Source organism: Schistocerca gregaria, chromosome 1 (assembly GCF_023897955.1).
Source record: "Schistocerca gregaria isolate iqSchGreg1 chromosome 1, iqSchGreg1.2, whole genome shotgun sequence".
In the NCBI taxonomy this organism is placed as follows: Eukaryota; Metazoa; Arthropoda; class Insecta; order Orthoptera; family Acrididae; genus Schistocerca; species Schistocerca gregaria.
The window spans coordinates 504482237-505058952 of NC_064920.1; the positions used below are offsets into that span (position 1 = coordinate 504482237).

The 576716-nt window shown below is 41.8% G+C and overlaps 1 protein-coding gene, 2 long non-coding RNA genes, 1 other non-coding gene and 2 pseudogenes across 7 annotated transcripts; 3 read left to right on the forward strand and 3 right to left on the reverse strand.

Moving 5' to 3' along the window:
- Positions 1 to 12224: 12224 nt before the first annotated feature.
- LOC126354342 (uncharacterized) lies at positions 12225 to 81143 on the reverse strand. 4 transcript variants are annotated; one of them, XR_007565301.1, is made up of 9 exons: positions 80677 to 81143; positions 80194 to 80595; positions 77951 to 78142; positions 76377 to 76444; positions 61265 to 61402; positions 45289 to 45488; positions 26366 to 26498; positions 23261 to 23372; positions 12225 to 13282 (listed from the first exon to the last, which is right to left on the reverse strand). It is a non-coding gene; the product is annotated as an uncharacterized LOC126354342 (long non-coding RNA). The 4 variants fall into 4 exon arrangements; XR_007565304.1 differs by lacking the exons at positions 12225 to 13282; positions 23261 to 23372; positions 26366 to 26498 and adding an exon at positions 31150 to 34967; XR_007565300.1 differs by lacking the exons at positions 12225 to 13282; positions 23261 to 23372; positions 26366 to 26498; positions 45289 to 45488 and having other exon boundaries at positions 48171 to 61402.
- Positions 81144 to 150286: 69143 nt separating this feature from the next.
- Positions 150287 to 443502, forward strand: LOC126354355 (uncharacterized protein KIAA1143 homolog). The gene is made up of 3 exons (XM_050003935.1): positions 150287 to 150490; positions 151202 to 151334; positions 442529 to 443502. Exons 1-3 carry the CDS (start codon positions 150383 to 150385, stop codon positions 442789 to 442791), a joined length of 504 nt encoding a protein of 167 aa, XP_049859892.1. The 5' UTR covers positions 150287 to 150382; the 3' UTR covers positions 442792 to 443502.
- On the reverse strand, positions 155666 to 168898 carry LOC126354363 (uncharacterized). Its single transcript, XR_007565307.1, has 3 exons — positions 168538 to 168898; positions 165724 to 165864; positions 155666 to 155932 (listed from the first exon to the last, which is right to left on the reverse strand). It is a non-coding gene; the product is annotated as an uncharacterized LOC126354363 (long non-coding RNA).
- Trnaa-cgc (transfer RNA alanine (anticodon CGC)) lies at positions 186383 to 186455 on the forward strand. The gene has a single exon. It is a non-coding gene; the product is annotated as a tRNA-Ala (tRNA).
- Positions 443503 to 454152: 10650 nt separating the features above from the next.
- Positions 454153 to 500584, forward strand: LOC126355332 (uncharacterized; annotated as a pseudogene).
- On the reverse strand, positions 497986 to 498103 carry LOC126287826 (5S ribosomal RNA; annotated as a pseudogene).
- Positions 500585 to 576716: the final 76132 nt, after the last annotated feature.

Consider the following 576716-nt stretch of genomic DNA (forward strand, 5'->3'; position numbering starts at 1 on the left):
TATTAAACCTACTCCTGCATTACCCCTATTTGATTTTGTGTTTATAACCCTGTAGTCACCTGACCAGAAGTCTTGTTCCTCCTGCCACCGAACTTCACTAATTCCCACTATATCTAACTTTAACCTATCCATTTCCCTTTTTAAATTTTCTAACCTACCTGCCCGATTAAGGGACCTGACATTCCACGCTCCGATCCGTAGAATGCCAGTTTTCTTTCTACTGATAACGACATCCTCCTGAGTAGTCCCCACCCGGAGATCCGAATGGGGGACTATTTTACCTCCGGAATATTTTACCCAAGAGGATGCCATCATCATTTAATCATACAGTAAAGCTGCATGTCCTCAGGAAAAATTACGGCTGTAGTTTCCCCTTGCTTTCAGCCGTTCGCAGTACCAGCACAGCAAGGCCGTTTTGGTTAATGTTGCAAGGCCAGATCAGTCAATCATCCAGACTGTTGCCCCTGCAACTACTGAAAAGGCTGCTGCCCCTCTTCAGGAACCACACGTTTGTCTGGCCTCTCAACAGATACCCCTCCGTTGTGGTGGCACCTACGGTACGGCCATCTGTATCGCTGAGGCACGCAAGCCTCCCCACCAACGGCAAGGTCCATGGTTCATGGGGGGAGGTCTCTCCCCTATAACGTGATAATACAAAACGAGCTGCCCTTTTTTTGCACCCTTTCAATGTCCTCCGTCAATCCCACCTGGTAAGGATCCCACACTGCGCAGCAATATTCTAACAGAGGACGAACGAGTGTAGTGTAAGCTGTCTCTTTAGTGGACTTGTTGCATCTTCTAAGTGTCCTGCCAATGAAACGCAACCTTTGGCTCGCCTTCCCGACAATATTATCTATGTGGTCCTTCCAACTGAAGTTGTTCGTAATTTTAACACCCAGGTACTTAGTTGAATTGACAGCCTTGAGAATTGTACTATTTATCGAGTAATCGAATTCCAACGGATTACTTTTGGAACTCATGTGGATCATCTCACACTTTTCGTTATTTAGCGTCAACTGCCACCTGACACACCATAGAGCAATCTTTTCTAAATCGCTTTGCAACTGATACTGGTCTTCGGATGACCTTACTAGACAGTAAATTACAGCATCATCTGCGAACAGTCTAAGAGAACTGCTCAGATTGTCACCCAGGTCATTTATATAGATCAGGAACAGTAGAGGTCCCAGGACGCTTCCCTGGGGAACACCTGATATCACATGAGTTTTACTCGATGAATTGCCGTCTATTACTACGAACTGCGACCTTCCTGACAGGAAATCACGAATCCAGTCGCACAACTGAGACGATACCCCATAGCTCCGCAGCTTGATTAGAAGTCGCTTGTGAGGAACGGTGTCAAAATCTTTCCGGAAATCTAGAAATACGGAATCAACTTGAGATCCCCTGTCGATAGCGGCCATTACTTCGTGTGAATAAAGAGCTGGCTGCGTTGCACAATAGCGATGTTTTCTGAAGCCATGCTGATTACGTGTCAATAGATCGTTCCCTTCGAGGTGATTCATAATGTTTGAATACAGTATATGCTCCAAAACCCTACTGCAAACCGACGTCAATGATATAGGTCTGTAGTTAAATGAATTACTCCTACTACCCTTCTTGAACACTGGTGCGACCTGCGCAATTTTCCAATCTGTAGGTACAGATCTATCGGTGAGCGAGCGGTTGTATATGAGTGCTAAGTAGGGAGCTATAGTATCAGCGCTATCTGAAAGGAACCTAATCGGTATACAATCTGGACCTGAAGACTTACCCGTATCAAGCGATTTGAGCTGCTTCGCTACCCCTAAGGTATCTACTTCTAAGAAACTCATGCTAGCAGATGTTCGTGTTTCAAATTCTGGAATATTCCATTCGTCTTCCCTGGTGAAGGAATTTCGGAAAACTGCGTTCAATAACTCCGCTTTAGCGGCACAGTCGTCGATAACAGTACCATCGGCACTGCGCAGCGAAGGTATTGACTGCGTCTTGCCGCTTGTGTACTTTACATACGACCAGAATTTCTTCGGATTTTCTACCAAATTTCGAGACAATGTTTCGTTGTGGAACCTATTAAAGGCATCTCGCATCGAAGTACGTGCCAAATTTCGCGCGTCTGTAAATTTTAGCCCATCTTCGGGATTTCGCGTTCTTCTGAACATCGCATGCTTTTTCCGTTGCCTCTGCAACAGCGTTCGGACCTTTTTTGTGTACCACAGGGGATCCGTTCCATCTCTTACCAATTTATGAGGTATGAATATCTCAATTGCTGTTGCTACTATATCTTTGAATTTGAGCCACATCTCTTCTACATTCGCATAGTCAGTTCGGAAGGAATGGAAATTGTCTTTTAGGAAGGCTTCTAGTGGCACTTTATCCGCTTTTTTAAATAAAATTATTTTGCGTTTGTTTCTGATGGTTTTGGAAGAAATGGTATTGAGCCTAGCTACAATGACCTTGTGATCACTAATCCCTGTATCAGTCATGATGCTCTCTATCAGCTCTGGATTGTTTGTGGCTAAGAGGTCAAGTGTGTTTTCGCAACCATTTACAATTCGCGTGGGTTCGTGGACTAACTGCTCGAAATAATTTTCGGAGAAAGCATTTAGGACAATCTCGGAAGACGTTTTCTGCCTACCACCGGTTTTGAACAAGTATCTTTGCCAACATACCGAGGGTAGGTTGAAGTCCCCACCAACTATAACCGTATGAGTGGGGTATTTACTTGTTACGAGACTCAAACTTTCTCTGAACTGTTCCGCAACTGTATCATCGGAGTCTGGGGGTCGGTAGAAGGAGCCAATTATTAACTTGATTCGGCTGTTAAGTATAACCTCCACCCACACCAATTCGCACGGAGTATCTACTTCGACTTCACTACAAGATAAACCACTACTGACAGACACAAACACTCCACCACCAATTCTGCCTAATCTATCTTTCCTGAACACCGTCTGAGACTTCGTAAAAATTTCTGCAGAACTTATTTCAGGCTTTAGCCACCTACCAGTGTTTTACCTTTCCTTTTTAGCTGGTTTTATCCTTCCCTTCTGTTTTTCCATCCGAAATGAGCATACTAATTAATGGTCATTCTGTCTGTCCATCTCATTCTTTTTAGAAGAATTTTTCCGATTTGACAGGCCCACAATGGACTGATGACCTAACACTTTGTTTCCTTACTCATATCATGACTCCATAGCTATCAGTGAATATAAATTGCAGAATAAAGTTGTTTCTACTTTTTTAAATTATCTATAACAGTAATCATGCATAATGTAAACTGAAATGAAATGATCGTATGGCATTGTTGGCTGGGAGACCCCATGCGGGGAAGTTCGGGCGCTGAATTGCAAGTCCTTTTTAGTTGACGCCACTTCGGCGACTTGCGAGTCAGTGATGATGAAAGACACGCAACACCCAGTCATCACGAGGCAGAGAAAATCCCCGACCCCGTGCGAGGGAAGCGAGAACGCTACCGCAAGACCACGAGCTGCGGACAATGAAAACTGAGGTGAACTAAGAGGCACTTCCTTCAGCTCCACATCAACCAAGATGTTTATTGAGATATGTGGGTGACACTTCTGTTATTTGGCCCCACAGCAGGAAAGAGCTACTGCCACTCTTAACATAAAATTCACAGTAGAAATGGAGAAGAATGGGCAACTCCCATTCTCAGATGTTCTCCATAAAAAAGCAAATGGCCCTTTTGGTCACAGTATTTACTGAAAAATCAACTCTCACCCATCAGTATCTGCAAGCCAGTAGCTGCCACCATCCAGTACAAAAGGATGGCGGACTCAAAACTGTGGTTCACCGGGCACAAACTACTCTGGATCCAAACAGCTTGACGACAGAACACCTGCAGTCTGTGTTCTACAGAAGTGGGTGTTCTTCCAGAGAAATTAAGAAGGCACAAGATGAATCGAAAAGGTTGCTTTTGTTGCCATGTGCGGCCATAATCAGCACACTACTTCTCAAATAAAACATCAGGAGCGTTTTCTGTCCACCAACCAAGATTAAGGATCTGTTAGAGAATGTAAAAGGATGATCTGCCTAAAGAAGCCGAGCATTTACCACAAACCGTGTCAATGCGGCATGTCACATCAGCCAGACGACTACTATCGTTGACATCACACGTTGTTGTGTGGAACTACATCAATCGATGAATTGCGATTTCATGATACTTACACAGGCACCCGGGTACTCGGAGAGTGTTATTAAAGAATCCACCATAATATAGGTCACACAGAATCTTATCAACCGTGGTATGGGATATCAGCTTAGTGTCTAAAGAAGCAACGGAGGCAACATCGAAACTCCGAGCGATATAGATTTGGAAAATGGTGTCGGAGCAAGTAACCCAGCGCAATCAACACAGGGCTCACGAACGGTGATACTTCAGTAAACAAATCAAGGACGGTCATTTCGAAAACAAACGGCAATTTGAACACCAGCAACCAGAAAGTAATCCGATAGCCGCCACTAGTGGACGCGGGTATCGGACGGAGCACCTGACGTGGCCGGATAGGGTAATAGAACAGCATTGTCCACAGGAAAGCTTAAATGACGGCAGTCGGAAGATTGAACGCCCAGTAAAACTTGTCGGGCGACGAAATTATTAACTGACAACAGCAAAAAGTATGCGCACAGCAGTCGCAACAACTATGGCTGGCAGAAAACCCGATTTTCCTAGGTGGCATAGCTGAACTAGTTGTAGACAGTCGTCCAATTAAGCCTGTGATCTACCAATGTTCCTAAAAATTAAATACCTTCTACTTCTTGTATTTAATGGTTTGAAAAATTTATTATAGCTTGCGAAGTTCTATGGCACATATCCAACAGTTTATACTGGACCTTGTAAAAAAAAAATGGTAATTTGACTGCATTGAACCATTTGTTGATATTTTCAAATGTTTCCAGAGATACTTCTTCAATCACGGGACTGTTAAGCCGACTAATTTTTGTTCCTATACTCGTATCGGCAAAAAGTGCATCCTGGGATACTGCGAGTGGAAGATCATTTATGTATATCAACGCCAAGGACGGCCAGAAACATAATCTAAGAAATCACAATGTCTGAGCGTTGAAATTTATCTCTTGTTATACAATTGATATGGAAATGATACTGTTTTCTGGCATTTAGATAAGATAGGAACCATGAACCTGCTGTACCTACTATTCAATATTATTAGTGTGCGGATATCATAGACCACAGTAAATGCGCCAGCCAAGTGATAAAATTTTCTCAATTAATTGCAGTAAATCACATATCAAGATAAGTATATCTTGCTCAAATGACAGCCCTTTTTCAAATCCTGTTTGCTACATAGTATGTTTTCCTGCACAAAGTATTTATAAACTCTAATGCACATGGCCACCCAGAAATATTTCGAAAATACTAACAAATGACAGTAATACATTCACTAATGCTTTGCTCCCTATTTTGCTAACTGGCATAACAGCAGCCTGTAAAATCCTAGCAGTACCATGGCATTTACCAAAGGGGAGGAGGGTGCTTTATGCCCACCCTAAAAATTTAGAAAACAAAATTCGTTGCTTGTTGTTGAATTACATTGACAACAAAATTTTTAAAGTGGTATTATCTGTTCATTTCCAAATTGCCGACGCCAGAACACGGAACCGACGGGGCTGAATTACATTGACAACAAAATTTTTAAAGTGGTATTATCTGTTCATTTCCAAATTGCCGACGCCAGAAAAGGAAGCGACGGGGCTGAAGGTGTCCGACAGTACTCGACAGCAAACGAATGACGCATGTGGCTCGCCATTGCACAGTCACATTATTGTAATAGTGCGTTACGACTGCTGTGCTTTCTTAGGATCTGCCGAGATGGATAGTGATCGCGCAAATATACGTTATCGAAAAATACGCTCTGGCGGAAAAGTATTGATTAATAAGATAGTTGAGTTTTGTTGAGAAGAAAAACGTAAAAGTTTTGCTAGTATCGTCAGAAGAGAGCAGCAGTCGCGGTAGGAAAGAGTGGTTAAGGGCATTGCGTAATGTAAATGTTTTAGCCAGACGGAGTGGATATAAAATTGTGCCACCAAGGAAGAAGAGACGAAGGAAGAAACGAAGTGTCTCGACGACTTGGATAAGCGTTTACTGAAAATAATGTTCTTCGAATATTACGACGTTAAAAGAGAAATAGCCACTCTTCGAAAGCTTTACAGTTGGGTGAAACAATTTTGAAGGGTATGTAGAAACAGACGAACATTTCTAGTTGAGAGGGAGGGCATATTGCATGACGTGCGCGCTTTCTTAGAGAGAAAACGAGAAACCCGTCATGAATACTGATGAAACATGGGAACATAAACACTATACTATCAGCAAATGTTGGCAGCATAGTGACGTGCCAAATGTGTGGAAAAATGAAAGATCTGGGCAAACAGCAATAGTGGTTCATGCAGGAGGAGAAATGGGGTTCACTGAGGATACAGAGCTCATCTTTGATTCGAGATCAACATCGGAAGATCATCACAACAAAATGAACTGTGAAAATTGTATAAAATGGATGCAAGAGCGCCTAATGTCAAACATTTCAGGTGGAAGTATTGTGGTATTAGACAACGCACCCTATCATTGTGTTCACGAAAATATAGTGCCTAACACATCTTCTCGTAAAGCAGATATACCATCATGGATAACTAGGCATAAAATTCCGTTCGCCACGGATTTAACACTGAACAGGATGAGCTAACTTAGGACTGAAAGGCGGTCGGTGGGAATAAACCATTAGGACAGTTTTAGGTAAACGGCCATTTATCGGCAGTAAATGCATTGAAATGGGTCACATAGTCAGGCCTAGGGAGGCGAAGGTGAGCCAGAGCGTGGTGGCGGGCGAAACATAGTTCATGAAATTTTGTGTCTACCATTCGGACAAGTCCCAACGGCGTGGCGGCTACTGAAAACAAAAGTCCACGGAGCCGCAACACAGGTTCACAGCTACAGGACGCGCGGCAGAGAGAGCGGCCCAGTGGCGGGCGGCCGGGTACGTCCAACACGGCCACGCACATTCCTCCACCCTGATTGGTCAGAAGCCGTGGAACCAGCGGGGGGGGGGGGGGGGGGGGCATGGAAATTTCCAGAGTGTGGCCTGGTCAGCGTCGTCGCCTGGGGAGCGTTACCTCTTCAGCCGACGGGGGAAGTGCGTGATCAAGATGCTTGCTGACTTGATGTTGCCAGACCGTAAGACGAGAAAATTACAGGCAGCCGACGCTGCCAGCTAAGGCTTGACCGTAACAAGCGAATAAAGTAACTTTTGAAAGAAATAAAAATAAAATCCCTTGCTATCTGGCTCATCCTTACAACACGCAACGAGCTCTTGGAAGCTGGGGGACTTACAAACCTGAGCCACACTGTACAGGAGATAGAGTACTAAAAGAATCCGAGAAAGGACTTAACAGTGCTACATATTTCACCCTACAACTGTGTTCTGAATCCAATCGAACTTAAGTGGAATTTAACAGTTTCATCTAACAACGTCAACAGCGTTCCAACAAGTGACTATGGCTGCAATAAAGGACATTACGAAAGGTGACTGGAGGAAGGCGTGTGATAAAACTGAAATCTATTGAGGACGAATACTGGAACAGACACACTGACGGACGAAGCTACTGAGAATGTAATTATTCAAATTCAACCAGTAAGTAACAGTGAAATTTGCTGTAGTTTTTAGGATATATCACACGTGGCACACAATGAAAGCTGCTATGGGAACCAATGAAAGCTCCAAGAAGTCAGCAGAATTTTGTGCATATGGGCTAGGCATTCTGCACTTACATATGGATCGAAGGTTGTTTAAAAGAATGTAGCTATTAACTTTTTTTCACTAAGTCAGTTTTTGTTCTTGTATTTTTCATTTGGAATCCTTGCTAGTAATGAGACTTTCATTTTTTAGTTAAGTTTTACTCAAAATTTCTTAACACACTTGGAAACTTGAAAATACATTTTAAGTACTTCTTCAAAACTTTACAATATAAATTGACTGACTACATTACAATGTATGCAAAAGATAGGCATAAAAGGAACCCCTCGTCTATTGTTATTATGAGTGTTAAGTGTGTCTGGGAAACTATAAGCGTGATAATATACATTACATAGGTAACTCAGCCAGGTAGCTGAGTGTGCTAGAGCACCACTTCCAGGATGTAGGGAGGCACATATCAGTCTCAGCCAAAACTACATCTAGAATTAAAGACGAGGACTGGGGAGTGACCACCCTACTTTTTCACATCAAACTTAATGTGAGGCTGATACCCACTTTCCACCTCAGTTACACTTCATGCAATACACTTGGAGAAGCTTTTCTTAGAAACTGTAAGCTATCTACTAAGATGTAGTTTGATAATCTGCTATTATAAAAAAGACAGGTATTAAAGGTTTCTGGCATTTTGGTAATATCTTCAGTAGCATGTTATCTATTTTTAAATAAATTTACCATCTGTTGTTTCTAGTTTCCTGTCTCATCTTTTATTATGTTCCTTATATTTCTCTTATTGCTAGAGACTTATTTTTTTTTCTTGGAATGTTTGTATATTTTTATGCTGTATTGACTTTGCTTAAAATTTTATAGTATAGTTTGTAATGTTATTTGACCCGGTCATCTGTGCACCTTCCTGCCAGGTAATATTCTCCTGGCTTTGCATAATATTCTGATTCCATTGAAGCCCAACTATATGTAAGACATTTTTTTTTACACCCAGTGATTTATATTTTGGCTCACTTATTTGCTTGTGTTGGCCACCATGATCAGAGTCCCAATCAGTTATCTGTATACAACGACCAAAGCTCTGAATGTGCTCCAGATGTATACATCAACTTGACTGCCACACACAAAGTGACATGTTTCACTGCCAGTCCACAACAGGCATAAAGCTCTGCTGCAGCTGGTTGGTTGGTTTGGGGAAGGAAACCAGACAGCAAGGTCATCAGATTAGAATAAACTGTCCCTTTTCCATGGGTGTTTTACACCAGAACTGACATGCTACAATATGAAAGTCTGCACATACTTTTTCACCCAAACAGATGGCGTTGTATGCACTCAGGATGTAGAATGGAGGAAATTGCATATTTTTCACTACTCTCCTTCAATTAACGTGATAAGCCATCTCGGTAATTTTTAATGTCACTAAAGCAATTAGTTAATATTAATTCATTAATTTAAAATTTCTTTTTTACAGTTCTTGGGTGAAGTTATTTTGTCTAAACATATGTTTAAGAATATTTTAATTATATCGAGAACTGTTAAACTTATTTCAATCACTAAGCTGATGAAAAATTAACACCTACCTCTAATTACGAGGGCTATCCACAAAGTACATTACATTTTGGAATTAAAAATACAGTATTGGAATTTTTTTAAATTATATACAGATGAAAGCCATTTAAATTAAGGCACTTATCGTAGCGATGGACGAGCTTGGAAATTCCTTCGTCTTAAAATTCGGCCGCCTGCGCCTTCAACCACGTGGTTACCTCTTCTTGAAGCTGTGCGCCGTCATCAAAACGCTGCATAGCCATTGCTGGCAATAAGTGGAAGTCGCTCGGTGCCAGGTCTGGACTGTACGGCTGATGAGGAAACAACTTCCACTTAAAAGATTCGAGAACTTCACGAGTGGCATTTGCCATGTGGGCTCGGGCGTTGTGAAACACCAATATCTTTTGTATTGCTCCTCTGAGGTTGTGCAGAGTTTGGCAATACCTTTGAGAGTTTATTGTAGTGCCTCTTTCCAGGAAATCCACAAAAATCACACCTTTTCTGTGCCAAAAGACAGTTCCATCACCTTCCTTGCCAACATTGTCTGCATGAATTTCTTGGGTTTTTGGAGGGAATTTGTGTACCCCCACTGCATTGACTGCAATTTTGTCTCGCAGTTCACATGCTTAACCCATGTTTCGTCACCAGTAACTATGCAATCGAGTAATGAGTCGCCATTTTTCTCGTAAGCGTCCAAAAACTTTAACGCTGCAGCCATTTGCTGATTTTTGTGAATCTCTGTCAAGATATTTGGTATCCATCGTGCACAAAACTTGAGGTAACCAAGCTTTTCGGTAATGATTTCGTGCAAAAAACTTTGTGAAATTTGTGGAAAACTCTTAAGAGTGTTCCGTTATTGTGTAATTACAGTTTTCACGGAGTGCGGCATCAACTTTTTTGACAAGTTCGGCAGTCACTATGCTGGGTCTTCCACTTTGCTCTTCGTCGTGAACGTTAGTTCGGCCATTTTTAAATTTTATCACCCATTGACGCACCCCACCTTCAGTGATTATGTGGTCCCCATACACTTCACAAAGCTGCCGATAGATTTCTATTGGTGTACAGTTTTTTGCAGTCAGAAACCTTATAACAGCACGCACTTCACACTTTCGTGGCATTTTCAATTAATGCTGACATTTCAAACTGTCACAGTCACTCAACGGAGTACAGCACGAACCTCTCACTAGTACGGCAGGATGCCGACTGAGTGGCGGAATGCCATGGCACCAAGATGGCCGCGCTAGCCCCACTCCTAACGGACACAAATGAAAACATAATGTACTTTGTGGATAGCCCTCGTACAAGTGTGTAGTCTTTGTTGACATTGAGCAGCATTGTGATCTGAATTGTAACCAATGAAAACTTACTTCTTAAGATTCGCACTAATGCTTCAACAACTGAAGATAGTTGCTTCATCTAACATGAACATTTTTTAACCAGTGAAGTGTGATTGTATAATGTGTAATTATATAGTGTCCAAGACTGGTGGTGGCAGTGCTGCATGTATGAAACAGCATTTTGCTTACATTGTTGTTGTCGATTATGAATATATGAAGCAGTGCTTGCTTTCAAATAGTGCCATAACAGCTGCCATTGTCAACACCCCTTTCAAGGGTCATATTACATGCACTTATTACGAAATGAACTGCAAAGTTTTGGAATTAATCCAAAACATCAGTGCAAAGACTTAGGACTGGCAACTTGATGCCATCAAAACGATTCAAACCACCGACACCAGACTAGTGTGCATTAGCGACTTGCCTGTAGTGGATGATTACCTGTAAAGCAACAAATGCACTAAAAACTGTTTTAAACACAAAATATTCAGTGGAGTATTTGAAACAATTACTTTCTGTAGTTCACTGAAGCAGCATGTTAAAATTTAACCACCTTCTATAACCTATATGCAACCCGTTTTCATGTGAGGAATGTGTATGACACTTATCAAAACAGTTAAAAAATACTTCCTGCACATTTTTCTCCCACGTCAATTCATAGGCCTTGTTCACAAGGTATACTTTTAATCTGTATTAATGGTCATTCAGTTTCCAGCTACCAGTTAACCTGTATTTTAAAAGAACAGTGTGGTACATGCATTAGCTCAAGAGTATCAGGAATGCTAAGGTTTTTGAAGTCTATATGATGTGTAATCAAAGCTTACTCTTATTGCTCAACTGTTTTTGCTGTGTTCCCTTGAAGATTACTTTGTGATTGTAAAACAATATGACCAAGTGTTTTACATCACAAATCCTCCAGGAAACCGAACTACATTTATTAAACAGTTCATTTAGTATTTGATTGAAGTTTTATTTGCTATCCATTTAATTAAGAAGGTATTAAACATAACATCACATTTTGTGTGTAGTCACTGAAGTAGATTTCAAGAAAGTAATTTCTGTTTAGTTGCTAAGAATTCTAAAATTGACTTTTTGGTAGTTCGAAGAAATTGTCCACAATACATCAGCTCTCTGCTTTTTCAAAATGCCTTGGATTCCCATCTGCACTACACATTTAACAAAACAAGTTAGTTTTAAAAATCCTTGCTAAAATGCATTATGTCCTTCATTCTTAGTTTTAATTTCTGCGCAATTTGTCATGTACTAGAATCCTCTGTTACAGAATATGACTCCCAAGCAAGCAATGTGTCCTCATATCAATAGTGACCACAGCAAAATTCATCTTACAAGCAACACCAATGAGGCAATTATTCTTATTTCAGCATGAACAAAAATGGTTCTTTCTAAATAAGCTTTTATGCAATTCAAACTGTGAAGACATTACCAAGTTATGCTCAGCATAGAAGCTTTACAGTTTACTAGAAACTGTTGTTTCTCATTCAGTATTTTACGTTTCTTCTTCAATAAGACTTTTTCAGTCTATCTAAACTTACAATACTAATTATTACTAGACAAATAGGGACACTGAGGAAAAAGCAACACAAAGTCAGTTTCTTCAATTGAGATTTTATTCATCACAAAACATTGACCAGTACAAACATACATATTGAAAATGTAACAAAAGTGGTACAAACATACATATTGAAAATGTAACAAAAGTGCTGTTGCTCATAAATAAAAAATAATTATATGACTAAATGGGGTCCTGTATATACAATGCCAGGGGAAACAAAAGCATTTGTAAGACTTGGTCAGTGGCACTAACTTCCTGCATGTAGACATCATCAGCAAGTACACTACTGGCCATTAAAATTGCTACACCACAAAGAAATGCAGATGATAAAAGGGTATTCATTGGACAAATATATTTTACTAGAACTGACATGTGATTACATTTTCATGCAATTTGGGTGCATAGATCCTGAGAAATCAGTACCCAGAACAACCACCTCTGGCCGCAATAACTGTCTTGATATGCCTGGACATTGAGTCAAGCAGAGCTTGGATGGCGGGTACAAGTACAGCTGCCCATGCAGCTTCAACACAATACCACAGTTCATCAAGAGTAGTGACTGGTGTATTGTGACGAGCCAATTGCTCGACCACCATTGGCCAGACGTTTTGAATTGGTGAGAGATCTGGAGAATGTACTGGCCAGGGCAGCAGTCTAACATTTTCTGTATCCAGAAAGGCCTGTACAAGATCTGCAGTGATGACTGGGTGTTGTGTGATGTCTTTAGGTTAGTTAGGTTTAAGTAGTTCTAAGTTCTAGGGGACTGATGACCATAGATGTTAAGTCCCATAGTGCTCAGAGCCATTCAAACTTTTTTTTTTTTTTTTACCTGCAACATGCACTCGTACATTATCCCGCTACAATGTAGGGTTTAGGGATCGAATGAAGGGTAGAGCCACGCGTCGTAACACATCTGAAATGTAACATCCACTGTTCAAAGTGCCATCAATGCGAGCAAGAGGTGTCCGAGACGTGTAAGCAATGGCATCCCATACCATCAGGCCATGTGATACGCCAGTATCGCGATGACGAATAAACGCTTCCAATGTGTGTTCATCGCGATGTCGCCAAACGTGGATGCGACTATCATGATGCTGTAAACAGAAAATGGATGCATACGAAAAATGACGTTATGCCATTTGTGCACACAGGTTCGTCGTTGAGTACACCATCACAGGCGCTCCTGTCTGTTGGTTGGTTGGTTTGTGGGATTAAAGGAACCAGACTACTATGGTCATCGGTCCCTTGTTCCATAAAAACTAAAACCACCCAAAGAGAATAAAAAACGAACAACAGGAAAGACAGCAGACGAAACAGGACATGAAATACTCTGACAGAGACCAGACAAAACAAATTAAAACACACAGTGTGACGGTGGTTGGCCGACCGTAGAGAAAAAGAGGAAAAGCCAACCACCAAGAACATTTTAAAAACTCAGTTTAAAATCAGAGGCTAAAAGCCAGAATCAACACTAAAAAACTCAGATTAAAGGATAAAAACCCCCTGCCCGAATAAAACACAAAACCATGGCAGAGTCATCTGATAAAAGAGCAGAGACCGTGTCAGGCATTGCAAAAGTCTGCCTGAGCACGGTTAAAAGGGCGCACTCCGACAGAACATGGACCACCGTCAAGGAAACCCCACAACGACAAAGAGGGGGATCCTCACGACACAGTAAATAACTGTGCGTGAGTCGGGTGTGGCCAATGCGGAGCCGACAAAGAACGACTGAGTCCCTGCGGTTGGCTCGCATGGATGACCGCCACACAGCCGTCGTGTTCTTGACGGCACGGAGTTTGTTAGGGGTGGTCAGAACGCGCCATTCAGCATCCCAAAACGAGAGAACTTTGCGGCGTAAGACTGCCCGCAAATCAGCCGCCAGGAGGCCAATCTCCAGAGATGACGCACTGGTGGCCTCTTTCGCCAAGCGGTCAACAGTTTCATTGCCGGGTATACCAACATGGCCTGGGGTCCAAACAAAGACCACAGACCTGCCGCTATGGGCGAGAGTATGCAGGGACTCCTGGATAGCCATCACCAGACGAGAACGAGGGAAACACTGGTCGAGAGCTCGTAAACCGCTCAGGGAATCGCTACAGATAACGAAGGACTCACCTGAGCAGGAGCGGATATACTCTAGGGCATGAAAGATGGCGACCAGCTCAGCAGTGTAAACACTGCAGCCAGCCGGCAACGAACGTTGTTCAGAATGGTCCCCTAGAGTTAGTGCATAACCGACTAGACCAGCAACCATCGAACCGTCGGTGTAGACAACGCCAGAGCCCTGAGCAGGAGCGGATATACCCTAGGGCATGAAAGATGGCGACCAGCTCAGCAGTGTAAACACTGCAGCCAGCCGGCAACGAACGTTGTTCAGAATGGTCCCCTAGAGTTAGTGCATAACCGACTAGACCAGCAACCATCGAACCGTCGGTGTAGACAACGCCAGAGCCCTGATACGTGGCCAGGATGGAATAAAAGCGGCGTCGGAAGGCCTCTGGAGGGACTCAGTCCTTCGGGCCATGTGCCAAGTCGAGCCGAAGGCAAGGGCGAGGCACACACCATGGGGGTGTACGCAGAGGGGCCCGGAAAAGAGGTGGAACAGGGAAACACCCAAGCCAGTAGAGAAGCTGTCTGACACGTACGGCGATCGGACAACCCAACCGCGGCCGACGTTCTGGCAGATGAACGACTGACTGCGGTAAGAGGACATGATAATTTGAATGCCCGGGCAAGCTGAAAACATGGGCAGCATAAGCAGCCAGTAACTGTTGGCGTCGTAACCGCAGTGGAGGGACACCTGCCTCCACAAGTATGCTGTCCACAGGGCTGGTTCGGAAGGCACCAGTGGCAAGGCGTATCCCGCTGTGGAGGATTGGGTCCAGCACCCGCAACGCAGATGGGGATGCTGAGCCATAAGCCAGACTCCCGTAGTCCAGATGGGACTGGATTAACGCCTGGTAAAGCCGTAGTAGAGTGGATCGGTCGGCGCCCCACCTGGTGTGGCTCAGGCATCGCATAGCATTTAGATGCCGCCAACACGCCTGTTTAAGCTGCCAAATATGAGGCAGCCAAGTCAACCGGGCATCAAAAACCATCCCCAAAAACCTATGTGACTCCACCACTTTAAGAAGCTCGCGGCTCCGGGTGAACAGTGCATCGCCGGCAGAAATGCATAACGCAGGTCTTGGCTGCAGAAAACTGAAAACCATGTGCTACAGCCCAAGACTGCGCCTTGCGGATTGCGCCCTGTAGCCGACGTTCAGCAGCTGCAATGCCAATAGAGCTGTAGTAAAGGCAGAAGTCGTCAGCATACAGGGAAGCGGAGACAGTATTTCCCACGGCCGCAGCGAGCCCGTTAATAGCTATTAAAAACAGACACACACTGAGAACAGAACCCTGTGGCACACCGTTCTCCTGGACTTGGGAGGAACTATATGAGGCCTCGACGTGCACGCGGAAGGTACAATACGACAGAAAATTGCGGATATAGATCGCCAGAGGGGTCCGAAGACCCCATCCATGAAGCGTAGAAAGGATGTGATGACGCAATGTCGTATCATACGCCTTCCGCGTGTCGGAAAAGACAGCAACCAGATGCTGACGGCGGGCAAAGGCAGTACGGATGGCCGACTCCAGGCTCACCAGATTGTCGACGGCAGAGCGGCCTTTACGGAACCCACCCTGAGACGGAGCCAGAAGGCCTCTAGACTCCAGTACCCAATTCAAGCGCCGGCTCACCATCCGTTCAAGCAACTTGCAAAGAACGTTGGTGAGGCTAATGGGACGGTAGCTGTCCACCTCCAAAGGGTTCTTCCCTGGTTTCAGAATGGGGACAACAAGACTTTCCCGCCATTGCGACGGAAACTCACCCTCGACCCAAATGCGGTTGTAAAGATCGAGGAGGCGTCACTGGCAGTCCACTGAAAGGTGTTTCAGCATCTGAGAGTGGATGCTAACTGGCCCAGGAGCGGTATCAGGACAAGCGGCGAGGGCACTTCGAAATTCCCACTCACTGAATGGAACATTGTACAATTCAGGATGGTGAGTGCGAAAAGAAAGACTCCGACATTCTATCCGCTCCTTAATGGAGCGGAAGCCCAAGGGGTAGTTGGCAGAAGCGGAATTCAGAGCAAAGTGCTCTGCCAAGCGGTTTGCAATGACGTTGGAGTCAGTACAAACTGCTCCATTCAGTGAGAGCGCAGGGACACTGACAGGGGTCCAATAGCCATAGAGGCGGCGAATTTTGGCTCAGACCTGCGATGGAGTGACATGAAGGCCAATGGTGGACACATACCGCTCCGAACACTCCTGTTTGCGTTGGCGGATAATGCAGCGGGCTCGCGCACGCAGCCGTTTGTAGGCGATAAGGTGGTAGATTGAGGGATGTCGCTTGTGACGCTGGAGCACCCGCCGGCGAGCTTTAATCGCTTCAGCGATCTCAGGCGACCACCAAGGCACAGTCCGCCGCCAAAGGGACCCAGAAGAACGGGGAATGGCAGATTCGGCGGCAGTAAGATGTCGGTGGTGACCGATTGAACCACTGCATCAATGGCGTTGTTAGAGAGAGGCTCAATAGCGGCAGTGGAGGTGAACAAGTCCCAGTCAGCCTGATTCAAAGCCCATCTGCTAGGGCGCCCAGAAGACTGACGCTGTGGCAGTGACAGAAAGATCGGAAAGTGGTCACTACCACACAGGTCGTCATGCACTCTCCATTGGACAGACGGCAAGAGGCTAGGGCTACAGATGGAAAGGTCAATGGCGGAGTATGTGCCATGCGCCACACTGAAGTGTGTGAAGGCACCATCATTTAAGATCGAGAGATTGAGCTGCGCCAATAAATGCTCAACGATGGCGCCTCGACCTGTTTCCACTGACCCACCCCACAGATGTTTATGGGCGTTAAAGTCATCCAGTAACAGGAAAGGTGGAGGCAATTGAGCTATCAGAGCAGCCAGGACATGCTGCGCGACATCACCATCCGGTGGAAGGTAAAGACTGCAGACGGTAACAGCCTGTGGCGTCCACAACCGAACAGCGACAGCCTCTAAAGGTGTGTGGAGAGGTACAGACTCGCTGTGAAGATAGTTCAGGACATATATGCAGACGCCACCAGACACCCTTTCATAAGCTGCCCGGTTCTTATAATAACCCCGATAGCCACGGAGGGCGGGGGTTCGCATTGCCAGAAACCAAGTTTCCTGCAGAGCAATGCAGAGGAAAGGGCGAAGGCTGATAAGTTGGCGGAGTTCAGCTAGATGGTGGATGAAACTGCTGCAGTTCCACTGGAGGATGGTGTTGTCCATGGCTGAGAAAGGCTTGACAGGACTGGGAAGGGAGATTACGTCGCTGGGTCACCTGCTGCCTTCGATTTAGCACCTGTGATAGTGCTTTCCATGGCATCTGATGGACCGGCGAGATCGAGGTCCTCAGCGCACGCCAGAATCTCCACCGCATCCTCAGACGCAGAGGTGGAAGGTTGCGGTGGGATGGCTGCCACCGCGAGTTCCTTGGGCTGAGAGCTCTTCTTGGGTTTCTCACACCGTTCCTTGGGTCGCACCGGCTGGGAGGGCTTCACCGATTCAGTCTCCGGGACGGAGGAGGATCATGAAGCCCTACGACCAGCTGATTGCGGGCACTTACGCCATTGTCGGTCATCAGGCTTCTTGCTGGCGGAAACCTGGGAAGGGAGGGACCCAAGGGACACCTTGCGAGTGTGAGAAGCCGAAGAAGTTGGACACTTCTCCAGCTTAGAAGTGGGGACGGACGTCCCCGATGGGTGGGATGGTGTTAATCCTGAGGTAGGTGGCGCAGGAGCAACACGGTGGGTAGAGCCCCCCGCTGGCGAGGGGGCAGGAGGAATTGTACTACTCGTCGATCTGGCCACAATTGGACAAACAGACGGTGCTAGCACAGGTGTTGTAGCAGCAGCGTAGGAAGATGTCATTCTCACAGGATGGAGTCGGTTGTATTTCCTCTTGGCCTCATTATAGGTTAGTCGGTCCAGGGTCTTGTATTCCATGATTTTACGCTCTTTCTGGAAAATTCAAAAGTCTGGTGAGCAAGGTGAATGGTGCTCCCCGCAGTTGACACAGATGGGAGGCGGGGCACATGGAGTATTGGGATGTGATGGGCGTCCGCAATCTCGACATGTGAGGCTGGAAGTGCAGCGAGAAGACATATGGCCGAACTTCCAGCACTTAAAGCACCGCATCGGGGGAGGGATATAGGGATTAACATCACATCGGTAGACCATCACCTTGACTTTTTCCGGTAATGTATCCCCTTCGAAGGCCAAGATGAAGGCACCGGTAGCAATCTGATTTTGCTTCGGACCCCGATGAACACGCCGGACGAAATGTACACCTCGGCGCTCTAAATTGGCGCGCAGCTCTTCATCAGACTGCAAAAGAAGATCCCTATGGTAAATAACTCCCTGGACCATATTTGAACTCTTATGGGGTGTGATCGTAACAGCAACATCCCCCAACTTGTCACAAGCGAGTAACCGTCGTGACTGGGCAGAGGATGCCGTTTGTATCAGGACTGACCCAGAGCGCATTTTTGACAAGCCCTCCACCTCCCCAAACTTGTCCTCTAAATGCTCGACGAAGAACTGAGGCTTTGTGCAGAGAAAAGATTCCCCATCAACCCTGGTACAAACTAAGAAGCGGGGCGAATAACTGCTACTGCCATCCTGAGACTTACGTTCCTCCCACGGTGTGGCCAGGGAGGGGAACGTTTTTGGATTGTATTTTTGAGCGTTAAACTGAGCCCGCTTACAAACTGCTGGTGGCTGGCCACCAGCGAGAGACGATGTACCACGCTTCATTGCGGGTCATCCGCCCTGATGCCACCTACTCCGACCAAGGGCCCTCCCCACAGGCGCCACCCAGCCACGGCAAGAGCCACCTGGCAGGATGGCCGTTGCCGGGAGTCCCGATACCCCAGGAGGATAGGCATCTACTCCTTGGCATACGTGGGGAGTTAACGGCGCAGGCATCAGTAGAGCGATCCCTGTGTTGTCAGGGGGCTACAACCAACAGGGTACATGGCGGCCCCACCACAACGGACTGGCTACTGTGCTGGATGTTAGGTAACATGTGGTCCATGGTCGCAGTCGGTGCAGAAAGAGGCAGTGCACAGTGCAAGGTTTTATCTGCATCCAGAAAAAGAGTCATGCCCAAGAGATGGAGAGCGGACAGGACTGCAGTTCAACGGTGTATAAGCTGGCGAAAGGTCTGATCGCAAGATGGACACAATGCACCAAGTAAGGCGCCCTTCCCTAATCGGCTCGCTCTTCGGAAAATTTTGAGAGATGGAGGTCAAACCCAACAGGGGACCATCATATAAGGCCGTAAAATTTGAGACTCCTTTTAGTCGCCTCTTACGACAGGCAGGAATACCGCCGGCCTATTGTAACTCCCGAACCCGCAGGGGGGGGCTCCTGTCTGTGATGCAGTGTCAAGCCATGGTCTCCGAGCTGATAGCCCATGCTGCTGCAAACGTCATCGAACTGTTTGTGCAGATGGTTGTTGTCTTGCAAACATCCCTATCTGTTGACTCAGGGATCGAGACGTGGCTGCACGATCTGTTACAGCCATGCAAATAAGATGCCCATCATCTTATCTTGACTGCTAGTGATACGAGTCCGTTGGGATCCAGCACGGCGTCCCGTATTACCCTCCTGAACCCACAGATTCCATATTCCGCTAACAGTAATTGGATCTCGACCAACGCAAGCAGCAATGACTTGATACGATAAACGGCAATTGCGATAGGCAACCTTTATCAATGTCGGAAACGTGATGGTGCACAATTCTCCTCCTCACACGAGGAATCACAACAATGTTTCACCCGGCAAAACCGGTCAACTACTGGTTTTGTATGAGAAATCAGTTGGAAACAATCCTCATATCAGCCTTGTGTGAAGGCTCTGAAAAGCTAATCATTTGCTTATCACAGCATCTTCTTCCTGTCGGTTAAATTTCGCGACTGTAGCACATCATCTTCGTGGTGTACCAATTTTAATGGCCAGTAGTGTATTTAAGTGACTCGAGTTTATTTCTCTGTGGGAGGTAGAACATTCAGAGTGCATTAGTTTTGTTCATTTTGACTGCTATTACCATGCCTGGTAGGTTATATAAGCTGAACAGCATCAGATGCTGATTAGTCATTATGAAGGGCACAAATGCCACACACTAATGTCAGACAGCATTATCAGCACCTGACAAGAGTTTGAAAGGGGTTCATTGTAGGTCTCTGTTGGGCCTAGATTTGAGGGCATTAAGATGTGACAGTGGTTCAATAATGTCCAAACAAGAACCAAAGACCAACTATATTTGTCATCAAAGTTACCATCTACCACATCTGTCACAAGGGAGGACTGCTGTATTGTGAACCAGCCACATCATAAACCCTTTACCACCTGTCTACGAAAACAAGTAGTGGTCTGCCCGCAACATTCTACGTTTTCCTGCACCATTGGTCGGAGGCTAGTAGCAGGTGGACTAGGGAATTATTACTCCATCTATAGCCTGTTGGTAACAACACAAATGGCTACATTTGGGCTAGGGTTATGACTGGCCAGCCCAGACTGCTGATAAATGGTGTTGCACTGTTCAGCTATGAATTGTGGTTGTGCCCTAACTGGATGACATTTCTCGGCATCCCAGAAAGAGGCGCCATTCATCCAGTGATCTGGAGATGCCCTGCCTTGTTTGTCATATTACCTCTCAGGACAGTATTGTGGTTTCATTTTGAATGGACAATGTTTATCCACACACATCTTCATGAACTGTGTGCATGATGCTGCCATACTCCCATGGCCACCAAGATCTCCAACCCTGCTCCCGATATAAAAAGTGTTGGGCCAGCTCAGACGTCACCTCCATCTCAGTGCTAGTTTCCAGTATATCAGGGATCAGCTACAACAGTTGTGCGCCAGCTTGCCTCAGGAGAGCATACAACAGCTTCATGACCCTCTTCCCAATCACAATAGTGTATGCATCCAGTCCAGAGGCAATACAATACTAATAGGTGGGCTCATATTGCCCAGTTCTTTGTAAATTTGACTTAATTTTGTTATCACTGAAATAGCATCACATTCCCTCTCTAATCCATGAAGCATCATTTTGTTTCCTCCTCTCCTTATATGTGGTTCACTCTTGTCAGGCAGTGTACAACAGTGTGTAAATTAAATGAGACAAGAAAAACTTTTAATTGTGACCATTTATACTATATGTGTAATGCAGTAGTAGCTTACTGAATATTAATAACTAATTTGTGCTCCTTTTAATGAGCTTCTGAATCTGCTGAAGCAAGGATTTGACTAGGTTAGAGTACATTTTTTTTGTACACACTGTCTAGAAACTAAACTTTTACTAAATTTACTATTAAGCATACTTTTGCTGTACAGTCTATTTTACCAAGATTCCCTTTGACAATACTCCACAGACTCTTGATGGGACTGATGTCTGGTGAATTACCACGTCAATGAAACTCCATTAATGTTTCCTTCCATGAAAGTCCTGAGTGGTTTATAAGTATGACACAGCTCTAGCTCATGTTGAAAATTTCCTTAACCACCTGCAAAGGTCAGTAGGAATGGTACAATCCTGTGCTAAGGATTTCCATGCACCTGGATGACTTCAGCATGCCATCAACTGGAACTAGGGCCACAGGGCCACTTGCCATGAAGAAACCCCTAAACATTTCTTTTGGAAGGGTATTTTAGAGTCTGTTCCAGATGCTCAGCTCTCATTGTCCCACATGTGCTTCACCTGACAACCCTTGCTCGGTATCCTTCAACAAAGTGGGGCTCAACAATGAAATTACACTTTCCAATTACTGGGGTCCAAGAGTTTTATAATTTGGCCCATGCCAAAAGCTTCTTCTTCATGGTTTTAACAACTGCTACTTTACTGACTTTTGTGACTGACCCACAATCAAGAAGCCTACACTGTACCATTAAAGACTAAGTTTCAACCCCAGTAGCCAATAAATCTCCCTGAAAGTACTTACATGTCTTGTAAGGATGAATTCTACTGTTTCCAAGTAGAGTATTGTCAGTTCTAGAAATTGTTTTTGTTTTCATCCACATCTGCCTTTTCTCTTTGGAGACAATGAGGCAGTACCACTGTATGCCCTAGTAACCCCTTAAACACTAGACTCTCCACACCAACAACAGAAGCAATGTCTCCTACAATCATAAATGTTTGTTCATGAAAGGCATGTATTTTGCCCACTTATTGGGTGAAATATCCATTTTAGTTTTCCTCTCGAGAATACAGAAATAGCACACAATGTTGCTACACATACAAGCACTCAACTGAACTGGAGGGAGGACCTACAACTATTGTTCACAGTTAAGGCAGCAGTAGTCCACAAAGAGTCCAACAATTGGGCTGATAAACTTTGTCACAGGTAACCAACTTCAATTCCTTGCAAAATATGAGCTTTTCCCAATTAATTGGCACACTATTGAGTATTGATTCAACAATAGGAAATAAATTTATGGCATCTGTACTTGGTAGTAGGAAATACACAAAATAATATTATTGCAACCCCAAAATTAATACTGAAGGTAAGTCAGCTTTAATCTTAGTACAATGAAATAATGTGTTCGTCAGAAAAATTATGAAATAAACTGTCAAAGCAGCAGGCAAAAACAAATTATTTACTATCAAAAATAGTCTTGATCACAAATTATTTATTTTGGTGACCGGTTTCGACCACAACTGTTGTCATCTCAGACCAATGAGTAAGAACCTCCTCCTGATGGTAAATCAGAGAGTAGTGATTTACCATCAGAAGGAGATTCTTACTCATTGGTCTGAAGATGACCACAGTTGTAGTCGAAACCAGTCATCAGAATAAATAATTTGTGATCAAGACTGTTTTTGACAGTAAATATTTGTAACAACATTGATCACTGTTCACTCCTACAATGTATTCAAAAGTAATAACAAATTAATCTGATAAAAGTACCGATTTTTGTCCCAAAATGAGGCTTGTCTTTGCTACACTGTGACACAACAGCAACAAATTTGTAAAAGACTCAGTAAACATACCTTTTGGACAACAGTAATTTCCACAGAGGTTCCTCAGACTGTCATGTCCATTCAGCCACCAGGGCTTATGTCAGTAACTTGTAATGATGTCTCCCAAAATTTTAACTGCAAACTATTAACAAACATTAATTCATTACATGTTTACAACTGAAAATTGGGTTTATTTTTGAAGCTAAGGTAGCAATAACATTCCCTATTAATATATTCCTCAGGGGGAGATCTGTAACGGTCTCACACACTTCACAGCACTGGAAGTAATGCAAAAGTTACAACTAACATTTTAGCAGCGTACAACAAGAACCCAAAAGAAATGCAACATATCCGTTTCCATCAAATGCAACATGTAGGTTTATATTGAGGATGTTGGAATTAGTCCAGAACCATTCCAAAAATACAAGTACTTTTGAGCATGGACCTTGTCTCTGCTTATACACTATATAGTAACTGAACAAGTAGGAAAAGGGAGTGAGGGGAGCTTTTGCTGATGATCTCTCCTAATGAGTGGAGAATGTTCCAACCATTCAAGTAAAGTATCCCAAGGTAGCACCATGCTAACTAACCAATTTGATGTCTGATTTCCTTACGCAAAGTTCCCCTATTACAAAATTACACACATTGCTCAATTTTATTGTACAATTAATTGCCCAAGACAGATGCAGTAATGTTTAGGCTTCACAATAAAATGAAGAGTAATTAAAAAGTACTGGAAGAGCGGGGTACTCACCATCTTCGGAACTGCTAATATAACTAGAGATCTGAAAATACAAAAACTGCAAGTGTCCAAAAGTGAAGCAACAAACTGGTTTTTCCCTATCCTGTGTTTAATTCATGATATAATCATACGAACTGTCAACAGAAAACCATGACACCTGAGCACTATCAAACAGAGTATTGTTGGGTAGTCCTACACCCATGATCACTGTGTTCACAGTCACAGATGGTGCAGTATGGCACACAGAAGACACCTACCAGACTCTCCATGGTGAAAGGCAATAGGAACAATGGAAGAAGGACAGTTGCAAACTCACATGGCCTGATGGCTTAACATGAACTGTTATGTTTCTCGGATATGGCGACAGTTTAGAGAGATCAAAAACGTATCACAGAGACCAGGGCTGGGCCAATCACATGTCAGACGGAATGGACCATTATTTGGCTGTAAAGGCATCATGGTACAACCTCAGTGCTTCATAGCAATTGGCATCGGACCTCACAGAATCCACTGGATGTGTTGTAGAAGGCAGACAGTGTAGCGAAGGCTTCGACTGTGGCCTTTATTGTCAGAGAAATTCTGAATGTGTGCTTCTGACACATTTTCACAAAGGAAACAAGTGTGGAGTCATCAACATACCACCTGGACAGTCTAAGAATGGGCCAACGTTCTTTTGACAGATGTTTCCCAATTTGGTTTGGAGAGCAATTCTCAACAGATTCGCATCAGAATGGAATGTAGAACACAATTTCGGGACCCAAACACTGTGGAAACTGAGCAAAATTGAGGAGAATCACTGACAATTATGTTGACAATTTTAACACCTCTTCATGCCATTGTACTGGTGAATTAGAAAGGTTTAACTGCTGTCCGGTACCGTGACACACTTTTGAGCCTTCATGTACAGATGTTAAGAGGTGTTGTGTGTCCAGACTTTGTATTGATGGACAATAATGCTCAACATCATAGAGCACAAATGTTTTTTTGGAAATGGAAGATACTGCACTCATGGTGTGGCCTGCTAGCTCTCCCAAATTGAATCCCATTGAGCATGTCTGGGATGCACTAGACAGACAGGTTGCATCACATGAACATCCTCCAACCACTCTGATAGACTTGCAAGCAGCTCCGCACAATAAATGGACATCATTGTCTCAACATGACACTGATGACATTCACAGCATGCTCAGACACTATTTAGCCTCTATCCCTGCCAAAGGTGGTCACACACTGTAGTGACCACATTAACCAGTTGTTGGGATGTGTGTGCAAATCTGTTAAGGAGGAAAAAACAAAAAACCAAAAAAAAATATTTTCATCTACTTTAATCCAGTTGTTTACATTTTGTTTTCTTTACATTATTTCTACCTTCCTGTCAGCAGTCTATAATGTTTTACTGCAAAATTTTCGTTTGTTGCTTTAATTTTAGAGACACCAGTGTATTTATGGCAGAATTTGCATCTAATTTTTTTTTTGTAAATGAACAGAAGAACAAAAAGAGAACGTGGGGGGAAGGAGAGAGGGGTGTGTGAGAGGGGGCAGAGGGAGAGAGAGAGGGGGGGAGTCGTCGGCAGGAGAGAGAGAGAGAGAGAGAGAGGGGGGGGGGGTTGGTGGTGGGCAGGAGAGAGAGGGGGGGTTGGTGGTGGGCAGGAGAGAGGGGGGGGTGGTGGTGGGCAAGAGAGAGAGGGGGGGGTGGTGGGCAAGAGAGAGAGGGGGGGTGGTGGGCAAGAGAGAGAGGGGGGGTGGTGGGCAAGAGAGAGAGGGGGGGTGGTGGGCAAGAGAGAGAGGGGGGGTGGTGGGCAAGAGAGAGAGGGGGGGGTGGTGGGCAAGAGAGAGAGGGGGGGGGTGGTGGGCAAGAGAGAGAGGGGGGGGTGGTGGGCAAGAGAGAGAGGGGGGTGGTGGGCAGGAGAGAGAGGGGGGTGGTGGGCAGGAGAGAGAGGGGGGTGGTGGGCAGGAGAGAGAGGGGGGTGGTGGGCAGGAGAGAGAGGGGGGTGGTGGGCAGGAGAGAGAGGGGGGTGGTGGGCAGGAGAGAGAGAGGGGGATGGTGGGCAGGAGAGAGAGAGGGGGATGGTGGGCAGGAGAGAGAGAGGGATGGTGGGCAGCAGAGAGAGGGGGATGGTGGGCAGGAGAGAGAGGGGGATGGTGGGCAGGAGAGAGAGGGGGATGGTGGGCAGGAGAGAGAGGGGGATGGTGGGCAGGAGAGAGAGGGGGATGGTGGGCAGGAGAGAGAGGGGGATGGTGGGCAGGAGAGAGAGGGGAATGGTGGGCAGGAGAGAGAGGGGGGTGTGGGCAGGAGGGGGGAAATAGGAGTGGGGGTCTGGGAGGAGGAACAGACTGCCTGCTCAGTCCTCAGATTGAGTACTTGTTAAGGAAGGAACTGCATGATTTCTTACCCTCTGTCACATGTGTGTCCCCACCCAATCCATTTCATTTCACATCTTCTCTCAATATGGCTCTAGTGCACGAGCCTGTGGCACACATTTTCTTCTTACACCACTTCACTGAACGAGCAACAACTTTTTCCCACTGAAACATAATTTTTAACAATTTTGATTTCTGAATCCCTTTCAATGTTGGAACTATTAGCCCTAGATAAAAAATGAATAGGTTGGTAATTTAATGTAGTTTATTTCTCTTACTGGTAAACATGTTCATTAGAAGCTGTAGCTTTCATGTTATTTAAGAACACCATAGAATTTGACCTTTAAATGCTTCATCCCCATAATCACATCCCACTGGTCAAGATTATTAGGAGCTGTTCACGGAATACGCCCTACCACTGTACAAAGTTTGTGTCTGCATCTGTTTTTCCATTCTAATTTTCCTTTGTTGACAGGGGTATACTGGCAGTATTATAAATGATGCACTTCAGGCCCCAACATCTACCAGTATTTCACACAACCAACATCTCAAAACATCAGATACCTTAAACTGCCAGATTACAGTATACACATTACACCACCTTTTGAACTAGTTACTAGACAAATCAACTGCCCATAATTGGTGTGGCACAAGAGCCTCAAGTGCAATGGTACATTGTTGTGTATGTGTACTTTTTATTTTGCAAACACTTTCTTTTATCTTTCCAAATTTGGCTTCAGTAGGTTGTGCAACACCAGTAACTGAGAATTGGTTAATTTTCTGATATGTACATGTAGAAAATTAACTTATTTCAAACTATCTCTGATAAAATAGTTCATCTGGATACAATTCCCTATTAAATAAAGTTTGTTAGATACATTAACTTTTCAAATTTTGAGGCAGAATTTGCAGCTAAATTTTTCAGGTCTCTACTAATAACCCACTGTGGAATGCTCCTTATGCTTTTCTAGATAGCTACATCCTTACAGAATACTGTACACCATAAATGCACAACTGCTTAAATACCTTAATGCAGTTGTTGTCAAAATGTGTTGATGTTTGTGATTTTGGCTGTGAGCTCTTAAGGAAAGTCAAGTCTCTCTTCACTTCATGGGCATATAATGCACATTGGTGGCGAGTACAATACTGATAAAGTGATGATCCTGCAGACAAATAAGAGATGGAAAGAAGGCCTTTTTAAATATAGTGCAGCTGAAACACACTTCTATATTAGTACATTGGTGGACATCATTCAGTCCCAGCTTTGGCAGGTCAAGTTGCCAAGCAAACATGGTTGTCACAAAATGGCTCTGCAATGAATTTGCAAAGACTGTAAATATCACCAAGACAAAAATAGTATTTCCCAATCAATATTCATATTCATCATCAGCCAACTTAAGAGAGATTTCTCCTATATTCTCTTCATAGTGGCCATGTATGTTACGACAAAATTCGAGTACTCTGAATGCTTCAGTGCTCAGCTCTTAACAGAAAATTGCTAATTATATGAACCTGAGAGAATCAGACACACATTCTGAGCGAGTTATTTGTTTTTGGAAGGACTAGTCTCCCAACACACAAAAGTGTATGGGTGGCTTGTGGAAAAAAAGAAATTTTTTTTCTTAGCAGTCTCCTACTGCCCCAGTCCTAAAACCCACAGAAGAACTAGAGATATCTCCAGACCTTCATCATGGCAGCATAGGATGATTGATCAATTGAGGTGAGTTATGGGACGAAACGGCAAGGTCATCAGTCCCGCGATTCTGAAGTTAGTCAAAGAAGAAAGATATTCCACTAAAAGTGGTCGGATTCAGTCAGGGGAGACAAATTATAAAATAATGAACATTTAAAAAAAAAAAAAAAAAAAAAAAAAAAAAAAAAAAAAAAAAAAAAAACACACACACACACACACACACACACACACACAATACATGGCATAAATGGTGAGACCAAATCTAAAAACTGGAAAGGGGGGGGTGGCCCTCATAGTGTTACAGATCGAGAAGACTATAAAAGAAGTCCCAACCACAACCAACCTGCCCATGCGGTTGAAGATCCAGAGGAGATGTTGCCTCTGGGGAATATCCAAGTGTTGGATCATTTAGTTGTTGGTGGAATTCGGACCATCTAAGAGCTAAGAGCCTGCAAGAATTCCCATTCAGTGAAGGGTGCATTAAAGGACTCAGCGTGGTGTGGAGTGAAACAGAGGGATGTCTATTCAATCCTGCATTTCTGTCGGAGAAAGGTGGTAGGATGGGAAGAGGATGCCAATGCCATCGCAAAGTGTGTCGCGAGATATTCCATTAGGACCAATGTATCAGTGCACCGAGCGCATTTGAGGTAAAGACCCTGGACAGTTGGCTGTCGCTGGCACCCCAGAAGGCTACGGAGCTTGGACCAAACCTGTGATGAAGAGGCATATGTCCCCAGGGAAGATACATAGTGCTCCCAGCATTTGTTTACTCTGCTTAATAGGTTAATGAGCCTCCACTTAATAGCGAGGCGGTTGGTCTGTGAAGGGTGTCGCTTAAATCGCTGCAGTGCCTGTTGGCAGTCCTGGACAGTGACATTGTTGGTCCAGCATGGTACCAGTCGATGACTGGGACCTGTGGATAGAATAGCAGTGCCAGCAGCATGAAGAACAGTGGCAGAGATGCCTTGCACGACCACATCAATGGAATTCGAGAGGGAGGTGTAAAAGTGGACAGTAGACTATGTAAAGGCCAACTGGCCCTGCGGAATGCCCAACATAGGGACCCGTCTGCCTAGTGGTAGCAGGGGAATGACAGAATCATTGGAAAGTGACCACTGTCACAAAGGTCATCATGGGCTGATAAATGTAGGGAAACCAAGAGAGCAGGCGAGAAGATTGAGAGATCGATAGCGAAGAAGGTGCCAAGAACGGTACTGAAGTGGGTAGGGGAACCATCATTGAGGAGACACAAATCGGGGTCCGTGATAAGTTGGTCAGTTAGGAGACCTCTCCCCATTTAAGTGACATTTCAAGCACAGTGGGTGGTGGGTGCTCTGAAGTCCCCAAGGAGGAGAAACGAGAGCTGCTGGATTAAGGTTGACAGTTCAATGTAAGGAAGTAGCCTACCTGGAGGGAGGTAGACATTGCAAATGATGATTACTGGTGTCGTTTGCTCTTGAACCACTATTGCTTCCAAGCTGGTACGTAGGGGGATCCAGTCACTAATGACAATGGAGCGAACCAAAGTGCACACCCCACCAGATGCTACCCCGGGTCTCGCACAGTTCCAACAGAATGTCCGATAACGATGAAATGTTGTCGAGTGGTTATCACAAAAACACGTTTCTTAAAGAGCAAGAAAGAACGCAGAATAGGAGGAGACAAGACATTGCATTTCCGGTAGGTGAAGACAGTATCTGTTGCAATTCCACTGGATGGCTGTATGGCGAGAGTCCAAGTTAGACATACAGAAGCCAAGAGGATTTCATGTCACTCAGTAGTCGTCACCGACAAGGACAGGGTGACATCTGTAACTAAAATGTCAGGCTCATGTTGCGAAAGGAGAGATGGCACCTCAGAGGGCGCCAGGGGTGCCTTGTCTTGGAATTTCTCCTCCTCCTCCTCCTCCTCATCCTCATCCTCCTCCTCCTCCTCCTCTTCCCCTTTCAGAGGTGGAGGAGGGCAGGGCAAACAAGGGAACCAGAAGAGCAGGCCACCTTGGGGGCACAGACGGTGTGTCTCATGGCCGAGTGGTGGTAGAAGTCTTCCAGCCTCAGAGATGCTTGGGAGAGGGGTCCTGGTGAGAGCACAATCACTGGCAATTGCCGAAGAAAGGGGGCACTACTTCAGCCGGGGAGCAGCTCCCGAATGAAGGTCGTGGAAACTGCAGAGGAGGAGGGGGAGGGGAGAGGGGGATGGAGATGGGCTAAGGAAGAGGTAGCAGAAGAAAATGAAATAACAGAGGCACAATTGAAACACAAATGTGACAGAACACAGGGGCTTCCCTCATGGAGTGGGTGTCCAGTCACCACACAGAGGCTCCGCAGTACAGTGGAAAGACATATGGCCCAAAATGCAAGCACTGAAAGCACTGCATAGGTGGAGGGACATATGGCTTTATGTCACATCTGTAATAACCTTGACCTCCTCTTGAGAGGGTATCCCCCTTGAAAGCCAGAATGAAGACAAGTATTGATGCGGTTGTCTTTGCGACCCTTCTGCACACATTGAACAAAACGAACGCCACACTGCTCCAAAATAGCCCAGAATTACTCATCAGTTTGCAGGATGAGATCTCTATAAAAAATCACTCCCTGGGCCATATTCAGATGTCAATGAGGAGTAATAGAAACTGGGACATTGCCAAGACGATCACAGGCATGAAGAGCTGCGAATTGGGTAGCAGAAGAAGTTTTCATCAACAGGGAGCCCAACCATATCTTACTGAGACTCCACTTCACCAATCTTGTCCTTGATATTTTCCACGAAGAACAATGGGTTTGTGGCGGTGAATGTGTCCCTGTCTGTCCAAGTACAGATAAGGTAACAGGGAAAGTTTCATCCCAAGATGGTGAGCCTAGCAACCCTGGCCCCCAGGGAAAGGAAAGTTGCCAGGTCAGGTGAAGCAGCATTCAGTGATCCTTCCCCATTACAAGAGAGAAACCTTTGAGAACAGTCTGATTTTTGCAGCTTGATACACTTCTTGCACAAGTATCCGTCCTGATACCACCCAATCAGACCAGTGGCTCTACCTATGGGCGCTACCCAGCCACAACAAGAGCCACCTGGCACTGTGGCCATTGCAGGAGCTCCGATGCTCAAAGATAAGCAACCACTCCTTGGCATACATGGGGAGGGAACAGCTCAGATATCAGTAGTGTGATTCCTGTGTTGTCAGAGAGCTCAGCCATATGGGTACCACCACACAGACTGGCTACATGTGCTGGTGACCTAGCAAGGTGGTAGGGAGCTACAGCAGGGAAGGGAGAGGAGAGGAGAAGGAAAGGGCACAAGAGGACAGGGAGAGGGGAGAAGGAAAGGGAGAGAGCAATACACACTGTAGATGTCAGGGAAGGAGTTCTTCCCCAAATGGCTAACAAAAAAAAAACAGGAAATTTTGAAGTGGAGATCAAACCTCAAATGGGGACCTAAATGCCAAAAAGGATGAAAGAACAGGCAAAAGGAACAAAATTGCAACCAATACAGGGAACCAGATGGCTAGCCAGGTCGACATAAATCAGAACACCGAGAGAGGGGATGGAGGGGCAACGGGAAAGGAGCGAGGATAGGGAGGGAGAGTAGGGTGAAGGACGTAGAATTGGCTGCAATAGCTCAGGGCCCTGTGTGTGCCACACATGAACTCACGAAAGAACTGTGAGCCTCCTTGAGGGCAGAATCGGATGATTTAGTAAAATGGTCTATTGCTCACCTCACAGGCTGCCTTCCATGCACGATTACTAAATTTGAAGGCCTTTAGATGGGACATTACGCGGCCAAAAGAGTACAAGCTAATACTATATCATGTACCTACTTTCTTGAAAATTTCAAACATCTTGCACCACACTATATTGTTAGTGCTTAAATTCGGATAGCTAATGTTATATAAGTCTATTTTTCTTACATTTTGCCTATACTATCAACTGCAGTGTCAGAACTGTCTTCCTCATGCCTTCGCCTCTCTTAGCACTAAAGTGATTGTCACCTAACAGATCCTCCCATTTATCTGCTACCTGACTTGTCTAAGAAGCCTAGCAAAGCTCTGGAGCCTCCATTTTGCAAATACCATTCCCTTTTGATTTTTCCTGTAGCCATTTTGCTTTAGCTTCATTGCATTTCCACCAAAGTGGGTTTCTCTGGGCTTCAAGTATAAGATCTCTTGTTGACTGGATATCATAAAACTGAACACTACTATTACAACTCTAGAAAATTCCATCTGCAAGGAAAGCATATAATGGGTAACAGCTGATTCACATACAGAAGACAAATGTTTGTGGCAAGGCAATAATATGGGTTCATACATAAATCTTTAAGCCTCCAGCAGATTTGGTTTATGTACACTATGTGATCAGAACTACCTGGACACAACAGTGAACTTCAATATGCAGTGTTTCCAATCTTTTGCCTTCATGATGGCTGAACTCTGCTGGGCACACTTTCAATGAGATATCTAGAGGAATGGCGGTCCTTTCTTCATCAATATCAGAAACCAGAAGAGGTAATAATGTTAGATGCTCAGGAACAAAGTTGACATTCTAGCTCATGTAAAAGGCATCCCATTGGCTTCAGCTTAGGACTCTGGGCATGGCCAGTCTATTTCAGAAATGTCTCACTTTTCAGTATTTCCTCATAATAATACTGATCAAATGATCACTTAGGGCAGTGATCATTCTGCAGTTTTTCTGCCTCTTGATCACGTACTCTCTTTGACCTGTGGTCAATTAGTACTTCAACAGAACATTATGAGGCTGCATGGAAGCCACAAATGTGTGTGGCACTGTGTGCAATAACAGCTGTGACAACCAGCAATGAAACACAGCTGAAGAAAGGAGACATACAATTTGTGTTGTCTTGTATTTGCTATCAACCTACTGGTGTAATAAAGAGAGAAATTTGGATCCTGCCAATATTCTACACAGAATGAACATGGGCACTGTGCGCTCTGAACATGTTTACATGCTCCACCTAGTACAACGTATACACGTTCAGAGTACCAGGTAGAAAGATTGGTGACGCGCGTAAACACGTTCAGAGCACACAAGTACAGGTACGCGTTAACATGTCCACACCAGTTAAAGGGATAATGCTAAGGTAACAGGGTAAAAAAACTTTTTTCATGCTTTGGATATTGTCTTAAATACACATATAATGCACAAACTTAAATCAGAAGAAATCATTCATTAGCAAAATTCCATTTTACTCTCCTAAAGAACTTTGGACACCTCAACCTTATGCAAGATCAATGCTCCTGTAATATATACTTTTTTTTTTTTTTTTTTGACAGATGTTTTTTCCCATGTCATCCAACCATCATTCTGTGGTCTTCCTTTTAATATTTTTCCTGTTAGTTTCCACTGGGAAATCTTTGTAGCTCTTGTGTCCTCAATCATTAGGAAATGTCCCAGCGCTATTCTTTTACTTTTAAGTAGCTTCACAAAATCAGCACCCTGTATGGGACAACCAACTCATAACTGGTCCCTGCTGTCCAGGTACCATCATTATTTTGGATCCCTCCAAAAATGTCTAATATTCTCCATTCAAAGGTTTTGAGTAGTAGTTCATCAGTGCCAATTAGCATCTGTGCTTCACATCTACAGGTAACAAGTGGCCTAATCATAACCTCATACACTGAGGTGACAGAAGCCATGGGATACTTCCTAATATCATGTCGGACCTCCTTTTCCTTGGTGTAGCGTAATGTAGTAATTCGACATGGCACAGACAAATCGTTTGAAGTCCCTTGAAGAAATATTGAGCCATGCTGCCTTTACAGTTGCCTGTAACTGCGAAAGTGTCACCAGTGAAGTACTTTGTGCATGAACTGACACCTCTTTTATGTCTCATGTTTGATGAGATTTGTGTCAGGCAATGTGTCCGAATCATTTGCTCAAATTGTCCAGTGATTTCCAAACCAATCGTGAACTACTATAGTCTAGTGGTGTGGTGCACTGGCATACACAATTCCTCATTGTTTGCGAACACAAAGTCCACGAATGGCTGCAAATGACCAAGTTGGCAAACATAACCATTTCCAATCAATGGTCAGTTCATTTGATGTAAACACAGACCACACCATTATGGAACGACTGCCAGCTCGCAAAGTGCCTTATTGATTACTTGTATCCCTGCTACACTTTAACCCCATCATCAGCTCTTACCAGCTGAAATCGGGATTCGTCTGACCAGGCCTGGTTTTCCAGTTGTCTAGGGTCAACCAACATGGTCTTGAGCCCAGAAGAGGCACTGTAGATGGTTTCATGCTTTAGCAAAGGAATTCACATCACTCATCTGCTGCCACAGCCCATACACACCAAATTTCACACCACTGTCCTAACAGATACGTTCATCATATATCCCACACTGATTTCTGCAGTTATTTCACAAAGTGTTGCTTGTCTGATAGCACTGACAATTCTATGCAAATGCCACTGCTATTGGTTGTTTAGTGAAGGCTGTTTGCCACTGTGTTCAGTTGTGTTGTGAGGTAATACCTGAAATTTGCTATTCTCAGCACACTCTTGACATTGTGGATCATTTAATACTGAATTTCCTAACTAAATGTATGTCTCAAGAGTCTAGCTTCCACTACCATACTGTGTCCAGTCTTAATTCCCATTGTGCAGTCACAGTCATGTCAGAAACCTGTTCACATGAATCACCTGAGTATAAATGGCAGCTTTGCCATTGCACTGCCCTTTTACACCAAAATGCAAGTTTTTATTTCAATTGACATGGAATTCACTTTTTTAACATTAGCTCCTCGGTATTCAAAATGAGCTACATGCCCTAAATTAAAACCTGCTGCTGACCAATTATCCAAGTAATTTCATATATTTAGTTTCTGGTTTGTTAATTTTCACTCGTCTAAGCTGTGTGGCTCCTTTCAGTTCCAACACTACTCTCTGCAATGGTTTCCTCCCCATAACTGCAATGCATCACCATACCTGCAAAGCAAATACGAAAATAAAAGGAAAGCTCAAGAATGGCATTAAAATTCAGGGCGAAAGGAATTCAATGGTAAAATTCACTGACACTGCAATCTCAGTGAAAGTGTGGAAAAATTGCAGGATCTGTTGGAACAGTCTAATGAGCACACATTATGGATTGAGAGTAAGCAGAAAAAAGCAGAAAGTAACAAGGAGTAGTAGAAATGAGAGCAGTGATAATCTCAACATTAAAACTAGGGACCATAAAGCAAAGCTGTTCTGCTAGCTCGGAAGCAAGCCAAACTCCAGAAATGAGGTAGACATAAGCGGTTACCATAGACAAAGAGAGATTTCCTGACAAAAGAAATCATATGCTGGCAGTAATTTGAGGAAGAAATTTAGGAGAATGTACATCTAGAGCACAGCATTGCATGGGTATGAATCTTGGACTATGGAACAACTAGAAAAGAAATGAAAGTGTGAGATGTGCTATAAAATGATGCTGAAAATTATATAGACTGATTAGACACGAAATGAGGAAGTTGTCCATACAATCAGCAGGGACGAATATACATAACAAATTGAATCAGGATGTTTAGTGCATTCCGAGATGGAGGGATAGAGATCTAAAATATTTGGTATATAAAATTGCCACATTTTTCAATACAGAAACATGGTGAACACAATATTGAAGATGCACTGTGTGTACAAAACTAAATAATTAGGAAAGATATTACTTTCCATGGGAAAAGTAAGATGCAGGATTGTGCACTGAGCTCCCCTCCAAAAATACCACAATTTGTAAGCTTTTCAATCTTATAAACGCTGGACCATGAAATCTTACTCAACTAATCAATTTCCATTCTTTCATTTTCGACAATGTGTTTTGAGTGAAGTCATAAATAAACACACTTTTATTAGAACTATCAATTGCAGTCAAATAAATGTTGACTTTCTAGACTGCCACTTTATGACAAAAGTACAGATCTTTCAATAATGTAATGACAGATATAAAATAAAAATAAATACAAATCAGGCGCCCACTGTTAAGCATCGCTGGATATTCATTTTCAGATTGGAGATGTAGTAACATGTATTTGCCTTTAATAAGTAAAATTTCCCCCCATGAACCATAGACCCTGCCGTTGGTGGGGAGGCTTGCGTGCCTCAGCGATACAGATGGCCGTACCGTAGGTGCAACCACAACGGAGGGGTATCTGTTGAGAGGCCAGACAAACATATGGTTCCTGAAGAGGGGCAGCAGCCTTTTCAGTATTTGCAGAGGCAACAGTCTGGATGATTGACTGATCTGGCCTTGCAACATTAACCAAAACGGCCTTGCTGTGCTGGTACTGCGAACGGCTGAAAGCAAGGGGAAACTACAGCCGTAATTTTTCCCGAGGACATGCAGCTTTACTGTATGATTAGATGATGGCGTCCTCTTGGGTAAAATATTCCGGAGGTAAAATAGTCCCCCATTCGGGTCTCCGGGCGTGGACTACTCAAGAGGATGTAGTTATCAGGAGAAAGAAAACTGGCGTTCTACGGATCGGAGCGTGGAAAGTCAGATCCCTTAATCAGGCAGGAAGGTTAGAAAATTTAAAAAGGGAAATGGATAGGTTAAAGTCAGATATAGCGGGAATTAGTGAAGTTCGGTGGCAGAAGGAAGAAGACTTCTGGTCAGGTGACGACAGGGTTATAAATACAAAATCAAATAGGGGTAATGCAGGAGTAGGTTTAATAATGAATAAAAAAATAGGAGTGTGGGTTAGCTACTACAAACAGCATAGTGAACGCTTTATTGTGGCCAAGACAGACACAAAGCCCATGGCTATTACAGTAGTACAAGTTTATATGCCAACTAGATCTGCAGATGATGATTAAATTGATGAAATGTATGATGAGATAAAAGAAACTATTCAGGCAGTGAAGGGAGACAAAAATTTAATAGTCATGGGTGACTGGAATTCGTCAGTAGGAAAAGGGAGAGAAGGAAACATAGTGGGTGAATATGGATTGTTGTTGTTGTTGTCTTCAGTCCTGAGACTGGTTTGATGCAGCTCTCCATGCTACTCTATCCTGTGCAAGCTGCTTCATCTCCCAGTACCAACTGCAACCTACATCCTTCTGAATCTGCTTAGTGTACTCATCTCGCGGTCTCCCTCTACGATTTTTACCCTCCACGGTGCCCTCCAACGCTAAATTTGTGATCCCTTGATGCCTCAAAACATGTCCTACCAACATCCCTTCTTCTAGTCAAGTTGTGCCACAAACTTCTCTTCTCCCCAGTCCTATTCAATACCTCCTCATTAGTTACGTGATCTATCCACCTTATCTTCAGTATTCTTCTGTAACACCACATTTCGAAACCTTCTATTCTCTTCTTGTCCAAACTAGTTATCGTCCATGTTTCACTTCCATACATGGCTACACTCCAAACAAATACTTTCAGAAAAGACTTCCTGACACTTAAATCTACACTCGATGTTAACAAATATCTCTTCTTCAGAAACACTTTCCTTGCCATTGCCAGTCTACATTTTATATCCTCTCTACTTCAACCATCATCAGTTATTTTGCTTCCCAAATAGCAAAACTCCTTTACTACTTTAAGTGTCTCATTTCGTAATCTGATTCCCTCAGCATCACCCGACTTAATTCGAATACATTCCATTATCCTCTTTTTGCTTTTGTTGATGTTCATCTTATACCCTCCTTTCATGACACTGTCCATTCCGTTCAACTGCTCTTCCAGGTCCTTTGCTGTCTCTGACAGAATTACCGTCATCGGCGAACCTCAAAGTTTTTACTTCTTCTCCATGAATTTTAATACCTACCACGAATTTTTCTTTCGTTTCCTTTACTGCTTGCTCAATATACAGATTGAATAACATTGGGGAGAGGCTACAACCCTGTCTCACTCCTTTCCCAACCACTGCTTCCCTTTCGTGCCCCTCGACTCTTACGACTGCCATCTGGTTTCTGTACAAATTGTAAGTAGCCTTTCGCTGCCAGTATTTTAGCCCTGGCACCTTCAGAATTTGAAAGAGAGTATTCCAGTCAACATTGTCAAAAGATTTCTCCAAGTCTACAAATGCTAGAAACGTAGGTTTGCCTTTTCTCAGTCTTTCTTCTAAGATAAGTCGTAAGGTCAGTGTTGCCTCACGTGTTCCAACATTTCTACGGAATCCAAACTGATCCTCCCGAGGTCAGCATCTACCAGTTTTTCCATTCGTCTGTAAAGAATTCACATTAGTATTTTGCAGCTGTGACTTATTAAACTGATAGTTCGGTAATTTTCACATCGGTCAGCACCTGCTTTCTTTGGGATTGGAATTATTATATTCTTCTTGAAGTCTGAGGGTATTTCGCCTGTCTCATACATCTTGCTCACCAGCTGGTAGAGTTTTGTCATGACTGGCTCTCCCAAGGCCGTCAGTAGTTCTAATGGAATGTTGTCTACTCCGGGGGCCTTGTTTCGACACAGGTTTTTCAGTGCTCTGTCAAACTCTTCACGCAGTATCGTATCTCCCATTTCGTCTTCATCTACATCCTCTTCCATTTCCATAATATTGTCCCCAAGTACATCACCCTTGTATAAACCTTCTATATACTCCTTCCACCTTTCTGCCTTCTCTTCTTTGCTTAGAACTGGGTTGCCATCTGAGCTCTTGATATTCATACACGTGGTTCTCTTCTCTCCAAAGGTCTCTCTAATTTTCCTGTAGGCAGTATCTATCTTACCCCTAGTGAGATAAGCTTCTACATCCTTACATTTGTCCTCTAGCCATCCCTGTTCAGCCATTTTGCACTTCCTGTCGATCTCATTTTTGAGACGTCTGTATTCCTTTTTGCCTGCTTCATTTACTGCATTTTTATATTTTCTCCTTTCATCAATTAATTTCAATATTTCTTCTGTTACCCAAGGATTTCTAGCAGCCCTCGTCTTTGTACCTACTTTATCCTCTGCTGCCTTCACTACTACATCCCTCAGAGCTACCCATTCTTCTTCTACTGTATTTCTTTCCCCTATTCCTGTCAATTGCCCCCTTATGCTCTCCCTGAAACTCTGTACAACCTCTGGTTCTTTCAGTTTATCCAGGTTCCATCTCCTTAATTTCCCACATTTTTGCAGTTTCTTCAGCTTTAATCTACAGGTCATAACCAATAGATTGTGGTCAGAGTCCACATCTGCCCCTGGAAATGTCCTACAACTTAAAACCTGGTTCCTAAATCTCTGTCTTACCATTATATAATCTATTTGATACCTTTTAGTATCTCCAGGGTTCTTCCACGTATACAACCTTCTTTCATGATTCTTAAAGCAAGTGTTAGCTATGATTAAGTTGTGCTCTGTGCAAAATTCTACTAGGCGGCTTCCTCTTTCATTTCTTAGCCCCAATCCATATTCACCTACTATGTTTCCTTCTCTCCCTTTTCCTACACTCGAATTCCAGTCACCCATTACTATTAAATTTTCGTCTCCCTTCACTATCTGAATAATTTCTTTTATTTCATCGTACATTTCTTCAATTTCTTCATCATCTGCAGAGCTAGTTGGCATATAAACTTGTACTACTGTAGTAGGTGTGGGCTTCGTATCTATCTTGGCCACAATAATGCGTTCACTATGCTGTTTGTAGTAGCTTACCCGCATTCCTATTTTCCTATTCATTATTAAACCTACTCCTGCATTACCCCTATTTGATTTTGTGTTTATAACCCTGTAGTCACCTGACCATAAGTCTTGCTCCTCCTGCCACCGAACTTCACTAATCCCCAACATATCTAACTTTAACCTATCCATTTCCCTTTTTAAATTTTCTAACATACCTGCCCGATTAAGGGATCTGACTTTCCACGATCCGATCCGTAGAATGCCAGTTTTCTTCCTCCTGTTAACGACATCCTCCTGAGTAGTCCCCGCCCGGAGATCCGAATGGGGGACTATTTTACCTCCGGAATATTTTACCCAAGAGGATGCCATCATCATTTAATCATACAGTAAAGCTGCATGTCCTCGGGAAAAATTACGGCTGTAGTTTCCCCCTGCTTTCAGCTGTTCGCAGTACCAGCACAGCAAGGCCGTTTTGGTTAATGTTGCAAGGCCAGATCAGTCAATCATCCAGACTGTTGCCCCTGCAACTACTGAAAAGGCTTCTGCCCCTCTTCAGGAACCACACGTTTGTCTGGCCTCTCAACAGATACCCCTCCTTTGTGGTTGCACCTACGGTACGGCCATCTGTATCGCTGAGGCACGCAAGCCTCCCCACCAACGGCAAGGTCCATGGTTCATGGGGGGGAGGGAATATGGATTAGGGCTAAGAAATGAAAGAGGAAGCCGTCTGTTAGAATTTTGCACAGAGCATAACTTAATCATAGCTAACACTTGGTTCAAGAATCATAAAAGAAGGTTGTATACATGGAAGAATCCTGGAGATACTAATGGTAAGACATAGATTTAGGAACCAGGTTTCAAATTGTAATACATTTCCCGGGGCAGATGTGGACTCTGACCACAATCTACTGGTTATGACCTGTAGATTAAAACTGAAGAAACTGCAAAAAGGTGGGAATTTAAGAAGATGGGACCTGGATAAACTGAAAGAACCAGAGGTTGTACAGGGTTTCAGGGACAGCATAAGGGAACAATTGACAGGAATGGGGGAAAGAAATACAGTAGAAGAAATTCTTTGAGGGATGAAGTAGTGAAGGCAGCAGAGGATCAAGCAGGTAAAAAGATGAGGGTTAGTAGAAATCCTTGGGTAACAGAAGAAATATTGAATTTAATTGACGAAAGGAGAAAATATAAAAAACACAGTAAACGAAGCAGGCAAAAAGGAATACAAACGTCTCAAAAATGTGATCGACAGGAAGCGCAAAATGGCTAAGCAGGGATGGCTAGAAGACAAATGGAAGGTTGTAGAAGCTTATCTGACTAGGGGTAAATAGATACTGCCTACAGGAAAATTAAAGAGACCACTTGTATGAATGTAAAGAGCTCAGATGGCAACCCAGTTCCAAGCAAAGAAGGGAAGGCAGAAAAGGTGGAAGGAGTATATAGAGGGTCTATACAAGGGTGATGTACTTAAGGACAATATTCTGGAAATGGAAGAGGATGTAGATGAAGACGAAATGGGAGATACGATACTGCGTGAAGAGTTTGACAGAGCACTGAAAAACCTGTGTCGAAACAAGGCCCCCGGAGTAGACAACATTCCATTAGAACTACTGACGGCCTTGGGAGAGCCAGTCATGACAAAACTCTACCAGCTGGTGAGCAAGATGTATGAGACAGGCGAAATACCCTCAGACTTCAAGAAGAATATAATAATTCCAATCCCAAAGAAAGCAGGTGCTGACCGATGTGAAAATTACCGAACTATCAGTTTAATAAGTCACAGCTGCAAAATACTAATGTGAATTCTTTACAGACGAATGGAAAAACTGGTAGATGCTGACCTCGGGGAGGATCAGTTTGGATTCCGTAGAAATGTTGGAACACGTGAGGCAATACTGACCTTACGACTTATCTTAGAAGAAAGACTGAGAAAAGGCAAACCTACGTTTCTAGCATTTGTAGACTTGGAGAAATCTTTTGACAATGTTGACTGGAATACTCTCTTTCAAATTCTGAAGGTGCCAGGGCTAAAATACTGGCAGCGAAAGGCTACTTACAATTTGTACAGAAACCAGATGGCAGTCGTAAGAGTCGAGGGGCACGAAAGGGAAGCAGTGGTTGGGAAAGGAGTGAGACAGGGTTGTAGCCTCTCCCCAATGTTATTCAATCTGTATATTGAGCAAGCAGTAAAGGAAACGAAAGAAAAATTCGTAGTAGGTATTAAAATTCATGGAGAAGAAGTAAAAACTTTGAGGTTCGCCGATGACGGTAATTCTGTCAGAGACAGCAAAGGACCTGGAAGAGCAGTTGAACGGAATGGACAGTGTCTTGAGGAGTATGTAAGATGAACATCAACAAAAGCAAAACGAGGATAATGGAATTTAGTCAAACTAAATTGGATGATGCTGAGGGAATCAGATTAGGGAATGAGACACTTAAAGTAGTAAAGGAGTTTTGCTATTTGGGGAGTACAACAACTGATGATGGTCGAAGTAGAGACGATATAAAATGTAGACTGGCAATGGCAAGGAAAGTGTTTTTGAAGAAGAGATATTTGTTAACATCGAGTGTAGATTTAAGTGTCAGGAAGTCTTTTCTGAAAGTATTTGTTTGGAGTGTAGCCATGTATGGAAGTGAAACATGGACGATAAATAGTTTGGACAAGAAGAGAATAGAAGGTTTCGAAATGTGGTGCTACAGAAGAATGCTAAACATAAGGTGGATAGATCATGTAACTAATGAGGAGGTATTGAATAGGATTGGGGAGAAGAGAAGTTTGTGACACAACTTGACTAGAAGAAGGGATCGGTTGGTAAGACATGTCCCGAGGCATCAAGGGATCACAAATTTAGCATTGGAGGGCAGCGTGGAGGGTAAAAATCGTAGAGGGTGACCAAGAGATGACTACACTAAGCAGATTCAGAAGGATGTAGGTTGCAGTAGGTACTGGGAGGTGAAGAAGCTTGCACAGGACAGAGTATCATGGAGAGCTGCATCAAACCAGTCCCAGGACTGACGATGACAACGACAACAACAACAAGTAAAATTTTACATTTCCTGTGAAATGTAAAAGAAGAAGAAGAAGAAGAAGAAGAAGTAGTAGTAGTAGTAGTAGTAGTAGTAGTAGTAGTAGTAGTAGCAGCAGCAGCAGTAGTAGAAAGTTCAAACTTATCAACAGAAATATGTATTTCTAACTTGGCCAGTGCTAGTTAGGTCCAAAGCACAGAGACGAAAATATGAGAAAAGCACGCAAGGATGAGCAATACCCCCATCATTTTGTGAAGTTTGGTCTCACGTATGCTTGCTGGCATTTTCACAGCTCATTCAATCAGACAACTGCAAATCACATTGAGACGTAGATGAGGCTATCACCAGTGTTAAACAAGCTTTGTGAAATTTGAAGATGCATTAAAATTATTCTACACCTCTCAACCAGATCATAGGTAACACTCTTCCTCCCACAGAATATTGATGGGGACAGCAGGGTGTTCACCACAAATGCCACGCGTACATATCATAGAGATGAAACCTCTATCTTGGTATACTGACAAGGAAATCCCAGATCCAGTTCTGTGGTGGCTGCAAGTGCAAAACAGCTATCAGGCCATTTACACACTCATCATATTTGAAACTTTTGTGATACAATATCACATCTGTTCCAGTGTTCTCATAGTTCTTTTGTCATCAACAGAGATTTTATTTGATAATGGGATCTAGAGGGCACATTCAAGGAATACAATAACGTCCACTTGTCCTTTTAAAGCTAATGGTATATATTTGAATAATTGTGCTGTGCACGACAAATATTTAAAAAATGATCCAGTTTGTAGCAAAATTCACTTTGTATTGTAGTAAGTTAATGTCTCTAGAGGGACCAGAATAAATAGCGCCAACCTTTCTTCAGGATCATCATTTAAATTATTTTGTGCACCTCTAGCAAAGTCTTGTTTTACCTGCATCCAAGTTATGCTTTCTGATTAAGTTTTGTGTACATTAATGAGGGCAACACATACATCCAGTTACTTCCCGTCACCTGCCTGTAGGAGGTGATGGTGAAGTGGGAGTTGGACTGCGTTTGTGAAAGCGAAAGCAGCTGTTACTTTGTGTCAATTGTGGCGTCACGTACAGAAATGGTTTGAATTGCCCACAAGGCAACTGTACTCTCAGTTTTAAATGGTCATTGACTTTTGAACCTGTCTATATTCTTGGGGCACAAACCTGCTTTACAATCAAATCAGGACCAGAAAAACCTCCTGTATTTGACTACAGCTGTAGATATGATTAATTTACCTCCACTGTTGGTGATTCAGCCATTTCTAGAAATTAAATGTGAAAATTTCGATCTCCACCTCTGAGAATGTGGTTATGGTAGTCTCCAACCCACTGTGTGTGGGTTGAAAGGTCTCTCATGGACTGTCATAACTGGGAGTTGTGAAAGGCCAAGGCTTACTCCTCCCATTTGGGGGGAGGGGGGGGAGGGGGAGGGGGGGGGAGGAGGAGGAGGAGGAGGAGGAGGAGGAGGAGGAGAGGTGGTAAACATAATAGAAAATTATTCCAGATGTAAAATGTATTGTTACACGGCCAACTTTAACTTTTGTTAAGGAGACACAAGAAGTGCTACATGAACGACTCTTCCTGTGTTTATAGCACCAATTGTATTCAGAACGAGTAATGACATTGTTTGACAAACCTACCTTACAGTATCCTAATACATTTAGAGTTCAATGTTCCACTAAAGGCAGCTATTTGCACTATCATTTTACCTCCACTGTAGTTTTTAACACTGAAGCCTACATGAATGCCTTTTTCCAGCAGTTGTTTAATCACATCTTAACACATTATAACATCTTTACTGTACTATGAAGTATTGCCCGATACAAGATTGTCTCATTATGCTTCTGACTGTTTATACATTCAGGAGCAGCAGCTTTATTTTGCCCTTTTAGTTGTTACTGTTTCCTGAAGCACCATCTCAAGCCACTAGGCTTAAACCCTTTACCACACACAACTCTATGAGCCCAAGAACAATTAACACAGTGGTAGATAAGGAGCTCCAGAAGTTGTCTGACAGTGACGTGTCAGCAACTACTTCAATACACAACTGACCTGGGGAGTGAAGCTTATTTTTTATTAGTGTCTTACACTCATCAAAATATGCAGTTTAGATCCCTATTCTTTAAAACAACATTCAACAACTATTCCAAATTGTGGCTCCCAAAGCACATCACAGCTTACAAAAGCTTTACGAAGATGACTGGAAACATTAATTAGTTCTATAGTATTGAACTAAAAGTTTATGAAACCTGTGCCACAGCGTTGCTGACTTGTTTCTTGGAGTGCTTGTTTTACGTGACAAGCTCCCCCATGTATTGTATGATGGCTATGATGAACATGGGACTTATATTTTTTTCCCAAAATACTCTAAATTCAGGACAAAACTACAACACTGCTTAACTACAATGCAATAGATAGTTACTGTGTTGTGATACACTGTGTTTGTGGTACTGTTGGCTTGCAGACCACATTTTTCTGAAAGTGCTTAAATTTTCTCCTCTGCTTCAGTACTTGGTAAGAGGCAAAGTGGACATCATCTCATTGTTAATAATTTGAACATGACATTTATTTGATATTACAACATAAGCAATTGAACATCACTTTTTTATGTAAGAGAGTTTAAAATGCACTTAAAGCTTTTTAATGGCTTTTTGAAGCTCTTACCATTAAAGCAGCAAATTCTTCCACAGCTGGTAACTCTTCACAGCCAAAGAGATGAAAATAACAGAAATAAGTATGATAAGATGAAAGATGGCCAAATAGAAGCCATTTCATTCTTCCAATTTCAGACAAATGAGAACTGCAGTACTGAGGTGGTATTGCTGTGAATGGTGATTTCTTGTATTAGTTGGCTGCACCAATTACTGCAACAAGGAATTCTTAACCTTACCCGAAGATCATAATTATACAGAGTGACATTCAAGAAAAGAAATTTATATACAAAAATGCCACTCCAGCTGAGCACCTATAACTTTACATCAGCGACGAGAAAAAAATTCAAAAATTTAAGTATTTCCATTAACGAGATAATGAATGGTGTTAGTGATTGTCTTTGGAAGACTTTCATAGATTTTATTTCCTGTCCATTTACAGCCATCCTTGAAGTCATTATGCCAAGCAAATCAGGCTTTTTAAATGTTTAATCACCAAGCTGTGCTATCAATCTCCAAGAAATTTCCAGCAATGAACAGTACAAAGTACAGTCTTATAATGAGTATTTTGCACAGATTTCAATGGAAACAGTAATTTATGGCTCTATGAAGCTTAACCACCTTTCATCCCACTATTGCCTCTTAAACATCTCTGCCCACTATTCAACACATGCTCAGAACAAAGTTTGGTTTATAATTTATTCACTATCAGACGTTTTATTGTAAATAAGATACTGTGAAAGTAGCCAATCACATCATCCACCGTAGCCTTTAACAACAAACATTTGTTAGTGAAAAGCTAATAATTACTTTTATTTTATGCAACTCTTCAGTCCCCAGGCCATGAACAAATCACTTTACCTTTAAAGATGCTTTCCAAAAATTCTATTCCTGAGACTGCTTTTGGTCTTGATTGTTAATGCTTAAGCCCATCCCATCTTGCACTGTTGAGGTATACAGAAATGCTTCCAGGCATCAGTAGTAGGGTGTTTTTATTGACAATTTGATTATAAGACACAGTAACTTAGCAGTATTTTACTTGGGTGCCCTGACAAGTCTCACCACAACCATGCACCAAGACAGCAGAGCATAAAGGGAATTGTTACTTTTGGTATGAATGTTCTACTGAACTTTGTGTAAATGTTGAGACATAAACACTTGTTAATTAATACAAAGTTTGCAATTAGAGATGAAAGAGGCATACATTCCTATCAAAACACAAACTTCAATGTGGTGTGTGCAGGAAAAAGAAGAAAAATCTAGTGTTTGAACTCAAAAGCATTTCATTAAACTTTCAAGAAAGTTGTAATGATATTTCAGAAAATGTATATAACTACACCGTAACTATGCCTCTTAAGCATCACCACAAGCAGGCTAGATGACATTGCTTCCATAAATTACTTTTCACTTCTTTACAACGATAGGTGATACATATGCACAATTAAATTTTTGAACACATTATCTACGTATAGCTTTGATTAGTTACCTCTTGTTTCTTCTGAGATTTCCTCTTTGTTATACACCGCATGACAAAAACTGAAGCACTTACACGATGTGGTCTGATATCAATATAACTACACAGATGCTGCACACTTTGGTGGGCAAGCATTATCAGCTCTTGACAGTGAAGTGGTCATTATTAAGGATCTCCATTTGGCTGACTGGTTGAATCTCCCAATATCTAGATTTTTGGGGCATTTGGATGTGACAGAGACCTGATATTTGACCACATAGGAAAGTGTGATCAGCTGTACTTATCAAGTACCCAGTCGAATATGTCTGGCCATCACACGGGAGGATTGCCGTATTGCGAACCAAGCAAATCCTGACTTTTTACATTTGCACCTGCCATCAAAGAACAAGTAATAGACTCCTTGCAATATTCTGTGTCATCTTGCATCATTGGTTGGAAACCAGCAGCAGTGACAGATTTTTCACCCAGTGCACATACCACCATTAATACCACATTACAAACGGCTGTGTTTGGAGTGGTGTCATGACCAGAAAGTTTGGACAGCTGATGAACATCACTACACTGTGTTCTGTATTCTGTGACGATTCGAGGTTCTGCACTACCCCAGATGACCATTTGGGAGCATGGTGGTTACGTGGAGAAGTCCTATTCTTCCAATGTCTTGGAAAGGCACAGCAGTGTTATTCCTTGCATTGCATTGTGAGGTGCCATTATGTATGACATCAGGTCATCACTGGTAGTGACTGACTACTACTACATCAGTACAAGAGTACATCACCGCTGTCTTCTGTGTTACTGCCTCTCATACCTCAGTAATGAGGTGCCAGTGTTCACAGCATGAATCTATGAATGGTCTGCATTATGTTGGGACTAGCTCATACATCAATCTTTCCAGCGCCAGCATCTGAGATTAAATGATCAGTTCACCTCAGGAGAAGTTACAACTGTTTCTGACACCTTTCCTAACCAAATCAACGCTTGTGCCCAGACCAGAGGAGGTGCAATGTCATACTAATAAGTGGGCTCATACTAATAAGTGGGCTCATACTAATAAGTGGGCTCATACTACTTAGTTCTTTGTAAATTTGCCAAGATTTTGTAATCACTGAAATAACATCAAATAACCTGTCCACCTGTGAAGTTTCTTTGTTTCCTGCTCCTCTTACATGTGCTTAATTTTCTGTCAAGTTGTGTTCTTTCACATATTTATTTACAGCCAGAAAGAACGCATGAAAGTTTTCATCATTGCTCTGGCACTTGATAACACACGCCATTGATTTATCTGCCTCCTACTTATAACGTTCTATTGTTGGAATGTTTCCTATTGGATGGTGGAAAATTATAATCTTATTAAATCAAACTAAACTACTTCAACATGTAAGAGAGCCATTCTAATACTAAACAGAAATAGACAATCACACTGCGGTACATACTGCACTAGTCTTTATTAAAGATGTATATAGTAAATAATATAGAAGTGCAAGATCGTGTCATCTCTGGATATTTCATAAAAATTATATACAATATATTTCACATTCCATCACAAAAATTAAATTGGTTTGTTAACAGAAATCCAGCATTCAGTAGATTGCAGACAATATATAATTACTAATGGCCAGTTTCAAATCCATTTATTTTAACACCACAAGACCTACTGGGCTACAGAGTTCTTTGTTTTACTGTAAACTACTCTATAAATATTCAGTTCACTGGACTTTTACAAAAATAAACATTGAAGTTTTTAACTGAGAATGACCACTTAAAAATTAGTGTAAGTAATATGCCATGCCTAACAAGCAATAAAATTTAATGATAAAATTCTGTATCACTTTCAATATGTTAACATTTATTAAACCCAACACAATGACACTGCAACAGGAACGGCACCACTTGGAAGACGCTTATTATCCAGCATGTTCATGTGCCATCAATGTACCTCCTGTTCAACAAAAATCTGAGTCCTGACACATTGGAAAATCATAGCTTATGCATCTTATTATTAAAATTCGGTGATCAACATCCACATCACAGGGACTGTTTTAATGCATCACAGAGCGAAAAACCACAGCCAAAATCTGATTTGTCCTAATGAAATTTTATTTAGGAACTTAGTCACCAATTTCTGGCAAAATCCACTTATCAGCCACAATCGAAACAAGAAACTTATGCCACTAGTTAATGGTGCAGAACATCTCCAAAGAGTTAAAAGTTACAACATTCAAGTGCCTTACAAAAGCAATCACAAACAAAACCTATTTCAAATACAAAAGTGAAACCAGTTTTTGAAACCCAGTTTTGTGTTCATAATTCTATAAAGTACTTCTGTCATAGGACAAACATTACACAATTTGGGCTGAGATAAATACATTTTATGCATTCATTCAAGACATTTTTAATGAAAGGAACATACAGAGATGACTTACAAAGACTTCAACTGCTCCAGGAATGTTGCTAGTGGATGACAGACTAGTCAATATGGTAGTGCTATTTTTATAAAACAAGACCTACACAATGTCTTCCCATACAAACCAACATTGTTGGATATTGTCTCCATACATCTGTTTACATACATGTAGATTAAGAACTACTGTGATGGGAAATTTTAACCCCCCCCCCCCCCCCAAACAGTAACTTATGACAGTACAAACAAGGATCATTATCCAAGTAGTAAACTACTTCCTCTACTTAACAACAAAATGTGGCACAGCAAACTATCCAGACAAACTTAGTAAGTGAATGCATAATGCAGCAATTCCCAGAGAGAGAGAGAGAGAGAGAGAGAGAGAGAGAGAGAGAGAGAGAGAGAGAGAGAGAGAGAGAGAGAGAGGTGCATGTATATCAAGTTTTCAACATAGACAAATTACGTGGCAGATCATTTCTTCAGAATACCCCGGGATGATTTAATTCAAGAGGAAGAATAACTTAAAGACAGAGATGAAGAACATTTCTTTACGTTTGACGAAAAATTGCACAATCTCTCCAAACACACTTAATTTGAACTCCAAATGCACTCAAATATTAAACAAACACAACTGTACCAAAAACTGCAGAAGAAGCTACTTAAAAGAGAACAGCTCAATCAGCTGTCACGATAAAAGAATGTTATAAGCTTCTCAATGAAGGGCTTCTTAGTGAGCATGCTCTTCAAACAGCATGCCTGAATCTCAGGACGATCTACAGAAAAAGCTGATGACAAACTGATTTGAACACAGCAGCCATCAAGCTTAGGAGCCGTTAAGAAACTTACATAATAACTCAATCACACAGGTACCTATTTTCAAATTGCTCAACTGTGTCACTAAAATAGACTCAGGATTGATGCAAGTTTCCCCAAATGATATTCCCTGACAAGTTTTAACATTTTTCCCTGACAAATTTTGAGATCCCAACAGTAAGTTAACAAACTCTTGTTCGCAACAAGAAACAATAGTGCAAACGAGGAGATATCTATAAAAAAACTTGTAAGCAGATGGTGTTTCCTGATGTGAACAAAAATCTTAAGCACTAAAAACATCTGTTGTGAAGAACTGTTAAGCTGGAGAATGCAAGCCAAATGGTGTGTGTGTGTGTGTGTGTGTGTGTGTGTGTGTGTGTGTGTGTGTGTGTGTGTTTTCATTAAGACCACTAATGTTTTATTTCAACAAAATGAAACATTTGGTGACAAAAACACACTTTTTCTTGGAGTCGCAAGACCGATTTAAAATATCTTCTCCGATTTAAAAACTAACCTCAGAAAAAATTAGGCTCATGGAAGAAGTTTAAGATGGGGAAGAATTGTGTAAAAAAAGACTATATGTGAGTAACAATAAAATGTTGGTTCTACTACATTTGTTATTGTCACTTATTACCTACTGCGTTTACAGGCATTTTATTATTTTTCCTTCAACAAATTTGAGTACATATTAAAAACTGCCAGCAACTGACAATTTTCTTCTTATCATCCAAACTTTCTAACAAGTAAACTACTTTTTAAATGTCAAAACTTATTGTTGTTGTTTTCAGTCCTGAGACTGGTTTGATGTAGCTCTCCATGCTAATCTATCCTGTGCAAGCTGCTCAATCTCCCAGTACCAACTGCTACCTACATCCTTCTGAATCTGCTTAGTGTATTCATCTCTTGGTCTCCCTCTACGATTTTTACCCTCCATGCTGCCCTCCAATGCTAAATTTGAGATCCCTTGATGCCTCAGGACATGTCCTACCAACCGATCCCTTCTTCTAGTCAAGTTGCACAAACTCCTCTTCTCCCCAATCCCATTCAATACCTCCTCATTCGTTATGTGATCTACCCACCTAATCTTCAACATTCTTCTGTAGCACCACATTTCACAAGCTTCTATTCTCATCTTGTCCAAACTATTTATTGTCCATGTTTCACTTCCATACATGGCTACAATCCATACAAATACTTTCAGAAATGACTTCCTGACACTTAACTCTATACTAGATGTTAACAAATTACAATGTCATCAGCAAACCTCAAAGTTTTTATTTCTTCTCCCTGGATTTTAATACCTACTCCAAACTTTTCTTTTCTTTCCTTTACTGTTGCTCAATATACAGATTGAATAACATCGGGGAGAGGCTACAACCCTGTCTCACTTCTTTCCCAACCACTGCTTCCCTTTCATGCCCTCGACTCTAACTGCCATCTGGTTTCTGTACAAATTGTAAATAGCCTTTCGCTCTCTGTATTTTACCCTGCCACCTTTAGAATTTGAAAGAGTATTCCAGTCAACATTGTCAAAAGCTTTCGCTAAGTCTACGAATGCTACAAACGTAGGTTTGCCTTTCCTTAATCTTCCTTCTAAGATAAGTCATAGGGTCAGTATTGCCTCACGTGTTCTAACATTTCTACGGAATCCAAACTGATCCTCCCCGAGGTCGGCTTCTACCAGTTTTTCCATTCGTCTGTGAATAATTCGCGTTAGTATTTTGCAGCTGTGACTTATTAAACTGATAGTTCGGTAATGTTCACATCTGTCAGCACCTGCTTTCTTTGGGAATGGAATTATTATATTCTTCTTGAAGTCTTGAGGGTATTTCGCCTGTCTCATACATCTTGCTCACCAGATGGTAGAGTTTTGTAAGGACTGGCTCTCCCAACGCCGTCAGTAGTTCTAATGGAATGTTGTCTACTCCCGGGGCCTTGTTTCGACTCTGGTCTTTCAGTGCTCTGTCAAACTCTTGACGCAGTATCGTATCTCTCATTTCGTCTTCATCTACATCCTCTTCCATTTCCATAATATTGTCCACAAGTACATCTCCCTTGTATAGACCCTCTATATACTCCTTCCACCTTTCTGCTTTCCCCTCTTTGCTTAGAACTGGATTTCCATCTGAGCTCTTGATATTCATGCAAGTGGCTCTCTTTTCTCCAAGGGTCTCTTTAATTTTCCTGTAGGCAGTATATCTTACCCCTAGTAATATACCCCTCTACATCCTTACATTTGTCCTCTAGCCATGCCTGCTTAGCCATTCTGCACTTCCTGTCGATCTCATTTTTGAGACGTTTGTATTCCTTTTTGCATGGTTCATTTACTCCATTTTATATTTTCGCCTTTCATCAATTAAATTCAATATTTCTTCTGTTATCCAAGGATTTCTACTAGCCCTCGTCTTTTTACCTACTTGATCCTCTGCTGCCTTCACTACTTCATCCCTCAGAGCTACCCATTCGTCTTCTACTGTATTTCTTTCCCCCATTCCTGTCAATTGTTTCCTTATGCTGTCCCTGAAACTGTGTACAACCTCTGGATTAGTCAGTTTATCCAGGTCCCGTCTCCTTAAAATCCCACTTTTTTCCAATTTCTTCAGTTTTAATCTACAGTTCATAACCAATAGATTGTGGTCAGAGTCCACATCTGCCCCTGGAAATGTCCTCCAGGATTCTTCCATCTATACAACCTCCTTTTATGATTCTTGAACCAAGTGTTAGCTATGATTAAGTTATCCTGTGCAAAATTCTAACAGACGGCTTCCTCGTTCATTTGTTAGCCCCCAATCCATATTAACCTGTTTCCTTCTCTCCCTTTTCCTACTGCCAAATTCCAGTCACCCATGACTATTAAATTTTCGATTCCCTTCACTATCTGAACAATTTCTTTTATCTCATCATACATTTCTTCAATTTAATCATCATCTGCAGAGCTAGTTGGCATATAAACTTGTACTACTGTAGTAGGCATGTGCTTCGTGTCTATCTTGGCCACTATAATACATTCACTATGCTGTTTGTAGCAGCGCACCCGCATTCCTATTCATTATTAAACCTACTCCTGCATTACCCCTATTTCATTTTGTATTTATAACCCCGTATTCGCCTGACCAGAAGTCAGGTTCCTCCTGCCACTGAACTTCACTAATTTCCACTATATCTAACTTTAACCTATCCATTTCCCTTTTTTAATTTTCTAACCAACCAGCCCGACTAAGGGATCTGACATTCCACGCTCCGATCCGTAGAATGCCAGTTTTATTTCTCCTGATAACGAGGTCCTCTTTGGTAGTCCCCGCCCGGAGGTCCAAATGGGGGACTATTTTACCTCCGGAATATTTTACCCAAGAGGACGCCATCATCATTTGACCATACACTAGAGCTGCATGCCCTCGGGAAAAATTACGGCTGTAGTTTCCCCTTGCTTTCAGCCATTCGCACTACCGCAACAGCAATTTTTCTAAAGGGAAATGAGGCTGCTGCCATTTTGTCAATTTTTAGACACTATTTCAAAAGCCACCAAACCGTAAACAGTTGAACAACATTAGGAAACAGTTCCTAGACATGGCACATTTGAAAATAGCACATTAATTTACATTTTCGTGGTTGGATTTAAAAACAGAATTTACCAGATGTCCTAAAAAAAGTCAAAAGTGCACCCAAATCCAGGTCCTGAAGTTCAGCTTTGCTTTTGTCGAGAGTACTTCTGCCTGACGCAATCTATTTTAGCATTTGTCCCTAGTAGGATGTGATCGAGAACTTAGTCATCGAAATCTATATGCCATAATGAAAATGGGTCTTTAGGATCTCCTGTAGTCAACGTGGTAGGTAGAAATTTCATGATGTTATGGCGAGGCGTTGTAACAGCTCAGATCGGATGTGCTTTGGCCCATTTGTACTGATTCTTGCCAGAGAAGTAATTGCTTCTCTGTAGCTCATCACATGGCTCACTACTTTCATCAGAGCAATTTTCTGTTGCACTGTCCTGACAGTGCCATGCTCACTCACAATGGGTTCAGTTTCTTTCTTCAGGATTTTCGTCACAGTCGCTATCATCTGATTCCTCCAACCACCTACTCACAGTTTCCTCAAAGTTTCGGTCTGAAGTATTCACACATTGTATGCTACTTGCATCAGATCCTTTACCTGTAGAATTACTAATTTCCCCGATATTTAAAAAGCTGTGAAATGGAAAACATTAACATGTAAGGAAAGTAACTACACGCATAAAATAGATGGAAAGATATTGGTTGACAAATTCCCGTACCGAGTCATTTTCCAATTCCCGTACCATGTCTTTTTCTAGACTTTTCAATTACTACCATCTGTGGCGGCGGCTGCACCGGCACCACCACGCTGAAATTTATGTCTCCGATGTCACATATATTTGATCACTTCTTTCACATACATAGCTATTTCTGAGGACATGAGAACATACTGGCTTTTATCTGAATACATAACAGATTTCACTTCTATCCAGATTTGGTAATGTTGCAATCTCTCTCACTTCCCATCACATGCACCCACCGCACTCTCATTGGGTGTGTAGAGCCATCAGATGACATGCCCCTTTTTGTTCTTGTCATACATCAAGGCGAGTGTCGACAATATCGCAGAATGAAACAAGTCTGCCACTAGTCCCTATCTGGAGTTTTACTGTCTCCTGCAGATATTGATACTATTGTTGACTATTTGTCCCATTTTGAAGTTAAGTCAAATGTATGTAAATGGCAGTTTATATATGGGAGACATTCCTAAAAAGCCAGTGTACACAGCATAGATTCCCATGGTTGGAAACCTGACAATTTGCTGCCCACTCACTACTTCCATCTTCCCCTATCTTCTAGTCCTCTGCTTAAGTGTGAAACGATCTGCAATATCTTCCAGGGTGCAAGTCATATGTAACAAGAGCAACTAATACATAAGAAAGATAGCAATCATAATTCAGTTCAATTTTCGACCTCTCCCTTATCCTGCACACTACTGACATGTCCACTACAAATCTTAGTGCTGTAATTTATTCTTGTGACAACAGTTAAGAGACAGTTTAATGCAATTTACTTCATTTGATAGACATTCCATTTTGAATTAATTTTCCTTCATCTTTTGTCTTAATGTCACCATCCTGTTCTAAAGCCAATTTAATGTTTTTACCTAGTCTTCTAACAGACGAAACGCGACTTAAGTTCCCATTTGCAACCCGCTATATTGTTAACACTCTCACAATCAAAGTACTGATCTGTGTTCAAAATCAAGTAATGTTCTTTAAGCACATTTCCTCTTTTTAAAGTTACCTTGATCTTATTATGTTATGAAGAAGTCTGAGAAACATGCAGTCTCTTCTTTCCCTCCTTTACACCACCACCTTCATCAACAAATACTGTTTAATTATGATGTATGATTAATACCTGTGATTGAAGCACAATATCTTATCAATTACTGATTTAGTGATGTTGCCAAGAGTGTCTCATGCTAATTTAGAACACAGTCTCAATAAACTGACTGAAGTTGTGCTTTGTATAACACAGTTATGTTAACTAGCTCCATTTTCTGGATTAAAGTAAAAATTTACTTCTAGTCCATGACAGTGTTCACAATTTTTGGTTACTCCCATTAAATAGTGGCACATTACAACTCTTAATTTGCCTGAAGACACTAACAAACTTTTAAAAAAGAGCATTTGTGATGGTGCAGACATACACTTATCAAATCAGGAATCCTGTCCCACAACTCCAGATAAAATTCTGAATGATTAATGCTATTTCAATTTTTTCCATTGTTTCATAATGCCTTCATCTCCAATCCAAATACCCACATTAACAAAATACATTTATACCAATCCTGGCAATACTGTATCTTTCTGTTTTTCTAGAATTGAGATCTCTAATTTGTTGCTACATAATATATTGTGCCACACTGCAAGCCAGCTACAAAAAGACCTGTACATTCTTAAATGAACCAATTTACTATCAATTATATTGCACGTCTATTCCCTAAAATGCAACCACAGAAGTGTTAAAGCTTAGGAGGTATTGGTGCCATCTGCATATTCTAGCATAACACAATTTTGTTGAAAATCACTTATGAAAAATATTACTGACACACACACACACACACACACACACACACACACACACACACACACACTATGGATCACACAAAGCTTGTACAGTTCTGCAGTTTTTCCACGAGACCATTTTCTCGCTCATGACTTGCTTTCTTTATCTATCCACTTTGTAGCAGAATTTTTGGCTCTTGTCCCTGGCTGGACTTCCCACTTTTCTATTTTGCATCTGTAGATATTACAGTCTACAGTGTCCTGAATGGCGAGCTGAGCATCAGTAAGGTCTCTTCGTACTTGTATGGCCCATGTCATACCTTTAAGGTTTTCATTGGCTGTGAGTATCTGGCATGATAGTCAGGGAGTCTGTGTGTGTCCATAGAATTTGAGGCATCTTAATCTAATGTCAGCAGCAATATTTGAAATTCCCTCTAGTTTCGTTGGTTTGCAGTCTATATCCAGCTTCAGTTTTTCTGGTCCACAGATTTTCCTAATGACCTTTTTCTTTTTTGCAGATTTTGTAGTAGTATCTTGTTACGGAGTGACAAGTTCTCTGCTACGTACAGCACCTCAGGTTTAATGACAGTTCTCTAGTGTGATTTTTGCATGCATGGACATACACTTTTTTGTTGTAAAGTGTGTGCATTTGACCATAGGCTCTCTTTAGTTTCTGTGCTCGAATTTGAGATTTTTCTAGTCCGGTGGGTTCCAAAATTTCCCTAGGTAATTAAAATGTGGAACTGTTTATCCATCCATATTTTGTGGTTAGATTCTGTATGTTTAAGGGTGAACACAAATTCCATTTTCTCAAAAGAAATTTGCAAGCCAACCTTCTCGGTGCATTCCTCGAGTATTTCTATTTGGTGTGTTGCATTTTGTTCGCTGTGTCATAATTGAAAGGTCCTAAACGAAGGCTAGGCAGGTGACTTCAGTTTACCTTCCAATCTTCATTGGTTTCCATAGGTCACATTTTCTAAGCTCACTCTCCCATTCCTTATGATCTTGTCCAACATGATACTGAACAAAATTGGAGATAGTCTGTCTCCAGTTCTGAGATTTCCCCCGTGAATTTTACTTTATAGGTTATGCTGGAGAGTGTCTGTTCAATAAGCTCACATGTTTTCTGGTCAAGTCAGAGTTCTATTAGAGTGTTGACAAGGGATTTACAGTCGACAGTCATACACCTTCTTGAAGCATGTGAATGTACATATGGCGGGCTTATGTGTAATAGCTCTGTATTTCAACATTTTTAGATTAAAAATTTATTCAGGGTAGGAATGTCAGAGTCCGAAACCCACTTTATGCTCCCTAATCTTGTGTTCAATTTGTTCGTGTTCTCTGCCATAGGCATGAAGAGATGTAGGTGGCAGTGTAATTCCACAGTACTTGTTGACACCCATTCTGTCACCTTTTTGTACAGGGAGGTGAATAAGTGCATACTTCCCATTTTAATTCTACTGTTGTCTAAATTTCTTTGATAATTTCCATGATTTCGTCAAGTGAAATTTAGAGTTTAATGAATCTGTTACTCACATAAATGGATCACATCACATGTTGTTGTCATCTTCAGTCCTGAGACTGGTTTGATGCAGCTCTCCATGCTACTCTATCCTGTGCAAGCTTCATCATCTCCCAGTACTTACTGCAACCTACATCCTTCTGAATCTGCTTAGTGTATTCACCTGTCTCTCTCTCTACGATTTTTACCCTCCACACTGCCCTCCAATGCTAAATTTGTGATCACCTGTTGCCTCAGAACATGTCCTACCAACCGATCCCTTCTTCTAGTCAAGTTGTACCACAAACTCCTCCCCAATTCTATTCAATGCCTCAGTTATGTGATCTACCCATCTAATCTTCAGCATTTTTCTATAGCACACCACATACACTAATAGAATAATTTGTAAAAATTGCAACATTTAGCACCCCCCACCTCTCCAGATACTCTTCCTTGCAAATTAATGTTTAACACCTCTGGACACAAAAGTGGTAAACAAGTCTGATGTTGTGCCTATTAGAGGGCCTAAAATACCTTAAGAACTGAACTGTTCTATAAGCTTTGTGATTTCTACAGATTAAACAAATTAATAGAGTAACAAAAAATTGTTTTAACTAGATACAAACCAGACCTTGTCCCCAGGCTGTTGCCTATTAGACCACCTATGCCACAGATGTGCAAATTCATTAAGCTACCGCTGCCAATATGTAGATACTTTTTATCATTCTTAACTTCACATAGCAAAATCAGTTTCCTAAATCAGGTTTCCAATGCTACATGATGACACAGTGCGTAGTTTCTTGTGCAATTCAATCCTTGTGCAAAGGAGTGGACTCCCTACAAATTGTGCACTACAATTTTCATAGCCAGTCAAATTGACCAGCACGAGATCCAGTTTGGCCAAACAAATTCTAACTTCCTGTCATACTGCATGGCAGATGGATTCAAAACTTTGCTTTTTGTCGAAAAGTACCATACGGACTGAGCTATCCAAGCACAATTCATTATCCTTTCTCAGAGCTTTACTTCCACAAGAACTTCCATATCCTATCTTAAATTCCATAAGAGTTAGTTTGAAAGGTAGGAGATGAGGTACTCGTGGAAGTAAAGCTGTGAGTGGGAGTTGTGCATCAGTAGCTCTGTCTATGATAATTTGCCCACGAAAGGCTTGATACCCAATATGGCATAAAGTTTCAATTTTCCAGAAAGTTTCAAATCAGTGCATACTCCATGGCAGGAAGAGAATTCTGGAGAAGATTTAATTAGGAGAAAGTAAACTGGGGAATTGACAAAAAGCCATCAGACAAAAAGCCATCAGACAAAAAGCCATCAGACAAAAAGCCATCAGACAAAAAGCCATCAGACAAAAAGCCATCAGACAAAAAGCCATCAGACAAAAAGCCTCCAGTACTCTTTAAAACTAAGCTTAAAATTGAACTTTACATTTCAGTTAATACCTCATTTGCTTTCTCTTGACCTACAAACTTTAATAATACAGCACTGATCTACATTGAAATTTTTTTGACCTACATTGAAATTTTTTTGACCTACATTGAAATTTTTTTGACCTACATTGAAATTTTTTTGATCTACATTGAAATTTTTTTGATCTACATTGAAATTTTTTATTTTTCATGCTTTCTGAACAAAACATAAAAATTGCAAAACCTTGAAAAGTCTGTTCTGTGAAATAATTTGCAAAAATGTAAGAAAACAGATTAGAAACACATCAGACCTTTAAATGAAGCTTGAACAGCAAATTAGGTGCTGATTGAGAACCTAAGCTTCCAAGTTTAATGTAGAATCAAAGAATTCTGAAGAGAACTAAACGATAATTTTCAGGTGGATTATGTAGACTTTGCAGTCTGGTCTTCAGTGGCCCTGAAATTTCTATCACTATCCGAGGAATAATGAAGTTCAACAACTTTTCAGTCTTAGATTTTTCAATAGAAAATTTTTCAAACATCTGAAAAGAACACACGTGACAAGATCTGATGTATGAACATCCCAGCTGCTACAGTTCTTTGTTAATGATTTTAAATATTTAAATACATGATTTTCCTAACAATATCAACCACATCTTTGGTTCAGTGTTTGAATTGCTCTACATGATTTCAAGCAACATTCACATCAAATATTTCATGTGTTTTATTTCTTGATTTTAGACAAATCATTTCACTAAACTTTTTTTTATAATTTTTATTATGCTGTCAAATGCACATGTGTCCAATGCTCCACTGGTACTAAACTGATTAATGCAGTACGCCTAAGAAATTAAATAATAGGGGCTGCTGAACTCAGAACCTACTGGTGACTCAGCCAAACCTAATGTATTTCCCTAGCTGCCCTGGTAACTGTCAAGAGGTGATCAAACTTTTACAGCTGCAAAACTCTCCAGAAGCTACTTATTACAAAAATGTGTTAACCTTTCTTAATGGTGCAAATGCCATCAGTGATCAGTTTATGGAGAAACAGACCAATGTTTTATCAAAGGGTGTGTTACCAGTAAAAGCACAAGGTTGCACTCAGGCAGGCATATGGAGACATAAGCAATATACGGAAATCATTCTCCCTTAGTGACATTGATGGAATCTTTGCACATAATAGTGAACAGCATCAATTGCTTTGAGATATTACCTCATTTCATCCATTCACATTTTTAATATATAGCATGCTTTCCTGTGTTGTACCATCTCTCACTTTCCCCAGCAAATTTTGTGCAAGTTATTCAACACAAATCAATTTTTTTTTTTTTTTTGCTGAACTGTTACATTTAAAATGGGATGATGCTGCAAGAAGCTTTAGTCAATTGAAATTCTCTCACCAACTAGTGCCAGTATTACAATTTTAAGTACTTACCTAACAACAAGATGCTGCATCCACGAATGCATTACATCTCCAATTTTTACAACCAACACAAGCAGCATCTTGATACTTTCAACATATTTGTCACCATATGTTTTTATCAAACTACAAAATAAAGTCTTGTTCAAGATCTAAGGTTTTACTACGGGTAGTGTAGAGTAAAAAAATCACGGCTTGTTTCCTTAAACTTAACTTTCCAACAGACACTACATTATATGAAGTTTCTTTATTTCATCTGCTAACAGCAAATAAGTATTTGCTATTATATTTTGATGTCATTCAGTTAGCAAAGAAGTACACCAACGATTTAACACTAGCAACTAAACAGTGTTACAAATCACAAATTTTAAGGATTACTTTGTAATAACAGGTGTCCTGACAATGAATGGGTGATTCACAAAAACTATGCAATAAAAGCCAGTTCACAAGTATAAAAGTCAATTCAAAAATTTTCAAATACAGCAGGAAAATTAGAAATAAAATCACAATAAAAACTTGAAGGAAATTATCAAAATAAATATTGATTGTTGTTGCATTAATAAATACTCCAGCTTTAAAGAAGTATAACTTCTTTGCACCGATTAAAATAACTTTGTGATTGATGTTTCAGCAAGTTGAATGGAAGGGGCCACTCATCTGCCAATTTCAGTTTTTTCTCGTGCTTTGTGCACTCACTGTGTTCCCATTTTAGAGACATGAAGAACCTTGTCAGGCAAAACACATTACAAAGTTCAGAGAATAAAGAGTCAAACAGGTTTATATTAATTGCATTGACACATGGCATGCTGTGTACCAGCCAGCAGCATTGCCCTTGCAACAAACATTCAATCACAGAGTAAATTTTATCTGAGCTACAAGCTGCTGCCTTCATTACCTCATTCTTCTGAAATAGCCAATCAACAGGACCATGTGTGTTTCCTTATAGAATTCAATGAGCATCCACCAGTTTTCACAGAAATTATGGCTTCCTGCATTAGAATCCATGGGATCATTACAAAACCCTGCCTCTCACCTAGAATTTTGAGTTCAAATAGAAAAGTGCACCACACAGTTATTTAATATATCTGGAACAGAATCAATAAATGCCAGGTGATTTAAGTAAGTTCTTTAGTACAACTCAACGACTTAACAATGACACAAAATTGTATCTCACCGGCAGTAACACGCAGAAGTCTCTGTCCAAGACTTAAAAAGGGGGCACAACATAATGAGGTCTTTTGGGGTACAGCACTAGCTCAGTTGGATAAGGATGAAAACTCACATGCACAGGGACAGAGTATAACCTGCTCTTACAATGAGTTGGAGGTAGTACTCACAATTGCGTGAGTACTCATTTAAAAAATGGACCTTAATACACTACATCTATATGTTAATGGCTCCTGAAGTGCTATATGAAGTTCCAAAATGGTTATAATTATCAGCCCCATATAAAAAACATTGATCTGAAATATTCCCAATTCTAACAATTCAGAACAAGAGCCCAAAGATGAAGGATCAAGCAAAATAAATACTACTTAGAGGTAACATCTTTTCACAATTTCTCGAGGTGGAAATTTTTCTTGCTTGAGAAAAAACCGAAATTTTCGAAACATTGTAGCAAGTGAATAATGCTGCTCTCCTTGAGAAAATATTCAAATCAACCAGTAGACAGTAGTTAGGAATATTGCCTAGTGGGTGTAGCAATTGGATTGTTTCAAATATCTATTTTCCATTTCTTTACTATCACCCACACAAAACAATTGCTTTCACTTAAACCAATATAAGTAGAAATGCCTGTATTTAAAAACATCAAGAAAATATATTCAGTACCAGGAAAAGCAGTAGGCATTACTTTTACTGAGTGTAGTTGTGAAGAGTTTTCCCTTTTAATTCTTTGACTTTCATCTTCCTTTAATCCCTGTGTTTTCAATTATAACTATAGTGGAGATTGTTATTCATATATCAGTCATACAGATCCACAATTATTCACATTGTTAACCATGCGTAAATAAGTAATCTAGTCCATTCATGCACAGACATCTCACTGGCATTATCCACCAACAATCTGTGCTCCACATTTTTGATGGAGTTAGATAGCGTGAATTTAATAATTTTACGAGTTAGGCAGCTGCCAGAAATGGAGAATCTGCTCATAAGTTAGCCAATGAGTATGGTGTAAGTGCTTCTACAATCAACAATATTAAGAATACCGATTCATTTTGAAGTGTGCCTGCAAACTTCATGGTGAACATGGGAATAAACATTGAAAAGTGGTGAAGAAATTGAGAAACCAACTTTTGATAGAAGTTTTCTATTGTTTGTTTTTACAAAAACCATCACCAGAACAACCAATATCTGGTCCTTTGCTCTGTGAAAAGGCATTACAGTTTAAAAAAATTGGTGGCAATGAATCTTTTGTTGCAACTTAAATAGTTGCAGAGATTTAAACCTTGTCATGGAATTCGCAAACTGGAACTACTTGGTGAAAAACATGTCAGCTGACGTAGAGGCAGTAAGTTGTTGTAAGTATGGTTTTAGAAAAGAAGTACTGATAAGGTTTGAGTACATTGTAAATCATTACTGTGAAAATCCTTAGCTTCTGAGCAAGGAAGGATATAAGGCAAAGGGAGAGCAAGTGACAATATTAGTTTGCACAAATATTAGAGGGACCCATTAAATCCCTTTGCTCCTAATCAGCAAATCCAAAACCCTGAGAGACACTAATCACAACAATGCACTTAATTTATAAACAGCAAAAACAGACATGGCTGAAGTCCAAAATATTCATTGGCTTATTCATTCATTGGTATGAAAACTTATCCCTGAAGCATGAAAATTTTCAAAATGAAACAAGAGAAGGTCCTAATTTTACTAGGTAATGCATCCATCCATTCCTCAGCTTAACTGTTATAGAGAAGATTGAGTATTCACAGTAAAATATTACCTCATATCCTTACTACAACCAATGGATCAAACATTTTTGAAACATTAAAATGACTACAGTTTTTATGTCAATTATTACTATATTTACTCGAATCTAAGCCACACCTGAAAATGAGACTAATTTCAAGGAGAGAGAAAAGTTTTAGGCCGCACCTTCAAATCTGAACAAAGTTGATCCATTGTAATATTAGACAACTTAGGTCGAATGAATGACGATACAGCTACAGTAGTTTGGTTCGAGTCATAAGCTTAGCAGTTAAGCTTTACCAGGTAGACATTGCTATGCGTCAGGGGCTCCGTCCGTATTTATACGGACACCCTTTTTTCATGTGCTTCGCCTGGTTTGAATAGATTGCTTAGTTTTCTTCGATCTGATAAGTGCCGTTCTCTTTGTTATAGGTGTTTACGTCACTCTAAGCTGAAAATGCATTACTGTACTGTGTCATGCATTGTTTGTCGCATTCTGTCAATGAGTGTTTACGGCCTGTCACTACTCGCGGCATGGCTTGCTTTTGGAGGAGGGGAATCATCTCATTAGCGAAAAAATGGCAAGAGACTGCTATTTGTTGTTACTTACACTGCTGCTTTCTTTGATAATGATCAACAAGAACCAAATAATAGACTGTGTATGATAGATGTTCTCAACGAGAGTTAAGCGAAATTTTTTCCTCCATTTGAAAATCTTTGCAGACACCTCTTTAGTACATTACATTCTGCACAGAAATTAGTCATCTTAGATTTAAAAATCTAGTCAATTGCCGTGCTTCATTTCTGACTATCACTATTACGCATAAGAATAATACAAATATAAACATGACATGATACGTATATTCTTCAGAGTTTGCTGTTGTCTCACTAGTTCCATAGTTTATTAGGCAGGCAGGATTTAAATGAGGTAGCAGCAAACAAAAGAATACACGGCAAAATGTTTATATTCATATTATTCTTATGGTGAAGAGAATACTGCATGTGATTCACAATTCATAAAAGTTCCTATTAGCAACCACCTCTTCTCATAGGTAGGAAAAATTCAGAACGTAGAGTTGGCCATATTGACAAACATGCCAAACAGTCTTGCCAGTCCGATTTTCATAGTACACTGAAATGCTGCTACATTCGAAGATGAACAATACAGAATTTGTATTTACTTCGTTGATAATGTATGAAAAGGCAGTGGTCGAAATTCGGGGCGGAGGAAAAATCTCTTCTTCCACCTTTTTTTTAAATTATTTACTGGCGCAGAGGTTTTGGCACCAGTATTTATCTGTGATGACTGTGTAGTGCTACATACAATCGACGGCAGAAGTTAGTTTTGGCAGCACCTACCAACATTTCTCAGAGCTTCCACTTTGCAAATGCAGCTTTGATTCAAGTAAATATGGTATCTGTTTAAGAAAATTAAGAAGTTATTTTATCTTTTTGAATCAAATCATTTAAAGGAGTTGTTACATGGTTGTAGATGCAAGTATTTGATTGAAAGGAAGACCAAACAATGCTTGAAACAAAAATTCAATAACCAATATGGACGATTTGTTTTGGAGGATATAGATGAATTAATGACAAACATACAAATATGCCAGAAATGTGATGCCAATGATGTGAAAGAGTGGCTAACTTGAGACATCAAGGTTTTTGAAACATGTGAAATGATGGCATTGTTGAAGGCATATTGCAGCAAAGGACCAGCAATAAATGCAAGACGATCAAACAGAAGAAAATTTAGGTGCAGAAAACGATACAGGGCCAACTAATTTTGAAGCATTTTAAACCCTAGAAATCACTTTCAGATTGTTTGACAAACAGGGCAATAAGTGAGTTTACTACAATTAAAATGAACTGATGATGCAACAGCAATGTAGAGAAAATATGTATACATCAAATGACATTTCCAAATAATTTAAACTAAATTTAACTACGGCGACTGTGACTTTTTGGGCATTTCATAAGAAAGGTTGCTGGAAATTAGTAATTTTGAGAAAATATGTATGTATGTATGTATGTATGTATGTATGTATGTATGCATGTACAGAAGTGTGAGTCAAAACTCTCCTAATAAATTCAAGTTTAATTTATATGTACTGATCCTAGAAAGAATCAGAGCAATGTACCTGAAAATCATATGCATGCAACATACGTTATCTTTCTAGAAGTAATTCTACAAAAATCTCTTCTTCATACAGGCAATTATCTAGATTTTCAGTTATCCAAATGACTTAATACAACAATTAGTCAAGTTAATCAAGCCTCTACTGTACTTGATAAAGTAACTAGCAGGGCACAGTTTACACATAAATGCTATTAATAATGTGAAGATATTTAAAGTTTGAATAAATGATTGTTTGCTGAAACACTGTAGTTTCTTTCATGAAACATGCTTCCAGGCCTGCAATTTCCTCTTAGTAGACATCAAATACGTGTTAGATGTAGATCCCACTCCAGATTTATCTTATGCCAGAAAATTTAAGACAGTCACTGGGAATCTAACCTTAGATCTCAGGTTTTTTCAGTGTGATTAATGATACTTTCAAGTGTTCTTCAGGGTTTTTTCCCCATTTTATACCCAAATGGGAAAGAACTACTAAACACTAAAAACTACTTTTCATAACACCCAGAAGCATTAGCAACAACTGACAATGGACAAACCTATAAAACACTATCTATTCAGTATAGAATTTTCCTAATTTCAGTCTAGGAAGGAACCATGTGACATTCCTTTTTTGTGCAGTGTATGGTATTACAGATCTGCAAGCATACACACATTACAGGAGAGCGGAAGGCAGTTCATTCAGCTCAGAATGGTAAGAATGAAAAACCAAGTAGATACACATAAGGGCACAGAAGGGTGGCACAAAAACCTGTCATACTGCCAAGCTTCCTTTAGGCCCAGGAGAATTCCACTGGCTGATGGCAGTCTGGAGATGGTTGTGTGAAACATTTTGAATCCATGCCATCAACCCATGTGTTCAGCATATAAAAGAGTATGCGACAACACAGGAGCTAGTGATCCAATGGAGTGAAGGTTACATGGGTCCCTGCCAACTGGTGTCACTGTTATCACTTCAACTGCAGACAAAAACAATAGCTGTCTGTAGAATTACAACACAGACATTGTCAAAGATGTGTACAAAATCACATTACATGACCGGTTGACACAGGTGCGTGAAGCTTTCAGCCCCAGCCCAATGCTACTATCTAACACCTTATGCGAACTCAGCTAGAGAATAGCAAAATATTTTGTGCATCATGTCATGACATAAGCAAGTATGCTTCACGAATAAAGCACTCAGAACTTCTCACTTACCATCTGTACAATGCACACAATATCAGAACACTAACATATGTTTCAAGTGTACACAATTTATCTGTTGCCACTGCAACATGCTTATGACAAGTTATTCTGTATAAAGAATCACTTGTGTGAAGGAGTATTCTCTGTAGGCTGTGTGCATGATTGTATCTGTTTGTGAAGGTAGTAAAGTTTGTCTGGCAAATTACAGACAACAAAATTTGGTGCAATTAGTGTGTAAAAGGTAACAAGTGCCTCAATAATAATGGCTACAGTGACTCAAACTGAGCACAAACGCACACTACTGTCATTCATTTCATTTACCAGTACCAATTTCACAGGAGTACTAATCTGATGAAAATTCTGACAGCAATCAGCATTCTGTTGCCCCATGACAAGATGAAACATATTAACTGATGTTCCTGACAACCTAAATTCTCTGCAGATAATGTCCCAGCTGTGCAGTGAACTAAAAGAAAAGCTAAAACATTACATAAAACAAGACAAAAAAAAATATTTACACATGTTGTCCTATAGAGCATTAAATGCATTGACAATATTGTAATTATAATGAAATATCCCTTTCAAAAATAATGACTATTTATTTACAGTATAACATTCTAAATGTCCTGGGGGAATAAAGAAGACTTTCCAGCTTCTGCCTAATTTTGCTTCAAATTACAGAACACAGAGCTATTTCTACTACCCTTCCATTTATAACACACCTTTTATAAAGCAAACCTACACTGTTTATATTTCCTCCCAGGGCAATTCTGAAGTCGGTCAAGGGGGTCGAGGGGGTTTAGGGAAATGGAATATATCTTAAAAGAAGAGTAGGGGGTCCTCTACCGACAAATTGTTAAAATTTGGTGTTGCTTAAAGTAGTTTTTGGTAACTGTTTTGGAGTTTGGGGTTAAAAATGTGTATTAATAAATAAGATGCCTACTTATAAAGTTAAATCATATTTATTGGTTTAGGTAATCAAATATTTGAGATGTCAATCTACCCATTAAGAGGCACGGTATGTTAAAGCTTTCACACAGTAAGCCAAGTATTAAAGTTAGAAGCTGTGGTATGTCTTGAGGCAACAAAACTCGCCATACACAGTATATTCATCCTTAAGAATGATAGCACTTAGCAATTTCCACAAACTTTACAGAGTTTCAGGCCTTTATGAAACTTACATTATTGTATCAAAAACATGCTTCACTAATAAAATTTGCTGCCATGTAAGAGTTACATAACTCCATAAATAACTCATGTTCAATGTTAACAGACATGCTGTACAGTGGAATCTCATTAACCACATTTTCCCCACACAGCACATTTTTTTGAAGCCCATGTTCCTGCATTGAACACATGTTAAATCAATTCATTTGTGTGTTCAAACTTAAGTATTCATACTGTTTATCAGCAGCAATTTTTGCTGCCACAAGCTGTGAGAGTGCCGTGGAAATATTCAGGGAGACAGTGCTATTCAGTGTCAGCAACTCTTCCAAGTCCTACAGATCATTCGTTATGACAGAAAAGATACACGGAATAAGTCAATTAGGCTGCTAGCATCTCCAATAACTTCTGCAACAGCCAAACAGAGTAGCATGTTATTCAATCATTGGGTTTTTCTTAGCATTTGACATTCGACTGACACTCAGCCCATGTTTTGTACGTTAAACAGTGTACTGTTTGTAATACATAAAAGACATCGAGATAATTTACAAACAACAAGATACTTTCAGGAAGTGGGCAAAAATCCACACTCGATGCATGCTAATAGTGCACAAAAACTGAACATTCCTCTAACAACATTAAATACCATGACAAAGAAACAAAAAAGAATTGAAGCATCCTGTTTGGAAAGGAGGAAATGGCAAACAAAAGTGAGCGCATAAGTGTCCAGAAATGGAAAGCATGCTACGAAAGTGGATTAAGCAAGTTCATGCTTTGAACACACCAATTGATGGTATTGTAGTTTGTGCTAATCCAAGCTATTTGGCACCAAAGTTGGGACTTGCAGATTTCACAGCATCCAATAGTTACAACAAAAGATTCAAGAACAGAATTTGTATATAAATATGTTCGAGGCAAGGCTGCAGGCGTGAACATTGATACTGTACAGTCTGGAAAAAACACTCTTCCAATCAATCTTCAGAAAGTATAGTCCCAATGATATTTTTAAGGCAGATGAAATTGACTATTTTTTTTCCACCTTCTGCTTGACAAAACTAGTTCAGTGGAGAAGAAAACTACAGTAGAAAATTTAGTAGAGGGCAACTTTTTTTATTGTGTTGTAATGAAATCAGAACAGGAAAGTTGGTGCCACTATTACTTAAAGCGTGAAGAGCCCACAATGCTTCAAATATATGTGGACACTTCCTTCCGTGCCACTATATAAAGCAAGTGCACAAGCAATACTGTATGGCATATTTTGACTTTTTGTAAAATTGAGTGGAATAATGTTGTGTATGGCAGTCTGTATCACCTGTTGCAATAGTTAACCTGTTTACCTTCCAAGGGCAGCAATAAACAGCGAGGAGACTTATGCAGTTATTGCACCTCTGCTGTATGTTGTAAGAATGGCAGATTGTAGTGAGGTACTGCTTACCCCAAGTAGCTTGAAACGTGCAAACAATGCACAGAAAAGGAAAATTAACATCTGTAACTGTGAAGATATAACAAGGAAAAGGCTTTGTGAAGCTGGACTGGAACATAAATCAAGAGGAGAAAAGGCAGTTCTGCCATACAATCTCCAACACCAGTGAGCAGAATAATGCTCTGTTTTGTAAAAAGTACAGCTAGAAAGTAGCAACAGTGCCCTGTACAGAGGCCTATGTGCCCCATATAGTACATGGCACTAACATATGTTATGTGCATTTCCTCAAAACATTATAGTAAAAATGTAACATAAATACAACTAACTACAGTTCTTTAAGTATCAACAAAAATTAACAATCTGAACACTGTTATACAACTAAAAGAGAATGAAGTATCATAACCCAGATGAACATAAGACAGTAACACTCAGTTTGATACAAGATCGTGTATGCAATGGAGAAGTGTGGTCTTAAGAATGATGCAAGGACAAACCCAGAAATTAATTTAAAGCTGTACAAAGAATTTGATGCCTTAATGTACAATGAGCAGTCCATTTACTTGAAAAAAATCAATGGAAACAGGTGTGCTGGACAGACAAAAGAAAGACCTCTCAGAAACAAGCTGCTTTAAAATACAACATCCTGTCAAAAGAAGTTCGCCAAAAGACTGACATACTGTGTACCACCCAGTGACAAATACAGACCCTTCAAGGTTAACTAAAAGGTGCAATGACCACTCCTAAAGACAGTCAAGGAAAATGAGTTTCCCAAAGCAGATGAGCTATTACAGCAGGGACAACCCCCCCCCCCCCCCACACACACACACACACACACACACACACACACACACACACACACACACACACACACACACACACACACACACACGTGTTCTCACCAGCCTCAACCTCTGCAGAATGTATATTGCTTACTGAAAAGTTAACCACTAAATTAATATGCATGTCATACTATCAAAGTATGCTTCAGATAGATTTTAACTGGTTTCCGAATACCTAGGTCAGATACTTGCAAACAGTGGGATTTGTTGTTTAACAAAATAAATGCAGCTTCAGATGAAATATCTGCACAATATCGAACTTTATAGAGTCAGTTGCATAGTGCAAAAGCAGACAAAGCACTAAATAGCAATACAGAAATGGCTCAAAGAAACAAGATGTGTGTTGATCTACAACAGGTTTTATTTTGTCCTTCCTTGATGCATTCCACTGTTTTCTACCAGACACAGCCTTCGTTTTAGTACTGGGAACATAACATTAAATTTGTGTGATGAAAATCAGAAGTAGAGGTTCATCCACAGTAGTTTCCTGTCTGCTTAAATTTGTGACAATTACAATACACCTGAAGGTATGGAATGCAAACTGATTGTATGGTCTTAACATCGTCAGGTAGAAGAGTAACTTTACAGTTGTATCACATTCACTTACATCTGGTCAGCTGCAAGTACTTACAGAACTAATTTTTTTATGTTCAGGTTGAAGTTATCCATCTTGTGACAGACTCTGCACTGATTGAAAAAGAAAAGAAAGGAAGTGTAAGTTATGGTTCCTTCAAAATGAAAGCATGTCATTGGTAAGGACTTTGTAGATTCTTCAAAACTGAACATTCATGAGATGGAAGATTTCAAGGACAAAAGAGCCATTGAGTTGGTTTTCAGAAAGCCACCTGCTTTGAAAATTACTGATGTACTCTGAAACTGGATAGTGATGATCCTCAGGGCATAAGCTTATGTCGTGGTCATGATTTGCTTCGCCCACAGTAAAGAATGTATTTTAAAATATGGATATGAACATCAAGTAAAACATTTTCTGTTGCCTTCAGCTCTACAACACAGCACACACTTCACAAGAACAAAACTGTTCTATTGGACATTAAAGTATATTAAGCCGAAATACAGGCATTTTTACAAAAATCTGCAGTGTAACAACTGAGCTCAATGTACCAAATTTATGTACCAACTTTGTAAACTCTTGCTCTATTACTTTAAGAACAAAGTAATCAGTTTACAATAAATGTTCCTTTTGTATCTTGTTATAATTTCCTTACAACTTTTGGATTCTACACAATCTTATTGTTACAGCAGAGTACAGAGTGATCTAGAATAATGCTGCATATCCATAGCTACATTGCATTTTTTCCATTTTAATACTTTTTAAAAACTAAGCTTAGTTTTAAAAACAAAACTAATTATTTTCAATTGTATGCACAAACAATACATATCTGATTAAATTATGATTTTGCAATAGTTCTATGGAATTAACAGTTTTTGCTGATTTCCAGAAAACTACAAAATGTGCCATACAGCATTATTCATGCATGTTTTATATGTGTAATGCAAGTGCATGGGTAGCGACAACTATGAATAAAATTCACGCATGCCGGGGATGCAAGACTAGGCGTTAGAAATAGAAAAATAATAAAGTTTATTGACCAGTACATCACAAAGATACAATGTAGCTACATAATATAAATGCAGTGTTTTTCCTCAGATTCTTGTATAGAGGAGTATGGCTCATCTTCATTCTACAATGAGAAAGGTTACATCTTGGATGCTACGCATTTTGTAAGAAGTGCCTGGGATTCTGTGCACAAAAGCAAAATCTCAAACTGCTTGTTTCCATTGGATACCTGTACTTACAGAAGACAACCTGCCAGGAAATGAAGTAACTGCAGCTGAATAATGGCAGAAACAGAAAACAAAAAACATAGCAAGAAGAAATCTTGATTACTGCAGCTTCAATAAGCATGTTGATTGTGATGAAGGTGTTGCCCTGTCCATGACAACTGATGAAGTGTTGCAGAAACAAATGGCAGAGGAACATGAGGACAGTGAAGACAAGAATGAACCAAAACCCAGGTGGTATTGCTGAAGGTTTTTATTGGCAAGTAATTTTTGTTTTGGTTTTATTCTACAGTAATTGTGATATTTGTCTGTTGTATATTTATGATATGCCACAGTGAATACGTGGTATCTGTTTTGGAGTTGTAGAAGTTTGTTTTCTTTCATCAGTTGAGCTACACAAGTGAAAGGAAATGTCCAATACCACTTTATGGGCTTATAGGTACTGGCTTTTTTGTATCGATAGTTGTGGTTGAGCTATATAGGTCAAGAGAAATGTCAGATACCTGCTGTTTTAATGTATTTTAAATTGTTTTAGATGATATTTGTTTTAGGCTGGTATAGTGTTTCTTCATTGTTTTATATTTTGCTTGCCCCACGGTACACACCTAATTTTCTGTAGCTGCCCCATTAGTTTTTTTATTTTTGGAATGAAACACCATTGCCACTTATTTTTGCTTGTGTTTGTTGGCTTACGTATGTAGTGGCATCATTGTCACCTATGGTATTTGCTAGAACTGGCTGTTTCTGCCATATTGATGTCATGGGTCAAAGCAAGCATGTGGAATCAGGTGCTTTGTAATGCCAATTTATTGCGAGAACATGTCCGGAAGCATATGACACCCAGCATTACCCCATGTATGGTACCTGTAATTCAACATTTTAACTGATGAAAAAATCAAATCATTAGCAAAACAGGTATTATTCAGTAGTACATTTTCCCTCATATGATGTTCAAAATCCTTGCCACTTTAATTTACAGGGGCAAAAGTGTTGCCAATATAAGTTTGGTGTTTTAATCAACACACTATTGGCTTGATATCAAAGTGTATCTAATGTAACAATTATTTTGTTACTAGTTTGTGATACTAAAATAACCTGCCCATCCAGTACAATGAGTTACACTGCACTTTTGGACTGATGTCAGCTGCATGAGCAAATCTACCTCCCACTCATTTCAGCACTAAGATCTCAAGATGACAACACATAGATCATAATTTAATTTTGCAGCAACATTGTAAATTTTAAGCACATTTGTATGAAGTTTATTTCCACGAGTGCTACTGCTTAAGAAATGGATTACCAGAAATCAGATGAAGCCACTTGAGAAAAATGCAGATCCAGAAGGAATGGAGTTTCAAATTTAATGACCTGCCAACATAATGAGCTACACATAAGATCAGTTGAACAAAGAAAAACCCGACATGGCCCATCCCAAGGCAATATTGCACTTAGTAGAAGCTGTTTTTAGTAACTGTAGACACTGAGTCCCACCTCATTCCTCCCAATTTTAAGCACTTTAGCAGCATCTAACCCAAATTTATCAATAGTTAAATGGAAGGTAATTCAAGTACCTTACTAAGTTCATAAAGAATGTCCATATTCCAAAAACTGAACAATTTTTTAAATATGGTCTAATTTTAAAAACTTGCTTAAAATTTGCAACTTTACTGTGAGAAGAAAGACTTGTAAAAAATAACTGCAACACCTGTATGTGCTGGATGAAATAGGAACAATACAACATTTAAATCTAGCTATATGCCTCATGCATAGGCAGAAAGAAGTGATTACAAAACCTATGCAAAAACTAGTTAAACCTGGATAAGTAGACATCTAACAACTGCAGTAACATTGTAGTATTAGAAGTTTCTGTACATCGCAGAAGTTTTTGTACATATGAACATTCTTTCAGTTAGTGAAAATCCTGAATAAACTAAATTACCCCTTAGTGGGAGGCTAACAATTAAGCAAAACACCTGTTTGGTAATGTTAAATAGTACTTACTGTAAAAAATGACAACACTGGTAATTAACTTTAAAAATATGTTGAAAATTAATAATCAGCGCTGGAGAGACTCAGTTTTTATTGCTACATGCTAGCCAAGATTACAAAAAAGGGAATAACATACACATGTTAGTAATTGATATGGCAGTCATCAATTTTCAAGTAGTGGTCAACTAGCCACCCTCTGTGTCAACACAGGTCTATAAATTAACATTTCCACTCCTCCCTGCACATGACATATGGAATGTTGAACTCTTGGATAATCACCTCACAGACATTGCTCTTGGGTAACAGGATTAGAAAACACCTTATCCTCAAGTTTTGGGAATGGGGGGAGGGGGGGGGAGTTGTGGGTGGAGAGGAGAAGTCTAGAGATCAGGCTGGCCACTTCACAAGTACTCAGCAGCCAGTCCAATGCTCAGGAAGCACTTTATGTAACAACACCTGAACAGTTATTTGCAAAGTGTAGCAAAGCATCATCTCACTGACACTACTGTTCAAAGTTCATCTATTTTGAAGTTCTGACCTAACACGGGCAGAGTCCCCATCCTGCACCTTCCAGGAAGAAAATGCCAATCAGTACTCTGTGCATCATGACACCCCAAATCATCACTCCTGGAGACTTGCAATCTTAATGGTGACACTGGGGATGTTATGGACCCCAAATAAACAGTTGTGTGTTCATAATACTTGGGTTGAATTTGACCGTCACCACACAATATTCCATATGAGGTCAGAACCTTCCAGCTTCACCTCCACAAGTATGAGTCATCTGTCGAAGTCTTCCTCATTTAACGTGTGAACACTATAGATGGTATGGCATAAGCTTCAAATCGTGCAAAAATCTTAGTGCACTTTTCCTCGACATATGCAGCAGGTCCAACAAACAATGGGTATACTTTCTTAGCAAAATGTACTTTGTGTCTGGAGTTCAGATAGCTCTTGGCTGGCTGGTTTACAGCTGACACTTAGCATTAAAATTACTTTTTTTACTGGAGCAATTTTATCTGCATGGACTGCAGGCAGTCGACATTTTTCTAACAATCAGCACAGGAGATCAGATAAATGGTTCATAATAAGGAAAAGGTGCACACTTTACATGCTATTTGGAAACTTTCTTACTGCCATTTATACATGCAAACTGAGAAAAGCAGTGCCCTCAGTGGGACTACCTATTAATTACTGAAAGTACTTCCAGCTCCTTTTTCTCTGTGAATGCCTGAGAATGGTACATCCTGTATTACCAGCTAAGCCCATAAATGACCGAAGGTGATTTTCAATTTTGTGGTCCAAATATCTCTTTAAAATTGTCTGCACCAGCCATTGGTTATTTAATAAGTTGATGGCTCCTGCAATCCACAAACATACGGTCCTAGCAATGAACAGATGTAGCTAACAATATAACAACTGCAAGTTGGGATCAGAGAACGCGAAGAATCAGTCCACAAAAATTTATCATGGGAAAAGAGGAATTTCACCTTATGCAGAGGCTTTGCAAACAAAACTTCCTCTAAATGAGGCTATATCAGACAACATTGTATGCATGATTTGCCAGACTTTTTGAAAATCAAATGTGGACTGTACTTTAAAACATGGCTGGCAATACCTTCCAGTGACTTTTAGCAAATTCCATAATCAAAACATCTAAGGCAATTTTGTGTCATGTATTCATAGAAACCAGGAAGTGATACATTAAATAAATTTTCTGGGCATTTCACACCCTCTTGAGTAGAAAATGAACAGGTACAACTGGGATTTTATCAACTCTCAACAATCCCAGTTTGAATATTATCAGCTCAATTCACCAATATTAATATTTCTCAGCAAACTTACAGATCTGATGAACTGTTTTTAAACACAAGTTAAATATACCAATTTTTATAAACACAGGCATCTTTATTAACATTTTTGATTAAGGCAAGTTGTAAGTTTAGCATTTATGCAAAACCATTTCAAGACCTTTCCTTTTCAGCTGCTACTCGTAGGGGCAAAAAATAAACAAGTGTTTAAGTATTCAGCTAACTTTAAGCAGTATGATGCATGTAATCTTTTTTAAAATTACTTCTACCAAAGTAGTTGTGATCACCAGCCTCAACATTTGTTTGCTAACCTCTTGTGAAAATGTCTTCATGTTTAACTATGCAACCCTTATCCATCTGAACCTTATTTTTGTCTCTTACAATTCCCAGCCCCTGTCTTACTTCTCTCCATTACCAAATTAATTGCATCCTGGACAACAGGATGTGGGATCCTATTGATTCAGTGCATTTGTGGCACAAAGCTCTGCTCAACTGTTCAATGTCTTAAATGCTATATCAGCATGTGAAACATATTTCAAAAATTTCTATTCTCTTCCAGTCAGTTTCACTTTTCACTGACATAAGGCTTAATCTGCAACAATTCACATAAGCAGTACCAGTAAGTATTTTAACTACCAATTCATGCCTGGGTTTCCTTCAGTGGCACACAAAATAAATAAGCAAAACTTTGTCAAAAACCAACTGAAAACTAATCTTAAGTCATTGAAGTTAACTATAATACTTACACAATTCACTGGAAAAAATGTGACAAAAATCCTATAGCCATCAATAAACGATCCACAAACTGGAGAATCTGGAATGCATTAACACAAATGTTACAACTATTGTGTAACCATTAACACAATAATTACACAATCAAGAACTTTACATCTTTCCAAAACCATGTTGAGTATTTCAAGTGACCATTTACCAACAACAAAATCAGTGTGCTGTAAGTCTGAATTGAGGTAATTATATCTCAACTACTGCTGAACTTTAAGCAGTTACATACTGCAAGTATACCCTAAACAAACCACAAAGTTACAGCAATTACACTAATTATCATTTGCTCGAGTAATTTTTAAACCAATTACTCTGATCAATCTAACACAAAGCCATAAAAGTATGCATGTTACATATGCTTACAGAAAGCAAATACTAAATTTTGTCTGACTGGAATACGAAATTCACCTGCAGTTGAACAACTGCCCACTGCCTTTATGTCAACTATAAATTATCAGACTGACGAATTGTATCTGGTTATTAAATAACTCAAATGTTTTCACTCACAGCTTTAGCACGGAAACTTTTGATAATCATGTTATACACAACCTTTCAATGTTTGGTATTACTAAAAACCTCTCACCACCATGTAGGAAAATGGGAATGAATAATTTATTCAAATGTTTGGACAATCCCTCAAACTATGTGGAAAAAATGCTGGAAAGCAGGGGGGGGGGGGGGGGGGTGCGGCAGCTTGGCACAGAAGAAACTACTGTACATTAAATCTGTAATGGACTTGAGTATGAATGCACATCAAACAAAGTAGCTTATGAGTTACCTCTAAAAAAATTAAGTGTGCACCCTCTGATATCTTTTGAACAGTAATGTGTTATGAAATTAATACTTTCAAACCAGTGTTTACTAAAACTAGCAAAGATTTTAGCTGTAAGAAATATGGAATGTGTTTTCCACTGCCCTAATTTTATAAACTATCAAATTCCTGTTATTCTTAATTTTTATGCTTTAATTCTGATGTGCAAGGGGTTTTACACCATTTCATGTATCAAGCATATGGCACACTAATGACATCAGTTACACAAGTTATGCAACTTTTCACATAAGACACTACTAACATACTTCATTCTTGTTTGATGTACTTCAAACATACTTTGCCTGGGAAAATTCCTGTAGTTAATCATTTGACATTTCTTACAATATGTAATACTATTCTCTTACACCAATATAACTGTCCTGAAATTGACTCTTCTTAAAGACTAACTTTTTAAAATTTTAAACTGAGGAAATAAAAAAAGCACAAATTCCCACCAGTATAAATTAAGTATTATTGTTGCTACAACTACTCTCACACAGATTCACTCAATACTGCCTACAGCACTTCAGTTGGGACAGAAGTAATTTAAATCCAATATTTGACTTTTAAATACATTGTGGCAGCCATTGTGGCAAATATGATCAGTAGCTCATATGTCAACATACATTGGTTGTTCCTGCATGTTTAAATAAAAACTTAAGTAACCTATTTTTTTAAATGATTCTGCAAGCAACATGCTTGCACAATACTCAAAAATCATCTTACATTTGTGCTTGTAGATGTACATGATGCTGGTGCAGTTTCACACTCCACCTTACTTCATCCACAAGGCACCAATAACGTTGCTTTCAGTGAGCCAGTACTGCCAGAAGTCATATATACCCATTAAGGAGCAATGGCCATAGAACACGTCTTCATCATACAGAAGATGTCAAGATGCCATTTAACTCTGATTAACTGTCAACCATAAACAGGAATTAGACTAGACATTCAAACATTCCATTTTACATGAATCCACAGGATAAAGTATTTGCCAATTGAAAAAGGTATTATGTAACTTTGTTATCAACTTTAAAGTTTACACATCAAGTTACAAAGAAAAGATGCAACAAAATTCCACAGTATATCTGTCATTTTCGAAATATCTTGTCAACATTTTCACAACAACATGTAATAAAATTACATTACTAACAACCAACTAGTTAATAACTTTGGAAGATAATGTCCAGTTGCTTGTCTTCAAACAATCAGTAATGACGTACCATGAAAACCCACCAAAAATTAACAACTGCAACAGATTGGCAAAGTACTTAAATTTCTTTAACAATATTTCACAACCAAATTGCAATAGCACTATTTGTCAGAATTGAATAGCAGGCTATACAGCGTTCTTGTCCTTAGGGTAGCAAAATATTACTGTGTGTGTGTGTGTGTGTGTGTGTGTGTGTGTGTGTGTGTGTGTGTGTGTGTGTACAAAAATGTTATTCTTTTAACTCATTTCTATTGAGTGCAGAACAGTTTTCATCATGCAAGTGACAGCCTTTTTAGCTGCTACCATAGCTCCATGTGGAAAACCATTGTAAATGGTTTCCAATAACCAGGTACACCTTCCTTCTCACTACGAGCAACATTTTTCCAAACCTAATGACACACCAGCACATCTAAACAGTTTCAGATAAGGAACTCAAAAGCTTGAAATGGTGGAGTAAGCCACATATCAGTCTGATGCCACTTGTGGAGCAAACTAAAATTCAGGTTAGTAACACATCTGCAAATGAGCAAAGAGTATGTCACTAGACTAGAATGGTCAGAGAAATTTTCAATGATAGCTGGGCTGACAAGTTAGGAAGTTTATACTTTCATTTATCAATTAACCTGTAAATTAAACTTTAAATATGGACAAATTACACAACCCTGCCAATTCTGAAACTATCTACCACTTAAAATTGCAATTAGGATCACACACAGAACAGCAGTAGCATTGTGATCAAGCCACACAATTTATTAACGTTTACAATGGACAGCAATGCTGAAGACTAGACTATACAACGAACACCAAATCATTTACAAAAACAACAACCCTCAGAAATAAACACAGAATATTAGGTTACACCATTTTACTAATTGTTTAGCTCCATGGCTGTGGACTGTTACCTTAAGAAATACAGCAACCAGCCACTTCATGTATTCTTAATTATTATAACAATACATGTTTTGGGCTTTTGCTTTTCTTCAGTTGGCATAAGCACAAAACGCATATTGATATAGATAAAAACAACAAAGCTCGCTGTTTGCTGAATTCAATCTAAACAATTTCAATTTGCACACAGTCAAACACACACCACCTCATTCCATGGGCCAACCTTCTTGCAATTCTACATCTCATAGCACTTTAAGGCGATGAGACAGTGCCATGAATTCAATTATTAGTTAATACACAGAAAATACTTCCACAAAATTTAGAGAAACCAGAATGTTGTCAGTAAAGTATCAACCACCCATAACAGACAAATCTATAAAAATTAATCCTAATCACTGAACACTGGAGTTAAATTCAAATGGTGTTTTCAGCTGGCAGATAAAGGGATTCTTAATGGCTCCCCTGTTCATGAGTTTTAACCAACATCACAGCAACCCTGGAAACTATCAGGTTATTGTACACTAAAACTAATTCAATTACACATACCTGAACTAAATTTTCTGGTTCTGTTAACACAATGAAAAAGCACAATTAATGATTCTATTACGAAAATTTCTTCAAAACTACTAATACAATTTATGTGGAAGAGTACTTTACACATAAGACCACTCAAAACGCAGCTTTAACTCATCTGAACTGTGCATGACAAATTCTGCTCAACGAAAGCCAGAGCATAAAAAATTCGAATGTGAGTACCACTAGCTGCCACTTCTCCCCCGACAACGATCACTCGTCATCAAAATACTAATTCATTAATATTTGGTTAATAATATAAAACTCACTCTAAAGTTTAAACGTATTAACCAACCATTTATGCTGAAACTTCGTCGGCAAAAACACTCCACGACCATTTCCGCCAATAAGTAGCTGAACTGCTCGTATTTCATTTACCATGTTGGCCTGTGTAATCTGACAAAAGAACCATTTTTTAATAAATAAGAATAATTTACATACACAAAAATTAAAAATTTTACAAATTTTATTTTGAAGGAACATTCATTTAAGAGTTAACAAAAACTCAATATGCAACCGATGTTACAGACATTCGTAGAATGCACGTACAATTCAATATGAATTACAAAAGTATTTCAACCAATGAAATTACAGAAGTCCCGTCATTACAAACCGCAACGCCATTTGCTTCAAGTTGCGATCTACCGCCACAACAGACCACAGGACCGTCTGTCACGAGACGCCATGATGAAATCTCCTGCAACACGGAAATGGCTTCATGAACCCGTGACCATGAAATGTCTACCCTATTAAAACATTCAAATATTGCAAACCTTACCTATGATCATCTCTGCGGCGATATCTTCACTTCTTTCAACATAGACATGAAACTATTAAAGCTGTTAATATCATCGCATGCCTGATAGTCCCAATCTGAATTGGTGACCTTTTGTCTAGAAGTTTCCAAATTCTTGCAAAGCTCCACTTTCACTCGCTGCCAACGCCTGTAGCGTTCTTGCTGCTTGCTTTTAAGTTCGTGTTCCGCCCTAAGCAATGCGCTTGACAAAATCGCCTCCACTCTTAGATCCCTCCTACGCTTTCTCTTCATTGTAGATTTCTTAGAGCGGACTTTACTTATCCACTCGACAAGTTCCTCTGTCTGCAGCTTCTTTAATCCGACGTCCCTAAATTGCAGTGAAACCCCCATATCTGCAATTTTAGACCCAAGTTTTCCACACCACTTGCAGCAACACCACACAGTCACACGAACTTAACGACACTCTGACGTCACAACCACGTCATGCAGAGAAATTCGGAGAACAACGCGTGGCCTTCTATATGCAGAGCCAGAGAGGATTAAAACAAAATGGCAGACTGATAACTGTTAAAAGTCGATCCCAATGGACATCAAAGGGCTGGAAAAGAATTGAAGCGCCGTCAATGACCAAATAGTATTGTATTACTTTATTGCTAGATCTGAGGCACTTACCAGTCTTGACTGGACAGACTGCGCCAAGTTTACTAACATACATATGAGTTCTTTACAAAATTTCGTTTCAGGTCCTGTGCAATTTTCCTTTTGAATGGTCACGGTAGCAGGGATTGCGCTTCTCGGGACAAACATGAGCGTTTCTAAAGCGACCATTGGGAAACTGTTTTGTGTTCCAGACAGTCGACAGTTTGGTAGATCAATGTTCCTCTTATTGTGGGTTCATGATTATGTAGTCTTGCCTCATGCTGAAAACTCTTGGTTCACTTTTATACTAATGAGGAAGAATAAAAAATCAAAAAGTTATTGTAATACGCTTAACTCATAGGCATGATATAACGGAATGATCTTGTGAAAACATGAAATGCACTTAAACAAGAAAGGCAAATACTATTTACGTAAAAAAAACTTAGTGAGGTACTGAAAACTATTTACATAAAGAGCGAGGTATATGTACCAGTTCCACTGGAGACAAAGCAATACTCAGACAGAAGCGGCTCCACTCAGGAATGGAGCCAGCAACAGGCTTCCCTCGTACATGCAGATGACACAGAAACAACAGTTGCAACTGAAGCAGCTGTAATAACACTGACAGAGCAGGAATTAGTGTCAGCATCAACAGTTTCAACAACAAGGAATGGAAAACATCTAGCAACAGAAAATCTAGGATACAGTGCAGCAGACAAAAGGAGAAGAACAATTACAATGGGAGGAGCGTCGTTACTACAAGTAGGGCAGGAATCAACAGCAGCAGTAGCAGCAACCGTAGAACCAACTTGTAGCAGTTCGAGTAAAAGGAGGACAATGCCTCCTTCTCATCTCAAAGACTTTTTAAGAGAATGAAGGAAGGAGAAGCTCCCAAGATGAGTAAATTTAATTATTTAACATTATTTCATTACAATGGGCAGTCAATAAGAAACAAAATGCAACAATTATAAAGTGAACTGGAAGTCATAGATAGCTTGGTTGGCTGCATTACTGAACACTGGTGTAAAGAATCTGAAATTGAATACATAGTTTTACCTTCTTTTGAATCAGCTTCTTACTATAGCATAACATTGAAGAGGGGAAGAGCCTCTGTATTTAAGTAAAAAGAGGACTCTAATTTACAGTTAGAAGTGATATGATTCCTTTAAATGAAGAAAAACATTTTGATGTTTCAGTGATAGAGTTAAAAGAGAATAAAAACTTAAAAACTCTTTCTACTGTGCTTATATACGTCTCCTGATGGTGATGTCGAAATTATTTCACTAAATTAATAAAATTCTTGGACAAATTATGTAATCCTAAAGGACGGATTGTTATTTGTTGAGATTTAAATATCAATATGATGAGAAAGTGAATGAAGTCAGTAACAGATTCTTGAATCTCATGCACAGCTATTGTATCTCACAATGAGTAACAAACGTCACAACAATAACCAATCATTCATCCTCAGTTATTGACCATATTCTAACAGATATCAACCACAAATATTGTAAGATAGCTGTAAAAACTTTGGGATATCATACCGTCTTAGGCAAATTGCAGAACTGAAAACACCTGCAAAAAAAAGAAGCAAAAGTGGTTACCTACAGAAGAGTGTTTCCGAAATCAAATGGGTGTGAAATTGCAAAGCAGATGAACAGCCAGACATGATCAGAAGTATATTCAGGAACACATGTAAATAAAAAAATTAACAGATTCACAAACATATTCAAATTAAAATTTGAGGAGGCATTTTGTAAGATAGTAAATTCTGTCAGAGAATTTAGTAAACAAACTGGGTAGCAAAATTGATCAGAAAACCTTCTGAAACTCTCAAATATCTCAGTTCCATTGAAGAGAAGAAGAGTGATCCAGCCTTCTTACAGTTCTTTCTCAGATACAAAAGAACGTAGAGAAAACTGCTGTAGGAAGTAAAAAGAATCCATAATGATGTGACCATGCAGCACTCGGATAGTAAAAGCAAAGCCATTTGGAACATAGTGAAACAAGAAACTGGTAATGCAAGGCCAAAGCAGATGATTATAAAAATTAGAAACGAAAGTCGCTTAATGCATAATTCTAAGGACCAGGCAAAGTTTGTAAACAGCTACTTTAGTAATGCAGCAACCAAACTCCAAGAAAAGCTTCCAATAATACGAAATACAGCTGCAGTTAACTATGTACCTTTCACAATGTTGCTACTACCCATCACAGGGGAGGAAATCAGAACCATTTTCCACACATTTAAGAGTAAAATGGACATAGGTCTAGATAAAGTTCCAATGTGGCTACTAAAAGACAGCACAAGAAACATAAAAGTGTCCCTAAAAACATTATAAATAAGTTATTCTCATCAGGTTGCTTCTCTTATTACTTAAAGCAGGCAAAGGTTCTGCCATACATAACAAGGTGAAACCGAAAACATAGAAAATTATAGACCAGTGTCATCCCTGTCTTGCTTTTCAAAAATACTAGAAACTATTATGAAAAACAGGCTTATGGATTATTTAAATAGATACCAGCTTCTGTGCAGAGAACAATTTGGCTTCATGTCTGGAAAGGGAACAGAAGCTGCTATAGCAAAATTTACAAAGTAGTTTCACAAGCTATATGTAAAGGAGAACAATTAACTGGAATTTTCCCACACCCCAGTAACGCGGCTGACACTACTGATTCAAGGAACACTTTTAGGTAAACTTGTAGATCAGGAATAAGGGACTGGTAAATAAGTGGTTTAGGTCTTACCTAGCAGATAGAGTGCAGAGAGTACAGATGTCCCAAATTTCAAGTGGCTCTAATTCTATGATGAAACATGATTCAGACCCAGAATATTTGAACATCGGAATCCCTCAAAGGGGGTGTGTTAAGCCCAATTCTGTTTCTCATTTACATTAATGACTTTCCACTGTGGGTCACAGAAATTGTGTTATTTGCTGATGACAGCAATATAATAATTATGAACAGGACACCAAAAATGTTAGTTGTAAAAGTTGAAAAGGCACTTATGGCAGGCTACAATCGGTCAAATAACAATAAAGTAACTGTAAATGTAGAAAAGCCTAATAACATGAACTTCTAAATAAACAGAAAACCTAATATAACAAAATATAAGGTACTTAATGAAACCATAGACCATGTGACTAGCACAAAATTTTTACATACATTTGTTGACAACGATTAAAATGGGATGAACATATCAGGGTACATGAAAAACGAAAACAGCATGCTATTTCGTATGGATATTAACCAGAGTGTGTAATAGCTCATGCCTAAAATCAATATACTATGCACACATACATTCTAACAGCAGGTATGGCACACAAATCAAATAAAAACATTCTCAATCACATGAGAAGTGATATCCTTACTTCCACAGATCTCTCTCTGTCAGCCGCCATCAGCAGCCACAATGGGGAGGAAAAGCCTGTAGGTGGTCTGATGAAAGGGCTGATGCCGGTTGCTAACGAATAAAAATCTGAAAATGGGATCAGGACTATTTTGAATTGCTTTTTAGCATTTTATACCGATCGCTGCTTTGCTCTAATTACAGAATGATTTCTGAAATTTTAAATTATGGCATAGTATTCTGGGTTGCAAATGCGAGAATGTGGCAAATGTTTTCAAACTGAAAAAACGAGCTGTCAGAATAATGACTAAAAGTCACAAAAGGGCCCATTGTATTGAGCTATTCAAAAAAGGGATATTCTGACAGTTCCAAGGGAATACATATTCCAAAATGCAGTTTTCATACAAAAAAACATTGAGAAATATAAAGCAAACACCTCCAAATGTAATCATCAAACCAGATACAGTATCTGGATAGAATGAAAAGAGCAAAGACCCGAACCGCTATGGTTTCCACAGGAGTCAAAATATGTAATGAACTGCCAACGTAGATAAAAACATAAAGGAAATTTATAAATTTAAAACATATCTTGAAGAATATTTGTGAAGCAATAGATTTTACTCATTAAATAGTTTATCCAAGACAAAATTATTGACCAATTACAAAGTAGATAAAGAGAATGAAGTATACTTCTAAGCAACTTGATACATTGTAGTTTGTAATTTATTCCACACAGTACAAACCCAAGGTGTATTATAGGATGGGTCTTATGATTCATTACTCTTGTTTGAAGCTGGCTTTTCTGCCTTACATAATGCAGTGATAAATTGTGTATATATATATTTCTATTATGATTTTGTTATGCACACTGTGGTTTTCCATTTATATATATATATATATATATATATATATATATATATATATATATATGGGGGGGGTGTGGGTGTGTAATGACAACATCCATACACAGAAATTTGTCTGTGGATGAATGAGTGAATAAGTAAATAAAAAAATAAAAGGATATACTTGCTGAAGATTGTCATTATTCCTAACCAGTAGAATATAGGCATGCACTGCTCTAGTCTTTCGCTTGTTGCAATGACTCTGACTGCTTTCTTCTATAGAACTAATAAACCTATGCAACCTGCAAAGTGTCGCCATAACAATAGGCTATAATTTATGTGGCTGAGAAATAGCACATAATGCAATATTTTAAGGTGTGGGTCAGTTAATACCCTTTTTAATTTTCTCAGGTGTTCAACGTGGGAGACTTTAGAGCACACATGTACTGTGTGTTCATTCATTGATAGATTGCTGTCAGTCACGAATCTTAGCAGTTTATCGTGATATCCAACATTGCTAAGGTTGCATCTCAGATGTTGCGTTCTTTCTTCATTGATTTCCATTTGATTGTCGATAAACCATCCTTTGACGTTTTCAAAGAACACATTTGCTGCTTGCAGAGCTTGTGCAGCAGATTTACCTTTTGAAAAAGAGTGGTGTCATTAGCAAACTGTTTCATGTGGTCGCTACAACCCAGATTGTTGATGTAAATAAGGAACAGGAGAGGTCCTATGACAGACCCCTGGAATAAGTCATACTCCAGTTTCCGTCCTTGGCAGATTGCACCATGAACTGATACTACCTGCTTTCGGTTTTCAAGACAGGCTTGAAGAGTAGCCACCATAACATCTCAAATACCATAACACGTTAATTAACAAAGCAATATTTTATGCAAGATGCTGTCAAATGCCTTGCTGAGGTCACAGAGTGTCGGTGCCACACTTTCCCTGTCTTCTAAACCTCGCCTTATCTCCCTAATTAAGACCATTGTTGCTGTAATCATTGACTTTCCCTTGTGAAAATCATGCTGTGTGTCCTGAAAGATTTTATTGTCTTTGAAGTAATATTGTAACTGGTATTTCATTACAAACTCCATAACTTTAGTTAGGATGTGGATTATAGAAAATGCTCTGAAATTGGACAATTCTAATGGATCACCTGTTTTGTAGACTGTTACTGTCTGTGTCAGCTTAGGAACTCTGGGAAGACACAAAAGGATACACATTTGTTGATTACGATGGCTAGTGGTTGAACAAGCTCTGAAATACTCTTCTTCAAGGCTGTGCAACATATCCCATAGATATTTGCACTCTCTGAATGTTAATATGTATTCACTATTTTTATAATGTCCTTAGGGTAAACTTCCTTCCAGTATTTAAAAGTGTAGCAGCTTACATTTACTATTCCATAACAGATCCTATATAATAGTAACTATTTACCGAGCACTTGCAGGAAATTATAATCTGTTCATCAATCATCTAGAAGCTCTTTTGGGTTATTTAACAGGAAGAAACAAAGAAATTTTGATTGCTAGTGACTTTAATACAGATTTTTCTGATGCAATCTTCCAGTAAACATTTACTGCAGTTAGTAATGTTGTCTTTCAATCTAATTCACACTGTAAACTTTCCAACAAGGACCACTAAATCCTCAAGGACAGCCATTGATAACATTTTTATAGTCAAATCAAAGGAACAAAATCATATCAGAAAACCTGTAATAAATGGACTATCAGATCATGACATGCAGCTCCTTGTTTTAGATGTAAATTCTGAGCGGATTATCAAGACTGCAAAGTCTGAGTACAGAAGAGTAGTCAGTCAACCAAAAATTGAATGTTTTAGAAAACTGCTCAAAGATATGAACTGGAAAGATGTTTATAGTGCCCCTGACATGAATGAAAAATATTATACATTCATGAACAATGTCAGTACCATGTTTGAAATCTGTTTTCCTCTAAAACTTACTCAAATTAAACAGAAGTCAATAATAAAACCATGGATTACACAAGGAATAAAGATTTCCTGTAAGACAAAAAGGAAAATGTATCTGTCGACCAAGAATAGCTCCAATACTGATGATTTAGCTAAATACAAGGAATACTGCAAAATATTAAACAAAGTAATTCAGACATCTAAAAAAATGCACTACGAGAAGAAGATAGCAATGGCAGGGAACAAAATAAAAACAAAATGGGACGTAGTGAAAGAAGAGAGTGGTAGAACCAGAAAGGAACAGGAGCAAATAGCATTAAGGGTAGATGACACATTAGTAACCAAAGGGCATAGTGTGGCAAATCTATTTAACAAGTACTTTATATCTGTTACTGATAGAATGGGATTGTCAGAATCAGTAAATAATGCCCTTGAATATCTGAAACTAGCCTTTACAAGTAGATTCAGCTACATGAATATGTCACTCACTTCACTAAAAGAAACAACTTCCATAATAAAACCTTTAAAAACAAAGCATTCTAGTGGTTATGATAAAATACCAACAAAGTTGATTAAGGCATGTTCTTGTGAGTTTAGTACAAATCTAAGTTACTTGTGTAACCAGTTAATTATAGCTGGGACATTTCCTGATTGGCTAAAATATGCAGATGTTAAGCCTCTATTCAAGAAAGGGGATAAAGAGATACCATCAAACTACAGACCGATTTCACTTTTGCCAGCATTCTCAAAAATTTTAGAAAAAGTAATGTACAGGCAGCTTCTTAACCTTCTGACCACAAATAACATATTATCAAAAACACAGTTTGGATTTCCTGACTGGCTAAAATATGCAGATGTTAAGCCTCTATTCAAGAAAGGGGATAAAGAGATATCATTGAACTACAGACCGATTTCACTTTTGCCAGCATTCTCAAAAATTTTAGAAAAAGTAATGTACAGGCAGCTTCTTAACCTTCTGACCACAAATAACATATTATCAAAAACACAGTTTGGATTTCTGAAGGGTTCTGATATCGAGAAGGCTACTTACACCTACAGTGAAAATGTACTTAATTCATTAAATAACAAATTATAAGCAGCAGGTATTTTCTGTGATTTGTCAAAGGCATTTGATTGTGTGAACCACAACATCCTTTTAAATAAATTAGAATTCTATGGTGTCACGGGCAGTGCTGCAAAATGGTACAAGTCATACCTAGCTAACAGGAAACAAAGGGTGTCAGTACAAGGGACTAGTGAATTAAGTCATCAGTCGTCATCAGAATGGGAAGAAATTACATGTGGTGTCCCACAGGGATCCATCTTGGAGCCATTGCTTTTTCTTGTGTACATTAATGATCTCTCATCAGTTACACTGCCAGAAGCAGAGTTCGTTTTGTTTGCAGATGACACAAGCGTTGGAATAAATAGTATGTCGAGTGTAGTTCTAGAAAGATCTGCTAATGATATTTTCATGGATATTAATAAATGGTTTAAAGCCAACTCATCGACATTAAACTTTGAAAAGACTCACTACATGCAATTCAGAACCTGTAAGAGGTTTCCATCCATAATATGCATAAAGTATGAAGAAGAGCAGATAGAAGATGTTAACAGTCTTAAATTCCTGGGATTACAACATGATTATAATTTCAGTTGGGAGGAGCACACCACAGAACTGCACAAATGCCTTACCAAATCTGTATTTGCAATTCGAGCGTTAGCAGACATGGGCGACATAAAAATGAAAAAGCTTGCATACATTGCCTATTTTCATTCCACAATGTCATATGGTATAATATTTTGGGGTAATTCTTCAAGTCAAACAAAAGCTTTCAGAGTCCAAAAGTGTGTAATATGTATTATTTGTGGAGTAAATCCACAGACGTCGTGTAGAAACCTCTTCAAAGAACTGGGTATACTAACTACTGCCTCTCAGTATATTTACTCCTTAATGAAATTTGTCCTAAATAATATATCTCTTTTTCCAACAAACAGCTCCGTTCATACATACAATACCCGGAACAAAAATGATCTGCACAAAGACTGAAAAGCACTTACTTTAGTTTTACTTTAGTTTAAAAAGGGGTCTGCTACTCAGGAACACTCATCTTCAATAATTTGCCAGCAAACATTTAGTTACAAATAAAGATCAATTTAAAAGAAGTCTGAAAGACTTACTAGTGGCCAACTCCTCCTCCTCCATTGACGAATTTTTTAATAGAAACAAATGATGTATTGTATATATTCATACCCCAGATCACGTAAGAAACACATTGGCCGTCCTTACGGCGGAACAGGCAACCCTAAAAATAGTTTTCCCGTCGGTCGACAGATGCCGCAGCCGACGCTACAATGTTAACTGACCTGTCCATGTCGCGAAATTGGCAACGCTGTATCTTCGGTGATGTGAATGACGCTGATTTTTGTTCAGCTAGAGCGTTGCGTGCGAAATGCATTCGCCACACAGTGAAAGAAAAGTAACACACAAATATTTCTCGTGAGTTACTGTTTGAATCCAGACTATATTGCAGTCACATAGGTTTTACACTCGCCTTCCATGTCGTCTATTTCCTCTTTGTTATACAGCTCTTCTGATATGGATTATGGTGGTAAAAAATATCTCCATGTGCAGGTTAACACTAGAAAGTTTTCAAAACCTCAACCTCTTTGAAGTATAATCCGTTAATTTACTGACAAATATTGCACTGAGCAGTGGGTTTCGCGTCCTGACATTACCGACATAATTACTTATTTTGCATAAAGTATGTATAGGGATTAGGTGAGTTATAACTACAAGATATTTTTCACATTGAGACTGTAAATAAGTTTAAGAAACAGATTTTGCTTCCTTTCTAAGTATTTCTGTAAGCATTCTTAAGTATAACCACATTTTGCATTTGCTTACTGTTAGTTGTAAACAAATATTTCATGTACATACTTAACAATCATATCGTCGAAAAAAAATATTGTGAAACTTTAAATGTCGAGAGTATAAAAAAATCCTGTGATGGTAAATATCTTAAATTTGCGGTCAGCACATCTACTATTGTCACAAGCAGTACTGTTTTGCTCCGATTTAACACGTTACTTCTTTCTAGTTAAACATGGTAGAGTGATCAAGGAAAGTCAACGAAACTTATTTGTGCAGCCTAACAGAGAATCTTTATTTGATACTTAAATACAATATGAATAAACTACATATTTTTTATAATTTTCAGTTTTGAGACAGTTCTACTACACTTGTCTTTGAACATTTAAAAAATTCCAAATTGCAGCAAAGATTTCATTTAAAAATTATATGATATGATTCTTATAGAGGAAGGGCTGCCACATTATATCAGAATATAAGATCGACAAAATGTAGATAGGATCGAATGCTTAGGGCTCTTGATTAATTCTTACTCGTAACTAATTTATTGATTTACCTGAATTTAAGATCCACTCTCGTAACCTTTCTTTATCTTTGATGGGAAATCTGAACATTTTTAATTCAGGATTTGTTCGTCTACTCCTTCCACAGTTGATATACTCGCATGCCCTTGACATGACGACTCGATCCACTACCACTGGTATGTCAGAAACAGCTGTACTTAACAGACGTCAAATAGTGGAAAGCTGCACGCGTTTGGCCGATGTTGCCACATATTTCACAGGACGTAGCGCCATCTAGTGGTTGATTCCACAAGTAAAGGTGGACGCTTTTGCCCCCTGGTGGCCATTCCCTGACAAGGGTTGCCTGGTAGACTAAGCGATCGGGCAATCTGTTTCTTACGTGATCTGGGATTTATACAATTAGTATTTAAAAAAAAAAGAAAAAAAGCTGACATGTTCCACATCCATGAGGATCTTCTCAGCATGGATCTATGGAACGAAAACTAATCTAATCTAATCTAATACTAGCTGTGGGATCTAAGTCTGAGTCTGGAATTTAATTTACAGTATTTCCCACTATTCTTCAGGAAATATTGGCTGAAGGCATCAGGACTACATGAATTTAAGGTAGAGGTGGGCTTCCTCCTGTGCTCACTTACCAGATTCCAAGCTGCTTTACATGGATTATCAGACTCTTTAATTAACTGGTCACTGTATTTCTTCTTTGCATCTTCCACTCCCTTTCTATAGATCCTCTTGGCTCTTAAGTCGTTACAATGAAGCAGGTTTTTAGTTGGAAGATCTAAAGCTGTCAGCATGCAGTCCCAAAACATTAATACAACGAATTTTAATTTATCCAGCTCAGTTGTATACAACATCTTCCCTTTAATAGGCTTTTCCCTTCCTTGTGATTTGCATACAGGATATTTCATGAGGACTTTTGGGAATATGTCATCAAATTTTCTGTTCAGGGTTTGAAAGAGACTTTCAAATGAAGCACTGGCCCACATTTTGCAATTTTATGCAGCCAATCCACACCAGCTAGTTCTGCTTTAAGGTCAGAATATCACTTTTTTTAATAACCCTTCTACTGAAGGTACAGTTTGGAAGCCATTTGCTTCATTGCAATTACTCTTACTCTTCATGCTGAGTTCCATTACTAATGCACTGTGGTCTGCAAATCAGTGGTTCAATTATACTGATATTACAATCCCATATACTGAGGTTGGTGATAATTGTGTCTAGACAGGTATGACCCCTTATTGGGAATTTGTTTGCTACAGACTGTCAATAGCTGTTTATTGAGCTCATGAAGACTTTCTCTTTAGTACTACCATCACCTATAAATATGTTTAAGTTATAACACAATGCAATTTTAGATCTAAGGCATGTAAGGTAAGGAACCAGTTTTCCATCTGTACAATAATGTTCTCAAAGTTACCATCTGGTGAATTGCGCACAGTGATAACAGTGGTTTCTTTGCAGTAAGATTTTTGTTTGCATGCACAGATAGACGACCAGGCATTGTAGTAGCTGGATATCATGCATTTACCATACCCAAATACTCAGTAGATCTGTAATAGTCACCGTCTGCTTCAGCCAAGCTGGCTCACTGATACATAAACATCAGTCTCACTTCTTCTAGAAAGAAATAGCAAAAGGTCCACCTTGGTTCTTAGAAACTAGACATTAACAATTGCTATAATAATAGGCACATCACTGTAACCACTATTGTTCTTTCTGTATGATAATTTGTGGTCCTATTTTATATTTTCAAACTCTATTTTATTGGAGCGTTGCTCTATCTCCAGAACATAAAACACCTTATTACTATATTCTTGGGCCACATGGCACAGTATCTATTAGCCTGTCCTTTAGAAGGAAGTTGACACAATCTTGAAGCTATTTTTTACACCCTTAATTTCTAGTTTCTGAATTTGGAAAGATTTTCTTGAGGATTTTGATTACATTTTCAGTTGTAGTGGCATTTTTCACTTTTCCTTTCCTTTTTCAATCCATATAACATTTATTGATCATCACTAGTGGCGATTATCACATTTTTTTCTGTCACTGGCACCTGAATTTCTGACTGATACGTTGGCAGCTGCTTGGGATATTGGTCTTTCTTTCTCTGCACGTTTCTAAAATTCAGTTTTATAAAGCATTTTTCGTTGTTCAGAAGCATTCAGAGTCACGTTTTTGGTTTGTTGGTTTGCTGTAACGGATGAGACGTCTTTTCTCTACAATTCTTTTCGTATTATGTGCCTGACACCACATAACAGCATTCATATACAGGCTATTCTAGCTCGAGAGCTCAGCTGTGAACAACCAGCTGCGCACAGGCGGGCAGGTGTGAGTAAATGTGACAGGTGGGCAGTGCAGGGCAAGCAGCTTACATGCAGCACTGTGCACAGAACACGGTGCCTGTTCACAATTAACAAAAAACATTAACATAACCCACTCTTACGAACATTTTATGTATTCTGAGAAATACATTTCCGTTTATTCTCGAGTAATGAATATTGGGTGTCTGTCCTCGAGCTGCCACAGGACATAGAATTCTCTTAAGTGTTGGGTCATGCAGCTGGTACCTTTCTGCAGAGTTCACTCTCTTCATTACATAAAACAATTGTTCACAACCATATGCTGAGCCAAACATATATATGATGTCAGCTGTGTTCCTGTGTAAGTATGGAAAGTCTTCTGCGTGAAGATCGCAACACCATCTTGCTAAATTCGTAGTGTTGTAATATTTGGCCTCGAGCAGTGGGCTGTTTAACAAATCTATTAGTTCTAGATCCAGTTCTGAAGGAACAGTATCTGGTGCAACTGAAAATCGAATGCTAAACGGTTTTGACTTGTTTTTTTTTTGGCATCACATACTCTGCTAGCTCGCCTCAAAACTTTGATCAAGTATGATAATTTGCTTATAATCACGAAAACTTATTTCTTCAGGCAACTGAAGGGATGAAAAACACGAAAAAGATAAGTTTCCGCTACAAAGTTGCCTTTCCAATAGATGAAGTTCGTCCACATATATATTATTGTTATCGTACAACATCAACAATTAATAGATCCTTTCCTTGAACTGACGTATTTAAGCTGTTTAAATGTCTTGCAACGTCAGTTAGGAAGGCCAGGTCTGCTGCCCATGTCTAGTCACTGAGTGAATGTTGCCTCTCTCCTTTCATTTCCGCAAACAGTGAAATTTCTTCCTGAACTGCGAAAAATATATCGAGAACCTTGCCTCTGCTAAGCCACCGCGCTATACAGTGATGTGGAATATCACCATAGGTTGCTTCCTAGTAGTGCAAAACGCATTTGAACTGGGGTGATTGGCATCATGGCGCCTTACAAAATTTACACACTTCACCACGACCTTCATTTCACACTGTTAGCACAAAGTGTTTCCTGGTGCACCAAACAGTGTATTCGTCACATATCTTTCCGAAATTCCGTCTCGATTTTTTCCTTCAAACGATTCACAAAACCTTTCTGGCTCCCAACCATTTGCAGTGCACCGTTTCTTGTCAGAGAAGAAAGGCCGGCCATGGCAAGCACATATTTTCTACAGATTCACAGATAACCTCAAATATGACGAGACATATAGTTGTGTACTCCATCCATATCACGTCTAGCAGCTCATTAAAAACCTGTAGTTCCAAATTAACGCCCCTCACAAACATAGCATGCTGAGAAACGTCTGTGACATCTGTGATTTCATGAAGGTCTAACGAAAAAGCTACAAAAGTCTCGCACTTTTGCTTCAGTTGATTTTCGAAATCTGTGCCCATATGGCGGATCCAACGAGATACCATTTGGTTGGAGAGGCAAGCTTCTTCGACAACAGCGAGCTGGAATGATTTCACCATGGGATCCCATGAGAACTGTGCTCCAGATGTTGCAATGGAGTGTGTACTGCTTTAGTATGCTCGAAGTGCTGCATCAGTTGAATCTTCGTTGACGTCAGCAATCTACAATAGTTGCATAAAACGTAAGTAATAAACGAAATCAATATGTGTACAGAGCCAACGGCCTTGCCACAGTGGTAACACCGGTTCCCATCAAATCACTGAAGTTAAGCACTCTCGGGCTGGGCTAGCACTTGGATGGGTGACCATCCAGTCTGCCGAGCACTGTTGGCAAGCGGGGTGCACTTAGTCCTTGTGAGGCAAACTGAGGAGCTACTTGATTGAGAAGTAGTGACTCCGGTCTCATTAACTAACGCACAGTCGCGAGAGCAGTGTGCTGACCATATGCCCCTCCAAAGCCACATGCAGCGATGCGTGTGGGCTGAGGATGACATGGCGGCCTGTCGGAACAATTGGACCTTCCAAGGCCTGTTCAGACGGAGTTTAGTTTTTGTTTAATATGTATACAGAGCATCTAGAAGCAGCACATATTCGTTTGTTACAATTATTTAATTATTTTCAGTTGAATTTACCTATTGCTGAACTTCGCTCTTCAGTGCGACAATGAGTTGATTTATTGCATTGCAGTCCAGCTCATCGTACTGCGTCGCATGAAGAGATACATCGAGATGCTGCATATGACCCTTCTTTGTCTTATTCAGAACTTCATGACACGCAATACACTGAGGCAACCCATCTTTCTCAACAAACGAAAACTGTTCTTCTCAACTTTGCAAAAACGCCAACACACTGTTTCTAGAACTCATTGTCGTCACTACGTCCACTACAAAGCACTAGACACAACTAAGCGACAGGCACGTAACTCACCACTGTTGATGTACATTGCAATGGACTTTTGCTGACTGAGAGAGGTGGTGCAGTGGTTAGCACACTGGACTTGCATTTGGGAGGCCGAGGGCTCAATCCCACATCCGGCCATCCTGATTTAGGTTTTCCGTGATTTCCCTAAATAGCTCCAGGCAAATTCCGGGATTGGTTCCTTTGAAAGGGCACGGTCGACTTCCTTTCCCATCCTTCCCTAATCCTATGTGACCGATGACCTCGCTGTTTGGTCTCCTCCCCCATACAACCCCCAACAACCCGACTCTTCCTGGTGGGCTACCCTTCAGTGTCTGCTACCTAGGTGAGACCATGAGCACCTGCGGGCTCCCATGCCCCATGGGGCTGCCTTGGAACAGCTTGAACGTTATCACAGCGTCATTACGCTTAGCCCAATACCTAATGTCGAAAGTGTTATACAAAGTAGGAATATACTATCATAATTTAAGAAACTACGAAAGATAACAATCATTAATGGCCATAGTAGAATTCAGAACAATACTTCTTCATAAAATTTATGTGATAAATTGCTGTGAAGTGAAATGATGGGAAGAGGGTCGTGCAGCATTTCAAAACATCGATATTTATTTGCTTAAAAAATATATACAAATGAAATAATATTTAGTAGGCACTACATAAAACTTTTCACCTTATCCAAGGCCATTTCGTTTTGTTTCTATACACCACTTAACGTCATTAACTACTCTTTTTGACACTTTCAATAACGTCGACTTCATGACTGTTAAAAAAAAAAATGTTATTTAATGAAAATTGTTACATCAATATGTGTTAGCTGTTAGTTAGTTTCATGTTACATGGATCATCTTGCATCATCTATCGTAATGAAATGGAATGAGTCATTTTACTTTCACATTGCAAATTAATTTGTATATAGCGTTACATTCTGAACATTTCTAAGGGTTTTTTTTTAAAAAAAGAAAAAACTTATACTGACATTGTGAGTTAATGAGTCCTACCCATCATTTTTTACACATTATGGTGACAGAAATTATTGTATGGAAAGGAAGGAATTGTCAAGGAGAAACTTTCTCATTCTGTTGTTGTTTTTGTGAAATTGAGACTGCTACGGTCGCAGTTCGAATCCTGCCTCGGGCATGGATGTGTGTGATGTTCTTAGGTTAGTTAGGTTTAAGTAGTTCTAAGTTCTAGGGGACTAATGAGCACAGCAGTTGAGTCCCATAGTGCTCAGAGCCATTCTGAAATTGAGACCTTTCCTTCAAACACATACTGTGAAGCCTCAATAATTTTTAACTTTCAGGTATTGGCCTTTTTGTGGAAGAAGATTCATCGGTAAACTATCCAAGTCCTCTTTGAGTCTATGTGGGAATGAAATGTGGGATATTTTGACAGCCAGTCAAGTATGAATCCATCTTTATCCCTCTCAGCCATTGGAGGTCTGAGCTAACATAACGTTTTTGTAATATAAGTTTATTTGTTCCACAATTGTAAATGCTCTGCATTATGCATAAGCTGTTCATTTGATTTGTTGTTCTTTTTCATAATTTCATGCACTAAGTTAATCTTGTTCTCATTTCAAAGTTGTTTCTCTTAAAATTTGTAACTTTCATATTTTTCTCATTACTTCATTAGCTGGATTACAATAAAATTATTTTTCCATCGTGATTTATTTCATTTTTACCACTTCCTATTCGTTATGTAGCTGATATACTTCAGATCTACTTTCACTCTGAGAAAAAGTATTGCTCTTGGAATCAATTTCAATACACTGTTCAGTTTACTCACACTGAGGCTTCAGCAAATCACTTTCCTAGAAACCATGCAGACTATACAAACTATACAACACAAAACTTGGTAATCTCCCACCGGCTATCTCATCGTTCTATCCTTATGGTCACATACATAAACTCATTTATCTGTAGTTAATGTAATATGTTCCAAGTCAGAAAGGAGCCTTGTCATCAGGTTACAGGATGGGCATTTGTCACTATCAGATACAGTGACCACTGTTAGCATGTTCTCTATTAAAATAGTTATTTTTTATGTAGAAAGTATTTGTATAAAGTGTGGTCATGTATGGAAGTGAAAAATGGACGATAAAAGTTGAAACAAGAAGAGAATAGATGATTTTGAAATGGGGTGCTATGGAAAAATACTGGAGATTAGATAGGAGATCAAATAACTAATGAGGAGGTAATGCATAGAATTAGGAAGAAAGGAAATTTGTGGCACAACTAGGGTAGAAGAAGTGATCAGTTGATGGGACACATTCTTAGACACAAGGGGATCACAAATTCAGTACTGGAAAAAAGTGTGGGGGTTAAAAATCGTAGATGGAGGCCAAGAGATAAATACAATATGCAGATTGAGAAGGATATAGTTTATACTATTTATTCGGAGATGTAGAGGCTTGCACAGGGTAGAATAGTAAGGAGAACTGCATCAAAAACCAATCTTCGGACTGAAGACCGTAACAACAAGTTTTAGAATCACAGAATCTCGTGGAGCAGGTGAAATACATTTTGTGCAATTATTGTAACAGCCTGTGGCATTTAGATTTTAATATAACTGATGATGATGATGATGAGGTCCCATTCTCCGAGGAGCATAGAGGACGATGCAGGAGACCCTCACTGCTGTACTAGGCAAGGTCCTAGTGGAGGTGGCTTACGACGAAATGGGGATGAATAATGATGATGATGATGAAGATGACACAACGACACCCAGTCGTTTTGAGGCAGGAAAAATCCCTGACCCCACCAGGAATTGAACACAGGACCCCGTTCAAGGGAAGTGAGAATGCTACCACAAGACCATGCGCTGCGGAAAATATAACTTATACATGTGCTAAGTGCGAAGGTGTACTTACACCTTACAGATCTGAAAGTGAACTTGCTAGCTACTGCTGTCTGTACCTTAAACATTGCTGCTCTCTGCCTTTACCATTTTGCATTTTGTTACTGGTACATTACAGTATGATAGACAAACCTTAAAACTTGAATGCATCACCACTTATTTTGACCATAATATCACCAGGGCAATAAATACCAACATTAATGTATGCATGTCACATATTTCCATCTGTATCTAGAAATTTCAACATTGTCACACAGAAGCATAATATCACTTCAGTGACATCTTGTTCAGTTTTCTGCAGATAATCAACACACTCTTTTTATAAAACAATGATGAAACTTCACTTGCTGTGAACAAAATAAAAAATGAAATTATGTTTCATGGATTCTCTATGACACAGTGTCTCTGTGACACACTGTCATTGTTAAAGATGACAATGTTTTCTTTTAAAAGGTACTATTTAAGTGATGACCTGATTGAAAAAATAATGATGTGATTATCAGAATAATAAATAAACGAAATATACTGACAATTTGCACTAACAAAGTATTAGTTTGTAATGCGATGTAGCAATCCAATATTTATAAAGGATATAGTATTTACCTTGTATCACCTATAAAATAAAACTCTCAATAGAGAGCATAAACGAATTTATTATTTTTTACAAACCTTATATTTGTGAGTATATTTTATAATGCAAATTATAGAAATGGACCAAAGATAATTTTCTAGGGTTGCTTAGATCGCTTGTCTGTTCATTACTTCAGAGACAATCCAATTCATGAAGTGTAGCTAAACCAACGTATGGTTCCTGAAAATCACCAACATTGGTCAGTGTAGTATTGCTGACAATAGGGAGCAAGGAGAAACTACACCCATTATATCTGTTGGGGACACGAAGCTCTACTGCGTGGTTTAACGAGGATGGTATCTTTCTGGATGAACTATCTCAGAGATAAAATAGTCTTGCATTTGTATTTGCACCTTGGGACAATATTGCCAGAAAAACAAATTTGGTATCCTGTGAGCTAGAATGTGGAATGTTAGATACCTTAAACAGGTGGGTAGGATAGACAACTCGAAAAGGAAAATAGATAGTTTGAAATTAGATAAAGTTGGAATTAAACAATTGTGTCAGTAGAGTCAACAAGATTTGTGATCACATTGACACATGGTTATGAACACAAAAGTAAGGATATGTAATACGGAAGTAGGTCTAATAATAAACAGGAAAACAGGAATGTGGGCAACTGCTATGGACAACAAAGTAAATACATTGTTGTAGCCATCATAGACAATAAGTGGAGGTGTCTAGTACCTCCATGAGTAATGAAAAGAACGAAGATGAAGAGATAATTTGTGGTAAAGGCTACAGAGACGAGGCCAATTAGGAATATTTGGATAACACACAAGATACCAAATTTAACTGAAGGGAGAAGATATATAATGTACGTAACGAAGTGGTATAAGAGAATACTGAAGTCTAAAACTGATATTCATAGAAGTTGCAAAGTTGCATATCAGGGACGAGCAGAGGACAATTCAAAGTTGAAGATCTGTGACAACTATAAAAAATGGATGTTCCATATGGTCAACATAAAGAAGCATTTGGAAAAAAGGTAACTGGCTGTGTGAAAACCGTGGGATCAGGTGGAAATCCAGTACTAAGCAAAGAAAGAAAGGCTGAAAGTGATAGATGAAAGGAAGATATTGCAGAGCTGTATAAAATAAAGTAAGTTGAGGATCACAGTATGAGAAGGGGAGAAAAATTGGATGAGAATTAGATAGGACATGTTACATTGTGAGAAAAATTACATAAAACACTGAAATAATTCAGTTGAAACAAGGCATCTGGAGTAGACAACATTCCTATCAGAATTATTAATGTCCTTGGAAGAACCCAACATGACAAAACTGTTCCATCTGGTGTGCAGAATATATGAGAGAAGTGAAAATTCGACCTGAAGAATAACAAAATAAATACAATTCCTAAGAATGTAATTGCTGACAGCTGTGAATATTACAAAGCAATCAGTTTAATAAGTCAATGTTAAGGTATATTAACATAAATAATGAATAGAAGAATGTAATGGCTGATAAAGGCTCACCTGCAGGAAGATCAATGTAAGTTCCAGAGAAATAAAGGAAGATATGAGTCAATATTGGTCCTATAGCTGACCTAAGAAGACAGACATACGAAAGAGAAAGTCACATTTACAGCTTTTGTAGATTTAAAAGGTCTGGGTTTTCAATGGAACCCACTCTTTGCAACTCTGAACCAGACGGCTTCCTCTTTCATTTCTCTCCCCCAATCCATATTCACCTACTACGTTTCCTTCTCTCCCTTTTCCTACAACCGAATTCCAGTCGCCCATGACTATTAAATTTTCGTCACCCTTCACTATCTGAATAATTTCTTTTATTTCATCATAAATTTCTTCAATTTCTTCATCATGTGCAGAGCTAGTTGGCATATAAACTTGTATTACTGTAGTAGGTGTGGGCTTCGTATCTATCTTGGCCACAATAATGCGTTCACTATGCTGTTTGTAGTAGCTTACCCGCATTCCTATTTTCCTATTCATTATTAAACCTACTCCTGCATTACCCCTATTTGATTTTGTGTTTATAACCCTGTCGTCACCTTACCAGAAGTCTTGTTCCTCCTTCCATCGAACTTCACTAATTCCCACTATATCTAACCTTAACCTATCCATTTCCCTTTTTAAATTTTCTAACCTACCTGCCCGATTGAGTGATCTGACATTCCACGCTCCGATCCGTAGAACACCAGTTTTCTTTCTCCTGATAACGACATCCTCTTGAGTAGTCCCCGCCCGGAGATCCGAATGGGGGACTATTTTACCTCCGGAATATTTTACCCAAGAGGACGCCATCAGCAATTAATCATAGAGTAAAGCTGCTTGCCCTCGGGAAAAATTACAGCCGTAGTTTCCCCTTGCTTTCAGCCGTTCGCAGTACCAGCACAGCAAGGCCGTTTTGGTAATTGTTACAAGGCCAGGTCAGTGGATCATCCAGACTGTTGGCCTTGCAAGAAGCCCTTGCAAAAAGCCATAGGAAATACGAAACATTGTACAACCTGAAACTGCAGTCATTCAAGGAAGAGGTCCGAGAATTTTCAATAATCACATGGCATGAATCAGTTATCAGATTACAATGTGCCATTTGCGTTTTCAAACATTCTGTTGGTCCACATCTTTAGTTGCACTGATCCAACAAGAATCTGGGACAATTACAACATGCATACTGCTTCTGAGGGAGGATGAAGTGCAGCAAGAGTATTCTGTGATTTTTAATTCCCTTACTAAACATCATGCCAAAATCAGTTTGTCATAGCACACAGTTGAGCATAGAGGCATTGTGTTTCCACCACATAATACCACAATAAGCGAGGCAATGTCGCAACACACACCATTCATGGAAATGTTGCCAACAATATTCCATACACACATGTTGAACATGGTTTTTCATGATAATGTGCCATCAAGCATTAGGAAAGTAGTTTGGGTATCCATGCGCATGGACTTATGAAAGTAAATGTTATGAATGGTTGAACCGCTGGAGAATAATGAACATTTAGATACAATGCCCTGTTTTGTATGGTGAAGTGTAGTGCACTCAAGTAACATTAATGCAGAACATATTGTCACAATTGTGCTATGTAAGTTCGTTGCTGACAACTGGAGCTACCAAAGGGATTAACGATCGTCACATTAGATATTTTGAAGGAAGAGGATATAGACAGGTCATATACAACCACAAACACAAGCATACCATAAGTGATCCTCTGTTACAAAGCAGAGTTGTCTGCAAGGCATTGCCCAGCAATTTATGGAAGCACTATTTTTACAGCTTAAGGATTTGTTTAATATACAGGGTCCATTAATTGTGGCTATTATTACTCAATATCGTCCACCCACAAGGAGTAATTGTCCAGTTTGTCAGAAGCTATATTGCATACCCAAATGTTTACAACCATTCATGGAAGAATTTACCCACCAATAACTCGCAGAAGGGCTGAAGAAACAGCAGATAGTCTGTGGGGAGCACCTGTGGCCCTCGTTCCGGCAAGGTCGATGGATGGCCACCAAGAAATATCGCAATTTTTACGGCTACAGATATATGAAAGTCAGAACCATAACTGACACCTCTCCTACACCAAATATCACAGAGCCACTCGACAATTTAGCCAGATGTAAGTGCTTTTTTACAGTGGGGATGTGCTTAGTAGGTACTATCAGATGAAAGTACCAGAAGTCAGAGGACCACCAGAAGATAGACCTAAAATAGCATTTATGGTCTGATGAGGGCATTTTCAATATTGCCAGACATCATTCTGCGCCAGCTACATTTCAGAGATTGCTAAATGGAGTTCTGCCTGGTCTGAAACATAGGAAGTGCATGTTATATCTCAATGATATTACAGTTTTTTTTTTAGATAATGTGGACAAACATGTGAAACAGTTGGAAAAAGTATATGGTAGACCAAGAGAAGTGGCAAATGTAATTTTGCACAGCCTCAAGTCAAGTACTTAGGTCTTTTCATTAGTGAGGAGGATGTACAAAGCGATTCCTACTTAGTATCAGTAGTTTCTGAATTTGCAGTTCCACAAATAACAAAACATTGATAACATTTTTTGCGTGTTTGTGTATATGACGGAACATTTATTAAAGACTTTTGTGGTGTGCGTACTGTAAGACCTTCGGTACACACACTATCAGATTACTTGACTTGTCGCTCTAATGAAGTAGGTGAGTGTCAGAAATATGTGTTGTGGTCTTATCGTGGTGTGTTTATCTTCTGTCGTTAGGTCAGACGATAGAAATGCCACTTGCACGCTTAGCGTAGCAGATTGACAGTGACCAACTTGAAACAGAACATTTATTAAAATAATAAAAAGGATAGACAACACGTAACTTGATTCTGGATGCTGTTCACAATTGACAGTCTGAAGTTCCTTTGGTCTCGGTACGTTAATCTTATTCTCACATATCTCTGATACTTGACAAAAGTGTCTATACTTTCCTCTTCGTGGCTATGTACAGGAATATGATAATCTTATTATGCGCAGACTGAATCTTGACTACAGACTAATGCAGACTAACTAATCGGAGGTCTGTACACTCATTATAATACCTCGAGCTTTCAGATACCACTGCACGAGTGTGATCCGTTAGGAGAAAAGGTTCTACGTTAGCAGCAATCTCATTGGCTGCATGACATATTAATACGCAGATCGGCGGAAGCAGGATTTGGTCCGTCTCTAAGAGCGCGCCATCTCATAGTGTGGAGACGGACGAGCGCTGCACATGCGCTGTTGTGCTTAGTGGGGCGCACTCTAGTGGGAAAGTTGTGTACGCACTGACTATGCAGAACTATGTACAGAACACCTCGACACAAATTTCTCAACGAATAACTCGTTTGTTAAAGAAGGGGATACTCTGAGTCACAAGACTGTAGTGTTTGCAAATGTTTGAGAAAAGTGGGAGTGACTGGCAAAGAGAATAGGCAGCTGATGTGGACTGTCGAGGCTTCAGGTCACAGCTGCAATTCAGAACCCACAAAGGCTAACTTTGCAGATGTGAGAAATACAGACCGTGCATTGTGGTTCTGTTGTCACAAAGGAACAAAGTGTTACAACAGGCATATATCAATGTTTTGTTAGGTCATGGGGGCCGAAAAGTGACTGATAGGAGTGTAGCTAAAAACTTATGATGGTGTACAAGGAAATGTTAAATGGGTCAACATGTGTACAAGTGGACAGCAGGTAGATCTCAGAGATAAAACTTCCTCTTTAAATGTTTCCAGAGCCATCCAAACCCTTTGAAATGATATGGCTTGATTTTTTCCATTCAACGGAAGTCTGGCAGGTAAATAAACACATTTTAACAATAATTGACCATTATTCAATGTTTATATCTATGACAGCTATTCCTAACCAGCAAGTTGCTACAGTTACCAGGGCATTAGTGAATACTCGGATTCTTAAATTAGAGGTTCAGAAATATTACTAAATAATCACAGTACTAACTTCTTATCTGATTTAATGAAACATGTATGGTGTGTACTGCATGTGCACTAGCTATGAATGAAACCATTTCAGGTGCAAGCAAGTAGATGTATGGACTGCATTCACCAAACGATATCGAATAGTCAACATGCAGATTGGGAAACAAATCTTGGGTATGTCATCAGTGCATAAAATTTAAAGTCCATACTAACACTGGTCTCTGGACCTACGAGGTAGTTTACAGATGAAGAATGTGATGTTCCTGTGATGTGCTAAAATCGAAGCAAAATAAAATTTACTGAAAGAATACATGAGGTATTACAAAGAGTTCAAAGAGTCAATACAAAGTGACTGGAAAGGTAAGAACGTGTGGGACAGTGCGTAAATAAGTTTACACGTTTCAGAGTTGACCAGCGAGTGGTGGTTACTAATCAATACAGGCCAAAGGGGCAAACCAAGGAATTTTTAACGATGTATGAAGGTGCATATCAGGTTGTAGAGTTGGTCTCCCTCTTCAGTTTCAAGATTAAATTACCTACCAAACCTTCCACTGTATATATCAGTAGAGTAAAGCCATTCAATGGTGACAGAGTTGGCAGTTGGCATCCGTGGTGGACATAAGCAGTGAAGTGCTTGGATATAAACAACAGCAGCGGCATAGTTTTACGAGTTGTTCTCAGTATAGTGCAATGATCTCCACAATTTCTGGATTGTGTCTCTTTAGTACTGTTGTAATATATATTGTGCTCTTTAGGGTTCCCATTCGTTTCATGCCTTCTGTGATTTAAAATTTACATTAAGTAAAAATCGGTGGAATGTTTACAGGCTAGTGTTAACTTCTGCTCGCTGTCTAATCGTTACATATTATTTTGGATCCATTACAGCGTTTTACATAATCTCCTGATAGTGACAATTTTAGAGTGTTGATAGGAAATATCATGCCTTTACAGTTTTCATTCATATCGTATCTTGCACTACGTATATTCAACCAACTTCAGTCATGTTATTCGACAGCTGGCCGATACTGGAAATTTGCTGCACAGCTCACCTGAAGATGCGTTTTAGTGATTGTTACTTTATTATAGTTTAAGAACGTTGTAGTGCTTTTGATTTAGTATAATAGTACCATTATGTGTGACAAATGTGAATGTTACCATGGGTTAACTGGTATAGAAGTAACATTTCAGGACTGTAGATTGGTGTTTCACAGTGGAGAATGCAGTGGGGAAGATAGAACAAGTGTCATATGAGACTCTTCCATGGAGTTATAGTTCATGTAGTCGAGACAAGAAAATAGTGGAACAGGGAAGAAAGATTTTTGCCCTCTAGGCAGAATATTAGAAATGGCACATTTTGAACTTGTTAGGTTGAAGGAGGAACGGGACAATGGGAGGTGGGAGAAGGCGACAAGTAATAGCCAAAAGGAGAAACCATAGAGATCGCATTTCAAATTCTAGTTAGCAATCAGTCCGACTTTTTATATGATGTAGGAGAATTGTCTCAACCAATTTTTGAGCTTAAAGGGTGTAGCAGACTCATATAAATTACTTTAAATCTAGGAAGAAAAGAGTTTTGCTACTGGAGAGCAGTGACAGGCGATATGTAGGCAAATTGCTACAGGAGAAAATAGGTGTAGAATACCAGGTCACATGCATCAGGAATACTAGTGCCAAGCTAAGCCAGGCAATAGAGAATGTAGGAGTTTTGTGCAGAGATTTTGATGGTGCGGATAAGGTATTCACAGTAGGAGGAGCAGGAAGCAGTCTATCTAGCAACTTATAATATAACATTAAAGGTAACCTGTAGGAAATGGAAGCATCAACATCACAAACCTGTGTGCAGTTAGTTAAGGTTTTGCAACATGAACATCCCTGGGTTAACATGGCTGTCAGCCACATTACGAAAGAGCTGAGTGAATAGCTTTTGATTGAAACAAAGTCTCATATCTGTGCTGTGCCTGTCGCTGCAATTGGTAGATGGAGATACACTAACCATCGTCTGCACCTGCATAGGAGGGGGAAGGAAGGCTTAGCTAAGCATCTTATAAAATGTGTAAGTGGACCACAAGCACACAAGATAAAATCCCTGTGATTACTGAAATCAAAGGGGTATATTTTCTAGGTTAGAGTCGCATTACAAACACAGAGTATTGAAAGAAATTAGAGCAGTACAAGTTCATTATACATGTACAGTTTTCAGGATAATAAAATTAATTTGTTTCATCAGAAGATTGAAAAACAAGACAGATGAACTTACTGTATGTCTAGAAGACGTGGAAAATTGTGAAGTGACAGAAGTTCTGTGCGTCTCTGAACAGCACATAACCACAGGGATTATAGACATACATCATTTTTGTGTAGAGTTAACATGGAAAAAGCAGAAGCTGTAACATATGTAGAAGTTGTAAAAAAAGTAAAAAATATCGAAACAAATAGTTTTTGTGTTTCTTCATATTTTCGAGGTGTAAAGACTGTTCCACAAGATTTCAGTCATGCAGCCACATAAATTCAGCTTCTTCTTCTAATAGTTCCAGCCATCTTCAGAGTGAGCCTAGGTGACTAACGCTCCAGCCCTTGCTCCATCCTTTTTATGTACTTCCGCATGTACACAGGTGTCTTACAGCCTAATAAACCTGTGATGGCGGAGCACTGTGTTGACACTGGGCACTCTGTCGTGTTTGATAATGTCGAAATTTTAGCCTCAAATTCATCTTTATGGGAATCAGTAGTGCAAGAAGCAATTGATATTCGTTTGGTGATGAATATAATCAATAGAGACAGCGGCTTCAGCTTGGACACAACATGGAATCTGGCAATATCTGTAATTAAACCACAAAGACGTCGTGATGGTGCAGCTCTCCATGACACATCGATACGATATCACCTTGTGCATCGACTGTGCAGCCATAGAAATAATTTCCATGGATATTTTACACCTCTTTGCCGCCTATCAACGTCTCTGGTGCTTTGTATATCTTTGGCCACATACGCAGTGGTTCGGTCCTCGAATTTAGAAAGGACAGAGAAAGTGCTGGAGCATGTCACCTCCGATCACTCTGAAGATGGCTGGAGAATATTCAGCCCAAATATTAGAAGAAGAAGCTGAATTTATATGGCAGCACACCCGACATTTTATGGAACAGTTTTTGTGTTGATCAGAATGTAGAAGAATGTCCCTGTGAACTGTTACTGCAGAATACTTCTGCGATAGTTTTAACAGTCTACAGATATCCTCTACCAAATTTTCAGCTATTTATTCGAAATCTAGGCGTACTATTTAGTTGCCTGTCACACAAGAAGAAATAGTAGTTTGTGGGGATTTCAATGTAGATTTCTCAAAATGTACACACAGAGAAAAAGAAGTAGACCTATTATTTGGGTGTTTATATCTACTTTTGGTATTCAATTTTCCAACTTTTGTGCAGCAAAATAGTAGGATGTTGAAACTCCTTGGCAGATTGAAACTGCGTGCCCGACCGAGACTAGAACTCGGAACCTTTGCCTTTTGCGAGCAAGTGCTCTACCATCTGAGCTACCGAAACATGGCTCACGCCCGGTACTCACATCTTTACTTATGCCAGTATCTCGTCTCCTACCTTCCAAACTTTGCAGAAGCTCTCCTGCGAACCTTGCAGAACTAGCACTCCATAAAGAAAGGATATTGCGGAGATGTGGCTTAGCCACAGCCTGAGGATGTTTCCAGAATGCCGTGCTTCGGTAGCTCAGATGGTAGAGCACTTGCTCGCGAAAGGCAAAGGTCCCGAGTTCTAGTCTCGGTCGGGCATGCAGTTTTCATCTGCCAGGAAGTTTCATATCAGCGCACACTCTACTGCAGAGTGAAAATCTCATTCTAGTAGGATACTGATCACAATGTTAATATAGACAGTGGCAGGCTGAAACAGATAATGTGTACCCAACTGCTAATGGACTACCTGGTTATGATGCACAGTTAGTGGAAATAAACAGTTGCCAACACTGAGACAGGTTCATACAAAGCCATGAGTTTTTTTTAATAGAAATAGGATACCACGTTTTAAGACTAAGTTAAAGGAGTGGTATGGGATAAGGTATATGTAGGAAGAGATGCTAATGTCAAATTCAAATTATTCCATACTAAATTTCTGTAAATACTTGATATCTGCATCCCTAGAAAAATTGTCCAGAAGATCTAATTAAAATATAAAGAAACTGTGGATAATTAAGATGTCACAGGAAGAGGAAAACTTATGTGAAGGCCAGAGTAAGTCAAGGTTTGACATTGATTGCATACTACAAAAAATTCTCTAGTATTTTAAGGAAAGTTATTAAAAATGTCCAGAAGTATGCATGTACTGACAGAAATAAAGCAGGTAATAAGATTAAAACTATACAAAACATTGTGAAAAGAGAGACAGGACAGCGTACGATGTTTCAAAACAATTAAACTAAAGGACAATGTTGTGGCTAATAATTCACAAGCTGCAAGTACTTTCATCAATCATTTTCCAAACATAGCAGCAAATATAAGACTAAATGGTTCAATGGAAGAAGCAAGAAAATATATTAATAACGTCATTCCACAAAACTTTAAGCAACTGAAAGTAGTATCAGCGTCCTTGAATGAAATTAACACAACTATAAAAATTCCAAAAAATAAAAGCGCTTGCAGAGATGATGAAATTTGAAATAGATTTTTGAATAGTTGTGCCAATGTATTAAATAATGTCCTTAGTGATATATACAATGCATCATAGGCACAGGGAATTTTTCCAGACAGATTAAAATATGCTATTACTAAATCACTTCATAAGAAAGGTGACAAGACAGACTCAAGCAACTATCATCCAGTTTCCTTACTGATGTCTTTTTCCAGAATATTTGCAAACGTTATGCATTCAAGAGTGGTTGTGCACTTAAGCAGAAACAATTTACTTAGCATATGACAGTTTGAATTTGAGATGGGTAGCTTGACTGAGCATGCTATTTATACTTTCACTCATCACATAGTAAAAGCCTTAAATAATAATATATCACTGTTGGTATTTCTTGAGATTTATCCAAGGTGTTTGAGTGTGAACATCAAATCACTCTCTTAGAAAAAGTTAAGTTTTGTGGAAACAATGGTTTTACAACAGCTGGTTTGAATCATACTTAACAAACAGGATGCAAAAGTCTGTGCTGAAAAATACAGATAAAGTCAAAAATATAGAACATTTTGTAATTGGGTTAAAAATACAAATAGGGTCCCACAGGGTTCAATTTTGGGAGCACTCTTATTCCTTATATATGTGGATAACCCTCCACTTAACATTCAACAAGCAATGTTGGTGCTTTATGCAGGTGATACTAGTGTTATAATAAACCCCATTGCAGAGAAAGCAACAAAAGAGTTGGCAGATGGTATTTTCCTGAGAATTCTAAATATGGAGTCCTCCAAAAGTTTGAAAACACACTACATACAATTCTGGTCAACAAATAGTCATGCCAGCAACTGATCTAGCACATGAACAGGTGTCAGGGAATAGGTTAGGATGCACCAAATGTTTGGAAGTACATGCTCATGAAAACCTGAATTGGAAGAAACATGTTACCGAGCTCCTCAATCAATTAAGTTCGGCTACTTCTACTCTTGGTATAATTGCTAATCTTGGAAACTAAAATATCAGCATCATGACATAATTGCATGTTTCTACTCAATAATGGCTTATGGAATAATTTTCTGAGGTAGCCTCATTACTGTTAGAAAGAAAGTATTGATTGAACAAAAGCATGTAATAAGAATAATGTGTGGTGCTTCACAGTCATTGTGTAGATACATCTTCAAAGGGCAAGGCATTTTAATTGCACCATCACAACACACATATTCACTAATGAAATTCATCATAAATAATCAATCACAGGTTGAAAATAACAGTGATATCCATACCTACAACACAAGAGGGTAAAACGACCTTCATTACCGATTGTTGAAGCTGTCAGAGGCTCAGAAAAGAGTTCAATATGCAGCAACAAAAATTTTTCATCATTAAACGTCTGACAGGTAGCGAAGGAAGTTTTAAATCCAATTTAAAATCATTTCTCCTGGACAACACCTTCTATTCCACTGACAAATTTCTAGTTAAAAACTGGTAGCCAGTAAAAAAAATAGAAATTAAGAATTGCATGAATTGGGCTAAAAATAATAATAGTTCATTAATATCAACACTACTGATGTATACATATCCTGTAAATTGACACTTTGCCCATCATTTCGATAAAAGGTTCGTTCAAATGAGGTATGGAACATGTAACTAGCTAACAAAGGTTTCCCGCAAAGTTCGGTAACAGTACCACATTGCAGCAAAAAAAAATAAATGAGGAAGGTTAAGAAGAATATAACATCAGATACTTGTGCGACACGTAGGACACTGTATGAACTTAGTTTGAGGAACTAGTTTACAGTATTGTTTTCCATGTCATTTTTTCCTCTTTAATCTGTAGTATGACGCAAGTGACAGCTACGGTACCGCAGACAGCTATAAGTAGAGAGAGCAGATGGATCAACGCAACTGGGACCTTGTTAATAACCTTATTTGAGTTATTTGAGACAGTAAACGAAGAACATGTAGAATAACTTTCTGCGACGATAAGTCAGGTGCAAGATGCAGCAAAAAGTGTGCAAACCATGGTAGAGTGATGTATCACTCAACCAGCGAATTGGAACATAATGGACTGAACAATACGGCAGGACTCGCGGAATGTGTGCGCGATAAGTAGCAACAGGTAATAATAACCGGGCAGTCATTCAGAAACGATTAAGTATAGTACCTTATACGAGAATATGTCAATTTCTAGACTGTTACAGGTTCTAGTGGGTAGAATAACGATGCAAGTTGAAGGAATGAAAGAAGCCGTACATCATGCAGTACATCAGCGTTGATGCCACTGCAACAATTTTTGGAAGGGTTATGTCAAGTGCAGAGAGTTTATATGGCAGAACGTCAGCATGAAATCGAATTGATTCAAAGCAATTTAGCATTATTCTTTAGCATAGTCACCATCGAGGCTACAACAGATAAGGCGAGATTGCTCATACCGATCCTATTTATGGAAGTAAACCGGAATTCACATTCTCAATGACACACCATTCAGCGGGAAACCATCAGTAAATAGGTGCAGCTATAGACAAAAGAAGTATTAATAACAATGGAATGAGGAGGCGATGCACATACTGTCATGACAAGATAGGATTTGCAGGAGACTAAAACAAGGTGTGTCACTATGTGTCCTTATAGCGTGGTACGGATGGACACACGTTCTCGCGAGGTACAAGAGGGGAACATAACGCCACACAGTATCACAGAGAAGTGTTGTAACCTAAACTACATTTTCATAAAATACGAAGCTGCCTAGCACGCCATTCACCTGAAATTGTAATTATCAACTTTTGTGAGGATAGGAAACCTAGTGGCATGGAAAGGATGGAACTACAGAACAGTTCAGCTTTGATCAATGATACGATAAATTATATAGCAGGGTATAACTATCGTTTAGCTGCAACCATTACTGGTACGACCTTCATTAAGTTGTCAACACCGATATTGTATTGGTCAGATAAACCTTTGAGTATCCTATGTACCTGGACTCTAACATTTCTTAACGACCCCTTGAATCCAGTACAACTACATTCTATCAATGAACTAATCACAGAAGAAAATGGACGTATTACAACAGAACCGATGTTCAGCCATATTCAAAATGTTCGAGAACAACATCAGAATGTTACTACCACACGTGTTTCTACTGCTAGCAAAGCTGTGTTTCTCATAGCAAATACTATGCTTTACCTACCCATGATGTGTTAAGCTGTCAGTCCTTCAGACTAACCATCACATCAGACCTCCATAGAACAGCTTGACACCATTCATAAACAATAAGAACTAGACTTGGTTATCGTAATACTTCTTATCGGGCTATGGCAACTAGGGATTAAAGCTCCATTTTAATGAGCAGAGTGGTAATGAGCATTAAAAACCCCCTCTCGTGAGTTGTCAAACAATAATTGCTAAATGTAAACATATCCAAATATAAGCCATGTATATGAAGTTTCTAGGGTGAGCAGAGTGAGCAGAGACATCACCAGGAGCACAAACAGTGCAGTATGACAGTATGTAGAACGTCATTCTGAAAACTCTAAAATATGGATTAATAACATACAATTTTCGAGTTCCGCCACTCCAAGGCGTCATATTACTGATGAGAAATGGAGAGGCGAAGAAAACTGAGACACCAGAGTGCGGATAGGCCTCTGACAGTAGTAGAACAAGGGCAAAGCGATATCACTCTCCATTGTTGCCAAATGTCTTTAAGATGGAGGATTCAAGGTGGCAGCGATAGATATGGCAACGTCGCAATGATGTCATGGTTGGAAGTTCAAATTTTAACGGCAAAATAGGTCAAATGGGCGACCTCCACTAACCTAGCGCCCTCCCCACCCTCCTCCCCTTTCCGCTCCCCTCCCCCAGAAAATGGTAGGAAGTTCAAATTCCAAAAGGACAATGAAACACACCGTGGCTACCTCCAATAACCTAAGGAACTGACAGGAAAATAGGTCACTTGGGCTACCTCCATTAACCTAAGTCATCTGACCACTACCTCTTCATAGGAATTGCAGGAGGACTCAGCCTGTGCTGAATAAGATGGACGTAAGTCTTTATTTTGCAGGCATTCTTTATTTAAACGATTAGAGGCAGTGCCTCCATTCAGTGTGTTCACCACAAGGTCCGGAGTGCAACTAACCTCATACACAGTACCGCCACCACAGGCGCCATCGTCCCTCCCATGATATAATCCAATCCCGCGGGGGGGGGGGGGGGGGGGAGGGGATGGCGGGAAAAGGACTCAGCCTGTGCTAGGCTGCTAGAGAGAGGAAGGAGTGTACTTTATTTATTTTTGGAACAATTGATTAAGGACGAATTTCATGTAGTTTATTTATTACACTGATACAAAACACTCAACCTTGCTTGCTTGAGGCCGCAGTAAATAGTTTACAGACCTGCAAACGACTCGTAAATCACAGAAATAATGCAATACACTGATGTGCAGGGACGCAAACAACTCGGAAATTGTCAAAATAATGCATGTAAAAGGCTTTGCTAACCGTCAACAGTCGAATTCCTGCATTGCACATCCTACACACCTGTTCACAAAATAACGCAACAGGCATGAAAACAACTCGTAAACTGTCAAAAGATAATGCATGTGTAACGCTACGCAAACACTCTCACAACGCTTAAATATTCGAAAATAATGCAGTGCACAAACACTCATTGCATGTGAAAACGCTTTCGAGCTATCGTCAACCGCGACATACAGTGACGTGTTCCAAGATGCGCACGCATAGATGCCACTGTGAGCCACTGCCGAATAAACAAACACATTGGGAGCGATCTTACACCGCTGATGACGGCAGCCAGCAGGTGTAAGTCATGTCTACAGTTAGAGTTCTTCGAGTGTTACTTGATGCAATCAAGTACAGTGCTATACTATACCTCCCGATCAGTGCATTTGGGCTAGGTGTTGGTAGCTGTACTACATTTACAAGCAATTTTAGAACACGGAACAAGAGGTTATGTCATGATCGCATGGTTAAATGGACATAAAAGCGATAGAATTGTGAAAAATACGTATAAATTGAGGGAATATACACCGAAATTTAGGGAAATTGAGAAAGTACTTGCGTGTCTTTTGGTTGGCACAGAACAATTTGTACATAGGAATAGGTATGCGGCAGCAAGAGGACATGGAAGCGAAGGGAACCAGGGAAAGAGGCTTTTTTTCCATCAATGCAGCATTCTACTGTATGTCTATTAAGGTAACAATGATACATGTGAGTTGATTATTGTACTTGATGCTTTTCAGGAAGACAAAGAACCATCTGCCTCTAAACTTACTTGCATCTACGCTAAAGGATGACATAGAGTGGATGTAGTGGTTGGTTGTGATAGAGCTGTAACGAGGTACGATGATGCATTCTAGAGAGAGAGAGGAAAAGAAGTTGCTGCAGGTAATTAGAAAATTTTTTCCTCATGTTGTGTCAGGATGCATCAGTTGTGTGACATAGCCTGCGTTCGACTCTTATAAAACTACATGTTCTGTGTGGTTCTTAGAGCATTGTCTGTTTGCGATCGTTAACAGTAATCCTCACAGTCCTTAGAGGACTTCCATCTCATTTGTGATCAAACGTGACACATTCCTCTAAATGAACGAAGATTCCCTGTCGTATCTTGGGTGTAAAATCGATACTTCAGTTTCATAACTAGTCAGCGATAGGTGTTTGTGAGACACTGCAATCTCTGTGTATACATATGCTTGACAGATGTGCTGTGATGGCATGACTTGTAATTTCAGCCGGCCATGGTGGCCGAGCGGTTCCAAGCGCTACAGTCTGGAACCGCGAGGCCGCTACGATCGCAGGTTCGAATCCTGCCTCGGGCATGGATGTGTGCGATGTCCTCAGGTTAGTTAGGTTTAAGTAGTTTTAAGTTCTAGGGGACTGATGACTTCAGCAGTTAAGTCCCATAGTGCTCAGAGCCATTTGCACCATTTATAATTTCACATGTCAGACACTGCTGCTATACACTCACCTGTTTCCTTGTAAAAGCTATTCTCCGTTACTATCATTTTATAATTTCTGAACCATGTTCGGATGTGAGCAGTGGACTTTGTACATCTCTCGAAAGCTATATTGCGCATGCATCACACAGAGCAGCTTTTTTAAGGAAATAGTTTTTACGTTTTACAGTCTGTTACCATAGTTTATCATAGCGAAACCAGCAAGAAGGGTGTCCTGTATGTCATGCGCTGGAAATATGTTTCTTACATTGGAATATTAACAGCGCTGCATTCCACACGACTGATTGCTCGGAAACTCAAGGGATCTAACATTATAGCCTGTTTTAATGCAGAACCGTGTAGCGTTAGGAGTGCGTGTGTTTATGTTCTCTCTTACCAATGCCCTACTGGTACTTATCACAGACACTAGAACAATACCTTAAAATTGATAGCAAAGTTGATTCACGTAAAACGCTTCGAACTCCATCTGCGTGGAGCTCCACCATGCGTAAAAATCGCCGGTTTCTTGGTCTTCTTAACAGTCTGCTATTACATCATAACACTTTCAAATCTGTTACTATACGTCGATAAAGGGTGCTAACCTCCTCGACATGGGCACATCTAGAGAAATCTTGTTCACTTGAATGGGCGAGGACTCAGCTAGCTCCATTCATTCACGAAACGTTGAATGTAGCAGTATACTTCTGGTTGGCTGCAGATGAAATAGGTAACGGTGCTGCAGGGCAGGTCGGTCAAAGAGAGCGCGAGGGCGTCTTTCAATCTCTAATTTTATCCTAAGACTGCGAGAATGATCTGTAGCTCCCATCTACATAGAGATAGATCGTAAATTAAGCACTATGCTCGAGGTGCTAGAAACATGTAGAGCACTGCCTGGTATACTTTGATAATGTATGTGTTCGAGAATTAACAATGAATGGACGTACTACAAAGACATCTATCTACATTCGCAATAGCACTCGCAAAGTAGAAGAGGGGTGGTTTAGCAATGATACTGTAATTGGTAAGCATGCTATAGCATCATTGATCGGTGTTGAAATTACTGTAAAATTGCTAAAGTTGTTGGCACTATCAACTGTGATTCTTATTACTACAGTACATCCAGGTGTCTTTTCTATCTCATGCATCCACTGGTACGCTGTTGGTTACCACAAAGTGATTGACTGACATTGCATGTTTGAGATGGAAAAAAAAGTTTTCGTGGAGGGGCAACATCTCCTGGGGATGGCTAGCACCGAAACAGTGATCGCGTACATGGTGACAATATGGGGAATCAATCGAAATGGAACGCAAAGCCATCAGCTATTTCGTCACTGTGACAGATGAGTTTAAATGTAGAGGTCGTCAGTCACCTTTGGACAGCAGTTTGGAAACTCTCCACAACACCACCAAACCCTTCCAGTTTTCTTATGTTGTAACAATCTTTTATTTGAAATCATCCAGTGTGTGCGGTGTGTTATGGTAGCAGTAACAACGTGGTTTACACCGTGCAACGTCTAGTTTTCTGTGCGATGCAATGGATCAGAACGTGTTAATGTCCGTTTAGAACCTGACACAGACCTCGAAGTGATGGCGGAAAAAAGAAAATGTATGGCAGTATACAAAGTGTGTTACATCAGAAAGAAAACAATGTTTCAAACAACGACACAGGGTCACAGGGAGCATCTCTTCGACTTATAGTATAGTTTGTGGGATATCCTACAGTATAAGTGATGCAACTTTACACTGGTCCGTGCATTGGATCAATAGCTTTAAATTTAATAGGATCGTCACATGTGTTCGATAACAGCACACAGACGGTATTTGTTTCCGATATATGAGAGGAGAGAGATGCGTTAAAAATCTTACTGAGTTCTCTATTGGATGAAGTTAGTGGAGCTTTTATAGTTCGTAATTTTTCTCTGTTGGATGGTACAGAATAACGAAGATAGCATGTTGGGCTGATAGGCATGAATGGGCCCTGAGGGATGCGGATCTGCTTCGGACAACAGTATTGGTATGTAGTTTGGGGGCGCACCAGAGGGCACTAGTAAAATCCTTGTGCTCCCTCCAGTTCCCATACTGTCTTTTATACTACGTCGTGGTGCGGTAGCACGCTTCGTTTGGCGCTGATCTCACACAACGTGCACAGTTGGCGGAGCTACGATATGTTCACATTTCTACCGAATGGTCAAAACACGATCCCTCGCACTAACTCAGGTCACTCTGTTTCTACAAAGGTTGCAGAAGGTGGTAGATACAGCTCTCCCCGACTTCTGCTCAGTTCCTACTTAAATTTGAACGATCACATGCACAAAGCTGCATAAATAGGAGCATTTTCAAAAGGCAAAGAGATTATCTAAAAATTTTCTGTAGCTGATACGTCCGAAAAACTAGACTCGTTTCAAGATATGCCAGTGCCAGAAACATGATTCACTAGGGGCTGTAATCATTAAGGGTCTTCTCTATAGGATCCAACGCAGGTATGTAGCTGAATGGAAGGACTTGATTCCAGATCCCAGACAGCATTTCTACCAGATAACGTAACACTAGAAATCTGAAAAGCTAGTGTACATTTCTTATGACCTCAATCAGCACACCATCTTCTGTTGTGATCCTTTTCAATCAACCTTCACCTATAACCCAGTGTGTACAGGGTTGTCCATTGATCGTGACTTGGCCAAATATCTCACGAAATAAGAGTCATGCGAAAAAACTACAAAGAACGAAACTTGTCTAGCTTAAAGGGAAGATGGCGCTATGGTTGGCCCGTTAGATGACGCTGCCATAGGTCAAACGGATATCAACTGGGTATTTTTAAACAGGAACCCACATGTTTTTATTACATATTCGTGTGCTACGTAAAGAAATATGAATGTTTTAGTTGGACCACTTTTTTCGCTTTGTGATAGATGGCGCTGTAATAGTCACAAACATATGGCTTACAGTTTTATACGAACAGTTGGTAACAGGTAGGTTTTGTAAATTAAAATATAGAACGTAGCTACGTTTGAACACTTTATTTCGGTTGTTCCAATGTGATATATGTACCTTTGTGAACTTATCGTTTCTGAGAACGCACGCTGTTACAGCGTGACTACTTGTAAATACCACATTAATGTAATAAATACTCAAAATTATGTCCGTCAACCTCAATGCATTTGGCAATACGTGTAACGACATTCCTCTCAACAGCGAGTAGTTCGCCTTCCGTAATGTTCGCACATGCATTGACAATGCGCTGACGCATGTTGTCAGGCGTTGTCTGTGGATCACGATACCAAATATCCTTCAACTTTCCCCACAGAAAGAAATCCTGGGACGTCAGATCAAGTGAACGAGCGGGCCATGGTATGGTGCTTCGACGACCAATCCACCTGTCATGAAGTATGCTATTCAATACCGTTTCAACCACACGCGAGCTATGTGCAGGACATCCACCATGTTGGAAGTATATTGCCATTGTATCATGCAGTGAAACATCTTGTACTAACATCGGTAGAAAATTACGTAGGAAATCAGCATACATTGCACCATTTAGATTGCCATCGATAAAACGGGGGCCAATTATCCTTCCTCCTATAATGCCGCACCATACATTAACCCGCCAAGCCAGCCGGGGTGCCCTAGCGGTTCTAGGCGCTACAGTCTGGAACCGCGCGACCGCTACGGTCGCAGGTTTGAAACCTGCATCGGGCATGGATGTGTGTGATGTCCTAAGGGCAGTTAGGTTTAAGTAGTTCTAAGTTCTAGGAGACGGATGACCTCAGAAGTTAAGTCCCATAGTGCTTAGAGCCATTTGAACCATTAACCCGCCAAGGTCGCTGATGTTCCACTTGTCGCAACCATCGTGGATTTTCCGTTGCCCAATAGTGCATATTAATCCGGTTTACGTTACCGCTGTTGATGAATGACGCTTCGTCGCTAAATAGGACGCGTGCAAAAAATCAGTCATCGTCTCGTAATTTCTATTGTGCCCAGTGGCAGACCTGTACATGACGTTCAAAGTCGTCCCCAAGCAATTCCTGGCGCATAGAAATATGGTACGAGTGCAATCGATGTTGTAGTATTCTCAACACCGACGTTTTTGAGATTCCCGATTCTCGCGTAATTTGTCTGCTACTGATGTGCGGATTAGCCGCGACAGCAGCTAAAACACCTACTTGGGCATCATCATTTGCTTCAGGTCGTGGTTGAGGTTTCACATGTGGCTGAACACTTCCTGTTTCCTTAAATAACGTAACTATCCGGCGAATGGTCCGGACACTTGGATGATGTCGTCCAGGATACCGAGCAGCATACACAGCACACGCCCGTTGGGCATTTTGATCACAGTAGCCATACATCAACACGATGTCGACGTTTTCCGCAATTGGTAAACGGTCCATTTTAACACGGGTAATGTATCACGAAGCAAATACGGTCTGCACTGGCGGAATGTTACGTGATACCACGTACTTATACGTTTGTGACTATTACAGCGCCATCTATCACAAAGCGAAAAAAGTGGTCCAACCAAAACATTCATACTTCTTTACGTACTACACGAATATGTAATAAAAAATGGGAGTTCCTATTTTAAAAAAAGCAGTTGATATCCGTTTGACCTATGGCAGCGCCATCAAGCGGGCCAACCACAGCACCATCTGGTTTCCCCCTTCAAGCTAGACGAGTTTCATTCTTTGTAGTTTTTTCGTTTGCTGCTTATTTCGTGAGATATTTGGCCCAGTCACTATCAATGGACCACCCTGTATGTTGCAGAACCTCTGACATGGCATCGAGACAGAATGCATTAGAAACACTGGAGAAGTATCTAGCGGCAGCAAGAGGGAGTTGCAAATACCAGTTTCATACCATGTTCCTTAGCCGAATCCCTTTCAAAATTCAGTGATTTCATCACAAGGTTGCACCATGGGCTACGTGTAACTGCACTCCTGGTCTGATAATACACACTCCTGTGATCACCATCTATATTCAGTGTCGTGGTATTTGTCTACATAAACCAATTAATTCGGAGGTAATGCCATGAGTCGATTTATAAAGCGGATACAGATTTTAACATGAATACTTGTGTGCACCTGTAGAACCAAGACCGATTGAGATAGTAATATTGTCATGTTTTTTTAACATATAGCGGTTTGTAAGACGATTACGCCTCTCTTTCTAAAACACTCACTGGATAACTTATGAGAGATGTCCACCCATCGCAGATTTTGGCTCAGTATTATTTCGTAACGCCAGCAATCAGTTATTGGCAGAGTATTATTTTTAGTAGCAGGCTGACATGTGCAAAAGAAATGACTATGCCGAGTCGTAAGGAAGGTATGGATTTGACGTGGAATACTGTGATAGCAAAGGGGAAAGTATGTCAAGTAATAAGAACGGTACAGTTGTTTCTACTTCCAGAGCCAGAGCCGTCAGTAGGGTGTATTTCCGATACTTTGCTCGTTGTCCAATGTCGTCCAATTGAGACCGCGATCGTAATATTTAATTGTAACTAAAATGATAAAATATATACATGTGGCCGGCTTCCTAGAATGATGACACTGCCTATGCGTGCGTGGCGAGCCGGCAGTGACCTGTGGCCACAATGATTCATGTTTCTGGTTAATGGTAGAAGCTGTCCAAATGGAATGTCCTGTTGGGATGCATATGACTTAACCATATCGTCCTCTAGACGGCCGAATAGCGAGCTAATACCTAGTATGTGTTGGACATCTTTCGTGATCGCATGGAAATTTGAGAAGATTCAATATTGACATTTTTGCGCTGGACCATTATTCCCTACCATGTGAACTGTCTGTATGACTGTTTCTGCGCATTTCTGATCTTTATTTAGTTGAGGGAACATGTGGTGTGTGCATCTAGCAGTTGAAAAACAAATGGTTCAAATGGCTCTGAGCACTATGGGACTCAACATCTTAGGTCATAAGTCCCCTAGAACTTAGAACTACTTAAACCTAACTAACCTAAGGACATCACACACACCCATGCTCGAGGCAGGATTCGAACCTGCGACCGTAGCAGCCTCGCGGTTCCGGACTGCAGCGCCAGAATCGCACGGCCACCGCGGCCGGCAGTTGAAAACAGGTGGAAGACATTTTTGATGGTTCTCTAGACATGAGAAACACCATAGTCGACTTTGTAAATTATAGAGAGGATTTGGGATCGGTTACATCACCGTCATCGGTATTCGCGAGTGGAAATGTAAGTATCCTCTATTTTTTCGAGTTTTCATCTAAAAGTCTTCACAGACGGGATAAGTTTCTAGTTACTGAGGGGTTTACAGCACGCTCCACCACGAAGTTTCGGATTTCTAGATAAATAATTTCCAGTCTATATCTTAGGAACTATGTTGCGAGAGCGATACTGCTATGCAAGTGATATTGTTATGTGCTTGATATCGAGAAGTATCGCGTAAATGGTATAATTTTCTGGCAAACCATACGAAAGTACATGTGTTCTTGTAATCCCAGATTCTTGTTATTGGTGTAGAAAGCAAGCAAGTAGGTTGGGACCAGAAACGGTAATATCTTTGTGCTGAGGGGAACCGATGCAGCCTTTGTACAACAGCCTTTGCGGTATATGTATGAGTGTCGTCTGGTGGTCGCTACTGTGTGTTCTATCATAAGGTAGGTATAGATTCAACACATCGATAGCTGTAAGGTGGATGAAAGATTTTGTTTTACATGGAAAATTAAGTGTGCTATAGATACTGAGATTCGTTCCAGAACCGTAGCCATCAAAAGGAGACCTTTCCAGTACACTGATCAGTGTCAGACTGTGGCAGCAATACTGATATTTAATTGTAGTTACACTGATAAATATATTGATGCAGTAGACCATGAATCATTTTTCGTGAGACTTTACCCACCACCACTAGTTAAGAGGGAAGCCGTGCAGGCCGAAATACACTCCTGGAAATTGAAATAAGAACACTGTGAATTCATTGTCCCAGGAAGGGGAAACTTTATTGACACATTCCTGGGGTCAGATACATCACATGATCACACTGACAGATCCACAGGCACATAGACACAGGCAACAGAGCATGCACAATGTCGGCACTAGTACAGTGTATATCCACCTTTCGCAGCAATGCAGCCTGCTATACTCCCATGGAGACGATTGTAGAGATGCTGGATGTAGTCCTGTGGAACGGCTTGCCATGCCATTTCCACCTGGCGCCTCAGTTGGACCAGCGTTCGTGCTGGACGTGCAGACCGCGTGAGACGACGCTTCATCCAGTCCCAAACATGCTCAATGGGGGACAGATCCGGAGATCTTGCTGGCCAGGGTAGTTGACTTACACCTTCTAGAGCACGTTGGGTGGCACGGGATACATGCGGATGTGCATTGTCCTGTTGGAACAGCAAGTTCCCTTGCCGGTCTAGGAATGGTAGAACGATGGGTTCGATGACGGTTTGGATGTACCGTGCACTATTCAGTGTCCCCTCGACGATCACCAGAGGTGTACGGCCAGTGTAGGAGATCGCTCCCCACACCATGAAGCCGGGTGTTGGCCCTGTGTGCCTCGGTCGTATGCAGTCCTGATTGTGGCGCTCATCTGCACGGCGCCAAACACGCATACGACCATCATTGGCACCAAGGCAGAAGCGACTCTCATCGCTGAAGACGACACGTCTCCATTCGTCCCTCCATTCACGCCTGTCGCGACACCACTGGAGGCGGGCTGCACGATGTTGGGGCGTGAGCGGAAGACGGCCTAACGGTGTGCGGGACCGTAGCCCAGCTTCATGGAGACGGTTGCGAATGGTCCTCGCCGATACCCCAGGAGCAACAGTGTCCCTAATTTGTTGGGAAGTGGCGGTGCGGTCCCGTACGGCACTGCGTAGGATCCTACGGTTTTGGCGTGCATCCGTGTGTCGCTGCGGTCCGGTCCCAGGTCGACGGGCACGTGCACCTTCCGCAGACCACTGGCGACAACATCGATGTACTGTGGAGACCTCACGCCCCACGTGTTGAGCAATTCGGCGGTACGTCCACCCGGCCTCCCGCATGCCCACTATACGCCCTTGCTCAAAGTCCGTCAACTGCACATACGGTTCACGTCCACGCTGTCGCGGCATGCTACCAGTGTTAAAGACTGCGATGGAGCTCCGTATGCCACGGCAAACTGGCTGACACTGACGGCGGCGGTGCACAAATGCTGCGCAGCTAGCGCCACTCGACGGCCAACACCGCGGTTCCTGGTGTGTCCACTGTGCCGTGCGTGTGATCATTGCTTGTACAGCCTTCTCGCAGTGTCCGGAGCAAGTATGGTGGGTCTGACACACCGGTGTCAATGTGTTCTTTTTTCCATTTCCAGGAGTGTAGATAAAATGATCGAATGGAGGGGGGGGGGTTATAGAAAGGAGGACTAGTGAATATAATACCCCACTAATTATTGTAAATAAGAAGGATGGAGGCATGCGAGTTGTGATCGAGGCACGAAGTCTGAATAAACTTATTAAATGAGAAGTATATAGTCCAGAAAATTTAGACGATGTGTTAGAAAAGGATTGAATATTGATGCTTATGTCTTGTTTTAATAATTATGTGTATAAAGTATATTGTATTTTAATGTATTTTGTGACATTTTTATGCCCTACTCAGGTTGAATTAATAAACTTTTTTTTCGACTGCTCGAACCACATATGTGTTATTGATATTTCATTGATGTAGCCCTGTCAGGAAACCTCAATGAAACATGAGGCATGTGTAACATGTCTGTCATCAGAGGACTTCCATCCAATGTGTGATGAAGCTTGACACATTCCTATAACGAACTTTAATTGATGTGATCCCCCACCCATGTCGCATCTTGGGTATAAAATCGAAACTTCCGCGTAATAACGAAGTTAGCGATAGGAGCTTGTGAGGCGCTGCAACCCCTTGTACACATTTGCCCGACAGATGTGCTGTTTACAGAGTTAGTGACGGAATGACTTGTGATTTTCACTTGTCGGACACTGCTGCCTTACGTTTATTTGTTTCCTTGTAGGAGGTATCCCCCACTACTATCATTTTATATAGACCCGACGCGAGCATCGTATAATTTCTGAACCATGATTGGATGTGAACAGTGTACACTATACAACGCCGCAAAAGCTCTATTGTGCTTGCATCATGCAAAGAAAATGTTTTATGGAAGTAGTTTTTTCGTTTTGCCATTCGATGAGATAGTTCAGCTTAGAGAAACCGTGAAGAAGGATCCTAAGCTCCTCGACATGGCCACATGCCGAGAAATCTCGTGCACTTAGACGTGTTAGAACTCGGAAAACTCAATTCATTCACGAGACGTGGAGTGTAGCAGTCTTCTTCTGGACGGTTGCAGATTAATTCGCTACCTGTGCTGCAGGGCTGGTTGGTCAGTGACATTGTGATGACGGTCTTTCACTCTCTAATTTTACCCTAAGACAGCGAGAATGCTCTGTGACTCCCACACACAGAGAGATAGATAGTAAATTAAACACTATGCTCGAGGTGGTAGAAATATGTGTAGCGCTGTCTGGTATACTTTGATGATTTATGTGTACGAAAATTAAGACTGAATGGACGTACTGCTCAGTCATCCATCCATGTTCCCGATGATACTCGCAATGTGGAAAGGGCATGGTTTAGCTATGATACTGAAATTGGGGAAACATGCTGTCACTTCATCGGCCAGTGTTAGAGTTAGTGTAAAATTGTTTGCGCTATCAAGTTTCATGTTTATTATTAGAGTAAATGCATGGTGTCTTTTCCATCCCAACCCTGCATTGGTTAGCAGATAATGATTGACTGATATGGCTTCTTTGAGTTGGGTGGAAAGTTTTCGTGGATGGATTGCAACTTCTAGGGGTTGCCAGCAGCGAAACAGTGATCGCGTACATGGGTGCAATATGAGGAACGCATAGTCGTCAGCTATTCCGTCAGTATGAGAGACGAGTCTAAATGTATAGGTCGTCATTCGCTTTCGAACATCAGTTTGGAGACCTACGCCAACGCCGCAAAAGTCTTCTACTTTGGTTATGTTGTAAGTGGGTTTTTATTTAAAATGAGCAGATGTGTGGCGTGTTATGGTAGTTGCAATAACAAAATGATTTACACGGTGCGATGTATAGTTTTCTGTGAGAGGCTATGTATCCAGGCGTCTTAATGTTAGTTTAGAACATGAGGCAGGCATCGAACTCGTGGCAGAAAAACGAAATGTTTGGCGTTGTACAAAAGCGTGTTAGAAAACAGTGTTTGAGACAACTAAACAGGACCAGAGGGAGCGTGTCATGCGATAATTCGCCTAGAGTATAGGTGACCAAACTTTAAAGTGGCCTTGGCGGTGTCTGTATATTTAATAGAATCGTGTCATACATACAGGTGCAGTAGCAGTAGCTGTTTGAGATGAGAGACGGTGAGGAAGGGGTTATATGGCCAGGAATGCTTGGATGGCAGCACGCTACGCTATTGTGGGAAGTATTGTGAAATCTGTTTTCCCGCGCTGGAGGCCGACCGGAGCTATGCGTCATGACTTCTAAATCGTATGAGCTTTTATAGTTCGTAATTTTTATCTGTTGGGCTGATTGATTTGATTGGACATGGATCTGTAGTACTTGTATCTAGTTTGGGGATGTATCAAATTGCGCGCATTTCCACCGAATGGTCAAAACACGGTCCTGTTGCCGTAGTTCAGGTCGTTCTGTTTCTACAGAGATTGTTGAAGGTGTGGATATGTTTTTCTCCGACTGTTGCGCAGTTCACACTTAAATTGGACCGATCACATAAGCGAAGCTGTAGAAATGGGATCAGTTGCACGATGTGTAGGGGGTGACTTAAACCATGTTGGAATTTTACTGTACAAGCTAGGTTTCGAGATATGAGAGTGCCAAAAATATGATTGATGTAATCCGATGGAGGTATGTGTTTGAATGGAGAGAGGTGATTCCAAATGACTGACATCTTTCGAACATATAGCGTAACACTAGAGCTGAGAAGCCAGTGCATTTTTTTCTTCTTACGACCTCAGCCAGCACATCACCTACTACTACTGTCTGCGTTCCTTCTCAATCAGTCATCGCCTATAACTTGGTGCATACATCGCGGAACCGCTGATATGATGTCGAGACGGAGTGCATTACAAATACTAAAGAATTATGTTGTTGGGGAGTTGGGATGGGGGGGAGGGAGTGAGGGAGTCGCAAATACCGAGTACATACCACGTTCTTTAGCCGAATAACTTTCAAAGTTCAGTGATTTTATCCCTAGGCTGCATCATTGGCTGATAATACGTATCCCTACGATCACCGTCACGGTATTTGTCCACAAAAAATCTACCTCATTCAGAGGTAATGTCGTACCTCGATCCGTAATGCGAGTATAGGTTTTAACATGGGTACTTGTGTGCACCTGTAGAATTAAGACTGATTGTGACAGTAACATGCGGTAGTTGCTGGCATCGGTTTTTTTCTTTAACATCTCACCGATTACGTGTTGCTTTCTAGGACACAGTGGCAGGAGTCGAAAGAAGAACTTAAAGAGACATGCATGCCCATCGCTGATTTTCGATCAATATCATTTGGTATGGTAGGCAATGAGTTATTGACGAAGTGGGATGATTCCTTTAAAAAAGGGCACGGCCGATTTCCTTCCCAATCCTTCCCTAACCCGAGCTTGCGCTCCGTCTCTAATGACCTCGTTGTCGACGAGACGTTAAACACTAACTACCTACCTACCAACTTAGTAGCATTGGTGGGTGCGTGATATGTTCTCATTTGAGCATCAGGTTTGTACGGTATGTGTGTTTGTGGAAAGGAGATGACTACGCCTTGTTGTAGGGAAAGTAAGGATTTGACTTGGAGTACTGTGATAGCACTGGGGGGAATATGTTCAGTTGTAAGGAAGTACAGCTATTTCCAGACCCACTGCCGACAAGAGGGTGTATTTCCGATACTTCGCTCATTCTCGAATGCTGTTCAATTGAGAGAGCGATCGTAACAATTAATTGTAAGTATAATGATAAACATATATGCGACCGGTTTTCCGGAATGATACCGAGTATGCAAAGTCCATGTTGGTAATGATGCACGTCCCCTGTTAACAGCAGCATCCATGCGAATGCAGAGGCCTCTTGGATTGTAGGAACGTACACTACTTGCCATTAAAATTGCTACACCAAGAAGAAATGCAGATGATAAACGGGTATTCATTGGATAAATATATTGTACTAGAACTGACATGTTGTTGTTTTGGTCTTCAGTCCTGAGACTGGTTTGATGCAGCTCTCCAATCTACTCTATCCTGTGCAAGCTTCTTCAGCTCCCAGTACCTACTGCAGCCTACATCCTTATGAATCTACTTAGTGTTTTCATGTCTTGGTCTCCCTCTACGATTTTTACCCTCCACGCTGCCCTCCAATACTAAATTGGTGATGCCTTGATGCTCCAGAACATGTCCTTCCAACCGATACCATCTTCTAGTCAAGTTGTGCCACAAAATCCTCTTCTCCCTAATTCTATTCAATACCTCCGCATTAGTTTGTGATCTACCCATCTGATCTTCAGCATTCTTCTGTAGCACCACATTTCGAAAGCTTCTATTCTCTTCTTGTCTAAACTATTTATCGTCCATATTTCACTTCCATACATGGCTACATTCCATACAAATACTTTCAGAAACGACTTCCTGACACTTAAATCAATACTTGATGTTAACAAATTTCTCTTCTTCAGAAATGCTTTCCTTGACATTGCCAGTCTAAAATTTTATATCCTCTCTACTTCGACCATCATCAGTTGCTCCTCAAATAGCAAAACTCATTTACTATTCTAAGTGTCTCTTTTCTTAATCTAATTCCCTCAGCATCACCCGACTTAATTCGACTACATTCCATTATTCTCGTTTTGCTTTTGTTGATGTTCATCTTATATCCTCCTTTCAAGACACTATCCACTCCGGTCAACTGCTCTTCCAAGTCCTTTGCTGTCTCTGACAGAATTACAATGTCATCGGTGAACCTCAAAGTTTTTCTTTCTTCTCCATGGATTCTAATACTTACTCCGAATTTTTCTTTTGTTTCCTTTACTGCTTGCCTAATATACAGACTGAATAGCGTCAGGGAGAGGCTACAACCCTGTCTCACTCCCTTCCCAACCACTGCTTCCCATTCATGTCCCCCGACTCTTATAACTGCCATCTGCTTTCTGTACAAATTGTAAGTTACCCCTGCCACCTTCAGAATCTGAAAGAGAGTATTCCAGTCAACATTGTCAAAAGCTTTCTCTAAGTCTACAAATGCTAGAAACGTAGGTTTGCCGTTCCTTAATCTTTCTTCTAAGATAAATCGTAGGGTCAATATTGCCTCACGTTTTCCAACATGTCTACGGAATCCAAACTGATCTTCCCCGAGGTCGGATTTTACCAGTTTTTCCATTCGGGTGTAAAGAATTCTCGTTAGTATTTTGCAGCTGTGACTTATTAAACTGATAGTTCGGTAAGTTTCACATCTGTCAACACTTGCTTTCTTTGGGATTCGAATTATTGTATGCTTCTTGTGGTCTGAGGGAATTTCGCCTGTCTCATACATCTTGCTCACCAGATGGTAGAGTTTTGTCAGGATTGGCTCTCCCAAGGCTAGCAGCAGTTCTAATGGAATGTTGTCTACTCCCGGGGCCTTGTTTCGACTCAGGTCTTTCAGTGCTCTGTCGAACTATTCACGCAGTATCGTATCTCACATTTCATCCTCGTCTACATCCTCTTCCATTTCCATAATATTGTTCTCAAGAACATCACTCCTGTATAGACCCTCTATATACTCCTTCCACCTTTTTGCTTTCCCTTCTTTGCTTAGAACTGGGTTTCCGTCTGAGTTCTTGATATTCATGCAAGTGGTTCTCTTTTCTCCAAAGGTCTCTTTAAATTTTCTGTAGGCATTATCGATCTTACCCCTCGTGAGATAAGCCTCTACATCCTTACATTTGTCCTCTAGCCATCCGTGCTTAGCCATTTTGCACTTCCTGTCGATCTCATTTTTGAGACGTTTGTATTCCTTTTTGCCTGCTTCATTTACTGCATTTTTGCTTTTTCTCCTTTCATCAATTAATTTCAGTGTCTCTTCTGTTACCCATGGATTTCTAGTAGTTCTTGCGTTTTTAACTACTTGATTCTCTCCTGCCTTCACTGTTTCATCCCTCAAAGCTACCCATTCTTCTTCTACTGTACTTCTTTTCCCCATTTGTGTCAATTGTTCCCTTATGCTCTCCCTGAAACTATGTACAACCACTGGTTCTTTCAGTTTATCCAGGTCTCATCTTCTTAAATTCCCATCTTTTTACAGTTTCTTCAGTTTTAATCTACAGTTCATAACCAATAGGTTGTGGTCAAAGTCCACATCTGCCCCTCGAAATGCCTTACAATTTAAAACCTGGTTCCTAAATCTCTGTCTTACCATTATATAATCTATCTGAAACCTTCTAGTATCTCCAGGGTTCTTCCATGTATACAACCTTCTTTCATGATTCTTGAACCAAGTGTTAGCTATGATTAAGTTATGCTCTGTGTAAAATTCTAACAGTCAGCTTCCTCTTTCATTTCTTAGCCCCAATCCATATTCACCTACTACGTTTCCTTTCTTCCTTCTCCTACTGTCGAATTCCAGTCACCCACGACTACTAAATTTTCACCTCCCTTCACTACCTTAATAATTTCTTTTATCTCATCATACATTCCATCAATCTCATCGTTATCTGCGGAGCTAGTTGGCATATAAACTTGTTTCAGACTTGTTTCAGACTTCAGAACTGACATGTGATTATATTTTCACGCAATTTGGGTGCAAAGATCCTGAGAAATCAGTACCCAGAATAACCACCTCTGGCCGTAATAACGGCCTTGGTACGCCTGGGCATTGGGTCAAACAGAGCTTGGATGGCGTGTACAGGTACAGCTGCCCATGCACCTTCAACACGATACCACAGTTCATCAACAGTTGTGACTGGCGTGTTGTGACGAACCAGTTGCTCGGCCACCATTGACCAGATGTTTTCAATTGGTGAGATATGTGGAAAATGTGCTCGCCAGGGCAGCAGTCGAACATTTTCTGTATCCAGAAAGGCCCATACAGGGCCTGCAACATGCGGTCGTGCATGATCCTGCTGAATTGTAGGGCTCCGCAGGGATCGAATGAAGGGTAGAGCCGCGAGTCGTAACACAGCTGAAATGTAACGTCCAGTGTTCAATGTGCCGTCAATGCGAACAAGAGGTGACCGAGACGTGTAACCAGTGGCACCCCATACCATCACGCCGGGTGATACGCCAGTATGGCGATGACGAATACACGCTTCCAATGTGCGTTCACCGCGATGTCGCCAACCACGGATGCAACCACTGTCTCCGAGCTGATAGTCCTTGCTGCTGCAGAAGTCGTCGAACTGTTCGTGCAGATGGTTCTTGTCTTGCAAACGTCCCCATCTGATGACTCAGGGATCGAGACGTGGCTGCACGATCCTTTACAGCCATGCGGGTAAGATGCTTGTCATCTCGACTGCTAGTGATACGAGGCCGTTGGGATCCAGCACGGCGTTCCATATTACCCTCCTGAAGCCACCGATCCCATATTCTGCTAACAGTCATTGGATCTCGACCAACGCGAGTAGCAATTTCGCGATACGATAAACCGCAATTGCGATAGTCTACAATCCGAGCTTTATCAAAGTCCGAAACGTGATGGTACGCATTTCTCCTCCTTACACGAGGCATCACAACAATGTTTCACCAGGCAACGCCGGTCAACTGCTGCTTGTAAATTATATGAATGATTTGGAGTATGTTAGATAAACGAGATCGGTATTCGCGGGTGGAAATATGATTTTTCGTGTGTTTGTTTCTAGTTACTCAGTGGTCTAGAGGACGCTCCACGTAGCTAAAGTTTCGTGTTTGTAGAGAAATGATTTCCAGTCTATAAGTCGGGAATTATGTTGCGTTAGCTATCGGGAGGTTACTGAAGTGTACTTGATATCGAGAAGTATAGCGAAAATGGTGTAATATTATGGCGAAAATACGTGTATTCTTGTAATCCCCAAGTCTGGAGATGTGCATAGAAAAGCGAGCAGGCAAGGAAGCAGAGACAGTAACGCGTTTGTGTCGAGGGGAAACGATCGCGAATTTGTAGAACAGTTCTGAGAGGTGCTTCAGATTGCTGATATGAAAGGGGTGATTTTGTATAGTGGGGTATGTGAACTGTATGTTTACTAGATCGACATGGTACTCAGTAATATACTGCTGGGATGGTGTTCGGTTTCACGCTCCAATATTCTTGCGAGTCTGGTATGTATTTGATGATTTATAGACAATTTTTGTGAGGTTTAGTTGTCGATGCGAAATGGTGATCAGTGTAAAGTAGTTTATTACCGCTGAACGCCGCGTCTGTAGAAAGAAAGAATAGGCTGACGGTGCTTCCCTAGGACTGGGGGGGGGGGGAGGGGGGGGGGATCGTGACATATAGACGGTGTGAGTGTAGATGTACGATAACTTTTTCGGGTGCTGTATAGATATAAAGGATAACTGCACTGTTTGTGTAAAATGTGTGTATATAGTAAGTTACTGTGACTTACACTGAATAAATTGTGTATATATTGATTTATAAAAATAGTATGGTTTATCATATGGCATGACTATAGAGGATGACTGTGTCTCTTATCGTGTGGGACGTATAGATTGAGAAGATTTGTAATGACAAGGGTATGAGATAGTGTTTTTAAGTGGAATACTGATACTGAAGCACAGTCGTCAAGAGGAGAGATTACCTGTACCTCTGCTTGGAGGGTGCGCTCTGTAAATAAGCCCCCTGTCCAATCGCGTCATCTACGGTACCTACATACAACTTTCGCCTGTGTTCGGGTGCGGCTCGCGGCTGCGCTCCCGCCTGGACGCATCATCATCTATGACTAGGCGATAGCAATTTCTCACGTGTGAAGTATGAAAGGAATATGGCCGCTTGCAGGACCTGGGAGGGGCCTGTGCGCGTTTTGACATCTGATGGATGCGTCACTTGTCGCTACCTCCTGTATACTCTACTAGACAGGGGGTGGCGGACTGTGCTTGTGTGAGTTGATTGAATTATTCTGCGAGCAGGTCTGTAGCCTGTGCTATGTGCTATTTGGACAGTGTATGAGTACTGACCGTGTCTACACACGAGTATGAAGCATTATTTAGGAGGAGTCTAAATGTCTGTAATTAAATTATTTACGTAAATTAGAAGTTGTTTGGGTGCAAGCATAAGATGGCGAATGTTTTGCCTCAGTGTGATAAATATATTCGATTCCTAAATACGATGTTCCAAAATAAACAGAGTGCCCTCCTTCTTTACTCTCCCCAGCAGCCCAGTGCAACCTGAGTCCTTTTGGCACCATTCTCGCCCCTACAGACCACCATATGGGATTAGGTCATAGGAGGGCTGACAGTACGATCTGCTGGCAGTAATGTGTACTAGGTCACTTGGACACTAAATCTTGTGGTGGATACACTGCCTGCAAAATAAAGACTTGTGTTCAGATCAGTTTTCCCATTTCACCCCAACATCTTGTATGACCTCATGTGCTGTGCACATTAGTACACGTTAGTACAGGTTAGTGCACGTTAGTACATGTTAGCCTGCCAACATGGGTCGATAAGGGGGCGTGTTGCTGGGTTGAGGATCGTGGTGGAGACTTTAACTACTTGATTCCAAGTCGAAGTGGGTGCGGCATTGGTAAAAATTGGTTCCAAGTCCTAGGTTCTATGAAGTCCAATCACATGACTAATGCAGTAGCCAATAGGAGTGCAGCATTCTAGAAGTTGGAGGTGCTACGTCACGAATGAACACCGCACTGATAGTGGGAAAATGTGGAAGTTATCGTTTGATTATTGAATATTGAAATTGTAAATCGGCTTATTGAACATGATTAAAATTGAAATGGTATTAAGTACTTCGGTAATTGTTAGGTTAGATGAGCTATGTTGGTGTCACTTGTGTTCAGTTAAATTCGTTAGCATATTTATAGAAGACTATGTCAGGCGTGAGTATAAAGGTGTGGGCTTGAGGCTGTGATGTAAGTGGTCGCTCACAGACTGCTGACGGGGCTCGTGTCCAGTTATAATTCGCGCAAGAGAGAGAGAGCAGACGATCTTGTCATCACCCGACTTCACGGTAGTGGCCTCTGGTGGCCACGACATGAACTAAGTCAGTTCAGCTCTGGAGCTTGTGGTGAACACATTGGGTGCCATCATCTTGAATACTGGTACTTGCATCATGATCTGACGTCAGAAGAGCGTCCTCTGGTGGCATCGATATGAACTAAGGCAGCTGGGCTCTGGAGCTCGTGGTAAACACACTGGATATGGCCATCTTGAATAATGCTACTTGCATCATCACCTGACATCACAGCGGCCTTCTCTGGTGGCGACGATATGAACTAAGCCAGTTGGAGTCCAGATTCAGTGGAGAACACATATGCTTGAAATTGGTTAAATAATAAAGAAAAGTAGTTTTTTCCGCCATTTTCTTTGCTTAGTAGAGATAAGGGTGGAGTGATGCATTATCTTGTTGGGATTTGAACTTCGCCCCATTTTTCTGGGCGAATGGGCGTGGCACTTTCCCGTCAAAATTCGAACTTCCCGGCAAAATCCGCCATCTTGATTGACGTCATCGGCTCCATCTTGGATGACGTCATCGCCGCCATATTGTATAACGGTAGTTTGGATTGGTGCAGGCTTTGTTCCAATACTCATGGTGCCACACAGCTGGCCAGCTCTACACTGAATGGATTTCGTGAGGTGCTACATCCCCTCTCCCCCACCCCCACCCTTCCAGCCTGTTTCTCAGCTCGCCATCTGCACCACATGCACACAGAAACGTCACTACCCTTGATGAAGTGCATCAGGTAACGTGCCTTGATGCAGTGCACTCTCATTCCAGTTTAGATATAAGCAAATTACATAAATTATAAGTATCAAGACATCTACAGCATATCAGAACTAAATCTATTGCTCGAATCAGAAAGCATCTGAAATACACACAAAGTGGAGAATAGTAGTTCATCTGAAATACACACAAAGTGGAGAATAGTAGTTCACAGTATTCTATTCTGATGGCGCTGCATCCAAATAAAACACAAAGAATCTGCAGTATGTGTGGAGAATTAGCTAGCGTTTCAGTCTGATAGCTACTTGGACAGATGTATTGTAAACGACTTGACTGGTAACCATCTCCACCATAAAATGAGCTTTCATGATATTTTGTTGTGGTAATTACTCTTCACATCTATTAGTATAACCTGATAGTTGTCCCAGGCTGAAGATGAAATCCTGTATTTTGCAAATAACATTCCACAAAAATGTGAAATCTATAATGCCGATTATTATTAACTATAGATCAGATCGAACATGATGGGTAATCATGGGTACTTTTACGAGTGTGCATTCATAGTAGTGTAGCATCTTTGACCTGTAGGAGATTTACACATATAATACACTGAAGTGCCAAAGAAACTGGTATAGGCAAGCATATTCAAATACTAGTGTTGCTGCCTCCTGACACTGGGTGCCAGGTTCGATTACCGGCCGGGTTGAGGATTTTCTCTGCTTGAGGCTGGGTGTTTGTGTTGTCCTCATCATCATTCATGGCAGTGGCTAGATTGGACTGTTTCAATCTTGGATTGTGTAAAAGTAGGGTCTTCATATGGACACTGATGACCACGCAATTGAGCGCCGCACAAACCAAACATCATCATGATTATCATCATCATATTCAAATAAGGAGAGGTGGAAACAGGCAGAATTCGGTGTTGTGCTCGGCAACAACTATATAAGACATCAAGTGTCTGGCGTTGTTGTTAGATCCGTTACTGCTCCTGCAGTGCCAGTTTATCAAGGTTTAAGTGAGTGTGAAAGTGGTGTTATAGTCGTCGCACGAGCGATGGGACACAGTATCTCCTAGCTAGCGATGCAGTGGAAAATTTCGCATACGACCATTTCACGTTGTACTGTAAATATCAGAAATCTGGTAAAATATCAAATCTCTGACATCGCTACGGCCAGTAAAACATCCTGCAAGAACGAGATCAATGAAGACTGAAGAGAATTATTCAACATGACAGAAGTCTAACAATTCAGCGAAAAAATATCAATATGGGCTTTTGGAGCCGAACCCTTGATAACTGCAAGACACAAAGCTTTACATGTCGCCTGGGCTCATCAACAGCGACATTGGACTGTGGGTGACTGGAAACATGTTGCCTAGTCGGACGAGTCTCGTTTCAAATTGTACCGAGCGGATGAACATGTACAGGCATGAAGACAGCCTCATGAATCCATGGACCTTGAATGTCAGCAGGAGACTGTTCAATCTGGTAGAGGCCCTATGATGGTGTTGGGCATGTGCAGTTGGAGTGATATGGCACCCCTGATATGCTTAGATATGGCTCTGACAAGTGACACATACTTAAGCATCCTGTCTAATCACCTGCCTTCATTCATGTCCATTGTGCATTCCGACGAACTTTCGCAATTACAGTGGGACAATGCGACACCCGAAACATCCAGAATTGCCCCAGAGTCGCTTCTAGAACAATCTTATGAGTTAAAACACTTCCGCTGGGCACCAAACTCCCCAGACATGAACATTTTTGAGCATATCTGGGATGCCTTGCAACGCGCTGCTCAGAAGAGATCTACACCCCCTCGTACTCTTACGGATTTATGGGCAGCCCTGCAGGATTCATGGTGTCAGTTCCCTCCAGCACAACTTCAGGCATTAGTCGAGTCCCTGCTACATCGTGTTGCGGCACTTCTACATACTTGCGGGGGCTCTACACGATATTAGGTACATGTACCAGTTTCTTTTGTTCTTCAGTGTATTATCTGTTGTAGCGTTACAGCACCAATGTAACACACGGAAAAGTTATGTCGTGCTCATCTGATCAGTTCATAAGCTCTTAATAGGTTATGTATAAACTCTGTACAACTCATTGACTCTTTAGGTATCCATACTTTCGCTAGCAAGACAGTCAGATTTCTAGAGATATACAGCTCTTCTTTTCATCCCCATAGCTACTGTCGTGGAGATAATGATTTTCTTCTAGAGTTTGTCATTATTCTTAACACTAGCTAAGGAAAGCAATGGGAAGCCATTGTTTTTGCCAACCATAATAAACTGAGGTGACAAAAGTCACGGGTTACCTCCTAATATCACACCAGACCTTTTTCCCAGAGTAGTTCCCCAACTAGACATAAAATGGACTCAACACGTCGTTGTAAGGCCCCTGTAGAAACGTTGAACCACGCTACCTATATAGAGATCCATAATTGCGAAAGGCTTACCAGTGCTCGATTTTGTACGTGAACTGGCCTCTCGGCTATGTCCCAAGAATGTTCGATGGGACACATGTCTGGCGATTTGGATGGAAAAACCATTCGCTCAAGCTATCCAGAATGTTCTTAAACCAATTGTGAACAATAGTAATCCAGTGACACGGCTCATCGTCGTGGAAACATGAAGTCCACGAAACGGGTGCAAATGATCTTCACATAGCCGAACATAAGTATTTCCAGTCAACGATCGGTTCAGTTGCACCAGAGGACCCAGTCCATTTCGTGGAAATACAGTCCATACCATTATAGACCACCGCCAGCCTGTACAGTGCGTTGTTGACAACTTGGGTTTTGGAACCGCGCGACCGCTACGGTCGCAGTTCGAATCCTGCCTCGGTCATGGATGTGTGTATTGTCCTTAGGTTAGTTAGGTTTAAGTAGTTCTAAGTTCTAGGGGACTGATGACCTCAAAAGTTAAGTCCCATAGTGCTCAGAGCCATCTGAAACATTTTGAACAACTTGGGTTCGTGGCCTATCATCGGCTCTTAACAACTGAAATCTGGACTCGGCCGACCGGGCCATGGTTTTCCACTCGTCTAGGGGATCACTGATATGGTCACAAGCCAGGTGAGGCGCTACAGGCGATGTCGCGCTAACAGCAAAGGCACTGGCGTCAGTAGTCCGCTGCCGTAGCCTATTAACACCAAATTTCGCCGATCTGTCCTAAGGGATACGTTCGTCGCACGTTCCGCATAGATTTCTGGAATTATTTCCCGTAGTTTTGCTTGTCTGTTAGCACTGACAACTCTATGCAAACGCTGCTGTTCTCGGTCATTAAGTGAATTCTGTGTGTTGTTCATGGTGAGAGGTAATGCCCAGAACCTGGTATTCCCGGCACACTCTTGGCACTATGGATCTCGGAATACTGAATTCCCTAATTACACTCCTGGAAATGGAAAAAAGAACACATTGACACCGGTGTGTCAGACCAACCATACTTGCTCCGGACACTGCGAGAAGGCTGTACAAGCAATGATCACACGCACGGCACAGCGGACACACCAGGAACCGCGGTGTTGGCTGTCGAATGGCGCTAGCTGCGCAGCATTTGTGCACCGCCGCCGTCAGTGTCAGCCAGTTTGCCGTGACATACGGAGCTCCGTCGCAGTCTTTAACACTGGTAGCATGCCGCGACAGCGTGGACGTGAACCGAGTGTGCAGTTGACGGACTTTGAGCGAGGGCGTATAGTGGGCATGCGGGAGGCCGGGTGGACGTACCGCCGAATTACTCAACACGTGGGGCGTGAGGCCTCCACAGTACATCGATGTTGTCGCCAGTGGTCGGCGGAAGGTGCACGTGCCCGTCGACCTGGGACCGGACCGCAGCGGCGCACGGATGCACGCCAAGACCGTAGGATCCTACGCAGTGCCGTAGGGGACCGCACCGTCATTTCCCAGTAAATTAGGGACACTGTTGCTCCTGGGGTATCGGCGAGGACCATTCGCAACCGTCTCCATGAAGCTGGGCTACGGTCCCGCACACCGTTAGGCCGTCTTCCCCTCACGCCCCAACATCGTGCAGCCCGCCTCCAGTGATGTCGCGACAGACGTGAATGGAGGGACGAATGGAGACGTGTCGTCTTCAGCGATGAGAGTCGCTTCTGCCTTGGTGCCAATGATGGTCGTATGCGTGTTTGGCGCCGTGCAGGTGAGCGCCACAATCAGGACTGCATACGACCGAGGCACACAGGGCCAACACCCGGCATCATGGTGTGGGGAGCGATCTCCTACACTGGCCGTACACCTCTGGTGATCGTCGAGGGGACACTGAATAGTGCACGGTACATCCAAACCGTCAGCGAACCCATCGTTCTACCATTCCTAGACCGGCAAGGGAACTTGCTGTTCCAACAGGACAATGCACGTCCGCATGTATCTCGTGCCACCCAACGTGCTCTAGAAGGTGTAAGTCAACTACCCTGGCCAGCAAGATCTCCGGATCTGTCCCCCATTGAGCATGTTTGGGACTGGATGAAGCGTCGTCTCACGCGGTCTGCACGTCCAGCACGAACGCTGGTCCAACTGAGGCGCCAGGTGGAAATGGCATGGCAAGCCGTTACACAGGACTACATCCAGCATCTCTACGATCGTCTCCATGGGAGAATAGCAGCCTGCATTGCTGCGAAAGGTGGATATACACTGTACTAGTGCCGACATTGTGCATGCTCTGTTGCCTGTGTCTATGTGCCTGTGGTTCTGTCAGTGGGATCATGTGATGTATCTGACCCCAGGAATGTGTCAATAAAGTTTCCCCTTCCTGGGACAATGAATTCACGGTGTTCTTATTTCAATTTCCAGGAGTGTATTTCCGAAATGGAATATCCCATGCGTCTAGTGCTAACTAATGTTACATGTTCATCGTCTGTTAAATCTTGTCATGTGACCAAAATCAAGTCGAAAACTTTTTCACATGAATCACCTGACTAAAAATGACAGCTCTGCAAATACATTGCCCTTTTATACCATGTGCACGTGATACTATTTCCATCTGTACATCTGCATATCGCTGTACCATGAGTTTTGTCACGGCAGGTGTAGGCTCAAATGTTAGTATATTGGAATAGTGCTCGAAAACGTCGGAAAGGAGACAGTTTACTGCCTTAAGGGACACATGAAAGGTCTGTTTATGTAGTGCATTCAGAACTGGATCTGCTTCAAAAAGAATGGCTAGATTCCATCTAAATGTGGCGGATTAGGTGCTGGATATCTAGACCTATGGATGGTAGTAGCCGTTTTGAAAGCGAATAGAAGCCTACCAGTTTATCGCAAAATAAAATCTTGTAGCTGGGAACAAACTGGATCGTGTGTTTGTCCTTGTGCACTGGCAAACAGTGTACACTAGGACAATCACTGTACCCAGTATCAGTTAATAACTGGTATGTGGAATAGCTGCTGAGAGCTGTGTAACTGTGTTCTGCAGTTTGCATGCTGGGGTGATAATCCCTAAGCACAATTAATGTGTTACGCATAAGCTGATAAAAACGTGAGTATAAAGCTTCATTCACATCTGAATCTGTTTAAAAAGCGCACCTACATTGCATTTAAATGTAGCGGACTAGATGTCGTACTCTTGGCAACGTAACAGCCTTTTTCAGAGTTTAAAACTCAACCAGACTGCCTTTATAGAGTAACAGCTCTCATCGATAATTCGTATAACGAAAAATTGTTAAATTAAAATTCTATGCAACCATACAACATTGGAAGAAGGAGCTGTCCACAACTGTAAATTTTGATATGTGATTTGGTGTACAAACCTCATCTGAAATGCATGCTCCTTTTTACCAACCTCCATGTTCTGCACTGACAGTGAAGCACATGCAATGTGTTAAGCACAAATGGCGATCGTCGACTATCCCCTGGTCCACTTTTGCACAACATACATTGTGCATATATTGTGAGAATGCTTGTGTGAACACTGTGGCGTGATCATGTTCCCAAAATTACGTGTATATGTTCTACTGGCAGGCTGGCTGCTTCCACTCAGTGAAACACCATCATGCAGTTGTATTTTTTGCAGGACCTAGTCAGCCACAAGCGTGCATACACATAATTTCGGAACTCAATCACACCACAACATTAGCATGTGCATTCTCACAACATAAACAATATTGTGCAAAAGTTGGCCTGGGCATGGTCGGTCATCAGCACTCATGCTTGCGGGCTTTCAAAAATAGAATGAAATGATGATGGCCATCAACTACGTACCCTCTGACTCAGAGTTGCAAATATTAGAAGTTTTGGCTGGTTTCTTTGTCTAGGGGCTGGGATATGTAGTTGCCACATTTCAGGCCAAATACTGCTGAGTCTACAGTATACGATAAGAATACATACATGAATCGAATGGTCAAAAGTTTCTATCATTCGGCAATTGCGGATTATGAAAGTAACATATAAATTTATAAATGGAAGATTGCAGTTAAATAAAATCTTCAGGTACTATCTTAACGACATTAAATGATGAGTAGAATAGCAGAAGTAATTTTGAGAGTGCCATACGTTTTTGCAAAACACTTATTGGTGTTGATGGTCCAGAAATTAAATAAAATATAAGTTGGATAACAGGCAAACAATAGATTCCTACTGCACGTAATTAGTTATGAAAAACTACATAGCTCGAGGGATATTCATCTCTAAACGCACACTACATCTTCACTGCAGAAGCCACTGAAATATCACAAGAGCTCAAGTAGGCACTCCGAAATATTTCTATCTTCTGTGACAATTCGCAAATTGCTCCACTGTCCGAGTCTTTCCCGCGACTGCCCATCGCACCTTCACGTCCAGCACTCTCCGTGTCCGGTGCCGTACTCCTCCGACTCCTCCTCCATTCACTTAGGTAGTCGTCTCCCTTAACAACGAGCGCTGTGATTGGCGATAGCGCTTCCGTCATGTCTCCAAGCCAACACATACCAGCTGCTGGATTTACATAATAAAAACTTGAAATTATATAAATATTCCCATGGCTGGACCATAAACACGCTCTAACATACATTATTAAATACATAAATAAATTAAATAGACATACATCAACGGAATTGCAAGCAAAAGTAGGTCAGTAACCTAATGTCTGTGTGCTTTCTAAACACATTAAATAATTGACCAATTTCTTCATGAATAGCATATATCGGATATAAACAAAGACATAGATGCATAAATATATTTATAAGCATGCTGCTACCGTTTTTTGGTGTAGCTGTGGAGTACTTATGGCCTGACGCGATCGATAGTAATCATCCATTTTGACCTCCAATAACTCATGCACTATTGAAGTTACATGCCTGTAATTCATGCCAATTTTGGTGTACACATCGATCGACGAAATCAGATCAAGCGTTTAGATTTTGGAAATTCGTTGCTCGGTGTTATTTGTATAATTTACAGTCAGATATTAAACTTTAAACTAATAAAGATATTGAAAATCTGATTACACCTACAAAATCGTCGTGCAAATAAACGTAACGTTCGTGTTTTTTTTTTTTTTTAGGTATCACCATTCATCTGGCTACCATTAATTTCTATACAAACTGTGAAATGCTGCTATTATGGTTTCACAAGTCCGCCATCTTTGGCACTCCTGGCATAGACACCTCCTTCATCGACACAAAGCACCGTCCTCGTCACAGCGTCAACATGGAATTCCCAGCCACGCGATTCAGCTGGACCCCTCTTGCTTCGGCCAACGTCCGGCACCAAGTGGCCAGCCTGCCGAGCGGCCCGCGGCCACCGAGCGGCCTGTGCGACCATGGAAACTCTGTACTTAGAATATTTTCAGGGCACCACAATTCGCCCATTACCTCACATGTTAAACATGTGGCATGTGCTCGCAACTGCTAGCACAGAGCATGGAGACTAGGAAAAAAAAGTACACACTGAGGTGTGTACATCAAACCACATACTAAAACCTGCTGTTGTGGACGGCTTCCATTTCTAACACTGTATGACGCTGTAGAAGCTTAAATTATCAAATTTTCTGCTGACGAATTAAAACCATTATTTCATAGGTTTTAAATTTTGCAAACGGTTTTTATGTTGCTAACTGTACTATATCTAGTCTACCACATACAGACGCAAAGTAGGCATGCTTTTTTAGTAGCTCCAGATATGAGTGGAGCTTTATAAGTAGATTTCTTTGTGTGTCCCTCAGTGCAGTAAATGATTTCGATTCCGACATTTTCCATCAGTACTCCAATTAATGGTTACACATAACGATACTTAAGGACTTATACCCCAATAGACAAACTGCAGAGTACAGTTAAACACCATGCATCAACTGTGCTGTAAGTTATTCGTTAAAAGATAATACATGGAAGCGATTGGCACAGAGTACTGTGCAGCATTTGTAAAATACTGTTTGTTGGTCATAGTACAGAGTCAAAAAGACGATCCATTCCATACCCAGCTATTGTTGTTGTCGTCTTCAGTCCAGAGATTGGTTTGATGCAGCTCTCCATACTATTCTATCCAGTGCGAGCTTCTTCATCTCCCAGTACCTACTGCAACCTACATCCTTGTGAATTTGTTTAGTGTATTCTTCTCTTGGTCTCACTCTACGATTTTTACCCTCCACACTGCCCTCCAATACTAAACTGGTGATACCTCGATGCCTCAGAATGTGTCCTCCCAACCGATTCCTTCTTTTAGTCACGTTGTGCCACAAATTCATCTTCTTCCCAATTCTATTCAGTACCTCCTCATTAGTTGTGTAATCTACCCATCTAATCTTCAGCATTCTTCTGATGCTGCACATTTCGAAAGCGTCTATTCTCTTCTTGTCTAAACTTCTTATTGTCCATGTTTCACTTCCATACATAACTATACTCCATACAAATACTTTCAGAAAAGACTTCCTAACAAATCTCGGCCGGCCGCGGTGGTCTCGCGGTTAAGGCGCTCAGTCCGGAACCGCGTGACTGCTACAGTCGCAGGTTCGAATCCTGCCTCGGGCATGGCTGTGTGTGTTGTCTTTAGGTTAGTTAGGTTTAAGTAGTTCTAAGTTCTAGGGGACTGATGGCCATAGATGTTAAGTCCCATACTTCTCAGAGCCATATGAACCATCCTAATAAATCTATACTTGATATTAACAAATTTCTCTTATTCAGAAATACTTTCCTTGCCATTGCCAGTCTACATTTTATATCCTCTCTACTTCACCATAATCAGTTATCTTGCTCCTCAAATAGTAAAACTCACCTACTACTTGAAGTGACATTTCCTAAAGTAATTCCCTCAGCATCACCTGACTGCATTCGACTGCATTCCATTACCCTCGTTTTACTTTTGTTGATTTTCATCTTATATCCTCCTTTCAAGATACTGTCCATTCCGTTCAACTGCTCTTACAACTCCTTTGCTGTCTCTGAAATAATTGCAATATAGTCGGAAAATTCCAAAGTTTTTCTTTCTTCTCTGTGGATTTTAATTCCTACTGCAAATTTTTCTTTTGTTTCCTTTACTGCTTGGTCAATATACAGACTGAATAACATCAGGGATAGGCTACAACCCCTTTTTACTCCCTTATCAGCCACTGCTTCCCTTTCATGCTGCTCGATTCTTATAACTGCCATCTGGTTTCTGTATAAATTGTATATAGCCTTTCGCTCACTGTATTTTACTCCTGCCACCTTCAGAATTTGAAAGAGAGTATTCCAGTCAACATTGTCAAAAACTTTCCCTACCTTCTAAGATAAGCAGTAGGATCAGTATTACCTTACATGTTGCAACATTTCTATGGAATCCAATCTGAAATTCCCCAACGACGGCTTCTACTAGTTTTTCCATTTGTCTGTAAGAATTCGACTTAGTATTTTGCAGCTGTGTCTTGTTAAACTGATAGTTCGGTAGTTTTCACACCTGTCAGCACCTGCTTTCTTTGGGATCGGAATTATTACATTCTTCTTGAAGTCTGAGGGTATTTTGCCTGTCTCATACACTTGTTCACCAGGTGGAAGAGTTTTGTTATGGCTGGCTCTTCCAATGCTGTCAGTAGTTCTAATGCAATGTTGTCTACTCCCAGAGACTTGTTTCAACTTAGGTTTTTCAGTGCTTTGTCAAATTCTTCACGCAGTTTCATATCTCCCGTCTCATATCTCGCAGTATCATATCTCCCATCTTCATTGCCACAATACTGCCCTCAAGCACATCGCCCTTGTATAGACCCTTTATATACTCCTTCCAACTTTCTGCTTTTCCTTCTTGGCTTAGAACTGGTTTTCCATCTAAGCTCTTGATATTCATACAGGTGGCTCTTTCTTATCCAAACATCTCTTTAATTTTCCTGTAAGCAGTATCTATCTTACTCCTAGTGATACATGCTTTTACATCCTTAATTTTGTGCCCGAGCCTGCTCTGCTTAGGCATTTTGCACTTCCTATCGATCTCATTTTTGAGAAGTTTGTATTCCTTTTCACCTGCTTCATTTACTGCACTTTCTTATTTTCTCCTTTCATCAGTTAAATTCACTATCGCTTCTGTTACCCAAGTATTTCTACTATCCCTCATCTTTTCACCTACTTGATCCTCTGCTACCTTCACTATTCCATCTCTCTAGCTACCCATTCTTCTTCTGCTGTATTTCTTTCCCCTGTAATTGTCAATCGCTCCCTAATGCTCTCTCTGAACTGCTCTACAACCTCTGGTTTCTTCAGTTCATCCAGGCCCCGTCTCTTAAATTCTTACCTTTTTGCAGTTTCTTCAGTTTTAATCTACAGTTCATAACCAATGAATCGCCCCCTGGAAATTTCTTACAGTTTAAAACTTGGTTCCTAGATCTCTGTCTTACTATTATATAATCTATTTGAAATCTCCCAGTGTCTCCAGGCCTCTTCCACATATACAACTTTCTTTCATGATTCTTCAACCAAGTGTTAGCTATGGTTAAGTTATGCTCTGCACAAAATTCTACCAGGCAACTTCCTCCTTCATTCTTTACCCCCATTCCATATTCACCTACTACTTTTTCTTCTCTTCCTTACCATACTATCGAATTCCATTCTTGTATAACTGTTAAATTTTCGTCTCCCCTCACTGTCTAAACAAATTATTTTATTGCATCATACATTTCTTCAATCTGCTCATCATCTGCCAAGCTAGTTGGCATATAAACTTGTAGTACTGTGGTAGGCATGGGTTTCATGTCCATCTTCGCTACAGTAATGCGTTCACTATGCTGTTCGTAGTAGCTTATCTGTGGTCCTATTTTTTAATTTGTTATTAAACCTACTCCTGCATTAACCCTATTTGATTTTGTATTTATAACCCTGTATTCACATGACCAGAAGTCTTGTTCCTCCGCCCACAGAACTTCACGAATTCCCACTATACCTAATTTTAACCTATCCATTTCCCTTTATAATTTTCTGAACTACCTGCCCAATTAAGGGAACTGACATTCCATGCTCCGACCTGTAGAATGCCAGTTTTGTTTCTCTTGATAACGACATCCTCATGAGTAGTCCCATCTGAAGATCCAAACAGGGGCTATTTTACTCCCTGAATATATTACCCAAAAGGACCCCATCATCATTTAACCACACATTAAAGATGCATGCCCTTGGGAAAAATTACACCTGTAGTTTCCCCTTGCTTTCAGCCATTCACAGGACCAGCACAGCAATGCTGGTTTGGTTGATGTTACAAAGTCAATCATCCAGACTGCTGCCCCTGCAACTACTGAAAAGGTTGCTGCCCCTCTTTAGGAACCACACGTTTGTCTGGCCTCTCAACGGATACCCCACTGTTCTGGTTGCATCTATGGAACAGCTATCTGTGTCGCTAGGACACGCAAGCCTCTCCATCATAGCAAGGTCCATGGTTCATGGGGGGTCCATATCCAGCTATAAGACTTTATTTTGGCCTTAAGTGATATTCATTTCCTTGGTAATCTGCCACTTCTATGCACAAGACTAGATGTACAGCACTCAGGCCGCCACATTTAGATACAGTGCAAGCATCTCTCTTTTTTAAGCATACCCAGATGTGAAAGCAGTTTTATAAACACATGTTTAGTTTGTCTTTTGAAGTAGTAAACAGTCTAGATTCTGGTATTTTCGACCACAGTTCCAGTGTGTGGTTATTTCTGCTCTCTATGGCTGGCAAAAGCCAGCAGTTTTCTTTGTTAATGTTGAGAATACAGACAAACTCTAGTAAGAGTCGTTGTCTCTATGACATAACCATGGGAATGCAAATAATAGGTGTACATCTCTTGAGCCCCAACTGTCTTGCTGGTAAAGATATAGATACCAAAAGGAATCAATGTGCTGAGCAGATTTTACAGTTACCTGTGAAGAGCTTATAAGCTGATCACATGACCATGGCATCGTTTTTCCATCTGGTACATTAGTGCTCCAATGCTACAACAGATAATATTATATGTGTAAGTGTTCAACAGTTCCATAATGCAACACTAATATCAACAGACATTCTCAAAATTACTTCTGATTACCCATCTTGTTCGAGCCAGTCTATATCTATTTAACTCCTGCATAACAGGTTTTGAATTTTTGTCGTGTGTTATGTGCAAAATATGGGATTTGTTCATCAGCCTGGGACACCTGCCAGTTTGGATGTGGAGTATAATTATCACAATAAAATACCATGGGAGTTTGTTTTACTGTGGGGGAGAGTAAACAGTTCAGTGTTCAGACACACATATGTCCAAATAACTATCAGATTGAAACGATAACTAATTCTGAAAAAGTATTGGAGATTCATTTTGTTTTATTTCGACTGTGATGCAGTGCCACCATAAACAGCATACTAAAAACTATTATCCTGTACGCTGTAAGCGTATCCAAGGCTTTCCTATTAGAGCGATGGATTTATTTCTCATATACTGTAAACTTACATGATTTGCGTATCACTAAACTGAAATGAGGGTACACTGCGTCAACATGCATGCCGCCCATGCATGGTCAGTGGCATCTCTGTGTGCCTCTAGCGTGGCTAGCGAGTTGAGAGGCAGGCTGGAATGGTGAAGGGATGCAGTATCTAGCAATATGCAGTCAGTATAGAGCTCGCCGACTGTGTGATATCCTGGTAGTGAACAGTCTCTCTCCACCTCAGTTGCAAAAAGATGTGGTTCTTATACGTACATGGATGTAGGACGTTCGTTGTTCCAGAATTCAGGGAGGAGGGCAGCAAAACGGCGTTTTTCTTACCCATCTGGAGGGTCGTCTATAGTGGGTAGCTCAGGAAGCAATTTTGGCAGCTGGGGCCTATGCGTTTGGCGGGATTACATGGAACTTATTTTTGCTTTAGGTATCACTTTACTGTGCAAGGACGTAAAGAAGTGGAAATGGTCATGTTATGAAATGCTTTCAGAGGATGCAACGACTCTTTTGTGGGTAGCAATAGTTTGTCTTTCTTTCTAATGGAGGCAGTGCCTTTAATCGTGCTAAGGGCAGCCATAAAATTACGCATATGGAGATGTCTTGTATTTTGACTTATTCCACCAATTTCAGCAGGTGATCACATTTGAAAAGAGCAATATGTGAACATGCTAACATCACTTTCTGTGCAGCTATATTTCAGTATTAAAATATCTTCTTCCTCACATGTAAATGACACATACTGTAGTTGTAAATCGGAGCTTAACACAAAACAGTAGATCTTGCATGTGGTAGAAGAAGTGTTACAATAGTGTTTCGATTTCCTCGTTAAATAATTAAAACTGCAGAGAAAAAGGTAATAGTTTGTGTTTGATACGTTGGTTCTTTTTTCTTAAGACCTGCAAAACAAAATTTCTTGACTGTATTGTGCTAAAATGAATATTTTTCTCATGCTATGTTAATATAGCACTTGTTTCGTCGCACGGCCCTTGGTTTACACATGGCAGTAATATTTTTCTGACATGCTGTGGCTTGGAAAACTACCTAGTCAGTACTTTCAGCAATCTCCAACTCGGTAAAAATTCATATGAATAGGGACAGCGAAATAGCGAAATGCATAAACGACATATGTAGAACAAATACTCTAACATGTGCAATTGTTAACACTTATTCACAGCCTCAAAATATTTGATCTAAATGTGTTACACAATCTCAGTATCTGTGGCCTGCTTACAAAACAGCCCAATACTTAGCTGCTAGATGTAAAAGCTATTAATTATGGTAAAATGTGCTACCATTTTAGGTCACATGCACATCATTTGTTTAGAGTATTAACATTTTTCTAGAACTCAGACACTCTACAATGCTGAAATATCTCATGTTAATATTTGCAGAATTGTGTAGAATATGCTATGATGTCACAAACACCACAGTCTGAAAGTCTCTGCTTCTCGCCACAGCAACTGACAAAAGTTCATGCAACGGGGATAACAAAACCAAATTAATTACTTATAACAAATACTCACATTACATCCCTCTCACTACAAAGCACAGATCTGGGATGGAGAGCAAAATAAATTGTCTAAGAGCAGAGTACCACTAAGGCTATTGGCTGAGATCAACAGTGATTGTTCGATAAATAATTCACATTGTTCAGATACTTTTGAGTACAGGCTACATTGTGATTGCCACCCGGAGTGGACCAGAGCTGTAGGCCAAACATAGTAGTGTTCTCTCTTGGTAGTGCCACATGGCCATTAGAGGCACAGTCTTCTTGCGACTGTGCATTATTGTGACCATCGCTGCCATCAGTCATGAACAGTGGCTACAATCCTATCAAGTCTTCCTGCAGTATCACAGAAGAAACATGTAGCTTCTTGTAGCCCTATCACACGACTTGTTTCAAACTTGGAGAGGTGATGGTAATGCCATTTTTGTTGCCATAAAGACACTCTTGAATAACACCAATTTAACATGTCCCATCTCTAAGATAACTAACACCCACAATAGTTGCAACGTGCATTTAAACCAAACCTGATCTTTATGTTCACAGTGGCGCAACTAGTGCCACTCTTACACGACTGGCGCAAAATTGGAATAGTCATCATCTTTCAGAAGTAGAAACATGCCTGTCAACTTTCGTTTACGTCACACAACTCCTTTTTGGTGTTGCGATTTTTTTCAGTCAGTGTGTGTGTGTGCGTGTGCGTGTGTGTTTGTGTGCGTGTGTGTGTGTGTGTGTGTGTGTGTGTGTGTGTGTTCCATGCTAGTTAAAACGATTTCAGATCCATTGGTTACTGTGTATGCAAGTATGACTGAATACATACGAAATATGTGTGTTAGTGAAGTTTTTCCAACTTCTGGCCATACAAAGTGGAGTCTTGGTTTCAGAATTTTATCTCTAGCAGGCGAACTGTTAAACTGTGCTACAACATCACAGAAGAACATCATATGACGTGTTACAACATCAATTGTTGGACCTATTTTGAAAACATATTACACTTTAATACTGTGCTACAGCATTGTAAACTGTGGCTAAAGAGTACTACAGCTATTCCAAGCTGTAAAAATTGTTTCAACCTGTAGGACCAAAATTTTGTAAATAATGTACTCTGCAAGCTCTTCCAACCTGTGTGACCTATTTATTGTGCATATATTCTGTACATTGTTAAAATATTTTGTAAGTATTGTACACTTCTACTTTGAAAACATATTCAGCTGGTTTGTACAGTGGCTGGACTGAAAAATCTATTTTGGAAAAAACATATTACAATTTTTAACAAATAAATCTACTTTTCTGAATTGTAGTAAATTATTTTCTTTTTGCATCAACTTCACCACTTTTTTTTTCAAATGATTGTTTATGAGACTTAAGGTCAATTCTTGTTGGCCATGATGTCATGACAAAGCAGTTTCCATTACATGACATTTTAAGTGGAAAAATCAGCTTTAATGAAGAAGAAAAGTACAGTTGTTTATGACGTTACTAGTTACGTTGCAAGCTGCCCTATGGTGGCGGCAGTTCTCCGTCTGTCAAACGACTAAAAAGTCATAAGCACCACACCTAAGAGGTGCCACGTTTATCAAGAGCGCAAGGAAATCTGACATTCGTTACATAGTGGTCCCTGTGTGCATCACTTAATGAGTTGACTAACTTGACATAAAATTAATTTAATTCCTTCAAACCCACAACAAAATAAATGAACATCATGGGAAATGAGAATGGATGTCATTGAAAAATTAATAACAAGGACCTACGGTATCACAAATAGATTTTTTAACTAATAACGAGATCAAGGGAGAACAAACATATAAACAGAAACTTCAACTGTACAACAATTTGATTTCTTTATAGAAAATGTGGTTTTGATTTGTTTGTTTATACATTCTTGGTAAATGTAAGCTCTTTGAATTAGTTGTATGAATCAGCACTGTACCTCCTTTGGTGGATCCAAGCTTAGTGCTACACAATAGAACGGTGATCTAAACAAGAGTTCAATTTATGATCTAACGTCGAAATTCATCTCCAGTCAGCGATGTTTGTACAATCGGCCCGCAGGGTTGTAAAATCTTTGCCTCGAAGATGTGTTTGTACAAAACTAACTACTATGGTTTCGTTGCTCAACTGTTTCGCTGGCGGTTGAATAACGTTGTTTACAAATAAAAGCAAGTTTATGTACCCATTGACTATTCCATGAAATATGTCTAAAAGAAATACTGTTTCTTACGTTAAGCCACAAGAGCCTGCATTCTTAACCAGATTAAAGCAAGAAGCAGGTTTTGTTCCTAAAGATACAGTTGAAACGAAGGTAGCCGTAATGTTCTAGACGTATATCAAATATTGCTATCTAATTTTGATTTCTTAGCGACAAATGCAGGATAAATCGGATATTGCTGTATTTACAAAATCTAGTTTGTTTCTTCATCTGTAGAGCTTAAGATAAAGGAAAAATTTTATAACTTCGAAAGAACACAATGTAATACATAAACAGTTTTCGTATGGCGTTCACAATGCTACTAAAGAACGCGAGATATTAATGTCGCTGATGTCTGCTGCAGAAAACTGCCTCACGTCACTCCGGCATATTAGAGAAATAGAACCCATGCGTTCATTTTATGACGCCCAGATTCGTGTAGCATTATCCATTGGTAAAAAAACGGAATACAGTCAATGTCAACACTTTATCATAGAAAAATGTAACGCGGGGCGTTAAATCTCTCTCTCTCTCTCTCTCTCTCTCTCTCTCTCTCTCTCTCTCTCTCTCTCTGTGTGTGTGTGTGTGTGTGTGTGTGTGTGTGTGTGTGTGTGTGTGTGTGTGTGTTAAATTATGTAATTTTTTGCCTTACAGCTAGTTATATACTAGAATACTGTGTAGAAGTGTTGTAGTGCATATTATGATGGACCAGAAACATTGTAACTTCTTTCAAGAAGTGCAAGGCATTGATGTACTGAAAGCATAGAATTGCCAATGTTCATTTGTCTCAGCAAGTGGATATAACTTTTTAAACTTATTTTACAGAAAGTAACTTTACCAAGCTGCACTGATGATGATTTAGATGACAAAGATGATGAGCAGCCTGTTGTCGTCGTACTGAAACCTGGTGACATATCAGCAGAAGAAGCAGAACAGATAAAGGCAGAACAGCTACAAAGTAAGTTATTTTATTAAGACTATATAGGATTAGTGTATAATTTTAATTGCAGATATTTCCTTTGTATGGTTAAAATAAGGATTTTGATGCTACACTGTGAGATCTGAGGGTAGATCTTGAAAATCTTATGCTTGAGAATTCTTCGAGATGATTGTTTACAAATTATATAATCCTGCATTTTGTAATCATGTCTTTTCTGTTGTGGCATAGTGTAATTTTAACCTTGGTATTACCAAAATAATTAGACTGATGAAGTTGCTAGGGGCCAGTATACTCAAACTTTTTTTCTTATCTTGCTTTGCCCAAACAACCATATTAATTTTGTATCAGCACTATCAGACACTAACATGTATAAAGCTTTGCTATTTGGGTTGATTATCGATGATAAGATTTGCTTTGGCAACGTAACAGGCCTAAAGACTCTATGAACTGGTTAGTACAGAAAAAGAGTAATATTGTGGTTGCAGTTGACATGAAGTATAATGTAGACAAACAAGTTATTATTAGAATACATTAATGAAGTAGTAATAGAGCGCTAAGATTTATTAGTAAATAAATGTAGCCCCACTGAAAACTTACAGAATGTTTCAGATGTAAAGCAATAAAAATATGAAGGATATCTAGTAAAGTTTACCATGTGTTTTTGAAGTAGGGTAGTAGTGCAGTGTATTACAAAACTTACAGATCAATTGATTGGAATCCTTATTTGTAAGAAGTGGTCAATTATAATCATAAAACATTTTCATTATTTATGAGGTTTACATAACTTGACATGCTAATAATCTTTACACAGTTAAGAATCTTGTCCTTAAAGACTGACTGGTATTTAGAAGATGCTTATCAGTTAGGTTTGTAGTTATGTTAAATTATTAACCATTCATGTTTGTAATTCTGTTAAATTATTAACTATTCATCAATTTTAGTAGTAACTTGGCACAATGTTGATTAACAATCTGCTGGCTCCCTATATGTTTGACATAGTTTAAAGTAAGTACATAAAGCTTCTTACATTTTTCTCTTCAGAATTTTGTTAAAGATACATAGATAATACATATAAATTCTTTTTACTATTTCTTATTTTCTGTCTTCTTTTTGCAGCTTCTCTAGTAATTTTTTTTTTAAATCGATTGTGCGATCAGTGTCACCTTCTTGTTGTCATGTAGTTCCTGAGTGTCAGATATACAAGGTGGTCAGAAACAGTCTGAAAAACTTATAAGGGTGTTGCAGGGTAGATTGTGTCGAGAAATAATTATTAAGAAAAAAATTCAATACTTTGTCCTATTTCCAAGTTAATTAGCATTGAAGTTAGTGAATCAGGTTGTTGCACATGCAGATTCAAGTGGCCTGCCAGAGACAGTGTCACCAAACGTGTTCTTCATTTGATTTTCTGAAACCAAACAAGAGGGCGATATAAAAATTGGACATGGGACGGGTGTGAGGATCGAACTCATTTATGCTATGAGGACTACTGACACTAGTTGTATTTGGCAGCGCCCTTAAATTTGTGTGCAGTGCCTTGACTGTCTAACTGCAATGCTAATTAACTTGGAAACAGGCCAATGCATTGCATTTTTTTATTAGCAATTACATGTCAGCACAACCTAGCCTGCAACTCCTTTACAAGCTTTCCACGTTGTTTCTTACGACCCTGTCTATTATGTATCAGTTTCATAGTGAACTAACAGTCTACATAGATCAAAGACATTGCTAAGTCTTGCATCAGAATGAGTGGCAACAAAAGTTATTTATTAAATACGTTTGATAGAAACTTAATCTGTCAAGAATAAGCAAAATTTCTGAAGATTTACAACTGATACCATTGCCAAACCTTTTTATCAAAAAAGAAATAAGTAGATATGTATTTGGACTAGGGAACCATATCCAAACAACTTACAATTTCTTTCCTGTGGTTTCAGTACAATGGACATGTTAAATAATTATTTGTATTAAATTAAGTTTATGTTGGGAGGTAGATGGTATTATTTGCACCAAGGGCTGATTATCTTCTCCTCTTAGTCAGACCTGCTCCAAGGTTAACACATTGGTAGACATACTTTCACCCTGGAGAGGGTTATCTAACACAAGTAAAATACTGTTTGTTCATATAATTACGGGAAAATATACTTGCACTGACTCAATGTAAAATCGGAGGCTCATAATCAATTCCCAATTGTGATGTGACTATTTTCAGTAGTTTTCCCCAGTCAAATGTTGCAACAGTTCTCGTAACAATGAAGCATTTGTGTCGTTCCACCCTAATTACTGTAACTGGATGGCTATCGCAGCATGGCAGTCGGTAACACGTTACATCTCGGCCAACAAGTACATGAGAAGGATCAGTTGGAGGATGATTGCCTGTTGTGACTTGGAATCACTCCTGTGAGATACTGAGCCAGTTTTTTAAACAAGGGTACAACTTAGCCTTTGCTAATTGTTCTTTTAGTTTTTGCTGCAACTGTAGTGGCTTTACTGTCATTTGCTTGTGGAATTTATTTTGTAAAGGTAGTAATACATTACAGGAAAACACCACAAAATTCAGTACAACTACATATTTATTCCTCAGTTTGAAAAGTATTTTGTTTAATAATTTCGTGCCAGTGGAATATTTCTTTGCTTCGGCATAATTTAGTTTTTAAATTATTTTGAAACTTTACTCCTTGCAGTGTACTTCTTGCACAGAAACCTCTATTACACACTGGATAGCTTTTATCACATACTAAATATGTTTCATTTAATTCATCCTTTACTGAATCTGAATTGTGAAATAGTTTTTGTGGGGTTCCTACAAGAGAGAAAAAGCTTAATGCCTATATTAAATTATAAAAGAACTTTGTCGGAGATTTTTTACAAAATAATTGATAGAATGCTGAGCTACTTTTATGATATCTTTTATTAATTTGGCATGGTCCTAGCTTTCCTACAAACAATGGTACATGGCTTTAAGTATAAAAATTCTATAAAAATGTGCAGATGTACACTCCCAGTTCCTCAGCCTCTGATTTTAATTGACTACAATATTTTTGACATTTCCAGTAATCTGATTGGTGCGTATTAGTCCATCTATTCAGTCTTTAAAAATGTCATGATTGCATGGTACGTATTTTAAGGCAGCATTGCGTACTGGTCACAAACACACATCTAGTCCCATCTGGCAGAAAGCCTTACAGCCAGTTTCGATGTACTGAAAGTCATTGAAACAGTAGGTATTATTTTTGTGCTGACATGCTTTACGGCACTTGATTTTACTTTCTAGTCACCCAAAAAAAATCTTCATAGGTAATGGAATACATCATTTGTTTATAACTAAGGACCATTAGCATCATCATTTTCTTGTATATTTTCCTGCCACTGGCAGGGTCTGATGGGAAAACAAGTCCACCATTTTCTCTGATCTTACCCACTTCCTCTGAGTCACTCCTCTGGCCCTTTCCTTTTAGCTCTTGTTCTCTTGTTATTCCTCTACATCCCCTGCATCTTTCTATACATCCTCAGCTCATTCAAATTCTTCACATGCCCATACCAATTTAATATTTTTCCTCAGTGTTCTCTTGAAGTGGTTCCTCATATGTTATCCTTCTACATTTCATATTACATATTTTTGTTGTTCATATCTGACTTCTCAAAAACTCAATTCTTTTATTTGCATTTTAGTTCTTCCCGTGCCTTCATGGCCCAGGTTTCTACAGTGTTCAACAAAATTTATATGTAATACAGTTGGTGTATCACTTTCTTACTTTTCTAGGGGACTTCTTTGTTTCATATCATTCCTTTCACATTTCTCATAACTCTGTCAGTTTGCCTTGCATATTCATTTATGTCTTACTTTCATTTTCCTGCATTACATTCCACAGGTACTTGAAAAGCTTTTCACAATTTTCAGCTCCTCCCCACCCAAAATACTGTTTATTATAGGTCTATTCCTTTTCCTTGTTGTGATGACTGTTTCACACTTCTTTGCATTAAATTTTAGGTTATACTCTAGCATAACTTATTCCCCATATCTAATTACTTCTGTACTTTCTCCTGATTGGTCCCCACAGCATCAAATCATCAAACAACATTGCTGTCATCCTGTCTCCTACGTACATATTGTGTGAGATAATTGTTAATGAATCACATTTACGTACATTGTCAAGTTGTCACACTAGCAGCAAGAAGGAATGTTCTTAATTTTCTTTTGAATTTTTGTCTTTATGCTTTGCTTTTTGTCAGATGAACATTTCTTGAAGGTCCTTAACCTAGAGTACAAAGTCCTCCTCTGAACGTACATGAAGATGGAAAGTCTGTAGGAAAATTGTATTTGTACCTTGTATTGCACATGTATGTAGGTCAGTTGGACAGATTTTATAATATGTGGCAAGTACCATTAAACGGTTAGGACATCAGGAAATGAGTTAGAATGAAAAGATGTTTGAAGATGACTTTACAAGATGTATGTGTATTTATTTCTCATCAAATTCTTACTATTTGCTTTGGCACGCGTGTGTGTGTGTGCACCCTGAAGATGATGATTGATACCCCTTCTCTATTTCACTTCTTCTCATTTAATTGCTTCAGAAACCAAGCTGGTATATCCATAATGAGTGAGATGCAGATCTCTGAAATAGGATAAGATATTAGTAATTTCCTGAGACAATTTATTGTACAATTTGATTTCTTTATAGAAAATGTGGTTTTGATTTGTTTGTTTATACATTCTTGGTAAATGTAAGCTGTGTGAATTAGTTGTATGTCTCTCAGATATTATCTGATATGGTTGAATCTGTGCCCTTGGTTGGTATGCTAGCATCTTTTGCAAATGTTGTAGTTTTTTAACAGTTCTTCAAAGTTATTGGAAGGTCTCTTACGTAGGTTAAGAATGGGAATGGACTCAGTACTAACCTTTGGGGGACCACACATTATATGCCCCCCCCCCCCCCCCCATTCTAAAGTTAGTCTATTCCTCTGACACAATTTTTAGCATGCTCTTCTTTGTGTTATGAAGAGTAGACTCCATTCCAGAGGACTGCTGTTAATGCTACAGCATTTTATTTTCCTAAGTAGAATTTTATAGACCACACCAGCATAGTATTTGACTAGACTACAGATAAATCAGCCTATATTGTTTTGCTCTGCCAGTACTTCATTTGAGATTTTGTACAAGGAAAGATCTAAATGTAATTAGATGAAGTTGCTTTAGTGATGGTATCTTCAGCTGGGTGCCTCTACTACACACAGTGTCAGCCAGTCGTCATTCATGCAAAAGTATCTATTACATAAGAGTGGCTGTTTTAGTGTTTAGTGATTTTTGTGTCACATCTTCTTTCAGTTCCATTTCATTCTAGGGAATTGGAAGAAGACACAGGGAATCAGATTCAATGAGTATGATAGATCCCAAAGTGCTGACCCTGTATTTGCCCAAAAACTACCATTTTGCCAATATATAGTGACTGCGAGTAATGTTGGTGTTGTCGTGGATGAGCTGATCGTTTGATATTACCACAATGCAGATCTTTCTTTCTGATGCTTAAAACAACAGTTTTACTACCTGAAGGGAGTATTACTGGTTTGTCTGTGGTACATGAGGGAGCAAATTTATGGTGAATTATCATCTCCGCAAGCTGGAAAAAAAATTCCATAGCTTTTATGATGTTACTCACTAGTGTTGCTTCATACAGCTGTGGTGATGACAGTCGTCTTCTGGCCTGATTGATGATTGGTTTCTGGTTTACTCCTATAAAATCCTTACTTGTAAAGATTTTTAAAAAAAGCTTTTTCCTATTATGTTTTTTTGTCGTGTCGGCAACTGGAAAACTGCTGAACGCATGAAGCAGTGGAGGCGGTTACCAATTTGTGCTACGTACAAGATGTTAACAGTCAAGTGAAGTCCATTTTCTCAGAAATTTCTGAACAGACCGGAGGGAGTGAAATGCCTCCCTAATTAATTTAGAGGTTTTTTTCCTTATCTGTATTTTTATGAATAATGGGCAGTCTTTGTGGGAATGTCCTTTGAATCATTGACTACTTACAGGGGTAGTTCAAAATTAGTCCTATACAGTCACCATAACTCTGCCTGAAATAGGATCATAGCCAGTATAATCGCTACATTACAGAGTGCACATGATTACTAGAATCTCCTCACAGACTGTGTTGCTGGAATGAGTGTCTATTGCTGTTCTAAGCAGAATGTGCCAGAGTAAATTTAATGCATTCATATTTAGTTGTTAAATACCAGGTGCAATGCTTCCTCCCATTTTCAGGAAGGAATAATCGAAACTGGAGGCTCATAATTTCAATGTGTCGTTAAAACAACTGCAGCTATTATGCAGGAGTCCAATTACATTCATCTGACTTTATTATATGTTGTTTGTTTAATAAAACAACAGATCATTTCTATTTTTCTCATCGATTGCTTTATTTCATGCAGTGTGTGTATATTTGTATCTCTTAACAATGGAACAGAAGGTTATAGAATATTTGTGGCTATGGAGTTTAGCATTTAGTTATAACCTTTTTTAATTAATTATTTTTTTTTCTTCCTGTGAAGAGAGGTTTTAAATGTTGTGTGTTGTCCACTCATTATCCCTACATCTTTTTGATTGTACCCTCATTTACTTTAGGAGAAAACAAAACACAAAGTGCTAAAGGAATATCTTTGAGGAAAAAATTTTAGTATTTTTATGTACTGTGTCTATGGTTTCCCTACATTCTGCCTAAAAAGTGTTTGTATGTACAGTTACTGAGCCATTAGTTACATTTTTGTTGTAATTAGACAGTTTTTCTTTGTGATAGTAACCTAACTGCTCATCATATTTTATCAACAACTTTTGAAAACCAAGGTCATACAAACTGTTAACTACCACATTCACATTTAAGTCAATGTTATTTGGATCAAGCAACAATTTGTCAATACTATTATAATTTAGCTTTTGATCCTTTTTGGGAACTTTACTGTGGGAACTAATAGAAGGCTGGACACCAAAAAGTGTCCTCACTCAGTACTGTTAGACAGAAAATTAGTATCAACATACCTGGAAACAAGAAGTCTCTTGTCAAAACTTTCCCTAATTATTGCATCAGATTTACAATATTGCTTGTCTGCATTTCTAACTTGTGCTCTTCTGAGTCCACAGTTGTGATGCAGCATTCAGAAACACCACCTTTTTGAAGCTGAGAATAAGTGTTCCAATTAAAGTACAGAATACTAGGATTCAGTTATTTGTGATTTAACCAATTCTTTTTTCCTTTTAAAATGAAGTTCTAAGTTTTTAATATACTCAGTTCTTTTAAATGCATTTGCATCATGTGAACTAACTGTGTATTTACCTAAAACCAACATCTAAAATTTTGTTGTTCATAATCTACATTATATCCATATTCTGTGAACCACTGTTAAGTGCATGGGTGATAGTACTCCCCATTCTTTAGTGCATTTTCCTGTTCCTTTTATGGGGAAAAATGACTGACTGAATGCCTCTGTGTGTACTGTAAGTGATTTAATCTTATCCTCATGTCCCTTCTAGAGCAATACCCAATGAGCTATAGTATTTTCCAACATTTAAAGTGGTTTTTGAAACTTTGCAAGTACATTTTCTCAAGATAGTTCATGTTTGTCTTTAAGAGTCTGCCAGTTCAGTTCTTTCAACATCTCTGTGGCACTCTCCTAATGACCATTCTTTGCTGCCCTTCTCTGTATAAGTTCGGTATCTCCTGTTAGTCCTATGTGGCATGATTCCCATGCACTTGAGCAATAGTCTAGTATGTGTCACACAAGTGATTTCTGGCAATTTCCTTCACAGATTTACTACATTTCCATAGTATTCTACTAATGACCTGAAGTCTGCCACCCGTTTTACCTAAGACTAAGACTATGTGACTTCAAATCCCTACAAAGTAATACACCCAGATATTTGTATGATTTGACTGATTTGAATTGTGACTCATTGATACTGTTGTCATAGGGTACTAAGCTTTTCATTTTGTGAAGGACACAGTTTTACATTTCTGGACATTCAAAGCAAGTTGCCAAACTTTGCATCACTCTGAAATCTTATCAAAATCAGTAATTGTTGCATTTTAGTCTCGTCAGGTACTTCTTTAATCTTCATTATGATTGGACACTTTTCAAAATTGTTCCTATTAGCAGCACTATGTGTTCTTACCTTGACAATGTTAACATGATGTTAAATCTGGATCTTTCGTTTTCCACTTAAGTTATTTTTCTGTCTTGTATTGATTATGACAGTCTCATGACAAACTTATGCAGTAGAATTTTTCAACAGACAATACTCCTGCTTTGTTGTGTTAAAGCAATATGTATTTTGTATGTTTTATTTGTCTGATATTGGTTTGAGTGAAAGTTATTTTAAAATGGTAATGTTTTTTCTTCATGCTCATTTTTTGTATTGTTTTTCTTTTTTTTCTTCTCATAACTACTCATATGTTTTTCTCACTTACTTGTTGTAATATGTATCATAGCTCTCAGTTTTTGTTGTGTAATTTCTCTTTGTTTATGTTAAACTACTTGTTGTTGTGTCCCCACTTTGTGTAGGATTTTCTTGTTTGAATTTTGGTACTTTCTGTACTAGTCCCTGTTTTTGTGCATAGTGCAGCCCTTCAGCACCACTTTACAATGTGCACATATTATTGTGCCTTAAAAATTAATCTAACAAACTTTTATCACTATTTACCAAGAATTATTTAATATAGGGCATACATTTTTATGCAAGCAGTGATTGGGAAGGGAGTGAGACAGGGTTGTAGCCTATCCTCGATGTTATTCAATCTGTATATTGAGCAAACAGTAAAGGAAACAAAAGAAAGATTTGGAGTGGGAATTAAAATCCATGGAGAAGAAATAAAAACTTTGAGGTTCGCCGAAAACATTGTAATTCTGTCAGAGACAGCAAAGGACCTGGAGGAGCAGCTGAACGGAATGGACAGTGTCTTGAAAGGAGGGTACAACATGAACATCAACAAATGCAAAATGAGAATAATGGAATGTAGTCCAATTAAATTCAGGTGATGCTGATTAGGAAATGAGACACTTAAAGTAGTAAAGGAGTTTTGCTATTTAGGGAGCAAAATAACTGATGATGGTCGAAGTAGAGAGGATATAAAACGTAGACTGGCAATGGCAAGGAAAGCATTTCCGAAGAAGAGAAATTTTTTAACATTGAGTATAGATTTAAATGTGAGGAAGTCGTTTCTGAAAGTATTTATGTGGAGTGTAGCCATGAAATGTGGTGCTACAGAAGAATGCTGAAGATCATATGGGTAAACCACATAACTAATCAGGAGGTATTGAGTAGAATTGGGGAGAAGAGGAATTTGTGCCACAACTTGACAACAAGAAGGGATCGGTTGGTAGGACATGTTCTGAGGCATCAAGGCATCACCAATTTAGTATTGGAGGGCAGTGTGGAGGGTAAAAATTGTAGAGGGAGACCAAGAGATAAATACACTAAGCAGATTCAGAAGGACGTAGGTTGCAGTAGGTACTGGGAGATGAAGCAGCTTGCACAGGATCGAGTAGCATGGAGAGCTGCATAAAACCAGTCTCTGGACTGAAGAACACAACAACAACAACAACAAAATATTTATTTTTCAGCGCTATTTATATTTTGTATTTCAAGTTGTTATAAGGTTTTAACTTTTGTGTTACTAGAAAAAGATGCAATTTTCCATTATTTTTGCATTTGTGAATGGATTTTTTGTTGGTTATATTATTTTATGATTTAACTTTTAAATTAAGAAATAAATTGATGTAGCTGTTGCATATGCAAGAATTTTTGGATTTCATCTTGCAAATTTTTTGTTCCTGTACATATAATTTTGTGGCATGATTAATTTTTTGATTATTTGTAATTTCCTGTTCTGTTCAGCTCTTAATATTCTGCTGCATCATTATATTCTCTAGAAGAGATGTCTGAGCATCTAACATGTTTCCTCCATGTCCTTAAGGACCATTCTGCAAATACCTTTTGATTTTCTTCATTTTCAGTCCCTGGTGAATTTCAGTTTCCAACGAATATTGTGCTTTTCTTATCGCATATTGTGTGCAATTGTAGTTATTGTTACAAGGTTTCTTTACCTGTACACCAATGAATTCTTCATCTTTGTGTCATCTAATGTAACAGCTAGGTCTATACTTCAGTCCTTTCATTTCCTTCAGCTACATTTACGCTTAGATGATACTAATATGTGCTACAAAGTTTTGTGCAGTGCTCGAAATGTTCTTCAATAATTAAAAAACCAAGCCTCCTATTGAAAATGTTTCATAGTGCAAAATTAAACTACATTAAACTTTCTTCAAAAAATGTCCTATTCATTATTTCTCGAGGACTGATAGTTTCTGCATTGCAAGTGATGGAAAAATCACAGATTATTGGAAATAGTGTTGTAATGGTATAAAATTAATGTTTTTTTGTTAATTGAAGTGGTTTAAGAACAAATATTAAATGTGTGTATCACATCTAAGTGCAGTAGATGAGGGAAGGCAGGTCACCAGAATGTGTTCATGCATTTCCCCTTTACATACTTCCGGAAACTGAATAGTGAGTGAATAGCGAATCTCCATGCTCTTTGTCCCATTACATCACAAGAAGCAACTAAAGAGTGTTTTTGTTATATCGACCCCCACAGTGTGCATTATCAATTACTGGTGATGTATTGCACAGACATTCCTGGGTCTTTATTTTTGTCAAAGTGTGGTAACACTACATGTAATACAAATATGAGTTACTCTTATACTAGCTCAAGAAACGAATATGGACAGAGTCTGTGTAAATATCTGCACATTGATCTGGAGGGAAACTCATATTGTATAGCAGCTGTAGCATTCTTTCGGGAAAGGCAACTTCCCCCACCAAGAGCCCTGCTCACTTTTCAGTTTACAGACAGGCTGCACCTCCCCAGTATTTCCTCTACACTTCTACTATGTGAGCAGACAGAATAACTTCTCTGAGCTCGCATTCGGGAGGACGGCGGTTCAATCCTGCCTCCGGCCATCCTGATTTCGTTTTCCGTGATTTCCCTAAATCGTTTCAGGCAAATGCCAGGATGGTTCCTTTGAAAGGGCACGGCCGATTTCCTTCCCAATCCTTCCCTAACCGGAGCTTGCGCTCTGTCTCTAATGACCTCATTGTCGACAGGACGTTAAACACTAACCACCACCACCACATCTCTGAGCTCATGCTTATATAGTGGGGTCATTTTCAATCAATTGGGTGAGTACTTTTTGCAGTTGTCAAGCTAGCTGTTGTATAAAAAAAGCTATCAATTGTCTACCAGGTGCACTCTCGGGGAAAATCGCCCGCATTCTGAAGAAACACCAGGTTGGAACTGCGTTTTGTGCTCCGAATAAAACTCTTGCACTGGTGGGGAGCGCCAAAGATGACCTCGGTTTGAGGAAGGCCGGCGTGTACCAGATTCCGTGTCAATGTGGCAAGTCGTATATTGGTCAGACGATGCGTACCGTCAAGGATCGATGCCGTTAACACCAGAGGCACACTCAACTGATGTATCTGAGCAAGTCGGCGGTCGCTGAACATTGTTTGTCGGAAAATCACGCTATGGAGTATGACCGCACGAGGATTCTGGTACATATGTCAAGATACTGGGACAGCGTTGTTAGAGAGGCCATCGAAATTCGCACCAATGACGACCTCATAAACCGTGACTGTGGCTATAATCTTAGCAAGGCTTGGGAACCAGCGATTGGGTTAATCAAGAGTAAATCGAGCAAACGCATAGTTGTGACGACCAGGGCGGACAGAACCATCACACCCACGTCGTTTCAGATGCCGTCGCAATCTGTTCCACCGTGCTACCGTGGCACGGACGGCGGAGGGAGCGCACCGCGGGCGGAGAGTATTTCAATCGGCCACCTCCGCGACCGAACCCAGTTCCCCCTGAGCAGCCATAGCGTATGGATCTCCATGCCGTCGCGTTCACAGGAGCTCAGTCCGTCAGTTCACCTGATGATGGCGACATGTTTGATCGCCGAAATATTGTGCCTGTTGGACACTATAGACCGGCAGTACACCCGTGGATATTTTGATTACCACACTAAAGAGTTTGCCCCAAGTGTAACATGCTGTCGCTATGCATTTGACAATTTCAATTTCACTGTCTCCACTACCAATGGCTGGAATACTTTTTGCAGTGCGAAAGGTATCAAATTCATCATCCTAGCCTCAGCTATCCCAACCTCTGAAGAAGCACAGAGGCTAAAATTGGCCGCCTCTGCAATGGACGTAGGCCAAGCAGGTTTTATGGAGCCTCAGGTACATCAACATGTCAAACAATGAATTACAAGATGTTACTGTTCTAAACTTAAAACATGGCCAGTCCCATTCCATCACACACATGCACACCCATCTTGAAAGATATACTGTAGATGTGTGGTAAGTGGCTCCAATTAATGCTGTCCTCTGTAGAGGTGTCAGCAATTCCTGAATGGAAGAGATTTGTGCAGTCTACCAGCAACATAATTAATGGTGAAAGAAATGCACTAACTTTCTAGTCATTCACTAACTTACCACCCTTTGTCTACAACACATTACAAGGCTCTACGGTATGCTGTCAACAGTAGACAGCAGCTGGATACCACAGTTAGTTCATTCCCCTTCCCCCAACACTGCATAGATGACTGACAACATCAAACTTGCAGATTAAATGTTTCTCAGCTGTTTTTATAGAAACGTATAAAAGCTCTCTGTACAACTGCAATTAAATACTTAATAAACTGAAAGTAACTCCACTATATAGACATGAGCTTATTGGAGTTATTTTGTCTACTTACATAAGAAAACTGGACAAGAAATGCTGGGAAGTTACAGCCTGCCTGTTAACTGAAGCAGGAGGAGGGATAGTGGTGGGGGAAGTCACCTTTTCCAGAACAACACTACAGCTGTTGTTCATAATTGCTAACAAGGGAACCTCCCCATTGCACCCCCCTCAGATTTAGTTATAAGTTGGCACAGTGGAAAGGCCTTGAAAAACTAAACACAGATCAATCGAGAAAACAGGAAGAAGATGTGTGGAGCTATGGAAAAAAAAGCAAAATATACGAACTGAGTAGTCCATGCACAGGACAGGCAACATTAAGGCTAGTGTGAGCTCAGAAGCTCCGTGGTCCCGTGGTTAGTGTGAGCAGCTGCCGAACGAGACGTACTTGGTTCAAGTCTTCCCTCTAGTGAAAAGTTTCTTTTTTATTTTCAGACAATTATTATCTGTCCGTCCGATGCAATCACTTTTTTTGGGAGTGATTATCACGTCCACAAGAAAACCTAAATCGAGCAAGGTAGAAGAATCTTTTTACCTATTCGCCAAGTGTACAAATTAGGTGGGCCGACAACATATTCCTGTCATGTGATGCACATGCCGTCACCAGTGTCGAATAGAATAAATCAGACTTGTTTTCCTGTGGAGGAATCGGTTGACCTATGACCTTGCGATCAAATGTTTACGGTTCCCATCGGAGAGGCACGTCCTTTCGTCTACTAATTGCACGGTTTTGCGTGGCATTACTTTGGGAAAATAAAAAGAAGAAATTTTCACTCGACAGGAGACATGAACCAAGGACCTCTCGTTCCGCATCTGCTCACACTAACCATGGGACCACGGAGCTCCTGAGCTCATATTAGCCTGGATGTAGCCTATGTTGCGCATGGACTACTCAGTTTGTATATTTTGCTTATTTTTTGCATAGTTCCACACAACTTCTTCCTGTTTATCGATTGATCTTTGTTCAGTTTTTCAACATCTATCCACTGTGCCAACTTATAACTAAATCTGAGGGGGGTGCGATGGGGAGGTTCCCTTGTAAGAATCAATTTCTCCTCTAGCAGTGTAGAGCAATGTGCTTATATTTACATAGAATCGATCGTGAGTTAGTATTACATTAACTCATATCTATATTCCATGTAGTGTTAATGCACTTCGTGGAAAATAAACACCAACTCCCCCAATCCCCCTCCCCCCCAAACGTGCATGTGCACTGGAGTACCAGTGATTTGTAAAGTGAGCTGTGGAAGAGTCTGTGTAGTCAGTACAGCTTTGTGAAACACTATGTAGTTGCTTCATGTGATGTAGAGGGGGTAGAGAGAGAGTTGGGAGTCACATGTTTGATCTTCAGTTTGTAGACCTACAGGAGGAGGGAACTGCACAGTCCCAACCTGGCAACCTACCTTCCCCCATGTGTCAAAAATCTGCAATTACAGATTTTTCCCCCTATTCTACCTGTTTTGGTCTTTTGTACTTGGTTACATAAACATCCATTTATCTATTGTGTCCTGTATACCACTTCTATTGTATGAAAACTAAATATGCAGTCTTTTTAAGTGTTATCAAATAGAAGTAACCATTTTCTAGTATATTCTACTGTAATATGAATTTATATACTCACTTAAAATTTGTTCTTGTTTAAATTCCATTAAACAGCTGTATAAGAAGATAGGAAACTTGCTTGTGATACTTTTATACCGTTAAGGATTTTCCATGATGTTTTGCACTGGATTTTGGAGAAAATGCCTTCTGTTGCATAGACCTGTAAAAGTGGCAACTTAATAACACTCAGAATTTCTGGGTGCGTGCATTGATGAGAAATTGGATTGGAAGAAACACGTTGATGTTCTGCTGAAACGGTTACATTCAGCTACTTATGCTGTTCGGGTTATTGCAAATTTTGGCAATAAACATATCAGTAAATTAGGATACTATGCCTATTTTCATTCACTACTTCCATATGTTGTCGTATTTTGGGGCAATTCATCATTAAGAGAGAAAGTATTCATTGCACAAAACTGTGTAATCAGAATAATAACTGGAGTCCACCAAAGATCACCTTACAGACATTTATTTAAGGAACTCAGGATATTCACAGTATAAAAATAACAGTGAAGTGATTAGCTACAACACTAGAAGAAAGTATGATCTTCACTAATTTGGATTAGATCTCACTCTGGCACAGAAAGGGGTGAATTATGCTGCTACAAAAATCTTTGGTCATTTCCAAATAGTAGTAAAAGTCGGAGAGATAGCCAACCAACATTTAAAAGCAAATTAAAATAATTTGTGAATGGCAACTCCTCTTACTCAATAGATGAATTCTTAGATATGAAGTAGTAAAAAAAAAAAAAAAAAAAAAAAAAAAAAAAAAAAGAGTTATGTGTAAAGGAAACTTATTTTAAAATGACACATTCCTCATCATTACAAAATGTCGTATTCATGATGTACGGAACAAGCATTAATGTATGTACGTATGTATGATCTGAAATTGTGACTTTTGAAATTATGTATCTTTGTTGCCTGAAAAACAGATTAAATGCAGTAGGTCTACATGTCCTGCCCAGGTTTTCTATTCCTGCCTCATACAGTCTGCGAAATACAATGCCTGGTATTTAATGTTCACTGTTGTCGAACTGCTGTATCGTGGAATTTATGAGTAGCCTATTAGTAGCAAGAGCTGCTTCAGCACCCAAAGAAATTTTTGTGTAGACATTTACTTGGCACTCTTGCCAATTTCTGACTATTAAGTAGCATTTTATGAATTCTGCCACTTGTAGTTATACCGGAAGATAATCATCTTCATTTCCTATGCCTGTTATAGTATTTATTACATTTTGTACCCGACCTGAGACATTGTAAGTGAATAGTGCGTTGAAAATTATAATTCAGATATTTCCTATTGTAAAATGTGAGTTGCCACATATTTTGTAGAACTTGGAAATTTGTGTATATTTTGCAGTTATCAAAGTTTTGTTTGTCGTTTTCAGTTTGTCTGTGTGCTCAGAGGCAGAAACACTCACTTTTAACATTTTTGTGTATGATTCATTCCATTGTGGTGTTTCTCACACTCATTAGGCACTGGCGATTGAATAGGAGCATTTTTATGCTCAACTTTGCAAAGATGTGCAAACATGATGTTTTGTAACCAAGTTTAAGTTCCTTAGTTACAGTGTTGCTGTTTGTTGAATGTAGGTGTTATATTCTGTGCTGTATCTCCTTTATTGTACTACACTTGTTCATCACAAATAATTTGAATAGCCAGTGTCATATGCCTTAATTCCGGTCTATTCTTACAACACATTTTCGCCATTAATAATTTGCTAAAAAGTTGTACATAATGTGACTGTATATATTTTATTGTTGTGTCTTGTTGATCTTAGTAATATGTAAGCAATACTATGTCTAGTAGCCCCTTGTATATGGTGTACCTGTAAATATGAAGCCTTAGTCCAAATCATTGTTAATTGTTATTCTATAATAATGTTTTGACACCATTGCGCTGCTCGTAATGAACTACTGCGCCTATATTATTGTTGTTCTTAATTATGCTCAATAAGCGTTTTATGTTATTCAGTTAAATTATTAAAATTAGCCTATGGTGTGCGGGTGTTTTAAAATAAAGTACGTGTCGGGAAACTCGGACGAAGTGTCGGGAGCGGCAATTTTAAAAACTGAGCACTATCTGCATCACCAAATATTTGGCTACTGTTTTGTTTAAAAGATGTCGAAACTTGTAGACCCCTGTTCTAAAACGTGTAATAATGAAATGTATAAATAAACTTTGGTTAAGGATAGGCATGTGTGACGTAGCGCCGTGAAGCGGGAGATACGATAAATGCAGGCTCCTACTGCAGTCTTCCTTTGAATCTATTTCGTTTCATGAATGCGCTTGTGTGCTGACGTCATCGTTCCATTTGGAAATTTTCGGGCGAGTCCATTGTGAGGAGGGGGGAGGGGAAGCCGTAGCAGTAACTGAAATTCATGATACGGCCTCCCCCTCGGTAATGGTATCGTCCATACGCATCAAATCAGCTATCTGCCGCAGGGAGCATATTTCTGTTTTGGAATGCGTACTGAGCCTTGTCTTGTTACAATTTTCGTTTCGTTGGCGCTGTTGGTACAGAGGGTCTACTTAAGCACATCTTGTTAGTGTTACGATATTTTCCTAATGTAACTCGCGATGATGGTAACCTGAGTTAATTTATTAAGGTGGCTGACACACACACACACACACACACACACACACACACACACACACACACACACAAAGCGTAAAATTTGCCACATTCTGTCTCGCTATTCACTGCTTGGAATTAATTCATTTTAAAGAATAATCAGAAAGAGTACGATCCAAATGACACGGCCTTAGTCAGCAAGAGTAGAGTGCAACGTGAATCTTTTCTTTCTTTTTTTAATTTTTTTAATGGCTTACCTTCGGGATTGAGTGTGGAAATTCATTTTCACATTGCTCAGTAGTGCGTTTGGCTTACGTGTCGCCAGTTTAACCAACTGTATGTGTACCTAGTGACCAGACTACAAATAGTACCAGCGACGCTCCTAAAGAGCTTGATGACTTTCTATTGGTAAAATCTCTGCTTACTTTTCCAGCGAATGCGTTTGTGCTTCGCTTCATTAAGATGTCCCAGAGATGAAATGTAAATGCGCATCGAAACTGGCGTCGTCGTTGTAATTTTTGCTGATCGTTTTGGTGGGCGACTTGTTCTTAGTTACAACGCGAAATGCCTCTCGTGCGTCTAATTATCACCAAATCCAGCTAATATCAAGAAACAGCGCCCACGAAATATAAATAAATGAATATGTCTCCAAAAAGCGGGCAGAATTATATCATAATAATTACCCAATGAGTACTCGTTTCAGAGAGTAAACACACACACACACACACACACACACACACACACACACACACACACTTCGTGTCTGACACGTTGTTGAAGGAAGATACGTGCTATTGTGACCGCTAATGATCCAATCATATCGTGTAGATTCCACGTGGCGCCTATGACGGTTAGCAGTTTAATTCAGTATTCCAGTGACGCATTGTGTGTGCTTGCTTCTTATGTAAATAAATACTCTCATTTGTACCCCAGTGGATTCTGTGCCAGATTCAAGATTAGCGTCTTTCTGAACGATGCGGCACTGCGCTAAAACACTGGGCTCTTATTGGAGAGGATCCGGCTTCAAATCCCGATATGACCACCGATGAAATTTCCGTAATCGCCACAAAAATCAGGAGGAGAATACTGCTGTTACTCCTCCGACATGGCCAATTTCTTCCCTATCCTTTTCAAACAGAGGTAGCCAGACTGTCGACCAGACGTCAATCAGTTACATAAAATCATCGTCTTTTATTATTGGACATGGTGGATTGATTACACGCTACTGTTTCTAAGCACATCAGTTAGCTGGCAGCGAAGATTCCTCCGAAGTAATCGGAGGGATCGGGACGTTTCATTGCGTACAACATTAAGAGCTAACCAATTTTTCTAAGCGGATGTACAAACTGTTGCACAGGTAAAAAGCATATTCAGTGTTTCGTTGATGCAGATTAATTTATGCCGAAAAGGATTCCGTCGGTTCTTTTTTATTTTCTTCAAAAACAAAACCGTTAAACACTGAAATGCGAAACCAGTGGAGGGCCTAATATGCTCTGCGTGCAGATTCGCAGAGGTAAATGTTGGGAACTGATGTGTGAGGCACGTAGTAAGTAAAGTGTGGTCTTGATGTGATCTGTTAGGAAAAAGCTGGTGGCACAAGGGGTCACCGCCGAACTCTTTTACTGAGTAGACTACATATGGAAGATGGGCGATGGCGTTCGTAGGAAAAAAAAGGGAGAAGGGGCTGCAGGCGAAGCCCCAACTTCAGTAGCACCTCTTGGCGGCCCCTAGACTGTCAACACTATTGCTCAGTAATCCCGGGTGTTCAGTAATACTGAACGTGTGTGAGTTAGATTGGGGATTCTGTAGCAATACTGAACAGATCGAAAACTTTTAATATATGTTACGCTGTCTGAGAAATACTGTAACATCTGTATTGACAATATCAATGATAGTTGGCTTACGTGCGTATCAGGACTTCCGTGTGTTCACTGTTTTGCTTATATACTAAAATGAGTTAAAAACAAGAAGAAAGATTATTCATATTATAGTGCATTGCCGGCAGTGTTGATGTTAAGACAGAGGGATATAAAAATCTGAAAATTATGAATTTTTTTGGAAGATTTTCCCTACAGCTTCGAGGGATGTACTTCTTAATTTTTTTAATTATTGAAGAACAAGCTAAGGAGACATTTGTTTCCAGTAATGTTCAAATGTTGGGCCGTTCAAAGAGCAAAAATTTCTTATAATCATTAACCTCGTTCAACCTCCATTTTCTTACCAAGTTAACGTGAGCGACTTTCTGACGCTGTTTATAACATTTTTTCAACCACTGTCTCTTTTTCTTTTGTTTGAAACAAAACAGACCGCTTACCACTGCAATAGCATCTTTATCGCCCATAGTTTCAAAATAGGCTATCACATTTTGATAGAACTGTCTAGGGAGAGCTTCAGTAATATTGCACAATATTATTATACAATAATATAGACCATCTGCTGGCTAATGTATATCTTAAATACAACGAAAGCTTATCTATCCTTTGCCAGGTTCCACATATAAATAGACCCTGACCCCCAACGTAAGTCTGTAAACAGTCGAAAAGATGCGACATTGTTGGATTAGACCATTGTAAGTAATTCACTGGAACCAATGGACCAAAGGAGACCGCTGCCAGGATTTTTACAAGTCCACATAGCTCATACTACAGTGTGACTGAGAAGCTAATGGGAAATAATGAGAATTACTGGAAGAAGGGCGACATTGTCTTCATAAGTGTTACAAGTAGAAGTAACCATTTTATAGTATATTCTACTGTAATCTCAATTTATATACTCACTTCAAATTTGTTCTTGCTTAAATTACATTAAACAGCTGTATAAGAAGATAGGAAACTGCTTGTGATACTTTAATACTTTTAAGGATTTTCCATGATGTTTTGCACTGGATTTTGGAGAAAATTATCTAGTGCTTTGCCTTCTATTGCATAGACCTGTAAATATAGGAACTTGCTAAGGCAGAATACCCAAAATTTCTGGGTGTGTGCATTTATGAGAAATTGGATTGGAAGAAACACGTCGATGATCTGCTGAAACGGTACGTGCAGCTACTTATGCTATTAGGGTTATTGCAAATTTTGGTGATAAACATATCAGTACAAGGATTAATGTATGTATGTTTTTTATGGCCGCGCGGTATTAACTGAGCGCTCTTGGGCGCAGCAATCATGGACTGTGTGGACCCGGAGGTTCGAGTCCTCCCTCGGGCATGGGTGTGTGTGTTTGTCCTTAGGATAATTTAGCTTAAGTAGTGTGTGAGTTTAGCGACTGATGACCTTAGCAGTTAAGCCCCATAAGATTTCACACACATTTGAACATTTTGTATTGTATGATGAGACGACGTTACGTAAATTTAAAGAATATGTACTCGATGTAGGCTGTGCAATAGTTGCGCTGCTTCCGTCCTGTATCTCGAATTGCGTTAATGAGAATCAGATAACGAAGATTAGAACGCGTACAGAGGCATACATGAAATTATTTTTCTGCGTTTTACATAACCTTTGAATAGGACAGGGAATGGTTATTAATGGCATAAAGTACTCTTCGCCGTTCATTGTTCAGTGGCTCACGGAGTATATAACATGTAGATGTGGTCCCAGTCCTTAAATATCAAGTCGTTAAATATATAAGGATTTCCATCAGGGACAGGTACGATGAAACTACTACATGCTTGTAGTTGTGGGGTGGCATATGCAGCAGACGTTGGTGGCCGAGCGGTTCTAGGCGCTATAGTCTGCAACTGCGCGACCGATACGGTCGCAGGTTCGAATCCTGTCTCGGGCATGGATGTGTGTGATGCCCTTAGATTAGTTAGGTTTAAGTAGTTCTATGTCTAGGTGACTAATGACCTCAGAAGTTAAGTCCTATAGTGCTTAGAGCCATTTTTTTTTCTTTTTTGGCATATGCACGACAGCTTCATTGAAAGATTTTGAGAACCAGTAATTCATCAATAGAGGAGGTGGCTTACAAAATTTGTGTTCGTCCGGTTCTTGAATGTGATTCCTTTGTCTGGTGCTCAAACTAAATTTGATTAATGTAAGATATTTAGAACACTTGGAGACGAATTGTGCGATTTATCACAGGTTTGCTTCATGGATCAGTCCCCAGTGCAAGAAACTACTGGGCACACACTATGCATCATGTTAAAATTCGGGGTATTACGTTTTAAAACTAGTCAAGAAACTTAATAGACCTCTCACTCACATTTCGCTTAACGACTCTGATGGTAAAGTTAGGGATATTCGGTTGAAACATAAACGTAATGACACTCGATATTCATGCACACAATTTGCGAATGGGTTAGGATGAGGGGAAGAGTGGTATTGGTATATTGTGTACTACTTGCCACAAATCGTAAGGCCGCTTTCGAAGACAAGATGCAGATCTAGATTTTTACTCAGTGTGGCTTCTGTAAACGAGACCATGTCCAGAACAGATGCGTGACCCATTCTTGAGTACTCCTCGTGTGTATGGAATGAGATGAATTAACGGAAGACATCGAAGCAATTCAGGGGCATGCTGCTTGATTTGATGCCGCTAGGTTCGATCAATATGCAAGTATTATCGTAATGCCCTACTGATTCAAACGGGAGTCCCTGGAAGGAAGAAGGCGTTCTTTCCACGAAATAGTGTTAACATTTGAGCACCGCCATTTGCGTCAGACTGCAGAACGATCCTATTGCCAACAACAGACATACAGCGTTAAGATCGCGAGGACAACATAAGAGAAATCAGGCCTCGTATGGAAAGATGAAGATTCGCAAGTGGAACAGGAAAGGGAATGATTAACAGTGTTCCAAGGTACCGTCCGCCATGCACCATTGGTGGCTTGCGGGAGAATATACGTAAATGTAGATATATGAAAGATTGGTCAATTACATTGTCACTGATCAGGCAATAAACCACCATGGATCAGGAAACAATGTACAAATTCAGGAGCCATTGCACACATGTCCCCCCATAAACACACGAGGTGATGAAAAGAATCGTCAGTTGTGGCTGTAACACATCTAACTTTCCTCCGTATTTCATAAGGGCGAATCATACACAGATCCTGACCTCTGCTGTTGATAATGGAGGAGGTATGGCTCCAAAGGCCAGTCTGTCGTAGCTCTGTGTAGAATGTAGATGTAGGTGTGCGGTTCATTGAGTATTACGAAGCATCAGTAGAAGCTCCGTTGGCAGCCGTCGGTCTGCGTACAATAGATTTGCAAATGATACGATTCGGTGACGTATAATCCGGCCCTGTAATCATTACTAACGTCCCCGCTGAAGGTCTCCGAATTGTAGTGTGTAACATGGAGGTGTGTAACATAACTACAATATGTTGGTGCGTGAGAAACGGCGTGATGTAATCAAGTATCAAATTAGAAGAGATCGTTCACACATGAGGCACCTTCTCTTTCAGTTCAAGAATGCTAGACCACATACGACCTCTGCGACATCTGCAAGTATCGGATACCTTGGGTTCACTGTCATCGACCACCTTCTAAACAGTCCCCCGTCTTGGCCCCATCCTATTTCCCAGAACCTGAATACCAGTTTCGAGGGCTTCACTTTGATAGTGATTATGCGGTGCAGGCAGAGGTGAAGTTGTGACTGCGTCAACAAAGTCAAACATTCTGCAGTGACAGTATCAACAAACTGGTCTCTCATTGGGTGAAACCTTTCGTCGATAGGGTGACTATGTTGGGAAATAAATATGTAGACTTGAAAAATAAAGACGTAGAATGTTAATAACTTTTGTTTTATTTAAAAAGCTTTAAGAGCTTCCACATAAAAGATTCGGAGGTATCTGGATAAAATAGAGGAGACCAAGAGTGGCGCAGAGTATGGTACAAGGACGAACTAAATAAATGGACATACAAAGAATACCAATAAGATACACCCACAAGACTGGATATGGAAGTTTATTAGCTTCTTCCGGATGTCAAGGATGTGGATCACTTAAAACGGATACGAGTAGGTCACACCATTAGCTGACACGTTGACCATAAGCCACATACCTGCGTAGGTTTATTAAAGAAGTATAATCGTGTTAGTGTGGTGCGGCTTGTTTCTCGAGCACACGGGGTGCAGTTGCAGGAAGCGGAGAAGTTGTGGTGTGTGGAAGGCAAATTCGTGGACTTGGTGTAACCTACAATTTTCTGAGAATCAAGAACTACTGTGAGCTATTACAGCCAACATGTGATTAATATAGGCCTCAATACGTAAAACAATTTTCGTAAGAGCCTATGAATATCTCGCAGTTCAACGTAGGAAAATAAATGAATAAATGCGGAAAATCATACTTAAGAGACTCTGATTTTAGGTTCCGAAGAAGGTGTCTCGTTACAAAACGTTAGCTGCTTTTATCTCGTGAAATTCGTTCATACTTTAAGAAGCAAACTTTTACCTAATATTAAATGGAAGGTATTATCTCTTAGGCGTACGCCTGGAACTGAAACTTCACCTTTGAAGTAGCTTTAAAGATGTGTCGTCGCCAAAGCAAACGCTCTTCGCCCATGTATTGAAATATGACAGTTTATTTATTAGTAGTTCAAGCCTTTGGTTATCACTTATAAATGTGACAGGACACGCCAGAGGAACAACTTCACTGTGTGGAATAGGCATAACTGTAGTAACAGCATTGCCGTCCTCGTTGTCCTCCTCTGACCCGATCCGCCTCCCGCCACTTGCTACACAAGTGTTGGAAATAACAACTATCAGCAGTGGCGTTCCTCGTCTCCCCCGCCGCTCTCGGGAGCGTAAAGTGTAGGTTTAAATTCCAGTCAGGCTTCTTATTTAGATTTTCCAAGGCATCCTGAATTTACTTCATTAGAATGTCGAGTTAGTTCCTTAAGAAGGTTACAGACAATTTGTTACTGGGTCATGTGAGAAACTTGCTTATCACTACGTCCATATTGATATTCATGTTGATGAGACACTAACACCGCCCCACCTCCCTTAAGACTGCTGAGAGTGATTTGTGTGTGTGTGTGTGTGTGTGGGGGGGGGGGGGGGGTGTAGGAAAGAGAGAGAGAGAGAGGCAACGTGAATGTGCTACTTACAGATTATGATTACGTGCCACTTATCAAGAGCAATAAACACTGTAACTTAACGTAACTTCCAAAATAAATTTAGGTTCGTTCGGTGTCACAAAGAGCAAACGCGTAATGCACTGTTGATGGTATCTGTTTGATTTATAACGACGATGTGCATGGTACTTTGTGACTCTTAGTTTGGCTGTTTTCTTTGGTTACGCTCTGACAACCACACAGACACAACGCTTCACATAAACTCATTACAATCTGCCACGGAGAACGTACTGATCTGAAGTATTACACAGAGTGTCGGAGGAAGACTGTGACAAAAACAAAACTGCGCTAGAATTATTAAGTAGTTTTTAAAACACCGGGTATATGTTTGCAAGGAGAGAGCATACTCCTCGTACAACTGTGCTGATTACGATTTTGTTTCGTTTATCGAAATAACGTCTGGTTAATAGTCTTGTTGATGATGGAGCGTTAAAACGTCTCATCATCATCTTATTTTTCTTTTTCCTCCTGAAATAACCCCTAGAATTATGAGTGCGCAAAAATTAGCGGAGATGAAACTACTTTGCCGAAAGTCGACAGTTTAAATGTAAATGTTGTAGAAGTTGTTATTACCCTGGCAGAGCACACCATCTACAGCTACGTGATTACTCTGCTATTCACAATAAAGTGCCTGGCAGAGGGTTCAATGAACCACTTTCAAGCTGTCTCTCTACCGTTCCACTCTCGTACGGAACGCGGGAAAAACGAGCACGTCATTTTTTCTGAGAGCTCTGATTTCTCTTACTTTATCGTGATGATTATTTCTCCCTATCTAGGTGGGTGCCAACAGAATGTTCTCGCAATCGGAGTAGAAAACTGGTGATTGAAATTTCATGAGGAGATCCCTTGCAACGAAGAACGCCTTTGTTTTAATGACTGCCACTCCAATTCACGTATCATGTCTGTGACACTATTTCCCCTATTTCGCGATAATACAAAACCAGCTGCCCTTCTTTGTACTTTTTCGATGTCATCCGTCAGTCCCGCCTGATGCGGATCCCACACCGCACAGCAATACTCCAGAATAGGGAGGACAAGCGTGGTGTAAGCACTCTCTTTAGTAGACCTGTTGCACCTTCTAAGTGTTCTGCCAATGAATCACAGTCTTTGGTTTGCTCTACCCACAATATTATTTATGTGATCGTTCCAATTTAGGTTATTTGTAATCGTAATCCCTAATTATTTAGCTGAATTTACAGCCTTCAGATTTGTGTGACTTATCGCGTAATCGAAATTTAGTTCATTTCTTTTAGTGCTCATGTGAATAATTTCACACTTTTCATTATTCAGGGCCAATTGCCACTTTTTGCACCATACAGATATCTTATCTAAGTCATTTTGCAAGTCGTTTTGATTTTGCGGATTGTAGTTATGAGAATATTTATGGTTGAATATGGGATTTAATTATTTAGTGTACAGTGCAGTGTGCTAGTAGACTTCCCAGAAGCAATCGGTGGCAACAATCCATACAGTTAAGCTAGAACTTCAGCAAGAGCAGTTTGTGGGAGATAAAAGTGCACGTCCCCAGGATAAAGTTATTTTTGGACTTATGAAATTTTTGACGAAATGTTGGAAACAACAAAAATTCGGTTTGTGCGGGTGACATATTAAGGAATGCTGTTTCCGAGTTTACTTAATAATACAACGCAGGTCGAAGGAGGAGGAAGCCGGGTCACAGGGATCCTGGGCTCAACACCAGAATGACTCATCGAAACTCCGATCTGGCAGGACTACCGTGATTCGTCTTATGTTAAAAGGGGGTACATGTTGGATTCGTTTCTCAGAAAGGGCGCGATAGGTTTTTCTAACATGTTTGTCTGACAAAGATAAACTGCCATTTATAGCAACTTAGACGCAGATGAACGTTAAAAATTAACGTGTAAACACAGCCAAATAATTTAATAATATAGAGAAGAAAGAAAGAAGAATAATTCCAAAAAAAAAATGGGTCCAAATTATGAAAATGGGATTTGGAAATTAAGAAACGACAAGGAAGTGTATGAAAAAATGGGAATGTAATCGATACAATGGGAAAGCGGAGAATTACATTTTGTGGCCACTTAAAGAGAACGGATAACAAGGGGCGGACATAAAATTCAACTACTTTGACAAATCTAAAAACCCAAATTTCATGGTTTGTAGATGTTAGAAAGGCCTACACGAGTTGGGAATAACAAAGACGTAGAAAACAGGTATGAAATCGGGAAAAGTACAAAAAGTCAAGGGTTTCCAGAAGAAACCACGAAAGAAGAGTAGGACGACATGGACAGGAGAAAGAAGAGAACAACAGAGCAAGTATGGAATAATATTGAGAATTAAATAATATGATGTCATAAATCAGCTGTTTCACGTGGCCCTGAACTTGCCACATTCGAATAATAAATAAAGTGAAAGAGTCATTGGAAAAAAAATAAGCAGTGGCGTCGTGAAACTCACGATGATAATACACTAACGTTTTAGAGGGAGAGAGAGATGTATCTGAAATCAAGGTAACACCACAAACAATGTACAAATGATTAGGGTTGGAGAACTGTAGGCTAATGGTCTCTAACTTCGAGAATTCAGTATAGTGTGAAGCATTCACATGCTGCAGTGGTAGCCCCTGATCGATGTGACGTGCTTGAAAAAAGAACCGACCGTGTATCTAGAAACAGGATCTGACCGCATCTCTAGGTATCCAGGCAATTGCTGTGAGACTTCTCGTCCTGATAAAATTTATTGTCAACAGGAAAGGAAATGAAACTTCATGCTTTGATAGGGTATATAGTGTGACAAAAAAGATGGTGGTATGAGCTCACCTACCAGCATGGCGTTACATCTCCTGTGGCCTGGATTCATGCTCTGATTCGGTTGGGAAGGCTGTCAAAAAGACTTCGTATTCTCTCATGTGGCAAGCTGGAACTGTTTCTTGATACAGTCACTGAGATGAAGATGACGTCGAAGGATGTCCCACACGTGTTGTATTGGAGACAGATCTGGGGATCTTTCTTGCCACGGAGGTGCCACATCATTATGCAGACAGTTATTAGAGACACGTGCCATTTGTGAAGTAGCATTGTTCTGCCGAAAAACGCCACCACGATACTGTCGCATGGGAGGTAACACATGAGGTCGCAGGATGTCTGTCACGTACTGATGTGTCGTCAGCGTCCCCTCAGTTGCTACCAGCCTTGACCTGAAGTCATATCCAATGACTCCCCACATTACGACACCAGGAGTAACACAGCTGTTCCTCTTCAAAACTTTGGGAGTGTGGGACACCTCTTCGGGTCGCGGCCGTACTCATCACCGATGGTTATCCGGAGTAATGCAGAATAGCGATTCATTGCTGAACGCAGTGCGACGCCATACTTCCCAGTCGTGGCACCCCTCCAAAAACATCCGTTTGTGTTATGGTGTTAACGGTAGGCTACGTTCTTTTCTTTTGCTTGTACCGTTTGTCCCGCGGATACGAAGGGTCGGCATGGTTAATCAGATGTGGCAATATTAGTAGGAGTGGCCGGATGCCCTTCTTGCCGCCACCCCGTACCCTCCCGGAAGGTATTAGTGTACCCCAACTGTCTGGGACTAGTGTAATCCATAGAATAGTGCGAAAGTGTACAGATGCCTGCGAGTCGTAGAACTGAGGCGGGACGTGGGGACCAGCCCGGTATTCACCTAGGGGGATGTGGAAAACTGCCTAAAAACCACATCCAGGCTGGCCGGCACACCGGCCCTGGTCGTTAATCTGTCGGGCGGATTCGACGCGGGGTCGGCGCCCCTACCCGAGTCCAGGAAGGAGCGCGCTCGGCTAACCTGGCGGGTAACGGCAGGCCACGTGTGGGACTGCAATATTCCCCAGTCCCGCTGGTTGCTTGTACCCGACCAATGGTGTGAGCTGGTACAGAATGTTGCAGGAAGTCTATTACTTCTTGGATGGTACACAAATATGCAAACTTAAATCAATTATCACCAGACTTGTAAATTTTCCCCTAGAGCAACATGCAGTACAAAAAGAAATCATAACACTACAGTAAACAGCACAGAAAAATAATTCCCACCAAGATGTAGTGCTCAGAATGTACAACCAACAAACAAAACCTATAATACGAACCTTATATAAGGATATAGCACTGAAAAAAGAACTTACAACTAGAACATACTTGTCAACAAATTATTTGGGCCACACAACGAATAAAATGAACGAACGTTTACTGAAGACAAATGTATAATTAGCATTTCGCACGATCACTCTTCTGAAAACACGAATTCGATCAGCAAAAGCCAAACTCTCAGAATTTTCGAACCCGGAAATATAAAAAATTTCTTGTGAAAACTTTACAAAATACGACAGCGGACAAACTGGAAAAAATATCAACATTAGCTTCAAAGCTACAAGCACTTGCATTTGGAACCGCACGACCGCTACGGTCGCAGGTTCGAATGCTGCCTCGGGCATGGATGTGTGTGACGTCCTTAGGTTAGTTAGGTTTAAGTAGTTCTAAGTTCTAGGGGACTCCTGACCTCAGATGTTAAGTCCCATAGTGCTCAGAGCCATTTGAACCATTTTGAGCACTTGCAAGTAAACAGTCAACTGTCTATCTACATCTGAAATATGAAAACACACAGCAAAATGGTTCTAATGGCTCTGAGCACTATGGGACTTAACATCTGAGGTCATCAGTCCCCTAGAACTTAGAACTAATTAAACCTAACTAACCTAAGGACATCACACACATCCATGCCCGAGGCAGCATTCGAACCTGCGACCGTAGCGGTCGCGCGGTTCCAGACTGAAGCGCCTAGAACCGCATGGCCACTGTGGCCGGCCAAAACACACAGCAGAACACACTGAAAACACAGTACAAATTTTACACACAGTATCTGAAGGACATTCTGTGAATATTTTGGAAGGATGAGAGATATATACACATACGAGAAATTTCCCGAACGACTTAATCGACGAACAAACAGACCTGAAACCCAAGCGCTACTTAGAAAAATTTATTAACATTTTCGATCACGAGAAAGGATTAACATATGAAATCGCAGATGTTTTTACCAAATAATACGTGTGCAATCCCTGAATCCAAAGATGACATCTGTAAACATATAAGGGCAGCTCGTTTTGTATTATCACGTAATAGGGTGAGAGTGTGGCAGATATGATACGCGAATTGGGATGGAAGTCATTACAGCAAAGACGTTTTTCGTCGCGGCGATATCTATTTACGAAATTTCAGTCACCAACTTTCTCTTCCGAATGCGAAAATAATTTGTTGAGCCCAATCTACATAGGTAGGGATGATCATAAAAATAAAATAAGAGAAATCAGAGCTCGAACAGAAAGGTTTAGGTGTTCGTTTTTCCCGCGCGCTGTTAGGGAGTGGAATGGTAGAGAGATAGTACGATTGTGGTTCGATGAACCCTCTGCCAAGCACTTAAATGTGAATTGCAGAGTAGTTATGTAGATGTAGATCGAAGCATCCCAGCTGTCAAATACCTGTCAAAGCTATCACTAATAATTTCATACTGTAAAAACTATGTGATTACATTAATATTATTTCATATCAGACAGCTCACAGCTGGTCCCTGGATGCCATATGATCGTCAACACCACCTAGACATAAGTAAAAATGTAATTTATAAAAATGACCTTATTGATCATAAGCAAAACGTTCATGATGCAGGCCATACTGTAAAAACAAACCAACTCTCTCTATTTGTCCTTCGCGTTTTTCACAAAATGACGTACGCAAAACAGTTTATTTATAAAGTAGTTTGTTCTCAAAAGTACAGTTGCATTACAACATTATGCTGATCCACTATCGAAACATAAACACGAGTAAGCACGGTGTATTAGCGTGAGCTGACACCGGTGAAAGTATACGATAATAGAAGCAAAAACGTCCCGGGCGACATGGGTCCACAAAGGAGCCATTCGCGAGGTAACAGCGAAAGCGTGGTTACGAACCACTACTGTCCTCAGTGTGAAACATTTCCCTAGTCAGTAGAAACGCATTTGAAATACGAAGTTTGTACGATATAACTGTATTCAAATTTCACCTATGGTATACCTTAGTAAGAAATATGATACTGCTTCACCATTTTGCATGTTCCAGTGTATTGTATAATCGTTCCTGTTGTTAGAAGTTTTTCGCTTTTTCGTCCTTGCATTTGGATGCAATACAGTACCTCGTATAATTTCGTAAATTGTAACAAGACTTCAGTTCTCTGCTCCAGTTCATCTGATTCAACGGCAGAGTTGTACACTTCAGTGTTCAGGTGACCTTAGTAAATTCGGAGGGTTGGGGTGGATGATGTGGGACGTCAAGGTACAAGCCCTGATTGATATATTCAGCTTGGATCACACTGACGCGTCAGATGTCTTCTTACATGAGCAGCAAAATATGTAGATGCCCCACAACGCATTTACCACATCTCCCAGATATGAATTATGGATTAAATTTGAGTCCAGTTGGATGGGAATGTAACGGGAAAGTTTATGTTCGAAATGTATGGCTACTGGAAAGGATTCATTGTGCTTTAGAGTTATATATTTTTTAAAATATTACATGTACAAATATGATAAATGCTTGAATAATACCGTAGACTCACCGAGATTGCATTGTGCCCACCAGTTCGGTTACGAGTGCAGTGCCTTGACAAAATAGCGATAAAACAAGAAAAGAGTGTCTGTGTGTTGGAATACGCGAGACCTTCCATTTATCTGGAAATGTTAGTCGCCACTTTGTGAGGATGTGGGACACTGAAAATCCTCATGAAATTGTGGCGCATGAACGAGATTCGCCGAAGCGTCACAGGCGAAGCTGCGTGAGGCGTTTCTCTTCGTGAGAAGGCTTGTGACAGGGTAATTCTTACCTTGATATGTTGTTTCCACAACTGACAGTTTATTCCAAAAAAATTCAATTTCCAACAAGACGGGCACCCTTCATTGGAGCATCGATGTTCGTCGCTGCGTAAACGACGAAATTCGACATCGCTGGATTGGTCGTAGTGGTGAAGACGGCGTGACCCTGTTTCCTTCACCCCGCAGATCATCTAGCCCGATGCTTTGAGACTTTTTCCTTTGTGAGCACATGCAGGACAGTGTTTATGTGCCCACACTGCCAAGAACATTGGAACAGCTCAAAGAACGCATCAGTGTTGCTGCGATGACTATTGACAGGACGTTGCTACGCAAGATATGGAACTAACTTGACTACCGATTGGACGTTTGTTGTGTGACCAGAGTGGCGCTCATAGAACATTTGTAGAGTGCAAAATGCAGACTCGGTTGAGTTTACTGTTCAGTTCATACTTTAATCATATTTGTATATGTAATAATCTGGAAAATACAAAGCTTTGCAGACGACTGAATCATTTCTAGTGGCTCTGTACATTTATCCTAACTAGGACCAATATTTCAAGCAAAAGTCAGTATCGCCTAACAACCACATATTCGGAATTGTCTCGCAAACACCTCTCTTGCAGATCCACACTTACTGGAGCGTTATTGCTTCTATTGTCGTGTTCTTCCACCAGTGTCAGTTTTGCCAATAATTACAATATATACTGTATATTTGTATGCCATCTCAATCATAACACTTCACGCTCTCCCCTTACCTCACACAAATTGTTCCTTAACAAGGCTCGCTTCAGCAGTTTGCTGTGCGGTTTAAGATAACTGAAACGCGGAGAAAAAAGGCACACTGCACGCCAGGAGCTGGCCACTGAAGACGCTGCGTAACACGTCAGAACAGGCGGACAGTAGCCAGTGGCACTACACATACTCCTTTGATGATACACAGCATAATAAACTAGGAAGAATGTTTTCCAAAGATTTCTGTCTTACGCCTTAACAACAGTTGCTTAAAAAAATAAAGATAATGCGAACGATCCCTGTAATTCGTCCTAATACCCATTTCCTTATTTTACAGGACTTTTTATTGACCAGAATCTCGCATATAGGGTGCTTTTTCCCCCCTTGCAGATCATGTAGGAGCACTGTTATTTTTCAGCAGCATAAGCATGGTCACCAGTATATTTCGCTGTGAGAGAAAAAACTTTTAAATTAGTTAATAAAGTACCAAAGTCACAACGCAAAGTTTTGCTGTAAGTTTGATTTGCATCCATTATCGTTAGTAGCAGGTTGTCGGGAGTCTAGCTGTGAAATATCCGGCCGACATAGTAACAAGGTGTATGCCATTGGTTGCCCGGGGCCGAGAAATCGATAAAATTACTCCACAGAACACGTGTTTTTCCCAGTTTTTACAGCCATATCGCACAGTCCCTGCTGTTGGCGGGAGCATTTGTCTTCAATTATAAGCTCTGTAATTGTTGCATACGTCGGTGTGGATTTCTTCATATGACAGTCCCAATGTTGGCACATCTTTATAGAAGCTCATGCAACTAAATACGAAGCAACAAACTATTGTTTTCTCCATTATTGCCGTTACATGTGATGCTCCTCCCAGTTGTAGAATTTTGCAATAATGAAACAGTAGTGCCACTTGTACAATATTTTATGGCATACTCGATCTGATTAAAAGTATACGGACAGCTATTAGTGGATATTAATATGCGGTGTGTGTCCACCCTTCGCCTTTATGACGGCTTAAACTCTGCTGCGAAGACTTACAATGAGGTGTCTGAATGTCTGTGGAGGAATGATATCTCAGTCTTGCTCAAGAGCTGAAAGCGTAGAAGGTAGTGATGTTGGGCGCTGGGGTATTAAGCGGAGTAGATGTTCTAACTCATCATAAATGTATTCCATGTCGGGATTATGGATAGACAAGACGATTCCAGGAACTTTTTTTGTCCAGAAACCGTTTCCTCATAGAATCTGCTCTATGACAGGGTGCACTGTCAAGCTGACGCAGTCAGTCATCGTCTACCAACAGTTGCTCTAGTGTACGCAGGTAACGTTCTTCAGGCATTCACCTACCGAAATCCTTACATTTGACTGCCACAAAATGTAGCGTATTCCTCACTCCAAATCGCTCGTTTTCAGTCACCCTCTGTGCAGTGGAGCAGCTCTTTACACCACATCAAACGTTGCTTAGCATTGACTATAGAGATGTGTGGCTTATGGGCAGCTGCTCGACCATTCCACCCAAATTTTTCTAACTTTCTACGCACAGTCTTTATGATAGGTGGACTGTTGGTAGCACTTAGCAACTTATGAGAGATTCCTTCCGCTAATTTCATGCTATGTTTCAAACAACCCTCCGAAATGCTCGTTGGCCCCTGCCCGTCAGTAGGTGAGGTCTGCACGCCCGTGTTATTCCTTCGTATTTCCAAATCACAGTCACGTAATCAACGGTCGGCATGGGCAGCTTTAGAAGGGTTGAGATGTCCCTGATGGATCTGTTACTCATGTGACATCCAGTGACTGGTCCACGTTCGAAGCCACTGAGCTCTTCCGACCGATCGCTTCTGCTGTTACTGCTTCTCTACAGACATCACAAAGCCCCCCCCCCCCCATCCACCCTCCCCCTCCTTTTACACTGGCAGGCCCGTGTCTCGTGACATTAGGGGTCAATTCCGCATCACATAGAGTGTCGGAATTCTTTTGATAGCCAGTGTATCTAGTTTCAGTTATCGACTAATCATCGTCAGGTGCTCTATGAAATGAAGGCAGAGTGCAAGTCATAAATTCAATGAAAACATCTGCATATTTTGCAAATTCTCTTCTTTGCAGGCGGACGCTGTAGGCGATCACATGGTCTCTGTCCCAAGCCTTCTGATTCGTTATTAAAAGCATGCTGTGGGTTATTCTGTGTGTTTGTACGGGCTCAGTACAGCGCCTGGAGTTTGCTCCACCAGTTTAGCATTTATGATGTGGTGCGTGTATCTGGCATAAACGATAGAATACGGAAAATGATATCTTAAGGAGAAACGAAAATATAATAAAAATGATTTATTTGTAGGCCTCCGTACTGCGACTGATAACTGGGATGTACACGTATGGAGGTGTGCAGCGCTGTCACCTCGCAGTTCACCCCACACTTATCCGTTGGCAACGTCGCGAACGATCATCGCAGTCTCCAGCTCTCTGCTACCTGCCGCGGGGAGAGCATCGGAGTGTGTGTGGCTGTCAGACGCGCTTTTAAATGTAATAACCGGATATATGAAAACTGCGCCCAATGAAATTTATGCCCAGTATTCCTGGAAACTACCTGCTTACTAAGTCACAACGCGCCTGCACGCCGACATCCTCGTACACCAGAAATGTTCCCTAGTAGTCACTGTCTCCCTTGCGTTTCGTCCACTCCCGTAGATAACTGCTACAACAATCACCTTTAGCATGTCTCTAAGTATTGTAAAGTCCGATTTGTGCGCCTCCTGTGTTTGTATGGTGATAGGTTTCATATGAAAGTGTCAACGACCACCCGTGGCAAGTGCACTTTGTCAAGTGGAAGTGTTGTCGCTATCCTTGTCTTCAGTCCGAAGACGCTAATTTGTTCAGTGCAGGCCACTTTCAACCTCGAATTAATTACTGAAAAACGTACATCCGTTTGAATCTACTTACTGTATTCATCCCTTATCTTTCTCCTGTAACTCGTACCCCCCCCCCCCCCCTCTCTCTCTCTCTCTCTCTCTCTCTCTCTCTCTCTCTCTCTCTCTCTCTCTCTCTCTCACACACACACACACACATACACACACACTTGCCTACAAAACTGACAATTTCTTGATGCCTCAGAATGTGTTCTATCAGTCGATCCCTTCTTTTAGTCAAATTGTGTCATAAATATATTTTCTCCCGAATTCTATTCACTATCTTCTCATTAGTGGCACAATATACTCGTCTAATCTTCAGCATTCTTCTACGTCACTACATTTCAAAAACTTTTGTTCTCTTCTTGTCTGACCTGCTTTTCGTTCACGTTTCGGTCAATCCTGTCAATTATCTTCGAAAAAGACTCCCTAATATGTAAAATTATACTCTATGTTAACACTTTTCTCTTTTTCAGAAATGCTTCTCTTGCCACTGCCAGTCTGCATTTTTATCCTCTCTACTTGGGCCATCATCCATTATTTTGCACCGAGCGAGGTGGCGCAGTGGTTAGCACACTGGACTCGCATTCCGGAGGACGACGGTTCAATCCCGTCTCCGGCCATCCTGATTTAGGTTTTCCGTGATTTCCCTAAATCGTTTCAGCCAAATGCCGGGATGGTTCCTTTGAAAGGGCACGGCCGATTTCCTTCCCAATCCTTCCCTAACCCGAGCTTGCGCTCCGTCTCTAATGACCTCGTTGTCGACGGGACGTTAAACACTAACCACCACCACCATTATTTTGCTGTTCAAATAATAAACTGTTTTTAGTGTATCATTTCCTAATTTAATTCTCTCAGCATCATCTGATTTAGTTCGACTACATTCCATTCTGTTTGTTTTGCTTTTATCGATTTTCATCTTATATCCTCCTTTCAGGACACTGTTCCGTTCGACTGCTCTTCCAAGTCTTTGATGTCTCTGACAGAAGTACAATGTCACTGGTAGACCTCAAACTTTTTATTCCTTCTCCCTGAACTTTAATTATTCCAAATTTTCTTTGGTTTCCTTTACTGCTTTCTCAATGTACGGATGGAATGACGTTGGAGATAGGCTGCAATCAGTCCACTCCCTTCTCAATTACTGCTTCCCTTTCATGTCCTTCGATTCTTCTAACCGCAGTCTGGTTTCTGTACAAGTCATTTATGACCTTTTGCTTCCTGCTACCATTATAACTTGTGATCCAGTGAACATTGTCAAAATCTTTCGCTAAATCTACAAATGCCTTTCTTCAATCTGTCCTGTGCTCACCCTTCGCGAGATCGTCGGCTACTAGTATTTCCACTCAGCTGTATATAATTCGTGTCAGTATTTTGCAACTATGACTTATGTAACTGACAGTTCGCTAATATTCAAAACTGTCAGCAACTATTTTCTTTGAAATTGGAATCATCACATTCTTCTTGAAGTCTGGGGGGTATGTCCCCTGCGTCATACATCTTGCACTCCAAGTGGAATAGTTATTTCATGTCTGGATCTCCAAAGAATCTGAGTAAATCTGAGTGAATGTCGTCTACGCTAGGGACCTCGTTTCAACTTAAATCTTTCAACACACTGTCAAATTCATCTCGCAATATCCCGTCTCCCATCTCATTTTCATCCGCTTTTTCTCCTCTTCGTGTAATAGTACTTTCAAATTCATTTCCCTCTGTACATTCCATTCCTTCCTCCTTTCAGCTTTCCTTTCTTTGCTTAGTACTAGTTTGCCATCTGAATTCTTGAAATATTTTCGGTTTCTTCTCCTTTCTCCAAAGATTTCTTTAATCTTCCTGTAGGCGATATCTATCTCTCTCCCAGTCAGACATGCTTCTACGGCATCTTCTCTAGCCATTCCTAGCAGTTTCTCCAAGTCTCATTTTTTAGACATCTGTATTCTCTTTTTCCATCTTTCATCTATTGATTTCAGTATCTCCTGTTTTATCCAAGGATTTCTAATAGAAATCGTTGTTTTATCTATTTGATCCTTCGCTGCCTTCACTATTTCATCTCCGAAAGGTCTCCAATTACCTCGCTGTCGGCGAGAAGTTTAACTCTAGCCTTCCTTTCTTCAAAGCTACCCGTTCGCCCTCTACTATATACCCTTTCCTTGCTTCAGTCAAGTTCTGCCCATGGCTCCCTGCGAACCTCTCAATAATCTCTGGTTATTTCAACTTATCCACATCCCACCTCCTTAATTTCTCATATTTTTGCAATTCCTTAATTTATATCTCACACTTCGTTACGAATGAATTTCGGTCAGAGTCCACATCTGAACATGGAAGTATGCAGTCTTTTTACATGATTCGTAAATCATCTGTTAACAATGATTAAATTATGCTCTGTGCAAAATTTTGCGCAACGGGTCTCTCTTTAATTACTCCCTTCTCTTCCAGTCCATATTCTCCTACTATTTTGCCTTCTCTTCTTTTTCCGGCTATCAAATTGTACTCTCCCATTATAATTAAATTGTCCTCTCTCCCAATTTTCAGAATATTTCTTTTATCTCATTGTATATTCTTTCAACCTCTTCTTCACCTCCTGAGTTAGTTGCAATGTGAACTTGTGTTACTATAGTGCGTGTTGGCTTCGTGCAATTTTGGCTACTGCTACATTACCCCTATCTCATTTAGTTTTTATAGCCCTACAGTCACTTGACCAGGAGTCCTGTTCTTCCTGCCACAGCCGCGCGGTGTGTTCGCCTTGCCACAGTGCGCGCGGCTCTCCTCCGTCGGAGGTTCGAGGCCTCCCTCGGGCATGGGTGTGTGTGTTGTCCATAGCGTAAGTTAGATTAAGTAGTGCGTAAGCTTAGGAACCGATGACCTCAGCAGTTTGGTTCCATAAGACCTTACCACAAATTTCCAAATTTTTTCCCGCCACTGCACCTCGCTAATTCCCAATACATCGAACTTCAACGTATCGATTTCCCTTTTTAAATCCTCTAATGTCCATACCCGATTGACATCTGGCATTCGACGCTCTGACTCGTGGAATGCCAGTTTTAGAAGGGATATGATTTTTTTAAATTCCGTGTTCGGAGTTCGGTTTTTATGTTTTAAATCTGGCCACAAGAACAAATTTTGTGACCGCTGCAGACAGAAAATAAAACAAATTAGAATCAGTTCCGAACGTAAAACTTGTGGGGACAGTTCCTGTTTGAGCATCTGCTGTCTTCTTAACAAGTCGTTGTTATAAAGTAGAAAACCATGCAAGAGCCTTCGGCTCTTTTGCCTGGGGGACCTTTTCTGGGAGCAAATTTCACTGGACGTAGTTTACAGGAAGCCGTAATAACGAGCTGTGCCATTATGTGCTCGTAGTTATTTAACTCAACTGTACTACTAACCAATAAAGGGACTTTTCTTTGCCGGAAGTGTATCGTTTACTAAATAGCCTGTTTACAGATGGTAGGTAAGGTCCTGTTGTAGATGGCATTCCCTTGCCTTCCTCCAACCTTTAAACCGACTTACCTAACCAAACTGTAGACTCCTCCCCTATTACCGGCTGGTTAGGTCAGCTCGACGGTCAGAGGAAGGCACGCAGTCTCCAATAGGGCCACACCTAACAAAGCAGTGAGTTTCTCAAATTAGTGTTCGACCTAAGAACATTTATTTATTTGTATTTATGTATTTGCTTTTATATAGATGATTTGCCTTATAGTGACTATCATAAACTGTACTAGCTACTACATGAAACAATGAAAGATATACCATTGTTTCATAACGCAGACACTGTTGTTACATAAATTTCGGCATAATATTGCCACATCGTAACCGCACTTTTGTTCAAATCCGGAAGCAGCGTCATCAGTGAAGTCATCATTAGCACTGGAAGCACGTTTATTACGGACGCCATCGTGCAGCCTGAACAGAACTGAACTTCGGGTGGAAGATTGCTGCTATTTATACAAACATCGAATATTTCTTAATACAGAAACGTTACAAACATAAGAAATTTGGAGAATCTTCCGGAAGTGAAAAATACCAAGTAACAAATAATTACTGGTGGACGGTTTTGAAGTGGTGACCATCAGCACGCCAGCTAGGGAAGCAGACCTGCACGGTACAATGTGCGCACCACAATTCGCGGCAGTGTATTAGTAATCTACTTCAAGATATGCATTATAAAATGTTAATATGATAAGTTAAAACTGTATCTAATTTCTACTTACAATTCTAATCACTAATGCTTCATAGTATCAGCAGGCTCGTCTTATTATAGAATACATATCAGATCTGATCTGTCAGTTATCTTTTAATCCCATTTATAAATGTAACATTGCAGTTGTACATTATTCATGATTTGCTTTTGAAGGTCCAGCAGTAACTGTGTCTGCAGACAAAATTACTGAATTTCAGGTACGTGTATTCTGCAACAGCTGTTTGCATAACAGCCGAACCTGAAATTTGGTAATGGTAAATTACTTTTGTATTCTAATGTTTAGACAGAATCTGTTTCACAACAATATGAGACTATCACATCGTGGTATCAACACAAGAAACGTATAAACCAAAAGAAACCCTGAAATGACACTCCGTTGTCCACATCTACACACAGTTTGCTCATGTTATGCTAGCTGAAATTATCTTTCATGGGACTAAAACAATTTTCCGAAGCAAAGATTGCTATATCAGTTTGTTTCTTGGGGTGTCAGGCCAGACAAGCGCACACTGTTTACCCATGTCCTTGACACGTCTCGCTGGATTTCTGTTAACCATGCAAATTGTTAGTAATTTAATGCGCTTCTGATCTTTTTAGGGTGAAAACGGAGGCCAGATAGGATCACTTAGTTGTCCGTCCGTCCGTCCGTCTGTCTATCTGTCTATGCGACCCCTTTTTCTCAGGAACGAACAGACGTATCAAGTTGAAATTTATGCCACATACTAAGCTCTGTAGTTCCTTAATGGTGTGAACAAATGTAAACGTGCAAGTCAGTGCAGTCAAAAGATACGGCCATTGGTCACATATTTTGATCTTCGCAAACTCACCATCAAAACCTATGGGATACTTTCTGTTGACCTAGAATCATGAAATTTGGCAAGAAGCAAGGTGTCGCTGGTACACGTAAAGCAAAAATACAAAGATTGTTGATTTGTGATTGTATCGCAGGGAAAAAATGTTTTTCGTATTATCCAACTATCAGCCTGTATGTCTGCTAAGAACACTTTTTCTCAGGACTGGGTAGAGGTATCAAGTTCAAATTTATGTCACATACCAAATTTTCGTTGGTGATATAAAAGAATTTGAGCTTGCACATCCATGCAGTCAAAAGATTTGTGTTCTTTATTTTGTTATCTTGCCAGTACGAAATCGATAGCAGGCAAAAATCGTTTGAAGTTCTCGATTCCCAGGATGGATGAAGTATCTGTTACAGGGTCCGGCGAAATACCTCCACATTTCAAAAAGTAATTACAAGCAGACAAAGATAAAGAGAAATACTTCTATTTGTGGACAACAAATAGTACGGCATTTTATATTAGCTGGTTTTTAAAATTATGTTCGGTAAATGGCGTCCTCCCTTGCTGACACATTGAGGAAGGAGTTTCCGGAACTTGTACACCGTTCTTCGTGTCATTTCCGGTGGAATGACTGCCACTTCCTGGGTGATTGCCTCTTTATGTGCTTGCTGGGTTGTGTCCCCAAAGAATAAAATTGCAAAGTGATACATCGGGTGACTTTGGGGACCAGGCGACGCGAAGAGAGGCGGCTTCTAGGAACCAACTCTCTCCGAATTTCTAGAGAAAGCGGAGAAGTGAAGTTGTGGCTCCGTCTTGTGGGACTAGATTTCTTCCTCTTCATGGTTTCCAAGAAATTGGTTGAAATTAGGTCGGAGGAAGGTCTCTATCGTGTGGCAGTAGCGACATGAATTAACCGTTGTCGTTACGGCATCTTCTTCTTCTTCTTCAAAAAAAAAAAAAAAAAAAAAAAAAAAAAAAAAAAAAAAAAAAAAAAAAAAAAAAACGGACACCAACACCAAATTCAGCAACGTCGCACCAAACTGTTGCACGACGGCTAAATTGTGGTAGCTGGTGAAGTTCCTGAGCATTTTCTGGTGCCCAGTAGCGGAAATTTTGTTTATTTACAATAGGTAACAAGTGGGAGTCGGCCTCATCAAAAGGAATCAAAACAACGCCGGCCGGAATGCCGTGAAGAATTTCTTAACACACGGCACTGCGAGTTTCAAAATCTCTTTCACTTATTTCTTGAGTAACTTTCATTTAGTTTGGGCGCATGTGAAGATCTCCTACACTCGTATCAGACAATCCAGGGAAGCTGCATGTTAAGTGCTGAACGGTTTGGAGATTGCTGGACGGATGCTCTCAAACACATCACATTTACCGGCGTTGTTATAATCCGAGATCGGGTCACCTAGCCAAGCCACTGCGCCCATTGAAAATGGCAGGTATAGCGGTATCGATCGATACCCCCACCACATCAGTATCCCCGCCACAGCTCATACCGCGGCCTCTCCAAATACGGGAGGTCTTTTTGCTGGACCCTCGCTGTACATAGTTAGGTTTGTACGGAGCCCTCGGTGCACGAGTCCTGCTCACATTTACCCGGTTTTTTGTGGTTTTCAGTCGACGTAACAATTACTTTTATAGAACATTACCATGTTCGTGTGGCTCATAGACCCACTCGATGTTCTCTTGTTAGTGTCGTGTCGTTTCGTGTGATTCATCCTCATTTGCTTGGCCTTCAACTGTGCTTCTTTCCCTTGGCTCATTCTTCTCTCTCTCTCTCTCTCTCTCTCTCTCAGCGACGATCTCTAGGTTCTATCTCTTAAAATTCCACGTCTCGCTGACAGATACTATTCTAACTCAGGTGACATTCTGACATATCTTGTTCAACACATCGCACAGTACTCCTTATCTGACTGTGGCATGTGTGTTTTTCTCTCCCAATATGCACCGTTTTTCATCTGTTACGCATCTGTGCATCGCGCACACCATGATAATGTGATCTGGAGATCCAAGGTGTCCACAGTCACATACACCATAGTATCGTTTTCTAATCCTTTTCAGGTACGTAGGGTATGGTGCATGAGAGGATATAAAGTGGATCATCTCCTAATAGTTAGATATAGCTCATCAGTTATCTTTCCTCGATGTTATGAAGTATTTCGTAATAATATAGCTTTCAGTATTGCTACTTCCGAAACTTCCAGCCACTGTCTTGTAACTTGGGCTTTATTTCCATTGTGCAATCAGCATAAGCTCCCACAGTCTCACGGAACTGCTCTGTGTGCCGTCTCCTCTATATCTTTCGACAGAGGCAGTTGGCCATATCCAAGAAAACACCGTGAGGGCATCACCTGCAGTTGTACGGTAGGCCCCTGCAAGTCCTTAGCAAGGCCTCTTTCTGTACCCGTCGTAAAATTTTCGCCAGCCTCAATCTCTAACACTATTATTCCACACTACCTCCGTATACACTATACTATCTCCGTGTCACACTATCTCGGTATGCTACGATGCCAACGAGTATTTACTCGTGATATATTTTCATTAGTTGTAAAAATCTATATAGGGCCATATTCACGATTTTTTTTTGCGTTATGGCTGAGGCTTCGGTGCTGACATTTTCACCATGAGCTAGGAATTTATGCTTTTCGTCTAACACGAAACTTTTTTTTTTTTTTTTTTTTTTTTTTTTTTTTTTTTTTTTTTTTTTTTTTTTTTTCACTCCGAATGGCTTCTCGTCCGATCCTAAGCGTATGACTTCGTGTCTTAGACTTCTTTTAGTAGTATATGGACAGTTTTATGAACAGCAACTTTCATTTTCAGGACACTATTTTTGTATTATTTCAATTGCAATCTTTGCCTTGTCTCCTATCTATGCTGTAGATTGTCAGCCACGATTAGAAGCAGATCGTGTGCATAAGCTTCACAGCCAGTTGCTTTTGGCACCGCTGTCATTTTTTGTAGCAGGGCTCCATGCATAGATCCAAAACTCTTGTTCTTGAAATAGAAACATGTGGATATCCTTTCCTTATTACTTCCTGCTTAACTGTACTTGGGCAAGTAAATTCGGCTTGCCTGTTATTACAACAGCCCCTTAAACTTTTGTATAAAGCAGAAGGGCATTGCAAGTCATGCAGGCGTGAGAACAGTGAATGCCACTGCAGGTTATCCGTGCTGAAGCCCATGCTGGTTTTGGTTGAGTCGTCTCAGTTCTTTTAACTTTGTTAGTCTCTTGGAGAGTAATCCCTCTTGCAGTTTTGCTGATTTATTTAATAGGCATATGGGTCAATAGAACTTCGCCTATAAGGGATTCTTGTCGTTCTGTTCCTAAAAGAACAGTGACCCCACTCCAATTTTTTAAAGAATCAAATTGCCAAATATAAAACAGCTTCAATTGTTTGATTAATATAAAAATGAGTTAATCTGTTCAATATTCGACCTCAAGAATGTAAATGAGAAAAGCGTTTGAAATTACGATTAAAGTTTGTTGAAAGTCGCTATGTGCTCTCATTCTCAAATAAGGGATGAATATAGTCTGGGTAATTAGCGCGCTGTGAGTTATGCAGCCTCAAGATATACACATGGTTTCTAACTGTAGTACTGACTTGTCTTTCTGTGTCAAGCCTTTAACATAAGAGTTTAGCTCTTAACGAGCATTATGAGAGTATTATAAATATTTAAATCCAGCCAATAAATGTATGAAATACTGAAAATAAAATTTTTGTAGCCACTGGAGGCCGTCAGATAGACAACCTGCAACGGGGACCGTGCACCGTTCAAAAATGTTCCAATGTGTGTGAAATATTATGGGACTTAACTGCTAAGGTCATCAGTCCCTAAGTTTACACACTACTTAACCTAAATTATCCTAAGGACAAAGACACACACCCATGCCCGAGGGAGGACTCGAACCTCCGCCAGGACCAGCCGCACAGTCCATGACTGCAGCGCCCAGACCGCTCGGCTAATCCCGCACGGCCCGTGTGCCGTGCACAGGGTTAGCCGTTAATTAATACAGATGACCAGCTGTTCTAATTTCCACGAGTTTGGGATTCTCCCTTCCAACGAACAGTCCTTTAAGTCTTGTCAATTAGGACATAATCTTATCCTCCAGTTCCTCAAATACTTCGGCATTTTTGCACTCTGGCTCCCGAGCCTTTTTTATGTCACGGGTAGCCAGTCTTACTTCTTCGTCAGTGAAGATCATTACTGAAATATGTGTGTCATAAATCTCGTCCATTTCTTCTAGCAACCTGCTCTGACTTTCATCTTCCTCTGTATCAGCCGGCAGTAACGCCTGCGACTGGTCGATTCATGTCCGTCTTTTGTTAGCTGCCCATCTTCTCTTTTTGAAATTAGCAGAAGTGTATGTGGTCTTATTTTGCTGGCCATTACTGTAAAAGGTGTACCTCGGAGATTTAAGCACAGTTAACTTGAAACGTAATTCATCCACCAGTATCAGGCACTTTAATGATGTTCTCGTGTGTCGCAGTTGCTTTTCTTTATGAATTTTCAGCCGTTTCTCTCTCTCTCTCTCTCTCTCTCTCTCTCTCTCTCTCTCTCTCTCTCTTTGTCATCTAGGCTCGCTGATACACCTCACAGTACATACAGACCTCCTTTCTGAAGTGAGTGTATTCTGCAGTCTACGGTACTTTCCATCGCAGGTGTTTATTTCCGACAACCGACGTAGTCCTGTCCATTGCATGTGTTGTTGTTTTTCCCGTCCCGCTTGCTGTGTTGTGAAGACTGCGCTGATCGTCTCGTCCTGACAGGTTCAGAGCTTATAAGTGACCAGTCAGCTTTTTGGACATTGTAGTGATGAGTCACTATTGTGCCCCTGTGCCCTGTTTGTGCTCCACAATGTTCGGAAATTCTCATCACAAACTTCTAGAATTTGTCGAGGGAAGTGGCTACATAATATTTCGAATAGGAACCCATGTCCGGAAACGTCATCCAATGACGCTACAGAGCGTCAGATTTATAGGCACCGGCGCCCGTAAATGTATTTATACACAGGATAATTCCGTGTGATGGGACAAACTTTCTAGAGTGAAGGAGATGGATAATTGTATCAGTTTGAGTTCAGAGTCCGTGGTTCGGAAACAAATCAGTCGAAAGTTACAAACGAAAACCATTCTGTTACGTCTGACGGTGGAATACATTTACCGGTACTTTTGTTGCTAAGAATGTATTCAGTTCTCAGCGATGGCAATATAGGCCGAAACAAGAAAAAAAAAGGCTAACAGAAAAGGTCTCTAAAATGTATACCTGAAGAGCTATGAGCACTTGTTCACCTTCGCTAGTGTGAAACATATCTAGTGAACAAGTGCTCATAGCTTTTAAGGTATGCATTTTACATCTCATATTTACCGGACATTTTGTCTTGTTTTAGTCCATTCTACCACCTCTGAAAGTTGCCTACCCTACAATCTTAGCAGCAACAGTAACACTACATCTGTTCCACTGTCAGCCGTATCAGAACGGTTTTCGCTTATAACTATCGACTTGTTCGTTTCCGGCACAGGAATCCTTACCTCAAACTGATCCATGTATCTGCTCCATTATTCCTAGAAAGTGTGTAACATAATCTGGAATCACCTTGTGGATACTTTTACAGACGAATTTGAGGTTCTGTAACGTCGTCGCATGATGTTTCCCGGCATGGTTTCCCATTCAAAATATTATGTACTCACTCTCATCTATAAGTCCTAGAAGTTTGTAACAGAAACATCCGAACATCGTGTATAGTATTGTGATTGCCTGTAGTAGACTCGTTATCTACTTACAACTCTTTAATATCGTCAAAGGCTTCTCTTGAACCAAGTGTTTCGTCAGTATTTGAAATACCTCCTACTCGATATTGATAAGTCGTTGATTATTAGGCCTGCTTACGGTTATTAAATTGGGATAATTGATTCATTAGGTCTAGTTCCCTAACCTCAGTGCAGCTACTACACTACACTGTAGAGCGCACAAGGGTGTCCATACTCTCAATATATTTTCTTCTTCCTACCCAAAAATTGCAGTCTTAATACGCTCCAAGTATTCACATATGTAATAGTTATACTGCAAATAAATATTTGTTACTACCATTTTTGTAGAAGTAGCAATAACTTCCACACTGAGCAAGTGATCGTGGCAAACCTGATCCAACTTCAGAATCATCAAATTCTTGTAGTCCGCCCCGGTAGCTGAGTGGTCAGCGCGACAGACTGTCAGTCCAAAGGGCCCGGGTTCGATTCCCGGCTGGGTCGGAGATTTTCTCCACTCAGGGATTGGGTGTTGTGTTGTCCTAATCATCATCATTTCATCCCCATCGACGCGCAAGTCGCCGAAGTGACGTCAAATCGAAAGACTTGCACCAGGCGAACGGTCTACCTGACGGGAGGCCCTCGTCACACGACATTTCATTTCATTTCATCAAATTCTTGTTAGATGCAATTATGACAGCCTTGGGGTCTGGACCGTCCAGTATCGCTATTACTGTATTTGGTAGATTTGGAATTTTGCTGTTTAAAGTTCATGGCTCCTGCACATATTCAACGTCGACCCACTTCTCCTCTGCTAGTCTGAATTGTTCACTCACGACCATAGCGCTCCTCACGGCGTTTCACTGCACTACGTATAGCATCTGATTTGGACTACTAGCCATTTTGATATTGCAGATGTACTTTTCCCTTCGTAACCGGTTGGCAGATGTCATATGTTAAGCCCCTATGAACCTGAACAAGATCTCCGTACACCCCATCCATATCGGATGTAGCGTTTCGCCTTGTGAATACTGTACGAAGTAGATCAAGTAGCTTTTTCACATCGAGAGGTAGGTTTCATCTTCTGAACTGAATCCAATCTGCTGTCAGTCGTACTGGAAACGTAACTGACCTGCTTTGATGATGACCTAATCTCACCATATGTCTCAGTGCAACAAAGAGAATATCTACTTCCTCTACAGTTTCTAACTTCATAGCATCCTCGTTGTGGTTGTAAACCTTATTTGGATTCGCATATTCTAGGAAAACCTCATGAACATCAATTTCAAAGTAGGTAGAATTTACCTTCAAGAGGAACTCTAAGACGTCTGTAATTTTACGAGTGTCTAACTCTAGGGTTGGGTGCATCCTTTGCAGTTGGTTTGTCATACGATCTAATTAGTCACATTCGATCTCACTACGAACAGCATTATCTTCAAATATGACGCTTTGGTTTGGATGTAGTAACACCTCACCTTTTATAAATCCATATGTTGGGCATCATCCATCCGTTTCCCTGATTTTTATTTCCCCATTCTAGTCTCCTGTCCGACAAACTGCATCTCTACGCTCAACAACGAAGCTACCTGTAGTGCCGAGCTTTGTGTATGCTCTTTATATTTCTGAACTAATCATTTCGGACCACGCCATCCTCCGGTTGTATTCCTGTGGTTTCTTTCAGTTTCTTCTGATTTTAGATTGTGTTTTATTCTTCTTTCTACTCTCGCTTGTGCAGTCTCTCATGCAACGCAGCAACACATTATTATACGATATACAATGAAGCGCCAAAGAAACCGGTATAGGCATGCGTATTCAAATACAGAGATATGTAAACAGGCAGAATACGTCCTTGCTGATGGTAACGCGTATATACACTATGTGATCAGAAGTATCCGGACACCTGGCTGAAAATGACTTACAGGTTCATTGCGCCCTCCATCGGTAATGCTGGAATTCAGTAGGGTGTTGGATCACCCTTAGCCTTGATGAAAGCTTCCACTCTCGCAGGCCTACCTTCATTCAGGTGCTAGAAGGTTTTTTTTGGGAATGGCAGGCCATTCTTCACGGAGTGCTGCACTGAGGAGAGGTATCGATGTCGGTCGCTGAGGCCTGACACGAAGTTGGCGTTCTAAAACATCTCAAAGGTTTTCTATAGGATTCACGTCAGGACTTTGTGCAAGCCAGTCCATTACAGGGACGTTATTGTCGTGTAACCACTCAACGACAGTCAGTGCATTAAGAGTAGGTGCTCGATCGTGTTGAAAGATGCAATCGCCATCCTCGAATTGCTCTTCAACACTGGGAAGCAAGAAGGTGCTTAAAATATCAATTTAGGCCTGTGCTGTGATAGTGCCACGTAAAATAACAAGAGGTGCAATCCCCCTCCATAAGAAACACAAACACGCCATAACACCACCGCGTCTGAATTTTCTGTTGACACTACACACACAAGCGGGTGCTCGTGGCACTGGCGTGGAAAACACGAAATCTGAGGAAATTAAACATGACAGTAGTCGAACCCAGAACCTTCCGCCTCCCAGGACTTGTGGACATCTTGGATTGGGGAGGAATAGAGGTAGTGACATCGTTGCGCTGGGTCAGGAGCGTGGTTCAGTTAGGTTGTGACCTGCAAACCCCCCAGACATGTTCTGGTACACGTACTCATCCACTGTTAGGGCTGTTGACAGTGCTCACTCGTGTCCCGTGTCCCCCGTCCCCCCCTCCCCGCCTCCATCTTCTACCCCTGTGTACATGAAAAATAAAAATGAACCGTAATACGAAAAATCATTAAGCAAACATCCTATTTGTATTTGTTGAGGACTTGTTTATTTTTTGCCCCTACTTGGGGCTTTCCTTGAAGCAAACATGTCAGTCCACGCTGTGTCTCTCAGCTCATCGTGCGTTTGCCGACTTCCTTTTTTTGCTTAGACAATAAATCCGTTATGTTGCTGAGTGTACTCCTTTTCATGTAAAAATTGAATGTTAGGACGTCGTTCTTAAGGTATTTATCGGAAGTGTAGTGAAGTATGAAAATGAAACGTGGATCATAAAAAGTTCATACAAGAAGAGAATAGAGGCTTTTGAAATGCTGTACTACAGAAGAATGTTCAAAATTAGATAGATCCTATAAGTAATGAAGGGGTATCGAATAATACTGGTGGGAAAAGAAATGTGTAACGTGACTGAGAGGAGATACTGGTTGATAGGATACACCCAGAAGCAACCGAAAATCATCACTTTGATAACTTAGGGGTAAGAGTTGTAGAGAGAAAGCAAGGCTTGATTACGGTATGCAAGTTTAACATGATTTAGACTGCAGCAGTTATCCAGAGCTTAAGCGGTGATGCACTATCGTGGACAGCTGCAGCAAACTAGTCTTCGGGCTGAAGACCACAATATCAGTTTAAAAATACTTGACTTCAGAGGTATCGTAGCTCAATATAGTACCCGTTAGTGAGGCACTGAGAAAAAACTGTGTAAGGAAACAGTACGAAGTCATAACGAGAGATTGTTTCTAGAATAGTTGACTAACGCTTACATATGGCCACGTTATTGTAGCCAACGTTTACAAAGAAGCGTAGCGAATTAAACACGAAATGGATTTCTGCCTTCAGTAGTTCCCTGGTACATAGCTATCTCCTGCAGAAAGGAGTAGGAGATAGTGTTCAACGTCTCGTCGACAATGAGCTCATTAGAGACGGAGCACAACCTCGGGTTAGGGAAAGATGAGGAAGGAAATCGGCTGTGCCCTTTCAAAGGGACCATACCGGCATTTGCCTGGAGCAGTTTAGGAAAATCACGGAAAACCTAAATGAGGATGGCCGGATGCAGATTTGAACCGTCGTCCTCCGAATGCGAGCCCAGTGTGCCAGCCACTGCGCCACCTCGCTCAGTGCCCTGTACAAAGTAAAGCTGTCGTTAACCCAAAGACTGATTTAAACAGCAAAGTACTTTATTTTTCCTTATTCTGCTGAGGAGAATACACCTATGCTTTTATCCAACCTGGGAACCTGCTCACAGCGAGCCAGTTATGCAAACAGGTGCAGTCTGGTGAACCAACGTCAAATGAGACTTTTTCAGTTATCAGAAGTGCTGCTACAAATGAAAGTCTACTGAACTTTCAGAAAAGACACTTGAACCAGTCGGTGATAGAACACACAAACTCTGAATTTGTAATCTGGCAATTATCAGCATAGCTACCAAGCCACACTACCATATGCAAGTATGGCATTAAACAGAAGGAATATATCATAAAGTTAGTGTAGTGTTCTTTTATGTTATACTGGTTTTGTGCTGGTCATTGGCTCGGGCATTACTTACACGAATTGGAACTACACAGATTTACAAAGATAGATTGTTTAGCTTCCAAAATTTCATTTCGAGTGAACCCGGAAAGATACTCGTGGGCATAATATATCATTGACTTCCATAAGTTATTCGTGTTGAACTTCTGTAGACCAGTAATAGTAAAATGCGGGAGTAAAAAATGTTTTTCCTTCAGTCCGTGGACTGGTTTGATGCAGCTCTCCAGGCAACTTATGTGAAAAGTCTCATCATCTCTCCATAAATACTGTATTCTACGTGCACTTGATCCTGTCTACTATAGTCGAATCTTGATCTTCTTGTACAATTTTTACACCCTAGCCTCCCCTCCTTCCCTCCCCCACTTCCCACTTCCCTCTATTACCCAAGTAGTGTCCTATCAACCTGTGCCATATTTTTGTCAAACTGTGTCATAAAGATCTTTTGTCGGCGATTCAGTTCACTTCTACTTCGTTTATTATCTGCTCGACCCACCTAATCCTTATCATTCTACTGTGGCACTGCATTTCAAAAGCTGCTATTCTCGTCTCGTCTGTACTATTTATCGTCCACATTTCTCTTTCGTACAAGGTTACACCCCAGACGAATAGCGTCATAAAAGGTGTCCTAAGCTTAAGTTTATACTCTATGTTAATAATTTCCTCTTCTTCAGGAATGCTTTTCTTGTTATAGACAATTTGCATTTTATATCCTGTTTACTTCTGCCGTCATCCCCGCCCAAATAGCAGAACTCATGTACTGCTTCCTGATTCCTTCAGGACATGATTTAATTTCACTTCATTGGTTTATTTGACATTTGTTTGTGTTAATCTCATGACTACTTTTTAAGACAGTATCTACTTCTTTCAGCTGATGTAGCAAGTTCTTCGCCGTCTTTGCAGAATTAAAGTGTCATCGGTATACCTAAAAGTTCGTATAGCTTCTCTGTAAACTTAAATTTATTTTTCCAAATATCTGCTTGGTTTCCTTTTTTATTTGCTCTTTGTACAGATTAAATAACGTCATGGATGGGTTGCAACTCTTCTCACTCTCTCCCATTCAATTACCGCATCCTTTTCATGTCTTTCGACTCTAATAACTGCTGCTGGTTTGGGTACAAGTAGTAGATATCCTTTAGCTGCCTGTATTTTAACCATAATAAGTTCGTAATTTGAGAGAGTATATTCCAGTCAACACGTTGAAAAACTTTTTTTAAAATTACGCATTACTTCACTCTATCTTCCTATATAAATAGGCAGAAAGACCCATTATTGTATGATTATACCATTTCAAAATAGTCAGTGGAAGCAATCAGGTTCATTAAATATGGAAGAGTATACATACGGAGCGATCTAAAGTGGAACGACTAAGTAAAAGTAATCGCCAGTAAGGCAGATACCAGACTAACATTTATTGAAAGAATGGTAAGGAAAAGTAGTTGTTCCACAAATGAGGTAGCTTACAAAACATTCGTTCGACCAATAACTGAATATTACTCTTCAATCTCGGATCAGTACCAGATAGGACTGATACAGAAAATAGAGAACATCCAGAGAAGAGCAGTTCATTTCGTTGCAGATTCATTCAGTAAGGACGAAAGCGTGACGGAGTGGCTCAGCCACCTCCATTAGCAGACGCTGCAAGAAAGGCGTTCTGCATCACCGTGTGGTTTACTGTTAAAATTCAGAGAGCATGCGTTTCGAGAAGAGTCGACCAGTACATTTCTCCCTTCTACGAATACCTCGCCAAAGGACTATGGACGTAAAATTAGATTCGAACTCGCTCGGAGGCTTACCAACAATCGTTCTTCCCGCGAACCTTACAGCGCTGAAACAGGAAAAGGGGATGAGTGACAGTGGTACACAAAATACCGTCCATCACACACCATAATACAGCTTGCGGGCTGTAGTAGACAATAAGACGCTGGATCAGTGTTGCCTCACCAGCTGAAGGTACGGAATGAAAATGGTCTTAAATGTTTTGGATTCAAAAACAAGCTTGGTATTGAGACACAAAGGAAGTAAAGACATTAGCTGCCAATGGGCATTGAGTTATATCGATGGGTCAAGTTGAAAACTTGTGCCGGACCCGGAATTGAACCCGGGTCGCCTGCTTGCTAGGTAGATACGCTGATCATTACGCCACTGCAGTGGTCACCACAGCCGCACGGATACCACAGCATGCCCCCCATCAGACTCAAATTCTCAACTTACACCAGACGTTACTGATGTAGTGTCCCTGTTCGTTGCCGGCCGGGGTGGCCGAGCGGTTCTAGGCGCTACAGTCTGGAACCGCGCGACCGCTACGGTCTCAGGTTCGAATCCTGCCTCGGTCATGGATGTGTGTGATGTCCTTAGGTTAGTTAGGTTTAAGTAGTTCTAAGTTGTAGGGGACTGATGACCTCAGAAGCTAAGTCCCATAGTGCTCAGAGCCATTTGAACTAACCTTGTTCGTTAGGCTCATTACTCGCAGCATCTCCCCTATTTACGTGAGAGATAATGAACAAAGTAAGAGCATATGGACTATCAAACCAATTGTGTGATTGGATTGAAGAGTTCCTAGATAACAGAACGCAGCATGTCATTCTCAATGGAGAGAAGTCTTCCGAAGTAAAAGTGAGTTCAAGTGTGCCGCAGGGGAGTGTCGTAGGACCGTTGCTATTCACGATATACATAAATGACCTTGTGGATAACATCGGAAGTTCACTGAGGCTTTTTGCGGATGATGCTGTAGTATATCGAGAGGTTGTAACAATGGAAAATTGTACTGAAATGCAGGGTGAACTCTCAACAAATCGACGCATGGTGCAGGGAATGACAACTGAATCTCAATGTAGACAAGTGTAATGTGCTGCGAATACATAGAAAGAAAGATCCCATATCATTTAGCTACAATATAGCAGGTCAGCAACTGGAAGCAATTAATTCCATAAATTATCTGGGAGTAGGCATTAGGAACGATTTAAAATGGAATGATCATATAAAGATGATCATCGGTAAAGCAGATGCGAGACTGAGATTCATTGGAAGAATCCTAAGAAAATGCAATCCGAAAACAAAGGAATATTGGTCACCAGTGTGGGATCCGTAGCAGATAGGGTTGATAGAAGAGATAGAGAAGATCCAACGAAGAGCAGCGCGCTGCGTTACAGGATCATTTAGTAATAGTGAAAGCGTTACGGAGATGATAGATAAACTCCAGTGGAAGACTGTCAGTAGCTCGGTACGGGCTTTTGTTGAAGTTTCGAGAACATACCTTCACCGAGGAGTCAAGCAGCATATTGCTCCTTCCTACGTATATCTCGCGAAGAGACCATGAGGATAAAATCAGAGAGATCAGAGCCGACACAGAGGCATACCGACAATCTTTCTTTCCACGAACAATGCGATACTGGAATAGAAGGGAGAACCGATAGAGGCACTCAAGGTACCCTCCGCCACACACTGTCAGGTGGCTTGCGGAGTATGGATGTAGATGTAGAGCTCGAGCTTAATGTGCACCTGTATTGAAAGAATCGTTGGCCGTTATCACCTTAATTATGTATGTCATGTCTGTTCTTTCGCATAAAATTGGTGTTGTAAGAGACATTGCACGCGCTAGACGCACAGTTCGCTGTGGAGTGAGCACATTTGCTGACACTGAGCTTGCGGGTGGTGAGTAGCTCAGGACGTCGAACGGTGCAGACCCGCCTTGGGCGGAAAGTATAGTCGCGGCAGACGCGGAGGAGGCCGATGAAAGTTGCGCGGATCGATAGTAGTTGGAAACGAAGACGTATTACGGCGGCAGAAGCGGCGGCGGCGGCGGCGGCGGAACGCTGCGGAGGCAGCGCGTGCTCACGCAACGAGAGTGCTGCGTCCCAGTACGGCCGCCCGCGTCCGCAGCCGGGCCTGTCTGTCGGTCGGTCGGCTGCTGCCACATCTTTAGGCCCGCTTTACACGAGCAACTTTTTGTCCCAGACGACTGCTCGTGGCAACAGAGTCTACTGCAGCGTCCCTAGCGTTTTAAACCTGTGTCGAGGCTCGCCCGTCACAAACAGTCGTTTTCGTTTACACATGGGCGCCAAAATTGCGTATGTTGTGAGAGCTGAGTGTTGTGCAGTTTGGCACTTGAACGGTGAAAGTGAGTTAAGAAGGGCCATCGTTTTCGCGAAAAAGTCGAAATGAAGTAACGAGTTTATTAGTTTTAATTCAGACCTTTAGCTGCTTACAAGCGTTGAGAACCATCAACGGGGGCAGTTGAAAATGTGTGCCCCGACCGGGACTCGAACCTTTTTTTGTAACCATATATATTTATTTAATTATATTAACAACGATACATTAAAAAAACATTTTATTCTATTAACCAATTATATATATTTTTTTCTTTTTCGTTTTTCTCTTATTGTTGTTCCTTAAACCCTTTTACATGGCCATTTGTATTTTTTTTTTTTTTTTTGAGTGGACATTGCAGGACAAACATAAAAGTTTATATTTAGCATCGATGCATTGATTTTGAGTTCATGTTTCTGTGTGTGATGCACTTGTGATGCCACAGGCACATTGTGTATTCTGGTTTGATCTCTTCCTCTAGTTTACACTGTTAGGTGGGACAGTATGAGGGAAACATCACCATGATAGATGGAGCAGAAATGGAAGAAACTTTTTTACATTAACTACAGATTATACCTAAATTGAAGAAGAGAGTAAATTTTGTCATATTATATAAGAGAAGCAGAAAGGAGAGTGAATAAAGAATAGAATTTTATAGGCACAAAGTAAAGGAAATCATTTTTTAAAAAAATAATAATAATGAGTAGTTGGCTTTTTCCACTAATGCTTGTCTCCTAGACAATACTACAAATAATGAAAAAAATTATTAAAAAAAACTGGTAGTACTACAGGGCATACTTTGACATTGTTTTGGCTGCGAGCATGACAGATGTTTGGTGAGAAGCACTTCGTATCACTGATTTCACTAAGAAGCAACACTTTGTACTACTATACTTCACTATTTGATGCGAGAGGAGAAAGCACTTTATCATTTGTGAAGCACTTGTTCACTATCACTGCACACGTTATCCTTGTGGTGAGGTGGCTGGTGCCGGTGCTGAGTGTCACAGGCTGGGCAGGACTCTGGCGATCGCTGTCTGCAGTGGAATCTGCAGGAAGTTTCTGAAGTTCTCGCGGTAGCGCCTGTGCTGCTGGGCCGTCCTGTTCTCCTCCCAGAGGTCCATCAGGAAGGCCAGCTGGTCGGTCTGCCTCCGCGCTACGATGGCGTGTGCTCCGTGATCTCCTGCTTACGTGCCAGACGCTCTATCCGTGTGAGCCACCGAGGACACAGAGGAGAGTGCGACTGCAGGGACGTATCTCTGGCACGCTCCCCGTCAGACCCATGTTCCCAACTTTCTGTCCACACACTACATTTGTAGTGCCCCTGACCACTATACTCATTACTCGAGGCAGTCAATCTACCGATTCTGGCAAGAGTTCGGGCAATGTGAGTGCATCCGCACTGAAGAAGATCATTGGCCGGATAGCCTTATCTGTATGAAGATGGTATCTGTTCTTTCGGACATGTCCGAACTATCTTGATCTCATTGCTCTTACAATACCATGTTTCCAAGTTTTTAATTGGCCTTCCACGTTTTTTGCGGTTCGATGGTATCCACAGCGTAGTCTTCTTACTTTACCCGGATTCACCCATCCGTTGCATTGGTAACGCCATATCATTAAGCTGGTGCAGAAGTTCGTAGCCTTTTTCTACAAGTTTTGTAAACACAACAAGCATACATAAAATAGACGTAAGTTACCAATACTGTTTTCTCCTTCAAAATTTACAACAGTCTGACAGCTCTGGAGTAACTTTTCGATTCAGTGACTGTAGAAATCACGTGATTTCGAGGCGAACAACTGGTCGAGCCATATTCGGAGTACATTTTCAGCAGGAAAGGAAGTTCCTTGGACGTAGTTCGATAGAGAGCGGAAATGGTGAAATTCCGAGGGCGCAAGGCCAGGTAAGTAAAGTGGGTGGGGAATGGCTGCCCAACGCAACTCCTGTGTATCGTCTTTTTTTTTTTTATCAGTCTAGCAGAATGCGGGCTGGCGCTATCGTGAAGTAGCATCGCTTCACGCAGTCTTCCTGGTCGTTATTCTTGGATTGCATCTGCAAGACGTCTCAGTTGTTGACAGTAAATATCAGCAATGATGGTTACACCTTCGGGAAGCAATTCATATTACATCACACCGTCACTGATCCACCACATGCGTAACACCACTCCTTTCTTTTCCTTATGTTTGAATAAAGGCGTGATTTCTGGTCACCAGTAACGGTACGGGATAGGAATGGTCTGTGTTGTTCACGAACCAATTGATGACGAGCAAGCAGAGATACACATATCGCCACTCGGCGATTTTTGCGATTGTGGCTTAGAGTACGTGGTACCCAAACCTTACCCACTGCTTGCAAATGTCGCACGATGGAAGAATGATCACAGTTCCTCACAATTCCCAGTTCTCAAGTACACTGACGTGTATCACTGTGGATTACGGCCAGCAATGCCATACGATCATTTCATTTCAATGCGTTTAAACGATCTTCATCAAACCCCGAAAGTCTTCCAGAATGTGGAGAGTCACTAATGCCAAAACGATCCCCTTTAAAAGCAGAAAGCAATTTCCTTGCCGTGCTGTTTCTTTTGGCATTATCCCCATACACCGCGCAAATGTCTCCGCTGCTGTCACCCTTGTATTAAACTCAAACAGATCCTGTGTATCGAGTTGAATGCTGGATAGTTCTGCTCCTATTGGAAGATATTTTGTTCTCCGGGCGTTAAATTCTAAGCCTCGTCGTTTATACTATTTCTGTAGTTTTCATGCCATGCAAGCTAGATATCCTTTTTCGTTGACAATCGCGACATTATCGTCCGCAAATTCCAGTCGCCACAAGCGAATTGCTACATCTATATCTACACCCATAACTATATTCACTCCTCGGCATTTCTTTTTCCACTGATTTAGAGCTTGTGGCACAACTACAGTGACATGGCTACTCTTCCCATCACACTTAAGAGCCTGGCAGAGGATTCATCGAACTACCTTCATACTAATTCTCTATTATTCCACTCTTAGACAGCGCGCAGAGAAAACGAACACCTAAATCTTTCCGTGCGAGCTCTGATTTCCCTGATCGTTTCTCCCTGTGTAGGTCGGCATCAACAAAATATTTTCGCATTCGGAGAAGAAAATTGGGGATTGACATTTCGTGAGAAGATCTCGCCGTAACGAAAGTCTGCTTTGTTTTAATAGTTTTCACTGCATATCCCGTATCACGTCAGTGACATTATCTCCCCTATTTCTTGATAATACGAAAAGCGCTGCTCTTCATTAAACTTTGTCGATGTACTCTGTTAACCCTACCTGGTAAGGATCCTATTAACCCTACCTGGTAAGGATCCCATATCGCGCAGCAGTACTCCAAAAGATGACGGACAAATAGTGTATGCAGTCGCTTTAGTAGATCTCTTCGATTTTCTAACAATAAGTGTTCTGCTAATAAAATGCAGTCTTTGGTTCGCCTTTCCCACGGCATTTTCTGTGTGTTCTTTCCTATTCAAGTTATTCGTAACTTTAATTCCTAGATAGTTAACTGATCTTGACGCCTTTAGGTTTGATTGACTTACGTGTAACCGAAGTTTGACAGATTCCTTTTAGCTTTCATGTGTATGACCTCGCACTTTTCATTATTTAGGGTCAGTTGCCGATTTTCGAACCTTATCTTAACTAAATCGTTTTGCAGTTGCTTTTGATGTTCTGATGACTTTATTAGACGATAAACGACAGCGTCACCTGCAAATAACCTAAGACGGCTGCTCAGATTGTCTCCCAAATCACTTATTTAGATAAGGAACACCAGAGGGCCTACAACACTATCTAGGGGAACGCCAGAAATCACTTCTGTTTTACTTGGTGTCCTTCCGTCAGTAACTTAGAACTGAGACACCTCTGATAGGAAAGCACGAATCCAGTCGCATAACTGAGACGATATTCGGTTAACACGCAATTTGATTTCGAGTCGCATAAAAGCCTTTTGGAAATTCAAAAATACGGAATCAATTTGAAATCCCTTGCCGATAGCACTCAATACTTTGTGTTAGTAAAGTGCTAGTTGTGTTTCACAAGAACTATGTTTTCTAAATCCATGTTGACGGTGTATCAATAGACCGTTCTCCTCGAGGTAACTCACAATGTTCGAACACATGTTCCAAAATCCTGCTGCATGTCGACGTCGGTGATATGAGACTGTAATTTAGTGGTTTATTCCTACTGCCTTTCTTGGATGTTGGTGTGGCCTGTTTAATTTTCCAGTCTTTAGGTACGGATCTTTCGCCGAGCGAGCGGTTTATGTTATTGTTAAGTATGGAGCTATTACATCAGCCTACCCTGAAAGGTTCTTGATTGGTACACAATCTGGACCGAAAGACTTGCTTTTATTAAGTGATTTAAGATGCTTCGTTACTCCGAAGATATCTACTTCTAATTACTCATTTTGGCAGCTGTTCTTGATTAGAATTCTGGAATATTTACTTCGTCTTCCTTAGTGAAGGAGTTTAGAAAGGCTGTGTTTAGTAACTCTGCTTTAACAGCACTATCATCGATACTACTTCCATACCTGTCTCGCTGAGACGGCATTGATTGTGTCTTGCTGCCAGCATATCTTTATGTATTTAAGAAGGGTAAAAAAAAAAAAAACGGACCCGCGAAGTTACAGGCCAATATCCCTAACTTACGTTGGCAGCAGAATCCTTCAATATATTCTCTGTTCGAATACAGTAAATATTTGCGAGACCGAGAAGCTTACGTCCACGAATGTTGGTTTTAGAAAGCATCCATCGCACTTGAGGAACTCAGCTTGTCCTTTTGTCACAAGATATACCGTGAACTACGAATGAAGGGCAACAGGTAAATTCCGTATTTCTAGATTTCCGGAAAGCATTCGACACCGTGTGACATTGCAGACTGTTAACGAATGCACGAGCATGTGGAGTAGATTCCCAGATACGTGACTCGAAGACTCCTTGAGTAATAGAATGCTGTATGTTGTCCCCTACAGCGAGTGTTCATCAAAGACAAGGGTACCACCAGGAGTGCCCTAGGGAAGTGTGAATGGTTCTTTGTACACATAAGTGATTTGACGGACAGGGTGGGGAGCAATCTACGGTTGTTTGCTGATGATGCTGTGGTTTACGATAAGTTGTCGATGTTGAGTGACCGTAGGGGGATACTAGATGACTTAGGCAAAATTTCTGCGGATGAGTTGGGAAAACAAGCCCATCGTGTTCGGATACTGCATCAGTAGTGTCCTGATTGACACAGTCATTCATTTAAACATCTGGGCGTAACTTTGCAAGGTGATATGAAATTAAACAAGTATGTGAGGACTATGGTAGGGAATGGGAATGTTAGACTTCGGTATATTGGGAGAATATTAAGAAAGTGTCGTTCATCTGTAAAGGAGACCGCTTATAGGGCGCTAGTGCGACCTATTCTTGAGTACCTGCTCGAGTCTTCGAATTAAAGGACGACATCGAGGCAATTCAGAGGCGGGCTGCTAGTTTGTTACCTGTTGGTGCGAACAAAACGCAGGTATTACGAAGATGCTTTGGGAAATCAAATGGGAATTACTGGAGGGAAGGTGGCGGTCTTTCTTTTTTTTCTCTCCAAGGAACAGTATTGAGAAAATTTGGAAGATAGGCATTTGAAGCTGACTTCTGAACGATTCAACTGCCGCTCCGAACGATTCAACTGCTGCCAACATACATTGCGCGAAAGGACCGCAAAGATAAGTTAAATTAGGGCTCATACGGAGGCATATGGTCTCAGTTTCTCCTCGCTCTATTTGCGAGTGAATCAGAAAAGGAAAGATTATATAAAAAAAAGGTAGCGTGCAGGATGCCCCCTGCCACGCGCCGTACCGTGGCTTGTGGAGTATCTATTCAGAGAAGGCATTGCGTCTAGCCGCTAACATACTTTACGTGCGACGAGAATCTCTTTAGACTTTATGCCAGGTTTCTAGACAAAGTTTCCTTGTGGCAATTATTATAAGCATGTCGCACTGAAGTCCGCGCCAAATTTCGCGCTTCTGCAAAAGATCAACAATCTTGTGGATTTTGCGTTCGTTTAAATTTATCTTGCTTTTTTCGTTGTTTCTGCAACAGTGTTCTGACCTGTTGCGTGTAACATAGGGGATCAGCTCCGTCGTTTCTGTTTTATTTGGTAAAAATCTTTCAATTGCTGTCTTTACTTTTTCTTTGAATTCAAGTCACATCTGGTCTACGCTTGCGTTGTTGGTTTCGAAGGAGTGGAGATTGACTCTCAGGAAGGCGCCAATCGAATTTTCATCAGCTTTTTTGAATAGATATATTTTTCGTTTATTTTTGATGGATTTGGCATGACAACCGTGTGTTCTCTAATCCCTGTATCCGTTTTCATGCTCATTATTAGCTCACGATTATGTGTTGGTAGGAGGTGTGCGTGTTTCCACAACCGGATACTATTCGAGTAGGCTCATGAAATAATTGCTTAAAATAATGTTCAGAAAATGGGTTTAGCACAATTTCTGATGATTTTTTATCCATACCTCCAGATTTAAACATGTATTTTCGCCTACATATCGGTGATAAATGGAAGTCAGTATGAGTCGGATACATGTTTGAAATTAGACTCAAGTTTCCTTTGAACCTTTCAGCAGTTGTATCATCTGAGTTGGGAGGTCGGTAAAAGGATCCAATTTTTTAAGTAAATTTAATGAGAGTAGTTGTCATCTAATAGTTTTAAAGCAAATCCTTGTTGACAGGAAACTTTCGAGATTGTTTACTACCAAGTTTTATTTTTTATATTCAACCATTATACAAATTCTGGGTGGTCCTTATTAAATTCTAATTGATGTTTTTGTTCTGTAATACTTTTGAGAGCCTTTGTATAGCTACATTATCACATGTCTTATGAGGACAAAGCAAAATTCGTAGTTTATGTTCTTGGCGAAGATCATATAATAAATTCTTCACACTCCTTCGAACTGAAAGAACACGAACAGTGTCATCCAAACTGTTCAATACGTCTACATGTATTTTATCAGCAAAATATGTATGTAGTTATAAACATATCTTACAATAATGATATGATTTGAGATATATTGTTGTATTCTTGTTTCTGCGAGTTTTTCCGTTACCCGTACTCGCTACCTGCCTAAAATGGAAACTACCACACAGTATATCCGTAAGCATACCATTAATCAATCCACAGACATCCATTGCTGGAGTGGAAATACCGTACACAATATCATTACTGTAATGGCCAATACATGTGTCGTGTTTAGCTGTAATTTTTGTACAGCAGACGGAAGATCACAAGGAATGTAATATATCTCAGTGCAAGTGTAACTAGAAACAACTTAGGTATTTTTGCTTTTTTATTATATGTAAGACTAAATAAATACATAGCAATTTGTCTTATCTGACATAACGCCAGTGTTTTAATAGATTATGTGTATTTTAAGTGGTTTAATAACTCTAGTATTAACAAAAGTTGCTTAACGATTGTGTTTTTAACCATTTTCGATCAAGTTCTGCTTTTCCTCGAATAGTATGCCGTTTACGAAAATGCTCCTATAAGTAGAACCTGTTGTTTGCCGTTGATAACAAGTATCTTTATTCATTTGAGTGTTATTACGAATACTGCGGTCTGCTTTGAACGTGTGTATACAGGGTGACAATTACTGAACTATACGAAATGAAATCATCACGACTTCTGAACGGTTTGCGTTACGACGTTCAAACTGCACGGTTGGCCGCGAGGCATGATGGGAATTAGTATGCGCTTTATGGGTTGGTTTAGCGATGAAGCCCACTTTCATATGGATGAGTTCGTCAGTAAGCAAAATTGGCACATTTGGGGGACTGAGAATCCGCATTTCCCGATCGAGAAGTCTCTTCACTCTCATTGGGTGACTGTGTGGTGTGCAGCGCCCAATCACTGAGTAATAGGTGCGGTATTCCTTGATGGTACTGTAATTACCGAACGGTACGCGAAGGTTTTGGAAAATGATTTCATCTCCGTTACCCAAAATGATCCTGATTTCGACAAGATGTGGTTCATGCAAGACGGAGCTCGACCCCATCGAAGCAGGAAAGTCGGTACTGCATTCTCGCTAAGGCCACTGGCACGGTCCTCGGTTGGCCGCCATATTCTCCAGATTTGAACACATGCGACTCCTTCTTGTGGGGCTATATTAAAGACAAGGTGTACAGCAGTAACCCCAACCCAATTACTGAGCTAAAAGTAGCTATTCAGGAGGTCATCGACAGCATCGATGTTCCGACACTTCAGCGGGTGATGCAGAATTTCGCTATTCATCTGCGCCTCATCATCACCAATGCTGGCAGGCATATCGAACTTGTCATAACCTAAATCCGAGTATTTGTAGTGACATTTTCATGTTGAATAAAGGGTGTACACGCCGTAGTTTGTAACTACATAATTTTTTATGTGGTTTAATTTTTTGTCACACTGTATGTAAGCTGATGTACTTCTCATAACACGATTCTTCAATTAATATGTTAAACTCAACTAGTACGCAAATTTTTGCTCAACTACAGAATGTCATTTCGTTTCAGAAAATCGTAGTAGTACCAGACACAAACTTCCTGACGCTGTCATCCTACCTCACCAAACGTGAGGCTTCAGTGAAATAAGTGCCTTTGCCAGTCTAGTTATGTATTTCTGTGAATCACATAGCGAATGGGTCAGTGACGACAGTGATCAAATGACTACGCCGCGTGGAATACGCTGCAGACTGCGCATGCGCAGAAACTGGGATCTGCGCCGGCGTCAGCTAACCCGGAAGTTAACTTATTCTCGGCGAGCCCACTCTAACCGCCGGCCGCTGTGGCCGAGCGGTTCTAGGCGTTTGTCTGGAACCGCGCGACCGCTATGCTCGCAGGTTCGAATCCTGCCACGGGCATGGATGTGTGTGATGTCCTTAGGTTAGTTAGGTTTAAGTAGTTCTAAGTTCTAAGGGACTGATGACCTCAGATGTTAATTCCCATAGTGCTCAAAGCCATTTGAACCCACTCAAACCGTAATTTTATTCTGGTATTAGCTTTGTTTTCGTGACACACGATAAAGGTTGCACAAGGTCCTGATATTTTTGCAAATAGTGTCCTCAAACAAGAAAGACGAAATATCTCAAAGCAAAGTGGAATTTGATTTTTACGTATCAAACAATGTTTAGAAAGCAACGGCCACTTTCTCTTAGCCTTTGTCTCTGTTCTTTCTAAGTGTCAAAATAACAACGAAAAATATTATCCTAGTTAAATAGATCTGACTGTTAAAGCAGCTTACATTACAACCGTGTATCTAGTTACGTTCGTATTTACGCATAGTGTTGGCTCTTTCTTTGTTCGGGTATTGTGAAACGTAAATTCCATTTTGCTTTGAGGTATTCGTCTCTCTTGTGTGAGGACACTATTTGCAGAAATATCATATCTTTGTACAGCCTTTGCCGTATGTCACGAAAACAAAGCAAACATCAGAATAAAGACTGGAAGATACAAAAGCGTAACATCCATTATTACGGTTAGAGTGTGCTTGGCGAGAATAAGATAACGTGTGGGTTAGCAGACGCCAACACAGATCCCTGTTTCTGGGCCTGCGCTTGCTGCAGTGTACTCCATACTCGGCGCAATCAGTTGATCATTGACTCACTGATCGCTTGCAGTGTGGTTGCAGGCTGACTTGAACAAGATATGACGCGGATCCTTGACCAGTAGCAATTTTGGCCAGAAATTCACACATGTAAATCGGACTGAACACTACACAGTGCTTGGTCAGCGTCGCGTCCGCAATCTTTTGTTTTTCCTAATACATTACTCGAAAGATCTTGTCGTTTTCAGTATAATCTCAACATTTCTTTTCATTTTCATTCTGATCAAGTGTACTTTACACTTTTTTTGTAAATAAAAACTGCCTTTTGTTGCTGCACTGTATTCTATTTTTCCCAGACGCGTTTCGCCTTTTTTAAGGCATCATCAATGGGGTCTAGTATGACACAGTTTTGTTTTGATTTGTGTTATTTGTAAAAGAGTGATTATTTACAGTTATTCGCGTTTTTGATTGGCATCTGCGTTTCGTCTCATCTGCTCACATGTGAGATGAAATCCAGATACCAACCAAAAACGCGAAGAACTGTAAGTAATCACTCTTTTACATAAAAAACCAGACGTGAACTGTTTTATAATATACAAACAACACAAATAATCAAAACAAAACTGTATCATTCTAGGTCCTACTGATGATGCCTTAAAGTGAAAAAGGCGAAACACGTCTGAGAGAAATAAAATGCAATGCAGCCTGAGGAGGATGGCCACACAAACAAAGCACGTTCTGCTTTACACCTTCTGCTGTATCTTCGTTGATGTTTCACCGACTGAGCTGGACGAATGGTTAAAACGATGGATTAATATTCGGTACGACCGTAGCTCAGATCACCGTCTGCCAGCCAGATTTCGGTCTTCCATGATTTGCTTCAGATAGAAATCGACCTCGAGGAAGACCAGTTTGGGTTCCAGCGAAGTGCGGGTAAATGCAAGGCAGTGTTGATCTTAGACTAAGGAAAGACAACCCTACGTTTATAGCATTTCCAGTTTTATATGAAACTTTCGAAAATGTTGATTCCAATATATTCTGTAATCTTGAAGGTAGCAAGGATAAAATACAAGGAACTAAAGGTTTCGTACAATGTGTACAGCAACCAGGCTGCAACTGAAAGACTTGAAGGGCGTGCAAGGGAAGCAGTTGTTGAGGAGGAAGTGAGACAGTTCTTAGGCTATCCCCGATGTTACTCATTCTATATATTGAGCAAGTTGTGACGGAAACCAAGGAGAAATTTGGAAAGGGAACTAAAGTTCAGAAAGACGAAAAAAAAAAACTTTGATGTTCACTGGTGACGTTGCAATTTTGACGGAGACAGCAAATGACTTCGAAGATCAGTTAGACAGAATGGGTAGTTTCGTCATAGTGATTATGAACAGAATATCAACAAAAGTGACACATCGGTAAGCGAATATACTCAGTGCTGAGGAAATTAAATTAGGAAATGAGACACGAGAATTAGTTGATGAGTTTTGCTATTAGGGCGGCAAAATAGCGGACGATGGCCGAAATAGAGAGGATTTAAAATACAGTGAAGCAATAGCAAATAAAGGGAGTATGAGAAGGAAAAAATTATTTACATTGAATATAGATCTAGGAAGTCTTTTGAGGGCATTTGTATGGAGTGTGCCCTTGTACAGAACTGAAACGTGGTGGCAAGCATTTCAGTGGTGAAGAGACTAGAAGATATTGATATGTGTTGCTACAGAAGAATACTGAAAATAGGCGGGTAAATCGAATAACTAATGAGGATGTACTGAACAGAATTGGGGGTGGGGGGGTGGGGGGAGAAAAGGAATTTATGGCACAGCTGGACTAAAAGAAGAGATCAGTTGATAGGACATCCTGAGACATCAAAGAGTCGTCAATTTGATAACTGAATGAAGTGTGTGTGTGGGGGGGGGGGGGGGGGGGGGGAGGGCGGGGTGTGATATGGGGATATTAGAGGAAGACCAAGGCTTGACTACAATAAGCAAGTTCAAATGGTTGTTAAGTTGGAATACTTACGCAAGAGGTCGGACTAATGAGTGTTGGTCTGATGTACCGGCCAGTCTGATTGTGGTTCTTAGACGACTTCCTACGCTGGTTTAGGAAAATACTGAGCTTGTCCCCAGCTTTCGCCACGGATAACATACGTAACAAAGTTTACGCAATTTAGGGACACTTGGCCGACGACTTCGTTCCCTTACTTTAACAAGCGACTCTGACGCCAGGAAGTGAACAGGGCCACAAAATTAACATAAAATGAATTTGGCAAATCATGCACTCCATACTACCGGATAAACGGTAGTACCCGTAAAGTTTGTTAATAATCGTCTTATTCAATAGAATAGTTTCAGGAATTCGTTGTGGCGTCGATATGCGATACAATTTTGGCAGTATCGCAGGTGAATAACGTTCATGCGACGGCGTGCCTTTTTGGTCTTGGTCCTGTGCAAACTAGTTAGCAAGGCCGGTTCCGTCGAGGCTTATATAATGTGCAACTCCAGTCTCGTTTCTTTTGTAAAATTTCTACTAGTTCTCCTCCTGTGCTCTTTCTGTGCTTATTGCTTGAATATATTCGAATTAGGCCTGTTAAAAAACAGACGTGCCGGTCCACTCTGTATCGCTTTCTGGGGGAGCAGGGTTCAAATCGCTGTTCGGGCATTCAGTTGTAGGATATCTGTAAGGATACGACCGATTCCCATTTACATCGACATAAATATTTCGCAGATCCTTATGTGGTGCATAGCGAACCGTACGTTGTATCACTTCTAATCGTTGCCTTTCCTGTTACAATAACAAATGGAGTGAGGGAAAAACTACTGCCTAGCAACTTCCGCACGAGTCCTGATTCCTCTTATCTTGTCTTCGCGGTCCTTTCGCGATGTATTAGTTGGTGGCAGTAGGATCGTTCTTCAGTCTGTCGCAAATGCCAGTCTCTAACCTTTCTCAATAGTGTTTCGCGAATGGAACGTCGTCTTCACTCCAGCTATTCTCATTTGAATTTACATAGCATTTCCGTAATACTTCTGTGTGGCACTCTACAAGATATACTGGAATGTTACTTCATACTTGTAACATGATCTGTTGTGGTCAGCAATTGTACGTAATGTCATGAAATTCAGTTTTTTTATCCAATACAGTAAACAAAAAGAAGAAACTAAAGACTTAATAACGAAAATCCAAATTTGATATTTAATCTTCTTCTAATCCGGGTCCAGCTGTTATAAATATTTTCATTACATTGAACCAAAAGTTTCTGGGTGACTGTAAAAAGGCGGTGACTCTGGCATCCATACATATAATGAAAATGGAGATGTGTATGTATGTTCTACATCTCGTCGTACACTAATGGTTAGATTCGAACCAGATTGAGTACACATACCACTTACTGTCTGGAAAGAAGACCTGAAGGAGTAAGAACCACGTATGTGTCAAAGGAGAGAGAGGGGGGGGGGGGGGGAGAAGGATAGAAATGATTGTAGCCCACAACGTTGAAGTACCCAGACTTTATTCATCCAGCATTTGAGAATGAGGGCTTAATCACGTGCAACAGACTTTACACAAAATTTCAAACATTTACGAGACATTGCTCCGCAGATACACTAAAATGATGAAAATAAAAAAGTTTATCACTTAACACATTTTCGCTGTTCATGTAAACTTCCACAGCCAGCATGGTGTTTTAATTAATTACTTCTTTACTACCAGCACATTTTGTAGACAGTAGTCACATATGCTGGCCTTTGTGGCCGAGCGGTTCTAGGTGCTTCAGTCCAGAACCGCGCTGCTGCTATGGTCGCAGGTTCGAATCCTGCCTCGGGCATGGATGTGTGTGATGTCTTTAGGTTAATTAGGTGTAAGTAGTTCTAACTCTAGGGGACTGATGACAGATGTTAAGTCCCATAGTGTTTAAAAAAAAGTAGTTACATATTCCACTGAATATACCTGCAAAATTACATTAATTTGCGACACGTCATTGAGAAGATGTAGTGTCACAGACATTGAGATTTGTTAAAAAGTGCCACATGATGCATGACGTTTTAATTTATTACTTCTCTATTACTAACTCTATTCCCAGCACTCTACGCAGACTCTATCCACATATGCCACTGAATGTACCTACAAAATTATATCATTGTACGACACATAATTCAGGAAATAAGACGTCATAAATATTGAGGTGTGTTAAAATGAAACTGCAGGGCGAAATTCGCTAGAAATACCGTTGAAATACGTGTACAAATATGTGTGCATTGTGCTACATAAATTTTAAATATGTGTGTGACATGTGTGAATACAGGGGGAGTCACCAATAAAAAGCTCTTCCACAACCTATGGATTGATTTAAACCAAACTTGTTACATGTGTTACCTGATATCTGGAAAGAGATACAATAAGGGTAAGAACCACTAACCTCCTATTGGGGTGGGGTGATGGCTAGAGAAGGGTGGGAGGAAGAGGAGGAGATGCAGAGTCAGAGAAGGGGAAGGAGGGCATGGACACAATAGGGGCGAGGAGGAATGGACAGAGAGAAGAGGGGGGAAAGAGGAGAGGGACAGATAGATTGGGTGGAGGAGATGGGCAGAGAGGGGGGAGGAGGAAGTGCACTGCAGGAGGCGAAGATGGGCAGATAGAGTGGGGGAGGGGAGATGGACTGAGAGAGCGGAGGAGATGAGCATATGAGCATAGATATGAAGAGGAGGAGTTAGACTGGGAGAGAGGAAAAATGATGATGACTGAGAGAGGCGGAGGATGAGATGGAGGTGTAGACAATGGCGAGGAACTGGCCAGAGATAGGGGCAAGAGGAGACAGGCAGAGACATGGATAGAGAAAGGGAGGAGGAAATGCACAGAGAGAGGGGGGAGGGGGAAGGCGAAGGTGGACTAATAAAGGATTGGAGATTGGAGTAAGTGTGTACCCGGTCAACGCCGGCTACTCAGACTGTCAAGTAGAATAAATGTTTTTCCTCCTGGCAAGCACGTTTAACTCTTTCGTGTTATAGCGTCTAGAAAAAAGGAAAGAGGATCTAACGAATACAGTTGTTCGCATTGTAATTACACACAAACTGCGGGATTACTGCCCTCCAACCAAAATCGTATAGCTTGCTACCGCTACATTGTCGAGGCCGTAGTATCTAAGAATTGCGTCAGCGGTCCTAAAAGTGTTTATGTAAACAATTATTCTCGTTAAGGTTACCTCGATACCATTACCGAAATTGGAGTCTTATGTCTGGAGCATGCGCCGGGTTTGCAGAGATAAAGTGAAGTTGATACGCGTGCTGTAAACTGACGATGGTGATAATTGTAGTTCCTAATTGGCTTTTTGTTTGGATGTGGTTGGACTGTTCCTAAAAAAAAATTTTTTTCGCATTTTGTTGGATTGAGTAGATACGACGAGGTGGGTCCTAAGCACAACTCACCAACAACGCTTTGATGTTACCGCCGTCAATACGCGCATCGAGGCCAACAGCTTCCTTGGCTTCGATTTGCCGCCCGTAAACACTTAAGCGGATTTCGGCCAACGAAGCGGTTGGTTGTCCTTCGTTGGCCTTCTTGGCCCAGTGTGCACTCGACCGTCCCCACCCTCTTGTTGCCCATGTTGATTTATTAATATTTGGAGTCAGATAGTAATTTGGGCGGCTGGTCACATTTTCACAGCACTTGCCACGCTTAGATAGTGACGTACTGCATCGAGTGATAGGGACAGTCGAATTTAAACAACCAGTTCTGTCAATACGAGATAAAAATACTCGTCTTTTTGTTGCTCTTCTTTGTTGTGTGTTAATGGACCATTATGCACTTCCTTTCTGTGGTTTATCTTTGTATTACCATCTAGAGGATGATCGTGTTGTTTCAATAATAATATGAGTTCTGGTGGACCTTCTGCAGAATTACACATACATTTTCGGTCATTTCACTTCACTTTACAAATCAATAAAAAAAACATAATTCGTTCTCCATCCTCGCACTGCAATCTCGTCCAACCAGTTGCTCAAAAGAACAAAGATTTTTCTCCAGCAACGTGTAGCAAAGAAATTACTATCATTCATCGATCTATTTATGCAAAACAATCTGTACAGCATACATTTCATAAATAATATACAGTTAATTGTCTATCTGTTTTGAGTAGTCCATAATCTTCATTGTGATTACATTAATTATTTATAAACGTTGACATTTAAACATTTTTGCATAGCTATGTAATAGTGGATTTGTTGTTTTTATTTCTTCGGTGGGGTATCGTTCACTTCCTGTGAACCAAGATTGCTTAGTACTTTTATTTTAGCATAATCAGCTTTATCACAGTACGCACCGTAAGGTGAGCATCGAAGGTAGCCCTTCACATCGCAAGTTCACGATCATCGGATGGATCTTCAGTGTCCTTGAATCTCCCACGATAGATCTACGCCCGTGAGCTGTATTAGAGCTTCATACGCGAGACACGGAGGACGTCTCTGCGCATTTGTCTTCTTGGTGATGGGTGGTGATACTCAGCTTCATACGTGCGACGAGTGACGTAGGATACAGTACAGCCCAGATAATGCATTAGTAACTTTTTCGATAGTACCACTTGCCGCATGCGCGCAAAAATCCATAGCGAGTGTGTCAGAGTGAATCTCACCTGCTGTCTCTAGGCGTTACAGTGCTCTCGGTCTTCCTCCGAGGGTTCGCATGCAAGCCAGTAGCCTTGCTTCTTCGGTAACAGAGACGGGGTGTTGTGCATAATCATTCTGAGTACTGCCGAGCCGAAACACGAGTGGTCTCTCCATCGTTGTGTCGGCCTGCAGAAAGAATGGTTGTGTAAGCCTGTGGTGTCTTCCTTCGCGGTGCTGTATGTGAATGTCGTGATGGGCAACAATGTTTCCCAATCTCCCTGTTTAGCGTCAACGTACGTTAAGAATAAATCTGCCAATGTCTTATTAAAGCTTTCTGTGAGGACATTCGTTTGTTGGATGGTAAGCAGCAGTGAGATTACATTTGCTAGTAGTCTTGACTGGAAAACTTTTCCAAGATTGTGCATTATCAAACGAGGTGCTCTGTGCTTCAGAACGATGTCTGCTACAAGTAGCTATGCAGTTTTCAAAGCTTAAGCACTTAGCATAACTTTTGTGGCAGCATAATACAAGAGATAGTGCAGACTATTATTCATCGATTTCCGTTTGTCGATTGTGGGAACCTTCACAATAAGGTCGATTCCATTTCAGTGGAATGGCGCTGCTGTGAGGTGGATGGGTACCAGATGCCCCAGAGTTAACTGCAGCAAGAGCTTCCACCATTGAAATTCTTGACAGTGGCTCATATAGTTTTTAATGGATCGGTAGAGACTTCACTAGTGATACCTGCATCTGATTCTGTCTGGAGTCTCCACAAACCCCAGGTGAACAGTTTCTGGAGCATCGTGGAAATACTGTAGGATACTTGGTCATAGATGAGCTTGGGTGATGAGCAACCATTTCTGCTCCATTGGATCATACTTATCGTTTACAGTGCTTCATTTGTTAATTGTAACTCTCCTTTGGTGAGCTGCTTCTTCAAGGCTTCTGTGTTTTTAAGCAGTGCTGTATATTCCCTCTGTTCAGCAGTACTGACTGATATTTCATCCACGTTGCTGTGTTCCGCCGGCCGCGGTGGTCTCCCGGTTCTAGGCGCGCAGTCCGGAACCGTGCGACTGCTACGGTCGCAGGTTCGAATCCTGCCTCGGGCATGGATGTGTGTGATGTCCTTAGGTTAGTTAGGTTTAAGTAGTTCTAAGTTCTAGGGGACTAATGACCACAGAAGTTGAGTCCCATAGTGCTCAGAGCCATTTGTAACCTTTTTTTTTTTTTTTTTTTTTTTCCACCAAATGATTCCTCAAAAGGCAGTCGAAATCCTTGTGTTTGCTTGTCTGCCACTTTAACATCATGCTCCTGAAGCCTTAGTGCCCATCGCATCGGTCGAGATCCCTTAGGATAATCAACCAGCAACTTAGGAATGGTGGACAGCCACAATCGAGAATGGTTTGTCAAATAAATATGGCTGAAACTTGTTGATAGCTCCAGTAATTGCAAAGCTTTCTTTCTCGGCTGAAAAGTAGTTCATCTCGATTTGAGGAGTACTCTGGAAGCATAAGCTATCACCTTTTCAGCACTTTCATGAATTTTCAATTTAACTGCACCTAACTGCTATTGTCAGCGCGGAATTGTGTTTCAGAATCATGCTAGTAGTACGAGCATGATTGGAGAAAAATTCTCTCATCACGAATGTACCGTAGTGTCAGAAAATCTGTGATTGCTCGTATGTCTCTGGATCAGGATGGACTTCATCGTCATTCACAGGATGCTTCAAGATTTTTACCTCTTGGGCAGTGTAGAGAACTCTCTGAGATTCAGGTGAAGGCATGCATTTGAACAATTTTCAACTCAGTTGCCAGGCTTAGATGTTCTTCAAATGCATTCGAAAAGACGATGATGTCATCCAGGTGGAAAAGATACGGTGTTCATCCAATACGTCGAAGTAGGTTGTCCATCATGCATACAAAGGTGGCTGTAGTGTTACATAATCCGAACAGCATAACTTGTAAACTAACAGATATGTCGTCGGGAGTTCAGAAGGAAATCTTTTCTCAGTTATCTTTGTAAAACTCGATTGCCAGTAGTCTGTCTGCATGTCCATGGCTGAGAGTCAGTCTAGGGTGTCATCAATGTGCAGCAACATTTTTCATGATTTTTCTCAGTCGTTTTTAGTCGATGCAGAAACGCCAAGTGCTGTACTTCTTCACAAGGACAACAAGAGAGAACCAAGGACACTCTGAAGTTTCAGTGATGCATCTTGCAGCGTCTTCTCTACTCCCTCCTGCATTATCCGCCTTTCAGCTGGCGATACAAGGTGTTATCACTGACAGATTGGTGGATGATTCACAATGTTGGTGTGGCGTTTTACCGTGGGTATTTTCTCCTCTCTGGATTTAAAAACATCTGAAAATTGACACAGAATGGATATCATTTGCCAATGCTGTTCCTTGCTCAGGCCAGATCCGTCGGCAGTTCAATAGTAACTTCCTCTGCTGCGTTGTTTGTAGAGTAGAGGAGCACAATTCTTCATAATGACTCTAAGCTTCCGTTTCTGGACTGGTTTAGCTGTCTGTATGTACATGCCTTTAGGGATGAGTTGTGGCTGCTCGTGATTCTTAGTGATCCAAAGTTCTCCCTGACCGTCTACAATGCTTGTGATCACCGTCATGTAGATTTCCTCTATTAACCTGAGTAGCTGTTTTCAGTCGAGAGAAGAAGTTTCATATTTTAAGCGAGCATGTCGACTGACAGTTGGAAATCGTCTCATTGATGATGGTGGGATAAAAACGTCTTCGGTGGCAAACAACTGCTCACAGCAATCTTTGTTATATGTGCTGGTACCTATGTACGACGACAGGAAACGGTGTTTCGGGGAACGTCCTCGATCAGTGTGCGACGACCTACTTCGTCCCAAAGGTCGACTATAATTATTTGCAACTGACTGGGATGAACAGAACTGTTCGTCGAAAGCTCGCTTTCTTTCTCTGCAGTAGCGTACAGCGTGTCCGGGGTTCCCACGGTGGAAACATATCAACGTGTAGTCGTCTGTTTTCAAAATTTATGTTCTTCTACTGGGCCTTGTACTTGGCAGAAGAGTTGGTTGTACCGATGTTGTTCAGATGCTGGTTGCCGTTTCAGGTTTTTGACGTAAGACCTAGTTGACTGAGCCCATTCTTCATGGCACATGTGACTAATGACGGAGATTGGTGCTAAAAATCGATACATCTCACCTTCGACATGATTTAGTAGTCCCTGACGTATGCAGTCTTTTGTGTACTCAGCCTCACATTTCTAGCTGCCATAGAAAGCGTATGATAGAGGCGAGCTTATGATGGTGTCTCACAAGTGCCATGAGTACCACATTTGGCACTCGGTCATATCTCTGTGGTCCGATTCTTTTCTGTTGCATTTCTTCGATTCCTCGGCAAGACCCGATGAATTCTTTTGTAGTTCTGATATCCTTTACTCAATGAGCTTGGCACAGTCTTCTGCGACCCCTTTCATCAAGTGAGATTTTTTCGTCATCTGCCATATGCCACGATGTGGCATAGGACCGAAACGTTCAGTATGTACGACTGCGTCATTCCCCACGACACGGGTGCCCTGTTCACTTCTTCGTCCCTTAAGTGGACATTGTATTGGTTTTGGCAAAAGTTTTCCTCACTTCAACCTGGAGTTTATACCAGCTATTGAGCTTCTCTTCGTTGTTTTCGAACTGCTGTTGGGCTTCGCCGTCCACGTAGAAATGTACATTTTACACATCATGTAATCCTACATGTTGTATTTGGCGACGCGGTCGAATCTCTTTAGGCATTTCGTCAGGTCCTGACCAGCGCCTCCGGAAAACAGTGATGCATGACTGAGATGCCGCTGAGTTAATGCTGTTTTGCAATTCACATGTCTCCTGAACATACCGATCTTAGGAACGATGAACTGCTTGTGTTCTGGTTCCTGTCCGTGTATGCGAAGGATTTAACGTTGCCTGATTGGAGTTACGGTTATGTAGGTGTTTGTACCTGGAGTCACTACCAAATAGTGGCACATCGAAAGCACAATCAAGTCAAAATCCGAAAGCAGGGACGTCAATGAAGTACAACACTTCAGAACTAGAAGCACGTTTATCAGTGGTACCAACGTACAACCACAACCGACCTGGCCTCCTGGGCCGAGAATGAAGCTATTTTTAGAAATTCTGAATATTCCAGAGTGCTGGTGTTTTACAAACACAAGATAACTTCAAGAACGTTCCATAAATGATAAATATTAAATAACAAGCTGGTAATTGGGTTTGAACTAGCCTCACGCACACGCCCGCCAGTGTCGCACCCAATGCGCCGAATCCGGTCGTGAAGTAAAATAAGAGAACTTTTTAGTAACCGGAGAGTTATTAATCAATTCAATCCACAGTTGCCGAGCAACAGCGCTCTCCAAATACGGAGAAACTAATAACCTTTGTGGCAGTGACATCAGACGTACACTTCCCTGCAGGTGCTTGTAATTTCGAGAAGTGGAATTAATTTCAGAAGCTTAGTAAATGAATACGTACGAAGTCACAAATAAACGGAAGACTTCACAGTCTGTGGTTCACCTTGTTTCATTTACTCGCAACAGTTTCTGTTCAGTTTTGTAATGAAGCGTGACGAAAAATCAATGGCATACAATAACAGTCCGCCTCTCGGCACAATGCCAGTTAATAAAGCACGGAACGAATATCGAAACAAATGTTTAGTTTGAAGGAGATAAAGGCAAGTGAAGACTAGCTGTTGACATAATTCGCTGTTCCTGAAAATAGGTGAAACAAAGGGCGCCAAGAAGTACTACTCACTGCTGGAAAACATGGCGCGGTGATGTTGAGTTATTGGGTCAATTCTAGTGTCCGATTCCACTCGTCGGCTAAGACAGAGAAGCTACATAGATGCAATCTTTGAAAGCAACTGATCATATTCATAAACAACCGAATGTAGCATAAGATAAAATAACAAACACAGTTCACGTGATTAATTACTTGGCCACAAATTATACCGACAAGAATTATAGGTAACGAAAAGAAATAAGAAAGGAAAAAGAGACATATACATGTATGAAATAAATTATCATCGTAATTTATACAAGTAAGAAAAGCACAAAGAACTTTTAAATCCAGTACTAGCGCACGATAAAGTCACAATATCATATTAGCGTTGACTTTTAATACTAATTGTTAAATGTTACGGGACGAGTAGACAAGTATTGAAAACTGGCAAAAAAATAGGGTCCAACAAATACTGGAATCGGTAACTGGAGCTGACCTATATAGGTTATTTCTAGTTCCCGAGTCCACCCATTCCACGGTTTAGTAGCCTATTTAGATCGTTTTAACAACAAGTGTGTGCACTAACGTGTTATAGAATTTTATGCGAATGGTATTACTATCTTCATTACTATGGAAAAGAGAAATATTTGGAAGCTGTACCTACAATGTTTATTACTTTTTCGTAGTAGTTCTGAGATAAATAAGAAGTCTAGAAATTCTACAAAAACATAGTCCACAGATTTACTGCAGAAATGTCCTCCTGTATAGGTCAATTCTAGTTACCGATTCCAACCATTCGATGCTTGATTAATTAGATCGCTTCTTCAGCACTTGTGTGCAGTAAGATGTAGGCTAATATGATTTCTGCATTTGTAATTGCTCTCCCAATTACTGCAAAAAGTTGCTAATGTTGGAACCGGTAACTAGAACTGACCTCCTAGTTACCGATTCCAATTTTTGTTATAACCTGCAGTAGTTTTAGAGAGCAGTTACAAATGTCAAAATGGTACTACGTTTCAGTGCATACAACAGTAAAAGTAAGCGATTAGAATCTGTAACTGGAATTTACCTACATATGTTAATTGTACTTATCGATTCCAATGTTCTTCATTTTTTGTGGATATTCGTTTATCATGTACTGGCTTTTATTTTAGAATTTAGTTTGCCGGTTTCTGCTCATTTTATGCTACTGTTCCGTATTTGTTGTCATTCATTTAAACTTCTCGTTTTTCTGATACAAATTAGTTTCTCCGCGCCCAAAACTTCCACTTTCCTGTGCTTCTCCCGTTAGATTCAATAATTAGTATAAAATTAACCACATTTTATAACAGTATGACTTTACCATGTGTTTCACTGCAATGGAATTTAAAGGTTCTGTAAGCTTTTCTAGTCGCATAAATTACGAGAATACCTCTTACCAGACTTGGGAATTTGTTTTTAATTCTTGTTCTTAATTATTTTCGTTTCAATATAATTCATGACTAAGTAAATAACTGCGTGAATGTGATTGTAATTTTATTGTATGCTACATTCGTTTGTTTACGAGCATGATAGGTTGCTTTCATAGATTGCCTATACGCTGCTTATAGTTATGCCTTAGTTATGACGTCATTGCTCAAAGCCGATGAGTAAAATGGGACACTAGAATTTATCCGAGTTCGACAACGCAGTGTATCTTGTGGAATAACAATAGTGCTAAAACGTGATTTTCTGCCGCTTGAACTGTATATTGCAAAAAAAAAAAAAAAAAAATAACTATTGAACAATTTCTTGCCGTCTTAATGTTTTGCTAATAAGGAGAGAGGAGCCGTTTAAAAGTCATTGAGAAGTATTTTCAACCCATGTTGTCTAATTTCTATGATAGCTAGTCGTGTAATGCTGTGAGAACGCTGGATAAGTATGACAATTTCCTGATGCTCGAAGTAAGTTTGAAAAACATATAATGTGATACCAGTAATGTGAAGTGAGAAGAGAGAAAACTATATACTCAAGCCAGTAAGAGATGGTGGAACTGTTCGGTTCTGTCGAAAGGTTGATTATTAAAACAAAAATATAATGAGAAAATTTCATTAAGCATCTTTATTTTATTCCCCAATTTGACGTTGTATTTAGCATTCACAAAGACAACTTTAAAATTTCATTTCTGTTTTGCACCAGTGATCGAAACTAGCAGTTTCTTTCTCTATTTGTAGAAAGTTCTTACTCTTTTGTCTGTATTTTGCGCTCTTTACACGCATAACAACGAAGACTGTTGGCATACACTACTAATATGATGCGAATCAGCTAAACTGATATACAAGGATAATCATTTCTTCTTTCGCATACTGTAAAACTTCTTCAAATATTAACCAGCTGAATTTGTACTTTGCGAGCAAACATTGCAGTCTTGGGAATTTTCTTCTCCTCTCATTCTAATCCGCTAACGCAATAATTAAAAAATGTCGCCTTTGCATGCAGGGTGATTCAAAATTCCTATTACAGGCTGCTAGAGGTTATAGAGGGGCTTAGTAGATGACGTTCTGGTAAGTAACCATTGTTCGGAAATGTACCGTTTGAAGAGTGGATCATTTTTTAAATCTCCCTCTTCGCTTCATGCTAAGCACACAAGCGGAGAAGAGGGAGCCGTCTTCAGTCTACGTTGGTAACGATAGTATCACGTAATACCTTCGTCCGATTACAACACCGGATGCGAAAAACTTGTACTTTCGAATATGGGACGGTTAGCTATGATATTCGACGGAGACGCTGCATTCTCGATTTTAAACAGGACTTTGAAGCGAACGCGAGAACAAGTATCCGAAATATTGCCCATGCAGAGGAAACTCGTTTATCGGGTTCTCAATAATTGGTATTTTCCGTTCATCCATATCGCTGTTTCTTTTTTTTCCAGGAGGCTACAATAATATTGTACAGTGTATGAGAATCTGAAAGTAACAGAGGCAACAGTCGACGAGAGTAATCATTAAATTTAAATTTAACGAACCGCCGTGCCCAAATTTTGGCACAATATCGCTTGACAAGCTGACACCGAGTTGTACAGTACTGTAGTGCCTCAGTTTGCTGCGAGTGTAAAATGGCAGCAAAGAGAGGATTTGATGATGTCGATGGAAAAACAGCTAGATGCGATGGATGAAGTAGAATTGTTGAAAAATTTTACTGTTCAATTTGAAGTTGGATCTTCAACGGCATCATATTGGAAAAATAACAGGAAATAAATTGCTTTTATTTCAGAATAATTTTTCACCATGAAAGTACCGCCATTTGTTGATCTACAGACAATGACGGTATTGGCAACGTATTATATGACAAATTTGACGCTCAATCTGATGACATTATGACATACGGAGCATGGGCGTCCGGAGAAATTTTTCCTTGGCCACCCCTTCTCCCAACCCCTCTCCCGCTCCTTTTGGGGAACCTGTGATACGAAGGCAACAACGCAGCTGAACAAGACAATGATTTATCTGTAACAGCAGACGGAAACAGCGTCTGTCCAATTAATCGAACCGAACCGCTTGCCTACACAGGTGACAAACCTACCAAGATACCATTGATTGTAGTATGACAGATTTGTCAGGTGAATGAAACGTAAACTACAGACCTTTCTCAGGACAGCTTGGGAATTCATGCTCCAGGAAACTAAGCAAAATCGGAGAAATTTTGGAAACTCATCAAATACATAAAAACGAACCACTGCTCTATCGACACCAAGAAGAAAGGAATGAGACCCACCCACATGGAGAGTTGATTGGATGATGAAGCTGTGTTGTAGAATGTATCTTTCCAAGGTGGTGTCGTTCGAAACACTTCGTAGCGATTATTGAAATATACAAACAATGCTGTGTATTATTGCAGTATTAACATGATTGCAAAGAGGGAGAGGGAGAAACCTAGCCAGAAAAATAAAACACACACACACACACACACACACACACACACACACACACACACACACAGAGAGAGAGAGAGAGAGAGAGAGAGAGAGCGCGAGCTTGGGGGGGGTGGAGGGGGGGGGGGCGCTATACATAAAATGTGAGCGGTGTCTTATACTCTTAAAAAGACTTGATTGTGCAGAACAAACTGTTTGTTCAATAATTCTCAATGTAGGTCTTGCAAGGCTAATGCCCCAACTACTCATATCACAAGCCTCTGTAATGTATTCGTAATTCCGTTTCAGTGTGTACATTAATTGGTTCTTTACGATTTTTTCCATTTTTGCTAATGTTTTTCTCTGTGGTCATTAATTCGGAACACGCAACGGATATGGGAAATTTACCCAATTGCATAATGTTATAATCTGAAATTGTTCCGTTTAGAAGTTAACACTCAGCTCCTGTGTAATAAAATCGCATGAAATATTCGCCTTGTCCCTATTTAACAGTCAACCTGTTGAGAGCACTTACTGTAAGTTTCCATCAACATATCTATCTAGTTTTGATATAATGCACAGAGATGACATTTGATACACTCTCCCGATAAACGGCTCCTTTCTCTTCCTAGATATGAAGGACGGTATTCATCGGTCGATGGATGAAGGGAATAATAAATCTTCACTAGCTACAATACGTTTCCAGAAGAAACAGATATTAATATCAGATGGACAACAATAAAAAATGGTTCAAATGGCTCTGAGCACTATGGGACTTAACATCTATGGTCATCAGTCCCCTAGAACTTAGAACTACTTAAATCTAACTAACCTAAGGACATCACACAACACCCAGTCATCACGAGGCAGAGAAAATCCCTGACCCCGCCGGGAATCGAACCCGGGCGCGGGAAGCGAGAACGCTACCGCACGACCACGAGCTGCGGACGGACAGCAATATTATTTAATTATCGTGCACTTTTCATTTAGTGCAACCGTGTGTCTTTTGTTTCCGTCGCAATAATGTAAGAACTTATTTTGAAAATAAATTTAGCCTCGTGTACTTTCTTGCGTCTAGTCTGGAAGAGACCCATTGGTGCTGAGGAAGGAGCAAATGGATGGCGGCCTTTGCTGTTGCTGATGTACATATATCTGCCCACCTCCTATCTTTATGAGCTGCATTTCAAGATCGAACAAAACGGCGTGCTCGTTTACGGAGCAGTTCCTATTACAGCACTTTCCTGGGTTCGGTAGTAAAGGCAGGTAACCGCATGGCTGACAGTTTTGGTTCTACATCTACTTGGCTACTCTTCAAATCACACAGTGCCTAACAGAGTTTTCATTGAACCACCTTCAAACTGATTCTATGTTATTCCACTCTCGAACAGAGCTCGGAAAAAACGAATACGTACATCTTTCCGTCAAACTCTAATTTCCCTTACTTTTATGATCATCTTTCCTCCCTATGTAGATCAGCGTCAACAAAATATTAAAGGATTCGGAGGAGAAAGTTAGTGATTGAAATTCCGTAAGGAGATCCCGCTGCAACGAAAATCGCCTTTGTTTTAATGATTCCCAAACCAAATCCTCTATCCCGTCAATGATACTCTCTTCCCCATTCCTGTATAATAGAAACATGCTGCTCTTCACAACTTTCTCGATGGACTCCGTTAATCCTATCTGGTAAGGATCCCACACCGCGCACTACTACACCAAAAAAAGGACGGACAAGCGCAGTGTGGGCAGTCTCTTCAATAGATCTGTTGCATCTACTAAGTGTTATGCCAATAAAACGCAGTCTTTGGTTCGTCTTCCCCACAACATTTTCTGTATGTTCTTTCCAATTTACCTTGTTCGTAATTGTAATTCGTAGGTATTTAGTTGTATTTACAACCTTTTGTTTTGATTGGTTTATCGTGTAACAGAAGTTTAACCCATTCCTTGTAGTACTCATGTGGATGACCTCACACTTTCCATTACGTAGAGTCAATTGCCAATTTTCGCACCATACAGGTATCTTATCTAAATCATTTTGCAGTTGGTTTTGGTTTTCTGATGACTTTACTAGACGATAAGTGACAGTATCATCTGCAAACACCCTAAGACGGCCACTGAGATTGCCTTCTAAATAGCTTGTATAGATAAGGAACACCAGAGGGCCTATAACACTCCTTTCCAGAACGCCAGAAATCACTTCTGTTTTATTCGATGTCTTCCCGTCAGTTAGTACAAACTGTGACCCCTCTGACAGGAAATCACGAATCCAGTTGCATAACTGAGACAATATTCCGTAAACACGCAATTTGATTACAAGTCGCATGTGAGGTACGGTGTTTTTAAGCCTTCTGGAAATCTAGAAATACGGAATAAGTTTGAAATCTCTTGTCGATAGCACTCAATGCTTCGTGTGAGTAAAAAACTTGTTGTGTTTCACAAGAACGATGTTTTCTAAATCCGTGTTGACTGTGTATCAATAAACCGTTCTCTTCGATGCAATTCATAGTGTTCGAACATAGTGTATGTTCCAAAATCCTGCTGCTTATTGACGTCAATGATATGGGCCTGTAATTTAGTGAATTACTCCTACTGCCTTTCTTGAATATTGGTGTGATTTGTGCAACTTTCCAATCTTTGGGTAAGGATCTTTCGTCGAGCGAGCGGTTGTATATAGTTGTTAAGTATGGAGCTATTGCATCAGCATGATCTGAAAAGAACCTAATTGGTATAATATCTGGTCCGGGAGACTCGCCTTTCTTAAGTGATTTAAGTTACTTCACTAATCCGAGGATATCTACTTCTAAGTTACTAATGTTGGCAGCTGTACTTGATTCAAATTCTTGACTATTCTCTTCGTCTTCTTTGGTGAAGGAATTAAACGGGTATTTCATTACTAAGAAAACAAATGTCATTAGAACTTGAAATGCAATATTTCGATCTTCACAGAATTTTCCACAGAGTAACGAATTCTTTTTCTGTTTATCGTTGGCTGCTACACACTAGTGCAAAATGAAAAATGGCCACCTCAAACAGTAGTCAATATGAACGAAGTTTTGTTGATGAATTATACAATACGAAAACTTAGTAAAAGACTGTCTTGCACAAAAATGTCACTATCTTGCGTAGCATTCTCTAACTACGATGCAAGTCATAACAGTACTGAAACCGAACCGATAAAAGAACCTACGTGAAAGTGACCGCCCTATAACTCTACTGAGTCCATGTTACAATCTCATGAAAAGAGTGGTTCTGGAACCAATACGCCCATTGATACTACTATCATATTCCTATTGAACATCGCAGTTATGTATACCTGTACTCAGCCTAACAACGCTTACTGAGACTGAGTTTCAGAAACGCTTGAAACCACAATGGTTTATATTGATCTGACTCCAGCCTACGACCCGGTTTGGAGGAAAGGTCTTATTTATAAGCTTCTCCACGTGGTTCCGCGCTGCCGAATAATATCCTTATTGAATAGTATGCTCTGCGACAGACCTCTGTGTTCAGTTCTTTTTGACTCGCCCTGCGTATACACTTAGTGTGTTGAGCTGTATCCTTACGACTACATCGTTTTATACCTAATACTTTTATATATTATCCCAAATACATGTGAACCATACGGTAAGTAAGTAACTAACTACGATACGGTAGCCCAGTCGAGCTGGCCGCTGTGGCCGAGTGGTTCTCGGCCCTTCAGTTCGGAACCGCGCTGATGCTCCGCTCGCAGGTTCGAATCCTGCCTCGGATATGAATGTGTGTGATGTCCTTAGGTTACTTAGGTTTAAGTAGTTCTAAATCTAGGGGACTGATTACCTCACATGTTAAGTCCCATAGTGCTCAAAGCCATTTTGGTTTGCCCAGTCGTCCATAGAGGTGTCATCTCATGTTTGGAGATAATGTTACACGCTACTTTCATCTATTCACACTGCTGTCCAATGGATGTTGCACCAGCAGTGCAAGTCGCATCGGACGTCGTTCTATCATATACCACACAGCTAAGTATTTTTTCGCCAACATGGACGTTTGTATAGATGTTGTATATAAATCTTATATACAAGATATCCCATATATCTTGACCACCCCAAATAACTTTTTGGCCAGGAGCAAAATAAAAACCAGCATGATTGCCTTTCTTGTAATTTTGTTAATTACAAATATGTGATCAGCTGTTTGTCTTTCGACCCATCCTATAATTTGTACATTGTTTCCCACACACCTTCAACTAAAGACGGCTGGCTGAGTGGCAGGTACGCATTTTCCTTGTGTTTCTATTTGTTCCCCGTCAATTCTAGCAAACGAATGAGTTACGTTATCCCGGGTACCTGCACTGTGTGCTGATACGCAAGAGCCAAAGTCAATTTTGTGTTAAGTTTTTAATAATGTCGTGTCTACGTGAGTGATACACTTTTGAACAGGATTCCAGGAAAGGAAGTGGATTACCGAATAAAAAATATAGGGTGATATTTGTTAATATATATAATTTGCGTTCATAGCGAACAAACTTACAAGAAAGCCAGTCATGTTGATAATGTCCACCTGGTAGCTAGTCAATATTTGCTTTACAGATTTTTTATTTTGCTTCTGGACAAAATGTTGCTTGTGGTGGTACACCTTTTATGAACAGGCGTGTGTATAGGGTGGGGGGGGGGGGGGGGGCTCGCTCTACGCTTTCTGTTTCCTCAGAGTTCAGGAAAGCGTTAAATCCCTCCTGCCCTTCGGCGAAATATACATTTCTGCGAAAGCAATCATCAGAACTATTATAAGACGCAAGATTTTGGATGGCACCAACAACGCGAACAAATTTCGCCACATCGAACATCACATCTGCAGCATAAACTGTGAGGAATTTTATGCGTGAACACCCATCTGACGATGAATCTGTCGGTTCGAAACCAATGAAGGCGGTTGTTTATCCCTAATAAATACCGTTATTGGCAGTGGTTGGCTGCTAATATGACTTTATTGTAAAAATTAACCTGTCGTCTAGAGGCGTTCATTCAACATTTTTCAGTACTGTTCTTCAAAAATTTTGTGTTCTTATGTGTCATACTTCAAATGAGCAGAATTATACTCGTCTATGAACTATATCTTCCCTGAACATTTCAATGTGAACCTGGCAAACGATTTAACAGTTAAAGACTTCAGAAACATATACCAATATTCCTCCGTGAAATTACATGAGAATTTATTTGTAGATGATCAAGGAGGTACCAACTTGGTTGTCCACCTGACGGTCACAGCACTGATCATGTAAGCGAGTGGATGCGACTGCCGAGAGACTGAACATCGCGAAAGCTTGTTTGTAACTGCGACCTAATGTAGACATTAAGGCAGATTTACGAAAAAGTGGACAAGAAGAAGTGTAACCGAAACAGCCCACTCGCAAAGTAATGAAAGACGAAATAGCTGGAAGACCGCTCCTTAATTTTGTCAATAGTTTAGTGCTTCAGACGAGATATATATTGCAGTTGTACGTGGGCATGGAAGATAAAGAGTTCATATCAGTGATGTGGTTATTAGATATTGAGCACTTACTCATTTCGACAAAGACGAGGCAGAAAGTTAGTTGTGGTCACAGTTTTCAAAGGAACTAACTGCGCATTCCCTTGAAGTGATTTAAGAGACTCACGTTAAAATTAAATCTGCATATCTTGACGGCGATTTGAAGACCACCGCTCAGTCCAGTATGTACGAGTAACCAAACCGCCAACGCGGTCGACGTCCCATCAGGCACTCGCGCCTACTTTGTGTTTTTCCCAACTTAAACATGTTCGTACGATCGTGTGGGACCAACCCTAACCTTAAGCACGACAGGTGAGAGAGAATGCAGACGGTTTAACATTTGCCTAGTGAGGCCTGGAACCAATACCCAACCACCCTCGTCTTGAGCAATTTTAACTGTTACTTTCCGTGTACCATCATTTAACTGTAGTAGGTTGCTTCCTGAGCGAATAGTCTTGACAGAGTACGGACAGCAGTATGGTATGTTCTTTGTCTGATCGTAGAGTACATAATCAGTCGAGTGTCGAAGTAATTGTCAATGCGTTTCCTTTGCTCTATCGCTCTCAGATTAGATCCTGTTGGCTGACTGTTTCTAATTCTTGGTTCGTGCACTACGCTTACTGTCGAGTTGGTGACTTCAAATTTTGCATTCGGCGCAGAAATCTGAAGCTCTGTTCTTGGGATGAGGGAAAGGGAAGGGAAGGGGGGGGGGGGGGTTCATACCGTACACTGCTGCGTTCCAAGGCGTCTTACAAGTACATCGAAATAATTGTCCTTTTTAATCGGTAGTTTAAGAGATGACAACTGTTCCATAGCTTCTGAACGTGTTAGCAATGTTATATTTTCTGTTTTAATTTTTACTCTTTTTGTGGAAACAACTAACTCGAGACTCTGTCTACAGTTCCACTATTAGCTGTATATGTGAACGAAAATTGCTGTACACATTATGTGATTTCTCTGTTTCTGTTGAACTTCCAAGGTGCTGTACTACCATATAATTGTTAGTAAAAGTATGCGAATTCTGTGAATACTCAATTATTGGAGCGACTGACAGACGTAACATATTTGACCTACCCCTGAATTATATGGCTGTTCATAATACTTATTGTTAAGCTGAAAATGACTATAGTTCAGTACAAATTAAAGTTGAACTGTCGGCTGCAATAAAATTATCGGTTATTTTGTTCCGTTAATTGCTAGGCTGACCCACTATTAAGTTAAACTGTTCTGTGAAGTGTTACTCACGGGAAGTAAAATAAAAATTTCTTCGGCAACAGACACTTCTCACAGCCGAGGGGCTTAGCTTTAGTTCGCGGCACATACACCTTACATTCAGTTAGTGCCACATTTTTTTCCCATTATCTTCTAGATTTTTCCCCAATTTGCACCACGCCCGACGTGATCAAGAATAAATATATCACGATTTCCATTACAGGTAAAGATTTCACTTTTAGGTCAATGAAATTTTGCTCAGTGGAATGTCTCCTCCTATCTGGTTGATTCCTATCATGGGAACATAAGAAATGAATGGTTGAGTCATTTGTTCACTATTAGGCGCATTGAACTAATGGGATTAGGAAAAACTCCCGTACTTTAACTACTCTGAGAGACTAAGAATTAATTTGTAGTGCAGCTGGCGTAAGTCACAGCTAGAGAAAAAGCAAATTTCCAAACCCATTACGTTAGTGTCAAGAAGTTAAACAGTATCGTGAAAAAAAATGGCAAGATGAAATATGAGTATATACTGTGTTCTTAAATAACGTCAAGATTTCCTTACGCCCCAAAATCTTAATGTTTTTAGGTAAGGTACAGCCCACGCTTCGAATAACTAGGCCATTAAAAAATCCTAAAATCAGTAGTTTAAGGCCTTAATGTCTCAAATGTGTTTGCTCTGTGCGTACAGAGTATGTATTTACAATGTAAATCCTCGGGTTCTTTAAACCAAGTCAGACAATAACCACTGCATCAACAACTTTGAAGTGTCAGGTCAGGGCTTTGGCTGCGTCTTTGAATTTTACCACATATTTTTCGTAGCATAATGCATGGTCGTCTAAGATTAACTGCGCTGCCATAGGGCCACTATCTGGCCTTATTGCGTGAGATTCCCACAAGACAACTGAACTGATCAGCGGAAGAAAGTACGAGAGCATCATTCTGAGTTACTGTACGTTGTATGGCTAAATTCGAAGATAATAACTTAAATTCGGTAAGACAAACAGCTTATGTAGTAGACAGTTCTTAAAAGTGATACAAGTGGAACTCCTTTTCACCAACGTGTACTACATTCCAAAACGGAAGATAATGTGCGAAACTGAGTGTTAGCATTTTCATCTTCCCGACAAATTGTGTGTAGGAGAGTGCTAGAAGTTGGTGTGGATCCACAGTTTGGGCAAAATTTATTCAGATAACACTGTTATTGAAAATCATAATTCGTTACTTGAGAATGACAAAAAAATTATTCGAACTAGTAATCATTTTGGCAAATAAAAACATGTATTCGCAGTTAGTGAATAAAACTGCTATATGAGTAGATGATAATTTTAAAGTCCAAATACACTTCCTATTCTTTGTCATCTATAAACAAATGTCTTTTTCTTGCTTTTAGATTAGTTTGCAGAATAGTTCATTTTTTATCAAACATCTCATCAATAAATGTATATGATTTTAGAATTTTTGCCATTGTGGCATGTGAAGAAACTTGAGGGGAGCAATGTGTTGTAACTCACGAAAATAGCTTGTATTCCAGGATGACGATCTGTGATCTTCATTCATGACCTCCTACAAGAAAAAAAAATTGAGAAATCATCTATGCCCTGGTTTTTGACGAATAATTTCGTTGTGGCTCCAAGTCAGTTTTACCCCCCGGGATCTGATTCACAATCGAAATTTTCTTTTTCTGTCACAACTTCGTTTTTATACTCATTACACGATTTATTTGGCTAATTACGTTCGCTTTAATTCTCCACTTATCACGGAGAGCAATACAGATTAACAATCTGTCGTGAAATCTTCAGTAAGACAGTGCTGTAATAGCTACGTTTTCTTCTTTTGATGTAGAGAGGCGAACAAATTTTCAGATCGTCTCTCGACTTGCTCGATAGGAAGTTACCAGTTTGTAGCAATATTTAAGCTGATTATACTCCAATTTTTGCAACCATTTCGGTTGAGCCATCAAGCATGGTACTTAAAGTTCGTAATACGTGTTTTTCTCCTAGTCAGGAAAATCGAGTGTGGATTGTGAATGAATGGTGGAAACCCTCCTCAATTCGCTCGTTGTGCGGAGGGAATACGATAGCTGGTAACACCGCTACATTGTGGGAAGAGAACAGTTTCGTTCAAATGAAGGCTCCTTGTTGGATGGGCCTTCGGAACTTTACATCGTCTTCGGTGGGCGGTAGAGTTGCCGCTCAGAAGTATGGGCATGGCGATTGCAACATGTGTGCGATTTTTGATAAACGATACCGCTCGCCCGCGTCGGGATGCTGCTGTTGATGAACTCCACGCAGGCGGAGATATCTACTTCGTGGTTTGTCCAGAAAAGCATACACAGCGTGCTAGGGATCTGTTGGGTACGCATTGCGGACAGACAGCCGCTCTTACGAACTTCCCAGACCTCTGCCCGGTTATTAGGAGTGAAATCGATAGACAGAAGAGCTCTTGAACTATCACTTACATAATTGTGCCTCATCGCTGCCAAGGTTGCGCGACAGTGAGGCGTAACCGTATGTGTATCTCATTAACTTTCGCTGCGATCATTTTCACAGCAGTGCAGAAAGATTCTGATAAGCTGTCTTGCATTCTAAGTGCACAGTATGTTGTCAAGTGCCCATTTAAAATCAGTAAGTAGGAAAGTGGGCTTGAGAACCGCTGAAAGGCAAAGGTTCCCCAACATACTACGTAAGCATAAAACAGTCAGAAAAACAGAAAAAAATTAATACGAGGAGAATTCTGTTTGTCACTTGTTGCGGCCATTTGGAAAGAGGAACTTTTCAAGTGGACCAAGAACTCACAGCACTTTATCTCGTCTTCGTGAGATAAGATGTGAAGAGATATGTATTCATCTCCACTACATTAGATTGAAAATAGGTATAAGACTAACAGTAGAATTAGTGCACTCTAATTGGACATGACGCAGCGTACGACGTTAAGTGGCCGTGTACGTTCCGCTGCGTCATGACCACGTGGCAACTGAGTGCCATGCCACTGTTCTGGTAGTAGTTTCTTTTAGGTTTTGAGATCGAGACGGCGCATGCTAATTTGGTAAAGACAAAACGCGGGATTCAGAATTGCTGCCCAAGCTTACCTGTAGGAAGTGCAGCCCGCATGTAAAAGGAACCGAATCTCTTGTTTAACGAATAACACACATAGTACACTGAAGCGCCAAAGAAACTGGTATAGGCATGCATATTCAAATACAAAGATATGTAAACAGGCAGAATACGGCGCTGCGGTCGCCAATGCCTGTATAAGACAGCAAGTGTGTGGCGCAGTTAGATCGATAATCGAGATTTAAGTGAGTTTGAACGGGGTTTTACAGTCGGCGCACGAGCGATGGGACACAGCATCTCCGAGGTAGCGGTGCAGTTGGGATTTTCCTGTACGACTATTTCACAAGTGTACCGTGAATACCAGGAATCCGGTAAAACATCAACTCTCCGACATCGCTGCGGCCGGAAATAGATCTTGCTAGGATGGGACCAACGAGGACTGAACAGAATCCTTCAGCTTGACAGAAGTGCAACCCTTCGGCAAATTGCTGCAGATTTCATTGCTGGGCCATCAACAAGTGTCAGCGTGCGAATCATTCAATGACACATCACGACACGGATTTCGGATCCGAAGGCCCACCCGTGTAGACTTGATGGCTGCGCGGCACAAAGCCTTACGCCGCTGCTCCCCGTCAACACCGACGTTGGACTGTCGATGACTGGAAACATGTTACCTGGTCGGAAGAAAAAAATGGTTCAAATGGCTCTGAGCACTATGGGACTTAACATCTGTGGTCATCAGTCCCCTAGAACTTAGAACTACTTAAACCTAACCAACCTAAGGACATCACACACACCCATGCCCGAGGCAGGATTCGAACCTGCGACCGTAGCAGTCGCGCAGTTCCGGACTGAGCGCCTAGAACCGCTAGACAACCGCGGCCGGCTCCTGGTCGGAAGAGCCTCGTTTCAAATTGTGTAGAGTGGATGGATGTGTACGGGTATGGAGACAACCTCACGAATCAATGTACCCTGCATATCAGCAGGGGACTGTGCAAGCTGGTGGAGGCTCTGTAATGGTGTGAGGCGTGTGCAGTTGGGGTGGTACGGGATCCCTGATACGTCTAGATGCGACTCTGATAGATGGCACGTGCATGAGCATCCTGTCTGATCACCTACATCCATTCGTGTCCATTGTGCATTCCGACGGTCTTGGGCAATTCCAGCAGGACAATGCGACACCCCACACGTCCTAAATTGCTACAGAGTGGCTCCAGGAACATTCTTCTGTGTTTAAGCACTTCCTCTGGTCACCAAACTTCCCAGACATTAACATTATTGAGCATATCTGGGATGCGTTGCAATGTGCTGTTCAGAAGAGATCTCCACCGCCTCGTACTCTTCCGGATTTATGGACAGCCCTGCAGGATTCATGGTGTCAGTTCCCTCCAGCACTACTTCAGACAGTCTTCGAGTCCATGCCACGTCGTGTTGCAGCACTTCTGCATGCTCGTGGGGGCCCTACACGATATTAGGCCGGTGTGCCGGTCTCTTCGGCTCTTCAGTGTATTATGTCATTATTATTATTATTATTATTATTATTATTACTATTATTATTATGGCGCGCAGGGTAGATGCGACAATTCATCCTTACACCAGTGCTGGACGATGTAAGCTGTGAGAATTGGCATTCTATCGTCTTGGAACATAGTTCACCAGGGGAACATAGTTCACTAGGGGGATGGACTTCATTAGGAGGATAGACCTCATCAGCTGAAATGGTCACATAATCCTTGGCAGTAATGCGACTTTTTGCAAAGTAATATCATCGTTATTATTAGTGTTATTTCTTTCTTATCTCAGACGTTATGTCTGGTCAGAAGTAGAAAGTGACGCAGACCCTGATCAAGCGTGACTTCCTTTTAACTGTACGGTATATGTTATATTGCATAATATATACAAGTTTGGATGTAGCTGTATTGCATTGATGTACTGGTGGATATTGTGTGGTATGACTCCTGTAGTTGATAGTATATTTGGTATAATGTCAACTTTATCCTGATGCCACATATCCTTGACTTCCTCAGCCAGTTGGATTTATTTTTCAATTTTTTCTCCTATTTTCTTTTGTATATTTGTTGTATTGGGTATGGATATTTCGATTAGTTGTGTTAATTTCTTCTTTTTATTGGTTCTGTTCCAGTATAATTTGTATTCATCATTCTCCAGTACATTTTGTGGTGCATACTTGTATGTGGGAACGTGTTGTTTTATAAGTTTATGTTGTAAGGCAAGCTGTTGATGTATTATTTTTGCTACATTGTCATGTCTTCTGGGGTATTCTGTATTTGCTAGTATTGTATATCCGCTTGTGATGTGATCTACTGTTTCTATTTGTTGTTTGCAAAGTCTGCATTTATCTGTTGTGGTATTGGGATCTTTAATAATGTGCTTGCTGTAATATCTGGCGTTTATTGTTTGATCCTGTATTGCAATCATGAATCCTTCCGTCTCACTGTATATATTGCCTTTTCTTAGCCATGTGTTGGATGCGTCTTGATCGATGTGTGGCTGTGTTAGATGATAAGGGTGCTTGCTATGTAGTGTTTTCTTTTTCCAATTTACTTTCTTCGTATCTGTTGATGTTATGTGATCTAAAGAGTTGTAGAAGTGGTTATGAAATTGCAGTGGTGTAGCCGATGTATTTATATGAGTGATTGCTTTGTGTATTTTGCTGGTTTCTGCTCGTTCTATAAAAAATTTTCTTAAATTGTTTACCTGTTGATAATGTAGGGTTTTTATGTCGATAAATCCCCTTCCTCCCTCCTTTCTGCTTAATGTGAATCTTTCTGTTGCTGAATGTATGTGATGTATTCTATATTTGTGGCATTGTGATCGTGTAAGTGTATTGAGTGCTTCTAGGTCTGTGTTACTCCATTTCACTACTCCAAATGAGTATGTCAATATTGGTATAGCATAAGTATTTATAGCTTTTGTCTTGTTTCTTGCTGTCAATTCTGTTTTCAGTATTTTTGTTAGTCTTTGTCTATATTTTTCTTTCAGTTCTTCTTTAATATTTGTATTATCTATTCCTATTTTTTGTCTGTATCCTAGATATTTATAGGCATATGTTTTTCCATCGCTTCTAAGCAGTCGCTGTGGTTATCCAATATGTAATCGTCTTGTTTAGTGTGTTTCCCCTTGACTAAGCTATTTTTATTACATTTGTCTGTTCCAAAAGCCATATTTATATCATTGCTGAATACTTCTGTTATCTTTAGTAATTGGTTGAGTTGTTGATTTGTTGCTGCCAGTAGTTTTAGATCATCCATGTATAGCAAATGTGTGATTTTGTCTGGGTATGTTCCAGTAATATTGTATCCACAATTTGTATTATTTAGCATGTTGAATAGTGGGTTCAGAGCAAGGCAGAACCAGAAAGCACTTAATGAGTCTCCTTGGTATATTCCACGCTTAATCTGTATTGGCTGTGATGTGATATTATTTGAATTTGTTTGGATATTAAGTGTGGTTTTCCAATTTTTCATTACTATGTTTAGGAACTGTATCAATTTAGGATGTACTTTGTATATTTCCAATATTTGTAGTAACCATGAGTGGGGTACACTATCAAAAGCTTTTTGGTAATAAATGTATGCGTAGTGTAGCGAGCTTTGTTTAGTTTTAGCTTGATATGTCACCTCTGTATCTATTATCATTTGCTCTTTACATCTTCGTGCTCCTTTCCAACAGCCTTTTTGTTCTTCATTTATAATTTTGTTCTGTGTTGTATGTGTCATTAATTTCTGTGTAATGACAAGTTAATATTTCGTATATTGTTGGTAGGCATGTTATGGGGCGGTATTTAGCTGGGTTTGCTGTGTCTGCTTGATCTTTAGGTTTCATGTAAGTTATTCCATGTGTAAGTGTATCAGGGAATGTGTATGGGTCTGCAATGTAACTGTTAAATAATTTAGTTAGATGTGAATGTGTTGAGGTGAACTTCTTTAGCCAGAAATTTGCTATTTTATCTTTTCCAGGGGCTTTCCAATTGTGAGTAGAATTAATTGCTTTGGTGACTTCATGTTGCAAAATTATCACTTCAGGCATTTGTGGTATCATCTTGTATGTGTCTGTTTCTGCTTCTATCCACCGTGCATGACTGTTATGTTGTACCGGGTTTGACCATATTTTACTCCAGAAGTGTTCCATGTCTGTTACGTTTGGTGGATTGTCTATTTTAATGTGTGTGTTATCTATTGTCTGGTAAAATTTCTTTTGGTTTGTGTTGAATGTGTGGTTTTGTTTCCTTCTATTTTCGCTTTTTTTGTATCTTCTAAGTCGTTTGGCCAATGCTTGTAATTTCTGCTTCTTTTCATCTAAGTGCTCTATCGCTTCTGGTTGTGAGATTTTACCTAACCTTCTTCGTTTTTTTCTGACATTTGATGTCTTACAAATTGTGTTAGCTGTCCAATGTCTTTTCTCAGTTTTTTCTATTCTAATCTGTAGCCTGTGTTGCCATGCTGGTTTTGTGGGTTTCTTCTGTGTGTTGGTTGGTTCTGAACTCTGCCTGGTGTGTATATTCAGAGTTGTGAGTGCTCCTATATAAACCATTAGTTGTAACTCTTCCATAGCTGTGTTTTCATTTTTGTTGTGTATTATTGTGTTGATAGTTTTTATTGTTGTTTCGACTTGTGGCTTATTTGGTGGTCTATGCAAGAATGGTCTAATGTCTGTATTTGTGTCTTTGTATTCTATATATGTCAGCTGAAATTTTTCTTCTGTATCTAACATGTGTGTCACTTCATGTTCTATTTGTACTTGTTCTGGTGGTAGTCTTAAGATTTCGTTTTCCTCTGATTGTTTAATTGATGTGTGTTGTTCTTTGTTTGTTTGCTCTGGGATATTTGAGTCCATTACTGTATTTTCTTCTTCTTCTTCTTCTTCTTTTGATTGCACATTATTTTGTTCCAGTATTTGTTGTACTTGTTGTTTGACGTTTTCTAGTTCTGACTGGGGTATCCTGTTATTTTTCGTTATTACACGGATCTGATCAGCTAGTCGTTGTTCTGTTAAAAATTTTAATTCTGGGTATCTGGTAATAAATGTTGTGTATACTTGTGATCTGTATCCAGTTGTGTTGGTTCCTAGGTTTGTTGCTTGGTAATAACAGAACATGAGCTGTCGATTAACTTCATCTGACCATCTCATCCTCTGTCTTTGTTTTCCTTCTAGGGTGGTTGTAGGAAGCATATCCTGCAAAACACCTCTCTTTGGATTTAAATAATTTTCCAGTTGGCTAGCAGTGTCGTTACCATTGTGGGCGGTCATAGGGTTCAAGCGTCGTCCCCGACCATGACGGCGCTTGCCCGAGGCTTCTTTAGTTGTGTCCTGAACCAACTAATCACACTAAAAAGGGGGTTAGCCCTATTAGTGGTTTGTTCTTTTCGTCGCCTTTTACGACTGGCAGAACGTACTGGATGCCTATTCTTTTCTCGGGCCTCCGCGGTTAATGTTATTATTATTATTATTATTATTATTATTGATTCTTGAGTTTCTCCCGGCGTATTTGATAAACAAAATATCCACGGGTGTACTGCCGGTCTACAGTGTCCAACGGGCACAATATTTCGGCGATCATACATGTCGCTATCATCAGGTGAACTGACGGACTGAGCTCCTGTGAACGTGCCGGCACGGAGATCCGTACGCTATGGCTGCTTAGAAGGAACTGGGGTCGGTCGCGGCGGCGGCCGATTTAAATACCCTCCGCCCGCGGCGCGCTCCCTCCGCTGTCCGCGCCCCGCGCCACGGTCACGCGGTGGAACAGATTGCGACGGCGTCTGAGATGACGTCGGAGTGATGGCTCTGCCCGCCGTGGTCGTCACAACTATATGTTTGCTCGTTTTACTCTTGATTAACCCAATCGCTGGTTCCCAAGCCTTGCTAAGATTATAGCCACAGTCTCGGTGTATGAGGACGTCATTGGTGCGAATTTCGATGGCCTCTCTAACAACGCTGTCCCAGTATCTCGACGTCTGTACCAGAATCCTCGTGCGTTCATACACCATAGCGTGATTTTCCGACAATGTTCAGCGACCGCCGACTTGCTCGGATACATCAGTCGAGTGTGCCTCTGGTGTTCACGGCATCGATCCTCGACGGTGCGCATCGTCTGACCAATATACGACTTGCCACATGGACACGGAATCTGGTACACGCCGGCCTTCCTCAAACCGAGGTCATCTTTGGCGCTCCCCACCAATGCATGAGTTTTATTCGGAGGAGAAAACACAGTTCCGACCCGGTGTTTCTTCAAAATGCGGGCGATTTTCCCCGAGAGTGCGCCTGTATATGGAATAAACGCAGTGCCTACCTCCTCCCTCGTGATTTCTTCCATCTCCACAGGTTGTGCTGTAGTGGTTGGGCGGAGAGCACGTTGAATCTGCCACTCTGAGTACCCATTTTTTCGAAATACAGTTCTCAGCTGTTCCAATTCCTGGAGTAGACTCTCTGCGTCAGAGATAGTGCGCACCCTATGTACTAGAGTTTTAAGTACTGCATTCCTCTGTGAAGGGTGGCGGCAGCTGTCTGCGTGCAAATACAGATCAATGTGCGTTGTCTTCCGATACACCCCATGACCTAGGGTGCCGTCAGCCCTTCTCGTGACCAAGACGTCAAGGAAAGGTAATTTACCCTCCGTTTCCGTCTCCATAGTGAATTTGATGTTGAGGTGTATGGAGTTTCGATGTGTAAGCAAGTCAAGGAATTTATCCATACCATGTGGCCAGATGACGAACGTGTCGTCCACGTAACGGAAAAAGCAGCCATAGCGTACGGATCTCCGTGCCGACACGTTCACAGGAGCTAAGTCCGTCAGTTCACCTGATGATCGCGACTTGTATGATCGCCGAAATACTGTGCCCATTGGACACTGTAGACCGGCAGTACACCCGTGGATATTTTGATTATTACTATTATTATAATCATCATAATAATCTCAGGACATAACACAAAAGTAGGCAACGGTTGGACAAAAATATGGAAACACCACAAACACAACACATTACCACGCCTAATGCAGTGGAGGAAAACCGTTGGCCTTCAGAATAGCTTCCAGTCGTATCGGAATGGTTAACTACAGGTCCTGTATGGTTTTTTAAGGAAAACATATACCCTTTTTCCTGCAAAACGGTTCAGGTAACACTGATGGAGGTGGATAGCGATCACGCACCTTTCTCTCCAAAGGCCCAATAATATTCAGATTTGCTGACTGTAGTGCCCATTGTAGATGCGACAGTTCAGCTTTACAACACCAGTGCTGGAAAATACAAGCTGTGAGAGTTGGCAATCTTTCATCCTGTTAGTTCACCAGTGGGATGGACCTCATCAGCTGAAATGGTCACACAAACCTTGGCAGTAATGCGACTTTGCAGAGTAACAGTAGCACCAAAAGAATACCACGATATGGCTCCCCAAATCATCACAGAAGCGCTGTCACGTTTCAGTGTGGGAAAACTCGGCCAGAAGTTGGAAAAGGTGTGAAACAAGGCTCATCCGACCAAATGGCATTCTTCCACTGCTCCAAATTTCATGGCTCCGGTACAACGTTTTCCCGTTACGGCCATTTTCATCACTGACGTGTGTGGTTTTGGAATTGCAACTCGCCCAGCAGTTCCCAGTTCTGGAGCTCCCTTCCCATTGTGTTGGTGCTGACAGCGTTTGCAAGTGCACCATTCACTTCTGCAGTGAATTTTGCAACCGTCATCCTCTTACTTTTCTTCACAATCTTCTTCACTGACTGTCCGTCATGATCATTCAATACACACTTTCGTCTGCATTCTGACTCTGCGGATGATCTTTCTCTGATTTCCCTGTATGCAGTGTAAATCTTTGGTACGCTGCCTGTTGAAACACAAAACACATAGGCTACATTCGGTATGGAAGCAGCCGTCAAGCGAGCACCAAACAGTTTGTCCGCATTCGCAGTCAATCAGCTCCGTCATAATGCACTCACAACTACACTGAACACTGTTTATGATCACGGCTGACACATGCAACGCCTTGAGCCCACTGCACATATGCCGTTCGTAGTCAAACACGACAGCGCAACGTGTGGACTGGACTAGCCTGCATTTATGTTCAAGCACGCATTTCTCGCGATGTTTCCGTATTTGTGTCCAGTCTCTCTACCTGGACATGCAGAATGAATTTACAGGTTAATGTTTAATTTTGACATCAAGATCACAACACTCGGCGTCACTGCATGCATGTCTTTCAGACCATCCCTGAAATCGTGAAATGGACAGTTCTCCATAAAACGTCTTATTATCTGTTCCATCGTACCACAGTCACACGCAGCACTTCCACAACTTCAAGACGTGACCACGTCTTTGTTCTATTCAGATAGGGTTGAGTCTGCACCATTCGTGTCGGGGAAGACCAAATTCTGCGATCTTCGTTGTTGGGTTTCGAATAAGATCGCCTTTCTGGGAAGGGTGTTTATTTCTGCGTTCTTTTCACCTCTCGGGGACATCTGAAACGCCTGTAACCCGAAGGCCGACTCAAGGTGGCTTTCGTTACTTCAGGCGTATAGCTGGTGGATTCTGGAAACCGCTGCTTAGAAATAAATCCTTAAGCGACTCCGCCTACTTAAGAACTGGCATTTTTCCACCTTTTCTTCTGAGATCCGAAGGGACAATATTGGCTAGAACAGGCAATCGCTGAGATGGAGTGGATGTGACAATACTGGTAATCGTCGTCATGACCTCATTCAGACGTACTTATGACTTAGTTGTATGTGTGCGTTTTTACAATGCCAGGGCGCAATATTTATCAGCTGAGTATGCAAGTGAAATTTCAGCATGGCGTAGAGTATGCGCATTTATTCCCCACCTGTTTCTCCTTATTTTTTTGGTGTACGTCTACTTTTGAGCTAAGCTTCTTTTACACGTTTGTGCAGCGCTGTTTAAATTACAATCTCTGAAGCAATGCAATGAGACCACGCATAGTAAAGCATTGTGGTGTTCAAACCAACATTCATCTTTGGGACAGCATTATATAGCAGTTACAGCTGCAGGTTAATATACAGAATGTTTGAAAAATAACCCCACCTGATCGTCCCAACCCCTCTCAAGTATTCATGTCTGTGTGGCTCCGCGGACTAAGTGCATAACTTCCGTGCGTGGGGCGTATTTTTCACTGCGTTAGACAATTATGTGTTATATTGAGCTAAGATTTATTATTTTGTCTACCGATCTCGCGGTCTCCGCCGTTTAATTGCAATGTACAGTTCAACAAAAACCTACCGCATTGCGTCAAAAGTAAATGAGTATAAGCTTCTCGTTACCAGTAAATGACGTTCGTCTTCTGTACTAAATAATACTTGTAAACAAAAAAAAAAAAAAGAAGACGGAAAAGGAAAGAAACACAAAATTAGAACAGCTTTTCCGTCGAGGCAGTAACTTTGTAACCTCTTCGTTTACAACAGACCACATTTATAAAGGGTCTTCGAAATTCGCACTGTTGTGCAGCGATGTGTAGCACTGCCCACTACCGACGAGTGTAGGATCGACAAGGCCAACCGCTGGCAAGGGCGGCGAGGTATGTCATCTGGTGACATCACGTGTTCAACATTTGTCATCCACTTTTTGGATATTTCAGGACACTTACGCCTCCAAGTGTCATATATTAAATTCGTTGTCGCAACAGCATCTGCATCACTTCGGGTGTTTTTAAACATTCATCAGGAACACCCTGTATATAGACGAGACCATTCCATCTACTGCCGAACTGTCATCCCGTGCCATTGGCGATTTCGTTTTTAACGAGGATATTACACTGGAGGAGCTCTATTTAGCAACCATCGCGCTGCTTACAAAACAATTATACTGAGTTAGGCATCAAAAACAGAAAGTTAGGTAATTAAGTTTTTGTTTGTTTGCAGCTAATTGTCTGCCGTCTGGTTCACGTAGAAATCCACGCGCCGCAGTACTGTTCTACTCAGCCAGAAGAGTCAAAACGAAATTGCGCAAGCCATTGATAAAGTGGCGTACCGTGCGGTAATTCATTTTCAACAGCTGTGCATATGTTACAGCTTTGCCAGGCGAATCCAGGCGGCTAAGGAAGGCGCTACAGTCTGGACCTGCGCCACCCGTACGGTCGCAGGTTCAAATCCTGCCTCGGGCATGGATGTGTGTGATGTCCTTAGGTTAGATAGGTTTAAGTGGTTCTAAGTTCTAGGTGACTGATGACCTCAGCAGTTAAGTCCCATAGTGCTCAGAGCCATTTGAACCATTTTAAGGAAGGCGTCTCGATTCGTCTGGTGGGGTTCTTTGGCGCGGGGGTTTCAGTATATACCAGAACTGCAGACACGTCCCTGCAAACAAACAAAAAATTAATAACCTAACTTTATTTTCCCGAAGTTATAAGTAAAACTTGATGACTACCCCTCGTATGTCTTGGTTTTTGGGGATGTGTATTGCAGCTTGGTCAGCTTATGCCACGTCTATTTCAGAGCTAGAAACGACGCTTCTTAAGAAATGGAAAAGTAATTCTTAAATCTGAACTGCACAGTGGCTTTTGTGCTTCACCTGTTCTGAGCTGCAGGAACCATTTTCTTCTGTTTCCTCACTCTTGTACGCAGTACACTCTAAAAGTTGTCGGTCTGTCAAAACACAAGATATAAGACACATTAGTTTTGTTTTAACAATCAACATGTAAATCGCACACAATCCATGTTACTATCCTACAGTTTTTAATACCTTCTGTAAACTTACATTTATGCAACGTTGCAAAATATGCGTTTGTCTCAGATTTAACCTCACCATTTGATGTGTATATCCTTTCACTCAAAAAATGGTTCAGATGGCTCTGAGCACTATGGGACTTAACATCTGAAGTCATCAGTCCCCTAGAACTTAGAACTACTTAAACCTAACTAACCTAAGAACATCACACATACCCATGGCTGAGGCTGGATCTGAACCTGCGACCGTAGCGGTCACGCCCAGACTGAAGCATCTAGAACTGCTCGGCCACGCCGGCCAACCCGTTCGCTCAACTTTTTTTCAGATTTAGCAAGAAAAAGTTATCGGAAAGAGTCAAATACTTCGGAAAAGTTCATATAGTTTTACAAAACAATCAGGCATCTACCTAAGGCCACGTTATCGTTACTGAAGCAAACTTCCTTCTTTGCAGGATGTGGTCACGTAAGCTGAATAGCAGATTTTAATTTGTTCAGTAATGAAGGCTCCGTCTTTGTAAGGATGGATTGTCATCGCCACGCTGCGAAAATAGCAATAAATTGTATCCATGACTTCTGATGCAGATCGATCCGTTAGTAGATGCTTTAGTGCACTTCTATCTTTTATGATCTTTGTCTTTGGCATGTTACGAAGAATTTATTAGCATCTATCTAATGAATCGTCGAAGAAGCTGACTGGTGCGTTTTATGTTTGTCCAAACATTCTTGAGCAGTTTGTTATTTTAACGTTTTGATTGGTGGCTAATACAGCACAGAAAATAGGGCTATAAATATCATTCGAAAAGACTGACGTAATAGAACCAGATCCACTAGTTATCACCCACATAACAGTAAACAACATGAAAATAAAAACAGCGACGCAGTTTAAATACATAGGAGAAATTATAACATACAACTTGGACGAGAAACCTGCTTGGCAAGAAAGAACTAACAAAATTCAACCAGAAGTGACATACGGAAGTGAAACCCTTTTCAAATTCACCAAAAACAAAAACAAAAAACAGGATCGACAAAATCCTACAAATAGAGAGAAGAATAGCTAGAACATGCATAAATAACAAATATCCAAAAAATAGACAATGACGGATAGAGCCAAATGAAATGATGTATAACGAACTGCAGCCCATAGCAGACACTATACGGAAAAAAGGCTCTCTCTTTTTTCGTTTTTTGGCCACATTATGAGGACATAGAAATCAGATTACCAAGAAAAATTATAGAGAGACATTGGAACATGAAGCAACAAGTGGGACGGATGAAGGAAATCAGAGAGGATAGGAAAGTGCTAGAACTTACGCTGGAAGATTTGCAAACAAATCAGAAATTTTAAAGAAACTGAGAAACACAAAAATAAGTTTTAAATAAAAAATAGACCACAGAAAAGCATTAAAAAGGGCATTTATAGATGAGGAACAACAAAAAAGATCAAAACAAATGAAAAGGTAGTGGGCAATTCGGAAAGTAAACCTATTGAAGAAGGTGAGCAGAAAGTGATTGAAGTGCTTCAATGAGGCCATAAAAGCAGAAGAAGAAGAAGAAGAAGAAGAAGAAGAAGAAGGTGGAGGACTGATGGCCACACACGCTGCGCCCATCGAGTAAAAAGCTTTGTCATCCTCAAAAATTTGCGTAAGCTGTGGTGGCCACAGTCTATCCAGGCCTTTGTGCAGTCAGCGAACTACCCTACCTTCAACCCACTGCCTTACATTATAGGACTGTAACCTTTTACCAGTCTTGTCAATCGTAGAAGTATGCACCTTGAGCTTTTATTTTCAGTGGATGCACGACTACAGCTCAACAGCTTACTTCTTAACCGTCGAAAACAGGGGAAGCCTTTCATTAATGTCAGGTCCAAAGTCACTTTATTTGTTGGTTCCAAACATTTTAAAACGAAGTAAGTTATTACAGCTCGTAATCTTAACACCTATTTCTTCACATCATCTTCACAAACAAACTGCTAAAAGTTACTTTTGTGAGGTTTTACAACGCACCATCTGAATAATTGTACCTTTCCAAAGATAAAAGTGAAGCACCCAGAGGACAGGGTCAGATGCAGATGTACTCGTAACTACTTACACGTACGCACCATCGGCAAATGTAAATGATAAGATGTGCCAATCTCTGTGACAGATAGAACAGTCATTAGAGTGCTTTAGTGTTGTTCATGATTAATGTCGTTACCAAAGCTGGCAGGGTATGTAAGCGATGTGAACAGAGTCGGAGTTTTTGTGTGAGCACTGTGAAGGCCACGGAGATGCCGCGTACTCGGGTGAGAAAATCGTATTAGCACCTCATCGAGTTTGAAACGCGTCTTATTGTGGGATTCCATTTAGCTGGTTGTTCAAACCATGTGTTACATAGATTTGGGAGGTATTCAGGGGTGACAGTGGGTAGGTGTTGGACTGCAAGGGAATGTGATGGCAGGCATAGTCACTCTCAATCTTCAGGTCTACCATGTCTGACCACCAGAAGGGAGAACTGCCATATTATGCACTAAGCACATCTTAACCATATCACATATGCGCTTGCTGACCGAGAGCAAGTAATGGAGCACCTAAAACACTCTGTGCTATCGCACGACATTGCCCAGAATCCAGCAGCAGCCAGACTAGGGGAATTACTGTCACATCACAAGCAAGATCACATATAATAGATGTTGTGCTTTGTGAGGAATCACTTTAAAAAATGCATCACGACATTGATGTCATAAGAAATGTACAAAATTTTATCACCAGTTCACTGGCTATTCAGCTCTATAGTATTACGCTTTCTGGTAGAAACGTTGTCTGCAATTTGGAGTTAAGGCTTTCCATTCAACCAGACACCTGCGTTGGATCCTATGGAGATATCTTTTAATGATTATAGCCACTTGTGAATCATATTCCTGGCACCCTCGTAACTCGAAACAAGTCATCTTTTTCGAACCTATCTGCTATAGTAAAATCCCTGCCCATCTTTTAACTGTTCCTCAGTCTCTGCTCCACCCTCCCTGCAGCTTTTGTCCATGTGATCATTCCAATTTAAGTCGGAACTGAGCAGAAGTCACAGAGAGACAGAGCTGTCTTTATTGACAACTCGGTGGAAATGGAAATATGTTGTCCTAGATCTGCCATCTGTGTGTGATGTGAGAGCAACGCCAACCAAAGCTTTCTCCTGCAACATGAGGTAGCGGAAAAGGTAGTACTAGCAGTTATGCCAACTGGGAGAAGGATGAGGATTTTGCTACTGCAGTGTGGTGCGTTTCCAAACTACGTACATGGACTGCAGTCTGAAGGAGATCTGTATTCCTCAGGTTGCATCTGTCAACCAAACATTCTGTCATCGTTACTTAGAACCATCTAACAGAGAAAAAACTGCAGCCAGTAAAAACTATAGGAACATCATCCGGTTGAGTACTTGATAAGATTTCACCACTTCCCTGTCTTCCAATATATATATATATATATATATATATATATATATATATATATATATATATATATATATATATATATATCGAGAACAAGTACTCTATGTGTGCTGGCATTGAGCATATGTGGTGATCCTATTAAATATACAGGTATTAGTCCACTGGAGCAGGTGGCAAATGATCGAAGTTGCTTGCGTAGACCAATGTAAAAGTTTCATCCCCTGTACTGTAGCAGGACCATATCCCACAGACACTCAGTTACAAGAGAGGCCTTCTGTGTGTTGTTGAACACCTGCTTTTTCTACTGAATCACCATTGTGAGTGCAATCATTTGGCGCTGAGCCGCTCGGGTAAATATTCTCATACTTGTAATGTGTTTTTAATAAATGAAGCAGAGAAAATATGACACTGTAACCGGCGGAAAATGACAGCTTTCAAGACGCATGTGTTTTATTTGCGTCGCGAGCTCTATCAAAGTTGGCAGCATTATTTTCACAAATAGATCAGAACAGCGACGAGTAATAGTTTTACAGACGTTTTGCCTAAGATACGTAAACTTACGCAAGTCCGTTCCTCGACGTGTGGCAGTTTCCGATTCCTGAAGGGTAGTACAGTTGGCTGCTAACCGTTCCTTCCGCGTCGCCTTCCGGCAGCAAATACACAAAGTTGACGCTGTCTTGGGATGGCTAGATGAGTCAATTCTCCGATTAAAGCAAATGATTGTTCCAAGACGGGCTGCTTCTGGTGACTTCAGAACTGTATCTTCCAATATTTGGTTCCCTTTATATGGGTATTTGATCATTCATACCCTACTTTCAGTCGCCAGATTTCGATGTAGATTTGCTTCTGTTTCTGCTGGAATAATGACCCTACGACGCATACGAGTAGAAAGATTGAATTGAGGCAAACCTACATTTGTAGATTTTGAGCAAACTTTCGGCAGTTTTCATTGTAACACACGCGTTCAATTAAATTCTGAAGGTGGTACGGATAAAATACGAAAAGATGTCTACAACTGGTACGGAAACCAAATTGCAGTTCCAAGAGCCGAAGGAACTGTAAAGGACGCAGTAGTTGAGAGGAAAGTGAACACGGTTGTAGCTTCTCCCAAATGTTGTTTTATCTAATCTGTACAGCGGGAAACCAGTAAAGGAAACCAAGGATAAATTTGGAAAAGAAATTAAAGTTCAGGCAGAAGAAATAAAATTTTTATGGTTTTCTGATGACATTGTAATTCTGTAAGAGACAGCGAAGGACTTGCGTGCACAGATGAATGGAATGGATATTGTCTTGAAAAGAGATTATAAGATGTACATCAACACAAATAAAACAAGTGTAATGGATTGTTGAAGTAAATCAGGCTATGTCGAAGGATTAAAAGTAGGAAATGAGACACCAAAAGCAATTTACGAGCAGCAAAATAAGTGCCGTTAGCCGAAGCAGAACTTAGGCATATAAAATGCGGACTGGTAGCAGGAAGAAAAGCGCTTCCGAAAAAGAGAAATTTGTTAATAGTGAATATAAATTTATATGCTAGGACGTTCTTTTTGAAGGTATTTGTATGGAGCGTAGCCTGTTACGGACGTGAAACGTGGACAATAAGCGGCACAGACGAGAAGGAAATAAAGCTTTTGAAATGTGCTGCTATATACGAATGGTGTCAATTACATGTGTAGATCGACTCAATTATTGCGGAGGTACTGAATCGAATTGGGGAAAAATAAATTCGTGCCACAGCTTGATTAAAAGAAGGTATCTGTTTTTAGGAAACGGGGTCTTGAGTCCAGAAACGAAGTTCTAATTGATGTAGCAAGCAGGTGTTAATCATAGATGACCAGGTTTTGCACGGAATAGTCGAGCGTGGAGAACGGAATCAAAACAAGTCTTCGGACTGAAGAAGCAGCAGCAGTAACAACAATAACACTGCTTTTGTTAAATATTGAAAACTCTTATCTGGTTTTTCCTGTACCGCTGACTCTGTACTTATCTTTCGTTGGGAATCACTTGGAGTCACCACACACCCCCACCTGGCGCCTCCTCCTTCGTGTTCCGTCTTCACGTTTTTGAAAAATGTTGCCGCAAATACTGATCATTGCATTGTGCAGTTGCCATATAATATGCAGTTTCCCCTTTTTTTCCTCCTCTGAATATATTGCCTTTCGTAAGCATCAGGATCTGTGTTCCTCCTTTTCTTGTTCTACATTTTCTTCTGTATATTTCAGGCACTCGCAATGATCAGAAATCGTTTGTGGTCTCTGTTCAAACGTATGGCGGGATCTTCTTTGTTGTTGCAGTACGTGAAGATGGCAAATAATTCATATCCTCGCCCGCTATTTAATCATAAGTACCAGTAAAATGTGTGTAATTTCATTCGTTAATCGTTAGCCCCAAAAAGTCTTGCTGTATGTTTGCCTGTAATGGACTATACACAGAAATCGTGTCACCACTGGACCAGATACATACTTCTTCGACGAATTTTCGGATGCAAATCATTTTGCAGAAGCAGTTTGTAGTACGTACCTGTTATAGAAGTCCCCTGGAGCACTCTGTAGCTGTGACTCCATTCATGTTACACGGAAAGATCATAATCAGTTTTAACTTTGATTGATGGCGGCGGTTTTTTTTTTCGGGCGTGGATAGTCGGAACTTTTCCATCGTGACGACGGAGACTTAAGGTCTGGCTCTAAGTCTCATATACAGGTTTCATCAAGTGCAAAATTCCTTCCCAGGAACAGTTATCCTTCTGTTCGATAACGTTAAAGTAATTCTTCTGTGATTCTTTTACGACCTACTTTCTGCTCTTCACACTGATTATGCTGAACCAATCTGACAGCAACTTTTCTCATTTTTAACTATTCAGTTATTATTCTGTAAATTGAGGTGACAGACGTTTTGGCCTCGTTTACAATTTCATCACGTCTTTTTCGTCCATCCTCTCTCTAAATGTCATTAACAATAACCTGAGAGATGTAGACTACTGCAGTTGATGGCCTTCCACTTCTTGAGTAGTCCTCAATGCTTACCCGGCCTTCACGAAACGAGCTGACCACCGTGATACTCTGCTATGATGCAGAACACTATCCCCAAACATCTCTCTCAAAGCGTTGTAAATTTCCGTTGGGTTTCTTCCATGTAGGGATTCGATTTTGACGTTGGAGAGCAAACCTCTACGTGTAATCAGTCCTGACTTGGTCTCAGCCTCCGTTTTGAAACTGAATTACTCACGATACAGACACGCGAATCAGCAAACACACATACGATCTTCAAGCCTAAAGTTTCACTCACAACTTACCTGAATTTCAACTTGATCACACCACCGAAACGGTCGTGTGTACACAGGTGGGCAGGACCTTTGAAATGACACTCCTATTAGGAGAGGAACGTTTCAGACCCATGTCTGACAAAACGAATTCAAGTTTTCAATTGTTTCCCTAAATCAGTTCACGCGACTACCAGGCCAGTTTGACGGAGCGAAATCGTGCAGGAGTCAGCACATTGGACTGGAGAATGGCGGTTCAAATCCACCGTCCACCATCCAAATCTAGGTTTCAAATCGCTTTAGGAAAATACAGCGGTCGACAAGAACTTGGTCAGTTTCCTTGCCCATCTATCCCCGATCCAAGGTTGCCCGTCGTCTCCAATGATCTGGACGTTGACAGGACTTTTTTTAGGTTAGTTTTTGGAATAAGACCAAGATCGATCTGTCCATATTCCTTATCTAGTATGTAAATGAGACTGATCTGCGTCAATAACGACCTACACGCCCATGAAATTCTTTTTTAAAGACTGTAAAAACAGACTATCAAGTTGGCTACCTGACCCGCCGAGACATCGTGTGGCATCAGATTCGAAGAATTTTTTTATTTTTTACATAATTGTTTTCAGAATTCGTGTTAGTTACTGTGTAGGAGGCAGTTACCTTCCAGATGGATTACTAAATCCGAAACTGTGTGAATTCGAAGACAGATGTCGGCGTCACGGCACCAATTTTTCTGCTCTGCGGCTAGTAAGTGGGTGTCAGTAGGCTCTACTCCAGCCAAGGGGAGTTATTTTCTGCTCGAAGTGTCTGTTTATTCGGGCAGGTACCTCACTTCTGGAACACTTCAAATGGATCTTGACGTATGTACGCTTTCTGCATCTAGATCTGTATTTCGCAAGGTACCTCGTTTACAGCAGTTCCTTCCCCCGCCCCCCTCCTGTTGCAGTCCCGAATGGTGCTCGGAAAATAGAAGTGATAGTATGCGCCTGTACGAGCCCAAGTCTCTCTGATTTTATCTCGATGGTTTTTTTTGGTGATATACGGTCCAATCATTGGCTGATTCTTGTAACAACGTACTCTATCGGAATTATAACAGTAAACCACACCGTGATGCACACCGCCTCTCTTTCAGCGTCTGCAACTGGAGATTGATGAGCATCTTCGTGACGCCTTCCAACTTACTGAACGGGCCGGTGACGGAACACGCTGCTTTTTTTTTGAAGTTTTTCACTTCCTGTGTCAGTTTTGTCTGGTAGAGTTCGCAGACTGACAAGAAGTTCTCACACACTGGTCGCACAAGGATTTTGTAAAATACCTTCTGTCTCAGTGAACTTCACTTTCTGAGGACTTGTCCAATGAATCTCTGTGCGACATCCCTCTTACGTACGCAGTGGCGTAACCAAGGCCGTGAGCCCTGTGCGCTGTTTGGCTTGTGGGTCCGGTTTTGTGACAGGCAAAATAAGAGTCGAAACAGAGGGGAACAATCGGAGAAGTATACTGTAGGAGTATAGTCTTACTCTAGCGAGATATCACAAGTTTTTATGTTAAGCGAGACACAGTTAACAAGCAACTAAAAAAACATTTGTGGGTAAAAGTGTGAGTTTTCGCTTTGATTCTTTGTGCTGAAACGTTAAAAATTTAATTTCAGTGTTTTTTCTTTCTGCAACAACATAACTAATTTATCGATGTCTATTATCTAAGGTCACAGTATCCTAGTAAATATTACAACAGACAAACCAGAACAATACTTACTTGTGATTATTTAAGCATTAGCGTATTTCATTTACAAATTCGCCAGTTTGGTAGTCTGGAGTTTGTAAATGGCAATTTGGTGACTTCCGATGTAAAGAAGTAACATAATAGCTTGTGCCTAAACTACAGGGTGTCCGAGATGAAACGCTCTTATTTGAAATATCTTTTATGCAACACGTTGTCATTTTGGTATGGTGCACCCTGTTCTCGGCATACTCTGACAGGAAAAAAATCCAGCGGTGGTAACGTCAATCGACCGGGGTGGCCATCGGATTGGACCATCTTTGCCAATCCATGTTTGTGGAATTCGTACTCAATGTTTTATGACTTTCCACATGCCAATTTGGAGGTTCTCCATCTGCTGGAAGCGCAAGTGTCGGTGTCGATGTCTTATCTGTGGGAGTACAAAATTAACTAATTATGAAGATGCGAGTGACCAGTAGTAGTAGCCTCTGGATAGAGGAAAAGTCCAATAATTTCATCCTCCATGAAGCCACAGGAAACGTTGATCTTTGGGCTGTCCCGTTTATACTCCATCACCTCATAGGGACGTCCACTACCCCACATTCACACATTGTGTCTGTTGACCTTCCCGCTGACACGAAATGTTGCCTCATCGGAAAACATAATCGTACCCAAGAAGTTCTTGTGTGTGTCGAGGCGCTGAAGAATATCTCGGCAAATGCTACTCGTTGTGGTTTATCGTCGGGTTTCACATCAGGTAACAAGTGCACTTTCTATGCGTAAAGCATTAGGCATATGTGTAGCACTTCGCAGATAGTTGATTTTCGAACACAGAGCTCATGTGGCGTCATACGAACGGATTTCTTAGCACTTCTTGCGAACGTATTAGAAATGCGATTATCAATCTCCTGTGCCACCGCACCTCCTAGCAACACATCTTGTCTATAAATGTAGCTTTCCACGCGTTGATTCTCTTGACAACGGAAAAGTTCTGTGGTACTCTGCACGGGAACGTCTTTCAACTATTGCTGACCATAGTTCTGCATACCACCACACGGTATGTATTTTTTCTGCATTCGTTGTCATTTTCACCTGTTTTAAAACTTTCAGGTTCTTTGGTTTACAGCCAATGCAATAAAAAAAAAATTCCGAATAAACGCGAGTAGGACACGCGCTTAGTGTGTTCCATACAAACATAATTATGTGTGTAGATAGTTCATCGAATCGGGATTTAGACGATTTGTGCCTGTTATCGATATCTGCATTGGCAAAATATCAAAATATGTGATGTAAATAGCCAAATTTTTTGACTGCATTGAAGTAGAAGCTTAATTTTTTACATCAACAAGTTTCTGAGAAAAAAGTGTTCTTTAACAGTTGGACAGACAGATAAACGAAGTAAAAAGTGATCCAGGAATGTTTCCGTTTCTGCTGACTGAGGTACGGAATCCAAAAATGAATGAAGACTGAACTTCATATAACATTATAAATAATAAAATTACACAGCTAATCTACCATCCACCAAAAGCGTGTAGGTTGTTTATTACGTTCAGTATAACTGTTTCAAATATGAAGTTTCGTCTTGGACACGCTGTTCTTAGCAGCTAGTGAAAAGCACGTTCACTGCGATTTTGCTTTATTGATTCTTTCGAATATAGGAAACTGACAATGTCAGATGGAAGGAGGGGTGAAGTGAAGAATAAACAAAAACAAAAATTTAGTTTGGCGCCGGAATGGAGGGGGCACAAAGTCTATGTTTGCGCGGGGCGCTTGGTACCCTAGTTTCACCTACATTCGACCTATTAGTTTTTTGTGGTCCATACGCTTTAAATAGCTCCGCGCGCCAAGCCTGTATTTGGGATCTAGATACAGAGGGAGGACGAAAATATAGAAACACCAAAAATACAACACATTACCATACCTAATACGGTGTAGGAAAACGGTTAGCATTCAAAACAGCTTCCCGTCGTCTTGGAATGGATAAATACAGGTCACGTATGGTTTTCAAGTGAATCTTCAACCGTTCTTCCTGCAAAATAGTGGGAAGTTCAGGTAACAGTGATGGGGGTGGATAGCGATCACGCCGCGCGGGATTAGCCGAGCGGTTTAAAGCGCTGCAGTCATGGACTGTGCGGCTGGTCCCGGCGGAGGTTCGAGTCCTCCCTCAGGCATGAGTGTGTGTGTTTGTCCTTAGCCTAATTTAGGTTAAGTAGTGTGTAAGCTAGGGACTGATGACGTTAGCAGTTAAGTCCCATAAGATTTCACACTCATTTGAACACATTTTTTTGATAGCGATCACGCACCCTTCTCTACAAAGTAGACCACAAAGACTCAGTAATGTTGAGATCTGGTGATTGTGATGGTCAGGGGAGATGCGAGGATTCACCCTGGTGCTCATAAAATCAGTTGTGGACGACGCGAGCTGTGTGAACGCAGATCACCGTTGGGGAGCACACATTGCACCGTGAGATGGACCCGGTCAGCCAAAAGCGTCACATAATCCTTGGCAGTAATGAGACCATTCAGAATAACTGTGGGACCCATGAAATACCACGCTGTGGCTGGCCTAACTGGCCTAATCATCAGCCATCCCCCCCACCATGTGTCACTTTTGGGACGTAAACTCGGACAGAAGATCGAGACAGTGCGAAACAAGACTCATATGACAGATTGACATTTTTGAATTGCTCCGTAGTCGAGGATTTGTGGTTTCCGCACCTCGTTTTTCTATTATGGGCATTTTCATCACTGGCTGTGTGGTTTTGGAATTCCAGCTGGCCCTGCAGTTCTCAACTTACGGATGTCCCTTCGTCTTGTTTTGATGTAGCCAGCGTTCGCGATTGCGACATTCATTTCTGCAATGACTTTTGCAACTGTCGTCCTCTTACTTTTCGACGCAGTCCTCTTCAATGATCATACGTGACGATGACTCAGCACACACTTTCATCCATGTTGTGACTTAGCGGACGATGTTTTTCCACTTTCCCTGTATGCATTATAAATCTTTGATAGGGTACCTCATGAAGCGCCAAACACTGCGGCTACCTTAATTACTGAAGCACCTACCATACGAGTACCTACAATCTGCCCACGTCAGAGTTCTCATAGCTCCGATATAATGCACTCACACAACACTATTCTTATCACGACTGATGTTTGCAACGTGTGAGAACACTGCACAGATGCCATTCGCGGTGAAATATAACAGCGCATCCTGCAGGCTTGGCTAGGATCTGAATTTATGTTCTAGCAGCATTTCTCTCGATGTTTACATACCTGTACTACTAGGATAGGATGTCCATTTCATTTTCGTTGAAAAAGGGGACATTTAAAATAAATTAGAGAAAAACCTGGGACAATGAAGAAAAAAAACGGGATATAAACATTGAACTGACTAAATTTAATACACATATAAGTTTACCTTTACAACATGCACTCAGATGATCCCGAATCGCTTTTTATAATTATTCTGCCACACTATCACCGTACTTTTCACTTTTATGTACTTTATCAAGAACTGCATTTTCGTTTGAAATGGTATCATAAAAGTCAATACACGATACACCATTAAAGTGTGTTTTGACAATGAGCAAGGCCCTCACTGTTTCGACTTTCATTCTGTTTTTTTCATCTGACCACAAACAGTTCACTAACGAAAACACACGTTCCACAGAAGCATTTGACCCAGGAATTGGCAGACAAAACTCCACCAAATGAATCATGTTTTTCATGTTAATGTTTTTACTTTTGAAATAAACAAATATTTTACAGCACGTAGCACTAACACTTTCTTTGTTTCCTTCTTCACTTTTTATGAAGTTCTGTGCACATGAAAATTCATCGAACAGTTTGTCTTCATCAGTAGTAAAATTTGGTACAATACTTTTGACAAAAACAGTCCTGAATATCCTTCCACTGTGCCTGCTCCTTTTCAGTATTAACCCAGTCAAATACTTTAAAAGGTGTGAGAAATGGTAAACACCATTCTTTTATATACTGAATGCAAGAATCATAGAAGGTGTTGGCATAAATATGAACTTGTTCTACAGTAATTTCACCCTCTTCTTCCAGCTTTCTTGGAGTCTCATGTGCAAAGAATGTGAGAAATCTTTCAGATTTTCTACATTGTAATTTGCACAATAATTTATTTCTTGATAAACTTCCACTATTGTCATTTCTTGTTTCTCAATACATTTAATTGTTGTGGAGAAAGGTTTTAGCTGGCTAACAGGAAAAAGCAAAGGGTTATCAGAGAATTGGTTAAGGATAACAGGACACTTATCAAGGGAAATGAAATATGATTTCAAAGCAGGAAATATCTCTACAATTCTTTCCAATGCTGGTAGCAGAGATAACCACCTTGTATTGCTGTGCCCAAGTACAGTTTTGTATTCAGTTGCAGTAAAGTTACAGAATGACTTCAGAGATTCAACTCTTAGTGTATATATGTGGAAATGCTGGTAGATTTTGTTTACAAGTAATTGGCAGTCGATGAGTAGGCAATCTGAGCCAGTTTGTAAGGAATTGTGCACCACATGTGCTGGACAGCCGACACCTGCTATATTATTCACTGTATTCTGTTGCAGTTTATAGAACAAATTGTTTTTTCCTTTCCTCTGCTTACGACCAAAATTGGTGTTAGTGTTGTCTGCAGAAACTGTAATCACCTTTTCCTCAAGATCATATTTCTTTAAAAACCTCCAGGACATAATTCTGGAGTAAATGTGGAGTTTCTCCAGTTAATAAAGCAATTCGAGCATTTTCACCGTGATGCCATTTTCAGGGTAAAAATATCTGATAAAGAGAGGAACCAACTTCAAATTCAGATGAATCGAGCACTTTTCAGTTCATTTAAAACCTGCTGAGCTGCATACGGTGCAAGAACATTTGAAATGATTGCATTACATTTTTTGTGTCCACATGTGAATTTAGGATTGAAAAGTATTTTTAACAACTGCTATAATAGAGTCCATTGACTTAAAGCTATGGTTATGCATTGCACAGTGGTATGCAAACTTAGCTTCTTGTGCCTTGTGCCTATCCATTTCTGTTACTGATTTTAAATTTTCATAGTAGTCACCTTCGCATTTATTTGCTCTTTTCATTTGATCACTCATGCGATGTTTCTTCGTCTTAATGTGATTAACAATGACAGACCTTCCACCATGACCAATAGCAAATTTTGATCTGCACAACGTACATTCTACAGTTTCTCCACTACCAGTGATAAAAGGATACTCGCTTTTTATATTGCTGTTAAAATTTTACTTTCGTTTTGGCATAATGAAACCGTGGTTGCACAGTGCAAAACAATAACAGTGTAGTGACGAAAGCCAGAGAGCAAGTATCAGTGGTGTAGAGTATCCCTAGACCGAAAGGACGGATTCAGTGGATCGATTTAGAAGAGAAGAATCTTCGTTGTCATTCGTAACCTATAGTGCGTTTAAAATTACTTGCGATTCTTGACAGTTCGGTACATGTTTGGGGTATGCTGAGAGTCATCACAAGCTTCCTAGTGTAAATAATTGCGCAGTTAATAGCAAGTCAAACAACCAGTAGCGTAAAATACTCTAGCCAAGCGGAATCATAAAAAAACCGGGACATTTGAGAGTCCCCAAAAAAACTTTCGGGAGAGCGGGACATTTTGGTAAAATACGGGACTGTCCCGGGAAATACGGGACGAATTGACACCCTATACTAGGATGAACTTGTGGTGCGTTTAGTAACACGGGAAATTTTGTTAGAACTAACCCACAAAAATACCAATTCAGAGCAATTTTCGAATTAAGAACGTATAAAGTAGCATTTAAAGATTATAATTCAATTGTATAAATTGTTGTTGTACAGTGTTGCAAGTTTAGTTGAGCTGATGAGATTTAATTTAAGAAATAAAATAAATGAAATCATTAGTGGAATATGAATCTGCGTTTCATGCCCGTGTGAAAATCAGTATTTCAGTTTTAATAATGACGTATTGTAACTATAAGCATATCAAAATGCTCCGCCGTTCTGGCCTCGGGCAAGCCAGTTAGTACCGATCGACCGCCATGCCATCCTCAACCAATGGCATCATATTATGGATGAGGTATGGACCGCCGTTCTGGGCTTTGCAGGCCTTGGAGCCGCAACTTCTCACTCAGTTAGATACTCAGCATATATCACGTGGCTGAGTGACCACGTTCCAATCCTCCCAAAAAGGATAAATCTCTGGCGGTTCCGGGAAAAGAACCCAGGTCCTCTGCATGGCTGTCAGCAACGCTGAACGTACAGCTACAGAGGCGTACATAAACAATCGGTAGTAATATAAGAATTACGACTAAGTATATATTAAAAAAACGTTAGTGTTTTTTAAATAATTCTCATTTATTGTTCAGTCTCAGTTACATATTTTTTAAAACATGAAATGGTATATTTCGATCACTTTGGATCGTCTTCAGTTGTGTCAGCGACCCGTCTTGTCTATTCAGATCCTCATATCAGAGTACTGTAGAGTACAGTACTTTCATTTTAGGATCCGAATGGACAAGTAGAGTACAGCACTCTGATATGAGGTGCTGAAGAGAAGACGGGTTGCTGACGCAACTACTTAGGTCTGAAGATGATCCAAAGTGATCGAAGCATTTTAATTTGAAAAAGACGTAGAACTGTACTGAACAATAAATGAGAATTATTTTAAATATCAGTACATATGCTGATTCTCTTGAGACGAATATGCTGGCTATACTAAAACAGTGTTTATTTTAAGAAAGTGACTTGTTTATTTGACTTTGCATTTCCAGCTAATACGTTGAAGGTGCTTTATACCTTGCTATGACGTCATGAGTCAGTAAGCTAAGTGTCGTCTTGGTCGTTTCCCAGAATCTCTCGTTAATGGGCAAAGTTATCTGACAATGATTTTCAAGAGCTCAAAGGTCCGCGACTGACGACGGGACCTAAAATGACTGAATGGTCCCTCGTATGGATGAAATCAGGTATGGAAGAAATCGGCTTTCCGAGAAATCGAACTCACTTCACACTGCCGCAATTCTGTTAATATTCTCCGAGAAGCCTTAGCGATTTTGCAGTGTGACATGTCGGGCCCTACAGGGAATCTGACGCGAGGGAGCGTGAGATGATTGCTGGCGTGATTCATGCCAGACGTTGACTCAATAACTCAGTCAAGTAAGTATACACAAAATAATTACTTCCACGACTTTAACGATTGTAAGGGGGTCCGGACCGCAATACACTATTCACAGTTTACTTTTTTATTTTAAATTTTTGTTATGAAGGCTCCTAAGCTCCAGTCTAGATCTTCTTCTTCGCTTTTTCACGTTACTCTACGAATTCGGCATTTTTATATGGCCTTTTCCAATGATCAGTGACATTTGATAGGCGGGTCTGGATGCCCTTCCTGACATTGGCACTCCCCCAGGGATGGTATCTATGTGCCCCATCTGTCTCCGTCCAGAGTAAATCTGTGTTCAGGTGTGAGACGTTTCTAAAACGTTTGCGTGGCATGTAACTGAGGTGGAACTTCGGTACCAGCCCACTATTTATCTAGCTGGGTGTGGGAAATCACCTAAAAACCATATCCAGGCTCGCCAGCACGTCCCACCATTAATCCGTTAAGTCACGAGATAGGGTCTCTCAGGCCGCACGAAAATTTTCGAACTCTCTCTCCAAGGGCATTTCTTGTGGAATCATTGTATACGCCCGCTCCTTCTTAATATCGCCAACCCTAGAGTGTTTTGCTGTCGGCTGCATTACCCTTTTCTTTGTTTGTTGTAAAGACGCGTTATTGGCACGTGCTGTGGTCTCCTATACCGCAACTCCTGAATTACGTACCTGTTTTCTTCACTATCGTATAAAATGTTCTCCCAGGAACATGTCAGTGTTAACGATCCTAATCTTAATAAAATTATTTATCAGTGGGTAAATGAAATATGTCGGTGATATAGAACAAGAAAAAAGTCGATTTTACAATAGCTAATTATCACATTTCCGCTAGCGAACAGGACGGTGAATCAGAGGAAGAACTTCAGGACCGTTGTGATGGGAATGTTATTGTTTCTCCAATTAAGTATTTAAAGTGTTAAAGTCAAAATGGTTCAAATGGCTCTGAGCACTATGAGACTTAACATCTGAGGTCATCAGTCCCCTAGAACTTAGAAGTACTTAAACCTAACTAACCTAAGGACATCACACACATCCGTGCCCGAGGCAGGATTCGAACTTGCGATCGTAGCATCAGCGCGGTTCCGGACTGAAGCGCCTAGATCCGCTCGGCCACACCAGGCCGGCTTGTTAAAGTCAAATGTGTTCTCAATGGTGATAGAAAAAATGTAGATCACAGTACTGAATGTCAATTTTGCAGACTGCAATTTTTATGTGTATGTTTAAACCCGCGCATTTAGTTTTATGTGAGCATTTATTGGCTACTAAGATACTAAGATGTATCAGAATGTGAAATTAAGTTGTCTGATAGCTCGTTTATGTGTACCAATAAAAAGAAAATAAAACGCACAAAACTATGTGTGTTTTTGTGTGATAATAATGCAGGCATTATTTAGTACAATAGAATGAGCAAAGAGTATTTAAACAACACTTAAATAATATTGCAAAACAATGGTTATGTAACTTAAATTAAAAATTTCAAATGATTTGTGCCGTAATTCTCGGGTTAAACTTACGAGTCCCAGAGACCCCACCTCGTAGTATATGTTACAGAAAAGTCCCCTCGTGAGTTAACGGTTAACCCCAGAGGCGGATTGGATTCGAGGCAGCCTAGCCCTCTCCCCCCCCCCACTTGCCCCAAATCCTGGAATCGGTGCGTTAACCTGCTCCGCAGTCTGGACGGGTAGGCTACATCCTAGACAGACAGCGCGTAAATACTGTCCTACAGTACTCAAAATCTCACATATTTCGCCAGTGATTGTTCGGTAATCATGCAATAATGGATCTTCTCGCCTATTTGTACGCGATGTTTGTGTTGAACGTCAACTGCCATTCCCTGCACCAAGCGCCGATCCTTCGCAGGTGTTCCTGCGACCTGCCACAGTTTTCTAGCGTGGGGACACGGCCCGAATGGTCTGGTGTAGGGAAGTTCCCGCGGCGGCAGGAAGTGGGTCGGTGGTGCAGCGAGCGCGCAGATAGTAGCGGCCGCGGCTGCACCACGCTAACAAGTGCCTGGCTGGCGCGCGCTGGCGGCCCAGTGCGTTGCGTGCGCGTCATCGACCGGCTGTCCTGAACTGAAGCGGTCGTTCATTCGCGTTGACAACACCAACCAAATTCCTCTCCCCGCCCTCCCCCCACCTCCTGTTCCCCCTCTCCCCCTTCACCACTCCCCGTGAAACACCCCTTTGTACCGCGCTGGCTGCTTTCCCCGCGTCATAAGCGTCGCGGTACTCCATCCCGCGTTACGGTAATTTATCGGATTTCTGTTTTTCCACACCCATCGATAATCCAGCAATAGTCGCACCACGGTGGTCGGTTTACAATATATCTGAACACGGCGTAGAAGTTAACTGCTGAACAACCTCCCCGCATCTGATTCTTTGAAAAATCGAAGACCCATGTATAAAACAACTTCGGACGTCAAATTATTGTAGAAACAACGTATTGTGTTAAATTTTTGCGGTTAAACATGTAAGCGAGAAGTAATTTAGAAAATATATGAAATTATATTTACAGACTTTTGGAAATCTCTGAACTGCTTTCCCAATCAAACAATGGATCAGTATAGTCTATCTAATTAGCGGCGCGTTTTAAGCATAAGCTAGTTTTCACGTATCTCAATGTTTATGGCGTCATTTCTCCTGAACTAAGAGTCACGCAATAATATAATGTTGCAGGTACATTCACTGGTGTATGTGTATATACCATCTGAAAAAAAGGCGTTCAGAATAGAGTTCGTAAGAAAGAATTAAGACGGGAGTGAGTACATAATATATTGAATAGGAACCCACGTGCGCAAACGCATCGTTTCCGTTCTACGACGGTTTCAGTTCATTCTATATGAGTAATAGAATTAGAGGTGGCGCAGTACAATTATTAGGCAACAATTAGAAATGAAACGTAACGAAGCATCCATTTATCACTTAAGCAATTTGGAAATTTGTGGTAAGGTCTTACCGGGACCAAACTGCTGAGGTCATCGGTCCCTAAGCCTACACACTACTCAATCTAACTTAAACCAACTTACGCTATGGACAACACACACACACACACACACACACACACACACACACACACACACACACACACACACGCCCGAGGGAAGACGCGAACCTCCGAGAAGGGGGAGCCACACGGACCGTGACAAGGTGCACTAGACCGTGCGGCTCACTTAAGCACATTTGTCCATATTAACACTTAAAAATTATGTGTTTGTGTTATTCCGAAACAAAATAGAAGGCAACATACTGTACGTACGGTACAGTAATGATGCATTAACACATCAGCTGATGGTCTGGCGTAGTACACGTCACCTTGTCTGCCCTGTTGTATACCAGGACAAGGAACTCAGACTTTTCCCTTTCCCTCACTAGACGTTGCCGCGTTACACCGTTGTTTCTGTACATGGGTTCCTACGCAAAACATTATGTACCCACTCCACTCTATAAGTTCTGGAAGTTTGTAACGGACATTTCCGAACACCCTCTATATTCTGGCCAGTTAACGCTGCCTCAAGTCATACACACAGTTTCTAACTGTAACACTTGCCATATTGTGCTACACCTCTAACGAAAGGTTATAGCTCGTACTGAGCGCTGTAACAGCATTTCAAACTTTTACCTTCGATCAGTAACTATATAAAATATTCAAAATCAAAAGCAGCCATTAGATAGGCCACCCTCAACTGGAACAGTGCGCCGGATTAGCCGTTTAATAATACAAATTATTTTGCAAATGTTTCGTAAATGGAACTACATACTTCCTACAAGGATGAAATCTATCTCCACCACCGACTCCCAAGGGCTGCATCTCCCAATTCAAGTTCCGCCTCCGTCTCCGCGTCTGCACAGGTACTTTTCAAACGCAGCTTTTTCCGAAGAAATAAAAAACTTAATGTATATTCGAAACCGCACTCAGAATCTGAGGTGCGAGGGATGCGGATGCCCAATTCATGCTGGCGAAAAACTATTACATGTCCCGGTTTTTTTTTTTTTTTTTTTTTTTTTCAAACTGGTAATGAAATTGAAACGTCTGTCTGTGTATCGGGACAGGATCTGAGTTCGGTTTGTGAATGTTATATTTTGCTAGCGTGACCACCACCCGGCCCCCTCCTGTCTCCCGCGCCGAGTACACATATGTGTGTGTCCACTATGTGGAGGATTTGTTGATTTTCGTAAGGACATTTTGTAACAGAGAAACTGGGAACAATCCATAATCGGTTGTCAGTTAATGGCTAGCGATCCGATCACTTTTTAAAGTCAGTCTCTCATGTACTGCTCAATTGTTCAGTATTAGGCGGTTTTCATTTAACAGCCACTCCCGTGTCTCAAAAGTAATCATAATGGAGCCTAGGAAGAAATGCGATTTGGAACTGGATCTGTGAATTTGACGCAAATATTGTGATATATAAACTTTACAGAGATAGAACGATGGAAAAACTGATACAAGCAGACCTCTGGGTGGATTAGTTTCGATTCCGGATACATGTAGGAAGACACGAAGCAATACTGACCGTACGACTTCTCATAGAAGATAGGTTAAGGAAAGGCAAACCTACGTTTATAATATTGGTAGACTAAGAAAAAGCTTTTGACAGTGTTTACTGGAACACTCTATTTCAAATTCTGTAGGTGGCAGGGATAAAATACAGGGAATGAAAGGTTGATTCTAATTTGTACAGAAGTCAGATGGCACTTACAAGAGTCGAGGGGCAGTGGTTGAGAAGGGAATGAGACAGGGTTGAAGCCCCTCCCCGATGTTATTCAATCTGTATATTGAGCAAGCAGTAAAGAAAATAAAAGAAAAATTTAGAGTAGGAATTAAAGTCCAGGGGGAAGAAATGGAAACTTCGAGGTTCCCAGATTACATTGCAATACTGTCAGAGACATAAAAAGACATGGCAGCGCAGTTGAACGGAATGGACAGTATCTTGAAAAGAGGATGTAAGATGAACATCAACAAAAGCAAAATTAGGGTAATGGAATGTGGTCGAATTGAATCAGGTGAGGCTGAGGGAATTACTTTAGGCAAATGACACTTGAAGTAGTAGATGGGGGTTTGGTATTTGGGATGCAAAATAACTGATGATGGTCGAAGTAGAGAGGATATAAAATGTAGACTGAAAGTATTTGTATGGAGTATAGCCATGCAAGGAAGTGAAACATGGACGATAAACAGTCTAGACAAGAAGAGAATAGAAGTATTTGAAATGTGGCGTGACAGGTGAAAGCTGAAGATTAAGTGGGTAGATCACGTAACTAATGAGGAGGTACTGAATAGAATTGGGGAGAAGAGAAATTTGTGATTCAACCTGACTACAAAAACGGATCGGCTGGTAGGACATGTCCTGAGGTAACAAGGGATCACCAATTTAGTACCGGAGGGAAGGGTGGATGGTAAAAATCGAAGACGGAGACCAAGACATGAATGCAGTGAGCATATTCAGAAGGACGTAGGTTGCAGTAGTTACTCCGAGATGAAGAGGCTTGCACAGGATAGAGTAGCATGGAGAGCTGCATCAAACCAGTCTGTGGACTGAAGACCACCACAACAAAAAAAAGCTTTACAAGAAAAGCTAGTGAAGTAAAAGGTGTACAAACACTTCTTCACAAAAAAATTAAAATCTTCATTTTGCATTCTATGAAGAATGCAGATAACTCTTTAGTACCATCCTATACTTTAGCCACGCTACAAGAAAGTAACAAAAAGGTAATTTTGAAGGAACATATGAAGAAAAATCTAAAATGAAATCTGGTAAACCCTCAGTCAAAAGCACTTGATAAATTAATTTTTGAAATGATTATCTTCCACGACCTATCGTTGAATTCCATGGATGGTCTCTGATCCAAACGAGTATGTGATCTGTTATGACAAACTTTCAGTTAAGGGGACGTAATTTTTTATGTTCAACACACCATTTTTCATTATAGCTTCTAATCGTTGAAGACATGAGCAATTTACCGTCAAATTAATTTGTTATACAAATGAATGAAATGATGATTTTTTACGGTACTGCTGTTATCCGTAATTGATACCCGCATAGATACCACCTCCGACTTGTACAAACAATTGTGCAGCCTCTGATAAAACCACTGCCTTTATATCCCTAATTTGTTACACCCGAACGATCATAGATTCAGTAGTTTAAATCATCTCGCATTGATATGTTTTACTTAAGTATCAACAACAAGTATCATCAGAAGTGTCAAATGAAATTTACGAGCTTCGCATTTGACACTAGCAAGGACAGGTAGTATTGTTGTTAGTGGTGATCTCGAACTTTTGACTCACCAGGCATTGTAAAACCGCCCTTATGACGACCGCAAACTTCACAATCAAACTTTTTTTGCAAACATGCCTCCACATAGTCCAAGTACGGAGCTCGCACGACAACGATTTGCTTGTTTTCGGCGGCTCTTACGTTTTGATGTATTAAAAGCAAATAGGAAACATGATATGAGGTGTGAATTACTCTCCGAGTTCAGATGTACTCGCATGACTTTTCACAATCAGTAGAGCAACACACTTTAATCTCTTTTCATTCGAAACTCCTTTGAATTAAGCAGCAGGATACAGTCACGAGAGAAGCCGAAACCATATCACAGACTGATGGCAATATTGCGATATCTCTGCAGGAGCTATGAAAACCTCAAATACGCATCTACAGTGGCGGATTGATCAGTCCGTCACTCTTTAGACACAAATAATGTTATTTTCCGAGAAGTTAACTTCATTCCTCAACATATCCTCCTGTCTGCTCGATACACCTTCGCCAACGTTTCTCTCGCATGCACAACCCTACCAGGAATTTGATTTTTCAAGGTCTGCAATATACTGATTTGTTTGTGCTATGATGTCTTCATCTGACCTGATCTAGTATGGTTTCGCGATATGAACCTGTGACTGTTTTATCCTTTGCTAGATAGTCTATAAATATCATGTCTTCGGAATCCCAAAAGACAGGACTTTTTCCTCTGACATAATGGTTTTTACTGTCTTCGGAGCAAGTTCCGTGGAGGAAATCTACTGGTTGTATTGTTGTTTATTGCATATAAGGGTCCACTTTTCATCAACCTTGATGACTAACTAAAAATACTAACGTTGAATACATTTGTCTCCTTGAAACCCTGCAGCGGGTATCCAAGTAAAGTTGCGAGCAATGGGGTCGTAGACGGTGTGACATGTGGAAGTTTGGGTCGGTCATGGCAGCTTGCTTGGATCTACATCTACATCTACGTAGATTTCCCGCAAGCCACCGAACTATGCGTGGCGGAGGGTATCCTGCACCACTACTTGTCATTTCCTTTCCTGTTCCACACGCAGATAGAGCGAGGGAAAAACGACTGTCTGTATGCCTCCGTATGAGCCCTAATTTCTCGTATCTTATATCCATGGTCGTTACGCGCAATGTATGTTGGCGGCAGTAGAATAGTTCGGCTGTCAGATTCACACGCCGGTTCTCTAAATTTTCTCAATGGTGTTTCTCGAAAAGAACGTCGCCTTCCCTCCAGGGACTCGCATTTGAATTCGTAATGCATCTCCGTAACGCAGCTCGCCTCTGAATTGCATCGATGCCTTCCTTCTATCCGACTGGGTACGGATCCCAAATACTCCAGCAGTACTGGAGAATAGGTCGCACCAGTGTTCTATATACTGTCTCCTTTACAGCTCAACTTCTCTTCTCTAAAATTTTCCCAATAAACCGAAGTCGACCATCCGCCTTCCCTACCACAGTTCTCACCTCCTCGTTCCACCTCATATCGGTTTGCAACGTTGTGTTTAAGTCGCCTTGTGTCTTCCTACAGTCAGTCAACTTCGAGACCTTATCCTACACCACCGCATCGTCAGCAAACAACCGCAGGTTGCTGCCCACCCAATCAGCCCTGCCCACCCAATCAGCCAAATTATTTATGTATATGGAGAACAACGGCGCTCCTATCACACTCTCCTGGGGCACTGCTGACGATACCCTAGTCTCTGAAGAGCATTTGCCGTCGAGGACAACATAATGGGGTCTATTACTTATGAAGTCTTCGAGACACTCATATATTTGTGAACTTATTCTATATGCTCGTACCTTCGTTAACAGTCTGCAATGGGGCACCGTGTCAAATGCTTTCTGGAAATCTTGAAATATGGGGTCTGCCTGTTATGCTTCCTCCATAGTTCTCGGTATATCGTGTGATAAAAGGGCAAGCTGCCTTTCGCAAGAGCGATGCTTTCTAAAACCATGCTGATTCGTGCACATAAGCTTCTCAGTGTACAGAAAGTTTATTACATTCAAAATGAGAAGATGTTCAAGGATTTTGCAGCAAATGGAAGTCAGAGATATTGGCCTGTAATTTTGATGGTCCGTTCTTTTACCTTTCTTATATACTAGAGTCAGTACGCCTTTTCCCAGTCGCTTGGGACTTTGCGCTGTGCGTGAGATTCATGATAAATGCAAGCTAGATAAGGGGCCAGTGTCGTAGAGTAGCTATTAAGGCGACCGCTCACGCCAAGCGGAAAATCCGGTTTCGGGTCCTAGTCCAGCACAAATTTTCATGTGTCTCCAGTGGGTAATATATTGATACCTAATGGGCTAATGTCACAAAGAGTCCGCAATTGTGAATATGTTTCATAAAACACGTTTGGACTGCGCTTCATTAAGTTTAAAAAAATCTGTGAATTTACACGATTTCGCGTACTGTCAGCTCCGAGCATCCGCGGAACCCATCTGGCCGACACTTTTCTCATACGCAAATATACGTGCAGAATATTACTGACTCGTTCATTTGAGAAGTTCACGGTCTTGTCTATCCCACAATATCGTGAAATTAGTTCACCATTTCTTCTCTTGTTCCCTAAACGTGGGCGTCCAGCGCGATCGACATCTCTCCTGCTCGAAGGGTTACATCGAAATTCTGTGAACCACTAGCTAACCATGTGATAGAGAAGTTTCTGTAATGTTCTCTCAACCTATTTTCCTTTCTCTTCGCCGTCGTACTACGCAATCCTTTCCCTTCGCCGTCGTACTACGCAAGAAGCAAGTCCTTTATCAGACCATGAAATTTATTTTTCTCCATTTTCACGAAGGAACACACAAGTACTGGCTGACAACTGTCGCAGGAGTGATCTAAGAAAAGAATGACGACGAATTTATATGAGTAACATGGGATTGATATACGACTTCATTGCCAATAAGAAATCTGCAATTCGTCAAAGTCATGTACGTCTTATTCGCCCTCGGGTATACTACAGACACTTTTTCCAAAACTTTACATTTATTACACATTTACATCCACATACAGATTATATTTGTTCATTCAATACTTTGCATGCATGCCTTTGTTCTTAATCAACAGTTTTATCCGGTTTGGCATAGTTTTTATTAACTTTTCACATTACATTTTATGTCATTGTTATGGTACCAGATTTCCTCGAGTTTCTTCATGAGACCTTGTTTGGTGGTTATTGTAAATTTCCTTATCCTCTGTTTCACAATAGTCCATAAATTTTCAATTGAGTTCATGTCAGGGCTATTCCCTGGCCAGGGCAACGCTTTTGGCTTTCTGCTCCATCATGCATAAAAAATGCACCTTTATTAGGAAACCACTCATTTATTTGGGGGAAAAGTTCCTTTTCAAAGATTTCTTTATATTGTTCTTGCCTCATTGTGCCTTCGACAATGTTTAATCTGCCAGGACCTTTCACGGACATCACACTCCAGACCATAAAGGAAATTGGATGCTTCACACATCGCTGCACACATTCAGCGTTAAACTGTCCCTCACGTCTGCAACGAACATACTGGCTGCTTTCTTCCATCACAGTGAATACAGATTCATCACTGAAGCATACCTGAAGCATGTGTACAAAATTACAAGTTAGAAAAGTTGGGAATAGTAGCATAGGAGATATCAACAGTCCCAAAATTCAAATGTACATTTCTTCAGCATCAATAAAAAATCACAATTTGGAGCCAAAACTCCTAACTTTAGGGATCAGACCCACTTAATTTACCATATCATTGCACATACCTTAGCCTAGTCCTCACTTGTCCACTCCTGTAGTTGTTTAGCCCACTGCAATCTTTTGATTTTCATGGCAGGTGTGATTTTCCGTTTTTTCCTTTCGGCATGCTTTTAAACCACGTTCAAACAGCCTCCTCCTCACTGTCACAGGCGAAACTTCAACACCCAAACCTTTCAGCTGGTGGCTCAGGTCTGTAGAAGTAAATTTACGGTTCATTTTTGCCATGTTTGTAAGTCTTCTCATTGTGCTAGGAATGATTTTTCTTTTACGTCCACATTTTCCTTTCCTGTTTGGCTTGTATTCACCATCTTTCTGCATTAGAGTTTGATTTTGCTGAGAGTTTTCTGTGATATTCTCAATCTGTCAGGCGTCTTCCGTTGCTACATAGTATTCTTATCCCTTTTCACTCTAAATGTAGAGTTATCACTCGACCAGAGTGTCTAAGAACCGCTTGTGTATTTGTGTTATCACTGAATTTCATGTCATATCATAGACGTACAAGTATTTTATTCATGTTTTTTACGGATTAATAATTGCATGCACGCAAAAGACTAAGCTGTCATTAGTCGTAAATTGAGCTCGTCACCCATGCGTAAATTCATGGACAGAAAGAGCTGAATTCTCTTCTATCTTGTATCCAGGTACTGATGGAATGACACTATATTTCAAGAAGAAGTATTTCGCTTTGATTCGGAGTGAGCGCAATTTTAAAACTTCCTGTCAGACTATATACTTACCTGGGATTCCAGTTCGGAACCATGTCTTCCGTCAGCACAGCTGTTCTCGACTGCTCCATCCAAGCACGACTCACGACCCGTCCTCGTGGCTTCATTCTGTCGATACCTCTCTCCTACTTTCGTCTTCACAGAAGCTCCCCTTCACGCCCTGCCGCACTAGCATTCTAGAAGAAAGGCTACTGTGCAGTGATGACGTAGTCGCAACCTAGGGCATCGTTCCCAGTAAGATTTTTCACTCCGCAACGGAGCACGCGCTGTTTTTGAAACCTGTTGTTGTAGTGGTCTTCAGTGCTGAGACTGGTTTGATGCAGCTCTCCATGCTACTCTATCCTGTGCAAGCCTCTTCATCTCGTAGTAACTACTGCAACCTACGTCCTTCTGAATTTGCTCACTGCATTCATGTCTTGGTCTCCGTCTTCGATTCTTACCATCCACCCTTCCCTCCGGTACTAAATTGGTGATCCCTTGATGCCTCAGGACATGTCCTACCAGCCGATCCGTTTTTGTAGTCAGGTTGAATCACAAATTTCTCTTCTCCCCAATTCTATTCAGTACCTCCTCATTAGTTACGTGATCTACCCACTTAATCTTCAGCATTCACCTGTCACGTCACATTTCAAAAGCTTCTATTCTCTTCTTGTCTAGACTGTTTATCGTCCATGTTTCACTTCCTTACATGGCTACACTGCATACAAATACTTTCAGAAACGACTTCCCGACACTTAAATCTATACTCGATGTTAACAAGTTCTCTTCTTCACAAACGCTTTCCTTGCCATTACCAGTCTACATTTTATATCCTCTCTACTTCAACCATCATCAGTTACTTTGCTTCCCAAATAGCAAAACTCCCTTACTACTGTGTCTCATTTCCTAATCTAATTCCCTCAGCATCACCCGACGTAATTCGACTAGATTCCATTATCCTCCTTTTGCTTTTTTTATGTTCATCTTTTATCCTCCTTTCAAGATACTGGCCATTCCGTTCAACTGCTCTTCCAAGTCCTTTTTGTCTCTGACAGAATTACAATGTCATCGGCGAACCTCAAAGTTTTTATTTCTTCTCCATGGATTTTAATACCCACTCCGAACTTTTCTTTTGTTTCCTTTACTGCTTGCTCAATATACAGATTGAATAACATCGGGGATGGGCTACAACCCTGTCTCACTCCCTTCCCAACCACTGCTTCCCTTTCATGCCCCTCGACTCTTATAACTGCCATATGGTTTCTGTGCAAATTGTAATTGTAAATAGCCTTTCGTTCCCTGTATTTTACCCCTGCCACCTTTAGAATTTGAAAGAGAGTATTCCAGTCAACATTGTCAAAAGCTTTCTCTACGTCTACAAATGCTAGAAATGTAGGTTTGCCCTTCCTTAATCTACTTTCTAAGATAGTTGTAGGGTCAGTATTGCCTCCCGTGTTCCAACATTTCTACTGAATCCAAACTGATATTCCCCGAGGTCGGCTTCTAACAGTTTTTCCATTCGTCTGTAAAGAATTCGCGTTAGTATTTTGCAGCAGTGACTTATTAATCTGATTGTTCGGTAATTTTCACATCTGTCAACACCTGCTTTCTTTGTGATTGGGATTATTATATTCTTCTTGAAGTCTGAGGGTATTTCGCCTGTCTCGTACATCTTGCTCACTAGATGGTAGAGTTTTGTTGGGATTGGCTCTCTCAAGGCCGTCAGTAGTTCTAATGGAATGTTGTCTACTCCCGGGGCCTTCTTTCGACTCGGGTCTTTCAGTGCTCTGTCAAACTCTTCACGCAGTATCACATCTCCCATTTCGTCTTCATCTACATCCTCTTCCATTTCCATAATATTGTCCTCAAGTACATCCCCCTTGTATTGACCCTCTTTATACCCCTTCCATCTTTCTGCTTTCCCTTCTTTGCTTAGATCTGGGTTTCCATCTGAGCTCTTGATATTTATACAAGTGGCTCTCTTTTCTCCAAAGGTCTATTTAATTTTCCTGTAGGCAGTATCTCTCTTACCCTAGTGAGATAAGCCTCTACATCCTTACATTTGTCCTCTAACCATGCCTGCTTAGCCATTTTGCACTTCCTGTCGATCTCATTTTTGAGACGTTTGTATTCCTTTTTGCCTGCTTCATTTACTGCATTTTTATATTTTCTCCTTTCATCAATCAAATTCAATATTTCTTCTGTTAACTAAGGATTTCTACTAGCCCTCCCTCGTCTTTGAAACCTACTATCAGATTAAAACCGTGTATCAGACCGGCACTAGGACCTGGAGCGTTGCCTTTCGCTCATATCGACTGTGATATCCAATTGCGACTCACAAGCCGCTGTCTTCACTCTCTGCTAAAGTGTTTGTTAGACAGACTTGTGACCAATTGCTTGAATGATACGTTCCAAGTACTAAGGCAGGCACTGGTTGCTTTCTGTGCAGCTAGACGGAGAATGCTTTGCGGTGGTGCCAGTGTGTTTTCTGCCTCGCGCTACACGCTTTAACGGTCGCCTACCCTGGTAACTGGCAACGCTGGGTAAGCGCCACATTCGGCCATCAGAGATTTGTTTTTGAGACTGGCAGACTGCACCAATCGTAGACCCTCTGCAGGTTTTCGTGCATTTCACTAGTCTTGTAGAGCTGCAACCTCCATATAAACAATAGCATCGTCCGAGAACAGCCTCACAGAGCTTGCGTCCTCACGGCTACACCGTATTACATTATTTACAGTTACACGGAAGTCACACCTTTTACGTTGTGTGACTTGTGCGATACCCTTTTATTTTAACTTTCTTTGTAAACAATTAAGAATTCGTAATTCCCGCGGTAACACCAGGTATGCTAACTGACCGCAATCCGGAAGATCGGGAAAATCGAATACACGATATACTTTCTTCAACAATCATATGTAGAATACCTGGTTAAATGTAAGAAAGGCTTTGATGCTACTAATCTTTCTAGGATGAATGAAATCATTGAAAAATATCCTCTTGGGACGCTCCATATTATTCCCTAGTTACGAAATTTTTCGTTTGCTTTCCTTTGCAAGCTATTTAGTATTTTCTCTACTTAACGTATGTGTCAGCAGTGAGGATTGCTTTTCACCAAGGTTGTACGGAGGAGGTAGCAAGATAGCCCCCCGCCAGAAGGTGCGCAAAAATTCACCGTGAAAAACAAAGGCAGAAAGATGGTTTCCGAATTAATAGGGAGAAGTACGTGAGTTCTCCCCGTTTTCGTATCATCTATCTTCGACAGGAAGCCTTTGTCTCGGTACGCGTCACGCTGTTGTCGCTATGTGATTTTTATAGCGTCATTTCGAACAGGTAGCATCAAAAACGAAATGACGTCAAGCACTAACGTGGTTCATGTGGCGACACCGTGCGTGGCCCACGCAGCTGCCTCCTGTACAGCTAGCTCATTTTCAACAATGGAGTTCGTGCTGCTAATTCGCTACAGAATTGTAGGATCACAAAGGTCGGCAAATTACTGCCGAAGCAAATATGCTATTTGACCGAAGGCTTTCGATTATTGCAGATTTCTGCCGACTGAGGACTGGAAGTAGACGCAACGGTGGTGGAGGCTAGCAAAAAAGTCTTCCCTCTCCGGCCAGTACTGTACTTTTGCGGCACCTAAATTTCGCCTTACCACTTAAATAAAAAGAATTTCAAGGCTAAACAGTGTATGGCTAATTGATAATATTTTGGGACTTGTTGTTAGTCAAAAAATGGTTCAAATGGCTCTGAGCACTGTGGGACTTCACATCAGAGGTCAACAGTCCCATAGAACTTAGAACTACTTAAATCTAACTAACCTAAGGACATCACACACATCCATACCCGAGGCAGGATTCGAACCTGCGACCGTAGCAGTCGCGCGGTTCCGGACTGAAGGACCTAGAACCGCTCGGCCACCGCAGCCGGCTGTTGTTAGTCGTTGTACCTATAGACAGCTGTATTTTGTCCATCCCAGATGAACCTTATGTGAACATTGCCATTGCTCGTTGGCTGCAGTGCTGAAGCATCTGGTAGGCCCTACTTATGCATTAGGTTTATTGTTGCCGTTGTACTGCGAATGAAACTCTAACGCACGGTAAAGCACCTTCTCGGTTTCGTTGCTAATCAGAGTGTCAAATGTTAACCGATGTAATTCTGATGTCAGAGTCTCACTGGGTAGTCATTTTTGCTGTACTTCCTTGCTTAAACCCATACAAAATTATAAAAGTTGCTAGATCAGCGTAGATTAAAAATTGTAGCGAGGTAATTTTGCCGGAAGGGGTAGGGGCGGGAAGGCGGAGGTTTGGTAGTTCTACCAAGGGCGCGGGATCGCCTCGGTACGGCTCTGGATGTAATAAAGAGCCTGATGAGCCTGATCTTCCCTGGATATATAAATTAATAAAAAAACTCCTGTCGTTCCATACTTCCTGTGTACGAAATGCTAGCATTAACTTTACAGGACTGGCAGTGTCAGCACGCAAGACTTCATTTTTGGATGCACTGCCCGCCACCCGATGCGCTCCCGGTCTGCCAGTTGCGCGAGGCGCCACCACGCTTAGCGCGGCCACACTACGCTACACTTCCGCTGCCTTTGCCGCCGCCTGTTCCGCCATCCGCGCGCCTCACAGCGGCAGCTGACGTGTCTTTTTAGTAGCAGCCTCTCCCGCTCTCCTCCAAGGCGAGTTATCGCTCTCCTTCTCCGTTCTCCTCGCAGTCTTCTCTTCCTCCTCCTCCTCCTCCTCCTCCTCCTCCTCCTCTTCTTTCCCTCCGTCTTCTTCCTCCTCCTCCTCCTCGTCCACGAGCCACGCGCAGCCGCCATTGCGCTCGTCCTACGAAACTGTACCCGCCGCCGAGAAAACGATAAATGAGAAAATCGATTTTCTTGCCTAGCACTGTAATAACCTCGCCCGCGCTATAGGACTTTTAGAAAACATTTGACGGCGTAGCGTATCTTGTGCGGTATGGAATTATAACATCCGTCTATTGGAGCCGGCGTACCGAAGGAATTTTGGGCATCGCGAAAAGTGTGGTCAGGCCGGCGTTTCACCAAGGCCGCCGCTGGCGTCGCCCGGTCGCGGCGCCGACCCCCGTATCCGCCGTTCCGTCTGCTTCTCGCCACGCTTTACTTTCACTTGGCTCCCGGCTTCTTTGTCGCCATCTTGATTCACCTCACCTCGCGGACCGCCTTCTAGGTCGCTCCTCCCTAGTGTCTTGTTACCTCAACTCCGCTTTCTTTTTGTTTATTATTGTAGTTATTTGGCCTTCAGCTGCCCAGCTATTTCAGCCAGAGTTACGCATTCTCTGCATGCGCATATGACGAGTGGCAGCTGAAATCATTAATTCGTACATTCCTTGTAATTAACACTTACGTTATCTCTGCTATACTACTTTTCCCATTTATCCTGATCATCCCAACAAACTTTTTGTCCAGAAACAAAATAAAAAAATATAGCAAGTGAATGTTGTCTGGCTGCCAGGCACAGATATCTTTCTTGTAACTTTGTTCGCTGCTTTGGTACTGAACCACAATATTTCTTTTTTAAACAGCGCCGTATATTTTCTATTTTGTAATCCACTTCCTCTGCCTAAGACCTGTTCAGAATCACATACAGCGTACCATTCGCGTAAACATGGCATCATTAACCGTAGAACACTAAAAGGGACGAAAATATAACATTCCTACTAAATCAGTTTAAAGTTTACCACTGCACCGATTATTCAAAGAAAATATTAATTTATAATTTACGGATTAGTTAATTACTATTAATAACTCCAATGGTATGTTACATACCAAATTAAGTTGAAAATGTACTGTTTTATACCCTACTGTAAAAGTAAATTTTACGAGGATTTAGTAGGGTTAAAAACATAATACATAATTGACCACTCTCCTGTACAAGCAGACAGGGCAAATAGCCAGGGTCCATTTGACGGAGTTGAGAATAAACAAACGGAACACACATGGAAAACGCACACCGTTCATTTAGTCAACTGCATTCAGTTGAAGGTTTGTGTGAGTGGAACAGATGGTAGAAATCCTTTGAAAGTACTATAGTACTGAACCACATGTACCCGTAGTGTAAATAAGAAAGCACTATTGCTGTTACTGTTCGGCTAACTTACATTCTTTGCAGATGGTAACATTTCTACCACATCCTTGTTAGTGTGCTTTTTATTGTGACAAACATTCAAGTGAAGACGGTCGACTGAATGACCTTGTGTTTATATTGATTATAGTCAACTGCAACGAATGGACAGGTTACGTTACCCCGGGTACTTACAGTGTGTGTTTGTACAGAAGAGTAATAGTCAATCTTGTATTATGTTTTTAATCATGTCATGTTTATGTGAGTGATACATTCTGATATATTTCTGGAAAAATTTTGGGTTGGTGGAAGTGGATTAGCAAACAAAAAACAAAGGGTGCTATTTTAAAAAATCGAGCTGCTGTTCGTATTTTCGTAACGAAAAAAGTTACAAGGAAGGAAGTTATGTTGGGGTATCTCCCGCTGATACCTAAAGAACATTAGTTTCATAATTTTTTTATTCTGCTTCTGGACAAAAAGTTATTTGGAGTTTGAAGACAAAAGTGGGACACCTTGTGTAGCGGTAAAGGAAACACCCGATGGACTTCCGATTTCAACTACATTGACATTCCTGTCTTTTAGTCTTCATATAATAATTTCCACCTGGCGACCGTGCTTCACATAAGATTTTCAACAGCGGTTAAGCGAACTAACACCACCTATAAAGAAAACGTACAAAATGTGCAACCGTTGTCCGTGTTTACGGTTTCAGAGGTATTGGACATACAGCACTTAGAAAAATATGGCCGTATTAGATAAATATGATTATTGGCTGTCGCCTTAGAGCTTCCTACCTTTAGCAGAGAAATTGTTGATTTGCCTTTCTGCAATTTCACAGATCTTTCTGTCTCAATCCGCAGTGGAACACTTGGTGGTCTTTTTTTCACCTCAAGTTTACTCCCACTGATTTTACTGACGGGATCAATACAAATAAGACCAGTTCGCAAAGAAAAAAGGAAAACAGAATTGCTTTACATGGCTCAGCAGAAGAGAGTATTTTTCACGTCATAATCTGACATTGGAGCTCGGTGGGTAAATGCTAGACTGCAAATCCACAGACGTGGTGGTTGATTCCTGATCGGTTCAAGGATTAATTGTCTCACTTACTGCTCCTTTCACCTCTGGCAAACGTTTTTAACGTTCAAAATGCGATGTCCCGTCGCTGCGCGGGATCCACTTTAGACTTCGCTATAACTGGCTGCTTTCAGAGGCCGGGGGAGGGCAAGGGCAAACCACTTCCAACAGGATCATGTCCAGCGAAGCACTGCGGTGTTCAAAAAAGCCTTCATGTTGATGACAGCTGTACTAAGTTCTCAGTGAGAGAAAACACAAAAATTGGGCGTGTTAATGGCACTGCCACCAGTAAGTATTGTACAGTTAGGTGATTTATGCGAGTGAGGCAGATACCTGGTCAGCAGAGAAGCGTAGGGAGAGCTACGTGTAGTTTAGGCATTCGTGTAGCTTTATATCTGATTGCATTTTACGCAGAGTGTCACACCAGTGATCAGGACACCGTGTGTTAGTTTGATGTTGTGTGTAGGAGAATCGGTATCTGGGCGGCTAGATCTTAGTTTGAACCCATTGCCCTCGATTTGCTGCAGCACCAATTGAGGGATCCCCTTTCTGTTTCACTTACCTGTTGAGCGCTGGACAAGTCATTGCTTGTATGCGCTCCCACATCTCATAAATAATTTTACCTCACAATCCGCCTATCAGTAAGTTTCCACTAAGAGATTTTTCCAAAATTTCTTTGTTTCCATTTTTTGTTTTTTGTTTTGTTTTGGCATTTTGTTTAGTTCACCGTTTATGTTAAACGTATGATACGTTAATGATTCGATGACCATTTGAAACTACACACGATGTTGTTGCTGTACAAATTCAGGATGCCACGTTAATTTCGTCTGATACGGACTGCTTGAATTCTAAACTGGAAAAACACTACATGTTCGTGGTTCCCCTTCGCTTCATTAATACTGAGTCCGAAGACTAGTCCTTCTCACTTTAGTGGGAGAAAGTATTTTGCCCTTTCATAACTTTTAGGCAATAATGTCAAGGTGCAATCTTATCAACACTGAAATGGATCTCCATGAAACTTCCCTCAGATAACGGTCAGATGTAGATAAATATGTTCCCTGCGAACTGTCGTTTGGTGTTTGTTGAACCATTAACAGCAGCGTGAGTGATAAGTAGAACAGTGAGTCACTCGGAAGTCATTTCAGCGTTTGATAACTATCCGTCTGTGAATCCATTCAGAATAAATCCGTAGTTCACCCTAAATCACGCTAGGTATGTATAGCGATATTATTTTAAATTTATAGTCTGTGCAGTTTCATTTCATTTAAAGGACGGCGTCATAGAAAAACTGTTGTAGTGAATATCTATTCACGAACAAGTCTTTTAGTCCAATAAACAAATTATAGGTTAAGGAAAGTTCCTTGGCGTCAGATTATAAAACTGCTTTTAGTTCCAGCATCTGTGACATACACGTGTATGTATTACCTTATCCATTTTACATAAGTACCCAAATCCGGTAGTCCATTGCAATATTGCACATATTGTCTGGCTAAAGTCGTACCATAAACTGCCAGTCCACAAAATAGACAACGGACTTATTCAAATAGGTTACAATACTGTTTCGGCCTGAGAGTATGCTTAGCTCGGCAATGGATTGCCGATTTTTACACTTACGGACTCATGAAAAATGAATAACCTGGGAGACACGCGTGTGCATCACAAATGCTGCAAATAAAAGGAACCTTCCTTAAACCTGATTTAGTGTTAATTCGTGACTTGGAGATAGTCGCTTTGCCGAAACTAGTTACCTGCCAATGTCGTTCTAAAAATTTAAAACAGTTCTTTTACTAGGAATCGATGATAGGGTTGCCAAATTCTGCAACACGACAGTAAGGGACAGCAATGATAACACTGAAGTTTTTGGCCTAACAGCTGCTATTTTATTAAGCGACGGTCATACAGAATATAGTAACCAGAAAACTTAGACTAATCAATGTATGTAAAATACTGTATTAATAATTGGAATGTAATGTATCGAACAGCTCGTTTAAACACTTGCAAAACATTCAGAGTATTAAAACAACATTAGCACGTATCATTTCATCATGGGTTAATCTCAGGCAGAATCATTTTCACTTATTTCTTCTGTTTGACTCAACAGTTTCTGATCACTCTCAACAATAAAGAAATCCTACCAGCTGTAAATGTTAGATACAACTTGACGCATTTCAACGTGAACGAATTGTTGCTGACATATGTTAGCCGTTGATGTTTACTTTATCTTATTTTTAGATGAGCAAATATCTGTTTAACTCGTTTAGGAGATAAATTAGACTTTATTACTTCGATGTTCCCCGTATTCATACAACGAACAACTCATGTCAATTGTCGATCAATGATGACTGACGTCTATTGTCTACGAGTAATTGCCGGTGGTTCGGAGCAGCAGTTGCTGTTCTTTCGTTTATAAATTATCGTTCATTTTGTCGCAAGTTTTGATACTTCAAAGTATTGTTTAGTAATACGTAGACTGTGTTATTTAGATTACATTGACAGTTGTCTTTGGTTAAGTTTAAATAAAGCAAATTCAAACTGTGCCGCTGCTCCCGGCGGAGATTCGAGTCCTCCCTCGGGCATGGGTGTGTGTGTTTGTCCTTAGGATAATTTAGGTTAAGTAGTGTGTAAGCTTAGGGACTGATGACCTTAGCAGTTAGCGATAAAATATTAAATAAGATATTTTAGCGTCCCATACAAGATTGATACAGGATATTTTTTTTAAACCCTCAAATACGGTAAATCTCTTGCTATACGGTACGGATTTACAAATCCTAGTCGGTGCAGTGGTCAGTGAAATTACTTTGGAAGAAAAGACAACAGAGAATTCTCTTGTTGATGTCGTTCGTACCTTCCAGATATCCATACGTGAAAATCGCGAATTGGATTCTACATAATATGCGCCCATATTTTTTAGTATCGTAAATATTCGGTATCTATTGTGCAGTAGTATTAAAGCGCCATATTTCAGCCAAAGGGACGTCGTATATACATTTTTTTCTGTTGTCCTCATACCATTAAGACGTGGGCTTCCTTGCAGCTCTAAGGATAATTAACATAAAGAAACTAAAGCGTTTGTAAACAGCAGTGTGCTTTTAAAGAAGAACGTCGAAGCGTCTTCAGTCTTCATATTACTGCTTTTTATGTGTCTTGTCTTCATGTGCCAGATGCAGCAGCATACTGTATCATTTTATGAAATGAGCTTGTTAGATTTCGTGATACATCTACACTACGATAATTAAAACTATCTTTTTTTTACAGAAATCTTGCGACGTCAGTAGTAGGAAATATAGGGTATATCCATAAAAATAACCTCCAGCGGTGCCTGTAACACCTTTTAAAATAAAGGTGAACGTATCACACTGCAATGACTTTTGGTGATGCTGCTTCGTAAATCTGCCAATTAAGTATTAATCCTATTACTACTGTAAATATACTCATGGTAATAAACATTCTGTTTGCAAGTGGACGGTAAAAAATCAACATTTTCGCTGGAAGATTTGTTGTCATGAGTATTACGATACTTGATTTGAATGACAGAACTCATGGAAAGTACTGAGCTAAAGGTTGCTGAAACAAGAATTTCAGACTGATAATTACGGTGAAGTTTTAATATTTCGATAATCGCATGTGAAAATACGTCATAATAATGACTTCTGTGTGAGAGGATAAATTCTGTAACAGGTCTTGTTGCGACCGACCATCTCTTTTTTTTTCCATTCTGATTTGGGATCGTTTTACCGCTAACTGTCTGTACTGCTCCCCGTCAGCGGGCGAACATGAGTCAGAAGAAAGTGCGCAGAGTTCGAGTGGGGAGTTTGCTGCGCATGCGCAGTAGTATCCGGTATGTATACTCTGCAGAAAGCTCGATAGCGCAGCTTTTCCATTATGTTATGCGCCATAGTGACGCTGCGTCGAACGGGCTGGGCCTGGGGGGGGGGGGGGGGGGGGGGGGTGTCACGCTTCCACAATTCCCACAGTCATTGACCCTCACCAGTGACAGAGAGATACAGTTGTAAAAAATAATTCCTCACGTGTATCCGTTTCCCAGAAACTACCTGCTAAAGGCGTTTTCTACGTGTTTTCTTTGAAGAGCTGTTTTTTTTGCCATTCACTGCTCCGGTGCACGACCACACCCATGGCGCCTTGCAATAGCCCGACGAAGTCTTCCGCACGTAAACATGAGCTCGCATTCTGAATGATAAGCTTGTATTAATGACCATAATTTTAAAAACTGTCACGTTGTTGTGTTTTACCCTTACAAATTCGTTTTACCACCATTCTCTTGCTTTCGAAATGCATAACAAGTCGGGGTTTTTCGGAGGCACTTATCTTATTTATATTTTGCAGAGAAGGGACTTAGGCGATGTTTAATGAAGTTGCTGATGGTAAAAAAAAAAAAAAAAGAGCAGAATATATAAACTTCTGACGGATTTCTGTACGAGTGTCTGATGGATCACGTAATGACGAGAAAGGCAAGGCGTTTTCCCAGCAAGCGTGTGTGATCTGTAGGCCATCAGTCAACAACAGAATTGCAGTACAAGGCACTGCTCCATTAAAACATAAAACCCTGGGGGTGCTTCGTACGTGGGAAGCTACAGAATATTTTCGGCAAAATTATAGTGCTGCGTTCCTCAAAAGATACACGTAACCTGAATCTTGAAACCGCTTAAGCATTTCCACAGTCGACTTAAAGCCTGTCATTCCTCTCGTAAAAAAAAGAGGTAAAAACCTCTCTATTTCCTTAAATACGAACAATTTGCGCCATTTCTTGTTGTGAGAAGCACTAGATCGGCGCTTACCTCGCTTATTGTTGTCACTGATTAGCGCGTTCTGTGAACAACAAAGACAGACTAAGTTTGCTTAGTACGGTGTTGACTGGTGGTGTGCTGTTACTTGCGTGAACTAATCTATTATGCTTAAACGCAAATAGACGTTTTCTTTCAACCTAATGGAATAATATCTTTTCCTCGAAGGGACAAGGCTTAGTTATGAAGCTCAGTGTAAAATTTATAATGCCCGATTTTCAGTTGGACGTGTTAGGAACTCCAGTATTGTTCAGCATGATAAATCAAATTAACGTAAACTGGCTTCTGCAGCTTTTGCAGAAATCAATGGCTTCTTCAACAACAAAAGTTAGACAATTTTGTTCCGTACATCCTAAGAAATACTGCGGTACGTTGTTTCTATGAAACATACATTTAAAAATGTAAAATATTGCCGTCATTAACATACGTTATTAAAGCGCTGTAATGAAATCAAATCTTTGATATTCAGTTTCACAGAGCTTTTACATTATAATAACGAAAGGTGGGAGAGTACGCTAAGAAAATTGGCATTCTGGAAACTACACCGAAAAGCTTGTTACCAGGTACTTTAACATAAATCTCGACACACGATATACCCTTTAAGCCGAATAATCCTCCTCAGTGTGGTTTACGAAATTAAGGTGCTATTGGCTTGTTCTCTGGTGTCCTGTTTCTTTTGTGACGTAATGTAGCATATACAGAGGTACCCAAAAAATGTACACTCTTTAATAGTTGACATCTTTGGAAAAAATAACATATCTTTGCAATTTTGCTCGGTAGCGTAGTCTGTTGTTTTCAACAGATCTTGGCACGCATTTTACAGCAGATGACAGTGCAGTAGTGAATGAAGTAAAGTTGCCGCTTGAACAACGCAAGGCTGTACTGAAGTGATACTGGAATTCGAAACTAACGGAGGGAACGGTAGTGGCGTAACGTGTACGGAGCTAAGCAATCGTCACGTACAACAGTTTGTCGTATTCGGAGTAAATTTGGAGCCGACGATACCGTTCAGGATGTGCATAAGGAAAGGTCAGGCCGACCAAACAAAAGGGGTTCAGTTTCCAGCGCTTCTGTGTTGCAACATTTTACTAGGTTACCTCAAAAATTTGTGTAGAAGGTGCACGTGAAAGCGGGATAAGCCGATGAAGCGTATGACTGTACAGTTCAAGATTGCTGCACGCTTTGAACGAGGACGACCCGGATCGAAGAATATTTTTTTAGAGTACTGCGAGTGCTTTGAAAACATGCTTCGCGACCATGAACGGTTTGCAGGGATGGTTATCTGGTCTGACGAGGCGCAGTTGAAACTGAACGGTGCTGTAAACCGCAGACCCTGAAAACCCTCACGTTCACGTGGACAAACATGTTACTCTACCGGGTGTTACTGTGGGGTGTGTACTGTCATCGCGCGGTTTGATTGGCCCAATCTTCTCTGAAGGTACCGTAACTGGTGAGGTGTATCTTTGTATGCTGCGAACATCGATTTTTACCTGCCATCCGAGAGATGTTTGGAAATTAAAGATCTTACTTACACCAAGGAGCCGCTCCGCCTCACCACCACAGAGATGTCACATCTACTTGACTGAATTTCTACCAGAACTGCGGACAGGTCGAAGAGGAGCTTTTGAGTATCGCCGGCCGGTGTGGCCATGCGGTTCTAGGCGCTACAGTCTGGAACCGCGCGGCCGCTACGGTCGCAGGTTCGAATCCTGCCTCGGGCATGGATGTGTGTGATGTCCTTAGCTTAGTAGGGTTTCAGTAGTTCTAAGTTCTAGGGGACTGATGACCTAAGATGTTGAGTCCCATAGTGCTCAGAGCCATTTGAGCCATTATTTTTTTTTTTCAGTATCCTCTAAGGTCTCCAGACCTTACACCTCTTGACATCTACCTATGGGGGACCTTCACAAAAGAAGTTTATCAACAGAAACCCGCTACACTGAACGAGCTACGAGAAACACCGACGCGTCCTGTGCGGCTGTCACACCGGCAGCACTGACAGGCGTAATTAATACTGACTATCAAAGAGTGTGTACATTGTAATGAACCCCTCAGTATATCAGAATATCGAGAATAGTTCTAAAATTAAAACAAGATATTCCACGGAAACTCTACAGGCCAATGCCCCTATGTACTCACATTCTGACAAGACGGGGGCATCGCATTACGGAGATTTGCAAATCTGGAAAAAGTAGACAAAAACTTAATAAAAGTTCTTCAATGGGAAATTTCGGATATGACAGGGGAAATACGTTATGTAATTAGCGAGCATAACATGTTTGTCCTTAATACATTTTTCCAAAAGAAAGGAAATAGAAAGCGGACGTGACATAACCAACTGGAGCCACAATGCCAAGTTTATCAAACAATAAAGAAACTGAACAGGACGTGAGAAGCTTTAATCATTTTGGGGCGTGGATGAAGAATATAAAATGAAAGTAAATAAATCTGTGACAAAAACCTGTGAAAAATATGGTAAGCCAAACGTCGTTTAAATGTAGGTGATAACTGATAAGCTACTGGAACGAGATTAATCAGTTTCTTATTCAGGAAGTGAGATCAAAAGACATGGACAGTCCCAGAAACGCGAAAAAGAACGTCACTCTTGAGAACAGATGCGTAGGAACTAGGATATACCGAGTGAGATGTGCTGCACTGGCAATACAAAGGGCTCGTATTCGGGACGGCGGCGGTTAAATTCACTGTCCGTCCTTCCAGATCTTAGTTTTCCCTTATTTCACTAAATCGCTTAAGACGAATGCAGTGCTAGTTCCATAGAAAGAATATGACCGATTTCCTTCCTCGTCCTTGCTCTATCCGAGCTTGTGGTTGGTATATAATTACCTCGTCGTTGATGGGATGTAAACGTAAATCTTTCTTCTGAAAGCTTGTTTTTCGTGTGTCATTGTATGGCTCAGAGATTAGGATTTTTGTTTCTTGAAAAGGAAAACGCCAGACTTGTTTTAATACGTTACGTAACAGGCACATCCTGGACTGATAAAATTACGTCCTTAGAATTTACATCTACATGGATACTCTGCAAATCACATTTAAGTGCCTGGCAAGGGGGTTCATCGAACCACCTTCACAATTCTCTATTATTCCAATCTCGTATAGCGCGCGGGAAGAATGAACATCCATATCTTTCCCTACGAGCTCTGATTTCCCTTATTTTATCTTTGTGGTCGTCCCTCCCTATGTAAGTCGATGTCAACAGAATATTTTCGCATTCTGAGGAGAAAAGTGGTGATTGGAATTTCGTTATAAGATACCTCGCAACGAAAAACGCCTTTCTTTTAATGATGTCCATTCCAAATCTTGTATCATTTCTGTGGCGCTCTCTCCCATATTTCGCGATAATACAAAACGTGCTGCCTTTCTTTGAACTTTTTCGATGTACTCATTCAGTCCTATCTGGTAAGGATCCCACGCCGCGCAACAGTTTTCTAAAAGAGGACGGACAAGCGTAGCGTAGGTAGTCTCCTTATTAGGTCTGTTACATTTTCTAAGTGTCCAGCCAATGAAACGCAGTCTGTGGTTAGCCTTCCCCACAACATTTTCTGTGTGTTCCTTCCAATTTAAATTGTTCGTAATTGTAATTCCTAGGTATTCAGTTGAATTTACGGCTTTTAGATTAGACTGATTTATCGTGTAACCGACGTTTAACGCGTTCTTTTTAGCACTCATTTGGATGACCTCACACTTTTCGTTATTTAAGGTCAACTGCCACTTTACGCACCATTTCGATATTTCTTCTAAATCGTTTTGCAGTTTGTTTTGATCTTCTGATGACTTTATTACTCGATAAACTATAGCGCCATAGGCAAACAACCGAATACGGCTGCTCAGATTGTCTCCCAAATCGTTTATATAGATAAGGAACAGCAAAGGGCCTGTAACAGTACCTGGGGAACGCCTGAAATCACTTCTGTTTTACTCGATGACTTTCCGTCAATTACAACGAACTGTGACCCCCTGACAGGAAATCACAGATCCAGTCACATAACTGAGACGATATTCCGTAACCACGCAATTTCACCACGAGCCGCTTGTGTGGTACAGTGTCCATAGGCTTCCGAAAATCCGGATACACGCAATCTATCTGAAATCCCTTGTCAATAGCACTCAGCACTTCATGTGAATAAAGAGCTAGTTGTGTTTCACAAGAACCATGTTTTCTGAACCCATGTTGACTGTGTGTCAATAGACCGTTTTCTTTGAGGTAATTCATTACGTTCGAACACAATATATGTTCTAAAATCTTGCTGCATATCGACGTTAACGATATGGGCCTGTAATTTGGTGAATTACTCCTACTACCTTTCTTGAATATTGGTGTGACCTGTGGAACTTTCCAGTCTTTGGGTACGGATCTTTGTCGAGTGGAACGGTTGTATATGATTGTTAAGTATGGAGCCAATGCATCAGCATACTCCGAAAGTGAAGTTTATAGAAGTCTACAAAGGAAGAAGTGCAGATTATTGGGCATCTATTGAGACATATTGGTCGCCGCACTAAATGTAACACTAGAGATATATATCAAAACAAAAAACAACTACAGAGGACCACAGCTGAGGTACGCAAATCAAATTATGGGATACTGCGGTTGCACAAAGAAATCTAGATGATCGAAAAAGACATGACAAATGAGGATGTGCTACTAAGCACACTGACCTGAAGTGGAAAGCTGCTATCCAATCCTACAGGGGGACGACAAAATATGAAAACATCAAAACACAACACATAACCGTACCTCATAGGGTGTAGGAAAACCGTTGACATCCAAAAAGCTTCAAATTATTTAGAAATGGATAAACACAGGTCCTGCATGGGTTTCGAGGGAATCTTATACCATACTTCCTGCCAAATAGTGATAATCTCAGGTAACGATGATGGAGGTGGATAACGATCACGTACTCTTATCGCCAAGGTCGACCACAAAGGATCGATAACATCCAGATCTGGTTACAGCAGTGGTCAGGGTAAATGCGACAATTCATCGTCGTGCTCTCAAAACCAGTCCTGGACGATGCAAGCTGTGTGAACAAGGGTCCTGTCCTCGTGAACATACATTTTACCGTGAGATGGACCTCATCAGCCGAAATAAACACACAGTCTTTGGGAGTAGTGCGACCTTGCAGAGTAACCATAGGGCCCGTGAAACATCAAAATACCACTGCCCAAATCATCACTGAAACCTCTCCATGTTTCACTCTTGGTGTATAAACTTGGCCAGAAGTTGGAAAAGTATGAAACAGGGCTGATCCGACCAAATAACATTCTTGCATTGATCTGTAATCCAGCTTCTATGGCGTCGACACCATGTGTTCCTGTTACGAGCAATTGCATCACTGACGTTCTGTTTTTGAATTTAGCTCGCCATGCAATTCTGTGCCATTGGAGCTTCCTTCGTGTTACTTTCGTGCTGACAGTATTGACGTGTGGGACAATCAGTTCTGCAGTGACTTTCGCAGCTGTCGTCCTATCCTTCGTCACAGTCCTCTACTACGGACCGAGCGAGGTGGCGCAGTGGTTAGCACAGTGGACTCGCATACGGGAGGACGACGGTTGAAATTGGCGTCCCGCCCTCCTGATTTAGGTTTTCTGTGATTTTCCTACATCGCTTCAGGCAAATGCCGGTATGCTTCCTTTGAAAAGAGCACGGCCGACTTTCTCCCGCATCCTTTCCTAATCCAATGGAACCGATAACCTCGCTATTTTGTCTCTGCCTCCAAATCTACCAACCAACCTCTACATCGACTGTCCGCCACTATCACTCAATACACACTTTCGTCCTCGTCGTGACTTGACGCATCATGTGTCTCCGCTGTATCTGGTATAAATCTTCGGTACGATGGCTCTTGAAGCATCAAAGGCTTCGGCTACCTTGGTTACAGAACCACCCATCAAAAGAGCACCAATAATTTTTTCATGTTGGAATGCGCTGAGCTCGGTCACAAAGCACTAAGAAGTAGACAGAAAACTGTTCTGACCACGACTGACACTTGTAACGTTTTGAGGACATTGCGCAGGCACTGTTCGTAGTCAAGTAAAAGAGTACAACCTGCAGTTTAGCTAGCATGTGCATTTATGTTCAAGCACATTTTTATCGCGGTGTTCTCGTGGTTTTGTCTACTCCGTGTAGGGCTCGGTGGTAGAGAAAAGAAGAATCCCGATATGAAAAGCTATCTGATCTTCATATCACGCGCAAGTAAAAAATATTCACACATTAAGGAACTCCGCCAGTTCTTCTTTTTAATATCTGTGAGGTTGGTCCTGTTCCTTACCAAGAACTGTTTGCCATCCATAATTGGGCTAGAGAAAGTATATGTTGTTCTGGTATCATAAATGCAAGAGTAGCTATCCAAAAAATGTGCAACATATTTCAAAACAAATCCTTTTTAGTTCTACGACTGTAATAATGAAAGTAATGCTGACATGTATATTTAACAAGAGAGATCTTATCCGCGTTGTCTCCATCCTTTGAAATTCAGAAGCATCTATATGTTAGCACGACGAAATAGTAAACGGGCCTCCTAAGTCACAATTTACGATTTTAATTAGGGCTTCATGATTTTCAAATCTCATTCCCCGATGGATTTCTTTACGCTTACTGGAGGTACAGTGAGTACATTTATTAAGTTTAGGGTGCACGGATGATGGAGCAGTGTTGTGCTTCTAAATGTCATTTCCGCGTCCTTGGTTTGGCCGTCGTGAGACTTGGCATTGTCATGCAGTAACGAATTCACTCCCCGGCGACGCGCTGATACACCCATCACCTGTGCGTGACGTTTCTTTCGAACTGACACAAAGACGCCAGAATTATTTATGGTTCCTCTTGGAACAATGTCCAAGCCGAAGCATAACATTTCTCTCTGACTGTCTTGTCTAACGTCTTCTTTATTCATTTTCCTATTTTATAGCGACGAAACCAGGTAAGACTGAGTGATTAAAGCTGTGGTGAAAACAAGTGTGAAGTGCATGGCAGAGCGTGCGCCCCATTGTACCAGTTATTAGGACCTTCTCCCGTCCCATTCACGTATGGAGCGCGGCAAAAATGATTGTTTAATTGGCTTTGTGCGTGCTGTGATTAACCTAATCATGTCCTCACGATCCCTACGGGAGCGATATGTAGGGGCTTGCAGTATATTCCTAGAGACTTCATTTAAAACAGGTTTTTGAAATTTTGTTAGTAGGCTTTCTCTGGATAGTTTATGTCTGTCTTCAAATGTCTGCCAGTTCAGTTCTTTCAACATAATTGTGACACTCTCCCACTGATCAGACAAGTCTGTGACCATTCGTACTGATCTTCTCCGTATACGTTCAATATCCGCTGTTACTCCTGTTGGTACGGGTCCCACCACAACTCAAGCATATGCTAGAACGAGCAATATTCTAGAATGGGGAGAGAATGGGTCGCACGAGTGATTTGTAAGCAATCTGCTTTGTAGACCGATTGCCCTTCCCCAATATTCAGCCAGAAAAAAAAGAAAAAGCGAAATCTACCACTTGTTTTACCCACAACGAATCCTATGTGCTCATTCCATTTCATATCCGTACAAAGTGTTCCATCCAGGTATTTGCACGAGTTGGCCGATACCAACAGTGACACTTTGATATTATTGCCATAGGATACCACGTTGTTTTCGTTTTCTGAAGTGCGTTCTTTGACATTTCTGAACATTTGAATAGAGGTACGAAACTCTGTCACTTTGAAATCTTATCAAGATCTGATTGAATATTTGCGCAGCTTTTTTCAGACAGTATTTCATTGTAGATAACTGCAACATTTGTGAAAACCCTGAGGTTGTTATTAATGTTGTGCGCGAGGTCATTAACATACAACATGAACAGCAAGGGACCCAACACACGTCCCTGGGGTACACCCGAAGTCACTTCTCCATCTGTTAATGACTCTCCATCCATGTTAACTTTCTGCGTCCTCCCTGCCAAAAAATCTTCAACCTAGTCGCAAATTTCGCATGATACCCCATACGATCGTACTTTTGATCATAAGCTTAGGAATGGTACTGAGTCAAATGCTTTTCGAAAATCGAGAAATGCTGCATATACCTGACTGCCATGATCCATCACTTTTCGTATGTCACGCGGGAAAAGTGCGAGTTGGGCTTCATATGATCGGTGTAGTCGAAATCCGTGCTGCATGGCAAAGAGGGGGTCATTCTGTTCGATATACCTCATTATATTTGAGCTCAGAATTCCTCTACAATTGGATTTCAAGGTTCTTCGACAGTAGTTTTGTGGATCACTTCTACTACCCTCATTGTAGACAGCTGAGACCCGTTCTTTCCTCCAACAACTGGGCCTGCGGTTTTTTGTTTGAGAGAACTAAGATAGATTATAGTTAACAGAGAGGCTAACTCAATTGAGTATAGAATATAATTCGGATTTATGGATTTTAACGATTTCAATTGTTTGTTAACGCCACTGACTCTATTACCTGTATCATTCATCTTTTCAGAGGCACGAGAATTAAATTGGAGGCAATACTCCTTCGTTTTCCTTTGCAGAGGAACATTTGAAAACGGAGTTAAGCATTTCTGCTTTTGCTTTCACACACTCAGTTTTAATTCCTGCCTCGTCTGTGAGTGACTCGACACTTTGGTGCCACTAACAGTCTTTGCATACGGCTAGAATTTCTTTAGGTTGTCATTGAAGACTTCACGCATTGCATTCTTGGAAGACATTCGGCATCCCTCTATCCTCAGGGTGAGGTGGTACAATTTCGTTCATTTCGGACAAATGCTGTCGTAACTGGAAACACGTTGAGGAAAGAAATTATTTAAATTATGGCACTTTTTCTTTATCGTTTAACGAATATGTAACACACATATTACACCGTTACAAGTCTTGGTTTAAACACAAGGAAAGGCAACAGAATTGAGTAAAATTGTTCGAAAATGTACCACACTAGGTACAATTGTGATAACTTCTTGGTACAATTCTGATCATTTACATCTTCCACATAAAAAGCACTTTTCCTCTCGGGCACCGGCGAGAACTTCATGGTACCAAACATTTCATTTTTGGCAACGAATCCAGTCACCCTTTGTCAATGATTCCGCACTATAATAATGCTAGGAACGAAATCCACAATTATTCCCGTTGTTTGCTGTGCGATTTGAAGTTTTTAATACTTTTTCATCATTTCTCATAGACTATATTTCTTTTTATTGTTCTTGTTGCATTTGTATATTTCTTTGTTTGGTCCCTGTTTAAAAAGATTTCTCTTGCTGCAGTGGTCGTCCAGGGTTTCATCCGAAGTGAGTCGAATTGATGTCTGTGTTTTCCTTTTCCGAGACGATACTTTTTTCTTTGGAGTTGGCAAAATGTCCTTCACAGCATCATGTTGAGAAATGGATGCTGGTGTTACAGATTTGCCATGCTCTTCAGTTACACCTTGTAAAGATATACGCTTTTTACCCAGAATGATGGTAGTAGCTTGATTGGTGGAGGCTGAAGGAGCAGGAGCCTCGAATGACGTTTAAGGTGCAAATTTCTTGTCGGCAACAACGTCTTTGCAGAAGGGCATTCATTATTCCTGTGCACTGAAGCCCCTTGACTGCACACCCAACAGATGCAGTTTTGCTCCAGGCATCACAGAAAATAGTACAGAATCTTTGTTTTGTAATGCTTTATTGGGATTACGATGAAACCACTCAGTTGGATTTTTGTGACATTTAGCGTTTGGAGACTTGAAGAAAGTTCTGTCTAAACCTGACGATAAAAATTTCTTCATTAATGTAACCCGATTCACTCATCTCCGTAATGGAACTATGAGGTAAGCCATCTTGAAATTCAGGGCGTTTCCTCATTCCCTAGAACATTAACATTGGTGGTAAATGTTACAGATGCATTCATGCATGCAGCAACAGTCACATTTTACTTTCTTTCCACGTTTTTTAATGAAACAACTTCTCACTTACCTTTAAGATTAACTACATAGGTGCCCAAAATTAAAGCAGCAAACGGAAACTTTACAAGGGTGCGTCTGTTTTGCCACACATGTGTTCTAGGCGCTTCAGTCTGGAACCGCGCGACCGCTGCGGTCGCAGGTTCGAATCCTGCCTCGGGCATGGATGTGTGCGGTGTCCTTAGGTTAGTTAGGTTTAATTAATTCTATGTTCTAGGCAACTGATGGCCTCAGAAGCTAAGTCGCATAGTGCTCAGAGCCATTTGAACCATACTCCTTATGCTTGCAATTTGATTAATAGTTGCTTGTGAGGAAAAAAGCCTTCTGGAAATCTAGGAAAATGGAATCGATCTGAGATCCCTTGTCGACAGCTCTCATTACTTCATGGGAACAGAGTTAGCTGTGTTGCACAAGAACGATATTTTCTGAATCCGTGTTGGTTATGTATCAATAAGTCGTTTTCTTCGAGGTGATTCATAATGTTCGAGTACATTATATGCTCCAAAATCCTGCTGCAAATTGAGGTCAGTGACATATGAGTCTGTAATTCAATGGGTTACTCCTATTTCCTTTCTTCAATATTGGTGTGACCTGTGCTACTTTCCAGTCTTTGGGAATAGACCTTTCGTCAAGTGAGCGGTTGTATATGATTGCTAAGAAAGGCGCTGTTGGGTCTACATACTCTGAAAGGAACCTGATTGGTATACCATCTGTACCGGAAGACTTGCCTTTCTTAAGTGATTTGAGTTGTTTCGCAACGCCTAAGACATCTGCTTTTATGTCACTCATGCTAACAGCTGTTCTGGTTTCGAATTCTGGGATATTTACTTCGTCTTCTTTCGTGAAGGAATTACGGGAAACTGTATTTAATAACTCCTCTTTAGTGGCACTATCATCGGTAACATTTCCATCGCTATCGCGTAGTGACGATATTGACTGTTTTTTGCCACTGGTGTACTTAACATACGACCAGAATCTCTTTGGGTTTTCTGCCATATTTTGAGACAATGTTTCATTTTGGAAACTATTAAAAGCATCTCGCATTGACGTCCGCACTAGATTAGCCAGTCTTCAGGATTTTGCGTTCTTCTGAATTTGGCGTGCTTTTTTCATTGCTTCTGCAACAGTGTTCTGAGGTGTTTTGTGTGCCATGGTGGATCAGTCCCGTCTCTTATGAACTTATGCAGTATGAATCTATCTGTTGTTGTCAATACTGTATCTTTGAAATTGAGCCATATCTGGTCCACACTTACATAATTAGCTTGGAAGGAATAGAGACTCTCTTTAGGAAGGCATCAAGCGAACTTTCATCTGCTGTTTTAAATAGATATATTTTGTGCTTATTTTAAGTGGTTTTGGTTGATATGGTTTTGAGCCTCGCAACAATGACCTTGTGATCACTAATCCCTGTATCCGTCATGACGCTCTCTATTAGATCATAATTGTTCGTGGCTAAGAGGTCAAGTGTGTTTTCGCAACCATTTACAACTGTTCAAAGTAATTCTCAGAGAAAACATTTAGTACAATTTCGGAAGATGTTTTCTGCCTACCACCGACTTTGAACATGTATTTTCGCCCACAGATCGAAGGTAGATTGAAGTCTCCACCAATTATAACTGTATGAGTGGGGTACTTATTTGTAATGAGATTCAAGTTTTCTTTGAACCGTTCAGCTATTATATCATCTGAGTCGGAGGGTTGGTAGAAGGAACCAATTATTATTTTGGTACGGCTGTTGAGTATAACCTCTACCCATAGTAATTCGCAGGAACTATCTATTTCAACTTCACTACAAGATAAACTTTTACCAACAGACACAAACACACCATCACCTACTTCATTTAATCTACCCTCTTTGAAAACGGTTTGCGCCTATGTTAAATTTTCGGCAGAATTTATCTCCGACTTTAGCCAGCTTTCTGTTTCTATAACGATTTTACCTTCAGTGCTTTCTATCAGCGCTTGAAACTCTGGTACTCTTGCAACACAGGAACGACAATTTACAACTACAGTACCGACTGTTGCTTGGTCGATTCTCGTTGTTTCTTTGCCATGTACCCTTTGATACTGGAGCCCATATTGATCGTGTGTGGTGCTGCATTGCCCTGCTGGAATCGTCTAAGTCAGTCGGAATGTACAATGGACATGAATGGATGGAAGTGATCAGACAGGATTCTTACTTACGTGTCACCTGTCAGAGCCGTATTAGACGTATCAGAGGTCACATATCGCTCCAACTGCACACGCTCCACACCATTACAGAGCCTCCACTAGCTTGAACAGTTCACTGCTGACATACCCGTTCACGTCAATCCGCTCGATACAATTTGAAACGAGACTCGTCCGACCAGACAACATGTTTCCAGTCATCAACAGTCCAATGTCGGTGTTGACGGGCCTGGGCGACACGTAAAGCCTTGTGTCGATTCGGTCATCAATGGTTCAATAGTGGGCCTCCGGCTCCAAAAGCCCATATCAATGATGTTTCGTTGAATGGTTCACACGTTGACACTTGCTGGTGACCCAGCATTGGAATCTGCAGCAATATGCGTAAGAGTTGCAGTTCTGTTACGTTGAACGATTCTCTTCAGTTGTCGTTGGTCTCATCTTGCAGCATCTTTTCCGTCCGCAGCGATGTCGGAGATTTGATGTTTTACCAGATTCCTGACATTCACCGTACACTCGTGAAATAATCGTACGGGGAAATCCCCATTTCATCGCAACCCCGGAGATGCTGTGTCCCATCGCTCGTGCGCCCCCATATAACACCACGTTCAAACTCACTTAAGTTTTGATTACCTACCAGTGTAGCAGCAGTAACCGATCTGACAACTGCGCCAGTCACTTGTTGTCTTATATAGGTGTTACCGACCGCGGCGCCGCATTATGCCTGTTTACATATCTCTGTATTTGAATACGCATGCCTAATCCAGTTTCTTTGGCGCTTCAGTGTACGTATTAGAACATTTCTAAACAGAAATACAAACCAACATGTTCCTGTTATACTTATTCTACAGTTTTCTTTATATAAATATATTACATTTGCACAACATTTATATAGTACTTCATACACTTTCGATAGTTCGTGGGTAGTAAGTAAACGACAGGAGTTAGTAACTAGTTCCCAGATCTTACTGCTGGCCGGGGTGGCCGAGCGGTTCTAGGCGCTACAGTCTATAACCGCGCGACCGCTACGGTCGCAGGTTCGAATCCTGCCTCGGGCATGGATGTGGGTGATGTCCTTAGGTTAGTTAGGTTTAAGTAGTTCTACGTTCTAGGGGACTGATGACCTCAGAAGTTAAGTCCCATAGTGCTCAGAGCTATTTGAACCATTTTGAACCAGATCTTACTAAGAAGGACAGTGTATCTTTTCGGTGTCTGTCGGACGATCTGCAGGGGAAAGTGAAGGTAAAAATTGATATTCCAATCTCATTCATTCGATGCAAATGACTAGAAATGAACTGTGGTGAGTCTCACTCTTATTAGCGATTTTATTTATCTCTGTTACCTACGAAGTAAACCAAGATTTTTGTATAATATCTGCCTGTAGTTTTGCGTAAATTTTGTCTCTTTTATTTTAAAGTGATTCAACTGATTACGAGTTCTTGAAATTCTCATTTTTGAACGATGCGGTTAATGTGAATTCGTGATAGCTTGAAACGATATTGTGTTTGCGGCTTATTCATTGCCTCTTTTGCTAGTCTGCGCAGATGCTAGAATGTTATCCCTGTGTGGCCCGTAACGCAAAAAAAAAAAAAAAGCACCCAATGGCCAGTTGCATTGCATTCGTTTCTTGCTTGATGACCGGAATAAGTTTATATGGTGTTCGCACTATACTGGGCAACTACAAAGATTGTAATGCGCTCTTGCCATCTGATGTGATTAGAAGCTTCTTAGGTGAGACTCTTCTACCACACATACCTGCTTTTCGAACGGCTTATGCTTCCGCAGATAAGACATGTTTCTTTGGAGAGATAATATATTTTCTCTTTTTGTCCCATTGTCGACATTAGTCTTTCCTGTGGTATTGCCCACATAGGTGTCGCAGTAGCCGGAACACTGAGGTGACGGAAGTCATGAGTAACGATATGCACCATACAAGGTATAAAAGGGCAGTGTATTGGCAGATCTGTCTTTTTGTGTTCAGGTGATTCATTTGATACGATTTCCGATGCGATTATGTCCGCACGACGGTAATTAACAGATTTTGAATGGAGAATAGTAGTTGGAGCTAGACGCATGGAACATTCCATTTCGGAAATACCGAAAATTTCAAATTTTAAGTATTACCTCTCACCACGGACAACACAGTGGCCGACGGCCTTCACTTAGGGACCGAGAGCAGCGGCGTTTACATACAGTTGTCAGTGCTAACAGACGAGCAAAACTGCTTGAAGTAACCACAGAAACCCATGTCGGACGTACGACCAACGTAACCGGTAGGACAGTGCGGCGAAATTTGGCGTTAATGGGCTATGTCAGCGGACGATCTACGGGAGTGCCACGGCTAACAGCACATCTCCTGCAGCGCCTCTCGTGTGCTCGTGACCATATCGCTTCGGCCCTAGACGACTGGAATACGTGGACTAATAAGACGAGTTCCCGTTTCAGCTGATAAGAGCTGATGGTAGGGTTCGAATGTGGCGCAGACCCCACGAAGCTATGGACCCAAGTCGTCAACAAGGCATCGTTCAAGTTGGTGGTGGCTCCATAATGATGTGAGCTGTTTTTAAATGAATGGACTAGGTGCTCTGCTCCAACTGAACTGATCTACATCTACAACTGCGTAGGTACTCCGCAATCCACCATACGGCCCGTGGTGAGGTGTACCCCGTACCACTACTAATCATTTCCTTTCCTGTTCCTTTCGCAAATTGAGCGAAGAAATAACGATCGTCTATGTGTCTCCATATGAGCTCTACTGTCTCGTATCTTATCTCAGTGGTCCTACCGCATAAAATTTGTTAGAGGCAGCAGAATCGTGTGGCAGTCAGCTTCAAATGCCGGTTCTCTAAACTTTCTCATGCAGTAAATCATGGGCTTCATGTTCCCGAACAACGATGGAATTTTTATGGACGGCAATCCACCGTGACAGCTGGGCCACAGTTGTTCGCGATTGGCTTGAAGAACACTATGGACAATTCGAGCGAATGATATGGCCACACAAATCACTCGCCATGAATCCTCTCAAACATTTATGGAACGTAATCGAGAGGTCAGTTTGTGTTCAAAATCCTACACTAGATACAATTTCGCAGTTACGGACGGCCATAGAGGCAGCGTGGCTCAGCATTTCTGCAGGGGACTTCCAATGACTTGGTGAGTCTATGCCGCATCAAGTTCTTGCACTATGCCGGGCGAAAGCAGGTCCTACACTATATTAGGAAGTATTCCATGACTTTTGTCGCCTCAGGTTTTTATTAAGCCTCACATTAGGAGGAGAGGGCTAAAATCCCCCGTCTATAATCTTGACGTAGAATTTCTGTCGTTTCCAGAAACCGAGGAGGTTGTCTCTAACAACTCCGACATCTTCGAGATGTTAAACTGCAGTCATTTGTCCCACTGTCGGAATGCCTAGCGGCTTAGTGTACCAGCGACATCGTGATCATCAGCGACCGATTAAATAAGTCTGATGAATCAGACACCATCCCAAGTGTAAACGATCAGCATGCAATACCTGTACTTAGCTAAGCCACGCTGTAAGCTGTCATTAAGGACAACAACCACAGCCTGGATGTCTGTAGAAATACACCTAGAGGCATCCGCAAACTGAAAGGTCCGTCGTTTTCAAGTGTTTCGCTGTCTGCAGATTCGAATCTAATGTTGTTAGTGGTTTCTGTAAAAGTGTTGATTGACGCGTTGCTGATACCGGATCTCAGGCTCAGGGCGGTGTTGCCATCCAACGACTAACACCTCTGATATTCACGTGTAGTGTCGGGTATTCACATCAGTGGTACGCAGTAGCGACGACGAAAATTCCTCAGATCAGACCTACATCTCTAGCTGGCTTGTGTTAGCATTTTGTGCGTCTTTTTGTTTGGGATGCCTACAAAGTGTCCAACTTGAATTTTATACTGGCTGTCGTGGACGAGATTGTCATAAAGTTTCTTTTAACCTCCATAATTTAATGCACGGCTGCATAAATGAAATATGTGAAACGGTGGCTCTGTAAGTGCCAGGTTGGAAATCCAAAGGTCTGGATTTTTATCGCTAGTCGATCCTAATATATTTCTCTGTTATTAATCTCTTCTTTCCCCATCGGCAGTTTTTTGTTAAACTGAAAATTACTAAATTGTAGCGCAGTTCGGAACCCAAATAACTTGCAGGTTCCCCTATAACAGGCTGAATAAAGTACTACTTCCAGTAGGGCCATCCCTTGTTGAACATTGTGGTGCTCAAACCGACCTTTGTATTGTGAACGGTATTACTTGTACAGGGTGTGTCATAACCAGTGGCGTCAACGCATACAGTTAAATGTGCTTGATACTAGAAGCAAAAAAGTGTAGGTAAGTTGGCCTCTCAAATGCATAGCTGAACACCTATTGGCACTTCTCAATCTTCGATGCTGTGAAATAAAGCCCTTCTACCGCAAGCTCTTTGTTTTCCATATCTTTGAAGGAGACAAACAGTATGAACCAAAACAAGTAAAAAAGTTCAATATACATGGACTCTAAAATGCGCTCAGTAGCAGAGATGTACGTGCTTTAGACCCCACGTTTACTGAACATTTTTTCTTGTTTTGGACCATACTGCCTCCTCGAAAAATATGGAAAACAAAGAGCTTGCAGTAGAAGACTCCTTGCGTGTATTTTACTGGCGAATTTGTTACTCAGTTTTTGCGGAAGTTACGCTGGTTTAGCATCTCACATATCTGAAAAAAAGAATGAAATCCGCACAAGTCACACTGTGCGTGCACCACAATGTTAGTGTTGTCTAGTAAACAAAGAGAGAGAGAAAGAATTAGATTTAATGGTAAAATACTAACAGCATCTACATCGTCACCATATTCTCATTTAAAATAGAATGAAGTAATCGTGAAATTTTCTCTTTCCTTTGATCAGGGTTTTCTCTAATGGCGTCTGCTTCACAGTGGTGTCTTTACATTATATATAATCTACTGCAGTGCTCGTCTAACTTCTTGCTCAAGGGCCAATACTGGCGTTGTGAGGAAGCACCTAGAGCCGCATATGTATCGATCTTATTATTAACAATTGATAGCCTACGTAAATTAGTATTTTACGAGCCCGCAATAGACAAGTTGTAGTAAGACTGCAGTATACTGGCCGCCAGATCCCAAGTACTGATCGTTAAAAGTCGACACCATTCGAAACACTGTTATCTTTCAGATTGCTGCCAACTCAGCGGCACCAGAGTTGAGACACTGTAATTGCCTGACGAAGTGTTGTTGTGTTGTTTGTATGAGCAGATGATTAATAACAGCGATTGTACCTATATGTAACCCGTTGATGCCGGGCTTGTAAAATGTTTTTCTCGCCGAGGGGCGAGAATATTTATCTGTACCTGTTGGTGGTAAAAGATCACGTTTTCGAAACTGTTGCGAGTGCTGGATTCGCGTCTGTTTTGGCTACGATAATAAGTTCACTATAATATTCATAGTAGCCTAACCACAATCTTATTTCCTTATCCATTGTCAGACCCGCTTTCGCTCATATTACTCATGATGCTGTGAGATAGGAGGTGCTTGCGCGAATTATTGGTTTATTGCACCACACGTAATACTTTCCATGCTCGACTCAGTTAAACAGCCACTAAGCATGTAATGATACTCGTGAAAGACGGTACACATGTTTTGAACATATTCGACGAATACGTTTCTCTTAAAATGTAATTTTATACAATTATTATTTTTTTATTCCTGGAGTTCTGGAAATACAACCAAACCATTTCTTCTCCTGTTGTGGTGTTTCGGCTGTGAATCGTCGAGCCATCTTCCGACTGAACCATACGATGTACTGCATATATTTGTTTTACATATATGATGCTGTGAGGACGTAATTCCTATGTACGGTCTGTTAGCAGGTTTAGTAATTTTTGTCTGTTGAGATCAAGGGATGTTGAAGGCCGAAGTACAGGCTCTGCTTGACCTAAGCAACTTGGATCGCGCGTTTGAAGTCTTCTTACAGCAGCAACATTTAACGCTAGTCAAACTTCTTTGCTCAAGAGCCAATACTGACATTGTTAAGCGGCATATAGGACCGCAAATTTTTCGATCTAATTATTAATTGATAACCTACATAATATACTAGCTATAGTAGGGGCGCAGTAATTTAGTCGTGCTGGCCCCCCAAGTACTGATCGTTAGAAATCGACACCTTTTGGAACACTAGCCTTCGGCTATCCTGCGTTGCAGAATGTTTCCACGCTCGCCGACCCGAAATTTGAGACATTGCAATTGCCTGGCGATGTGTTGCTGTGTTGTCTGCGTGAGTGTTTGATTAACTGATTAATAGCAGTAACTGTACATACGTTTATCCACATCTTACAATAGGAGATACAATAACAAGTATTCGTACTAAATGTTTTGAGTGTCATTTTTCTTCTTCTCATTGCGTTGTATTACAAGAGCCTTAATTTAATTTGATATTCGTTGCAACAAATATGTGCCGCGTGGGAAGATGACTTTCTCTGCCCATGCCCGTAGCTCATGGTCTAGTGACTAGCGTTGCTGCCTCTGGATAACGGGGGTCCCGGGTTGGATTCCCGGCCGGGTTGTTGATTTTCTCTGCCGGGGACTGGGTGTTTGTGTTGTCCTCATCATTTCATCATCATCATTCTTGACAGTGGCTAGATCAAACTGTGTAATAAAATTGGATTGTGTAAAAATTGGGACTTTTTACGGGCGCTGATGACCGGCAGTTGAGCACCCCACAAACCAAACATCATCGTCTATAATGCATACGAAGGAATCGGCGTTACTTCTGTTTGAAATCCACACCATAGCCGCTGATCAGTACGAGGCAAACACCTTCGTGAGTTGCCAATACTGAAAGACAAACAAGGAAACCTTTCCCCCTGTCAAATACCTTCACCCTGCAACGACAAATCTTATCTGCCCGTGCACCCAGCTTCATCCCTGAGATGACCGGTCAGCTTTAAGCACTCATGCTATAATTCCTCCAGTGTATTTTTGATTCGGCGACTGAGTCAGGTATAGCGAACAATTGCAAATGGTAATTATTTATTCTGGGAAATTTAAGTATAAAATTATTTAATTAATATGTCTTGTGATGTACTGTTTTGGCTTTCTCGTCCATGCCTGCACCTGCAGTATTCTAATGTGTACGATCTATGTTGTGTTTTCTAAATGCCGAATCTATAACTATCGTGTGAGACAGCATTTCACTACAGTGCAATTAAAAGTACTTTGCCACTGCCAGCCAACGATAGGGACGCACCACATTTCCACCTGTAGCGACACAGCCACAGTTGCAACAGTGCGCATGTCGGATAGACGGCAACCATGCAAAGCTCTTACGCTAGGCTGCAAGATAAGATTTGTCCTCTCAGATACAGGCAACTCATGCTCGTAACTATCAAATGCATTACAATGTTAATCGCGCTGTACTTGCAGTTCATATGTACAACACGGTGGATAAACTTTTCTGTGCGTACAATACCATTTAGACGGTGGTAAGTACGTCGAGAACATTTTAAATAAAACCTCGACCTCACAGGTCCCTGTAATTTGAACAACGTTGAGAAACTGCACTTTTGTAATTATTGGTCACTTTTGTTACAGATAAACACGCGAGAAGTTGGCCGGCAGCCCCAAAGTACTGATGGCTACATACCGGCACTGTTCAGAACACTTCGTGTTGATTATGGTCTACTTTAGATTGTTACCAACTTGACCCATCTTAATAGTTATGACGCTATAGTTACACTGTGGTTAGCAGACTGGGATTGCGTTCAGGACGACGACAGTTTAAACCCACATCCGGCCATCCACATTTTGGTTTTCCTTGATTTTCCTAAATCGCCGCAGGCGATGTGATGGTTTCTTTGAAATGATACGGCCGATTTTCTTCCCCATTCTTGACACGATCCGAGCTTGTGCTCCTTCTCTAATGGCCTCGATGTCGACGGGACGTTAAACCCAATCTTCCTTTCTTTCTCCCTTTCTTCGTTATAGCTGCGTGCTGAAGTGTAGTTGGTTTCCCCACGTGTGCGGATGACTTCGGTTAATGATGCATTTGCCCTTATAAAGTTTTATAAATGAAACACCATCTTTGTTCCACCTACTGCATGGTATTACAACAGCCTTAATGAATTTCTTTTTATTTACTACAAATAAGTTCCGTTCTCGCTTCCCACGCCCGGGTTCCCGGGTTCGATTCCCGGCGGGTTCAGGGATTTTCTCTGCCTCGTGATGGCTGGGTGTTGTGTGATGTCCTTAGCTTTCTTTTTATTTACTACAAATAAGTTCCGTTCTCGCTTCCCACGCCCGGGTTCCGGGTTCGATTCCCGGCGGGGTCAGGGATTTTCTCTGCCTCGTGATGGCTGGGTGTTGTGTGATGTCCTTAGGTTAGTTAGGTTTAAGTAGTTCTAAGTTCTAGGGGACTGATGACCTAAGATGTTAAGTCCCATAGTGCTCAGAGCCAGCCACAAATAAGTGCCGCATTTGAAGAAGGCCGTCTCTGCAATGCACATTCACAAATCCGTGTTATGTCTGTGTCAAAATTTATGCAACAGTAACTGGACAGACCGAGTCGCGCACGCCCCTGAGGTATCAGTAATGGAAGACAAACAGTACATCATTCCCTTTCTCACGTTCCGTGACCCCTAAGTGGCCGTTCCGGTTACCCCTCTGTCCCTGAGACATGCGGACAATTTTGCTTAGCTTACGGCCAAATTCACCAGCGTCAATTAAAATGGAGCACATCTTAAAATACTACTGTCTCTGAAAATATTTTTGTTTGTTACTAAGCAGGGAAACTACGCTCTTAAGAAGCTCTTAACATTAGTTGACCTTGTTTGGATTAGGTTGCTGGCTGCTAAATGCGTATTGTTACAAAATACGGCTCGGAATCGCCAACCACACGAAAACGTAATTTGGGCCGCAGTTCGACGACCAGTGATGTAGTGAATAACGTCTAAAACTCCAAGGGGCTTTTCACACATGATGCAGTTCTCTGTAAGAAGGTAGCGACCGCAGCAACTGTACCGAATCGCAGGAAAACCTGCAGGCGATCGATGATTTGTGAAGGAATTGACCGTTGACGCTGAACATAAACAAATGTGAAGTACTGTATTGCATATAAATAAGCGAATAAGTCCGCTACTGTTGGATTACACTTTTGGTGCCGAATCTCTGGAAACAATAAGTGCCATAAAATACCTAGGAGAACGATCCAGAACAATCTAAAGTAAAATGATCTCATAAAACAAATTGTACTAAAAACATCTACATCGATTCCCTGCATGCCGTGTGTGGCGGAGGGTACCCTGTACCACTGCTAGTCATTTCCTTTCCTGTTCCACTCGCAAGTAGAGCGAGGGAAAACTACCGTCTATATGCCTCCGTATGAGCCCTAATTTCTCGTACCTTGGTGATCTTTACGCGCAGTGTATGTTTGAAGTAACAGCATGCATTACTCTGCAGAGAGCTTCAAATGTCAGTTCTGTAAATTTCCTCAATAGTTTTTCCCGAAAAGAACGTCGCCTTCCCTCCGGCATTTCCGATTTCAGTTGTCGAAGTATCTCCGTAACACTTAGGTGTTGTTCGAACGTACCGATAGCAAATCTAGCAGCCCGCCTCTGAGTTATTTCGGAGATTTCCTTCATCCGACCTTGTACAGAACTCGAACAGTAATCAAGAATAGATCACACCAGTGTCCTATATGCATCTCCTTTACTGGTGAACCACTAACCCCCCAAATTCTGCCAATAAACCGAAGTCGACCATAGCTTTCACATGCTCATTCCATTTTGTATCGCTTTGCAACATTACGCCTAGTTATTTGAACAACTTGAGCGTGTCAAACAAGACACTAGTAATACTGTATCCGAACATTGCAGGTTTGTTCTCCCTATTCATCCGCATTAACTTTCATTTTTTGACATTTAGAACTGGCTGACATTCATCACACTGATTGGAAATTTTGTCTAAGTCACCTTGTATCTTTCTGCTGTCAGTCAACTTCAAAACCTGTCCGTACACCACAGCATCATCAGCAAACAACCGCAGATTGCTGCCCACCCTGTCTGCCAAATCATTTATGTGTATAGAGAACAACAGCCGTCCTATCATACTTCCCTGGGGCACCCCTGACGATACTATTGTTTCTGATGAGCACTCGCGGCCGAGGACAAATACTGAGTTCTATTACTTAAGAAGTCTTCGAGCCACTCACATATCTGTGAACCTATTCCATATGCTTGTCCTTTCGTTAACAGCCTGCAGTGGGGCACCGTGTCAGTTGCTTTCGGGAAATCTAGAAATATGGAACCTGCCTGTTGCCCCTCATCCATTGTTCTCAGTGTATCATGTGGGAAAAGGGCAAGCTGAGTTTCGCACGAGTGTTGCTTTCTAAAACCATGCTGATTCGTGGGCACAAGCTTCTCAGTCTCGAGAAAGTTTAATATATTCGAACTGAGAACATGTTCAAGGATTCTGCAGCAAACAGAAGTTAGGGATATTGGTCTGTAATTTTGAGGGTCCGTTCTTTCATCTTTCTTACATACTGGAGTCACGTGCGTTTTTGTCCAGTCACTTGGGACATTTTTGCTGGGCTGTAGATTCACGATAAATGCAGGCTAGGTTAGTGACCAATGCCGTAGAGTACTCTTTGTAAAACTAAATTGAGATTCCATCCGGAAAGGGTGATTTATTTGCTTTCAGACCTTTCAGTTGTTTCTCTGCACCAGAGATGCTTATTACTATGTCATCCATACCGGCGTCTGTCCGATGGTCAAATGACGCTATGTTTGCACGATTCTTCTGTGTGAACGATTTCTTGAACGTGCAGTGTAAAACTTGGGCTTTCGTTTTGCCATTTGCAATTGCCACATCAGACTGCTCTTAGCGATTTTACATAGGACCAGAATTTTTGTGCCACATCTTTTACTAAGGTGTGACGGTGGTAGTTGTTGTATACTCCGCGCAAAGATCTTTTCACAGACGCACTAATCTCTAACCTTTGCTTGTAGTCATTGTGCGTTCTCTTGTGAACCTAGAGCGCAACTGCCCCTTCTTCATAAGTACCCACCGAATTTCGCTATTAAAACACGGTGGATCTTTTGTCTGTGCCCCATATAATGAATCCATAGACATCCCACTGTGTACTCGGCAGGTTAAAGTCGCCTCCAACCAGTATTGCATGATCTGGGTGTTAACGCGCTTCTGACCGTAGAGTTTCCTTGAATGACTCATGACTCTAGAACTGTCACAGTGGAATCGGGTGGCCGGGGAAAACATCCAACAAGTAACTTGGTTTCACCTACAACGCGACCAGATAACCCCACTGTCACACTCAACTTGGATCTCAATAGAGAGAATATTTTTGTCAACTGCAATGAACACTCCCCCTCCTGTGGCCTGTTATCTGTCATCTGTCTTTCCGATATCCGTTCCATGACTTGTTAAATATCTCAAAGCTTTCCACATGGGGTTTCAACTAACTCTCAGTCCCAAGAATAATTTGAGCGTGAGAACGATCCTGGAGCGTAGTAAATTCAGGAAATTTACTAGGGATACTTCGACAGTTTACTGATAAAATTTTGACAGTCGAGTTGTCTTTACTCTGAACGCCGTCTGACAGCCCTTGCTGCGTATCGACCGGCCAGTGTTCATCAGAACACCTGAAACTACCGTCTAGCCTAAAAACTTCTCACGCACACTCCGCAAGTACCTTGCTACCGGAATAGCTGCTTCCTTTGCGTAGTGCACCCTTACCTATTAAGGAGGGTCCTACAAATTCCCACACGATAACGCAGGTCTAGATATCCGCAGCCAAGGTCGTCACAGAGACTACAAAGCCTTTGGCTGAGATCCTCCACTCGGCTCATAATCAAAGGACTCTGATCATCCCTGGGAACAGTGCCGCAAATGGCCTCGGAACCCATCGACAGGCGTCGTTGGTGTCGAAGTGAGGCACAACCTGCAAACGTACGCACCCTACACGCTCGATAGCCGCAGGTAAAGCTGTCTCCACATCTCGGGTGAAGCCCCCCCGCAGGCATACCGCGTGCACATTGGCTTCCTTTCCAACCCTAAACGCTGTCTGCCTAAGGGACTCTATAGCGCGCCAAACGCTGGAGCTCCCAGTAACTAGGAAACCCCTCGTCCCGTGAGCCTGCTCGGACCCTGCTGAAGGATTGGCTACCTGTCCACTCACAGGGTGCTTGGTCGAGGCCAGACGGCCAGTCTCTACATTAGCCCTCCGCCTCGAGTGCGCGAACGTGTTACCAACCCACCACTCATCCTGCTGTGAGGTGGATCCACCGCGCCGGATGCACTAGAGGTGCCTCGGAAGCAGAGCCCGTGGGCAAAATAAGGGACACCTGATGTGTCCCATGCGACGCGCCAGATTCTCTGCCACCGCTGTTATGCATCAATGGGAAGAGGAGTGGTCGGCAGTTTCTGACAATAAGCTGCGTCTGGTAAAGGCCACTACGCGACCATGGCGTACGTCCTACCAGTCATACAGGCGGGATGAGGTTCTCCTCACTCGCCTCCGCATTGGACACAGTCCCTTCACGCATGGTTTTTTACTCCGGCGGCTCTGCAGTGCTTGTGGCGTCCAGATTACTGTCCGCCACATTTTACTTGACTGTCTTTTATTCTCTGACCAGAGGGCGGTGGTTTCCTTGCCACCGGATTTGCCCTCTATTTTGCAAGACGACGCAGCGACTTTGGTTAAGGCCTTGCGGTTTTGTGTCCTGTCCAATCTGTTGCCTCGGATTTTAGGGAGAAGGTTTTAATGTGCTGCTGGGTGACTGGCTCACCCAGGTTTTAGGTAAGAGGTCCGCCAGTCACGATTACCTCTTTGTTTCCCTTCGGTATCTGTTTTCTTTTCCTTTTGTTTCCTTTCCTTTTTTAGTGTGTTTCTTCTCCTCTTGTTTTGCCTCTGTATGTGCGCATTTGGAACTGCGTCAGGCCTGTGTCTTTTAGCCGTTCTCCTTGTTCGGCGTCCGTCTTCGTCCCTTCACCGCTTGTGTTCCTGTTTCTATGCGTTTGGGCGCTGATGACCACGCTGTTTAGCGCCCGTAAACCTCAAACACACACACACACACTCTACCACCGCTCCACCCCGAGGCAGTCGCCTCAAGGAAACTGATCGTACCCAAAAGCGCATTCAGCTGTTCGCAAACTGCGGCCAGCTCCTGGTGCATCCGCACACAGCTTACCCACATCCCAATCATCCTAGAAAGACTAACTGAAGAAGTAAACTATAAAAACAGACTGAATCCTAGATATGCAACTTGCTGCTCTCCTGGTGTATCACCGATGGACGCTGATGCGTTAATGAGCTTTGTACCTGGTTGTTCAGTAAGAGACTACTGCGCTACAGAGTGAGTGAATTTACACGTAATATAGGCGAGATTAAACCCACTATACAGAACAATTCGCACGAAATTTAATAAATATAGTACGATGAAAAGACAGAAAAAGATATACACTTAACTTGCCGCTCTTTAGACGTATATCAGCCGGGAGCCGTAGTTGCGAGGTTTAAATTCATTGGAACACTCACATGGAAATGAAGTTCACCCACGCAAGAAGTGCCTTAAAAACTTATATTCGACCTATTACTGAGTACCACTCGTCAGTTTGGGACCTATACAACACTGCCATGCTGGGTTAATAGGAGGGAGGGAGGTAGAGAGAGAGAGAGAGAGAGAGAGAGCGGCCGGAATCGATTTTCTCGGCGGAAGAGTGGTACGGAGTCGCTCAACAAACTCCAGGCGCAGACGCTACAAGAGAGTCGTGCGTCACTGAGAGGTTTACTACTGAAATTTCGAGAGCGTACTTTCCAACAACAGTAGTGCAACATATTACTTCCTCTCCATACGTGTCGCGCAATGACCACAACGCCAAAATCAGGGGAAATTAGAGGTTTATCGGCAGTCGTTCTTCCCACACGCCGTTGAAACAGGGAAGGAGAGAAAAGATAGTGGTTCCCGAAATGCCCTCAGCCACACACTGTAACGTGGCTTGAAGAATACCAAAGTAGGTACACACATGTTGTATCGAAGTCTTTGGTGCTGATGTTAGTTGAATTCATAAAGAAATATATTCTCTGTACAAACAGTAAACAGCGGTCTCCAGTAATAAATTCAGAATAAAGTAGTATGGCAGTGACCTCTCGTACTCAACTCACCGTCTGATTCTGTATCCACATACTGACCCCATTTTACTGATACTGCAATCCGTGTGGGGGTCGTAGTTCGGTCTTAACACACCATAAAAGATCGCGTATCTCTTTAAGTTGTACTGACACGATATCTTTACCCCAAATAGTATGTCCAGCGCAGTGGTGGGTGAGACGTCGGTTCTTGATCAGATACTGTAGTCTGAAATGGGTATTCACAAGGGATGCCAGTTATTTTAATCGTGCCACTGGCCTTGGTTAAAACTACAGAAAACAAAACCAGAAAGTCATGTGCTCGCAGCGATCAACAATCTGTAATCCACTTACGTTACCAGAATATTTTTCATGAACAATGTATAATAAATGACTTTCCAAATAAGTAATTAGCCGACATTGTTAGCAGCACGTGTCAACACGCAACCACACTGCTGTTGGTAAGGTGCGCAGCGCGACGAACTCACTGCCAAGGCTGGCCACTTCCTGGGGCATTGTTCATGGCAATCTGACAACGCCGAAGTGATTCGGCTGTTAACATGTTTTTCTATTTTACAAAAGTTATAGTTACATTATTTTAATAAGTACATCCTAATCATTTCATTGAAGAGCGACTTTTTACGCTTTGATAAATAGTTGTGAACCTATAGGTATTGGCGCGCAAACCTTCCAACGAACTTACGTACGCGTGGCAACTTTCGTTGGGCGCAGCTAGCTATCACTACTTTTGTATGACGTCAGTTGCCTGCTATAATGTACAATATGGTTGAGATGACAAGAAAGTAACCATAGCTGCAAGAGCCTGAAATGTTACCTAGTACACGATTCAGAAACGTAGTCTGTATGACATTATATTCAGAAAATGACTTAGTCATAATTCTGCCATTAGTTCTCCGGAGGCATGATACTCCGACCGTGGTAGGGCGCCCATTTACCTGTGGCTGCGACCTGAATCAACCTGTGACCTTCCATCCTTCGCTACTCACCGCAGTAGGCGACTTAGACTGTGCTGGTGCCCCGTGGGGGAAATAACCGGTAACTGAGATCAGGACGCCTGAGTTTGCTCGACCGCAGGACCCTGCAGTGGAAACCCAGCGCCGCGCCACGTGATCTTCTTCGGCTGCGTCGGTAAATAAACCAGCCAGGGAAACAGTTCGTCTGTCAGCCCGCTGAGCCTGATAAACAGTGTTAACGATCATTGCCGAAAGACAGGGCGCAGCCTGTCTCACTGCGCCGACCTCTGTTCGTCGGTAATGCTAGGAGAATTTGTCCATTTTCTTCCTTATCTTCGATGTAATTGTCGTTTGGTTTTCCATCTACGCACTTTGGGAAGTGAAGGAAATGCTTCTTACAAAGTTTCTGGCCATTTACAAGATGTGCAGTCGTTACAAGAAATACGGTTATGAGAAAGAAGTGACCCCTACACTAAGAAACAGCTCTGTTTTGTGACTGTTAGGAGAGGTCTGCATTTGCCTCTGTACTGTGCAAGCAACCTCCTGATGTGTGTCGGACGGTACTTGTGATACAACTTTCATTCTCGCCCCACCGTCTCCGTTCCATGGTGGACGGGAGAACGACTGCTGCTAAACCTTCGTATGATCTCTAATCCCTCAAATTTTCCCGTTGTGGCCATTTCGCGAAAAGTATGTTGTCCACCTCTTCTTTGAGCACACGCTCTCGGAATTTCAGCAGTATGTTTCTCCGTGATGCTCAACGCCTCTTTTACAGCGTCTGCGAAGTGAGTTAGTTGAGCTCTTCGTAATATTCTCGCATTTACTAGACCATCCCGTGACGAGACGCGGCTATCTTCGTTGGATCTACTGTACGTCTTCTACACTCATGCTCATAAATTAAGGATAATGTTGATACATGGTGAAACAACGCTCTGGTGGGTGGTTTGCGGGTTTAAATCACCTCGGGGTATGACCATACTGTGCATTTGACCTGCGGTCGTCGCACGGTGGCGCTGGCAGCAGTCCACATACGCAGAGGTGTGTTGGTGCATGTCAGAGTACTGTGCAGCGAGTAAGTGTGCAGACGTTTTCAGACGTGCTAATGGTGACTGTGTGTTGAAAATGGCTCAAAGAACACATACTGATGACTTTATGAGGGGTAGAATACTAGGGCGACTGGAGGCTGGTCAAACACAGCAGGTCGTAGTATGGGCCCCCCTTGTGCCACAAAGTGTGATCTCAAGATTATGGAAACGATTCCAGCAGACAGGAAACGTGCCCAGGCGCTACAGTACGGGTCGTCCACACTGTACAACACCACAAGAAGACCGATCGATATCTCACCATCAGTGCCCGCAGACGGTCACGGAGTACTGCAGGTAGCCTTGCTCGGGACCTTACCGCAGACACTGGAACAGTTGTCTCCAGACACACAGTCCGCAGATGACTGAACAGACCTGCAAGGTGCATTCCACTGACTCCTGGTCACAGGTGAGCCCGTAAAGCCTGGTGTCAAGAACAGAGTACATGGTCATTGGAACAGTGGTCCCAGGTTACGTTCACGGACGATTCCAGGTATAGTCTGAACAGTTATTCTCGCCGGGTTTTCATCTGGCGTGAACCAGGAACCAGATACCAACCTCTTAATGTCCTTTAAACGGACCTGTATAGAGGTCGTGGTTTGATGGCGTGGGGTGGGATTGTGATTGGTGCACGTACTCCCCTGCATGTCTTTGACAGAGGAACTGGAATAGGTCGGGTGTATCGGGACGTCAATTTGCTCCAGTACGTCCGCCTTTCCAGGGGTGCAGTGGGTCCCACCTTCCTCCTGATGGATGATAACGCACGGCCCCACCGAGCTGCTATCGCGGATGAGTACCTTGAAACAGAATATATCAGGCGAATGGCTTGGTATGCCTATTCTCCAGACCTAAATCCCATCGAGCACATCTGGGATGCTCTCGGTCGACGTATCACTGCACGTCTTCAAACTCCTAGGACACTTCAGGAGCTCTGACAGGCACTGGTGCAAGAATGGGAGTCTACACCCCAACAGCTGCTCGACCACCTGATCCAGAGTATACCAACCCGTTGTGCGGCCTGTGTACGTGTGCGTGGTGATCATATCCCATATTGTTGCAGGGTTACATGCGCAGGAAACAGTGGCGTTTTGTAGCACATGTGTTTCCGGACGGTTTTCTCAACTTATCATCAATACCGTAGACTTACAGATCTGTGCCGTGTGTGTTCCCTATGTGCTTATGCTGTTTTTTATGTAGTGCCACGTTGTGTGGCACCACATTCTGTCATTATCCTTAATTTATGAGCATGAGTGTACATAATCCAGTCACATTAATCTGACCACGTTTCAGCAGCCGGAATAACCACCTTTTACAGCGCACCGCTGCGAAAGTGTAGGGAGAGAGTCATTTAGGTTCTATAAGGCACCAACAGGGATGTGGAACCATGCCCACTCCAGTGCCGTGGCCAGCTGCGCTAGGTCCTCGATGAGGATCCATGACGCGAACAGCCCGGTTGAGATCGTCCCACAAATTCTGGATTCGCTTTAAATGCGGGGGGTTTGGTGGCTACAGGGGTACAATAAACTCGTCCTTGTGCTCTTCGAACCACGCACGTACATTGCGAGCTAAGTGACACGTTTCATAGTCCTGCTTGTAGATGCCATTAAGCCGATGGAAAAAAAATCTGCATGTTCCCAAGGATGGATGCATATTCTTTTTGATCCATTGCGCCTTCCAGAATGACGAGATCACGTAGGGAATGCCTTGGAAGCTTTCTCCACGCCATAACGCTCCCCCCTGATTTGCTTTCAGACGTTCCACGCATACAGCCAGCAGCCATCTGTCCGATGGAGCATAAAATGCGATTCGTCCGAAAATGCCGTCTGTTGGCATTAATAGACATCCAGCTGCGGTATTGGCGTGCAAATTCCAGCCTTCGTCGCCAATAAATAGCAGTCAACTTGATGCCTGAACTAGGCGCCTGCTGCAGAGGCGCATACGCATCAACATTCGCTGAACAATTGCTGAGGAGACACTGCTAGTAGTCCCTAGGTTCATCTGGGCGGTCAGTTGGTCAACAGTTGCACGTCTATTCGCCCCTACACAACCGTTTGTCACTCCTGTCATGTACGGCCCGTGGTGCATCACTATTGTCTCGGCACCGGTTTTTTATAGCTCCATTCTGCCCTGCACGGTATATCTAATCACGGGTGCACGCGAACAGTTAACAACCTTAGCCGTTTCAGAAATACTTCCACCCTTGGGCTGAAAGCCAATGGTCATTCCCATTTGCCGGCCTCTCTGGCCGAGCGGTTCTAGGCGCTTCAGTCCGGAACTCGCTGCTGCTACGGTCGCAGGTTCGAATCCTGCCTCGAATATGGATGTGTGTGATGTCCTTAGGCTAGTTAGATTTAAGTAGTTCTAAGTCTAGGGGACTGATGACCTCAGATGTCAAGTCCCATAGTGCTTAGAGCCATTGAACCATTTTTTTCATTCCCATTTGGACATCATATAAATCCCTCAGCTTCCACATTACGATAACGACTGCACTGTTTTCTGCGTCCCCCAGACAGGCTTTATATACCCTGCACTACTGGTGCTGCCACCTGCAGTCTGTGAGTACTTTTGCATGTTAACGTCGAACATACGCGATGGTCACATTAATGTGGGTTGACTGTATATCTTAAATACATCGATGAGCCAAAACATTATGACCACTGCCCGCCGCGAGATTGGCTGCCGCCTGCCCGCGGTGAGGAAAGTTTATAAGCGAAGCAGAGACAAATGAAGAATCATTGTAGTGACGATACGGCCGCATAATTATGGGTGAACCCGCTGACATAACAGACTTTGACGCAGGTAAGACTGTTGCGTCCTGGCACTTAAAAATGGCAAATCCGGTCGACTGTTTACATGTCCCCGTCGTGAGGATCTATGAAAAGTGACTGAAGGTCGGTGAAACTGCGGTTAGGATACGAACTGTCGGACGTCGACGCCTCTAATGAGAACGTGGGGCAAATCTGGCAGATCTGACGACGAAGTGCAGTCCTGGAGCAGGCACAGGTGTTTCGGAGCTCACCGTTGAGCCAACATTGTTCAAGATGGGGCTCCACAGCAGACTAGCCTCCGTGTTCACATGTTGACCGAACGAAATCACCAATTATGATTGCAGTGGACACGGAAGAATGGATCATGAATCAAACGAAACGTGTCGCCTGGTCGGTTGAATCACGTTTCTTGGTAACCCAGATAGATGGTCGTGCTAGACATCCAGGTGACCGGCTGCTCGAAACGTGCACCGCCCCAAGGATGCAGGCCTCTGGTGGCAGTATTAGGCTATGAGGGACATCATTTGGGCTCCCTTGGGACCTACGGTAATAATCAAAGGCACCTTAACAGCTGTGGATTATGTAAACATTATCGGGGACCACTTGCATCCCATTATGCTAGATGTCTTCCCTGATGGCGATTGATAAATTCCTGTGCCAGAACGCCAGAATGATGCTAAAGTGGTTTGATCTACAGCGGATGAAACGTATTTGGGATGCATTCTAAAGGTGAAGCAAGCCCATTTTGTATTCTTGCAGATGTTTCGGACCTCACCGTTCAGCGAACATTGTTCAAGATGGGACTCGCGCAATTATTTATATATCTTTATACCATTTGATCATATAATACACTCTGTTTTATATTTTGTGTTGAAATGACGCAAATGTCCTGTGTCTTTCATTATGTGACGTAATTGTATCTGGTGAAATGGGTTTTGCCTCTGGGTCGCTGGGGGATACGGTAGTGATTCGACAATTTTAGTAAGGGGACTGGCGATTTAAGTAAGGATGAAGATTGTGGTTTAGTGTCCTGTCGACGAGGAGCTCTTAAGAGTCGCAGCATATGCTGGATTAGGGAAGTATAGAGAACGAAATCGGTCGAGTCCTCTTCAGGGGAACCACTCCTAAATATCTCTTAGAAGATTCTTAGAAGATTTAGCAAAACCACGGGAATCCTAAATCTGGGTGACTGGACGAGGATTCGAATCGCCGTTCTTCATTGTGCACCTCGATGGTTATCCCACGGTCTCCGTGTTCGACGCTGGGCATCGTTACCGTTTCTCCAGCGGACACAACACTTTGGTGGGAGACGGTGTAAGAAGGCAGTCTTAGTAACCAGCTAAGGAGGCTGTAGTCGCAAAGAGACGACTTGGCGAACTTTTATTGTACAAATAAACTGTTTTGTTTCAGGCAAGTCAAAATCTCTGATTTCGTACGAAGGTTTTCACTTCCCTGCCTATTACCTGTTGCTCACTCTCAGTCAAGGGGGGGGGGGGGGGGGGAGAGACACTAGTAGGCGGCTAAGTGGACACGGAACGCAATGTGTTATCTTCTGGTCCAGTGGTTTGATGTACGGGGTTTTCTGAGTGGCTGTCAGAATGCTCCATCACCTTTTTAATTCATGGCCAAAAAATATAGTAACTAGAAGAATTTAAAGATTGGTTAAAGCCGATGCGGGAATGATCCGATTGGGTTCCGCAGAAATATAGGAACACGAAAGGCAATGCTGACCGTACAACTACCTTATAAGACAGGTTGAAGTAAGGTAAATACATCTATATTATGTTGTCTTTTACTTGTTTCTGTAGCCCCCTTTTCACAGTCGTAATTTTGTATTTAATATGGGATATATTCCGTCTTTTGCGACTACAGTGAATGTCTTATTTAAAAGAATCTTCGGTGGGCAGTTTTTTTGGCTCCTACTACATTTTCTAACGCCCTTCCACATACAGGCATTTGCTTTCACTGACAAGGAATATATTTTGGTTTTCGTATTTTGTAAATCGACATTGGTTTCATTTACATCGTTTTTAACGCGAGGATTGTGATGTGTGTGAAGTGCACTGTGCTGAAAGTGGAACACCTGTGCGGATAAGAATGTTAGGAGACGAAGTAGGAGCCAAGAAAGGAACCACTCAATAATGCTAAACGCATCTGGTCTAAATAAGAGTTTTATTACAGTCGCAATAGGAGTAGTACATACCTTATTACATTTTTTACATTTGTAGATTTAGATTTTTTTATAGCGTTGACTAGAACATACTCTTTGGAAATCTGAATGTAACAGGAATAAAATACAGGGAGGGAATGGTTACCTACTAATTGTAAAGAAGCCACACTGCAGTTACAAGACTCGAAGGGCATAACGAAGGCAACAGATGAAAGGGGAGAGAGACAGGGTTGTAGGATAACTCTTAATCTTACTCAGTCTGTACATACTGTAGCGTGGCAGCATAAGAAAGCAAGGAGAAACTTCCTGGTAGACTAAAGCTGTGTGCCGGACAGAGACTCGATCCCGGGACCTTTGCCTTTCGCGGGCAACTGAGCAACCCAAGCACGACTCACGCCCCGTGCTCGCAGCTTTACTTCTGCCAGTATCTCGTATCCTACCGCCAAACTTTACAGAAGCTCTCCTGCGTACCTTTCAGAATTAGCATTCCTGAAAGAAAGGATATTGCGGAGACATGGCTTAGCCACAGCCTGGGGGATGTTTCCAGAATGAGATTTTCGCTCTGCAGCGGAGTGTGCGCTGTTATGAAACTTCCTCATTCTGGAAACAACCCCCAGGCTGTGGCTAAGCCATGTCTCCGCAATATCCTTTCTTTCAGGAGTGCTAGTTCTGCAAGGTTCGCAGGAGAGCTTCTGTAAAGTTTGGAAGGTAGGAGACGAGGTACTAGCAGAAGTAAAGCTATGAGGACGGGGCGTGAGTCGTGCTTGGGTAGCTCAGATGGTAGAGCACTTGCCCGCGAAAGACAAAGGTCCCGAGTTTGAGTCTCGGTACGGCACACAGTTTTAATCTGCCAGGAAGTTGCATATCAGCGCACACTCTGCTGCAGAGTGAAAATATCATTCTGCAAGCAAGGAGAAATTTGGAACAGGGATTACTTTTCAAGAAGAAGAAAAAATATTTAACATTTGCAGCTGATATGGTAATTCTTTCAGAGACGGCAAAATGTTTGGAAGATCTGCTGAGTGGAATAGTTAGTATTTTGGGAAGATGTAAGATGAAGATAAACATACCTATAATAATGATAATATAGTGTAGATGAATTATGACAGATTAAAGAAGGTGTGTAATACAGACTGGCAATAGAAAGAAAACCATTGTCTGAAACATAAATTTGTTGACTTCGAATATAAATTTAAGTTTTAAGAAGCCTTTTCTGTAAGTATCTGTCTGAAATGTAGCCTTATTTTGAAGTTAAATCTGTATAATAATATAAATTTCGGTCTTAGAAAGTTTTTGCTGTAGATGTTTGTGTGAAGTGTAGCCTTATTTTGAAGTGAAACATCCAAGAAAAGAACTGCAGCTTTTGAAACATGGTGACGGAGAAAATGCTAAAAATTCAATGTGTATACCGAGTAACTAACGAAGAGGCACTGAATCGAACTGAGGAGAGAAGAACTTTATGCCACAATTGATTAAAAGAAGGAATCGTTTGAGAGGACTCGTTCTGAAGCGTGAAGGCGTACTTAATTTGCTAATGGTGGGAAGTGGAAGAGGGGGTGGGGATATTACTTGGAAGAGAGTCCAAAGTTTAAATACATTAAGCAGGTTCAAGTGGCTGTAGATTGTAGTAGATACGCAGAGATGAAGGAGTTTGCGCGGGAAAGACTCGTATGGGCAATTGCCTCAAAGCTGTCTTTCGACCGATGACAGCAGCAGCCATAAGAGTGCACTTGATCAGCTGCAATTTCCATATAATTCTCGAATATAATTCGTTCTTGGGAAATACGTGTAGGACTAGTGGGAAACTATTTAAGTGCGGACACTCTTTCACTATGCCCACGAGGAGGAGGAGGAGGAGTACACTTCACGACCCAATAGTACTTGATTCCACTAATAATGTCTTCACAGTCAAACGTTTCAGTAACATTTGCGTCGTGCTGACACTCTCTCAGCTGTGATCAAAGACTTTTACATTGTTTACTTGGAGCATATGTTCACTCTGTGTGCAGTCCCCTCAGGAAGAAGTATTAGAGATGCTAGTAAAGCTCTCCTATACTTTCGTTATCCTTTTGCAGCTTTCAGCGATCTCAGTTACTGAGAGATAATTTTGTTCACAATTGTCCCGCATTGGCGAAGCCTAACCAGGAGTCGATGTTCTCCGGTATCAACTTATGTTACATTGTTCATTGAAACTGTCAGTCGACCTCTATCGAGCGCCTGCTCGTTTTAAAAGTGAGAAGGGCTTGTGATTTTGTTGTATCTTCATCCTACAGTGATCGTTTGATGAGACGCTCGACATGCTGGCCTTGTTATAGGCGTGGCGAGCTGCGCAGTAGGGTGCGCAGTAGACCGCCCGGGTCATTGCAGAGTGCAGACTAACCTCCGTCACAAACTATGCTCACGGCACACACATCTGTGCCGTTACTTCAGTAATCAGCTGTATACTCTCTACTTTTGTACCACAGCCATCAGTAAGAAATAGGAAATTTAAACAGAGGTTCACGATACAGTAGGGTTTATACAAAAGTTCAGTATAGAGCGCAATTTACTTATGCATTTCTGCTAACAGCCATATTAAAAAATGTGTTGTACGAAACCAACGTCAAATATAAGAAAGAAATATGAGGACATTGTGACGATGTGTACGCAGATACTGTAACTTATTTGCCAAAAGACAAGAAATGTGTAAAAGGTATTTGTGTCCGACTAGTACACATCGGAGCCATCGCAGCAAGTGCTTGCAGAGTTGTGTGATCGGAAGAATCATATGAAGTTATCAGTTATGGAATTCGATAGTTGGTTATATCTGTTACGCCATCATATAATTATTTTTGTGTACAATTGGATTACTAAAGTCAGTGATTAATAAATCATTATAAACGGATCTCATAAATTGCAGTGCACATCTTTGTGCATACAGTGAAGTTAACATAACATTCCTGCAAAAGACGTAAAGCAAACTAAGTTATGAGGAGGTGAAAGACAGACTCCCATATTTGAAAAATGAATTAAAATTGTGACAGATGAAAAAATACGAAAGCATCAAACTACAAAAATATTATGAAACGCCATCACTCGACAGAAACATATATTAAAAATTGGTTGCTCTCTCTCTCTCTCTCTCTCTCTCTCTCTATCTCTCTCTCTCTCTATCTATCTATCTATCTATCTATATGTATTGACAGAAAGGTAGAGACATACCATATCTATTTACTTTGCTTTAGATAGTGAAGTTACAAAGGTTCTCACTTATGAAACCTATATTTGCTGGAAGAGGTGGTGTGATGGTAGAGGTACTAGAAGAAGCTTCTGGAGGACTAGACATAAAACATCAACCAGCTACACAGGTCTAGTTTTTCCACAGTTTCCCCAAATCGATTAAGGCGAATACTGAGGAGGTAACAGCTGGATTCCTTACCCATCCTGTCCAGTCCGAGGTTGTATCAAGTCTCGAATGATCTTGATGTCGACGTACTCCTACTTCATAAAATCATTGTTTTATACTACTTTATAATGTTACACCGGATGCCCCAGAAATCTTCCTACAAATTTCTAGGGGAGGTGGACATATCATAAGGATTGAGAATTGCACACCAACCCATGGCCGCAAACGACGTCGTACGCCGCTAGATGGTGTTATACACGAGAGTACTGGAGGGGAACGTGTGGATTTCCTCATTCGAGCGCTAGCTATCATAGGAGAAGCGTGTGGACCCAATTATCGACAACACTTCCCACACAGACATCAAGTGCACCAAAATTCTTTTCTCGTCTTCGTCGCAATTTGTTCGAGTAAGGGTCATTAAGAAGTGGGAGGGGTAATGCGGGCAGGCGACGATCGGCGCGCTCGGTCATTAGGAAAGAAAGTGTGTTGGATGCCGTGGAGATTAGTCCAAGCACCAGCTCACGTGCCGTTGCCTCGAATATAAGAACGTCTCGTAGCGGTGTCAAGCATGTTTTGAACGTCGAGTTCTTACACGCCTTTCATCTCCAAAGCGTGCTGTTATTGCACCCCGATGACCATCCTGCAGGTGTGGGTGTTTTCACAGTGGTTTCTGGAACAACATGGCCGAGATGTTCATTTCCCAGCTTACGCATTGTTCATTGACGAGTCCACATTCATTAGAGATAGCACATTCAATCACCACAATCAGCGTTTGTGGGCACCAGAAAACTCTTACCTTGTAGAGCACCATGTGGTACAACGTCGTTTAACAGTTAATGTGTGGACGTGTTTGGTCGGCGACTTCTTAGTCGGGCCTTACCTTTCACCATCCCGCTTGACAGCCGCGTATCAACAGAGCTTTCTGGAACAGGTTCCTTGAGCTTGCTTGAAGACATCCCAGCAAACGTGAGGAGCAGCATGTGGTTCCAGCACGACGGGGCGGCTGCTCATTTCGGACTCTGGCTGTTCGTAGGCATTTGAACACGTCATTCCCGCATCGATGGAATGGGCCTGGGGATCTGTTCGCCGTCCTGCACTCTTTCCTAATTCATCGAGCCTGTGTAGAGCCATGAAATCCCTCTTTTATCGCAATCCTGAATAGTCTGAAATGGATCTTTACAGTTGCTACAATCGAAGAAATTCGCGGTGTGTTTTAGTGTGTTCGGCAGCCAGTACTCCGTGGCTGTCGGGCATGGGTGACATCTGATGGTGCAAACTTCGAGCATCTGTTCTAATATAAGAGCAGTATTCATGTCGTATACGATGTGTACTCATTGTGCCCAATAAATGTTTCAAATTAATCATTCTCTCGTTTCCTTTCCGATCTTCGACCTTTCTACCACTTACCCCTGACATTTGCAGAAATGGGTTGCTATGGATTTCTCAAGCCTTACGATGTGCCGCACCTATCCTAGACATTTGTCGCAAAATTTCTGGGACACCCAGCATACTACAATAACTACACTGGAAGACAAAAAAAGGCACACCAACTAGGAATTATCCGAATGGGATATGGGACGGTAATCATTAGATGTGATGTCCATGTACAGGTAAACAAATCATACAATTTCAGAGACGCAGAGATTGATAGTGATGTTGGATTTTCTTCTGAGTGATGTTGTGCCAAATTGTGTCCTACTGGAGCGTTAGATCGTCAAAATCCCAAGCTGTTTGGGGGGGGGGGGCATTTTCATAATGCTCCAAACTTTCTCAATTAGGGAGAGATCTGGCGACCATGATGGTAAAGATGGGTTTGGCAAGCACGAAGATAAGCAGTAGAATCTCCCACTGTTTGTTATGGCCATTATCTACATCTACATCCATACTCCGCAAGCCACCTGACGGTGTGTTGCTGAAATGTAAGCCCAGGACGGCTTGCCATGAAGGGCAACAAAACGGGGCATGGAATATCATCGACGTACCGCTGTGCTGCAAAGATGCTGCAGATGACAGCGGAAGGAGCCCTGAAAAAAAAAAGACACCCCAGGCCATGACTTCTGATTGCCGGGCTATATGGCGGACGACAGTTAGGTTGGTATCCCACTAAGGTCCGGGCTTCTCCAGACGCGTGTTCGCTGGTCGTCTGGGCGCAATTCGAACGCGCCTCGTCACTGAAGCCATTTCTACTCCAGCAATGAGAATCCAGCTTGAAGGCGTCTCTGGAGATGCCCCAGACGTTGGAGTATATAATACTGTTCCAGTACTCAACTCCCAAAAACTATCTTTGAAATAACAGCAGCAACTCTAACGAACAGAAATTTGCTACGTAACGTGATTGTTTGATGACGTTGATTTTTATTTTAGTATTAAGGCTTCTAAACCCATAGCCCTCGTGTATAAAAGGGGAAGGGAGGAGTGTCAGCAGTTTGTCCAAGGATCATTTTACGATGATATATGCGGCAAATGCTAATCATACACTGGTGAGCCAAAACAACACGAGCACTGCCCGCCTCTGGACGGAATGCTGCCTGGCGCTGCTGAGGGCCCGTGACGCGTTAAGGGAAGTACATAAACGGTTCAGAGACTATCCATGACTCATTCTAGCGACGGTACCGGACACAAAGGGGGAAATACACTGACATATCCGACTTTGCCAAGAGGCAGATTATTATGGCTCGGCTTCAGGGAACGTGTATCTCGGAAATGGCGAAACTGGTCAGCTGTTTACAAGCTACTGTCGTGGCAGATGTTTGAAGGACGGTGAAATCGCGAGTAGGACAGAATTTGGCACGATATCCCTCAGAAGAAAATCCAACACCTCTATCAATCTCTGCGTCTCTAAAATTGTATGATTTGTTTACCTGTACATGGATATCACATCTAATGATTTCCGTCCCATTCGGACAATTCCTAGCTCGTGTGCCCTTTTTTTTGTCTTCCAGTGCAGTTATTGTAGTATGCTGGGTGTCCCGTCCACGACACATCTTAGATCGTGGAGGTCAGAGGCTTTGAGTAACAGGATAGGGCCTGATGTGTGGTTGATCTGACAACGAAGTACAACGCTAGTGCAGCCACGAGTATTTCGGAGCATACCGTTCAGCGCACATTGTTGAAGATGGAGGCGATCCACCGTGTTCTCATGCTGACCGAAAGAAATCGTCAGTTACGATTGCAGTGGGCACGGTATCATCGATAATGGACTGTGGGTTAAATATAGTCTCGCCTGGTCGGTTGAGTCACGCTCCTTGTTACACCAGGTCGACGGTCGCGACCACATACGCCGTTGTCCACGCGAAAGACTATTCGAAACGCACCGCGCCAGGCCAGTAGTATCAGTATCACACTGAGCGATAGCATCTTCTAGTCGGCGCAATGCCCATGTAACAAGGGCAGAATCGTGATACAGTGGTTTGAGGTAACCTCAAGTTAAGGTCTTGGCCACCAAACGCGCCTGATCTGAACTTGACGGAATACATCTGGGACCCTACCAGGCCCCATCTTCGCGCCCTCATCCACTGGCCAATAATTTACGGTAAATGCGTGACATAACATCGGAAACTCGTGGCACGCAGCATCGCTGCTGTACTGCATTTGACAAGTGGGCCAGAACGCTGTTAAAAAAGTACTGATAATGTTTTAGCTCGTCAGTATATATGAAGGCATTTGAATATATACATGTGTTTAATGATGAGACGGCAGGACTGGTGGACGGCCGTGGACCTTGTTGCAGGAACCACCCCAGCTTTTGCCTGAATTAATTAACGAAAACATTTAAGAGGATGGTCGGCTAGAACAAGAGCCTCGCCCATCTTAACCTTAGACCGTGTTATAATATTTGCACTACTTCAGTTAATTATACCAGACGTACAGTTCTCTTGAATTTGTGCGTAACTGAAAAAAGTTAACTTACTACATAAAAATAATTACGCATTGATAACTAAACTGAAAAAAATTGTTATGCATTGTTCGTTAAGACCTTTCACTGCACGCAGCCACACACACCTGCCACTGACTATGTAGGACCACGACCTTGCTGCCACGCGTCTCTTCACCATGAGTGAGATGCTGAACTTATAAAAATGGCGAGACGTGAGTGTAATGCGCTAGAAGTTACCTCTTTTTATCATTAATCCCCCCTGCTCAGAATTCTCTAAGTAATCTTCACTGTGTAATATGCAGCAATTAAGAGGCACATTTTGACTGCATTTTTAAATAAATGCATTCTTGTTCTCTCTCTCATTTCCTTTGACAAACTGTTATAGAATCTTAATCGTCGTAGAAAATACTGCTTGGAGCTATTTCTTTTTGTTTTCTGTGATCAGTTTCATTCAAACTGGTTCTCGTCCCATGATGACGTATTGAACTATTTGTGACATAATTAGTAACACACCCAATTGAATGGCACTTCCAGTATAATCTTCCAGCTTTTCGTACACACTCCGTTCCCTCAATGAAGTTTAATGGTTTGTTCTGCGTTACATGTACCGATGAAAGTGAAACATGATACAGAATTTTTTCATGACCTTAATATGTTCTGAATTTATCAGTCCAAATATAATGTTTAATAACAACTATAGGTTCAGTTGTAAAGTGCCGGACTAAAAATACTACAGAGCAGCAAAAAATCGAAGCACCGACCATGCTCATTGCTGTCGGTGGTTCTTTTAAATTGGTCGAAATATTCTGTACTTACCCCCAGATCTTCAAAGGCAACTTATCCAGATTTTTTAAAATTGTTTCGTAAATTAATGTGCGGGTTCTGACTTTCAGATCCAATCAGTACGAATAAAATCGAAGAGGGCTAATCCGTAAGGTCCCCTGTAAGGCGGACGGCAGGTGGATACAGTTTCGCGATCCCCGTGAACAATAGGAAACGTGCAGTTGTAAATAAGTTATTGTCCGACACAGGCACACTAATTTCAAACGAAACGACCAGTTTCGGCCGGCATAGATCATCCTGAAATCATAAAATACTTGCTGTGGCTCAATTCACCACTGCGGAAACTACGTTGTGGCCTCCACAGTTATGGGATTCGACTGAAGCATGTACTTTACGATCTGAGCATGGCCTATGAAGGCCATTGCGTTTGACTGGGTCGGATAAAATATTATTTCCAAAACAATCAATCACTATAATCTCCAACTCGCTAAAGTGTCTTTCTTTCCAAACTGTATAAGTATTTCGGCCCATTCTATTTACAGACATATTGCGTGCTGAATCTTCCTTTTGAGACAATACTGGTATCGTTTGAGGATATGCTCACCATGATATTTAGTGACGAATATATACAGACATTCGATTAAACAGGAAAACGAACTTTTGTCCTTGCACCTCGCATAAGGACGGACTACAAAAATGATTTTTTTTTTTCCGAAATACTGTACAGAGGTCGTTTAGTAGCAGTGTACACCACAACAGATCTTTACTGTGAAGTCTTGCGTGATATCAGTAAACAGTTATCGCGGCTGTGCAGTCCTCTTTTTTTTTTGCGTACTTGTAGCCGTGAGTTCTGAACAGTTTAATTCACAGTCACACAGTCCCGAAGTTTTTATGTCATAACCAAGGTCCATCAACAAGAAATTAAAGTCCTGCCGATAAAATTCCGTTTCGGAATGTATATTAACTGTCAATTGCAAAGCTACTTTGAAAGTTATTCGCAGCAATTTGTCATATGCTATTCGTTTACCTCTCGCAATGAAGAGAATTCGCTGCTGATATAAGAGGGGAAAAAACCACAAGTAATGCAGGTAGGGGTGCATCGCCGATAGTACTGTTATGACGTAGCAAAAAATGATGGATTCTAGCCCATCTTCCCTTTATCGTGATAAAATAAAAGTTCGTTCCTTTTGTCCTGTATTGCTATCCACAACGGAACTCATGTGGCCATTGCTGACTGTTCGGTCTTAATCGTGCATCGTAAGGAGTAGCATGAGATAATGAGACAGAAAAGATTTTATCTTGACGTCCATTTCATTGCAGTATCGTCTTTCGTGCATCTCATTTAGACCTGTCTCAATCTTCTCGCATGTCATACTATGCTTTGGGTTCATGCCAGCAGAATGCTTCTCTTTCACAAGCTACAAGGCTCTCGGACCTCTTGCCAATTTGTATGCTACTTCTGACTTCACGCGTCTTGTCTCTGTCCCAGATATAGTAAGTCTAAAATACTTTATTTTTCCGTAATATTTTCTATCTCTTCAAGTTTACCTCTAGATGGTTCGTAATATAATCTTGCGTCACAAGACAGTTAAGACGATTTTTTTCCTTGTCGTAGGCAAATCATTGCGGACTTTAACTATAATGACAACGCCAATACGAACTAGACACATTAATTTTTGAGATGCTAGTTGTACGGAGAATATTAAATAATGCTGCTCAATGAATTCGAAAAAAAGGCAACAAGTAAAAAGAAATGAGGTAAGGAGTATTGAATAAATTTTGCAATTACATTTTTCGAGATGTGTGTGCTACATTCGTATCAGTTGCGGAAAAACGATCGTCATCAAAAAGTTATGTGTATTCATTCACAATATTATAGTTCTATCTGGCACATGCCGACTTGGTGCTTGTACGTCATCTGATCAAAAGTATTCGGACACGCGTTTTGTGGACATTAATATGCGGTGTGTCCACCCGTCGCCTTAATAACAGCTTGGCCCATGCTGGGAACACTTTGTCACTTGTCAGAATATCTGACGAGGAATGGTAGCCCATACTTCCTCAACAGTCTAAACCACAGATGACAGTGATGTAGGACGCTGGGATCTAGAGCGAAGTCGACGTTCCAACATATCCCAAAAACCTTTCATTGTGTTCAGTTCGCGATTCTGGCCAAGCTAGTCAGTTTCAGGAAAGTTTTCGTCCACGAACCATTGCCTCCCAGATGGAAATTTGTGGTAAGTTCCTGGGACCAAACCGCTGAGGTCATCGGCCCCTAAGCTTACACACACTACTTAATCTAACTTAAACTAACTGACGATGAGGACAAGAATCACGCCCATGCCCGAGGGGGGACTCGAACCTCCGACAGCGGGAGCCGCGAACCGCGGCAAGGCGCCCCACAGATGCTGATTATGAAGTAAACATAGTGTCGGAACTGTCCCTCTAGTGTACGCAGCACACAATGCTCTAAAATGTGTTCATATGTTTGCGCATTTAGCGTTTTCTGAAGCGCAATATCAGGACCACATACTGACCACAGAAAAAAAGACTGCCACATACTGACCACAGAAAACACCCTCAAACTGTAACACTACCTCCTGCGTACTTCACTGTTGACACCACACGAGATAGCTGGTAACGATCTCCACACATCGCCCGCATCTCGTGGTCGTGCGGTAGCGTTCTCGCTTCCCACGCCCGGGTTCCCGAATTCGATTCCCGGCGGGGTCAGGGATTTTCTCTGCCTCGTGATGGCTGGGTGTTGTGTGATGTCCTTAAGTTAGTTATGTTTAAGTAGTTCTAAGTTCTAAGGGACTGATGACCATAGATGTTAAGTCCCATAGTGCTCAGAGCCATTTGAACCATTTTTCTCCACACATCCGCCAAATTCAAACTTTTACGTCGCATTACCACAGGGTATAGCGTGATTTATCACTCCAAATCACTCGTTTCCAGTTATCCACTGTCCAGTGGCGTCGCTCTGTACACCACCTCAAGCGTCATTCAGCATTCACTGCAAAGATGTGTGGCTTATTTGGAGCTGCTCTACCATTATTCTCCATTTCTTCATAATCCTTCGCAGAATCAGTGAGCTGGCTGGACTCCTGCTAACACTGCTGATTTCATGCAGTGTTCTTTTTATTTATTTATTATTCTTTTATTTTTCTAGCATCCTCTGAAGTGCTCGGCGGTCACCGTTCGTCAGTACATGAGGTGGGCCAGGACTTATGTACCTGTGGTTGTTCCTTCGCGTTTCTACTCCACAGTCAGGTCACCAACCACTGGGATTTTTAGAGGGGTTGGAATGGCCTGGTGGATTTGATATTCGGCTGTCAACCAGTGACCAGTCCACAATCGAAATCACTGAGCTCTCCCGACCAACCCATTCTGCTGTTGTCGCTCCTCAGCTGACAATGCAATACTCAGCGCCTTCTTTTACGCTGGCGCGCTCGCCTCTCTTGACATCTAGTGGTCGGTTACAGGTTACATAGGAGTGTCCGGATACTTTTGATCGGATAGTGTAGACTGCCACTGTGACAAAAAGTAAAATTATGCTTTAATGAATCTCGTTTCGATCATTTGTTGGTTAAAGCGTTAAATAAATATTTTTTAAAAACTAATCGTGATTGCTTCCGAGTTTTCAAGGCTCGAATCATTGGTCAGGCGAGTGACATACAAGCTGGATAATGTTGTTAGAGGATGAAGGGAAGTTTTCGTACATTAGGCAAAGTACTTCAGCCAATGGGACCCACTGGGCACCCATGAAAATACAAGATTTAACTCCATCTTCAGGTGACCCTTCGTTGGTCCTTTGTTTGATTTGTTTCCCGGAAGACGATGAAAATTCTCCATCAAAATACACCTACGCTAAATCGGGGGTTCGAAATCACGATAAATATATTACAAGATCAGTTAGGATAAATATACCGTAAGAACAAACTGACACACTAACACAATGGAGAAACAATTAAAATCGCTCAAAAGAGGAAAGGCCGCTGGACCTGATGGGATACCAGTTCGATTTTACACAGAGTACGCGAAGGAACTTGCCCCCCTTCTTGCAGCGGTGTACCGTAGGTCTCTAGAAGAGCGTGGCGCTCCAAAGGATTGGAAAAGGGCACAGGTCATCCCCGTTTTCAAGAAGGGACGTCGAACAGATGTGCAGAACTGTAGACCAATATCTCTAACGCCGATCAGTTGTAGAATTTTGGAACACGTATTTTGTTCCAGTATAATGACTTTTCTGGAGACTAGAAATCTACTCTATAGGAATCAGCATGGGTTTCGAAAACGACGGTCGTGTGAAACCCAGCTCGCGCTATTCGTCCACGAGACTCAGAGGGCCATAGACACGGGTTCACAGGTAGATGCCGTGTTTCTCGACTTCCGCAAGGCGTTCGATACAGTTCCCCACAGTCGTTTAATGAACAAAGTAAGAGCATATGGACTATCAGACCAATTGTGTGATTGGATTGAGGAGTTCCTAGATAACAGAACGCAGCATGTCATTCTCAATGGAGAGAAGTCTTCCGAAGTAAGAGTGATTTCAGGTGTGCCGCAGGGGAGTATCATATTGCTTTTCACAATATACACTCCTGGAAATTGAAATAAGAACACCGTGAATTCATTGTCCCAGGAAGGGGAAACTTTATTGACACATTCCTGGGGTCAGATACATCACATGATCACACTGACAGAACCACAGGCACATAGACACAGGCAACAGAGCATGCACAATGTCGGCACTAGTACAGTGTATATCCACCTTTCGCAGCAATGCAGGCTGTTATTCTCCCATGGAGACGATCGTAGAGATGCTGGATGTAGTCCTGTAGAACGGCTTGCCATGCCATTTCCATCTGGCGCCTCAGTTGGACCAGCGTTCGTGCTGGACGTGCAGACCGCGTGAGACGACGCTTCATCCAGTCCCAAACATGCTCAATGGGGGACAGATCCGGAGATCTTGCTGGCCAGGGTAGTTGACTTACACCTTCTAGAGCACGTTGGGTGGTACGGGATACATGCGTAGGTGCACTGTCCTGTTGGAACAGCAAGTTCCCTTGCCGGTCTAGGAATGGTAGAACGATGGGTTCGATGACGGTTTGGATGTAGCGTGCACTATTCAGTGTCCCCTCGACGATCACCAGAGGTGTACGGCCAGTGTAGGAGATCGCTCCCCACACCATGATGCCGAGTGTTGGCCCTGTGTGCTCGGTCGTATGCAGTCCTGATTGTGGCGCTCACCTGCACGGCGCCAAACACGCATACGACCATCATTGGCACCAAGGCAGAAGCGACTCTCATCGCTGAAGACGACACGTCTCCATTCGTCCCTCCATTCACGCCTGTCGCGACACCACTGGAGGCGGGCTGCACGATGTTGGGGCGTGAGCGGAAGACGGCCTAACGGTGTGCGTGACCGTAGCCCAGCTTCATGGAGACGGTTGCGAATGGTCCTCGCCGATACCCCAGGAGCAACAGTGTCCCTAATTTGCTGGGAAGTGGCGGTGCGGTCCCCTACGGCAGTGCGTAGGATCCTACGGTCTTGGCGTGCATCCGTGCGTCGCTGCGGTCCGGTCCCAGGTCGACGGGCACGTGCACCTTCCGCCGACCACTGGCGAAAACATCGATGTACTGTGGAGACCTCACGCCCCACGTGTTGAGCAATTCGGCGGTACGTCCAGCCGGCCTCCCGCATGCCCACTATACGCCCTCGCTCAAAGTCCGACAACTGCACATACGGTTCACGTCAACGCTGTCGCGGCATGCTACCAGTGTTAAAGACTGCGATGGAGCTCAGTATGCCACGGCAAACTGGCTGACACTGACGGCGGCGGTGCACAAATGCTGCGCAGCTAGCGCCATTCGACGGCCAACACCGCGGTTCCTGGTGTGTCCGCTGTGCCGTGCGTGTGATCATTGCTTGTACAGCCCTCTCGCAGTGTCCGGAGCAAGTATGATGGGTCTGACGCACCGGTGTCAATGTGTTCTTTTTTCCATTTCCAGGAGTGTATATAAATGACCTGGTGAATGACATCATAAGTTCACTGAAGCTTTTTGCGGATGATGCTGTGGTGTATCGAGAGGTTGTAACAATGGAAAATTGTACTGAAATGCAGTAGGATCTGAAGCGAATTGACGCATGGTGCAGGGAATGGCAATTGAATCTCAATGTAGACAAGTGTAATGTGCTGCGAATACATAGAAAGATAGATCCCTTATCATTTAGCTACAAAATAGCTGGTTAGCAACTGGAAGCAGTTAATTCCATAAATTATCTGGGAGTACGCATTAGGAGTGATTTAAAATGGAATGATCATATAAAGTTGATCGTCAGTAAAGCAGATGCCAGACTGAGATTCATTGGAAGAATCCTAAGGAAATGCAATCCGACAACAAAGGAAGTAGATTACAGTACGCTTGTTCGCCCAATGCTTGAATACTGCTCAGCAGTGTGGGATCCGCACCAGGTAGGGTTGATAGAGGAGTTAGAGAAGATCCAACGGAGAGCAGCGCGCTTCGTTACAGGATCATTTAGTAATTGCGAAAGCGTTGCGGAGATGATAGATAAACTCCAGTGGAAGACTCTGCAGGAGAGACGCTCAGTAGCTCGTTACGGGCTTTTGTTAAAGTTTCGAGAACATAACTTCACCGAAGAGTCAAGCAGTATATTGCTCCCTCCTATGTATATCTCGCGAAGAGACCATGAGGATAAAATCAGAGAGATTAGAGCCCACACAGAGGCATACCGACAATCCTTCTTTCCACGAACAATACGAGACTGGAATAGAAGGGAGAACCGATAGAGGTACTCAGGGTACCCTCCGCCACACACCGTCAGGTGGCTTGCGGAGTATGGATGTAGATGTAGATACGGACAATAAAGTTTTTTATTAACAATAACGTCGTCAATAGGCGATGATAAGCGTGTTACATCGATCGCCTGTTTCTAACGCAGGACTGCAGCTAATAAATTATGTCGTATCGCGCTATTTGTGTCTACAAGGGTCACAGAGAGCAACAGCGCCGGTTTCACATGCCGTTTTCCATTTATATGACACGGTTTACTACCTTATTTGGGTATGAATTCACAAACTTCCCCACAAGACAGGAAACAGGTTGATGTTCGAAACAGAGAAACCTTAAGTTCTTTATCCTAATGTCTCTGAAACTACTTCTCAAATTTACAGCAGCGAGTTCGTATCTTTCAGGTCTACGATGCGAGCAACCGAAACTGCTATAATTCCATTTGACAAAACTGTGTTGATACCGATAACTTTCGAATTAATGTTGCTGTGACAAGAGACTGTATGTCGTTAGGTGAAAAATATATTTTAATTCTTCCGGGTACGGCGATATTCGTCTAGAATTGAAAGCCAACATTTTGTGTCCGTTTTTGCATCTACAAATAAATATTTTGACAAGATACTGCTTTCAGCAAACACTGATATTTTTCTTTTTTCACTTATTCTGTTTCAGTGAAGCTTCATCATCGTCAGTGGGTCTCCTTTCTTTTTATTCTTAATAACACTTACTGTTGTTCATATAGCTGTCTATCGTCTGAAGCACAACTGGTATTTCGGTGCAGAATGTAATCTGCAATTTTTTGCGCTTTACATATTGCCAAGACTCTTATGAAATTATACTAACAAACACACCCTCAGTCACCGTGACGTATTAAGCAGAAACTCCCACTAAAACATGTATGGGTGAAAAACGGAAGAAAATAGTGTTTCTTGAAGTATTCCCGTCGGATTCATACTTTACTGTTTCCAGCTGCCACTGTCCTTCGCAAACTATCAGCGTACTTACAGCTTTAATACAAAGAGCCCATTTACTGTCCGAAGCTGACACTCTATGGTTTTTACTGGAGCCCTTGGAAGAGGTATTCACTCAAAACGGATGTCATTGTGTCAAGTGATCCTGATTTAGTAACAGATTCGCTTTGCAGACGCAAGAAGATTTGTTGCTTGTCTCGGATGCACGCCCGAAAGGTGACTGAATAGAAGACAATTGTATTTCCTTAAGGCAGAATCCTTTCGAAAGATATTTATTTAAGAATTAAAATATGACTCGCCCTGTATGAAGTACCAACATTAAAATTTAACGCTTAAAATTAAATCCGTATCACAAGGAATAACTCCCATTTGTGATTTACTTCAGTTTCTAGAGCTAATAATAAAGTAGGCTGTCAAAGAATAATTAGTATGATTCGTAAATAAAGATTGCTTTATTTCTTCCTTTCCCTTTCAACTGAATTTCTCCTAACAGGATGGATAGTTCTATTCCTTTAAACAGAAAATAATATGCTGGTTGATTACTATGTTTTCTCGCAGCCAAGAAGTATTCCGTTTTCATTTAACCCGCCCCACATCTGTGTGATGTAACAGAAGGTTTGTTGGGAATTTGCTGATCTTTGAGGAGTGCTTGCCTGAAACACGTCCATACCAATGTGGCGGTATTGTGTTGCCAGTCCACAGTCGGCGTTGCCTGTTCTCTCCACTCGCCACGTGGTGATCGATTTTAATAAATAGTGCGCTTTCTTCTCGTTTCGAAGCAAACTAGTACAATACTTCGCCTTTTTTTCTGCTTATGATTCTATGATCAGACTGAATCATCATTGTTGTTGTAATTGTGGTCTTCAGTCCTGAGACTGGTTTGATGCAGCTCGCCATGCTACTCTATCCTTTGCAAGCTTCTTCATCTCCCAGTACTTACTGCAACCTACATCCTTCTGAATCTGCTTAGTGTATTCATCTCTTTGTCTCCCTCTACGATTTTTACCCTTCACGCTGCCCTCCAATGCTAAATTTGTGATCCCTTGATGGCTCAAAACATGTCCTATCAACAGGTCCCTTCTTTTTGTCAAGTTGTGCCAGAAACTCCTCTTCTCTCCAATTCTATTCAATACCTCCTCATTACTTATGTGATCTACCCATCTAATCCTCAGCATTATTCTGTAGCAACACATTTCGAAAGCTTCTATTCTCTTCTTGTCCAAACTATTTATCATCCATGTTTCACTTCCATACATGGCTACACTCCATACAAATACTTTCAGAAACGACTTCCTGACACTTAAATCTATACTCGATGTTAACAAATTTTTCTTCTTCAGAAACGATTTCCTTGCCATTGCCAGTCTACATTTTATATCCTCTCTACTTCGACCATCATCAGTTATTTTACTTCCTAAATAGCAAAACTCCTTTACTACTTTAAGTGTCTCATTTCCTAATCTAATTCCCTCAGCATGACCCGATTTAATTTGACTACATTCCATTATCCTCGTTTTGCTTTTGTTGATGTTCATCTTATACCCTCCTTTCAAGACACTGTCCATTCCGTTCAACTGCTCTTCCAAGTCCTTTGCTGTCTCTGACAGAATTACAATGTCATCGGCGAACCTCAAAGTTTTTAATTCTTCTACAAGGAGTTTAAAACCTACTCCGAATTTTTCTTTTGCTTCCTTTACTGCTTGCTCAATATACAGATTGAATAACATCAGGGAGAGGCTACAACCCTGTCTCACTCCCTTTCCAACCACTGCTTCCCTTTCGTGCCCCTCGACTCTTATAACTGCCATCTGGTTTCTGTACAAATTGTAAATTGCCTTACGCTCCCTGTATTTTACCGCTGCCACCTTCAGAATTTGAAAGAGAGTATTCCAGTTAACATTGTCAAAAGCTTTCTCTAAGTCTACAAATGCTAGAAACGTAGGTTTGCCTTTTCTTAATCTTTCTTCTAAGATAAGTCGTGAGGTTAGTTTTGCCTCACATGTGCCAACATTACTGTTCATTAAATGGCTCTAAGCAGGTGTACCAGGTCCTTGGCTCTTCCATGTATGATCGTCATATCCAGATTTTGTGTCTAGCGTCACATAAGAAATCTCGATCTCTTACATCACGGAACTGGCACTACTCGGCAAGCTGATGATGATCTGACGAACGAAAGCGGTCGCGACGCAATGTATATGCATCAATACTTCAGTGGTTGTTCTCATTAATCATTAATATTCTTTCCTGTTTGGGTACAATACTTGCCGAGTGCTGTCTGATTGAGAGAAGTGATGGATCGAACCAGTTTGTATTCCCTTGATTTCAATACATTCTTAGCAAACATACCCTCGAAGAATGTTAGCCAACGCATTTCCCACGTAGTAGCCACTGGTCCGATAAGCAACCCAGGAATGGCTTCTTAATAATGATAAAGTGTACCATATGACTTTGACTAAAATTAGCAGGCATTCATCTCTATTGACACTAAGGAAGCATTCGCCACTACGGATGTGCATCGGAAAAAAAGAAAAAAAAACATTCTTTCGTGGTTTGTTCTTATCATCGTACTATAGAGTAAGCTTTTGCTTTCTGGTGTCTAGTAATATTCGTGAGCATACCATAGCAGTGATTATCTAGCCATGACCCAGGGACCAACAGTGAAGAACCTGATTTACCTTAAGGATAAAAGTTTTGACTATGACATTTATGCACGAGACAGTGATGAAATAGAAGCGAAACTAAGGGCGTAAATCAAGATATTATATTCAAGGGCAATGGAGACTGCTTACGGAATAAAGCCATGTTAACATAATATGAGTTTGTATCATTGTAAATTAATGAAGTAGCTCAACAACAATTTAGTAATCTCGTAAAATTCCTAGCTCCTAACCAGCGGAAGCCTTGGTTCTTATTTTTAAAAAGGTGGGAAGATGTGTGTAGTTCGTCGGTCTACAGACAATCGTGTGTAGTACGCCTGTCGCAAAAAGATTAACATCTTTGCACACTAGTGCACCTTCTACGCCTTACTGTCCCTGTGCAACACTTGGAAAACTGTTTCACTGTTTCAGACCATTCAAACACTTCACGTTTGACCACACATCTCATTTTGTTACAACAGAAGATCTCATACTGAGATGACAAAAATCGTGGGATAGGTATGCACTTATGCAGATGGCGGTAGTATTGCGTACACAAGGTATAAAAGGGCAGTTCATTGGCGGAGCTGTCATTTGTATTGAGGTGATTCAAGTGATGAGGTTTCCGACATGATTATGGCCGCACGACGGGAATTCAAACACTTTGAACGCGAAATGGAAGTTGGAGCTAGACGCATGGGACATTCTATTTCGGAAATCGCTCGGTAACTCAGTATTCCGAGATCCACAGTGTCAAGAGTGTGTCGAGAATACTAAATCTCAGGCATTCTCTCTCACTATGGATAACGCAGTGGCCGACGGTCTTCATTTAGCGACCGGTAACAGCGACGTTTGCGTAGAGTTGTCAGTGCTAACAGTAAAGCAACACTGCGTGAAGTAACTGCAGAAATCAGTGTGGAGCGTATGACGAGCGTGTTCGTCAGGATGGGCTATGGTAGCAGGCGACCGGCACGAATGTCTTTGCTAACAACACGACGTTCGACTACCTCGAAACCATTTGCAAACATTCATAGGCTTCAAAAAAAAAAAAGGTTCAAATGGCTCTGAGCACTATGGGACTTAACTGCTGTGGTCAGCCGGCCGCGGTGGTCTCGCGGTTAAGGCGCTCAGTCCGGAACCGCGTGACTGCTACGGTCGCAGGTTCGAATCCCGCCTCGGGCATGGATGTGTGTGGCGCTCAGCCAACCGGTTGTTTTGTATACTTTCTAACAGGACGTGGCCCATATACAGAGTAATAAGCCCACTCGTAACTGCGGAACCATAGGTATGCCGGACCACGTGCAGCTGTAGTGTCCAGTTCTAGAAGGGAAGACATCAGCTTCAGGTCTCTCAAATCTACGACGAAGTGCGGATTAAGCTGAAATCTGGATTCTTGTGGCATCATTCTTCTCAGAGACTGTCAAAAGAGACTGTGAAGACCAATCAGAATGGTGAACTACGTAGGTGTAACTTCGGTTGCGCATCTAAACTGGGCGGAGAATACCGTCACCATGTGCTGAATGACTCCCGCGTGCCTCTATGCCCTCAAAAGTATCGGAACAAGTTTCCTCAGGATGTGAAACGGAGACTGTAGCAATCACTCGTTCTACCGAACCTCCACTATTGTAGTGAAATTCAGTATGGCACGATTCGCGAAGAAACAAGACTGTTAGAACTAACAATGAATGCTTGTGTGCGTTGCATAAGCAGCATCCGTTGACATGACCATGTTCGTGCTTCATGTGCCCTTTTAGGGTGGTTGTGGCCAGACAAGTTAACAGAACTGCCACCCACTTCAACTACTTCATCGGCTCCTCAGTGCGCAAACACCGCAGTATCTCGCATCTGAGGTTAAACACCCTTCATGCCATCATAATATAAACACAAGATCTCAATTATCTAGTGTCCTAGGAGTGCCCATTCATAAATCAGAAACATTTGCTAACTCCTTTGCTGTCTGCCTCTGGCACAAACTGCTCGCACTGTTCAATGCTGCTTATAAGAAGCTGAAGAATTTCCTTCTGTATCCTCGTAGCGTTTCCCCAAAAATTAACGTAAGTGGCCAACTTTACTTCGTCAAATAGTAAAGCCAATGCTCCAGTTTCTCTCCTTTGTCTTTTCCTTTCTCTCTGAGTCACATCACGCTTTCTTCCCTTATTTTCATGAACTGTTGGTTATTACTTTCCTCTTTTCGTCCCTTCTCCATCCCCTTCTCCGTGCCCATTGCTGCTACCACTCATAATTGAAAATCTGCCCTGCCGTAATCTCTAAGTATTGTAGTATTTATCATGTACTACTGTAATTTTTATTTTCTAAGTGTACTACAACATTCTCACCGAATTTCTACAATCTGAAGTACGTAGAGCGCTTGTTTAGATGAAAGAGAAGGCCTGATGGCCCTAATGTTGCCAGGTTGAATGAATTAATAAATAAGTGAAGTACTACGTGTCCAGACTGGAAGAATGACACGTCCATCCGGTGATGAGGGTGGGGGGTATGGCTCGATACCGGAACAGGAATAAGGGGAAAAAGTTTAGTAGAGTGTCAGCTTGTTTTAGTTCCCACGATGAATTGTCTCGTATCCTAAGTCGAGTCTAAAAGAGAGATGCATCTCCAATATTTCACGCACCATACAGGTAGTGAAAGAGGGAGTATTCCAGTACACCGTCTAATAGCTATATCTTCGTTTGTACCAAACCCCTTGACGGTGTAGCGGATGTCGAATCTCTCAGTTTCTAAAAACTATTAATTTCGGTGTATTCACTGACCTAAGCGTGCTATTAGTCTATCGCCAGTAACAATAGTTTGCTGCGGAAACGAAACGAAATACGTATACACGACACGACCCAAATAATGTTCAAAAAATAAGAAAGTTGCGCACACAGAGACTGTAATAGCATTGTTACAACTGTCGAAACCTGGGTGCAACTGCGATAAACTTTATACAGTGTGACAAAACGCTAACTGACTGTCTGTAAATGGGGATGGATCGTATACATTTTTGTCTCTGATTGGTGCGGAGGAATCAGAAGTAGCATGCGTGACAATGTAGACCCGAAATGACAGAGATGCTTAACACCTTCCGTCCAAGATAGAGAGCCAATGGCTGGTTTTTACATCACGGCAGGGAGACTCGTCTGAAATGCCAATAATTTTCAATAGATAAAACAGCTTCTACGAGCTTAATGGGATGTTTTATTGTATTTGTAATAATACAGGTTTAATAACGATGCTTTCACTATTCATTTGTTATGAATTACAATATTCCCAGCCTTTTGTGTGTATCAGTGAAGTATATCTTGTTGCAGTGTAAAACTCCTAGCTTTGCTTGCTTCAGCCTCGAGTTAAACATCCTTATATGGATGATTTCGAGTTTGTGTTCACATACCCACCATAACCCCAGGGTGCTTAAATTTGTGGCGTGCCACTTACAGAGCGCCATATCTTATTGACTGAATTTTCTATTCAGAAAAATGGCCGAATTTTGTTACTTGCCTAGGTAGTTACACACTGTCTATTTCAGGAAACAGTTGGACGTGCAAAATGTTTTAAGGTGCGTATATTGTCTTGACCGCTAGCCAAACCATTTGATACAAGTAGAGTATTTTATTTCCTCTGAGAGTGTCTGCTTTATCCTTCCCATTCAGTCTTTAATTTTGTTTATCATTTTTTTACACTTTTTGCTGTTGACCTACATTCATGTAGTTAAAGTCTTAAAGAAATATCCATTTATAACTGAGTGCTTATGCCATCGATATAATGTGTCCTAAATTGAAATCCAACAACCTTTACATTTTCAAAAGCATGATTAAAATCATCCTGATACGTAATTAGTACTTTAAACTATCAGATAAGAATTTAAGGAATATATATATAAATATCTGTTACCATGGCCACTCATGGAACAATTGTGAACTTAAAGACGGTTTACCTCTATTCCTGGCACACTCTTATGTTGTGTGATCACTAACTGAACCCGAACCTTAAGGTTGCTCTTCAGTTCTTATTAATTTCTAGGTGTTGGTGATTGTCGTATGTATGTGTTCAAAGTTAATTTTCAGGTAGGAAGAGATAGGTTCTGTGGGACGATATCGTCGCTGTCTAAGAACAGCCGCAGGTCTTACCATACCCTGCTGAGTGTAGGGACAGCCAGAAGCAACTACAACCATATGAAGGAGATCCCTGAGGTGCGAAAAGCACCTTATGTAACTCTCCCTTCATTCCATTAGCACTTTCTCTTCGCCTGCGCACAGTTCTGTCCATAGACAAGTGTCGGTCGGTACATTGGCAATACGTCAGTAGCAATGCACCCACGAAGCGATGGTATACCTGCTGTAGCACTATTTTCGGTGTGTGGTGTGAGTGGCAGGTATTTTCCTGTGAGACTGATGCTCGTAGTTCCTGTTATCTTCCTAGCTACTACTATGTACGCCCTAGGTACTACTGCGTACTTTTTGTAACAGGATTCAATAGTTCTCAACTAAAGAAATGTAAAAATACAACGTTTAACTGTATTGCTGTGCTAAAAATGATTACGTTCGATTATTTAAACAAGAGCCTGCGTTTCAGTGAAATCTCGTAAAAATAATTTCACCAGACGCCGAAAGATATATGGTACAAAGCGTAAACCAAATGACTTGCGAAGATACACCCGTGGTGCAGTAAGAAATGAAAGTTTTTGCTTCGTCGTCGGGATGAATTGTCAGTTTTTGTGCACTGAAGAAGTCTGACACCGCCCAAGTCACAAAAGGTTTCCACTAAGCCCTCATAGTGCTACATATGTGGTGTAGTAATTTCATTCATAGTTTGTTGTTTGTAGAACGAAATTTCGGGTCTGCAGAAACTGATTACTTCTTACCAATACCAATTGGCAAAGACTTGATAGACTGTTATATCCCTCGATCTCATGACAACACCTTCCATTTGTCTCATTTCATCTGCTAAAGCCCTTCTACTGTTTATTTCACGATAAGTTTTCTGAATGAGCGATGTTACACTTCCGGTATGTACACGAACGCCCTAATCTCCAGTGTGTGATGCACTACTGAATTTTAAGACTAAAACGTTCTTTGTGGAAATACCCTATGCTCTACATTCTAGGAAAAAAAATCTGATAACGCATGTGCTGTAACAACACTGCATGATGGGAGTCATCTTCATGTGGAACACATAAAGAAAAACAATAAGTAATACAGTAAATCTAATTTCGAAAGTCAGTTGTTGAATTTCATTATTAACAGTGCTCTTGAACTTAGTCATAATTAATGCAACATCACATTTTAAGACCTATAGACACGGTACCTTACGTAAAATAAACAGTAATTATTTCTTTAAAATACAATTTACGATAATGTAATGTTGCCTTTGAAATAATCAGTAGCGTCTTCTTGGTGAATTCAAACACTAAAATTTATACAGTCGTTCCAGCTACGTTGCGCTCGTTCGTCGTCTGACGGCACCAATTGGTTACGCTTGGCACCACACGTGCGTGTATTCAAAAGGTTATATTCTTCAGTGTCTTAACTCTCTATCACTATTCTAGGGTGCAGAATATATGCCCGGAAGACTACCATAACGGACTGTAATCCTGCAACTGGCTATTGGTTTTCTTGTAATATACCCTTGTGTGACATTCTTTGGACCGGTGAAGTTCATTTATCAGGGAACTGTAAACATGCACAACACAAGTCAATATGGTTCGTAATTCCTTCAAATCCGATAGTACAGTAATGTTTGAACTGACCTGAACGGTTTGATAATAAGAGCGCAGTTATATTCCTGGGCGCTGGACTGCATTGAGTTTCACGTTTCCCACACAGGCGTTCTTCCCCTTCTGACCGAAGAGCTCCCTTTGCAGACCCTTCCATGCATTTGGCTCCAAGCCGATGGCGCTCAGGTGCATTGTGTGCGTGCTGTGCAAAGTTACATAAATGAGCAGCGAGGCCTGTGAACTACACGGGTAGTCCCATTCGGCAGCCAGCGAGATCTCTGATATAAATGAATTTTTGCTGTGGTACCACCCAACGTATTTTGCATACTACTCGAAGTACAGTTAATCCTTCGTATTTTTTTTTATTTGACAACACTTCTTCATGCAACTTTAACTACCAATGGCGCTAAAACGTTTAAGAATCTTCACAATCTTATGATCCAGTGATTAGAGGTATTGCCTCCAACAGAATCCATTTTGAGCATAATTTCTAAATAATGCTAAAATAGCTGCCGCAAACTGAGAAAGCATCACATGGTGAAGAGTTTGATGCGAATTTCCGTAAACACTGTATGTAGGACTCATAAAGCTACGACCTATTTAAAACTCACACATACGCCCAAGGCGTACCTCAAACCTGCATGGGGATCAAGGACGTAACAGGGTGGCCAAACTAGAAATTCAGTTCGGTTACTTACAGCTAAAGATCAGGATCTCAAAAAATTTCGCATGTCGCTAAGCTGTAAGGCTTATGGATTTTATTTGGAAACAAATATACTTAAGTGGTGTTTCTTCCATTATTTCAATTGTAAGAAGAGATTCCTTAGACGAAGAGCTTTTATCTCCCTGCCCTAAGCTTGTTAGTGGAAGAGGTTTCCACCATCCATATTTGGGAGGTAATGGAAGAAGAGGAGATGACATACAGTTTCCGATCACCAGCATTCGAGACAATTTCCTGGGCTGCATCCGAACCTGTCGTCAGTGTCTGATGGAGTGAGAGCATATGCCATTGTTTGTGGTGGTCCGTGGTCGGATGTGTTCGTTAAGATCGACGCCCTCCATCGGAAAGAATAGGTATGCACTGGCACCTAAGCCCCTCATCAAAAATTACCCTGATGTGCTGCACAAACTCTCATTACCGTCAGCTGTGCGAGATAGTTTCACTTAAGATGCCCGACATGAAAGTAGGCCACATGACGTCAGTCAGTTTAATCTGAACATCAATAGTGTAACGTATTGCGATAACTTGGTAAAGAAATCCACTGCTGCACTGTTACGCTATTGGCGGTTAATTACTGGCAACAGGAACTACCGTAAAATACGTAGGAGTAACCGTGTGAAGCGACCTAAAATGGAATGACCATGCTAAGTTAATTGTAGGAAAAGCAGATGCCAGAGTGCGATTTATGGTAAAAATCGTAGGGAATAATGTAATTCATCCACGAAAGAAGTGGCTAACGAAACATACGTTCGACCGATTCTTGAATATTGTTCATCACTCTGGGACCCTTACCATATACGATTAACAGAAGTTACAGAGAAGATCCAACAAATAGCTTCACGTTTCGTCACAGGCGCGTTTAGTACACGCGAGACGGTTACGGAGATATTAAACTCCAGGGCGGCCGCAACAAGAAAAGCAGTGTGTCACGGCGAGGGTTACTGGTAAAATTCCGAGAGTATGCACTGCAAGAAGAGTCGTGCAACATATTGCTTTCTCTCACGTATATCTCGCAAAATGAGCACAACCAGGAAATCAGAGAAATTGGAGCTGATATGGAATTTTATACTCAGTCTTCCTTCCCAAGCACTATGCAACAGGAAAGTGGATTGTGGTACCAGAGGTACCTTCCGCCACAGATAGTACGGTGGCATGCGGTGTGTAGATCTGCAATAGATGTATACGTAATGCAAAAAGATATCCGCCACCTGTTGTGTGTCTGAAATTTTGGTCTGATGTAACTGTTATAACCGAAACTGGTTACCTCTAGTAGACAGTAAATGAATTGTGATTTGGACTGTTACGTATTATTTTTGTCCTCGTTTAGACTTCCAGAAGTCTGCCACAGTAAGGCTTGTATAATTCCTGTTGTTGTTGTTGTGGTCTTCAGTGCAGAGACTGGTTTGATGCAGCTCTCCGTGCTACTCTATCCTATGCAAGCTTCTTCATCTCCCAGTACCTACTGCAACCTACATCCTTCTGAATGTGCGTAGTGTATTCATCTCTTGGTCTCCCTCTACGATTTTTACCCTCCGCGCTTCCCTCCAATACTAAATTGGTGATCCCTTGATGTCTCAGAATATGCCCTACTTACCGATCCCTTCTTCTAGTCAAGTTGTGCCAGAAACTCCTCTTCTCTCCAATTCTATTCAATACCACCTCATTAGTTATGTGATCTACCCATCTACTCGTCAGTATTCTTCTGTAACACCGCATTTCGAAAACTTCTATTCTCTTCTTGTCTAAACTATTTATCGTCCACGTTTCACTTCCATACAAGGCTACACTCCATACAAATACTTTCAGAAACGACTTCCTGACACTTAAATCTATACTCGATGTTAACAAATTTCTCTTCTTCAGAAACGTTTTCCTTGCCATTTGCCGATCTACATTTTGTATCCTCTCTGCTTCGACCATCATCAGCTATTTTGCTCCCCAAATAGCAAAACTCCTTTACTACTTTAAGCGTCTCATTTCGTAATCTAATTCCCGCAGCATCACCTATAATAAGTCCAATGAATAATAATAATAATACACACACACACACACACACACACACACACACACACACACATACACACACAGAGAGAGAGAGACAGATTTCTGATTCTGTCCTCTAACCCCTTCGTCTTTCTGTAGTCTAAAATTACTTCGTATGTAATGATCCTGATGTCGATGAAGCGTTCAAAAGTGAGAAGGTTCCTGCAAATAAAACGCCGTCTTTGGATCAATTTCCCCACAATGTTCCTAGGTGATGACTCCTGTTTGTGTTGGTCGTCATTGTAATACCTAGGTATTTAAATGAGTTGACAACCTTTAAATTTATCTCATTTACAGTGTAACCGGAACTTAACGAACTTTTGTAGTTCACTTGTGGAGGATCCCTCACTTTCTATCTTTTGGGGTGTCGTCTCATAAGCCACTGACGTCTCCCGTCCACTTGTCCAGTCCCAGTTAATGCTCCGTGGATCAACACACAAAGCTAAAGCAGAATAACGAAGTTGACCTCGCAGCAAAGAATAAATAAAAAAAAATGAGCAACAAGTACCACTTCTCTAACGAAGCTTCACTAGTCACTGTTTTAAGTTTACAGTACTATGTATGAGTTAGACCAACAACGCTTCGCAGAAGATTATATTCACCGGTTAGTCTTTGGCTCTGCTTCGTTTAAAACTATTGTGAGGTACCGCTCTACGTAATATTGCGCGAAGAAAAAGTTCTAGAATCACAACAAGAAAACACTTTCGCTCAAATTCGTTACAAACCCTGCCTTCAAATCAGGAGCACCTACACACACTGTCTGCGTCTGTAAGAGTGTATACAATCTTTGAGCAAGAACATGTGCATGTCACGCTTCAGGGAGCATTAATGGGATTCTTTCGAGCACAGAGTTTGCTCCCTGGACCTTGACACACTTCCCTCACTAGTAATCTCCTGCAGCCGCAGTGGTTTTCCTAAATCGCGAAAGGCAAGTGTTGGAATGATTTCTTTGTAAAATACACGACGAATTTCGTTCTCAGTCCTGCCCCAGTCAAAAAGTGTGGTCCGCGTCTTAAGACATCGTCGTAAACGGGACGTTAAACTCTAACCTTTCTTCCTTCTTCCAGCAGACCTGAGCTGCGTCGCATGAAATATGGGCCAGAGACCTGTAACAACCTTCCAGCATTTGATGAGTCTTAGTCAACGTAGTACATAGGCTTATGACCGTGCGGCACACAAACTGAATGTAACTGGATGTTCTTGATACTGTGACTTGAAAAGATCATCTAAAACGTAACGGTTACGCCAGCTAAGCTATAACCTTTTCGCAATCGCAATTAAAGGGGTCGGCAGAAGAAAGTGATAATCCTTAATTTAATACGTATTAGACTGACGGCATTGCCTGTTGCGTTTCCGAATGCACAGCATACTACTAAAAGGAAGCATCTATACGTACTGTTAAAAGTGTTGTCTTCTGTATAAATTATTTGTCGTATTCTACTTATGTTCTCATCTTTGAATTTAACCCAATGTATAATGTGCAATGCCACAAAATACGCTCTTGTGGATTAGCAGTTTCTTCTGCTAACGCGCTCAATTCCCTTATGGCTATATTACTACACAATTTACGATTCAGACTGGTGCTGGGTGTTCTTTGCTCCGCTGTAAGATGAATCTGAAATAGCGTTTCTCATTGTATAGTAGTTCATATTCCAGTTAAGATAAATATTTCATTCTGAAATCGTGGTGGAATTCACTTATACACTGAGGTGACAAAAGTCATAATATACAGCTTAATACCGTGTCGGACCTCCTTTTGCCTGGAGTAGCGCAGCAACTCGACGTGGCATGCACTCGACAATTCGTTGTAAGTCCCCTGCAAGAAGTATTGAGGCTTGGTGCATCTACAGCTGTCCACAATTGCGAAAGTGTTGCCAGTGCAGGATTTTTAACGCGAACTGACCTCTCCACTACGTCCCACGAATGTTCGATGGGATTCATGTCGGTTGACCTGAATGGCCAAATCATTTGCTCGAGTTGTGCAGAATGTTCTTCAAATCAATTGCGAACAACTGTGGTCCAGTAGCATGACAACGTTGTTAGGAAATATGAAGAGATGAAAGTCTCTCCAAGTAGCCGAACATAGCCGTTTCCAGTGAATTATTGGCTTAGCTGGACCAGAGGACCCAGTCCATTCGATGTAAAACACAGCCTACACCATCATGGAGCCTCCATCAGCTTGCACAGTGCCTTGTAGACAACTTGGGTCCGTGGCTTCGTGTGGTCATGAGCCCAGGAGAGGCGGTTAGGCGATGTTGTGCTGTTAGCAAAGGCACTCGTGTCGATCGTCTGCTGCCATAGCCCATCCTAACGGACACGTTCGTCTTCCGTTCCACATTGATTTCTGCAATTATTTCTTGCAGTGTTGCTTTTCTGTTAGCATTGATAACTCTACGCAAACGCCCCTGCTCTTGGTCTTTAAATGAAGGCCGTCGGCCACTGTGTTGTCCGTGGTAAGAGGTAAAGCCTGAAATTTTATATTCTCGACGCACTCTTGACACTGTGGGTCTCGGAATATTGATCTCCCTAGCGATTTCCGAAATGGAATGTCCCATTCGTCTAGCTTCAACTACTATTCCGCGTTCAAAGTGTTTTAATTCCCGACGGAAACCTTTTCACATAAATCAGCTGAGTACAAGTGACAGCTCCGCCAACGCACTGCCTTTTTATACCTGTATACGCGACACCACCGCCATCTGTGTATGTGCATATCGCTTTCCCATGACTTTTGTTGCCGGCCGGGGGTAGCCAAGCGGTTCTAGGCGCTTCAGTCTGGAGCCGCGCGACTGCTACGGTCGCAGGTTCGAGTCCTGCCTCGCGCATGGAGGTGTGTGATGTCCTTACGTTAGTTACGTTTAAGTAGTTCTAAAGTCTAGGGGACTGATTACCTCAGATGTTAAGTCCCATAGTGCTCAGAGCCATTTGAACCATCTGACTTTTGTCACCACAGCGTAAATCTGATCTTATTCTTCTCTGTAGCTGAAGAATATTCCGCACCAGTCTCGTAAGCATCTGATCACACAAGGTAAGTCAGCGGGTCGTTCAGTGAAGCGATTAGGATAGTGACAGTATTTCTCAGACAAAGACCAGTTTACAGGTTTTATCCCATGGCCTAGATAACAGCAACTAGTTCTGATACTGAAGGGAAGAAGTGAGTGATAAGAGGGCAGCTCCCTCTTCTGGGTGATGGCATATCTTCATACAACGAGCAGGACATCTTATGAAGCCTCAAGAACGCCGTAGCGTTCAGTGGACGGAGTCAACGAGAAACCATGGACTCAATGAAAAGCAACTGCCACTCTTACGTGGAAAGCCTTAAACCGGATTTAAAAAAAGAAAAAAGTGTGTCCAGATACAAAAGCAACCTCGTAAAGTGATGATGTGAAGATGATAATGTGGCAAACAGCGGTAGATCGTTATCTTATGTGCACCACAGTCAATTATTATATGCAGATAAATTCTTATCTATTCTACAGCAGTGTTATCCAAATCGTCAAACAGTGAAGCAGTGTTACTTTGGTGTTTGTGGACTCAGAAAATGACGCCTCTGTCTTTGAGGAAAGTTGTATCTCTCATAGATTACTTCACTAAACCTCCAAATTATAAGCGTTTTCCAATCTTCAGAAGCAAAAGAATTCGGAAACTTCCTTTTCTGACAGACAATAAATATAAGTATTTGTGAGTAAAACCTGGGTGGTTCCTCATATGAGATCACGAAAGAAATTTCAGTTTAAAGACAATAGACTCAACTCTATCACATCACTGCACATGGGTACAGTTTTTACACGACTTCGTCTGATGCTTTACTTCTAATATTAGACTATAAGTATACTTCAGTTTTTAGCGGCGCGCATACCGTCGTTCGTCGGGGTCAACAACCCTGAAGATCTGCCAAGGTATACGCTATAAATAACTATCTATTCACAGGTTCAAGTACCTCGTCTAGTGATTGGTGGGATAATTATTCTTGGGCAGAGCCGTGTAATGAATACTTTATTTAGTGTATCGTTTCTGCTGCAACTGTGTTTGCTTATGAAGACATAAAATAATCTGGGAAAGTACGCAGCAACATAGACATAGCGCTTAATGAGATTTGTTGCATTATCACGGATTGTTTAAGACCTACACCGGTAGTTAAACTCCACTGTCTTGCTGGTACAGCATCTTCTGAAATTAGACGTGTCATAACTGTTAGGTGCGAGAAAAGCAAAGCTATGACTTGGGAACCCCAACCTTTATATGCCCGTCAGCCAGTATGAATGGGAATAATCAAACGGCTAAAATCGATACCGGTATTTTATTTCTGAATAACGGGTATTTTTCGGTATTTGTTTGGCCTCGGTTAAACAGTTGTCTTCTATTCTTTACTAATAACCGTGTAAAAAAATAAATTTGCTAAAATGTCTGTTTTTTAACTAAACTTTTTTAAAGTAATTTTTTCGCAAAATTTCCATTGCTTTGAAATATTGCGTTATAATAGAAAATGGAAAAAGCGATCAGTACTGTTTTAATAACATGGCGGACAGAGCCGAGCACAAATATACGGCAGAAGAATGAGATTTTCACTCTGCAGCGGAGTGTGCGCTGATATGAAACTTCCTGGCAGATTAAAACTGTGTGCTGGACCGAGACTCGAACTCGGGACCTTTGCCTTTCGCGGGCAAGTGCTCTACCAACTGAGCTACCCAAGCACGACGCACGCCCCGTCCTCACAGCTTTATTTCTGCCAGTACCTCGTCTCCTACCTTCCAAACTTTACAGAAGGTCTCCTGCGAACCTTGCAGAACTAGCACTCCTGAAAGAAGGATATTGCGGAGACATGACTTTGCCACAGCCTAGGGGATATTTCCAGAATGAGATTTTCACTCTGCAGCGGAGTGTGCGCTGATACGAAACTTCCTGGCAGCTGTGAGGACGGGGCGTGAGTCGTGTTTGGGTAGCTCAGTTGCTAGAGCACTTGCCCGCGAAAGGCAAAGGTTCCGAGTTCGAGTCTCGGTCCGGCACACAGTTTTAATCTGCCAGGAAGTTTCATTCGGCAGAAGAATTTATACAGCGTTGGTGAGTCAATAACGTACATATTATCATGTGGCGTGGCCTATTAGAGGGTATGCGACGTGTACATGAAGTGTGCAAGACTTGCCCACACCTGGTCTCTACGGTAGGTTCTCACTATCGTTACCGGACAGAATGGCGCCATCCATAGTCTGCAAGTACTTTATGAAGTGCGTTATCAATGCAGTACAGTTCTCATTTCCCTTTAAAAGATTTCAGACGGGAGGAGCCATAACAAATTTGCGACACGACATGAGGAGAAAACTTAAAAGTGAAGTAATGTGTAAATAATATAAAGGTCATTTTTAAAGTAAAACACACAATCAAAATTTTATTTTTTTTGTTATTTTCATTCAGTTGAATAGATAGCACATTTTTATTGAAGCTAGATGAATGCAATAGCTCAAGTTCTTTCTGCTTTCTCTAAAAGCATGTAAAGACCTCATGAATAATCTTAAATGGAAATACTGTCTCCTTTTAATATTTATCACTGGAATAAGATTCAGAAATTCATTTCTGTCACAGAAGAATGTCTGTGTAGTACTTACTTTGAAAGAAAATCGACCCATACCCACAATCACGAGATTTCGATTTATTTTTCAAGGTCTTACCAAGAGCCCAGGGAAAGGCCACTAATGTCCGAGCTGGAGAGGAGGGATTGAGGGGGAAGGGCCAGAAAATGCTATGTCGATTGTGTGGAAAAATGTTCTCGAACCGGCCCTGGGTAAGCTTGCTACAGAGTCTTATTTCACTGCTACCCCTTCATCGTGCCATAACTGTCACTTCTTTGCCTCTGCCTACACTGAACTGAATGTGCGGTCAACAGGACTGTACATGCAGCCAGCACGCCAACAGGCCAAACGCATTCAGACGATAATTGTTTGATATGTCTGGTAATTTCTGTGATTTGGCGAAGTGTATGGTCTAATGGCATCGATGTTGGTGTGCGTCAATTTTGTGGCGAATGCGTCTGGAAGTCTGTGAAATATGAAAAAAAAGAACGTCATCTCGTTAGTAAACATTTTCATGTTAGGCGATGAGGTGCTGGTTTGATGGAAACAAAAGTGGATTATGACGGTAAAATTTGCTGGGTTATTAGGCCGCGTCTTATTCCCTTTCAAAGTCCGGACTCAAGGTTTAACTGCTCTGTCGGGATCTTCTTCCGGAATGTTCTGGTGTTCCTTGATAGCTGGGCACTGTCGACAAAAACCACTATTAACCGCACTTACAAAAGCATGGTTCTCGGATTATTGCGGAAAAACGAATCTATTGGGTACGATTTCTAAGGCTACCATTGTAGTTTGTGAGTGTGCATATTTGATCAGTTTAAACGGCTTACTCGATAAACCGTTAGCTGTGCCAACGATGGAGGGCCTCCATTTGGCATTCCGCCTAAAATCACTACGCCCTTGTCACGTGCACATAGATACAGTCAAAACTGTGCCAAACTGAGACTCGACCCGGATTTTTGCCTTGCGCGAGCAATGCTCTTATCAGCTCTACTCTCTAGGCACAACCTAAGAATCATTTTGTCAAAGCTAGGCCGCGTGGTCTAAGGACGTCTTGTCACGGTCCGCCCCCCCCCCTTCGGAGATTCGAGTCATCCCTCGGGCATGGAGGTGTGTGTCGTCCTTAGCGTAAGTTAGATTAAATAGTGTGTAAGCTTAGGGACCGATGACCTCAGCTGTTTAGTCCCATAAGACCTTACCACAAATTTCCAAATGTCCTCACAGCCAAAATTTTGACAGCATATCTCTCGAGCTCCACAGACGTTCAGTTGAATACTTTGCTTAATTAACGGAAGAAAGAACATTTCGGGGGAATAGCTTAGCTACATTTTGGGAATTTCATGGCCCAGGTTCGCGTCTCGGTTTGCTAACAGTTTTTAATCTGTTGTTTGTTTTGATACCACCGACACTCCGCTGCACAGTCATATATGCTGGTCGCATGCGAGGTGAGACTGACTTTGTTTCGAATCTGCACCGGAACTACTGGTGGTCGGCTACGCAGCCTCCACTGGATGGACTGCCGGTAATCCAGCAACTAACTCGCTAATCCCTTTGCTGGACTGCAAGCGGTGAACAACCATACCTTTCAAAACCACCTCCTCCTTATGGCATGCAGAACTCAGCGGCCCACCGTGTACGTCTGCTCACCGCACCTCAAATTAGAATATCGGAATGTCTGCCATTCGCACTTACGGGCCTCGCTGTCTGAGGTGCCACGTTACGGATTGCGCGGCCTCTCCCGCCGTAGGTTAGTTTACGTTAGTTTAAGTAGTATGGAAGTCTAGGGACCGATAACTTCAGCAGTTTGGTTCCTTAGGAATCCACATACATACGCACTTCAGGCGTACAACCAGTCTGCGGGACCTCTCGGACTGGCTCTCTTTGATTTTCTTCATACTTTACGCGGATAATGTCAGTGCCAGGAAATCAAATTCCTGAAGTAATACGACACAATTCTCAAATTCGAAAAAACTCGTCTTTGAATATTAGAAGATTTTGGAGCGCTGTGAAGTATCAAAGATTTCGAACATTTTTAACGGAGCTCCAGGTGGTTAAGTGCGTAGCTTATTAGTTTTGTATTCGTGGAGTTTCTGTGTCGATTCTCCGTTGGAGCAGCATATTTTTTAATTGACTTTTGTATTTATTTTCAAATAGAAATATTTATTATAAAGTACCGAATCATTATTTTTGGTAAAAATAAGATGTCATTTTCAATCACAAATCGCACAATAGTAAATTAAAATTCGATGCACAAATGCAAACTAAATGCTAGATAAAAAATAATTTGTTTCAACAACAGTGCTCAGTCTCTGTAGGTAGAAAAGAACTTTTTTTTCGGTGTTTCGTGTTTCTGTACCAAATTTGAATGCTCGCTTTTTAATATTAAGTATGTTATTTTTGTTAAAAAACGTTGATTGACTATTTATTGATTAACATTTAAATGTGAATATAAAATTAGAATTCTAATAAAAAAAAAGGTACTCCTCGAGTGCCTCGAACTGTTGACTGTTATGCTACAAGCTCAGTTACCGCAGCTCTGATCGAAATGTTTCGTACTTCACAGCGTTTGAAAATCTCCAGATATTCAAAGGCAATATCTTCGAGTTTACTATATTCATCCACTGTTTCATAATGAGAGCACTTAGCGACTTACAATAAACTTTGAGCATAATTTCAAACTCCTCCTAAACTACTTGTCGCTTTCGTGCTTAAAGTCAAATATTTAACATATTAACTTATTTGTAACGTAATCAGATACTTGACACTGTTTATACAAGGGAACTTCGATTCTTTAAAGACTCGGGGTTACTGGTAGTTCCTAATCACCAGACATTGCGCCACTGTCCTCGATTATGCGGCAGACCTCTTTGCAGTGCTTCGTGGACTAAGAAGCTTGTGAGACTGTTGACGGCCTCTTGACAGCCGTATGGACACGTTAAGATTGGTAGATGCCTTGGTGCTAATAGAGAGGACGGGCTATGTGACGGCATCGGTTTCATCTACTTGGCCCCCCCCCCCCCCCTCCTCTCTCTCTCTCTCTCTCTCTCTCTCTCTCTCTCTCTCTCTCTCTCTCTCTCTCTCTCTCTCTCTAGTCACCAGCACAGCACAAACATTACACCAAATTCAGCACGGCCTCTTCACAGTCTGTCCCGGACGGATTCAGTTAAAATACAACACTCACTCTTTGCGAAGGAAAGAATTCGCGTTGAGGAAGGATGCAGAAGAGAATCGCCTGTGTCCTCTCGAAGAAACCTTCGGACATTCTCCTCTAGCAGTTTAGGGGAAATCGTGGAAAACCTAAATCTCGATGGTCGGATGGGGATTTGAACTGATGTCCTCCCTAATACGAATCCAGCGTCTCACCGCTGAGCTACCTCGCACGCTGCAAAGAAAGAAAACTTTTCCCATTAGGGGACTTAGGAACCCCTCTGCGGTCTCCCAGCCACAATGCCAGCCTTCTTTTACCCTGCTACATAGACGACGGGCGAACGCTCAGACTAAAGTGAGAGCTGTTGTAAGGGGATACAGTCGATTACAAACGAAAGCTCAGGCGTTACTCAGGATCAGTCGTTGGGAGGAGCAATCAGATGATCGTCTGTCGCCGATCGGAGATAATGCTGTCTAATCGAACTGACGACCTAGCTCCGTCCCCAAGACATTTCGTTTTTTGTGCTGTCCTGTGTAGTCCGTAGTGTTAGTGTGACCTCATTTTAATGACGTGGCAACTTAGACAGACAGAACATCAGGAGCATGAACTTCATGTTGACCATTAGTTGTTACCGGAGGGAACTGTCACGTAGACAGTAATTAGCGACTACACTGGAGACGTAACAGCTACACAGAGAGAGGTTTCCGATTCGCGTGTTGCTGAATTTTTGTTATCTGAATCTTTTATTCTGAATAGTTACTCTGTATGGCTTACGAACATCTGCCCATGTATCGTTGTTTTCGCACCACTTTTCAACTTACCTGGGCCACACTGGAGGAAGACGAGCATTTTTGGGCCGCTTATTTATACCTGTAAGGAAAGATATACATGCATTTAATTTATCATGATTTTATATAAATGAAATTTTATGGAATTTTTTTCAACCGATCATGCGGTACATGCTCACTTCTTAGGTCGCATTGGCAGTTGCTTTGGGCCGCATGCAGCTCGCGAACCGCGCGTTGGACACCCTAAGTCTATAGACTGGAGCCGGGCTTCATTATTACTTCAGTAACGTACTGTACCCGTTGGTTATGCCTTAACAGTATTTGTGTCCTAAAATATGTTTACTGTGTACGTCAAATTCTGACATACCAATGGATATCCGGCGGTTCCATACTATAATCGATATGGAGCACACAGCTGTGCTTTAGGACTAATTGTTGTGTTCTCATTTTCTGACTGCTCGTAATTGTTGTTTCGATTCTTACTTACTTGGACTTGGTTTCTCGAATACTAAGTAGCATATTGGATAACAAGTTTCTTCCAGCGAACTCGATCAGCTGCCATGTTTACTTCTGTATTTATTCGCTTGTTTCCACGATAGTGGTGATTCTTTCAAGCGTAGAGCTTGTACTGCAACCTTCAATCTTCTTTCAGCAACGATTTTGTGCAGGCTGCATAAACTACTTTTTCTCAGAATGTCGTCGTCTGAAACATGGTCGCAGTATGTGGTATTTAAAATTCGCCTAATTGATGGGGAACATTGAGCCTGTTTGTTGCTTTTGCTGGCATTTTCCAGGTCTCATATGCATATATAGCGATCGATAGAATGGTAGAGAAGTCCAGCGGAAGCTTTGTGGACATACTTATACAGTCCAATTGCCATATGCATCGCATTCGTTGGAAGAGTGCAGAAGCTTTCCATTTCTCCTGCTGCCGTCTGCGTCTATGTTCCCGTAATTACAGAAAAGGAAGCCGAGATGTAGAAACCGGTCAATATGCTTCTATTGCACCATATTTTGAGTAAATACATTTCCACTTTTGATCTCGGTCATATGTTTGAGCGGAGCGAAAACAAGACTTTCTATAAATTAAACAATGGATTTTTGTTCGCATGTTCATTGCCAAACGAAAAGTGGGAACTGGGTTACTAGAGTATCAAAGTGACCACCATCCGGTCTAGTTCTCCAAATGAAAATTATTTTTCGTATTACCATTTATTTTTAACTCTACAGAACTGGTCATTCAATCCAGCTTGTTAGTCATTAGTCCTACTATTCGAGGTCTGTACGGTGTCACCAGCAAAATGGAGATCCGTAAGGCTAGGTTGCTCATTCTAGCGTATGCTGTGTTCTTATTATGAAATTGTGACAAAATGCAGCCTAGTCTGACACCTAACAGAATACTAAAGAAAGGAACAGCAATTCGAGTCCACATATAAGTTTCTGAAAACACCTGTGAGATGGGCAGGAATTCCATATAGGCTTACAGTATACCCAACGATTCTCGGTAAATACTGTCAAAAGCTTTCGTAAGACTCTACGAACTGTAAGTGCAGTGAGCCGTTGAATTATATGTATTGCTCTATAGCTCTACTACGTTTCCAGAACAAATATTTTCTCAGAGATGGGTCTCCCACTTCGAAAGCCAGCCTGTTCTTGTAGTTGACAATCTACTGCACCTTGTGTCCTTTTCAGAACGAGGAAAAAGGTCTTCGCCTAGCACCGACAGGAACGTGATCTCTCCACTTAACATATTATGTTAGATTTCGTTTCTTTGGTACCTTAACAATGATACCACTCCTCCAATCTTGTGTAATTCGCGTTGTTTTCCAACAGGTGTTTCAAAGTTCATTAGTTCCGTATTTTAGAATTTCGACTGAGATTTCATCCAAACCAGCTGGAATATTTCTTGTTGTTTCTATAGCGGTAAAGAGTATAGTGGATTTGGAGTGCTACTATGAAGCCCAGTCTCACTTCTTCCCTAAAGAAACTTGAAGCAAATGCTCCAGAATACCCAAGACGTTGTTTGAAAATAGTTTTACATTCTTAGAGTTGACATCGTCTGGAGTTTAGATCTCCTAATATATTAAACGTTAACAATTCATTGATTATTAGAAACGGGGATTTGCCGTGAAGAGCTTCGTTACCTTAAATGTTGTAAAATAACAGTGTGTGTGTAATTTCGTAACAGAAACGGTATTCAGTCAAGAAAAGTACATATGTTTGTGGTGTTTTGGAAGTCAGTACTGCCAACGATAAGAAATGTAATAACGGTACACTCATTATAAAAAGCATCTGGTTGTAACGCATTTACTGTAAAATTTGTTCTGTAACACTGTTCAAACATGCGATGCCCCTCACCTGTTGTTTTGAAGATGAGATAAAGCAACGAGTGTTGTTTCTGGTTTTATCCAGTTCACATATTGCTGCTTCATGAGTGCTAGATTACTACATAGCTATCTCACCAAGGAAGATTACAAAAGTTTAGCTGTATTCACCCAGTACTTGCAAGTCGAAGAAAACAGAGTAACAAAATGTGAGAAGTTCAACAGCACGCAGCAAGTAAGTAATCTTTTCTTGCCGTAATTCAACTATAGAAGGAGGTAGAAAAGTACACTGCGTCAATAGAAAATAACTTTCTTAACTTGCAGAACAGAATATAAACACATGTCACGACTTTTCCTAACCTGCTTCACATATTTTGCGGGGGCTTTTTTGTGCTATTTACCGTAACAAATATACTTCTCACACTTTTTCGTCAAATTTGCGCTGATGATATGCACCATACAGCGTCTTTTGCCACAAATTTTTGTTTCTTCGGCGCAGGGTCAAGCTTTGACAGGTATATTAAGCAGCTTCCCATATTTGACGTGTAGAACGCCTTGTTTGAAAGGTTACCAACTTCCTGATTGGCAGGGAAAAAAGCTGAGAAGAACTTCCGCTCCTTGACATCAGGTCTGCATATAAAACTCGCAGTCGGTCCTTTTTGCTGCAACCTGTTGTATTTTAAATGCTAGAAACGTCGAACTAAATTCCAACTATGTACAAAATTCAGTCTGTTTTGTAGCAGCTGGCACTCTTGAACTTATTGCCGACTGCTTTCGAACTTTGGATGTTTAGTTGCTTTCTTTGTCTGCAAAATATTATAGCGCCATCACTATATGCAGTCCCCATAAGAGAGACTCAAAATAAATTACACACCACGGCAGGCATTCAACTGTGAGTCTTCATGTTATAGCAATACGATTTTGCTTTCTGCAAGAGTAGATTACTATATCTAGCTGACGGCTCTGGTGCGCTTCGCCGCAACGTGGAGCTTCGCAAACTACTGCGGCCATCATTCGATTACACTTTCATTTTTTACCATTTGGTATAGGTAAATGATTGGTTCTAAATTTTCCGTAATGTATATCCAGATATGAATTTCCGTAGAATGTTGCTCGTTGGGTCTCCCCCACTTTCTTTATCCTTCATTTCTCCACACACACCAGGTGAAGGATAGTTCTACTGCCTTGCTGCAGCAGTTGTTGGACAGACGTTTTTGAATGAGCCTACCACATTTTCTATCCGTAATTGAAATAAAGTTTTTTCGGCTACTGTCAATTTAGTGCTGGCAGTCACGGAAAGCGACAGCCGTTGCACGAGTTAAAGAAAATGAATAGTCCGACATGGCTTGCGCCTGATTTTACCGTCAAAAGAAGAGAATCACTATCCAGTTTTGACAGTTGTGCATGTTTGGGCGGAAAACACTTTAGTAAGGTGTTGTCTCAGTTACTATAAGGAAAACCAGTCGTCTGCCCGAACGTTGTTTTGAACCGAACGGTGCTTAACAGGGCATAATCTTTCTGGAGGTGCGATGCCCTTTCGTACCTTCAAACCGTGAACCGGTTCACCGACATTGTTATATAGAGGCTGCTTACAGTTTACCGTGGAGCCCGAACGATGCTGTCCGCAGCTCGTGGTCGTGCGGTAGCGTTCTCGCTTTCCACGCCCCGGTTCCCGGGTTTAGATTCCCGGCGGGGTCAGGGATTTCCCCTGCCTCGTGATGACTGGGTATTGTGTGACGTCCTTAGTTTAGTTAGGTTTAAGTAGTTCTACGTTCTAGGGGACTGATGACCATAGATATTAAGTCCCATAGTGCTCAGAGCCATTTGAACCATTTTTTGAACCGAACGATGCTGCCGCTTGACTTTGGTACATTCATGAAGCATTATAAGAGGTTAAAACCACGTTAACTTCAAGACATAAATCCCAAGTCCAACACAAGATCATACAGCGAACGTACAGATATGTAGTCTGCCAGTTACTGATGGAATTGACGTTAATTTCCAGAAATAAATCGAAAGACTAATTCAGGATCAAGACCCTAACGTTCAGATATGTAGTCTGACATCCACTAAGTCAGTGCAGTTTTCAGTAATTGTCATACAGCAAAACGCAAAGTAATATTTCTTCTTTTGCTAGGATTTAATGTAAATCGTAGCGCCCTTAGATTTCACAGTTTGCCAAGGTAAGGGACGATGCACTTGCTTAAGACACACCAAGAGAATCGTCACGGACAGGCATAAACCACAATCTGTTTACGAAGCTATAAAGTCCAGCGTTTCACTGTCCTACTTCCTAGTTGCGCGAAGAATGCCCCCGTTCTACAGAGACGAAAAACACCTCGCCAATAGAGCCACAAGCAATGCTTCACGTTTATTAGTTGGGAACGGTTAGATCTGTTGCGTTCGAAACATAGTAGCGCCTATTAACTTTTTTTATCTTCCAGTAATAAAATAATTAGTTTGCTTTTACATAAATACGTATAGAATAGTAACAGCGGCAGATTTGCGGTGATCTGCTTGTAAGAAAAGCGAGAAATTTTGCAGTATTCAAGTAATTCGCTGGGGAGCAGCACACGTGCTCCCTTCGTCGGAATAGCAGCATTTGGAAAGGATCAAAATGCGCACACCGGAAGTTGCCTTAGCTAGGAAATGCGTGCTAGATCTCCGTGACTCTTCACTTTCGAAAAAGCATCAACCGGGTGCAGATGCCATTTTCCAAAATTGATGCTCATTGTTTCACTAGTTCCGCCGCATCTTGTTTCAAATATTGATGACTGCGTAAAACTGCAGTGGTGGAATTTGTTGTATCAGACTCCATAATTCAGTACTTTTGTTATAATCGTCGAAAATCTTAGGCGAATTGGCTTGATTTTCCTCCCTCTCTCTAGGAAGCAAATATACACAATAATATGTATCAAGTCTTTTGGTTTATTTCTATAAGAGGAGTTATTTACATTTTAACACTCTTAAGGAACCAGATGGAAGTACATACGTCATTTGATCCGTTTCTTCTTCCGAACTATCACTGTTAATCTTGGAAGGAACTCCGAATAAACTTTACGATAAAACTGATAATTTTTGATGTTTTTACACCTACAGTTACCTCGTCTGAATTCACTGTTGCCATTTAATACTTGATCAGTTCTCAAAGTGCCTTGATAACCGCTACTCATATCGTGTAGACATTGAAAGAATTAATTTTTCAGTGCATTCCTCACTCACTCACAAGAATCTCCAAAATTTCCCGTCTATTCCGTGGTTTCTTTTTTGCAACAGCATTTACCGTAACCTTCCAATAGTTCTCCATAGGATTGCGATTCCGGCCATTTCCAGGCCATTCTAACGTTTGAGCTCAATTTCGTTTAAGGAGAGTTTTTACCTGAATTGCAGAATAATTAAGTTGGAACATCGTCTGCTTCAAGCTTGACACAAACATTGCTCACAGAACCTACCTGCAAAGCTCTGTGGCAAGGTGCAGAATCGTCCTGGAAAATGCAACTGGAAATATTTCGAAACTAATCTCTTATTGTGGGCATAAGCTCCCTTTCAAGGATTCCGATGTATACTTACATTGACGGAGCCATTTATGAAGGCCAGGCGACCTACTCCGTGGATAGAAATGTATACCCAGGCCATTGCACCTGCTGGATGTTCGTGTTATACAAGAAGGCAAAAATTCTTCACCACCCCTGCGACGCGCGAACACTTTGCCATTTGAGCCACACATATTAAACTCATATGAAGAAATTACTCTGTTTAACATCTCCAGCGTCTGTGAAATGTGCTATAAAAAGCCAATGTTGTCGCGTTGTTTCTGTCAATAAAGATTTCTTTCTAGGTCGACGGGCAGCGAGCCCAGTTGCCAGCAGTTTGTTTCTAAGAACACCACTGGTTACTGAGACGTCACAAATTGCTTACCAGTCTCGCTTTAGTTCAGTTGATGGGCGACGATCCTATCTTGTTTGATAGTAGATGCCCTTTTCTTATGTCTTCCTTCCTCACGATCAACATTCGCTTTCTCTCTCTCTCTCTCTCTCTCTCTCTCTCTCTCTCTCTCTCTCTCTCTCTCTCTCACACACACACACACACACACACACACACACACACACACACACACACTGAATTTTTCCAGTAACCTCGAAATTGCAGTCCGTAGCTCGTGGTCTAGTGGCTAGCGTTGTTGCCTGTGGATCACGGGGTCCCGGGTTCGATTCCCGGCCGGGTTGGGGATTGCTCTGCCCAGGGACTGGGTGTTTGTGTTGTTCACATCATTTCATCATCATCATTCCTGGCAGTGGCTCGATTGGAATGTGCGAAAAATTGGACTGTGAAAAAATTGGGACTTTGTATGGATGCTGATGACCGCGCAATTGATCGCCCAACAAACCAAAAATCATCATCATCATTATCATCGAAATTGCAGACTGATTAAAACCTATCTTAGAGGATGCCTGTCTCATCCTGAGACCAGCTGACGCATAAGCAAGTATAGCAGCTTTGGCGTTAATTCCACTTCAGTCTGTCAGCACAAAAGGTCTGTACGAACATTGCTTCATGGTAGATGAAAACAATTGCAACACAGAGCTGAATAATGTTGGAAAAAATGTGGTAGGAAGTGAAACAATAAAGGCACGCCAGTACTAAACGAGAGAAGAGAGAGAGCTGTGAAGAAGACGTTAGCCAATTGCACGCTGACCGACCCCTCTCCAGGACGGCAACGCGACGGCAGCGACCTCTATGCGAAGAGGACATAAGCGCCGCACGGACTGCAGGCAGCCCAGTTCTACGACTTCTACAGCAGCGAGTTCAAGAATAGTATCAAGACTATCCAGTTCTACAGAACCATCAAGATTAGACACTTCAAGACCAGCGACTTGGGAACTGTATAATACTGAAGAGATTTGTTATATGCATGTTGCCCTTTGCTTGCGACACTTATGTGTTATTGTCAAAGTTAAGTATTGTCGTTGTTCATTTTCATTTGAATTGTCGTCTAGTGATCCGTGAAAGCAGGTTTCCTAGATACCCCATATTCGACGACTAGGCAGTATTCAACCGTAAGAATATGTAACGGACGATTGAAAAACCGTGGGCTAGTGTAACCTGAAGCAAACAGCCGGCAAAGACAAATTAATGATGTAATAATTGGTGATGCAGTAAATAATTCCACCACTGTAGTTGTCAAAGGCAATGAGTTCGAAAAGCTTTCAACAGCGAACTGCCCGTGCTCGTCCCTTGTTGAACTCCTGTTTTTTATTTACGTACCGATATCGTCTTAAAACAAGAAAAGAAATGGAAGAAAATGTAACATGGAACAAAACCGTAAATGTTATCAAGAATAGTTCGATGATTGGACTTAGGGCATACTTCTGAGAAGCATCATAGTCCCATTTAAAAACCTGAACAACAGAAACTGTACGGCTGTGGGACATTAGAGGAGTCTTGGCAGAGGCTCGGCTTACTCCGATATCTTCGTCGTTACCGTGACTCTCCCAAGTAGCCCACAAGGGGAGTATGAGCGCCGATGTGGCTCTCGTTATGGATTTCCGATAAACGTAAGCAGTTGAACGTGGCTTGTTGTGTCGCAAGCCAGGCTGCCTTCTGCTAGTGCCTTTTCCCCAGACAACAGAGCGCCTGCTTCTGACTGGGCGCGTTGAGCAGCGAAAGGGTGCCTGGTCCCAGAGCTTCGTCCTAAAACAAACACACAGCCACGGACTTTGGAACCAGCTGCGGGCCAACACCTGCGTCGCCGTTTTGAGACGAAAAAGTTGCTCCTGTATAGTGGACACTTCACTGCATCAGAAGAGCTTCGTTCGCCGGCAGTCACGGCGTACCCCAGCAGAACCGCACAGAGGCTGAACGATCGTTGTCAGAGTAAAAACGTAGGGACTAATCAACTATACAAAAATCAATAGTATCACTTCATACATTAATTTAAAAGGTGCAATATTTTACCGTCAGTTATGGTACAGAACAATACTGTGTTAACAATTAATGTAACGGAAACGTTTTAGTAAATGTACTTTGTGGCTGACAAATATTTCTGCTTTGGGATTTTATTTCGCCATATAGCTAGGTAACAAACAGTCTTGCCGCAATAACAACACCGGTTCTCGTCAGATCACTGAAGTTAAGCGCTGTTGGACTGGGCTAGCACTTGGATGGGTGACCATCCGGTCTGCCGAGCGCTGTTAGCCAGCGGGGTGCACTCAGCCCTTGTGAGGCAAACTGAGGAGCTACTGGATTGAGAAGTAGCAGTTCCGGTCTCTGAAACATACGGCCGGGAGAGCGGTGTGCTGACCACATGCCCCTCCGTATCCGCATCCAGTGACGCCTATAGGCTGAGGATGACACGGAGGCCGGTTGGTACCGCTGGGCCTTTCAAGACCTATTCGGACGGAGTTTAGTTTATATAGCTAGGTAATGATACTGTAAAATTGAAATTATGTATTTATAGGCGAGATCTGGATTTTTTAAAAATATTGTGAGTGCAGTTTCTTTTCCCACTAGTGATGGTAGCAAGTTCCGCAGTAAATTATTTTTCTTCAGTATCTCTAACCTGCTGCATTACGCTCATTACACGAAAACAGTGCCGCAGGCAGACTTGAAACTCCAGTTGTCATTCGTAAAATGACTTGGAACTCCAGTTGTCATTCGTAAAATGAATCTCATTCTCCCAACGACTACTCCTTCCCCAAACACAACTTGTGTAACGGTCCTCGACTAGGCAACAGTGGATGCCAGAAATCTGCTGCGATTCCATTTCCCCCTCTCTTTGGCTTCCCCCCTCTTCATCCACCACAGCGATGCACCCTCCCGAGCTTTTGGTGGAATAGATGCCTTAAACGTGTGCGTTGGCCAGCCCCGCCCGAGGGGTGGCTGACACAACGGCGGGAATCAGGGGAGGGTGCTGCCAGCTTTGGAAGTGTACCTGAGGACATAAAAAAGAAAACCGTCAACTGCGATGTGCGTCACCTATAAACAACCGTTCGTAAGACAACTCATATTTACTCCTGTCAGACAACAGAAGACCTGAAAATCTCTCATGGCTTGAAGCTGCCTTCGTAACTCAGTTTTTAGGCAGTTTCCTTCCTACAGTACAATAGAAGGAAAGTACTGTCACAAACCCTTCCGAATCTGTCCAGTTCTTAAACTGAACTGCCGAGCGTTGGTGCACATCAGCCCGTAGCTTCTTAGCGACACCAGGGATATTGTTATCCGTGTGATCTTCACCGTTCACATTTTAAGAACTTCTGACAATGACAATATTCAAGTCTTACTTTCTGTTCTTTGCAATGTAAGATTAACTGCTTTCACTCGCGCAAACGGGTTCATTTCTTTATCTGAATGCTGCTATTGTTATCGGCATCTGTACCTGTACTTCTTCATCGTAGTCATAACTTTAGTTTGATTCTCTGGCTGCAGGGAACTGCGCCATGGATATTATCTGTTGTTCCACTTTCATATTTTTAGAAATCACCACTTGCATTATTCCTTAACATTTGGAGAAAAACAGTGCTTTTTCATATGTGACATGTTGTCCATATTCTCCATGAGGTATGTGCCAATGGGCATATCCCCTTCATACTTGTAGCATTCAATTCCAGTAACAGTTCTATACCTGACACAATAAAAGAAGCTAATGTAGAAACCCTTCATTCATAATAGGAAGTTTGGAAAGTATAAATAACTAATCAGGCAAACTAACTGAATTGCTCTTACTTTCTCAGCACTGCATCCGTTTAGTTGCTCATTTGCAGCCCTTAATGCGAACTACTACTTAGCAAATGACAGAAAGTAGTGAAACATATAAAAGACAGCAGCTCCTTTGATCGCTTACTTAAATAACTAGAGAAGTAAGTTGTTTAATTGTGAGTAACCCTTCACAATTTGACGCCAGCATCGAGACATACATTGCAGAAAATTTTTAGACCTTACAGAAATTTAGAAAGGCAGCTATTTTGGCAAGGAAACACTCCGAATTTTCTACGTATGAAATTTAAAAAACAACATATTCAACCACATAGCATTAAGAGAGTGACGCGAGCAACAGAAACAGAAACGAAGAGGGATACGAGATCCTTATCAAGCTACAGGTGTTTGCTCACATGTGTGTATGGCCAACAGTACGTATCTAAACTGCGAGGAGGAGACAGGAGATGATTCGACTAACGCAACACAACGGTGTGGTTACTCTTCAGAGAAGTGTGATTGTCTTTAAGTGAAAAATCTTCAGAATGCCGTTCCTACATCAGTTGACAGTATCTTACATATGGATGGCTAGTGACGGAGGCTGCGAGAAAACAGTTTTCCCGCATCATAACACTGTCGCTGTGTTTGTCCATGAATTGTTGCAGGCAGCCTGCTCGCAGCTGTTTCGTACCTGATGCAACGTCTATTTGTTTGACGTAGCAAATATTATTAATGTAGAAGGAAGCACTCCCTTAGTAATCAGGTGTACAGTACCAATACAACCACCCAAATTGAGACCTATATAATAAACCGCACCTCCTGCGGCTGCGTCATAACGCGCTGTGTTTGGTTTCATGCTGTTATGTAGCGTTTTCATCTCTCTTTTTCTTCAGGTATTCTTTACTATCAATTAGCCGCTCACTTGAGCAGTTCCCCCTTTTTTTTTAAATAAATACGTCACTATGTGACTGTATTGTAGTTTATTTAACTAGGTTTCAGCATTTTATGCCATCTTCAAGTGATTGAGTTGTGTTAGTGACATGAACTCAATCACCTGAAAATGGCATAAAAGGCCGAAACATAGGTCGTGATTAAATAAACAATACAGGCAAATAGTGGTGTATTCATTTAAAAAGTATTGTATGACTGTTGCTCAGCAACATCAAAAACAGTTTCCTCTGTGTTGCAGTATCATTTTCAACAGTCGTAAAATAAATGAAAAATGGAGATGTTGTAATTTGTGTTCTCCAGACGGAAGCTGAACCGAGTGGATGTAAAAAGAGTGGCGTTCACGGTTTGTTAAACAGTTTGTTAACACATACTGAGCTGACAAAAGTGGTGGGGTACATCCTAATATCCCGACCGACCTCCTTTTACTCGTATTAGTGCAGCACGTGGCATGGACTCAGCAAGTCGTTGGACGGCTCCTGGAGAAATACTAAGCAATGCTGTCCATAATTGCGGAGGTGTTGCCGGTGCAGGATTTTGCGCACGAACTGAGCTCTCGATTAAGTCCTATAAACGTTCGACTCAATTCGTGTTGGACGGTGTGGGAGGCCAGTTCTTCCGCTGAATTGTCCAGAATGTTCGTCAAACCAGTCACGAACAACTGTGGCCCAGTGACATGTTTGGGAATATGAAGTGCATGAATTGTTGAAAACGGTCTCCAAGTAGTCGAACATAATCATTTCCTGTCAGTGATCGGTTCAGTTGGACCAAAGGACTCAGTCCAATCCATGGAAACAGAGCGGAACCCTCAACATTATGAAGCTACTACAAGTTTGCACAATGCATTGCTGAAAATGTGGGTCCATGGCTTCATTATGTATGCGCCGCACTCGAACCCTACCATCAGCTCTTATCATCTGAAATCGTGACTCATCTGACCAGGCCACCGTTTTGCAGTCGTCTAGTATCCAACCGATACGGTCACGAGCATCCTAACGGATATGTTCGTCCTCAGCACACCTCTTGACACGGTGGATGTCGGATTATTGAATTCCGTAACGATTTCCGACATGGAATGTCCCATGGGTCTAGATCCAACCACCAACCCAATATCAGAGTCTGTTAATTCCCGTCGTGCGACCATAATCACGTCGGAAATATCTTCTCCTCCAATGCAATGCCCTTTTGTACCTAGTATACGCTATACTACCGTCCTATGTATACTATGTGCATATTGCTGTATCCCATGACTTCCGTCAGCTTAATCTAAATGATTGAGCTTCAACATAATTTGGTGTGGACTAATTAAGTTAAAACCAATTCAGTGATTTTATCTCTGTTGACAGGAGAAGGACAGAGAGAAAGAGAGTAATTCTGGAAGCAAAAGAAAGATTTCGGGTCTAGTGAAGCAAGGGATACAACCCGTCGGCTTTGACCAATGACGTCATACATAACTCATAGATAATAATGTCTTCGCTTTCAGCCATAGACAATAAAACAGTTCTGTGTTCCGGATAAGCGCTATCATTGTACATTAAAATAATTGAATGTGAGTTTAAAAGAGATCGCTACATATTGCTCAAAATATTCTTCGTGTGCATTAATTTAAATAATTGGTTGTTTGCTATCCATTCGGGACTTCTTGGTGATATTGAGGTAATTTGGACTATTAGTTTTTTATTTTAGGACACTTTTTAGTATCTCATTTTCGTTTGTAGATATGGATTTATCTGGTCCGATGAACCTGGATGATTTGAGAGAGGCTATGGGAGTATACCTGTTGGCCACGATTTGTTTTTTACAAATGTGTGATTTCGTTGCCAAGTATGTTCGATGTCATGAGTTCGGCGAACATATGCTCCTCACAAGTGTATCTCGTCGTCGTACTCACGACTTATTCGTATGGTGCTGCAGCAGAGATCGGTTGTGGTTGTCCATTAGACGAGGGACGTGGTTCGAAAAATCTAAGCTCTCCTTGAGAGACTATGAAAATCACGTACTGTTGATTTCTGAGATCCTGTGTGGCTGTGTGTCCATGAATGTCGTGTGAGTAAGCGTACAGTTGTGGATTGGTACTCTTTTTGTAGGGAAGTTTTTGGGGAATACATGAAATATAGGGGGCCGGGTGTTATGGTGGAAATTCACGAGTCGCACTTTGGCAAAAGGAACTTGCCGTGGGGTGTGGGTGTATTTGGGGGAAGAGACCAAACAGCGAGGTCATCGGTCTCATCGGAATAGGGAAGGACTGGAAAGGAAGTCGGCAGTGTCCTTTCAAAGGAACCATCCCGGCATTTGCCTGGAGAAATTTAGGGAAATCACGGAAAACCTAAATCAGGATGGCCGGGCGCGGGTTGAACCGACATCCTCCCTCCAGTGGGATTATGGGTTTAGGTGGCTGTAGTTTCAGGTCAAGAGTGTGACGATGTAGTGATTAAAGTTGTACCCAATTGAAGGAAGGAGGTTTTGGTCAGCTTAATTGAAGATCACGTTGCAGAGGGTTCCACTGTAATTTCAGATCGTTTTTCTTGATGTAGGGATTTAGGGGAAAGAGGTTATCAGCATTTCGTAGTTAATCACAGTACTGAGTTCAGATCATTATCCACAGGGGCTTGCACAAATAACATAGAGGGTTATTGGTCAGTTGTGAAATCTCTTGTAGGGAAGGGGAAACGCCGGATTTCCACACTTCAAAGTCACTTAGATGAATTTTCATGGAGGCGTAGTATTTCCCAAACATATTGCCCGTTTAAATGTTTCCTTACACGGGTTGGGCAAATGTACCATCCGAAATATGTTAGCTAATTTCAATTTGGATGGGGGGGTGTGGGGGCGAATGTGTGTGTGTGTGTGCGTTCTGTGTGTGTGTGTGTGTGTGTGTGTGTGTTTTGTATATGTGGGTATGTGAGTTTTGTTGATGTCTTTCTAGGCGAGCTTCGGTTCGTTTAAGAAGTTCCCGTGTGGTAAGTTCAGTTTTCCATTTTTTTCTTTTACTGCATTTGACTATTTTGACGTATTTCATTGTTGTTTTACACCAAAACGTATGTTTCCGTGTACTCCAGTACGTAATAGAAATTTCGCAGCTGTCGTTCTTCTTTTGTTTCCCTGCATTAGTATCAGTATGATTCTTTCGAATCTTACTAGCAATATTAAAGGCGAAACGCCCGACACAACTAAAATTTGCATCCCGTCCTTCAGTTGACCTTTACACTGACACTACCTATTCGAAAAGAACGACATATGTAACATTGACGAGATTTACGTATATATGTCATCTGGAGAGCAGGATACAAATGTTGTGTATAGCTATATAGCTCGGTTAAAGAATTGGATACCATTGTCACTGCTGTTATCGAAACCATAACTTTCAGTCGATGCTATTAGCATCGAAGGCGAAAAATAAACTATACCCCATAGTGAAGTACGGGATACAAATTGTATGTGTGTCGTCTTATTGCCTCTTCGCGTAGTTCAACTGAGGTGCAGGTTGCAAATGTAACGTACGTCCACTTCCACGTTTTCGTTAGCAGTGTACATATATATAGGTCAACGGAAGTATGGGATACAAATATTACGTACGTAGCTCCTTGTGCCGTCGGTAGTACTACTATCTTCGTAAGAACAGACAGTTAGTGGTAGCTGAGGCGAAAGAAACACATATAAAATGTGTACCCCGTGCTTCAGTTGACCTATGTAGTTCAACTGAACAACAGGATATTAATGCTAACGAAAACGAAGAAATCGACGTAGTCCAAACTTGTATCCCGTACTGCAGTTAACCAATACAGTTCGAATGAGGTTCGAGATACAATCCATATATATGTGACGTGAGGTATTCTATGCTACGAATATTTCCATCGATTTTTCCCCTTAATTTTCCACAGAAATAATACGATACAAACACACGATTCCTTAACGTGAAAATACTACTTGCCTCGATATATGTCAACTATATTTTTCGTCTCTCGTATTTCTTTGTTTCTGAACAGTCTTGTCAGCTCTTTCATTGTGTAATAAATGCTCTCTGGTCAATTCTGACGTCATTGGTCAAAGCCGATGGGTGTATCCCCTGCTTCACTAAAACCAAGATTTCTTTCGCCAGTCGTCTGTCTGTAGCATGAGAAAGAGCGGAAGTGCCTTTGGCAGTGGTAAATGGAAGATGGTACCGCAGCCACGCGTGTAGGTCTGTTCGCTGTACTGCCGTTTCATTATGTAGACGTCCCATATTTTATTTTTGTACTGAACAGATTCAGTATAGCGTGTTGACCTGTCCTCACATAAACGCCATGTGTTGTGTCGGTTGCCCACAGCAGCTGCATTTATTGAATATAGCTTTGTCGACAAGTATTGCTCCCTTGACGAAAGCCAAATGTTATTTATCTGTACAACTCGGATAAATCGCCCCCTTTTCTCAGTAACAGCAACGACTGGCATGTGTCTACAGAGAAGATGTTGCAGTCATACTCAGTATGCACGTAGATGGTCGGGAATGAAAAACTTGTAATTGCATCTGTCTGTGAAAATTTATTGGCCGGCCGCCATGGTCGAGCGATTCTAGGCGCTTCAGTCCGGAACCACGCGACTGCTACGGTCACAGGTTCGAATCCTGCCTGGGGCATGGATGTGTGTGCTCTCCTTTGGTTAGTTAGATTTAAGTAGTTCTAAGTCTAGGGGACTGATGACCTCAGATGTTAAGCCCCATAGTGCTTAGAGCCATTTGAAAATTTGTAATTCCACTACCCAATAACTCCATAATTAAAGAGATATTTGAAACTGCTTGTATTTCTCCAGTTTGTCAATAACTAGGCTTCTACTATACAGTTACACGTGTAGCAACTTTCTTTATCACTTCATGCTATTTTTTAAAAAGCCGTTTTTGCATCACCTGCAAAATTTAACAAAATGGAGTCAAGAGGTTTTCATTGCCTACCATCGATATCACTAGTTTTGTGCGTCATAACTCTTTCTCTTTGGTTCGTTGTTTTATGTAGCGTTCTCATTTGTATTTTTTCTCATCGTGTATCTTTTACTGTCGATTAGGCTATCATTTGATAATTTTTATCTCCTCTGCCGTCTCAGTATCATTTGCCTTTAAAATAAACGAAATTCATAAAATGTCGTAACTCGTCTAAGTATGCGACTGTAAGAGTAGCTGTCGCTGTTGACTGTCGTCCCCTGAATTCAATTATCTTCGTAGCGGTGGGCACAAAACGTGACCTCTAGCAGTTGGTAGCGTGTTTAGCTGTGCAGCGGTCGTGTGCTCTGTCTCGTGTTATGGCTCCCCGACATCTGCTACAACAAGAATCGGACGTAATGTCGAGAGAGAGAGAGAGAGAGAGGGGGGGGGGGGGGAATTGTGATTATTTTTCTCTGACCTTTATAGACAGTTTTTCACAGCCAAATAAATCACACAAAAAAACTTATGCCTTGGAGGCTACAAGATCTAATGGTTCACGGTAGCGTGTGTGTACAGTTCGTACCGCACTTTAGGGTGCCTAGAACTCGTGACGACCTGGAGCAACCACACGCTGCCGATATCAGATGCAAAAGGTGAACATGTTAGTTATTATTTATTTTATTTATTGTTTAGAAATACACATGCAATTTACAGTGATATTTACACAATACGAAAGAAATATTTATACATAACAAAAGGAATGTACAAGAGTTATGGTGACTAATTGTATCACAAACTAATATCCAGAGAGTCTATCCAATCCAGTGCTGTTGGCGAGGCTTTGATTATGTCGTTCCAGCCTCCACCAAAACATCTATTGGAACCTTCCTCTACAATGTGTTCAACAGACTGTTCTGCTTCTCCAAAGTCGCACTTGGTGGAGTCTGAGAGTCCCAATTTGTACGTGAAGGACTTAGTTCTTCTATGTCCACACCGGATTCTGTTGTGCACACACCTGGTTCTCCTAGGTAGTTGGAAGCCTGGTATGCATTTAGGGTCTTCGAGGCCACGGCGAAGTATGCTGGTGTCGTTTTTCCATTTCTCCTTCCACACATCGTCAATCTTGAATGGTTCGTGTTCTCGAGCTGTCCAGAATGGTTTTCTTGATTTGAGACGCTGGCAGGGTAGATTGAGTATTCCTGGGCGGGCTGCCTTTGGGAAAGCTTTACGTTATTAATCTTTCCCCGTTCGCGGGCCGCTGCTTCTTGTCTCAAATGCTACTAATAGCAGACCGCCAAGTTAGAGAGTCGCCACGAGTCGTGTACTGCTGCACACCAGCACGAAAGGCCGCTGCGTTATTTGTGCAGCTCCTTCCCCGCTCTTAGCACTATTAGCCAAATGTTTCTGTTTGGATACGGAGACGAGGATGAATTGAGTCTCACCGAAATTACAGGACACGCCATTTCACTCTTGTCGACACCCTTGTAAATGAGCATGACGAAAAATTCTGTATGTGATGTTCTGCATCTTGATAAATTTAAAATTCTGTTGGTGGGAGCTGTCAACAGTATGGCCATAGTATGTATACGTAAAACAGAACATATTTCAGGGCAGATGAACGAAATAAATAGAGAAATACTATTAATGGGAACGTTAGTCGAGGAAGCTCCTCAGTCTCACATTAGTTAAATAAAAATTCTCTACCTACAGTTTGGTGTGGATTTGTCTCTTTACTTCTAATGAATTTACGGTTGTTGTTTCATGAAAAAACAGCAGAACAACTAGAGCGGATGAGATTCATGTGAGGATCTACAGCGATTATGTAAAGGAATTTGCTTGATTTCTAGCTGTAGTTTGTCCTAACTGTCTGGAGCAACGAACGGTATCTAGCGATTGAAGACAAAAGAAAAAGAAATCGCAGTTCATTCCAATTTTCAGAAATGGTCGTCACATAGTCGCACATAATTATGGGCCTGTGTATATGACGTCAGTCTGTAGTGGAATTATGGAACGAGTTTTTTGCTCAAGCGTGTTACGTTTTCAGAGAACGGAAATCTCCTCTATAAAAATCGACGTGGGTTCCGCAAACACAGATCTTGCGAACACAGCTCGCTCTGTCCATCAGGCAAATGCGTCAGCGTAATGCCATATTGCTTGACTCCCGGAAGGCATTCAATAGAGTTTCGTAACGTCGTTTAATGGACAGAATACGGACTTACCGAGTATCGGACCACACTTATGAATGTGTATAGGACTTCCTTGCAGACAGAACTGAACAAGCTATTCTTACCGTAACAATATAGGAAAATGTAATTTCAGGAATACTCCAAGCAAGTGTTATAGGACTGCTACTGTTTACAGTGTATATAAATGATTTAGAAGAAGATATTGGAAGCAACAAAATACTGTTCGCGGACGCTGCGGTTCTCTATAAGAAGGTAGCGACGCCAGAAACCCGTAGCGAAATACAAGAAGACCTGCTGAGGGTTCGTAATCGGTGCAGGGAGTGACTGACCCTGAACACAAATAAACGTTAGGTATTACGCGTAAAGAGACAAAGGGGTCTAGTTCAGTTCGATAGACTATTGATGACAAATCGCTTGAAACAAAAGTTATCCTGAAGTACCTAGAAGTAAGCATCCGGGTTACTTAAAATACAGTACTCGCATTACACAAATGGTAAGAAAAACAGAAGCCAAACTGAAATTAATTGAGAAAATATTAATGAAATGCATTTGTGAAATAAGTGGCTTAAAAAACAATTATTCGGCCGATCCTCCGTTACAAAGTATAAAGTTAAGTTGGTGCATAAGTTCGTAGCGTTTTTGTTTTACATATTGGTTTACCGCCTACTAAGGGTTTATTTATCGATTGCCTCTTTTATTTGCTATTTAGGTTCACATATTGTCATGTAGTCATTTGAAGATAGTAATTGGAGCTGTGGATGCTAGAAAATAGGTTGCCAAATGGAAAGATCTGAACTTTTCCGACGTATTCTTCTGTTTGAGTTCAACAGAGGGGTGACAGCAGCGGGGCCAACCAGAAACATTAGCTCCGTGCATTGGGATAATGCCACTGGACACAGCACGGTAAGAAAATGGTTTCTTCTTTTGAAGAAGGACCATTTTGGCATTAGTGACTGTCCATGTTTAGGAAGAGCTTCGGGGTTTGACAAAGATCGTTTAAACGAATTAAGCCACAGTGATCCAGGTCCGTGTGCTCGAGAAGTGGCAGGTGTACAGAACTGTGGGTATTTCACCATAGTGCGACATTTGCATGCAGTGTGGAAGGTACAAAAGTCGGGTTTGTTGTACCGCCTTCTCTAAGCCAAAATCACAGAAATCAACGGCTGGGCATGCATCTCTGCTTGCTCGTCATCAACTGACCCATGATCAACACCGACCATTCCTATTCTGTATCGTTACTGGTGACGAGAAATGGTGTGTTTATGCTAACGTAAGGAAAAGAAAGGAATGATTGAGCCCAAACAAAGCAGCAACTCCCCGTACAGAGGCCTGTGCGCGTCTACGATAGACGATGTTTTGCATCTGGAGGAACAGTGACGGTGTGGTGTACTACGATTGCGGCTGACATTTATTGTTAACAACTGTGACGTCTTGCTGACGGATTCCGAGAGCAACGACCAGGAAGAGTGGGTGAAGTGATATTACTCCACGAAAAAGCCTGCGCGCGTTCTGCTAAACTGAAAAATAGAAGACTACGCAAGAGTTGGATTGGGGAGTCATTCCGCACCCACCCTATTCACCCGATGTTGTCTCCTCAAATATTTCACCCTTTTCGTTCTCTGTCGAACAACCTTCCATATGATAATGCGCTCCGAACGTGGCTCGACGGGTACTCGACCTCAAAACCACGTGATTTCTACGGTCGCGGAATCTTAAAGTTACCGCAGCGCTGGCAGACTATTATAAATTGTGAAGGAGAATATGTTTAAAAAAATGGCTCTGAGCACTATGGGACTCAACATCTTAGGTCGAGAATATGTTATTGATGACTAAAGTCTCTCTTACGTGTATCTGTCGTGTTTATTAAATTTATGAAAAACCTTATGAACTTGCAGCAACCTAATGGAAGATGTACACAAGATAGAGCGAACAGCAGCACCTTCAAAAAATGGTTCAAATGGCTCTGAGCACTATGGGACTTAACTTCTGAAGCCATCAGTCCCCTAGAACTTAGAGCTACTAAAACCTAACTAACCTAAGGACATCACACACATCCATGCCCGAGGCAGGATTCGAACCTGCGACCGTAGTGGTAGCGCGGTTCCAGACAGTAGCGCCGAGAACCGCTCGGCCACCCCGGCCGGTAGCAGCACCTTACTTCGTGGGATACTTGGCGCGAGACCGTTACGGAGACGCTCAACGGAATCCAGTGGCAGACGCTACAAGAGAGGCATTAAGCGTCACTGAGAAATTAACTCTTGTAATTTCGAGGGCGTACTTTCCAAGAAGGATCGGACATACCTCTACATATCTCTTGCGAAATGATCATGATCGGATAATGAGAGAAATTTGATGTCGTACGGAGCTTTCCGATAATCGTTCTTCTCACGCATCATTCATAAAAGGGGCAGAGGGAGAGATAATGGTGCCAGGAACACCGTCCTCCAGACACCGTGAGGTGGCTTGCGGAGTATACATGTAGGTAGAAGGGAAGAGTTGATTGAGAAAGGCTACAAGCCACGGGCATAACGTCAATCGTAACTGTTTGAAAGACGTGTGTGCCATTTCAACAGCAGCCTACGCTCACAGCCAGGTCACAGTATCCTTTTGCCACAACAGTTCGTCGACGTTCTATCTTCTTCAGCCTCTTGCTGTATTACTCTGTCTTGTGTGGAAACCGATGACTACAGAGAGACGTCGCTGAAATACTGTGCCAAAGGAAGGCTTGGTACCTTTTCTACAACGGAGAAGACATCAGTCGGCCATAACTTCGGGAAAATACACTGGAAATGTGTGTTTATTAACGTTGAGAGCCACAGCCAGGTACAACGTAAGAAGATTCTTATTGCAAGTGGGGATTCTCTTTACGAAAATAATCTTCGTTACTTTCTTTCGCATATACACTGTAAACTGTCATGTCATAGTACAGAGTACAACACAGCAAAGTTTCATTGCAACATAGATGGAGCATCTTTCGTTTATAAATGGTTTGAGTAGAGCAGATCAAATTTATTCCCGAAATCCGCTCAAAATCCACCCCCCCCCCTCTCTCTCTCTCTCTCTCTCTCTCTCTCTCTCTCTCTCTCTCTCTCTCTCTCTCTCTCTCTCTCTCTGTGTGTGTGGTGGGTAGAGTTTGTTCAAAGGATCATCCAATTAAAAAAAAAAACTTAGATTAAGATTTCTGAATGTGCACTGAAACGACTTTCGTCTCAGTCATCACCGTCAGCCATATGACACCGACAGCTGAGTGAAATACTTCCTCTTTAACTGTATACATCCTTACTGCTCATATGTGTTTTGCAATGCCGTGTATCCAATTTCCGTTAGGTCCACGTCTGACTCTTTCCTCTTCCTAGAATCCGCCAATCCAGCTACGTTTCCCTGCCACTTTAATTTCATGTTCACTACAGTGACGGACGGTGAGAGCCGGCACTGGGATCGAGGCAGGATGCGTGATTGGACCCCACTTCAAATACAGCAATCCAATTTTATTGTTATTTTAAACGAGGTTTAACACGATTAAAACGTAATTGGGTGAGCGTTGGAACTACACAAAAATAATAATTAAGTTGAAATAGATAATAAATACAATTGATTATTAAACAGTAAACGTATGTTGGCAAAAACATTGGACGAGAGAATGCCGGCGGAATTAGAGCGGACAAATAGTTAACTTTTTATGGTGCAATAGGCTGAATCAGAACATGCAGTTGTGTATCGTCGAGCCACTATTAACAGCAAAAGTCCGATTTCATGTTGGATCCATTCTGGATGACAGAGCATGTAAACATTCGAGGAAATTATGCAGACAGTAACACGTCACTGCGTTGTGTCTACAAAGCAGGTGCCCCGCCAAGAAATCGTACGAAGAGCTCCGACGCAGAGCAGAAAGTTTATATACAGGTGTATTAGAATAACTGTTCCTAATTTTCTGCTGTCATAGGAGACATTAACATATACATTTTTATCTGTAATACAGTTTATGCAAATGCTTCGTTCTTTATACAAGAACCAGTGCTCATCGCCCATTTTAGATGCATTTCTTTCAGCTGTTATCGTGGAAATAACTACTGAAGTTAGTTTGTTACTAGAATTCACAGAATATCTTCTGTGAAATTCATAACATTGTTTCTCTATGGCAGTCTCTAAAGATGGGATTCTAGATTACAGAACTGACACAGAAAGTTAAATTGCCGGCCTCCAATATGTAATGTTTTTCTTTTGAGCACATTTTCTGCATTCACATTTCCGATTTCCATACCCCTTTTCACTCAGAAGTAGAACAGATCGCGGTAGCTACAAATTTAAATAACATTTATAAATATATTTGTAATTTTCATTGGATGTAATTATAACAATTCCGTACAAAGAAAGTAAGTTATAAACGACAAATTTCTGGATATTGCCTTATTAAGAAAAATGTGTAATTTCGCGCCGTATGTTATTTCTGAAATCTAGAAATATTTATTACGACACAAGTTGTTAAATGTTCTATTACAATCAGAGACATCTGGAATGTAATAAAGGAAAAAAAGCGGTCATCTCGTTGGAAGCTGCTTATACAGACCTCGTCGTGTCCCCATTTTCCCACCGCAGCTCTGAAAGAACCAACAAACTAGTCGGATGAATCATAAATGAAGGTGTAAAGGTTAAAAACACTGAGAAAAAACAAGAGCGCTATGACACTTTCATGGAATAGGAAAATGAAAAAAAATACTCCAGATACTGATTTGGAAAGCAGTAATGAAGTCACTATGACTGATGAAATTACAAATTCGACTTCAGATGCTACACAGTAATGAATTATTGTAAAATTTCTGTACGCTCCATTTAATTTTATTGTGTAAATTTGTTCAATTCACTTTCACTTCACTTTAAAACATAAGGTTAAGTATGACACTGATTCGTTCATTGACGAATGTCTACATCTACATCGTTACTTTGCATGTCACATTTAAGTGCCTGGCATATGGTTCATCGAACCACCTTCTACATCTACATCCATACTCCGCAAGCCACCTGACGGTGTGTGGCGGAGGGTACCCTGAGTACCTCTATCAGTTCTCCCTTCTATTCCAGTCTCGTATTGTACGTGGAAAGAAGGATTGTCGGTATGCTTCTGTGTGGGCTCCAATCTCTCTGATTTTATCCTCATGGTCTCTTCGCGAGATATACGTAGGAGGGAGCAATATACTGCTTGACTCTTCGGTGAAGGTATGTTCTCGAAACTTTAACAAAAGCCCGTACCGAGCTACTGAGCGTCTCTCCTGCAGAGTCTTCCACTGGAGTTTATCTATCATCTCCGTAACGCTTTCGCAATTACTAAATGATCCTGTAACGAAGCGCGCTGCTCTCCGTTGGATCTTCTCTAACTCCTCTATCAACCCTACCTGGTGCGGATCCCACACTGCTGAGCAGTATTCAAGCATTGGGCGAACAAGCGTACTGTAATCTACTTCCTTTGTTGTCGGATTGCATTTCCTTAGGATTCTTCCAATGAATCTCAGTCTGGCATCTGCTTTACTGACGATCAACTTTATATGATCATTCCATTTTAAATCACTCCTAATGCGTACTCCCAGATAATTTATGGAATTAACTGCTTCCATTTGCTGACCTGCTATTTTATAGCTAAATGATAAGGGACCTATCTTTCTATGTATTCGCATCACATTACACTTGTCTACATTGAGATTCAATTGCCATTCCGTGCACCATGTGTCAAGTCGCTGCAGATCCTCCTGCATTTCAGTACAATTTTCCATTGTTGCAACCTCTCGATACACCACAGCATCATCTGCAAAAAGCCTCAGTGAACTTCGGGTGTCATCCACCAGGTCATTCATGTATATTGTGAATAGCAACGGTCCTATGACACTCCCCTGCGGCACACCTGAAATCACTCTTACTTCGGAAGACTTCTCTCCATTGAGAATGACATGCTGCGTTCTGTTATCTAGGAACTCCTCAATCCAATCACACAATTGGTCTGATAGTCCATATGCTCTTACTTTGTTCATTAAACGACTGTGGGGAACTGTATCGAACGCCTTGCGGAAGTCGAGAAACACGGCATCTACCTGTGAACCCGTGTCTAAGGCCCTCTGAGTCTCGTGGACGAATACCGCGAGCTGGGTTCCACACGACCGTCTTTTTCGAAACCCATGCTGATTCCTACAGAGTAGATTTCTAGTCTCCAGAAAAGACATTATACTCGAACATAATACGTGTTCCAAAATTCTACAACTGATCGACGTTAGAGATATTGGTCTACAGTTCTGCACATCTGTTCGACGTCCCTTCTTGAAAACGGGGATGACCTGTGCCCTTTTCCAATCCTTTCGAACGCTTCCCTCTTCTGGAGACCTACGGTACACCGCTGCAAGAAGGGGGGCAAGTTCCTTCGCGTACTCTGTGTAAAATCGAACTGGTATCCCATCAGGACCAGCGGCCTTTCCTCTTTTGAGCGATTTTAATTGTTTCTCTATCCCTTTGTCGTCTACTTCGATATCTACCATTTTGTCAACTGTGCGACAATCTAGAGAAGGAAGCACAGTGCAGTCTTCCTCTGTGAAACAGCTTTGGAAGAAGACATTTAGTATTTCGGCCTTTAGTCTGTCATCGTCTGTTTCAGTACCATTTTGGTCACAGAGTGTCTCGACATTTTGTTTTGATCCACCTACCGCTTTGACATAGGACCAAAATTTCTTAGGATTTTCTGCCAAGTTAGTACATAGAACTTTACTTTCGAATTCATTGAAAGCCTCTCGCATAGCCCTCCTCACACTACATTTCGCTTCGCGTAATTTTTGTTTGTCTGCAAGGCTTTGGCTATGTTTATGTTTGCTGTGAAGTTCCCTTTGCTTTCGCAGCAGTTTCCTAACTCGGTTGTTGTACCACGGTGGCTCTTTCCCATCTCTTACGATCTTGCTTGGCACATACTCATCTAACGCATACTGTACCATGGTTTTGAACTTTGTCCACTGATCCTCAACATTATCTGCACTTGAGACAAAACTTTTGTGTTGAGCCTTCAGGTACTCTGTAATCTGCTTTTTGTCACTTTTGCTAAACAGAAAAATCTTCCTACCTTTTTTAATATTTCTATTTACGACTGAAATCAACGATGCAGTAACCGCTTTATGATCGCTGATTCCCTGTTCTGCATTAACTGATTCAAATAGTTCGGGTCTGTTTGTCACCATAAGGTCTAATATGTTATCGCCACGAGTCGGTTTTCTGTTTAACTGCTCAAGGTAGTTTTCAGATAAAGCACTTAAAAATATTTCACTGGATTCTTTGTCCCTGCCACCCGTTATGAACGTTTGAGTCTCCCAGTCTATATCCGGCAAATTAAAATCTCCACCCAGAACTATAACATGGTGGGGAAATCTACTCGAAATATTTTCCAAATTGTTCTTCAGGTGCTGAGCCACAACAGCTGCTGAGCCCGGGGGCCTATAGAGACATCCAATTACCATGTCTGAGCCTGCTTTAACCGTGACCTTCACCCAAATCATTTCACAATTCCAATCTCCGTCAATTTCTTTCGATACTATTGCACTTCTTATCGCTATAAACACGCCTCCCCCTTCACTGTCCAGCCTATCTCTGCGGTATACATTCCAATCCGAGTTTAGGATTTCATTACTGTTTACGTCCGGTTTCAGCCAACTTTCTGTTCCTAGTACTATATGGGCGTTGTGACCGTTTATTAATGAGAGCAGTTCTGGGACCTTTCTATAGACGCTCCTGCAGTTTACTATTAGCACATTAATATTGTTATTCCTTGTTGCATTTTGCCTACTCCTGCCTTGCCGCGTCTCAGGAGGCGTCTTGTCGGGCCTAGGGAGGGAATTCTCTAACCTAAAAAAAACCCCATGTGCACTCCACACGCACTCCGCTACCCTCGTAGCCGCTTCCGGCGTGTAGTGCACGCCTGACCTATTCAGGGGGACCCTACATTTCTCCACCCGATAGCGGAGGTCGAGAAATTTGCACCCCAGCTCTCCGCAGAATCGTCTGAGCCTCTGGTTTAAGCCTTCCACTCGGCTCCAAACCAGAGGACCGCGATCGGTTCTGGGAACGATACTACAAATAGTTAGCTCTGATTCCACCCCGCGAGCGAGGCTTTCCGCCTTCACCAACTCCGCCAACCGCCTGTACGAACTGAGGATGACCTCAGAACCCAGACGGCAGGAGTCATTGGTGCCGACACGAGCAACAATTTGCAGTCGGGTGCACCCAGTGCTCTCTATCGCCGCCGGTAGGGCCTCCTCCACATCTCGGATGAGACCCCCCGGCAAGCAGACAGAGTGAACACTGGCCTTCTTCCCCGACCTTTTCGCTATTTCCTTCACAATTCTCTCTTTCCAATCTCGTATAGCGCGCGGAAAGAACGACCACCTATATCTTTCCGTACGAGCTCTGATTTCCCTTATTTTATCGTTGTGGCCGTTTCTCCCTATGTAGGCCGGTGTCAATAAAATATTTTCGCACTCGGAGGACGAAGTTGGTGATTGGAATTTCGTGAGAAGATTCCGCCGCAACGAAAAACGCCTTTCTTTTAATAATGTCCAGTCCAGATCCTGTATCATTTCAGTGAAACTCTCTCCCATATTTCGCAATAATACAAAACGTGCTGCCCTTGTTTGAACTTTTTCGATGTACTCCGTCAATCCTATCTGGTAGGGATTCCACACCGCGCAGTAGTATTCTAAAAGATGACGGACAAGACTAGTGTAGACAGTCCCCTTAGTAGATCTGTTACTCGATGACTTTGCGTAAATTACTACGAACTGTGTCATCTCTAACAGTGTCCTCCCAATAAAACGCAGTCTTTGTTTAGCCTTCCCACGACATTCTCTGTGTGTTCCTTCCAGTTTAATTTGTTCGTTATTGTAATTCCTAGCTATTTAGTTGAATTTACAGCCTTTAGATTAGACTGATTTATCGTGTAACCGAAGTTTAACGAATTCCTTTTAGCACTTATATGGATGACCTCACACTTTTCGTTATATAGGGTCAACTGCCAATTTTCGCACTATTCAATAATCTTTTCTAAATCGTTTTGCAATTTGTTTTGATCTTCTGATGACTTTGTTAGTCGTTAAACGACAGCGTCATCTGCAGACAACCTAAGATGGCTGCTCAGATTGTCTCCCAAATCGTTTATATAGATAAGTAACAACAAAGGGCCTATAACACTAGCTTGGGGAACACCAGAAATCACTTCTGTTTTACTCGATGACTTCACGTAAATTACTACGAACTGTGTCATCTCTAACAGGAAAGCACAGATCCAGTCACATAACTGAGACGATGTTACATAAACACGCAATTTCACTACACGCCGCTTGTGTGGTACAGTGTCAAAAGCCTTCTGGAAATCCAGAAGTACGGAATCGATCTGAAATCCCTTCTCAATAGCACTCGACACTCCATGCGAATAGAAGGCTAGTTGCGTTTCACAGGAACGATGTTTTCTAAACCCATATTGAGTGTGTGTCAAAAGCCCGTTTTCTTCGAGGTAATTCATAATGTTCGAACACAATATGTGTTCCAAAATCCTGTTGCATATCGATGTTAATAGTATGGGTCTGTAATTAACTGGATTCCTCGTACTACCTTTCTTGAATATTGGTGTGACCTGTGCAATTTTCCAGTCTTTGGGTATGGATCATTCATCGAGCGAATTGTTGTATAAGATTGTCTAGTATGGAGCTAATGTATCAGCAGACTCTGAAAAAAAAAACCTAATTGGTATACATTCTAGATCCGACGAGTTGCTTTTATTAAGTTATTTCAGTTTCCTCACTACACCGGGGATATTTACTTCTACGTTACTCATGTTGGTAGCTGTTCTTGATTCGAATTCTGGAATATTTACTTCCTCTTCTTTTGTGAAGGCATTTCGGAAGGCTGTGTGTAGTAGAATTTGAAGCCATTTTGACTATTTTTCGACCGTGACTGTTTCAAGAAATATGTAAAGGTTTTGTTAATTATTGTTTAGTATGTTTACTATTGTTAAATATAAAGCTAAAGCATTGCACACAATAATGGCTATCACGAACATGAAATATGCACACTATCACAACACAAAACTAAAAGTAACAAACAATGTGACACAACTTCCTCACACAACATACAAAATCCCAAGTACATAACGTTACCATATTTAGGTGTCATATCAGACAAAATAGCCAATCTGGTAAAAAAAAAAAAAAAAAAAGACAGACATCGGGATCACCTTTATCACCTACAACAACTTAAAAAAAAAGCTGATACATGACATCTCACAGAGAAACTTAACAAAGCAAGAATTTATAAAATTACATGCAGCCATTGCAACAAATATTACATTGGCCAAACGGGAAGAAATTTTGAAACTCGCTTTAAAGAACACATTGCCTGTTTCAGACTTGGAAAACCGAATAAATCAGCGCAAGCGGAACATATAAATGAAACAGGCCACAATGTTACAATAGACAACGATCTCAAAGTACTACATAATTTAGAAAGTGCTGGAAAATGGACATCTTGGAATAAATGGAAATATTCATTCATAGCCATAGGGGAATAACGAGATCCTGAATGCACTGTCTCCTCGATAGTATCTCCATTGCCATTGCGCAGAAAAGGCATTGATTGTTTCTTGCCGTAAAGACCAGAATCTCTTTGATTTTCTGCCAGGTTTCGAGACAAAGTTTCTTTGTGGAAACAGTTATAAGCATCTCGCATTGAAGTCCGCGCAACTGGCATTTTTATTTCGTTATTTCTGCAACAGTGTTCTGATCCGTTTTGTGTACCAAGGAGGATCAGCTCCGTCGCGTGTTAATTTATTTGGTATAAATCTCTCGATTGCTCCCGATACTATTTCCTTGAATTAAAGTCACATCTGGACCACACTTATTAATTTGGAAGGAGTAGAGATTGTCTCTCAGGAAAGCGTCAAGTGAATTTTTATCTGCTTTTCTGAAGAGGAATATTTTTTGTTTATTTTTGGAGGACTTGTGGGTTACAGAATTCAATCTCGCTACGGCAATCCTGTTTTCACTAATCCCTGTATCCGTCTAGTTATTAACTCAGGATTATTTGTTGCTAAGAGCTCAAGTGTGTTTTCACAACCGTTTACTATTCGCGTGGGCTCATGAACTAATTGCTCGAGATAATTTTCAGGGAATGCGTTTAGCACAATTTCGAATGATATTTTGTGTATACCTCCGGAGTTAAACATGTATTTTCGCCAACATATCGAGGATAAATTAAAGTCACCACAAACTATAATCGTATGGATTGGGTACGTGTTTGATATCAAACTCAACTTTTCTTTGAACCTTTCAGCAACTGTATCATCTGAATTGGGAGGTCGGTAAAAGGATCCAATTACTATTTTATTCCGGTTGCCAACAATGACCTTTTGCCCATACTAATTCACAGGAACTATCTACTTCAATTTCGCGACAAGATAAACTACTTCTAACAGCAACAAACGCGCCACCCGCCAACAGTGTTTAGCCTATCCTTTCGGAATACCGTTAGGTGGTTCTTAAAAATTTCGACTCAGCTTATCTCCGGCTTTACCAGCTTTCAGTGCCTGTAATGATTTGAGCATCAGTGCTTTCTATTAGCGCTTGGGCCTCTTGTACTTTCTCAACACAGCTACGACAATTTACAAACTATTATACCGATGTGATTCTTGAGTTTCTCCCGGCGTATCTACATCTACATGACTACTCTGCAATTCACATTTAAGTGCTTGGCAGAGGGTTCATTGAACCACAATTTTGATAATCAAAATATCCACGGGTGTACTGCTGGTCTATAGTGTCCAACGGGCACAATATTTCGGCGATCAAACATGTCGCCATCATCAGGTGAACTGACGGACTGAGCTCCTGTGAACGCGCCGGCACGGAGATCCGTACGCTATGGCTGCTCAGGGGGAACTGGGTTCGGTCGCGGCGGCGGCAGATTTAAATACCCTCCGCCCGCGGCGCGCTCCCTCCGCCGTCCGCTCCCCGCGCCACGGTAGCGCGGTGGAACAGATTGCGACGGCGTCTGAGATGACGTCGGTGTGATGGCTCTGTCCGCCGTGTCGTCACAACTATGCGTTTGCTCGATTTACTCTTGATTAACCCAATCGCTGGTTCCAAAGCCTTGCTAAGATTATAGCCACAGTCACGGTTTATGAGGTCGTCATTGGTGCGAATTTCGATGGCCTCTCTAACAACGCTGTCCCAGTATCTCGACGTCTGTACCAGAATCCTCGTGCGGTCATATTCCATAGCGTGATTTTCCGACAAACAATGTTCAGCGACCGCCGACTTGCTCGGGTACATCAGTCGAGTGTGCCTCTGGTGTTCACGGCATCGATCCTCGACGGTACGCATCGTCTGACCAATATACGACTTGCCACATTGACACGGAATCTGGTACACGCCAGCCTTCCTCAAACCGAGGTCATCTTTGGCGCTCCCAACCAGTGCACGAGTTTTATTCGGAGGACAAAACACAGTTCCGACCCGGTGTTTCTTCAGAATGCGGGCGATTTTCCCCGAGAGTGCGCCTGTGTATGGAATAAATGCAGTGCCTACCTCCTCCCTCGTGACTTCATCCATCTCAACAGGTTGTGATGCAGTGTGAGAGCCCATAAGAAGGCTACGGGATGTCAAACAGCTAAGTTCTCACGTCTCCTTGACAAACCATCTCTGCAGGTTCCGTGCAAGAGTGTCATCAATTTGAGTGGCATGGTGTTGAGTGATGATGCGGTCTCGGTTTTGCAGAAAGGTCTCAACTTCGCTCCCACCCCCAAGTTCACTCCGGTCGCAGAAATTGTTTGTGCTGTTGAACAGGTTGCAGCTCGACTTCCGCCAGAATTAGCCGAGGAAATACGTCGTGAAACTTGTCGTGCGTTCACGAAATCCAAGCCGATGAAGTCAAACATCAGCAGTGAAGAGAGGGCGGCCATTCGTGATCTGAGGGAACGCTCTGAAATTGTTGTTTTACCGGCTGACAAAGGCAATGCTACAGTTGTTCTCTCCCATAAGGGAAGCGTCGTGGGACCTCTCCTGTTCCTGATCTATATAAATGACCTGGGTGACAATCTGAGCAGTTCTCTTAGATTGTTCGCAGATGATGCTGTAATTTACCGTCTAGTAAGGTCATCCGAAGACCAGTATCAGTTGCAAAGCGATTTAGAAAAGATTGCTGTATGGTGTGTCAGGTGGCAGTTGACGCTAAATAACGAAAAGTGTGAGATGATCCACATGAGTTCCAAAAGAAATCCGTTGGAATTCGATTACTCGATAAATAGTACAATTCTCAAGGCTGTCAATTCAACTAAGTACCTGGGTGTTAAAATTACGAACAACTTCAGTTGGAAGGACCACATAGATAATATTGCCGGGAAGGCGAGCCAAAGGTTGCGTTTCATTGGCAGGACACTTAGAAGATGCAACAAGTCCACTAAAGAGACAGCTTACACTACACTCGTTCGTCCTCTGTTAGAATATTGCTGCGCGGTGTGGGATCCTTACAAGGTGGGATTGACGGAGGACATCGAAAGGGTGCAAAAAAGGGCAGCTCGTTTTGTATTATCACGTAATAGGGGAGAGAGTGTGGCAGATATGATACACGAGTTGGGATGGAAGTCATTACAGCAAAGACGTTTTTCGTCGCGGCGAGACCTTTTTACGAAATTTCAGTCACCAACTTTCTCTTCCGAATGCGAAAATATTTTGTTGAGCTCAACCTACATAGGTAGGAATGATCATCAAAATAAAATAAGAGAAATCAGAGCTCGAACAGAAAGGTTTAGGTGTTCGTTCTTCCCGCGCGCTGTTCGGGAGTGGAATGGTAGAGAGATAGTATGATTGTGGTTCGATGAACCTTCTGCCAAGCACTTAAATGTGAATTGCAGAGTAGTCATGTAGATGTAGATGTAGACTACACTGATAAGATGCATAGCCTGCTAAATGACGATTCCTACCGGAAGATCAGCGTTGACCCTACAAAGAAGGTGGAGAACAAGACGAGGGTTCTTCTCAAGGACGCAGATTTACCGGAGGGTGACGCTAAGAAATTGTTACCCCAAGGTCCGGTACCGCCTAGACTATATGGACTCCCGAAGGTTCACCATTACGCCCCATTGTCAGCAACATCAGGGCACCTACATATTTGTTGGCCAAATACCTGACGGGAATATTAAGTCCTTATGTGGGTAAATGCCCTCATCACATCCGTAATTCCGTGGATTTTGTTAAACGCCTTGATAGCTTCAGCTTGGATGAGTCAGATATCATGGTGAGTTTTGACGTCGTTTCCTTGTTTACGAGGGTACCCCTGCGAGAGTCGCTAGAGTTGATTGGTCAGAGGTTTGACGAGAATACCACTGAACTTTTTAGGCATGTCTTGACTTCCACGTATTTTCTTTTTAATGGAGAATACTACGAACAAACGGAAGGAGTCGCCATGGGTAGCACACTCTCACCGGTGGTAGCGAATTTGTACATGGAGAACTTCGAGGAGGAAGCCCTGTCGTCATCCGAATGGAAACCTACTTGCTTTTTCCGTTCCGTGGACGACATGTTCGTCATCTGGCCACATGGTATGGATAAACTCCTTGACTTCCTTACACATCTAAACTCCATACACCCCAACATCAAATTTACTATGCAGACTGAAACGGAGGGTAAATTACCTTTCCTTGACGTCTTGGTCAGGAGAAGGGCTGACGGCACCCTAGGTCATGGGGTGTATCGAAAGGCAACACACACTGATCTGTATTTGCACGCAGACAGCTGCCACCACCCTTCACAGAGGAATGGGGTACTTAAAACTCTTGTACATAGGGCGCGCACTATCTCTGACACAGAGAGTCTACCCCATCTGAGAACTATATTTCGAAAAAAATGGGTACTCAGAGTGGCAGATCCAACGTGCTCTCCGCCCAACCACTGCATCACAACCTGTTGAGATGGATGAAGTCACGAGGGAGGAGGTAGGCACTGCATTTATTCCATACACAGGCGCACTCTCGGGGAAAATCGCCCGCATTCTGAAGAAACACCGGGTCGGAACTGTGTTTTGTCCTCCGAATAAAACTCGTGCACTGGTTGGGAGCGCCAAAGATGACCTCGGTTTGAGGAAGGCTGGCGTGTACCAGATTCCGTGTCAATGTGGCAAGTCGTATATTGGTCAGACGATGCGTACCGTCGAGGATCGATGCCGTGAACACCAGAGGCACACTCGACTGATGTATCAGAGCAAGTCGGCGGTCGCTGAACATTGTTTGTCGGAAAATCACGCTATGGAGTATGACCGCACGAGGATTCTGGTACAGACGTCGAGATACTGGGACAGCGTTGTTAGAGAGGCCATCGAAATTCGCACCAATGACGACCTCATAAACCGTGACTGTGGCTATAATCTTAGCAAGGCTTTGGAACCAGCGATTGGGTTAATCAAGAGTAAATCGAGCAAACGCATAGTTGTGACGACCACGGCGGACAGAGCCATCACACCGACGTCATCTCAGACGCCGTCGCAATCTGTTCCACCGCGCTACCGTGGCGCGGGGAGCGGACGGCGGAGGGAGCGCGCCGCGGGCGGAGGGTATTTAAATCTGCCGCCGCCTCGACCGAACCTAGTTCCCCCTGAGCAGCCATAGCGTACGGATCTCCGTGCCGGCGCGTTCACAGGAGCTCAGTCCGTCAGTTCACCTGATGATGGCGACATGTTTGATCGCCGAAATATTGTGCCCGTTGGACACTATAGACCAGCAGTACACCCGTGGATATTTTGATTATTATACCGATGGTTCCCGTATCTACGTTCTTCCTGTGTTCGGCCTACACCCTTTGTGACTGAATCCCTTCTTATGTTTTCTCGAGACCGTCTGTCTGGTGCCAGTAAGGCTGCGAACATATCGTGTGTTCCATGTTCGTCCGTATCCCCCACTGGCCGGAGTGGCCGTTCGGTTCTAGGCGCTACAGTCTGGAGCCGAGCAACCGCTCCGGTCGCAGGTTCGAATCCTGCCTCGGGCATGGATGTGTGTGATGTCCTTAGGTTAGTTAGGTTTAAGTAGTTCTACGTTCTAGTTCACTGATGACCTCAGATGTTAGGTCCCATAGTGCTAAGAGCCATTTGAACAACGTGAACAGTGTAGGGAGACTTCTGTGCAGTACTGCCAACTCCGCGTGTCGTATCGATAATTTGCGACGGCCGAAACGAAGCGTGGAAGTAATAATGTTTCGTGAAAGCGGATAATAGCTTTTCATTTATGGTCACTCACCGCCAATGACAGTGTAATGAATCAATACGCTGGTAATAACACAGCGCCAGTCACTGTTACTTTGCATACGTTGGCAGCTCTTTCAACGACGAAGGCTTCCGATATCTATCTAAAAAAAATATGGATGAGAACACGAAGCAAATTGCAGCCAGCAGACAGTAAAAATTGTTGTATCATTAACGTTTTTCAGTTGTTCAACTTCAGCACGGTTCTCATTAAATTCAAAGAAAGGTTGAACATCAATTGAATGATTTCTGTTTCCTGCATTGCCATTGGACACTGTAAATACATCAAACTGTTTACCTGTCTGGCCATAAATGGAAGAGATACAACGGTGCACTCGAGAAAATAAATTTATACGAACTCACAAATAAATAAATAGTATTTATGGATTATTCCGTAACTTCATGGTAGAACAAATCCGTATTCAATATTGAATAACAAGTAAACTATTTATATTCTACTAAGTTTTGTTTGTTTGTAACTAATTTTCGGATTACTGGGCCGTCCTCCAGGAAACAAAAATCTTGATGATGGCCCATAAGCCGAAAACAGTTACAAATTAGCAAAAATCAATAGAACAAAAACAGTTTACACGTTATTCAACATTAAATAAAAAATAGTAGACTGGATTTGTCGTTTTCTTTATCACTGTACGCTGAAGTTGAAACAAATCCCAGGCTGAATAACTTGCTGTATCAGTGGTGGGAAAAACTGCAGTTTCTAAATAAAAAGTTTTAATTGGTAAAATTTCTATTTGTTTTAAACATTGGGTTATTAAAAACTAAGTAAAGGAAGCTTTGCTCACTATCCCAACGAAGGCAAACGACAGTCACTATATTCGGCCGCACGTTGGTCGTCAAAGCATTGGCGTTCTGCCTGTTGTCCTCACCAGACCAAGGGGTTGGGACGAACGGGTTCAGCCATGTGGAATCGCAGCTGGCTCAGATAACTTGTCGAAGTTGCTCCATTTTGTTATTGCAATAAAGTAGCGCTTTAATTACAGTTTCACTGGCCTATATTGTGAGGGAAGATGATGATTTAGCAGTCGTCACATATGCAGCAGTTATTTTACTGCGAGACTGTGATCATCAGACAAAGCAGAAAAGGAAAGACGTTGGTGGACCACCTACCTTTTAAAAGGTAGGGAGCAGTATGACGGGACAAAATTAACATCTGACTTAAAGCTAAATTGTAATATGGACTATTTCATGATTTCTTGCGAATTAGAGCTACAGATTTCGAACTGTTATTGAATTGCGTAGGCCCAAAATATTCCAAAATGGCATTTCTTTTAGGAGAACTGTATCTGCAGTAAAAAGATATCTATAAATAGTCCATTTTCTTTTTCACATCATTTTGTAACAGCTCACTTACTTCCCCTCAGGCGCCTAGAAATTGCTCTGAGCACTATGGGACTTAACATCTATGGTCATCAGTCCCCTAGAACTGAGAACTACTTAAACTTAACTAACCTAAGGACAGCACACAACGCCCAGCCATCACGAGGCAGAGAAAATCCCTGACCCCGCCGGGAATCGAACCCGGGAACCCGGGCGTGGGAAGCGAGAACGCTACCGCACGACCACGAGATGCGGGCTCAGGCGCCTAATCTTCTATTTTTATTTATATATCTATTTATTTTTGCTATCACAGTTCGTAGGAACCCATAAACTTTGGTGAAAGAGGATCATTGCTTTGATAAGCAGACTCAGAAAAGTGAAAGGTTTGTACACAGTCACATCTCTTTCTTTAAAACTCTCAAGGCTAGCCAATGATGCAAATATACACCTCACAATGTCAACAGTAGTCCAATCATTCCCATGTGAAACTGCACCGGTTTGAAATACACTGAAAGAGAACCTACAACATACAAATACGCAGAGACCAGAGAGGAGAGATGTCTGCGCAGTGCAGGTTGGCCTCTCAGGGTAGCACAGGACCCATGCCTCCGGCTAAGTACGAGTACCAGCACGTACAAGCGTAGAGCCTCCGCGAATCCTCGGAGTGGCACTTGTGGGCTCAGGTTGCAGTCTACAACAAATCGCTTCGTAGTGACACTGTTGCAGTAATTGTTAAAATGTATTGTAGCGTGATGGACGTGCAGCATAAATAGTTACAAATTTTTTGTTAAAACTGCCTCCATTGAAGGCACCGATGTGCTCAAGAGTGAAGACAACCGCAGCAATGCAGAAAAAGCTGGAGATAAAATTCAGAAGCAGGGAATAGTCTGTTATCTGAAGAGGAAAGCACATAATATATACGTGAGAGACTATCAGAACTTATATATAACCAACTGAAAGGTGATCACATCGAAAAGACAACCATTAAAGATGCCGACAGCTTTCGAAAATCCATTTACAACGGTAGGCGGAAAATTCTACCGAAATTACCGACAAGTATACGGCAGATTCATGTTTTTCTAAACACATTAAATGTGAAAACTACAGATGGGGCGGATTTGTGGTTACACAATGATCAGAACCTTGTAATAGTCTGTGAAGCTGAAAACGTCAAAAATCTTAGTGTGACACAATATATGTCGATAGAACCACAAGTATTGTACAAACTTTTTGTCAGCTGTTTACGGTCCATAGGCTTGTTAATGGACGTTACATTTCAACGTTTTTTTCATCATCGAGCGATAAGAAAACTTCACCTTATCAACATGTCTTTTCAAGACCTATTGATAAGTGTGATAATCTGTGTTTGAAATTATCTGCGTCAATAATTTTTTTCAAATATCTGCGTCAATAATTTTTTTAGACCTTAAAGAAAGCGTAATAAAAGCTAGAAGTGAAGTGTAAGCTAATGTAAGCATCCACGGTTGTAACTTTCTGAGAGTCTAGTAACCTTTTAGAACGCTTTATTGCCTATATCGCATGTTTTGTTACATAGATAATCCGTTTCAGCGAGTTCATTGGTCATCTTCAGATTCATAATTATAGGACCTGCAATATACTAGACATGTATAGAGTGGTAAATTGTTGCAGATATTATGTGATTATGCATCTGAAGGTGGCTACTGAACTGGCTGAAACTGGTCATCTATGTAAGAAAACTTGCGATCTAAATAAAATGTAATATTGTACTCTAAAAGGATACTAGACTCTCAAACAGAGAAGATAGTCTCCTGCTTCACTGATTTTGGCAGGTGATCATAACATCTTAAATTTTATCTAACACAAACCTGGTGGTGAAACATGCTAACGTTGGGGCTTGCTCACGCCTATTATTCGTGAAATGTAATCGGGAAGCTTCTGCCTTTGGTTTGCTGATGCTGGCTCCTGAGGTAATTGCGTACTGTTTTCTTTAGGACTTAACGTCAGCGATGCCAGCGTGTGAAAACTACATACACTGTGCTCCTTGGCCTACTTAGTAAATACTTATATAATCAAAAATGCACTCTTTCCTCCATCCGAACGGGCAGAAGTAACGTTGCAGTAGACAGAAAACACCAATGATTGCGAAAGTTTTCACAAGTACGACAGTCACTTCTACTCCTGCAGTCCAAGATATGTATAGATTTCTTGAGGTACTGAAGAAAATTTAAAACGACACCAAAACTGTAGTCAGTTCCTAAACCTCTTTGTGGTACATACACCCTGGGTAGCGCTAAACGAACTGTTACAAAAACCAGTAGTTCATATTTAAGCAATAGCGGGATACTCAAAGTCGTCTCTCCTTATTTGTTACGACATAAAAACGTTTTACAGCTTTGCCTAGATGTATGTATATTACCAATTGCTTTGAACGGGAGGACTGGGGTCCATCCCTACCCGTTGCGGAATTCGGATTTGGGGGGGGGGGGGGGGGAAATTAGTGGACCCTCCCTCGATTTTTTCTGGCGCAATATTCTCTGTGCGTGGTTTACAGCACCATTGAAGAACAGTACTCTCAGTGTTGTTGCATACGATGGTAAACTGCACCTGTTGACTATCGGTCAGAAATGTGTAGTACAATCGTAATTTAGTTCAGTACCCGTCTTTCGCCAATTGTGTGTTTGTAAAACCTCTTGTTATTGTTGTTGTTCTTGCTCTAGTCTTCGGTCCGATGGCTGATTTGATGCAGTTCTCAATGCTACTCTACCCTGTGCCTCATCATTACTACGTAACTACAGCAAACTACGTCCATTTCAAGCAGATTACTGTAATTAAGTCTTGGTATCCCTCTAGAATTTTTATCGCCTACACTTCTCTCCATTAACAAAATTGACTACTCCTTAATGCTGGCTACCAACCGACCTCTTTGTTTCGTCAAGTTGTGTAAAAAAATCTTTTTCCGCTATTCAGTTGGGCACCCACTATTGAGTTAATCAGCGCGCCCGTCTTCTGTGGTACCACATGTCAAAAGCTTTTATTCTCAACGTGTTTAAACTGCTTATTGTCCAGGTTTCACTTACGTACAAGGCTACTTTCCATATTAAAATTCAGAAAAGACTTCCTAACACTTAAATTTATATTCGATTTTAGCAAATTTCTCATTCTCAGAAACACTTTTCTTGGTGTTGCCTGTCAGCATTTTTTATCTTTTCTGCTTCCGCCATCGTCAGTTATTTTGCTTCCCAAATAGCAAAACTGTCACCTAGTATTTGTGATGTTTCATTTTCTAATGCAGGTCTGTCAACCTAACTTGGTTTAATTTTACTACATTCCGTTACCCTCGTTTTATTTTTGTTCATGTCGATGTTTTCAGAACACTGTCCATTCCCTTCATCTTGAATTCAATATTGTTTGTCATCTGTGACAGAATAGCAGTCTCCACGGTGAACTTAGAAGATTTTTCCTTCTCCTTGATCTTCGCCCCCTTCTCCAAATCTCCTCTACATTTCGTTAACTGCTTTTTTCAATATACGGATTGAATAATATTGCAAAAGGGCTTTAACCTCTCCCTCTCCTCTCCTCTCCTCTCCTCTCCTCTCCTCTCCTCTCCTCTCCTCTCCTCTCCTCTCCTCTCCTCTCCTCTCCTCTCCTCTCCCCTCCTCTCCTCTCCTACTGCTTCCCCTTTTGTGGTCCTCAATTCTCGTAACAGTGGACTGGTTTCCGTACAAGATGTAGACAGCCTTTCGCTCCCTGTACTTCAAAGCGCGTGTTCCAGTCGAAATTGTCGAAAGACTTTTCTGAATCTACAGATGCCACGAACTCAGGTTCATCGTTCCTTCACCTGTTTTCTAAGATAAATCGTAGGATCAGTATTGCATCGATGGGCCAACATTTTTCCGGAATCCGAACTGATCTTCCCCGAAATCTGCTTCTATCGGTTTTTCAGTCCGTAAGTACACCGATGGAAAAAAAACGCAACATCAAGGAGTTGTGCGACATAAAGAAAGTTGTAGACGTGATTCTACATCTGAAAGATGATGTCCATTCAAATTTCCCGCCAGTCGCATAAAAGTGGTGCTAGTAGCGCAACTGTCAGGATGCAAATCAGGTTTGCTTTAAATACTCGTTGTAACGGTCATGAGCGGCAGTTACCTTCAAGAATAGACGTGGTGAGTTGATGTTAGTCAAGAATGACCTTAAGGCGACAAAGACGTCGTTATCAATACCTCAGTAAGTTTGAACGATGTCGTGTAATAGCTGGGTGTATCTTCTGCGGTATTGCAGAAAGACTTCCCAGGAATGTAACCACTATAGATCATTCCTGCCACGATGGTCGCAGCAATGTACGGTCGCAAGAAGACTGGGGTCCGGACGACCACGCGGCACTAGCGAGAGAGTGCTCGTGTTTGCCGTACGACTCTGGCGCATCGTACTGCATCTGCAGCAGCAGTTCGAGTTGCAGTTGGCACCACAGTGACCCAACGAACAGTTAAAATTGGTTACTTCAAGGACAGCTCTGAGATTGACGACCTGAGTGAGAGCTCATTAGGAGGCAAGGTGAAGGTCTTTTGTGTCTGATGAAAGCTGAATCTGCTTCTGTGCCAGTGACGACCTTGTGGTGGTACGGAGGAGACTAGGTGAGCGCCTGTAACCAACCTGTCTGCATGCTAGACGCACTGGTCTACACCTGGAGTTATCGTCTGGGGTACGATTTTATACGCCAACAGGAGCACTGACTGCATGTTTTGTACGTCAATCTGGTGATTCGACCTGTTGTACTGCCATTCCTGAACAGCATTCCAGCAGGTGTTTTCGGCAGTATAACTCTTGCCCACGTACCGCTGTTGCAACAGAATATGCGCGACAGTGTGTCGACACGTTGCCCTGGCCTAAATAGTCTATCACCAGATCTGTCTCCAGTCGAATACTTATGGAATCATCCTCAACCAGCATTAGCCGCCCGTGGATTAATCTATCAAGAGCAAAAGGCATCGAACTCCATCCCACAAACTGATATCTGGCGTCTAAATAACACAATACATGCACGTCTGCATCCTTGCGTTCAACATTCTCGCGGTTACACCAGTTGTTAACGTACCAGCATTTCACTCTTGCAATGGCTTTTCTCGCACCTGCATTAACTTGTGATCTTGCAAAGTTAATCACTTAAATATGTTACCTAGATAAATGTATTCCCAAAATTTCATTACTCTACCTTAATTATTTTTTGTTGTTGCGATTTTTTCCGTCATTGTAGTTCGCGTCACTGTTTTGCAACCATGACTGGTTAAACTGATGGTTCAGTGATATTCGCACCTGTCAGCATCTGCTTTCTGTCGAAGATTAGTCTTGAAGTATGGGGGAATTTTGGCTGCCCGACATGTCTTGCATACCGGGTGTAATAGTTTTATCTAGGTACTGAATAAATCTCGATGACTCCAGTGGACTAGTTTCGATTCTGAAGGTGTTATTTAGCCGCGCAAGAGTCAACGAGAAATTTGAACGGAAAATAAAGCGGCAGTTGCAGAAGCGGTTGCTGCTGCTGCTGCTGCAACAAAGAGCCGCCGCAGCGCCGGGGCAGACACCTGCCGCGCCACAGCTGGTGCACTGCAGCGCAGACTGCTTCTCTCTGGCTCTGCCAGTCGCACAACGCACGGCGAGCTGGCCGCTGGAATGGCTGCGCTTACAACGCGGACGTTTTTTCAAGGATCGGCAGTACGTGCACTAGTTAATCTAAATCTCAGTACATCTATTATCTACATAAAAACTCTGCAAGCTACAGTATAGTGCATGGCGAAGGGTATCGTTTACCATTACTAGTCAATTTTCTTTCCTGTTCCACTCACAAATAAAACTCTAATTTCTCGTATCTTAGCTTCGTGGTACGTACACTAAATGTATGTTGGCGTTAGTAGAATCATTCTGCAGTCAGTTTCAAATGCCGGTTCTCTAAATTTTCTCAGTAACGCTCCTCGAAAAGAACGTAGCCTTCCCTCCAAAGATTCCCATTTGAGCTGACGAAACATCTCCGTAATACTTGCTTGTTGCTCTAAACTACCGGTAACAAGTCTTGTAGCACGCCTCCGAACTTTTTCGATGTCTGTCTTTAATCCGACATAGTGCGCATCCTAGACACTGGAACAATACTCAAGAATGGGTCGTACTTGAGTTCTATACGCCCTGTCCTAGATAAATGAGCTACACTTTCCCAAAATTCTCCCAATAGAATGAAGTTGAATATTCCCTTCCTTACTACCAGCCTGAAATGCTCATTTGTTTTCCAAAGTAACGTCTGCATATTTGATTGATGTGACTGAAGCTGCGCCGCGCCCCCCTGTCGGAGATTCGAGTCCTCCCTCGGGTATGGGTGTGTGTGTGTGTGTGTATGTTGTCCTTACTGTAAGTTACTTTAAGTTAGTTTGAGTAGTGTGTAAGTCTAGGGAACAATGACCTCAGCAGTTTGGTCCCATACGAACTTACCACAAATTTCCACTTTTGAAGCTGCACCCAAGTAATGCTGTTATCGAACGTTGCAGGGTTGCTATTCCAGCTCATCCACATTACGTTACATTTTTCTGTATGTAGAGCAACCTGCCATTCATTGCACCAAAGAGAAATTTTGTCTACATCTGCTATGTTCCAAAACGCAGAGACCTCAACTATCACACATAAGTTTTACTCTCAGGTTTGCCATAAAACAATCCAGGCTAAAGCTTAGTAAAATGCCGAAATTTATAAGACAATCACATACATATTAGTTTTTCGCGCCGGCCGTTGTGAGCGAGCAGTTCTAGGCGCTTCTGTCCGGAACCGCGCTGCTGCTATGGCCGCAGGTTCGAATCCTGCCTCGGGCATGGCTGTGTGTGATGTTCGTAGGTTAGTTAGGTTTAAGTAGTTCTAAGTGTAGGGTACTGATGACCTCAGATGTCAAGTCCCATAGTGCTGAGAGCCATTTTCTTAGTTTTTCGCGAAAAAGTTACCGTATTATATTGCTGGGATAGGTACACATTTTGCACTCTGTCTTCAAAAAAGAATGTAAATTAAGTAAATTTTTGTCGCGTCTGCGCGAGATATACTTTAGTATAATAGTCGCAAAATCTTCTTCGAACGCCGGATCGCTAAGTTCACACAACAAGATTTCGCCTTATGGGCTACACCGACCTATTACTATCCTAGCAACGCGTTTCTGAATTTGTTAGATGTCTATTGTTAAGCCTACTGGATTGAGACTCCAAACACTGGTGCAGTAGCCTGTTCTTGAGTACCCCGCACTTTCCAAGAACCCATCCTATAAATCTTAGTCTACCATTTGCCTTCTCTTATCCTGATTTTACATGACCATCTCATTTCATATTGCCTATTAATGTTACATTCATCCACTTAAACTGACTGCCATGCATCAGACTAAGTATATATAAATTTTGTCAAAGTTTTACTGCAATTCTTTATGATCGTCCAGTCGCGATACTTCCCAAAATACAACAGCATCATCAGCGAACAGTCTTAGAGTGTCGCTGATCCCATATAATAAACCGTTTTTGTATCGTGAGAATATTAGAAGTCCTATTACGCTTTCTCCGGACATACATTGTTCCATTCGTCTCTGTCGAACATTCGGCGTCCAGTGTAACGTTTTACTTTCTGTTAGTTCGATATTGCCTCAACCAGTCACACATTTGGAAGGTACACCGTATGATCGTATATAAATAACAATTAGTAAAAAAAATGTGCAAAACGTTAAAACATTGTCCTTATTTTCCCCTCTCGAACCATCTTTTTATGACTGACAATAAGTGACAGTACCAAAAAATATTTCTTTCCTAGCCACCGCCATCTTATCCAGAGATAATAATTTTTGGTGAAACAGAGACTTGATTTACGACTCCAGCCTTGTTATGTTTGTTATTGCTACGCATCTACATCCAACCACACTTTGTAGATCATCGCAGCATATTCTGGTATTTGCTTCCGTTTTACTCCATTTTAGTTTCCTTTTGTCCAATGAATAATTTTCTTCTTGTGTACACCCCACCATGCATTTTAAACAATTATTTTCTACTACATGAGTTCGGGTTTTAACTTGTTTAGTCGAACACTCAGCTTTCGGTTCCATCCACAAGAAATGAATCGAAACAGCGTTCGAGAAAAGTGTCCATTTTCCTTCGATTTCTGTTTGAGTTTCCGTGCACACTGCCAGATAGGGTCTACTTCTAAATTTGTTCAGCATATCATCCAGGTGTACGTCATATGAAATATAGCAACACGAATATATAAGACATTTTACTTGTTGATAACTTTATCTTTGACAACTAGTTTTGTTCTTAATGTAAGTACATACTTGTATACAAGATCGAGCGATTGTCTATAGACTTTGTATAGAGACAACTAGATACTTCGTCTCGTGTGCACACTTGAGTGCCTGGTTTCGCGAGATTTGCTAAATATGGCTGACCTTTTTGGGATCGCTGCTTGTGCAGTGATAACAATGGATAATGAAAGAAATCTAAAGAGTAGACGTTGTTGGAAACGTGAACTGATTGTGCAGGGGCCTTATTTCGACTACTTTGAAAGTAGAACGCAGCTGCTTTTTTTTAACATCAATCACTAATGCTTTAATATATTTTGGCCAGGTTTCCGATAATCAAGTAGTTCGTGTTGCGATTTTTATATTCGGAATTACAGACTTCCCACTAACATGACACTACGACAAATCTTCAGTCGCCTGCAACACTTTCTTTGGTCGCATCTTTATAAGTGATGTTTAACAGTATGAAAAACAAAAATAATAAAAGAAAGATGAAGCTTTTTCCACGTAACAAAGATAATAAATGGAGGCCATATCTAGCAACAGTCCACACTGTGAAATATTGCACAATATTGTCTAAGATCTGTCTCATGTCTCCCATTTCACACGGTAGTCAAAAGTTCTGCGATTTTGTTGCGTGTCTGTAGACCAATCTGTCTCAGTTGTCTATATACAAAATCGCTCGATTGTCTGTAGATCCTGTGTAGATACAAAAATCTCTCGACTTTGTACACTAGTTTGTACAAGGTCTTACTTGTCATTTCCCTTTAAATACTGCTGTCCTCAGCGATTGTTCTAGGTATTTTAGTGCTTCTCTCTTCCTTTCTAACGGTCACTTCCTCTCACAACGTCTCTTCCCACTCCCTCAGAAAACTCTTAAATTTTAGTATTATGTTGTTTAGACTGAATAGAACAATTATAATATAACAAAATGGTTTTATAACAAGCAGTAAACCTCCTATTCCTTAAAGAATAGAACTCTCATGTGTAAAACCTCACATCTTACGAACTATGTGTCGTACAGTGATGTAATTGTGCAGGTAAATGCAGCGATGCCAACGGCCTTGCCGCAGTGGAAACACCTGTTCCCTCCAGATCACCAAAGTTAAGCGCTGTCGGGCTGGGCTAGCACTTGAATGGATGACCATCCGGTCTGCCGAGCGCTGTCGGGAAGCGGGGTGCACGCAGCCCTTGTGAGGCAAACTGAGGAGCTACTTGATCGAGAAGTAGCGGCTCCGGTCTCGGAAACACATACGGCCGGGAGGACGGGGTGCTGACCACATGTCCCTCCGTATCCGCACCTATGGGCTGAGGATGACATGGCGGCCGGTCAGTACCGTTGGGCTTTCATGGCCTGTTCGGTAGTAGTTTATTTTTAAATGTAGCGGTTTATTTGGACACAGTCTACAAAATTTGTTGCGAATAGAATTATTAGTAAAGAATTTCAAATGGTTCTGAGCACTATGGGACTAACTTCAGAGGTCATCAGTTCCCTAGAACTTAGAACTACTAAAACCTGACTAGCCTACGGAGACATCACACACATCCATGCCCGAGGCAGGATTCGAACCTGCGACCGTAGCGGTCGCGCGCTTCCAGACTGTAGCGGCTAGAACCGCTCGGTCAATCCGGCCGGCAGTAAAGAAGTAATAGGTTAAAACGTCACGCCTGATGCCGCAGTGTTACTACACGAAGACGAAAATTTAGTAAGTGAGAAATCGTTTTCATTCCATCATTTTGTGGGGAGTGTATCAGCGAGGATGAGTATCATGAAGCTTAAAATTATGTATCACGTTTGCCGGAAGTCGCTACGTGCTCTCATTCTGAAATATTGGATGACTGTAGACTGGATAATTTGCGCGCCGTGAGATACGTTGCCCCAAGATACAGAGTGACAATTATTGAACGACATTCAAACTGCACTGTTGGCCGCGGGTATGATGGGAATTTGTATGCGCTGTATCGTTTGGATGGATTCGTCATTAAGCAAAATTGGCGCGTTTGGAGGACTGAGGGTCCGCATTTCGCGATCGAGAAGTCTCTTCACCGCCAATGGCTGATTGTGTGGTGTGCAATGTTCTGCCAAGGAATAATCGGTGCTATATTCCTTGATGACACGGTGACTACCGAAAAGCACGTGAAGGTTTTGAAAGATGATTTCATCCCCATTATCCAAGGTGACCCTTATTTCTACAAGATGTGGTTCATGCAAGACGGAACTGGACCCCATCGAAGTAGGAGCGTGTCTGATGTCCTAGAGGAGCGCTTTGGGAACCGCCTTGTGGCTCTGGGGTACCCATAGGCCACTGGCATGGGCCTCGCCACTGGCATGAGCCTCGATTGGCTGCCATATTCTCCTGATCTGAGTACATGCGACTCCTTTTCGTGGGCTATATTAAAGACAAGGTGTACGAACAATAACCTCAAAACCACTGCTCAGCTGAAAACAGCCATTCAGGAGGTCATCGACAGCATCGATGTTCCGACACTTCACCGGGTTCATGCAAAATTCCGCTATTCATCTGCGCTACTTCATCACCAATGACGGCAGGCATATCGATCATGTCGTAACCTAAATCCGAATATCTGTAGTGACGTTTGCATTTTGAATTAGTTTGTAACTAATTTACGTTTTTCTTCATGTAGTTCAAGAACTGCCATCCTGTATATACGCAGTTTCTAACTACAATACTTGACTTGTTGTGTTAGCTCTTAATGACATCAAGCATGAAGGGATGCGGGTGATTTGCAGCTGTCAGTGTGCTTTCGACTACTACCACACGTCCCATGCAAGCGCAAGAGAATGCCCCCCCCCGTCCCCCCCCTCCCCCCGTAGCATAATAGTGCTCCCACCGGCCTGCATCCATGGCTGGCGCGCTTCGAGCCGCCGATCACCTCGATGTCAGCGTTTATGGAGACGATCATCGACCCTGTGTAGCAAAAATGTGAACCACCCGAAGAGTCGACACGTTTTCATTGATCGACGGTCGAATCCTGATGATCCCGTGTCCACTGCAATCTTAACTGACGTTGTCGTTGGGTCAACATGAGAACGCGCACGTGTGATCTGCTGCGGAGCTCCATGTCCAACAGTGCACGATGAACGGAGTGCTCCGGAACACTTATGCGTGTACCAGCAGTGTGCTCCTTCGACAGAGATGCCACCGATCACCATGTGCCCTAATTTACAGAGCAGACAAGCCTGCGAACCCCTCATTCTGTGAAGAGTAGTGGACGCCCGACAATTTAGCGATTAGTGGTAGTTTCACTGTCCTACATCTTTCCGTAGATGTTCACGTCGGTAGCACGTGAACATTCTACTAGCGTCACTGTTTTCTGATACTCGTTCACAGACTCTGGTACAATCCGCCCTTTTTAAAAGTCGCTCACATCAGTGGATTTCCTCATTTCAGGCCAAATCTTCGCCAGGTTGATCCCTCCTCCACATCTGCTCCGCTTACACTCTTTTTGTTTCCGCGTCACGTGCCCGCAACGCCACCAAGCGGCATCCAACGTAGTGAGCAGTGGTCATAATGTTTTGGCTTATCAGTGTATGGTTGTCGTGCATATAAATAGCTATTGAAGTTAACAGACAAAACCAGTATGCGGGAATCTCCTGTATTTATGTTCAAAATGTGGTGACCCCTAATTGTAATATTTGTGGTATACAGGCGACTTGTTAATTACCCCCTACGGTGGAGCCCGCCCTGATTGATTTCGTTTTGTCGACGGTACTTTCGCGGATTAAATATGAACGAAATGACCTACTTCCCTTCAGCTGCCGGAGTGTATACTCGTATTATGTTTTTTTTTTTTCTAGATTCGTCGTGCTATGAAATGTCAGTATATTGAGAAGTTGACACGTCTTCCTGGTGCTTCCTTGGGAACATTGTGACTATTTATGCAGCTGTTTTTATACCAATTTATCATATGACTTAAAATTAATGAGTTGAACTCTACTTTCTAAACTGCAGAAAAATCACACACTATCATTAAGAAGTTATTATGTAGTGAACTCCAGAAGACATTTTCTCTAAAAATCTGTCTGTCAGACATTTTACGTCGTTGGGTAAAATGTCAAATATTTTTGTTTCGGCGAGTTTGAAGTCTGTCAGATCCTTACTAATGCTAAGTAACGTCCGGAGTGCGTTTTTATATCATTTCCGTTGTTGAAATCTGTTCTGTCTGAACAGGTATGTCCTATAGTTCAGGGGACAGACATTACATATTTTCTTTTCGGAATAAAATGTGGAAATACGTACTATGTTCCTTAATGAATAGTTTATACAAAGCTTTTATGCGTTTAAGACATTAACGAATGGATGTAGACGAAATAAGTTAATCTTTTAACCTTTGGATACTTTTCACCTCTAAGGGCCGCTATTATTCATAACTCAAAAGTTAGCAGAACGCTGTAATAGTCGTTTAGAAATATTGGCAATGTTCCATGGCCACTCGCAGACACGGTCAGTATCTATTCCTAGCACCACTACAGTTTGGCGCGTGCGACGTAAACTTTATATCGAGGGCTGTGGAGCTGCCTATAACCCACGTATCATACAGACAAGCCCTACACCTGCCTTCTGTTGGTGTGTGGATCGCCCTAGATCAGAGGAAAGAAATTTTATGCTGTGATGAATAACGGTACTCCTTATAGGTCTCCAACGATGACGCACAGGTTTAGAGAACGCCTGACAAATGTTACGTCTCTTTTGCGTATTGTATTACTAAGTGGCTAACTAGGTGCACGGTGCACGGTCTCAGTCGCACGATGCCTATCTAACGGCTTCCAGGGGGAACAAATATAATTAATGACCAAATTTCAAAATTTAGAATGCTGTCATAATCTGTTCATTACGAGGTATAATATTACCTTAAAAGTTAACACAATAAAATATAGTGTTCCCAGTTAGAAATGGCTCTGAGCACTATGGGACTTAACATCTGAGGAGGTCATCAGTCCCCTAGAACTTAGAACTACTTAAACCTAACTAACCTAAGGACATCATATACATCCATGCCCGAGGCAGGATTCGAACCTGCGACCGTAGCAGTCGCTCGGTTCCGGACTGAAGCGCCTAGAACCGCTCAGCCACCGCGGCCGGCTCCCAGTTAGAAACTGTGTATACGTCTTGAGAAACCGTAACTCACGTCGCGCAAAATAACCCAGACAAAATTCATACAATTACAGGTAATTGAAAATCCTTACTACATTTTTTTTTCGCTAATGCTCCCCACAAAATGATGAAACGAAAAAGTTTACAGCTTACTATATTTTCGCTACTCGCGCGGTAAAACTTCAGCATCGCGGATGACGTTTAATTTATTATTATTTACCACTAATTCTGTTCGCAACTCATTTTGCAGAAGCGTCCACTTACATCACTAAATGTACCCGCAATCATTGTGCGACACATACATGGTCCAGTCACATCAGTGTGACAAACGTCAATGTCCGATGTCAACGTGGAGTAACCACTCACAGAAGGCAGGACGCAGCACTGGTGGCGGTGTTACATTAAGCGTGACGGAGGGGCGCGGAAAACAGTGCAGTTGTTGTCGTAATGTGGAGACGGAGCGATTTATCTGACGTCAGATGGGCATGATCATTGGATCTGAACCAAGTGTGGAAGCATTGGCGAAACGGCTAAGATTGTAAACTGTTCTCGTGCCGCCGTCGGTAAAGTATACCCTGCATGACAAAATGGCGCTATCGAAAACTGGCGCCGAGGCAACTGTGACGCCCCACGAGCGATAAATGACGGGTGAACTTCATGATGTGTAATAGCGAATAACGTGAAACTGTTGAACGGCTGACCGCCCAGGTGAACCAAGGACGCTACAATGACCGTTCTGCGATCGTTGCTGCGTATATGTCTATCCAGCAGGCGCCTGGTTCATGCACCCATGCTGACTGCTGGCCGCTGCCCATCGGCGACGAAGGAATTTGCACACCAAAACTGCGACTGGATGTCCACTAAATAGCGACAGGTGGCCTTTTCAATTAAACCACGTTTTATGCTCCTTCAGACAGATGACCGTTAGCGTGTGCAGCTTGAACGTCTGAAAGTAAACACCTTGCAACAATCATCGGAAGGATCCAGGTCGGAAGAGGGAACGATATGGCGAGGGGGATGTTTTCATGGCTTTCCCTAGGTGATTTTGTGATTCTGAAAGGCATAATGGATCAACATAAGTATGCATGTATCCGTGAGGACCATTGTCAAGATTTTGATACATGGTCACATTAATGTGACTGGACAGTGTAGTTCAGGAGATGTGACGTCACAAACCTTGAACATAATTTCAAACCTTTTCTAAACTCTTTCTTGCTTGCATACTTAGCGGCAATATTTAAAACATTAACTCATTTATAAGGTAGTCAGTCATCTGAAGCTATTTTATACATAGGAATTCGATTGTTTAAAGAAGGAGGGGGAGAGGGTGACTGATAGTATCTAATTCCATATCCACATGTACATCTACATCATACTCCGCAAGCCACCTAGTGGTGTGTGGCGGAGGATACTTTCGGTACTACTATCTTATCCCTCCAGCCCTGTTCCACTCGCGAGTAGTGCGTGGAAAGAATGGTTGTCGGTAAGCCTCTGTATTGGCTCTAATATCTTGAATTTTTTCCTTGTGGTCAATACGCGAGATGTATGTGCGGGGAAGTGATATGTTGAAACTTTCTGGCAGATTAAAACTCTGTGCCGGACCGAGACTCGAACTCGGGACTTTTGCCTCTACATGGTAGAGCACTAGCCCGCGAAAGGCAAAGGTCCCGAGTTCGAGTCTCGATCCGGCACACAGTTTTAATCTGCCAGCGCACACTCCTCTGCAGAGTGAAAATCTCATTCTGAAGTGATATGTTGTCTAACTACTCCTGGAAAGCGCTGTCCAGAAATTTCAGTTGTAAATCTCTCCGTGATGCACAACGCCTCTCTTGTAACGTCTGCCAGTGGAGTGTGTTTAGTATCTCCATAACGCTCTCTCGCCAGCTTTACGATCCCGTGACGAAACGTGTCGCTCTTCGTTGGATCTTCTTTATCTCCTGTGTCAGTCCTATCTGATAGGGATCCCAGATAAATACACAATGCTCAAGAATCGGGCGAAAAAGCGCCTTATAAGCCATTTCATTCGTGGATAAGTTACATTGCCTTACGATTCATCCAATGAATCTGAATCTGGTATGTGCTTTCCCACTAACTGTTTTATGTGATCTTTCCACTTAAGCTCGTTCTGGATAGTTACGCCTAGATTTTTTACGGCAGAAGCTGTCTTCAGCTGTTTTTCATCAATAGTGTAGCGAAACAGTAGTGGATTTCTTTTCCTATGTATGCGCAATATGTTACATTTATTTACGTTTAGGGTCAATTGCCAGAGACTGCAGCATTCGTCAATTCTCTGCGAGTTGTTGTGCAAAATCTTACTATCTTCTGCTGTTGCTACTTTGATATAGACATCTGCATCATCTGCGAATAGCTTTAAAGACCATCTGACGCTTCCTACCAGATCATTTATATGTATTGTAAACAGCAACGGACCTATCACAATTCCCTGTGCTACTCCGAATGTTACCTTTACGTCTGTCGATTTAGTTACGTTAAGAGCGACGTGTCGCCTTCTATCTGCAAGAATGTCTTGAATGTAATCGCAGGTCTGCTCCGATACTCCGTAAGCTCGTATTTTTTCCATTGAACGGCAGTGCGGGTCGGTGTCAAACGCCTTACTGAAATCAAGGAACACAGCAACAACCTGAGCGCCGTTGTCCACTGTGCTGTGGATATCATGGAGGACCAGAGCTAGCTGAGTTTCGCAGGATCTCATTTTGCGGACTCCATGTTGATTTTTATAGAGATGATGTTCATTTTCCAAGAACATCATTATTCTTGAGCATAAAACATTTTCCACAATTCTACAACAGATTGACGTCAACGATATAGGTCTATAATTGTGTGGATGTGTCTTAGGGCCTTTCTTAAAAACGGGAATGACCTGCGCTTTTTTCCAGTCGTTAGGTACCTTTCGTTGCTCAAGCGATCTACGATAAATTACTGCTAGAAGGGGAGCAAGTTCTTTCGCATAATATTTATAGAATCTTATAGGTATCTCATATGGTCTTGAAGCCTTTCCGCTACTAACCGATTGTAGCTGCTTTTCGATTACGTCCGCTTCAACTACATTCCGTTAAAAAAAGGTTCGCAGAAGAGCTTCTGTAAAGTTTGGAAGGTAGGAGACGGATACTGGCAGAAGTAAAGCTGTGAGTACCGGGCGTGAGTCGTGCTTCGGTAGCTCAGTTGGTAGAGCACTTGCCCGCGAAAGGCAAAGGTCCCGAGTTCGAGTCTCGGTCGGGCACACAGTTTTAATCTGCCAGGAAGTTTCATATCAGCGCACACTCCGCTGCAGAGTGAAAATCTCATTCTGGATACATTCCGTTACATCTCTACCTGTATTACGCTGAGTAAATGTTTTTGACAGATTTCCTCTATTTAACCCTTTGTTGTGTGTCATCCTCATATCAGTCAGTCCGTTCACCTCCTCTTTGGTCTTCTTCTTTCCTTCGAGTCGTCATCTGATCTGTTCTCATGACATGGCCTACCACTAGTCCACTGTGCTGGACTTTCAGCCTACATACCACTAGTCCACTGTGCTGTACTTTCAGCGTATCTTCGAATTGTCTCAGTCTGAATCCTATCCCTTATGGTGCCTACATACGTGTCTCAGCCACAAGTAAATCTAGCCTCTTGCTCTGATTTTCAGTGGTTTCTGACATTTCCATGCTGACTTCATGACTGTCTTATTTCGTTTGACTTCGACGTTTAAGTTTCCGTCACATAGAATTCCATCTCCCGACCCGATTTTACTCGGTGATCTACCTCAGGTTATCGTTATTTGCCACAACGGAGTCGATGTACTTAAAGCGTTTCACGAGATGTACAGCATTCAGTGAAATGTTTAAAGTATATTTCGTTGTAGTTTTTCCTCCGGGAGAAATCTTGGACCTCTCGTTGCTTCGCTTGACTATGTCATGGCAGAGGGCATCAAGATATTGCCACGACTTATGCAACGTGCACCGTCGAAGAACGATTCGGGAATGAGCGTTGTGCGTATCAGCATAAGAGGGCATTCATTCATGCCGAATGGTCTGTGATGTGGAGATTTCACATACCTTTATGCACCGCCCTGCTCGGAATCCTCATTTGAAGTAGACTGAATATTTATGCAATGTTTCGTAACGCCAGACTACGACGTGTAACAACACTGCTGTCCCCGTTAGGTTTTCCTGGATAACTGGACACTCATTTCCGTTTCTGTGAGACTTTAGTGACTACAAGAATTACTGCTATTTTGAGGATGAAATATAGCCTTAACTTTCATCCTTATCACAGGTACCCAAGTCGCCCAATGTGGCGTCGATTGAAATACTCGGCGGCCGAACTTACCAGAATGGGGCCTCCCTTCCAACAATGCCATACATTCATTGTTTTCAAGACTATATTGACAGTGAATTTCAATCCAGATCGTTTTCACATGCCCCAATACAAGTTGGGATCTATGGAAAATCTCCGACTACATTTCCTCGTGTATATATGTCTACTTTATAAACCGTGCAAGAGTCATTGGATGCCGGGATAGGGAAGATAAGGATCAGTACTGTTTCCAGTATTTGAGACTATTGGGGATGAATTCTATGCGCTACTAATATCCATATTATCGTAATTATCCTGGTAAAATAACCACTGAAACTCGCCATTGTGGCAGCGACATGTTTTTTGCAAGGCCATGAAGTCTTTCACTCGAACTGGCGATATACAGTAGAAATCCACGATGTAGAGCTTATAGATACACTTTTGTAGCGTTTTTGCTCGTGGATGAGGTATTAAAATGTAAGTGTATTTTTGTTACTGAATAATGTTAAACCTCCATGTACACGCACTTATGTTCATAAATTAATGGGCGTTAGAGACCCACGAAACATGAGACACGGCTGTGTGGCTACTAAAACGTGTCCTGCAAAGTTTATAACATGTAAGAAAGATTCTGTGTGTACGCTACTTTTATCAGAGACTAACAAGTGGAAGTGAACACATCATGTTGTCTTCTACCAGACTCTTACGGGTATGTTACGTCGAACGTGGGACGAATGTGATCGTACAGGTAGTTTCAGAATTCCCATTGAAGGCTCCTAGCGGTTCAGGAGTAGACTTAACTGATTCAGTTTTGATAAGGTATCGAATCATTTCCAGACATTCCGCTTCACGATACATACACAGCGAAGACAATGGGCTCTTACCTGTGTGCTGCAAGTAAGTCCATGACACGGGCAATGTTTCGCCTACTCGGCGTCGATTTCTCTTGCACGTGACGAAGGCCATCCTCTTCACAGTCGATAATGCGGCGCCTCCGTGGACCGCCACAATAAATCCTCTCATCTACGTCTACATCTACGTAATTACTCTGCTAATCACAATAAAGTGCCTGGCAGAGCGTTCAATGAACCACCTTCGAGCTGTCTCTCTACCGTTTCACTCCTGAACGGTGCGCGGGAAAAACTCTCCGAGCCCTGATTTCTCTTATTTTATCATGATGATCATTTCTCCCTATGTAGGTGGCTGCCAACACAACGTTTTTGCAATCGGGAGAGAAAACTAGTGATTAAAATTTCATGAGAAGATCCCGTCGCAACGAAAAACGCGTTTATGTTAGTGATTGTCAGTCTAATTCACGTACCATGTCTGTGGCACTATCTCCCCAATTTCGCGATAATACCAAATGATCTGCCCTTCTTTGAACTTTTTCTATGTCATCCTTCATTCCCACTTAATGCGGATCCCACACCGCACAGCAGTACTCCAGAATAGGTCGGACAAGGGTTGTGTAAGGAGTCTCTTTGGTACTCCTGTTGCACCTTTTAAGTGTTCTACCAGTGAATCGCAGTCTTTGGTTTACTCTAACCACAACACCATGTATACGATCGTTCCAATTTAGGTTATTTGTAATTGTATTCCCTAAGTATTTAGTTGAATTTACAGCCTTCAGATTTGTGTGATTTACCGCGTAATTGAAATTTAGCAGATTTCTTTTAGTTCTCATATGAATAACTTCACACTTTTGTTTATTTAGGGTCAATTGCCACCTTTCGCCCCATACAGATATTGTATCTAAATTATTTTGCAATTTGTTTTGGTCATCTGATGACTTTACAAGACGGTAAATAACAGCATCATCTGCAAACAATCTGAGAGGGCTACTTAGATTGTCTCCTATGTCGTTAATATAGATAAGGAACAATAGAGGCCGTATAACACTTCCTTGGGGAACACCGGATATTACTTCTGTTTTACTCGATGACTTTACTATGAACTGTGACCTTTCTGACAGGAAATCACGAATCCAGTCGCACAACTGAGGCGATATTACATAGGCACGCAGTTTGGTTAGAAGACGCTTGTGAGGAACGGTGTCGAAATCCTTCTGGAAATCTAAAAATATGGAATCAATTTGACATTCCCTGTCGATAGCACACATTGTTTCATGAATATAAAGAGCTTGTTGTGTTTCACTGGACCTATATTTTCTGAAGAACTATAGTTTCTGAATCCGTGTTGACTATAAGTCAATAAATCGTTTTCTTCGAGGTAATTCATAATGTTCGAACACAGTAAATGTTCCAAAACCCTACTGCAAATCGACGTTAGTGATATAGACCTGTAATTCAGCGTATTACTCCTATTTCCCTTTTTGGGTATTGGTGTGACTTGAGCAGTTTTCCAGTCTTTAGGTGCGGATCGTTCTATGAGCGAGCAGTTGTATATAATTGCTAAATATGGAGATATTGTATCAGCATACTCTGAAACGAACCTGACTGGTATACAATCTGGACCGGAGGCCTTACCTTTATTAAGTTATTTAAGCTGCTTTGCTACACCGAGGATATCTACTTCTACGTATGTTTTTCATCTTGGCAGTTGCGAATGTACCAATTTCTCGCAGCTGTTGTAATCGAATGGAAATGTTGCTTGATGTCGGCGTCGTGAGTAATCCCAGACCGCTAAGTACAACACGTACTGACGACGGCTCCCTGTTCTTAGTTTGTGTGTGTATCGTGAAGAGGGAGATATGAAAGTGAAACGATTTTCGGACTTACTTTATATCCAAACGGTACATTCCCGGACATGAGTTCCTTATGAACGTTTATCTACTGAATCCTCTAGAAGCCATTAAAAGGAAGTTTCAAACACCCTGTAGATTTGATATGTGCAGAATCATCAGGAAGTACTGAGAGGTTATTGAGCGCTTGTAGCCAAAATTCGTAAGTTCCGCTGTGTGACTGCCATCGAAAAATTGGCCATGTGCGAGTAGGATTTGCGCTTTGGGGTTCCGTTCAAACTTAATTATGTGTGCAGCCAGTTTATCCATCCCAGGAATCGACAGTCTTTACGATTTTTGCCGGTTGGTGACACTGGCAAGATGTCGGCCCTGGGAATTCCAAGACTTTCGAAAAATGTTTTAATTTTAAGTCGGATAACAAATGAATTTTCCTGCGATATAATTACAAATTCACTATTTTCGAATTTTTCCCGTCATTTTCACGGGAAGCCTTGCTTCTTACCAAATTTTATGATTGTAGGTCAACGGGAAGTAACCTATAGTTTTAGATGAGTGAGTATGCGAGTATCAGAATGTGCGACATGAATAGCTTTATCTTTATTGCAGTAACTTAGAAACTTTTAGAAACTTACACTTATTATACCACCAAGAAATCATAGACCTTTTTATGTGACATAAATTTCAACGTGGTACGCCTACCCTTTCCTGAGAAAAAGGACTTTTAATAGTCGGACAGATAGAAAGACAGATAACAAATTGATCCTAAAAGGATACCGTTTTTACAGACCGAAGTACGCAACCCTAAAAAGCCAATACAGTGCATTAGTGAAACAGCTTAAATCATTTCTATTGAAATTTATTTTCGCTTAACCATCCAATCTTCTTGTAGAATAATTCGGGAACGAATGATCGTTACTTCAAATGCATTCTCATTCCTAGGAGGCACGTGTTTCCAAACGTAGTTTTTGAATGAATACCACGTTGAAGAACTCCAGTGCACTGTGTCGAGTTAAGAGCTACAGTTGAATAGTAACGTGTACTGTTGTTATCTCGCCAAACATTGCTGTCTACCCTTCACTATTCGGCTATGTGCTTCTTAATTACAGCACTGCAGATGTTTTTATTATCCACTCCTGGTTACACACATTACCCGACGTATGTTCATTAGGGAACAAATATATTCAAGGCTAATTTGGACTTGCTTTATGATTGGATTATTCCTTCCCATTATGAGAAAAACCTTTCACGGAGAAGTTTGAGAAGTCATACAAACATTAACCTTTCTCCGGACGCATGAAAAGTGAAGATGAGGGAAGAAAAAAATAAGTAATATAAAGAACCGGTACGCCTTGGAAACTGGTTTTGCTGTTTTCTTCGAAGGCCACTTGTTGGTATTGCTGGTGATACTGTTCACCTGTTTCTCTGGTACGAACGCCACTTCAGGAAGCGTATGTGTGGTTCACACGGTGCTGAGGCGTGTACTTCTTCTCTGGTGCTGCTGTTTTACGACATGAATTGACTGGACGCTCTCCACATCGCTCTGTCCTGTGCCTTTTCCTTAATCTGCCGGCAAGTTCGTCCTATTTTAATGTCATCCAATATTCGAAGCCTTCTGGTACCCCTCCCCCTACCAATATTTTCTTCCATGACTCTTTGTTGCACCCAATTTCTTCGCAGCATATGTCCAGTCAATATGTTTTCCGCATTCTAGTAATTTCCTGTCCGCTTGTATTCTGAGATGCTTCTTCGTTCCTCATTGTGTTCCTTCATTTCACTTTAAGTATTTTCCTTCACAACACATTTAGAACTGAAGCAAGATTTTTTCCTCTTTGTTTTTCATTGATGCACTGGCATATAATTTCATACTCCACACAAATCACTTCACGAATTTCTTTTTTTCTTCTACTGTAATTCTTTTTGCTGTCAACAAACATGTCATCTTTTCAAAAAAATTTTTGCCCCTCCACTCCTTATTTCTTCCACACAATTATAATTTTCTGTCATCAAGCGTTCTAAGTACCGAAAAGATTTTACTTGATGCAAGGTCTTTCCTTTATTTATATTTTGACAGAATTTCCGTACATCCCACTTTCATCCATATCTAACAAGATATAATTAATCTGTTCTTTTCTGTTACTTTCCTTCTTTATTTTTCCAAAGTCATCTAAAGCTTTCAGACTTACATTCTTAATCATATTCAACTTTCAGAAAACAGCAAACATTTCATCTTTTCAAAAGGTCTTTTATCCATAGCTGTTGTATTCATTATTCTGATATTTTGATCCTCTAGCTGAATTTCACAGTATTTCTTCAATAGTTTGCGAGAAGGGCTTTAGAACTGTCAGTGGCTAACTTTACCGCATCCCATTTCCTTACCACTTGTCTTCTTTAATATTCTTCAGCCTTGCTCTATTTATGCTACTAGGGAGTATGATCCTTACCAGCATCTGCATTAATCTAATTCCTTAACGGAAAATTACATTATAAAATGAATAATTATTATGTTTGGATATGTACTCCAGTGATTGCTGACTTAGTATTACTGTCGTCAGGTGAGGTGAGAGTAGCTTGTTTTGCAAAACAGTATTGCTGGAGATGTGTATTAAAAGAGGTCATTATTCCACGTGACAGCTCTAAAAGGTTTTAAAATAACCGTTGTGAAATAATGATATTTTTTTTAAAAAATAGAACAACTGTTCTGGAATAATAAACTTTTTAAATGAAGTTGGAAAGAAAAATATAGGTACAAAGAAGGTAACTACAAAGAAACCATGGGTAACAGAAGAAATACTTCAGTTGGTCGATGGCAGAAGGAAGTACAAAAATGTTAGGGAAATTCAGGAATACAGGAATACTCGCTGAGGAATGAAATAAATAGGAAGTGCAGAAAAGCTAAGACGGAATAGCTGCATGAAGAATGTGAAGAAAACGATAAGAAATGATTTTCGGAAGGACTGACTCAGTATAAAGGAAAGTCAAAAAAATCTTCCGTGAAATTAAAAGCAAGTGTGGTAACATTGAGAGTGCAACGGGAATTCCATTGTTAAATGCAGAGGAGAGAGCGGATAGGTGGAAAGAGTACATTGAAGGCCTCTACGGGCGGGAGGATTTGTCTCATGTGATAGAAGAAAAAACAGAAGTCGATTTAGAAGAGATAACGGGATCTAGTATCAGAACCAGAATTTAAAAGAGCTCTGGATGACTTAAGATCAAATAAGGCAGAAGGGATAGATAACATTCCATCAGAGTTTTTAAAATCATTGTGGGAAGTGGCAACAAAACAACAATTTACGTTGGCGTGTAGAGTGTATGAGGGTGTGGATATACCATCTGACGTTCGGAAAAATATCGTCCACACAGTTCCGAAGACAGCAAGAGCTGACGTGCGAGAATTATCGCACAATCAGCGTAAAAGCTCATGCATCCAAGTTGTTGACAAGAATAATATACAGAAGACTGGAAAATAAAATTCAGGATGTGTTACATCACGGTGCCAACGGCCTTGCCACAGTGGCAACACCGGTTCCCGCCAGATGGCTGAAGCTAAGCGCTGTCGGGCTGGGCTAGCACATGTATGGGTGACCATCCGGTCTGCCGAGTGCTCCTGGCAAACGGGCTGCACTCAGCCCTTGTGAGGCAAACTGAGGTGTGACTGAGGAATCTCGTAAACTGACATACGGCCGGGAGAGCAGTGTGCCGATCACATGCCCCTCCATATACGATCCAGTGACGCCTGTGGGCTGAGGATGACACGGCGGCCACTCGGTACCTCATGGGCCTTTCAAGGTCTATTCGGACGGAGTTTTAGTTTTGTGTTACATGACGATTAATTTGGCTTTAGGAAAGGTAAAGGCACCAGAGAGCCAATTGTGTCGTTGCGGATGATAATTGAAGCAAGACTAAAGAAAAATCAAGACACGTTGAAGGGTTTGTCGACCTGAAAAAAGCGTTCGACAGTGTAAAATGGTGCACGACGTTCGAAATGCTGAGAAAAATGGGAGTAAGCTATAGGGAGAGACGTGTAATGTACAATATATACAAGAGCCAAGAGGGAATAATATGCGTGGACGACCAAGAATGAAGTGCTCGGATTATAAAGGGTGTAAGGCAGGTATGTAGTCTTTCGCCGCAACTGTTCAATCTGTACATCGAAGAAGCAATGATGGGAATAAAAGAAGGGTCAGGAGTGGAATTAAAGTTCTAAGTGAAAGGATGTCAGTCATACGATTCGCTGATGACATAGCTATCCTGAGCGAAAGTGAAGAAGAATTACATGATAAGCTGAGTGGAATGAAGACTAACTACAGAATATGGACTGAGAGAGAATCGAAGAAAGACGAAAGTGATGGGAAGTAGCAGAAATCAGAACAGCGGGAAACTCAACATTGGGATTGATGCTCACAAAGTAAATGAAGTTAAGGAATTCTACTACCTAAACGGCAAAATAACCAATGACGGACGGAGCAAGGAGGACATTAAAAGCAGACTAGCGCGGCATGAAGGGTATTCCTGATCAAGCGATGTGTACTAGTATCAAACAAAGGCCTTGAAGAAGAAATTTCTGAGAATGTACGTTTGGAGCACAGCATTGTATGGTAGTGAAATATGGACTATGGGGAAACCGGAACAGAAGAGGATCGAAGCATTTGAGATGTGGTGCTACAGAAGAATTTAGAAAATTAGGTGGATTTATAAGGTAAAGAATGAGGAGATTCTGCGCAGAATCGGAGAGGAAAGGAATATGTGGAAAACACTGACAAGAAGAAGGGAAAGGATGTTAGGACATATTTTAAGACAACAGGGATTGGCTTTCATGGTACTAAAGTGAGCTGTAGAGGGTAAAAAATGTAGAGGAAAACAGAGATTGGAATACACCCAGAAAATAATTGAGGACGTAGGTTGCAAGTGCTAATCTGAGATGAAGATGTTGGAATGGGAGAGGAATTCGTGGCGGGCTGCATCAAACTAGTCAGAAGACTGATGACTCAAAAGAAATAATAAAAAAAAAACTACGTCGGGTGTGGTCCCAGCAGCATCAAAGTTAATTTTCATCTGTCTATTTATTTATGTATGCATTTATTTCACTGGGCAAGATTAGGCCTTCATTTAAACAGACTTCTTCACGGAGTAAACATTACAATTGGAACGCGCTATTATTGGAATCTCCCTTAATTGTCCAGTTCTGTAACTTATTAACATTAAGAAATTTTCTCATTTAAGCCAATCCGCTTGTAATCTCCAGGTGCATGTATGAGACCGTCATCATCCTTCCCGTCCTGTTTAAAGTACCAGTGAAATTCAAATGAATGATGGAATGTTTTGCGAATCCCCATACATGCGTCCATTCTGTTCTTTGTCCAGTTTAACATGGTTTTATAAGAATGATATGCTAGTTACATTTTTCCTCGTACTATTAAGATGGACAGGATCTAAGTAGTTATTCTTTTAAATAATGGTAAAAGCCATATTTTTAGCTCGTTCTACGTACTTATCTTGTGATTATTAACTTTGAGATTCATAGTAGGATAACGCAAAAATCTGGTTACCTTTAATTTTTAGGAATTCGGAACGAGCAGTGTTGAAACCCCCGCCAGGCTCTCTTAATTTTGATTTCTGTAAACGACACCATGTGGTAGTGTTTCCTAAAAGGCCACAGTTGGCTTCCTATCTCTTAATTGTCGCCCTGGTACTTCACTACCTTATTTAAAAATGACGCCGATGTTGAGTGAACGTTGTCCCTCCATCTCACCCCCCCCCCCTCTCTTCCCCCCACTCTCTCTTTGTGTGTGTGTGTGGGGGGAGAAGGAGGTGTTGGTTGGAGTGGTGGGTCAGTCCACTATGGGAACTCCATTAAACTGTTAACTTCCCAACTCTGGCTTGTCCCAATGTAGTCTCTAAAAAGTAGCATGAAAATTGTTCCTGTACAGGGTGTCCCGGGAGGAATGGTCAGTATCCAGGAATAGGAAGGAACGATCATTCGAAGCAAAAAAGTCGTGTAAACATGTGCTCTGCAATACATATGTTAAGAGCTATAAGTGCTTCTTCATCTTCGATATGGTGAAACAAAACTCTTCTATTGAAACTCTTTGCTTTCCATATTTTAGGAGGCGGCAGTACAGACCAAAACAAGAAAAATTCTTTGGTTAACATAGGCTCTAAAATGAATACTGTAACAGTTACGAGCTCTTGTTTAGTAGAAGAAATGTGCTGTATAGTAGCGAAGATGAACTGCTCATAGCTTTCAAGTTATTTATTTTATAGCCCATGTTTACTAGACACCTTTGCTTTGAATGATCGTTCCTGTCACATCTCTGGAGATTGACCATTCCTCCAACGACACCCCTTGTATTCGTCCTTTAATTTACGTTTTGTGGTTTTATTGTGTGGCGATAACAACGTGACATGGAGCTATTAAGAACCTCATCGCTGCCACAAGTGCATGCCATCGCCTCGATATCACTTCTTAAACCAACACGTGAAAATTATAAGTAGCGTATGATTGCTATGCTTGAGCTTTCCATCTTGCTGTCATCGTATATCTGGAATGTAGTGAAACTGAGAAACTGCCTCATTAAAGTGTGAGAGGACCGTTAGTGTTCCCGGCATAAGCCATCGACGTAGCGGACAACACTATTAGCCGTATGGACTCTTCGAAGACGACGCAGTTGTATTCAGATAAACCATGTCGTCATAAAATTGTTACGAAATTCTGAAAGACATTAAGGTTTCAGGACGTAGTGCGAAGACTGGCAAGCTCATCCTGAATATAAGTAAATGTTATGTATCGGGGAACACCATAAGATAGGCGTCTTGCGTCAAGTCTTCAGTGCAAGGAATGAAACAAATTATTTCCTCCAACCTGCTTCTCGTGGTAATGAACGCGAAGCTATATTGAGAGAAATTCGAACGTATTGATGGATACTTATTGTCTTTCTTCCCGCATATTGTAGAAAGTGAAGTCAGTTGGCTCTAGAAAATACCGCTAAATAAAAGGCTAGTGGACATGATGTAATTCCATAAGAATTGTTCAGTCATTGGAAAGAACGCGGTGAAAGCGTTGCCTTCAATATTTCAGCAAATATGGAGAACCGAACATTGGCCAAAAGACTGGAAAAGTTTAGTATTCATTCTGATTCCAAAAAAAAAGAGTATTTCTAAAGAATTTTCGAATCACCGAACAGTCGCACTTATCTCACATTCCAGCAAAGTCATCCTTAGAACTTACAAAATGGACTTAGCCGGTATATAGACCGAAGCTACCCGATGAACAAACTGGATTTCGTAAAGGAAGAGGGACCAGAGAGCAAATTTCCAACATCCGATAGATTATCGAGAAGGCAAAAGAATTGCAAAAAGATGTGCGCTTTATTGATTAAGCTGAAGCTTTTGACTATGTCGACCACAATAAATTTTGGGGAGTTGTCAAAATCATAGAACTCCCTGATTACGTCCAAGTCTTCATACGGAATTTTACTCTGAGCAACAAGCCACAGTAAAAACCTTATATGGAACATCTAAGTGGGTCAAGATTAAGAAAGGAATACGGCAAGGCTGCATATTGTAGTCTTATTTATTCAGTCCGTATGCAGAGGACATTATGAGATTTGCCAGGATAGATAAAGAAGAAAGCGGAATAAAATTTGCTGGCATAAATGTAAGTAAAACCTTAAATGTGCAGATGATACTATCCTTATGGCAGGAAGTGAGGAATAGTTAAAGGTTCTCGTACTGAAGGTGAAAGAAAAAATGAATGCTGAATGTCAAGAAAATGAACATTATGGCAACTACTACTTGAAGGAGAGAGGAGAAACAGTGGAGGTAGTTTCTATGTTCAGTCATCTCAGCTCACAGATTTCTGCTGTTGGTGATTGCAGGCACTAAATCAAGAGACGCTTGTTGCTTGCTAGACAGAAATGTCAAAACTTGATAATGTTTATGGAGGAGAGACAAAACTTAAACGACGACGATCCGTATACTAAGGGATATGGTCTTCCCATTTGTGATGTACGGATGTGAGATCTGGACCCTAAGAAAGGCTGAACGGGTAGAATAGACTCCTTTGATGCGTGATGTTGGAGGGTACTCCTTAGAGTTCCATGGACCGCAGGCAGAACGAATCGATCAGTACTATAGTAATTAAAACCATACTGCTCCTTGAAAGGTGTTGTACCGATTCAAAAACTGACGTACTTTGGACGTACCATAAGAAGATGTGATATGCTGGAAAACACGATAACGCTGGGGGAGATGGAAGGCACAGGGAGAAGAGGCAAAGGATGAGCTGGGTGGTTGGCACCGCAGGAGTAATGGATCCTAACCTGGAAGGTACAGGACAGAACAAATACAGTCTATTAAGTGAGACCGTCTTCCTGCTAACCAGTAGAAAAATGTATTTGACAACAAACCAAAAAATATACATGCATCACACATGAACAAAAGAAAATGCCATTGCAATTAATAATACGTCCAATCACCCGCAGTGTCGATATATAATCGCTTGGCGTCTCCGACGCATGCTTGAAACCAAGTTTTCCGCGTATTCACGTGGAAGATACCTCCAGATGCGTCGAGTTTGCTTTGACAGCTGTTTCAAAGTTAATCTTGCTTGCGCTTGACGCTATGTTTCACGAAAAAAGGTTAATAATCAATTTTTCCAATTTTGGAGTCACTTTACCGGTTGAACCACGTTCTTCAAAATCATCCACGTTGTTAACCAATTTAGGGCGTATTTGCAAGTTACTTTGAGTTCCCCATACATTTACACCCCGCGGCATGACTTACTTTCCGACCTTTGATGTGGCCACAGAGGAACACAGCCTCAAAACGCCACGCGTGTCTCTTCATGTGTATCCCAGTCAAGAATGCAAAGTAAACTAATGCTTTATGGACATTGAATGAATGACAAGGATTCCCCTTATTGGACTATGAAAGAACTAAGGCGATATCTTTTACCATCTGTGTATAATGCAGACCACGCTTTTACTTAACAGACAGTAGGTGTACTTTAATACATAGGGTCACGGAGAGTCGGAATTGACTAAACGGCTGGAGGGAGGGAGGTGGGGGGTGGTGAAATTATCGTATGGCATTATCGGGAGCCTGGTGAAAGTCTTTCTATTTGGTCCACTTCAGCGACTTGCGCGTCGTTGAAAATGGGATGAAATGATTCGGACAATACAAACATTCAATTCCGGAGCGAAGAAAATCTCGGACCCGGCCAGAAATCGAACCCGAGATCCTGCGACCTCGAGATAACGACGGTAACCACTAGACAATGAGCTGAACTGCGTACCGGGGAGGGAAGGGAGCAACGATTCTCTTACACCTTGTCTCCTCTGCCATACACTGTTCGGTGATTTTGTAGAGTTTGGATGCGTATATACCGAATCATTTGTTCTGAAGACTCCATGTTGCGATTTCTTTCCAAAACAGTCGAAAATGCCGATACCGACAGCGGACTACATAACGCTTACGTAGGCTTCTCATTGTCCCAGGAAGTTCCTTGTAACCAAGGAACGTCCTTGTGTTTGCTGCTTTGGAGAAGTGACATGCAGCATTAATATTTCATTCCAGTTAAAAATTTGTTGACTATCGCTTGAATGAATGCAGCATCGATTACCGATAATGATGTCATTCTCGTTCTTAGGCCGCACTCCCACAACATTCAACTCTTAGAGTGTGTTTTATTATGGGTAACAGAAATTTCATATGAAATCGGATGCTGCATGTTATAACGGAATGGCGACTGTCAAGTTTCTCCTTTCAATACGTAGTCGTATATTTGGGCTAGCTGCAGACAAACCCGGATGCCGCAGTCGGTAGAAGGTGGCGCTACCCATTTCTATTTTGTCCAAAATTTTATATAGTATTTTCACTTTATGTTACACTTGTGTGAAGTGACTCAAGTGTTGAAGCAAATCGCACTGGTCTGATTTTAAAATTGACAGCAAAATGAAATGTCCGACACAGTATTCGAGAAGAGGAGGTGGTCGTAGAAGATAATTCTGAATCAATCATTCTGCACCAGCAAGCAATAAAAGAGGTGACCTAAGAAGATGAAATGCAGTATCACATGAACATGTTTTTTTTGTTAAGAAACTACTTACAAATATCCCTTGTAACAGCGTAGTAATTTTTTTGCGGACACTAATTTCTCCTTTGTGAATAATAAAAATTATTTGTTCGAAAATATTCGCACACCTTTTATTGTCCATTCCAAATAGATTAACCATGTAAGTAATATCGTTTAGTACCTCTTTTGATAATGTAACTGCGGCGTAGTTTTCCTGCATGTTTGATATACTAAAGGTGAATTTTTTACTCATACTGCCCGATGCACATTCACTAATTGTTGCTGGGATCTAGGGCGAATTTTTGCGGCACGCAGCTACAACTCTAATCGTCCCAAAGAGTTCTATGGAGTTTAAGGTCGGGGCTGAGCGGGAGAATCCAGCAAATCAACTCGATTTACTACGGAGCACTGTGCACTATTTCTTTATTTTCGTACAGAGGCGTTATAATGCTACTATAGGTGTGATGCCGTCAGGAAGTGCCGCCGTAACGTGTCTGTTATGTAAAATGCTTTAGTGAACACCGAAATTCATTTTTACATCGATGAAAAAAAAAAGAAAAACAGTTCGCTGTATTGCAGGTCCTTTACAGTGGTACCACCTCCACACACTCTCTTGGCAACGCAGTCGAGTAAATAACGGTCACTAGTTGTTTCCCAAGTTCATCCATGCCCATGTGAGTGCCACGTAATGCACGATGACTCATCTGTCCGTACACTCCCCCTCCACAGTTCCACGGGCCAGTGACGGAAGTTGTGCGAAGTGACGTCGCTCATTCGTGCTCGTGATCGCTGGCTTCCAGACGACTGCAGCACAACCTATAGAAGACGAATCCTATACGCCCCCTCCGACGGATTTATTTGAACTCTGTACCGGAGCAACAGAGAAAGCTATCCGCGGTAGGTGACAAAGACATCTGGCGGTCGGCTGCTACAGCCCGCTTCAGACTTCTCTTGTGTTCTTCAGTTAATTTTTTGGTCTTTCAGAGCGATGAGTGATCTCAGCAGTTCCTTGACGTTCCCACTCCATAACAGCATTGCTAGAAGTCAATAGGGAACTTACATCTCCTTTGAAATACCCTGTGGTCCTTTACAATCGTGATCCTTTACAATCGTGATCCTTTACAATCGTGGTCCTTTACAATCGTGGTCCTTTACAATCGCATCCCATTCTAACTCGCTCATTTCCCGCCGTAGATTTATTCCTAGAGAAAACGCATTCGGAACGTGCTTGCACTTCCATACACTTGAATACACAGCTCGACGACATCAAATCCGCCAATTTGAAGTACTTGAGACTTTTGACATAAAAACCAGACAAACAGTCATCGCCGGGAGACATCGCGCTAAAATCGAATAACATCGCAGCCAGCCTCGATAATGGCCTGAATTCGGCAAGGAAGAGTGTCCACAAGTGTCTTGAGATAAGCCACATTCTCGACGTATTGTTTGAAGGACGCCATGGTTCTCAGGGATAACCCGTACGGTCGCCCGATTTAATACCAGTAGATGTCTTTGTGCGAATATCTAGAGAGCCCACAATCTCAGATGACTCCAAACAGCACAATGGGGGAATCTTGTGGCTCCTTGACACCAGCAAGTGTAGATGTCGCTTGCGAGTCGTTTAGAAGGCGCATTTAGCTCTGCATTCAGGACATTGGGCACTCGTTTGAACACCTCACTTAAATGAACATTCCGCCGCCAAAACATCCATCTGAACACAGCCGGTTATCTACAGCATTTTGCGTTCCTCCTTAAATGTCATGAATTAAAATTTATGTCTCTTTGATTCGAATTGGTTTGTACGCAGGTTAAATACGTCAGCCGCATGATAGAAAAATATCTGTCTGTTTAAAAGATTGTAGCTCGTTGTTGTAACTCCCTGGGAAATAACTAAATGAACCATTTTCATAACTCCGCCGGCGGATTAGCGTCTTCTCGTTTACCCATCTAAATAAATATTGCTTTCATATATTATTTTGTAAGTTACAGAGAAAAGCACTTTTCCTGAAACAACCTATATATTCTGTTAAGAACTCTGCTGTCACTAATTCAACGTAGTTCAAAAGCAACGGTAGAATACACAATTCTTTTCATTGTTCTTTACTGAAGTTAAATTTTGTTAGCAAAGAGTGCACATTACCATCCCGGGGTGTGTTACGTGAGACTCAGGTAGCAACTGACGGAACAAGAGAGTGACGTTGTCGAAATTTTGCGCATGGACGGCTCTAATATCCGACAGAACATCCGACTCCTCCAGATGTCAACAGATCGCTGGGAAAGCCTGAAGAATTACGGTGTGCGTTATGTAGCAATAAAATTAATTCGTCTCTCATCTAAGGGTGTTTAGCAAAAGCTGTGAAAGACCGGCTATTTAGACACCGCTTCTCCCCAGTAGAAGGCCGCTGGCCCAAACTCCCGGTCAGAACGCTCGGACAGTAGTAAAAAGTTCTGATATGTAGGACGCTGATTAGACGCACAATGTTATGTAAATTTAGGGCGGAGAAAGGAAAGAAAAGGGAAGGAACTGTTGACGTCAGCTGCATCAGGACTTTATGCAGAATCAGCGGCGACTAGTGAAAATGTGTGCCGGACTGGTATTCGAACCCGGGATATCCTGATTGCTAGGCAGTTGCGTTAACCGCTGCGCCATCGGACAGAACATTTTTGCAGTTGCGCTGATCTCGGCACGCCCCCCGACACGCATTCCCACCTAGCACCACCTGTCCGCACGTTCTCCATGCCCGCTACTTCGAGATTCTCTCAGGAGGTCGAACATAGTTGTGCATCCGCACTGAAAGTGGTGGTGGATTCATTGCCCATCGAGGCAAAACAATTATGTGAGTGTGTGTAGCGTCTGTTCTGTCGCACGTGCCACGCATTCATATAAACACACAGTGATCTGACTCGATCCTCGACTTCACTTTCTATCACGAAAATATTACATGAAACATGTACCTAACTATTTTACAGTCATTGCTGCCCAGGCGTAGAATTGTACAACGAAGTGGTAGAAAAATCGCCGATAGTATCCTGCATGACGAAGGTGAAATGCTGAAGCGGTCCGGTACAGAAATCGTAATAAATGGAAACTGCGTATAATAAAAGTAGACATTTATTGTTGCTATTGTTTTAAGCAATGTGCCATCCAGTTTGTTGAAATATCTGTAGCAGATTTAAACGCTGTAGGCTACCTCCTGGTACCTAAATTCCAGTGTATGTTTTCACCATCGCTATTGTAGCTACTGTTGTGCGTTGCAGAGGGATTTTTATTAGTTGTGTCTTGTATTTTACGTACCAGAATAGAAGTGTTACATCAGAGGACGTTGCTGAGTGACGTATGTGAAATGTACTATCGTAAGTAAACGTTGATATCTCGATAGCAGCGATTTCGCTACATACATTCTGTACGTAGATTACTATTTGCAGAACAAGGCAATGATGAATTCCACAGATGAACTGGCCTTGGAGACCAGTCGCTTTCATGTTAACTTAAACGTCTACAGTGTTGCTTTCAGTACACTTCTGAAAAAATTCGGAAACTTACAAAAATATTTAGTTTCATCGGACAAGAAAAGACGTACTCGTTTTGAAAATTGTTTACAGAGTTTGCTGTATGAATTGCATTAGTAATAATTACCGCTGATGTATTGAGCAAGAAAATGAGAGGCATTTCGACCAAGTTCCGTAGTTTCTTCACCTACAAATCAGGCGTTGGCCGTTTCAAAATAGTCTTACCAATAGTTTCAAAGCCACAACATGGCGACCGATTTCTTCTTTTTCTGTCGTTTGGCTGGGTGCCAGAACTGACTTCGTAGCTGCAGCGCGCGTGAAGTAGACGTGACCACGATAGCGTCGTCCAGTTCTGTACTGTTATGAACACTATTTATCGACACGGTTCGCTTTCACAAATTGTGCTATGTTCGTAACTTGGCATGTGCGTAGGACTTGTTGTCGTATTGAAAGCAATAAGCAGAGTTAGTATGACGAATTATTCTTTTCTGCCCCTGTGCAAATGCGCGAGAGATGCTCTTTGGTTTAAAAAATGAAAACAGAAACGAAATTCCAAAGCAAGTTTTGAGTATTTGCAAGAAAGGTGGTAGCTATACCGAATCCGAGAGAGGACGAATGGTTGAGATTTATTTATACATTCACAGAAAGCACCAGTAATGACGCGATAAAATCACTTCACCAGATACTCTACCAGTAAAAAGATGTGGGCAGGAACCACTGAGATATCGGATATCATTTGGTGCAGCGCTGTGTTCAAAGCGTAAACTCACATTGGCCGTGTCGACTGCAGAGTATAGTGGTATTACGAAGCAGGCATATAAGCTTACATGGGCTCGAACGTTTATGGAAGTCAGTGCTGACATTTTGAAACAGTTACTAAAATTGTACAAAAAAAGATTGCCAAAGTTTTTGATATTGCTTTGTCCATTGGCACGTTCCGTTATATTGCAATATTGGGCATTGTGACACCAGAATAAAAACCTTTCCCGTTTTGATGGCTTCTGTCGACATGTTCATGACTGTCTTTTCAGGCGATGGCACGTAATGTTGAAAGGATCGAACTAGATTACAAGATGTATTAAATTCGACACCATGTATGCAGGAGCCCTTGGCCGCGCGGTCTAACGCATGGCTTTCCGGATTGGGATGGAGCGCCTGGTCCCCGGCTCGAATCCGCCCGGCGGATTTGTGTCGAGGTCCGGTGAACCGGCCAGTCTGTGGATGGTTTTTAGGCGGTGCCAACAATTTGACCAATGCCGCACAGATGTAGGCGGTGCTGATGAGTAAGTCCACAACTCGTATTTTACTTTACGATTTCCATCTTCTCGGTAAATTGAAAGGACGTCTGAGGGAAAGAGATTTTCCAACGATACGGACGTTCACGCAGCGGTTGTCGATTGGCTGCGTGACTTCTGTCGTCGAGAAACCGAAAGACGAGTAGAACATTGCGGCCGATGTTTACAGAGCCTTGGTGACTGCTGAGAAAGAGTGTCACATAGCGGTATCACTTTGAAAGGTTGTGCAGCACTTAATAACTCTGAAAATACACAGTAAAACTTGTTTATATATTTGAAAAAAAAACTCCTACAGATATTGTTAACGTTAGTTGATAATGAAGCTGTACGGTGCGATGTAAAGATTTATTGAGATATTATAGGTTATCGCTGAGAATGGAAGAATATGATTACAGTATTAATGGTAAACGTCTGGAGTATGTCACATCGTTTATGTATGATACAAAGAAATTATATGAAAATGGGAAGAACAGGTAAGTTCAGAATTAGGATCGTCGAATGCAAGACTTTGATTTGCTGAAACGGTGCGTCTGCAAAGTGAATTTCATACACGACACCAGTGCTACCTATTCTTCTGTCCTGTTCCATAGTTTTGAAAGGCGGAAATCAAATGAATTCAGAGCCGTGCTACTAGAATCGTAACATGTCACCGTAACCCCTTGAGAAAATGGATCAGACACACTCGAAAAATTTGCACGGAAATCTTCAGAAGTAAGAAGTCTTGCAGAGGAAGGGTTGAGAACCGATGCTTTAGTACTATTGTGCGACGGTGTTGCCACCATCGAATAAGTCGGGTAAGATTAATATTAGAGAGATTAGCCGCGTACAGATGCATGTATACAATCAAAGACAGACGAAGATTGCACAGTGATTCTTTCCTTATACCGTCGCACTAACGACATAATGGCTTATACCGAAATAAGTGACCGGGGGTGGAAAAGCGATTCGAGGGTGGAAAAGCAATTGAAATCGCTCAACAGAGAAGAGCAACTGGATTAGACGGGGTACCATTGCCATTCTATAAAGGGTGTGCAAAAGAATTTACCTCTCAGTGTGCCAAAGGTCTTTGGAAGAGCGAAGTGTTCCCGATAATCGGGAAAAAGCCACAGTTGATTCCCGTTTTTAAGAAGGGTCGTTGAACAGACAAAACTATACGCCTCTATCTCTGAGGTCGGTCAGTTGTAGAATTTTGGAACAAGCTAACGTATTGTCACATTTCTGGAAGCCGAAGGGCTCCCCTGTAGGAACCAAGATGAGTTTCGAAAACAACCATCGTGTGAAACCCAGCTCGCTCTGTTCGTCCACGAGACACAGAAAGCTGTAAATACAGGCCTCCAGGTCGAAGCCTTGTTCCTTGACTTCCGTAAGGCATTCGGTACCGTTACGCACTTCCGCCTAATGAACAAAATTCGAGCGTACGGGATATCAGACCAATTGTGTGACTGGACTGGAAGAGTTTCTAGCAAACGTAACACAGCATGTGATTCTGAACGGAGAGAAGTCTTTAGGAGTAAAAGTAACGACGGGCGTGCCCCACGGGAGTGTTATAGGACGAGCTACATATATATAAATGACCTGTCAGATAACGTCCGGATTTTGGATGCTGTTGTATATAGCGAAGAGGCGATGCTAGAAAATTCTTACGAAATGCAGGAAGACACGGCGCAGGGAGTGGCAATTAAGCCTCAGTATAAACAAATGTACCGTACTACGAATACATAGACAGATAGACCCCTTATTGTATGATTAAAAAATTTGCAGAGCAATCAGTGGGAACATTTACATTCATAAAATAAACTAGGAGAATGCGTACGGATCGATCTGCAGTGGAACGACCATATAAAATTAATCGCGAGTAAATCAGATGGTAGACTGATTAATTACATATTCGTGTTGTAAGCATTAAAGTGTTACAGTTACGATCGACCACCTCCAGCGGTAGACACTGCAAGAGAGACTTTCTGAATCACAGTGTGGTTTTCCTGTTAAAGTTCCGAGAGCGAACGCTCCTAGAAAAGTCAACAAATATATTGCTTCCTCCTACATATATCTCGCGGAGAGACCAAGTTGATGATAAAATTAGTGATTCGACTCCACCCAAATGCTTACCGGCAATCGTTCTTCCCGCCAACTACTCGTTAATGGAACAGAGCAGGGGGGAAGTGACAGTGGTACCGAAACTACATTCGGCCATACACCACAAGGAGGCTTTTTGGTAATGAATCAAAATTTTGGTATTGCTACAAGGCGATGAAACGCTTCCTGTGGAACAAGAATGACGAAAAATGTAGTTGCTAGCGCAGAGCCACTGCCGTGAAACAACTTACAAATAGTCACTCGAGTTCTAGACAGAAATGTAAGCTTCCTAATCGATAGCCAGTGCATTTATTGAGGTGGAACTACGCTCCAGCAACAACCTATTATATACCGAATGCTGTTTCATCTCCAAACCCGCTATGCACATTATCGAGCTGTTCCACGACATCCAGGTAGCACTTTATAAGATGTCTTTTTAGTTCTCCGCTGTTATACTCACGTAGAACAGTGCGAGCCCTAAACACGACGTAAAAGAAAAGCCTCGTTTAACTCCTGCTTATACATATTTAACAGTAGACACCAAACAGGCCGTCAGAGGCCGTTTCTCAACCAGTCTCCAAATCACACTCTGAGCGTCGGGCCCTTGAACGTCCATCCATATTTAGGTTTTCCAAATGGTTCAAATGGGTTTGAGCACTATGGGACCTAACTTCGGAGGTCATCAGTCCCCTAGAACTTAGAACTACTTAAACCTGTGTACCATGATTCATATTGCATTGCACATCTATTTTGTTCTTCGCGTGAGGTGCCACTGCCGTGAAATTATTAAGTGTTAAAATCACCGTTTCCACCATGGATTTATTTGCAAATTTCTGTTCATTGCATTACCCAGCCCCATGGGTCAGTTTCATTTATGAAGGTTTCAATTTTTCTACCGTGTTATCGAGGCATACACCATGTAATGCACTTGTCTGTCTATTTTCCGTGTGATTGGCTGCCAGGCCACAGCAAAACAAGACGGCTCATACACACAAATAGGCCGTGTCGTTTACAAACGAAATTAATTATCGTAATAAATTTAGGGAACTCATCTAAACATCTGTGTGTATGTGGATGTTCCATCACATTGAAACTACTGACATAATATATGTAGTCAAGTTCCTCCCACATTCGACGTGTAGGTCTGTTCGAAGGCACTGTTGATGCGAGGTCGTCGTAATGGCAAAAGTGTAGCAGACACTGGATATTTCACACAACACACAAGCTGCACGAGATTAACTCGTTGGTACTTAGATGCCATAACAGAAATATCTGATTTTTCTTCTTTTTACGAGTGATTGAACTGTTTACCAGTGCTATGTTTAAGAATTCGCAAGATGTTTACATTCTGGATTTCTGGCTTGTGACATTTGCGAATTTTGCAACATGTCCAGGTACTCGTGTCTTGTAATGCTCACAGACTCCAAAATCATCATCGTCGACGGTACGTTACAGTCTGTTCCACAGAAGAAGACTGAGGGCTTAATCTTCAGAGTATGAGATCGCCCTGAAGACATTAATTTGTGATTGGTCGCAAGTGTATTGCACGATAGCTTGGGGATTTCCTGTGTCACAAATTCATATATTGTGTCTACACACCTTTTGGGCCGGCCTGGTGGCCTAGAGGTTCTAGGCGCTTCAGTCTGGACCCGCTCGATTGCTACGGACGCAGGTTCGAATCCCGCGTCAGCATGAATGTGTGTGTGTTGTCCTTAGGTTAGTTAGGTTTAAGTAGTTCTAAGTTCTAGGGGACTGATGACCTCAGATGTTAAGTCCCATAGTTCTCAGAGCCATTTGAACCACACCTTTTGGAGTGACTTGTGATTAAGGAGAGGACCCTCTATCGAGAACAGTCGTTACGTGGTTTCCGTAAATGTGTTGTGCAAAATGTCTGTATGGTTTCTTTGAAAACTACACGGTTAATTTCCTTCCCATGCAGGTTTATGCTTTGTGTCTAATGACCTCAACAACGACAGGAGCTCGCTTCCTAGTCTTCCTTCCTTCCATCGTTTGCGGAAGATCTTCCAAAAGATCGTCTGTGCAGTGTTCAGCTCTCCAGAAACCTAGTAAAGTCAACCACTTTCTTGATCGCTGTCAGCAGTTGGTGTCCCTTTACAGAGGCGTCCCGAGGCTGTGATCTGTGCGTACTATCGCCGAATAGAGTAATCACTCGCTGCGTCTTTGTGATACCTCGTTACAAACTATCATTCTACTATTGGAAGAGTATGATATCAATTAACGACCAAGCCTTTACGAGTGTGTGTCGACAACTTTACGAGGATTAATCATAAAGTTTTAAGTGTCATCTCTACAATAAAGTTACATAATTAATTTTTCGTTCGTATACAAATACGTAATTGGAGTCCTAGTACAGATTGAAATTTTCGCGTCGTAGTACCGTAGCACGCCTTTAAATGAGTACGGTACAACTGTCGTTCGGATGAAATAGTTCGACTTGGTTGCAGTGACAGACTGATCTGTTGGCGTAGCGCGAGGTGTAGCCTAGGTTGAAAGCTGATAATTTGATTGGGAGTCAGCGAAGCCGATGAATGTGAATGTTGTGGTAAGATGCTGCCAGTAGGGTAGACTAATGTTTACTTTCGCGCCGTATTTAATCGATCGATTGCAGGCGAACGCCAGTTGTCCGCACACATTTTAATTTCTCGTGTCTGCTGATAAAGTGGAGACAGGCCACAGCATTTTGTTGTGGCTCCACTAGGAGCGTGCTACGGTTCTGTAATGCGGGAATTTCCATGTGCACAGCGCTGCAAACACGTAGCTGCAAACAAACAAAAAATTAATTACGGAAGTTTATTTTATCGGAGCGACAATTAAAAGTTTTTGTGAAAACCTACTGTTATCAACTGATGCTACGCTCTGATGACAGAATGTAAAAACTGCTGGACCAAAAAAGAACTGTGGTATTTTTCAATATTACTTTAAAAAGTATAGGTACTGTACGTTGGTTAAATAGCTTCATTTGTAACAACCTTGTCTGATCCGGCTGTGGACAACAATCTCAGCAGGCGAAAGAGTTAAATATGGTTCAAATGGCTCTGAGCACTATGGGACTTAACTTCTGAGGTCATCAGTCCCGTAGACCTTGGAACTGCTTAAACCTGACTAACCTAAGGACATCATCACACACATCCATGCCCGAGGCAGGATCCGAACCTGCGGCCGAGCAGTCGCTCTTTTCCAGGCTAAAGAGCCTAGAACCGCTCGGCTACAACGGCCGGTGAAAGAGTTAAACTGCATCAGTAAAATGTCGGCATTAAGTGTGAGTATCTACAGGTACATCTACATCTACATTCATACTCGGCAAGCCACCCAACGGTGTGTGGCGGAGGGCACTTTACGTGCCACTGTCATTACCTCCCTTTTCTGTTCCAGTTGCGTATGGTTCGCGGGAAGAACGACTGTCTGAAAGTCTCCGTGCGCGCTCGAATCTCTCTAATTTTACATTCGTGATCTCCACGGGAGGTATAAGTAGGGGGAAGCAGTATGTTCGATACCTCATCCAGAAACGCATCCTCTCGAAACCTGGCGAGCAAGCTACACCGCGATGCAGAGCGCCTCTCTTGCAGAGTCTGCCACTTGAGTTTGCTAAACATCTCCGTAACGCTATCACGGTTACCAAGTAGCCCTGTGACGAAACGCGCCGCTCTTCTTTGGATCTTCTCTATCTACTCCGTCAACCAGATCTGGTACGGATCCCACACTGATGAGCAATACTCAAGTATATTTCGAACGAGTGTTTTGTAAGCCACCTCCTTTTTTGATGGACTACATTTTCTAAGGACTCTCCCAATGGATCTCAACCTGGTACCCGCCTTACCAACAATTAATTTTATATGATCATTCCATTTCAAATCGTTCCGCACGCATACTCCCAGATATTTAACAGAAGTAACTGCTACCAGTGTTTGTTCCGCTATCATATAATCATACAATAAAGGATCCTTCTTTCTACACTCCTGGAAATTGAAATAAGAACACCGTGAATTCATTGTCCCAGGAAGGGGAAACTTTATTGACACATTCCTGGGGTCAGATACATCACATGATCACACTGACAGAACCACAGGCACATAGACACAGGCAACAGAGCATGCACAATGTCGGCACTAGTACAGTGTATATCCACCTTTCGCAGCAATGCAGACTGCTATTCTCCCATGGAGACGATCGTAGAGATGCTGGATGTAGTCCTGTGGAACGGCTTGCCATGCCATTTCCACGTGGCGCCTCAGTTGGACCAGCGTTCGTGCTGGACGTGCAGACCGCGTTGAGACGACGCTTCATCCAGTCCCAAACATGCTCAATGGGGGACAGATCCGGAGATCTTGCTGGCCAGGGTAGTTGACTTACACCTTCTAGAGCACGTTGGGTGGCACGGGATACATGCGGACGTGCATTGTCCTGTTGGAACAGCAAGTTCCCTTGCCGGTCTAGGAATGGTAGAACGATGGGTTCGATGACGGTTTGGATGTACAGTGCACTATTCAGTGTCCCCTCGACGATCACCAGAGGTGTACGGCCAGTGTAGGAGATCGCTCCCCACACTATGATGCCGGGTGTTGGCCCTGTGTGCCTTGGTCGTATGCAGTCCTGATTGTGGCGCTCACCTGCACGGCGCGAAACACGCATACGACCATCATTGGCACCAAGGCAGAAGCGACTCTCATCGCTGAAGACGACACATCTCCATTCGTCCCTCCATTCACGCCTGTCGCGACACCACTGAAGGCGGGCTGCACGATGTTGGGGCGTGAGCGGAAGACGGCCTAACAGTGTGCGGGACCGTAGCCCAGCTTCATGGAGACGGTTGTGAATGGTCCTCGCCGATACCCCAGGAGCAACAGTGTCCCTAATTTGCTGGGAAGTGGCGGTGCGGTCCCCTACGGCACTGCGTAGGATCCTACGGTCTTGGCGTGCATCCGTGCGTCGCTGCGGTCCGGTCCCAGGTCGACGGGCACGTGCACCTTCCGCCGACCACTGGCGACAACATCGATGTACTGTGGAGACCTCACGCCCCACGTGTTGAGCAATTCGGCGGTACGTCCTCCCGGCCTCCCGCATGCCCACTATACGCCCTCGCTCAAAGTCCGACAACTGCACATACGGTTCACGTCCACGCTGTCGCGGCATGCTACCAGTGTTAAAGACTGCGATGGAGCTCCGTATGCCACGGCAAACTGGCTGACACTGACGGCGGCGGTGCACAAATGCTGCGCAGCTAGCGCCATTCGACGGCCAACACCGCGGTTCCTGGTGTGTCCGCCGTGCCGTGCGTGTGGTCATTGCTTGTACAGCCCTCTCGCAGTGTCCGGAGCAAGTATGATGGGTCTGACACACCGGTGTCAATGTGTTCTTTTTTCCATTTCCAGGAGTGTATGTATTCGCAATACATTACATTTGTCTATGTTAAGGGTCAGTTGCCACTCCTTGCACCAAGTGCCTATCCGCTGCAGATCTTCCTGCATTTCTCTACAGTTTTCTAATGCTGCAACTTCTCTGTATACTACAGCATCATCGGCGAAAAGCCGCATGGAACTTCCGACACTATCTACTAGGTCATTTATATATATTGTGAAAAGCAATGGCCCCATAACACTCCCCTGTGGCACGCCAGAGATTACTTTAACGTCTGTAGACGTCTCTCCATTGATAACAACATGCTGTGTTCTGTTTGCTAAAAACTTCAATCCAGCCACACAGCTGGTCTGATATTCCGTAGGCTCTTACTTTATCAGGCGACAGTGTGGAACTGTACCGAACGCCTTCCGGAAGTCTAGGAAAATAGCATCTACCTGGGAGCCTGTATGTTATTGTCAAGTCGATCTATCCTAATGCTGTTTTTTAAAATATAGGTTCTACGGCTTATGATCTCATTTGTCGCCAATCTCCAGTCGTTTCCTTGTTTTGTTTCATATTCGTGCTAGGGGTTCGAGTGCGGAATGTTATATGACGAGTGCCCACTCTTGCTCTGCGGTCGCCTTGAAATAGGATCAGTCGGTAGTATTCGTCGAGAGCAGAATGAGGGAGTCTCGTAGAGCCAGCGCAGAACAGTCAAACATGAAAATTATGTCTTCTTTTATTTCGAAACTCGATCAGCTCACAACCAGGGAAATCAGTGAGAAACCTTCGTCGCAAAGGAACAATGGTCAACAACTTACAGTCACAGTGGACGCCCAATTCAGAAGGGAGATACTTGCGACGGTGTCAGACTTGTCGGAAGCTTTTCTCGCGGCTGATGCTATTGGTCTGTTCTGTCATTGTATATTACTGCGGAGAACGGCATTCACAATTCGCCAGCAGTCTCTCCTAAATGAAAGGGCGAGCTGAGATTGGGAAGTATCTGGCTAACTAGTTGCCAGTTAACATGCCAGGTGTTAGTTAATTAGTTAGTTAGTTAGCATGCAGAACGAATAGAACGAGTCAGTTTACTATTGTAATACAATTTCACAGTGATAAACATGCCAGTATGGTGATAGTTTACCTTATTGTCATTTACATTAACCGATTATATGCCCATGGGGTCGATAACGACCCTGCTGCGATCTGACAAAGTCAACATATTATTCCCTCTGGCCAGGTCAGAAGAAGATGTGTGCTTATCTAAAAATAAAACTGTAAAAATATGCCGCAAACGTAACGTATATTTGCATGACAAATGCTTTGCAGAGTTTCATGCAAAACGACATTATGTTTCATGTTCCCTACTTATCTAATATGATTAATTAATAGTTCATAACTTCTAATGATAAAGATTGATTATCAGACACTTAATAATAAACGCATATTAGCTTAAAACATGTTTTATTTTGATTATTCTTGTTCCACAGTAGTGACGATATTATGTGGCAATGGGGTCATTGTCAACCCCCTGAAAAAAAACCTCCTTTCAGAAATCACAGCTACAAATTCATGTTTCAGTTGTTGCCTGTGATCTCTAATAAATGACACGTGCGAAAATTATAAAACACTGTGTTAATATCAGTTCTGGACATATACGAATTACTCATAAACTATCTTTGTTTTTATTTATAGTGATTTTGAAATACGGCGGTAAGGAAGATGCTGAAGTTTAGATGGCTCTCGAATAACTAATGAGGAGGTACTGAACGAATTGGGGAAAAAAGAAATGTATGGCACAATTTGAATAAAAGAAGGGATTGGTTGATGAAGCACATTTTAAGGTATCAAGGAACAATCAGTTTCGTTATGGAATAAAAGGGGCAAAAATTGTAGCAGACACAGGCTTGAATTCAGTAAGCAGGTTTAAACCGATGTGCTGTAGGTTGCACCAGTTATTCAGAGATGAAGAGGCCGGTAGAGGATAGACTATCATGGAGAATCGCCTCTAACCAGTCTTCGGGCCAAAGACCACAACAACATAGTGATTTAAGCTGTAGGATGTATATAACACACACTTTATGATTACATTTTCAGAAATTATTTTCTGGGTAGTCGGAAATGTCTAGCATAAACCTTTTCAGTTTGTGTTTTCAGTTAATTTAATTACTTCTCAGATTCTTCGCATCACTAAGTAAGTGTGAAAGATTTTTATGACTGAACCGAGCGGGGTGGCGCAGTTGTTAGCACGCTGGACTCGCATTCGGGAGGCCGACGTTTCAAACCTGTCTCCGCCCATCCTGATTTAGGTTTTCCGTGATTTCCCTATATCGCTTCAGGCAAATGCTGGGATGGTTCCTTTGAAAGGTCACGGCCAGTTTCCTTCGCTGTCCTTCCCTAATCCTAGCTTCTGCTCCGACTCTAATGACCTCGTTGTCGACGGGACGTTAAATACTAATCTCCTTCTCCTTTTATGACTGAGTAAGCCAGTTCTTTCTGTGACACATTAAGGCTGACTGATGGAGATAATAAATACTTCAAATGTTACATTTATGAATGTAGCTGTTGTTTTTGTATTGACTGTTAACAACATATTATTACAGCCTTCTGTGTAACAAACTTTTTTTTTATCGTCGCTATTCGCAGTGTGTCCCTGACGTTTCAGAAGGCATGTTCCCTCCTCCCATCCTCTTCGCCAGGAGACAAATTACGCGACGTCTTGCTCCGAAGATTTGTTCAGAAACGTTTACAGGTAGCAATGGATTAATTCTCTTCACGGCTACATATACAAAAAAAAAACGGGCTAAATATGGGTGGCAAGCCTCGCGATGACCCTCGAGACAGGGCTAAACTTCTCACAACGCCACAATCATTAATTACAGTACCTGTATCTATGTGCCCTCTCGTCGGGATTCTGAGATACGATTAGTGGATTAGAATGTGTACGCGTGTAGCATTTCATAAACTGTCTCCATCTAGGTCCTAGGAACTTTTGTCGATAACCTCCACAACAACAAATGAGGAATACAGTTCAGAGTCAGTAGGAGGAAAAAAAATCACACAGTAACACCTTACTTCAATTTCCGCGATAAAGATTGTAATTTATTAGCTGCAATGAAACCTTAAACCTCGGGAAGTCGGTCTCGTTCATTAAAATATTGCCGTTCAGCTCGTTATTGTACTCTAGAGCATAAGCTGAAGTCTCTGCTTACTTTGTATGTGTTTGTGCGTGCGCGTGTACATGCGTACGTTTACGATGTAAACAACGACACTCACCTAGAAATCGGGGAATAGTTCAACAAGAAATCCAACCCAGCGCATGGAAGCGCACTCTCTAATGATCGCAGTTTCCCGTACTCAAGAAATAATTTGGTTGATCGTGAAGGATGACTCACTCGGGACTTCGCAGGACACCACTTTTATACCCCACGAGTATTATCAGCCGACTCCTCGATTTCATTAGCCCTAAACCGCTGCACGAAAGTATTTAACATTTTACCCAGTCGATCACTCTCAGCAACAGAATTTACGCATTTCCATTAGCAATTTCTCGCTAACGGTACTAGCATTTGCTACAAGGCAGTAAATTTCTTTACAGCGAGTGTTGGAAAACACTGACTAATGGGAAATCACAAGCTCTTAAGCGAGCCTAGCCTGCTGGGACCGCGATCCTTTTAGGAAAGTTAAGGATAGACCGTCTCGTCGTTTCCATGCCGGAGAAAGTGTCCTTCCCTGGATACCGGAAACCGTCTCTAGCGTGCACTATAGGCACAAGACGAGAGCAAGCGCTTGACGATATGTTCCAGATACTGACCACCTGCTTAACTGAATTCCGTCCAACTTCCGAACGCAATGCAGCAGCGATTCTGCGTGGCATGAATTCAACAAGTCCTTGGTAGGTTTCCGGAGGTCTGTGGCACCAGATGTTTACGCACTGGAGACGCAATAATCATAGTTTATGGGTTTCTGGTCTTGGCCACTGGGCTAGCACTCGACATTGTCCCAGGTGTGGGACCATCGGGCCTGCATCAGGTGAGTTTGGCGGCCAAGACATAAACATGAACTCACTGTCATGCTCCTCAAACCACTGTAGCTTGCTTCCGGCCTCACCTCATGAGCAGTTATCCTGTTGGAAGATGCCATCGCCGATGGGGAAGACATAAAACATGTGGTTCGCAATAATGTTGACGTTGTCCTCAGTGTCATGGTGCCTTCGATTACTACCACGGGTCCCATGAAAGCCCAGGTGAATTTACTTCATTGCATAACATTATCCTCACCGACCTTTGTCCATGGCACAGTACTTATTTCGGGTACCTGTTCGCCTGGATGACGGAGTATCTGGCTTACGACTGATCGATCGACCTGCTGTAACAAGGAACGTGATTCATCTGATCAGGCGACATTTTTCCGTTGATCCACGGTACAATCTCGGTGATCCAGTGCCAACTGCAATCATAACTGATGAAGCTATTGGGTTAACATGGGAGGAGTCGTCTGCTGCGCAGCTCTAAGTTCAACAATTTCGACTGAATACTGTGCTCCGAAATGCTTTTGGCCCTACCACCGTTCTTGTCTGTCGGCAGATCTGCCGCAGATTGCCGCCTATTTTGCTTTACGTAGCGGGAAAGTCTCTGACTTGCATGTTCTGTGATGACCAGTGGACGTCCGGCACCTTGTCGCCTACTCGAGGTTTCACCATACTTGAACCGCTGTCATTAGATTCTCACGACAGTAGCACGCGAACAGGCGACTAGCTTCGCCGTTTCCGAAATGTTTATTGTCAGGCACCAGGCGATAACAATCTGTTCTTTGTCATTATCGCTTATGTAAGCGAATTTCATTTGCGGTTCTTATCATCTCTAGAATAATTCCCCGTTCGTTTCTGCTCCGCATATGCAGGGTGTTCGGAAATTCCCTTTACAAACTTCTAAGATTTGTAAAGGAGAGTGAGTGCATAATATTTTGGGTAGGAACCCATATCTGCTATTTGAAAACGTGTTTGTTAGGTAGTTTTGCAACAGAGTAATCATGGTGTGGGAGGGGATGCTTTCGCCTGGTTGGCTGATGTCATTTAATGTCTGTCTTACCTCTCTCAACTGGTTCGAGACTCATTCATGTGTCTACTAGTGTTAGAGGCGGTGTAGAGTGTTGGAGGTGGTATGGATGTAATTGTTGGTCATCCGCAAGATACCAGACGGTGCTGGGAGCAACATCCGTTGCACACGCAATTGCTCTTGTATTCGTTGACGGACTTGAGCATGATACAGTACGGCCTCTTCCAGTTCGGGTGCGGAGCGTCTCCTTGGAGCACCACAGTCACACCTGCTGACGGTGAGTGTACCCCATTGTCGAAGCCGTTGCGTAATTGTGGCGAAAAGGGTACCCAATGGAGTCTAATGTTGTGCATATCGATCTTGATAAAGGCGACGAGCAGCTCATCCATCCATTATCGTGAGCTTCGCCATACGGAAGGATCATGTCGCGTGTATTCTGCAAACGTGTACTTATCCATGTTGCTCGAATACTCACAGACATGTGAATGAAGCTCGAACTGGGGATCAGAGAGGTAGGACAGACGTCAACTGACACGAGCCGATCCGACGTAAGCACCCATGACTACCCTGTTACAGAGCACCCATCATGACTACCCTGTAGCATACCTTCCCAAACAAACATGTTTTCAAACGGCCGTTTCCGGACATGGTTTCCCATTCAAAATATTATGTACTCACTCCTCTCTACAAGTCTTAGAACTTTGTAATTGGAATTTCCGAACATCCTGTACACTTTCCTTACTGCGTCACGTGCCTGCAACATCAGCAGGCGAAATACAGTGCAACAGTGGACAGTGTTGATAATGTTTTGCATTGTCAGTGTACGTCTGACGGGAAATAGAACTGACCCAATATCGACCCCTGATGCGATGTTGCTACCGACTAGACTCTAGACGGTGGTGAATTAGTTCTTGTACAGTGTAATAAATTGTGGCTTGTTTGCGAACATTGTGTTCTGGTATTCACAGAGGCTTCCGAGGCACCGGCGGACCTGAGCCAGAGGGTGGTGTTTCGCGCCCCTTCCAAATCGACGCCGGCCGCCGAGCAGGACGGCGGTGGTAGAGGGAGTGGCAACAGCGGCAGAGGCGGCGGCGGCGGCGGCGGCGGCAGCAGGAAGCGAGTGGCGGCCGGTCCAGAGGGGCCTCAAGCCCGGGCTCGGGCCCGGCGCGCTCCGGCCTCCACCAGTCTGCTCAGCTTCGGGGACGGCGACGACCAGGAGGTGGAAGACTGAGCGCGCTGGCCGGAGGCGGCGCCCACCCTGCACTCGCAGCCTCCAGCGACGGTCTCCTCTCTGAGGTCCAGCCGAGCCTCGGTCCCTTCGTCAGCTTTCATCTTCGCTGCAGGTACTACCTTCGCAGCCAATCCCCTCGTTTGTGCTCCGTAGTACTCTCTCTTCCACAATACGTTCATTTTTATCAGCACTCATAGTCTGCGATGATTTTACGATTTCTTTTACCGATATAATAGTCCTATATGGATAATTTAAGTCCCATAAGTAGTGAGTTTGTTTATTTATCCTTGTAGGATACGTTCAATTTTTTTCACAGAACAAATATTTCAACACATCACGAAATGTTTATAACATACACTCACCACTATATAAACGTATACATATTAAAAGCAGTTATGAAGAAAAAAGACAGCTACACATCAATATCGAAGCTCTTAACCCAGTTCAACATTGCTGATAGCCAATCCTACTATCTTGACAGTAAGACAAATCTCTCTGATGAGCTGCTGACCATTTGCGGATGAACTAGTAACAGTTTTAAACAGAAATGAAAACACAGACCAAAACTCTTACTAAAATCCTTAGGGGCAAATAAATACAAATCGTATCTGCCCGTAGTTAGATATTTACTCCTCATTACCGTTCGGTTTTGCTGATGCTACTGTAAAGAGACAATCGCTGTGGGAAATAAACTGCGTACAACAACAAAAACGAGAATATTTATTATCCTTCCTTGACAAACTGCTGTACGTTTCCCTCGTATGTGCAGATTCACATTGATTTACGATTGATTGTGCCCGGTAGTTTCCTGTCCCTCCCTCACTCATCCTCCGCTCCCCTGCATTCTGAAACATAAACTTCGTGTATGAATGCCAGGTTAGATGTGAAGAGCGACGAGTTGTGTAGCTGTAACTATTCATAAGAACTTTTACAGTTCTAATTGCTGCACTGTTCTAAAAATCCTATTTGCAGCCATCTGCGTAACATCTGATATGTTGCAGTTTCTTGAACTTAGACTTTCATTACCTTGAAGTATTCTATTCTAAAGCTCCAGTAAGCTGTGTGTGTGTGTGTGTGTGTGTGTGTGTGTGTGTGTGTGTGTGTAACACTGACCGCCTTCGCCGACAGCTTATATTTGAAATCACATTTACAGCGCTAATAGACTATTATCATTGCTGTGTTTTGCACTATTTCCCGAAGTTAGAAACTTCAGGGAATATTACGACATAGATAAGATATAAGCACATTGGTTCAAAAATAAGTTGTAACTGGAGGTCTCACAGAAAAGTGAGCTACCTACCTCAGTTAAGCTGAACCCAATGGAGCACACCACAACAGGATGCATTGATCAGCACAAGCGACATGACGATTCCTCTACCGGCCGTTCATATTTGGGTTTCTCGTGGCTTCCGGGGTACATTACTGTGCAGCTTCTCTCTTAGTTTCTTCAGATTCCAACAAAGGTAACAGCATTTTTATCAACGAGTCACTGTTCATCCTTCTGTGCGAATTCCTGTGCCCAGATCTGTGGCAGTCTAATTTTCAAATGCTGCATCACGGTTTCTGTGTGTTACTCGTAACAAGTCTGTCTATACGCTAAATATTCTTTTTTATTTAGCTTGGATTACATAATTTTGAAGGCTCTTTTAGCAGGTAGTAAGAAGTGGATGCGGATTTCTAAGTTAGAGTAAATACAATATTAGATTCAGAAGTTGATGGTGGCTTAGAAAACTTGAGATCAAACGATTAATCAACTTAGAGTGTAGAGTCTAGGATACTGGATTTGGCTCTGAGCATCTGAGGTCATCAGTCCCCTAGAACTTAGAACTACTTAAACCTAACTAACCTAAGGACACCACACACATCCATGCCCGAGGCAGGATTCGAACCTGCGGCCGTAGCGGTCGCGCAGTTCGACTGAAGCGCCTAGAACCGCTCGGCCAGAACGGCCGGCTAGGATACTGGAGACGTATCATAAGACTTCTGGAACAATACCACCCATACAATCACAAAGATATAAATCGAAATAAGTACGACAATTATCGCACAACCAGCTTAACAATTCTTGTATTTCGACACCAGAACCAGCACCAAGGGCCAAAGACATTTGATAAAAGGGTGCAAGACTTGAAAAAGTTATGCTGATATAGAAAAAAGTTTAAAATTTAGAAAAGTGCAAGATGTTTGAAATTCAAAGTTTCTGGCAAATTAAAACTGTGTGCGGGATCGGGACTCGAACTCAGGACCTTTGCTTTTGCGGACAAGTGCTCTTCCGGCTGAGTAACGCAAGCGCGACTCACACGACCCGACTTCACGGCTTCACTTCCACCAGTACCTCGTCTGCTACCTTCCAAACTTCACAGAAGCTCTCATGCGAACCTTGCACAACTAGCACTACTGTTGTACTAGGGTGGCTCACTCGGTAGAACACTTGCCGGCGAAAGCCAAAAGTTCGAGTCTCGGTCTAGCACACAGTTTTAATCTGCCAGGAAGTTTCATAATAGCGACACTCAGCTGCGGAGTAAAAATTTCATTATGAAGAAAATTTTTAGAAAAATATATATAAGCTATACGCAGTGATGGGTTGGATACAATTTGTACGAGAAGGAAAGGGACAGAAGACTGAAAGTTTGTACAGTTCTGTGAAGGATATCTGTCTACAGTATGGCCGGCCGCGGCTTGCCAAACTTGCACGCTAGCAGTGTGTGTGGGCTGTGGGCTTTGGAAGGCTCTACTGTCAGTCGACTTTGCTCAGTCCTTCACTGAAGTAAGCGGAACAGCGCGACATTTCATTTAGTATTGCGGTGCGGTGTTTTTCCGTCTGTACAACTCTCTTAAGTTTGGCAGAAGAGTGGTGTGATCGCTTTTTACCCTTCGCCATTTGTTCGTTGTAAGGGGGGGGGGGGGAGGGACGTTCACAGGTCCAGTGGCTGACTGCACGAAAAAAGTCAATCTTGTGATCTATCGTCACAAACCTTTAAAAATGAGTGGGAATTATACAAGGTAGGAATATCAGTTCTCAGTATACACCATGCACTCGTGTAAGCGACATATACTGCAAATTTGCTATGAAACGACATTACAGTACCATTCAGGAAGAATTTAAACTTTCAGCTGGCAATGAAAGAGGCAAAATTTACAAAGATCAACAGATCTTTCTCTAAATCAAAAACCACTTTGTGCTAAATTTGCAGCCATGGAGCACGTAAAGAAGTTTGTGGATCAAATAGTAAAATTTCTGAAGTCGTACACGTTGTTCAGTTGCTACAATTTTCGATGGAAATGAACGAAGAATATGGAGACTTTCTATATTACTGCTAAGTACATTGGTCAAATCATGGGGCATATCTCTAATAATTTTTCTGTTTAAAACTCGCTATTGTTGAATTGAGAAAGGAGTGCAGGAACGAAAATTAGAACATCTCGAATGGATTGCAGACCTCTCGTTTTAAGTAGACTTGACTGTACACTGCCCACAGTAGGATATTGCAAGGAGAGAAACAACTTGTGATTTGTTACGGATGCATTTAAAGAGAAAATCACGCTGTAGAAGCGACAGATTGTGACAAACACAGCCCTGTTCCCTAAGCTCACTGGCGTTAAAGTAAACGCGGGGTTTGAGGAATTCATTGTAGCCGTAAAAGAATTACAGGTTTCGATTCCTACACGTTTTGAGGACACTACCAATCTCATATCTGTTTTCGAGACTTTGCAGTTTCGGTTGGAAACGCCGGAGTGCATGTGCAGATGTAACTGACTGATCTGCAAGGTAACTCCCGTTTTAAAGACAAATTCCTTTAACGCTAACATCGGGCAGGACGCTCACGTTGCTTTCTCTGATATAATTTCCACGTCACTGTAATGAGGTTCCGAAGGTGCTACAATATTTCGACTAAATAAGTCACGATTACTTGGCAAGTTGATTGCGAAAATCTGTGAAATTGTCTGCGTCTGTCCGCATGCTGACAGATTGTGCCAGATAAAAATTGTGTCTTCAGCGCGCCAAAAATAATTAAATAATACTGAAAGTTTGTTTTGTTTTTTATCCGTGTTGTCGAAAAATTTGAAATATAAAACCAAATACGGCGCGGCGCATTCGCGGTTTCGCCCTCAGACAGCGTGGCGTAGCGGTGAGGGAAATCTATCAGCAAGGTTTGAGCGCTACGGCATTCGTGCCAAGGCACGGCCCGTGGGCGATTTCTGGGCCACCTCTGATCTACACTGTGACAAAAGTGGCGCCACAGTTTAATTTTTTTATCCCTTACGCCTTAACAGTAGTTCAGTATCAGTACATCCATTTGTGATGTAACCTGCCGTCTAGCCAAGATAAGTAATCCTCGCTTATGTGGCGACGCTCCACCTGAAGGTGCAGCGCTGGAAGTGGAAGGAATTTCCGTGATCAGTATTTAGTTTATGATCGAAGGTGTGTCGCTGGCATTCAGTTTCTGATCACCAGATTCTGCATCGACGTTCTGGAAGATTAAATGCCAAACTTACATAATGAAGTGATCGCATATGACATTGCTTATGATGTTCGTCCGTCACGTTGAGATGTTGTAGGTCGGCAGTCCTCTTAATCTGTCTATTTCTTTAATTCCTCTTTATAACAATAAAAGAAATGAATGCCTTGTGACTAGGGCCTCCCGTCGGGTAGACCGTTCGCCTGGTGCAAGTCTTTAGAGTTGACGCCACTTCGGCGAAATGCGTGTCGATGGGAATGAAATTATGATGATAAGGACAACACAACACCCAGTCCCTGAACGGAGAAAATCTCCGACCCAGCTGTGAATCGAATCCGGGCCCGTTAGGTATGACATTCCGTCGCGCCGACCACTCCGCTACCAGGGGCGAATTTTAACAAAGCAGATACAACACTACACTCCACAATCACTTATTACAGTCATTCACAAAATACATTTCACATTCGACATCGAGGCTGATTGTGACAAAGGCAGTACATCTCCATTGTTCACCAAGACAGCAATGTGTGATACCTACGTTGTATCCAGAGCTTTGAAAGAGGGAATGCGTGCATTATGTATTCTCTAGTTTATGCTACTGTGCTAGACGATGCAGAAGTAAACTCCTGAACTCGTATTCGGTTATATTGGGTACGAATATCTGCCAAAGCTCTTTTTTAAATTTGTTCACACTTTCCCTTATAACTACAGGGCGGAGGGCTAGCTTTCTTCACAGTGGGCATAATTGATTCTTTACTCAAAACTGCACTGTTCCGTTTCGCAGCCCCTGCAATCTGGCAACAGGGTATCAGCTAGGCAGGGGGAGGGGCGACTAGAATCAGCTTTTGTCTCTCAGCCTTCACAAATTCACTTATAGGTGTACATGACCTACAGGCAGAGCCAGCATAAAAACTATCCGGTACTTCAGCAAATATGCAATTATTTTGCTTGACAGCAGTTTTTCCTCATAATTGAATCAAACCAGCGCATCGTTGACACTACTGTATAGCAGCTAGTGTTAAAGTCCTGTAACTCCAAAAATATTCTGTCCTGTGTTCTACAAAGGAATGAAATGTCCCGTAATTTGGAATGGTTCGTGTCTTAATCGTAGCTACATTACGAATAAAGCAGAGACATTTGTCTCTGCTCCGTCTGCGTTAGTTTCAAGTAATTAGCAATTAAAAACCACAGAAAGAAATGACTCTTGTTAAAGAAGGTTACTGTAATGAATAAAAGCTACAGGAAAGTTTAAAATACGGGAGAAGAGTCTCTTTCATCGAGTCTGTCGTAGTTCTTCAGCAACGTGAAAATAGCACAGCTGTGATCAGCATACTCGCGCGACGTCTGCTAACCGATCAGGGGAAAGCTAGAACAGCTTTACTAGCAATTCTCAGTTCTCTCAGGTTCCTGGATCGAACAGAAAACACGCTGACAGGTCATGGAACGATCGCTGGAAATTTTTTCGATGAGAAGTAGTACCCTCTGCCAGAACTGAAGATCTGTCAGAAGTGCCACAACACTTTGTTGGCACCTATGATACAAAAGGAGTACTGGAAATTATGCCCACGCGAGACATTGTGCAGCAAATAAAAAATTCTCCAATTTACAGATTTACGTCAGGTTCGACGACTGGAGGTGGCTGGCCTGAAGCAGGTCACTCCTTGTGTGCGTTTCGTCGACCCTGAGTCGCTTTGAGTAGAACACCTATTCGTTCAAAACACTAGACTCTAGGCCACTCTAGCAACAAATACATCTTTCAATAAGACCCTCAATAGGAACTGAATTTTGACGCATTCATTATTTCGATGGTGCAGCAGTAATATCCGCACAAAAGAAGTATGTCAGGGAAATCCTCCTTCAAGACCAGTCGTCTAATGTAGTAACTGTTATTTGGATCTTGCAGTACAGGAAGTTTCAACAAGCTGTTATCCATTGTGTGTTGTCTTGGCAACTGTGACAGAAATTTCAACACAGTTCTGGAGTTCACGAAAAGGAAAACGTATATGCAGCTGTTGTGCTAACATCTAGTGTTGACAAGTCGAATCCAGTTCCGGAAGTACAGCAGTTGATACCATTGTGAGCTGCACGAATAAAATCTTCCAAACATTTAAAGAAAAACTGTGTTTCGGGAAACGGTGAGCAAAGTATTGGATGCACAGATCTCAATGAGAGTCGGAGGACGGTCGGTCCCGTGGGGCTATGCATAGCGTGGCTCGTAAATGTTTTGAGACTGTTTTTGACAGTCGCTGTTGAAGTATATGGAATATGCGAAGAACTGGCCAGATATCTACAGAATCCAAATTTTAATGCGTCCGGAGTGAAACCCTCCTTAGACGTTCTATAAGCATACTTGAGAATCTTATAGCTGTGGAAGCCTTTGATATGCTGCTAGACAAAGCTAAATATTATTCTAAGAACGTAAATCTGAAAGACCCAAATATTTGACAGCCAAGAAAAATTATATCGAGATTGATAGACACAAAAACACCGTCTCTTCCTGAAGAATTGTCTCATGAACGAAGATTTAAGAAAATCGTTTTACAAATTCTTGATCGCTTGCTGAATGAGACTGATCGGAGGGTGGCCTCGGTGGCCGAGCGGTTCTAGACGCTCCAGTCCGGAACCGCGCTACTGCTACGGTCGCAGGTTCGAATCCTGCGTCGGGCATGGATGTGTGTGATGTCCTTAGTTTATTTAGGTTTAAGTAGTTCTAAGTCTAGGGGACTGATGACCTCAGATGTTAAGTCCCATAGTGCTCAGAGCCATTTTTGAACTGATCGAAGGTTCGACCAAGAGAACCTAAAGCGGATATCACATCTTGAAAACATAGTTGTTGCCTCCTCCCAAACACATCCTACGTCTGCTCGACGTTTGGAAGAGTTATTTGGAGTACTTAAACAGGAGGCTTTAAACTGTACAGGCTTCAGGCACTGCTTGAAATATTGCAAATCTTTAAGACTGTTGTGTAACGATGCAACGTACACTCTATTAGAAGGGAGTATTTGAGAATGTGATAGGGCTAAAGAACTGTTTCAGGAAGCTATTCGACTAATTGTTCTGCTTATTACTGTTGCAATGTCGTCAGCATCCTCTGAGACATCATTTAGCGCCGTGAGAGGACTTAAAAATTGCATCAGATCAACAATGATACCATCGAGACTCACCCAGCTATTCGTGGTCATCTTCATCAAAAGACGACAAAAGAAGATTAATGTTACGGATATCATAAAAGAAATTGTTTCTCAAAGTGTGGAAAGGAAAGCTACATTCGGAAATAGCATATAAAAGTTTTGAACTCCAAAAACAATAGAAATGCATTCTTTTGTTCAATGAAATTATAATCTTCTTTTTTTCCATTAAGACACGATGCACAGTGTAGACCATAGTAATAATTTGTGGACAGGGCACACTTTCGTGGTGATAACGAGCATATATCTGTTCCAGTATCTGTGAACGGTTTTCGAACTCGTAATCGGTCAGCAGGTTGTTAGACTTTTTTTCAGTGGCAAGGTGTGTTTTGGAGTTTACATGGCATACATGTATATACAACTTTTTTGACTTTGTTGCGAGCACACAAGATCCAAATTTTATTTCTCTGCTTGTACGCTAAAGTATAAGAATGTTGCAGCCAAGCCATTGCTCATGGCATTGCAAATTTGACTCAAAACGCCGAATCTATCGAGTAATATATGGTATTTTACGATAATAACTTTACTTTGTGTTTCTTATAATGAGCACTTGGTAGTGTACATTTCGGATCTCTGAAAGCCTGGAGAATTGTACTGTATTATGATGTTGAACATCTGAGGAGTAATGAGCTGTGGAGTTCAGTGCCACAGTAAGGAAGATAAACACAGGTATTTTACAGATATACATTCCGAGAATAGATCCGTAGTATTGTGTTGCTTAGATGAGGATGTGCTGCACGTGATTTTGGTCGCCTGATTGGGGACAATGGCCATCCGTCGGTTTACATCGCATTGTATCGAACCTAAAGCAATCGCTGAATTGCTCATCGTAATTGTATCCAAGATCCTGGTTTGTAGAAGTAGCATGAAGATCTTGTGCTTGCAAGCAAATAGCTCTAGATGCAATGCGACAGAGTAGCCCTTTCGATTGGTGAAAGTCTTGCCTTGCTACATACTAGATTAATGGCGACAGGTGAGACAGGTTTACAACCGAAGATAAGTACGCCTATTTAAAAAAAAAAAAAAAAGAAAGAAAAAGAAAAAACAGCTTTTGCACCACCTCGGCTCCGAGAGTTCCGGAACCTGTATAGAGAATTGGAATAGAGATCAACATTAACATGATTTCCGTCCTTTTTATTGCTCAAGAAAACCACACATTTCATGTTGTACCACTATACAGCGAGATCTTCAGAGGTGGTAGTCCAGATTGCTCTATACGCCGCTATCTTTAATACTCAGTAACACGTCCTCTTGCATTGATGCATGCCTGTATTCGTCGTGGCATACTATCCACAAGTTCATCAAGGCACTGTTGGTCCAGATCAACCCACTCCTCAACGCGATTCGGCGTAAATACCTCAGAGTGGTTGGTGGGTCACGTCGTCCGTAAACAGCCCAGCCCTTTTCAATCTATCCCAGGCATGTTCGATAAGGTTCATGTCTGGAGAACATGCTGGACACTCTAGTCGAGCGATGTCGTTATCCTGAAGGAAGTCATTCACAAAATGTGTACGGTGGGGGCGCGAATTGTCGTCCATGAACATGAATGCCTCTCCAATATGCTGCAGATATGGTTGCAGTATCGGTCGGAGGGTGGCATTCACGTATCGTACAGCCGGTACGGCGCCTCCCATGATCACCAGCGGGGTACGCCGGCCCCTTATAATGCCACCCTAAAACAGCAGGGAACCTCCATCTTGTTGCACTCGCTGGACTGTGCGTCTAAGACGATCAGCCTGATCAGGTCCTCAAAGCACGTCTCCGACGATTGTCTGGTTGAAGGTCTATACGACACTCATCGGTGAAGAGAACGTGATGCCAATCCTGAGAGGTTCATTCGGAATGTTGTTGCTCCCATCGGTATCACGCTGCATGGTATCGTTGTTGCAAAGATGGACTTCACCATGGACGTCGGGAGTGAAGTTGCACATCATGCAGCCTATTGCCTACAGTTTGAGTCGTAACACGACGTCTTGTGGCTGCACGGAAAGCATTATTGTACATGATGGTGTTGCTGTCAGGGATCCTCCGAGCCATAATCCATAGGTAGCGGTCACCCAGTGCAATAGTAACCCCCTGGCGGCCTGACCGAGGCATGTCATTGACAGTTCCTGTTTCTCTGTATCACCTCCATGTCCGAACAACATCACTTTGGTTCACTCCAAGACGCCTGCACACTTCCCTTGTTGAGAGCCCCTCCTGGCACAAAGTAGCAATGTGGATGCAATTGAGCCGGCCGGTGTGGCCGTGCGGTTCTAGGCACTGCAGTCTGGAGTAGAGCGACCGCTAGGGTCGCAGGTTCGAATCCTGCCTCGGGCATGGATGTGTGTGATGTCCTTAGGTTAGTTAGGTTTAATTAGTTCTAAGTTCTAGGCGACTGATGACATCAGAAGTTAAGTCGCGGAGTGCTCAGAGCCATTTTTGGATGCAATTGAACCTCGGTATTCACCGTCTAGGCATGGTTGAACTACAACAACAGGAGTCAAGTACATTCTTCCTGGTGGAATGACTGTAACTGATCGGCTGTCGGACCCTCTCCGTCTAACAGGCGCTGCTCATGCATGGTTTTTCACATCTTTGGACGGGTTTAGAGATATGTCTGAACAGTCAAGGGGACAGTATCTGTGATACAATATCCAAAGTCAACGTCTGTCTTCAGGAGTTCTGGAACCAGGGTGATGCAAAACTTTTTTTGATGTGTGTAGCAGCACAGTACATCCATTCGAAAACTCCTCAGAAGATGTGCGATGATTTAATTTGTAGGCGTCTAATGTTTCCATGGTATTTCTAAATCACTTCCAACAAACACAAAAAAAGGTTCAAATGGCTCTAGGCACTATGGGACTTAACTTTCGAGGTCATCAGTCCCCTAGAACTTAGAACTACTTAAACCGAACCAACCTAAGGACATCACACACATCTGTCCCCGAGGCAGGATTCGAACCTGCGACCGCAGCGGTCGTGCGGTTCCAGACTGAAGCGCCTAGAACCGCTCGGCCACCCCGGCCGGTTCCAGCAAATTGAGGTGTTAGTTGCATTGATGTACTAGGTACACATCTAAAAGTGTGGCACAAACATCGAATCTTCCCAAAGGCTTGTAACTCATTTCTGACAAAAGCAGGGGTGCTTCTTTCAACAAAAGTGCTTGTGCAGGAACTCGTTTACCAGTCAAGGTAGTCAATGTTGGGAGATGTGCACTGAAATTACAACATGTGCATACTGGGGGAAATTCTGCAAGTCTGATTCTTTGTGGAATATTGAAATTTGTTCGACTGTTGTTAAACTTTCAAATATTTCTGGCAATCTTCGAACATAGATATATTCGAATTCACATTGACTCTGATTTTGTGAAAGATACTCTGTAATATTTTGGACGAAGTTCAGACTTTGAAAATGTTATGTGAAGTTGGAATTCGGCGGGAAATTGAACAGCCCACATGTTGATCAGTAACAATTTAAACTACATACAACTCATGCTGCTGCATTATGAAGACTACACGACCCTTCAGCCCACGCATCTACATGTCACAGCAAAATTGTAACATTCTGACCCCATGTTAGAGTGAAATGTAGATAATTACCTCATGTTACAGCAAAATATGTAACGAAATACTGTATCACAGCAAAACTGTAACAAAATTGTCCATGTTACAGGGAAAATAGTAACAAATTGCTCATTACATCACTATATTACAGCGAAATTTGCTGAACTCATGCGAGCGCTGGAGCTCTTCAAGAGCTTTTGGGCAGACTACAGACCCACACAACAGGTCAGTACAAATTCTGCCTCACCCATACACCAATCACGCTGATATGAGGCTTTTAATAGACGCAACGTCATACCTTTCACAAGTGTTTGCTGCCGTTACCAGTGATGCCTTAGCTCCTGCAAGGTTTTTCTTTGATCACCAGCGATGTCAAAGTTGTGGGTTCTGTTTATAACTCACAAACATTCCATAGATGGCACAGTCTGAATGCTTATTGGGTTGCACTTGCTCTAATCAGGCCTCTCATGATATTACCATGGAAGTAGGTCAGTTGTGCTAAGTATAGAATCCAAGACATAGTTGCAAAGGCCGGCCGTTGTGGCCGAACGGTTCTATGCGCTTCACTCAGGAACAGCGCTGCTGCTACGATCGCAGGTTCGAATCCTGCCTCGGGCATGGGTGTGTGCAATGTCCTTAGGTTAGTTAGGTTTCAGTAGTTCTAAGTCTAGAGGACTGATGACATTCAGATGTTAAGCCCATAGTGCTCAGAGCCATTTGAACAATTGTAAAGATGGAACCACACCTATATGATAGCAGAGTGCAATATGGCGATCCATATGACATCATCAGTGATGTTGGAATACAAGATGGCGATCCTAGAGGCTGTCCTAGAGATAAGGGCACAGCCTGCAGTGTTAGCACTCCAAAATAGTTGTTCCAGTTTCTGTGATGCTGCAATCACTTACTCCCACCATTCATCCACTGCATATAGGCTTCAAGCTCTCATGTGGACTTGACACTCAAGCTATGTGCACCATAGTGAAATTTCGATCATGAAGCATCATCCGAGATTCACAACCCTCTAGCTGAATACAAAAAAAAGTCACATCAGTCAAATGTAAGTATTAACCCCTCTCAGGGTTTATTATTATTATTATTATTATTATTATTATTATTATTATTATTATTTGTTGTGTGTTAGCATGCTTTTCATTTATTATTCCTCCCTCAGTGTAACGGCAAGTGTCTGGTAGATTTAAGCAACAGCAGAAATCAAGTCAGCCTACAGGAAGATTCCTTGATACAGAGCCAGATATGTTGAAGCAGGACACAGCATTATTTCCAGACCTTGTGTTTCCCCTATATCCAAAGTCTGCAGCAATCGTCAAACCACTAGCATTGCTTAATGCACTTCATACATTGGAGCAGAAATCAAATCAGCATGCAGAATTCTTCCCAGACTTTTAACTTCCATCATCATCTACATCTGCACCACTCATTGAGCTGCTAGCATTGCATAGTGCGTGGATGAAGTTAGTGTTATTCTCAGCAGCATGCAAGCTGAAAGAGAGTGACAGTAAACAAGATGTTACAGGCTTGTCATCACAATGAAAGTTCAATGATCTGGTAATTTTTGAAAATCCATGATTTATTGACATTAAAGTAGAGCTATAAAACTGTGAATAGCATCAGTTATGTCAGAAGTCCAGCAAATAATTGCAATATTTAACTTTCACATGCTAACCATTCCAACGAGTTTTCATACATCGTGTGGGGAATACTACTCAATAACAATGAAAATATATCCAACAAGAGATTACCAAACAGTACAAAAAGACTATGAACAGTATCAATTATGAAACTTCCTGGCAGATTAAAACTGTGTGCCTGACCGAGACTCGAACTCGGGACCTTTGCCTTTCGCGGCCAAGTGCTCTACCATCTGAGCTACCGAAGCACGACTCACGCCCGGTCATCACAGCTTTACTTCTGCCAGTATTTCGTCTCCTACCTTCCAAACTTTACAGAAGCTCTCCTGCGAACCTTGCAGAACTAGCACTCCTCGAAGAAAGGATATTGCGGAGACATGGCTTAGTCACAGCCTGGGGGATGTTTCCATTCTAGTATCAATTATGTCAAAAGTAAACACAAATAACTGCAATCTTCAACTCTCAAAAGTTTCCCTGGGTTGTCATACAGCATTTGTAGAGAACTACTCAACAACAGTGAAAATAGCAAGAATGCCACACAATGCACGCAGTTTCAGGAATCTATTTTCGTAAACTTGATGTGTGTCATTCCATCCATCCTCTGCACTGTAGACGAAGGTCTCAGATAGCACCTTTATGTGCATGGATTTTATGGAAATGTCTGTTGTGCCCTTCAATTGAGTACCCACCAGAACGCTTCAGAAGAAAGCTTCGCTACAACTGTGTGGACTGTGCACCATCATTGAGGACCATTTACTTTTGGCTTAATGAATGTAAACGTGGTGAGACAAGCACCAAAGACAGATTGCGCTGTGACTGTCCAATTGAGATCACCAGAAAAGAAGTCATTGACAAAATCCATGATATGGTAATTCAATACCGCTAAATAAAAATTCGTGGTATTGCTGAGACTGTAGGCATCCCAACCGAGCGAGCGCGTTACATCCTGCGTAGAGAATTGGCTATGAAGAAGCTGTGTGCGAGGAAGCAGCTGTGATTGCTCACTGTCGACCAAAAGCGCATCTGGCACAACGTAACTACACACCGTCTGGCGATGTTTAACGACAATCTGCAAGACTCTTTGCGCTGATATGTGACTGTTGGTGAAACCTGGATTCTTCATTACACACCGGAGTCAAAATGGCAGTCAAAACAATGACAAGGGCTGGTGAGAGTGCACTAAAGAACTCGAAGACCACTTTGTCAGCTAGTAAGGTGACGTCCACTTCTTTTTTCGGATTCTCAAGGAATAATCCTCATAGAAGGTGGTGCTGGTGGTTAGTGTTTAACGTCCCGTCGACAACGAGGTCATTAGAGACGGCCTCATAGAAGGCAGAACCCTAAATGGACCCTATTATTTGATTGTTGGATCGTTTAAAACTTGCCTCCGCTGAAAAAAGACTAAGATTGTCACACAAAAAAGTGCAGGATAATGCATCATCCCACAAATCAGCTACTTAAACTAACTTGCGCTAAGGACAAAACACACACACACACACACACACACACACACACACACACACACAGGGGAGCCATTCGAGCCGTAGCAAGTCGCCACAGACTGCGCAGCCTCTAACTTGAAACCTAGGCTTGCAGGAAAGAAATTTTCGCCAAATGAGAAAGTGATAGTTACAGTCAACAAGTATTTAGTCAAATTTGGCAGAACCTGTTTTTGTGGTGGGATGAAAAAGCTGGAAGAGCGCTGGAACAAGTTTATGTCTGTCAAAGAAAAACTGTCGAGGAGTGGGGTGAGTTGTTAATGTAACAAACATATTTTTTAAATTTTTTATTTTTTTACCAGACTTGTGAGACCACCCTCATATGATTACTGAAGTCCAGAGCATGAAGATCTCATCTTGGAACCTGAACCATACTAGGGGTAGGGAGTTTGGGGGGCTAGGAAGGTTTGCTCTAGATGGCCCATTAACAGGTTGACATAGGAGGGTGTCGCATGGGTGCCCATCACTATGCTATGGATTTATTTGTATACCTTCCCCCCACTCGGTGGCACAACATTCAGCTGAGCGCAACAGCTGTTTCAGTAGCTGCTTCACAACTTGGGCCATCTGGATCCTTCGCTCCACCACCAACTTCTGTGCACCACCAACTTCTGTGAATTAAGCAGATGGAAGTTATCCTTCCAACACATCCTTCACTCTCGCATCCTGGCTTCAATCTCTGGTAAGCCACTGTCTTCACACACTCCACCCAACTGTTTCCCCTTCGTGTGTCCTCTCAACCCCTCCAAGTTCATGTCCCGATGTATCCTTCAGCATGCGCCACCCCCTCCCCTCCCCCACTGCATCTGACAACTGTGGGTTACATGCTCAGGCCATGTACTTGCCACCCCTTCCTTCTGCATTCCTATCCAGAAAACCTCCGAGACGCTAGTCACCCACGCCCGATCCCTCTCCCAGCTTCCTGCTTCTCTCCCCTTCTGTCTACCCCACCCACATAATCGTTCTCACGACCTAGTCCACCAAAATGCAGCACTGACACTATTCGTCCATTTGGCACCATGTAAGGACATAGACATGTGTATGCACATGTATTTATGTGTGTGTGTGTGTGTGTGTGTGTGTGTGTGTGTGAGAGAGAGAGAGAGAGAGAGAGAGAGAGAGAGAGAGAGAGAGAGAGAGAGAGTGAGTGAGTGTCTGTGTGTGTGTGTGTGGGGGGGGGGGGGGGGGGGGGCTCCGGGTGTATTTCACTTTACCTCGAGAAAGAATAACTCTGAAAGGAAACAAGTTTTTGGTTTCTATCGACAACTCAATTCTTCTGCTTTTCAGTTAGTGGTCTCCTTCAATTCAAAAGTATTTACATATATGTCTGCCGTGTAAGATCGTCTAAAAAAAAAAACACCTTACCGTAGAATAGAACTCCTGCAGCCTGTCAAAGGATTATGGTAATGGAACCCTTCACAGTTGAAGAAAGAGATTTTTCATGCTCATTGTTCACAGTGAAAGTGCATTCAGTCAAAAAATCTTAAATAGCTCACAACTGCTGCCAACAAATTTCCATTATATCAAAAGTTACATACACAACGTCAAACAAATCAGTGTTAGTTAAAGAAAAATACTAACACATATCTTGAGTGATGAGTATTTTGATCGACCTGGAAACTGACTAGCTGTACCTGTAATAGATGGTTAACTGTGCTGAAGCAAAGATCGAGAAGACTGCTAAAATATTAGAGTAAAGTTGTGATACCAGATTCTTTTGTCTGGAAAGGTGAATGAATAGTCTGATTGATTTTTGTGGAAACCTAGACTCGGTAAAGCTACGAGGCAACGGGAAAAATTATGAATGTCACATTTTTGTCGAAAATAAGTTAGAAGTTGCAATGCATAGTTGAAGACGTGGAGAATGCACATTTAGAATAAAAATTGTGCTATTAGCAGATTCTCACATAATGTTCTCAACAACAGTAGAAGACTGAACTCACAGTAACGTTTTCCATTAGAGGTCACTCTTTTATGGAGTGTGACCATAATATTGCCTTCATTAACAAAAAGACACCTGCCGAAATTCCTGACCGTTGGCTGAGCCACTTTTCTACAGCTAGAGTGAGACCATCTCCTTTTGACATTATGGAATAGATAAGCGCTTCTCAGATCTTGGACCAGGCTTTTTATGTCCTCTGTACAAGAAGAAGTGTCATTTTGCCATTCAGCCAGCGAAGGAACTTTTGTTGCAACAAGAGTGGGACCTCTTGCTCAATTCTGAAGGTCTTACGATAGTGCATGGGAGAGTTCATCAATGCAGCAACCACTCCGTGGCCCATGGCCCCATGAAGTTGGGGATACAGCTAGTGAGCTAAATTCCGAAGAATTCTTCTTTCCGGATTATTTGTGCAAAGGTAAGATGGTTACTTCCATTTCACGCTCTTAAAATAAAACAAAATATATGGCATTGTGGTTAATATTAATCTTTCACCACAAGAAATCTATCAGATCTCATCTCACTCTAACTTGAGAAGTTTAGGGACCTCCAACACGTGATGCAACAACGGATTTCTATGTGAAACTTCCATTTTATGAGACAAAAAAGCAAAGCTCAAATGTTCAAAGTATCAGTCCAGAAGTGAGAATTAAAGACATCCCTGTAAATGTATTATTTCAGTGTAACATTTCTGACATTCATTATTGTTTCCAATAGTAGTGTGTACTAATATGCAAAACAGTCTTTCCGCTTGCTCACCATTCGCAAAGGGACTTTTCATGTCTGATATGGCAAGGAGCTATACCTGTTCCTCTCTTCTCTATAGTTGTGCCCAAGACGGCGGTCCCACGGCTCCCCGTGGCTCGCTTCACCGTGCCTCAGTACAAGTCCTCTTCTCGTATTCACAGGACTCCTCATTTCCAAAGCTTGGCTAAAAAGCAAACTATTATACCCAGTACCATATTATATTACAGAACGTTAAGAAGAAGAATCAGCTCATACAATCACTGTGATCTCATGACTGCCGTTAAATTAATTCAACTACCACCTCCCCCCACAGTTACGTAATTAAAGGTAAATAAATGAAAAGAGACGGGCCGAACAGCTTGCCACCTTTCATTACATCATGCTTGCACAAGAATTTTGCGCAGGTGGTATTCATCTTACGAAAGATAGTGGGGCATCAGAAGCTAAGTTTTACAAAGAGCTTTACCTGGTATGGTCTACAAATTAACCTAGCAAAGCACCATAGTCACTGGCTGATCAAAGGGTAAAACACACGGTATCTTCGGCAAGAAGAACAAATAAAGATAAAAGCAACTACATTCATCCAAGGCCGGCCGCGGTGGTCTAGCGGTTCTAGGCGCTCAGGTCGGAACCGCGGGACTGCTACGGTCGCAGGTTCGAATCCTGCCTCCGGCATGGATGTGTGTGATGTCCTTAGGTTAGTTAGGTTTTAGTTGTTCTAAGTTCTAGGGGACTGATGACCACAGATGTTAAGTCCCATAGTGCTCAGAGCCATTTGAACCATTTGAACATTCATCCAAAGGTAAACCGTCTTACACATTTGCCCTTACGGTTGAAAGCAATTACGTGATCATCAATAATTCCACGATGTGCATATCAAATGCCCTGCTGGTCGAACATTCTGTAGTTTACCACGGGTAGAGTTGGTATCATGTTACGAAATTGTTCGATACTCTGCCCTTATCAACTTGCACTTGCCTGATTAGTCTTTCAAGCGAAGTGACAAAACATAACCTGACTGACGGTTCTGTCGTACTAGTTATGTGCTATTCTGATGTCTGTTCTGTACCAATGATTATAACTGACGTACTTGTTTTGCAGTAAACACAAATCTTGCTAGAACTTAATAATGTTTTTCCTTAGAATATCGCCAAGTAAGTATATGCTAAACAAGAATTTAAGCAGTCATAAGGAAGACAAAATCTAAAAGATGAAGTAAGTAGATCTGTGATAGAGAACTCAATTGTAAATTATGTCCGAATCCTAAACGATTTTACGTAAATTCAGTTGGTGCTTTTATTTGGTAAAAAAGTTACATAAAAGTGCGTATAATCGGATCGAGTTTCTTATGTCTATCGTTATAAGACTGATAATTCCTGATCTGTTGGTCTTATTACTATCTGTCGCATGTGTTAATATCGTTTAAATGCGTCAGATGTGGTCAAAACCTTTGTACTGAACTACGAAAGCCACTGTTTCTCTTCATCGGCCACTGTGCACGAAATTGGACACTGCACCTGTCGTCTGCGTGCTTGCGGCGTGCGACCTTGGCTGTGAAACAGATCGCAACTGTAGCCTTCGCAAAAGTTATCGTCAAACAAAAAACCTTGCCCTGTCACCCAAGGAATATCCGCATTGGTGTTACTTGGGCAATTAATGATATTATTATCACTTTCTTGCTAATCTGAACTGTGTGTGCCTTAACTGAACTGTTATTTAACAAGAGAAGTAACTGACTACGAACTGCGTCACTACTGGTGCGTGAGGGTGCTCGATCGTACACTTCATCAACTATTGCAAAAACACTGCCATAATCGTACCACTGCGTGCCTCCGGCATCGTTTTGATACCGCGATTACTTCCTCCAGATGGAGAGCTTCTCGTTGCAGGAACAGGAAAAAGACCTTATCAAATCCTCTGAAATAAATATTATATCTAGGTTCTTACGGTCGCCAAGCTCTGAAGGAGTTAATTTAATTTTTTATTGATTCTGAAATTTTATGTGCATTAATAATCAGTTCTGTGAATCGTGCTTTGTACTTAAAAATGCAAGATTGTAGCAGGCAGTAATGATTTTACTCCCATGTTCGGGCAGCCATCTTAAAAACTTTTATGTAATTAATTACTGAAAATTATTGCTAGATTTGTGAACTTTCTTTCAGCAAAATTTAAGTTAGCAAATGGAAAAGCAGAGGTGACGAATGCATAATGCGTAGTTTTTAACGAGATTCATAATTAATATCATATTTTGAAGTGCCGATTCTGAAAATGTTAATACAACGCTAAAGATCATAAATTTCGCAGAATTTATTATTTGTACCAAGGAACGAGGGTGGAACACTGATGGAATGTTCAGTTTAAAGCCTATTCACTCTGATAACGATCTAGAGTATCCACACTTTCAATATGATGACTGTTACTCCACACATAAACCTCTGCAAAACAAAATGAAAGCCTTGCCTTATCGTAGTTGCATCGCTGGAAGTGTGGTTGATGATGATATTATTATTTGATAAGTTACTGCAAGCCTTCAACATGGTGCTTCCCAGAGCGATTGTTCCAGCTGCAGCCATGGTTCACAAAATTTCACAGCGTTGTAAGTCCTGAAATTCTTGCATCCGTCACTTGAGAATTTCAGAGAAGACTTAGTGGCGTGAAAGTGTAAACTTTTGTAATATTCTGATGAACTGTGTATCACCAAAACAGTTTTACATCTGTGACCATCAACAAAACCACATCTACCAGATCATGATAAGTAGCTATTTAAAACTGGAAGATTAATGAACGGTTTGAAGGTAGTATGTGGTCGGTGAAAACATGGCGTGTGTAGTTGTAAAGCTAACAAAAAGGTATAAGCCAAGAAGCTTGTAACGATATAACTAGCACACAAAATTTCTTAATCTTAAGATGAGCCAACATACATAATTATTGTTGCACAATGAACAATATGTAGTACCTGTATCAATTAGAAGTCTACTGAAAGAACAATACGCACAATACTGAATATGAACCTGATCCAAGACTGCAGTTGCAAACATTGTCACATGAGAACTGTGGGATGTTCAATGTGTCATACAAGAAGGGGCGTTCACTGCGTCAGACGAGAAGTGGAATTTTCACAATCACCAAACGTTCTGGAGACAGGTGTGGATCGGCGTTGAGGGCATATAAGCAGTCGTGGTTCATTGGGTGGGAGTGACATGGCAGGCAGGCTCATCTCGGGCTGGATACAGGCAGATCTTCAATAACAGGGAAGCAATGGGACTGTCAATGGAGTGGCAAAAAGTACTCAATTGGGGACATGACTCAGACATCGTGTCTTCTCAGTATTGGTGTCGGGTAGATAGTGCTTCTGCACGCAGAGACTGGTTGCAGTTTCTCCCAGACGTCGACAAATTACTGATGGATGTTTTCTGTGTTTGTTAACCCGACGGTACAATGCCAGTGAGGTGTTAATGTCTTCGTTGAGAGGTGAAGAGGTTTCGGTTGTGGAGTACATGTATCAATACGTGGTTGCTATCCATGAGTTTAGAGTGAAGTGTATATGTTTATCAAGCCTTTTTCTATGGAGGATAGAATGTGGGTGTTCTTCATAGCAGAAAGAACGTGAAAATCGAGTAATAGCCAAGTAGCACAGTACTGTGTATTGGTAAAGACTATCTGTGCTCTAAATCTGTCACAGGGATAGAACGTGCAATAATTCATCATACATTACGTAGACTAGTGTTTCAACTGCCTTAGAAAAAAATGTTCATTTCCTGCCGTCCATAAAGCGAACATCACAAGAAGTCTTCTTGCTCTTAGCTTTTGAGTTTGTAAACATCCACACTTGCGGCGTCCCATGTTATATCACTACCATGTTTTGATGCAGAGCACCCTTCTGTTCTTCTTCTCCTACTCTCACCCGTGGGACTAGCCCACCAGGCAGCTCAGTGTCCCACTGTTCCTCCTTCCATCAGTCACTCCGCAGTAAAAGAAAGTGATCCACTTCAACCTGTAGCCACTTGGCTAGCAGCTGTGGTAATACCCGCTGCCGCTACATGGGCCCATCTTTGCACTCATGCTGACCAAGTCTCCATCTAGGCCCCATTTGATGCTCGTGATTCTGCACAGTTTTGTTAAACAGACTAATAACAAAACAATCCTAATAGCCTGGTTTTTCATAATAATTAATAACTTCATGTTTATTTTACGCTATTTAGTGACCAAGTATCCCTGTCGTAATTTACATACATTTACTCATTGTTATGCTCCATTTCCGATCATGTAAATTGAGTAAAGTATCAGTTTAACTCCATTGTATAATGCTAGTATCTCTCTAACAAATAAAACATGTATTTGGCCATTTTCAATTATCCATTGCAAAAATTACTACACCTCTCAACTAAGGACAAACATAACAACTGTTAAAATACCAATACTACATATCATGAAACAGTGTGCAGTTTCTCCATGCAACAGTCAACCTGCTACGAAGTACGAGGGTAGTCCCAAAAATAAGGTCTCCTATTTTTTATAGTACATAGACCTGTTTGTTTCTACAGAGGTTTACATCAGTTTACAGCTTGAACATTTAGCTATTTTTCGACCTAGTCACCATTTCCGTCGACGCATTTTTGTAGACGCTGTGGCAGGTTTTGTACGCCCATGTCATATCAGCTCCCCGCCATGCTGTTCAGAAAGTTATGAACCTCTTCTTTCACTTCGTCGTCGGAGCTGGATCACTTTCCGGCCAAATGTTCTTTTAATCTAGTGAACAGGTGATAGTCATTGGGTGCCAAGTCAGGACTATAGGGTGGGTAGGTGATTATCTTCCACTGAAACTGTTGCAGGAGAGCAACGGTTTGCCGAGCGATGTGTGAGAGAGCGTTGTCATGGAGAATGTGTACGCCCTTGCTCGACAATGTTTCCGTTAAAATTCTGTGAGCGGTGCTTCGGGAAACCTCAGGAACCAACGCGCAGAGATCATCCAGGGTGATCCGCTGAACTTTACGCATGCTTTGCTCAACTTTCAACACTGTCTCCTCTGAAATTGGCGGTATCCCGCTCCTTTGTTCGTCGTGAATTTCGGTCCGACCAGCTGCAAACTCTCTACATCACTTACGAGTATTTTTGACATCCATGCACGACACATCATACAATTCCGTCAATTGACGATGGATTTCAATCGGCGCAGTGCCCTTTGCGTTCAAAAAGCGAATAACTGCGCGCAATTCTCACTTGGCGGTAGCACCCAACGGGAGCTGCATTCTCAATGGCTGCCAAGCCAAGACAGCGCCTCATCGCGGCGTGCGCATGTTTACACACAGTGCGTGAAGCACTCTTCATAACAGTGTGACCAACTGCCACACAAAGTTCTGTACTTATAAAAAAAAAAGGAGATTATACTTTCGGGATTACCCTCTACATTGCTGCTTTCCCCACTTCCATTCAACAGAACACTATTAGGACATTCATTTCCCTATGATACCCCAGTTTCATCAGTGCATTTAGCCAACACTGATGCGGATCAGTGCTCTCATATCTCCTTCATGATTGTAACTTACACTTCATTTAATAAAAACATCAGCATTCTCAGAGATAGCTTCATTCTTCTTCCACCCAATTACTCCTAATCCAAGACATTGTACCACTTCTTACACCTACCATCATCTTACATAGGTGATCGATGCTACATACATTAAATTGTTCACTTCCTCTCATTACATATTGCATTTCTGTCTTGATAACATTTTTCTTTACATAAACTGCTCGTCCTTTGTCAGTATCTCATCTCTTACTCCAAGAACGATGTAATGTAGTTAATATGGTGTACTCCAACCGTTTTCTTGATGTAATGGCTTCTAGATTGACTCCGGTTGCCTGAGCGATTCTTCTTATCATCAATGGACGGTTATATACAGAAAATAATTTTTAACGTAGCCCTTTTTTGCATATTCGACAATCTGAAAAGTTTTGCTAGTATTTTTTGACCCACAACAAACTCTTGCAGCCCCACATTCTTGTTAGTACATTCCTTTCGCTTGCGTCCTGCATCTTGTTTTCTGTGAAGCACCTGATTGACAGATTATTTGTCCTGTTGTCTATTTGGTGGAACATTTACTACTTCTGTCAGTTTATCCGATGAATGATGGTTCTTTAAGACAGTCAAGAGGAACAATAACGTGATACTGTGTGGAATCTCGTTAACGGCATCTTGAAAATTCTTCAGAAATACATCCCACGTGGTATATTGTTTGCTGCAGTATATTCTGTGCAAGTTTTCAAGATCTTCCGTAACCCATTCTGTGGGATTTGAACTTTTGTGGTATCCAGAATGAGATTTTCACTATGCAGCGGAGTGTGCGCCGATATGAAACTTCCTGGCAGATTAAAACTGTGTGCCCGACCGAGACTCGAACTCGGGACCTTTGCCTTTCGCGGGCAAGTGCTCTACCATCTGAGCTACCGAAGCACGACTCACGCCCGGTCATCACAGCTTTACTTCTGCCAGTATCTCGTCTCCTACCTTCCAAACTTTACAGAAGCTCTCCTGCGAACCTTGCAGAACTAGCACTCCTGAAAGAAAGGATATAGCGGAGACATGGCTTAGCCACAGCCTGGGGGATGTTTCCAGAGTGAGATTTTCACTCTGCAGCGGAGTGTGCATAAAAATAGGCTTGATCCCACTTGTCTTTAGTGTTGCTTTCCATCATACCGGCCTGAATTGGGGACCTTTATCTCAAATGGTTTTGCCTCTGTGACAGAGTTACGTGAGGAAATCCCTACATAACGCCTGAGATACAGTCAACATCATTACTTTCCATAAAGTTGTGTGTGTCACAGATTTGTATGAGAGTTCTACCACCACCCACACACAGCAGAATTTACCTTGTGTTCTCAGAGGTGGTCCCCTTAAATCGGTTGCGCCATGTTGTCTAAACTCCTTGAGCAAAATTGTATAGTGTTGCCTGCGTTGCTCTAGTCGATGGTTTTTACCTTCTGCAATGCATTGCATGTGGAGAGAATCTCTCTAATCCGTCTCTCCATTTTTAAATAATAACTTAATATTCCTAATGTGAGGAAGCACTTCTTTAGTTGAAAACGGATGTAGCCGAGGTGGTTATATCAAATGTCTTTATTTCCTCAGGTATCGAAAAAAAGCATAGGGAGAGATATCTAGTTATCTTGCAATGTTTCACGACTTCATGGGGTAGGGGGAAATCTGTCAATAATGCAGACTGTCCTAGTACCAGCAGAGCTGCATTGCCTATATTTGCTTCATGGTTTTGCTGAAATATGTATTTGTTATTGACATTAGAGGAATAAATGAATAGAGAGGCTAGATCCATCCCCAAACAATCATGAATAGTTTTCCTTGCCTGTCCCCCTACTAGAAAAATAGTTTTTACACCAGTGCACTGAGGATTTGATTTCCCTCTCAGAAACTTCTACATGTCATATATTGTAAGTAAACAAATTTTAGCATTGGTCTCGATTGTTTTGACTCAGACGGTGCACAGTACATTTCTGTCAGTATTGCGTCGCAATGAGCTACTCGTTCGCTGCAACCGAGGTAATCGAATTTAATCAAACTTTTGCTGTGTAACGATATAGTGTATGGTTGCAAACGGTCGATCGTTAATACGCCATGACAAACGCAAAGGGCAATGATAAAGTGTAAATTTTCACCTTCAAAAAAGTAGAGTAATGAATTCCTACATTTCTGCAGATATATGTCTGTAATCTTGATACTCATCGATATTGCCCGCCATAATACTAAAGCACGCCGCTAGAGGAGCGAAAAGAAAATGACGCTACGCATTGATCAAGTAACGTGGGGCAGAATCCACTTTTTGGATTAAAAGGTGGACTATACTGCACCTGTCATGGAGAATTAACTGAAGTGAACTGCAGCGTATTATGACTCGGTTGATAGGTGATGCAGACGCTTCCAGTGCTGTCAAACAAGATTGAATGACGAAGAACAAGCGGCAGACCATCTCTTTGAGAAAAACCAGAAATCACGGGCACCCATACCCGGGGCAAGCGTTTTTCTTCCAAGAAAAATGATTTAAAGTCGGTATGATGCATGTTTTTAACAGTGTCGTAAATGTAATTTTTTTATGGCTCCTTACAAGTCACCGTTCGTCTTCCAAAATATTAAATATATTCCGTACCATCCAGTTCTACCCTCCCATCCCTCCCGTGCCCAACAAACAATCGTATGGGTGCCCTAGACAGGAATCGCAAGAGAAGGGCAGACTCTAGTGCTCCAATTCTGGCGTATCAAACTCCAGGCGACAGTGGAAAACGCAAAAATCAGTAATGAACCAGATAATGTTGCATATCATTTTACAACCGCCCGCTCTTTGGATCCTGCTGACATTCAAAGATTCCGCCGAATCGAGGCAATAGTGGAAATGTTGAAGCTACCCCAGACCAATCGAGATGACTTCCTTAGCCGACTAGTCACCATGGACGAGTGATGGGTGCCTCGCTATAACCCCACGAAAAAGGAGTATAGCAAACATGTGGATTCATCTTTAGTCAAGGTGATGGTGAGTGTTTTTGTGTCTGTCATGGCTAACATATAATGCTCACAAGGAGAAAACCGTCACAAGAGCCGACTATTGAAATTGCCTATTGCGGATACAAGAGGCTCTGAAGGCGAATTGTGTCGGAAAGTTGTCGAAAGGTCTGTCTTATCTGCACGACAACGCCCCAGCTGCTTCTGCGTAGGACAGTCACACAACCTGCTTTTTTTGGGCTCGCCTCCTGGCCTACTTTCCGTATTTCCTTAACATGGCAGCCAGCAACTTTTTCATCTGTTCTGTGTGTGGCATGCATTTCCAAAGTCACACTGAGGTGGTTTTCGAAGTGGTACATTCCCTGAACAGCCAAAATTCGAATTTCAACAACCTGGATCACCACCAAGTCGTCCATCATAGGAAAAATGTGTTCGTATAAGAATCAGTCCCCTTTCGTTTGTATCGAACATAGTACTTACCGGAATTTGCGACGGTGCTGCTCTTTATACTGTGCGAAATCTGTGTTTCGTTTCTGAAACACTTACAACTGTCTAGCATGCCCTAACAACACTCACTGAAAATGATGGAAGCAGAGTTAGCCTGCACCCTCTCACCGATGACGAAGTCATTAGACGCAGAACATAAAGCCGAACTGGATGTAGTTATGTCTGCAAACCGTCAGTGGGTTTTCGAAGGAACTATTCTAATATTCGCTATAAGTGATTTATAGAAACCACAGGAATAAAATCTAATAAGGGCTGCCTCATAGGGGATCGAGTACTCGCAAATATATATATCATTTGCATTACGTTCTGTGTCACCTCGCTAGGGATGGGGAAATCCTTCCAGTTAAAACCGATACCGGTATTTTAGTTATGATTAACTGGTATTCTTCGGTATCTGTTTAGTTTCGGTCGTAACAGATATTTTCCATTTTTTACTAATAACTGGGTGGAAAAGCCTGCATGTAATTTGCAATATCAGCAGTGGTTATTTTTTGGTTTAAAAAAGAACTTTTTTAAAGAATGAGTAGTGTTTATTAATAAAATTTCCATTTTTTTGCAATACTGAGTAATTGTAGAAAGTGGAAAAAGCGATCAGTTCTATTTTAATAACGATGCCGACAGTTCGAAACATACAACAAACATTTGAAATTAGTATTGATTGGAGATGGAAAATCCGCTCCTGAGTTGATTCGAACAGTCAGATCCTTCTAAGGGGTGGGTGATTCATAAAAAATGAATGGTAGCTCGTCTGATTTCAAAAAGACATCTCTGGTGGCTGTAATGAGCAGAATGAAAATTCTCCAGCGGGATCCTCCAGTGGTGCCATCCTTAAGAAAACGTTTCCCGAGCTACAAAAAATGTGTTGTAGACCATGTGCACATGCGGATTTGCGTACCTTGTTACTGTGTGAAATTATTGTCATCCATAAAAACAACATAAAATAAATCTCCGCTTATTTTTCAATTTATTGGCCGTCAGGCCGTACCTATTCAGTTATCTCAATAATAATGCCAATTATGACAGTATGAAAGTAAGCACAACATAACACCCAATCTTGGAGGGAAAAGAAAATTCGACTCAGCTGAGAATTGAACCCAGATCCTTTCCCTTCTCAATCTACTGAACTGACGGCCCAAGCTACCGAAATAACATATTCACTATTTACAGCAGAACATTAACGGAGAAAAACTTGCAGCACTGTGTCCCTGCACTTCATTTGAAAAGAAAACCCCAGATTTCATAAGCTCATGGAGCGTTTACATACTTTTGAGCGAGTTGTTACTTAGCATTACACTCTGAATGCGTTGTCCATGGCCAACAAACAGCACGCCACTTCCAGTAGCTCGGCGCTCCCACCACTCTCACCAATCGGACCACAAGCTGTCCACTAGATCACTGCTCCCCACCATTCTCAGGGATCGGAACACTAGCTCACTTGTCCCCACTGCTGTTACGGATCATACTGCAAGGTAGCTCGCTGCTCTGCGCCATACTCATGGATGAGATTGCGGAGCAGATCAGATGGCGACTTGAGGCGTCACTTTGTTCTCTGCGCTCTTTGCACAGTGATACAACGGCAACTTGCCTTCCTGTCTGAACACCTCTCCGTCTGAGTTCAGCTTTTTATAAAAGTAATGGTATGTGTAACACGTAATTATTTCAATGTATATGATAGTCCATGCACACAAGTTGTCTCAGGAAGAATGATCAATATTCAGGGATATGACAGGAACGATCATTTGAAACAAAACATAAAATATGGGCATATGCACTATTCCAAAGTGTTTCTGAGATGTAACATATTTAAAGTTACTCCTGTAGATTTTATTTTTATTTTATTTATTTATTTATTTTTAACTCGAAATCTAGCCTGTAACGAAACTGTATTGCAATGCAAGATTAAAGTACATTAAATTTTGTGTAAAAAAAACCTATTCATTCTTTCTCTAGGACTTACAGTTTGCGCAAAGAGAGTGAGAAAATAATAAAAAAATCTTTTGTACAGCGCATGTGCTGAGATGTGTTGTTAACTCAATTTGAGGTAGTTTCCCGAATTGACAGTGTTTTCGACTTTGTCTACTGTACTATGGTACATTGTAAACAATGACAATGTATTGAATAATAAAGAAAATAAATAACAATTTACATTAAATACGTTGTGTCACGGAAACCATTCAGAATAGAGCAAATGTCCACATGAAGTTATATGCTTCAAATGATCGTTCCTGTCATCACTGAATATTGATCATTTGTCGTGAGAAAACCTGTATGTTATGTTTAATTTTTTAATTATTCGTTTAACCTGGACAGATTAATACCTTCAGGGCCCCTCTTACATCAGACCAGAGTTTTATATGCAGTCGCAAAACTCGTTACAATCACAGTTACTTAAAAGAAAAATAATATTTTTAGTATGATATCTCTTCTTCCTCTCTGCATGAATTAGGCATTTGGTTGTTACGCCCTCGTGGTTGAAACTGTTTATTTTTCTTGGTCTTCATATTATATCTTCTGTCCAATGGGTAATAATATCATTAAAAATATTCCAGCTACTCTTCTTAGCAATCACATCTCTAGTGCTTGTATTCTGATGGGGACAAGTATTTCTGCTGTGTTGTCCAGGCGAGAGCTTCAAGAGCTAGGGATCAGTTGTTAATGTCAGCAGTAGTGGGTCAACAATAAGCTTGATTTTTTGTACTATGCCAATCTGAAGGATTTTTTGACGGCGTTGTCACCTCAAGACAGAAATTTTCGCGACTACCGCTATTTACCTCTGTGAAATAATCAGCAAGTCTATGTTTTGTTTGCGGTTCAGTGATGGTAGTCGCTAAATTCAATTACTGGTCTAGTTCTTTGGATGGGATAAAGTGATCAGCTGCAGCTTCTACTTTGATATTCTTCAGATTACACAAGCTTTTCCAAAAGCATCTGGTCTTTATGTTTTAGATTAATGTATTGGCTTTCCTTAGTTACTATTTCTCTCAGCTTGATTGACTCTGCTTTTTGTTTGTAATAAATTTTATTTTCAATGATAAGAGGTTGTCTGTAAATCCGATGTGCAGTGTCTCCGAGATTCATAAACTGTTTTAGCTCTTCTTTTCACCAAGGTGCAGGTTCTCTCTTCGGGTTTCCAGTATTTGGGGGAGCGTACTTATTGCGTAATCGAGTTAGCTCGGTAGTAAGTCCAGAAAGCTTGTCTTTCAAATCCAGGAATGGAATGGAATTCGTCCCCCCAAATTATCTCTTGCATCTCCAATACAAGTTCAAGTACACTGACACACTTAAATTCTCTGTATGTTGTCATTTACGGTTTGTTCCTTGGATAATTAGATAGTACGTCATGAATATGATGAAGTGAGCTGATTCCAGATACGAATTTCTTTGCTTGTGGATTTCGTGGCAAATATTTGTATCAAAGTGTGACTATAGGCTGCATTAAGTGTAGGTGCAAGCTGAAGTTCTGTAACATTTGAAGAAGAAACTGTACGCGTGAATTTCAAAGGGAATGGGCAAAATATGCAGGTGTTACTAGCATTATTTCTGTGCTCCTAAGTCGAATCGAATTTTGGAAGGTCGGTTTTGAAACGGGCTATGCCTCCTACTTTCGGAGTTTTGTAGACGACGCAGATAGGCAAATTTTGTTAAGCGATTTGATATTTACGAACGGTTATCCAATTTGTTTGTCTTCATTACCGTTTGATGTGTATAGCACGGTCAGCAATAAGTCAAATCGTTTGTATGCCGCTACTTCAGCTCCTCATCTGTTACTTCTGTTGTATTTTAGGGCACTGGAGTCTATGTTTACGGAAATGGGGAACATGCTTGGCTTGAGCCAGGTGTTCACGTACGTTAGCAGAAAGACATGGATATCGATATTCTGAAACGTAGCTTTGCAGTTCATTTGCACTGCTTTCAAAAATGCTTCAAATGGCTCTAAGGACTATAAGTGCCTTAGAACTTAGAAGTACTTGAACTTAACCAACCTAGGGACACCACACGCATGCCCGAGGCAGGATTCGAACCTGCGACCGTAGCGGTCGCGCGGTTCCAGACTGAAGCGCCTAGAACCGCTCGGTGACACCGGCCGGCTGCACTGCTTTCTTCCAGCCGTTATCCACATCATCATCCTGCAATCACTTGTTCGCACTGTGAGTTAATGAGCATTTAAATATTTGTCCGAAAGAGTCAGCCTACAGGAATTGTGAAACGAACCCTGTCGTCCAGGACCGCGTGCCACAAAGGGCGGAGATTCACCACGAGATGGGGAAACTCACAGGCCTGGGCGCTGTAGTGTGTGTGACAGACGAAAACCTACGTCATAGACAAACCCAGTAGAAACCGTTTGTGGCCGAGGAGACATAGCGGACCTAAGATCGGCTATAAAGGGAAACATTTATGGAAACTATTTAATTCTTTAGTAATGCAGGGAATGAAGGCACAGTAATTTTAATCGACCATCCTTCATAAATTTTCGTGGTGATGGCAATAAAACTTGAATATAAATCATATCTGTAACAGTTTAGGATGTACTTTAAAGTCAAATTAACACGTTTTGTAACAAAGACATGAATGCTAAAGTCTGAACGCTTTGGTCGACTTCAGCGATCGATATTTTATATAGAAGAGCATCATTAAAATAACAAACGGTCTAAATATCAACTCTGCGACTTTATTTGTTTAAAAGATATAGTAAATTTAAATTAACAGTACTTTCAGTTAAGCATCAGATCATCATTTCCTCCACACAAAACACATTGAACGATGACAGCATGACACCTTATTGAATCAGTACGTAACATAATATTTCTTGTAAAGTTTCCTGCATAATAGTTACTTTTGTTTTTTATTTATTTATCAGAAGGCATATAGGTGCAAGGCTACTGGCCGTGACATTCAAATTTAAGCACGAAATTGTTTTGGTTTTGTGTAAGAGAATTTAACAATGGACATTATTGTTATTTTTATTTAGAAAGTGAAAGTGGTCAAGATTTGATTATTTAAATATGTTAAAATGTAAGATAGTGTAGAATAAGCTGTGGCCAATCAGATGGACGGCGTCAGGAAAGGGGACTGCCATACGCAGTTGAGCGAGCGGGAAGCGCGTCCGGGGACGGGCAGTCAGTGGTGGTGCGGACGCGGAAGCAGGCACCTCGCCTGGAGACACCGAAGGGTGCAGTTCGGAGTGAGACGCGAAAGCCGGCAGTCGGTCTTTAGGCAGCTGGCAAGTGAAACGACACAGAAAACTTCTTGTTGTGCGGTATCGCGGGACTTTGAGCCGTGAGCAGCCGCGCGCCTGGCGTGAACTGTAACTTTTCGCGTAGATAACTTGTGTTTCGCTATGAAATTGTGAGTGATCGAACTGTGTCAGCGCTCGAGTGTAACAGTAACTCTAAATACAACCACTTTCGCTGTTAGTTTTCTTTCTGAATAAACATTATTATAACCAAATCGCAACTGTATGGCCTACATCATTTGTGGGTCGTTAATTTAGATCTCGATTATTATTTTTATTGTTATTGTATGTTATGTTAACTTTGTATTTCGTAAACTTGCCACCAGCCAGACAATTCAACCAAAGGGTCACAAGGTCTACTTTTAGGCGTGTAATGCGACACATACGGTTCAACCCCTAGACGAGTTTGAGCCAAGATATTTCGACGAAGAGGAACCGCATGTGAGCCCGAACATCTTTGGGATATTAGCTCGCAACACGCTATATAACCCAACTTCGGATATCACGTTATTCAAAATTTTCAACTCTCAGCAGTGAGTCCTCGCATATTGTCAGCCTTGTCTTCGCGAGTTCCTTAATCACTGTGACTTTCTCAGTTTTTTTCGCATATGATACAAACTTCACGATTGTGGGTGTAGGTTTCGCACATTATCACGTCCTACGCCCTCCTCTGTAACTTCTGAATATAGTATGTGCTGCATGTATATTTGTTTCCACTTTAAGCTTCTACAGTTTAAAATGTCTGTGTTAACAGTAAATATTTTTATTTTTCCAGTGTACTTTCCAATGTTGCATAACAATATTTAAACAAATTGCCTTGGGCTAAAAGAATTACGAGGGATATACTGTACCATTATAACAAAATGAGAAAAAAAGACAATGCCGCTAGTGCCAGAAGATAATTTCCTTGGTTTCGGCTCACCATCAAACCTAAGGTACATATAAAATGGAAGCATAAGGGACATATAAAATGGAAGCATCCTCCAGAACCTCTGGAACGATGTGGGTCAGGAAGCCGATCAAGATCGCAATCAATCGATGCAGAAACTCGAGAAATCAGTTCACGTGAACCGTCCTCACTGACGTCTGCTTACACCTAGGGTGAAGGTATCCTGTCAGAATGGCAAATCGGGCCTTAAGCTGTATTCAGTCCATCAATGTCGTCAGGTTCTGGACTAAGTTCTAATTTATTCCCTTTTTTGATGCCCTCACTCCCAACAACTTTTAATTTACAGCAGCCACTAAGTAAATAGATAAATACTATAAAGTCGCACACACTAGGTAGAAGTGTGGGATTAGATGTACAACCTATAAAAATGATTTGCAAAGAATACCATCCTTTCTCTGTAGTTGAAGACACAGAATTTAAGAAAAATTATATATGCTTTGCCCAAATTTTAATTGGTTCAGATGGCTCTGAGCACTATGAGACTTAACATCTGTAGTCATCAGTCCCCTAGAACTTAGAACTAATTAAACCTAACTAACCTAAGGACATCACACACATCCACGCCCGAGGCAGGATTCGAACCTGCGACAAATTTTAATTCCCCAAGTCGAACAACGCTATCACACTCTCTAATTCCTAGTTTGTATCATGAGTACTTCGATAAAATAAAAAATGATTTGGCCACGGCTAAGGCAGTCTGCCTTACATCTGATGCCTGGACGAGCGTAAACAGCATTAGTTTCTACAGTCTTGACAGAAGACAGACGCACAGCAGAAACCATCTCAAACTGGGTATAGTCTGCTACTGCTAAATACAATAATTATTTTAAAATCACCTACATAATAACAGACAATGCGTCAATTATGAAATTGACTTCCATGCTTCTCAAACTTCAACACATCCCATGCTTTGCACGTTCATTCAGCCTCCCTGTGCAACACGCAATTCAGAAGTCCATACCGAAAACCATTGATGAGGTCAAAAGACCCGTTAGGAGAGACCCTTTGCTTTGAGCAAACTTGCTGAAATGCAAGAAAATTTTTAAAAAAATGATCGATTGAAACTGAAACAAGGTGTCCCTGCCGGCCGCGGTGGTCTCGCGGTTCTAGGCGCGCAGTCCAGAACCGTGCGACTGCTGCGGTCGCAGGTTCGAATCCTGCCTCGGGCATGGATGTGTGTGATGTCCTTAGGTTAGTTAGGTTTAAGTAGTTCTAAGTTCTAGGGGACTGATGACCACAGCAGTTGAGTCCCATAGTACTCAGAGCCATTTGAACCAAGGTGTCCCAAACAAGTGGAACTCTACTCATGAATTGTTGCAAAGATTTACTTTATGTAAAGATCCCATAATATCTTACATCGCTATTTTCGGCGGAAATTCAATCACATTATACTTAAAAGATACAGACTTGGAGATAATGCAACAGGCTTTACAGATTTTTAAAGTTTTCGGTGAGGTAATCAAAGAGGTAACCTCAGAGAAAACAGTCTCATATTCAAAAATGAAAATCTTGCCAAGACTAATGCAATGGCAACTGAAATCTTTTAAAGACGAAAATAAAGATTGTCCTCAAGAAGTGGAGTCATTGGTTTGTAATTTCCTGAAAGGGTTATCAGAGTGGTTTGGGGTTATCTCCAGGAACGAATTGATTGGTCAGGCAAAATTACTGGACCTCCGATTCAAACGGCAAGGATTTTCAGCTGACTAAACATTTCAGAATTGCTATATGAAGGCTATTGCAAAAATGAAAGCGTTGGTTGTTCAACAAGAAAACCATACCTCATTTCCCAACCATTTACCACCGTAATACCTGAGACTTAAACCTGGGAGGAGTTTTGTGAAACTATTGTTGTCTTCAAGTAAGTTACGATGTGGAAAGTGCAGCAATTGTCGACTGGGACAAATATTTAGCGGAGGGATATTTGCCTTGAAACAACAGCCCCTTGAACTGGTGGGAAACAAGAAAACTGCTGTGGCCAACGCTGTATCAGTTGGTTCTAAAAGTGTTATGCATCACAGCAACATCATTGCTCAGTGAACGAATATTTTCAAAAGCAGGACAAATGTCCAATGAGAAGAGAAACAGACTCACATCGACTAAAATAGGTCAGATTTTATTTATAAAAGACAATTTTGATTAATTTTTCCTTTTGGGGTACACATGTAATAATACTGACTGTAGCTTTGTTTTAATTACAGTTCTGCTATATTTTTTATATTGTATTTTTTGCAATAAAAATATCAAACTGTAACAAGAACCGGTCTTCATTCTTAAAATTTTTCCACTTGATAAAAAGTATTAAGGATTTTGTTGTAATATTTATAAAGTTTACAGTAAACTATATTTAAAACTTTTGTATGTCAAAATTAATAGGTATATAACACAAAATTATTACTTCTCTTTACATGTTCTTTCAAAATAGGACCAAACTACATAAAAATACAGGTTTAGTGACCTGAATTAAAAAGGCAATATGCCTTCCTTTTACTTATTGTGTGAATGAGTGGTGAGTAATGGAAAGGAACTACTTCATTCCAGTGAGTGGCCAGTTCTGATCTGCCGGCCGGTATGGCCGAGCGGTTCTAGGCGCTTCAGTCTGGAACCACGCGACCGCTACGGTCGCAGGTTCGAATCCTGCCTCGGGCATGGATGTGTGGGGTGTCCTTAGGTTAGTTAGGTTTAAGTACTTCTAAGTTCTAGGGGACTGATGACCTCAGATGTTAAGTCCCATAGTGCGCAGAGCCATTTGAACCAGTTCTGATCTGATCTCTGAAAAGAACAATTCTGCCCATCTCTAGTATTGGTACCGCATTGCTGAGACGTTAATGTACCTATTGTGATGCGGCGAGGCCTATTAGACAGAAAGCGTGTACGTACAGTGTGCAAGACCTGCCCGCGCCTGGTCTGTATGATAGTTTGTCGCTTGTCCTTGGACACCAATTGTATTACAGAATGGCACCATCCCTAGTTTGGAAGTATTTTACAAAGTGTGGTAGCAATGAAGTACATTGCTCCATTTGCTTTAAAAAGGGGATGAGCCACAACAAACTAAATAACCTAAGAAGAAAACATCAACGATGATCCTTACAAGAGAAGTCAAATTTAACCCATACATCTATAATTTTATTCAAGTGTACTAAATTTGGGATAATGACCGAATCCTTACTTCTATGGTTGCTTCAGACTGAAAAACTGATACGACCAATTACGCAGGAAAGTCACCAACTTGGGCCGGTTTGCTCTCGTAGTCACGGCGCTCGTCTCCTTCGGCTTCGCCATCTGGAGACAAATGAGATAGATTTCTGGCACAGCCTCAAACCCATATTGATCGAAATCTCCTACTCCTTCACCTCCATTAAATTTCCCAATCTTTGTTCGAATTATCAATCTTTTAACGTTTATTACTGAAAGTAACAGCAGTGAAAAACCCAAAATCGGTTAAATCAGATGCTGGTTATTTTGAGCGGTTTTAACGTTCAGATTAAACTGAAGCAAAAAAAACGGTAAACCGAAAACAGGGTTGTTTCAGCGATAACCGCCATCCCTGCACCTCGCTCAGTTCAGAAACTGAAGGGGAGTCGTAGTTGTTGCTGTTTTTATTAGATTCCACTTTGTTGTGCTAAGCACCCTTACTATATTATTAAACTACTCAGTCGAAAAAATTAAAAGAACAAAATAATATAAATATAAAACAGCAATACGTAACATATAAATGTACACACGACGGTATACGTACAGCAGAGACTCATAAAATTTTGCTCTTCATAAAGATTTTATACTTGACAGAAACGTCGTTTGAGGTAGACGTACACAGTATATGCCCTGAGGATGCGCTATATGCCCGAATACCGGTCTCGCAAATACTTTCCAAGTGCAGCTCATGATATACTAGAAGACATCCTTTATCAATGTTGTTGTTGTTGTTGTCTTCAGTCCTGAGACTGGTTTGATGCGGCTCTGCATGCTACTCTATCCTGCGCAAGAGTCTTCATCTCCCAGTACTTACTGCAACCTACATCCTTCTGAATCTGCTTAGTGTATTCATCTCTTGGTCTCCCTCTACAATTTTTACCCTCCACGCTGCCCTCCAGTGCTAAATTTTTTATCCCTTGATGCCTCAGAACATGTCCTATCAACAGGTCCCTTATTTTTGTCAAGTTGTACCACAAACTTCTCTTCTCCACAATTCTATTCAATACCTCAGTTATGTGATCTACCCATCTAATCTTCAGCATTCTTCTGTAGCACCACATTTCGAAAGCTTCTATTCTCTTCTTGTCCAAACTATTTATCGTCCATGTTTCACTTCCATACATGGCTACACTCCATACAAATACTTTCAGAAACGACTTCCTGATACGTAAATCTATATTCGATATTAACAAATTTCTCTTCTTCAGAAACGCTTTCCTTGCCATTGCCACTCTACATTTTATATCCTCTCTACTTCGAGCATCATCAGTTATTTTGCTCCCCAAATAGCAAGACTTCTTTACTACTTTAAGTGATTCATTTCCTAATCTAATTCCTGCAGCATTACCATACTCAATCCGATTACATTCCATTATCTTCGTTTTGCTTTTGTTGATGTTCATCTTATATCCTCCTTTCAAGACACTATCCATTCCGTTCAACTGCTCTTCCAAGTCCTTTGCTGTCTCTGACAGAATTACAATGTCATCGGCAAACCTCAAAGTTTTTATTTCTTCTCCATGGATTTTAATACCTACTCCGAATTTTTCTTTTGTTTCCTTTACTGCTTGCTCAATATACAGATTGAATAACATGGGGGAGAGGCTACAACCCTGTCTCGCTCCCTTCCCAACCACTTTCTCAATAAGAGATACAATTAAAATAATAACGAATACGTGAGTACGCCAATTTGCGCTATGGAAATGACAGATGTATCGAAGTTGTAACTGCCGGGTAGTTTCGACCTACTTCGAAACTCATTCTTTCTCAAAGCTTAAGAATTATTACACAGTGATAGTGTATGCTGAACTACGAACCATAGTTTTTGCGTTTGTTGCTATGACAGAACATGAGTATTATTCGACAAGACGTGCAGAAACAGAGCTTACAGCAGTTCCAGCCGCCATAGTTAGGAACTTACACAGCACCCTCCCAAGCGAAGGTCAATATGTACTGAACGCCCGCGCGATCTAGACTGACGATAAGTAATTCATCGAGAACCCATGCTGGGTAAATCTTTCACCCCGGACGTGTGCGATGTCCAAATGGAGCTGTTCTGTCGTTAATTATCTTCAACATCAGTTGCTTTTGCTTTTCATGCTGCACTTGGCTGTGGAGATGACTGTGCAGTTCTTCAGTACGTTCGTAGCTATCTTTTTACAGACGAGAGCAACAGAAGAGAAAAGCCGATTCGAATTTGTAACTCAATCTGTCGGAAAGTACTTAGATGATTCTAAACTTAAAGATCCCGCATGTTGGATAAATGCTTATTTGAGTCTGAGAATATTTTCAGTACATATTGAAGTGATGTGAAACGTATCCGTTTTCGAGCTGTTGACATAATAATTTTTTTAGATACTGCTCATTTACAGCTGAGTACACATACAAATAAAAAACTTTGTATTAAGCTGTCAGGAAGTATATTCTTTTACACTACACGTAGAGGAAATCATATTTTAATCTAGCGTCACACTTACTAGCGTTATTATTGTTATTATTATAATTATTATCATTTATTATTGTCAAAAATGTGGGATCATTTATATCAAATTTCATCATGGAATATATGTAGGATGAAGTTGTAGTGAAATTGCAATCTTTAAAATATGCCTAGAAGATATCTACAATCACCACATTTATTTTTGTATTACACATTTTTGCATTAAACCTCGCTCTAAAATATCATTCGATACTACGTTAGCGATGAAAAACTGGCTACATATGTTAACATACTGAATTGGGCGAAACGCCAAAGCTGTTGACCTCAGCTGTTAATGAGCTACAGAATTTGTCAACTAAACATATTGCTCCATTTGCCAGCTTCATTAATACGTGATCATTGTATGTGTTTGGAAGTAAAGCTGTACCTACTGATGTGTAAAACAGAAAATACTGTGCGTTTCTTTTTTTTTTCAAACTCAAGAAAAACTTTTTGCAGAAAGCTGGTCAATAATTTTTCTAAAACATTATTTGCCATTTATTCTGCTATATGCCATTTATTCTGCTATAAGGCTGAGAACAGATGCTTATACTTGTCTCTTCTGTGAAATGAGCTACTCATGTTTCATTTACATCAAATACAGTACCATATGCAACACCAAATAAGGATACATGTGATTCAAATTCACTTTACAAGCCGGCCTGGGTGGCCGAGCGGTTCTAGGCGCTACGGTCTGGAACCGCGCGACCGCTACGGTCGCAGGTTCGAATCCTGCTTCGGGCATGGATGTGTGTGATGTCCTTAGGTTGGTTAGGTTTAAGTAGTTCTAAGTTCTAGGGGACTGATGACCACAGCAGTTAAGTCCCATAGTGCTCAGAGCCATTTGAACCATTTTTTTTTTCACTTTACAGCACAAAATTAGGTACATGACAATGTTCAGGTGATTAGGATTCCCGAATTTTGACAATTCGGTGTGATGTAGTAGTGAGGCGACTTGCACCGTGGAGGACGACGGCTTAAATCGCCCTCTGGCTCCTCTAAAAAAGGCATTGCTGATTCCTGTAACCACTCTTCTCCAGTGCGAGCTTGGGCTCCGTCTCGAATGACCGCGTCGCTGATGGGATGCTAATCACTAATCTTACTTCTTTTTCACTGAGATGTGTTATGGATGTTGGACTATGATAAGTGAATATGGTATCAAGCAGTCATGAGCAGCAACCAAAGTCTTTAAAAGGTCATGAGGTGAATAAATCGCTGTTGGCTGTCTCCCTAAGGAATCCCATTCCAAACTTTTTATATGCTACTCCAGAAAAGAGTCAACAGAGGTTGCCTGAAGAATGTGACAAACAAGTTGCTGACCACCCATGTCTCAAATATGATTGATAGCTGACATGGCTGGCGAACGTGGTGGCTAGGGAAGCAATGCTACCTGTCCTTGTTTGAAAAGGAGTTGCACATTCCTCGCCACATGTGTGTGGACATTACACTTGCAACATAATTCAGTTCCTTACTCAGGAAATGAACGTTTTGAGCTGGTGCTCGAATTACATATTTGCCATCGTGAACAAGGCACTGCAATCACTAAAATTACTTGACAGTTAACATGTGACGTGTTGGAGCTGGTTTCCTCCAATCAGAGTGCTCAACATCATATACGAACTGTTCGCCATTGCAAAACTGCCAGTGCAGTTTGTCAGTCGCTTCCAGTTCCTTGTCAACATTCTTTCTTGATGTGTTTGGATTCCAAATCATACGTGTGGCACTTCTATTCCGTATTTCATCACACAAAAGTAACACACAAACACACACACAAAACAATGCTAAAGAAATACACATATTTCACACACAACACTGACTAAACACTACTGCATACCTCGCACAAGACGCAATTCGGTGTCACCTACACAGTTAATTATAATCACAGAGATCGGCTTATGTTAGATTAGTTTCGCACCTCTTTGACGAAGCCGAATTTTTGTAGGCTGCAGTTCATCACTGCGGCTGGGTCACCGATGTCGTAAATATAATTACGAAACACACAGTGTTGTGGCATAGCTCAATGGTTAAAAAAAATGGTTAGCGAATAAACATGACGTGTAGAAGGTCGTAGGTTTGAATCTCATCAAATGTAGTGAATTTTTTAAAATACTGTATCTAATCAAAATAGTTTGATTCTTATTTTTGTTCAGCCAGTTGGGTTATGCAGCATCTCGTGTAAACAGTGTGAGGGTAGTTTCTTGTAACGAATGCTGGCGAGAATTTACAGTTTGCTTTTAGCGCTGAAACTGAATTTTTGCTCATAGAGGTTGCTATAATCACCGTGAAGAAAATGATCGCGATTTTAGTTCTGCCGCAAACTACAGACTGCCGTTTTCACAGATACATGGCGCATCACGAGACTGTTGTTAGCTTAGGACATGAGTTTAAATCCAGGGCTACAAAACGCACTTCAACCATTAGTAATTTAAAATCACTTAAATCTCGCATTTCCGACCTACATTGCGGCGGCCACTTCCAACATTGCTCCGCGTTACACATTAAAAGAACTGCGAAGTGACCTGTCGTGTTTCTGTCTCACCTGTAACAGAGGGTTAGGTGGCGGCCGATATGGCAACACTATAATGGCAAGTGACGGGCGTGTATCTGTGTCGTGTGGACGGTTGCGGTGTGTGCTTGCACACTGTGGATGATATTTATGTTTGTGAAGGAAAGGGAGAGGGTGAAAACCATTTCCAGCACATAGCCTACTCCTTTCGAATAGCTGCTGGGGCAGCAGAGTTAAAAGTCGCCATCAGTATTCTAATGTGCCTTCACTCCACGAGATAGTGTGTAGAGGTTTGAATTCCGCTCAAGGCATAGACGTAAATTTTACCTGTATGCAAACACCTCTCCTCCTCTTGCAACCGAGCGAGGTGGCTCAGTGGCTAGCACACTGACGGTTCAATCCCGCGTCTGGCCATCCTGATTTAGGTTTTCCGTGATTTCCCCAAATGGGTTCAGGCAAATGCCGGGATGGTTCCTCTGAAAGGGCACGACCGACATCCTTCCCCGCCCTTTCCTAATTCGATGAGACCGATGACCTCGCTGTCTGGTCTCCAACCCCCAAACAACCCAACCCAACCCTCCTCTTGCCAGCCAAATATTAGCGACGAAAATTTCTTACACCATGGTGATTAGTACCGGATACCTCCAAGTCGAGCACACAATGCACTGGCGTCCATTAGCGACTTCGGCTACGGAGTCGGGTTTCCACGTTTTGCCCTGCTGAATGTGACACTTGGAGTTGCCTTAAGAGCACTGTATCTTACTCTAAAACTTCTCTAAAAAATGGCTCTGAGCACTATGGGGCTTAACATCTGAGGTCATCAGTCCCCTAGAACTTAGAACTACTTAAATCTAACTACCTAAGGACATCACACACATCCATGCCCGAGGCACGATTCGAACCTGCGACCGCAGTGGTCGCGCGGTTCCAGACTGAAGCGCCTGGAACCTCTCGGCCACACCGGCCAGCAAAACTTCTCTGACGTAGTGTTTGTTGTTCAGGTTGCAGGTAGGAGTCTATATCGCATATTGCAGCCAGTGACGCCTAAGACACTTGATATTTACCAGCTATGCCGCTGAAAAGTGCAGGCTGCAGATTGCGATCGCCACTGGAGTCAACTGGTACACAACAGGAACACTAAACTTGGCCATCTGGCGTGTCAGGGTCAGCGTTAACTTGTCAATTGCAGTCTGCGGCAATCGACGTCGACGCAACTGCGTGCATACCGCAGCATACTGAATCGAATCGTCGCCGCGGGTAGCTTCACACTATTTTGTTTCTCCGTCATCGAGCCGACAATAGGGAGCAATATTGCAGTGAAACAGTGCTTGCATTGTGTGGTCCAGTGTTCGGCCATTGCTGTACAAGACTCTCTCCCGTCTACTGCGTCCTCACAGGACACACTGTCGTAACAGCACACCCTGTACGAGCTGTGGTGCTATGATAATGCAAAACTATCTGCATCGTATGATTCTGGTCCATTCGAACTCGCAAGCATGTTGATATTCCACTCGTTGACATCGATTAGCCATTGTGGCACTTTCTTCCATGTTTTCCTCTTCGTATGGCGGCTCTTTAATGGTGAAGGCGGCTAAACATACATTTCCCATCAAGTGAGGTGATGCCGTCGTAAAACACTCGACTCGCATTTCATAAAAATATGTTACGGCTACCCAGTTTTAGCTGTGGTTCCCTATATTTTCTAAGGAAAAAGTTGATGTTGTTCGTTGGAAAAGGACAAGACTGATTTCTTTCTCCATCCTCCCCATTCCGAGCTTGTGTTTTGTCTCTAATGGCCTCTTCGTCAACAGGCTTAAATCCCATCTTCATTTCTTCATTCCGACATTTTCACCCGAACATAAAATGGGGCTCCAGTGCATGCTCTACGGCATACTCCCCCAATGTTGCTCACTTGTTGTCGGTACACTGGCGTACACAGCTTCTACGGATGGATTCATTCACGCTATTCTCTGTAGCAATTGCATTTTCACAACCGTTAGTGTACTAGACAATATCGACGGAATAAAGTCCTGTCAATGCGTTCCTGTTGCAAGTGATCCCTTGGATGATCTGTTCAAACACTTTAGAGTTCCAAAATCAACTAACAACATTTTTGTATCTGCATTAGGAACAATTCGCAACAGATACACTCTGTGCCTACACGGGATTTCTCTCTTGCTGGTTTCACAGCCTCTGCCTCTTTTCAGTAAACTTCCTACTAACCATTGAAACAAATAGCTAAGCTCCACAGACTGATTCGAACCTTTAAGTTGTCACAAGTTTCCCTTGATGCCTCCCACACACCCCATGTGTCAGAAAACGACTGCAGCACAATATCATAAAAGTTCGATGCAACATGTACTGCATGAACCGTAAATAATTTTTTTCTCAGCAACAAATCTTGAGACTGTGTCCAACTCAAAGTCTCTGACGCATACGGAGTGAGGTGACTCGTAGTTACATCCAACTCGTATTGGGAGCAAGCTGGAATTGATTTTTCGGTCATGGCTTATTTCTGCCTTCATCTTTGAACAGCGGGGGTAGTGCTCTGTCCATAACGATCTCGATGTGAACGGGACGCAACACTTTTTAAGTTCCCTTCCACCCGTCTTCTGCACATTTCCATCACGTTTAGTGTCACATAATCTCTTTGGAAAGGTGTATTTTAATTTTTACGATTTCTGTCGCGTTATCTTCGTCTTTGGTGCTTAGGCCCTATGGGCTTACACAATCTTGACACCTAACAGTGTGGGTCTTCCTTCTTCTTCATGGCGCTGCGTTTTGAACCTGAGGTTTCTGAATACTAGCGGGCCGGCCCGTTGTGGCCGAGCGGTTCTAGGCGCTACAGTCTGGAACCGCGCGCCCGCTACGGTCGCAGGTTCGAATCCTGCCTCGGGCATGGATCTGTGAGATGGATGCCCTTAGGTTAGTTAGGTTTAAGTAGTTCTGAGTTCTAAGGGACTGATGACCTCAGATGTTAAGTCCCATAGTGCTCAGTGCCATGTGAATCAATGATAGCGGCGCTGCTTATTGCACCAATAACAACTCCTCTTCTTACGTTTCCGGAAGCGTCAGCCACTAAGACGTGTCCTGCCACCAGTTGACTTCGCTGCTGAAAAAAAAAAAAAACATTTGCGCGGCGATTTCCTGTTCTTCCAAACTGAGTATCTGAGAGGCAGTAACTGGAATTTTTATACTTTGTAAAAATTAACGTGTCATTGGTTAAATTATTTCGATACTCAGATGTTTTACAGTTCTTTTCTCTCTTGTTACCGCAGTTCCGATTAATATTCTTTGGCAAGTCCTCCTAACAGTAGCGGAGCGAAAGAAGGTTTTAGGTACATTTTTGTTCGTGAAGAGAACCAGTCTCAATCAGGTGAAGAAGCAGATCACTATGCGCAAAAATATGGTATGTATATTAAACACTAAGTTTCTTTCACAGATACCTACCACCTTGGTTGTAAGCTGTTTCATTTTTTGCGTACGTGTGGTCATACGTCACATTTCCCTCATAAAACGTAATATATATGTCAAAACTATCAACGTTACTCTTGTCACAAAAAGTGATGGAAATGCACGCTGTAAGAGATTCGTGATTAATTTCTCGACATCATGATACATTGTTATGAAATTGTTTTTTGCTGCACGCCAAAAGTGTTGTGATTTTTGCTATTGTATTTATTCATGTTCGGTTACACATCTAAATAGTAGTTGTCTTGTAAACTTACATTAATTGAGGAAAATACTCATACGTAACAGACACCAAAACGGTGTTTGAATAATTTGTGTTTGACGTTTTGACGAAGCAGGTGCTTTTTTGTCGTCATCATTATCGCTATCAAGAACATCGTACTGTACACCTTCGGGCACTTTATTTCACTATCGCGGTTATATTATCATAATGGACAACCATTTCACATTCCCTACGTGCTTTCAAAGGTACCTTTCTTTCTTTCCATTTTCTTTGTGGACTTGGCAGATTGTAGTAAGATAAGAATAAGAATGTGGCAACCAACGGATAGCATCGAGAATTAGACGGTAGTTTTTCATCACTAATTGTAGAAAATTCTGAATCCCCAATCACTGGCATGGAAAACACGATCCATGGTTTCAGAAGGGTAATACAGAATTAATACTCTATTTGCTCAAAAGTATCCGGTCGCACCCAAAAACATAAGTTTTTCATATTAGGTGCCGTGTGCTGCCACCCATATTAGCGACCTCAATAGTCATTAGACATCGCGAGAGAACAGAATGGAGCGCTCCGCGGAACTCACGGACGTCGGAAGTCGTCAGGTGATTGGGTGTCACTTGTGTCATACGTCTGTACGCGAGATTTCCACACTCCTCAACATCCCTCGGTCCACTGTTTTTGATGTGATAGTGAAGTGGAAACGTGAAGGGACACGTACAGCACAAAAGCGTACAAGCCGACCTCGTCTGTTGACCGACTGAGACCGCCGACAGGTGAAGAGGATCTTAATGTGTAATAAGCAAACATTTATCCAGACCATCACATATGAATTCCAAAGTGCTTCGGAATCCACTGCAAGTAGTATGACAGTTAGGCGGGAGGTGACAAAACTTGGATTTGATGGTCGAGCGGCTGCTCATAAGCCTCACATCACGCCGGTAAATGCCAAACGACGCCTCGCATGGTGTAAGGAGCTCAAACTTTGGACGATTGAACAATGTAAAAACGTTGCGTGGAGTGACGGATCACAATGTGGCGATCCGATGGCAGGCTGTGGGTATGGTGAATGCCCAGTAAACGTCATCTGCCAGCTTGTGTAGTGCCAACAGTAAAATTCGGAGGCGGTGGTGTTGTAGCGTGGTCGTGTTTTTCATGGACAGGCTTTGCACCCCTTGTTGTTTTGCGTGGCACAATCACAGCACAGGCCTACATTGATGTTTTAAGCACCTTCTGGCTTCCAACTGTTGAAGGGCAATTCGGGGAAGACGATTGCATCTTTCAACATACACCCGTTCATAATGCATGGCCTGTGGTAGAGTGGTTACACAACAATAACATCCCTGTAATGGACTGGCCTGCACTGAGTCCTGACCTGAATGCTATAAAAGATCTTTGGGATGTTTTGGAACGTCGACTTCGTGTCAAGCCTCACCGACCGACATCGATACCTCTCCTCAGTGCAGCACTCCGTGAAGAACGGGCTGCCATTCTCCAAGAAACCTTCCAGGACTTGACTGAACGTATTCCTGCGAGAGTGGAAGCTGTCATCAAGGCTAAGGGTGGACCAACACCACATTGAATTCCAGCATTACCGATGGAGGGCGCCAACAAAGTAAGTCATTTTCAGCGAGGTGTCCGGATACTTTTGATCACATAGTGTAATTAGAGATCCTTTCAGTAGTTTATTCACCACTATGAAACTGAAGGTCGAATGTTAAATTCTCGGAAGTTCAGATTTCTTATCCATCTAATCTATTATTTTGTATGAAGACTGTTTTTGCCTCTAAATTCGGAAACGTAACTGTAGTTTCACATTTTAACCGTTTCAAATAATGTATCCATCGTGCACGCCCGTGTCAGAAACGGACATCACTTTTTATATGTTCACTGTAGTATGAAAATTATTATTATTATTATTATTATTATTATTTAATATACACTGCTTATGACGATGTGGAATAGTTTTTAATCGTTTACAAGACCGGCTTTCTTAACGTCGTTAAACAGTGTGCAGTTTTGGATATATCTTGATATTAATGATATGTACCATTCGCATAGGAGTATTTTAATTACGTATACCATTCGCATTTTTTATTAATTAAACTGCTCTGGAACTCATCTTCTGTTTTTGAAAACGTTGTAAATTTCCATCACTGTGAACCATTCACGTAAGTGTGACGTTATTAAAACCATAACACAAAATTGTCTTTGACTCTTGTGTACAAGCACACAAGCATTTCTACTTTCTTTTATTGGTGTGCAATGTACTTTCCTTAAGCTTGAGCTGAGGGCGGTTGACTGAATGGCCGGTTTTCTTTGTGTTTCCATTTGTTTACTGCAAACTCCATCTAGAGAACAGGTTACGTTACCCTCTTTACCTGCACTGTGTGGCAGTACAGGAGAGTCAAAGACAAATTGTGTTGCGTTTTTTAATAATGTCGTGCATGCGTGAATGGTTCACTGTGATATGTTTTTGAACAGTTCTTGAGGAGAGGAAGTGGCTTACTGAATGCCCGCATCTCGTGGTCGTGCGGTAGCGTTCTCGCTTCCCACGCCCGGGTTTCCGGGTTCGATTCCCGGCGGGGTCAGGGATTTTCTCTGCCTCGTGATGGCTGGGTGTTGTGTGATGTCCTTAGGTTAGTTAGGTTTAAGTAGTTCTAAGTTCTAGGGGACTGATGACCATAGATGTTAAGTCCCATAGTGCTCAGAGCCATTTGAACCTTTTTTTTTTTGAGCTTAGCGAATAAAAAAAATTGGTGTACTATGTAAAAAGACCTACTGTTGTTGATATCTTCCTAGCGAACCACGTTACAAGAAAGGCAGTCATGCTGGTTAATCTCCCCCTGACAGCTAAACATTTTCTTGATACATTTGTTACTTAGGTTCTAGGGAAAAACTAAATTGGGGTGGTCAAGATGAATAGAGCACCTTGCGTATGTTCAGTGACACCTATTAGAGCCTACGTTAGCTAGCTGATATTTACACTTTACTCGAAGCCTAGACCAAATCTTTGCCATCTTTCTCTGTCAGTCTTCTTTTCTATGTCTATACCCAGTTCAATTTGTGTTCATCATGGAAGCCTTTTCAACTGTCGATAACTGAGTATACATTTTTCGGTCTGAGATGTCTCTTTGATTTAATGCGTCCCGTTCAGTATCCTTTCTTACCTCTCTGAATCGTTAGTCGCAAACTTTGGGTCTTCCGTCAAGTATACTAAAAATCTGTTTTGGTGAGCCTCTTTCCAGCCATCCTAAATCGATATTCGTAATTTTTTTTTCTTCTTTTCCTAAATGGTTCTAGTAACTTTTTATTTTGCTGGTGTACTTCTTCCTTTCTCCGTAGTCTATAATGCCTGTCCACGATCTTTTGACCCATTATTTTTTCTCTCGAATTTCTCAGATTTCCTTAGTCCTGACATCCGTCATTCGGAGATTTTCACAACACAGGGAGACTCCTTTTTAATAACAGTGTTGTAGCGTCTAAGTTTTACCTAAACTTGGGATGGCTTTCCTTTGGTGTAAAGCATGTGTCTTGCGATAAGAACTGCCCATATCTTCTCGCCTGATGTTGTTGTCTAGTTTTCAGTTGCACTATTTCCCCCTAGATATTTAAAGCTGTCAACTTTTCTACCATGCCATGTATCCCTGTGTCTGTTGTGAAAAGAGATAGGCAGGTAGGACGTTACAACCAATTCCTCTTCAGGTTTTACCGGAGTTATCAACAAAAGCATGTAAGCCCGTAAAATAAAATACATAGCAGTGGTACACAGCGATTGCACTGGCGGTGGCACAGGACCACCGCTTCCATTCCAACGACGAAGTTACCTATTGTTTAGATGCTCACGGCCATAAAGCTACACACATACTGTGCGAGCCGTCATAAAGCGCATGGCGGAGTGTACCTCGTTACCAATGCTAGTCATTCCCTTTCCTGTTCCACTCACAAGTGGAAGGGCGTCTTTTGAGTCGTCAGTTTTCTGGTAATTTATCAAACGGGTGCTGATTCATATACCTTCTCCCACGCTGTCTTACATCATGTTCCTCAAATCTATTATACAAACAGAAACAGTCCTTTGCGGAGAATTTTGGCCAGTTTCCTGTGGCTTAAATGCTCCAGTTTTCATTCGGGGCGACGACATCTGCTGCGAAAATGTACAATCGTTCGGTTTTCCGGCCACTACTTACAGTTGCGCCTTACACTGACTTCATGTCTGCGGGTTACCGTAACGAGTAACAACACATGTTGGACACCCATCGCGAACTATAAACAGTGATAAACTGCTTTGTGGACACATCACAGACGATTATGCATTCTTTTTTAAGGTGGCGTCACCAATTCCAGCACATAAGGCAGCTGTTTTAGCTCCATGCATGTAACTTTGCCGGCTAGAATTTTTAGAACGGAATCGACAGCAGAACATGACCTCTGAACTGCCTCTTTAAGATTCTTTGCAATTATTATTATTTACAATACGCTCCTGAGACTTGGTACAGCTGTATTATTGCATGAACGTAATCGAGTGCTCTAATTAGAATTTTCTATTACAAATACAAATGATACTTAATCTATCGTGTATAATTAAGTTTTCGTTCCAAATTTGATTTTCAGCAAATAACTTGAAAACTAATAGAGGTAGAGTATTGGTGTCACGTATATAATGTTTGTTGTACATATAACAGAGGTTAAATACGGATTTTCACCTTCTGGGTCTAATGTTTAGCACCTTCAGTTTTTGGTAAGAAACGATTTTGGCCAAAATATTGCTCTTATCAAGTTGCAACTTATAACTTTTAATTGTGACGTACATTTGCGTACTCTGCACAGTTTTTAGCAGTGTAGTCTCATTATTCAGCGCCACTTTTTTTAAGATCGTAATATTTTGCGTCACATGTTCATTTGATCATTCTGGGACCTTGCCTTTTAACATTAATATACTGAAGCATACAGTGACGAAGTTTGGGAAAGTTGTTTTAATTTTTAATTTCACTCTTAGATTATAGTCCAATCATTTGTATGCTAAGCACAGGCGCGTTATGACGACGTGGCGCTGGTGGAAGTGAACTGGGGTAAGCTCCGGCACACTCTCTCGCCTCTGTGCTTTCCACAATGATAAAGCGCTTGTTTCGCCTCATGTTGGATGCATTGCGTTATAATTTTTTCATACAAATACGTCATGCACCTTTACGATAGAATGGAGTTTACGAGTTTTGATTCATAATTCTTCTGACTGTAACTCCTTAATAAAGAAATCATTCGCGTTTAAAGAAGTCTGTCTTCCTGTGGGGATTACCAGGGTATCTGCAGTTTACGAGGAATTAAAGCAGCATAGTTCCGCGCATTATTATGCCTTAAACTACATTTCATGTTGTATGAGACATCTTATAGTCAGCTAACTGCAGAGATATGGTGAACAATGCAATTACGAACAGAGCTAATTAAACCAGAAACGTTACATCGTGTTTGGGCGTTACAAACTTAAAATTCCACTCAGGCCGTCCTAATTCCAGATTTTTGTGATTTCTCTTAATCACCTCAAAGCAAAGCTGGTAAGGTTCCTCAGTTCCTTAAAGAACCCGCGGCCGATTTCATCAATCACCTTCATCGCATCCAATCTAGTGTTTATCTCTAATGACCTCGGCGTCGGCTAAGTATTTTTCTAAAATCCTTTCGTTTTTATATCTCTTAATACACTGTAGAGCCAAAAAACTAGTACACCTGTCCAATATCGTGTAGCGGCCCCCCGACCGCGCAGAAGTGCCGCAACACGACATGGCATCGACTTCACTAAGGTCTGAAGTAGCGCTGGAGAGAACTGATACCATAAATCCTGCAGGACTGTCCTTAAATCCGTAAGAGTACAAGAGGGCGGAGATCTCTTCTGAACAGCACGTTGCCAGGCATCCCTTATATGCTCAATAATGTTCATATCTGGGGACTTTGTTGAACAGCGGAAGTGTTTAAACTCAGAAGAGTGTTTCTGGAGCTATTCTGTACCAATTCTTGACGTGTGGGGTGTTACATTATCCTAGTGGAATTGCCCAAGTTCGTCGGAATGCATTGTGGTCATGAATGGATACAGGTGATCAGAGAGGATGTTTACGTACGTGTCACCTAACAGAATAGTATTTAGACGTATCAGGGGTCCCACATGATTCCAACTGCACACGCTCCACGCCATTACAGAGCCTCCACCAGTTTGAACAGTCTCCTGCTGACGTGCAGGGTCCATGGATTCATGAGGTTGTCTCCATACCCGTACACGTCCACCCGCTCGACACAATTTGAAACGAGACTCGTCCGACCAGGCAACATGTTTCCAGTCATCAAGGCGTTGCCGACCGCAGCGCCTTATTCTGCCTGTTTACATATCTGTATATTTGAATGCGCATGCCTATACCAGTTTGTTTGGCGCTTCAGTGTATATTCCTCTTTGATCAGACGGAGTCTGACACAAGAAACCATGGTCATACGTTTCACCATACATCTTTTTCCCAAAACTAAGAATAGTTCTGTCTCCGTGTTTCTTGATTTTCTTACACTGTTTTCCTTCGGGGTCATATTATTATGGTTAGCTGCTCTGATTTGTAAAAGTGGCATTTGCGGCTGGATTACAATGTAAATTTTACGTAATACGTAAAATGGAATGTTAATTATTAAGTCTACAACTTTGCTTCCACCCATTTTGCAATAGATGGCAGTAGCGGCAAGTGGGATTCGGGTGGTTGGTCATAGATGTAATATAATAAACTTAGGCATCTGTAAACATAATTCCATAAAAATATTAGTCGATTTGTGATTGCGTCATAAGGTTATTCTCGATTAAGTACGTAAACTTCGTACCCATTTCTAGCCATTTGGTGGATGATTTAATTTTCTGCTTTAACATGAAGAAATCTGAGGCTGTGACTCTTAAAATGCTGGGTAAGACGAATGGTGAGGGATCTATTAGTGGAAAAACGTGCAGAAAATATTTTCAACGCCTCAAGAACGGTGATTTTGATGTCGAGGACCGGCATGGCGGTGGAAGACAGAACGTTTTCGTAGCTACTGAAACACACGAAGACAGTCACAGGACAGCATTATCGAAAGCAAAATCCGTCAAAATTATCATGGGAACCTTGAAATGATAAGTCCTATCCCTTCCGCTGTATTCTCCATACGCTGCTCTCTCTGACTACCACCTTTTTCGATCAGTGGCATACAGTCTGGCTGACTAGCACTTCCGATCATATGAACAAGTGCAAAACTGAAAGCCGTCCAGTTCTTCCGCCACGGGATTCGTATGCTATCCGAAAGATGGTAGAATGTACTGGCCAGCGATGGGCAATACTATGTATCATAATTTTTTGTAAGTTTTTCACAATAATGCCCCGAACTTCGAGAAAAACTGGCGGAAGCAAAGTTGTAGACCTAATATTATTTTTCATGAATAAGGAGCCAGAATAGGTTAAATGCGTAATAGGTGACGCAGATGATAATGCTGTTTTTTATTTATCGCAGATCCCATCCATGCTTTTCACGTAATACCTCGCCTGTTTAAGGTGCTATTGAAGTGGAAGGATGAATAACCTATCGAAAATGACTGTCAGTCACTGTTAGTAATCTGCGTTAAGAATCACAGAGGTTTAATAATGTTTCCCTATAAAACAAACAGAAAATACTATGTGAGAAGGAACTATTCTGCAAGGTGCAGATGTTTACGTGTATTTATTTCACTGTACTACACGACGCTACAGAAACATAATTAGTTAGTTACGCCGTTTCAGTTATAGTCTGCAAACTAGGAGCGTCGCAAATTAAAGAGATTATCTATTGTAACAGAAATAACTGAAGTGACATAATTTATGAACCTTATTAACATTTTAGCTGATTTATTGTTGATATGAAGGACTGTAAAGCTTTTTTTCTGTGCTATCGAAGGAGATTCTGCAGTGAATGCAAATAAGAAAGAATTCTATTTCATAAATATAATCATAAAAGCTGCGGAATAGTTACATTATTCTTGACAAGGGACTATCTTAAAGCTGTACTTATTATCTCAAAAAATAGATACATACTTATTTTTTGTTTGTTTTCGTCTACATGCCTGCTGCACTGGTACACATTGAATTTCATACACCATTGTAGCGAAATGTGCCACTGGAGGAAACAAAATAATACTAGACAGCCCATTGATAATGTGGGGTATCGTTGGGGTAATTCATTTTCTGCATTTGGAGAGGAAAAGCTGCGAAAACGGACGCTGAGCTGATGGAGTAATATGGTAACAATGGACTATCATGTGACACAGTGGTCAGGAGACGGAAGCACTTTCAGTGCAATGAAAATCTTCTGAATGACTAAGAACAAAGTAGCAGACCATCCTCCGGTGAATAGCCAAGAATCGTGAGAGAAGAGAAGGCCCAGGTGTTGGAAGCCCGGTGTATCACAACCAAGACGACAGAGGAGAAAGGATGGGATTATGCTGCCATCTCGCTGCTTGCTGCTCGCCGGCATGGCCCTGCGATGATGGATCAAACCCGCTGCGTCTTGAAGGTCCATTTAACCTGCACCACCGCTGCTCGCCCCACTGCTCGCTACGATCCTCGCCAGTCGACGATATCAAGCTGGTTTGTGTTTCGCGCTGCGACCATCGCCGTGTATCGTGGAACTCTGGCTGTGATTGGTTACTTCGAGGTAAACCCAACAGAGCCGAATTTGACGCTGCCAGCACTCTGTTCAATAAGTAAACACCTGAAGGGTAGTTACTCCCGGAGGGCATCGAGCAACGAGGCTGCAGCGTAAATGCATCGATATTACCGGCTGGGAGTGAGGTGCGATGTGCCAGCAGCGAGCAGCGAGCAGCGAGGTGCCTCTAGGGATGGAAAACCATTACTAGTATTTTCGTTCTGAATAACAGGTATTTTTCGGTATTTGTCTTTTCTCGGTTATAATAGGTGTGTATTTTTTACTAATTAATGAGTAATAAAACGAAATATTAATTAGCAATGCAGTGCTAAAATTCTTCCTTTTTAAATAAACATTTCTTTAAGAAACAATAATTTTTATTTGTAAAATTTCCATTGGTTTGAAATATTGCGTTATTACATAAAATGAATAAAGCCCCCAACCTGGTCTACACAGTAGTTTTTCACTGTCGTCGCTGGACATCCATTACACTGCAGAATGGCACCAGCCGTAGTCGGCCGCATGGCCGAGCGGTTCTAGGCGCTTGAGTCCGGAACCAAGCTGCTGCTACGGTCGCAGGTTCGAATCCTGTCTCGGGTATGGATGTGTGTGATGTCCTTAGGTTAGTTAGGTTTAAGTAGTTCTAAGTCCTAGGGGACTGATGACCTCAGAAGTTAAGTCCCATAGTGTTTAGAGCCATTTGAACCATTTTTGTTTTTTATGTTTTTACGAAGTGACGTAACCATGAAATACAACGCTTGATATCGTTAAAAGATTAAAGATTTGTCTGCTATTTCCATGAAATAATGAATGAGTAAGGAAATTATACAAATTAAGAAGTTAACAACAATTCATTCGTAGTATACAACAAAAGTAGAAAGTAGCTGATCTGCTGCCTGAACCTACATAATATGCCACGAACTGCTCATAGCCCTTGAAAACGGACAAACTATCACCAAAAACAGAATTCTTCCACCTCAGTTTTCACCCTTCAGTACTGACTATTCATAATGGCCAGATAGTGGTATGATCCCCGATTACAACATGATTTTTGACCAAAGTTTCAAAAAGTTAGAATCAATAGGAGAATAAAGGTGATTTTCTTGTAGCATTGAACCACTTATCTATTTTGGAGAACAGCAGTGAACGGTGGGTGGACTAAGTTTTTTTTTTGCCTATTTAATTTAATACTTTCATTCTGTGTGCCTCGAAACATAGGGTGTCAAAATTTTTCAACCTTTGTTCAATTCCTACGTTTATTACAAAAAATAATAAGAAGAAAAAACCTGGTTTTAACACTCAGTTTCAACTGGCGTGAAAAAAAGAAAAAACGATATAGCCGAAAACCGACTGTTTCAGCGATAACCGCCATCCCTTGGTGCAAGGAGTGAGGATGCAGTGTAAATGTACCCTAACACATGTATCAGTATTCAGCATCTCGAACGACATTCTGACCATGGCAAATGCTGCCGCCCGCTGGCTTCCGCGAGTGCTCACAGCCATTCAGGAAGTCCGTGCAACCGAGGCAGCAGCGGTATCAGGACAATCCAGATGACTTCTTCAGCCGCTTTATAACCGTGGACGAGAGGTAGGTGTACAATCGTTCTGAGATGAAGGAGCAAAACAAACAGTGGAAACATGTGGATTTACCACTGCCGTAAAAGGGGAAGTCTCAAGCATCAATGGGCAAGGAGATGCTGAGGGTTTTTGTGGGACTGCCGTGTTGTGGTGCTAACAGATTAGGCTCGTAAGCAACAAATCGTCTCTAGAGCACGATATCTCCTGACGAGGTTACAGGTGGTTACAAACCTGCCCAAGACGGTGTTTTTGTTCCACGACAACGTCCTGGCCGGCCGCTGTGGCCGAGGGGTTCTAGGCGCTTCTAATCCTGCCTCGGGCACGGATGTGTGTGATGCCCTTAGGTTTAAGTAGTTCTAAGTCCAGGGGACTGATGACCTCAGATGTTAAGTCCCATAGTTCTTAGAGCCATTTGAACCATTTGAACAACGTCCAGCTGATTCTGTCACAGGACGCAGTCACACCTGCTGCCTCTTTCGGGGAAGAATTTTTTTTGCACCTCCCGTGCTCTCCTGACATGGCACCCAATGACATCTTCTTTCCTTGGATGAAGGAACCATTGGGTGACAGGCATTTCTATAATGACGACGAGAAGATTTTTGAAGTGGAACATTCCTTGAACTGTTAAAAACGAAACTAAACTCCGCCCGGAACAGGCCATGAAGACTCAACGGCACCGACCGACCGCCGTGTCATCCTTAGCCCACAGGTGCTACTGGATGCAGATATGGAGGGCCATGTGGTCATCACACCGCTCTGCCGGCCGTATGTCAATTTACGAGACCGTAGCCACTACTTCTCAATCAAGTAGCTCCTCAGTTTACCTCACGAGGGCTGAGTGCACGCCGCTGGCCAACAGCACTTGGCAGACCGGATGATCACCCACCCAAGTGCTAGCCCAGCCCGACAGCGCTTAACTTCGGTGATCTGACGGGAACCGGTATTACCAGTGCGGCATGGCCGTTGACATCTCAAGTGAATGTAAGAAATATATTTCCAAACAAGAAACACAGCATATACCGTCGACAGCTCTTAACGGGGACTGGTGTTACCACTGCGGCAAGGCCATTGGCCTGAACAGCTAAAGAGCAAAATTTTACGACCAAAATCTTCAGTCATTGCAAAAACTGTCGCATGAAAGAATAAACACCATTACCAGGCCTCATGGTCACAGTTTGATTTTTTCGGAATCATAATTAAAACTTTATTACTGCCCCTCGTGTAGATTTTCCCGAACTACCTGCATTTCATTGCTGTCACTGTGTGGGCATTAAAGCAGGCAAATAGAGTTTGCTCACTCCGCATATGCACACAAACAATTCCCGTCACTATGGTCTGACCGGCGGGCTTACGAGTCTTCGTATGGGCATTAGCCGTTATGTCCTCAGTCCTGAGCAAAAGAATGGTTCAAATGCCTCTGAGCACTATGGGACTTAACATCTATGGTCATCAGTCCCCTAGAACTTGGAACTACTTAAACCAAACTAACCTAAGGACATCACACAACACCCAGTCATCACGAGGCAGAGAAAATCCCTGACCCCGCCGGGAATCGAACCCGGGAACCCGGGCGCGGGAAGCGAGACCGCTACCGCACGACTACGAGCTGCGGACCAGTCGTGAGCAGAATTTTCAGAATTTTGCGGGTGAAAGGTTTATTTTAGTTGTCAGTGCTTTGTTCTGGAACAAAATAAGGCTAAAGTATTGAATTTCAGAATAGATATAAACTGACAATTGAAATACATAAATATATTTTGTTATTATATACGAAAATGCTATCAGAAAATTTTTCGTGCGAGGGGCTTCAAAAAGTAAATTACACATTATTAAGGCAGTTCACGTAACTTTTATTAAATCCTGCATTATAGTTGAAAGAGGCACACTCGGGACACAATTTCTCAGCACAGTAACTTAGTCTGCGCAGAAAACGAGAGTATACAAAAGCGCAAAAAATTCATTGTATGGAACTGTGCGCTTCTCAGTTCGAGCGGCGTGGTACTTTGGCGGTCGTACGCATGCGCGCTTGGATGCCGCACACGAAGTCTGCGAGAGGGGGAGAGCACTGTTGCTCCCGCGGTTGCCGATCCTGGCGTACTAGTGCGTGGAAAGGTTCTTTTACTGCACGTTTGTTGTGCTTAAAAACTGTGTTCATATACTTGAAGATGATAATGTGCAGAAAATTTTAAACCTGACCTTACATCCCCAAAGATCAAGGCCTGCGACTTTAACAGAGCTTCAGCTTAAGTTTCCAAAGCTACCTTTCTACCAGAAAGTTATGCTTAAGGAAAGACGTCATTCAACAGGCATAAAAAATAACAAGAAATAGGTTTGTAGATTTAATTCTAAGTGAAGCCATCGGGAAACTTGACTTTGCAGCTCTAAAGTAAAAAAAAAGTACTATTTTGAAGTGCTATAGCGTGAATGAAAGACGGGTTTAAAAACATAAACAAAATGATAAAAATGAAAGTGTGAGAAGTCAAACGAAACAAGTTGTTAACGTTGTTTCAGTGTCACTTTTAGGAACCTTAAGTATTAAGGAGAAACTTAATGAAACGTGCAGACTTTCAATAAATGAGCGTAAAATAAATGTTAAAAAGAAGCACGATATTTTCGTCCAAAATAATAGATAGCATTTGCTTTTGTGGAAACTTTGAAACTACCTTATGTGGACGCAACGAAAAAGACGCTTAGAACCGCACGGCCACACCGGCCGGCTTCTGGTTAGGGTTTTTACGTCAGATTATTCTTCACTTTGAAACAATTTACAACCAAATGGAATTTCAATTAATCAAAATGTTTAATGATAGTCAATATATAACAAATATTATCAATATATAACAAATTTCAAAACTGATATTTTAGAGTTAAGAAACTGAAATTACTGTGAAAATCTTCCAAATATACTCATGATAGACACTATGGCAGTGTGTTATTGTATAGATGTTGATATAATGGATAGATATTCTTCCACTCAATACTTAGTAGCTGCTAAGTTGTTCAACATGAAAGGCTTCACTAGTTTTAAGAATGAACATCCTAGAGAAGAGATAGTACTGATCACTAAACATTCTCCCATCACTAACATAGGAGAGCTTGAAACTGAACTAACGAAGTACTATTGTGGGTCTGATATTCATGAATGTCGCAAATTAACCGAGCTGCTGAAATTTATCTTTGATTATAACCTAGATGATATACGTAGTGAATTTATGAAACTGATAAAAATCCTCTTGACGGATCCTATGACCACATCAGAGGTAGAATCCTGCTTTTCAGCAATGAAAAAAGTAAAAGCTTTTCTGCGAAACATTATGTATTTGGAAAGACTAAATGCGCTTGGAGTGATTTCAGTGGAGAAACGTTTCCTCAGTTGTCACCTAGAGATTAAGGAGAAAGTTATTGATGTTTTTGCACAAATTAAAGCAAGGACAACTTTTATTACTGAATGAAAAGATCAAGCTAGAACCATAACAATTTAGGTTAGAGTAAGAAAAACATATTTGTTTTCGTTCATTTAGGATTTTATCACTTTCTTAGTGACTTTTTCTTTTTCGGTTCGTTTTACACAATTTTTTAAAAAAGCTTTAAAATTTTCTGGAGCAGCACTTCCACTAATTTTAGCTACGAGCCGCCACTGCCTGCAGTTGATTCGAATCAGATCCCCAGTTGGCTGGACACTTTCATCTTCCGTCGATGTAGATGACCTTCTGCGTCACACAGATCTACACGGCCTTTGTCAAATGTTTGGCACCACTTGCTTCATTGTGGCTGGGCGCGACATTGCATTTGGTCCACGTACTGACAGAATGTAACTGTGAATCTGTGTGCAATTTAGACGATTTGCACATACTAATCGTACGGTCCCGCATATTTCATGCGTAACTTACTTTTTGAAGTACCTACGTATATGATCCATTTTGTTATTTTTTATGGAATTTCAAAAAAGTTGCTTTTTGTGAAACTAAGATATATTTTGAATTTAGAGAATGCAGAAAGGAAACCATTACATCTAGGGACGCCACATCTGAAACGACTTTACTTCCTTTTATTCGTCATCCCAGATACATTCGTGGAATGAAACATCCGATGTCTGTTCAAAAAATTCCGGAACGTCGTGCACAAAATTTTTCTACCCTTACCTTTTACTTATTATGCATGGTCTCTTTCGAAGTACTCTCCTCCACAAATGATACATCGCTCCCAACGCCGTTTCCACTTCCGGAAGCAGTCTTGGTATGCCTCTCGCTGGATAGCGCGAAGCACCGTCTATCCTTGCGAATCTTCGTCCTTTCAATGGAATTTTCAACTTTGGAAATAAAAAAAAAGTCCGCCGAGGCCAAGCCTGGGCAGCACGGAGGATGGGGCAGCGCAGTGGTTTCGTTCTTTGTGCAATAATCTCACATCAACTGGAATGAATGTGCAGGTGCGTTGTTGTGATGCTACATTTCAGGCCGTTTCCTTCTCACATTTTCCCGCAGCCGTTGCAACACGTCCCGATAGTACCATCGATTAATAGTTGTCCCCTTGGCACAAATTCGTGATGAACTAATCCATCAAAATCAAAGAAAACTATCGCTATGGCTTTCACGTTCGTCCTGACCTGGCGAGCTTTCTTGTTCTTGGATAACCTTTCCCGACACATTGTGAGAACTGAACCTCCGTCTTAATATCATAACTGTACACCCACGTCTCATCACCGGTTATGAGTCTGTTAAGGAACATCTCGTTCTCATCTGCGCGATCCAGCAGCTCCTCACAGATTGCGAGGCGAAGGTCTTTGACTCATGAGCCGTGGGACGAACTTGGCAGCAACACGATGCATTCCAAGATGCTGTGTCAGGATTTCATGTCATGATCCAACTGAAATGCTAGTCTTCTGCAATCTCTCGGATAGTCAGTCTTCGATTGTCGATTGGCACGCAAAATCTCGCTGCCGTTGTTGACATAAGTGTCGTCGGTATACGTCGAAGGGCTTCCTGAACGAGGGTCGTCTTAACTTCCGTCCGGCATTTTTTAAAACCGTGTGAACCATTCACAACACCGATTACGACTTAAGCACTCATCACCGTAGGCTTCCTGCATGATTTGGCGTGTCTCTGTAAAGATTTTCTTGAGTTTCACGCAAAATTTAATGCTGAAACGTTGATTCTCTAAATTTGCCATCTCGAAATTCGCTTACTGTGCGACACAACGTTCTACTCAGTACAGCACTGAACAGTAACTAACAAGCATACAACAATGAACAGGAGGCGCTGTGTTGTTCTGCACCGTTTCGTCATTGGAAAGGCATAATTTCTTTCGTCAACTCCTCTTACTCATCTTGTACCCCTCTTGTGAATGTGAAAGTATAGGTGGTAGCCAAAAGTAGTTCCAGCGCACATCTAAAATAATGTAGAGCCATATTGTTGTGAGGAAATTCGCTGTTATTTATTCAATAGTGTAGGTTGTTACAGTATTACGGCATCTTCTAAACACATTCTGGTTCTAAATTACTTAAAATAGTAGAAAATATCTTCATTTCTCAAAGCCATGCTAACACTGATTAACGGCGTTCTTCAGTCAGATGCTGAAATTTATTGGGAGCTTGCAGAAGCGGAAGCAAGTGATGTACAGAAAGCACACGGTGTAAAGAACACCCTTCTACCATACACACCGCTGTGGAATTCACACAAGTGTTGGTTGTACGCACGACGTGGGAATTGTATTTTGGATACAAAAGTTTATTTTGGATGCAAAAGTATGGAACCACTGGATGCATGCTCTCAACGAAATCACATCCATCCTGAAACCGCGAAGGTAGCAGTGGAGTATATTCTACTCGCATACCAAGGGAGTCTAAGAAGTTGACAAAGTAGGGTAATAGAGAAAATCCGGTACAACGGTCATTTGTGTGATATCTCTCCTGTAGACCTAATCCATGCAGTCTGCTGCTGGCGGAAGCTCTTAAACCACAAAATAATCGAAAACTTTGCAATTTGTGCGGTGCAAGTGGAATTTATTTTCAGGGACAATACAGTTTTCCAACTGTGTAAGGAAGTCAGGCGTCACTATGTAATGCCTCCGAGCAGGGAAGATCACATATCGTTGTCGAGCATTAGTGTGCACAAAACATGCTCGTATTTGCTGACGCGATGAGCTGCTTTTCACTGCTTGCATATTCTAACAGAATATCGTCATTTAATCTTTTATACTGTGTGGTACCGTACATACATCGAGATTTTCCCGAAGGTCTGAGTACCGGACTATCAGGTCGATAGATGAGAGAAGCTGTTGTGTTGTTGTGGTCTTCAGTCCTGAGACTGGTTTGATGCAGCTCTCCATGCTACTCTATCCTGTGCAAGCTTCTTCATCTCCCAGTACCTACTGCAACCTACATCCTTCTGAATCTGCTTAGTGTATTCATCTCTTGGTCTCCCTCTACGATTCTTACCCTCCACGCTGCCCTCCAATACTAAATTGGTGATCCCTTGATGCCTCAGAACATGTCCTACCAACCGATCCCTTCTTCTGGCCAAGGAAACAGAATTGATTGACAGTGGCCCGCAGCCGAAATCGCCAGAGTCCGCAGAATATTTATTTTTCGTTGTGTTGTATTAACTTTGGTGTGTGTGTGTGTGTGTGTGTGTGTGTGTGTGTGTGTGTGTGTGTGTTTGCGTTTGGGCAACATCCATCTCTCTCCTCTTGGGCTATAGCAAAGAGAAATTTTAAGCAACGCTATTCTTATAAATTGCATCTCAGAACATGCCTTGGGCCGTTCTAGCTTCTCACTTTGACACTCATAAGCTTCGTCCTACGTTTCAACTAACAGTTGTGTGTCGATTTTAGTAAAGAACATATCAGGTTCTGCCTTGGTTTCATACAACTAACTGCTGTGTGTTCGTTCAAGTAAAGAACATATCACTGACCTTCTTTTAGTACACTCCTACACTGCCAAGAAATCTAAAATCGCACTTTCTCGAAACGTGTAGATGGATTTTTGGAAAGAGAGCCCGTCATCATTTGATAACATTAGTGAAATATCTGAGCCGGCCCGGCTGGCCGAGCGGTTCTAGGCGCTACAGTCTGAAACCGCGCGACCGTTACGGTCGCAGGTTCGAATCCTGCCTCGGGCATGGGTGTGTGTGATGTTCTTAGGTTAGTTAGGTTTAAGTAGTTCTAAGTTCTAGGGGACTGATGACCTCAGAAGTTAAGTTCCATAGTGCTCAGAGCCATTTGAACCATTTTTGAAATATGTGATAAGTGAGCTCTGATTAACCAAACTCTTGTTCAATGCATGTTGTTGTTGTTGTGGACTTCATTCTGAAGACTGTTATCATGCACCTCTCCACGATACTCTCTCCTGTGCAAGCCCCTTCATCTCTCAGTAACTACAGTAACCCGCATCCATCTGAACTTGTTTACACAGTATTCATGCCTCTACAGTGTGTATTTCTTCCCCTCCCCCCGTCCCCTCCCCGCCACATGCGCACACAGATTGAGTATTCCTTGATGACTGAGGATGTGTCCTACGAACGTATCTCTGGTTTTTGTAAAGTTGTGTCATAAATTTCTTTTTCCCCCCAATTCTACTGAGTAGCACAACATTAGTTACTAATCTATCCATCTAATCTTCAGCAGTCTCCTCAAGCACTACATTTCTAAAACTTTCGTTTTCTTCTTTTCGGATCCGCTTGTTGTCCACTTCGCTTCCCTGCAAGGCTTCACTCCAGGCAAACACCATCAGAAAAGACTTAACATACTTAAATTTATACACTGAAGCGCTAAAGAAACTGGTATAGACATGAGCATTCAAATACAGAGATATTTAAACAGGCAGGATACGGCGCTGCAGTCGGCAAAGCCTATAAAAGACAAGTGTCTGCCGCTGTTGTTACATAGATTACTACTGCTACAACAGCGGGTTATCAAGTTTAAAATGAGTTTCAACGTGGCATTATAGTCGGCGCTCGAGCGACGGGATACAGCATCTCTAAGGTGGCGATGAAGCGGGGATTTTCCCGTACGACCATTTTACGAGTGTACCGTGAATATCAGGAATCCCGTCAAACATCAAATCTCCGACATTCCTGCGGCCGGAAAAAGATCCTGCAAGAATGGGACCAACGACGACAGAAGAGAATGATTCAACGTGGCAGAAGTACAACACTTCCGCAAACTGCTGCAGATTTCAATACTGCGCCATCAAGAAGTATCAGCGTTCGAACCATTGAACGAAACATCATCGATATGGGCTTCAGAAGACGAAGGCCCACTCGTGTATCCTTGACGACTGCACGACACAAAGCTTTACCCGTCTCCTGCGCCCGTCAACAACAACATTGGACTGTTGATGACTGGAAACATGTTGCTTGGTCGGACGAGTCTCGTTTCAAATTGTATCGAGCGGATGGACGTGTACGGGCATGGAGACAACCTCATGAATCCATGGACCCAGCATGTCAGCAGGGAATTGTTCAAACTGGTGCATGCTTTGTAATGGCGTAGAGCGAGTGCAGTTGGAGTCATATGGAACCCCTGATAAGTTTAGATACTACTCTAACCGGTGACACGTACGTAAGCATCCTGCTGATCACCTGCATCCATTCATGTCCATTGTGCATTCCGACGGACTTGGGCAATGCCAGCAGGACAAGGAGACACCCCACACGTCCAGAATTGCTACAGAGGGGTTCCAGGATCACTCTTCTGAGGTTAAAGACTTGTGCTGGCTACCAAACTCCCCCGACATTAACATTATTAAGCATGTATGGGATGCCTGGCAACGTGCTGTTCAGGAGAGATCTCCGCCCTCTCGTAGGACTACTGTTATGGATTTAAGGACAGCCCGAAGGATTCATGCAATGCCTTCCGGCTCTACTTCAGACGTTAGTCGAGTCCATGCCACGTCGTGCTGCGGCACTTCTGTGGATTCGCGGGGGACCTACACAATGTTAGTCAGGTTACCAGTTTCTTTGGTTCTTCAGCGTGTTAGGTGTTAAATAATTCCTCATTTTCAGAAATATTTCCCTTGGTACAGCCAATCTGCATTTTATATCCTCCCTGCTTCATCCACCATCAGTTACCCTGCTGTCCAAATAGCAAAGCTCATCCACCACATGCAGTGTCATTTCCGAAACTGATTACTTCAACATTGCCGGGTCATTTCGATTACTTTCCATAACACTTATTTTTTATTTTTGCTGTTTATCTGCTGACCACTTTTCAACTGAAAAAAACGCATCAGTTACACTTTCATTTTTGGGGTCCGTGCTTCAATCTTTAAAAACGGAACCCTTTGTTGTCTGTCTGTCTGTCTGTCTGTCTGACTGACTGTTAAGAACCACTTTTTTCACGAACAGGTAGATGTATCAACTTCAATTTCATTTCATATATTAATGAGGTCTATGGTCCCTCGGAGGTTCTAAGTCACTTCAGTCAAAAGATACGACCATTTGTGTAAGATATTTTGATACTCGAAAACTCACACATGAAAATCTATAGGATACTTCCCGTTGACCTGGAAACATGAAATTTAGCATGAAACTAGGTTTCAGAGTACAAGTACAGGGAAAAAATCTGAAAATTGTTAATCTGTAAATATAACACCGAAAAAATATTGTGCCGTCATTTTTTATCCGTCTGTCTGTCTGCCCGTCCGTCCTTCTTTTATGACTCCTTTTCACTGGAACACGTTAGCCTATCAAGTTAAAATTGATGTATCCACATCTACATGTGAAAAAAAATCTACATGTATACTCTGCAAATCACACTTAAGTGCCAGGTGGAGGGTTCGTCGAACCACCTTCACAGTAATTCTCTATTATTCCACCTCGAACAGCGGGCGGAAAAACGAACACTTATTTCCGTGCGAGCTCTGATTTCCATTATTTTATTACGATGATCGTTCCTCCTTATGTAAGTCGGCGTCAACAAACTATTTTCGTATTCGGAGGAGAAAGTTGGTGATCGAAACTTCGTGAGAAGATTCCGCCGCAACGAAAAACGCCTTTGTTTTAGTGATGTCCACCCCAAATCCTGTATCATGTCAGTGACACTCTCCTCCCAATTTCGCGATGATACAAAACGTGGTGCCCGTCTTTGAACTTTCTCGATGTGCTCCGTTAATCCTACCTCGTAAAAATCCCACACCGTGCAGCAGTATTCCAAAAGAGGGACAGAAAAGTGTAGTGTAGGCGGTCTCTTTAGCAGATCTGTTACATTTTCTACGCGTTCTGCCACTAAAACGGAGTCTTTGGTTTGCCTTCCCCACAACATTTTCTGTGTGTTCTTTCCAATTTCAGTTGTTCGTAATTGTAATTCGTTGGTATTTAGTGGAATTCACGGCCTTTAGATTTAACTGATTTATCGTGTAACCGAAGTTTTACGGATTCCTTTTAGCAGTCATGTTGATGACTCACACTTTTCGTTATTTAGGGTCAATAGCCAATTTTTGCACCATACAGATGTGTTGTTGATGTGTTGGTCTTCAGTCCAAAGACGCGTTTGATGCAGCTCTCCATGCTACACTATTCTGTGCATGCCTCTTCATATGCGAGTAACTATTGCAACCTACATCCTTTTGAATCTGCGTAGTGTATTCATCTCTTGGTCTCCCTGTACGATTTTTGTCCTCTACGCTTCCGTCCAATAGTAAATTGGTGATCCCTTGATGCTTCATAATGTGTCCTGTCAACCGATCCCCTCTTGTCAAGTTGTGCCACAAATTCCTCTTCTCCCCAACTGCATTCAGTTCCTGCTCATTAGTTACGTGATCTACCCATCTAATCTTCAGCGCTCTTCTGTAGCACCAAGTTTCAAAAGATGCTTTCCTCTTCTTGTCTAAGCTATTTATCAACCATGTTTCACTGCCATACATGACGACACTCCATAAGAATACTTTCAAAAAAGACTTCCTGTCACTTAAATCTATACTCGATGTTAACAAATTTCTTTTCTTCAGAAACGCTTTCCTTGCCATAGCTAGTCTACATTTTATATCTTCTACTTCGATCATCACAGTTATTTTGCTTCTCAAATAGCAATACTCATCTACCACTTTAAGTCTCTGATTTCCAAATCTAATTCCCTCAATACCACCTGATTTAATTCGACTACATTGCATTATTCTCGTTTTGATTTTGTTGATATTCATCTTATATCCTCCTTTCAAGATACTATCCATTCCGTTCAACTGTGTGTCCTTTGCTGGCTCTAACGGAATTACAATGTCACCGGAAACCTCAAAGTTTTTGTTTCTTCTCCCTGGATTTTAATTCCTATTCCAAATTTTGTTTTATTTCCTTTACTTCTTGCTCAATATACAGATTGAATAACTTCGACGATAGGCGACAAACCCGTCTTACTCCCTTCTCAACCCCTGCTTCCCTTTCGTGCACAAATTGTAAATAGCCTTTCGCTCCGTATATTTTTCCCCCGCCACCTTCAGAATTTGAAAAAGAGTATTCCAGTCAGCATTGTCAAAAGCTGAAATCGATCCAGAAGTTTAGAAGGAGACTTTTCGCCACCGCTTTACCGGGCATACAAGTGTCACAGACATTTAACTTGTTTTCCTCATATTTGGAAGCATATTTCATCTGGATCATCAGCGAATTTCGCCCTACAATTTCATTTTCACAAAGCTCAATGTTATGATGTTTTATCCGCTGAACTATGTGTCGTACTGTAATAGAATTTGGCAGGAACATTCAGCGGCACATTTAGATACTACCTGCATATGTGTTAGGAATAGAGAGAGCAGTAAAGAAGTAATAAATCAAAACGCCATAATGGTATAGCAGTTTTCACGCATCTCAGTGTTTCTGACGTCGTGTCTCGTGACAGTGTTGACTGGAATACTCCCCTTGAAATTCTGAAGGTAGCGGGGGTAAACTACAGGGAGCGAAAAGCTATTTACAACTTGTAAAGTAACTAGACGGCAATTACAAGACTCGAGTGCATGAAAGGGAAGCAGTAGTTGAGAAGGGAATGAGACAGGTTGTAGTCTGTCCTCGATGTTACTCAATCTGTACATTGAACAAGCAGTGAAGGAAACCAAAGAAAAATTTGGAGCAGAAATTGAAGTTCAAGCATAAGAAACAAAAACTTGGTGATTTGTCGATGGCACTGTAATTCTGTCAGAGACAGCAAAGGACTTGGAAGAGCAGTTGAACGGAATGGATAGTGTCTTGAAAGGAGGATATAAGATGAACATCAACAAAAGCAAAACGAGTATAACGGAATGTGGTCGAATTAAATCACGTGATGCTAAGGGAATAAGATTAAGAAGCGAGACACTGAAAGTAGTAGAGGAGTTATGCTTCTTGGGCGCAAAATAACTGATGATGGCCGAAGTAGAGAGGATATAATATGTAGACTGGCAGTGGCAAGAAAAGGATTTGTGAAGAAGAGAAATTTGTTAGCATCTAATATAGATTTAAGAGTTAGGAAGTCTTTTCTGAAGGTATTTTGCTGGAGTGTAGTCAGTATGGAAGAGAAACATGGAGGATAAACGGTTTAGACTAAAAGAGAATAGAAGCTTTCGAAATGTGGTGCTACAGAGGAATGTTGAAGGTTAGATAAGTCGATCACGTAATTATTGAGGAGATACTGGAAAGAATTGGGGTGATAAGATATTTATGGCACAATTAGACCAAAAGGAGGCATCGGGTGGTAGGACATATACTGAAACATTGAGGGATTACGAATTGGGGGGGGGGGGGGGTAAAAATCGTAGACGAATACAGTAAGCAGATACAGCGGGATGTTGGTTGCAGTAGTTATTCGGTCATTCGCACAAGATTGAGTGACATGGAGAGCTGCATTAGACCAGTCTTCGGACTGAAGACCACAACAACATCTTGTGATTATGTGTCGTAGAGTGATATATTTTTGCAGGTACATTCAGCGGTATATGTAAGTGCTGTCTGTAAAATATATTGCGAATAGAGTTAGTAGTAGAGAAGTAATGAATTTAAACGTCATGCATGATGCGCAGTTTTACTGGTGAACAGCGAAAATATATTGTAGTAAGCGATAAACTGTTTTCCTTTCATCATTTTGTGAGTGTGTCAGCGAAAAAAGCCTTGTTAACATTTGAAGTTGTATGAAATGTTTGTTGCACGTCAATAAGTGCTTCCATTCTGAAATACCAGATGACTCTAGTGTATTTGCGCATCGTGATCAATGCTTCTTTTTCACCCACACCTCTTGGAGATTAGGTGGTTCTTTCCAGACAGTGAGTGATACATGTATCAAGGCTGATTGAAATCTATCGAGTACTTTAGGAAGAGATGTGGAACACACACACACACACACACACACACACACACACACACACACACACACACACAGACACGATCACTTTTATAATATTTACTATTTCTTCAGAATCACCACTTATAGTAGGGTTCTTAATGCAGTAGAAAAATGAATAGTAAGTAGCACGTGAGCCCAATGGCAAATATGTTTTAAACATAAATGGATAATATTCTATGGAACCAGTTCAAGTATATATACCAACGTGGTCGCATTTTGACGATGAGTTAGAAGACCTCTGCAGAGATTTACAAGAGATCATAAATGACAAATCTCGCTAGAAGACGATTATGTGGGATTTTAATTCGAATGTAGGAGAAATACTAAGAAATGGTTCTTGTAATGGAATGATACGAGGAATGACATTAGCAGATTTGCTGAGAAGAATTCATGCTTGTCCTTAATGCGTGTTTCAAGAATAAAACAAATGGAAACTAGAATTGACAAGGACCAAACTGAACCAAAAAGGAAGTTGATTACGTTTTATCAAAAAGTAAAGAAACTGTTCAGAATGTGACAGTCCTAACAGATTTAATAATTTCGAGGTCAAAGTCAATAGCAACAGACAAGAAATAAAAGAAATGTCGATGACGAGAATTTACTTAAAAATATGGTTGTACACCAGATCAAATTAAGCAATTAGTTCAACATTTTAGAAAGTGTATGTTATAAAGACATAAACGAGAGGGGTAAATGTTATTTAACAAAGCTACTGACGCAAAAAAAACTGGCTAGAATCAACATTTACCTGTAGTGGAGATAAAGACTGCGACGAATGGACGAACTTACTCTTGAAAGACAATTACAGTAAGACTAAATTAATAGTACAAAATAACAGTTATGTCATAGAACCAGATTTTTGTATTGATGGAAGTTGAACACAGTGACTGCCTGGAAAGGAAAAGACAAAACAGAAGAGTATAAATGGCCGGGAGTACTTTTAATGTGTTAAACAGCGTTTCTGAAAGTAGGCTTCCGACAGGTGTTTAAAGGCAAGTTTACCATCAGTCTGTGTTATCAGTTGTGGCGCAGGGGAATGAGGCATGTACTTTGAATGAGAAAACTGTTCAGTGGCTGAGGGTGTCTCATCGAGCAATGGCGAGACACGTCTTGGTAACTGCTGAGAGAGACAGGAAAACAACAAATGAGTCAGGAAACTGACTGAAATGAGGGACGTAATTATGATCATAATGAACATGAAAGGGAGGTGGGCGAGATACGTAGTAAAGTGAACGAGTAGAATGTGGACGAAGGAAGTTCTTTATTGGATTCCAAGAGATAACAAAAAGACCGAGACGACGACCTAAAGAAGGGCAGGTGAATGACATTAGAAAATGTCTGCAGAATATGAATGCGTATAGTTGCAAACTACACTGAGGTGGCAAAAATCATGGGATAGCGGTATGCACATATACAGATGGCGGTAGTATCGTGTACACAAGGTACAAAAGGTCAGTGCATTGGCAGAGTTGTCATTTGTACTCAGGAGATTCACGTGAAAATGTTTCCGACGTGATTGTGACTTTGATTGCGGAATGGTAGTTGGATCTAGACGCATGGGACATTCCACTACGGAAATCGTTAGGAATTCAATATTCCTGGATCCAGAGTGTTAAGAGTGTGCCGAGAATGCCAAATTTCAGGCGTTACCTCTCACCACGGACAGCGCAGTGGCCGACGGCTTTCGCTTGACGACCTAGATCAGCGGGGTACACTTATGTTTGTGAGAGCTAACAGACAAGCAGCACTGCTTGAAATAACCGCAGAAATAAATGTGGGATGTTGGTTGAACGCAACTGTCAGGAGAGTATGGCGAAATTCGGCGCTAATGGAATATGGCAGCAGTTGACTAGCGCCAGTGCCTTTGCTAACAGCACGAAATCGCCTGCAGCGCCTTTTGTGGGATTGCGACCATGTCGATTGGACTCTATAGACAACTGGAAAACCGTGACTTGTTCAGGTGAGTCTGAAACGTCCCCTTAGAAACATTAATGAATTACTGTGCTGATAAAACTGTTACGCTATTTGATTTTCAAACAGCTGAGCAAAACTGAACGTACTCAGACATTTCGCTCTTTACCTATTCTGAATAACACTAAACTGACACACAATATTTTTAGCGCAACGCAATCTGACTTTCAATAAGCCCTACAAAAGAACGGCCCTGACTTACATTAACCTATACCTTTCACAAATCACTTACCTCATAAAAATCTTCGTTACTCGAACTACTGCAATACAGCGAGCGCCACTACTGCCAGCTAAATAAAAGATTCAACCCACTGAAGGCACTAACTACTGATAGGCATAGTTAGCAAATGAAAGATTTTGATAGGGAACAAACAATGTATTTACCTCAATAGTGTTCAAAAGTCATTATATATATATATATATAGTTCATGACATACAGTCTTACAAATTTACTGTCTCTGATGGACACACGTCCAGATCATCCGCTCTCAAAACTCCGCCATTTCTCTCCCCACATCCACATCCACCACTGCTGGTGGCTCACCTCCAACTGCGCGATGCTACGTGCTGTTAACAGCCAAATGCCCAACACTACAATAAGCATATACTCCAACAATGCAAACCAATCACAGCCTTCACACAGCACAGTCAGTGATTTTCATATAGAGCGCTATGTGGCGTTACCAACATAAAAACCTAAACAGGCAACTTACAAGTCCTAATTTCAGTTGGTAAGAGCTGATGGTAGGGTTCACGAGTGGCTCCGACCCAATGAAGCCATACACCCAGGTTGTCAGCAAGGCACTGGGCAAGCAGGTGATATCTCCATAATGGTGTGGGCTGTGTTTACATGGAGTGGATCATTGACTGGAAATGCTTATGTTCCACTACTGGGAGGTATTTGCAGCCATTCATGGACTACTTGTTCCCAAACAACGATGGCATTTTCGTGGATGACAGTGCGCCAAGTCACTGGGCCACAGTTGTTCGCCATTCCTTTTAAGAACATTGTGAAGTCTGAGCGAATGATTTGGCGACCCAGATCGCCCGACATGAATCCCATGGAATATTCGTCGAACATAATCGAGAAGTCAGTTTGTGCACAAAATCTCGCACTGTCAACAGTTTCACAATTATGGACAGCTAAAGAGGCAGCATGGCTCAGTATTTCTGCAGGGGACTTCCGGCGACTTGTTGAGTCCATGCCACATCGAGTTGCTGCACTACGTCGGTCAAAAGGACGTCCGACACGGTATTAGGAGGTAGCCATGAGTTTTGTCACCTAATTGTAGGTAGAATGCATCGAGAAGTCTAGAGGAGGGTGAAGCAGAACTCCATCAACAAATTTTCGGAAGTTGTTCAGAAGTACTTTCTAAGTGTTTTGGTATAAGGGACCCAAAGTCTCCAGCAGCTCGTGACAGAGTTATTGCATTTCACTTGGTTTCTAGTCCCAATTTGCTTTGTATCTGTACTGCGCTAAGAATACAGCGCAAATGCCGACGGTATGCGCAGTGTGTGTCGTTTCCATTCGCTCAACAATAACGCACTTTTAACTCATTGTCATGAAGTCTGCGTTCAGTAAGGTTCGGATCTGTCTGGAGCTTTGTTTTGCGATAGTGTTAGATGTGTGTTAACAGTGATACACAGCAGTACTGTGGATGGGTTTATAAATAAAGAATAGTTGGCAGACATGCACCTCGTGGATGGATGCACTGAATACAATGAAAGAATAGCACAACGACACTACGCTGAACCGTTCTCGCACCGTTTACAACCACATCTCAGTACTTTTGCATTTGAGGGTTTTTGCATTTCTCTGTACTATGTGTTGCATGTTTTGGTTATTGTAGTACATCTTGAAACTAATGTCAAAGTTGCTGCTTTCGTCGCCTTTCAGCACGCTGATTCGTGCTGGAGCATCAAATTTACACTGAATTGAGGGATCCCTACAAAGTCTCATTCAAAGGATGTGGACCATCTCTCTCATTTTTTGTCGTCTCGTGCAGAATAGAAACCTTCACAAGTAACGTCAGGTAATTGCCTTATGGTCCAAAGAAATGCACGAGGAGCTTCTCCGACAGACCAGCCTTTCGAACAGGAGTGAAGATCCAGATGAGGTCACCCGGCTGGAACAAAACAGGGCACTGAGTCGCATCGTGCCTTCGACAATCCGTTTCTTCAGCGTACAGCGAGTAGAATACAACTAACCGCCGATATTCCTCGCCCGTGATTAATAACTGACCGATGTAATCATCGCCCACTTTGTTAGAATGAAACTGAACCATTGTGTCCATCGTTGTTTCGTTTTTGCTTCACGACATGCACCAGAGGAATGGTATAAATCCCGTAGTCTGTCGTTTGGCAGTGTTATAGGTGAACATTACGAAAGGTAACACCTCATTCCAGCCGCTCTGTTCTACGTTGACATACATGGATAGCATGTCAGCCAATGTTTTATTAAGGTGCTGTTAAGCCCACTACTTGAGGATACAGTAGTAGACAATCATCATTTGGTGTGCAATGTTGCACTAACAGTTTACGCTGTGGCCGAGCGGTTCTAGGCGCTTCAGTCCGGAACCGCGCGACTGCTACGGTCGCAGGTTCGAATCCTACCTCGGGCATGGCTGTGTATGATGTCTTTAGGTTAGTTAGGTTTAAGTAGTTCTAAATTCTAGGGGACTGATGACCTCAGATGTCAAGTCCCATAGCGCTCAGAGCCATTTGAACCATCTCCACAAGTGTCGACTAAAAAGCTTTCCCTTGATCCGTAATGATTGATTTTGGGGCTCTATGTTTCAATACAAGTATTCCAATACGAATTTGGCTACGTCAGATTCCTCAGATGTTTTCAAAACTTTTGCAATGGCATATGAGGCCAGATAATCAGTGTAAACAATAATACTCTTATTGTCACTAGTAGAAGTTGAGAGTTGTCCGCGTAGTCCAATCCTAGCACGTTGGAAAGGCAATTCTGCTGGTGGAATTGGTATGAGTCGTCCAGGTGATTTCTGAGAACTTCCAGAACACTGCTTCTCGATACAAACAGAAATTTCTAGAATCGAATATTCTAACTAAAATTTACAGAAGAGTTGGGTCTCGTACTGATGATCCTTTAGAGTCTACCTCTTTATCCATAACATCATACTGATAGTTTGTTCTTTCTCATCATATATTTGTGTCACAAAGAAAGCGAAGCACTCAGAAAGGAAGGAGTAAGCGGAATTAAATTTCACAAGTTGAGTGCGTATGCAATGTCATTTCAGTTATTGCAAAATCGAGTCAAATTTACAAAGAATTTGGCAGTGCGAGCCCACTTATTACTGTAACATTGTACGCCCCGTATCTGGATACATCACTGACGCAGTTGGAAAAGGTGTCACGAAGTCGTTGTATCCTCTCCTTACGCAAGCTGGCACACAACTGGTATAACTGATCCTTGATATCTTGGAGAGATTTGACGTCCGAGCTGATCCATGCATCTTCTAATAGAGGCAGATATGAGGATCTTGCTGGCTATGGAAGTACCTCAGCATGATGCAGACAGTTCATAGGGACATGTGCAATGTGTGCACAAGCATTGTAATGTTGAAAATGACACAAAAATCCTGTAGCATGAGAGGTAACACATGATGAACCAGGATACCATTGTGGCATCAGGGTTCCCTCTCACTGCCGGCTTTGACCTTGATCATACGCAATGGCTCCTTCATGTCGACACCATTCAAAAGCAGTCCATGCTTCTCATCATGGCACCACTCCATACACAACCTGTTTGTGTCGCACTATTCGAGGAAACCAAATTGACACTGGGCGCCGTTGCTGATGGGAGGACAGAGTGTCAACTTGGTTTGCACGAATAGTATCTACACTGAGCGGTGCGTGCTGACGTTACCGTCCTAATCTTCGGTCGCGCATGTGAAGGAAATCTCGGTTCAAGGCGGATTTTTCCGACTGTCTTGACGGGCTGCACAAAAACCATCAGCGGGCCGCATGTGGCGCGCTGGCCGCTATTAGCCAGCACCTATCCTAGATCGTACTTATATCGTTATAGTTTTTTCTTGTTCAAATTATTCATCGGTGCACATTTGTGACGCAGCTCTGTAAGTTATGAGAAGCTCGAGTACCGCTATCTTAGCCCTCCAACACTGTTCCACTCACGAATAGTGCGTGGGAAGAATGACTGTCGGTAAGCCTCAGTATTGGCTCTAATTTCTAAAATTTTCTCCTCGTGGTCAATACGCGAGATGTATGTGAGGGGAAGTAATATGTTGTTTGACTCCTGAAAAGTGCTGTCCCGAAATTTCAATAGTAAGTCTCTGCCATAGCAGTGATCTGCATAGCTCAACGTTAGTTGTAAAGGCTCGCTCTCGCAATCCAATGAGCTTACATATGTTTATTGCATCTAAATATAGGATCCGTTGTCAGTCAACGAGGAAAACATTAAAACCATAAGACATAAAGTTGAAACGTTGAAATTTGTGGTCTGTACAGAACAGGGTTGGAAAACCAAAACGTAAAGTTTCATTACAAGACTTGTGAACATGTGGCAGCCGTGCTGCGTCCATCGTCAACAACTTCAGCAGGTCAGTGTGTGCTGTTTCTAGTGAGGAAGTCGGTACGAACAGAATCATGCCTGTGCAATGACGAACTCTTACGTTCTCTATAATGCTGTGGTGCATCATTTGAGGCAGAGTCATTGCAAATACTGCACAGTTTCATCATTCTAGTATCTCACTGGCTGGAGCAATTAAAATTGTGAATACAGGGCATCTGGAACATAATCTGCATTATTGCAGCTGTTGTAACATGTTTGAATTCTTAAGCGATGGAGTTTTTTTATTTATTCTATTACCTATCTTTTGTAACGAAAAAAGCAAGATGACTGTGGGCAGTCACATGATGTGTCTCACTGGTGGATTCCTGTTTGGATCTTTAAAAGATAATCCTATTTCCCCTAATGTGGCGTTCCTCAAGGTAGTGTTATAGGTCCTTCGCTATTCCTTATCTATATAAATGATTTGGGAGACAATCTGAGCAGCCGTCTTGGGATGTTTGCAGATGACACTGTCGTTTATCGACTGATAAACTCATCAGAAGATCAAAACAAATTGCAAAACGATTTAGAAAAGATATCTGTATGGTATGAAAATTGACAGCTGACCCTAAATAACGAAAAGTGTGAGGTCATCCAAATGAGTGTTAAAAGGAAACTTCTGTTACACGATAAATCAGTCAAATCTAAAGGCCCTAAATGAAACTAAATACCTATGAATTACAATTACGAACAACTTAAATGGGAAAGAACACATAGAAAATGATGTGGGGGAGGCTAACCAAAGATTGCATTTTATTGGCAGGACGCATAGAAAAAGTAACAGACCTACTAAAGAGACCGCCTACACTACACTACACTTGTCCGTCCCTCTTTTGGAGTACTGTTGCGCGGTGTGGTACCTTTACCAAGTAAGATTAACGGAGTACATCAAGAAAGTTCAAGGAAGGGCGGCCTTTTTTGTATCGTCGCGAAATAGGGGAGAGAGTGTCACTGAAATGATACAGGATTTGGGGTGGACATCATTAAAACAAAGGCGTTTTTCGTTGAGAGGGAATCTTATCAGGAAATTCCAATCACCAAGTTTCTCCTCCGAAAGCGAAAATATTTTGTTGACGCCGACCTACATAACGAGAAACAATCACCAAGATAAAGTAAGGGAAATCAGAGCTCGTACGGAAAGATATACGTGTTCGTTCTTTCCGGGCGCTATACGAGATTAGAATAATAGAGAATTGTGAAGGTGATTCGATGAACCCTCTTCCAGGCACTTATATGTGATTTGCAGAGTATTCACGTAGATGTAGATGAACGTTGAAAGGTCAGCATATTTAGTCTGCAATGTGAGAGTCACAAATACCTATCTCAACAACGGTATAGTATTCACTATTCAGAGAAGTCTTCTCTCTATTAAACAGCTGTAAAGGTGTAGACGTGCTAGCAGACATGAATTATCTCCCTGAAATTGTATATTATCTACTAGATAAGTTGCCTCGTTTCAGCAATTAGGATATACTAGCCTTGATCCATTTTCTGCAGCTGTGAAACATGATGGTTTTCATTACATCCTTTTACAGACATCTCCAAATGTACTTTTGGTGGCATCTACCTAGGGAGACAGCCCTTCCATGGTGTTGGGACTTGTAAAGTAGTAGAAGTAGCAGTAGTTTTATTCATATGCGGATCACTTTTACATGGATATTGGACTGCCTTAGTACTACAATTTAAGAAGAACAAAAGTAACGTAATTCATATTTGTAGGAATTTACACATTAACAGGTCTAGTTATTAATTATCTTGACAGTGGATTCAGTATCGAAATGTAGTGAACGAGAAAACAAAAAATACACGGTGTCCCAAAAAACACCGCCGAGTTGAGGGACAGTTTCCTTATACCAAAACAAGACAAAAATTTCATGTTCAATACTATGAAACACATCTCTTCTATTGCAAGGACTTTGTTTTCGATATTTTTGGTGGAGGTCGTGTGTAGCAAACCAAGAAAACGTCAACTAAACATGGCATCTAAAATGCCTACCTTAAGAGCTATGAGCACCTCCATCTTCCCTAGTTTCTACTGAACAAGTGCTCCTAGCTCCTGAGGTATGAATTTAGGAGGCCGTGTTTGCTAGACCTGTTTTCGTCGTTTAGTATAAGGAACTTGCCCATAAAGCTTGTCGGTGTTTGCTTTGAGAGACCATGTGTATAGCACACGATACACACTTGATATTATGGCAGCAATGAGCTATGTGCCCGAGGACATTCTCTAGGGCACCAGTGCTCGGAACTTACTTCTGATTTTGCGTTTCTGAAAAGCCTTTAGCCAGCACAGACATTCTGATGACCATCGAGCAAAAATTAACAGTTCGGAAGAATGTTGTGCGGAAGCCGAAGGTACTGCGAGGCGAAACTGCTGCAGATACTTGAAACATTTCTGTTAACACCATGTTGTTCTCCTGGTGGATGTGCTTGGCGGGCGCAGTACAGATCTAGCCATGCCAAGTTGCAGTTAATGAGACGTGCTGTGCTCAATACCAGACACTGTGCCCCTGTATATACTAAGACGTAGCAGTAGTCAACGAGGAAAGAAAGATTTTAACACCTCTGTATTGGTACTATCATGCTTACCTACGACTGAAATGGAGAAAAACTTTCTTCAGAACAACCGCGACCTTTTTGGAGGCATCCAAGGAAGCCCTCGTCCATTAATGGCATATATGATTCGTCTTGATACGACTGGCAGCAAGTGACATCGACACTCTTCGAGTAGCACGAAAATAAACAAATATCTCTACAAGAAAAGCAAACATCAAAAGAAAACCAGAAGAACTTAAACACCCAACATCGTAAATTCCGTGAGATCCTCACCTCAGGCCACCTCTTGAGGAAGAGGAAGAACAATACAGTTACGACATGCATGGAACTTCCTTTTGGTTGTTCGAATTAATGAACAACTGGAACTCCTAGCAGGCTGCGATCGTGAGTCACGAAATGCGGAAGTTGTATACAGAAGTGGAGCATTCAGGCGAAGTCAACGACGTGTGAATCTGGGTCAACAGGTCACTGGTACTAACCAGGAACCTGATCGGATGTCTTGCGGGATACGAATATCATGTAGAAGAAAGTAGTGATTATAAAAACGTTAGAAATAGTCACAATCGAGCTGCAGTAATCCATTACAAACAGAGATGTAAGGTGCTTAAGATGTTATTAGGAAGGCATAAACCATGTGGTATCCAAGTGAATAACTAATTTTCGGGATAAAATTAACACCACATGGTCAATGGTAAAGGAAGTATATGGCTAACAGCGCAAGATCAAGGATATACAGTCAATATGTACTGAAAATGTTTTTGCTACTGATAAGTGAGATATATGTACATTATTTAACACTCACTTTCTGAATATAGTAGACAAATTAGATAAAAACTTAGTTTGTACTGGGGGAATTTAGATCTCTTAGAAAAAAACTTTCCAAGACACAGCTGAAATACACTCCAGAAATACTTACAAGGGCGAGATTGAGACAATAATTAAATTGGATATAACTGGTTATCTAGTATTGTACTAAAGCGCTGTGTTACATATGTTAGTCTAGTAATTAGCAACATTTGTAATTTTTCTCTTCCGAATTATCAGTTTCCTAGACAGTTAATGTACTCAATAATGAAACCACTTTATAAAGAACGAGCAAGGAATAACGTTGTCAATTTAGACCTATTTCTACACCATCAGTGTTTGCTAAAGTTATTGCAAAGGCTATATCCACAATGGTAATTGCTCATTTCATTCACGTAATTTGCTGTGAAATGCGCAGTTTGTCTATTTAGAAATGCCTTAAGAACTGAAAATACTATATTCTCTTTTCTTTGTGAAGCACTGGACAGATTAAACAAAAAGTTGCAAATACTAATCGTCTTCTTTGATTTAACTGAGGCGTTTGATTGTGTTGATCACAAAATATTATTGCTGAAGTTGGACCATTGTGGAATAAGAGTGACTCACAATTGGTTCGTCTCATACTTCAAGAATGGACAGCAAAAGGCCATTCTCCAAAGCAACGATAACAGCTATGAACAGATTCTGACTGGGGTATAGTTAAGCGGGCAGTGCATCAAGGGTTAGTTTTGGACCCTCTACTATTTCGTATATATGTGATTTGCCTTCTTATGCGACAGGTGATTCTAAAATACAAACACAAATAATATAATATAAAAAAAGGGAAGGACGGTAGTACTATAACTCAGATAAATAATAAGCTCCAAGAAAATAATGCAATTAGTGAAAAATCAGATAAAGGAAATACATTGACGATTATGTCAGAAGAAGATTACAACAGAAAAGTACTAGAATTTTTCCAGCAAAATAATATCAAAATTATCGACCAGGATCCAACCAACAAATTTATTTCACAACTAAAGAAAGCACTACAAAGATGTAACTTCATATTCGCAGAAAAATTTATAAAAGACTCCATTATAATGAATCCAACAACACCATCATTGAGTGCCCAGCCCAAGATACATAAAGAACAAATCCCGATTCGTCCAATTGTTAACATGTTAATAGTCCTGCACATGCTGTAAGTAACAAGCTCAACATACTCCTTAAGCAATATTACATATACAAGAAAGAATACACTACAAATAGTTGTTATGATATTGTTAATAAAATTAAAAATGTAAAGCTACCAGGAAATGGAATACTCGCACCACTCAATATATCTAACATGTACACAAACATTACAGTAACAGAAACTATAGAAATCATTAAAAACAACTGTCTCTAATATAAGACAATAACTCAAGGATAAATTTGTCAACTAATAGAACTTCTGCAATTAATCGCTTCCTACAATTATTCCTCATTTCAGAACAAAATGTATATCCAAAAAGATGGGGTAATAATGGGCTCATGTCTAGCAGGTGCATTAGCACATATTTTCGTTAATACTTTAAAAGAATAATTTTTCAACAAGTGCACTCAAACAGCCAAAAAATACTTTATTATTAGAGATGTGTCGATGACATCTTAATCCTGTTCGATGGCACAATAGATGAGTGCAACGTCATGCATTCACGATTCAACAGTTTGCATCCAAAAATTAATTTTACTATGGAAAGAGAAAAAAATGAGAGCATAAACTATCTGGATTTAAAAATTTCTAACGAAAAATCTGAACACACATTCGATATGTTTCGTAAACCAACGGAAAACAGACATAATTATCCACAACCAGGTCATGCCACCCGAGAGCACACAAGCTCTCATCTTTTCATTCCTTGTTACACAGACTACACAACTTACCACTGAAAAAAGAAAAAAATTGAGAAAGAACTAGATCTTCTCCCAAATGTTGCTATAAGCAATGGTTATCCTAAAAATTTATCAGTCACGTTATTCAAAAAGAAAACCAATCAAACACGTGCCAATCCCATAGATGAAATAACTTTAACTAGACACGAAAACGAAGCACAGAAAAATAAAGTTCTTGTATGGCCATATCTAGGTATTATTTCCGACAAAATTAATGAATGTTTCAAGAATACAAAATTATGCACCAGTTACAGAACCACTAACAATCTACAACGATTATTGAGACACATACCACGTAAATCAGAACTTTTTTCGCTATCAGGAATCTGCAAAATTAACTGTGAAGAATGCCCAAAGTTTTATATTGGACAAACACGAAGAAAAGTTAGTATACGATTTAAAGAGTACACGACAGTAAGCGACAGTAACCCATCCACATTTGCTGCACTCTTAAAAAGACACCAACCACAAAATATCTAATACAGATGGATCACTTCAAATATTACATAAGTTAGAAAAAGAAAAAATCATGGATGTAATGGAAGAAATTGAAATTTATATCCATCTAAAAGATCAGTCAGAGTTGTAAATGAGCAAAAAGATCTGCGAAATGGGAAAGTCCTAGACAACTTCCCACCAGTTCTACGCTGACGCATTACGGAACTATAGAATGTAAAGTTATCGCTACACTCATTAATAAATATGACTGTAATGCGAAACACCACACAGCCATAAAGCTGTTTCTACTCAGCTCTCGTAGTTCTCAGTAATGTTTCATTAGAGTACTGTGACAGATTTTGTATATGAGATCTTTGTACCAACTATTCAAAAATGACGTGCTCCCACAATAACAGAACAAATATTTACAAGTTATTTTAAAGAAATTCCATACAGTCATATTTACACCAATGATGAACGACAAATAAATATAACTGAGAACAAAAACATATGCAAGTTCAGTAGCAAATTTCTCTAAAATAATTGTAATCTTCCTAGTGTTAAGTATGTTAAAACATGAATCTTATATATAAGAGCTTTACAGCAATTGCTCGAAAGTAACGTGCTCATGTAATAGCGTGAACATCACGGATTTATTTTATGAGCATAATATGTTGTCATAGGAGCAACGACATACATGACATAATTTACTACTAAAAAATCATCGGTAAAGCCAGTTACATCTACAGATATGACTTGTTCCTGCATCAAAATCACAAGTGTCACTGATATATTCAATGTATGATACTTCCGTTTTAGACACTTGAAAATGGCCTAAGGCCACTGCAACCATACTCGAAATAAAGGGAATGGCAGCTGAAGGCATCCAAAGTCTTTCAAAAAATTCATCGCAGCTGCGGACCCTGTCCCATTGAAAATTATAAAATATTTCTGTTTGCTGATGACACACTCTTGGTAGTGAAGGATGTTGAGTGGAACCAACTAGTGCATTTCAGGACACAATTTTATGGCTTGTAGAAAATAAATTGATGCTAAATCACAGGATTACTCAGTTTTTACAGTTTCTAACACAGAGTTCAAATATCCTGAAAGTTTATTACACAGAATTAGCATGTGATTAGTGAATCTGGATAACCCAAATTCCTGGTTGTTCCTATAGGTGGCAAGATGTCTCTGAAAGCCGGTATTCAGCATCTTGTTCAAAAACTGAATGGTGCTTTATTTACTATACAACAGCATCTGCAGTGAGTGGTAGTCCAATATGTAAATTAGTCCACTTTGTTTATTTTCATTCGCTTATGACATAGAGCAACATGTTCTGAGGTAACTTCCCCGTTAGCAAAGGCTATTTTTGAAGCGGGCAGTGCGAGCAATGAGTGGTGTTAAGTTCGCGAACCTCTTGTCGACCTATGTTCAGGAGTCTGGGAATTGTGACATTGGCCTCTCAATATATATTTTCCTTGATGTCGTTTGTTAACAGTATAAGTTTATTCCCAACAATAAGCAGCTTTCAGTCAGTTAATATTAGGCAGAAATTCAGTCTGCAGTTGGGCAGAAAATGAAATGATCGTATGGAATTTATTGGCTGGGATATCCCCTTCAGGGTTCGGCCCCCGTATTGTAAGTCTTTTTAGTTGACGCTTGACGCCACTTCGGCGGCTTGCGTGTCAATGATGATCCCTGTCGGGAATCGGACGCGGGCCCCCTTGCGTGGTAGGCGGTAACGCTACCGCTGCGCTACGGAGGCGGACTTGGGCAGAAGGGCGTGCATTATTGTGCTGCATCCATTTTCAGTAAGCTACCGCAAAGAATAAAATAAAATCTTAGGAATAACCTTCTCGCTTTCAAATCTAAACTGAAGAATTTGGCTCATCCTTCTATTCGGTTGGGGCGTCGCTGGAAAGAAATTAAACAAATTGCTGTATTGCATTGTTGATTATACAGGTATATACTAGGAACCTTGTTGCACAGGATTCGTGCAAATTTGATTTTATGTGTTATTATCTTTTCTGGCATTAAGTTCATATACTGACTTGTACTATCATCTAGGAGATTTGTTCCTCAATTTGGTCCTACGGAACTAGACGTCTACGGTAAATAAAATAAAGCAAGTACTGCATCCCTTCTACACCAGTGCAGTCTGACCTGCCAAATGCACAGTGATCGAACTCATACAGGCAACGATAGAAGCATGCAGATCGTTAATTTATGGGCCAATGTCGTGTGAGAGAGCTGGTTCATAAACAGTTTTCTTCCACACATAGTGATAATGGTATCAGTATTGAACATTGTTTGTTAGCTGTAAAAAATATATTGTTTCTTCATTACAAAATATGTAAACAATGTAGATCAGGGAGTCGGCAGTGTAATAATCGCGCGCTGCGTCGTCAAAACCTGGATACATTATGAGCCGCGCATGTTTCCAACTTAATATTTTCAACGTATGAATAAAGGATAAATTACGAGTAAAATTCTACAATACATTTGTATTCCTAGTAACACTGTTTGAAATTATCTGAAAATCTAACGTATACAGCAGTTCTGTGAAATAAACATATTTAATTTTTAAAGCATATTTTTAATTATAAAGAAAAACATTTGAAAAAATTAAGAATTTTCATACCAAAGTAGAAGAGATAACTTACATGTGCAGAGTCAGTATTATACATGTAAGAGACGAGTACATATTCGTTGCCAACATAAGTAACCTATCTTCGAATTGTATTCTTTCATAACAGACTAATTTCCTCTACAAATTAAACGAAGTGAATTATTCTTGTGTCGTAGGAAAAGTATCTCTCTGTACAGCGTTCATTATAAATTCTTGTCAACGTCTTCTATTTTATTCTTGTTGGAAGCTCTGTATTTGATGACTGGCGAAAGTCGTAAAACCATTCAAGGAGCACTGCTTACAGCTGTCGATTATCACAAAAATAAGTACAGGAGAAACAGTAGTCGATCTTATCCGCTTTGCTCTGCAAAATAAACTCATCCTACTTAGTAGCTATAGACGTCAAGGATGCATAAGCGACAGTGAAATGAGTGTACAACCGCAGATGCTGGATGTCGGACACTGCGAAAACCTATCATCTTATCCTCATCGTTTTTTCCTGTTACACGATGAGTGCTTGTACTGTTCAAGTAGCTGGCAGACGTTCCCAGTTTACGATATTCTGTGGTCGTTGCCACTGTGGCACTTCGATCGGACATGTCCGAAAGAACAGATACCATCTTCATATAGTTAAGGCTAACCGGCCATTGACCTTCCGCGTTGGATGCACACGCATTGCCCGAACTCTTACCGGACTCGGTAAGATTGTCTGTCCCGAGTAATGAGTGCAATGGTCAGGGGCACTACGAATGTAGTGAGTGGACATTAAGCTGGGAATGTGGGTCTCACGGGGAGCGTGCAAGGGATAAATACCTGCAGTCGCACTATCCTCTGTGCCCTCGGTGGCTCAGATTGACCGTCGGCACGGTAGCTCAGCGTGTTCCGTCTGTAATAAAAAACTGAGCAAAGGAATCAACGATCAACTTGAACGGGAGTCTTGTGACGTCCTCCCTGACCAAACGCAACGAACAATACCGAACAAAATGAAAAAAGGGACAAAAAAGATGGATAGAGCGTCTGCCATGTAAGCAGGAGATCCCGAGTTCGAGTCCCGGTCGGGACATACATTTTCAACTGTCCCTGTTGATGTGTATCAACGCCTGCCGACAGCTTAGGGTCTTGATTTAATTATCATTTACTTCAATGTTTGTGACTTGCTATTTATAAACGACAGTATTGTTTTCACTCACCACTTTTTAACTATTGAAGTCTCATCATTCTAGGAACATGCGCGAGGAGAGGCAGAACAGAAAAACTCGTTTTCTACATCGCATTTGGAAGATCGTTAGAGACGTACCGCAGTGGTTCCAGAAAGTCACAAAAGTCTAACAGTTTCTCTATCTGAACAGAGGCGTAAAATGACTTCTTCAGTAATAGGGAGTCGCAAGATTGGCTTGTTGCTTGGAAACTTCTAGGTTTGTAATGGAACTGACAATTCCATATCGATGTACACTGCTGTTTTTACAACACACTTGCTACTTTCAAGTAGATAATTTATGGAGGACCTATCTAAGTAGTGCAATAGTAGAGCTTTGTATGAATCTGACATTTGTTAATGCAATAGTTAACATAGCTCTATTGCTTTGAAGGTAATGATTAATGGCTGTGTAGTTCAGTAATACCCAAATAAAAAACAAGTAAAATAGATGTAGCAAGGAATAATATAAGGAGCTGTGATTTTTTTCAACTACAGACGATTTCAAGCCAGAATAGAATTTTAATGCATTCTAATTTTTGAAAATTCTTGTTACAAGGATATATAACAGTAATAATTGCGTCTGATATGATTGAAGCGTAATGTGAATTTGTAACGCAACACACAACAGCAATTCCCGCAACTACACCCGGTGTAACAGCGCGAGCCTAGCAGTCTGTTGCCCCAGCGGAGTGCCAGGGCGTTCACCGGGCGCCGCCGTTTGCCTGCCAGTCAGTGAGCTAGTGCTCAGATGAATATCAAAACCAGGGACACTTCGCAACGCGACGTACATGACGTATGCAGACGCAACATAAAAAAAAAATTAAGGCGCTATTAAATGGCGGTCGCCCAGCTTAGTTGGGTATGCGTCGAAGCAGCGAGTCATCAAGGTCGCCGCCATTCTGCTATCGTGCCGACAGAACCCCCTGCCAAGACGAGCCAGCTGCCACTTTATTGGCCAGGGGTCGAATTGAGGCTCTACTGGCCACTGAGACAGGCGGTTATCGCTAAAACGACCCGTTTTCGGTTACACCCGGTTTTTTCATCTGCAAAATCTGCAGACTTTTGCATTACATTTTTCAAAATATGTAGAATCAAAATTTCAAATAAAATAGTGTTAAGCAACAAATTAGTAAGGAAATGGGAGAGTAAAACTTTCAATGTTTGAACAGCCGGAGTTACCAAGTCACGCGGAAGTATCAAGGGCCGACAACCAGGAAACGTAAAGATTTCAACACCGCTACTCGGTCAGACTCAAGAAGAGCAGAACTGATTCGGTCATTACGAATGACATCGTACAGCAGATCGTCTCCTCGATAACACAAATAGTCCACCCCTGATTCGGTCATTACGAATGACATCGTACAGCATATCGTCTCCTCGATAACACAAATACTTCACCCCACACTAGCCTAGAGCACTCGGTCAGTAGGATCGATGGCATCCCTGTTGTTCGCATTCGATTCGTTGATTATAATTTGGTAATATCTTCTGGGTGAGATTGTTCTAATGTTGGTCTTACACTTGCTGCTTTGCGAGAAAATCAGTAGTCCGTAGCCACGGATAATGAAGTCCAACATCCAGTACTGAAGTCAGCACACCAGCCAGCACTATTGAGTAGTCCAGGCGTCTACCAACACGGCCGCGGATCAAGGCAGAAGATACCCCGAAACTCCACAGCTGCACGAGTCTGATGGCCCACCATATCAGTGGGCCAGGTTCAGCATTCAGCATGATGTCACACCATCCGACATCACCGTCCACTTAATGGGAAAATGTGGGCAGTTTTATCTCGGAGGGATTGAGTACTCCCCGAAAGTTTGTGTGAATCAATCACGCACGTCGTGGTCATTGCCATCTCCAAGCAGATTTGCTGACGAAGGCGTACCTACCTCACCAGCGGATGGCAAACAGCTGCACTAGGCGCACATTGAGTTCCACTCCCAGCTGATACAGTGCCATTGACAGACATGAGTCCGCTGTTGGATTCAGTGGATTCTTCTCCGGACTATGTAGCCACCAGCCGTTGCAGAAGTCGCAGCAATGACTTGTATTGTGGATAATAAATGAAATAATCTTGAATACTGTTTTATTACGTGTACGACGCAACACAGGACCTTGGTCTAAAAAATTGTTCAAATGGCTCTGAGCACTGTGGGACTTAACATCTGAGGTCATCAGTCCCCTAGAACGTAGAACTATTTAAACCTAACTAACCTAAGGACATCACACACATCCATGCCCGAGGCAAGATTCGAACCTGCGACCGTAGCGGTCGCGCGGTTCCAGACTGAAGCGGCGACCCCTACAAATTGGTGGTCAGAAGTGCTCCAAACCAGTACCAGTAAGATTTGGAGGCCAACGATCCGGCACACCGAGATCAACAACAGCTACAGAGAGTGAGTCAAAGAGAAGACGTTATGTGTTCTCAAAGGAAAAAAAAGTAATTCTTGCAGTGCCCTGGCGAGGGTTTAAAAATTCTGTAGTTACTTTGTATACACAGACACAACTGGCTGATTTATTGCAGTTCAAGGGTAATAGTCGGTAAGCGTATCTTGTTCTGACAGTTGGTAAAATTTTTAATAATTTAATGGGACGTAGAGCACCATGTGATAGATTTGCACCAGCAACATGTACAAAATACGGTCACACGTCTGATGATTGTTCAGAGTGCCGTTGGTTAATGGTTAGACGTAGGAATTACATGTAATTTTTTGTTTGTGCAACTGTGGCTATTGAGTTATTGTCGGAAGTAATACTAGTTCGATTCGCGTAAAAGAGAGAAAGGTAACTTGCACAAAATTGGCATAGACACGGTCAGGTAGTACTAACAAGGCAATAGATGCTCTTACGGAGCAAGTTTCGAGATAGTTAGAGGATAATTAACAGCAGATAGCACTTATTGAACAGTAAAATCAGCAGTTACCATCTTCATTGGCAGAACAACAGCCACAATCAAGTTTGAATAAAGTTAAAACTGTAGTAAATGTTCCTCCTTCATCCGTTGATCCTTCAGCAACGAAACTCATAACCCGCTTCTCCGGGAAAACAACAGGGGACGGTACTGTGTTTATGGAGTATACATTATCCATGGCCGCATTAAATAGCTGGTCAGATGAAGCATGCCTGCAGATGGTCAAATTACGTATGACAGGCGGGGCAAGACTCTGTATCTTGTATCATGAAGTGTTTAATAAGGTACCAGTGAGTTAGCGGAGGGTTCACATAAGAAGTATAGAAAACAGAAGATTTCACGGTTTTTTTTAGGAAAAAAAACAGTAGTTTAACACAGAAGGCAAATAAAACAGTGGAACCTTTTTCTGACATATTGTTGCATGACAGCTTGAGGAAATAAAAGGAAATATAAGTTTTTAGCAGATACTGGGGCACACGTGTTGGTTGTGAGTCTGGACCTCATGGACTAGAGGAGACTGGAAACGGCGAGATACAGATTGCGCGCAATAGGGAATAACAAAATAGATTCAGTGTGGGCAACACAGCTCAAGTTTACAGTAGGAAACACGTTGTTTGATGAACAAATGGAAGTACCTGATAGACATCGATGTTCCGCAACAAGCTTTATGTTTAACACAACTCTGTCAAGTAATGACATGTTGGATAAACAGCATTGTTTCCTACAACCAGGGTGAACAAGTGAAGCAACTGGCAAAAACCTTAAAAGAAGTTTGGCAATGACTGAGACGTGCAAACACAAAGGCATTGGCGCATCAAGAGCCATTAGCCAGGATACAAGTAAATTACCTGAATACAGAGTTGGACAACGTGTCCTACTAACAAATCCAAATACCCCAAAGGGTAAACCACACAAATTCTTGATGAAGTTTCGAGGACCGTAGCAGATAGTGGAGATGACTTCACCAGTAAATGTTAAGTTGGAATTACCGACGAAAACGTCGGCTGTACTTGTTAGTCGACTTAAAACTTTTAAGGGTACAGTTGATGGGTTATCACAAATACCTGCATCCTTACCGCAGGAAAAGCAATTACCACTGCGGAACGAGAGTAGCACAGAGCTAGACCTTATCAGCTTAGGTCTAGGGATAAGTAACAAAATATCAGTGTGTTGTGTTTAATCTTCAGTTGGTTTACCTAGATTAATACTTTTGTTTTGTTTGTTATAGTAGTTTGCTGTGACATACCCTTTTTTTTTTTATTGAGGAAGAATGGGATTCACAAGTAACTCATTTCTCCTAGATGATGTCGAAGATGACGTCGAACTGTATTATCATGGCAATAATACTTTTGCACATATGTGAAGCAGAGGTGATTAAAATGCAGTCATTGGAGAATAGAAATTGGAAAGGTACAAGAAGCAATATACCGTGCCACACACGGACAGTTATGTATAACATTCTTAACATCACAGCAGTTTCTGTTGGGACTGCAGCAAGTGGAAGAAGAATTTCCAACAGGGATATGACATGTTGTACCACTAGTGAAAAGTAATGTAGCATTCTTCTTTCATGTTTTAAAATTAAGGTTATTCAGATCGATCTCGGGTGTATATTAACTTACTCTTTCCAGTTGCAAGTTTTAAATTGTCATTATCAGTTTTACACGGGTCACCTGTAACTAGTCAAATAGAAAATTATAGATAAGCTTGTACAAGTGCAAAGTAATGAAATGTTACCTGTGTCAGAACAAAGAAATACACATATTATTACGTCATTAGGAGATCTTAGCAATTGTGTCAAAGAGTTAGTCACGATTCGTCCAGTACAGGTACTTCAAAAAGACAAGCAGTCATGTGCAATTCGGTAGCTCCTGGGACATATTAAAGCAGAAGAGTGTAAAAAATATTGTCAATGCCGCAACCACATTTTCAGCGGAGTGACAGGTACTGGTTGTATTCTATGTTTCTGACGGAGACGGTAACAGTGAATTGCTACAACGATAAGACAGTTATGGGGGTGCCAGAATTAGAGTTAAAACGAAGTGGATTATTACTAAATGGAACCAAGTGTGATACAGCCAAAACAAAGTTTCACTTTCCTACTACTATTACGGGTATCACCGTAAGTACGGGAACTCAACCAATGCTTAGGGTGTTACCCGAGCAAAAGTTAACCTTCCTAAATTATGCTTCAGATCCCACTTTACTATGGACGGTAAATGAATTAGGCATTCTAGAAAATGACAAATTTCGGTAGACCAAATGTTACAGCATAACACGAGAAGCGTAAGTAAAATATTGTTACAATCAGTGTATCAGCCAGTAGCTGTCGTTTTAGCAGTCTGCTTTTGTCTCAGAAAGAGAATAAATCGTGCAAAGGGAACAACCATCCATGGAATTCCTTTCGAGTGGATTCGTACCAGTAAGTAAGAGATTGTAGGGCAAAATGTAAAAAGAAGCAAGCTTGAATAATAATTCTGAGCTAGGATAAGATTTTCTTTTGTTTTAGCAGAAGAGCCAACGCCGTGTTACTAGTGGAGGCCGAAATGCACGAGTTATAGCTCACGCAGGCTGGCGTGAGGAGGGAAGAATTATACTGACGTGAAGTCTGGATCATGACAAGGAATGAGAATTTGTTTGATACTTAACTCAGTCCGCAGTTCGTGGTCGTGCGGTAGCGTTCTCGCTTCCCGCGCCCGGGTTCTCGGGTTCGATTCCCGGCGGGGTCAAGGATTTTCTCTGCCTCGTGATGACTGGGTGTTGTGTGATGTCCTTAGGTTAGTTAGGTTTAAGTAGTACTAAGTTCTAGGGGACTGATGACCATTGGTGTTAAGTCCCATAGTGCTCAGAGCCATTTGAACCATTTTTTTGAACTTAACTTTAATCCATTAATGATGAACGTCGCTCTTGACGGTACATGATTCACAATATTATCTGTTCAGAATACATTCTTGAAGTAATTATAGTAACTGAATATGGCGCCTTGCTAGGTCGTAGCAAATGACGTAGCTGAAGGCTTTGCTATACTGTCGTCTCTGCAAATGAGAGCATATGTAGACGGTGAATCATCGCTAGCAAAGTCGGCTGTACAACTGGGCGAGTGCTAGGGAGAGTCTTTCTAGACTAGACCTGCCGTGTGGCGGCGCTCGGTCTGCAATCACTGATAGTGGCGACACGCGGGTCCGACGCATACTAACGGACCGTGGCCGATTTAAAGGCTAACACCTAGCAAGTATGGTGTCTGGCGGCGACACCAAATTTTCTTTGTGCTTAAGAGAACAAAAGGTTCACAGTGGATGTAAATATGTAAAATACTTAACCAAACGTATAGAAAAGGGTAAAATTTTGGACGAAATTTGTTACAGTGGTGGGAAATGTTGCGTGACAAATTGGTAACGAAACAGGGGAGTAAAATTTTCTAAGTGCGAACAATCGCCATTACTCTCAGTCACGTGGACGCATCAACAGCCGCCAGCCGGGAAGTGAAGTATTTCAGCACCATTATTCGGTCAGTAAAATGGCAGGCTCAATACTCTTGAGTGAGACTGCAAGCAAGCTCAGCACAACATCGTTAGAAGAGTGCCGACTGAACTGCCTTCGTAACGTTACCTGAGTGATACTAGGTAGAACGCAACACTGCGTGCCAGAGGTTTGACTAAGCAGAAGATCAGAGCCTCTCGTCGACGACATAAATACTCCACCCCCACTAGTCTAGAGCACTCGATTTGTAGAATCGATAGCGTTCGAGTCGTTTGCAGCCGATTCTCTGCTTGTAATGTCTTGTGTGTGAGATCGTTTTCATGTTGGTCTTACACTTGCAACCTTATGAGAAGATCAGCGGTCCATAGCCTTGCATACTGAACTTCAGCAACTGGTAGTGATGCGAGCAGAGCAGCCACTACTGATGGGTAGCCCAGGCGAGTACCAACACAGCTCCAGTCTAGGGCAGAAGCTGCCCCAAAACTTCAGCATTGCACGACTTACCACACAGAGGGGGGGGGGGGGGGGGCGCATGTTCAGCATTCAGTATGACTTCACAGCCCGGTATCGCGGTCCACCTGATGGGAGAACACTGGCAGTGATTGGAGAGGCATTGAGTTCCCCCGGAAACTGTGTGTGAGTCAAACACACACGTCATGCCATCTCCAAACAGCCGTACCGACAGGGTGTGCCTGTATCGCCAGTGGGAGCCAAACCACCGCACCAGTGTTTCAGCGACTTCCACTCCGGCCGATGCAGTGTCTTTGAGAGCGTTGAGTCCGTTGCTGGATTCAGCGGATTCCTCTACATCTACATCTACATTTATACTCCGCAAGCCACCCAACGGTGTGTGGCGCAGGGCGCTTTACGTGCCACTGTCATTACCTCCCTTTTCTGTTCCAGTCGCGTATGGTTCGCGGGAAGAACGACTGTCTGAAAGCATCCGTGCGCGCTCGAATCTCTTTAATTTTACATTCGTGACCTCCTCGGGAGGTATAAGTAGGGGGAAGCAATATATTCGATACCTCATCCAGAAACGCACCCTCTCGGAACCTGGACAGCAAGCTACACCGCGATGCAGAGCGCCTCTCTTGCAGAGTCTGCCACTTGAGCTTGCTAAACATCTCCGTAACGCTATCACGGTTACCAAATAACCCTGTGACGAATCGCGTCACTCGTCTTTGGATCTTCTCTATCTCCTCCGTCAACCCGATCTGGCACGGATCCCACACTGATGAGCAATACTCAAGTATAGGTCGAACGAGTGATTTGTAAGCCACCTCCTTTGTTGATGGACTACATTTGCTAAGGACTCTCCCAATGAATCTCAACCTGGTACCCCCCTTACCAACAATTAATTTTATGTGATCTTTCCACTTCAAATCGTTCCGCACGCATACTCCCAGAAGTAACTTCTACCAGTGTTTGTTCCGCTATCATATAATCATACAATAAAGGATCCTTCTTTCTATGTATTCGCAATACATTACATTTGTCTATGTTAAGGGTCAGTTGCCACTCCCTGCACCAAGTGCCTATCCGCTGCAGATCTTCCTGCATTTCGCTACAATTTTCTAATGCTGCAACTTCTCTGTATACTACAGCATCATCCGCGAAAAGCCGCATGGAACTTCCGACACTATCTACTAGGTCATTTATATATATTGTGAAAAGCAATGGTCCCATAACACTCCCCTGTGGCATGCCAGAGGTTACTTTAACGTCTGTAGACGTCTCTCCATTGATAACAACATGCTGTATTCTGTTTGCTAAAAACTCTTCAATCCAGCCACACAGCTGGTCTGATATTCCGTAGGCTCTTACTTTGTTTATCAGGAAACAGTGCGGAACTGTAGCGAACGCCTTCCGGAAGTCAAGGAAAATAGCATCTACTTGGGAGCCTGTATCTAATATTTTCTGGGTCTCATGAAGAAATAAAGCGAGTTGGGTCTCACACGATCGATGTTTCCGGATTATATAGGCACCAGTCGTCGCTGAAGACACTAAAGTGATTTGTTTTCTTAGTAATAAATGGAATAATCTTGAATACTGTTTTAATGTCTGTGTAATGACTCCAGGTAAGTCCTTGGTCTGTGTCCTGACAAACAGTTTGGGTTTCCAGCCTGGCAGCGGACGAGCCTTACAATAGGTAATTAAAAGAAATCTTTGTCAGTTGACCATTCGCTGCTTTTCTCGTATATTGAAGAGGGCTTGAAAAGTACAAAAAGTCACCAGAACTCTCCTATTGACGGTGATTTTTCTGAAACTTTGCTCAAAAGTCGAATTATAATCGAAGAACATACCACTGTTCGGGCGTTACGAAAAGTCAGTGCTAAAAGTGTGAAAACAGAGGTTGGACAGCTCTTCGTTTTTCAAGTTAAGTGTCTGTTTCCGAGGTCTACAAGCAGCTAAAGCCATATTATACAGGCACAGTGAACTGATCAGCTACGTTTTACTGTCATTGTAAATTAAGCTGCCCTGTTAAGTTTTCATTTTACTACTGTTGCCATAATTTCCTTCCTCTTTCACAGTTCGTAGCAATGGCAGACAGATAATCTCTTGAATAAAATTTATAATGTTCTCTTCTTTTAACTGTTTTGAATGGAAAGCTCGTTTTGTAGTCAGATATATTTATTTAGTTTTAAGCAGCTGTTGGTAAGACTTGCACGCTATTCACTGCATATGCACACACATCATGCAATAGCCCGTGCTACACGCCGTCAGGGCATAGTGTACATTACTGTCTCAATACTGTACCGATACTTCTGTCATGTATTTTTTTCTCGTTTCTAATAGTCGGCGTTGTTATCGAAATAGGACTCATAGATTTTCCGATTTTCTCTAATAGCAAAATATTTCAAAGTAATGGAAAGTTTACAAATAAAAATCACTCGTTTTTAAAAAAGTTTTATTTAAGGGCTAAAAATTTTAGCTTTGCTGCTGTGGCAAACTGATATACTGGTTTTTTATTCATGATTAGTAAAAAATAAAACAACTTGTTATAAACGAGGCCCTATCGGTTTCAACTAATCGGTTTATCCCATCCCTACTCGCCAGTGCCAGTTGGTGCCAGTTGGTTGCCGGCTTGGGGCTTGTTCCCTGGATGGTTGTACCTACATTAAGTCGGCAGCATCAGCCTGCTGCGTCAGTCCTGACGCAACTTGACCGCTGTCTACGATGCAAGGTCGAACTACGTCTATGCTGCACTGAGCGTAGCAGTGTGCAGCATGCTACTGTAACGCTTCATAAAGATACGGTCCATCGGTAGAGCCCACATTCCAGCCGACACCAGATAAGGGACTGAGCTTGTAATAAATTAATAGAGAAATTCTGCTACCTCTGAGTGGCTTCTGACTCATCTGCTCCAGCATCCCCTATCAGAGCATACTCACATCGTCTACATGATATATTAGAAATGGGATGGAGACTACAGTTGTGGTTCGACGTTTGCAGCAGTTAAGGGAAACATAAGTAAGTATCATAATGTGCACTTCATAATCACTTTTAGGATACTTGTACCTGTTGCTCCTGGATTTTTCCTCTTGCTGCTGTTCTAATTTTCATTATGTCGGGTATAGATTAAATTGTGGTAACAGTGAAGTGCCGAAGGAATGAACCAGTGGCAATGGTTGTGTGTACACTGTGTGACCTAACACATTTAAGAGTCCTGCACTGAGTGAACTGTAAAAGGGAACTTAAGCATGTGTAATGTAACTGTGAAAACCCATTTCTGGTATTTTTTCTCAGGACTAGTTTTTAGAAACAGCCAGCGGAAGCCGGCCGGAGTGGCCGTGCGGTTCTAGGCGCTGCAGTCTGGAGCCGAGCGACCGCTACGGTCGCAGGTTCGAATCCTGCCTCGGGCATGGTTGTGTGTGATGTTCCTTAGGTTAGTTAAGTTTAATTAGTTCTAAGTTCTAGGCGACTGAGAATCTCAGAAGTTAAGTCGCATCGTGCTCAGATCCATTTGAACCATTTGAACAGCTAGGGGATGGAGCCGTGTGTGTGTGTGTGTGTGTCAAATGAATGTGTGTGTGTGTGTCAAATGAAACTCGGTATCTGTTTTATCTGTTAAAAAGTCGCTGACAGACACTTATAGCTGTTGTGAGTCCAAGACTAACCAGATGTGGCTACAATGATCTGTAAATAAATAACTAGTTTCACGTGTAGCAACAGGTAGAATTTGATGTGCCAGATTCTTTGAAGAGGGTAGAGTTAATGCCATGAGCCTAAGTACACGTTATTAATGCTGCAAAGTAGGTCACTTACTGCAATGTGCTGACTCAGCATTGTCCGAAGGCACAGCCCCCCCGCCCCCCCTTATGCCTGATACTGAAGAAGTTCATCAGCCAACCAACATTTAGCTTCAAATTACGCCAAAAGGTGGAAACAGTAAAAACTTAACCATCGAACAGGACGGAAAACATAGATCGAAGGGAGGTGCGAACGGTTGGCTGATGAACCTGCCCTATGTAAACACAAGCTTGGCTTGGAAGTATAACCGACGAAAATACGTGCAAACAAGATTTACCCCAACAAGGCGCATAAGCTTGCAGGGTCCAAATAACTAATGAAAGCAACTTGGCGATTTAGTGCATAACATACCAAACAAAAAATACTTTGAACGTCCTGGATAATGACACATTCAAGGGCAGAGCGATTTACAAAACCCCAGCAATTTAAAACACACCATCAAGTAACAACTGTATGACAGTTACCAAATGGAAGCTATTATGTTTGGATCCGAGTGAGACGCTCCTCAAATTGTCTGGCCAGATGCAGGAACAGAGAACAACAACAACAACAACAGAAGGCTGAACTGAATCCAGTATAGAAGCAGCAGGGCACAGACGTGCTCCGGAAGCGAATCAGTCACGATCATCACGCTCACAGCGGATTGCAAGACCGGTCTTTACGAATACCACGTGGTCTCGGAACCGAAGCAACGAAACAGAAGTAGTTCAATGAGCATACAAAGCCGCAACTTCGGAGCCTCCAGCAGATGTGTAGATGACGACGACCCACAATTCGCCTCCAGACCTGGTCGGCCAAAGGAATAATGTGTCCACTCCCATTTCCGGTGCAGTTCCCTTGTGCCCAGAAAATGCTCCGCCAGACTAACTTGGGCGGTAGAACAAACAGCCAGCCCGTTGCCCTGTGGAAGTGCACTGTCTCTGATGTTTCACGCACTGCCTCTACCCAGAAAAATGGTCTCAACGGCACTCGCGGTAAACGTGGCACGTTCCCTTAATGCCAAAGAATGTTCCAGGAATGTAATGCGAGCTATCGGCCACGTAACGGTTCAGCCCTCTCCCCCCTCCCCCTCCCCAAAACAAGAACCCAGGGGACAGGGCAGTTCTCACAAAGGGAAACTTAATTAGAACTCTCTCTCGTAACTTGGCTAAGGTGCACCCACAACCCACTTCCCCTCTTTTCCTAGCAGAGCCTAAGCGTGACTGCAGTGGATACCTCCAGCACCTTATATGGCCCCACAAAGTGGGGTGACAATTTTCAGGATGCTTTACTCGCTGAGAGCGGTGAGTGTTGCTTCATGTCTCAGCTGTACACATCATCAACAACGAGGTATGCAGTATACGACTTACCACTATTTTCATCATAGCCACAAACATATTTTTTGCTGCTGCTTGTCTGTGTAAGCAGTGGACTATTACCACCTCTGATGCCATGGTCAACAAATTATAATTGCTCAATAAGCAATAAGTTACAAATTTTCTTCAGTGGTTTTCAGCCAGTGCATTCCATGCCACGCCATGTGATGTCACATAACATGTCAGATCTAGTTTGTATCTTTTAGGAAAAGAGTGAGGGTAACGTCTTAGGCCTCCTGGCAACAAACAGACCTGAGCTTATCGAATCAGTTAACGCAGAGGAAGGTATCAGTGATCATAAGGCTGTGGCAGCACCTATGACGACAGGTCTACAGGGAATTTTAAGAAAGGTAGGAAGATATATTTGCTCAGCAAGAGTGACAGGATACAAATTTCAGAATATCTCAGCAGCAAGCATCAAATAATAGATGATGAGGCGCATACTGGGGCCCCTTGCGGATATGGCAACAATAGAGGGGAAGAAAACGAATGTGCCCTCCGTGTGCATTCCGGGGGGAGTCATTCCAGATGTGGAAAGGGTCCTTCCGGATGCCATGAAGGGTACAGGGTGCACCCATCTGGAGGTAGTTGCTCATGTCGCCACCAATGATGTGTGTCGCTATGGGTCGAAGGAAATCCTCTCTGGCTTCCGGCGGCTATCTGATTTGGTGAAGACTGCCAGTCTCGCTAGCATCGTCGACAGGACTGACTGCAGACCTTTGGTACAGAGCCGAGTGGAGGGTCTGAATCAGAGGCTGAGACGGTTCTGCGACCGTGTGGGCTGCAGATTCCTCGACTTGCGCCATAGGGTGGTGGGGTTTCGGGTTCCGCTGGATAGGTCAGGAGTCCACTACACACAGCAGGCGGCTACACGGGTAGCAGGGGTTGTGTGGCGTGGACTGGGCGGTTTTTTTTAGGTTAGATGGCCTCGGGCAAGTACTGAACAGCCTCAAAGGGTGCGGGGCAAAGTCAGGATATGCGGGGAACAAGCAGCAATCTGTATTGTAATTGTAAACTGTTGAAGCTGCGTTGGTAAAGTATCGGAACTTCAAGCGCTGATAGAAAGCACCTAAGATGAAATTGTCATAGGTACGGGAAGCTGGCTGAAGCCAGAGATAAATTCTGCCGAAATTTTTACAAAGGCACGGACGGTATTTAGAAAGGATAGATTACATACAACCGGTGGTGGCGTGTTTGTCGCTGTTAGTGGTAATTTATCCTGTAGTGAAGTAGAAGCGGATAGTTCCTGTGAATTATTATGGATGGAGGTTACACTCAACAACCGAGATAGGTTAATAATTGGCTTCTTTTACCGACCTCCCGACGCAGCAGCATTAGTGGCAGAACAACTGAGAGAAAATCTGGATTACATTTCACATAAATTTCGTCACCATGTTATAGTCTTAGGTGGAGATTTCAATTTACCAGATATAGAGTGGGACACTCAGACGTTTAGGACAGGTGGTAGAGACAGAGCATCGAATGACATTATACTGGCACTATACGAAAATTCCCTCGAGCAGTTAAACAGAGAACCGACTCGTGGAGATAATATCTTGGACCTACTGATAACAAACAGACCCGAAGTTTTCGACACTGTAGGCGCAGAACAGGGAATCAGTGATCATAAGGCCATTGCAACAACCCTGAATATGGAAGTAAATAAGAATATAAAAAAAAGGGAGGAAGGTTTATCTGTTTAGCAAGAGTAATAGAAGGCAGATGGTTCAAATTGCTCTGAGCACTATGGGACTTAACTTCTAAGGTCATCAGTCCCCTAGAACTTAGAACTACTTAAACCTAACTAACCTAAGGACAACACACACATCCATGCCCGAGGCAGGATTCGAACCTGCGACCGTAGCGGTCACGCGGTTCCAGACTGTAGCGCCTAGAAACGCTCGGCTATCCTGGCCGGCAATAGAAGGCAGATTTCAGACTACCTAACAGATCAAAACGAAAATTTCTATTCCGACACTGACAATGTTGAGTGTTTATGGAAAAAGTTCAAGGCAATCGTAAAATGCGTTTTAGACAGGTACGTGGCGAGTAAAACTGTGAGGGACTGGAAAAACCCAGCGTGGTTCAACAACAAAGTTAGGAAACTACTGCGAAAGCAAAGAGAGCTTCAATGCAAGTTTAAACGCAGCCAAAACCTCTCAGACAAACAGAAGCTAAACGATGACAAACTTAGCGTAAGCGTGAAGCGTTCAGTGAATTAGAAAGGAAAATTTTATGTACCGATTTGTCAGAAAATCCTAGGAAGTTCTGATCTTACGTTAAATCAGTAAGTGGCTCGAAACAGCATATCCAGACACTCTGGGATGATGATGGCATTGAAACAGAGGATGACACGCGTAAAGCTGAAATACTAAACACCTTTTTCCAAAGCTGTTTCACAGAGGAAGACCGTACTGCAGTTCATTCTCTAAATCCTCGCACAAACGAAAACATGGCTGACATCGAAATAAGTGTCCAAGGAATAGAAAAGCAACTGAAATCACTCAACAGAGGAAAGTCCACTGGACCTAACGGGATACCAATTCGATTCTACACAGAGTACGGAAATAACTTGCCCCCCTTCTAACAGCTGTGTATCGCAAGTATCTAGAGGAACGGAAGGTTCCAAATGACTGGAAAAGAGCACAGGTAGTCCCAGTCTTCAAGAAGGGTCGTCGAGCAGATGCGCAAAACTATAGACCTATATCTCTGACATCGATCTGTACGAGGTGCATTCAAGTTCTAAGGCCTCCGATTTTTTTTCTCCGGACTGGAAAGAGATATAAACATGCGCATTGTTTTAAAATGAGGCCGCGTTCATTGTCAATACGTCCCAGAGATGGAAGCACCTTATGGGAGATGGAATTTTACCGCCAGCGGCGAGAATGAGAACTGTTTCAAATACTTAAAATGGCGACGTTTTCCTTACTTGAACAGCGTGCAATAATTCGTTTTCTGAATTTGCGTGGTGTGAAACCAATTGAAATTCATCGACAGTTGAAGGAGACATGTGGTGATGGAGTTATGGATGTGTCGAAAGTGTGTTCATGGGTGCGAAAGTTTGATGAAGGCAGAACATCATGTGACAACAAACCGAAACAACCTCGGGCTTGCAAAAGCCGGTCTGACGACTTGATCGAGAAAGTGGAGAGAATTGTTTTGGGGAATCGCCGAATGACTGTTGAACAGATCGCCTCCAGAGTTGGCATTTCTGTGGGTTCTGTGCACACAATCCTGCATGACGACCTGAAAATGCGAAAAGTGTCATCCAGGTGGGTGCCAAGAATGCTGACGGACGACCACATGGCTGCTCGTGTGGCATGTTGCCAAGCAATGTTGACGCGCAACGAGAGCATGAATGGGACTTTCTTTTCGTCGGTTGTGACGATGGATGAGACGTGGATGCCATTATCCAATCCAGAAACAAAGCGCCAGTCAGCTCAGTGGAAGCACAGAGATTCATCGCCACCCAAAAAAAAAAAAAATTCGGGTTACCACCAGCGCTGAAAAAATGATGATGTCCATGTTCTGGGACAGCGAGGGCGTAATCCTTACCCATTGCGTTCCAAAGGGCACTACGGTAACAGGTGCATCCTACGAAAATGTTCTGAAGAACAAATTCCTTCCTGCACTGCAACAAAAACGTCCGGGAATGGCCGCGCGTGTGCTGTTTCACGAAGACAACGCGCCCGCACTTCGAGCTAACGTTACGCAACAGTTTCTTCGTGATAACAACTTTGAAGTGATTCCTCATGCTCCCTACTCACCTGACCTGGCTCCTAGTGAATTTTGGCTTTTTCCAACAATGAAAGACACTCTCCGTGGCCGCACATTCACCAGCCGTGCTGCTATTGCCTCAGCGATTTTCCAGTGATCAAAACAGACTCCTAAAGAAGCCTTCGCCGCTCCCATGAAATCATGGCGTCAGCGTTGTGAAAATGTGTACGTCTTCAGGGCGATTACGTCGAGAAATAATGCCAGTTTCATCGATTTCGGGTGAGTAGTTAAATAGAAAAAAAATCGGAGGCCTTAGAACTTGAATGCACTTCGTAGTAGAATTTTAGAACACGTCATTTGCTCGCGTATCATGTCATTTCCGGAAACCCAGAATCTACTCTGTATGAATCAACATCGATTCCGGAAACAGCGATCGGGTGAGACCCAACTCGCTTTATTTGTTGATGAGACCGAGAAAATATTAGATACAGGTTCCCAGGTAGATGTCATTATCCTTGACTTTCGAAAGGCGTTCGATACAGTTCCGCACTGTCGCCTGATAAAGTAAGAGCCTACGGGGTATCAGACCGGCTATGTGGCTGGATTGAAGAGTTTTTAGCAAACAGAACACAGCATGTTGTTATCAATGGAGAGACATCTACAGACGTTAAAGTAACCTCTGGCGTGCCAGAGTGGAGTGTTATGGGACCATTGCTTTCCACAATATATATAAATGACCTAGTAGATAGTGTCGGAAGTTCCATGTGGCTTTTCGCGGATGATGCTATAGTATACAGAGAAGTTGCAGCATTAGAAAACTGCAGCGAAATGCAGGAAGATCTGCAGCGGATAGGCACTTGGCGCAGGGAGTGGCAACTGACCCTTAACATAGACAAATGTAATGTATTGGGAATACATAGAAAGAAGTATCCTTTATTGTATGATTATATCATAGCGGAACAAACACTGGTAGCAGTTACTTCTGTAAAATATGGGTGTATGCGTGCGGAACGATTTGAAGTGGAATGATCATATAAAATTAATTGTTAGTAAGGCGGGTGTCAGGTTGATATTCATTGGGAGAGTCCTTAGAAAATGTAGTCCATCAACAAAGGAGGTGGCTTACAAAACACTCGTTCGACCTATACTTGTGTATTGCTCATCAGTGTGGGATCCGTACCAGATCGGGTTGACAGAGGAGATAGAGAAGATCCAAAGACGAGTGACGCGTTTTGTGACAGGGTTATTTGGTAAGCGTGATAGCGTTACGGAGATGTTTAGCAAACTCAAGTGGCAGACTCTGCAAGAGAGGCGCTCTGCATCGCGGTGTAGCTTGCTGTCCAGGTTTCGAGAGGGTACGTTTCTGGATGAGGTATCGAATATATTGCTTCCCCCTACTTATACCTCCCGAGGAGATCAAGAATGTAAAATTAGAGAGATTTGAGCGCGCACGGAGGCTTTCCGGCAGTCGTTCTTCCCGCGAACCATACGCGACTGGAACAGTAAAGGGAAGTAATGACAGTGGCACGTAAAGTGCCCTCCGCCACACACCGTTGGGTGGCTTGCGGAGTGTAAATGTAAATGTAAATGATTTGGAGAACAAATGGAAAAAATTCAAAGGCATCGTTCAATATGTACTAGACAAGTACACTACTGGCCATTAAAATTGCTACTCCAAGAAGAAATGCAGATGATAAACGGGTATTCATTGGACAAATATATTATACTAGAACTGACATGTGATTACATTTCCACGCAATTTGGGTGCATAGGTCCTGAGAAATCAGTACCCAGAACAACCACCTCTGGCCATAGTAACGGCCTCGATACACCTGGGCATTGAGTCAAACAGAGGGTGGATGGCGTGTACAGGTACAACTGCCCATGCAGCTTCAACACGATACCACATTTGATCAAGAGTAGTGACTGGCGTATTGTGACGAGCCAGTTGCTCGGTCACCGTTGACCAGACGTTCTCAATTGGTGAGAGATCTGGAGAATGTGCTGGCCAGGGCAGCAGTCGAACATTTTCTGTATCCAGAAATGCCCGTACTGGACCTGCAACATGCGGTCGTGCATAATCCTGCTGAAATGTAGGGTTTCGCAGGGATCGAATGAAGGGTAGAGCCACGGGTCGTAACACATCTGAAATGTAACGTCCACTCTTCAAAGTGCTCTCAGTGCGAACAAGATGTGACCGAGACGTGTAAACAATGGCAACCCATACCGTCACGCCGGGTGATACGCCAGTATGGCGATTACGAATACACGCTTCCAATGTGCGTTCACCGCGATGTCGCCAAACACGGATGCGACCATCATGATGCTGTAAACAGAACCTGGATTCATCCGAAAAAAATGACGTTTTGCCATTCGTGCACCCAGGTTCGTCGTCGAGAACACCATCGCAGGCGCTCCTGTCTGTGATGCAGCGTCAAGGGTAACCGCAGCCACCGCCTCCGAGCTGATAGTCCATGCTGCTGCAAACGTCGTCGAACTGTTCGTGCAGATGGTTGATGTCTTGCACACGTCCCCATCCGTTGACTCAGGGATCGAGACGTAGCTTCACGATCCGTTACAGCCATGCGGATAAGATGCCTGTCATTTCGACTGCTAGTGATACGAGGTCGTTGGGATCCAACACAGCGTTCCGTATTACCCTCCTGAACCCACCGATTGCATATTCTTCTAACAGTCATTGGATCTTGTCCAACGCGAGCATCAACATCGCAATACGATAAACCGCAATCGCGATAGGCTACTATCCGACCTTTATCAAAGTCGGAAACGTGATGGTACGCATTTCTCCTCCTTACACGAGGCATCACAACAAGGTTTCACCAGGCAACGCCGGTCAACTGCTGTTTGTGTATGAGAAATCGGTTGGAAACTTTCCTCATGTCAGCGCGTTGTAGGAGTCGCCACTGGCGCCAGTCTTGTGTGAATGCTCTGAAAAGCTAATCATTTGCATATCAAAGCACCATCTTCCTGTCGGTTAAATTTCGCGTCATCTTCGTGGTGTAGCAATTTTAATGGCCAGTAGTGCACGTATCGAGTAAGGCTTTAAGGGATGGGAAAGATCCATCATGGATTAATAGCCGTGTTAGAAAACTGCTACGTAGTGAAAGAGCACTTCATCTCAGAGTCAAGAGAAGAAAAAACCTAGCTGACAAGCAAAAGCTGAACGAAGCGAAAACGAGCGTAAGGAGAGCAATGAGAGAAGCGTTCAATGATTTTGAAGGTGAGTGAAGACCCTAAGACATTTTGGTCGTATGTAAAAGCAGTAAGTGGGTCAAAATCATCCATTCTCTCAGCGACCACACCGGTACTGAAACGGAAGATACCAGTGAGAACGCCGAAATACTGAATTCGGTCTTCCGAAGTTGTTTCACCGCGGAAGATCGTAACACTGACCCTCCTTTCAATCGTCGTGAAAACGTCGAAATGGCAGATATTGAGATAACCGATCACGGAATTGGATGGCAGCTACAATCGTTTAGTAGTGGAGAAGTTTCAAGACCAGATGAGATACCTATAAGATTCTATAAAGTTAATGGGAAAAAGTTATTCCCCTTCTAGCAGTAATTTATCGTAGATCGCTTGAGCAACGAAAGGTACCTAACGACTGGAAAAAAGCGCAGGTTATTCCCGTTTTTAAGAAAGGCCGCAAGACAGATCCACACAATTATGACCTATATCGTTGACGTCAATCTGTTGAAGAATTATGGCGAATTATGACGTTCTTGGAAAATGAACATCTCCTCTATAAAAATCAGCATGGATTCCGCAAACAGAGATCCCGAAACTCAGTTCGCTCTGTTCCTCTATGAGATCGACAGCGCGGTGGACAACGGCGCTCAGGTTGATGCCGTGTTTCTTGATATCAGGAAGGCATTTGACGCCGTCTCGTAATGCCGTATAATGAAAAAAAAGAGCTTATGAAGTAGTAGAAATCTTCGGATGCTATTTGAGGCTATTCGCAGATGATATAGTTGTTTATACTAAAGTAGCAGCACCAGAAGATAGTAAGAATTTGCAGAACGACCTGCAGAGAATTGATGAATGGTGCAGACTCTGCCATTCACTCTGAACGTTAATAAATGCAACATATTGTGCATACATAGGAAAAGAAATCCACTACTGTACAGCTACATTATTGATGACAAACAGCTGGAGACAGCGTGTGCCGTAAAATATCTAGGCGTAACTAGCCACAGCGACATGACCATATAAAATAGATAGTGGGAAAAGCAGGCACCAGACTCAGATTCATCGGAAGAATCTTAAGCAAATGTAACTCATCCACGAAAGAACTGGCTTGTAAGGCGCTTGTTCGCCCGATTCTTGAGTACTGTTCATCTGTCTGAGATCCCTACCCGGTAGGATTGATTGAGGAGATAGAGAAGATCCAAGGAAGAGCGGCACGTTTCCTCACAGGATCGTTCGGCTGGCGGGAGAGCGTTCCGGAACTGCTAAACAAACTTCACGGGCAGAAGTTACAAGAGAGGCTTTGTGCATCACGGAGAGATTTACAACTGAAATTTCTGGACAGCGCTTTTCAGGAGTCGGACAACATAGTATTTCCCCCATACACATCTCGCGTATTGACCAAGAGGAGATAATTCGAGAAATTAGAGCCAATACAGAGCCTTACCGACAATTATTCTTCCCACGCACTATTCGCGAGTGGAACAGAGTTGGAAGGGTCAGATAGTGGTACCGAAAGTACCCTTCGCCACACACCATTAGCTGACTGGCGGAATATGATGAATATATAGATATAGAGTGCAGAAGCTTCCAAGCACATCAGCCAGATGCGAGTCATTGGTTTTTAAGTACGAGTATAAGTCAGAGTAATCTCCCAAAGTCTTGCAATCAAGTACGCCCCACACTTTGCACACTCTTTGGTATTCCCGTTCCTTGGTTGTTGGTTCACCAGACAGCAAGCTTTTGAACGCCTCAATCGGCCTGCAACTGTTCGTCCAGCAAAACGGATTCATCAGTTACATGCTGACAGAGAAAGAACGTCTTTCTTGTTGATCAAATTAAACTGCACGCAGTCAGGGAAATATTCTCTATTTATTTTCATCTCTCAAGGCTTTAAATATGAGGCAAATTTTTCTACACATCATGCCAGAAAGTTAAAGAACTCTATAAAGCGATATTTTATCTGACTAGGTGTTGACAGATGTGAAAATTACCGAACTACCACTTTAATAAGTCACAGCTGCAAAATACTAACGCGAATTCTTTACAGAGGAATGGAAAAACTGGTAGATGCAGACCTCGGGGAGGATCAGTTTAGATTCTTAGATTCCGTCGAAATGTTGGAACACGTGAGGCAATACTGACCTTACGACTTATCTTAGAAGAAAGATTAAGAAAAGGCAAACCTACGTTTCTAGCATTTGTAGCCTTAGAGAAAGCTTTTGACAATGTTGACTGGAATACTCTGTTTCAAATTCTAAAGGTGGCAGGGGAAAAATACAGGGAGCGAAAGGCTATTTACAATTTGTACAGAAACCAGATGGCAGTCATAAAAGTCGAGGGGCATGAAAGGGAAGCAGTGGTTGGGAAAGGAGTGAGACAGGGTTGTAGCCTCTCCCCGATGTTATTCAATCTGTATATTGAGCAAGCAGTAAAGGAAACAAAAGAAAAATTTGGAGTAGGTATTAAAATTCATGGAGACGAAGTAAAAACTTTGAGGTTCGCCGATGACATTGTAATTCTGTCAGAGACGGCAAAGGACTTGGAAGAGCAGTTGAACGGAATGGACAGTGTCTTGAAAGGAGGATATAAGATGAACATCAACAAAAGCAAAACCAGGATAATGGAATGTAGTCAAATTAAATCGGGTGATGCTGAGGGAATTAGATTAGGAAATGAGACACTTAAAGTAGTAAAGGAGTTTTGCTATTTAGGAAGTAAAATAACTGATGATGGTCGAAGTAGAGAGGATATAAAATGTAGACTGGCAATGGCAAGGAAAGCGTTTCTGAAGAAGAGAAATTTGTTAACATCGAATATAGATTTATGTATCAGGAAGTCGTTTCTGAAAGTATTTGTTTGGAGTGTAGCCATGTATGGAAGTGAAACATGGACGATAACTAGTTTGGACAAGAAGAGAATAGAAGCTTTCGAAATGTGGTGCTACAGAAGAATACTGAAGACAAGGTGGATAGATCACGTAACTAATGAGGAGGTATTGAATTGGATTGGGGAGAAGAGAAGTTTGTGGCACAACTTGACTAGAAGAAGGGATCGGTTGGTAGGACATGTTTTGAGGCATCAAGGGATCACAAATTTAGCGTTGGAGGGCAGCGTGGAGGGTAAAAATCGTAGGGGGAGACCGAGAGATGAGTACACTAAGCAGATTCAGAAGGATGTAGGTTGCAGTAGGTACTGGGAGATGAAGCAGCTTGCACAGGATAGAGCAGCATGGAGAGCTGCATCAAACCAGTCTCAGGACTGAAGACAACAACAACAACACGATAGTCCACTGCGATAAATTTAGTGAAAGCTTTTATTTTCCCAGTTTTTTTCCATTCGTTCACAGTTATTCATGATTATAAAGTGCACATTATAATTCGTTAAATTTTGAAACACAACAGTCACCAGAAAATTATGTCTGTAATTTAAATTACAGATATCATGTGCAGCTCAATAAAATCTGCCTTTAAAAAGGCAATAACCGCCGTCTTTCACATCTGCTTGCTTGAAGCTTGCTTCGTATGCCGTGCAAATTTCTGCTGTTCGAAGAGCTGCTTCCTCTTCCATACTAATCTGCTTGTCCTGCAACAGGTAATTTTTTACTCACTCAACAGTCTTTTGACACAACTGTTTGGTAAACCACTCCTTGCAATCTACTTTACAGTACAGCTCAAACTCTGAATATTCGTCATTACAGCTACAGTACACTTAGGCAACCACATTATGTGGTGAAAGAATTTCGTTTCTAGTATACGGCTGCAGCGAGCATTCAGTGTGTGCATAAACGTTGAATGTCAATTATGATTGTTTGCTGTACAAGTCGAATTTTGAGAATTGTTTCTTCGCTTGGAGCATTATACTTCTCATTGGTGTGAACTGTAGAAGTCCACTATGTGCGCTGCCAACTTCTCTTTAGAAGGAAAGTAGAATGAACGTCGTTCACATACCTCAATTTAACGGAGACAAGCAGTAATGCTACTTCGCACTAGTCTCGAAAAGTTTTTCATTGAGTAGAAAGGGTGACTTTATGCGTTTGTAACAGATAGCGTTAAGACATTCACGTTTCTCGCTTTTACACTGTTTCAAGACATACAGTGGGACCACATACAACTTCTTTCCTTCGTGTTCCTCTTCAGTCCCTCCTATAACCACAAACTTATACTCAGAGTACTGAATACTATACACATTAAAAGATACATTTACTTTGTTTTCTCAGGTATCACTACATGACTCAGTTAAGTGGGATACATTTGTAAAGTTTAATACATCTGAATATGGAAGATCGCTAGCCACAAGATTCACATGGTAATTTTCTGGATACAAACTATCTACTCCCAAACTGACCATTTCAGGCAATATACATCGTTCTTTGAATTAATGGTTACCACAGATTTCTTGTCTTTATTTTTTAATTCACTCTGTGACATTGGCTGAGTACTACTCACCGATGTCGGCAGAGAGAGATAGAGCTGCGTTCTTGGTGCTCATATACATTTTCGTAATCTTTCCCGACTTGCGCAATAGGAACTAACAGATTAGTGAAACATTTATCTTAACTGGCCGACCCAGCTCCCGCACTCTGTTGGTCAAAACAGGCAAGCATGCGGCAAGAAATTGTTTGTGATCTTTGAAATTATCATGATTGGCTATTGCACTAGTACATAATTGGTGTTTAAAAGCTGAATCCACACTGACCAGTCCAGACTATCATCACTGATTTGAACATGTTCCATAGATGACTTACCCATTAATGCTAATACAACACAACCACAAAGTTGGCAACGATGCTCAGCCTACCAAGAGACTTCTTCTCCTTCTTCTACGTCCTCAGTCGGCTACTAGCTGCTGCAGGTATTCTGCTGTTCAACAGTCAGTGGACTGTATTTTTGAGAGTCACTGATACCTACAGACTCACAACAAACAGTGATGAAAAGAAAGCCATAGGAAAGACAATTTAGTTGTATTCGTAGATATAGCTAGAGACACGTATAACGACATAAAAGAGAAGAGACTCTGTGAACGATCTGCATAAGCAGAAGAATCAGTAGGTAGATGATATCAGACTTATATTTTTTGTAGAGAATTGCCGCACACACTAAATTTTGAGGACACGTAGTACCGTTCTTCAACCATTGCTCCAAGTGAGTACTTTATATATGACGATTAGTATAGAGTCTACAAAACTGAAAGAGAAAAAAGCGAAAAAATATAAAATCGTTAATACTAGTATATATAATAGACAATTTTTTCGGAGAGCTGCTTGCTTGTTCCAAGAAGAAGAAAGCGTTCAAACGACAAATAGGATGGTTCAGGATCAAATAATTGATCACGGGTCGCTCTCGCCTTTACAGCCCCTTCCAACTGAGCCAGCCATTGCTGATGTCTGCGCATGTGCAGTGACTGAATTCCACATTTCACTGTGTCGACAATCCTAACAAGCAGGATTGCACAAGTACTTAGTCAGCAAATCAGTACTTTCGCAGTCTGTCATAGAGGGTGAGTCACTAACTATTGCCACCTAGAATAACTCCTAAAGTATGATAGTAGCGGAAAAGTTTGAGGGACAAATGTCGCATGGGACAACGGTGGCCATAATATGACGTTGGTTTTTTGTTGCTAGGTGGGATCGCGTCAGAGACATGAAGGTCAACTTAGGTCAACTTTTTGTTTTGTTAATGGGATGCTATAGTTTGGTACTTATTTACTGACAACGTCTATCGAGACGAATCCAATAATGTGTAACAGTAATGTCTTTGAAGGTCATCGAAGGTCAAAAAGGTGGCATGAACGTCCATTTACAGAAGGTATTCGAAGTGATGACCATTGGTATCAATGCAGTGCTGCAATCTTCTTATCATGGATTGACTGGTATTCCTTACCACTTCCGCACTTATCGAAGCACATGCTCTGACAATTCTCCCTCGTAATTGTGCAAATGGTAAATATTCGCCCACAATTTGACGGTTTCGTAATATAACACTAGTAGGAACGGTACGACTAGTATCATCGAATCAAGCGAATGTGAATGACGTATTCCTTCGAAGAACAAATCGATATGCGTCTCATTTACGGAGAATGTCAACGAAATCCAGTGAGCGCTAGACACTTATAAGCTGAAAGATATCGTCAACGTACTCACCCTAAACGTCGTACATTTAAATACGTGTATGATACATTGAGAACAACTGGATCTTTAACGCATCGGAAACATATCCGGCAAAGGAAAGTATGTAACGAAGAAACGGTAATCGGCACTCTAGCCATTGTGGTTCGAGATCCTTGTGTTAGTTCGCGTCAAATCGCAAGGGAATCTGTGATGAGCCAGAGTAGTGTTGTTCGTGTTCTGCATCGCCATAAATATCATCCTTACCTTATCAGTCTGCACCAAGAATTAACTGGTACGGATTGTATGCGTCGCACTGAATTATGCCGATGGGCTCAACTTCAGATTCAGGGAGATGACACATTTATTAATTTGATTTTATTTACTGACGAGGCCACATTAATGAACCATGGAATTGTTAATTTGAGTAACAAGCATTATTGGGCAGCTGAAAATCCATGTTGGCAGCGGCAAGTTGCACACCAAAAACCGTGGTCGGTGAATGTATGGTGTGGAATTCTGGAGGACAGAATTATAGATCCTTATGCCATCGAAGGAAATCTTAATGGTAGGAAGTACACCACATTACTTCAAGGAACATTAGGTCTCTTACTGAAAGAAATACCTTTAGGAACAAGAAACAGAATGTGGTGTCAACGCGATGAGTGTCCGGCACATTTTTCGCTGATGGGTAGCAATGAGTTGCAGAGAGACTCCCCAAATCGTTGGATTGGACGCGGAGATGTGTCGTGGCTGGCTCGTTCGCCAGACTTGACGCTTCTGGATCTTTTCTTGATGGTGTTCGTAAAGGACATTGTTCATAAAGACGTCACAACTACACTTGAAGATATGCATGATATTTGAAGTTTGCAATGAAAAACAGGGGTCGCTATGATTTAGCACGAGGTGCATATTATATGTTGCTGTGCATGAAATTTAGCTAATATGCTGAATTTTTCTTTAGATTTTGGGGAGGTTTCTCTCTCTCTCTCTCTCTCTCTCTCTCTCTCTCTCTCCTCTGTCTCTCTCTCTCTCTCTCTCTCTCTCTCTCTCTCCTCTCTCTCTCTCTCTCTCTCTCTCTCTCTCTGTGTAGCCAGTTTCAAGACAACGGAGTTTATGTAGTGCACTCATTTTCGAGCCAGAATGTGACGAGAGGTTGTACTTTTGAAACTGGCGCCTTTACTCCCTCACTTGGTCCCTCTGTTCACTTATTGGGTGTGTGAATATATGTTTCATCAGCATATACGATAGTCTACCCTTTTCACAGTAGTTTTTTATTTTTTTAATAGACAATATGTTTACTGAGTATTTCTACACGTTCCACGAGCACCTTACTGTTATCTGTTGTTTTATGTCACCTGGTAAATATTAACCATGTTAATTGCCCAAAAATGTATAAGCAGCACATGGCAATTAAAAATATCGTTCCTAAAGCTTAATTTGTGGTGTAGGTACTGTAACGAACAACTATTACCTTTAAAAGACGTATTTTCTCTTATCACAGGAGAAAGCGACTTTATTTTGGGACACTGTTTGTTTGTCGTAAGAAAATTGTGTATCATTCTCTCCACAACTTATTCGTTAGAATCGCGTAAATGTCAGATTTTGCTCTCTCTATTCTTCTTGTTGTCAGAAGTGAAACACTAGTAGCATCCTGAACACTTTCTATTATACTTTTTAGTGGGACTTATATCCCCTCTAGCGCCTCTTCCGACATAAATTTTATTATGATATAAACAATCTCTCGTGCTTGCTTATTCAGAACTCTTCCTGCCCCTATGGCGTTTCCAGACTGGATCCCATGCTGTGCTTAGCAGTACGGTCGCTAGACGTGCACTGCACGGCAGAAGGCAAAGGACAGAGGCGGCCTCCCCTCCCGAACAAACGAATGAACTCACCCAGCGCTTCGGACGAAAATTCATTGCTCATGGCTCACCGTATACAGCGCGAACTCTACATTGGTTGCCTCTGTAGAACGTCGGCAGAGGTGCTTTCAGCTTCATCTGTACATCTAGTCTGCTTCATTTTATTGTTTTCACTTTAACGGAATTAGGAATTGTGTCTTAAATGCGTCTTGCAAAGGATCCATAGTACTGGACCATACGTTATGTTCAATACCAGCAATAATAGTTATAGTATTAATAATAGTTGAAATAAAAATCTAGAATTTCTGCTTTTCAGTTGTGTATTTTCATTTTGGTTAGTTCTGCCTATACCACTATTTTCTGCTGCTATTTGTTTACTGTTGATTTTCTTCGTAGTTGACATTATCAGTTGCGCAGTTTAACCTCATTATTATATTGATAAACACATTAAAAGATCACATGTAACCAAACCACAAATAGAACACTACCACGCACGATGCTTGCGTCGCGACTTGAAAATGACTTTAAATATTATGAATCTTGTTTTCACCAATGAAAAGAAATTGACAGAGCTGTTTTTACCCCGTGCGGTTCTAATCTCGGACCCCACTCTACACTGTACAGAAATGTTACAAAACGGTACACACATGGTCGCAACGACACAGTTGGGAAAGCTGATTACATTCAAATAGGTTTCGATTTAAACAAAGGATCGACAAAAACAGCAACACCTGATCCCTATTTATCTGTGGTCGTTTGACACGTGAAATCGCACACTGAAATCAAATGGCTTTTCTGAAAGCTAGCTATGTTTGTGTTAACAGGGAAGGTGGAATGAATGATGAACTCAACACTCGCCAGACCGGATGTGGAATAAAAGGGAAAACCACACGAGAGCTCGTGGTTCATCGCTAGTCAGCTCCACCATAGACGGAAAGAGGAGTTTTCTTGTGTCCAAGGTTCTCGGGTATCCAGCCGGATCCGATCGTCGAAGTTCCACGATTTTTCGGCGAATAACAGTTCCACCATCATCAGGTGGTGCTGATGATGGCGGAAGGGTTATTCGCCGAAATATCGTGGAACTTCGACGATCGGATCCGGTTGGACACCCGAGAACCTTGGATACAGCACATTCGCCGGGAAAGACTCAGATCACATAGGAGTTTTCTTCATCGTCGCTGCCTTGTAGTCCGCACCAGTTTGCCAGCTGGCAAGACCAGTAGTAACACATTGTCGTCTGAGAGTCTTGAAGTGGTTATCTGTTACAAGGAACGCTACAGATGCGTAATTCATTAAAAACTTTCGATCTTATTGTGTAAGGTGTTAGCTTCTGTTCCAGAATAGGAAGTATTAGAGAAATGACATTATTCGATGACAGCTTGGCGCTAAAACTGAAACACTGTGAAAATTACGATTTTATTTCAAGCAAGCTCGGTGCACAGTGGCTATTCCAAAGTGTAGTGTATTTTGCGTCACGTAGTAAATATGTACTCATACAGGGTGTAACAAAAATGTACGGCATAAATTGCAGGAACATTCATCACAAGTAGACGAAGAAACTATGTCACATGACCATGGGTCTGGAAACGCTCTTGTTTCCATGTTACAACTCATTTTTTCCAACTCATCAACCACGGGAAACACACACGACGAGAACGCACCACCATACCACTTGCAACTCTTTCTCGCAGGAGACGTTCAACATGCTCTACGTCGGCATTGATACGTACATACATCAACCGGCAGCTGATGTGAATCTCGGATGCATTGATGTATCCCTGGAGCATTGCGTATGGTTTCGCAGCCTTCCGTGATATAGGCACGGAGACGCTGTACGTCGTGTACTGCGGTTACGTACACAAGTGCTTTCAAATGCCACCACCGATAAAAGTCCAGTGGGTTTAGGTCCAGAGAGCGTGGAGGCCAGGCAACTACTCTGTCTCTACCTACCTGTCACCAGATACGTTATTTAGAAGCAGACAGATATTAACACTAAAAATGAGGAGGTGTTCCGTCGTGCATGAAGTACATGTTTTGTCGCACAGCTAAAGGCACATCTGCGAACAGATCAAGAAGAACATTCTCTACGAAGCTGTGATAAATTTGTCTGTTCCGCCTGGGTGGAGTAAAGAGAGGCGTTACAACCAGTAACCAGCAACGCCGACTCAAACATTGACAGAAAATCGGAAAATCTTTGTTGATGACTTGCTTCAACAGTTGCATGAGGATTGACTTCAGTCCATACATGCGATTGTGGAAACTTACAATTGGATCTCGCTGAATCGACGCCTCATCTGTGAGCAGCACAGTTTCGCCAAGGTTAGGGTTGACCCTTTGTTGAATAAACCATTCACAGAGGAGTACCCGTGCAGGAAAATCAGCTGCTGGTAGTGCCTCCGCGCGCTATAAATGACTTGGATACAGCTGGTTCTCGTGTAACACTCGCCACACTGCCATGTGGTCAACTTTCAGTGTTGCAGAATGCCTTGTTCTGACACTAGGGTCCTCATCAACTGCATAAAGAACTATCGCCTCCCGTTGCATGTCCTCATCCTTCTATACCTTCCCTGGTCGCTAGTATCAGGATTAAATGCCCCGTGTTCCCTAACTCGACGATCAATGGCTTCACACGTTTTCCCGTCGGGGCATCTCCGTCCTGGAAATCTCTCCCGGCAAGAATGCTGAGCGCAGGCGCCATTGTCGTTAGCTAATCCGTACATCAAATGAGCATCTGCCGTATCTGCATTTGTGTACACTGCCGCTGCACGAGCAGAGTTTCTGATTAACTATACGTGGTAAGCCGTGTGCTTGCAACGGTAGCACTGATTGCTGGAACAGTTGATGTTACCTACAAATAAGCAATGACAAAAATGTTCAAATGTGTGTGAAATCTTATGGGACTTAACTGCTAAGGTCATCAGTCCCTAAGCTTACACACTACTTAACCTAAATTATCCTAAGGACAAACACGCACACCCATGCCCGAGAGAGGACTCGAACCGCCGCCGGGACCAGCCGCACAGTCCATGACTGCAGCAATAACCAACAACGTACGTCGCATAGCAATATCGACATGGAAAACAAGACACTGGCGGTCCACTACGTAACCAGTCACCAAGAGTGCATGTTGGCATTAGCAAGAGTGAATGTTTCCCAAGGTTCTAGCGTTCTGTTCTTGTGTATTCCCCATAATTAATGAGTTGGAGAAAATGAGTTGCAACATGGAAACAAAGTGTTTCCAGACCCACGTTCATACCACATAATTTCTTCGTCTACGTGTGAGGAACGTGTCCTGCAATTTCTGTAGTACATTTTTGTTACAACATGTATATTGCATGCTTTTCCTGTTATCAGCATGATAACGCAACAGCAACACTTGTTAGTTGTGCTCGGTCATGTAGTTATAAAATGTTCATTCGGTAAAATTTTCTTTCGAAGTTTATTTAACGTATTTGTACAAAGCTGCTTCGACCTGAAGCTATAATTCGCCAATTATCAGTTGCTCTGAGATACAAACGTTCCAGTGGCAGCATGCCCAAAACCGTACTTATGTCATCGCCGAATTGCGCGAGAGGGATTGGAAAAAATTGTTCGACCTTGGAGTCCCTAGCCTTCCCGAGATAACAGTTGTGCCCATAGCAAGTAGAAATTTTTATCGGCGGTTATAATTTATAATGCCACATAGTGCCATGCTTTCCTGTGCTTCCAATTCGCTAACTTACTATTTCAAGACTAATTGTGGGGCATTAGCATTCCATGGTATTGCATATGTAGAGGGTGATTCCATGTGATATTTCAAACTTTCAGGGATGAAGGAGAAGGATAAACGTATAACTCTGAAGTAAGGGACCCTGGCCCAGAAACGGCGAAGTCGAAAGTTATAAACGAAAATTTTTCTCATATCTCTGACAGTGGACGTCTTCTAATGCAAGCACTTGCTTTCCATATTTTGGGTTGAGGTAGACGGCTCAAAACAGGAAAAAACTGTCCAGTAAACGTGGGCTCTAAAATGCGTACCTTAAGACCTATGAGCAGTTGTTAACCTTTGCTACTGTTGAACACATCTCTTTTGCCAAACGAGTACTCTTAGCTGATAAGGTATGCATTTTATAGCCCATGTTTATTAAACAATTTTTTCTTGTTTTGGTCCATATACCTTCTCCCAAACTATGGAAGCCAAAGAACATCCACTGGAAGAAGTCCACTGCGATTGGTATCAGAAGAATTTTCGCTTATAATTTTCGACTAGGTCGCCTCCGGACCGGAGTCTCTCGTCTCATATCATACTTTTACAAATCTCCAGCATCGCTGAAGTTTGTAAAGTCATCACGGAATCGTTCTGCGTTTTTCCTACTCCAACCTCAGCGCAAAAAGAAAATTTCATTAGTAGTTTTGAAATTAATAATTTGGACTCAAAGAGATCTGCATCATAATGCACAAGCCACTTAACGGTGTGTGGCGGAGGGTACATCTTTTATCACTAACTGAGTCCTCCAACTCTGTTCCACTCGCGACTAGTGTCTGAGATGAATGGTTGTCGGTAAGCCTCTACATTGGCTCTAATTTCTCGAATTTTCTCCTCGTGGTCGTTACGCAATACGTATGTGGGGCGAAGTAATATGTTGTCAGACTCTTCTCGGAAAGCGCTCTCTCGAAATTTCAATTATAAATCTCTGTGTGGTTGCACAACGCCTCTCTTGTAACGTCTGCCAATTGAGTTTGTTGAGCATCTCCGTAACGCTCTCGCACTGGCTAAACGATCCCGTGACTAAACGCACCGCTCTTCGTTGTATCTTCTCTATTTCTTCTATCAGTCCTGCGTGGTTCGGTTCCCAAATAGGTGAACTATATTCAAGAATCGGTCGCACAAGCGCCTTATAGGTCACTTCCTTCGTGGATAAGTTACATTTCCTTAATATTCTTCCGGTGATTCTGAGTTTGGCATCTGCTTTTTCAGCTGTTTGTTTCACGTGGTCATCCCACTTAAGGACGGTCTGGATAATTACTCCTAGATATTTTACGGCAGACGCTGTCTCCAGCTGGAATGAGATTTTCACTCTGCGTCGGAGTGTGCGCTGATACGAAACTTCCTGGTAGATTAAAACTGTGTGCCGGACCGAGACTCGAACTCGTGGGCAAGTGCTCTGTCTCCAGCTGTTTGTCATCGATAGTATGGCTGTACAGTAGTGGGTTTCTTTTCCTACGTATACGCAATACGTTACATTTATTCGTTCAGGGTCAACTGCCAAAACCAGCATCATTCATCAATCCTTTAGAGGTCATTCTGCAAATCGTTACTACCTTCTGACGTTGCTACTTTGTTACAGACAACCGAATTATCAGCGAACAGCATTAAAGAGCATCCGACGCTTTCTGTTAGATCATTTATATACACTGAAGCGCCAAAGAAGCTGGTATAGGCATGCATATTCAAATATAGAGATATGTAAAGTCAGAATACGGCGCTGCAGTCGACAAAGCCTATGCAAGACATAAGTGTCTGGCGCACTTGTTAGATCGGTTACTGCTGCTACAATGGCTCGTTGTCAAGGTTTAAGTGAGTTTGAACGTGGTGTTTTAGTTGGCGCAGGAGCGATGGGACACAGCATCTCCGAGATAGGGATGAAGTGGGGATTTTCCCAAACGACCATTTCACGAGTGCGTGAATATCAGGAATCCGGTAAAACATCCCATCTGCAATGTCGCTGCGGCCGGGAAAAGATCCTGCAAGAACGGGACCAACGACGACTGAAGTGCAACCTTTCCGCAAATTGCTGCAGATTTGAATGGTGGGCTATCAGTAAGTGTCAGCGTGCGAACCATTCGACGAAACATCATCGATACAGAGTGTCGGAGCCAAAGGCCCACTCGTGTACCCTTGATGACTGCACGACGCAAAGCCTTACGCCTCGCCTGTGCCCCCGTCAACACCGACATTGGACTGTTGACGACTGGAAACAAGTTGCCTGGTGGGACGAGTCTCGTTTCAAATTGTATCGAGCGGACGGACGTGAAGCGATATGGAGACAACCTCATCAATACATGAACCCTGGCCGGCTGAAGTGGCCGAGCGGTTCTAGGCGCTACAGTCTGGAACCGCGCGACCGCTACAGTCGCAGGTTCGAATCCTGTCTCAGCCATGGATGTGTGTGATGTCCATAGGTTAGTTAGGTTTGAGTAGTTCTAAGTTCTAGGGGACTGACGACCTTAGAAGTTAAGTCTCATAGTGCTCAGAGCCATTTGAGCCATTTGAACATGAACCCTGTATGTCAGCAGGGGGCTGTTCGAGCTGGTGGAGGCTCTATAACGGTGTAGGCCGTGTGCAGTTGGAAACATATGAGATCCCTGATACGTCTAAATACTATTCTGACAGGTGACACGTACGTAAGCATCCTCTCTGATCACTTGCATCCATTCATGTCCATTATGCATTCCGACGGACTTGGGCAATGCCAGCAGGACAATGCGACACTCCACACGTCTAGAATTGCTAGAGGGGCTCCAGGAACACTCTTCTGAGTTTAAAGACTTGTGCTGGCTATCAGACTCCCCAGACAAGAACGCTATTGAGCATATCTGGTATGCCTTGCAAAGTGTTGTTCAGAGATCTCCATCCCCTCATATTCTTACGGAGTTATGTACATTCCTGCAGGATTCATGTTGACAATTCTCTCCAGCACTAACTCAGACAATAGTCGAGTCAATGCTACGTTGTGTTGCGGCACTTCTGTGTTCTCGCGGGGGCCCTACGCGATATTAGGAAGGCGTATCAGTTTCTTTTGCTCTTCAGTGTATAGGGCTATATTGCCAACAGTAGCGGTCCCATCACAGTTTCTTGGGGTACCCCGGAATTACCTTTACATCTGTTGATTTTGTTCCTTGAAGAGTAACTTGTTGAGTTCTGCCTGCAAGGAAGTCTTGAATCCAGTCGCAAATCTGCTCCGATACTCGATAAGCCCATGTTTTGTTCGCTAAACGGCAGTGTACGACCGTGTCAAATGCCTTTGTGAAGTCAAGGAACGCGGCATCAACCTGGGCACCATTGTCTAGGGCTCCGTGGATCTCATGGAGAAACAGAGCGATCTCACTTTCGCAGGATCTCTGTTTGCGGAATCCGTATTGATTTTTACAGTGGAGATTTTCATTATTCAAAAACTTCATAATTCATTAGCATAAAACATGTTCCATAATACTACAACAGAGTGACGTCAACGATATAGGTATATAATTGTGTGCATCTGTCCTTCTCTGTACCATCTTCGGTGCCAGTATGGTCACTGAGGTAATGAATAGATGATTTCAACAGAAATATTGATTTTACAACTGACCAAAACCTCTTAGGGTTTTTGATCATATTAGTTGACAAAGTTTTACTTTCAAAACAATTGATCGCTTTCTCATTGCTCTCCTTACGCTCATTTTCGCTTAGTTCAGCTTTTGTTTGTCAGCTAGGTTTTTACTTCTCTTGAATCTGAGATGAAGTTCTCTTTGTGACGTAGAAGTTTTCGAACTCGTATATTAATCCATGGTGGATCTTTCTCATCCCTTAACACCTTACTCCGAACATACTTGTTTGGGATATATCGCACGATACCTTTGAATTTTTTCCATGTGTTCTCCAAGTCTTCGTCCTCATCACCGAATATTTCATGCTGACCGCTCAGATACTCTGAAATTTGTATGCTGTCTCTTTTGCTGAGCAAAAATGTCCTCCTACCTTTCTTAGCATTCTTTGTACGACCCGTTGTCATAGATGCTATCACAGCCTTATGATGACTAATACATTCCTCTACGTTAAGTTATTCGACAAGTTCAGGCCTATTTGTTGTCAGGATGTCTAAGACGTTACTCTGACGAGTTGATTCTCTAACTGCGTGCTCAAAGTAATTTTCGGACAAGACATCCAGAACAACGTCACACAAATCCCTGTCTCTGGTACTAGTTGTAATACATGACACTCCCAGTCTATACCTGGCAAGCTGAAGTCACCCCCCATTACAACGGCATGATCAGGAAAATACCTAACGATATTCTGCAAGTTATATCTGAAGCACTCTACCACTAGAGCTCCTGACACAGGCGATCTATAAAAGCATCCGATTACCATTTTTGACCGGTCTTTGATACTTGATGACACCAAGATTAATTCACTATCGGAATCCGTGATAACCTCACTACATTTTACAGCAGGGGTCTCCAAACTTTTCAGTCGGCGGGTCACATTGACTCCTCCACGAAGTCATGAGGGCCAAGATCTGCCTAGTGGGATTAAATCACCCTAGCACTCCATGATCACCGTAATGTAAGGCTAAAAGAAAGATGAAATCGCAAAAATCTAAGAAAGTGGGAATAGCTAGCATTGAAACTAATTACGATTTTAATTTAATTACATAATTTTGATTGGTGGACGTACCTGACCGAAATTCTGGCGTATTTTATTCTCGCGAATTTCACCGACAAAAAAAGTATGTCACTCCACATTCTTCACGAAAGCGTCCTGAAAAATTAACGAAATCTCAAAATCATTGTTAGCAACACTATTACTGCAAGACGTATCAGAGGTACAGTGTGTCACCGCATTGCTATTTCAAGCGCCGCAACAATAAGTTTAGTGATGTAGTCTTGTAGCGGGTAGCAGAGCCAGAGCATATGTTTCATAGTTCTGTTGCGTGATTGTGTCTATGTTGCGAGTGTCTAACACGTTTTTTAGTGTTTTATGCGGTGTACTGGTAGGTGAGACGACGAAGTGTGGGACAATTCAAAGTTTGAAATCGAAGAGACAAGGAAAATCTAAAAATCGAAATACGTATAGCACGACTTGAGTATTTTTTCACTGTATTTTTATTGGAACTACAGTGTAATTGTATTTAATTTAGTAATTAAAGTACCTTAAAATAAATTCATTGCCGGCCGCGGTGGCCCTGCGGTTCTAGGCGCTGCAGTCCGGAACTGTGGGACTGCTACGGTCGCAGGTTCGAATCCTGCCTCTGGCATGGATGTGTGTTATGTCCTTAGGTTAGTTAGGTTTAAGTAGTTCTAAGTTCTAGGGGACTAATGACCTAAGATGTTAAGTCCCATAGTGCTCAGAGCCAATAAATTCATTGCATTTTGTTTAGGCCGACTACTCCCTAGTTTTATTAGTATTAAATAGCGCAATTTTATTTTCAGGTTACAATCTTTTGTGAAGTTCTGTACAAATATGGAAAAGAAACGAAAGGTTGACAGTGAATGTAGAATTTTTAAAGAGCAGTGGGGATGTCAATATTTCGTGGTGGAGTCAAGTAACAAACCAATGTGTATTACTTGCAATGAAGCCATATCAGTCTTCAAAGAATACAATATAAAACGTCATTAATGAGTCTAAGCACTCTCAGAATTACTCCAAGTTTACAGGATGCAAACGATTAGAAATGTATGAGTCTCTGAAACGCCAGCTAAAAACCCAACTGTTGGCAGTATAGGTACCACCTCAAATATTTGGCGGGCCGGATATCGGGGATGTCTTGCGAACTTAGGGTTTCGTTGTCATAAAAGTCCGATTTCAACCAACTTCCTGTTCCTAATACTATCTGTGCATTATAATCTTCACTAAGCGATATTAATTCTGGGACCTTTCCTTAGATGCTCCCGCAGTTTACTAAGATCATACTAACCTTTTCTATCTATGATCTGCGACGACGAACATTCTCTGAGGTCATTGTGGCTAATTTATCAGGAAAAGCATCTTTTATCCCAAGGGAGGGTTCCTCTAATAATAATAAGGTTGTTTCATCAAGCAATCATTTCGACGTGATGCCATTTCCGCAGGTTGAATGTTTGGTGTCTTAAATGTGACTGTCTGATTTAGACAATGGTGATGTGTGGGTGAAGAGTGTAGTACTGAGATTTTGTTGTCGGTGACACGAGAGAAAAAGAGAGCGGTGCCAGCACGTAACCTATTTCTTTCGATCAATATCAGGGGAGCCACCGAGTTTGAGGGTTGAATCGCCGTCAACGGTCACTTGCCATCGCCCCGTGGCACCCTTTTGCGAGATTTGGATTTTAGTGTAAGACATTAATCGGCACACAGTCAAGCGAGGAGAAGTCGAATGCCATAATCACTTCTCTAAATGTCGGTTTAACAGTGATGATGACCATTTCTTCCACCTTTAGTACTTATAGTACCTTTTCGTTACTGAGAATTCCTCAAGAAATTTAAAGGAAAAATTATCGATCGATAAAGGTACTCGAAAGACAGTTTCCTGAACATCCCATTCCAGTGGAAACTGAAGAATTAGAGGTTCACTCTCTATATTTAGTCAGGATATATGGAAAGAAATTTGGATTCAACTCTTTTCGAATGCAGGTCAAATGTCTTAATCTGTTCGTCGTCTCACTCAGTAGAAAGAAATAGAGGCAACAAGGAGGCTAATAGTGTTGTTCCTTAAGGCAGTTCAAACACACGAGAAATATTCTTTATCTCATGCAGTAGCAGTTCTCTGTTTAACTTATTCGATCGAAAGTTAAGTAACAGAAGCGTACCATCCTTATGTGTGTATTTTCGTTTTATTATTACTTTATGCATATATCCTATGTGTTTGCGCGCGCGCGCGCGCGCGCGCGCGTGCGTGTGTGTGTGTGTGTGTGTGTGTGTGTGTGTGTGTGTGTGTGTGTGTGTGTCATTTGACACGGAAAAAGTAATGTTTGTAGACGTGTAATCAAAACTTAGAGCGTGTAAATGGTGATTGTCACCATAAAACTAGTTAATAGAGTTGTAGAGGTGTGTGGTCAGATATGTCAGCGCAGTGATTAGACGTTTAGAGAAGCTGTGACTCTGACAGAGACGCAGCCTAATGGAGGAGCACGCAATGAACACTCCGTAAAGGTGGGAGGCGGAGCAGCAAAGTAAAGGGTCAGAGATGCCTCGAGCTTCTGCCCATTTATCTTCAGCAATATGCGTGTCGCAACTGTGCAGCAACTAGCGGTCTTCCCCTGTTGCAAATACGTGGTCCCATGACCGACTAGTGAATGGCTCTGTTTTTCTGGCGCCGCTGACAGTAGCCAAGCATGTTCCAGCAAAAGTCTTTCCAGTTGATATACAATGAAACAGCTCGGGCGATACAGGGAAAGAGACGAACTGGAAAAAAAAGAACACGAAATACAGACCTATCCCTGCATCAGGTAATCTCAGACAGTTCTGATCACTCAATTCCTCTTTGATATTACTGCTCCGTGAATGTGATACCGTCTTCTGATGAATGGCTGGGTTCGAATACAGCAGCTGTGGAATCCTGAGAATATTTTGCCGCACATGTGTCTGGTCCCTGCTTTGTACAAATGCAAAATAAAGGCAAACTCCCAGACGACGCTTGCTTAGCAAGCCCGTGAGAGAAGCACGCGGCTGTTCCAAGTTGTCAAAGTTGCCAAAGATAGGAGTGAGCGACGTGAAGTGCAGTGAAGGAAGCGAACGACAGTTACATAACAGGACTACAACAGGTACAGGCTGGTGAGGTTAACGGACGACGTTCCCATTCTGGTCGAGTGTGAGGAACTCTTGAATGGAATGAGCTGCGTTCTTTACACAAATTTTTTTTTAGGGATTAACAAAGGAAAGACGAAAGACTTGAAGAAAGAATAATAGCGACGCACTAGACATAAAAAAATGAATAAGATCTCCGCAGACAGTCGATGCAAGAAACCTGAAACAAGTTGGTACAGCCGAAAACAACATTTTTGTGGAAGAGAGTTTTACGGGATTTGGAATGCGGGGCTACACAAGGATGTAATGTTATGTAATGTAAAATAATGTGAACTGATACAGCGTAAAATGGAGAGATAACGGAAAGAAAAGGCAAAGAACAGGAGGACACAGAAACCAACATAATAAGGGTCAGATCTCTTTTAAGATGTACAGGAATAGTTCACTTAGTACGTGAAGGAGCAGAAGAGAGAGGAACGGAAGAAGGAAGGAAGCTTCAGGCCTAAAGTTCCGCAACGAGCTCGTAAAAGAGGGATAAAGCAATAGAAGAACCTAAACGTTTCATGAAGATTGCCAACTGTAGCAGATATGCAATGGCAAAAACTTTCACACAAAGTACACTCCTGGAAATGGAAAAAAGAACACATTGACACCGGTGTGTCAGACCCACCATACTTGCTCCGGACACTGCGAGAGGGCTGTACAAGCAATGATCACGGCACAGCGGACACACCAGGAACCGCTGTGTTGGTCGTCGAATGGCGCTAGCTGCGCAGCATTTGTGCACCGCCGCCGTCAGAGTCAGCCAGTTTGCCGTGGCATACGGAGCTCCATCGCAGTCTTTAACAGTGGTAGCTTGCCGCGACAGCATGGACGTGAACCGTATGTGCAGCTGCCGGACTTTGAGCGAGGGCGTATAGTGGGCATTGCTCAACACGTGGGGCGTGAGGTCTCCACAGTACATCGATGTTGTCGCCAGTGGTCGGCGGAAGGTGCACGTGCCCGTGAACCTGGGACCGGACCACAGCGACGCACGGATGCACGCCAAGACCGTAGGATCCTACAAAGTGCCGTAGGGGACCGCACCGCCACTTCCCAGCAAATTAGGGACACTGTTGCTCCTGGGGTATCGGCGAGGACCATTCGCAACCGTCTCCATGAAGCTGGGCTACGGTCCCGCACACCGTTAGGCCGTCTTCCGCTCACGCCCCAACATCGTGCAGCCCGCCTCCAGTGGTGTCGCGACAGGCGTGAATAGGGGGACGAATGGAGACGTGTCGTCTTCAGCGATGAGAGTCGCTTCTGCCTTGGTGCCAATGATGGCCGTATGCGTGTTTGGCGCCGTGCAGGTGAGCGCCACAGTCAGGACTGCATACGACCGAGGCACACAGGGCCAACACCCGGCATCATGGTGTGGGGAGCGATCTCCTACACTGGCCGTACACCTCTGGTGATCGTCGAGGGGACACTGAATAGTGCACGGTACATCCAAACCGTCATCGAACCCATCGTTCTACCATTCCTAGACCGGCAAGGGAACTTGCTGTTCCAACAGGACAATGCACGTCCGCATGTATCCCCTGCCATCCAACGTGCTCTAGAAGGTGTAAGTCAACTACCCTGGCCAGCAAGATCTCCGGATCTGTCCCCCACTGAGCATGTTTGGGACTGGATGAAGCGTCGTCTCACGCGGTCTGCACGTCCAGCACGAACGCTGGTCCAACTGAGGCGCCAGGTGGAAATGGCATGGCAATCCGTTCCACAGGACTACATCCAGCATCTCTACGATCGTCTCCATGGGAGAATAGCAGCCTGCATTGCTGCGAAAGGTGGATATACACTGAACTAGTGCCGACATTGTGCATGCTCTGTTGCCTGTGTCTATGCCTGTGGTTTTGTCAGTGTGATCATGTGATGTATCTGACCCCAGGAATGTGTCAATAAAGTTTCCCCTTCCTGGGACAATGAATTCACAGTGTTCCAATTTCAATTTCCAGGAGTGTAGAAACAGGTGATGGTGCAAAGCAGTGAAAAGTCTAATAATAATAAAAAAAAAGTATTTTGTACTAACGGCCCCATTTCACTGACACTCCCTTATTCCCTGGTTTACAGCTAGCTGTAGAATTAGATGAACGGAAGGAATATTCAGAATGCACTTGTTACTAATTTTGAAGAACTGGTCCATGATTTGAGTGTACTATCAGTACGAAAGTCCCATCATGAGTTGTGATGGTATGCCGTTGTCTCGTCAGTGGAATGGAGTCGGATATGGAGCACTGCCGTACGATATTTGCAGCCTCTTGCCACTTGCTTCCGAGCACATTTGCCGCGCAAATTTGGGTAACTCAAATACTCTAGGTGCTGTTGAGTAAAAGGTCAGAGGTCGTGTCGAACTCCGTAAGTGGCACGTGGAAGTGCGCATTCGCGCGGGCTCTTTGCTAAACAACCGCGCCCTTGTTTGCCGCTCAACGCATATAAAACGTACTGTTTCTTTAGCGAAGTATTGGACCAAGTACACGCGCATATCCATTATATCCCGACGTATGCAAGGAACGACAATCCAGCCACAAAAATCTTCAATCTCAAAGGGATCTATTCACCAACTAAAGAGAATAGATCTTTCTATTCGTTATCAATTCGACGTTTTGTCTGTGTCGCATATGTTGATAATTGAACAGGGAAAACCAGTCGTGTTTTTAGAGTTTCACTAACAAATTTCTCCGTATACTGATTAAGGAGCTCAAACTGTTATTTGGATTATGCAATGAAACTTGTGAAGATAGCGAGGTGCACCTGTATCTACATAAGAGGTATGGCAGTTGACGTGACACTTTGTACTAGAGTCTAGACAGTGATACGATACACTATCGGTAACTTGGAGGAGTTCTCTGTAATTTCGCTGTCTTTGTTATCTTAAACAGATCTGCAATTACGTAAAAAAAAGAAAAGAAAACGAGGTGCAAATGCTGGAACCGTTTTCTAACTTTATTTACTATCGACCTCAAACGCCTTAGATATGCGTAGTGTGTGACATCAGCGTCAAGCAAGTGGTGTTTCTGGAGGCAGTGCCGAATATCGACACCCGATTGAATTTCATTGTTTGCCGTGAGATCAAATGTCACAGTCGATCGTATGCTGAATTAAAATGTGTGGTCTACTGTAATAATATCTTTTAAAATTATTGCCGGCCGGAGTGGCCGAGCGGTTCTAGGCGCTACAGTCTGGAACCGCGCGACCGCTACAGTCGCAGGTTCGAATCCTGCCTCGGGCATGGATATGTGTGATGTCCTTAGGTTAGTTAGGTTTAAATAGTTCTAAGTTCTAGGGGACTGATGACCTCAGCAGTTAAGTCCCATAGTGCTCAGAGCCATTTGAACCATTTGAACCATTTTTAAAATTATTCATTGCGATGTTTTAAGCAACTTGAACAGCATTAGCTGTTTGCGAATTAACTGACTAAAACCGGTAATTTTTCGATTCATCGTAACAAGTGTTTACAAGGAATGAGGAATATCAAGCATAGAACTTAAGAGAGTCTGTGTAGAGCTGCAAGCAGTGTCTTTGTGCAAGGTGCGACAAGCCACACCTGCTAACTATGCCAAGAAACACGGCGATATCCAATTACAAGACTAGTAGCGAACACCTGGAGCACGTCACGTGGTCTAAATATTTAGGCCTAATATCAAGAAGGAATAGGAAATAGGTATAACACCTAAAATCGCTTTCAAGGAAGTCGCATAAAATTTTTAGGTTTTGATTTGTCGGGAAGGCTCTGGGAAAGTGCAGTGTATCTTGGGAAAAAAATCATGCCTAGCTCATGGTCTAGTGTCAACCGGCACGGTAGCTCAGCGTGTTCGGTCAGAGAGCTGGTTGGCCTCTGCAATGAAAAACTGAGTGAAAGGATCAATAACGAACTTGAACAGATGTTACGTGACGTCCGCAACGGCCAAACACAACGATCAACAACAAAGGAAAAAAAAAAAGTGGCTGGCATTGCTGCTTCTGGCCGGGTTCGATTACCAGCCTGGTTAGGGATTTTTTCTGCCCCGAGACGAGGTGTTTGTGTTGTCCTCATCATTTCACTGTCATCATCATCATTCGTGACAGTGGCTGGATTGGATTGTGCAAAAACTGAGACTCTGTACGGACGCGGATGACCGTGCCGTTGAGCGCCGCCCGCAGCTCGTGGTCGTGCGGTAGCGTTCTCGCTTCCCACGCCCGGATTCCCGGGTTCGATTCCCGACGGGGTCAGGGATTTTCTCTGCCTCGTGATGGCTGGATGTTGTGTGATGTCCTTAGGTTAGTTAGGTTTAAGTAGTTCTAAGTTCTAGGGGACTGATGGCCATAGCTGTTAAGTCCCATAGTGCTCAGAGCCATTTGAACCATTTTTGAAGTTGAGCGCCTCACACACCAAACACCATCGTCATCTTGGAAAAAATCACGTACGAGACGACCGTGCGACCAGTTCTGTTGTCCCTGCGTTTGGAGTTCTTGTCAAAAAGGCACATGACAACAGTGTTCATGCGAATTCAAGATCGGAATAGGTCGGTATAGCCTCTGCGAAAGTTTAACAGAGGTCCGTAGGGAACTTAAATGCGGAATTGTTGGAAGAGAGCTGACGTTGTTCTTGCGAAGACCTGTTGAGTAAATTAAGACAGCCAGAATTCGATGAAGATTATGTGACAGTCTCACTGCCACCATCCACATTTCGCGTGGGGATCATGACATTGAGATATAAGAAAGATTAGGCCGCGTACAGAGGCATACAGATATTGCGTGAATGGAATAAGACGGAAAACCACTAATACTGGTAACAAAATCTGTTTACAGTGCTTTACCTTAAGGAGTCCTAGAAATAGTGGCTTGGCTCGAATTTCACTTCACTCTCTCAAAATTTCCTACATTCATTGAAAATAGCCTAAGAAGCCAATCATTTCCGTCTCAATTTTCCAAATGAGAAGATAGAGTTAATGGATGGAGAAGGAGAGAAATAGATGTAGGAGTAAAAATGGCCTGGAATGCTTTTGGTAAAATACATGGTGTTTGAAACGAAACTATAAATTTGTGTGAAACTGGATATTTACAGTGTATATGACCAGTTTTGAAAAATTATATAGATTTTAAAGGGGAAAGAATTCAAGAAGTTAGTACTATTCAGTAAGCAATGGAAAGCGGAATAATTGAAATTACTACGAGAACCGAGAGACAAGCAAACGAAAATGAAATATAAACAAGTGATACAGATAACTTGCTGAAAGTGAGAGAGATGGACAAAAGAAGTTTTTTGCCCTATTGCATGAGATAAGAAAAGACGGTGGCAAGTACCTACCGAAAGGCCGCAAGTTCACATTCCAAAACATGCAGTAGTAGCATAACACAAGGATAACTGTAAAGGAAGAAAAGATATCCGATTTAAATAATGAAACACTGCACCACTTACACATTTTTTCATGCTTAGCACAACTCGTTTCGAGAATTTATTTTCATAGTCAACCGCAAATATTTACATTAGTATTGTGTGTGATGCAAACACATAATACTCATATAAATATCTTCGCTTGACAACGGGAATAGGCCGGACGCGGTGGTCTCGCAGTTCTAGGCGCGCAGTCCGAAACCGTGCGACTGCTGCGGTCGCAGGTTCGAATCCTGCCTCGGGCATGGATGTGTGTGATGTCCTTAGGTTAGTTAGGTTTAAGTAGTTCTAAGTTCTAGGGGACTAATGACCACAGCAGTTGAGTCCCATAGTGCTCATGGCCATTTGAACCATTTGAACCAACGGGAATACATTCACGAAACGCGTTGTGCTAAGCATGAAAAAATAAGTAACTGTTGCACTGTTTCATTATTTAAATCGCGAATGACACAGTTGCAGGCTTTCCAATGACGTTTATTCTGATGAATGAAATTAAGACATCTGCTGAGTGATGATAATGATGACCTCATACATGCTAGAGTATTCACAACAGAAATTATTTTTAAAATAATCTAATTTTGTAACTGATGTAAACCGGGTCGGTTTTCTAACCTCAGAAAATGTTATATCACCCACAGTAAAAATCAGTGAATTGTAATTTTCAAAAACACAAAGACACAATAATATTTTTCATCTTGTTTTTGCCTATTTGTCTAGAATAGGGAGAGAAGCCACGCTCAAGGCTGCAGAGCATGTTCTTCACACTGTTACAATAGCGAACGATGACTTTCCGCGGCAGATCTGTTGAGATAAAAGCAGAAGTGTAACAGTTACAGCAAATGTTGTTTTGTAGGTACATAACTCGACATTTTCAAGGTGTTAAGTAGGCGTATTTCTTCACTCTACTCGAAAGCCACACACAGACCTGCAAGCCTACTGTTTCTACCGTTAAACAGGTCTTGTGCCGCTGCCCGCCATGCATAACCACTGTCCACTCTTCAGCGAGAATTAACTCAAGCTCTCAGTAACATAAAGCAAGAAACACAAGTCCTTATCAGTGCAAAAGAATATTAAAAATAGCCTGTTAACCACTTCTTCTAACACACATTCTATTTTCTAAATTCAAGTATTGGAATTTTTGGTTATCTACATGGCTAGTACCAATGTCAATCTAAAGCTATAATGTAGTGTAAACAAGCCTTTGGAAATACCGAGGTATTCAAGTAAATACACTACTGGCCATTAAAATTGCTACACCACGAAGATGACGCGCTACAGACGCGAAATTTAACGGACAGGAAGAAGATGCTGAGCTATGCAAATGATAGGTTTTTCAAAGCATTCACACAAGGTTGACGCCGGTGGCGACACCTACCACGTGCTGACATGAGGAAAGTTTCCAACCGATTTCTCATACACAAACAGCAGCTGACCGGCGTTGCCTGGTGAAACGTTGTTGTGATGCCTCGTGTAAGGAGGAGAAATGCGTACCATCACGTTTCCGACTTTGATAAAGGTCGGATTGTAGCCTATCTCGATTGCGGTTTATAGTATCGTGTTGGTCGAGGTCCAATGACTGTTAGCAGAATATGGAATCGGTGAGTTCAGAAGGTTAATACGGACGACGTTGCTGGATCCCAACGGTCTCGTATCACTAGCAGTCGAGATGACATACATCTTATCCGCATGGCTGTAACGGATCGTGCAGCAACGTCTCGATCCCTGAGTCAACAGATGGGGACGTTTGCAAGGCAACAACCATCTGCACGAACAGTTCGACGACGTTTGCAGTAGCGTGGACTATCAGCTGGGAGACCATGGCTGCGGTTACCCTTGACGCTGCATCACAGACAGGAGCGCCTGCGATGGTGTACTCAACGACTAACCTGGGTGCACGAATGGCGAAACGTCATTTTTTCGGATGAATCCAGGTGCTGTTTACAGCATCATAATGGTCGCATCCGTGTTTGGCGACATCGCGGTGAACGCACATTGGAAGCATGCATTCGTCATCGCCATACTGGCGTATCACCCGGCGTGATGGTATGGGGTGCCATTGGTTACACGACTCGGTCACCTCTTGTTCGCATTGACGGCATGTTGAATAGTGGGCGTTACAATTCAGATGTGTTACGATAGGTGGCTCTACCCTTCTTTCGATCCCTGCGAAACCCTACATTTCAGTAGGATAATGCACGACCGCGTGTTGCAGGTCCTGTACGGGACTTTCTGGATACAGAAAATGTTCGACTGCTACCCTGGCCAGCACATTCTCCAGATCTCTCACCAATTGAAAGCGTCTGGTCAATGGTGGCCGAGCAACTAGCTCGTCACAATACGCCAGTCACTGCTTTTTATGAAATGTGGTATCGTGTTGAAGGTGCATGGGCAGCTGTACCTGTACGCGCCATTCAACCTCTGTTTGACTCAATGCCCAGGCGTATCAAGGCCGTTATTACGGCCAGAGGTGGTTGTTCTGGGTAATGATTTCTCAGGATCTATGCACCCAAATTGCGTGAAAATGTAATGACATGTCAGTTCTAATATAATATATTTGTCCAATGAATACCCGTTTATCATCTGCATTTCTTCCTGGTGTAGCAATTTTAATGGCCAGTAGTGTATTAAGAAATCAATAAGAGACAAACTGTGTAATGTAACTGACGAACCAGCATCTATGTATATATACGCCAACTTTCTCAGCCGTGGAGCCGCTACTTCTCATTCAAGCAGCTCCTCAGTTGGTATCACGCGGCTGAGTGCACTCCATACCAGTCGATCGTCTAAGGAAAAATCCTGGGTAGTTATGGGTCTCGAACCCGGGTCCCCAGCATGGCTTCCATTTACGCTAACCACTCAGCTATGGAGGTGAATGAGTATTGCTATATGGGGGGGGGGGGGGGGCGACACTGGCAGAAATAAAATGCAGATTGCAGTAATAAGAACACGTTTTATGAAAAAGAGAAATGCGTTAACAGCTGATATATATGGGCTACACAAAAAATGAAATCGTAGAAATGGATGCTTGAACATAAATGCAGATGCTAGCCAAGCCTGCAGACTCCACTAATGTATTTGACCACGAACAGCACTTGTGCAATGTGTTAGTCTTGGTCAGAATTTGTGGGTGCGTCATGTCGGAACTAAGTAAATGCGAACGTGTGGCAAATTATTGGTGCTCGTATCGTGGGGGCTTCTGTAACGAAGGTTATCGAAGTATTTGGAGTTTCAAGAGACGGAGATTCACACAGCACGCAGGGAAAACGAAAAAAAAACGTCGTCCGCTAGATCACAACGAGGACGAAACTGTGTGTTATGATTACGGACGGTCATTGAAGAGACGGTACGAAAAATAAAAGAACGACAGCTACAAAACTGAAAGACCCTGAAGTCACACTCGCGTATCCTCTCAGCACCAAAACAACTCGAGAGAACTGCAGATGCAAGGAATTGCAAAGAGAGCTGGAAGTCCAAAACCTCTCATCAGTGAAGCAAATGCCCGTAACGGGAAAACGTGGCGAGGAAGCCGTAAAATCTGGTCTATGGAGCATTGGAAGAAAGTCATTTGGTCGTGTGAGGTATGAGTCTTGTTTCACACTGTTTCCAACTTCTGGCCGCGTTTATCTCCGAAGAGTGAAACATGAGGGGGGTTCGGTGGTGATTTACGCAGCCATATCGTCGTATTCCTAGGGGCCCTCGTTTACTCTGTAATGTTGCGTTAGTGCCAAGGATTACGTGATCAGTTAGGCTGATCATATCCATCCCATGGTGCAATGTTTGTTCCCCAATACTGATGCTGTTTTCCAAGACGACAGCGGCCATGTTCACACAGCTCGCATAGTCCAGAACTGGTTTTGTGAGCAAATATGGTCGCTTCTCCCATGGCCACCACAGTCTCCAGATCTCAACATTAATGAGCCCTTGCCGCTACCTTGGAGAGAAGGGTGCGTTATCGCCAACCATCTCCATCATCGTTAATTGAACTTGCCACTTTTTTGCAGGAAGAATTATATAAGATTCCCTTGGAAACCATACAGGATCGGTATTTATCCATTCCGAGACAACTGGAAGCTGTTATGAATGCCAACGTTTTTCGTACATTGTATAATATGTTAATGTATTCTCCTGGTGGCGTTTCCATATTTTTGTCCACCGCATGTACATTTTAGTGTTAGGAAGTCTTTTCTGAAAGTTTGTGTTTGGATTCAGTTCTCCTTATAGGCAAGTGAAACGTTGACGACAAGCAGATCGTACAAGAAGGGAATAGAAACTTTGGAAATATGGTGCTACGGAAGACATCTGAATATTAATTGGGTAGAGCAGATAATTAATGAACTGATATTAAATCGAATCGGGGAGAAAAGAAATTTATAGCACAACTTGATTAAAAGAAGGCACCAGTTGGTACTACAGAGCCTGAGACGTGAATGAAAAGCCAATTAGGTAATGTAGGGAAGTGTGGATGGTGAAAATAGTAGAGCGAGACGGGACCTGAATACAGTATGCAAGGTCAAATATAAGTAGGTTGCAGCAGTTATGCAGAGATGAAGAGGCTTGCACACAGTAGACTGGAGTGGGGAGCTGCTTAAAACCAATCTTCGGACTGAAGACCAAAAAAACAAACACAAATACTATGAAACAATATAGTTCATTTTAACACAGTGCACAAATTGAGTTTCCAAGGATTGCTTTCCTATGGTTAGTAAATACCGTGAGTCGTTCCTCACCTCTGAAGGTTCTTCTTCTAGGTGGTATCTAGGAAATGTTGTAAATCTGTGAATGAATTACGTTAATGGGTAACATACCAGTATGCGAGTGAGATCGACTGTGACATAACTGCCGCTATTGACAACAATGACACGTATATGGACCAGGTCGTTTCTTTATCGACTTTGCGTTCGATCTTACGCAAAAGCTGTTCATGTGTTGCTTTATTGCGCAGGCTGTAAGTCCGGCATTGGAGTACAGCTTTCCGATAGTGATTCTTGATTTGCTCTACTTTAAGCAGCTTTCTGTCGTTGACTTCAGTTATTTAGAGTTGATTCTTAGCCATCTTCCACATAGTCTGCCAATGTGCGCTTCTCTTTTGCCATCGTCCGCCTTACTTGCAAGAATCATCTTCGACTTGCTTTTCTTATTATGTTGTAAGTAAGAACTCTTGTCACGCATTTTTTCGTGCAGTTTGTCCAAAAGATGTCCGTGATATTCAACATACTAGTTATTATTTTACCATTTGCAAAACAGTCCGTAACTAGAATTCTTTTGCTGACCATTGGACACTGATTTGTTTCCAGCAGCTGTAATAGCGCTCGTCCCCTCTAATGCAGGGTGGCTGCTCTCACTGCTGTTCCGCTTCTGTCGTGTACTGGCGGCCTCAGATTTCATCCATAATAACAAATTGGAGAAGAAAATGAGTCAACTTCTCTTTAAAATCGTCCAAACATTGCTGACAAAATAATTTTGGGATTTTCTTTGCTCAGCTTTCAAGAAAAGGGGCTCCAGCCATGCACTCTTCATACTGTACAAGCTGATTATCAAAATCACACATTTGAGCTGTATTCCGGTATATGTTGCACACACTGTGTTACAGGCCTTCTGCGTCATAGAGAAATTGCTGAACCCCAGCTTTTCATCATTGTACCGAAATCTGTCTCTTCTCTTACTGGATGTTGGATCTATGCGTTCTCCCATTTCGCATCCTCATGTATTGTTAGGCTACCTCCAGACATTTGAATGGCACAAAGAACTTAATTTGTGATTCACTTTCGTTATGGCCACATTTTTACATTTCGTGAAATGCTCAGCTTCTGATTTCTCCTCATGAAGAGCTCGAAGCCACTCATTGTTGTAGGTTGTAATCCATTCATCTACATCTGCATTTACGATAACCGCCTTTTTCGTTTTTACAAAATCAACTAAATAAAAACACAGCTTCCTATTGCTTCGCAAAATATTCACCTTTAAAATTCAAGCGTTTTTCGTGCGTTCGAGTCAGTCCCAAAATAACTTTTTCACTCTGTCGTTTCTACCTCAAAGACATGGTCCTCGAAGGACAGATGGTATATTTATTTTCCAAAAACAATGAAAGATATTTTCCTGTTGTTTCGCAAAATATTCACTTTTAAAATTTATACAGTTTTGCGTGCGTTCGAATCGATTCTGAAAACTTTCTTTTCATTTTGATACTGATATCTCAAAACATGGTGTTGGAAAGACACAGCAGCGTATTTATCTGGTGAAAGTCGATGTACACGAATTTTTTTTGTTTGATATAATGGACCAATTGGAAGTAAGGAAAGTGAATAAGAGAAATGAGACATAAACACGATGTTTTCTGAGCAATCAACTGTCTGACGTGCTGTGTAAGAGCTGCAGTTGTGATGATGAAGAATGATGTGACGTTTTCAGTTGTTTC

Coding starts and splice junctions, on each gene's coding strand:
- LOC126354355 (XM_050003935.1), top strand. CDS start 150,383: ATGTCTAAAAGAAATACTGTTTCTTACGTTAAGCCACAAGAGCCTGCA. Junction 150,491..151,201: donor AAGATACAGTTGAAACGAAG/GTAGCCGTAATG, acceptor CTTATTTTACAG/AAAGTAACTTTACCAAGCTG. Junction 151,335..442,528: donor AAAGGCAGAACAGCTACAAA/GTAAGTTATTTT, acceptor TGGTATTCACAG/AGGCTTCCGAGGCACCGGCG.